At 42.5% G+C, this 576,716-nt stretch overlaps 6 protein-coding genes, 1 long non-coding RNA gene and 2 pseudogenes across 18 annotated transcripts; 4 read left to right on the top strand and 5 right to left on the bottom strand.

Moving 5' to 3' along the window:
* Positions 1–25,850: 25,850 nt before the first annotated feature.
* Positions 25,851–118,072, bottom strand: LOC138843586 (rho GTPase-activating protein 20). 9 transcript variants are annotated; one of them, XM_089302059.1, is made up of 25 exons: positions 114,460–118,072; positions 94,993–95,144; positions 93,060–93,254; positions 90,966–91,058; positions 82,471–82,635; positions 78,654–78,797; positions 76,154–76,195; positions 74,878–74,962; positions 68,374–68,451; positions 66,163–66,229; positions 60,768–60,947; positions 56,839–56,975; positions 55,451–55,612; positions 51,594–51,700; positions 50,608–50,803; positions 50,117–50,267; positions 43,302–43,385; positions 41,637–41,759; positions 39,968–40,090; positions 38,322–38,426; positions 36,663–36,779; positions 35,022–35,120; positions 30,274–30,311; positions 27,858–27,895; positions 25,851–26,108 (listed from the first exon to the last, which is right to left on the bottom strand). In XM_089302059.1, exons 6-24 carry the CDS (start codon positions 78,677–78,679, stop codon positions 27,887–27,889), a joined length of 1,929 nt encoding a protein of 642 aa, XP_089158185.1. In that variant the 5' UTR covers positions 78,680–78,797; positions 82,471–82,635; positions 90,966–91,058; positions 93,060–93,254; positions 94,993–95,144; positions 114,460–118,072; the 3' UTR covers positions 25,851–26,108; positions 27,858–27,886. The 9 variants fall into 9 exon arrangements, with proteins under 9 accessions (XP_089158185.1, XP_089158186.1, XP_089158188.1 ...); XM_089302060.1 differs by lacking the exons at positions 74,878–74,962; positions 76,154–76,195; positions 82,471–82,635; ... (2 more) ...; positions 94,993–95,144; positions 114,460–118,072; XM_089302062.1 differs by lacking the exons at positions 56,839–56,975; positions 60,768–60,947; positions 66,163–66,229; ... (7 more) ...; positions 94,993–95,144; positions 114,460–118,072 and adding an exon at positions 53,410–53,492 and having other exon boundaries at positions 55,451–55,487.
* LOC149124858 (uncharacterized) lies at positions 96,325–133,446 on the bottom strand. Its single transcript, XM_089302068.1, has 3 exons — positions 132,971–133,446; positions 125,652–125,822; positions 96,325–96,513 (listed from the first exon to the last, which is right to left on the bottom strand). Exons 1-3 carry the CDS (start codon positions 133,301–133,303, stop codon positions 96,457–96,459), a joined length of 561 nt encoding a protein of 186 aa, XP_089158194.1. The 5' UTR covers positions 133,304–133,446; the 3' UTR covers positions 96,325–96,456.
* Positions 133,447–161,328: 27,882 nt separating this feature from the next.
* On the bottom strand, positions 161,329–463,099 carry LOC108175429 (tolloid-like protein 1). Its single transcript, XM_089303227.1, has 17 exons — positions 462,968–463,099; positions 293,258–293,368; positions 289,683–289,763; positions 287,734–287,886; positions 286,756–286,873; positions 276,069–276,247; positions 269,506–269,611; positions 259,927–260,171; positions 258,933–258,976; positions 252,296–252,398; positions 249,709–249,825; positions 248,420–248,565; positions 237,850–238,045; positions 235,895–236,020; positions 233,035–233,195; positions 230,401–230,581; positions 161,329–161,510 (listed from the first exon to the last, which is right to left on the bottom strand). Exons 5-17 carry the CDS (start codon positions 286,857–286,859, stop codon positions 161,392–161,394), a joined length of 1,827 nt encoding a protein of 608 aa, XP_089159353.1. The 5' UTR covers positions 286,860–286,873; positions 287,734–287,886; positions 289,683–289,763; positions 293,258–293,368; positions 462,968–463,099; the 3' UTR covers positions 161,329–161,391.
* LOC138843587 (dnaJ homolog subfamily C member 24-like) lies at positions 200,195–201,097 on the top strand. Its single transcript, XM_070048212.2, has 2 exons — positions 200,195–200,378; positions 200,576–201,097. The coding sequence occupies exons 1-2, from the start codon at positions 200,270–200,272 to the stop codon at positions 200,914–200,916; spliced, it is 450 nt and encodes a 149-aa protein (XP_069904313.1). The 5' UTR covers positions 200,195–200,269; the 3' UTR covers positions 200,917–201,097.
* On the top strand, positions 221,969–224,272 carry LOC149124857 (transforming protein RhoA-like). Of its 2 annotated transcripts, XM_089301983.1 has the most exons (2): positions 221,969–223,261; positions 223,368–224,272. In XM_089301983.1, the coding sequence occupies exons 1-2, from the start codon at positions 222,360–222,362 to the stop codon at positions 223,414–223,416; spliced, it is 951 nt and encodes a 316-aa protein (XP_089158109.1). In that variant the 5' UTR covers positions 221,969–222,359; the 3' UTR covers positions 223,417–224,272. The 2 variants fall into 2 exon arrangements, with proteins under 2 accessions (XP_089158109.1, XP_089158110.1); XM_089301984.1 differs by lacking the exon at positions 223,368–224,272 and having other exon boundaries at positions 221,969–223,342.
* Positions 463,087–465,027, top strand: LOC100343368 (transforming protein RhoA-like). Of its 2 annotated transcripts, XM_070047264.2 has the most exons (2): positions 463,087–464,065; positions 464,173–465,027. In XM_070047264.2, the coding sequence occupies exons 1-2, from the start codon at positions 463,143–463,145 to the stop codon at positions 464,219–464,221; spliced, it is 972 nt and encodes a 323-aa protein (XP_069903365.2). In that variant the 5' UTR covers positions 463,087–463,142; the 3' UTR covers positions 464,222–465,027. The 2 variants fall into 2 exon arrangements, with proteins under 2 accessions (XP_069903365.2, XP_089158184.1); XM_089302058.1 differs by lacking the exon at positions 464,173–465,027 and having other exon boundaries at positions 463,087–464,159.
* Positions 465,028–485,324: 20,297 nt separating this feature from the next.
* On the bottom strand, positions 485,325–493,915 carry LOC127486013 (interferon-stimulated 20 kDa exonuclease-like 2 pseudogene; annotated as a pseudogene).
* LOC108176236 (carboxypeptidase E-like) lies at positions 493,633–523,483 on the bottom strand (annotated as a pseudogene). Its single transcript, XR_016211621.1, has 8 exons — positions 523,360–523,483; positions 516,693–516,889; positions 514,545–514,712; positions 507,147–507,264; positions 505,617–505,756; positions 499,697–499,796; positions 496,145–496,262; positions 493,633–494,366 (listed from the first exon to the last, which is right to left on the bottom strand). The product of XR_016211621.1 is annotated as a carboxypeptidase E-like (transcript).
* A 14,903-nt stretch (positions 523,484–538,386) lies between these two features.
* Positions 538,387–545,684, top strand: LOC149124856 (uncharacterized). Its single transcript, XR_016212517.1, has 3 exons — positions 538,387–538,460; positions 541,843–541,960; positions 545,533–545,684. It is a non-coding gene; the product is annotated as an uncharacterized LOC149124856 (long non-coding RNA).
* Positions 545,685–576,716: the final 31,032 nt, after the last annotated feature.

Genomic DNA, 576,716 nt, shown 5'->3' with positions numbered 1-576,716 from the left:
CACGAGAACAGGCTTACTAATTGATTAAACCCATTTATTTCTTTGTTTGCTTAGTCCATAAATATCCAAGAAAGGTATATTAAAATCCCTCTCTGTAATTTTTTTAACTTTTATTTAATGAATAAATAAAGATTTCAACAGTTTGCTCCCACACAGAAACATAAAGTGAAAAATAATAGATGATTTTTTAAATGATGATGAAATCAGATCAGACCTATTGTCATGTTTAATCGCAGTGAGAGTCAAGTTGGGAATTGATCATTTCTTCTTTTTTTTTTTTTTTTACAGAAGATCAGTTTAGTATGCATTAAGTAAAGATTTCAACAGTTTGCACCCCCATAGAAACACAAAGTGAAATATACTGTTTGAGTACTCGTTATAGCATTAAGTCTCAATGTACAGCACATTAAGGACAGAGATCCTACATGAGGAGTAAGTGCACAGTGACTCCTGTTGTTGACTTTACAAATTAACACTCTTGTTTATAGCAGAGAGCTGGATTAGAAGTGGAGCAGCCAGGTCTCAAACCGATGCCCATATGGGATGCTGGCACTTCAGGCCAGGGTGTTAACCCACTGCGCCACAGCACCAGCCCCATATTTTTTTTTAGTCCTAACAGATGCAATATAGATACAATTCTTGGGAATAATAGAGGAAGGAGGAGAAAGGGTGGGAAAGTGGATGGGAAGAAGGGTAGGGTGGGAAGTCTCACTATGTTCTTAATCTGTACATGAGAAATAAATGAATATTGCTTACCTTAAATAAAATCTAATAAAAAGTGTTAAGTGAACAAATGTCATGTATATAATATATGCAGACTTAGGAGCATAGTAATATTTCTTCCTGGTCTCCCACATGGGCATAGGGGCAAAAAACCTGGGCCATTCTCTTCTGCTTTCCAAGGCACATTAGGAAGGAGCTGGATCAGAAGTGGAACAACTGCTACTCGAACCAGCACTCATATGGGGTGCTAGTGCTGCCAAGTGGCAGCTTAACTCCCTACACCACAAAGCCAGGCCCAGTTCCCCTTTCATAGCAGCTGTCACAATTACAATTTTACATTTTTAGTGGGGTGATTGCATGAATGACCATCTCCTGTGCTCTTCTCTAGCATCAGTGTGTTCATAATGCACCCGTCATCCAGTATTTTGTGTGGTATGAACACTGTGAGTTTTTTTAAGAAAGATTTTGTTTAATGAATACAAATTTCACAGGTACATCTTTAGGAATATAGCAGTTCTTGCCCCCATACCCACCCTCCCACCCCCCAGTCTCATCCCACCTCCTGCTCCTTTGCCCGTGCCATTCTTCATTAATGCTAACTTTTACTTATCTTTATATACAGAAGCCCAACTCTATATTAAGTAAAGATTTCAACAGTTTACCCTAATGCACACACACGAAGTATAAAGTACTGTTTGAAGACAAGTTTTACAGTTAATTCTCATAGTACAACTCATTAAGGACAGAGGTCCTACATGGGGAGTAAGTGCACAGTGACTCCTGTAATGTTGATTTAACAGTTGACACTCGTATTGATGACATCAGTAATCACCCGAGGCTCTTGACATGAGCTGCCAAGGCTATGGAGGCATTTTGAGTCCACAAACTCTGGCAGTATTTAGACAAGGCCATAAGCAAAGTGGAAGTTCTCTCCTCCCTTCAAAGAAAAGCTCATCCTTCTTTGATGGCCTCTTCTTTACCCTGGAACCTCATTCACAGACATCCTTCATGGTGATCTTTTTTTTTTTTTTTGCCACAGTATCTTGGTATTCCATGCCTGAAATGCTCTCATGGGCCTTTCAGTCAGATCCAAATGCCTTATGAGCTGATTCTGAGGTCAGAGTGCTGTTTAGGGCATTTGTCATTATGTGAGTCTGCTGTGTGGACTACTTTCATGTTGGATCATTCTCTCCTTTTTAATTCTCTCTATTGTCATTAGCAGACACTTGGTCTTATTTATGTGATTCCTTTGACACTTCATCCTATCTATATGATCAGTTACACACCTAATATGATCACTTTGATTAGTAAGGTGGCATTAGTACCACCCAGCTTCATGTGATTTGGAGTCCCATGGCAAGTTTTTAGCTTTACCCTTAGGGGTAAGTCCATGGGAACTTTTTGCTGAACTGTACATCTCTTCTCTTTCTTATTCCATTTCTTATTTTTTAACTGGGATCTATTTTCAAATGGATTTAAACATCTATGATTAATTCTATGTTAAGGAAAGAGCTCAACCAATGGTATTAAGTAGAAAAAGAAAATAGTAAAAACAATAAAAGCATAAACTGTTTCTCAACAGTCAAGACAAGGGCTGTTCAAGTCATTGCTTCTCTTAGTGTCAATTTCACTTCTAGAGGTTTCCTTTTAGGTGTCCTGTTAGTTGTCACAGATCAGGGAGAAAGTGATATTTGTCCCTTTGGGACTGGCTTATTTCACTAAGTATGGTGTTTTCAAGATTCCTCCATTTTGTTTCAAACGATGGGATTTTTTTTTTTTTTACCGCAATGTAGTATTCCATAGAGTACATATCCCTTAATTTCTCTATGCAGTTTTCCATTGATTGGCATTTAGGTTAATTCCATGTCTTAGCTATTGTGAATTGAGCTGCAATAAACATGGAGATACAGATAGCTCTTTTGTGTGATGATTTCATTTCTCTTTGGTAACTTACAAGGAGTGGGATGGCTGGGTCATATGGTAGGAATATATTCAGACTTCTGAGGATTCTCCAAAGTGTCTTCTATAGTGGTTTTACCAGTTTGCATTCCCACCAACAGTGGATTAGGGTACCTTTTCCCCCACATCCTCACCAGCATTTGTTGTTTGCTGATTTCTTTATGTGAGCCATTCTAACAGGGGTGAGGTGAAAGCTCAATTGTGGTTTTGATTTGCATTTCCCTGATGGTTAGTGATCCTAAACATTTTTTCATGTGTCTGTTGGCCATTTGGATTTCCTCTTTTGAAAAATGTTTAAGTCCTTGGCCCATCTCTTAACTGGGTTGTTTTTTGTTGTTATGGAGTTTTTTGATCTCTTTGTAGATTCTGGTTATTAATCCTTCTTAGTTATATAGTTTGCAAATAATTTCTCCCATTCTTTTGGTTGCCTCTACACTTTCCTGACTGTTTCTTTCGCCAAACAGAAAGTTCTCAATTTGAAGTAATCTCATGTTTAATTTTGGCTCTGACTGCATTCACCTCTGGGGTATTTTCCAAGAACTCTTTGCTTGTGCCAATGTCTTGCAGGGTTTTTCCAATGTTCTCTAATAATTTGATGGTGTTGGGTCGTAGATTTACGTCTCCAATCCATGTTGAGTGGATTTTTGTGTAAGGGGATAAGGTAGGGGCCTTGCTTCATACTTCTGTGTATGGAAGTCGAGTTTTTCCAGCACCATTTCAGGAAGAGACTGTCCTTGCTCCTGGGATCGGTTTTTTGGCTCCTTAATCAAATATAAATTGGTTGTAGATGTGTAGATTGATTTCTGGTGTGTCTAGTCTGTGTGTTTCATTGTTCTATCCATCTGTTTTTGTACCAGTACCAGACTATTTTGATTATAACTGCCTTGGAGTATGTCTGGAAAACTGGTATTGTGATGCCTCTGGCTTTATTTTTGTTGTATAAGCTGACTTGAGCTATTCGAGGTCTCCTGTGTCTTCATATGCATTTCAGCATCATTTTTCTAGATCTGAGAAGATTGTCTTTGGTGTTTTGATAGCCTCATATGTGGTCAATCCTAGATAAAGTTCCATGCACTGCTGATAAGAATGTGTATTCTGCGACTGTAGGATGAAAAGTTTTACAGATCTCTGTTAGGTCCACTTGGTGTATAGCGTCGATTAAATCTGTTGTTCTCCTGTTGATGTTCTTTCTGGTTGATCTGTCCATTGCTTAAAGTGGAGTAGTGAAGTTCCCCATTTCTATTGCATTGGAGTCTAATTCTCCCTTTAAAGCCTTTAACATTTCTTTAAAATAGCCAGTTGCCCTGTAATTAGGTGCATATATGTTTATAGTAGTTACATGTTCCTGTTGAATTGATCCCTTAATCATTACATAGTGCCCTTCTCTCTCTCTCTCTCTCTCTCTCTCTCTCTCTCTAAGATTTATTTATTTGATAAAGTAGCTGTCTGCACTTCAATGTTTATTGCAGCTCAATTCACAATAGCCAAGACATGGAATCAACCTAAATGCCCATCAACAGTACACTCGAAAAAGAAATTATGGGATATGTACTCTACAGAATACTACACAACAGTAAAAAGAATGAAATATGGTCACTTGAAACAGAATGGAGGAATCTGTAAAACACGCTGAGTGAAATAAGCCAGTCCCAAAGGGACAAATATCATATGTTCTCCCTGATCAGTGACAACTAACTTAGCATCTAAAAGGAAATCTGTAGAAGTGAAACGGACACTATGAGAAACAATGACTTGATCAGTGCTTGTCCTGACTGTCAAGGAAAAACTTACTATTTTATTCCCTTTAGTAATTTTTTTGTTCTGCTTAATACTATTGGTTGAACTCTTTGATTTACACACAATTATTCTTAGGTGTTTAAATTTAACTGAAAAGTGATCCCTGTTAAATATGAGTGGGAATAGGAGAGGGAGGATATGTATAGTTTGGCACATGCTCACTCCGACTTACCCCAATGGTAGAGCTAGAAATGTTCCATGGGATTCCAAATCAATCCCATCAAGGTGGCATGTACCAATGCCATCTTACTAGTCAAAGTGATCAGTTGCAGTTCATAATTGATCATAATGATCGGATTAAGTGTCAAAGGGATCACATAAACAAGACTAGTGTCATAAATAAGAGTGTCAATTGTTATATCAACAACAGGAGTCACTGTACACTTGCTCCCCATGTAGGATCTCTGTCCCTAATATGTTGTACTATGCAAATTAATGGTAAAACTAATCTTCAAACAGTACTTTATACATTGTGTATCTGTGTAGGTGCAAACTGTTGAAATCTTAGTATATACCAAGTTGACCTTCTGTATATAAAGATAATTGAAAATGAATCTTGATGAAGAATAGGATAGGAGAGGGAGTAGGAGATGGGATGGTTGCAGATGGGAGGAAGGTTATGGGGGGGGAAGCCACTATAATCCAAAAGTTATACTTTCAGAATTTATATTTATTAAATAAAAGTTTTTTTAAAAAAGAAAAATAAGATTTATTTGAAACACAGAGTTACATAGAGAGAGGAGAGGCAGATAGAGAGAGAGGGAGAGAGAGAGGTCTTCCATCTGCTGGTTCACTCCCCAGTTGGCTACAATGGCCGGAGCTGTGCTGATCTGAAGCTAGGAGCCAGGAGCTTCCTCCAGGTCTCCCACACAGGTGCATGGGCCCAAGGACCTGGGCCATCCTTCTTTTTTTAAATTTTTTTGACATGCAGAGTTAGACAGTGAGAGAAAGAGACAGAAAGGTCTTCCTTTTCCATTGGTTCACCCCTGAAATGGCTGCTACAGCTGGCGCACTGCATCGATCCAAAGCCAGGAGCCAGGTGCTTCTTCCGTGCAGGTGCAGGGCCCAAGCATTTGGGCCATCCTTCACTGCCTTCCCGGGCCACAGCAGAGAGCTGTACTGGAAGAGGAGCAACCGGGACAGAATCTGGTGCCCCAACCAGGACTAGAATCTGGGGTGCCGGTGCCACAGGTGGAGGATTAGCCTAGTGAGCTGTGGCACCAGCCCTGGGCCATCTTTCTACTGCTTTACCATGCCATAGCAGAGAGCTGGATTGGAAATGGAGCAGCGAGGTCTCAAACCAGTGCCCATATGGGATGCTGGCACTTCAGGCCAGGGTGTTAACCCACTGTGCCACAGCACCAGCCCCCTCCTTTGTCTCTTTTAACAGTTTTTCTGTTAAAGTCTATTTTGTCTGATATTGGGATGGCTACACCTACTCTTTTTTAGTTTCTGTTGTCATGGCATATCTTTTTCCACCCTTAAACTTTCAGTCTGCATGTATCTTTCTTGATGAGATGTGATTCTTGTAGGCAGCAAATAGATTTTTTTTAAATCCATTCAGCCAGTCTGTGCCTTTTAATGGGGGAGTTGAGGCCATTTACATTCAAGGTGACTATTGATATGTAATCACTTTTCCTTCCATTCTCCCAAAAACATTCTCATTTTTTAGTTCGAATTTTCTTTGAATTTTACTGATTCATTTTCTTCCTTCACCTTCTTTCATAGTAATGACAATGTTTCTGTGTGCAACTCATCCTTAAGCATTTTTTGTTGGGCTGGACAGGTGGCAACAGATTGTTTTAATTTCTCTTTGTTAGGGAAGGTCTTTATTTCACCTTCATTAATAAATGAGGGCTTTGCAGGGTATAATATTCCGGGATGACAGTTTTTTTCTCTTAAGATTTGGACTATATCTCACCATTCTCTCCTAGCCTATAAGGCTGTGAATTTAACTGGAGATTCTCTGAAAGTAATCTGGCATTTCTCTCATGCATATTTTAGAATCTTTGTTTTACTGTGGTGAGTTTGATTACAATGTGTTGTGGTGAGGATATTTTCTGGTCATGTCTATTAGGTTTTCTGTGTGTTCCCTGTACTTGGATGCCCTTTTATCTCTCCAAACTAGGGAGGTTTTCTGTTAATATTTCCCTAAAAAGGCTTTCTAATCCTTTCTCTCTCTCCATGCCTTCAGGAAGTCCTAGAACCCAAATGCCTATGTTGACACACCCAGGTTTGGCATGATAAATCTTGCTCTTTTTTATCAGAAGGGAAAGTTATTCTGCTCAGCTGAGCTCCTCTCTTTAATGGAGTCCAGTACCTCAGCGCTAGCCCCAGTGGCTATAATATTCATCCACTCTGTCCCAAGGAGCACACAAAGGATCTGTGCAGTCCTCAGTGTAAGTTCAGATTCCCCAGCGATGTCTCTCACCAGGTAACCAGGAAGCCCTGAGCATGTGGAGTCTCCCAGTGTGAGTGTCCAGAGTCCCAGCCATGCTCCCTCCCACACTCCCTCAGTTTTTTTCACAGTCCCAGTACAGAAGCCTCACATAGTCACAGGCTCCTATCCCCCTGTTAGTTCTTCCCACCAGTCAGGGTCTCCACTCAACTAGTTGCTGGGCATGGACACGAGCTGGCACAGCTGTTACATACATCCAAAGTGGCACCTGCTCTATCGGCTTGTTACAGGATGCCATTGTAAAGTGATTGTCCTTTTTCATTTCCCTCCTCTAGTTTAGCTGGTACACTATCCCCCATGGGGTTCCAAGCTGGGTTCCCTCTAGGTTCTTCTTGCAGCTTTTTTTTTTTTTTGCCAGTGGCTTGGGCTGCTGCAGTCTGGTCTCACCCCCCTTTCCAACGCTGGTGTGTAGGCTCTGCTGCTGGAGTCCTGAGCCTGGGCACCCACACCCTTTATGTATGTCCACCATGTCCCTTTAATTTTGGTAGCGTTTCCTTTGCTGCTTTCTCCCTAACTCTTCTCTGAGACTATACTCTGTCCACTTTTTTTAAAGCTATCTTCTCCTGGGCTAGAGCAGTAGGCTCCCTCCCTACTCTGCCATCTTGGAACCCAAGACCAAATACTGTGAATTTGAATACTGAAGCTTGACCACGTATGGGGCAAGTTTTCTTGCCTTTGAAAGGAGATACAAAATAACAGTGGTGGAAATGTGCTGATGGTAGAATGTGGGACATGAGAAGAGTGTTGCTTTGAAATGAAGAGCTCCACAAAAGGTGTTTTGGGGCAGGCATTTTGGTGCAGCTGCCTTTTGGAAGCCTGCATCCCATAGCAGAGTACCTGTGTTAATTAAATGGTTCAACCAATAGTATTAAGCAGAACAAAAAATACTAAAACAGATAAAGTATTAAGTTGTTCTTCGACAGTCAGGACAAGGGCTGATCAAGTCACTATTTCTCATAGTGTCCTCTTCAACAGGTTTCCTTTTTGGTGCTCGGTTAGTTGTCACCAATCTTGGAGAACAGATGATATTTGTCCCTTTGGGACTAGCTTATTTCACTCAGCATGATGTTTTCCAGATTCCTCCATTTTGTTGCAAATGACCGGATTTCATTGTTTTTTACTGCTGTATAGTATTCTATAGAATGCATATCCCATAATTTCTTTATGAGTCTTCTGCTGATGGGCATTTAGGTTGATTCCATGTCTTAGCTATTTTGAATTGAGCTGCAATAAACATTAAGATGCAAACAGCGCTTTTAATTGCCAATTTAATTTCCTTTGGGTAAATTCCAAGGAGTGGGATGGCTGGGTTGTATGGTAGGGTTGTATTCAGGTTTCTGAGGAATCTCCAAACTGAGTTCCATAGTGGCTTAATCAGTTTGCATTCCCACCAACAGTGGGTTAGTGTCCCTTTTCCCCACATCCTCGCCAGCATCTGTTGTTGGTAGATTTCTGTATGTAAGCCATTCTAACAGGGGTGAGGTGAAAGCTCAATTGTGGTTTTGATTTGCATTTCCCTGATTGCTAGTGACCTTGAACATTTCTTCATGTGTCTGTTGGCCATTTGGATTTCCTCTTTTGAAAAATGTCTATTGAGGTCCTTGGCCCATCACTTAAGTGGGTTTTTTGTTTTGTTGTTTTGGAGTTTATTGATCTCTTTGTAGATTCTGGTTATTAATCCTTTATCGGTTGCATAGTTTGCAAATATTTTTTCCCATTCTGTTGGTTGCCAGTTCATTTTCCTGACTGTTTCTTTTTCAGCACAGAAACTTCTCAATTTAATGTAATCCTAATTGTTAATTTTGGCTTTGACTGCCTGTGCCTCTGGGGCCTTTTCCAAGAAGTCTTTGCCTGTGCCTGTATCTTGCAGTCAGATAAAAGAAAAACAAGGAAACAGAAACATTTTAAAAACAGTGTTAGAAATCTATGAGATACTATCAAATGACCCAACATATAGGTCTTATGAGTTCCTGAAGGAGTAGAAGTGAGAAGGGAATAGAAAGCATATTTAGTGAAATAATCACAGAAAACTTCCCAATTTGTGGAAAGAAAAGGATGCTCAAGCAGAGAAAGCACATATAATTCCTAACAGACATGACCATAAAAGAACTTCATGACATATTGTAGTCAAAATTTCCACACTAAAACATAAATAAAAGATTCTAATGTGAAGAGAAATGCCAGATTACTTTCAGAGGATTTCCAATTAGATTCACAGCTGTCTTCTAATCAGAAACCCTACAGGATAGAAGGGAAAGGTGAAATAAGGTTCAAGTCTTAATGGGTGCAGTCTGTTGAAATCTTTACTTAGTATATACTAAAGTTGATCTTCTGTATATAAAGATAATTGAAAATGAATCTTGATGAAGAATGGGATGGGAGAGGGAGTGGGAGATGGGATGGTTGCGGGTGGGAGGGTGGTTATTGGGGGGGAAGCCACTGTAATTCAAAAGTTATGAATATTTATGGGAAAATGGCAGGGCCAAGTCATTATTTATCAATAGTCAACTTGAATGTAAATGGCCTCAGTTCTGCAGATAAGATACAGATTGGCTGAATGGATTGAAAAACAAGACCCATCTATATTCTGTTTACAAGAAACATCTCACCAACAAAGATACATGCAGATTGACAGTGAAAGATGGAAAAAGCTAGTCCATGCTAACAGAAACTAAAAAGGAGATGGTGTTGTCATCCTAAGATCAGACAAAATAGAGTTGAACATGAAAACTATTAAAGGAAATGAAGAAGGGCACTATGTAATGATTAAGGGATCAATCCAACAGGAAGATATGACTATAATAAATGTATAGACACCCAACTACAAGACACCTGGCTACTTAAAAATGTTAATAGACCTAAAGGGAGATATAGACTACAACAAAATGGTAACATGGAACTTCAATATCCCACTTTTAGCAATGCATAGGTCAACCAGACAGAAATCCATCAAGGAAACAGAGTTAATTGACACTATAGACAAAATAGACCTAACATATCTACAGCACTTTTCAACATACAGTGGCAGAATACACATTCATATCATCAGTCATGGAACTTTCTCTAGGATAGGCCATATGCTAGGCCACAAAGCAAGTCTCAGCAAATTAAAAAAAAATCAAAACTATTCCATGCATCTTCTCTGACCACAATGTTATAAAGGTAGAAATCAACAACTCAGGAATCTCTAGAACATACATAAACACAGAGACTGAATGAACAGTTTGTCTTAGAAGAAATCAAAAGAGAAATCAAAGAATTCTAGAAATAAATGAAGATGACAATACATCATATCAAAATCTATGGGCTAAGGCATAAGCAATATTAAGAAGGAAGTTCATAACTATCAGTGCCTACGTGAAGAAACTGGAAAGGTACCAAATAAATGAGCTATCAATGCATCTCAAGGACCTAGAATGTCAACAACAAATCAAATCCAAAACTAGGAGGAAAGAAATATTTAAAATTAAAGAAATAAACAAAATTGAAACAAAATTTTTTTATTCCTTAAATAAAAAGCTGATTTTGAAAAAATAAACAAAATTGATGAACCATTGGCACAACTAACCAAAAAGGGTAAACTCTCAAATCAATAAAACCAGAGATGAAAAAGGAAATGTAACAACAGATACAACAGAAATGAAAACAATCCTCAGAAATTATTACAAAGAGCTATACGCCAACAAACTAGGAAACCTAGAAGAAATGGTTAGTTTCCGAGAAAATACAACCTACCAGAATTGAGTCATGAAGATATAGAAAATGTACACAGACCAATACCCAACATGGAGATTGAATCAGTAATAAGGACCCTCTCAACAACAAAAGCCCAGGAACAGATGGCTTCACTGCTGAACTCTACAAGACATTTATAGAAGAAATAATTCCAATTCTTCTCAAGCTTTTGAAAACAATTTAAAGGAGAGAATCTTCCCATACTCTTTCTTGCAAAGCCTGCATGATCTTAATACCTAAACCTGGAAAAAGATGCAACAGAGAAAGAACTATAGACCAATATCCCTAAAGAACATAGATGCAAAAATCCACAACAAAATATTAGCTAGTTGAATCCAACAACACATCAGAACGATCTTCCACCTTGACCAAGTGGTATTTATCCCCACATGCAGGGATGGCCCAAGATTTGCAAATCAATATGATATACCACGTTAAGAAACTGAAGAACAAAATCATGATTATCTCAGTAGATGCACAGAAAACATTTGATATAATACAACATTCTTTCATGATGAAAATCTTAAGGAAACTTAAGGAATATTCCTCAACACAATCAACACAATATACGACAAACTCATGCAAAGCATCCTCTTAAACAGAGAAAAGCTAGCAGCATTCCTCCTAAGATCCAGGACCAGACAAGGATGTCCACCTCACCATTACTAAATAATATAGTCCTGGAAGTTTTATCTAGAGCCATTAGACAAGAAAAAGAAATCAAATAGGTACATATTACAAAAGAGGAAGTCAAACTGTTCTTAGTTGCAGATGACATGATTATATACACAAGGGATGCAAAAGACTTCATTGATAGACTATTGAAACTCATAAAAGAGGTCAGTAAAGTGGCAGGATATAATATCAACACAGAAAAAATCACTAGCCTTTGTATACACAGACAATGTCATGGCTGAGAAAGAACTTGTAAGATCAATACAATTCACAATAGCTCCAAAAAAGAATCAAATATCTTGGAATAAATTTAAATCAGAATATCAAAGTTCTCTATGATTAAAGATACAAAACACTAAAGAAATAAATAGAAAAAGCCATTAAAAAATGGAAAAATCTTCCATGTTCATGGATTAGAAGAATCAACATCATCAAAATGTCCATATCACCAAAAGCAATTTACAGACTCAATGCAATCCCAATCAAAATACCAATGACATTCTTTGCAGCTCTAGATAACAATGTTGAAATTTATATGGAAACACAAGAGATCTCAAATAGCTAAAGCAATCTTATACAACAAAAACAAAGCTGGAGGCATCATAATACATGATTTCAAGACGTACTACAGGGCAGTTACAATAAAAATAGCATAGTACTGCCACAAAAACAGAACAATGGAATAGCACAGAAACTCCAGAAATCAATCCATGCACCAACAGCAACCAAGTAGTATTTGATAAAGGAGCTAAAAATCAATCCATGGGTCAGAGAAATTCTTCAACAAATTGTGCTGGGAAAACTGGATCTCCATATTCAGAAGTATCAAATTGGACCCCTACTTTACACCCTACACAAAAATCCACCCTAAATGGATCAAGGACCTAGATCTATGACTCCATACCATCAAATACTTAGAGAACATGGATGAAACTTTACAAGACATTGGCATAGGCAAAGGATTCTTAGAAAAGAGTCCAGAAGCACAGGCAATCAAAGCCAAAAAAAAAAAAAAAAAAGGCAACAAATGGGATTACATCAAACTGAGAAGCATCTGCACTGACAAGTGAACACTCAGCAAAATGAAGTAGCGACCAAAAGAATGGAGAAAATATTTCCAAACTGCACAACTGATGAAGGGTTAACATTTAAGATATATAAAGAGCTCAAGTGATTCCACAACAAAACAAGCAATCCAGTAAAGAAATGGGAAAGGATTAACAGGCATTTTTTGAGAGGAAATTCAATTAGCCAACAGACACTTGTGAAAATGCTCAGGACAACTAGCCATCAGAAATGCAAATCAAAGCCACAATGGTGTTTCACCTCACACCAGTTAGAATGGCTTGCATACAGTAGTCAACAAACAGCAAGTGCTGGTGAAGATGTGGGGAACAAGGTACTCTGATCCACTGCTGGTGGAAATGTAATCTAGTGCAACCACTATGGAATACAGGATGGAAATAACTCAGAATTTTTGAATATAGACCTTCCATATGAGGCAGTCATCCCACTCCTGGGAATTTACTCAAACTTTTAAAAGAGATCAGTACATGAAAGAGTGATCTACACCCCCATATTCATTGCCATACAATTCACAGTAGACAAGATATGGTGTCAACACAGATGTTCATCAACTATTGACTGGTTAAAGAAATTACAGTATATATACACTATGTAGTACTATTCAGCTGCAAAAAAAATCTTGTCTTTTGCAAAAAGTTTGTCATAACTGGAAACCATTATACTTAGTGAAATAAGTCAGTCCCAGAAAGACAAATATGTTTACTCTGATCCAGTGCAACTAGTAGAATACCTGAAATGTAATGTATTGAGGAAAATAGACATATGGAGAATAGACGATTGTTTATAGCCCTTGTCTCTTCTACTGAGGAACAATCTTTTGTTTACTTTTGCTGTATTTTTTCTCTTTCTCTTCATAATATCTGTTGTACTCTTCTACTAGTAGAGTTAACTATATGATCACTAAGTAAAATTGAATGATCACTGTAATATGATCATTGTAAAAAATAAGAATGGGAATCTGAGAGGGAGGGAGACAGTGTTGAGTGTTGGGGTGTGGGCATGGGTATGGAAGCCCCACTTTGTTTCTAAATATCTATATCTATGTCTATATCTATCTATAAATGTATATATAAACTTTATATATATATATAAACTTTATGAAACTTGTATAACTGAAATAAAATTTTAAAAAACCTTAAGTAAATTTGGTCCAGAAAGAATATTTCTCAATACAATCAAGCAAATATGACAAACACACAGCCAGCATCTTATTGAAAGGGGAGAAGTAGGAAGCATTTCCACCAAAATCTACAACCAGGAAAAGATGCCCATTTTCACCACTGTTATTCAATATAATCCTGGAAGTTTCAGTCACAGCCATTAGCAGGATAAATAAATTAAAGTGGTATAAATTGGAAAGGAGGAAGTCAAATTATTTCTTTTTGCAGATGGCATTATCCTATATATAAGGATACCAAAAGTCTCCACTAAAAGACTACTGTAACTCATAAGAGAGTTTGGTAAAGTGTTAGGATATAAAATAAACACAGAAAAATGAATAGCCCCTGTATACACAGCCAATGCTATGACTAAGGAAAGAACTCCTAAGATCAATATCATTTACAATGGCTACTGAAAAGATTTTTTTTAATTAGTAAATATAAATTTCCAAAGTAAGTTTATAGATTACAATGGCTCCCCCCCCATAATTTCCCTCCCACTCGCACCCCTCCCATCTCCTGCTCCCTCTCCCATTTAAATATTTTGGAACACATTTAACCAAGGAGGTGAGAGATCTATATGATGAGAATTACAAACAATAAAGAAATAAACAGAAGACATAACATGTGGAAGAATCCTCCATGTCTGTGGATTAGAAGAATTAATATCATCAAAATATCCATATTCCTAAATGCAATTTACAGATTCAATGCAATGCCAACAGAATACTAATTACAGTCTTCTCATATCTAGAAAAAATGCTAAAATTTATAGGGAAACACAAGAGGCCTTGAATAGCTAAAACAATTTTAACAACAAAACAAAGCTAGAGGCATCACAATGCCAGATTTCAAGACATACTTCAGGGAAGTTATAACCAGAACAGTCTGGTACTGGCATAAAAATTGATGGGTAGACCAATGGAATGAAATAGAAATCCCAAGAATTCTTCCATTCAGCTACCACAAATGAACTTAAATCAATCGCTAGAGCAAGGATAATCTCTTCAACAAATGGTGCTGGAAAATTGGACCTCCACATGCAGAAGTAAGAAACAAGACCCCTACCTTACACCGTATACAAACATCAACTCAAAATGGATCAAGGCTATTAATCTATGACTTGATACTGTCAAATTACTAGAGCAGAACACTGGGGAAATCTGTAAGACATTGGTATAGGCAAGCAAAGACTTCTTGGAAAAGACACTAGAAGCACAGGCACTCAAAGCCAAAATGGACAAATAGGATTACATCATGCTGAGAATCTTTTGCACTGCAAAGAAAGCATTCAACAAACTGAAGAAGCAATCGATCAAATGGAAGAAAATATTTGCAAACTACACAACTGATAAAAAATATTTAGAATCTATAAAGCACACAAAAAACTCAACAACAAAACAAAAACAAACAATCCCACTTAAGAAATGGACAAAGGACTTGAACAGGCATTTTTCAAAAGGGGAAATCCAAATGGCCAACAGATCCATGAAAAAATGGTCAGGATCACTAGCCATCAGAGAAATGTGAAACATAAGCATCACGAGGTTCTGTTTTGGACAAATGTCAAGGCCATTGTGGACAACTGTGAAAATTTGAATATGATGAGATAATGTGCAATGTTAAGAATGATCACTAGGGCCAATGTATGGCACAGCACATTAAGCCACTGCCTGCAGTGTTAGCATTCCATATGAGCACCATCTCAAGTCCTGGCTGCTCTATTCCTCATCCAGCTCTCTGCTAATGTACCCGAGGATGCAGTGGAAGATAGCCCTTGAGCTCCTGTCACCCATGTGGATGAACTGAGGAAGCTCCTGGTTCCTAACTTTAGCCTGGCCAAACTCCAGTCATTGAGGCCATTTGGGGGGTGGATCAGAGGGTGGAAGGTTGATATATTTCCCTCCCCTCCCCTCCCCTCCCCTCCCCTCCCCTCTCCCCTCTCTCTCTCTCTCTCTTTCTCACCTTCTCCTTCTATGAGAGAGAGAAACAGAAACACTACCTTTCAAATAAATAAGCAAATCTTAACAATGTTTACCAATTATATTATCTGTGATAAAGATGAGTATTAGGAAGAGTTTTTTAGTTTGAAGAAAAGCATAATGAAGTATGTACAGATAAAATGTTCAAATACCATATTTTACTTTCTATCAATATAAACAACGATTTTGAAAAAGGAACAGGCCAACTCTAAATACAATTGCAAAAATGTTATAAATGGCTCAAGGTTCAAAATCATGCAATAGCATCAAGGATTATGGTTAGTTGGACAAAAGAAATCATGAATACCAACATGAGTACCAGCTTTCTTCTCAAGAGGTGTCCCCATTAATATCCAGTTCCAATGTACTATCATGTGGTGGAATGAGAAGGCCATGCCAAGATGGCCACTGGAAAGCTAGCATCAGTTACCCAGGAATGGCTTCGGAAACCACCTGGCAACAGAGCCTGCCTGACAATAGGCTGTGATTGGTTAGGGCATAAACCACTCAGCTATATAAGCTGCTATACCAACTAAAATGAGTCTGCAGGCTTCTTTCCTTTGGCCCGCTTTCACCTGGCTCCCAGGGTCTATGTGTTGACTCCATGCCTCTTGCCCCCACTGTGCCCCTCCTCTCAGAACAAATCCACAGCAACACTATCAGATGTACTTTTATAATTTAAAGTATGAACTCTCAAAAGACTTCCTAATACAATATGAGAAGCAATTAAGCTTGTTAAACCAATTATCAGAATCACCCGAGAGAGAGATGAGAGATGTGAAATTATAGCAGTCCTCAGTGACAACTAAAGTGACAAACAATGGTGATTTTTATAGTATATAAAATATATAAAGTTTTAATTCCCAAATTTTCCCCACAAACCTTTTATTTAAAGAATACTAACTTCATCACAATGCTGTGTTTCATACCGCTTTCTTCACCACACTGATGTCTTCTCTATACCCTATGTGAGAATTATTTCCCTTGAACATTAATTAACATACTTTGTTCTAATCACATGCCTGCAGCTAAGGAAGCAAACTTTAGGAGTTCAGACATTATCTGAGGGATAAGCATGAAACTTTAATTAGGTGCTAACAACTGGTATTTCGTGATATGACCTTAAGCCATTGTAGTTGGCAGTGTTGGGAAAAACAAAAGACTACCTAGGCAAAGTAGTAAGACTTCAGATCTTTAGTAGCTTGAAATCACTCTTGTGCAGATACAAGCAGGTGAAATCTACATCTAAGTGCTCTTCAAAGAACCTCACCTAGGACAAAGACCAAAAGTTGGTGTTCTCCGTTCCTTCTAAGAAATGTGTCATTTAAATAAACAGCACATGCCCTTGGGTATAGAAATAATTTTTTGAAACTGAAACAAAATGAATCAAGAATGATGAAAATAAACCCAAGGCCCAGTTGCTTACGGATCACTTCTGCATCTTCATCACCCCAATGATTATTACACATTGTTCTTCACTCACTAGCATGGTAGAGCTCCACTGGACATTCATGCAGATTGCTCCCACCAGTCCCAAGAATGACAGAGAACACTGCGCTTGTGATATGTGAAATACAGAAGAATTAACACCTATGCATTGACATTGATCAATCAGATTAGGTCCATCTATCACTCTGCCATTCCAATAATTCAATAGTATTTACCAGGCTACACCAGTGAAACAGATATATACATGTAAATCTAACACATATCATGGTTGTCTCGGTCCATTAAAAATCCAAAAGTGAATTACATTCATATAAATTCACCACTAAGAGGAAAGAGGCTGGGTTGGTGTTGTGGTGTAGTGTGTTAAGCCACTACCTGTGGCAGCAGCATCCCTTTTGAGTACTGGTTTGTGTCCTGGCTGTTCCATTTCCAATCCAGCTCCCTGCTAATGTGCTTGAGAAAGCAGTGGAAGATGGCCCAAGTGCTTGGGCCTCTGCACTCACATGGGAGACCCTGAAGAAACTCCTGGCTCCTGGCTTCAATCTGGCCCAGTCATTTGGGAAGTGAGCCAGTGGATGGAAGATCTCTTAATCTCTCTCATTCTCTCTCTCTCTCCCTCTCTCTCTCTCTCGGTGTGTATGTGTATGTGTGTTGCTTACTCTCTCTACATAACTGTGCTTTTCAAATAGAAAAATCAATCTTTTTTAAAAAGAGAGAATCTAAATTCACTTCTCCCAAAATAACCTCAGAAGCCAGAGAAAACACACAAAACCTGAAGAATACAGGAAACATATTTGCTCTTTATGATGTCACTGGTGCTCAGGTGCACAAATGTGTATCTGCGTGCTTAAACAACACTGCTGATCACCACTCCTACTCGCCAGTGTATGGAGCTTAGAAGAAGCTCTTATTCAGGCTAACAATCCGCTTTTCCAGAATGTGTGGTCCAACACTGTTACCATGATTATATTCATTTTACAAAGTGAAAATATGTTGCTGTGGTTGCTTTATTTTACATTTGGTTTCAAGATGATTTTCCATCTTGATTCCCTCATTTTTTATTATTAAGTATTTTATTATTAAGCACTATTAAGTATTAAGTATTTATTATTTTATTATTAAGTATTGTATTATTAAGTATTATTAAGTAGTTTATTATTAAATATTAGGTATTTATTATTAAGTATTAAGTAATCACATACTTGTACTTCACATACAGTTTATCAAACAACATATAATTCACTTTACCAAATGTAAGATTTATTTCTATAAGCAATTCATGCAACATGTTAAAATGAGACACTGTTTAAAAATCAAACCAAATTCACTTTGTTAGATGTATTCATACTGAAGTTTTGACAATAGAAAAATTTCAGCTTATGTCTGTATTTAAATTAAGGAAATGATCTAAGTAAGACATATTTATAATCTGAAATCATGTTTAAAGCACAATGAAAATAAAACAAGAAAAAACAGTCTCACCATGGGAAAAACTGCATGTGACAGCAGCTGCTATCTGTGAGGACACGACCCACCCTGTCAGACGTCTTTCTCACAAAACAGTGTATGTTCTTCATCTCCACAGCAATGGAAAGTGCTCCAATGAATGGGAATGGGGCACAGCCCAGAAACTGTCATGTTTTGTTATTCCTTTTGCTCAGAATTTTGGTGATATAGATTATATTTATTAGGCAAAGTTTCACATCAAAACAATTGCACCTTGAAAGATAAAATAATAAAGATGAATGTGAAAAAGCAGCACAGAGGACCACCTGAGTTTCAAGAAAATCAAACATCGGTTCAGAACTCGAGTTTACTTGTGGCAATCATTTTATCCCTGACATACCTTTAAAAGTTGTCGCTGATTTGAAGAAAATGGGCATGTACCACAGACATAAAAGTGCGTCTGTGTGGACTTGAGCAACAAAATGTTATGAGGCCCAGCGAACCTGAGATTCTGATTTGGACTCAGCTAGAAGTCTCTCTGAGCTACAAGTCTCTGAAAGTTTCTGCCTTCTAATGTGGGAACCAAGAAGTTTAGATACTTAAAGATTCTTCCAATGCCAATTTTCTGGACTAGCATATTCAATATTATTGTTTTTCCAATTTGTGTGCAATGTCAAAAGAGCCAGCTCATTTAAAATTCTTAAATCTAGCATTTGCTAACAAGACCCAGAAACCAATTAGTAAAATCACCTGCAGATGGGCTCTGCTTTTAGCTCATCTAAGGTCATAATTTTAGAGATAAGCTTTGATGTATACAAACTGATAGTGAATTTTAAAAAGATTCAGCACTCATCTGATTAGCATGGTAATCTCTACAGTTGTCTCCATGGCTACAGCTACCATCAAGCAAATCGTGAACAGCTGGAATGTATCTAAAATATCAAGTCCTTACACAATAAAGCTGCGTGGCTCTGCTTTACTGTGTAATATTTTAATGGACTATTGAGAGATGATATAAGCAGTATCACTGACTTACCTGATTTTCATCTACAGAATAGTAGTGCACATTCCCTCATCAATCAAGATTAGCAAACACACTGTAGTTCACAGGTCTACTTGAGTATTCTTGCTCTCTTTATGTATCACAGCAAGTGTTATTTTTCATTTTTTTAAACTTTTATTTAATAACTAAATTTTGAAAGTACAACTTCTGGATTACAGCGGACCCTCCCCTCACAACCTCCCTCCCACCCACAACCACCCCATCTCCCACTCCCTCTCCCATCCCATTCTTCATCAAGATTCATTTTCCATTATCTTTATATACAGGAGATCAACTTGGTATATACTAAGTACAGGTAGGTATGGATGTAAAGGGAGACACTTTCCCCACATCCAAAGATTTTACACTTCCTATTCCTCAAAGGAAAATCATCAAATCAGCATTCTTTATGATCTGCCCACCTGCTAATGCCTAAAAGTCAATTCAACATTGATGGGGCCAGCGCTGTGGTGCAGCGGCTAAAGCCTCCACCTGCAGTGCTGGCATCCCATATGGGTGCTCGTTCACTTCTGATCTGGCTCCGCTTTGGCCTAGGAAAGCAGTAGAAGATGGCCCAAGTCCTTGGTCCCCTGCACCAGCATGGGAGACCCAGAAGAAGCTCCTGGCTTCAGATCGGTGCAGCTCTGGCCATTGCGGCCATCTGGGGAGTGAACCAGAGGATAGAAGATCTCTCTATACCTCTGTCAGTCTGTCTGTCTGTCTGTCTCTCTCTGCCTCTGCCTCTCTGTAACTCTGCCTTTCAAATAAATAATAAATCTTTTAAAAAAACATACATTGATAACATCAGTAATTAGGACTGGCATTGTGACACATGGATAAAGCTGCCACCTGTGATGCTGGCATCCCATATGGGCACCAGCTTGAGTCCCAGCTGTTCCACTTCCAACCCTGCTCCCTGCTGATGGGCCTATGGAAACCTATGGCACAAGGCATAAAGATGCTCAAAATGGTGGGAGTCAGTAGACACTAAATCATTGTTCTTTTTTTTTTTAAATTTATTTGACAGGTGGTGTTATAGAGAGAGAGAGACAGAGAGAAAGGTCTTCCTTCCATTGGTTCACTCCCCAAATGGCCACTACGGCCGGTGCTATGCCGATCCGAAGCCAGGAGCCAGGTGCTTCCTCCTGGTCTCCCATGCGGGTGCAGGAGCCCAAGCACTTGGGCCACCCTCCACTGCATACACTCCATACACTCTTAGTGACCAGAGAAAAACCATATCCTGGAATCCAGAGCCCAGCACCTTGCATAGAAACTGTCACCTGACAACTCCACAATCAAGCAGCTGTGCTAACTGAAATCACAGTACCCATACAGTTTACTCATAACTCTTTGGCAGCCCCATCACACCCCTCAGGGCAAATCCAAGCCCCTCATCTGTCCCTCTCCAAGACACCCCCACGCCCACCCATGACAGGCTGGCCTCCCGGCAGCCCCAACCTGCCGCCACCGCTGACCGGAGGCCCTCACCTTGTTGGCAGTCTCAGCAGCCTTGGTCAACGTTGCAGGGGCATCCCCATGGAGAACACAGTCCAGGCTCCATTAAAAATTGTGGCAGTGTCCTCCCAGTGCCGGGGGCGTGACCACTCTAGGCAAGGTGTTCTCTCTGTTCAGCACAGACATGGGGTGCAGATGCCCATCAAGTTGAACCCTGGGGATGACAGGGCAGACCCTGGGATGCAGCCAAGATGTGTGGCCAGCCGGGGTGGGGGGGAGACATGTAGGTACAGGACAGGAGGGAGCGGCCACCATCATGAGGGAAGGGTCGACCAGGGGTGGCAGAGGCGCCCTCTGTTGCTGCTGCAGGTCAAGAAGACAATATTGATCCTGTGGCTCCAGAGAGGGCTGATGGCAGTGGCAGCAGTGGAGGGGTTACCTGAGGACCAAAGCTGGTCACAGCCGGGAAGAGCACTAAAACCTATTGTCCAGGCTATCGTCCAGGTGCCAGCGCTGCAAGGTTTCAGCCGTGCTCCACAGACCCTTGGGCTCGGGAGAAGGGGGGTGGTGGATTCTGGACTGCAGCCTCAACTGGCATGCACAGCTCTCCCTGCCTCACTGTGCCTCCGCCCTGCTTGCCCAGGTGGCCAGGTCATTGCAATCCTGTTTGGCCAAGATCCAGGTCGCAGAGTGGACCCAAAAGAGTGTGCTGCCCAGGCCAGAGTGTTGGCCCAACCTGGGGCATGGCACTGCAACTCTGCCCTCTGGTGGTGGGTGCCAGGCATGCAGTGCCCTAATGGGACCTGGGCTCTGTCCCTGCAAGGCTCCTGGCTCCCAACCTCCCCCTGTAAGGCACGGGATTGCCCTGGCTCCGGATGCAAGAGGCAATCCCTATGGTGCCAGTGCAGGGGCCTGGCTTGGCAGCCTCTTGCCCACAGGCAGCACCACTACTGCCCGAGGTCTGGCTACTCCCACGTCTTCACAGGTCCCGCGTCATCCCTCCTGCATCACCAACCCATGCCTTTTTTTCTGTGTTGCACCCTTCAAGACTCATGAAAGGATTACCAATTTCAGTCTCTGCTAATTTCTTCCTACCATCACTCGGGCTGCAGACAAGTAAAACACAAAACAAAAATTAGAAAAGAGGGTCACTATCTACTACAGATCTTCAGAATACTGGCTCATTTGCCTAGCATGGAAGGAGCTGAAGAAAAATATCCAAGACATTGTCCACTGCTCTGTAAAGACGTTGTTTTTTCACTAACATATCATCCATTCCCCAAATTCTAACACGGTGCTTGTGTGGAGCAGGAAGTGAATGAATGTGCTTGTGTAAATACAAGGGTACTTCAAAAAGCTCATGGAAATGAATTCCTTGGGGCAAATAATTTTGAAATCCATGCACAGTTTTTTTTTTTTTTAAAGATATATGTTCATGAGTAAACCTTGTATACATGGATTCAGAATTTCGGTGCTGGTAGCATGGGTGTGTTTTCTTTCCGGAATAGCATAATTCATCCCAAGGGCCTTTATTTTGCTGATGGAAATGTTTAATCTTATCACATCACTAAGCATAGACTGCTGATTATACTATCTTTCTCACAGCTACCATAAAGATGATAAACTGAAAAACTCATTGCCTTCTAGTCATTATAAGTCAGTACAAGAGTTGTGCTCTTTTACAGTTGTTCAGGCCCTAGGATCTTTCTCCAAAATGAAGATGTAAGTTACTTTCCTCAAGTCTCTACTGTGTGAGTGCTGAGAGAAAACTATTAACTGTTTCCCTATAGCAAGAATCGTGCCCATGAGTTGCAACTGACAAATTCCTTGAATCTCAGATTTTCTTTACCTCCTTTTCTGTCCCTTCTTTTGCAACTGGAAGGATTGACTTTAGGGTATTTCTTTCCTGATTCAAAACCTAGATGCATTGTGAAGGCATATATTTTTGTCCCTTTTATCCTGCAATTGTTGATGTCTCAGATTTTTCACACAACCATGCAGTCATCTCTAATGAGAAGAGATCCCATTAGTATCCTCCACTTTAGCATCATGAATGGAAATGCTTCATGTATTTCAGAACTTCAAAATAATGCTGCAATTAATCTAAAACATCATGCATCAAATGGATGTCTTACTGCTACCCTCTGAAATCCCATATGTGCTCTCTTATCTCTCCAACTTTCAAATGTAAAGATATTACCAACACATATGAAATCCTTTTATTCCAAGAACTATGCACATCTTCATTCCCCCATAGATAGCTGTCCCTCAGCATCTGTGGGGAATTGATTCCATGATCCCAAAAGATAACAAAATCCACAGATGCTCCTACCCCAATATCAAGTAGAACTGTATTTGCATATAATTTATGCCACCCTCACATATCCTTTTAAGTGACCTCTACATCTCCTACACTACCTCCTACAAATTAACTGTTCTGTAAGGAATGGAACTTATACTTCAGAGAATAATGATAATGAGAAACTTTGCATCTTATATTCTCTTTCTGGATTTGGCTGAAACCACAGGATATGAAGAGCTGCCTGTACATTTTAGTGGGCATTAAGCAGAATAGAACTACCACAAAACATGATCATTTACCACAGAATTTAAAATTTTCCAGAGAATACTGAAAGCTCCAGTGTAATTCCTGGTAGTGGAAAAAATATAGGAGCCAAGGTCTAGTGAGTCCAAGTGTCTATCTGTAATAGGGAATAATCAGATGGAGCTGCAATATAGGAAAACTTTATGAAATTTGTGTGAGAAAAGATTTCCAATCTCCCCCCTGGTGTATGGCTATGTAGCAATCAAAGGAAGCTGAGAAATACACAGTTGTCTTCTGGCCCCCGAGTGACCCAGTGAGACCAGAAGAATGACCCAACTGAGCTGGGCCTCCCTCAAAGCCTTAATCATGTACAAATGACTATCGAAGCCAAGAAGTCACAGCGTAATTCTTTAGGTGAACAAAGATAGAAGTGCACAGATCACTGGGTATGTCTTCTATAAACTAAGCAAAGTAATGTGCTCTGCGTGTGAGAACAAGATTTTACATCATTCACTGGATTTACAGATTCACTAATATGGGCCATCAGTAAAATATGTTTAAAACAATAGAGATTTCCAATGAGAGACCTGAGCCTGGATCAAGGTGCAGCTAGTTTAGAGTAGGCCTCCATCTCGTAACTCGGGCCTGAACCCTAAGCCAAAAGCTCCTGAAAAGAGAATAAACTTCCCCTGCGATAAACTCCCCTAGCAACAGCCAATCAGCAGATAGCAGGGAAATGCCTAAAGTTCCAGGTGTCTTTTCAGGCAGTTAAGGTGCTTGATGACATCCTGAAACCCTGCGGTTTGCCACCTACACCCAAGCGGCTCAGACCCTATACTTTAGCCAATCATTTTAAAAAGCATCAACCCCAAAGCCATCTTACCACCTTTACTAGGTCCATTCCCACCCTTGGATGCACTAATCAATCAGAGAATTTATGGTGACTTAAGAATATTTCAGATGATTTTGCTTACAAAATTGTTGATGGAGCTCAGATGTTCTGAAAATTCCCATTGAGTCCTGGAATGTGATTTGGATATTGAAGGTTTATGGGCATCATTGAAGGACTGTATTACTGAATTTTTCCTAAATGACTTCGCATTGATGAAAATAAGATAGGAATTAAAATCGAGAAGACATATATGGAAAGATGCTATGATTCACGTTTTGCTCTGGACACAGTATAATGCCAAATTTTCCTACATAACAAATTAGTGGAGTGTGATCATGGCACTCTACAGTCAGGTAACTGAGCTTACTCTCTTTTAAAAGTGGGTGGGAACTGAGAATCACTTATGTTCTTTATGTCTTCAAGTTATAATATTTCATTATTAATGTATGATTTTCTGAAGATTCTTATAAAAGTAATATATGGTATAATGAACATCATCTTCAGGATATCCAGAATATTGAAAATAGTTATTTGTCCAGGAGACATCAACCATTTCATAAACGGTATAAAAACATAAATGTCAAAATAGGAAAAAAATGAATAATTACAAAACAAAAAATAAAAAGATAAAAAAAGAACAAAAGCCCCTCAAAATGAAAAATGAGAACATAAAACTCAAAAAACATAGGGACTGGCACTGTGATCCAATGGGTTAACGCCCTGGCCTGAAGTGCCAGCATCCCAAATGGGCACCAGTTCAAGACCTGGCTGCTCCACTTTTGATCCAGCTCTCCACCATGGCCTGGGAAAGCAGTAGAAGATGGCCCAAGTGCTTGGGCCCTGCACCTGTGTGGGAGACACAGGAAAAGCTCCTGGCTTCAGATCAGCACAGCTCCGGCCATTGCAGCCAATTGGGGAGCGAACCACCAGATGGAAGACCTCTCTCTGCCTCTCCTCTCTCTGTGTAACTCTGACTTTCAAGTAAATAAATAAATCTTTAAAAAACTCAAAAAAAATAGAATTAAAATGTGATTTGGTATGAACACGATTTTAAATCCATTCAAAGGATTTTATGGTATGCATCTTTATCAAATTTTGATGAGATTTTAGAATATGAGCTTTCATGAACTTTCTGTGACTTCATGATGAAAAAAAATGTATGAAAATGCTACCATGAAAAAAACTATGTGTGGGTTTAAATTTTTTGTGCCAATATCAGCTCATATTTTCATTCTGTTTTTATATATTTCACTGTATTCTTAAATACTGATTTTATAGTAACTGTTGCATGTCCCCTTGAACAATGGAATTGGAAATTCAAGACTGAAATGGGTTGAGCTGAAATTTTGGAATCAGATCATTCCATATTCCTTTTTGAATAAGTCTGTGAAGTGTGAAGTGTACAACATGATTTCCGCACAGTCAGAAAACATGACTCCTTTGAAGTCAGTTGCAAGCCAATTTGTTTATTTCTGGACAGAAAGAAAAATCTGTCAATTTTTTTTCTAAAAACACTCTTAGCTTCATGGTAGAGTGTAGGGAAATTGGTGATGTCCAGCTGTGAATATGCTACCATTGAATGAAATAAAATGATTCATTTTGGAGAGTTGGGCGGCCCCCTACTAGATGTGAGTTTTGCAGCTTGCTTTATAGGGTCGATTACTGTTGTTCCAAAGCACCAGATATGATGAGATGGTTCCATTTCTGTTGAAATAAAAAGTGAAATAATATTCTCAGATTCGGGAGATATCCCAATTCCTGATTAAAGAACTGCCCTCAAGATTTCCCCTAAGAAATGAGGTAAACATCATTAAACCAAAAGACACACATGAGAAGGAACTGATAATACATGTCTCCAGGTTATGAACCAAACTTCACCCTGTAAAAAAATTGCCTTTTGCCAATAATAACCTAGGTTTGCAGAGTGCTTGCTGGCACTACTGAGGAGAAGTTAAGAGGAAGCCCTGAGATACCATGCCAATGGAGCTCTTGAGTAACAGCGGACAGAGGACACAGCTGTGCCCTGGAATCCTCTTCCAATGCAGGATTCCGGTCAATCGCCCTACTTGACATGGGGTCAGATTCCAGGAGTGGCATTATTTATTTCACTGAAGATAAAACCTAAGTTTTCTTAGGACATATTCATAAAGTAAACTCAGTATGAGAGAGAGAGTGGCAAAAAAAGTACTTTAAAGCCAAGTGTCACACACTCATAAAGGAGTGTTTTCATGAGGTTTCTGAGACTTCATGCAGACAATTTAAGGAAAATATGTGTTATGAAAAAACCATAGATATTATACTTTCTGAACCCAACAAATCCCCACTCTTCATTTTTAGAAGATTTACCTTTATCTTTGAATACTCTTTGTGTACAAAGCATTGCAATTAACCCCTGATGAAGCAAAAGAATAAGGGCAGGTAAACTGAAAGGACCTGGTAGCTTGGAAAGTGTCCATTCAGTGTGCAACTACGAACACACATGGAACCACTTGATGCACAATGGTTGTCTTGGTGTAGGTGCCTCTTGGGCAATTTTCTACTCAGGAATTCCATCCATTCTTGGACAGAAACTGAATGTGTCAAGCAAAAATAGAAAACTTGTGCAAGCAGTCCTTCCTGTGAGGTTAAATGAAGTGCATGGGGAAAAAAATCCTAAGCAGTCATGGTAACTGTGCTCTTCTGTAACTCAGAAGTCAGAGGACAGTGCACTGGGTGGGCCCATACCAAGCGCAGGCTTGGCATCCTCTCCGGCTGGAGAATTCACTTGGTCATTATAGTGGACACTGGTCTGGTCTGCAGTAGCAGGGTAATTTGTTCTGCTGAAGAAACACCAGGGAGCAGGAAAAATAATGTTAGGTGAGAGCATGATACACTCATGGTGTGGATTTCAGGAGGTTTGAGACAGCTTAGAGATAAGCTTATGAAAAGATACAACTGATGAGCAAATTGATACCTAGAGTAATTGCTTTGTTGGACCAAAACAACTTCCTATTGTACCTTGATTCTTATATTTTAGTTTTTGTCTTTGAATACCAAATTGTCTTGCAGCATTAGAACTACTTTTAATGAAGGCAAAGAAAAAAATGAAACAAACTTGTAGCTTGGAAAATGTGAATTCAGTGTTGTACTGCCAACAAGTGTGAAGAAAACATGAAGACTATGTGGTCTTAGTTTATGGGCTTCATGGGCAATTCTCTACCAAGGAACTTCACCCACCAGGGGAAGAAACTGAAGATATTTCAAGCAAAGTTTAAAAACAAACATTTTGAAACAGTAGTCCTTAGTCTTATGTTAAGTAAAATACAGAGAAAAGAAAAGAAAATCTTAAGGAAAAGAGATCCTAACTCAGCTTTCCAGCCACTTGGAATGCAGAGGACAGAAGACATAGGTGGGCCCATCTAGGCTCAGGCGTGGCATCCTGTGCCATTTCGAGATTTTGGCCATTCACCCTACCTGGTATTGTGTCAACAGCAGCGGTAGCATCAAAGCACCTGTAGAATGACAAACAAAAGTTGTCAAGATATTTCAGACAACAGACCCATCTCAACATCTGATGGCAGCAAAAAAATTTGAAATCCAAGCAAATTGGCTCCTATTGTGGACTTGAATGAGTTTTCTGATACATCATTAAAATCAGTTTCTTAAAGTATGGATAATGAAAAAAAGCTCATAGTTTAATAATTTTAGAACAAAATTCTTGTTTAAATTCATTTTTAGTTTTTTTCCCCTTTTATCCTTGACTATTATTTGTATCTTAACAATCGCAACTACTCTTTCAGAAGACAAAAAGATTATGATAAAAATCAAAGGTCTGGTAACTTGGAAAGTGCCCATTTGGTGTTTCTCTAGGAGTCAAGGATAGAATAGGAGGAATACAAAATGGAGTAGATGAGGTTAAGTGCCCCACGGGAAATTCCCTGGCAAGGAACTCCATGCTTCCTGCACAGGATCTGAAGAGTCCAAGCCAAGTTAGAAAACTTCTACAAACATTTCTGCACAATAGTTCTTAGTGTAAAGTTTAAAGATTTGTACAGAAAGATAAAATCCTGGTGCTTTGGCACAGTAGGTTAACCCTCCACCTGCGGCACCAGCATCTCATATAGGTACCGGTCCTAGTCCCAGTTGCTTCTCTTCTGGTCCAGCCCTCCACCATGGCCTGGGAAAGCAGTAGAAGTTGGCCCAAGTGCTCTAGCCCCTGCACCCATGTGGAAGGCCTGGAAGAAGCTCTTGTCTGCTGGCTTTGGACCGGTGCAGCTCTGGCTAGTGTGGTCATTTGGGGAGTGAACCAACAGATGGAAGACCTTTCTCTGTCTGTCACTGTCTGTAATTCTACCTCTCAAATAAATTTAAAAAATCTTTAAAATAAAGAGAGAAAACCCCAAGGAATCAGGCCAGCTGTCCTCATAAGTAAGAAAAAGAGGAGAGAAAACATCAGTAGGCCCACTGCAAGGTTAGGCCTGATATCCTCTCCCAGTGGAAGATTTTTGTCAGTCACCATATTTGACACTGGGTGGGCTTCCCCTGGAGTGTCATTCATTCCGTTGCAGAAAAAAATAAAGCTCTCTTAAAACATTTTCATAAGACAGACTCATCTCAGTACCAGATAGTAATAACAAATTACTTTAAATACCAGCATCCTACACTTACAATGGGGATTTTCATGAGGTTTCTGAGACTTCATGTAGAAAAGCTAAGGAAAATATATGTTCTGGATTCATTTTTAGGTGTCTAATTTTACCTTTGAACACTATTTGTGTAGAAAGCACTGAAATTACCCTGCATTATGGCAAAGGCATAAGGAGATACTGATACTATCTGGTAACACGAAAAGTGTCCATGCAGCGTGCAACTGTGAGGCAACGATAGAATAACAATGCAAAACACTTTTCTTATTTTAGGTGCCTCTTGGGCAGTTCTCTACCCAGGAATTCCATCCATTCTTCATGCACAGAAACTGAGGATGTCAAACAACATTAGAAAACATGCGCAAGCATTCTAGAAAATGTAGTTCATACTGTGAGGTGAAATGAAGTTTATCGGGAAAAAATATCCTAAGGGATCATGTCAACTGTGCTCTCCAGTAACTCAGAAGACAGAGTACAGTAGACACGGGTGGTCCCATAGAAGGTCAGACTTCTCACCTTCTACCACTGGAGGATTTTGGTCAGTGAATATACGTGACACTGTTCTGGTTTGGAGTGGTGGGGGAAATTTCTTATGTTGAAGAAAAACCAGGAGTTATCTTAGTATATTTGAAGACAACATATTCATTTCAACATGGAGCAACAGTAAAAGAAAAAATATACTGAAACATAATACACCCATGATGTGGACTTCATGAGGCTTCTAAGAGGTAAGTTTATGTAAATACAATGAATGAAAACTTGATGCACAGGTTTAACAATCTGGGGGAGCAAAACAAGTCCTCATGCTAACTTCCTTCTTACATTGTTTAATTTTTGCCTTTGAATGCATTGTGTACTGACCGTTACACTACCCCTTGGTAAAGCCAAAGGAAAAGGATGGAAAAAAATGAAAGCAACTGGCAAGTTGGAACATTCCCACTCAGTGTACTCCAGCAAACAAATGATAGAAAAACAAGAAGCAAAACACTAGTCTTAGTTTAGATACCTCAATGACAATTCTCTACTAAAGTACTCCTTCCTGTGAGGAAACTAAGGTTTTCAAGCAAAGTGAGAAAACTCAAAGATATTTTTGAAAAGTAGTCCCTAGTGTTAGGTTAAAGGAAGTGCATAGAAATGAAGAAAAATACTAAGGAATGATGCTAACTCAACTCTCAGTAACTCAGAATGCAGAGGACAGAAGGCTTCAGCTGCCATTGAAAATTTTTTTTACTCTGTCATCATACCTTACACTGATTCGTACTCCAGGGTAGCATTAAATCACCTGTGGAAGGTAAATCAAAAGTTTTCTTAGGATATTTTCAGAACACAATCATTTTATCAACTGACAACAGGAAAACATTATTTGAACCCATAGAAATACATGCTCAAAATGTGGATTTTCATGAGTTTTCTGACACAAGATAAACATAGGTTTATTTTTGTTTATTTATTTATATATTTTTGACAGGCAGAGTGGACAGTGAGAGAGAGGCAGAGAAAGGTCTTCCCTTGCCGTTGGTTCACCCTCCAACGGCTGCTGCGGCCGGCGCACCTCAGTGATCCTATGGCAGGAGCCAGGTACTTCTCCTGGTCTCCCAAGGAGTGCAGGGCCCAAGCACTTGGGCCATCCTCCACTGCACTCCCTTCCCTAGCCACAGCAGAGAGCTGGCCTGGAAGAGGGGCAGCCGGGACAGAATCCGGCACCCTGACCAGGACTAGAACCCGGTGTGCCGGCGCTGCAAGGGGGAGGATTAGCCTAGTGAGCCGCGGCGCCGGCCAGACATAGGTTTATAAAGATAGGTACAATGAGAAAGCGGCTCATAGATTTAATAATTCAGCGACAAAAATGCCAATTTCAAATATATCCTTAGATTCCTTATTTTTATCCTTAAATATCGTTTGTGACTTACCAATTGCAAACACCCCTCAATAAAGAAAAAGCCAAGTATAGACAAAAGGAAAGGATACGGTAACTTGGAAAGTGCCCATTCCGTGTTCTGCTGGGAGCCACACAGAGAACAACATGAAACAAAAGCTTTGCCTTAGATTAGAGCCCTCAAGGACAATCTCTGCTGAGCAATTCCATCCTTCCTGGAGAACAACCGAAGAGACCGAGTCAAGTTAGTGGTCACATGAACATTTTGAAAATGGATTCTTTGTGTAAACTTAAAGAAACTGTATGGAAGTAAGAAGAAATCCTAAGGAAATACACCAAAGTGCTTTTCAGTAACTAAGAAGATAAAGTGCAAAAGGAAAGTGTGGTCCCACTCTAGATTCGGGCTGAATATTCACACAGTGAAGATCATGGTCAGTCACACACCTTGACACTGATTGGATTTCCATTGTGGTGTTACTTATTCTGTTGATGGAAAGAACTAAGGCTGTCTAATGATGTTTTCAGAAAACAGACCCATATCAATATGCACATGGTGTAACATAAATTATTTTACATCCCACCATGTTTAATTCATAATGATGATTCTCATGAACTTTATGGTACCCCAAAACAGAAGTAAAGGAAAATGCATGAGAACAAAACAGATAGATAGGAGAGTTGTTAAACAATTCCTATTTTAAATTTCTTCAAGATGTTTTATTTGTATTTGAACAGCAGCTGAGAACAAAGCATCAGATGACCTTAGGCTATAGCAAAGGGGTAAAGATAGACAATCGCCAAGTTTCTGGTAACTTGCAAAGTGCCCATAGAATGTGCAGCTGTTGGCCAGTGAGAGATGATGCGCTTCCACATGACGGTCTTGTACAGGTGTCACGTGGGCAAATCTCTATCGAGGAAATACGTCCTTCCGTGGCAGAAACTAAAGGTTTCAGGAACATTAAGAAAACATAGCCAAACGTTCTGGGAAAAGCAGCTCTCAGTATTATCTTGAAAGCATGGCAGACATACTGAAGAGGAGTTCTCAGAACTTATGCCACGTGAAATCTTCAGCATCTCATAGATCAGAGGACATAAAACATATGGACCCCTACTGAGCTGAGGCATGGTATCATTTGCCACTGGAAGGCTCTGCTCAGTCACCATGCCTGATTCTGGGTTTGACTCCAGTGAGACTATCATACTTCCTGTGGAAGAAAAAACAAAAGTTGCCTAAGCAGATTTTCAGATGCAGATCCAACTCCATGTCAGAAAGCAGGAACAGAAGTGATCTCCAACCCAAACAACACATTCTCATAATGTGGATGTGCACAAGTTTTCTGAGACATAATAAGGGTAAGTCTACAAAAATCCAAATTAGGAGAAAATGGGGAGATGTTGTCATGTTTTGAGAGAAAAACAACTGGCAAGTTGAAAATCATTCTTAGAGGTTTATGTCCTTGGCAATCATTTGAGTTTAAAGAATTTCCCTTCCACTTGGAGAAAATGAGACAACAGTCATAGATGAAAAGAAAGGATCCAGTAATTCAGAAAGTGCTCTCTCCATGTCCCAGTGGGAGCCACGAAAGAACAATATGATGCACAACCCACTGTCCTAGTACAGGAGCCACATGGATAACTCCATCAGGAATCCGGTCCCTCCTGGACAGCAACTGAAGACTTAAATTCAACATGACAAAGTCATGCAAATATTTAGGCAAGTTTATCCTTCATGGAGGGCTCCAGAAATGTAGATAGGATGCGACAAGCTACTAAGCAACCATGCCGACTCTTCAGTAAAGCAATAGACAGAATACAAATGACACGGTTGACACATGCCAAGCTCAGGCATGCCCTTCTCTTCGCATGGAGGATTTGGACCAGGTATATGTGTGGCAATGGTTAGGATTTCCAAGTTGGTTAGATTGACTCCGCTGCAGATGTACCTAAAAGTGTCTTCGGATAGGTTGAGAAAACACACTCAACCTGCTATTACAAGCAAATCAATGATTTGACATCCCAGCAAATGGCACTCAAAATCAACACTTTCTGGAGGTTTCTGAGACATCATAAACTAAGAATCAACTACATATCAGAAGTACCAAATGCAAAGCTAGAATACTACAAGGAAAAAAGTGTGTGGCACGTGGTGGTATAGAACTTGTGTACCAAGCATTGCAGTGACCATAAACAGCTGCAAAAGCATAAGGAGAGAGAAACTGAACATCTTTGTGATCTTGGGAAGCGCATACTGAGTGTAGAGCCACAGGAAGCAAACTGGCTGTCTCAGTAAATGTGCCCCAGGGGCAATGTTGTACCTAGGAACTCTATCCTTCCAGGCCAGAACATCAAAGGTTTCCAGCAACCTAAGAAACACAAAGGAAAAATGGAAAAAGCAACCCCTAGTGTTCAGAGAAAGGATCAGCAGAGAATATCAAAGGAACTTGTAAGGCATTCTGGTATTTGAGCACATCAAGTGCTCAAGAGAACAGAGGTTAGAACAGAAGTGTACCCAAAGGGAGACTGGTGCTAGCATCATTGGACACATTTGGAGTTTGATCAGTTATCAGACCATCCTAAATGTCAGATTCCCATGTAATCATCAGGTCTTTCGGTAAGGGAAAGAAAATAAGTCCTCGGTGATTTTTCACATCAGAGAGGAATAAAATCAGTATTTCTGAAACACAGAGATGAACACACTCACAATGGATGTTCCTGACAATTCTGACTCATGTTCCTGTACATGCAAACATACATTATGGGAAATGGCTCATGGATTTCAAACAGCTAGAGTAAAATCATTTCCTGCGCTCCACTCATTCTTAAAGGTTTTCTTTCTGTCCAGGGACATATCTTGATACTCCTAATTGCAAAGACAATTCCAGACAGCCAAAGAATAGAGAAAGATGTAATGAGAGATCTGGTAACATACAAATGGCACAAATGGTGTCTACCTGGGAGACAAGTAAAGTCACAGGTAGTCCAAGAGTGTTTTTTAGTTTGGTACCATCTCAGACAATATCTGAAAAATTTTCTACTATATTTACAAATGTTCGAATGGGGAACACAGGAATGGAACAACATGCAAATATAGGTGCAGGTTGGCTCCACTGCACACTGGAGCATTAGGTTCAGCGAGAAGACTTGACACTTGATTAGAGTTCTGCTATTATTTCATCCATGGAAGGATCCAGGCATACTGAACTGAGTGACTGAGAAGACAGATTTCATTCAGCATTAGTATAGAGTAACAAAAAATAACTTCCTAACTAAAGAGTAAGGAAGAAAAACTAAAAGGCTCTGCGAACATTCAAAAATGCCGAGTCGTTATGCAGCAGTGTTCAGCCAATGATAGGACTCACGAGGACAAAAGGCAGTCATGGAGGACACGACTTGCACACGAGCACTTCTACACTGAAGAAATGCATCCATGTTAAGCAGAAGGATGAAGATTCCAAAACAGGTAGAAAACACAGACATATTTTCAGAAAAGGAGACACTTAGCAATAACATTCCACCACAAAAATGTCACGTCAAAAAGGAACAACAGCAGTAACTCTAAAGCACAAACCACACATGAGCCAAACAGATTGTTCCTAAGTTCAAATGGGGGCGCTACAAGTTTGGGGACAACGATCTGTAACAAGATTACAGAGACCACAGAACCTACAAAAAACCAGAATGAAACAGAAAATCTTGGATTCACAGAAAGAGGTCACTGAGAAAAATGTCCTGAATCATGGCAAATTACAGGAAACAAAGTACATATTACAGTGCAAAGGCAAAATGGGCACAGAGAGACAGAGAAAACTGTACCACTCAGAGACAAAAAAAAAAAAAAAAAAGGGAAACCTTTAAGGAAGGTGAAGAAAATCGAAGCAAAACAGACTGAAAAAGCAGCGTTAAAGGCAGTTCAAACACTGGAGGAAAAAATGAAAGATCTATGTAAGCAAAAGACAGAGAAATCCTAGGTCACAGGACACCTTCTGGTAACAAGGAAGCACTTTGCAGAAGCTTCCCAGTCCCGGAGGCAATAGGAAAGCCCGTTCTCGCTCAAGGAGCCCCGGCAACCCAGCGGGCTCCCAGGGGCAGAGGACACAAGGCACACGGGGCCCCTACCGTGGTCGTGGTCGGGGTCGTGGTCAGCCTCCTCGGTGCTGGGAGTCATGGTTGGGAGCGGCACGTCCGGAACAGGTTCCCGGGTGCCGGGCTCGGCGTCTGCGGAAGAAGAAGAGACATCACGCACTTGGCCCGAGTGAGGGTCTCTGCCGACAACACACCTGCCTCCGCCTAGGAAACCAGGTAGAGCAATGTTATCCCGGCCCCACACCTCCCGACGCCTCATGTGGGTGGGTGCCTAGGTCAGTGCGGAGACAGCACGGGCGCCTGCCTGCCTAGGCCACAAAGAATCCCGGCCAAGGGAAACTGGTGGCACCGGGGCCAGGGCGAGGGCCCGCAGCAGGGCGCGCCGTCCCCCCTTGTGCGTTGGGCCGCGCAAGGCCTTGGTGCCACCCCACCCTCCGAGTGGGTTCCCCTCCTTGGCCAGGGCTGGCGGGCTAAGAGCGGCCCTTCCCTTCCACACGGCAAGGCGACGAGGAAGGGGAAGTGAAAGGATCCAGGAACCAGGCAAGGGCCACCTCCGGGTTCCAGGGGCAGCCAAGAAAGAACCTGACGGCACCCAGCCCCCTGTCTCAGGGGAGGGGCCTGGTGGGCACACCTCGAGCAATCCTCTGGGCCCTCCAGGACGGCAACGGAGCACCGTGTCCGGCACGGGCTCAGTCCAGCCAGGCCTCGCTGGACGGCTCCCCGCGTGGGGGCGAGAGGGGAGAAAAGCGGACGGAGCAACCGCGCCCTCTCTCATCTGCGCCCACTCAGGGCACGCAGGACAGACGGGCCCGCGTGGCTGGCTCCACACACCAGCCCGGGTCTGGTCTGGGCCACGAGCGCACGACTGGGAACTGGCCCATCCAGGACACTGGGTCAGATTCTCCTGGTGGCCCGCCGCACTACAAGGCAGACAACTCCCCAGCTGCCTGGGGGCACGGCACGGGTCCAGAACACGCTCGTGCCAGCGTCAGAGGGCACATCGAGGACTGGTCCTCAGGCAGCGGCCACGCCTCCTGGACGCTGTCCCGGGAGCTCGGAGACCAGCCAACGCCAAGAGGAAGGCAAGGACGTCTCAGGAGAGGCAGAGGCACAGAGCACCACCCTCGCGGAGCCCAGCGTGCCCGCGCCTAAGTCCGCTGCGCACACTGGGCCACCAGGGGCAGTGGGGCACTCCACGCCGGGTCCCATGAGGCTTCTGCACTCGCAGCCTCCGTGGCCACGCCAGGCATGCGGGCTGGGAGTGCTGCACCAGACCCCCGGGGTGGGTCATGGCGGGAGCAGACGTGGGGGGCGGGGAAGCCTACGCCCCTCCCGCACGGGTTAGCAGACCACCACGCAGAGAAACGCACAACCTGCGGACAGGCCCAGGCAGCGTGCAGCCAACCAGAGCACCCGGGAGGACACACGGCCCCGTCTCGGAGCGCCTGACTCGCACCGCGGCCCCTCTCTCCCCAGGGAGCACATCCTTCCCGGGCAGAGCCCCGAGGACGTCCCCGCAGCTCCAGAGCACAGGCCAGCGTTTCGGGACAAGGAATCGCATGGCGACACCTTCCCGGTCCCGGAGGCAATAGGAAAGCCCGTTCTCGCTCAAGGAGCCCCGGCAACCCAGCGGGCTCCCAGGGGCAGAGGACACAAGGCACACGGGGCCCCTACCGTGGTTGTGGTCGTGGTCGTGGTCGTGGTCGTGGTCGTGGTCAGCCTCCTCGGTGCTGGGAGTCATGGTTGGGAGCGGCACGTCCGGAACAGGTTCCCGGGTGCCGGGCTCGGCGTCTGCGGAAGAAGAAGAGACATCACGCACTTGGCCCGAGTGAGGGTCTCTGCCGACAACACACCTGCCTCCGCCTAGGAAACCAGGCAGAGAAACGTTCTCCCGGCCCCACACCTCCCGACGCCTCATGTGGGTGGGTGCCTAGGTCAGTGCGGAGACAGCACGGGCGCCTGCCTGCCTAGGCCACAAAGAGTCCCGACCAAGGGAAACGGGTGGCACCGGGGCCAGGGCGAGGGCCCGCAGCAGGGCGCGCCGTCCCCCCTTGTGCGTTGGGCCGCGCAAGGCCTTGGTGCCACCCCACCCTCCGAGTGGGTTCCCCTCCTTGGCCAGGGCTGGCGGGCTAAGAGCGGCCCTTCCCTTCCACACGGCAAGGCGACGAGGAAGGGGAAGTGAAAGGATCCAGGAACCAGGCAAGGGCCACCTCCGGGTTCCAGGGGCAGCCAAGAAAGAACCTGACGGCACCCAGCCCCCTGTCTCAGGGGAGGGGCCTGGTGGGCACACCTCGAGCAATCCTCTGGGCCCTCCAGGACGGCAACGGAGCACCGTGTCCGGCACGGGCTCAGTCCAGCCAGGCCCCGCTGGACGGCTCCCCGCGTGGGGGCGAGAGGGGAGAAAAGCGGACGGAGCAACCGCGCCCTCTCTCATCTGCGCCCACTCAGGGCACGCAGGACAGACGGGCCCGCGTGGCTGGCTCCACACACCAGCCCGGGTCTGGTCTGGGCCACGAGCGCACGACTGGGAACTGGCCCATCCAGGACACTGGGTCAGATTCTCCTGGTGGCCCGCCGCACTACAAGGCAGACAACTCCCCAGCTGCCTGGGGGCACGGCACGGGTCCAGAACACGCTCGTGCCAGCGTCAGAGGGCACATCGAGGACTGGTCCTCAGGCAGCGGCCACGCCTCCTGGACGCTGTCCCGGGAGCTCGGAGACCAGCCAACGCCAAGAGGAAGGCAAGGACGTCTCAGGAGAGGCAGAGGCACAGAGCACCACCCTCGCGGAGCCCAGCGTGCCCGCGCCTAAGTCCGCTGCGCACACTGGGCCACCAGGGGCAGTGGGGCACTCCACGCCGGGTCCCATGAGGCTTCTGCACTCGCAGCCTCCGTGGCCACGCCAGGCATGCGGGCTGGGAGTGCTGCACCAGACCCCCGGGGTGGGTCATGGCGGGAGCAGACGTGGGGGGCGGGGAAGCCTACGCCCCTCCCGCACGGGTTAGCAGACCACCACGCAGAGAAACGGACAACCTGCGGACAGGCCCAGGCAGCGTGCAGCCAACCAGAGCACCCGGGAGGACACACGGCCCCGTCTCGGAGCGCCTGACTCGCACCGCGGCCCCTCTCTCCCCAGGGAGCACATCCTTCCCGGGCAGAGCCCCGAGGACGTCCCCGCAGCTCCAGAGCACAGGCCAGCGTTTCGGGACAAGGAATCGCATGGCGACACCTTCCCGGTCCCGGAGGCAATAGGAAAGCCCGTTCTCGCTCAAGGAGCCCCGGCAACCCAGCGGGCTCCCAGGGGCAGAGGACACAAGGCACACGGGGCCCCTACCGTGGTTGTGGTCGTGGTCGTGGTCGTGGTCAGCCTCCTCGGTGCTGGGAGTCATGGTTGGGAGCGGCACGTCCGGAACAGGTTCCCGGGTGCCGGGCTCGGCGTCTGCGGAAGAAGAAGAGACATCACGCACTTGGCCTGAGTGAGGGTCTCTGCCGACAACACACCTGCCTCCGCCTAGGAAACCAGGCAGAGCAATGTTCTCCCGGCCCCACACCTCCCGACGCCTCATGTGGGTGGGTGCCTAGGTCAGTGCGGAGACAGCACGGGCGCCTGCCTGCCTAGGCCACAAAGAATCCCGGCCAAGGGAAACTGGTGGCACCGGGGCCAGGGCGAGGGCCCGCAGCAGGGCGCGCCGTCCCCCCTTGTGCGTTGGGCCGCGCAAGGCCTTGGTGCCACCCCACCCTCCGAGTGGGTTCCCCTCCTTGGCCAGGGCTGGCGGGCTAAGAGCGGCCCTTCCCTTCCACACGGCAAGGCGACGAGGAAGGGGAAGTGAAAGGATCCAGGAACCAGGCAAGGGCCACCTCCGGGTTCCAGGGGCAGCCAAGAAAGAACCTGACGGCACCCAGCCCCCTGTCTCAGGGGAGGGGCCTGGTGGGCACACCTCGAGCAATCCTCTGGGCCCTCCAGGACGGCAACGGAGCACCGTGTCCGGCACGGGCTCAGTCCAGCCAGGCCTCGCTGGACGGCTCCCCGCATGGGGGCGAGAGGGGAGAAAAGCGGACGGAGCAACCGCGCCCTCTCTCATCTGCGCCCACTCAGGGCACGGAGGACAGACGGGCCCGCGTGGCTGGCTCCACACACCAGCCCGGGTCTGGTCTGGGCCACGAGCGCACGACTGGGAACTGGCCCATCCAGGACACTGGGTCAGATTCTCCTGGTGGCCCGCCGCACTACAAGGCAGACAACTCCCCAGCTGCCTGGGGGCACGGCACGGGTCCAGAACACGCTCGTGCCAGCGTCAGAGGGCACATCGAGGACTTGTCCTCAGGCAGCGGCCACGCCTCCTGGACGCTGTCCCGGGAGCTCGGAGACCAGCCAACGCCAAGAGGAAGGCAAGGACGTCTCAGGAGAGGCAGAGGCACAGAGCACCACCCTCGCGGAGCCCAGCGTGCCCGCGCCTAAGTCCGCTGCGCACACTGGGCCACCAGGGGCAGTGGGGCACTCCACGCCGGGTCCCATGAGGCTTCTGCACTCGCAGCCTCCGTGGCCACGCCAGGCATGCGGGCTGGGAGTGCTGCACCAGACCCCCGGGGTGGGTCATGGCGGGAGCAGACGTGGGGGGCGGGGAAGCCTACGCCCCTCCCGCACGGGTCAGCAGACCACCACGCAGAGAAACGCACAACCTGCGGACAGGCCCAGGCAGCGTGCAGCCAACCAGAGCACCCGGGAGGACACACGGCCCCGTCTCGGAGCGCCTGACTCGCACCGCGGCCCCTCTCTCCCCAGGGAGCACATCCTTCCCGGGCAGAGCCCCGAGGACGTCCCCGCAGCTCCAGAGCACAGGCCAGCGTTTCGGGACAAGGAATCGCATGGCGACACCTTCCCGGTCCCGGAGGCAATAGGAAAGCCCGTTCTCGCTCAAGGAGCCCCGGCAACCCAGCGGGCTCCCAGGGGCAGAGGACACAAGGCACACGGGCCCCTACCGTGGTCGTGCTCGGGGTCGGGGTCGTGGTCGTGGTCGTGGTCGTGGTCAGCCTCCTCGGTGCTGGGAGTCATGGTTGGGAGCGGCACGTCCGGAACAGGTTCCCGGGTGCCGGGCTCGGCGTCTGCGGAAGAAGAAGAGACATCACGCACTTGGCCTGAGTGAGGGTCTCTGCCGACAACACACCTGCCTCCGCCTAGGAAACCAGGCAGAGCAATGTTCTCCCGGCCCCACACCTCCCGACGCCTCATGTGGGTGGGTGCCTAGGTCAGTGCGGAGACAGCACGGGCGCCTGCCTGCCTAGGCCACAAAGAATCCCGGCCAAGGGAAACTGGTGGCACCGGGGCCAGGGCGAGGGCCCGCAGCAGGGCGCACCGTCCCCCCCTTGTGCGTTGGGCCGCGCAAGGCCTTGGTGCCACCCCACCCTCCGAGTGGGTTCCCCTCCTTGGCCAGGGCTGGCGGGCTAAGAGCGGCCCTTCCCTTCCACACGGCAAGGCGACGAGGAAGGGGAAGTGAAAGGATCCAGGAACCAGGCAAGGGCCACCTCCGGGTTCCAGGGGCAGCCAAGAAAGAACCTGACGGCACCCAGCCCCCTGTCTCAGGGGAGGGGCCTGGTGGGCACACCTCGAGCAATCCTCTGGGCCCTCCAGGACGGCAACGGAGCACCGTGTCCGGCACGGGCTCAGTCCAGCCAGGCCTCGCTGGACGGTTCCCCGCATGGGGGCGAGAGGGGTGAAAAGCGGACGGAGCAACCGCGCCCTCTCTCATCTGCGCCCACTCAGGGCACGCAGGACAGGCGGGCCCGCGTGGCTGGCTCCACACACCAGCCCGGGTCTGGTCTGGGCCACGAGCGCACGACTGGGAACTGGCCCATCCAGGACACTGGGTCAGATTCTCCTGGTGGCCCGCCGCACTACAAGGCAGACAACTCCCCAGCTGCCTGGGGGCACGGCACGGGTCCAGAACACGCTCGTGCCAGCGTCAGAGGGCAGGCACATCGAGGACTTGTCCTCAGGCAGCGGCCACGCCTCCTGGACGCTGTCCCGGGAGCTCGGAGACCAGCCAACGCCAAGAGGAAGGCAAGGACGTCTCAGGAGAGGCAGAGGCACAGAGCACCACCCTCGCGGAGCCCAGCGTGCCCGCGCCTAAGTCCGCTGCGCACACTGGGCCACCAGGGGCAGTGGGGCACTCCACGCCGGGTCCCATGAGGCTTCTGCACTCGCAGCCTCCGTGGCCACGCCAGGCATGCGGGCTGGGAGTGCTGCACCAGACCCCCGGGGTGGGTCATGGCGGGAGCAGACGTGGGGGGCGGGGAAGCCTACGCCCCTCCCGCACGGGTCAGCAGACCACCACGCAGAGAAACGGACAACCTGCGGACAGGCCCAGGCAGCGTGCAGCCAACCAGAGCACCCGGGAGGACACACGGCCCCGTCTCGGAGCGCCTGACTCGCACCGCGGCCCCTCTCTCCCCAGGGAGCACATCCTTCCCGGGCAGAGCCCCGAGGACGTCCCCGCAGCTCCAGAGCACAGGCCAGCGTTTCGGGACAAGGAATCCCATGGCGACACCTTCCCGGTCCCGGAGGCAATAGGAAAGCCCGTTCTCGCTCAAGGAGCCCCGGCAACCCAGCGGGCTCCCAGGGGCAGAGGACACAAGGCACACGGGCCCCTACCGTGGTCGTGGTCGTGGTCGTGGTCGTGGTCGTGGTCGTGGTCGTGGTCAGCCTCCTCGGTGCTGGGAGTCATGGTTGGGAGCGGCACGTCCGGAACAGGTTCCCGGGTGCCGGGCTCGGCGTCTGCGGAAGAAGAAGAGACATCACGCACTTGGCCTGAGTGAGGGTCTCTGCCGACAACACACCTGCCTCCGCCTAGGAAACCAGGCAGAGCAATGTTCTCCCGGCCCCACACCTCCCGACGCCTCATGTGGGTGGGTGCCTAGGTCAGTGCGGAGACAGCACGGGCGCCTGCCTGCCTAGGCCACAAAGAATCTCGGCCAAGGGAAACTGGTGGCACCGGGGCCAGGGCGAGGGCCCGCAGCAGGGCGCACCGTCCCCCCCTTGTGCGTTGGGCCGCGCAAGGCCTTGGTGCCACCCCACCCTCCGAGTGGGTTCCCCTCCTTGGCCAGGGCTGGCGGGCTAAGAGCGGCCCTTCCCTTCCACACGGCAAGGCGACGAGGAAGGGGAAGTGAAAGGATCCAGGAACCAGGCAAGGGCCACCTCCGGGTTCCAGGGGCAGCCAAGAAAGAACCTGACGGCACCCAGCCCCCTGTCTCAGGGGAGGGGCCTGGTGGGCACACCTCGAGCAATCCTCTGGGCCCTCCAGGACGGCAACGGAGCACCGTGTCCGGCACGGGCTCAGTCCAGCCAGGCCCCGCTGGACGGCTCCCCGCATGGGGGCGAGAGGGGAGAAAAGCGGACGGAGCAACCGCGCCCTCTCTCATCTGCGCCCACTCAGGGCACGGAGGACAGACGGGCCCGCATGGCTGGCTCCACACACCAGCCCGGGTCTGGTCTGGGCCACGAGCGCACGACTGGGAACTGGCCCATCCAGGACACTGGGTCAGATTCTCCTGGTGGCCCGCCGCACTACAAGGCAGACAACTCCCCAGCTGCCTGGGGGCACGGCACGGGTCCAGAACACGCTCGTGCCAGCGTCAGAGGGCACATCGAGGACTTGTCCTCAGGCAGCGGCCACGCCTCCTGGACGCTGTCCCGGGAGCTCGGAGACCAGCCAACGCCAAGAGGAAGGCAAGGACGTCTCAGGAGAGGCAGAGGCACAGAGCACCACCCTCGCGGAGCCCAGCGTGCCCGCGCCTAAGTCCGCTGCGCACACTGGGCCACCAGGGGCAGTGGGGCACTCCACGCCGGGTCCCATGAGGCTTCTGCACTTGCAGCCTCTGTGGCGACGCCAGGCATGCGGGCTGGGAGTGCTGCACCAGACCCCCGGGGTGGGTCATGGCGGGAGCAGACGTGGGGGGCGGGGAAGCCTACGCCCCTCCCGCACGGGTTAGCAGACCACCACGCAGAGAAACGGACAACCTGCGGACAGGCCCAGGCAGCGTGCAGCCAACCAGAGCACCCGGGAGGACACACGGCCCCGTCTCGGAGCGCCTGACTCGCACCGCGGCCCCTCTCTCCCCAGGGAGCACATCCTTCCCGGGCAGAGCCCCGAGGACGTCCCCGCAGCTCCAGAGCACAGGCCAGCGTTTCGGGACAAGGAATCCCATGGCGACACCTTCCCGGTCCCGGAGGCAATAGGAAAGCCCGTTCTCGCTCAAGGAGCCCCGGCAACCCAGTGGGCTCCCAGGGGCAGAGGACACAAGGCACACGGGCCCCTACCGTGGTCGTGGTCAGCTTCGGTGCTGGGAGTCATGGTTGGGAGCGGCACGTCCGGAACAGGTTCCCGGGTGCCGGGCTCGGCGTCTGCGGAAGAAGAAGAGACATCACGCACTTGGCCTGAGTGAGGGTCTTTGCCGGCAACACACCTGCCTCCGCCTAGGAAACCAGGCTGAGCAATCCTCTGGGCCCTCCAGGATGGCAACTGAGCACCATGTCCGGCACGGGCTCAGTCCAGCCATGGCCCGCTGGACGGTTCTCTTCCCAGGGAAACTAGCGGGATTGGGGGTGGGTTTGGGCCTGTGTCAGGGTCGAGTAGTTGGGTCGCTCATGGTTTGATTTCACCCCTCTCTCCATTTTGTTTGGCCACCTGTACAGTGTCTAAAGGGCTCAAGCCATGTGGAGACCCTCATGCACCAGTGGTGTATGTACGCTCTGGGTGTAATGGGAAGTACAATTTGTAATCTCAGTTAACCTGACTAGCATTCTGGCACTCTTTTCCCAGGAGACACGTCCTTCCTGGGCACATATCCAAGGTTCCTTCACAGCTTGAGAGCAGAGCCACTTATTTCTTGAGAAGGAATCACTTTGCAACAAATCGGAACGTTAAAGAGCATGTGAAGTGAAAGGATGCAGGAACTTGCAAGTGCCACCTTGGTGTTCCAGTGGGAGCAAAGAACCTTATTTCACCCAGACCACAGTCCCCTCTAAGGGGCTACGTGAGTATACCTCTAGGAATTCTCTGGTCCCTGCAGGACACTACTGCCAACCCCAGTTCTCATGAACCATGTTCAGCACATGCTTAGTCATGTCACTCCCTCGTTGACGCTCCCGCCATGTGGGAGAAATTCTTATGCAGCTGCACAATCTCCTCTGTGCTCACTCACAGGGCAGAAGGCAAGCGTGGCCGCACCGCTGTTTGGTCCGGTCTTTTTCCCTAGTGGAGGATTGGGGCCTGTCCCATTCAGGGCACTCTTTGAGGCTCATGTTGGGTTCATGTACTCCATGTCAGACAAATCTCAAAGTGTTCAGGCATGCTTTAAGAACACACTCATTCCAGCAGCAGAGATCAAATCCATGACTTCACGTCAGGCAACAGCCATGCTTCGTGGACACGTTTCCCGGGGTTCTGAGACCAGCCGAAGCAAAAAAAAAAAATGATTGTCATGTTGGGTTTCAAACTCCATAGAAAACAAATATAAATGTCTTAGGCAGGATTGGGGAACCCACTCGTTCCATGTTTCAATTAGTGCATCTCTTTTCAGGCGGTAACACTGTAAGTCACAGATGTAATGAAATTTCTTTTAACTATCATTTGTCTATTTGTTGTGCTAGGGAGCCAACAAAGTACAATATGATGCCCAGTTCACTTTCTTAGTAGGGATCCTGGTGACAGTCTCTGTGAATTAATCTTTTCCCTCCTTCACTGCAACTGAAAACCTCAAGTGCCATTAGCCTTGCCCTCATATAATTGGTAAATTCAGTATTTGGTGGATGGCTCCAAGCATTTAGGGATGAAAGGTGAAAATGCAAAACCACCATGCCATCTCTCTAATTCAGTATCTGTTGTCAGAGAAAAGCAGCATGTCTGGGCATAGAAATGTTTCTTCATTTCTCCTCTTTATGAATTAGTTTTTATTGAAAAGAGTTCATGGTTTAGCCAAATGCAGGGTTAGCACTTGGATTTTTGCTTTGTGTTGGAGTGAAGCTGCTCTAGGAGTCTAGGCTCTCAGCGTTCATCAACGTTCATCAATGGTAACTGTGTCTATGAGTGTTGCAGTGGTATAGTCTGCTGCAGTTCATAAGGATAGAAGTTGGGCTTGAGCTGAATATGGGTTTCTTTATCTGTATATCTTTGGTGCACCGAGAGTTCAATTTCAGTCTTGCCAGAGAGTGTGACAGCCAGGACCTTGTTCTTGGTGCTGAGAGAGACAAAGTTGACCTCCCCCTTGTCCTACTGGCAAGCCTTGATGATTCCAGTGATTATGGAACCAATTCCTGTGACTCTATACAGATGGGCCCTTCCTCAGCTCATTTCTGTGCTAAGAATTGCCCTTCCCCTTTCAGAAAAATAAGAGGATAGGCATAGATGAAATGAAAAGATCCAGTAATTAGGGAAATGGCCAGTATCCCGGTGAGAGCCAAGGAAAATGTGCCACTTTGCTAACCCACTGTCTTGGCATAGAGACAACAAGGGTGACTCACTCTCTAGGCATTTTATCCCTCCTGCACAGCAAAAGACGACTTCAATCCAAGTTAGGAAAGCTGCTCAACCATTTCGGCAAGTTAGTTCTTGAGGAGGTTTCAAGGAATTTTAGGAAAGATGGGATAAAATCCTCAAAAACCCTGACAACTGTTATTTTCAGTAACTCAGAAGACAGAGGACAAATGACATAGGTGGGCTCATTCCATGCTTAGTCTTGGTCTCCTTGCCCAGTGAAGGAAGTGTTTATGCCAGTCACACTCCCAGACACTGGGTCCAATTCTCAGGTAGATTTTATTTAATCCATTGAAGAAAAATCTACAGTTGTCTTGGGATAACTTTGGAAAACAGACCCTATGAGAGGTCAAGGCAACGATTTAACACCCCAGCATCAGGCAATCATCATGGAGATTTCCTTGAGGTTTCTGAGACCTCGTGAAGGAAAGGAGAGGGAAATACATATCATGAGTACAAGATGCAAAGACGGAATTCTTTTGGAGCTAAACAAAAGATTTTCTAAATTCATTGCAGATATATTATTTTTATTTGAGTAGCACTAGTCTACCAAACTTTGGAGTTACGATTTGAGGTAGCAAACGTGTGAGGATACAGAAAATGAAAGTCTCGGCAAATTGAGTGCTGATTTGGTGTACGATTGTGAAGCAGTCATGATTCCAGCAGAAGCAAATGGTTGTCTCAGTGTTTGTGCCTCATCAGCAATTTTCTTTCAAGGGAATCTGCCCTTCCAAGGCAGAAACTGAAGATGTCAAGCTAGTTAGGAAACACACATTCAAACATTTGTGAAAAAGAAGCTCTTAATGTCACATTAAAAGATGGGCAGAGAACATAAAATGAAATCCTAAGTAATTCTGCTAACTGAACACATCCAGTGTTCAGAATGCAGAGGTCAAAAGACAGATGTGGGCCCTGGCCAGCTCGGGCTTGGCATTATTTGCCAGTAGACGATTTTGTTCAGTCACCACATCTTACACTGTGCCACACTCCAAGTGAAGTGTGAACTTTCATGTTGAAGGAAAAACAAAACCTATCATAGTACATTTTCCAACAGCAGACCCTTCTCAACATCAGATAACTGGTAATGAAGTTATTCTGAATCCAAATACGATACAAGCACATGAAAGGAGATACATGCAAACATGCATTATGGGAAAATGCTGTGTGAACTTCCTTTTGCTCAAGAAAAAAAGATTCCTATTCTAAATTCTCTTACATGTTTCCTGTTTGTCCTTGGATATCATTTTGAACTGTAATTTTCCTTCCAGAAAATATAAGCACAAGAAAAATAAAGGCAAACGGCATAGTCAGTGTTCCCGTGGAAGCCAAGTCAAGAAAAATATGAAGTCAAAACCATTGCCTTAGTTTGGTAGTCACACTGGTCATTCTCTAGCAAGAGAGTTATTAATGGAGGAGTTCAATTCCAGTTAGGAAAATTATACATTTTGGCAAGTTGGTTTGTAGCAGGCGTTCAAGGCAGTGCAAGGAAGATTCAAGTACATGCTTAGGAACCACACCAATTGTTCTCTTCAGTAACTCAGAAGACAAGGTTCAGAAGGCACGCACAGGCAATCTGAAACTCGGGCCTAGCCTTTTTGCCAAGTGGAGGGTTTGGGTCAGTCACATTCTTTGACATTGGATCCGATTCTCATGTTGGTTTTATTGATTCCACTGTGGAAAAATCTAAAGCTGTCTTAGAATATGTTCAGAAAACAGACTCATCTCAGTGTAAGGTACAAGTAAAATCAACTCTGAAATCTCAACTTCATGTACTCATAAAGGGGATTTTCCTGAGGTTTCAGAGACCTCATGAAGAAAAGAAAAAGAAAACGTACTGGGGGCAGCCAAAATAGCTCAGTTGGGAGAGTGTTAGACTGAAGAAAAGGAAAATAGATACGATGAGAACCCACTGCACAAATTGAATCATTTTTTAGAATTGTTACTAATATAAAGAGAACAGATTTCGTGTATTTCACAGCTACAGTTCTAAGAAGAGAATCATAATTCCCCCCTCCCCCTCTCACTCTCTCAACCCCCTCTTTTCTTCCCTACTTTTCCTTTAAGTTTTACAAAGAAAAGCTTTCAGTCCACTCTATAGTCACAGGCTTAATTTATCACTAACCATATATTCAACAAGTAACAAAGTCGGAAGACTACAGTTCCACACAAGTATACACAAGGCCTAAGAAGAGCAATCATATCACAAAGTATCCATTTTATTCCTAAGTATTTTTTGTATTCTACATCACCTGCCACATAGCAGAGAAAATAAATATATTTGTCTTTTAGGGACTGGCTTGTATCATTAGGCTTAATGGTCCCCACTTGTATCCATTTCTATACAAAAGACAGGATTTCATTCTTTTCTTTTTATGGCTGAGGAGTATTCCACAGTGTGTATATACCACATTTTCTTAATTCCATTATCAGTTGATGGATATCTGGGTTGACTCCACATCTTAGTTGTTGTGAATTCAGCTGCAATAAACATGGGGGTACAGATGACACTTCACATGCTGATTTCATTTTCTTTGGGTTCATTCCCAGGAGTGGAATGGATCAGTCATATGGTAGATCTATTTTCAGATTTCTGAGGAATCTCCATACTGTCTTCCATAATGGTTCTACTAGTTTACATTCCCACAAGCAGTGGGTTAGGGTACCTTTTCCCCACATCATCACCAGCATTGATTGCTTTTTGATTTTTGGATGATAGCCATCTAACTGGGCTGAAGTGAAAAATCATTGTGGCTTTGATTTGCATCTCCCTGCAGACTAGTGATCCTGAGCATCTGTTCACCTGTCTATTGGCCATTTCAATATTTTGAGCAGGAAAATTCCTTTCTAAATTCATTTCAGGTGTTTTATTTTTATTTAAATTCCACTTATATACAAAACATGAGAATTACTTTAAGAGGCGCAAAAAGGATAAGGACAGAAATACTGAAAATCTATCTTGAAAATCAATGATTGAATTTTGCAACTGTGAGACAGTTACAGAATAACTGGATTCAAAATGTTTGTCTTAGGGTAGGTGCCTCGTGGGCAATTTTCTACCAAGGAATTCTATCCTTCCAGGAAAGAAACTGAAGATTTCAAGCACATCGATAACAAGGCGCAAACCTTTTATAAACTATCCTTTGGCGTTAGGTGAAAGGAATTTTAGGGACATTTAAAGGAAGCACGCTCTTGGTACTCTTCAGTAACTCAGATTGCGAGGACAGAAGACGCAGGTGGTCCCTTTACAAGCTCAAGCTTGACTTCTTTTTCCTTTGGAAAGTTCTGGCCAGACACCATACCTTTAATGGGTTCAGACTCCGGTGACAGTGTCATCTTTTCCATTGACGAGAAAACAAAAGTAGTGTTAGTCTATTTTCAGTCACTTTTCAGTATCTGATTGCAGGAGAAGAATTTGTTTGGAATGTAAATATCATTTGCTCCCAATGTGGGTTTCTTTAAGTTCTGAGACATCATCAAACTAAGTATATCAAAGTATGTCTCTGAGAAAATGATGCCCAAGTTGAATACTCATTGTGAATCAAACCAATTCTTGTTTTGAATTGAAAGTTTGAGGTTTAATCCTTGAAATCATTTAAATGAAGAATCTTGTACTTTGGAAAAGTACCCATTAGTTTTCCACAGGGAGCCAAGGATAGAATAACATCATTGACTCATATTGGAGATTGTCTTGCAGTTTCTGAGACATCATGAAGACAAGTTTATGAAAGAACAATTAATGAAAAAATGATTTATAGATGTACTACTTTCTTGAGCAAAACAAATCCCCATCTTTCATTTATTCTAAGGTTTTTATTTTTAACTTTGAGTACTATTTATGTACACAACATACAAAGGTGACATGTTGGTACATGAAGGCACCAAATTTGGAACACTGGCAAGAAGCCTCTATGACATGAGGTCTTTTCTGTTCATCCCTAACACTATTCCCTTTCAAAGGGTTTCAAAGAGCACTGGGACTTGGGATGTGTCAGCTACCACAGAGTACCAAGCCTCGCCGATGCTTCAACAGGAACACACTGATTATATGGGAGAGAGTAACTCAGAAGTGTATGTGGAAATGCATTTCAAAGAATGAACTTGTCTATGCACACACTGTTTCTAGTTGTATCATAAATACCTATAATGAAAAAGTGTGCATTCATCTGAATATGTTTAGCAGCGAAGTCACATACTACTTTAAGTCCACGTTTCCTCAGCACATGAGGCACTCTCATTTGTAAGGGCTACACTTACATTTGGTTAGAAAATGGTTCCATAGACTAGATCAACACACGATCTCTCTGATGCACACATCATTTGCGCAAGAGTGGCGTGGTAAGTCAAGTACATCATCTTATCTGTGCTTTGGTCTCAGGACACCATAAAACCTCCTGCTCTGTGCTACCCTTGTGAAGACAGAGCAGGTGGAGTCATGGGAGGGGTGGCATTACTCTTGGGGTTAGCCCTGAGCTACAGGACATCACTCAAGCTTCTCCTGTGACACCTGGCAGGCTTGCGGTCTGGTTCTTAGCAAAGGAGTGAAATTCTCCCAGAGAACCTGGCACGCTGGCCCTAAGATCCCACCTCAGGGAACTCTCACCTGGGCTGGCAGCACTCTGCCCCGCAGTGGCGATGACTTGCCGGGTACTCTCTCCAATGTTTCTTTTGGATTTCATACAGCTCTTCTTAGACTTCTGGTCAACTGCAAATATTCTGGGATAACTTGCAATCAGAAACTCCACGAGGGAAAGCTGTGACACAAAAGGATGAACATGGGGTGCTCTTTTCCACTTGGCCTATTTAGGAGTCACAAGTCCTATGTGAACCGTGAACATCACAAAAATGTGAAATTCTGGATTCTAACAAAAATTTGCACTTGACAGTAACACATACGAACCAGTTTTATCTCTTAAATGACAGTTACACTTCCAAGAATACTATGTAACTTGTCCAAAAACATTTCTCATTAGAAGACCAACATATTTTGTGGCCTAGTTGAATGGCTAATATTTTGATATCACTCGCTTCTTTGGCAAGAATGCAAATCCTGACTTTCACTTTTCCAACACAAACAAACAGGGTACTCATTACCTTTCTCCTTATTTCATCTTCGAGGGCTGGGCTTCTTGAAGTAGATCGCCAGACACACAGAAGGCTCGGGGTGATGCACAAAGCTAACTTTGATGTAGTCATCTGATTGTATGATGCATTACATGAGATTGCATATAATGATGAAAACAAGTGTCTTATGAGAGCTGTGTTAGTTCTGGGCAGATGGGCTAAAAGCCTAAACACAAAAAAATGCAGTCTTATAACAAGTCATTTTCCTCAGGAATTTGTAGATAAAAAAAAGGAAATACAGTAGTTTTAATGCCATTGACATAATCCAATGAAAATACAGACAAAAGGAGCTGTAAGTCTTAAAAAAAATTCCTATGCTTTTTTTGCTGAAATCACAATGTGTTTTCATTTGGGATAACTTTGTAAATATCTAATTGAACACAGGTATATTAAAAACAGATGTTGTGTTACAGAATGTTCTCAGGTGAGAGCTTACTGAGGAAATTCAACAGCAATTAATTGAAAGCATTGCCCTTCTTTGAAAGGTAATAGTACAAGAATGCTGCCTCAAGACAAGAGTCTAAAGCAGTGATGGAACAAACACATCCCGGGCATGAATACATACAAAAGCGCTTGACTGACTTCAATTCTATAAGCACACACAGAGATCTGCACTTAGTTGCTTCTGACAATATGACGGTCAGACCAGTGGTCAACTGTTCTTGTAGCATGTCTCTGACACCAGCGGACTTCCTCCCCACCGATGTCATACATTCAGAATGTGTACAATATCAACAACTCCATAATAACATTTGGGGAGAAATAAGAACTCAATGACAATGGTAGAGTCTACATGTCTTCTGATTCTGGCTGTGGTGTGTGGGACTACAAGAACCCTCTTCACAATGTGCACTCTTCTAGTGGTTCATGCTCGAGAGCAGAAAATCTTTTTCTCAGACTATGTCGGTTGCCTTCTGAGGCATGTCTGGAATGCAGTACCAATTATATAGAATCACCTCTGGATGTCTCTGGCCTCCTCGTCATTCCCTTTATCAAGAACATCCAGCCACTGATCATAGAGGTCGGTTGAAAAGAGAGTGCCAGGAAAGGCTCGAAGACACTCCTTATAGAGATTAAAAAAGAAGTTATATCAATTTGTTGGCAAATATAGACTTGAGAAATTACAAAGAAAACATTTAATTGCAATATTTCATTTAATCTCCGCTTTTTCTCTAGACGTTCAAACTGCGACCTCCATAGAGTTTGGCCTCTAATTCCCACCATTGTGTACATGCAGAAACGGGTGCTTCCATTTCTTCTGACTTACTCTAGAGGTGTACACAGTCTGAGAAGTTTTGGAAGGGAAGAAAAACCTCATCTTATTGTCTCAATCATCTTTTGGAGGGTAGTTATTATGGCATAGTGGATTAATCTGCTGCCAGGGATGCCATCAACTCTTATCAGAGGGTCACTTCAATTCCTGGCTGCTCTACTTCTGATCCAGCACATTGCTAAAGTGCCCGAGAAAGCAGTGGGTAACTGCCCAAGTACTTGGGGCTCTGCCCTACTTCAGAGACCTGAAACAAGTTTTCGGTTCTGGCTTCAGGTTGGCCCAGCCCAACCTGGGCCACTCAGAAAACATGTGGAAGATTGACATCTCTGTATGAGCATGTGTGTGTGTTTGTGTCATTGTAAGCTTATTTATTTATGTAAAAGATGGAGTTGAAACACACACACACAGAGGGAGAGAGGGAGAGAGGGAGAGAGGAGAGAGAGAAAGAAACAGAGAGACAGTGAGGGAAACAGAGACAGAGAGGAATCTTCCATACACGAATTTACTCTGCAAATGTCCACATTGAATCCGGAAGCCAGGAACTCCACCCAGCTCTGCTATGTGAGTGGCAGGGACCACAGTATTTGGGCCATCTTTGGCTGCCTTCCCATGTCCATTCGTGGTAAGTTCATCCAGAACCAAGCAGCTGGGACTCAAATCAGTGCACATACAGGTTGTCTGTGTTGCAGGTAGTAGGTAAATGCACTGCGCTACATTTCCAGACCCATACGTGTCTCTCTCTTTCACTCTGCCATTCAAATATATAAAACAAATCTATATAGTCTTCTTTGCCTATATTTTAGCAAAATAGTACAAACTGACAAATCTGCTTATGGGTCATCCTAAATCATATTATGCACTGTGGACATGTAAACATACATACTTCACATTTTGATTTCAGACTAATCCTTTTAAGTCTTAGCAGCAAAGGTTCCGAACCAAATGAACTAAATATACACACATGTACTCACAGAAAATAGGAAGTAAGGACTGGACATTTTGACTATGTCTGTTCCCTGGGGCAAAATACTCTCCTAATAGCCTCATTCTACTTTCCTTTTCACTAGCTCATTGATCAACTCTTTACAAATATAACCAGAAGATGGTGGGATTTATATTTCCAGTTCATATCCCCTTGCTAGCTTTCTTTCCACTGGTCTCACTATATGGCCCATGACACTTTTCAATAGCAGTGAGTGTAGGAAATGCCTCTCAGTAAGTGTTGTGTTCATAATCCAGACATTGCTCACTCATTCTAGTAGTTCTTGAGTAGTCATTTATGTCATATCCAGTTTGGACTACTGGGGATAGAACAGTGAAGAAAACGGACAAAATCCAAGCCCTCTTATACCCTGACTATGTCACTGGCGTCCAATACTCTCCCACTGTAGTTACAGCCTTTGACTGTTTCCCAAGGAGTATGTCCAGTATGTGTGGAGCTCTGAATGATGGGGAAGTCTGGGATGGCTCAGGAGCAGCTTTGTCTGCTGGGTACTTACTTCCATGCACGTGGGGTATGTGTCCTCTCTTGGCTTTCCCTGTGCTGCAGGATGACTAGACGGGGCATGTTGTGGAAGTCACACTGTGAGCCAAGGAGATCATGTGAAGACGATTTGCTGTTGCACCTCTGCTTCTAGGGAGCTCAATGGCAAATCCAACTCCATGACTGTATTTATGTTTAGCCTGGACCAACTCTCCAGGTGATTCCCATGGTATTTATCAAAAATCAGACTCCAAAGTCCTCAGAGGGGTAACCACTATATCTTGTTGAAAAATGACATCAACTTCATATACAACAGAAACAACACAAACATGTGACTGTCTAACCTAGTGTATATTTTTATGATCTGAGTGATGCACGTGTGGGCCCGGAAGTCATTACAGAAGTGTAACCATTTAACATGTGGCCAAGCATTGATGGAGGGTAAGGAAAGAGCAAGTGTACTGAGCGTTTCAAAGAATGTAAGGATATTTTTTGTAGTGATTACGGCATTGCCAGATTTTTGTTTCACAGCTGCTGAAATGACCAACAATTCAATTTTCCCTTACAGAAATGTACCTGGATACTTGTGATTTTACCATACAATTTTGAAATACATGTGTATTTTGCATCACCTTGGATTTTAGAATTCTTTGCTCAGGGATGGCACTGTTTCGCAGCAGGTTAACGCCTTGGCCTGAAGTGCCAGAATCCCATATGGTATGGGTGCCGGTTCAAGGCCCGGCTGCTCCTCTTCCGGCCAGGTTCTCTGCTATGGCCTGGGAAAGCAGTGGAAGATGGCCCAAGTCCTTGGGCCCCTGCACCCACGTGGGAGACCCAGAGGAGGCTCCTGGCTCCTGGCTTCAGATCGCTGCAGCTCTGGCCATTGCGGCCAATTGGGGAGTGAACCATCGCATGGAGGACTTCTCTCTCTCTCTCTCTCTGCCTCTCCTCTCTCTGTAATTCTGACTTTCAAATAAATAAAAAAAGAGAATTCTGTGCTCAATGGGCAGAGGCACAGAGAGCGAGACACACATGCACATACACGCACACTGTTCATGAATGAGGAAGAGAGACAGAGAGAGATCCTACATAAATGAATGGCTGCAATATCCAGTTCAGACCCTGGTTGAAGCCAAGAGCATCATCCTTGCCTCTCACATGGGAGGCAAGAACCTCAGTACCTTGGCCATCTTCCACTGCCTTCCCAGATGCATTAACAGGATGCTGGATCAGCAGCACAGCAGCCAGGACTTGAATTGGGGCTCTGATATACGACGCCAGCATTCCAACCCCCAGCATACCCTGCTATGCCAAACACAGGCCCAACATTTTAAAACTTCTAACCTAGCTTTGCCTGCTGCAACACTTTCAAAGTCAGATTCACAAGCTGAGCTTTGTGCTGGGGCTCGTTACTATGTAACTATAACTAGGAGTATTGGCTTAAGTACAATGGAAATGAACATAAGATGCCAACAGTAGTCAAAATGAAGGCAGCTCCAAATAGCAGAGTCCTGACACCACGTGTGAAGCAAAGGCATAAGAGACAGGGGAAAGAATGGCAATGAAAAGAATGGAATTTTCTTGGCATTTGTATGTATTTTTAATTCATTTTAAGAGCAATGTTTGCTTATTGTGGAAAACACCTAGAATGGTTTTCAAAATTTCAAATAAAGTTTCTTTGGGAAACTCTGATGTCATTAGGAAGACACTGTCAAATCTGGCAAATGCAGGAGATTTGTACTGGCCAAAATTCTATATGAATAACCAGGGTTTATTTGGAAGATGCTTGGGCAATTATAACTATGCTAGCATAATTCTACATGGAGCATTCAGATGAGGACAGCAAGCATGGAGTCTGAAGACTGGGAAAGCTATCTAACAAGCAGAGTCTGTCCAATGAAGGGAGTAGCTGCCTACAACCTGGAGTTTCTGATGTGTTTTTCAGTTTCTCAGACGCTTAACTGATTAGGCCTACTGCTCTTCTTGAGATGTCACGAGGAATGAAACCCATCACACAGCTTCCATATTGTGCATAGATGATGCCAGAATCCCCCTACCTTTAACAGTGTTGCTAACACAAGTGGCGATTCATTGCCCCAGTCGCCTCTATCTCCTGTGTTAAATCTTTCCTTTAGGGCTATAAATGACTTTATGTCACCAACTTTTTGAAAAATATTCTCTGTCTTTGGCCCTTTCTGCTTGATAATACGAATCACTTCCTGTGGAAAAGAAAAAGGAAAACTAATTAAAGGACATTTCATATCCACAAGCCCAGAACAAAAGCTAGCCCCCTGTAGAGAAGAGTATGGGAACTGACACAGCAGCAGCTGAAGTGAGGGAAGAAAATTTTGTTCAGTGTCTCTAAATATATGTTCAACCCATCCATCTGATCTGTGTCCACCCACTAAATTGTTTTGAATGCTGGCTTTAACCTAGTTTCCTTTTCAAGGAATGAAACTTGTACACCAAACTTCTCTGCTTCAAGCTTTTAGTGAATCACTCTCTCCTGTTTTACCATGCTGTTCTCATTATTTCCTAGTACTGATGGCCTTTCCCAACTAGGAAAATCTCGTTGCCACACTTGTTGCCAAACTTGTTGACTTTCATGTCCTTCTGCCTCATCTTCATGCCAAGAGGGGAACAGGAGTGTCACAGTCAGGTATCTCCAGGAATCTGTCATCTATTAGGTCCCTTACTTTTCATGAGACCTTGGGCATAGGACATCACCTTACTCATGCTTTCCTTTTATCCATGAATGATGTCACAGTGATGAGGATCCTAGCAACTCCTTCAACTTGTGAATGCTGCAAGGGCTGGGGCACCATCTAGCATGGAACTAACTTGATACATTCCTCCCCACCTCGCAAAAAATGCCCTACATCTAGCATAGTGTATGTAGATGTGCTGGACAATCAATGTGCCAACTCTTAAATGCCCTCCTGGGAAATAACATAGGCCACGTTCTGTGGCTTTCCTCTGACACATTCTCTTATGATAGAAGGATACATAAATGGCAGGTGATCCATCTAATCATCTGAAATACAAACCACACCCACAGTGAGGGACGTTGAGTTCTAAGTTTGAGTCATCTAGACAAAAAGGAAATGAAGGAACACTTCAAGGAAGAGGCTAAAAGGGGAACATGGGGGGATGTCGACTCCAAGAGATTCAGAAACATTCCTTTTGCTGTGTGTGAGCAGGTGACTGGGTAACATCGCTGAAACCAGCAGAATAAACGGAACGGTTCTTTCTCCTGTTGCCTTTGAAGTAAGACCACGATAACTGAGCTGACTGTTCTTCTTTGAGGTCACATTAAGAAGGCATGTCAGCCAAAGCCAGGGACTGACAAATGATGGCCTCATTTGAAACACTTTTGGATGATGACACCAAGCCCTCAGAACGCTCACTCCTGAGGAGGGCTTCAGAAGATCAAAATGATACCTACCCAGAGTGTGAGGGTCAGGTCCTCAACACCAGACACTCTCAGGAGTGTTGGCACCGAAATAGCAGGAGGGGAGTCCTGGGGCAGGTCATTATGGCTTCTGGTAATGCCCCAGCATGACAGACAGTTTGTGGGAAAGCCTGAGGAGAAAGTGAGACCATTAGCTGTAGAGGATCATTGACAGATTCTGTTTCCACCCTTTCCATTTGACAGGTGACTGTTTCCAGCCTTAGAAAAGACAGAAACTGATCCATTTGTGGTGTACAAGAGCTTACGATCTGAAATTGGCTAGTACCATCCACGTGACGTTCATGAACTTTTCTTCCCAATTTCCTATAAGCTGGCAGTTAGAATCAGGTGTTTAGCCTAATTGTTAAGATGCCCTAGGCTCATATCAGAGCATCTGGACCTGATGTCCATCTTTGGCTCCCAATTCCAGCTTCTTGCAAATGCAGGCCCTCTGAGGCAGTATGCATGGCTAACAAATTTGGGTTCCTACCTCTCACAAGCACAACATGGAATAAGTTCCCAAATTCCAGCTCTAGTCCTGCCTGTCACAAAGGAGACATGATGTAAATACCAGATTCCAGTTCTGTCCCTGGCCCATGGCCACGGCTGACATTTAGGGAGTGAATCAGAGGATAGGAAACTCAACTCAACTCTTCTCTTCTTTTCTCTCTCTCTCTCTCCTTCTCTTGTGCATGTGTGTGATGGTCTCTCAAATCAAACAATCAATTCATCAACCAGAAATGAAATATAAAGACTTGAGGAAGCTGCTCAGGTTCAATTCTGGCAGTGCTACCTACAGTTTTTGCTTTTTATTTTTTTGCATAATGAGACACCTCACATTGAGTTATACACATCCTCTTAAGTTTACCCAGTGGAGTCAGGTGTCAGAACTCATTTGAAAAGCAAAAAAATACAGTTGACATTCAAACTAAGTGGAGTCTCATAATCTACTTCATGCTAAGTCACCTTTCCCTATGAGATTTCCTGTTTGGTAGTCTGAATGCCCAACCACCAGCAACTCACTCCCATCAAAGAGATCTGCACTTCATGACACAAGCTCCCTGATATCACTCAACCAGCCTCTACCTCCCTCACTCTTCAGGGTTACAAAGCTTAACCTGTTCCCCAGGTGATTTGATTTCACCTTCTTCACTTGGTTCCCAAATGAGTGGCAGGATCCCGTGGGGCCTTGTTCCTTGTGCCACCCTGCCAAGCTATACAGCCTATATTTTAGCTACCCATCAAGCTCTGCCAACTGAACGCTGAAGAGGAATTTTCCACAGAAAAGAGGATCACCAAGGAAAACATGAGTTTGGAGTATCTACTGCTCAGCTGTGCACGTTTTCTTAAGAAGGCACCTAAACTTTTCTTCTTAAATGACCGATCTATGCTGAATATCATAAAAGGCACCAGAGGAGTCAAGGTGCAGTGTGATAGACAGATGGGTGAAGTTGCCAAAAACAATCTGTTTTTTTTTTTTTTTTTTTTTTTTTTAAGATTAATTTTGACAGAATTACAGAGAGAGGTAGAGACAGAGAAAGGACTTCCATCCACTGGTTCACTCCCCAGATGGCCACAACGGCTAGAGCTATGCTGACCCGAAGCCAGGAGCCAGGAGCTTTTTCTGGGTCTCCCACATGGGTGCAGGGGCCCAAGGACTTGGGTCATCTTCTTCTGCTTTCCCAGGCCATAGCACAGAGCTGGATCGGAAGAGGAGCAGCCGGGACAAGAACTGGTGCCCATATGGGACAGCTGCGCTTCAGGCCAGGGCTTTAACCCGCTGTGCCACAGCACCGGCCCCCTCCCCAAATATCATTCATCAGCCATCTTCTTGGCATTTCTGGGCCCCTGAATGCATCACCATCAGACAAACAAGGGAGGGCAATCCTCATGGTGCTATATCACTGAGGAAGCCAGGATAGGCTCCAAGATGTGCCACTTCATCAGCCAGTCCAGTTACTCAATTCTTTGGACTTTCCTTTGACTCAACTTGTTTAAGAATGATGCTATCTACACCTCATTGCACTAATATAATGTATTACTCAGCATGGCACACAACTCATCACAACCGTGAAGAGAATTACTTTCTTCTGTAATCATTTACAATCAAATGGTGTAAGGGATCCCACACATCAGTTTCCTCACCCTAAAGTAAACTTTATCTCCATTCTCTTTCTGGTTAGTTAGTACTCTCCAGATAGCATGCAGTCACAAAGTAATCCAACACCAAGCATTCAAAATTCCACCTTTTAAAAGGAGACAAGAAAAAAGCAAATGCCATCTCAAATGCAGGAGGCTGCTCATACATACTACCATATCCAACTCTTTCTTTAAAACAGGCAAGAATACATGGTTTAACTCGTGCGCAACCTGGTACACCTAGGACTCACCTGATTTCATTATTTAAAAATCTATTGGGACATAATCCACTACTTAGTTGTCACACAGCTAAGCAATGAAGCATCATGCTCCATACCTTGATATGAATCTATACATCCAGAACATATGGGAACAGAGAGAGATGAGTGCCATTACAATCTTTCTCAAACAAAAATACTTTCGGTGCTTAGCTGAGGCTTTCATAAGGTACATTATTTACTGAGAGCGCATGCTGCTTCTGTGACCAATGGAAACAGCAGCCATTTTCCATGAGACACGTTGCATAATTCAACAAGCTCACTTCAAAAACACTGAGCCTTTCTGACACTCCTGGCGATACTTCTGGTGGTGGCATTCTCTTGCCCAAATGGGGGTTGTGGATGTTTACAAAGTTCAGATTCACAATCTTGCATAGGAGCAACATTTATAGAATATTGCTATATGCTCAAAATTACAACCAAAAACACATTTATAAGCTATATAAATCACAGAATATCCTCACAAGAAAAGTACGAACACCATTCACAGTGGAAATCATTATATTCTTGCCACAATATTTCCCACCTTACTAAAAACTGTTCTTCAGAGAAAGGTCTCTCAAAAGAATATTGACAAGTAGGGAGAGACTGGAAAGCAAAAAGCTGAAACATCCCTGATCGTAACTGTTCAGTCCATGTCTGGTCTAGATATGCATCTGAAGCCTGGAGGAAGTCAGCATGCCGTGGGCATAATGAAGAGATCAATTCAGGAAGCAACCCCCTAGCCACTTCAGCCCAAGCCAGAAGAGATCCAAATTCAATGCCACAGTTTCTCACCATCCTGGAGATCTTCCATATAAGGTAAGTCTAAGGCATGCAGTACATTGATTACTTCCTGCTCTCACTCCAGGTTCAGGGTTACCCTCTGGAATGCTTAGTCTTCATTTCCAGGCCTTCACACATGATGCTCTTCATTGTAAAGATTTATTTGTAATACAGAATAACACACAGAGAAAGACATCTTTCATCACTGTTTTTTTCTCAAATGGCCACAACAACCAGGGACAGGGCTGGAGATTAGAACTCCACCTGGGTCTCCCACATGCGAGACAAAGGACCCAGGTATTTGGGTCATTTTCTGCTTCCTTCCCAGGCACATTCTGATAAAGCCAGCGAGCTTCATCCGAACTGGGAGAGCCAGGACTCAAGCCAATGCTCTGATGTGGATTGCAGGATGCAGCTTAACCCACTGTACCATGATGCCAGGCCACAAGAAACTTCTCTCTACAGACACATAAGTTTGTGCATGCATTATTTTATGGAGCAAATGCTCAGGGTATCCAGAGGAGACAAAAGTTCTAATGTAGAAGAACCACCACAATCCTCCTGGAAGTGAGATGGGTTCTGACTTTGAACAGTTTCTCTAAGCCTGGTTCTTGGTGAGTACTGGGTCCCTGTACTTATGCACACCTCCTCCCTCATGGAGAACAGCTCTCTGTCATGAATTTTTTTCTCAGGAATGCATGGATGAGCAGAGAGCAGAACCCTGCTGGAAATTAGACTTACCACACCGGCGCTGCCTTTTAGCCGTGTGCCTGGGCTTCAACACGAACTGGATCCCTCCATCAGACAAGATCTCCAGAACGGGATCCTCCATGCTCAGGGCGGAGGTGGACTTCCCCGGTTCCTGATTATGAAAGGCAGCTCGATGGTAGCTTGCTTGGATAGCATATGGACACTCATGCCCTAGGCAGAGAAAAATCTCAATACACATCAGGCTGATGGTGACAGGTATGATCAAACATGCCTTGTTGTCAGTGTGGGTACAGCACCGGGGACAGCTCAAGTTCTCCTGGGGCTTCTGCAAGGAAGAGAGCTGTGTCTTGGGAGTGAGCATCAGGTGTGCTCTCTCTGGGGAGGCACTGCATAAAGCAGGCACCCAGGCAGAGGACCTTTCCAACGCAAACAGAAGTAGTAGCCCATTGCCTAGCTTAGAAGACCAAGATCCCTCAGTGCACTGCACACTGATGACTTGTTATTTCCGTTGTAAAGTAGAAGGCCTGCTAAAATCTGCCTTGACTCCAACTAGATTTTTAACGTCCTCATATGAGTAAACATGAGTAAACATCAGTGGTCTGCATTTTTTAAATGATTGGGCCATATATGTCATGAGTTGCTGTAACCTAGAATCTCTCTCCCACGATGTTAGATCATGAAAAGAGACTTCATTTCTCTGTCAGTTTTATAGCCTGTGATTCTCAAGAGCACTGGGGCCATGGTCTGCTGTTACACTTCCCTCCTACTTTGGCCCTCTCGGGAGCCCCTCACAGCTCACTAGCTGAGGGAGTGCTGCAGAGTGTTAGAGACCCAGAGCCATCCTACCAACTGATGTTCACGGAGTACATGTAATGTCATTGCTTTCCTCTCTCATTTTTAAATTGCTGGCAACCCAAGAAATTCTCAAGATCCTCTGCTCCTGGTGGGTATTAGCAATTGGGATGTCCATGAAGACACCTCTGTCCCACATTGGACCACCTGGTTTGGTCCTTGATCATGGATCCTGACTGAAGCTCTCTGCAAATGCAGATCAGACCCTAAGATGCAGAGCTGTTGTCTTGAACACTGATGTTCCTGCCACTCACGTGCAAGACTGGACTGATGACCTGCCTTCTGGCTCCTGGCCCTTGCCCTAGGACACCTCCAATCTTCGTGGACCTTTAAGGATAGAACTAGCAATTTAACATTCTGTGTCTATTTTTGCCTCTCAAAAACTAAACTTCGAACATGTTTTCACGATTCTGTGCTGTCAAAGGGATTTTCTTTTCAACAACAAAGTGAAAGCTCCCTTTATTCAATTTCTGACATATTAGTTAAATTTTCCATTTCATGGGACATTAATACCCTGTTCAGAGCAAGAATTATAGCAACTTGTCTCTTTCATGGTAAAAGAAGCTTCTACAACTGCAATATTAACAAAACCAAACCATCGGCATAACCAGGACAGAAAAAGATGATCAGGAACTGAGAGCATATTAAACACACATCCATAATGACCGCTAGGAGTCACCAACGACAGATACACTCTTAGGATTTCTTGGAGCCAGTCACAGTGCATGCCATTGTTCGGGTCCAAATCATCCTCCAGAAAAAACATTTTACATAAACAAATGCCATCTACTCAATAAATTCATTTACAGTATTTGATTTGCACACTAACTCTACTGCTATCTTTATTTTAATTTTTTTTTATTTTTTGACAGACGGAGTGGACAGTGAGAGAGAGAGAGAGACAGAGAGGAAGGTCTTCCTTTTTGCCATTGGTTCACCCTCCAATGGCCGCCGTGGCCAGCGCGCTGCGGCTGGCGCACCGCACTGATCCGATGGCAGGAGCCAGGTACTTATCCTGGTCTCCCATGGGGTGCGGGGCCCAAGAACTTGGGCCATCCTCCACTGCACTCCCTGGCCACAGCAGAGAGCTGGCCTGGAAGAGGGGCAACCGGGACAGAATCCGGCGCCCTGACCGGGACTAGAACCCGCTGTGCCGGCACCGCAAGGCGGAGGATTAGCCTAGTGAGCCATGGCGCCGGCCTCTATTGCTATCTTGTTACAAAGATGTCAAAATTAAGGAGAAACATCATAAAATCGGTGGTTGGCTTTTGTCCTCAGATGTATTTAGCAATTCCTGAATTTTGAGACTGACAAAGTACATTCAGAAAGAACAGAAACTTTATTTTCAAATTTTGTAAGTGACTTGAAAACATTATAAATTACACATTAGTTCCTTTACATGACTGTTGAAAGAAGAATAGGAAGATTGCCCAGGTAAGTAATACTGTTTGATTTTCATAGAAATCACCAGCATTATATTACAAAGTCTATGACAAATAGTATGCCTCCCTTCCTTTCCAGGGCTTGTTTCTATGAGAGACACTGAAACACATGATGATTCATGAATGGTTTCTTCTTTATATAGGTTAATTCAACAACTATTTTAGGAGAAGTATAATGTTTTTATCAACAACCTCAAGATCAAGTGCTAGAAAATTCAACAAAAAGAATGGCTGAACTGTACATGTTTGTTCATCAAAAAACCTTTTAGGAGTTTGAATGTGATTATCTTAATTTTTAATCATGCTCAAATAACTTCTTGACATAATTTCACAATAAATATATATGTGTTTGCAGATGACATGCATGCATGTATACACACACACACACACACACACACACATTCATAAACACAGGGGAACCAGAAACTCCACTAAAAGACTACTGGAACTCATAAGAGAGCTTGGTAAAGTTGCAGGATATAAAATCAATGCAAAAAAGTAATAGACTTTGTGTACCCAGACAATGCCAAGCCTGACAAAGAACTGGTAAGATCAGTCCCATTCACAATAGCTACAAAAATGTCAACACCTTGAAATAAACTGAACCAAGAAGGTGAAAGATCTCTACAATGAAAATTATTGAGCATTAAAGAAATAGAAAACAGACAAAAATGGAAAAATCTTCCATGTTCATGGATCAGAAGACTTATCATCATAATGTCCATATGAAAGAAAGAAATTTACAGATTCAATGTGATCCAATGAAAATACCAAAGGCATTCTCCTCAGATCTAGAGACTATGATGCTAAAATTCATACAGAAAAACAAGAGAGCCCAACAAGCTCAAACAATACTAAACAACAAAAGCAAAACTGGGAGCATTACAATACTAGATTTAAAAGCATACTACAGGGGCCAGCACTGTGGTGCAGTGGGTTAACACCCTGGCCTAAAGTGCCGGAATCCCATATGGATGCCGGTTCAAGACCCCGCTGCTGCACTTCCAATCCAGCTCTCTGCTATGGCCTGGAGAAGCAGCAGAAGATGGCCCAAGTCCTTGGGCTCCTGCACCCACGTAGGAGACCTGGAAGAAGCTACTGGCTCCTGGCTTTGGATCAGCACAGCGCCGGCCGTTGTGGCCAACTGGGGAGTGAACCATCGGATGGAAGATCTCTCTCTTTCTCTGCCCCTCCTCTCTCTGTGAAACTCTGACTTTCAAATAAGTAAATAAATAAATAAATCTTTTTTTAAAAAAGCATACTACTATAATCAAAACAGCTTGGATCTGACACTAAAATAAATACATAGATCAATGAAACAGAATAGAATCTTCATAAACCAATCCAACATGTACAACCAACTAATCTTTGGACAAATGAGCTAAAATCAATACCTACAGAATGGTCAGTATCTTCAACAAATGGTGCTGGAAAGTTGTATATACATGTGCAGAAGTATGAGGTAAGAACCCTACCTATATACCTATATACCCTATACAAAAGTCCACTCAAAATGGATCAAGAATCTCAATCTATGACATGATACCATCAAACTGCTAGAGAACATTGGAGAACCTCTGCAAGACACTGGCATAGGCAAACACCTCTTGAAAAAGACCCTGGAAGCAAGGAGATCAAAGCAAAAATACACAAATGGGATTACATCAAAGTAAGAAGCTTCTACAAAGGAAACACTCAACAAAGTGAAGAAGCAACCGACAGAATGGAATAAAACACTGGCAAACTATACAACAGATAAAGGATCAAGATCCAGAATCTATAAAGAGCTCAAGAAACTCAACAACAACAAAACAAGCAACCCAGCTACAAAATGCTCAAAGGACTTGAACAGGCATTTTTCAAAAGAGGACATTCACGTGGCCAAGAGACACAAGAAAAATCCTCAGGATCACTAGCTACCAGAGACATGCAAACAAAACCACCATGAGGTTTCACCTTACCTTAATTAAATTGGCTTTCATGCAGAAATCAACAAACAATAAATGTTGGTGAGGACGTAGGAAAAAGGTACCCTAATACACATCTGTGGAAATGTAGATTAATACAGCCATTATGGAACACAGTATGAAGATTCCTCAAAAACAGGAAAATAGACCTATCATGTGACCCAGCCATCCCACACCTGGGAATTTACCAAGGGAAAGGAAATCAGTGCACGAAAGAGTTATCTGTACCCCCATGTTTATTGTCGCTCAATTGCACAATAGCTAGGATATAAAATCAACCCAACTGTCCATCAACCAATGACTGGATAAAGAAAATGTGCTATATACATACTATTCAACCACAAAAAAGAACAACATTCTGTCTTTTGCAAGAAAATGGATGCATCGGAAAACCATTATATTTAGTTAAATAAGCCAGTCCCAAAAAGACAAATATCATATGCTTTCCTTGATCTGTGGTACCAAATAGAGTACAAAAATTTAATGTATATGAGTAAAATTCACATTTTGAGATGTGATTATTGTTTAAAGCCCTTGTCTGTAAATAATAACCTGTTCCTCTACTATTTAGAACAGTGTTGTTGTTCTTTCTTACTACTGGTAAATTTTTTACTTAGTGGAGGGTTAAGCATATGATTTTAAAGTAAACTGAAAGTATGTTATTATAAAACTTAAAAGAAAGAATAAGAAAGGAAGGAGGAGGGAGAGTGGTATACTTGGACATAGACCTGACAGATTTTGCAAGACTTAAAAATAGAGATTACCTATGAGACTAGAAATGGAAAGGGGAATACAAACCAGTATATGGGCATCAATCAAATGTTTGGAGAGATGAAATTCGACCCCATTTTCATTTCATTACAAAAAAAGAAAAAAAAAAGGACTATTCCAAGACAGTTGTGCTATCCACATGGAAAAGCAGAGAATAAAACTTCAGTTTCTTTTTCAACTACAACTTAAATTGCTGTATGAAGATATGTTGTCAGGCACCCAGGGTAGAGTATACACTTGGCAATTCCTTTTATAAATGAGTACTGACTACATGAGGTTGTTTTCTCCCTTGTAAAGATATTTAAGCTTAAGAACAAACAATGCATAGTCTGGAAATTAATAGTTACCATTTTGAAGCAATACATTTCATTTTTTATTTTGCTGGACACTTACCGATGAGCGGGTAAGAGGTCTTTCTCTGGTTTGAATAGACCCACAATTGGTAGTCCATTTCTGAGCCCTTAGAGACAAAAAGAACTAAGTATCACAAGTCTTTGTCAGGGCATACTTCAAGGATGTATTTCTTTTGTTTTTTAGAAAACTTTAATAAGTATAAATTTTGAAAGCATTTTCCCCCCATAACCACCCTCCCACTCGCAAACCATCCCATCTCCTACTCCCTCTCCCAACCAACTCTTCAGTAAGATTCATTTTTAATTCTCTTTATATACAGAAGATCAACTTAGTATATACTAAGTAAAGATTTCAACACTTTGTACCCACACAGACATACAAAGCATAAAGTACTGTTTGAAGATAAGTCTTACCATTCATTCACATAGTACAACACATTAAAAACACAGATCCTACATGGGCAGCAAGTGCACAGTGACTCCTATTATTGATTTAACAGTTGACACTCTTATTTATGACGTCAGTAATCACCCGAGGCTCTTGTCATGAGCTGCCAAGGCTATGGAAACCTCTTGGGTTCACAAACTCCGGCCTTATTAGACAAGGCCAGAGTCAAAGTGAAAGTTCTCTCCTCCCTTCAGAGAAAGGTGCCTCCTTCTTTGATGGCCTGTTCTTTCCACTGGGATCTCACTCACAGAGATCTTCCATTTAGGTCATTTTTTTTGCCACAGTGTCTTGGCTTTCCATGCCTGAGAAACTCTCATGGGCTTTTTAGCCAGATCAAGGATGTATTTCTTTAGCATTTCTACATTTCCAAACAAGAAAATAATTGGGACCAGTGCCAATGCTATTCGAGTTAACAGGACTGACCGAAATAACTTCGGTCCCTTTCTGAGCCTCCAAGACTACACCCCAGATTCATGCCATATGACTTTTGACAAGGATCACAATGCTATTATCCCAAGTGACCTAAGGAATAAAGAATCATATTTATGCCACTTCACTAGTAAAGGTAAGTCTAATCCTGATCATTCCACTCTCAGCTATCTCCAGTCTCTTTGAAGAATGCTGTGTTTTACTGGATTTAGCTGGCTTTCTATCATCTACACAAGAGACCTGGATTAAGTTCTCAGCTCCAGGCATCAGCTCTACTGCTGCTGTAGGCACTTGTCGAGTGAAACCATAGACATAAACTCTTCTGTCTGTCTATGTCTCTCAAATAAAACAAGTTTTTAAAAAAGACATGTATGTGGTGTGCACACACATTCCCCGAAGAGCAAGCTTTCATTCAACTCTTATCTTGCTCTTTAATAATTTATTAGAGGCACCAGATATATCATTCCCTGAATCAGCATCTAAGGCATACAGCTTTTATGCAGGTGTTCTTCATGTCCAAATTTACAAGGAGTGAGATTTTAGCATGGTGGTTTGAAGATGCCTGAGACTCACGCCACAATAGCTGGGTTCCAATCCAAGTTCTAGGTCCTGATTCCAGCTCCCTGCTAATGTGCATTCTGGGAAGCAGCTATGAATTCTCAAGTAACTGGGTTCCTGCCACCCACGTGGGGTACCTGAATCGTACTCCTGCATCCAGACCTTAGCTTCAGACCACCCTTAGGTGCTGTGGGCATCCAGAGATTGAACCAACAGAGGCGAGCACCCTCTCTATGTATTTCTGTGTCTTCCTCTCTCTGTGTCTGTCTTCATCCCTCTTGCTATCTCTGTCCTCTCCGACCCTCAAAAATTAAAAAAAAAATTCAACTAGACATGTCTATTAGGTTTGTGTACACTGAGATGATAGGTGTGGGATTGGAGAAACCAGAATATACAGAAATAGCAATCCAACAGACAAGGTTATTAGGAAGCATGTAAGATATTTTTGTGTGTATATATATATATACATTTATATATATACACACAAAAAAAATAAAATACATGACAATAGCAATCTGAAATTATACTCCAATTTCATTAAATTATGGCTTTCAGTTCACATGAAATTTAAAATCGGAACAGAAGAGCAATACCCATACAAAGACAAATACATCTCCAACGTTTTCCATTCCCACATGTGCACATGGTTCTGGGGACAAAATATATTGCTGCCTACAATTGGTCTCTTTGCCCGGAACTGTATTTTACAAATATACACTGTAAGCATGTGTGCATGTATCTGGATCAAAGGGAAAATATATTCATCTCAAAAACCAAAGTTGTTATTTAACTCAAAGTATCTTTCAGATTACTTACACTTAATCCTAGCACTGGTAGTGCCATATGGATAACGTCACTCACTGTGTCTAAATTGGTAACTGTTATAATTCCAGACTGTAAAAGGGAAAAGAAGAAAAAACTGCTGATACAGGAGAATGTTAAAGTATATGGTTACATAATTATGAAACTCTTGGTTTCAGGGTAAAGTCTGAGTAATGACAAAGCAAAATACATATGAAGCACCAAACCTTAATGATAACTGATTTTTATTACTTTACGTAACACAAAGCCAGAAGAAAGAATTTCAATTAATTAACATGTTTCTAATAGAGGAGTTATGATACTAAAAATATAACTGCTTAGGCCCAAACAGAAAGAACCTCAATTCAGAAAGAGCCTAACACCCAAAGACTATTTCCATCATGCAGGGAATAGTTCAACAAGGAGTCAGTCTCTCTCCTTCTCTTGATGAGTTGTGTTTTTATGTTTAGATTGATTTCTTTGCATACCATATATTCAGTCCTCGTCAAATGAGAGTAAGAACTGGCTCTCACAGGCATTCTTGCTCCATAAACCACTATGTAGGGAATACCTTCTCCTAGTCAGATCACCCTTTTTAGATTTTCATTGTCAAAATGTATTGAGACCATGAACCCAGAATTCAAGGCTGAAAATTCTAGACATCTGAGTTCTTTTTTGAGATACCCATAGAATTTTAAAACTGTACATGAACACTTTCACAGAATTTTTTAAGGAAAAAAACTCTTTTGAAGGATTACTCATCTTTTTCCAATTTATCTGGTTTGTAACATAATGGATTTTCATGGTATATGGAAATCATTAAATTCAAAATAAGCAGTACAAGGGTATGGGCCTTCTTTTCTGGTCCTGTTCTCTCTATGAACACATAGATGGAGCTGCTTATAAGCATGTAACTTAAGCTATTCAATAATTAGAAAATATGGAAATGAGTTTCATTTCTTTTCCATATGAGATGTTACTCCATATATAACGGCCAGGGAAATGTGACCAGATCTCTAAGAGTTTCATATGAAAATTATGCAACAAAAGCAGCTATGTGCTCCAAGACATTAAAACAAATGTGCTGAAAATGAAAAAAAAAAATTAAAAAAAGTAGAGGCTGTCCCAGCACAAAAACAGAAGATATTTCAAAATGGGAACTTTAGCTGTGAAAAATATCTGAAAGAACAATGCAGTGGGTGGACTAAAAAGCACAAGTGAGATGGCAAATTGAAGACAATGAATTTGAAAATACATCAATTGGAAACAGTCAGTCTGAAAAAGGAAGAAAGGTATGATTGAAAAAATTAGAGCTTACTGCCCTAGTCCAGGAGAAGATAGTTTTTAAAAAGTGGAAAGAGTGTAGTCTCAGGGAAGAGTTGGGGAGAAAATGCCAGAGGAAACTCTACCAAAATTAGAGGGACATGGTGGACCTCCTGTGGATGGCACGGATGCCCACAACTTGGGACTCCAATAGCCGAGAGCCTGCCCAGCAACCGAGAGCCTACGCACTGGCATTGGAAAGTGAGGTGAGACCAGACAGTACTAGCAGTAGTCCAAGGCACTGGTGATTAAGCTGCAAAGAGAGCCTAGAGAAAACTTGGCTTGCAGCCCCAACGAGGAAAGTGTACTTTCCAAACTAGAAGAGAAAAAAAGTATGGACACAATTTCTCTTTCCCCAATCACTTTACAATGCCATTCTGTAACAAGCCAATAGAGCAGGTGCCATTTTGGACATATGTAACAGCTGTGCCAGCTCGTGTCCATGCCCAGCAACTAGTTGAGTGGAGACCCCTGACTAGTGGGAAGAACTAACAGGGGGATAGGAGCCTGTGACTTTGTGAGGCTTCTCTACTGGGACTGTGAAAAAAACTGAGGGTGTGAGGCAGGATCCACGGTGAGGCTGGGACTTTGGGCACTCACACTGGGAGACTCCACATGCTCAGGGCTTCCTGGTTACCTGGTGAGAGACATCGCTGGAGAATCTAAACTTACACTGAGGACTGCACAGATCCTTTGTGTGCTCCCTGCGACAGAGTGGATGAATATTATAGCCACTGGGGCTAGCGCTAAGGCACTGGTCTCCATTAAGGAGAGGAGCTCAGCTGAGCAGAAAAAATTTCCCTTCTGATAAAAAACAGAGAGAGAGATTTACTGTGCCAAACCTGGGTGTATCACCTCAGACATGCCCTTAACCCTGGAGAACTGAACAGAGCTCCCTGATCACACCCACTACAAGCTAGATATTCACTTAAAGTAGACATTCCACTTATCTACAGAGCCACAGTACACAGATAAAATCCACTAGACCAAAAAAAAAAAAAAAAAAAAAAAAAAAAGAAGAAGAAGAAGAAGAAGAAGAAAAGGAAGAAACCAACAAGTATCTCCACACATGCCAAACAACAAACCCACCAATTCAAGAAACAAGAATAAGGAACACGACATGACACCCTGAAAAGAGTAAAACCCTTCAACAGTAGATTGTGAATACATTGAGGCAGAAGAAATGTAGGAAATGGAAGTTTAAAAATTGATCGTAAGATTACACAGAAGTTATCGGACACAAATGCACAAACTACTGAAATCTGTACAGGACATGAAATAAAATTTCCTCCATGAAATTGAGACCTTAAAGAGAAATCAAAATGAAATGAAGAATATAATAAAATGAATTAAAAATGCAGTGGGGAGCCTTAACAACATAATCAGTGAAGAAGAAAGAATATGGGCCGGCACCACGGCTCAATAGGATAATCCTCCACCTAGCGGCGCCAGCACACCAGGTTCTAGTCCTGGTCGGGGCACCGGATTCTGTCCCGGTTGCCCCTCTTCCAGGCCAGCTCTCTGCTGTGGCCTGGGAGTGCAGTAGAGGATGGCCCAAGTTCTTGGGCCCTGCACCCCAAGGGAGACCAGGAGAAGCACCTGGCTCCAGCCTTCGGATCGGCGCGGTGCGCTGGCTGCAGCGTGCCGGCCGCAACGGCCATTGGAGGGTGAACCAATGGCAAAGGAAGACCTTTCTCTCTGTCTGTCTCACTGCCCACTCTGCCTGTAGAAAAAAAAAAAAAAAAAAAAGAAGAAAGAATATAAGACTTAGGAGACAAAGCACAGGAAAGAATACAGTCAAACCAAACACAAGAAGAGGAAATTAGAAACCTAAAAAACACTGTTGGAAATCTACAAGATACTATAAAGTGACCCAACATACAGGTTCTAGAAGTTCCTGAAGGCATGGAAAGAGAGAAAAGATTAGAAGGCCTTTTGAATGAAATAGTAACGGAAAACTTTCCTAATTTGGAGAAAGAAAGGGACATCCAAGTAAGGAAGCACATGAAACTCCTAATAGACATAACCAGAAAATATCCTCATCATGCCACATTGTAATCAAACTCACCACAGTAAAACAGAAGGAGAAGATTCTAAAATGTGCATGTGAGAAATGTCATGGTACTTTTAGAGGATCTCCAGTTAGACTCACAGCAGACATCTCATCAGAAACCCTACAAGCTAGGAGAGAATGGCCAGATATACTCCAAGGCTTAAAAGAAAAAAAATGTCATCCAACAATATCATACCTGCAAAGATCTCATTTATGAACGAAGGTGAAATAAAGACCTTCCATAACAAACAGAAATTCAAAGAATTTATCACCACCCGTCCAGCCCCACAAAAGATGCTTAAGGATTTGTTGCACACAGAAACATGGTCATCACTACAAAAGAAGGTAAAGGAAGAAAATCCCTCAGTAAAAGTTCAAAGGAAATTCAACGTAAAAAACAGGAATATTTTTGGGAAAATGGCAGGGAAAAGTAGTTACTTATTAATAGTCATCTTCAATCTAAATGCCTTCAAATCCCCCGTTAAAAGACACAGACTGGCTGAATGGATTAACAAACAAAACCCATCTATTTGCTGCCTACAGGAAGGAAAAAATGTTTGCAGTCACTGTGAAATTTCCCCAAATTTGACAAAAATAAAAAGTTACAAATTAGCGGCTGGTGCTGTGGCATAGCGGGTAAGGTCGCTGCCTGTATGCCGGCATCCCATATGGGTGCCAGTTCAAGTCCTGGCTGCTCCACTTCCCATCCAGCTCTCTGCTGTGGCCTGGGAAAGCAGTAGAAGATGGCCCAAGTCCTTGGGCCCCTGTACCCACGTGGGAGACCCGGAGGAAGCTCCTGGCTCCTGGCTTCGGATTGCAGTGCCTCCAGGCGTTGCGGCCATCTGGGGAGTGAACCAGTGGATGGAAGACCTCTCTCTCTCTCCGCGCCTCTCCTTCTCCCTCTGTGTAATTTGACTTTCAAGTAAATAAATAAATCTTTTTTAAAAAGTTACAAATTAAAGGAACTCAGAAAATATCAAACAAAATAGATTCAAAGAAAGCCATGTTTTGGCACATTGTGGTCATATTACTGTAAGTCAGAGAAGGAGCACAGATCCTGAAAGCAGGGACACAAAAATAGGCAAATAAGACAGTCACCATGGATCACTCAAGCTATCAGAAAGCATCGTGACCAGAACACAGTGGAATATCTGCAAGGCGTAGAGAGAGAAATATTAGCTAGGATATTCTTTCCAGGTTCAGCAAAAGTGCCTTTCAAGAGTGAAGCTGAGGGGCTGGCGCTGTGGTGCAGTGGGTGAATGCCCTGGCCTGAAGTACTGGCATCCCATATGGACGCTGGTTCAAGACTTGGCTGCTCCAAGTCCAGTCCAGCTCTCCTCTGTGGCCTGGGAAAGCAGTGGGATGGCCCAAGTCCCTAGGCCCCTGCACCTGTGTGGGAGACCTGGAAAAAGTTCCTGGCTCCTGGCTTCGGATCCGTGCAGCTCTGGCCATTGCAGCCAATTGGGGGGTGAACCATCGGATGTAAGACCCCTCCCTCCCTCTCTCTCTCTCTCTCTCTCTCTCTGCATTTCCTCTCTCTGTGTAAGTCTGATTTTCAAATAAATAAAATAAATAAATCTTTTTTTTTTTAAAGTGAAGCTGAAATCTACACATTTTTGGATGAAAGCAAATTAGAAAATTGGTTGGCACCAGAACTTTACTACAGGAAATGGCAAGTTTCCGTAAGATAAAATCAAGAGAAAATTAGAGAAAACTCAGATTTTCAAGTGTGAATGAATAGCATTAGGTATGATTATTTTATGAAAACCATACATAAATGAAATTGATTTTGAAAAATTCCAGGATGAGCAACCATTTGCCATAACTAAAACCAAAGCAGCTTGAGACAAGGGTGCTCCTCCCTACAGGAGAACTCCACTTCAACTTCTTCAAGCAATTCCTCTGGTTATGGAAAACAGCTCATAAAAGATGCCTGGCTCTGATTAGCTGCTGGGAAATGGCTGTGCTGGACTAGGCTTTTTCCACTGCGAATACCATGTTTTGTGATCTGAAGCTGCTGTAAAGAAAAAAGTCAAATAGCGTATCAGTGTTATCATGGTCACCGTTATGAAGATCTGCGCTAGTGTGTCATGATTTTAGAAATCAAATGTGATCCAACTGAAGATATTCTTCCCTACAACATACAAAAATGAGGAAGACACACACCGATCTCTCCAAAGGTTCACCCCTCCAAGTTTAATTCAATCCTGACAGACTTTGGTGTGGGACGTAACCAGCTCAATGCAACACCTAACTCAGAGAGTGGATTCTGTTCCACAAAGGGAGCATTACTAGAGCAAACAATCAATTGGAACATGAAATGAACAACAGGTGGCAATAGTATTTATACCAATGTTCCATTTCCAGGTGAGGACTGTATGGTGTTTATCTAAACTATATCTTGATCTTGGGAATACACAGGTATTCGAAGATAAAGGCATGCAGCATATGTAACTGCCTTCAGAAAGAAGCATATCCAGACACACATCAAGAGACAGACAGAGAAAATAAATTATGGAACAAAAATAGGACAAGATGTCATCAAATCAGCACATTTGGATGTGATAGTCCTATCACTCTTTCACACATTTCAGGGTTTTAAAATTCCTTCCAAATAAATAAAAATATTTTAACATGAAATAAATATTGAAAAACTGGGAACAAACAAAAACACTGTTTGAAAGTAGTGACAAATGAAGAGAAATATTTAATTCCCAGAATACTGGCTTGGGAAAAACACTTTATGAAAATGTGAAACTCTGTGGATATTTAACACGAAATAGTCTTTCTAAGCATAAGCACTGAGTTATCGTGGATTCCCAATGCTTCATATAACCTAACATTTACTTTTTTATGTACACAAAAAAATTGCATGTGTAGGTGAAGATATATTTCTCCATGTTCCCTTCGGAATACTCTCACTCTCCCATCTCTCTCTGTCACTCCAATCTCACTCTCTCCTCCCTCTTCTTCTCATCCCCTCCTCTCTCCTCTCCTCTGTTCCATTATATTGTTCCTCTTCCCATACTTCTTGATCTCTATCTGTTTCTCTACCTAAAACCTCTATCCCCATTGTCTCTACCTCTCTTTCAGTCAAAGTCAGGAAATTGGAATTTAAAATGTTGAGTCCAAAACACACTTACATAAGGAACGTTGCTAACGGTATCTGACTCTATCTGTAGAACTGTCGTCTGCTTTTGATCTTTCTCTTTCGACTCAGTTATACACCTAATCAAAATCATTAAGAAACAAAAATTAATGAATTAGCTAATGTTTCTCTTCAAATCAATTCATGTGGCAAAATGTTCTATATATTTCTCATCATTGATATGTACCTATATATACACATATACACACACACACACACACACACGAAACTCTTGTTTGAGGTAGCTAATACATATACTGATACAGAGACATACATATGCATTTCTGTGCACAGATATCTATAGCATACTTACAGGATATAAATATTTATATTCATCTATAAATAACTTTTATATTATTTAGATTTAGATTTGTAGAACTTCTCAGCAAGGTCAAAAGATGAGGAGTGGCATCGCTGTGGCATACGAGGTAACATCACCGCCTGTGGCACCGGCAGCCCATATGGGCACCGGTTCCAGGCCCGGCTGCTCCTCTTCCAATCCAGCTCCTGGCTATGGCCTGCGAAAGCAGTAGAAGATGGCCCAAGGCCTGGGCCCCTGTAGCTCCACAGCAGACCAGGAAAAAGCTCCTGGCTCCTAGCTTCAGATCAGCCCAGCTCTAGCCATTGCGGCCACTTGGGGAGTGAACCAGTGGATGGAAGAGCTTACCCTCCACCTTTCCTTCTTTCTGTAACTCTACCTCTCAAACAGATAAATAAATAAATCTTTAAAAAGCCAAAACAAGAACAACAACAAAACCAGATGAGTAGGAAAATAATTCTGGGAAAGACGGCATGGCCTGGAAAATAACAGGGAGTGTCTTGATGTGTGGTTTGGGCAGCAGATCCACCCCTCAACGTTTTCCTATCTGGACCGCCTTCATGGCTTCAAGTGTAGGAAGCAACAGGTGCTTTCAGACTCACTCAGTAGAGCACTGAGTAGATCCACTCAGCTACTGAGTAGCTCAGTACTAGCTACATTTATAGACATTTAATACATATTGGGAATATTGTTAGCTCTGATCCATAGGCTGTATGGAGGGAAAGATGAAAGATACATCTTGAACTTCTTCAACAGTGAATAGAACATTCATGTGAATGAGGGAACATGACTTACAGCACATGTAGAGAAACCAAGGATTGCAAGATCATCTAAGAGTATTTTCAAGTGGGAAGAGCATTTTTAAGTGGGAATCATGTAGGGGCACTGCTTGCAGAGATTTATGCCTCCTATCACAAACGAAAGATTCAAAATCTGTATGCTAGAGAAATACCTGTCCAGCAGACGTTCCCATTTTTCCATAAATGTCTTCGAACTGCAAGCAGAGAAGTCAGAGAAAATAGTAAGCTACATAAAAGACTAATTCCATCTGATTAAGACTACCATTGCAGACAAACACACCAGCAGGCAAGTGTGGGTGACGGGGACTCAGGCGTAAGTAGTGCCCTCTCACACAAGGGCTCTGGGTGGAGTCTGCTCTTGTACAGCAACATTACAGCGATGGGAAAGAGTTCTTCAAGGGAAGGAGAAGCTGACTTGAAATGAAACCCTGGATTGCAACTATGGGATGCTAGCTCAGTGATCACAGGAGTCACTGAACTGACAGGAGTCTCAGTATCCACCATCGAAAGTGGAGGTCATTAAACCTCAGAGTGCTCCTGTAGCTTGAAGTGCTATTCAAATGGAAAAAGCATTATGATCAGATTATGTCACACTAAAGAGACTGGGCATGTGAATGGAATGCTCTGGGCTCACTTTAGGGGGGAAATCCATACCACTGTACTTCACAGAGGCTGCAGAATTGTCAGATGTCAAATAAATACCTAGAAAATTATTTTAGTGCTATGATGTGCTGAAGGATGTCAAAGCACCTAGTGTTTGGTGACTAATGTTTTATATCCTTCCTGCTACATCATTAATGTATTTGAAATCCAAAGTGAAAAAGATCTGCAGTCGCAAACATACATGGGCTTATAATTTACTAGCATTCAAAACAGCTGGGGAGTGATTGACTACATGGAAAATAAAACTGACCATTTATATGACTGGGTCCTGTGCCGGCAGCACCTGTAATACCTTGCTTATGAATATTTTCATTATCCCGAGAGTAAACCCTAATCTCTAGTAAGCAGCCACACGCTATTCTCCACCACCCCCAGATCCTACACCATGTCATAACTATCCATTCATCAGGTCATGAACATGTAATTTGTTGCTAACTTCTGGCTCTAATGAACAACACTGCTAGGAACATTTGTGCCCAAAAGTCAGAGTTAGGAACAAACAGAGTGTATGTATGTTTACACTTTTCTTGGACCTATATTCCACAGTGGAATTGCTCAGTCCTGCTCAGTCGTCCTACATTGAACTCACGGAAGCAACAGGTTTTTCTGCAGGGGCTGCCACATTTCCTATTTCTACCAGCGAGAGCTCACCCACGCGGCATTTCTATGCCTTCTCAGGACATGCTTCCACAGCAAAGTGGACATTTCCTTGGCTTTCCACCTTCATATGGACTTGAACACCACGGGTTACTTATGCCAATTTGCATAAGAGTGATAACAGCCAACAGCAAATGTACTCGGTGCTGGGCATTGTTGTAAATGTGTTGTATGTGTTTACATAGCTTCACAGCCAATATAGCCTATGTCCACCTCGTGCCCACGCTTCTCCCTCATTCAAAAAACTGTCTAGTGGAACTCCTCATCAAAGGCACCACAAATAGGCAGCTTCCTATCACCTGCAAGATTAAGAAGACATTAAGCAATAGAATCTGAGAACCTAGGGAGAAAATTTGTCATGGCAAAGAAGACATGCAGACAGTGGTACAAGCATGGCTTTGTTCTCAGTAATATTTGCAAGCAGTTCCATCACAGAACTGAGTTGATTAACAGTTTGGATATATCTCCATTGTATCAACTTCAATATGACCTGACAGACCTGGAGGGAGTGAGGAGAGGAGGAGAGCAAAAAAGAGCACCAAGCACCTGGGATGAACTGTCTATGTGGAAAACACACAGGACATTGGGTTTGTGCCTGTTCAGAGCAGCAGGCAGAGGTTGCAAGGTACCTGCGTACACAAAAACAGACACACAAGATGTCTAGGAAATGGAGCCCCGTTTCCTTTCCTCATACCAGCCTCAAAGTGGGCCTTGGAAAACTCACCCACATCGCATGAATCAAATCTTTGTTTCAGGTGGCCGTATCACTGAAGACACCAAATAGCAATTCTAGCAACCCAGGATATAATTTAATTTGTATATCAAGTATTATTTCTTTAGGTCATTACTTTGGGAGAATAAAAGGACTTTTTCAAGCTGAATTGATCTACTCTACTAGTTGAAACACACAAAAGCCTAGACCTAGAGGCTGGAGGATATTGGAGAGGGGCCCCAGAGCCTTGCTCTCTCAAATCTATTTTTATTAATCCAAAATACCCACTCCCCAAGTAGCTCATGGAGCCCTTGGAAAACCATTGCTTCAGACCAAAGCAAATCATTCCAACAGTTCCCATTTCATTCTCTCCACACATATTGGCACATAAAAACCTCTTGGGGAAAATATGTGTCATACAAGTGCCATGGCTGGAAGTCAAAGCATGAGGCAGCAGATTATTATAGGGTCAAATTAAAATGCTTACCAATCCCCCCCCCCCAAAAAAACAAGTTTGGAAGAAAATTTAGGTGCATTTCTCTATCTTTGCTAGAAAAGGCAATAAGGGTTATATCCTTCTATATCAAAGTAAAATTACAAGACTCAGCAGTGATACTTACAAGAACTTGGCCCTATAATTCGCCATGGGCCAGCCAATATTCAGGCACCTGGAGGCACTGGTATCACCTTCCTCAACAATGCATTTGGAAATCCATATTTCATTGACAGGGATGACATATTTGTAGTAAATATTTTTGCTGTACCTAAAAAGATCATCAAGCAAGATGTTTTTTTCTTAAATGTACTGAGAGCACATCCTCTCCTGAGCAAACCCCAATCCTCCATGTTCCATAACCAAGAAAAGCTCACATCCATCTATTCCCTCTCAGTGCACAGCACAGGCAAGAGTCAGGTGGACCTGGACAAAATCATGTGCTCAGTGAAGGCTGGCCCACAAGGGGCCCACACACACAAGATTAACGGCAGCCAGTGGCAACAGGTGGACTGGTCTGTTTCTGAATGCTGACTATGGACTTGAGGCCATACTCTGTATTTTAAAGGTGTTACATCTTAAGAGAATCACTCACTCTCTGGTCATGCACATCTGATTGACTTCAACAGAGTGGCTGAGGGGTTGAACAAAGATTAAATCATGGATGGATTATTTATAAAATTTTCTTCTTCACAGAGATAGACTATACATACATAATCTCGGAATAACCTTAGTTTCAGATATTACAAATACATTTGAATCTTAATTCTTATACAAATTTTGCATCTTGAAAGCTGGGATGGTGAATGTCTGGTCCCTGGGCTGTACAAAGCCTGTGAAGTCACTGAGGCTGGCACTGCCAAGGCAACTAACTGCAAGCTGGATTCAAAATTCAATAAATCCGTAACAGGCTAAATTTTTAAGTTGATGATTTTCTCCAGCCCGTGAAAGATGCTATAAATATTCAAAATGATCCTGGCGGGGTGGGGGGACCCTCTCCACTCCTTCTCTAAAGACAGCTTCTTTCAAATTTCCTTTTTTTTTTTTTTTTTTAAAGGCAGAGTTAGACAGTGAGAGAGAGAAAAAGGTCTTCCTTCCGTTGGTTCATCCCCAAAATGGCTGCTATGGCCGGTGCTCTGCCAATCCGAAGCCAGGAGCAGGTGCTTCTTCCTGGTCTCCCATGCGGGTGCAGGGCCCAAGCACCCGGGCCGTCCTCCACTGCCTTCCCGGGCCACAGCAGAGAGCTGGACTGGAAGAGGAGCAACCAGGACAGAATTGGGTGCCCCAACCGGGACTAGAACCCGGGGTGCCAGCGCCGCCGGCGGAGGATTAGCCAGATGAGCCATGACACCAGCTCAAATTTCCTTCTTAAGATTTGGTTCAGATCATCTGCCCCACAGATTCTGGCTTAAAAAAATACTGTGTCCTACAGACTGCAGCCAAAATAAAAGCACAAAACAAAATGTACCTTAGTCCGAGTGCTCAACGTCTTATCCATAAGGGAAGAAAACACCTCCCATTTTTTTCTGCAGAGAGCACAGGGTGACAATATCGCAGCTTCAGCAGTGATATTGCTCAGTACTGGTTTGGTCCACCCCACTTTCGCCCTCTGGCATGCTGCCTTGTTCATTTACAAATCTAACTCTCAGGTGAGTGGTAGACGTGAAGAGCTCTAAGCCTTAAGGAGGATGTTCAAGGATTTGGCCACAGGGCTCCCTATGATTTAAAGCGATTGAAATGAAATTGTCATAAAATCTGCCATGGGATCCAAAAGAATACAAAGTGTTGAGGCAGCTGGGTGAGAGCCGGTACTATAATAAAGAGATCTAGTTTTAAACATGGGCTCACAGGACCAGCGCTGTGGCACAGTGGGTAAAGCCCTGGCCTGCTGAAGCACCGGAATCCCATATGGACGCCAGTTCTACTTCCGGCTGCTACTCTTCCAATCCAGCTCTCTGCTATGGCCTGAGATAGCAGTAGAAGATGGCCCAAGTCCTTGGGCCCCTGCACCCATGTGGGAGACCTGGAAGAAGCTCCTGGCTCCTGGCTTCAGATCGGCACAACTCTGGCTGTTGCGGCCATCTACGGAGTGAACCAATGGAGGGAAGACCTCTCTCTCTGTCTCTACATCTCTCTCTAACTGACTTTCAAATAAATAAAATAAATCTTAAAAAAAAAAAAATCATGGACCCACGACTACTGTGGTGACCTTGAGGCAGCCACTGGGGCTCTCTTAGCATCAGAGCCTGTTGGAAAACAAGAATACAGACCCATCTCAGATAGTGAAAGCAAGGATTAGGCAAGAGGAGGTACAAGATATCCTGAACACACAGATTGCGCTTAACACACCCCTGATCCAACATACCTCATATGATTGTCACTAAGATGAGACTGCATTTTATAAAACTGGGCCTGAGTCTTGCTTCTCTGCTCTAGGACAGGGCAGAACTGGAAGCCAAGGGGAGGGCAGCACTGGCAACTTTTATTTTTCTTTACTCACTTCCTGGTGAGATTTTGTTTGTGGAACTAGTCTTTGTCTTATATAATATTTCATAAATTATGAAAACACAGGTGGAGCAGATAAGCAGATGTCCAGATCAGTCTATTCCTGCCTACTCCTTCCCTGCACACGTGTATTAAGCAGTTGCCTTATTCCAGGCTGTGTACTGGTTGCATTTGTGTTCAAGGCTGACAGTGGGAGTGACCACTTGTGTCTATCTCCAACCGGCACACCAAATCTGCCTCCTGTACCTTTTGCTTTCACTGTCCCTCCCAAGTTGGGGCCCTTGGTATCAGTGATCTGGGTTATCATCTCCAGGACATAGTCTCCCTCCTATATTGCTGCCAGCTCTCCAATCCATTATCTCCCAGCAGCCACAATGATATACTACAATATTTACCTGATATGGCCATTTCCATAAGGAAACCCCTTCAAAGGAATTTCTCAACCCCTTACTGGGATCTGTCAAGATCCTCTGTGACCAGAACCCTGAGCACTTATTCAGTCTCACCTCTGACCTGGTCAATTACAATGAGCTCCAGAAACATCAGCCTTGCTGAAGCCCTGCTCCCAAAGGGTCAAGCTGCATACACGATGGCCTGCAGTCCCCTCAGCCAGGCAAATCGGGACACCCAGTCTATAGAACAGGTGGCTGCTTCTCACACCAGAGGAATGGTTTCAATGTTGCATCTCACAGAGGCACCCTAGTGGGACTCTTCTCTGACACTCTCCACATGGCACTGTTTATTTCCTACTATCAGATGCACATTATTACAATCTTCAATTGTCTCTTTCTTAGTTTGATCATCTCTAGGCAAGACTCAAGAAAGAAGAATCCTGGGACCAGCACTGTGGCGTAGCAGGTAGAGCCACTGCCTGCAGTGCCAGCATGCCACCAGTTCCAGTCCCGGCTGCTCAACATCCAATACAGCTCTCTGCTATGGCCTGGGAAAGCATTAGAAGATGGCCCAAGTCCTTGGGCGCCTGTACCCATGTGGAAGATCTGGAAGAAGCTCCTGGATCCTGCATCCTGGATCCTGGCTTCCAACTGGTGCAGCTTCGGCATTTGCTGCCATCTGGAGAGTGAACCAGCGGATGGAAGACTGTCTCTGTCTCTGTGTCTCTTTCTCCCCCGCCCTTCTCTTTCTCTCACTGCCTCTACCTCTCTCTAACTCTTCCTTTAAAATAAATAAATAAATGTTCAAAGAGAGAGAGAGAGAGAGAGAGAGGAACCCTGTCTCTCCCATTCTTGATTCCACTGTCTACAGGGGCACAATACAGAATAAAACTTCCATGACTACTTGTTTAATAAGTGAAGAATGAAATCACTGGCAAAAACAAAGTAAAAACATGCTACTTGCTGAGAAAGAGTGCATGAAAATGAATTTTGTTAGAGACAATATATTTCACGATGATCAGGACAGCATGCAGCATATGCACCTACCGAATGTTCGAGATTTTCAGTACGTCCTTGTACAAAAAAGCCTGATGCTTTGTTTTCTTATTACCCGTTCTTAACTTTATCGGACCGTGCACCAGTAGTCTTCGTTCACGTCCCTTTGAAGCACTTGCATCCTCTGAAGTCCCAGCCTCTTGAAAATCATCGTCCCTGCTCAACAGCAAACACCAAAGAGTAGCTAGTCAATGGTCACAGACTAGTTTGATGCCAGTCATTAGGAGTGACACATGATAAAACTGTCATCTCAATTCCTCAGACAAGGCTCTCCAACTACAGATGCCAATGGGGTTTCAGGTTTTACAGGTCTCAAAGAGCAGGTGGCACTGAGAGAGTTGGACAGGGAACACATCCAAGGGAGAACCTAGGGCAAGTATCGTCTTACAGGCGTGCCAAAGAAGACAGCCGCTCAGACCAAGAGGTGTCAGGTAAGTGGAGAACTGAGAGGATAACAAGAAGGGAGCCATCGCTCCCATCAAACGCTATGGAAGGTAAGGCAGGTGGTTACTGAGGACTCATCATTGGACTTACTAACACGGAGGTCTTGGTAACCATGGACAACTGCTGGTGGAATGATGGAAGGGATGTTTTCCACAAAGTCTGTGGTACACAGAGGGTTCTAAAACAACCCATCCAAAAGCCGCACACCCCAATGATTGCAGCCTATGACTGTGCTATCTGCAAAAAGAGACTGTGAAGACAGAATGAATGTGATGAACCTTCAAATAGGGAGAGTACATTCCCTAGTTTAGGAGGCCTAAACTAACCCCCAAGAGGTCCCCAAATCAGAGATTATCATCTACACTGACTCAGGACATGGCACAGAAGGGGAAGCCAGAAAGAGTTGAAGGGCAAGGGAGAATGAATCTGTCATATGGGCAGGAGCTACACAGAAACATGAGACTAGATGTAGTCAGCCCCCAGGTGACAGCTGGAGGAGGAAGGTACCTCAACTACAAGTAAGGGGATTCAAACAATGTTCTGAATTAGCTCAGAAGCAGATCCTAGCCCAGAGCAATCTCCCAACATGTGGACCAAGCTTAGAGGACCCTATGAAGTGGACCCAGAGAATCCCAAATAAACCTGTGCCCTACAGGTCCGTAACAAGGAATTCCTGTGGTTTTCAATCTCTCCGTTTCTGGTCATTGTTGTACCTCTATTATTTTAACAAAAAGAATGTTGCTTCCTGAGACTAGGTGCCATTGCCATAAGCATCTAAAAATTGGAATGCGGATTTGCAATCAGCAATAACACGTCTGAGGAGCATGAGAAAGAAAAAGCTGAAATTCTGTGGAATACACAGTTAGCAGAAATGTGCATACGAAAGATTCTGCTGGTGTGCACTTGGCAGTATTGAGGATCAAAAGTCTGTGAGAGCATTTCAGGCATGGAAAGCCAAGACACTGTGGCAAAAACATAGTCTACACGAACGATCTCTGTAGACCCCAGTGGAAAAAAGTGGCAATCAAAGAAGAGTGCACTTATCTCTAAAGGGAAGAGAGAACTTCCACTTTGCTTATGGCCTTGTCCATAGGGGAAAAAACCGCTATAATCCAAAAGTTTTCCTTTTGAAATCTGTATTTATGAAATAAACGTTTTCTATTAAAAAAGGCTTCCATAGCCTAGACAGCTCATTTCAAGAGCCTCGGGTGGTCACTGACGTCATCCATGAGAGTGTTCATTGTTAAATTAACAGCAGAATTGGAATCCCCTGGTACGAGTACTCAAACAATATATTTCACTTTGTGTTTTTATGGGGGTGCAAACTGTTGAAATCTTTACTTAATGTATACTAAACTGATCCTCTGTAAAAAAAAAAAAAAAAAAATTATCAACTCCCAACTTGACTCTCACTGGGATTAAACATGACAATAGGTCTGATCTGATTTCATCATCATTTAAAAAATATCATCTATTATTTTTCACTTTATGTTTCTGTGTGAGAGCAAACTGTTGAAATCCTTACTTAATGTATACTAAGCTGATCTTCTGTATATTAAGATAATCGAAAATGAATCTTGATGTGAATGGAAGGGGAGAGGGAGTGGGAAAGGGGAGGGTAGTGGGTGGGAGGGACGGTATGTGGGGGAAGCCATTGTAATCCATAAATCGTACTTTGGAAATTTATATTCATTAAATAAAAGTTAAAAAAAAAAATTAACAGCAGAAGTCACTGTGCACTGACTCCCCATGCAGGACCTCTGTCCTCAATGAGTTGTATTGAGAGTTAACTGTAAAACCAGTTTTCAAACAGTTTGTGTATGTGCATATGTGTGCGTGTGTGTATGTGTGAAAATTGTTGACATCTTTCCTTAATATAGAGTTGGTCTTCTATGTACAAAGTCAATTGAAAATGAATCTTAATGGAGAATAGAACTGGGAAGGGGAGACTGAGGGGGATGAGGCATGGGAGTGTGGGTGGGAGGACTGATATAGTGAGAAGAATAACTATACTCCTAAAGTTGCACTTATGAAAATTTGTATCCCTTAATAGATAGATTTTAAGAATAAAAAAAGAAAGTACTGAAGATTATTGAAAATTTCAGAGTCTGACTGTTTCTAACTGGCTGTGTATGAAAGGGAGCATGTATCATAAAAGAGAACATGTAATCTGGAACAATAGTATCAATCTGCCTGGTTTTAGTGCAAGTTAAAGTAAAATATCGAAAGCAATCTTCAACTGTGAAGTTCTCCATACATATCTGCTGCTAATTCATTCTAAGTAAAAGCAACAGGCATGTCTTCTGCCTTTTCAAAGGAAAATTAAATCACATACCCCTGATATTCTAAAGCAGTTTACATCTCTAAAGAGTATTTCCATTCAACTACCACACTGCCCTCTGTAAAGAACACTAAGATGGACACCACAGCTGTCACTCACCAAGCTCTTAAAACATGGTTTCAGAAGAGGGAACACAAGGCAATTTTCAGCCTATCACATGTAAAACAAAATGACACAGCGATTGGTAAAGAAGTCATTGTAACGTGGTCCCCTGTTAGCATGACAATTTACATAATAGGGATACATTGATTCCCACTTAGTAAAATGCTTCCTATCTTATCTAAATTAGTGTTCAAATTGGGAGGCGAGGGGAGAGAAGTGCTAGACAACATGAAATAATGCTGGACACATCCACAAACATTTCTTAACATCACCCAGGCTTAGATATAACTGGTTGAGTTGGGACCATGTACCAATGGGGCTCTGTGGCCATAATAGGTAAAACCAGTTAGACTGAGCAGAACACAAAACTCTTTCATAAACAGGACAGCCTCTTTCGAGATCTTTTCAGAGAAAACTCTTTGCCATGAAGCCAAGGAAGTGTCTCCCCTGACAGTACAAAGCCTGCTCTTTTGAGCTCAGTAGCACTAAACCAAAGAACAAAAGTAGCTTCTCATGAAACCAGCACCAAAGTCAGGAATTACTTCCTCTGTTTTAAGGAAAACAGGACAGAACTCCTCCTGGGGTGACCAGTCTGCTTAAATGATCACAAGTAGTACAGGAAAAGGCTACCTTGCGCTGGGGACTGGCGGATGACTTCCAGAAGCTCTGACAACATTACTTTCCATGTGTTACAACTCTAGACTCTGTCGACACTATTCAACAGAGACCATGAACAAGTCCCTGAAGACTGTGGGTTCCGCAGTAGTCAAGATCACCCATCATTGTGATGTCAAGGTTCTAAGGCTCATGCCATAACTGACAAACTCTCAAACTGATATAGTGGTTTTCTAGATTTTGGCACCATCATTCAATTCTTCAAAATTTAACTGAGATGATGGTTCATTTGCATGCAGTTGTAAGAAACACAGAGAGATTTCAGCAACCTTCCCTCCAGTTTGCCCAAGCGGCAATATATTTCAAAGCTATAGTGCAATATTATTTCTTTGCATATTTTAGTATAATTATATAATTTTTTATACAAAAATAATATGCACAACATTAAAATGAATACATGATTCACCCATTTTCTGTTCTTGTAGCAAAACCCCTTAGGCTAGGTAATGTGTCAAAGAAAGAAGTTTACTTGTCTGACGGTTTTGGAGGTTGAAAAGTCCAAGAGCATGGGGCCCCACTGACTCAGCCTCTTTTCCTGGCTTATAGACAACCATCTTCACACTGTGTCCTTGCATGGCACACAAAGAGAAGGAGGTAAGGGCTTCAACAGGAGAACTGGGTGGGTGGGGGAAGAACTCTGACCATAGCAGTCTATTTTCACTTCTGTCATTGAACACTGACCTTTCGGCCCTACATACCAAATGGAGAGATAGTATCAATGTGATGCTGTGTCAATTATAAGGTTATTTTAACATATCACAAACACAAAATTCTTTTATTCAATTTCCCCCCTTAAGTGTTTAAATGGGTGATCTCTCACATCACACATAAGGGTGTTAATTGTGAAATTAACAACAGGAGTCACTGTGCATTAACTTCCCATGCAGGACCTCTGTCCTCAAATTGTTGGATTATGAGAGTTAATAGTAAAACTTGTTTGCAAAGATTTACTTCATTTTAATGTATTAAGTGGAGGATGTTATCTATGTCTCATAAGCTATAGTAATGTCTAAGTGCTCACAAAGGATGCACTATGCTTGGGTTCTTCAAAGTTGATTTTCTCAAATATATATACATACATACATACATATATAAATTAAACCTCTAAAAAAGTAAATGGTGATGAACTATCTACACAGGAAAGAAGGTTTTGTAGCAACACTGGCAGGAGGGCTGCAACCAAACTAAGTAGTTTTTGAACCCCCCCTCCTTCAGCATTCGCCATGTAGAGGGTGCTGGTAAAAGGAGTTATTCTAGAAGAGTCTCAGTGTCTCCACCTGCACAACAGAGATGATAGTGCACCTCAAAGGATTGCTGCAACTATAAAATGGGATAACAGTATAGAAAATTTAGCAAGCTAACTCACAGAATAATTCTTGCTTAATACCAAGGCTGCTTAGAAAAGACAGGGAGACATTATTTTCCAAAATAGTGAACACTATCATGGATGTTTGTCCATGGCCAAAGAGAAAGGAGGGAGAATATGTCACGCAATCAAATCCACTGAGCAACGACAAAACGTCAAGCTTCTTGCAAGGTAGTTTATATATAGCCTCCCCTTGCCTCAACATCAGCTTCTGGGGTAAAAATTAGTAATTCCATTTGACAGGTGGAGAAACTGAAGCTCAGTGAAGTTGTGTGACTGGGGGCCAGATACCTAACAGTTGGTAAAGTGAGAACTCTCTAAGTCCTAAATCACACAGTGTTTCCATAGCTAAGCAGTGCCCCCCACCCCCAAGACAAGGGGAAAATATCCTTGGTATTATATACATATGCATGTATATATATTTTGCAGAATCATCTTCCTGGCATGTACCCGGGGCCTCAGTATCTTCTGCAGCTGGATTTGGTGAGCCCTCACACCCATTCATCCTTCACCCTCACAGGGCTGCTTCTGGACCCCTCGGCCTCTGTGGGCAGCTTGTTGATAACTCACAGGCAGCCAGTCTGTATTAGTGCCCAGATATGCTTTTAGTTGCCTGTTACCTTAGGCAGCCAGCCACACCTTGGCATCAGACAGGCTGGGAATAGCAGTCAATACCAAGAAAAGGTTATAATCAATGACTCTCCAGATGTCTACTTGTGCTGGCAGTTATGAGCCCTTGGGAGAACCCTTACACTCCCCATATGTTCTGGTCTCCCTCCTGAATCCCTGTAATTATCCTTTCTCATGTTGGTCCTCTGAACACCCTCATCTTTGCCTCCACCAAGGGAAACATCCTCAGTAGCTGATATCAAGCACCTGCTCCAGTGTTCCTTGCTGCCCTCTGCTGGCAAGAATAGGAAGTCATATTTTACCTCTCAGGACCATGGCACAGGGCAGGTACTTCATTGAGATGAGTCAATTCTGGAACACCAAATTGGAAGTGCTGTCACAAAACTAAGTCCATAAAATGAATACTATTTGAGAACATTTTTGAACAAATCAAAACCATTGTAAAATATCTAAGTGCACCCTGAAATGCTGCTTCTAGCTGCATCTGTCCTCTATCTTTTCATTCAAGGCAGAGTTCCAACATCACAGTGGAAAATCAGGCTCCCAATATTAATCATCATTCCCATAGTTTATAGAAATGAGCAAAAGAAATCACAAAATGGAGGATAAAGCGATAAAGCATATCCTACTCAGCCTTCCTAAAGAAATGAATAATGGTGATGATAACATACACATTAAATCAGATCTCCTAGTTCCCATGTCTGTTTCTCAAGTTGATTGAAACAGAGTAGAGGGGGATAGGATAATACGGTAAACACAAATTAAACACACTATTTGGCTATAAAAATGCATAAAGGAATGAGAGAAGAAAATCATGATGGAAGAAATGTAGTGATGCTATGACTATAATACCCTGGGCTCATAAACTACTCAAGGCAACGTCTCACGAAAAAGATTTTCTCACAATACTGCCTATTTTTTTTTTTTGACAGGCAGAGTGGACAGTGAGAGAGAGAGAGACAGAGAGAAAGGTCTTCCTTTGCCGTTGGTTCACCCTCCAATGGCCGCCGCGGCCGGCGCGCTGCGGCCGGCGCACCGCGCTGATCCGATGGCAGGAGCCAGGAGCCAGGTGCTTTTCCTGGTCTCCCATGCGGGTGCAGGGCCCAAGCACCTGGGCCATCCTCCACTGCACTCCCTGGCCACAGCAGAGGGCTGGCCTGGAAGAGGGGCAACCGGGACAGAATCCAGCGCCCCGACCAGGACTAGAACCCGGTGTGCCGGCGCCGCTAGGTGGAGGATTAGCCTATTGAGCCGCGGCGCCGGCCACAATACTGCCTATTGAAACAGTGCTGAGGGAGCAGGGTGTTAGTTACTCCATTCCTTATGTCTTCATAGAGTAGACTGGCAATTGGATACACAAATATTGTAACTGCCTGGTCTTCACTTCTCCAACTTGGAATGAGATGTACATAGCATTCTATTCTTCTTGCAGCTAAGCTTGTGTGCTGATGCAGGGGACCCTCTCCTGTAACCTCACCTCTGGGAGGCAAGGGCAGATGGTAAAATAGTAGGGTCTTTGGAATTGGGACTGGAGATAGATTATGGATGTTTGAGTTTTGGCAAACTACTTCATATTTCCGCAACTCAGTTCTTATATCTGTAAAAAGAAGATAATGACTTTCAAAGTGTTGTGATGAAGTGTGAGATAAAGCATGGAATAAGATAATTCAATCCCTGATGCCTGCCTGACCCACAAACAGCACTCCAGAAACCCTGGAAGTATTCTCTCAGTGTCTAGATAGGGTTTCTCTGCCGCTCTGCTGGATGGTTCCCCCTCTGGGGCTCGCTGGGTATCAGAAGAGCTGCTTTATCACAAAGAAATACACACCTACCTCTTGGCTTCCAGCAAGTATATCCATATGCAGACAGTTTTCAAGGGTGTTTGAGATAGTATTCTTGCATGGACTTAGATTAGGGGTTGTCCAGTTTATACTTGCAGGGTTTTGGGTACACAGATAATATTCTAAGACAACATAGATTCAGAACGGGTGTTTGGCTCAGCAGTTAAGATGCCAGCATCTTCTACCACAGTGCCAGTATCAAGTCCCAGATCAACTGCCCATTCCACCTTACTACATATACTCCTTCTAGGAGGCAGGACTGCTGGCTCAAGTGCCTGGATCCCTGCCACCAATGTGGGACACCTGAGCTGAGTTCTTTAAACCTGGCATCAGCCTGATCTACCCCCTCACTACTCCAGGAACTTGAGCAAAGAACCAGCAAATGGAAGAACTCTACTTGTTACCCTCTCTGTCTTTCAAACACAGAACATGAATGACAACTGAAAAAAAAGATTTTGATCTGGTTAAGTCCCTTTGTGGAGACAAGTTGCATAGCAAAGGGCACAAATAAACATAGATGAAAATGTATTTCATACAAATAACTGAAAATACACCATGTTTCTCTTATTTAAAAATAGATCCAATGATAGAGGACAAAAATAGGTAACATGGTAACAAAAGTTGACTTGGGTTATCAGAAGGTCAACTCATTTTCCTACCTAGATGGTTTATTATGATCTTATTGCTGGGTCACAAGGTTTTGGCCAGACTGGAACACAATTGTCAACACTCATAGACACAAGGTAGCTTTTCTATGTACACTTTAAAAACAGGCACCAGCAAATACTGCTGGCTTTCAATGATGCAGAATGGAAGGATCCCTACTGTTCCAATTTTACAAAATATAAATAAAAAATCTGAAAGAGAGAGGAGAGTATCCATTCTACAGTTATTCCAACATAAATGCTTATTATGGTGATAGTGAACAAAATTACTTGAAATACAATTTCAGATATTTCACAGATTATTTACAAGTAATCAAAACAGAATTCCTCAAATTCCTCAAGGACTCTCTGGATCTGATGCTCATTTGAATACTTTTCTGAGTAGATAGAAAATTGAGTTTCACACCAGTCACAGATCTTACCTGATGGATTCTTTAAGCAAAGAAAGATTAAGATAAAGGCTTCTGTCTTCTGTTTCCTTCCATTCTTTAGTCAATCATCTAATAGTGGAACACCTGAGGAAAGTGTAAATAGAAATCACACAATCAGACATGGGTAAATTTTGAAAGCATGTGAAGGGAATCTCCTGTGTCCTGGACACTCAATTGCTCAAAGGATGCAAAAGGTGAAAAGAAAATGGTTCAGAAACACTTTATTGGATGTGCTGTTGGGAAGCCACAGGATGAACTTCCTTGGCTGGGGAATGAAGGGAGGGACCATGGAAATGTCAAACTACAGCACAACTGGGATACCCATCGAGCCCACAGTTCAGCTTCCTCAGTAATGCATGACATTAAATGAAATTACTCAAATAAAGAACCTAGAAACAACAAAGCAGTGTGTTACTCAGTGTGTTAATATTCTTGAATTGAGAAATCCCCCATGTGAACTTCCTACTCGAAAAGCTGAATATCACAGTCTTAGTGAGCTTGAAGAAATTCATCTTAATTTAAACCTGACAGCATTAGTCACACCTGGTTGGGAATTTAGGAGTTACAGCGTAGCATTCTACCACCATTCTGTTCTTTCACATACAAGACATGGGGAAAATATTAAACACTACAATTGAAATGAAATTGCAAATGGAAGCAGAAGGGAAAAATGTCTCTGTGGGAATATGTACCCTATGATGCTAATGGTCTCTGAGCCTATATTTTAAAACAGGGTCGTGATAATGATCAGAAGAAGCTTCACTGCATTCTAATTATAAAGGCAGCTTCCGTTCAGCACGTATGTTTATATAGTGAGAAAATGATTAACAAGACAGGTGTGGAACCCTTGTTCTACTATGAGCCTTTTTATACACTCTAAGCAAAATACTACATTTTTAAAAACCTTCCTGCCCAAGTTTTCAGATCAAAATTCTCCCAGATAATACCTCAAAGAAATGGCAAGCTGTGGTTTAGAAAAATATGGAATTGACATAAATTTGGAGAAATCTCCAACGTGAGATGGTATGGATGAAAACAAATCATGATATTTTTCAAGAGAGCTTAAACTTGAAAGAAATCAACAACTCTCTGAGCTAGGGGAGTCTTCAATAGTGGTGCCCAAGAGTAAATTGTGATCTGTTACAAGGCTGGCAAATGACAACTACTGGGTCAAAAACAGGTCAAATACTTAACGTTACCCATGGTCATTCACTCACACAATATTGTCTCTGACAGTTTCAGGCTACAAGGTAAAGTTTCGGGCTACCCAAGTAAAGTGAAAGATAACAACATGTAAAGATTCTTTTTCTTGTCAGTCCTCCCCCCAAAATAGTTAACGATTTACACTGTACTAGATATTATAATGTCATCCAGAGTTGGTCTAGAGTATGCAGGAATATATGACCAGATGAAATGGAAGTAATATACCATTATACATAAGGAATGTGAGTATCTTTGGAATTTATTATCCACAGGTGAGTGCAACCGATCCTCAAGGACCAGAGAGACAACTGTACTCTCTGGCTTGGCCATGAGACATGGCAAATATGGAAACGTTGGCGAAAGGTAGTGTGAATGATTCTGAGTTAATCTTAAGAGTCCAGGGTAGCCACTAGCCCTCCAATGGCAGAATGAGAACTGTGAAAGAGACCCACTCTAGCTATCTACAAATTTGCATGAGAAACAAAACACTCATTGAGTCAGCCTGGTGTCACAGTGGGTTAAGCCACCATTTGTGATGCCCAAGTCAAAATGGTGGTACAAGTCCCAGCTGCTCTGCTTCCAATCCAGCTCCCTGCAAACGTACCTGTGAGACTGATGGATCATGCCCCAAGCTCTTGGGCTCATTGCTACCCATGTGGGAGACCCGGGGGTAGATCCATGATCCTTTTTTTCAGCCTGGCCCAGACCTAGCTGTTGCAGGCATTTGGAGGAGGGAACAGATTTTTGATATCTCTATCTATCTACCTATCTACCTACCTCTCTTTCTCTATCCCCTCCGTGTGTGCATATATGTGTATATGTATGCATATGTGCATCACTCGGACTTTCAAAAAGTAAACAGACAGAACAAAAAATACTTACTGTTGATATTCTCTGTTTGAATGTAGCAAAATCCAAATTTCATGGGTGAGTATACTCTGCTTAAGCTTTCCCATAGAGGCTGGCTTCTCAGATTGACAACACTAGGAAAAGGATCTCACTCAAAGTTCAGGTGTGGTTTAAGTCTCAACTTCTGATGTTGATGGGCTCAACTGCAACAGGTGTTCATTCCTCTACCTATGATAAGAAAAACTGAGTGATAGCTAATCCAGACCAGCGGCCCACCACACTCTTAGAATGCTGCATTTTCTGTGTAGAGCAATGTGTGGATGTCAGCCGTGACTCCTCAGCTTTTGGTTTAAATGTCTTCTACATAAGGGAAGCCTCCCAGCACAGGAGGTTGAGACAAGTTTGCTTGATGTTGCAGCGGATTAGTCCACCACCACTTGTGATGCCACACTCCATATTGGAATGCTGATTTGAATCCAGCTGCCCTTCTATCTAGCCCCTTACTAGAGAACCTAGAAAAGCAATGGACTATGGTCCAAGGACTTGGGCCCCTAGCTACTTACGTGGGAAGCCCTGCTGTAGTTCTAGGATCTTGATCTGACTTGGTCCAGTGCTGTCTATTGTAGATATTTGGGTAGTGAACCACTGGTTTTGAGGTATACATATCTCTCTCTCTCTCATTTCTCTCTCTCTCTCCATTCCTCTCTCCCTCTGTCCTTAGTCACTCTAAATTTCAACTAACTAAATAAAATAGGACATAAAAAACCCCACAAGAGTGTACAGCAACAGATAGATGATATAAAGCTCTAAGAATTTGTGCTAAAGATGCTAGCTGACAGGGAATGAACAAAATGCATGTCAACCTTTAAAAATGTCATTTCACAGAATGCCTAGTGAAACACCTCATGATGTGAAAAGGCATACAGAGCTTTCTTTGCCACTTTTCCTGAAATGATCAAGCTCACTAACGTCAATAGCTCCCTTACTTCATAAAGATTTTCAGGGTCCACACATTTGCAATGAGAACCCAGAAGCTGCCCTTGCTCTCAGGTTTTCAGCCTTGCTTGTCATTCCTTTTGCTACCTTTCTGAACCCAGTTTGGGCTGTTTTAAAGGTGAATGGCTCAGCTAAAGCAAAACCGGTGCTACAGAAGGAGCTGGAAGCAACAGACTGGTTGGCATCTCCTACTACTGAGACCAACATTTCATTCTAGGGCATTACTTTCTGGACTTCACTTCTAGATGCACTACTATAATTAATCATATATGTAGTAATAATAAGATCATTGCTTTGCCAAATATAGACAGGAAAGACTGACATTTAAAGTGTCATGGAGTGTTTTGGGGAAGATCTCATTATTGCCATTGTTTACCAAATTGACATATAATGTTCCAGGCAGTCTCTGCTTTCTAGAAGAATTTTTTAACATATTTCATAAAAAGACTACCAGAATTTTTATCTCCATGTTTTACTAAAACACCATGCCTGCTTTCCTTCTGAATCCACGTTTCAAGTGTTAGAGGTACTGAACAGCCCTAGAGTTCAACTGAATGTTTCAGTCTTAACAGAGCTCACTGAGGCTATTTGGAAACCTAGATGTCTGACTGCTCCTAATCAACGCTACTTCCATTTGTGTATGAGTAATTCCCTTATCAGCAAACTCCATTTGTTGGGTGATCTGTTCTAGCCCCCTGAAATCCCACTAGGTAATTCCAACAACTCTCAGGTTATGGTGTTTCATAAAAGCATTCCTGTAACCATCATTACATATTGATATCTATTTGTTTAGCACTATGAGATGAAGGAATGCAAGAGATTCCCCCCTATTCTTAAAAAGCACACAATTGGATTAGAACCGTAATCTTGGTTAATACCATAATTATTTGGCTATAATTATGGTTAAACCACAATCTTGCATAATTACAAACAGAAAAATATGCATAATTAAATGAACCAGTTTGCTTACTACATGATCCTCAGTCACGTATTTTCCTCTTTTCAGATCTCAAGTTCCAGAGAGGCCAGGACCTTGCTGAATTCGTCCTGGCACTTGGCACACAGTATTCTGCACATTCACAGATGCTCATAAGTCATTTTTGATGAATGGATGTGCATTTGCTTAATAAAGGTGAAGATTAAATGAGTTACATACATGAAGACCTTAGGACAACATCTATTATTAAGACATTAATATAGTAAAATATTGGCCGGCGCCGCGGCTCAAAAGGCTAATCCTCCGCCTGCGGCGCCGGCACACCAGGTTCTAGTCCCAGTCTGGGCGCTGGATTCTGTCCCGGTTGCCCCTCTTCCAGTCCAGCTCTCTGCTGTGGCCTGGGAAGGCAGTGGAGGATGGCCCGGGTGCTTGGGCCCTGCACCCCATGGGAGACCAGGAGAAGCACCTGGCTCCTGACTTCGGATCAGCGCAGTGCAGCGGCCGCAGCAGCCACTGGAGGGTGAACCAACAGTAAAGGAAACCCCTTCTCTCTCTCTCTCTCTCTCTCACTGTCCACTCTGCCTGTTAAAAAAAAATTGAAAAAATAAAATATAAAAAAAATTATAGTAAAATATTATCAAATGGATAAGATTTAGAATAGAGATTAGAATAGACATTCTAAAATTTATTTTAAAGTGACCTTGGAAAAAATAGGTGATAACAGAAAGAATACACCTTATGACACTATTGATGAAGGCAATGTATTAAGCATGCTGTTTAAATACATAAAGACTAAAGGTGTATAATAGCACTGCAATCCAACAGTTGTTAAACAAAACCCAAATAACATTTTTATTTCAAAATAATGCATACTTTAAAACTGTTGTTAGGAGAGGAAGGGGGATGTAAATTAACACTTATCTAATCACCTGAAAGTATCTTCGGAGTTATTCAAAGACTCCCGAAGTAACTAAGAGGAATGCTCTGATTTCATAGCAAAGTATGTCTAGAATGATGCTCAACAGTATAATGTTCATAGAAGCATGAGCATTCTCCACCCAGGGTGACTGAGACCTCCAGAAGTTTACACAATATATTGGGAATTTCATACATTTAAATGAGGTATGAGTATCATAACGATACATGTCAATCTAGGAAAGCATCTGCAATCATCCTTTATAGGTAAAAATGTGTCTGAACAATTGATTAAGTGGGCCATCTAGTATACCACGCGTATATGAATAGTTAAGTTCAAAATCCAATGCTATAGACTAAAAGCAATTATGTTAAAAGTATCCTACCTAGATAAATAAATGACAGACTCACTAGCCTTTCTAGCCATGATGAATCTCCAGGTGAACTCAACTCAAGCAAAGGAGCTCCTCCATCTCTCTACAGAAATGAACAGGAAATGCAAGAAGCAGCACCTGCTGCAGAGACCCAATTCCCACTTCACGGATGTCAAGTGCCCAGGATGCTGTAAGATAACCACGGACTTTAGCCATGTGCAAATTGTAGTTTTGTGTGTTGGCTGCTGCACTGTCCTCTGCCAGTCTAAAGGAGACAAAGCAATGTTTACAGAAGAAAATTCATATCTCATAAAACATACCTGAGAAACAAATGGTACTTCATATGAATCTAATTCCAAATAATTAGGACTCATGTGGTAATAAAAGGAAATTACCAAAGTAGGATACTCTTATTCCTGCCAAACCATTCATCATCATAGTCTGATCACACTCAATATCAAAGTGCCATCTTTCAAGGACCCCAACCACTTTTTTTTTTGGACAGGCAGAGTTAAACAGTCAAAGAGACAGACAGAGAGAAAGGTCTTCCTTTACTGTTGGTTCACCCCCCCAAATGGCTGCCACGGCCGGTGCGCCACGTCGATCCGAAGCCAGGATCAGGTGCTTCCTCCTGGTCTCCCACGTGGGTGCAGGGCCCAAGCACTTGGGCCATCCTCCACTGCCTTCCCGGGCCACAGCAGAGAGCTGGACTGGACTGGCGCCCCAACCAGGACTAGAACCCGGGTGCCGGTGCTGCAGGCAGAGGATTAGATAGTGAGCCATGGCACCAGCCTGACCCCAACCACTTTTTTTTTTTGGACAGGCAGAGTGGACAGTGAGAGAGAGAGACAGAGAGAAAGGTCTTCCTTTGCCGTTGGTTCACCCTCCAATGGCCGCCACGGCCAGCGCACTGCGCTGATCCAAAGGCAGGAGCCAGGTACTTATCCTGGTCTCCCATGGGGTGCAGGGCCCAAGCACCTGGGCCATCCTCCACTGCACTCCTTGGCCACAGCAGAGAGCTGGCCTGGAAGAGGGGCAACAGGGACAGAATCCGGTGCCCCAACCGGGACTAGAACCCGGTGTGCCGGCGCCGCTAGGCGGAGGATTAGCCTAGTGAGCCGCAGCACCGGCCCCAACCACTTTTAATATATGAGGTGACTCCCACCAGTTCCTGAGCCAAATACTTTGATAACCAATCCATAACACACAGCAACATATTCCTTTACATTGTTCAATTATCTCTAATTTTTGAAATCTATAGGGAAAGAAAGCAGTTTTCCATCTGCAGGATCACTCTCCAAATGCCCACAGCAGCTGTGGCTACACTTGGCCAAGTTCAGAAGCCTGGATCTCCAGCCAAGTCTCCTGGGAGGGTGGCAGAGTCCAAGTATTTGAATCAACAATGGATGCCTCTCAGAATGCGCATTAGCAGCAAACTGCATTAGAAGCAGAGGCAGAGGCAGGACTGAACACAGGTACTCTGTGTTCACTCTTCTCATGCCCCACATTCCACCATCAGCACATTTCCACCACTGTTATTTTGTATCTCCTTTCAAAAGCAAGAGAACTTGCCCCATACATGGTCAAGCTCTGGTTTTCACATTCACAGTACTTGGTCTTGGGTTCCAAGATGGCGGAGTAGGGAGGGAGCCTACTGCTCTAGCCCAGGAGAAGATAGCTTTAAAAAAAGTGGACAGAGTATAGTCTCAGAGAAGAGTTAGGGAGAAAACAGCAAAGGAAACGCTACCAAAATTAAAGGGACATGGTGGACATACATAGATGGTGTGGGTGCCCAGGCTCAGGTCTCCAGCAGCAGAGCCTACACACCAGCATTGGAAAGGGGGGTGGGGGTGAGACCAGACTGCAGCAGCCCAAGCCAGTGGCAAAAATAGCTGCAAGAAGAACCTAGAGGGAACCCAGCTTGCAACCCCATGGGGGATAGTGTACCGGCTAAACTAGAGGAGGGAAATGAAAAAGGACAATCACTTTACAATGGCATCCTGTAACAAGCCAATAGAGCAGGTGTCATTTTGGACATATGTAACAGCTGTGCCAGCTCGTGTCCATGCCCAGCAACTAGTTGAGTGCAGACCCTGAGTGGTGGGGAGAACTAACAGGGGGATAGGAGCCTGTGACTATGTGAGGCTTCTCTACTGGGACTGTGAAAAAAACTGAGGGAGTGTGGGAGGGAGCATGGCTGGGACTCTGGGCACTCACACTGGGAGACTCCACATGCTCAGGGCTTCCTGGTTACCTGGAGAGAGACATCGCTGGAGAATCTGAACTTACACTGAGGACTGCACAGATCCTTTGTGTGCTCCTTGGGACAGAGTGGATGAATATTATAGCCACTGGGGCTAGCGCTGAGGTACTGGACTCCATTAAGGAGAGGAGCTCAGCTGAGCAGAAAAACTTTCCCTTCTGATAAAAAAGAGAGAGCGAGATTTATCATGCCCAACCTGGGTGTGTCAACATAGGCATGCCCTCAACCCTGGAGAACTGAACAGAGCTCTCCGGCCACATCCACTACAAGCCTCTATAGAGATTCAAAAGCAGACATTCCACTTATCTACACAGTCACAGTACAAATATAAAACACACCAGAGCAAAAAAGGAAAAAAAAAAAAGAACAATGAGTATCTCCACAAATGCCAAACAACAAATGCAGCAATTCAAGAAACAAGAAGGAGGAAGACAACATGAAGTCCCCAAAAGAACACAATGCTTCCATGCTAGATTGTGAAGATGATGAGATGGAAGAAATGCAAGAAACGGAGCTCAAAAAATTGATCATAAGATTACACAGAAATAATCAGAAGCAAACGCACAAACTACTGAAATCCATACAGCATATGAAAGGAAATTTCTCCCATGAAATTGAGATCAGAAGGAGAAATCCAAACGAAATGAAGAATTCAACAGAACAAATACAAAAATGCAACTGAGAGCCTTAACAATAGAATTGGTGAAGCAGAAGAAAGACTATAAGACTTAGAAGACAAAGCACAGGAAAGAATACAGTCAAACCAAAGACAAGAAGAGGAAATTAGAAACCTAAAAAACACGGTTGGGAATATACAGGATACTATAAACACACACACACACACACACACACACACACACACACAATTTGGGTTCTAGGAGTTCCTGAAGACATGGAGAGAGAGAAAGGATTAGAAAGCCTTTTTAGGGAAATATTAACAGAAACCTCCCTAGTCTGGAGAGATAAAAAGACATCCAAGTACAGGGAACACACAGGAAATCTAATAGACAAGGCCAAAAAATACCCTCACCACAACACACTGTAATCAAAGTCACCACAGTAAAACCTAAAGAGAAGATTCTAAAACATGCATGAGAGAAATGCCAGATTACTTTCAGAGAATCTCCAGTTAGACTCACAGCAGACATCTCATCAGAAACCCTACAAGCTAGGAGAGAATGGTGAGACATAGTCCAAGTCTTAAGAGAAAAAAAACTGTCATCCCAGAATATTATACCCTGCAAAGATCTCATTTATGAATGAAAATGAAATAAAGACCTTCCCTAACAAAGAGAAATTAAAACAATCTGTTGCCACCTGTCCAGCCCAACAAAAAATGCTTAAGGATGAGTCGCACACAGAAATACTGTCATCACTATGAAAGAAGGTGAAGGAAGAAAATCAATCAGTGAAAGCTCAAAGAAAATTCAAACTAAAAAAATGGGAATATTTTTGGAAAAACGGCAGGAAAAAGTGATTACATATCAATAGTCACCTTGAATATATAAATGGCCTCAACTCCCCCATTAAAAGGCACAGACTGGCTGAATGGATTTAAAAAAACATCTATTTGCTGCCTACAAGATTCACATCTCATCAAGAAAGATGCATGCAGACTGAAAGTGTAAGGGTGGAAAAAGATATGCCATGCCAACAGAATCCAAAAGGAGTTAGTGTAGCCATCCTAATATTAGACAAAATAGACTTTAACACAAAAACTGTTGAAAGAGACAAAGGATAGGCTTGGTGCTGTGGCACAGTGGGTTAACACCCTGGTCTGAAGCGCCAGCATCCCATATGGACACCGGTTTGAAAGCTCGCTGCTCCACTTCCAATCCAGCTCTCTGCTATGGCCTGGGAAAGCAGGAGAAAGGTGGCCCAAGTCCATCAGCACAGCTCCAGTCATTGTAGCCAATTGGGGAGTGAACCAGCAGATGAAGACTGACTGACCGCTCTCTCTCTCTCTCTCCCGATCTCTCTCTCTCTCTCTCTCTGCCTCTGCCTCTCTCTATGTAACTCTTTCAAATAAATCAATCTTCTTTTTTTCTTTTTTAAAAACTTTTATTTTTAAATATAAATTCTAAAAGTACAACTTTTGGATTATAGCGGCTTTCCCCCCCATAACCTTCCTCCCATCTCCCACTCCCTCTCCTATCCCATTCTTCATCAAGATTCATTTTCAATTATTTTTATGTACAGAAGGTCAACTTGGTATATACTAAGATTTCAACAGTTTGCACCTACACAGATACACAATGTATATAGTACTGTTTGAAGATTAGTTTTACCATTAATTTGCATAGTACAACATATTAGGGACAGAGATCCTACATGGGGAGCAAGTGTACAGTGACTCCTGTTGTTGATATAACAATTGACACTCTTATTTATGACACTAGTCTTGTTTATGTGGTCCCTTTGACATTTAATCCTATCTTTTTGATCAATTATGAACTGCAACTGATCACTTTGGCTAGTAAGATGGCATTGGTACATGCCACCTTGATGGCACTGATTTGGAATCCCATGGAACATTTCTAGCTCTACCATTGGGGTAAGTCCGAGAGAACATGTGCCAAACTATACATCTCTTCCCTCTCTTATTCCCACTCTTCTATTTAACAGGGATCACTTTTCAGTTAAATTTAAACACCTAAGAATATTTGTGTGTAAATGAAAGAGTTCAACCAATAGTATTAAGTAGAAAAAAAAATACTAAAGGGAATAAAACAGTAAGTTTTTCCTTGACAGTCAGGACAAGCACTGATCGAGTCATTGTTTCTCATAGTGTCCATTTCACTTCTACAGATTTCCTTTTAGATGCTAAGTTAGTTGTCACTGATCAGGGAGAGCATATGATATTTGTCCCTTTGGGACTGGCTTATTTCACTATGTATGGTGTTTTCCAGATTCCTCCATTCTGTTTCAAATGACCAAATTTCATTTTTTACTGCTGTATAGTATTCTATAGAGTACATATTCCATATTTCTTTAGCCAGTCTACTGTTGATGGGCATTTAGGATGATTCCATGTTTTAGCTATTGTGAATTGAGCTGCAATAAACACTGAAGTGCAGACAGATCTTTTATCAAATAAATAAATCTTTAAGGGGGGGCACTATGTAATGATTAGGGGATCAATTCAACAGGAACATGTAACTACTATAAATATATATGCACCTAATCACAGGGCAACTGGCTATTTAAAAGAAATGTTAAAGGATTTAAAGGGAGACTTAGACTCCAGTGCAATAGTAATGGGGAACTTCACTACTCCACTTTAAGCAATGGACAGATCAACCAGAAAGAACATCAACAGGAGAAGAGCAGATTTAATCGACGCTATACACCAAATGGACCTAACAGAGATCTAGAAAACTTTTCGCCCTACAGTCGCAGAATACACATTCTTATCAGCAGTGCATGAAACTTTCTCTAGGACTGACCACATATGAGGCCATAAAGGAAGTTTTAGCAAATTCCAAAAAAATCAAAATCATACCATGCGTCTTCTAAGACCACAATGGAATGAAGCTGGAAATCAGCAATTCAGGAATCTCTAGAGCATATACAAACATGGAGACTGAACAACATGCTCCTGAATGAACAGTGGGTCAAACAACAAGTCAACAGAGAAATCAAAAAATTTCTGGAAACAAAGGAAGACAACATAACATATCAAAACTTATGGGATATAGCAAAGCAGTGTTAAAAACAAAGTTTATAGCAATAGCTGCCGAAATCACAAAACTGGAAAAGCACCAAATAAATGAGCTACGTGCATCTCAAGGATCTGGAAAAAACAACAGTAAACCAAACCCAAAACTAGTAGGAAACAAGAAAAAAATTAGAGGAGAAATCAACAAAATTGAATTAAAAAATATAAAAGATCAGCAAAACGAAGAGCTAATTTCTTTAAAAAAAAATAAATAAACAAAACTGACACACCATTGCCCAACTAACCAAAAAAAAAGACCCAATTCAATAAAATTAGAGATGAAAAAGGAAATGGACAACACACACCACAGAAATAAACAAAATCCTCAGAAATGACTACAAAGAGCTGTATACCAACAAACTGGGAAATGTAGAAGAAATTCCTAGACACATATAAGCTACCTAAATTGAGGCATGAAGACATAGGAAACTTAAACAGACTCGTAACCAAGACAGAAGTTGAATCATTAATAAAGGCCCTCCCCACAAAGAAAAACCCAGGACTGGATGGCTGCACTGCTGAATTCTACCAGACATTTAAAGAAGAATTCACTGCAATTCTTCTGAAGCTATTCAAAACAGTTGAGAGGGAATCCTCCCAAATTCATTCTACAAAACCAGCACCACCTTAATTCCTAAACCTGAAAAAGATGCAACAGAGAAAGAGAATTACAGGCCAATTTCCCTGAAAAACATACATGCAAAAATCCTCAACAACTTCTAGCCAATTGAATCCAACATCAGAAAGATCACTCACCCAGACCAACTGGGATTTATCCCTGGTATGCAGGGATGGCTTAACATTCACAAATCAATCCATGTGATACATCACATTAGAAAAATGCTGACAAAAACCGTATGACTATCTCAGTAGATGCAGAGAAAGCATCTGATAAAATACAACAGCCATTCATGACGAAAACTCTAAGCAAATTGGGCAAAACTTGGAAGCATTCCCACTGAGATACAGTACCAGACAGGGATGGCCACTCTCACCACTGCTACTCAATATAGTCCTGGAAGTTTCAGCCAGAGCCTTACGGCAAGAAAAAGAAATCAAACGGATACCAATTAGAAAAGAGGAAATCAAAATTTCCTAGCTACAGATGACATGATTCTATACGTAGGGGATTCAAAAAAATGCCACCAAGACTCTACTGGAACTTATAGGAGAGTTTGGTAAAGTAGCAGGATATAAATTCAACACACAAAAACCAACAGCCTTTGTATACACAAACAATGCCAGCTGAGAAAGAACTTCTAAGATCGAACCCATTCATAATAGCTACAAAAAGTCAAATACTTTGGAATAAATATAAGCAAGGATGTCACAGATCTCTCCAATGAGAATAACAAAACATTACAGAAAGAAATAGGAGAAGATGCCAAAAAATGGAAAAACCTTCCATGTTCATGGTTTGGTAGAGGCAATATCATCAAAATGTCCATTCTTCTGAAATCAATTTAAAAATTCAATGCAATACTGATCAAAACACCAAAGACAATCTTCTCAGATCTAGAAAAATGATGCTGAAATGCATATGAAGACACAGGAGACCTCGAATAGCTCAAGTCAGCTTATACAACAAAAATAAAGCCAGAGGCAGCACGATACCAGTTTTCCAGACATACTCCAAGGCAGTTATAATCAAAATAGTCTGGTACTGGTACAAAAACAGATGGATAGAACAATGAAACACACAGACTAGACACACCAGAAATCAATCTACACATCTACAACCAATTTATATTTGATGAAGGAGCCAAAAAACCAATCCCAGGAGCAAGGACAGTCTCTTCCTGAAATGGTGCTGGAAAAACTCGACTTCCATACACAGAAGTATGAAGCAAGGCCCCTACCTTATCCCCCTACTCAAAAATCCACTCAACATGGATTGGAGATGTAAATCTATGACCCAACACCATCAAATTATTAGAGAACAGTGGAAAAACCCTGCAAGACATTGGCACAAGCAAAGAGTACTTGGAAAATACCCCAGAGGTGCATGCAGTCAAAGCCAAAATTAAACATGAGATTACTTCAAATTGAGAACTTTCTGTATGGCGAAAGAAACAGTCAGGAAAGTGTAGAGGCAACCAAAGGAATGGGAGAAATTATCTGCAAACTATATGACTTAAGAAGGATTAATAACCAGAATCTACAAAGAGATCAAGAAACTCCGTAACAACAAAAAACAACCCAGTTAAGAGATGGGCCAAGGACTTAAACAAACATTTTGCAAAAGAGGAAATCCAAATGGCTAACAGACACATGAAAAAATGTTTAGGATCACTAACCATCAGGGAACTGCAAATCAAAACCACAATGAGGTTTTGCCTCACCCCGGTTAGAATGGCTCACATACAGAAATCAGCATACAAGAAATGCTGGTGAGGATGTAGGGGAAAAGGTACCCTAATCCACTGTTGGTGGGAATGCAAACTGGTGAAAACCACTATAGAAGACACTTTGGAGAAACCTCAGAAGTCTGAATATATTCCTACCATATGACCCAGCCATCCCACTCCTTGTAAGTTACCAAAGAGAAATGAAATCATCACACAAAAGAGCTATCTGTACCTCCATGTTTATTGCAGCTCAATTCACAATAGCTAAGACATGGAATTAACCTAAATGCCAATCAATGGAAAACTGCATAGAGAAATTAAGGGATATGTACTCTATGGAATACTACATTGCGGTAAAAAAAAAAATCCCATCATTTGAAACAAAATGGAGGAATCTTGAGAACACCATACTTAGTGAAATAAGCCAGTCCCAAAGGGACAAATATCACTTTCTCCCTGATCTGTGACAACTTACAGGACACCTAAAAGGAAACCTCTAGAAGTGAAATTGACACTAAGAGAAGCAATGACTTGAACAGCCCTTGTCTTGACTGTCGAGAAACAGTTTATGCTTTTATTGTTTTCACTATGCTCTTTTTCTACTTAATGCCACTGGTTGAGCTCTTTACTTAACATAGAATTAATCATAGATGTTTAAATCCATTTGAAAATAGATCCCAGTTAAAAAAAAATAAGAAATGGAATAAGAAAGAGAAGAGATGTACAGTTCAGCAAAAAGTTCCCATGGACTTACCCCTGAGGGTAAAGCTAAAAACTTGCCATGGGACTCCAAATCACATGAAGCTGGGTGGTACTAATGCCACCTTACTAATCAAAGTGATCATATTAGGTGTGTAACTGATCATATAGATAGGATGAAGTGTCAAAGGAATCACATAAACAAGACCAAGTGTCTGCTAATGACAATAGAGAGAATTAAAAAGGAGAGAATGATCCAACATGGAAAGTAGTCCACACAGCAGACTCACATAATGACAAATGCCCTAAACAGCACTCTGACCTCAGAATCAGCCCTTAAGGCATTTGGATCTGACTGAAAGGCCCATGAGAGCATTTCAGGCATGGAAAACCAAGATACTGTAGCAAAAAAAAAATGATCACCATGAAGGATGTCTGTGAATGAGGTTCCAGGGTAAAGAAGAGGCCATCAAAGAAGGATGAGCTTTTCTTTGAAGGGAGGAGAGAACTTCCACTTTGCTTATGGCCTTGTCTAAATACTGCCAGAGTTTGTGGACTCAAAATGCCTCCATAGCCTTGGCAGCTCATGTCAAGAGCCTCGGGTGATTACTGATGTCATCAATACGAGTGTCAACTGTTAAATCAACATTACAGGAGTCACTGTGCACTTACTCCCATGTAGGACCTCTGTCCTTAATGAGTTGTACTATGAGAATTAACTGTAAAACTTGTCTTCAAACAGTACTTTATACTTCGTGTGTGTGCATTAGGGTAAACTGTTGAAATCTTTACTTAATATAGAGTTGGGCTTCTGTATATAAAGATAAGTAAAAGTTAGCATTAATGAAGAATGGCATGGGCGAGGTAGCAGGAGGTGGGATGAGACTGGGGGGTGGGAGGGTGGGTATGGGGGCAAGAACTGCTATATTCCTAAAGATGTACCTATGAAATTTGTATTCATTAAACAAAATCTTTCTTAAAAAACTCACAGTGTTCATACCACACAAAATACTGGATGACGGGTGCATTATGAACACCCTGATGCTAGAGAAGAGCACCGGAGATGGTTATTCATGCAATCACCCCACTAAAAATGTAAAATTCTAACTGTGACAGCTGCTATGAAAGGGGAACTGGGCCTGGCTTTGTGGTGTAGGGAGTTAAGCTGCCACTTGCAGCACTGGCACCCCATATGAGTGCTGGTTCGAGTAGCAGTTGTTCCACTTCTGATCCAGCTCCTTCCTAATGTGCCTTGGAAAGCAGAAGGGAATGGCCCAGGTTTTTTGGCCCCTATGCCCACCATGTGGGAGACCAGGAAGAAACATTACTATGCTCCTAAGTCTGCATATATATTAAATACATGACATTTGTTCACTTAACATTTTCATTAGATTTCATTTAAAGTAAACAAAATTCATGTATTTCACACATACAAATTTAGGAACATAGTGATACCTCCCACCCTACCCTTCTTCCCATCCACTCTCCCACCCATTCTCCTCCTTCCTCTATTATTCCCAAGAACTGTATCTATGAACTATATTGAATCTGTTAAGACTAACTGAAAATAAAATAAAACCCTTAAAATAAAAAAAGGAAAGGTCAGCTGAATCACAAGAAGGATTTCAAAAACAAAAAGGGGACCCAGCTTATAAACAAAAAAACTACAATGGCTGTTCTGTTGTTCAGTGATGATTTGTTTTCCTTCTTTGACCTTCAGTTTCCTAGTTAAACCTAATTTTATTTTCCTGAGGTAAACATACTTTTTTTAATTTCTGGAGCACCTAGTGTGTACATCATGGTATTATACTTTAAATTACTTCCACCTTAAAAAAAAAAAAAACTTAAAAATAATTCTACAGATGAGACATCTGAAATTCAGAGAGATAGAGAATCTCCCCTGAGTCCTATGCTATTTATCATCTCAATGATCTGGGGAGTGTAAATAGAAAGAGAAGTCAGAGAAGAGAAGGACGGGTGCCCGCCCGAAGGATTCCAGAATCCAGGTGCAGAGGGGCAGTCTCCAGCATCCAAGGAAGTCCATTGACAGGCTGAAATTTATATGAGACTGTATTCATTTGACTTAAATTCCCAATTTATGAATTTTTAATGGTTCAGTTTGAAATATATGAACAAACATTTATTGAATGAATACAAAACTAGACCATGCAACTTATTCTTATCCATACAGAAGGAATTTCACATTGTTCTATCTATACAGAAAAGTTTACTGTCATTGGAAGCAGTTTTTTTTTTTTTTTTTGGTGGGGGGGGAGATTTATGTAGTTAATTGAGAGAGTTATAGACAAAGAGTGGGAAAGACAGAGAGAAAGGTTTTAAATCCACTGCTTCCCTCCCCAAATGGCCACAACTGCCAAAGGTGGGCCGAATTGAATCCAGGATCCAGGAGCTTCCTCCGGGTCTCCCACATGGGTGCAGGGGCTCAAGCACTTGGGCCATCTTCTACTGCTTTCCCAGGCCATAGCAGAGAGCTCGATTGGAATAGGAGTAGGAAGGACATGCACTGGTACCCATATGGGATGTCAGTGCTGCACGTGGAGGTTTAGCCTACTACACCACGGTGCCAGTCCCTGGAATTAGGTTTTGAATATTTTCTTTAGTATAGTCTGTCACTCTGTGGCCTAGGGAAAATGTTTTGGATTTTCTGGGATTGAAAAAGCATGGGTAGTGATTTCAAGCTTTCTTATTTCAACCACTTTCTAGGCTGTGAGTCTTTGCAAACGTGATGAATGCAACAATGCATCAAAAAGATACCATATACACACACACACACACACGTATGATATATATATATATATACACATATGTATGATATATACATATATACACATATGTATGATATATGCATATATACAAACACATAACATGTAATGTGACGAAGTATGTTTTATCACAGGAATGCAAGTGTGGTTCAACATCTATAAAAAATAATCAATGAAATCACATCAGCAGAACGAACAACAAAAAATAAATGAACATCTCAAAAGATTCAGGGAATGCTCCCGTCAAAATCCCTTAATGATAAAAAAAAATTCTACTAACAAGGTACAGGAGAAATATAGCTCAAAATTATCAAAGCTAAATGATAAACAATAGCCAGTATCATACTGAATGGGAAAAAGCTGAAAATATTTCACCAGAGTTTTGGAGCAAGATAAGAACTCCACATAGACCATTCTTAGTCAATACAGTATCTCAAGTACTCACCAGAGTACTCAGGTAAAGTAAAGAAATAAAGGATGAAAATTGGGAAGGAGGAAATCAAAATACCTGTTTTTTCAGAAGACCTGATTTTAGACGGAAAAACTTAAAACACCGCAGTCAAAATATGTTGGAAGTGATAAACCAATAAGTCACAGGATACCAAATCAATGTTAAAAAAAAAAAGTTGCATTCTTACACACCAATAATGATCCTCTGAAAAGGTTAGTTTAAGATCTTTGTAAAAAGTAAGCATGGGAAGAGGAGAGGGAAAAGGAAGGAGGGTGGAGGTGGGATGGAGAGTTGAATGGAAAGTATCACCATCTTCCTGAACCTCTATATATGAAGTATATGAAATTTGTATATTTTAAATAAAAAATAGGAAACAGGAAAAAAGAAACCTAAATTTATAATAGCTACAAAAATTAAATATTTAGTAATAAATACAACCAAATAAGTGAAAGATCACAATAAAATTATAAAGCACTGCTGAAATAAATCGTCAGACACATGAAAATGTGAAGACATCCCCTGTTCATGAATTAGAAGAATTAACATTTAAATCTTCATATTCCCTAGGAAATCTACAGATTCAATGCAAGTCCTATCCAAATACCAATGACATTCTTTAAACCGTCAGAAAAAAAGCTTCTAACATTCATATGGAACCAGAGAAGGCCCAGAGAAGTCAAAGTGATCCTATACACACCTGGGGGCGTAACAATACTTGATTTCACAAAGTTATAGCAACTAAAATAGGATGAAACTGGCATGAAAATAGATACAAAGATCAATGAAAAGAGAAAAAAATATATAAATACAAACATACATAACAGCTACCTGATTTTTTGATGAAAATCCCGAAGTCTTTTCAATAAGTGGTGCTGACAATACTAGATAGACATATATAGAAGAATGAAATTAAATGCCTGTCTTTCACAACATATAAAAATCAACTCAGATGGATCAAAGACCCGAAAATACGAAATTGCTAGAATACAACATAGGGAGACACCTCTTAAAAGAGGCAGAGGCAATGACTTTTTGTTTAAAACCCCAGAAGTTCAGGTAGCAAAAGTAAAACTAGATCAAACTCTGAAGCTTCTGTACAGCAAAGAAAACAGTAACAGAGTGAATAAACCACCAATGGAAAGGGATAAAATACTTGCAAACTACTTACTTATCCAACAAAGGATTAATAGCCAGAATATCAGGAACTCAACAATTCAAAATCAAGCATCCAATACAGTTAAGAAATGGGCACAAGGGGCCTAAAAAGACAATTCTCAAAAGAAAAAAAAAAAGGAAATGACCAACAAATATATGAAAAAAACTATTACGAGCCATCAGAGAAATGAAAATAGGGGCCCACACTGCAGCATTCTAGGCTAAGCCTACGCCCACAGGGCTGGCGTTCCATGTGGGCACTGGTTCATGTCCTGGCTGTTCTTCTGATCCAGCTCTCTGCATATGGCCTTGGAAAGCAGTGGAAGATGGCCAAAGTGCTTGGGTCCCTGCAACCACCTGGGAAGAAGCTCCTGGCTCCTGGTTTTGGATGGGCTCAGCTCTCACCAATGTGGCCATCTGGGGACTGAACCAGTGTATGGAAGACCTTTGTGTGCCTACCTCTCTGTCTGTAACTCTGCCTCTCAAGTAAATCTTTTTTTTTTTTTTAAAGAAGAAATGCAAATCAAAACCCCAAAAAGATATCACCTCATAACGCTAGAATGCCTATCAAAAAGAAAAAGTAAAAAATTCTAGCAAGGATATGGAGAAAGGAGAACTCTCCTATACTGAGTGTGGGAATCCAAATGAGTACAAGCACTGAGGAAAACACCGTGGAGATCTCTTAAAAACTAAGAATAGCACTGCCATATGACTCGACAATCTCAATACTCTGTATACATCCAAAAGACATGAAATCACTGGATCTAAGAGACACCTGCTCCACCATGATTACTGCAGCACTGTTAACAACGGCCAAATTATGGAATCAACCAACGAATCCATCATCTGATAAAGAGATCAAGAATTTGTTGTGTATCTACCAAATGGAATACTATTCAGCCATTTAAAAATGAAATCCTGTCCTTTGCAGCAAAATGTATGCAACTGGAGGATATCATGTTAAGTGAAAAAGGCCAGACACAGAAAGACAAATAACACGTGCACGGCTTCACATACGCAAGCTAAGAACCTGACTGCATAATGATGAATAAAGGATGGCAGGCACTGCGGCGGATGAAGGGAGCTTCGACGAGGGGCACAATATCAGAGTCGGATCAATGGAATAAGTTCCTATCGTTACACAGCACAGTGAGGAGACTAGCTCACAATAACCTAGTATATGTTACATGAACACACAGAAGAAATTCCAGGCCTTCTGTCATAAAATAGTGACAAAGAAAGGGAAATGCTGATTATCCCATTTTTCAACAGGACACAGTGCAGACATGCACCGAGACATCATCCTGTAGACCCTAGGTATGTGAAATTATTGCTAATGTCAAAATTTTCAGAAAACAGAACCATACCGTGCACCAGCAACACCACCACTGGGTACATGTCCCACAGAAAGGAACTAAGTGTAAGTAGTTCTGTGTATCTATAGCTCCGTGTCTGAAGCACCAGGGAGCAGTTCATACATCTACAGTCCCATGTTTGAAGCACATTTTCAGCCATGAAGGAAAAAGCAAGGAGCATCTGGTGTGCCCATCAACAACGATAATCACTTGCCTCTTGAAACAGCAGACCAATAAAACCCACCTGCCAAACGGCATGTGAGAGTAACCACTTCTCCAAATGCCACCGTGGGAGAAAAAGGAATGATTTAAGTTTTGTCTGCAAAGCAGACATTCCTGGGGGACTTTTCCAACTGGGTTGGATGGAATAGGAAAACCACAATCAGAACTCCAAATTGACAGGCATAAGATGTCCCCAAATCAGATATGCTCGGGAGCAGAAACTCATTCTCATACCACAGTCCCCACTAGGAGGGCAAGGATGCAGATAAAGTAGACTGCATTTCTGTCTCACTAAAAGGGAATAGTATCTTGGCAAACAAAATGAGCGGAGAGTTCATCAGACGAAGTGGTCAGGAGTTTGTTGTATATATGCAAAATGGAATACTATCCAGCCATTTGAAAAGAATGAAGTCCTGTCACTTGAAGCAAGAAGTATGGAACTGGAAGTAAGTGAAAACAATCCAGACACAGAAAGACAAAAACTGTACCCACTCCCTCACAAACACAAGCTAAAAAATATCGGGGGCCAGTGCTGTGGCACGGTAGGTTAAGGCTCTGCCTGTGGTGCCAGAATCCCATGTGGGCACCGGTTCTTACCCCTGCTGCTCCTCTTCTGAACCAGCTCTCTGGTTATGGGTTGAGAAAGCAATGGAAGGTGGCCCTAGTGCTTGGGCCCCTACATCCACTTTGGGAGACCCACAAAAAGCTCCTGGCTCCTGGCTTTGAATTTGCTCTGCTGCAGCTGTTGCAGCCATTTGGGTAGTGAAGGAGCAGAAGGAAAACATCTCTCTGTCTCTCCCTCTCTCTGCAGCTCTGCCTTTCAAATAAAAATAAATAAATCTTTAAAATACACCAATCTGAATATATAATAATTAATAAAGGATGTAAGAGGTTGGAGGGAAAATGCAAGGAGTTTGGATGATGGGTACCAAGTCAGAGTAAGATCAAAGAAATAACTTCCTAATGTTACACAGAATAATGGAGAGGATAGCTCACAATAACGGAGTATGTGTTGTATGAACATACAGAAGAAATCCCAAGACTTCAATCATAAGTACTGAGAAACAAAGGGAAATACTGATCACCCCATTTTTAATCAGGACACATTACAGACATGTACCAAAACATCATACAGCAGCCCTTAAGTAGGTACAATTATTGTTAACTTCAAAATTAAAAAAAAAAAAAAACATAACCTTCACGTGAACTAGAAACTCCATCGCTGTGTATACACCAAATGGACAGGAACTAAGTATTTCAGATACTTTTGGTCCCATGTGTAATGCACCAGGGATGACGTACTTAGACTCTGATGACATTTTCAGCCATGAAGAAAGCAGCAAGGAGAAGTCTGGTGTTGGCTTACATAACAGGAAGCACGTGCCATTTGCTACAGCAGGTCAATAAAATCCACTTGCCAGGTAGCATGTGAATAATCACCACTCCAAGTGCAACCGTGCAACAAAGAGGAATGACAGTTTTGTCTACACAGCAGGCATTCCTTGGGGACTTCCACAACTGACTTGGATACAATAGGAAAGCTACAAGCTGAAATCCAAGTCGACAGGCCTATGATGTCCCAAATAATATAAGCCAGGGAGACTCCACTATGAAAGCAAGGATGCAGATAATACATAGTGCGGTTTTGCTACATTAAAAGGCAGTAGAATTTTGGCAATCAAAATAGCTGAGAGTTGGTCAGTGAGGTTAGGCCCATAGCACAGATATCAACAGTGTCCCACCAAAGGGGGTACTCCAATGTAAGGGTATGGACTATCCAGTTTGAGGCCACACAAAGGCCACTAGCAATTGGTGATGTCCCAAGAATTGGTGGACATGTGAATTTCAAGATGGCCTTGAGTGAGGGTGGGCTGCTCAAGGACCAGTAGGATGATCACACGTTCTGCCCACTTCCATCTAACTAGAGATTCCCAGTGGCTGGAGGCCAGGACACAGCTCATGATGCTGAGTGAGGTAGTCCAAACTCTCTGTGAGTCAAACAATAGTGTCACTAAAAGCTCACAGCTAAGTTCAAGTCCTTTACCCATGTGAGCCTCAGAACCACAAACTATCCGCCAAGGTGCATGCTTGTGGGTGACTGGTGAGATAGGTGGGTCTTAGGGTTCACTAGAGGTGAGGATGTTGGTGTTATCACAAAGTGAAAATGTGCTGGGCTTCCTTGGTTGAAACCGAGTCACTGAGGAGAAGGAGTTATATGGGGATTTCCTGAGGAATTTTTCTGAATTCCTTTTTCAAAACGTACACCAAAAATTTGAGGTTGCAAGCTCTCACCTCCTATGGGACTAAGGTCCGCACTGACTGGCACAAGGCGTCAGATGCTGATGTTTGAGGCCCATTTGTCCTCCTCCTCTTGATTATCAGTTGAAACAACGTCCTCAACATAGTGTCACAGGTGGATGCTAGATGACAACTGAAGGCCAGCCAGAGCCTGTTAACACAGACCACGAGCCCTGGGGGACCAGAGGCAGCCCACAGAAGTCTCAGAAAGGTGCAGTGTTGGCCTTCAAGTTAAAAAGTAAATGGCCCCAAATCTCCACCGGACACAATAAAATGCTTGCCACACCAATAATGGCAAAATTCTCAGGGGCAGCCTGGTAATGTCAAGTAAGGTGAATTCAAAGCGAGGCATGACCTTCTTGAGGTCGTGGTAATCTGCAGGATGCCTCCAATCCTATCCTCCAGCTTTGAGAAGGTGCTTGATGAGTGGGTTAATAGATGACTCAGCGTATTTCAGACAATACTTCTACTACGTCAGGGACAGCTATGCCAATTCCCCACTTGTCTTGCCTGAGTGGCTATTTTAGGGTGCTGACAATATAGGGAGGTGTGTGGTAAATGTCCAGGCTCTAGGCAAGCATGCCACATCAGTACAAAAGACTTGGGCTTGATCTAGGTGAAGAACAGAAGTGTTAGGCTGTCCATACCAAGGAACAGAAATGACAGCTGAGCAGTGGGCAGAAGCAACACAAGGACTCATGGGAAGAGGCTGGGTCCTGTCTTAATGATGGCCATGGCAGTCGACCCAAGGGCATGTCCTCTCCATAGTCTGTCAATGAATATTGCTGGGCAGATGCACTCTACTGGGAAAGATCACAATGCCGTAGGAGTTAGTGCCCAATGATCCACAAGGCTCTATAATGTGACCCTACTACACGGTGGTTGCCATCCATAAAGTTGCCTGGTGATGACAGCTTACCTTCGTGTGCAGAAGAAGCCTACCATTGTTGAATCTCTGGTGGTCTTCTGTCTAGAAGGCATCCGTGGTGTCCAGAGGGTCTGGAGAAACTCATGAGACTTGCCTGAAGTGAGCCAGTAGGCAGCAGTGCAGCCTGCAAAGCCACTGACTTTGTTGTTGATGCTCAGAATAGGTCCCATCATCTGCACAATGGATCAGAGCAAGTCAGAGAGCACCACATTCGATTACATAGCACTGGACTGCAGGGAGATGTTGAAGGAAACTCTGGCTGTGAACACTCTACGTGTCCACCTTGCTATTTCCCAGGGTGCGTAGCGTTTGCATAGCTTGATGAACTTCTGAAGTGGACGCCAACAGGGCCAGAAATTTTGCTTGGTCCTGTGGTGGGACCGCTCTTACAAATAACGACGGGAATGCTGACGTTGTGGAACTGCAGGTAGGGCGTCAGCTAACAAAGCTTCCATTTCATATTGTAGTGCTGGGTCATGCCCCGGCTGCTGTGCTTCCACTCCAGCTTCCTCCTAAGGTGCAAGGAAAGACAGTGGATCCTGTCTGAAGATCTCAGGCCTCTGCAACCCATGTAGGAGAAGAAGATGGAGTTCCTGCTCCTGGCTTCACCTTGGCTAATCTGTAGCTGATGCAGCCATTTGGAGAGCGAGGTAGTGGATTGGACAATATCCCGATCTCTCCCTCCGTAATGTTTTTTTTTTTTTTTCCAAATAAAAAATCATTACAATATAACAATAGCCAAGGAACTGAGACAGAGTTGTTAAGATGCCATTTGGGTTATCAACGCCCCATATCAGAGTGCCTGGATTTCCGTACAATCTTCTTGCAGTCCAGTTTCCTGCTAATGTACACTCTGATGGGTAGCAGGCATTGGGTCAGATACTTAGGTCTCCTCCACCCCCGTGAGAGAAGTGGATGGAGCTCTTGGCTTCCGACTTTGGCCTAGCCCTTCCATAATGTTTGCAGGCTCCAGGGTTGAGGCCAACAGATGGAAACATTTTTCTCTATCTCACACTGCCATTCTAATAAATTAGAATATAAACGCATCAATACATTGTATTTGGCATGGCAATTAAAGACATCATCTTTGGTGCCAGCATCCCATTACAGAGTAATTACAGAGGATCAACACCTGGTCGTGCATTCAAATCCAGGTTCCTGCTTATGCATACCCTGGGAAACAACAGAGGATGGCTCAGATATTTGGGCCCTTGCCACTCAAGTGGAGTGATCCAGCCAATGGGAAATTTGTCTTCTTGTCTTTCAATGAAACAATGAATAACGCTTAAGTAAGTGAATGAATAATTCCACTGGGTCCAAGGTACCTTGTATGGGACTGTCCTACGGGCAGCTTTGCCATTCAGGAGTGGGGGCTGCACATAGTCGCTGAAGAATGCCTAACAGCCTCAGTAGCTCTCTTTTTTTCTTAATTGTACGCCATACACGGAAATATAGAGGCTCCTTCTGTAGTGTGGTGTTTAACATGCTCTGGACACCCACTGCAGTAGAAAAAGGGACAGTTTATGGTCACCCTCTGTGCAAACATGACGCCATCTGTTTGTGCTTTCCAGACAAGTCGGACAGGATCTTGATGTAGTTCCGTGAGAGCTGCCAGCTGCCAACTCTGTTGCCCGGTGATTTATAGACTACTTCCTGTCAGGAACACGGCAAGGTTGCCCTTCTCAATGCGTCCCTGTCCAGTCTTTGAGCAGGCTTTGTGTCTCCATCCACAGCAAGGTGTGTACCTCTATGTGGACTTCCTTGGTGTCTGAGATACGGCACTTCACCATCTGAGACAGTTGCAGAGGAGGCAACTACTTTCTTACATGTCCTGGGTGGTGCCTGGCAGCATGTGAGGGGCAGCCGGCAGTCATCTGGTGCAGCCAGACTCACCATCTCACAGCACACAAGACTCTGCATCACCCAGGTGCAAGTACAAATGTCTGAAATGATCCCATGAGATCATGTTACTTATATGCTGCGGACAGCAACACTCAGCACACAACCTTGTAAGAAGCCTCACTGTCTCACTGGGAGTCGGGGGGGGGGGCACAGAAAGCAGTGATAAACCAATGGGTGAACCCATGCACTTCATCAGCAATGTCAGTCCACAAGTCTGCCAGTTCCCCCATGGGAAACAACAGAGAAATTTTCCACAGGTAAACTTTTAAGCCTCTATGACATGCTCTTATATTCATAACATGAAATATTCCTCAACACAACTATTAACAATAACTGAATTCAACAACATTGTAGAATACATGATGTTGTGCATGGAAAAATCTAAACACTCCACCAAAAAATGCTTCAAGATGAAAAACCAATTCAGTAAAGTCACAGGTTACATAATCAACATACAAAATACAGTAGCTTCTTTATATTCTAATAACCAACTTGCCAAAAATGAAATTTAAACATTAATCCCATACATAATAGGGACAAAAATAAAACATTTAGGAATAAATGTACCCAAATAAGTAAAAAGATATCTACAATGAAAATTCTAAAACATTGAAGAAATAAATCATCAAGGACTCCCAAAATGGAAAAAAATAGAACTTGCTCATGGATTGCAAGAATTAGTATAATTAAAATACCTATAAAGCAACCTACAAGTTAAATGAAATTCCTATCAAACACCAATGACATTTTTTTTACAGAATGAGAAAATAATCCTAAATTCCATAAGAAATCACAAAATATCAATAACAGCCAAAATGATCCTTAGCAAAATAAAAAAATCAACTTGGACATGTCAGAATACCAGACTTCAAAGCTTACTACAAAGCTATAGCAATCAAAGCAGCATGATCATGGAAAATTAATTAATTAATTAATTAATCCACACAGGGAGAGCCAACTGATTTTTCATGAAAGTGCCCAGACTATACATTGGAAAAAAGTACAATCTATTCAGTAAATGGTGCTGGCAAAACTGGATGCATATATGTAGAACTGAATATTACAGAACCATAAAAAAATTAAAACGCTGTTATTTCTATCAAAATCGTTGCAACTGAAGGACTTCACGCTCAGTGAAATTATCCAGACACAGTAAGACAAATATTAGATGTTCTCCTTTATATATGGGAGCTAAAATTTTCTTTTAAAAAATGAGAAAACAACAAAAAATACAAAAAAGAAAATAATGCCTGTGTGTATCAGTATTGCTGCAAATACAGTTTTGTCACACTTTCTTTTATATCTTTGTCAAACAAATTCTTAAGAATGATATGCTGGCCGGTGCCGTGGCTCAATAGGCTAATCCTCCACCTGAGGCGCCAGCACACCGTGGGTTCTAGTCCCGGTCCGGGCGCCGGATTCTGTCCCGGTTGCCCCTCTTCCAGGCCAGCTCTCTGCTATGGCCCAGGAGTGCAGTGGAGGATGGCCCGGGTGCTTGGGCCCTGCACCCGCATGGGAGACCAGGAGAAGCACCTGGCTCCTGGCTTCGGATCAGGATCAGCGTGATGCACCGGCCACAGCGCGACGGCCGTGGCGGCCACTGGAGGGTGAACCAACAGCAAAAAGAAAGACCTTTCTCTCTCCTCTCTCTCTATCCACTCTGCCTGTCAAAAAAAAAAAAAAAAAAAAGAGAGAGAGAGAGAGAGAGAAAAGAATGATATGCTACTATAATTTTAATAATTCATGATCGTTTTAAAATTTACTGTGTATGAGCGTAGCTGACATTTTTATACAAACCTCTGATTTAATAAATATAAATCTCGTAAGCACACCTTTTGGATTATAGTCATTCTTCCCCCCATACCCTCCCTCCCACCCACAAACCATCCCAACTCCTACTCCCTCTTCCATCCCATTCTTCATTGAGATTCATTTTTAATTATCTTTACATACAGAAGATCAACTCTATACAAAGTAAAGATTTCAACAGACTGCACCCACACAGACACACAAAGTTGAAAGTACTGTTTGAGGACTAGTTTTACCGTTAATTCTCATAGTACAACACCTTAAGGACACAGGTCCTACATGGGGAGCACGTGCACAGCGACACCTGTTGTTGATGTAACAACTGACACTCTTATATTTGACATCAGTGAGCACTCTAGGCTCTTGGTCATGAGCTGCCAAGGCTATGGAAGCCTCTTGAGTCCACAAACTCCAACATGATTTAGACAAGGCCATAATCAAAGTGGAAGTTCTCTCCTTCCTTCAGAGATAGGTACTGACCGCTCTGACAGCCCTTCCTTTCTCCTGGGATCTTACTCCCAGAGATCTTTCATGTGGGTGACTTTTTGCCACAGTGTCTCAGCTTTCCATGCCTGGAATGCTCTCATGGGCTTTTTAGCCAGATCCGAATGCCTTAACGGCTGACTCTGAGCTAGAGTGCTGTTCAGGGTATTTGTCATTCTATGAGTCTGCTGTGTGGCCTGCTTCCCATGTTGGATCATTCTCTCCTTTTTAATTCTATTACTATTAGCAGACACTTGGTCTTATTTATGTGATCCCTTTGACACTTAATGCCATCTTACTAGTTAAAGTGATCAATTCGAGTATACAACTGATCCTAAAGATGGGACTTCGTTTGTTTGATAATTTTTATGGCCCTTGCCTATATTCTTCCTTACTAGCTGAACTCTTTATGAGTGAAATATAAAGCTCTTAGGAGGCAAGTTAAAAAAAATATACACTATTTCAAAAATAATAAAAGATTTAAAGAGAATGACAAGCCCTTACTTTCTAAATTTTTGGTTTGTTAAGAATAGTATACAAACTGCAATGTCTCTGTAGGGATTCTCAAAATCCAATAAAATCTCAATTATGAAAAAAAGCTTATCTCGTATTCATTGTATTGCTCTGATGCTATTCAATTTCACATACACGTGAAAACATACTACCATTTTCTTAATTAAAGGAAACAATCTAAAATAAATATTCATCACCAACTTAAAATGCAGCATAATAGCCTTTTGACTGAGCACGTCAAGAAAGAACCATTCAGTCATTTACAGGCTATGTTTTTGTATTGATTAACCTTTTTCAAATACCATAATATTAGTTGTGACATTAATCATTTAAAACCCCTTAACCTTATACACCAAGTAACATGTTGGTATTTTTACTTACATTTTATCCACAAGAGTTGTACATATGTATGGGCTAGTGTGACATTTCAATACTTATATAAAATTTGTACTGATCAAATCTACATTTCTCTTTGGACATTATTTTACGCTTAGAGCCTTGAGCTCGTGTACTTGGTTTGCTAATAAAAGATCTAACAGAGATTACTGTGAGCTACACACAGCCCACTGTGTGACTTTAGGAAATGACTCAATGATCTACTGCCACTAGGATACAGCATCATCCGTAAACCCTTTTTTCCACCTCGTTTTAATATCGCAACTGGTTTCAAAAGCAAAACACAGAGAAACAATAAAGGGGAGAGGGGGAGAGACAAAGAGAGAAAGATACCCACCCGTCTAGCAGTTCATTACCCAAATGCCCACAAGGGCTGATCTGACCCAGGCTGAGCTGGGAGATGGTCTCCAATGTGGTAGCAAGAATCCCACTACTTAAACCATCACTGCTGCCACTGGTATCCTGAGCATTGTCTTTCCCACTAGGCCAAACATCCATCCTTCAAAAAACTCTGACATAGCCTCATATAGCCCTGGCTTCCAGAGAAGGAGGCCACAGTCCCCTGTCTTGACCCCATCACTGCATGGTCTCCTACTCCCCAATCACCACACATGCCCCCATGTGTGCCTCCCACAACCTCCCTAACTTCAACCAGCCCACTGTCTTCTCTGGCATAAGGGCCACATCATAATACAGCTTCAGATATCTGTATGTGGATACTCAGTTTGGTTCTGCCTGAGATATGGGTACCCGGGTCTGCTGAGTGTACACTTAACAACCCCAGTGTGCAATGAGGCCCAGTGTCACCTGGGGACCTAGTACCACAGATAGAACAGAACATCAGAGCACTGAAGCTAGGACGGCGGCACGGGACTCGGACCACGAGCCAGCAGTAAGGGCCAACCTGGCTTCTGCCAGCTTCTGCCAAGCTCCTGCTCAACTCCAGCCACAGCATCTGGTTAAACGGATCCAACGGAAGACACTGGGAACCCTGGCCCACCAGGGCTGCCAAACATGCAGTCACTGGACGTAAGGGCCCACATCTGAGGCAGAAGCAACCTAGCTATCCACATGTCCAAAACTGAAACTGTGGCATGGCACTGTCACACCACATATTAAAATCAACTCAAAATGAACTGAGAGTCCACACAGAAGATCTGAACCCTTACAACTTATAAAATAGAAAAATCCTTGACATTAGCCTCAAGAGTGGTTGCTCATGTGTTAACAATTAAGCACACAGAGCAAAAGCAAATATAAGGAAATGAAACTACAACAAACTAGTAAAGCAAGGATCAATGAAATGAAAAGGCAAACCAATGAATAGGAGAGAATGTTAGCAAACCAGATGTGCGATCAAGGGAGTAATACAAGGAATGGGCACCACTAAGAAGCAAAGAATACAATTAAAAAGGGACAAAGGACTGAATCAATGTTTTCCAGCAAAGACATACAATGTACCCAGTGGGTATGTGAAAAAGTTCTGAACATTGCTAACATCAGCAAAATGCAAACCAAGTTGACAATGGTTATTATCTCCTATCTGTTAAATGGCTACTGTTAAAAAGCTAAGAGATAACAAGTATTGGGCACAACGTAGAGAAAACGAACACACATTATTGGAGGGAAGGTACACTGTACCGTCCATTATGAAAAACAATATGGAAGTTCCTCAAATACAATTTAAAAAGGAACAACCTTTATTGACCATGAATCCAAAAGAAAATCACCATCTCAATGCACTGTCTGCACCCCCACATCACTTCAGCATCATTCACAATTCCACGATATGGAAATAATCCAAATGTTTGCTGATGGACCCATAAGGAAAAATGGGATACACACACAGTGGCATCCTCGCCAAACCTTAAAAAGAAAGGAAATATTACTACTTGTCACAGATGGATCTAAAAGTATGGAACTATAGGACATGACCATGAGGGAAACAAGACACACAGAAATAAGCACTACGACACGATCACACTTCCATGTGGAATATACAAAGTCCAACTAACACAGTCAGAGAGCAGGATGGTGTCTGTGATGAACTGGGAGCATGAAACTGAAGAGAGGGCAGTCAAACGATACAAACATATGGTGATGGGGCTGGAGCTGGGGTGTAAAAAAAAGCCTGAGCCTCCACCGGCACTGCCAGCATCGCGTGTAAGCACCAGACCAGGTCCCAAGTGCTCCACTTACCATTCCCCTCCCCGCTAACGTGCCTGGGAAAGCACTAGAAGATGACCCAAGGACATGGGCCCCAGTGCCAAAGTGGGAGACCTGGGGCAGAGCCCTGCCACTGAGGACATCTGAGGAGGGAAATAATGCATGAGATGAGATATCCCTCATCCTCTCGCTCACCCTGTCTGTCTCTGCCTTACTCTCTTTATTCCTCTCTCCCCTTTTCTCTGTTTCCTGCCTTTCAAAAGAAATGTACAGGGGTCGGCACCGTGGCTCACTAGGTTAATCCTCCACCTGCGACGCCCGGCATCCCATATGGGCACCGGTTCTAGTCCCGGTTGCCCCTCTTCCAGTCCAGCTCTCTGCTGTGGCCAGGGAGTGCAGTGGAGGATGGCCCAAGTGCTTGGGCCCTGTACCCCACGGGAGACCAGGAGAAGTACCTGGCTCCTGCCATTGGATCAGCCCAGCACGCCAGCCGCGGCGGCCATTGGAGGGTGAACCAACGGCAAAAGGAAGGCCTCTCTCTCTCTCTCTCTCTCTCTCTCTGTCACTGTCCACTCTGCCTGTCAAAAAAAAAAAAAAGCATAGGAGTGTCAATGAGAGGGCAGGTACGGTAGAAGAATTACTGCTACCAATAAATACAGCTGCTAAAGCTGCAATTATTGAATGCATAAAGTATGTATACCTTAAATAAAAGTTGTCTGGGAAAATACATAAAGAAATAAAATTTGAAAAAGTTACAAAACACGGTAAAAGTGATAAATTTGTTAAGTGGCCTCATTGTACTAATCCTTTCATAGTGTACTGTAAGTATCAGGAGAGTCGAACGGTCTGTGTGAAAATGCAATATGCAGATCAGACTCACATCGAAACACAGAGAACGTGCCTTGAATAGATAGAATTTTTGTTTCTCAGTTACACTGTGAAAAGGCTGGAAAAAATAAAGCATTCAAAAATAGGTTCCTATACTTAAAATGCATCATAAAAGTTAAGGAACTTAGGTTAATATTGTGGGGTTTTGGTAGGCTTCATGGGACAGAAATGATGCTAAAACATTCATGATTGGGGCTGGCACTGTGGCATAGCGGGTGAGGCCACCAAATGCAGTGCTGGCATCCTACACGGGCACCAGTTCAAGTCCCGGCTGCTCCACTTCCAATCCAGCTCTCTGCTATGGCCTGGGAAAGCAGTGAAAGACGGCCCAAGTCCTTGGGCCCCTGAACCCACGTGGGAGACCCAGAAGAGGTTCCTGGCTCCTGGCTTCACACTGGCACAGTTCCGGCCCTTGCAGCCAACTGGGGAGTGAACCAGCAGGTGGAAGACCTCTCTCTCTCTCTGCCTCTCCTTCTATCTCTGTGGAAGTCTGACTTTCAAATACATAAATCCTTAAAAAGAACATTCACAACTTGACTAAACTAAATTTCAGGAGATTCATATCTTGAAAATAAAGATTCGGGAATTCCATCAAGAGAATATTTAAGACAATATCCAAGTAACATAATGCATTGTCGCCCCACCCCACCTCCCTCAAACTGAAAACTCAGAAATACAACATGAAAGGAAATGTATCTGAAGGAAACCAGGAAAGTGAAAAGTGAAACGAGAATCCTAAATTACTATGTGCTATTCTCCCACCAATGTGTGCACATTCCTATGTGCATTTAACATAGCTACTATTATAGGCAGGTTGTGAATTAGCCCAATTAAACTATGGAATGGAAAATGCAGGGCCTGCTTCATCAGTAGGCGACCAGTGACACTGCAAGAAAATGTTAACATAATTTAAATGTCTTTAAAGTAGCACTCTGAAAACCACAGATATACCAATTCATTGAAGGATTTCCTGGACTCCATGCCTGTTCTCTCACTACAGAACTCCCAAATATTTGCAACATTGAACTGCAAGTCAGTTTTAGTTTTCCCATTCATAATTACTGAGGTGTACATAACTCACAAACAAAACAAAGGCATTGTGTGAGGTGAACACTCCATCTAGTTTCCCCCCCCATAGATACGATTCTAGTCAAACACAGGGAAAGCATCTTAAGACGTTTGGCGTAAACCACTTTAATTTTGGAACTTCCCCAGAAAGTTTCTAAATTTTAACTTCCTGTTAGTAGTACACTAGTAGTTGCTAGCCTAGGGAGAGGCTAGGCTTATGGGAGATGATAAAGTTTTATGGTGGTCACAGGAGCAGAGGTGTGGAAAAGGTGACGGAATTGAGACACAAAAGCGAAAAGCCAAAGAATCACATATTCATGTGGCTTCCAGAAGGGTGTGGGGACCAGCCAGCCTTTGAGATGCCTGGTGAACGTTATCAGAGAACATGTGTGGACTTGGAGCATGAGAAAACAAGAGAACAGATTTTTCCTGGTTTGTTGTGTGTGAGGGAAAAGAATTATGGAATCAAGGAATCAAGTTTGAAAATAGCCAAAATGAGAAAACCGTGGGCAACATAAACAGGTCTAGCTAATGATGGGAGAAAAAGCCAAGACCCTCCTGAAACACGGTACAGAGATGAGGCTGTCTAGGATGAGAAGACCAGTGAGAACAAACACTTAGACTGAACATGGGGTCATTTCAACATCTGGATTTGAATAATCAGGACTAAGAGGAACACCAAGAGTGGATAATGAGGAAACTGGAACATCCATGATGACTCGCCTCAAGGGGTTGTTACCGATTAGTCCCTGCTCAGCATCTCCTAAAATGAAAATCAAGGAATGATCCTTGGATGTCAACACTAGTGAATGCTAACCAGCAGGAAGGAAGACTCGATTCTCCACATACTATAAGAACCAAACCACAAAACACAATACCTAGGGATTCTGAAATTCTGTGTTGTTTAAACACACGGACTAACAGGGATTTCATTTCGTCAACCAAAGTTTCACAACCAATGGCATGGCAACCATTGTGGATACTGTGCAGAAACAATACCCCTCTCCTCTCCGACCGAAAAATATCATAATCCAAGTGATTTCAATATTTCAAAATCTAACTTAGAAATAAAAAGAACCAGTATTGAGTTATTCAGAACCTTATAGTTTTATACCTGCAACAAATATACTTAGGGAATAATGCTTCCTTCTCAAACTTTCGGTGCCATCCTCTGATCTACTTGCCTCTGATGATAAACAGAGTCCCCACAGTCCTAGCTAATGTAATAATATGACTGGGATATGTGAAGTTTACATCGTATGTCTCCCCATATAGCCGCATTCGTTAAGACAATCTAACAATATCTTGCTAAAGAACTTTTTCATAAAATTAGGGCAACACTGGATATCACAGAGGCAGAATTAGAATTCAGTGGGGCAATGACATCGATATACAACCATTTTGGGGGGTTTCCCAGTCAATGCTATCACTGCTGTGTTGCAGAACCTTCCATGTAAACTGAGATAAACTAGCTTAGCAAATTAGGAAAAACAGGAGTCAAAGCCTGTGAGCAGGAACTTCCTTTCTGGATGACTAGATCCGTTTTCTCAGCTCCTATCCACCAAGCAGAACTATAAATCCAGAAAATAACACAAGAAACCTGGAAATTAACGCAGTCGCTGGGCATCGTAAGTGCCCACCCGACAGAAGATGACTCACCTGCTGGTTCACCCATCCTGGCATGACAATTCAGCCAGGTAGGCCCATTCCTTCTGGAACCGTATGTGATACCTCCGAGCACATACACATTTTACGATATACAATGTAAAGCCTATTTAGAACATGTGACATGAAATTTATAATATATAATACAAATTGAATATACAGCATTCAATTTATAACATACAATATAATACACAATTTATCCTTCCTTTCCCCTGGCTCCTGAAGGCCCGAGTGTCCCCTGCCTGTGGCCAGGGCCGGCATATGATACGCACAAACATTTCAAGAAGACTCACCAGGCGAGGAGGGACAAACCTGAGGGTCCTGTTGAACCTACTGCCACTCCTCCGACACCAGCAGCCCGGCCCTTCCTGCAGGTGTTGCTCTTGGCTGCTCACCTCCTTGTTCGAAGGCTTGGCGCCAGTGCTCAGCACATGTTCCAACAAAGAACTCCACGACGCTGGATGCTAAGAAGAGAAAAGGGAAACAGCAACACTGAGCACCCTTTTTATAAACTCGGTATTCGACAGCATGCGTCAATTCTGCTTGGATTCCCTTCAGGCACCAACCAATCAGAAAACAAAGACCAAGCCCACACAGGCTTGCACACGGGATGTGGCTCCAGGCTTCTCCGGAGCTCCTGCTGTCTGTACCAAGTAGACAGCGAGGCCAGGCTCCAGTGCGGTGGGGCCGCGGGTCAGCTGTTTGCTTCACTTTTGCCATGGAATTTATTCCACCATTCGATTTAAAATTTGACAGTTTTTCTCTTTAGGTACAGTACATACTCCTCTGATTGTCTCCCTAGAGTGTTCAAATAAAGTGAAACTGCTTTTATAGGACTCATGCATTGGGAGTGGTTTTGTTTTTCAACGACTGGATTACAGAAAGAAAACAAGTATGGGATGCTGGCATTACGGGTGGTGGCTTGACCCACTGCACAACACTAGCCCCTACCCACAGGAATTTAGAAGCCCAATGATTTAGAAAAAGACTGTCTCACATGTGGAAGGAATGCAAATGTATAGTTTCGGTAAGTCTGAATGACTTTTATTGCAGAAAACAAGAAAACACAAAGATATTTCAACTAGGTGATGAGGAGTCTGATATACAACAAATAATTCATTTAGCAGTACCATTACCACTGCGGGATCTTTTCCTCTAACTACTGGTTTAGACACTTGATTTGAATTTGTGGCCAGCCTTGGAAAGCTGGAAATCTTGATGCCAAGCAGAAGCGAGATGAAATTTGAAACAGAGGCATACCAGCTAGAACCACAGCCTAGACCTAATTCTAGTGTTTACCCTTGGCAAGAGTTGGAAATCACAAACTCTGAAGTAAGAAAACACCATCTCCACCTCCAGATTCCATGTGCGCTGACCAACAATGCTTTCCTCCCTCCTACTTAATAAAAATATAATAAAAATAAGTCTATGATTGCTGCACTAATTTAAGATACCTCTGCTTAAAGATACACCATGAAATAAAATATTTCAAGGATTTATAATAACTCTAAGAGGTTTCTAACTCAGAGAAAGTTCCAGGAGGCAAGGGTAGGTCTGTTCTAGTCTCTAGAACAGTGGGCAATCAATCCCCCAGGGCCCCAACTGTTCCCCTCCGAGGTGACTCAAAAATGCGTGCTTGAGCAATTTTGAAAAGTCACAAGTTGAGGGGCTGTGTACTAACAGAACTCTACCAGCCATCCAAATGAGGGAGAACCATCATGCAGACATTGTGCAGACACCACACCACCTGTGGGTAAGGCCTCCCCAGTGTGCACAGCACTAGCTCTGGAAATGCCAGTCACAGGGCGTAACGATGCCCACGGGGGCTGTGCAGTGTGATGACTCTGCCAGTAATAACATCTCTACCCAACAGCTCTCGAGTAGCTCAGGAGCGTAGCAGTTACATCTTGTAAAACTAGCAGACGTGACTTTTACACAGGCCAAGAATATCTACTAGCTCACTTCACACAAGTCAGTATGTGTCATTTCTGATGATCATCAGAAATTATAATCATCAGAAATTATAAATATCAGCAAACTTCAACAAGAATTTCAGGCAAGATTTTAGGTCAGTGAGTACTGTGGGTCTGCAAGATTCTTCTTCTTTCTACTTGAGGCTTTCTTTGAATGGTTAAAGGTTCTTTTTTTAAAAAAAAAAAACATTTTATTTATTTTAAAGGCACAGTTACAGAAAGAGAGGGAGAGAAAGAGAAAGAGAAAGAGAAAGAGAAAGAGAAAGAGAAAGAGAAAAGAGAAAGAGAGAGGTCTTCCATACACTAGTTCACTCCCCAGATGGCCACAATGGCCAGGAGCCTCTTCTGGCTTTCCCACGTGGGTGCAGGAGCCCAAGCACTGGGGCTATCTTGTGCTGCCCTCCCAAGTGCATTAGCAGAGAGCTGGATTGGAAGTGGATCTGGGAATCTGAATCAGCGTCCATATGGGATGCTGGTATCATGGGGGGCGGCTTTACCAGCTAAGCCAAAACACTGGCAGCAAAAGTTCTTATCTTCTACTTTAAGATTTACAAAACCCCTCAGAAATCTAGAAATTTTATGACACAGCTAACAACTCGGAAAGGACAAGAGTTATTAATGGGTGGAGTAGGGCATCTGGTACAGTGCTTAAGGAGAAACAACCCGGGCCTGGTGAGTGGACAGTGCTGTCTGTGACTGTCCACCAACCTACTTTATTTTCAGCTGTGAGTCCTAGTGGTTTGAGAGCACATTTAATAATGTACAAAGCAAAGAGGCAGAAAGAAGGGCAGTCAGGCACAAGAGGGCACTGCTCTAGTCTTTTCCACACTGCAGGTGCGGAGATCTGTTCAACACCTGTGTAAATTTCAACGCGGTTAGCCTTGTGCTAGGGAGAGAGCTGGCCTGCAATGCCATTGCCTACTGCAGAATGCTAGCAAAGACCTAGTGATTCTGAACTAACACAAGTCATCAAAACAGTTCCAGGAATGCTCTGGTATGGATAATCCACGTTGCTCCCTGCAGCATTGCTTTAATGGTGAAATATCAGAATTATCATACAAAATAGCAACCGCTTATGTTGGAATACAATGTAATCTTATACAGTCACAGCCAATGGATTATACTCAGCAGCCAAGGCCAACCTCACGGGTGCAGCCTACATGGTCACAAAGGAGCCATCACACAGCGCTGGTACTCAGAAGGGCCTTCACTGGGTGTAAACCTCTGCTGGTGGTGACTCAAAATCCTCGGTTTGTAAGCGAGTCCAAAGAACATGAGGCTGAGCCAAGGAGGTATGCGGGAGAAAGGAAAGAGCTTTATGACTTAGTACCTTTAGTGGCACTTTATCCCTGCCTTAGGAACAAGGCGCTCACAAAATTATGCAGCAGGCCCTGTTAGCAGTGGTGATGCAAACCCCTCCCAAGCAGCCAGCCACCCTGTGAAGGAGGGAACGGAAGACTAATCAAGGAATGGCTTCTGGTATAGTGGCTAAGCCACTGCTGGAATCCCCACAGCCCATGTTAGAGTGCCCAGGATCAAGTCCTGGCTGAAGTCCTGATTCCAGCTTCCTGCTAATCCACCCTGGGAGGCAGCAGGTGAAGGCTCAAGTACTTACATCCCTGCCACTCACATAGGAGACTTGGATTGAGTTCCCAGGCCCTGGCTTCAGATACAGTTCCAGCTGTTGTGGGCACTAGGGAAGGAAACTAAGGGATGAAATATTTCTCTCTTCCTTTGAAATAAAGAAATAAGAAACAAAGACTAATCGCCAGGGACCTTGTGGACCCCTCAAACCCTCTGGTCTTAACCCTACCAGCAAATCTCCTTTCATACCTAAGGGTCCCTCTCAAAAGTCAGTTCCAGTCCCCGGGTGGCAAGATGCCCACCTCAGACTCCTCCGATAGCTCAAAGAAAGATGACCACTGGTGGGAACCAGGACACAGGACCTATATTAACAAATCACAGCATGAGGCCACAGAGTTATTAAGAAGGGTCCTTAGTAACATAGGACAAGTGCCTGTGGTTCTGCTCCATACAAAGACATGCCCAAAAGAAAAGTACCACTGGTTTTTATGAGCTACACCTCTCTGATACGCCACCTCTAGAACTACTGGAACCTGGGGTTCCAACCCCAGGAGGGACACAGCAGAGCAGGTTTTAAACTGGGGCTTTACTGTTTTTGATATATGGCCTAGGGCAGGTCCCCACCTCCTTTAGCCTCCTATTTCAAAGGGGATCAGCAGTGCCTTCCTCACAGAGCTTTGAAGAGGATTAAACAGTACAATGTGGTATAATTAAGTAAAACTCTTGCTTTCCCTCCTTGTGCTGTTATTTAGAAATGAGACGATGGTACACTAAGAACCCTGACAAGTGAAAGTGCTTCAAGAATGCTGATTCTGTTGCTGTCTCCTTCCTTGGCCCTCGTGCCCTTGTTCTTGAGACCAGACCCTTCATAAACCATCAGTTCCTGTCCCAAGACCCACCAGTGAGTGTATTGTTAGTTCTGCATAGGCTGAATACCAACTGTGTACCAGGGACTACAGGAATGAAAGCAGAGAGAAAAGGCCTGCCCTGGACAAGCTCACAGTCTTCTATGAGATACAGGTATTTAGCAAATACATGCTGATAAAATGGGTTAAGCGCTTTACGAAGATAAGCAGTGTGTTATGCAAGTTCTGGAAACGTATCCCTGCCTGGGAGGATGAGAGAAAAGTATCACAGAGAAGGAAGACCCTTGACTTGGATATTTTGAAACATGGCTACGACTTTCTCAAGCTGAAAACACTGAGGAACATCAAGTAGTGGCTGCCTATCTGCAGAGCAGTGGCAAGTCTGGCATGACAGAAGCAGGGGCTGTGCAGCTTGGAAAAGGAAGCTGTGAACAGACCTGAGAACAAGGCCTTGGAATGCCCCCCTAAGGGATTAGGGCTTTTGAAAGTATGCAAGAGGAGATGAGAAAAGATCAGACAGTCCCCTGTGCTTTCTAGGGAAATGCAGGTGGTATGCAGGCCTGAAGCAGAAAAGCCTGGAAGAAAGAATCCGGAGAGCAATGAGACTTGGCAGCAGGCAGCCTCGGCCTGAGGGCTTGTGTAGGACCTGAGCCACCACTGACATAGATTCGGTGACTACTAGGAGACAGATGCTGGTAAAGAGGGTGCTGCCAAGCTTGCCAACTTGGAAGGCAAGTCAGATGGAGCCGCCAATACAGAGATCAGTGCAATGTGTGGAGCAGGTTTGAATGGAACAGGAAGTCTGCGGTACCTGCAGGACACTCAAGTGTGTGTCTAAGAGGCAATGCAAACGGAGATGTAGATCCCATGGTAGAGGCTGAGGATGGAGACACTGCTTTGGCAGGTAGTCTCATAGAGACGTCGGTTCAAGCCACAGCAGTACGATCACCTCGAGTTGATTCGAGTGCCCCAGGCCAGTGTTCCCGCACACACATTACGGTTCAGAACCACCCAGAGAAGAGAGGCCGGGAGTCAAGGCCGCTTCTCACGGACGCGGCCAAGACGGATTCCAGCCAGGGCCAGGAAACCCCCAAAACGGAACCCGGGCCATGGGAAAAGTTCTTCCTCTCCCAACCCCCGCCTCCACCCGCCCACCGGCACTCCTGTCACACTCGCCCTCCCTCGACGCTGCCCCACACGCCTTCCTTCCCCTTCCTTCCACGCCACCCCACCTTCACGCCACCTTTTCCTTCTCCCCCCTTCCTCTCTCCTCCCGAATCTCCCTTGGCCGCCTCTCTCCTCCTCCTCTCCCCTCCACCCCTCACATGCACACCCCTTGCCCGCTATCTGCACCCCAGGCCCCACCTACCCCGTGACGACAGCAAGGCCATCGCGCCCAACTCACCAAAGAGCGTTTCTGCTCCTCTGGAACAGGAGCCGAGGCCCGAGGGGTAGACTTCCAGACTGCCCAAGAAGAGGACCGCGCCTACACATTTCCAGAAGGGCAAGGTAACTGATGCGGCTGTCCCGGGCTGCAGTGTCTCTGATTCAGGCCTGACCCCGGAGGCACTGGGTCTCACTCAGGCTCCGCCAGCAGCATCGAGGACGGCTCCTCAAGACTTGAACAGGCTTTTGGGCAGGAACAGATGAGGAGCAGACTTCCATCTGAGGATGGCTGAGCAGGAGATGTACCTACGGGTACAATTCCTGGTCACAGCGCAGGGCGCAAATTCACTCCCCACAGGCAGCTGCCATGGCGCCATGGGACACATCTGCATGCTGCTACGTCCAGTGTGGGGTGCCCAAGAGCCGATTCCAATCCCGCTACTCCAGGTTGGGAACCAGGGAGGCAGCCGCTGATGGCCCAGGTACTTGGATCCTGCCTCCTTCCCTCCTGGGAGTCCTGAATGGAGTTCTTGCCTCCTGGCTTCTGTCTGGCCCGGCGCTGGCCTTTGAAGCCACTTGGGGAGAGAAGCAGTGCATGGGGCATCGCAAGCACTCTTGCTCTCTCTCAGTGATTGCCCATCTGGTGGTTCGCCCTCCTCCCAGGTGGCTACAAAGGCCAGGGCTGGGCCAGGCTGAAACAGAAGCCAGGGACTTTATCTGGTGCTCCATTCTGAGAACCTGCCACCGGGCCCCTGGCTCCTGAATACTGGCTCCGGATCTGCTCAGCTCCCATCATTGCGCTAATTTGGAGAGGACCAGCAGATGAAAGACTTACTTTCTCTTTCTCTCTCTCTGCATGTAACTCTGAATTTCAAATAAACAAATAAGAACTTTATAAAAAAAAAAAAAAAAGGAAGACATAGCTATAAATAAAATACATCACGGCCAACTACTAGAGTTTATATCGAACTTGATACTATATGCATCACCTAGCCTATTAACACAGAACTCCTGTGGGAAGGATAGTTAAAACCCGTGATTTGCAAACCCTTCCAAAAAGGAGATGAAGGGGAAAAATCTTCCATCTCATCCCTTCGGACCAACATTTTCCCAACATGCAAAACAAATGCATCATAAAGAAAACGGCACATACGTATCTGTCATGACTGCGCTGTCACATTCCTTAACAAAATATTACCAAACGCGCTCCTGAAGCACAACCAAAGCTTAGCACGCTGGGTGCAACTCCAGGAATGCAAGGATGGCTACCATACACAATCAATATATCACAGAACAGAATAAACATGGGGAAAGCCCACAAAGTATCCCTATAGACACAGAAAACCTATTTCACAAAAACTCCCACCGCTTTGGCGATATCAAAATAAAAAGGAATCATCAAATCAGGAACAGAAGCTAAACCTCGGCTTGACAATGGCCTCTCACTGAAAACCCACAGAGCGCTAACATCACACCAAATGCCAGTTAACCGGAAACTGTCCTCCTAGACCAGGAAACAGACGAGCGTTTTCGCTCTTATTCCTCCCCGTCAGCAGTCTCGGGGGTCTCGAGCAGGGCGGCTGGGCCATCAAAACGCAAACAGACGGGAACGCGGGGCCGCTCCAGGAGGAGACGGAGCCCCTCTGCTCTGGCACAGCTGCTCGCACACTGGGGAAAGTTCCAGACCGACCGTCCGCACAGCAAGACCACGACTCCACCCGCGCCTTCGGGACCCGAGAGCAACAGGCACGCCGGCAGCGAAGACTCGCAGCGGGAAACCCCAACAGCCCCCGCATCACTCACCGCCAAGGGGGCCCGGTCTGCTGGCGGCACAGGGGCCCGCGAAGGCCGCTGCTTCCACGAAGGGCCGAAGAAGAGAACCGCGCCCGGGAAACGGCGCGGCAGCCTCGGGCCGCAGCCTCTCTGAGCCCGGCCTGACCCCGGGGGCGCTGGGTCTCCCGCAGGCTCCGCCGGCAGCGTCCAGGACGGCTCCCGACGGCTCGCGCGGGCTCTCCGGCAGCAGGGGACGGGACCCGCGAGGACTCCTACCTGAGCGCCGCGGGCCACAAGGGGCCACTTCCGGGGCACAAGGGGCCACTTCCGGGTCACAGCGCCGGGCGCAGGCGCACTCCCCATGGGCGGCCGCCGTGGCGCCGCGGGACGCACCTCCGCGCTGCCTGCCGCGTCCAGCGTCCGAAGCCCCAGGGCTGCAGGCGGGGCGGCCTCTCCAGCCTGTGACCCAGGGACCACGCCTCCCGGCCTCCTGGGCGCCCTGAATGGAGGTCAAGCCTCCTGGCTTCTGCCTGGCCCGGCGCTGGCCGTTGGAGCCGCTTGGGGAGAGAAGCAGAGCACCGGGCATCGCGAGCCCTCTTGCCTCTTGCTCTCTCTCACGGATCGTCCCTCTGGGGGTTCAACCCCCAGGTGGCTACTAAGGCCGGGACCGGGCCAGGCCGAAGCAGAAGCCCGGGACTGTATCCGGTGCTCCACTCTGGGTTCAGGGGCCTGAGTCCTTGGGCCGTCTCCCTCTGCTTTCCCAGGCATGGCAGCAGACAGCTGGATCCCACGGGGAAAGGCTCCCAGGAGGGGCCGGCGCTGTGGGGGAGCGGGTAAAGCCACCGCCCGCAGCGCCTGCATCCACATGGGCGCCGGTTCGAGTCCCGGCTGCTCCACTTCCGGTGCAGCTCTCTGCAGAAGAGGGCCCAAATCCTTGGGCCCCTGCACCCATGCGGTACACCCCGGGGAGGCTCCTGGCTCCTGGCTTCAGATCCGCTCAGGCCTGCCCGTTGCAGCCAATTGGGTAGCAGACCAGCAGATGGAAGACCTCTCGATAGCGATTCTCTCTCTCTCTCTCTCTCTCTCTCTCCCTCTCTCTCCCTCCCTCCAGCCCTCCCTGAATTTCATATAAATAAGATCTTCAAAAAAAATAAAAAATTAAGAAAAGGAAGACATAGCTTTAAATAAAATACTACATCAAGGCCAACTATTACAGTTCATTACAATTTGATATTATATACATTACCTACCCTATTAACATAGAATTTGAAAAGGAATTTAACTCACTCTTAGAAAAGGTGTTGGTGGCAGGCAACGCAGCTCACTAGGCTAATCCTCCACCTAGTGGCGCCAGCACACCAGGTTCTAGTCCCGGTCAGGGTGCCGGATTCTGTCCCGGTTGCTCCCTCTTCCAGGCCAGCTCTCTGCTATGGCCCAGGAGTGCAGTAGAGGATGGCCCGAGTCCTTGGGCCCTGTACCCGCATGGGAGACCAGGATAAGTACCTGGCTCCTGCCTTTGGATCAGCGGCGGCCACTGGAGGGTGAACCAATGGCAAAGGAAGACCTTTCTCTCTGTCTCTCTCTCTCACTGTCCACTCTGCCTGCCTGTCAAAAAAAAAAAAAAAAAAAAAAAAAGGTGTTGGTACCCATTCTTTCTCTTCTACCTTAGAAACGTTCCGTGTGGTATTATCTATGACTTACGCATGAGGAAATCAATGTAGTTTATTTATTCAGACACTTGGGTACCCACTCGCACAGGGACTTGAGACACCTGTGATCTACAGAGTTCTCCACTGAACACAGGTCTGCTCCCCAACCTCCGCCCTCCACAGTCTAGGCCTGCATTTAATGGATGGAGCATGCTTGAACTAGGACAAACCGTGTCTTCCACAAAGCACGATAGAATACGTAAATGTAGCGTCTGAGGTCCCTCTTGGCATTTTCTACGTGCACGTTATCACGTTGGTACTTTTTCTCTCCTTTCTCAACGTTAGATACAAATTGGGAGGGAGGAAGTCAAACTATCACTATTGGCAGAGGACATGATTCCATACAGAGGAGATCCACACGACTCCACTGAGAGACTATCGAAACTCAGAGTAGAGTTTGGTAAAGTGGCAGGATAGAAAATCAACAGCCTTTGTATACGCAGACAGTGCCGTGGCTCAGAAAGAACGTCTAGGACCAATCCCGTCCACATAGCTACAAAGAAAATACAGGCTCTGGGGACCATTTCAACCAAGGATGTCCACTAGCTGAGAATCACAACAGATTAAAGAAAGGAATAGAAGAGGGCAAAAAGCAAAAAACCACATTGAGAAGCTTCTGCACTGCAAGCAAAACACTCGGCAAAGCGCAGAGGCAACTAACAGAATGGGAGAAATTATCTGCAAAGTATGCAGCTGGTAAAGGATTCACTACCAGAGGTTTTCAAGAAACTCAACAGCAGCAAAACAAACCACCCACTCAAGAAACGGGCCAAGGACTTCCGCAGGCATGGTTCAAGAAAGGAAATCCAAATGGCCAACAAACACATGCAAAAATGCTCAGGGTCACTAGCCATCAGGGAAATGCACAGCAATACTACAACAGCCTTGAGGATGTCAGGGGGGGAAAGGCGGCCTGCTCCGCTGTTGGTGGGAATGTAAACTGGTATAGCCACTGTGGGAGACAGTATGAGAAACCTCAGAAACCTGAATATAGACAAACCAGCCGTTCCACCCCGGGGAATATAGGCAAGGGAAAGGAAATCAGCATATGGAAGAGTCATATTTACTGCAGCTCATTTCACAACAGCAAAGATAGGCAATCAACCAAAATGCCGCTCTCCTGAAGACTGAAGAAAGAAATTACGGGCCATGTACACCACACATACATATACAGACCGCAGGGGAGAGGAAAGGCCATCATTTTGAAATAGCCCTGCCTATATGTTCTCCACTTGAGAACAAGGAGACCACTCTACCTTAGAGCCTAATCGACCTTGGGGAAGGGCAATTAACCAACTCCTGCCCCTGGAAGACTTGCTGTCTTACACAGGGGATAAAAGAGCAAAGAAAAAGGCTAGAAAAGTATTGTGAAAGCTACAGGCTAGGGGTGTAGGCCAATGAAACCAAATATTCAATCCTAAGATTATACATGCTTTCTTCCTTCAATACTTTAGCACATCACCCGGGCTCCAGATCTATACCAGACACAGGTTCTATTTAAGAAGGAATTTCTAGGGAAACCCCAAAAAAGAGTGTGAGACACCAAAATAAAGGCCCAAAAGGAAAATGAAACCTCTGATACCTACAGCAAAGCAAACATTAAATAGCCTAACTCCCACCCAGAGGAACATAAACCTCACACTAAGTGACCTGCTTACTTTGCTTTCTATTACCTGATACATTGTGTCCAGCTTTCAGAAAAAAAAAAAAAAAGTTAAAGCAAGAAAAATGCAGTCTGAAGAGACAAAGCAAGCATCAAAACCAGGCCCTACCACGGCAAAGATTCTGGAGCTGTCTGACTGGGTTATTAAAACAACTGTAATAGAAAAATTGGACGATATACAGAACCACATGAATAATGCAAACAGATAGATGGAAACTCTCAAAGAATCAAAAGGGGCCGCCAGATCAAAACAACCACTGAGACAGAAACGAAGAATGTCTTGGAGGGGCTCATTATCAGACTAGACACTAGAGAGAAGACAATCCGTGAGTGGGTGTGTATCAATAAAAACTTCCTCAACTAAAAGCCAAAGAAAGAAATGGGGAAAACGCTAATGGAATGCCTAAGATTATGGGACAATTACAAAGGTATGACACACACAAAGCAGGAATACTAGAAGAAAGGAAGGAACAGGGGCAATATTGGAAGTAATGACGGCCGAAAACGTTCCAAAAGCTGAAGGTAAAAACGATAGAGGTTGAGGGGCTGGCGCTGTGGCGTAGCAGATACAGCTGCCACCTGCAGCATCCATCGGCATCCCATATGGGTGCCGGTTCGAATCCCATATGCCCCACTTCCGATCCAGCTCTCTACTGTGGCCTGGGAAAGCAGCAAAAGATGGCTCAAGTCCTTGGTCCCCTGCACCCACATGGGAGACCCAGAAGGTCCTGGCTCCCGCCTTTGAATCGGCATAGCTCTGACCATTGTGGCCATCTGGGGAGTGAACCAGCAGATGGAAGACCTCTCTGTCTGCCTCTGCCTCTCTGTAATTCTGCCTTTCACATGAATAAATAAATACATCTTAAAAAAAAAAAAAAGGTTGAATATCACTGGTAGAAAATGTTTGGTGATAGAAATATCTCAGATGAGAAACAATGGCTTGATCAGCCCTTGTCCTGACTGTCCAGGAACACCTTACTACTTTATTCCTTTTAGTATTTGTTTGTCCTACTTATTACCATTGGCTGAACTCTTTAATTTACACACAACTATTCTTAGGTGTTTAAATTCAACTGAAAAGTGATCCCTGTTAAATATAAGAGTGGGAATAAGAGAGGGAGGAGATGTACAGTTCGGCACATGCTCACTCAGACTTACCCTTAATGGTAGAGCTAGAAACGTGCCAGGGGATTCCAATTCAATCCCATCAATGTGGCATGTACCAATGCCATCTTACTAGTCTAAAGTGATCAGTTTCAGTTCATAATTGATCATAATGAGAGGATTAAATGTCAAAGGGATCACATAAACAAGTCTACTGTCTGCTTCTACTAACTGATAGAATTAAAAAGGAGAAAACAATCCAACATGGGAAGCAGGATACACAGCAGACTCATAGAATGGCCAAAGCCCTAAACAGCACTCTGGCCTCCGAATCAGCCCCTAAGGCATTCGGATCTGGCTAAAAAGCCCATGAGAGTATTTCAGGCATGGGAAGTCAAGACACTCTGGCAAAAGAAAAAAATGACCTAAATTTAAGAACGCTGTGAGTGAGATCCCAGAGGAAAGAACAGGCCAGCAAAGAAGGAGGTACTTTTCTCTGAAGGGAGGAGAGAACTTCCACTTTGACTCTGGCCTTGTCTAAAGAAGATCAGAGTTGGTGAACTCCAGAGGAACTTCCATAGCCTTGGCAGCTCATGACAAGAACCTCTGGTGATTACTGACGTCATCAATAAGAGTGTCCATTGTTAAATCAACAACAGGAGTCACTGTGCACTTACTCCCCATGTAACATCTCTGTCCTTAATGTGTTGTACTCTGTGAATGAATGCTAAAACTACTGCTCAAACAGTACTCTATACTTTGTGTGTCTGTGTGGGTGCAGTCTGTTGGAATCTTTACTTAGTATATACTAATTTGATCTTCTATACATGAAGAGAATTGCAAATGAATTTTGATGAAGAATGGGATGGGAGAAGGAGTGGGGGATGGGATGGTTGCGGGTGGGATGGATGTTACTGGGGGAAAAGCCGCTATAATCCAAACATTGTGCTTTGGAAATTTATAGTTATTAAATAGAAGTTGAAAAACTAAAGTATGTGTGTATGTTGGTACAGTAGAGCATATGTGTAGTTTCTCAAATGGTAGCATCAACAGGAATAGAACAAAATTTTTCAAGTTAAAAGAGAGGTCAAAAAATCTATTAAAAAAGAAAAAGGAAAATAAATGTATTTAAAACTATTTTGGAAAATAAGAAAACAAGTATTCAAAATCAGTCCCACGAAAACCCCTTTTGATGCCAGCTTGCCAACAGAAGACGTATATGCTCATATAATCACAGGCTCAACTAAGAGGTGATCCTTAACACTTTATAAGCATTTACCCACCTACTTAAAAACTTTTCATAACAAAAGAAATAGCTTTCGGGGCTGCCGTTGTGGGTGGGTGGGTTAATCCTCTGCCTGCAGCGCCTGCATCCCATGTGGGCGCCGGTTCTAGTCCCAGCTGCTCCTCTTCCGATCCAGCTCTCTGCTATGGCCTGGGAAAGCAGGGGAAGATGGCTCAAGTCCTTGGGCCCCTGCAGTCATGCCGGAGACAGGAAGAAGCTCCTGGCTCCTGGCTTCGGATCGGCACAGCTCCAGCCGTTGTGGCCATTTGGGGAGTGAACCACCAGACGGAAGGCCTTTCTCTCTGTCTCTCCCTCTCACTGTCTGTAACTCTGCCTCTCAAATACATACATACCTACTTACATCCATACAATCTTAAAAAACTAAATAGCTTTCTAACATTTTACTCTATGGATGCAGCAGAATTTGCTACTTACTTATATATTATTCTTTTCCATGTATATATTATTCCTAACTTCATTTTTCCTCCCTCATCAGAAAGGAAGACATGCTCAGGTTTGAAAAACTGTAAATCACAATCATTCAAAAAGGAGAGGATAAAAGCCACCATAACCCCTTCACTAGAATGAGCATGCTAACACGGAGGATTACCTTCTGTGCATTTATCCCATTCTTCATTACAACTAAGGTGACTTTAAACATCTTTGCACGTGAATGTTTGTTTGCATTTTTATTTCTTTAGAGTAGAAGATGGCAGAACAAGTGGGTCATAAAGCACTAACTGTTTTGTGATCCTAGAATGCAATATCTAATTTCCTTTGGGAGCATTTCTTTCAATGCTGTTTTTCTCAATGCAACCCCAGATTACTAAGTCTGAAGCTAAAGCAGCAACTCTTAAGGTTCCAAAGCAATCATACACACATCTGACATCCTAGGAGCAGTGAGTCTCCCTTTCCATGCTCACAGCCCAGGCAGGCTGCCAGGTGTCTTCCCTGTGAGAGCCCACAGGCGGAAAACTCCACACCTCCTGGGCTGAGCTCACTCACTCCCTTCTTCCTTCTCCTGACAGGCCGGCACCACTAATCACCAAGCATTAGAACTAAGAGTTATCCTGAACCAGCAATGTTACCTAAGTTCAATTGGTTAAGTTGTACCAGTAGCTACAACTGAACTGTCACTAAGGCCAACTGGTCCTATTTCACACAGACCTTGCACATCCTCCCCCTGCACAGCCACTGTCCCAGTTCAGAGTCTCATCGTGTCACCTACATAACTGCAATAGCTGCTCCCAGAAATTCACTCTGGATTTAAATCTATCCCAATTGTCTAAAATAAAAAGTCATACCATTCCATCAACATCTGTCCTTACACAACCACAACCACACACACAGGAAACTCAATGTATCAAAACCAAACTGCTGATTTCCCCATGAAACCTCTTGCTCTGGCCCCCTATCTTCCCCTGCAATAACTGACCCACCATTTCACCAGCAGCTCAAGTCAAACCCTAGCATCATTCTCACTCCTTCATTTCCATCAAGCCATCAGTGCCACCTGTAAACTTTCTCCACTTCTCTCCATTTTCAGCCTGAGCAGATTTGAAGCAGGAGCCTGCAGCTTCCTCCAGGATTCCCAAACAGTTGCAGGAGACCAAGGACTTGGGTACTCTTCTACTGCTGGGCCGGGCCACAGCAGAGCTGGAATGGAAGCGGAGGTGCTGGGACGGAAGTGGAGGTGCTGGGACTTGAACCACCACCCATATGGGATGCTGCTACTTCAGGCAGCAGCTTCATCCACTCTGCCACGGCTCGGCCCGCCCCCACCCCCAAATGCCCAGGTTGTTGCACTCGTGATCCAGCTGGCTGCTAACAAGCCCAGGAAAGCAGAGCAAGAGGCCCAAGGACTTGGGCACCCGAACCCACACTGGAGTCCCGGATAAAGTACCTGGCTTCTGCTTCAGCCTGGCGCAGCCCCAGGACATCGTAGCCACCTGGGGTGTGAACCCATACACTGACTCTCTCTCCACCACTGCCTCATCAGTAACTCTGCCTTTCACACCAGTCTTTAAAAAGAAAAAACAATCCAGTACTTACCATGAGGTGTCAGAACCTTGGACAGGCTGGAACAGAGCACAAAGGGATTCCTGGGGTTTCTCTAAGCTTCTGCTTTCTAGTCCTTGTGTGCAGTCTGTGAAAATTCACCGGATTACGTGCAAGTTAATTCGAGTGCCCCAGGCCAGTTTTCCCGCACACACATTACGGTTCAGAACCACCCAGAGAAGAGAGGCCGGGAGTCAAGGCCGCTTCTCAAGGACGTGGCCAAGACTGATTCCAGCCAGGGCCAGGAAACCTCCAAAATGGAACCCGGGCCGTGGGAAAAGTTCTTCCTCTCCCAACCCCCGCCTCCACCCGCCCACCAGCACTCCTGTCACACTCGCCCTCCCTCGACGCTGCCCCACACGCCTTCCTTCCCCTTCCTTCCACGCCACCCCACCTTCACGCCACCTTTTCCTTCTCCCCCCTTCCTCTCTCCTCCCGAATCTCCCTTGGCCGCCTCTCTCCTCCTCCTCTCCCCTCCACCCCTCACATGCACACCCCTTGCCCGCTATCTGCACCCCAGGCCCCACCTACCCCGTGACGACAGCAAGGCCATCGCGCCCAACTCACCAAAGAGCGTTTCTGCTCCTCTGGAACAGGAGCCGAGGCCCGAGGGGTAGACTTCCAGACTGCCCAAGAAGAGGACCGCGCCTACACATTTCCAGAAGGGCAAGGTAACTGATGCGGCTGTCCCGGGCTGCAGTGTCTCTGATTCAGGCCTGACCCCGGAGGCACTGGGTCTCACTCAGGCTCCGCCAGCAGCATCGAGGACGGCTCCTCAAGACTTGAACAGGCTTTTGGGCAGGAACAGATGAGGAGCAGACTTCCATCTGAGGATGGCTGAGCAGGAGATGTACCTACGGGTACAATTCCTGGTCACAGCGCAGGGCGCAAATTCACTCCCCACAGGCAGCTGCCATGGCGCCATGGGACACATCTGCATGCTGCTACGTCCAGTGTGGGGTGCCCAAGAGCCGATTCCAATCCCGCTACTCCAGGTTGGGAACCAGGGAGGCAGCCGCTGATGGCCCAGGTACTTGGATCCTGCCTCCTTCCCTCCTGGGAGTCCTGAATGGAGTTCTTGCCTCCTGGCTTCTGCCTGGCCCGGCGCTGGCCTTTGAAGCCACTTGGGGAGAGAAGCAGTGCATGGGGCATCGCAAGCACTCTTGCTCTCTCTCAGTGATTGCCCATCTGGTGGTTCGCCCTCCTCCCAGGTGGCTACAAAGGCCAGGGCTGGGCCAGGCTGAAACAGAAGCCAGGGACTTTATCTGGTGCTCCATTCTGAGAACCTGCCACCGGGCCCCTGGCTCCTGAATACTGGCTCCGGATCTGCTCAGCTCCCATCATTGCGCTAATTTGGAGAGGACCAGCAGATGAAAGACTTACTTTCTCTTTCTCTCTCTCTGCATGTAACTCTGAATTTCAAATAAACAAATAAGAACTTTATAAAAAAAAAAAAAAGGAAGACATAGCTATAAATAAAATACATCACGGCCAACTACTAGAGTTTATATCGAACTTGATACTATATGCATCACCTAGCCTATTAACACAGAACTCCTGTGGGAAGGATAGTTAAAACCCGTGATTTGCAAACCCTTCCAAAAAGGAGATGAAGGGGAAAAATCTTCCATCTCATCCCTTCGGACCAACATTTTCCCAACATGCAAAACAAATGCATCATAAAGAAAACGGCACATACGTATCTGTCATGACTGCGCTGTCACATTCCTTAACAAAATATTACCAAACGCGCTCCTGAAGCACAACCAAAGCTTAGCACGCTGGGTGCAACTCCAGGAATGCAAGGATGGCTACCATACACAATCAATATATCACAGAACAGAATAAACATGGGGAAAGCCCACAAAGTATCCCTATAGACACAGAAAACCTATTTCACAAAAACTCCCACCGCTTTGGCGATATCAAAATAAAAAGGAATCATCAAATCAGGAACAGAAGCTAAACCTCGGCTTGACAATGGCCTCTCACTGAAAACCCACAGAGCGCTAACATCACACCAAATGCCAGTTAACCGGAAACTGTCCTCCTAGACCAGGAAACAGACGAGCGTTTTCGCTCTTATTCCTCCCCGTCAGCAGTCTCGGGGGTCTCGAGCAGGGCGGCTGGGCCATCAAAACGCAAACAGACGGGAACGCGGGGCCGCTCCAGGAGGAGACGGAGCCCCTCTGCTCTGGCACAGCTGCTCGCACACTGGGGAAAGTTCCAGACCGACCGTCCGCACAGCAAGACCACGACTCCACCCGCGCCTTCGGGACCCGAGAGCAACAGGCACGCCGGCAGCGAAGACTCGCAGCGGGAAACCCCAACAGCCCCCGCATCACTCACCGCCAAGGGGGCCCGGTCTGCTGGCGGCACAGGGGCCCGCGAAGGCCGCTGCTTCCACGAAGGGCCGAAGAAGAGAACCGCGCCCGGGAAACGGCGCGGCAGCCTCGGGCCGCAGCCTCTCTGAGCCCGGCCTGACCCCGGGGGCGCTGGGTCTCCCGCAGGCTCCGCCGGCAGCGTCCAGGACGGCTCCCGACGGCTCGCGCGGGCTCTCCGGCAGCAGGGGACGGGACCCGCGAGGACTCCTACCTGAGCGCCGCGGGCCACAAGGGGCCACTTCCGGGGCACAAGGGGCCACTTCCGGGTCACAGCGCCGGGCGCAGGCGCACTCCCCATGGGCGGCCGCCGTGGCGCCGCGGGACGCACCTCCGCGCTGCCTGCCGCGTCCAGCGTCCGAAGCCCCAGGGCTGCAGGCGGGGCGGCCTCTCCAGCCTGTGACCCAGGGACCACGCCTCCCGGCCTCCTGGGCGCCCTGAATGGAGGTCAAGCCTCCTGGCTTCTGCCTGGCCCGGCGCTGGCCGTTGGAGCCGCTTGGGGAGAGAAGCAGAGCACCGGGCATCGCGAGCCCTCTTGCCTCTTGCTCTCTCTCACGGATCGTCCCTCTGGGGGTTCAACCCCCAGGTGGCTACTAAGGCCGGGACCGGGCCAGGCCGAAGCAGAAGCCCGGGACTGTATCCGGTGCTCCACTCTGGGTTCAGGGGCCTGAGTCCTTGGGCCGTCTCCCTCTGCTTTCCCAGGCATGGCAGCAGACAGCTGGATCCCACGGGGAAAGGCTCCCAGGAGGGGCCGGCGCTGTGGGGGAGCGGGTAAAGCCACCGCCCGCAGCGCCTGCATCCACATGGGCGCCGGTTCGAGTCCCGGCTGCTCCACTTCCGGTGCAGCTCTCTGCAGAAGAGGGCCCAAATCCTTGGGCCCCTGCACCCATGCGGTACACCCCGGGGAGGCTCCTGGCTCCTGGCTTCAGATCCGCTCAGGCCTGCCCGTTGCAGCCAATTGGGTAGCAGACCAGCAGATGGAAGACCTCTCGATAGCGATTCTCTCTCTCTCTCTCTCTCTCTCTCTCCCTCTCTCTCCCTCCCTCCAGCCCTCCCTGAATTTCATATAAATAAGATCTTCAAAAAAAATAAAAAATTAAGAAAAGGAAGACATAGCTTTAAATAAAATACTACATCAAGGCCAACTATTACAGTTCATTACAATTTGATATTATATACATTACCTACCCTATTAACATAGAATTTGAAAAGGAATTTAACTCACTCTTAGAAAAGGTGTTGGTGGCAGGCAACGCAGCTCACTAGGCTAATCCTCCACCTAGTGGCGCCAGCACACCAGGTTCTAGTCCCGGTCAGGGTGCCGGATTCTGTCCCGGTTGCTCCCTCTTCCAGGCCAGCTCTCTGCTATGGCCCAGGAGTGCAGTAGAGGATGGCCCGAGTCCTTGGGCCCTGTACCCGCATGGGAGACCAGGATAAGTACCTGGCTCCTGCCTTTGGATCAGCGGCGGCCACTGGAGGGTGAACCAATGGCAAAGGAAGACCTTTCTCTCTGTCTCTCTCTCTCACTGTCCACTCTGCCTGCCTGTCAAAAAAAAAAAAAAAAAAAAAAAAAAAAAGGTGTTGGTACCCATTCTTTCTCTTCTACCTTAGAAACGTTCCGTGTGGTATTATCTATGACTTACGCATGAGGAAATCAATGTAGTTTATTTATTCAGACACTTGGGTACCCACTCGCACAGGGACTTGAGACACCTGTGATCTACAGAGTTCTCCACTGAACACAGGTCTGCTCCCCAACCTCCGCCCTCCACAGTCTAGGCCTGCATTTAATGGATGGAGCATGCTTGAACTAGGACAAACCGTGTCTTCCACAAAGCACGATAGAATACGTAAATGTAGCGTCTGAGGTCCCTCTTGGCATTTTCTACGTGCACGTTATCACGTTGGTACTTTTTCTCTCCTTTCTCAACGTTAGATACAAATTGGGAGGGAGGAAGTCAAACTATCACTATTGGCAGAGGACATGATTCCATACAGAGGAGATCCACACGACTCCACTGAGAGACTATCGAAACTCAGAGTAGAGTTTGGTAAAGTGGCAGGATAGAAAATCAACAGCCTTTGTATACGCAGACAGTGCCGTGGCTCAGAAAGAACGTCTAGGACCAATCCCGTCCACATAGCTACAAAGAAAATACAGGCTCTGGGGACCATTTCAACCAAGGATGTCCACTAGCTGAGAATCACAACAGATTAAAGAAAGGAATAGAAGAGGGCAAAAAGCAAAAAACCACATTGAGAAGCTTCTGCACTGCAAGCAAAACACTCGGCAAAGCGCAGAGGCAACTAACAGAATGGGAGAAATTATCTGCAAAGTATGCAGCTGGTAAAGGATTCACTACCAGAGGTTTTCAAGAAACTCAACAGCAGCAAAACAAACCACCCACTCAAGAAACGGGCCAAGGACTTCCGCAGGCATGGTTCAAGAAAGGAAATCCAAATGGCCAACAAACACATGCAAAAATGCTCAGGGTCACTAGCCATCAGGGAAATGCACAGCAATACTACAACAGCCTTGAGGATGTCAGGGGGGGAAAGGCGGCCTGCTCCGCTGTTGGTGGGAATGTAAACTGGTATAGCCACTGTGGGAGACAGTATGAGAAACCTCAGAAACCTGAATATAGACAAACCAGCCGTTCCACCCCGGGGAATATAGGCAAGGGAAAGGAAATCAGCATATGGAAGAGTCATATTTACTGCAGCTCATTTCACAACAGCAAAGATAGGCAATCAACCAAAATGCCGCTCTCCTGAAGACTGAAGAAAGAAATTACGGGCCATGTACACCACACATACATATACAGACCGCAGGGGAGAGGAAAGGCCATCATTTTGAAATAGCCCTGCCTATATGTTCTCCACTTGAGAACAAGGAGACCACTCTACCTTAGAGCCTAATCGACCTTGGGGAAGGGCAATTAACCAACTCCTGCCCCTGGAAGACTTGCTGTCTTACACAGGGGATAAAAGAGCAAAGAAAAAGGCTAGAAAAGTATTGTGAAAGCTACAGGCTAGGGGTGTAGGCCAATGAAACCAAATATTCAATCCTAAGATTATACATGCTTTCTTCCTTCAATACTTTAGCACATCACCCGGGCTCCAGATCTATACCAGACACAGGTTCTATTTAAGAAGGAATTTCTAGGGAAACCCCAAAAAAGAGTGTGAGACACCAAAATAAAGGCCCAAAAGGAAAATGAAACCTCTGATACCTACAGCAAAGCAAACATTAAATAGCCTAACTCCCACCCAGAGGAACATAAACCTCACACTAAGTGACCTGCTTACTTTGCTTTCTATTACCTGATACATTGTGTCCAGCTTTCAGAAAAAAAAAAAAAAAGTTAAAGCAAGAAAAATGCAGTCTGAAGAGACAAAGCAAGCATCAAAACCAGGCCCTACCACGGCAAAGATTCTGGAGCTGTCTGACTGGGTTATTAAAACAACTGTAATAGAAAAATTGGACGATATACAGAACCACATGAATAATGCAAACAGATAGATGGAAACTCTCAAAGAATCAAAAGGGGCCGCCAGATCAAAACAACCACTGAGACAGAAACGAAGAATGTCTTGGAGGGGCTCATTATCAGACTAGACACTAGAGAGAAGACAATCCGTGAGTGGGTGTGTATCAATAAAAACTTCCTCAACTAAAAGCCAAAGAAAGAAATGGGGAAAACGCTAATGGAATGCCTAAGATTATGGGACAATTACAAAGGTATGACACACACAAAGCAGGAATACTAGAAGAAAGGAAGGAACAGGGGCAATATTGGAAGTAATGACGGCCGAAAACGTTCCAAAAGCTGAAGGTAAAAACGATAGAGGTTGAGGGGCTGGCGCTGTGGCGTAGCAGATACAGCTGCCACCTGCAGCATCCATCGGCATCCCATATGGGTGCCGGTTCGAATCCCATATGCCCCACTTCCGATCCAGCTCTCTACTGTGGCCTGGGAAAGCAGCAAAAGATGGCTCAAGTCCTTGGTCCCCTGCACCCACATGGGAGACCCAGAAGGTCCTGGCTCCCGCCTTTGAATCGGCATAGCTCTGACCATTGTGGCCATCTGGGGAGTGAACCAGCAGATGGAAGACCTCTCTGTCTGCCTCTGCCTCTCTGTAATTCTGCCTTTCACATGAATAAATAAATACATCTTAAAAAAAAAAAAAAGGTTGAATATCACTGGTAGAAAATGTTTGGTGATAGAAATATCTCAGATGAGAAACAATGGCTTGATCAGCCCTTGTCCTGACTGTCCAGGAACACCTTACTACTTTATTCCTTTTAGTATTTGTTTGTCCTACTTATTACCATTGGCTGAACTCTTTAATTTACACACAACTATTCTTAGGTGTTTAAATTCAACTGAAAAGTGATCCCTGTTAAATATAAGAGTGGGAATAAGAGAGGGAGGAGATGTACAGTTCGGCACATGCTCACTCAGACTTACCCTTAATGGTAGAGCTAGAAACGTGCCAGGGGATTCCAATTCAATCCCATCAATGTGGCATGTACCAATGCCATCTTACTAGTCTAAAGTGATCAGTTTCAGTTCATAATTGATCATAATGAGAGGATTAAATGTCAAAGGGATCACATAAACAAGTCTACTGTCTGCTTCTACTAACTGATAGAATTAAAAAGGAGAAAACAATCCAACATGGGAAGCAGGATACACAGCAGACTCATAGAATGGCCAAAGCCCTAAACAGCACTCTGGCCTCCGAATCAGCCCCTAAGGCATTCGGATCTGGCTAAAAAGCCCATGAGAGTATTTCAGGCATGGGAAGTCAAGACACTCTGGCAAAAGAAAAAAATGACCTAAATTTAAGAACGCTGTGAGTGAGATCCCAGAGGAAAGAACAGGCCAGCAAAGAAGGAGGTACTTTTCTCTGAAGGGAGGAGAGAACTTCCACTTTGACTCTGGCCTTGTCTAAAGAAGATCAGAGTTGGTGAACTCCAGAGGAACTTCCATAGCCTTGGCAGCTCATGACAAGAACCTCTGGTGATTACTGACGTCATCAATAAGAGTGTCCATTGTTAAATCAACAACAGGAGTCACTGTGCACTTACTCCCCATGTAACATCTCTGTCCTTAATGTGTTGTACTCTGTGAATGAATGCTAAAACTACTGCTCAAACAGTACTCTATACTTTGTGTGTCTGTGTGGGTGCAGTCTGTTGGAATCTTTACTTAGTATATACTAATTTGATCTTCTATACATGAAGAGAATTGCAAATGAATTTTGATGAAGAATGGGATGGGAGAAGGAGTGGGGGATGGGATGGTTGCGGGTGGGATGGATGTTACTGGGGGAAAAGCCGCTATAATCCAAACATTGTGCTTTGGAAATTTATAGTTATTAAATAGAAGTTGAAAAACTAAAGTATGTGTGTATGTTGGTACAGTAGAGCATATGTGTAGTTTCTCAAATGGTAGCATCAACAGGAATAGAACAAAATTTTTCAAGTTAAAAGAGAGGTCAAAAAATCTATTAAAAAAGAAAAAGGAAAATAAATGTATTTAAAACTATTTTGGAAAATAAGAAAACAAGTATTCAAAATCAGTCCCACGAAAACCCCTTTTGATGCCAGCTTGCCAACAGAAGACGTATATGCTCATATAATCACAGGCTCAACTAAGAGGTGATCCTTAACACTTTATAAGCATTTACCCACCTACTTAAAAACTTTTCATAACAAAAGAAATAGCTTTCGGGGCTGCCGTTGTGGGTGGGTGGGTTAATCCTCTGCCTGCAGCGCCTGCATCCCATGTGGGCGCCGGTTCTAGTCCCAGCTGCTCCTCTTCCGATCCAGCTCTCTGCTATGGCCTGGGAAAGCAGGGGAAGATGGCTCAAGTCCTTGGGCCCCTGCAGTCATGCCGGAGACAGGAAGAAGCTCCTGGCTCCTGGCTTCGGATCGGCACAGCTCCAGCCGTTGTGGCCATTTGGGGAGTGAACCACCAGACGGAAGGCCTTTCTCTCTGTCTCTCCCTCTCACTGTCTGTAACTCTGCCTCTCAAATACATACATACCTACTTACATCCATACAATCTTAAAAAACTAAATAGCTTTCTAACATTTTACTCTATGGATGCAGCAGAATTTGCTACTTACTTATATATTATTCTTTTCCATGTATATATTATTCCTAACTTCATTTTTCCTCCCTCATCAGAAAGGAAGACATGCTCAGGTTTGAAAAACTGTAAATCACAATCATTCAAAAAGGAGAGGATAAAAGCCACCATAACCCCTTCACTAGAATGAGCATGCTAACACGGAGGATTACCTTCTGTGCATTTATCCCATTCTTCATTACAACTAAGGTGACTTTAAACATCTTTGCACGTGAATGTTTGTTTGCATTTTTATTTCTTTAGAGTAGAAGATGGCAGAACAAGTGGGTCATAAAGCACTAACTGTTTTGTGATCCTAGAATGCAATATCTAATTTCCTTTGGGAGCATTTCTTTCAATGCTGTTTTTCTCAATGCAACCCCAGATTACTAAGTCTGAAGCTAAAGCAGCAACTCTTAAGGTTCCAAAGCAATCATACACACATCTGACATCCTAGGAGCAGTGAGTCTCCCTTTCCATGCTCACAGCCCAGGCAGGCTGCCAGGTGTCTTCCCTGCGAGAGCCCACAGGCGGAAAACTCCACACCTCCTGGGCTGAGCTCACTCACTCCCTTCTTCCTTCTCCTGACAGGCCGGCACCACTAATCACCAAGCATTAGAACTAAGAGTTATCCTGAACCAGCAATGTTACCTAAGTTCAATTGGTTAAGTTGTACCAGTAGCTACAACTGAACTGTCACTAAGGCCAACTGGTCCTATTTCACACAGACCTTGCACATCCTCCCCCTGCACAGCCACTGTCCCAGTTCAGAGTCTCATCGTGTCACCTACATAACTGCAATAGCTGCTCCCAGAAATTCACTCTGGATTTAAATCTATCCCAATTGTCTAAAATAAAAAGTCATACCATTCCATCAACATCTGTCCTTACACAACCACAACCACACACACAGGAAACTCAATGTATCAAAACCAAACTGCTGATTTCCCCATGAAACCTCTTGCTCTGGCCCCCTATCTTCCCCTGCAATAACTGACCCACCATTTCACCAGCAGCTCAAGTCAAACCCTAGCATCATTCTCACTCCTTCATTTCCATCAAGCCATCAGTGCCACCTGTAAACTTTCTCCACTTCTCTCCATTTTCAGCCTGAGCAGATTTGAAGCAGGAGCCTGCAGCTTCCTCCAGGATTCCCAAACAGTTGCAGGAGACCAAGGACTTGGGTACTCTTCTACTGCTGGGCCGGGCCACAGCAGAGCTGGAATGGAAGCGGAGGTGCTGGGACGGAAGTGGAGGTGCTGGGACTTGAACCACCACCCATATGGGATGCTGCTACTTCAGGCAGCAGCTTCATCCACTCTGCCACGGCTCGGCCCGCCCCCACCCCCAAATGCCCAGGTTGTTGCACTCGTGATCCAGCTGGCTGCTAACAAGCCCAGGAAAGCAGAGCAAGAGGCCCAAGGACTTGGGCACCCGAACCCACACTGGAGTCCCGGATAAAGTACCTGGCTTCTGCTTCAGCCTGGCGCAGCCCCAGGACATCGTAGCCACCTGGGGTGTGAACCCATACACTGACTCTCTCTCCACCACTGCCTCATCAGTAACTCTGCCTTTCACACCAGTCTTTAAAAAGAAAAAACAATCCAGTACTTACCATGAGGTGTCAGAACCTTGGACAGGCTGGAACAGAGCACAAAGGGATTCCTGGGGTTTCTCTAAGCTTCTGCTTTCTAGTCCTTGTGTGCAGTCTGTGAAAATTCACCGGATTACGTGCAAGTTAATTCGAGTGCCCCAGGCCAGTTTTCCCGCACACACATTACGGTTCAGAACCACCCAGAGAAGAGAGGCCGGGAGTCAAGGCCGCTTCTCAAGGACGTGGCCAAGACTGATTCCAGCCAGGGCCAGGAAACCTCCAAAATGGAACCCGGGCCGTGGGAAAAGTTCTTCCTCTCCCAACCCCCGCCTCCACCCGCCCACCAGCACTCCTGTCACACTCGCCCTCCCTCGACGCTGCCCCACACGCCTTCCTTCCCCTTCCTTCCACGCCACCCCACCTTCACGCCACCTTTTCCTTCTCCCCCCTTCCTCTCTCCTCCCGAATCTCCCTTGGCCGCCTCTCTCCTCCTCCTCTCCCCTCCACCCCTCACATGCACACCCCTTGCCCGCTATCTGCACCCCAGGCCCCACCTACCCCGTGACGACAGCAAGGCCATCGCGCCCAACTCACCAAAGAGCGTTTCTGCTCCTCTGGAACAGGAGCCGAGGCCCGAGGGGTAGACTTCCAGACTGCCCAAGAAGAGGACCGCGCCTACACATTTCCAGAAGGGCAAGGTAACTGATGCGGCTGTCCCGGGCTGCAGTGTCTCTGATTCAGGCCTGACCCCGGAGGCACTGGGTCTCACTCAGGCTCCGCCAGCAGCATCGAGGACGGCTCCTCAAGACTTGAACAGGCTTTTGGGCAGGAACAGATGAGGAGCAGACTTCCATCTGAGGATGGCTGAGCAGGAGATGTACCTACGGGTACAATTCCTGGTCACAGCGCAGGGCGCAAATTCACTCCCCACAGGCAGCTGCCATGGCGCCATGGGACACATCTGCATGCTGCTACGTCCAGTGTGGGGTGCCCAAGAGCCGATTCCAATCCCGCTACTCCAGGTTGGGAACCAGGGAGGCAGCCGCTGATGGCCCAGGTACTTGGATCCTGCCTCCTTCCCTCCTGGGAGTCCTGAATGGAGTTCTTGCCTCCTGGCTTCTGCCTGGCCCGGCGCTGGCCTTTGAAGCCACTTGGGGAGAGAAGCAGTGCATGGGGCATCGCAAGCACTCTTGCTCTCTCTCAGTGATTGCCCATCTGGTGGTTCGCCCTCCTCCCAGGTGGCTACAAAGGCCAGGGCTGGGCCAGGCTGAAACAGAAGCCAGGGACTTTATCTGGTGCTCCATTCTGAGAACCTGCCACCGGGCCCCTGGCTCCTGAATACTGGCTCCGGATCTGCTCAGCTCCCATCATTGCGCTAATTTGGAGAGGACCAGCAGATGAAAGACTTACTTTCTCTTTCTCTCTCTCTGCATGTAACTCTGAATTTCAAATAAACAAATAAGAACTTTATAAAAAAAAAAAAAAAGGAAGACATAGCTATAAATAAAATACATCACGGCCAACTACTAGAGTTTATATCGAACTTGATACTATATGCATCACCTAGCCTATTAACACAGAACTCCTGTGGGAAGGATAGTTAAAACCCGTGATTTGCAAACCCTTCCAAAAAGGAGATGAAGGGGAAAAATCTTCCATCTCATCCCTTCGGACCAACATTTTCCCAACATGCAAAACAAATGCATCATAAAGAAAACGGCACATACGTATCTGTCATGACTGCGCTGTCACATTCCTTAACAAAATATTACCAAACGCGCTCCTGAAGCACAACCAAAGCTTAGCACGCTGGGTGCAACTCCAGGAATGCAAGGATGGCTACCATACACAATCAATATATCACAGAACAGAATAAACATGGGGAAAGCCCACAAAGTATCCCTATAGACACAGAAAACCTATTTCACAAAAACTCCCACCGCTTTGGCGATATCAAAATAAAAAGGAATCATCAAATCAGGAACAGAAGCTAAACCTCGGCTTGACAATGGCCTCTCACTGAAAACCCACAGAGCGCTAACATCACACCAAATGCCAGTTAACCGGAAACTGTCCTCCTAGACCAGGAAACAGACGAGCGTTTTCGCTCTTATTCCTCCCCGTCAGCAGTCTCGGGGGTCTCGAGCAGGGCGGCTGGGCCATCAAAACGCAAACAGACGGGAACGCGGGGCCGCTCCAGGAGGAGACGGAGCCCCTCTGCTCTGGCACAGCTGCTCGCACACTGGGGAAAGTTCCAGACCGACCGTCCGCACAGCAAGACCACGACTCCACCCGCGCCTTCGGGACCCGAGAGCAACAGGCACGCCGGCAGCGAAGACTCGCAGCGGGAAACCCCAACAGCCCCCGCATCACTCACCGCCAAGGGGGCCCGGTCTGCTGGCGGCACAGGGGCCCGCGAAGGCCGCTGCTTCCACGAAGGGCCGAAGAAGAGAACCGCGCCCGGGAAACGGCGCGGCAGCCTCGGGCCGCAGCCTCTCTGAGCCCGGCCTGACCCCGGGGGCGCTGGGTCTCCCGCAGGCTCCGCCGGCAGCGTCCAGGACGGCTCCCGACGGCTCGCGCGGGCTCTCCGGCAGCAGGGGACGGGACCCGCGAGGACTCCTACCTGAGCGCCGCGGGCCACAAGGGGCCACTTCCGGGGCACAAGGGGCCACTTCCGGGTCACAGCGCCGGGCGCAGGCGCACTCCCCATGGGCGGCCGCCGTGGCGCCGCGGGACGCACCTCCGCGCTGCCTGCCGCGTCCAGCGTCCGAAGCCCCAGGGCTGCAGGCGGGGCGGCCTCTCCAGCCTGTGACCCAGGGACCACGCCTCCCGGCCTCCTGGGCGCCCTGAATGGAGGTCAAGCCTCCTGGCTTCTGCCTGGCCCGGCGCTGGCCGTTGGAGCCGCTTGGGGAGAGAAGCAGAGCACCGGGCATCGCGAGCCCTCTTGCCTCTTGCTCTCTCTCACGGATCGTCCCTCTGGGGGTTCAACCCCCAGGTGGCTACTAAGGCCGGGACCGGGCCAGGCCGAAGCAGAAGCCCGGGACTGTATCCGGTGCTCCACTCTGGGTTCAGGGGCCTGAGTCCTTGGGCCGTCTCCCTCTGCTTTCCCAGGCATGGCAGCAGACAGCTGGATCCCACGGGGAAAGGCTCCCAGGAGGGGCCGGCGCTGTGGGGGAGCGGGTAAAGCCACCGCCCGCAGCGCCTGCATCCACATGGGCGCCGGTTCGAGTCCCGGCTGCTCCACTTCCGGTGCAGCTCTCTGCAGAAGAGGGCCCAAATCCTTGGGCCCCTGCACCCATGCGGTACACCCCGGGGAGGCTCCTGGCTCCTGGCTTCAGATCCGCTCAGGCCTGCCCGTTGCAGCCAATTGGGTAGCAGACCAGCAGATGGAAGACCTCTCGATAGCGATTCTCTCTCTCTCTCTCTCTCTCCCCCTCTCTCTCCCTCCCTCCAGCCCTCCCTGAATTTCATATAAATAAGATCTTCAAAAAAAATAAAAAATTAAGAAAAGGAAGACATAGCTTTAAATAAAATACTACATCAAGGCCAACTATTACAGTTCATTACAATTTGATATATATATTATATATATATTATATATATATTATATATATATATTATATATATATTCACTAAGTGTGATGTTTTCCAGTTTCATTCATTTTCTTGCAAATAACTGAACTTCAGGTTTTTTTTTCTGCTGTGTAGTATTCCATGGTGTAAATAGCCCATAATTTCTTGAGTTGATGGGTATTTGGTTTGATTCCATGTCTTTGTTATTGTGAACTGAACTGCAATAAACATTGTGGTACAGATAGCTCTTTTATATGCTGATTTAATTTCCCTTGGGTAGATTCCCAGGAGTGGGATGACTGGGTCATGTGGAAGGTCTATATTCAGATCTCTGAGATAGCTCCACTCTGTATTCCATAATGGCTTGACCAGTTTACATTCCCACCAACAGTGGGTTAGGGTACCTTTTCTTCCACATCCTCACAAGCATTTGTTGCTTGTTGATTTCTGTATGAAAGCCACTTTAACTGGAGTGAGGTGAAACTTCATTATGGTTTTGACTTGCATTTCCCTGATGGCTAGTGATCCTGAACATTTTTTCATGTATCTGTTGGCCATTTGGATTTCCTCTTTTGAAAAATGTCTGTTTAAGTCCTTTTCCCATTTCTTTCTTTTCTTTCTTTTTTTTTTTTTTTTTTTTTTTTTTTTTTTTTTTTTTTTTTTTTGACAGGCAGAGTGGACAGTGAGAGAGAGAGACAGGGAGAAAGGTCTTCCTTTGCCGTTAGTTCACCCTCCAATGGCTGCCACAGCCGGTGCACTGCAGCCAGTGCACCACGCTGATCCAAAGGCAGGAGCCAGGTACTTCTCCTGGGCTCCCATGGGGTGTAGGGCCCAAGTACTTGGGCCATCCTCCACTGCACTCCCTGGCCACAGCAGAGAGCTGGCCTGGAAGAGGGGCAACCAGGACAGAATCCAGTGCCCCGACCGGGACTAGAATCCGGTGTGCCGGCGCCGCAAGGCAGAAGATTAGCCCAGTAAGCCGCGGCACCGGCCTTGCCCATTTCTTAATTGGGCTGTTTGTTTAATTGTTGCTGAGTATCTTGATCTCTTTGTATATTCTGGTTATTAAACCTTTATCAATTTTACAGTTTGCAAATATTTTCTCCCATTCTGTCGGCTGTCTCTTCACTTGCTGATTGTTTCTTTTGCAGTGCAGAAGCTTTTCAGTTTGATATAATCCCACTTGTTGACTCTGGCTTTGATGTCTGTGCCTCTGGAGTCTTTACAAGAACTCTTTGTCTATGCCAATGTCTTGTAGGGTTTCCCCAATGTTCTCTAATAATTTGATGGTGTCAGGTCATAGATTTAGGTAGTCAATCCATTTTGAATGGATTTTGGTGAAAGGTGTAAGGTAGGGGTCTTGCTTCATGCTTCTGCATACGGCAATACAGTTTTCCCCGCACCATTTGTTGAAGAGTCTGTCCTTGCCCAGGGGTTGATTTTAGTTCCTTTGTCAAAGATAAGTAATTTGTAGATGCTTGGATTGATTTCAGGTGTTTCTATTCTGTTCCATTCTTCTACCCTTCTATTTTTGTACCAATACCAGGCTAATTTGATTATAACTGCTGTGTAGTATGTCTTGAAATCTGGTAGTGTGCTGTCTCTGGCTTTGTTTTTGTTGTATAAGATTGCTTTAGCTATTTGGGGGTCTCCTGTGTTTCCATATGTATTTCAACAAAGTTTTTTCTATACCTGAGAAGAATGCCCTTGGTATTTTGTTTGGTATCACATTGAATCTGTAAATTGCTTTCTGTAGCATGGACATCTGATTATATTGATTCTTCCAATCCATCAACATGGAAGATTTTTCCATTTTTTTGTATCTTCCTCTATTTTCTGCCAGTTCATTCCTAAAATGGCTGCAGTGATCAGAGCAGGGCTGATCTGAAGCCAGGAGCTGGGAGCTTCTTTTGGGTCTCCCACACGGGTACAGGGGCCCAAGGACTTGGGCCATCTTCCGTTTTCCCAGGCCAGAGCAGAGAACTGGATTGGGAGTGGAGCAGCCAGGACTTGAATCCAAGAGCCCGTATGGGATGCTGGCACTGCAGGTGGCATCTTTACCTGCTATGTCACAGTGCTGCCCCCTTAACCCTTTTTAAACATTAATTTTGCCCCTTGTGATTCAGACAGTCCAGTTGCTATTCCGCCATCTTGGAAACCCCCCATGTTTGACTCTTCTCACCTCAAATATTCCAAGATTAGAACAATAGAAGTGCAAATAACACAGTTACACAGTTAATAACCACAAAAACATTTCAATTTTCAATTAATATGGTTATTACAAAATATGAATCACAAAAAGTACATGAGATATTTTGGAACCATTTCTTTTGGTACCTATCATTGATAAGAAGCATTTTAGATAAATATTATCATTTCTTGTTGTGCAATGCCTTCTTAGGAGGCCAAAAGCATTTCCTTATTGATTTTTTTTTCTTCAGTGTAAATGAAGCAGAAATTAACATGGCTAGTTTTGTCCTACAACTTCTTGAGCCTTATCCTCTCTGTTGTATTATGCCAAATCTTTCTCTTTAATATCACCAGCATCGATTGGTGCCAGAAACACTGATCTAGACATAGTGTTAATTATCTGCAGCTGCACAGCCTGCAAGGGAGCATAAAACACTGGGCTTCTTGCTCACAACATGAAGAAACAATGAGGAGAAAAAACCCCTCAGCTCGCAGCATCTACAGAACTTTTTCCCATGGTGGGAATATAAAAAAGTGCACCATATTCAAAGCTTGGAAACTCATTCTATACTTTATATTAAGCCATCTAAATAATTCATTATTTTACCACACTGGAAAAACACAGTGAAGTTTCAGTTCTTTCTTAGTATTTATAAAATGGTTTGGTTCTCACTAATAATGATAATGATAGCAGAAATTTGGCACAAGAACACAGTTATAACACAAGCTTGAAGCCAATTCTGCATAGACAAGTTTGAATAGCTGACACCACCATTTTCTACACTGGCAGTGGTGGAGGTGGTCGAGGCTAGTGTACAACACATAATGAGCCACCTAATCAAGAAAATGGATTGGGGCCAGCACTATGGTGTAGCAGGTAAAGCTGCCCCTAAGATGCCAGCATCCCATATGGGTGTCAGTTTGAGTCCCAGCTGCTCCACTTTTCTTTCAGCTCCCTGCTAATGCACCTGGGAAAGCAGTGGAAGATGGCCAAGTCCTTGGGTCCCTGCACCCATGTGGGAGATCCAGAAGAAGCTCCTGGCTCCTGCCTTCAGATCAGCCCTGCTCCAGCCATTGCAACCATTTGAGGAATGAATTGGTGGATGGAAGATCTCTCTCTTTTTCTGTGTCTCTACCTATTTCTGTAACTCTTTCAAATAAATAAAATAAATCTTTACAAATATATGATTATAAATAAATATTTTTAAAAAATATTAGTTAAGCTATTACAAATATGGTGAGCACTATAAGATCAAGATTCTAAGGTAATGTATATGTGTATGAGATATAGATTAGGGGAGAGGACTCAGCATGGCCTGTTTTCTAAATGTAGGGGCTCTGCCTGCAGACACAAGCAACAGACTACATTTCCCTTCTCTTTCATGAGATAAAGTGAAGAAAACATAAATTGTTTCTTTTCATCAACAAAAAAGGAGCAATTTCTAATCTGAACTGTGTAAATAGTCAAAATTGATTAATGAAGCCATCTTTCTCTGATTTCTCTACCCAACCCCCAAAATACACACACACACCCATACACACACACACATCTGCAAATCTATGATCTAGGTTATTTATATTAGCTGTCTTTATTGATCAGACTTCCTGGCAAAGTTCTTCCCCAAGGATTATATAAACATTCACTATGTACTGACATTCTCAAAGCAAATATAGCATATTAAACATCCATCTCAATATCAATTCTTTGCAAACTAGCTTTTAGAGAACACAATGTGCACTGAGTTTTTAAACAGTCCCTGTCAGTATCAGAACAGCAGTAAGTACTAGGTACACAACACACTGAAGTCCACTCCCTAGCCTTTTGGTTTCACCTACTCCTCAACTCCCCTCCTACACCAAAGCAAAGCTACACACAGTTTTGTATCCAGCCAGGACTACTGTGCCTATCAGTTTCTGAGAGTCTTTATTACATCAAGACAGAAGTTTCTCTTTGTATGTACTTCAGTCTTTGTGCAATCATAAGTTAGTGAAACAGCAGGATGGCACAGACCCTGCTCTCACTAAGTACAGTAAAGCTATGGATTGAAGCTTGGAAAATCTGAGCTCTGTGACCTCCAATCAAGGACTCTAACGTCTCCTGGCTTCTGTTGTTCAACAGGTGTTCTCCCAGGCAGGAACGATATTAACTGCGAGGGCCTCAGTTGCTTGTGGATTTGGGTCAATGCCATTTAAAAGTTGCTAAATCAGTGCAGATGGAAGCTTTCACTATATTTTCTTGAACTTGTGATATAGCAGTTTTTTGCTTTTAAATGAAACTAATCGATTAAGCCTCCAACTTAGGGGAGGGATCAACCACAAATTCATTTTGACATTGCCCTCATTTATTTTCCATGAATAAATCTTAACAAACTTTTAAAAAGTTAGTAAAAATTGAAGTAAAATGTAAGTTGAAATTCATGCCTATGGGAAGTCTCCCAGAAATTAATGAAAAATAAGTATTATGAAAAAAACAGGACATGGATTTCTAATGGAAACACATCATTTAATTCCATTCTTCCAGAGCTTTTTGAAGTCTCCCATTTTTATAGAATTTATATGCAAGTACGCTAAATCCAAAAATCCAATTATTTTCTGACCATATCCAAATAGCAAAATTCCTTGATTCATTGACTTAAAAGCAATACATGAATTCAGTCGACCATCATAGGAAATAGTAAGAGAATTCCTTAAAAAGTATTAAAAGCAGTAAATACACCTGTTTCCTTTAATTACTCCATGACTTTACTTGGCTGCGGTATATTCCAACCTTTACAACTCAGCACCAAATAACACAGGTGATTTCTTAAATTTCTGATCCTTCTCAAAACACAGCCCACCCACTCTGTAGAAGTGAAATTGACACTCTGAGAAGCAATGACTTGTCTTGACAGTTGAGGAACAGTTTTGGTTTTTTTTCTTTTTTAATACTATTTGTTGAATACTTCCATCAACATAGAGTTAAACATGTGTGTAGAAAGTCAACTAAAAATAGATCTCCGTAAAATATAAGAGTTAAAATAAGAGGGGGAGGAGGAAACAAGGTTGGGAGTATGAGTGGGAAAGTAGGCATGGTGGGAAGAATCACCATGTTCCTGTAAATATGAAGTATATGAAGTTTGTAACTGTAAAGCTGTATAGTTCTGCATTAATTCCTACAGAGCTACTTCTAAGAATACAGTTTAAAAACTTGCCCCTTAAGCTTTAAACACTTTAAAGTAAGTCCCCTTAAGCTGGGTGGTAAAAATACCATCTTAAGTGTTAAGGGTCTGGTATTAATAATAGATAGAATTAAAAAGGAGGGAATGTTCCAACATGGGAAGCAGTCCACACAGCAGACTCATGGAATGACAATTACTTTAAATAGCACTCTGATCTCAGAATCAGCCCTTACAGCATTCTGGTCTGGCTTGAAAAGCCCACGAGAGCATTTCAGGAATGGAAAGCCAAGATACTGTGGCAAAAAATGTCCTACATGAAGGATTACAGTGCATGAGACCCCAGTGGAAAGAAGTGGCCATCAAATAAAGATGTACTTTTCTCTGAAGGGAGGAGAAAACTTCCACTTTGCTTATGGCCCTGTCTAAATAGTGATGGAGTCTGTGGACTCAAAAGGCTTCCAGAGCCTAGGCTGTTCATGTCAAGATCCTCAGGTGATCACTGACCTCACACATAAGAATGTTAATTATTAAATTTACAACAGGAGTCACTGTGCACTTACTTCCCATGCAGGACCTCTGTCCTCAAAGAGTTGTATTATCACCATATCTAAGTGTTCCCAAAAGAGGTATAATTCTTGGGTGCTTTGTTAAAGTTAATTAAATTAATAAAAAAAGGAAAAGTGGAATTAACTTCAAGATGCAATGACTTTGAGTAGTCCTTATCTTGATTGTTTTCTGTTTGCTTTGCTTTTTTGTTTTTTGGTTTTTTTTTTTCACCATGCAAATTGTTGAACTCTTTACTTAGTACAGAGTTGATATTCTGTGTATAAAATTAATCATAAATGGAACTTAGTGGAGAATGGGCCTGGGAAAGGCAGAGGAGGGAGAAGAAGGAGTGGGAAAGTGAGTGGGAGGGTAGATATGGTAGGAAGAATCACTATATTCCTAAAATTGTACTTATAAATTCATAAAGTCTGTATTCCTTAAATAAAAGGTTTCTTTGTGGAGAAAAATAAAAAAAAAAAAAACCACACAGCCTACCTTACAGGAACACTACTGATTGTTAGAACACACATTTGAAATCCTTTCTTTCCCCTTTTTTGTCAGCCCCCAAAGAACAATATTTGTGCTTCCTAAGGAAGATATCCCAAAGAGTGCCAGCCCCAAATCTCTATAATGCAATTGCTAGCTTATTTCTTTTACAAACATCAGTCAATTTATTTCTACCCTTTAAATTTGTTTCTAACCCTTTCCTGTGGGAAAGAGTAGCCACAAAAAATATTGAGAGGGTCCCAGAACTATAATTATTCTTTAAACCTTAAAAAACACAAATATATAGAAAAATATTTTAATACAATGTTTGAAAAATTTCCTTTAGTCAACAGTAAATGCATGCCTTAAATTCTGTAATCCACAGTGATTCTGATTTATAGCAGTGTTTAATCCACGTGAATCAGAATTGGTTTAGTCAAGCTTCTGAAACTGTTTCAGTAAAACTCTGTACACAAGATTAGCAGACACTACCAAATATTTATGTTTCACATTTGTTTGTGCTAAGGAGTACTGTTCTATCAGCGGCATTTAATTTAGCCATGTTTACCTGTGTGTAAGCCTCCGGTGACTAACACAGAGTGCCATCTGAGGATCCTGGGCAATGCATACTTTATGGCGACTGCACTTCATCTTTAAGCATGGACCTTTAGCTGGATCTAAAGCTGAAAATAAGAAAGAAAGAAATTGCACAGAAAATGTTAAAACCAATTTCTGTTCAGGGGAGGTATCTACTCTAGTCAAACACAGTGGTCGCAAGTAACTTCCACAACATTGACGTGTAACTGTTCTTCACCTTCTTCCTCTGGTAAGAGATGCTTTTTCTAGGCCCCGGACTCAGTGTTTGCAGTTAATCTCCTTCATTCTATGCAGAAGCTAAAATGCATGGAGTCCTATGATCAAATAAAGTATAATCAAAACAAACTTTAAGACCACAACTCTCTGTAGTTGCTACCAATGTCGTAACACTTGAAGTGGAGATATAAAGTGGGGATGTGCAACTACAGTATTTTATATCAGTGAAGAACTACAATCCGTTTTTCCCTTCCCTATAGTTAGATGTCGGTGGACAGAGAAAAATGATAAAAACCCAAACGGATATCACTGGGGATTAATGAGTGTCTGGATGTCCAAGAAAAGTGGATAACAGAATTTTGGGGTCTGACAGCATCACAGCAACAACTAGGATGACGCATCTTCACTTTTAGATTATTTGTGCCTAATAATTGAACTCCATTGCTTCAAGAAAACCTCTTCAAGGTCTCTGCCAACACAAATAATATGTAACACATTGATAATTTTTGTCATAGTTTTATAGAGATGAAATTAAGATATTCTACAATTCATTCATATAACATTTATAATAAATGGTTTTAGTTATATTTGCAATTGTGAAACTAACATCGGGGCCTGCACTGTGGTAAAGCCACTGCCTTCAGTGCCAGCATCCCATATGGCCTGGGTTCGAGTCCTGCCTGTTCCACTTCTGATCCATCTCTCTGTTATGGTCTGGGAAAGCAGTAGAAGATGGCACAAGTGCTTGAGCCCCTGCACCTGTGTGGGAGACCTGGAAGAAACTCCTGGATCCTGGCTTCAGACTGGCTCAGCTTCAGCCACTATGGCCATTTGGAGAGTGAACCAGCAGATGGAAGACACACATACTCTCCCTCTCTCTCTCTCTTTCTCTGCCTCTGCCTTTCAAATAAATAAGCCTTTAAAAATAAATTAAAAAAGAAACTAACATTACAATCAATTTAAAATATTTTCACCAGCAGAAAACTCAAATGTATCTTCTAGTTATCACCTCTCACTCTCTTCCCTCTTATTACTAAACAAACATTAGTCTAATTTGTGTCTCTATCGATTTGCTTATTCTGGACATTTCCTATAAATCAAATCATAAAGTAAGTGGTCTGCTGTGTCCATCGTCTTTCACTCTGCACACTCTATCCTCTTGGTTTTGTTAAATAATGTTATTGTATGGATATTCTACATTTTACCTATCTATAGACTAGTAGATGAGAAGTTTGAGTGTTAAAACTTTCTGGGTATTATGAGTAATACTGCTATGGGTAATCCATGTTGGTTATGGTCAGTGATGTTTCGTTGAGACTGATTGTTAAGGGACTGTTGGAAGGGGAGTTGGTATAAATAAGGGAAAGGAATTGAGAGTACAGTTGGGTCCATGCCAAAATTGAGAGAAGAAATGAAAGATGGAAAACTGAAAACATTCTAGGGCATGATTAAAAACAGAGCCAGGATGACCAGAAAAATATGCATTTGGAATATGCAGAAACACTGGTATTTAGAAGGGCTCTGGGCTGTCCCAGGAGCATAAAAGGTAGATCTGAGTCAAATTCCTTCAGACATTAAACCTTGCGTAAACTCAAACCAACATCTGTTATGCACAAACCATTTTTAGCTTTAAATGAGTTAAATCTTACTTAAATAAGGTGAATATAATTTGATTATTGATGAACTTAATAAAATATGGATAGCAATATATGTAAAATTAACACATTTTTGTTTAAAAGATACAAAGTAATTGCATGCAAAACTCTTGTTTAAGCTTTTAAATAAGCATGAGATTTAAAATAACAAATAGCGCAGCAGGTGTTACGGCCCAGTGGGTTAAGCCACGTCTTGGGACAGCTGCATGCCATATTAGAGTTCTGGTTGGAGTCCCGGCTGCTCTTCTTCAATTCACCTGGAGAGGCCATGGATGATCACTCCAGTGCTTGGGCCGCTGCCACCCAGATAGGAGGCCTCCACGGAGTTCCAGGCTCCTGAATTCAGCCTGTTCCAGCCCTGCCTGCTGCAAGCATTTGGGAAGTAAACCACCAGATTCCAGAACTAACTAACTCACTCTCTCTTTTTCCCTGTCACTTTTCATTTGAAGTAAATAAATCTTTTAAGAAGTAATATTAACACTGATAGTTGATGAAATATTATCTAATCAATATCATGTTTTACCACAATAAAATGGTCAAGACATTAAATGCATCCATTTGTAACATACACATTTCAATCTCCTCCATACTAAAGAAAGGTTTGGATTTTTGGCCATTTGCTAAAAAAAACAATGATCTGATAAATTAGCTTCTTGTAGCTGCAAAGTAGCTTCAAAATTAAAATAAGCTATATTAAATGTTATTTTCTAAAAATGTTGAATATACTTTGATCACTACGCAAATGCAAAAGGCTAGAACATTTTCATTATCCTATGTTAGTTTAAACCACCAATAATTTAGAAATTCTCATCAACCCACTGCAGCTAAAAATCATAGAATCTCACTGACGGACAACATAGAAAAGTACAAAACAGCTTAGAAGGCGTTAAGCATGTTTAAAGCACTTCCAGATCTTCATTTTGAGATCTAATTATTGAGACTGATTCAAAAAATTAACTAAACTTGGATTTTTCTAACAAATAATGGCTGACAAACCCTGTACTATACACAAATATATGTGATATACTCACTTTGATTATATTTAAGATAGGATATTTTATTTTGAAAATGAAAAGAAATATTTTCATTTTAAAACACAAACATTGCATGTGAAATATCATTGTTAAACAAATGCTATGATATCTTGAATGGAGACTATTAGTATCTTGGTTATTTCTCCTAGTTCACATAATCTATATTGGGTAGTTGTCAAAATCCTATTACACCCCTGGGCCGGCTCTGTGGCTCACTTGGTTAATCCTCCGCCTGTGGCACCAGCATCCCATATGGGCGCCGGGCTCTAGTCCAGGTTGCTTCTCTTCCAGTCCAGCTCTCTGGTGTGGCCCGGGAGTGCAGTGGAGGATAGTTCAAGTGCTTGGGCCCCTACACCCGCATGGGAGACCAGGAAGAAGCACCTGGCTCCTGGCTTCAGATCGGCGTGGCACCATCTGTGGTGGCCATTTTGGGGGTGAACCAATGGAAGGAAGACCTTTCTCTCTGTCTTTCTCTCTCACTGTCTATAACTCTACATGTCAAATAAATTTAAAAAAAAAATTTAAAAAATCCTATTACACCACTAATGTTATATCTCAGAATAGAAACTGGGGACTCAGAAATGTGTATACGTTAAAAAGAGAAAGATTATACTAAATCTCATACATGAAAAAGACTTTCATGAGAATGTTTTACATAAAATTCTGCATAAATAACAAATAAGTGGAGAATTATTTGTAAGAAGGTAAAAACACAATAGAAGAACAGGAGCAGGAACAATCAGACCTATTGTTAGGATCTACAATGAGCGTGCATGTAATTTTAGCCATCTGTATTTTTTAGTAGAACTCTCACTATTGACAACTTAAAAACTACAAAACACCACACACTGTAAATACAGATGCTCAAAATTTTATTCTTGAAATCATAACAATAACACAACCAATTTCCTCTTGGCTGAAGCCCATAGGTTAGAATCAATCCTGTGTCTTAAAGAGGCCTGGAATATACTTTTCACCTCACTCTGTTGCTATCAATTCTTTCCAGATTTCTCAACATAACATCTCTTACTTATTCTGCATCATTTACTTAATTTTTTTCAAGCATCCAATAAAACTACCTCTGGAAATGTTTCACCTGCACTGGAGTTCACTTGTTCATATTCTTCTCTTTATCCCAGTCTTTATACTCTTTCTGATTGAGGTACACTAACCTGGAGACCTAACAAATACTATGGCATTGGTTTTGCTTCAGAAAAATGCAGCCTGTATTTCAAACAACTGACTTATAATTTAACCTTTGAGTTTCATTCAATTTATGATGTGGAGTTTCCTACATTCTTGAATCAAAATGCTTGGTTTTAGTCTAGAGTTCTTCACTGACTGCCAGACCATAATGAGTTCACAAGAATAGAGCCTGACCCAGCTGCTAATGGACAAAATGTCTGAGTCGGCAAAGTTGTGTAGGGGTTGGGCAGGACAGAAAATGAATGTGAATGAAAACTGAATACTGTAAGAAAAGACCCACGTTATGAGGAGAAGATCCAGAAGACTAAGGACTGAGGATGCAAACAGCAGGTCAAGAATGCAAACTAGGATAGCAAAAGGAGTTGGGGGCCAGCACTGTGGCATAGCAGGTTAAAGCCCTGGCATCCATATGAGTGCTGATTCTAGTCTCAGCTGTTCCTCTTCCGATCCAGCTCTCTGCTATGGCCTGGGAAAGCAATGGAAGATGGGGCAACTCCTTGGGCCCCTGTACCCACGTAGGAGACCCGGAAGAAGCTCCTGGCTTTGGATAGGCATGGCTCTGGCTGTTGTGGCCACCGGGGAGTGCACCACTGGATGGAAGACCTCTCTCTCTGTCTCTACCTCTCTCTCTAACTCTCTCAAATAAATAAATTAAAAAAAAATCTTTAAAAAGGAAGATAGTAAAAGGAGTTGGGCAGTGCATTCTCAACACAGCAAATGAATTATCAGTTTGTATAGGTGGCTTTAAGAGCAGGAAAGGCAATACTTGGCATCACTATGGTGTAAAAGCAGGATTAATATCAGTCTCAAGAACTCAGAGAAACTTTAACGGTGTAGTATGGCATTCCTAAAAAGCACAATGTCATTTCTGGATAGTTGCAGTGCTTGACCACAAGCCTGAATTTTAAAAGATCAAATACTAGTGATTCTAAGCTACAGTGATCTTAAATCACACTAGGTAAAGTGCATGGTGGAGTTAACTAGAGACATTATCCTAGCTCAGCTGATTCCAGAGAAACAATTCTCAGTTACTTGACAAACTTAATTCTAATATCTTTGATTCAGGGTTTTGAAAGACCAAATGGTGCTAACCAGTAATCTCTAAATTCTAAATTGTAAGAATCGGCAACAAAATGAAAATTTAGACTAAATTATGTCACATGCTGTTGTGAAAGTTGATTATTGCATTTTAGCATACGGTTTGGCACCAGATATCCTACATGGAATGTACTCTGTCATCTACAGTCAACATTTTTATTGAAAGAGAAATGTATAAATACGGAATCAGGATAGATTGCTAACGGGCATATAATTGGATTTTATAAAAGTATTTATTTGTTTGAAAGAGAGAGAGAGAGAGAGAGAGAGAGAGAGAGAGAGAGATCTTCCATCCACTGGTTCACTTTCCAAATGACCATGACACCCAGGTACATACTAGGGGCCAGGAACTCCATCCAGGTCTCCCACGTGGGTGGCAGAAAATCAAGTACTGGATCCATCACCTGCAGGTTCTCAAAACCATCAGTAGGTGTTGGATCAGAAGCAGAGCAGCTGGGACTCAAATCAGCGCTCTGATTAGGAATGTGAGCATCCCAATGAGCAGCTTAAATGGCTGTGCCAAGTCTTCCCTGAGGGGCAGGTATTCGGCTTCAGTTAAGATGCCATTTGGGATGCCCACATCCCATCTGGGAGTTACTGGGTGAGAGTCCCGGTTCTGCTTCTGATTCCAGCTTCTTGGTAATGCAGGTGATCACTCAAGTAGTTGTGTCCTATGGCGGAGACCCAGATTGGGCTCATGGCTCGGCTCCTAGGTTCAGTCTGACCTAGCCATGGACTTTGTGGACATTGTGGAGTGAACCGGTGGATAGATGACTTCTCTCTTTCCCTTTCTATAAATGCATTACTTTTGGAAAAGAATGCCCTATTCAGGCCAACAGAACACAAAATGCACATGTTGTTGGTATTGTGAAAAACTCTAAAAGGCAGATGGAAACTTGTTACTTTTTGGAATTTTACTTTATAGTGATTGCCATGCCACTGCATTATTTTAGGTAGGAGTCAGACACTATCAGGTCTTCATGGTAGCAAGATCACATACAAGAGTTTGGAGATACTCTGGGTGGAAGTGATAAGAAAGGGAAATGAATCAAATGTCCAGGACAGAAAGGATAGGAATCTGATCCGAGGAAGTTTGGTGTTAAGACAGAGAGGAGAGGACACATTCTAAAGTTAGAATGGAGACAGATTCACCAGGGCCTAATCAATGAATATGAGGAAATTGGTCAGAAAATAAAGAAATGGTGATTGAGAGTGATTCCAAACAAGAAGTAGATTTCAGTGGCAAGGAAAAAGGGAATGCAGAGAGTTTGGTTGTGAATACACTAATGAAAGTGCGTTGCAACCTCTTAACAGTATAAACAGAGGTCGCCTGTGTATCTGAATCTGGTGTTCCAAGGACAGGTTGGGTGAAAGAGGTGCTTTTGGTGGACACCATTAAAGATTATACACTAAAAACAAAGTCTTACAAACTGATGACATTATTAGAGTGCTTACTTAGTTTGATAGCTGTCGCTCCCCCTCTTCATGGAGGAACAACACTGAACCCTGCCTAGGCTTCATATCCGAGTCACGGCACCATTATGTCGCTCCCCCTCTTCATGGAGGAACGACACTAAACCCTGCCTAGGCTTCATATCCGAGTTACGGCACCATTATGTCGCTCCCCCTCTTCGTGGAGAATGACGCAGGACCCTGCGCTGTTCTTTTGTCTGCTCGGCCCTCCCCGGGTTTGCTGCTGGTTCTTCCTGGGTTGGCTACTGTCCCTTCCACCTCCGTGGAAGGGCGGTTCCCCCTGCCACTTTCCCCACTTCCGCGGGGGAGCGGCACACCGCCGGCCGGCTCTCTCGGGGGCTGCTCAGATGTTCCTTCAGATAGAAGTTCCCCTTAGATGTTCCTGGTGCATGTTGTCTCTCTCCTCCTTTATAGTCCTCTTCCACCAATCCCAACTCTGCTACCCACATGCCAAGTACGCTGCTCTCCTCCAATCAGGAGCAAGATCAGCTCCTGCAGCTCATCACTCAAGCTGGTGAGAGGCAGCTGTGTAGAAGCTGTTTACTCCCTTCTCAGCACCATATTGTGGGAGAACAGATGCATAGAATAAGTCTTAATTCCAGTAACAGTCTAGTCTGAGTTGCTCCCCACAGATAGCATACTCTAAGATGGAAAACCTATTTTTACAGCCAGCTGTCCTATCCTCTCCCACAACCCAAGTTTGGATGGGAAAAGAGAATTTAAGCATCATCTCCTAGGTTTTGCTCATACTAGGCATGTAATAATGAAGAGCAGTTTTCTTGGAATCATCACCCGCTTTCCCATCTCCTTAAAATTCTAAGAGCTTGGGTGCTTAAATCATAATGAATCTTTTTCTCAGAGTCTCCACACGGACTGTATGTGCATCCTCTACACTGGACTGGAGATGGCCCTAAAGTCCTTAGGTCTCAGAGTTTCAATATCTTAAAATTCTAAAATATAATCACAAATAGAGAAAGCTCTGGGAAATCAAAGTTTTTGTTTTCTTGTGCAGAGAAGTGTGTGCACTTTTGAAAATCTATGGTAGAAAAATAATGTCTTGAGTTAACACAAAATATGATGCTTAACATAGTTTGTGTTTTGCTTCCAAAGGATGACTATCTTATTGCAGGGTGATGTGCTACAGCATTAGAATTTGTTTTTACAGTACATGCATTGGGTATCATATACAGATGCTCCCTGAGTTAGGACAGGGTATGTCTAGGTAAACTCACAGTAAATTGAAACTGTTAAGTCCAAAATGCATTCAATATGCATAGCCTATCAAACATCGAAGCTCAGCACCAGAGTAGCATACAGGGAATCAGCCACTTCCCTTCATGACTCCATGTTGCAGAGTGGGAGCTACAGCCTCTCCCTGAATGCAAGGGAGGACCAATACCTCATGATGTGAGGCCAGTAGAAGGTCCACATTCAAAGTAGAGTCTCTACTGAATGCATATCACTTTTATACCATCTTAAGTTAAAAACAGTAACAAGCCATTTTCAGATGACAACCATTTATATTACAACATACATAAATCATATTGCCTTTTGACAACAGTTTCAAAGTTCTAAAACACATCTGTTCTAAGGATTTGAATGCAATATAATATGAGCAGGTGACAATTGCAATTCATGCAGTGTTTGCTATGTCCTGGTAGAGCTCTTTTCTGTTTATATGTAAAATATTCCTGAAGCCATTCTCTGAAATAGGTGTTACATCAGTTTTAGAGACAAGGAAACTGTAGCCCAAGTGCCATGTCCTAGTTTGTACCAGTAGTGACTAGTGGAATAAGCACTCAAACCCCAAAACTTGGAATTACAAAGTCTATATAATTTGCCACTGAAGAACCCAGTTTGCTGTGCTTTAGGTGAAACTGAGAGTAGCTGTAATGATGTCCTATGATCGATTGACCTTTATATTATCCATAACACAGAACACAGATTCCAAAAACTGATGAAATAGTATTGATATATGATGAAATAGTATTGATATATGCAATATAATAAAACAAGCAGATAAAGCAAAAAGAATTTTGTCACAGCCTCTTTGGTTTTCATTCTGAGCGTTCATTCTCATAGTTTTCTGGGCTTCTTCCTCTTCTCTGAATAGCTCAGTTGTTGCACTGTTAGTTAGGGCCTAACAGAATTTTGATACCTCTTCAGTTGAGAAAACCATTCCACAGAGCCTCCACGCCATCTGTTTAATCTGACGTCTTACACTTCACATTAAAGCACTACTACCACTTTCATGCAGAACATACATTCTGGAAAACCCTTTAATTATTCTTTCTGTCCATTCATGTTTAGGCCTTTAAAACATAGCTCTCTGTGCTGTCTTAGGTCTGCCTCTTCGCTTGGCTGCCTCCCTGGTTTCCCACAATGCAACAGGCCCATGCTCCACTGCACTCTTTCAACCGCTCACAGCCATTTCTCGGGATCCTTGGGGTGTGTGTCTTTGTTACTCCTCCCCATCGATACATGCATAAAGTGATGCTTCAGATTATTTTTGCTAGAAATCATACACATGTTCTCCATCAGCAGAGCTTTCTTCCAAGTAGTCTGCACGCTCCTGCATGCGGTCTTGTTTTTCAACTGTGTATGAAGTCAGTGTTCACGGACACATGACAGCCTGCTTTGGGTTCTATTTGTGTATGACTAATAGAATACACATAATGTCACTTGAGCCTCAGTTCAGTCCCTATGGTAATCATGGTAAACACTTAAAATAACTGCCTGCTGAGAGGTTAGTTACGTGGTTTATAAAACTAGGACATTGTCCTATGGAAACCTGAAATGTCCATATTATTGCTTTCAAAATTCCAGTAGAAAACTATGAGTAGACTGCATGATGTTAAAAATAGAAATGCTTAACTTTCCGAGAAGCACACCTGTGTCAAGAGCATACTGATGTTGCTCCAGTCAACAGCATATCCCCACTTTGTGGGTGAAGGTGAGAGGGCTGTATATGGAATAGAACATTAGCATTGTTGGAGGTCCATTAGCTGTAAGGCCTTAAACCATCTAAATACCAATTTAATTTATTTTAGGAGGGTCTGTGAAAGAAGTACATTACTTGCACATAAACTAAGTACTGAAGGGGCAAAGTAAAGAGAAAGCTTTGAGTGATTGAAGCAGAAGTCACCAGTATTAACATGTATCAGGCTGAGGCAAACAGGGAAGGTGAAATTGAGAAGCTGCTTAGTGAACGTAAGCATTTGAAATACAGACAGACGAGAGAACTCCAAACAGCTTATGGAAGTATTAAATGAAAAGTGAGTTTATTTTGGTGCAAAGTATTTTGAAATCCATGCATATCTTATCCCTAACGTGCAATTTCCACGAAGTTTCTGAAGACACCTCTTACTTATTTTTTGAGCTTGAGCACCGGCAATAGTTCAGCACTATGACTGATTTACATCCTATAGTGATTTACTGCAGCCAGCTTTGATGCATACATGGTTAAGACACCACCTGCATGCAACACCTATATGGGCACCAGTTTGAGTTTTGGCTGCTCCACTTCTGATCCCACTCCCTGCTAATGCACTTGGGAAAGCAGCAGAAGATGGCTCAAGCGCTTGGGCCACTGCACCCACGTGGTTCTCATGAAGCTCCTAGCTCCTGGTTTCAACCTGGCTCATTCCTGGGTAGTGTGGCCATTTGGGGGGTGATCCAGTGAATGGAAGAACTCTCTCTCTCTCTCTCTCTCTCTCTCTCTCTAGCTTTTGAATAAATAAATAAATCTTAAAAAAAAAGAATAAGGGAAATGAGCATAACAAAATCTGGCTTGAACACTGGAAAAATTTATAGAAACAAAATAAAAGTAATTTATATATATACAATTTTTAGGCTTAAAAATACACATCCTTGCAATTTCTAATGTTATATATGTGGTAGTGCATAGACAATTTCACAATCTCACTATGTACTGCAATGTGTTACAAGAAATTACTGGGGCATTTCAATTTTATTGTAAATAAAAACACATACTTCTTCAATACCCTTTTTGTTCCTCAAACATGAGGAAGATTAAGTAATTTTGGGACATCTATATTTCCTACTAGCAACATTTTAAATTGCTTTTTGAGGAAATATTAGCATGAATCCATAAAAATTGTAGCATAAAAGAGTATGATAGATGACTTGAAGACATAAGTCTCACATATTTTAAGACTATAAAAAGATGTTGCACAATATTAAGCTTTAGGCAATTTCCCCCAAAATGAGTTATTATTTCAGATAAATTGTTACATTTCTCTCTCCAGCCAAGTAAACTGTGCTTATGTCCACAATGACTCTTGTCCCTTTTGATTTTATATAACTAATTTACTTTGTATCATATTTACTTGGGAAACTATTCCACATTCAATTGTCTGTTCAAATATACAACAATGATAAATCAAATAAAGCAAAAACCATTAATACACAGCCAACAACTGGAAAAGAATTAAAGAAAGAAAAATCGTATGTGACAGTCAAGAATCCGGATTTTTTAGTACGCATTCAAGGGCACTATGTGCCCCTTTGTCTGATGGGAGGAATGGGAGCTGGCAAGAACTCTGCTTCCAGCCTGGATTTCTGATGAGCCTCTCTCTTAAATGCAGAACTGACAAAGATAAATGGAAAACTATAAGTGCATACATATACTGTGGTTAGAAAAAATGACTGGGATCGGCGCTGTGAAGTGACAAATGAAACCACCACTTGCAATGTCGGCATCCCATATGGGTGCCGGTGCTAGTCCCAGCTACTCCACTTCTGATCCAGCTCTCTGCTATGGCCTGGGAAAGCAGTGGAAGATGGCCCAAGTCCTTGGGCCCCTGCACCCTCATGGGAGACCTGTAAGAAGCACCTGGCTCCTGGCTTTGGATTGGCACAGCTCTGGCCTTTGTGGCCAGTTGGGGAGTGAACCAGTGGATGAAAGACCTCTCTCTCTATCTGCCTTTCTTTACCTCTCTGTGTAACTCTGACTTTCAAATGGATAAATACATCTTTAAAAAGAGAGAGAGAGAGAAAAATGATCATAAAATGGTGTAACACCTCCGTTCTGGAGATTTGAAAAACACTGGTGTTGAGATTTGAAATTACATTTACTTTCATTAGGAAAAATTTCAAGCAAATAAACTAATGAAAATAGTCAAAGTCATTTAGAAATCCTAGGGCTATGAGAAAAGCAAAAATAAGAATATATGATTGTCAAAAGTTTGCACAGAAGACAAAAAAAGGCCGGCGCTGCGGCCCACTTGGCTAATCCTCCGCCTGTGGCGCCAGCACCCCAGATTCTGTCCCGGTTGCTCCTCTTCCAGTCCAGCTCTCTGATGTGGCCCGGGAGGGCAGTAGAGTTTGGCCCAAGTGCTTGGGCCCTGCACCCGCATGGGAGAGCAGGAGGAAGCACCTGGCTCCTGGCTTCGGATCGGCACAGCCCCGGACATAATGGCCATTTGGGGGGTGAACCAAAGGAAGGAAGACCTTACGCTCTCTCTCTCTTACTGTCTAACTCTGCCTTTCAAAAAAAAAAAAAAAGTTTGCACAAACCAGGACACAACCCTCACAAAAATAAAAATAAGAAGAGAAGAGCTATGCCAATCCAAAGCCAGGAGCCAGGAGCTTCCTCCGAGTCTCCCACATGGATGCAGGGGCCCAAGCACTTGGGTGATCTTCTACTGCTTTCCCAGGCCATCAGCAGGGAGCTGGATTGGAAGTGGAGCAGCTGGGACTAGAATCAGCGCCCTTATGGGATGCAGCAAATGTTTTATGAACGAAAGCTTTCTAAATGTTTTTCAAATATTTCTTCTTTCAAGAGGGAGATCTTGCCTGTGCAGAACTCCAAATGCATTACTAACAGACCGGTTAGTAAAGTAGAACCCACAGTCCACCTGGCATGGAAGTGAGCGTTCTGGATCTCTCATAGCCTTCAGTTTGTCAAGGCCAACTAATATCACTGCTTAATAAAACCAGTGCTTTGCGAAGTAATGATCTGACTGTTGTTAAAGGAAGCTTTTATTGACTGTCAGTTACTTAGATGTGATTAGATTAAAGCCTCTCATTATTCAGAGAACTAAATCAAATGACCTCAATTTTTTTTGACACTCAGTCTTAATCTGCACTATACACTAGTGCACACTTTCTGATTGCTGCTTACCGAGGGGCTAAACCCATCACATCGATCTATCAAATCAATGGTTGGCCATATTAGGCAGCCAAAATCACTAAGTGGCCAACTTAGATAATTAAAGATGCTGGGAAATTTTGTAGACTAAGATAGTTAAACAAAGATTCAAAGTATTCAAAAAGTATTTGTAGTCACTTGCTTGGGATAGTTAATGGATGTTAATAGGAACCAATTAGAGCTGACCAAATCATTACAGCCCAATACAGGTGATACCCAAAATCACAGACGCAGCAGGTCAAATGGCTAAGATGCTAACTGTGGAAGTACCACTTGATAGCAAACATTATAAATTTAAATTTCTGACTATGATTTTAGGGAATAAAAAGAACATAAGTAGAAAGATACAATGTCACAGCCAAGCTGAAACATGAAATTCTTAAATCAAGATTTATCAAGTGGGAAATCAGGCTAAAGAACAAAGGACACTATACTGCTATACAACATCAGGCAACTTTAAAACTTACATAACAAAAAACTTGGAAATTGTTGATTTGCATTATACCTTTTGGAACTCAAAATCTTTACTACCATGTATATAATTTTCCTAGGGGGAAAAAAAAAAACAAGATATGCCACTTAGGCACAAGAAGGAACCAGAACATTTTCATTTTGAAATCGTGAAATTCACCTATTTTGAGAGGTAAGACATGAAAGAAGTTTTCTTCCAGATTCAAATTTCTCCATTACTGACCTAATTTAAAGCACCAACAACAAGTCTGGGAGACTAAGTTACTAGCAGTAAACTATGATATGGAATACATCTCCTTCAGTCTAACACATAGTAGAAAAAAGATATGAAACAGAGAAGAACAAAAGTATAGTCATTTTTCTGCCAGAAAGTGAATGAGGGGAGGGGGCTGGCACTATGGCGCAGTGGGTAAGCCACCACCTGTGATGCCAGCATCCCATATAGGCGCTGGTTCGAGTCCTGGCTGCTCCACTTCCGATCCAGCTCTCTGCTATGGCCTGGGAAAGCAGTGGAGAATGCCCCAAGTCCTTGGGCCCCTGCACCCACCTGGGAGATCATGAAGAAGCTCCTGGCTCCTGAATGGCACAGCTCCGGCCTTGCAGCCAATTGGGGAGTGAACCAGTGGATGGAAGACCTCTCTCTCTCTCTCTCTCTCTCTGCCTCTCTTTCTCTTGCTGTGTAACTCTTTCAAATAAATAAATAAATAAATATTTTTTTAAAAAGTGAATGAAAGAAAAAAAAAGTGATAGCAAAGAAATTAAATGCAGGTCCTCATTTCTCTTCCTTTGGGCTTCAAAACAGAGGACACTGGGAACAAAGATGCCACCACACAGACTGACCCATAACATCCTCCCACACTGACACATCAAAGCGGTGTTGGTAGGACAGCTGCCCAGTCAGAAGGCGCCCTCTGCTTGGACCCTGAGGGCCACCCCTAGTTCCTACACAGCACAATCACCAGCTTAAGAATCACCCCACTTGGCATGAGATCCAAACTGCATGGTGAGGTGACTCTCCCCAGAGCTGAATAGTGGGGTCAGTGGGATACATAGGGGCCATGTTAGGTATTAGCAGCCTGTAGCCAACAGAGCTAAGTTCATCCTTCTCCTTCCCATATGCCCAATCTACCACCATCTCAGAAAAAATGAATCAGGAGGCAACTGAAAGATTTAACACCCAAATAATTTTTTTAAATTTATTTGACAGGTAGAGTTAGACACAGAGAGAGAGAGAGAGACAGAGAGAAAGGTCTTCCTTTCGTTGGTTCACTCCCCAAATGGCTACTATGGCTGGCGCTGTGCTGATCTGAAGCCAAGAGCCAGGTGCTTCCTCCTAGTCTCCCATGCGGGTGCAGGGGCCCAAGCACTTGGGCCATCCTCCATTGCCTTCCCAGGCCACAGCAGAGAGCTGGACTGGAACAGGAGCAACCAGGACCAGAACCCGGCGCCCATATGGGATGCCGGCGCCACAGGCGGAGGATTAACCAAGTGAGCCACGGCGCCTGCCCCGACCCAAATAATTTTAAATCAAATTATTTTATTCAATTAGTATCTGATCATGGAATTAAACTATAAACTAGATTGTACAGTTGCTATTGTTATGTCATTAAGGAACTCATAAGGAGATTTTTATTTTTTGGAGACTTGGGAAGTAAACAAATGTATAGACTGACTGACAAGACTGCACTTTTCCCACACAGTCCAGTTCACCTTCTTCTGCTAATACCAATATGTAACTTGCATACTGAATGATCTTGGATAGAGTGCAAGGAAAAACTTGATGCTTCACTCAATTCTCAGGGTCTTTGCAATGTTAAATTTGTTCCTTGAGGCTAATATTTCCCATTTTCGAGTAAAAATTCAAAGAGTAATTTTAACTATTTTTACATGAATTACTCACCCAGCGCAGTTTAATTATTCTGCAACTTAGAAAGTCCATATTTTACACTCATTCTCCAGCAGGGGTCCTGCTTCAATTTTGGATTTCTGGAGTAGAAAAAGGAAAGTTTGTGTCTTCTCCCTCTTATCCTGTACTCATTCATTATTCTTCATCATTTCTAGAGCCATTGGCCTAAAAGAAAAAAAAAAATAGTGGAGCAGGATGCCAGGCCTTCAGTACCACAGTGGTTCTTGTGGACATTGTCCTGCAGAACAGACTCATCTGCACCTCTCCACACGTGCCGGGTTCCCCATGGATGTCCACTCTGGGCTGCCCATCCTCCTCTGAGAACCTGCCTCCCATCATCCAACTCTCATCTGGGATCCTCTCTCTCCTCCCCAGCTGTCTATGCTAACTCCTGCCAGCAGAGTGCCCAGTCAATGCAGGCATGAGCCTGAACTTCGATGGAAGGTCTGTTCCAGCTCAGTGGAGACACCTCAGTTTTACCTTGCTAGACCCAGAGGCAGAAACTTCTGTGGGCATTTATCCTTAGGACAGGCAGCCCTATGGCAATGCAAGTCCTCGTGTCACTGAGGATAAAGGGTCCACCAGGAAACTCACCGAAATGACAGAGAACAGCTCTCCTTCCTTCCACCACCAAGTGTGGAGAGAAGAGGATGGTCACCACAGCATGCACAGACCCTTTACAAGGAAGGCCAACTCTCCCTAATCAGCCTTCATCACTGATTACTTCTCTTTTAAAAGGTAGAGTGGGGGCCAGTGCTGCAGCATAGTGGGTAAAGGCGCCGCCTGCAGTGCCGGCATCCCTTATGGGTGCCGGTTCGAATCCCGGCTGTTCCTCTTCTGATACAGCTCTCTGCTGTGGCCTGGGAAAGCAGTAGAAGATGGCCCAAGTCCTTGGGCCCCTGCACCCACATGAAAAGACTTGGAGGACGTTCCTGGCTCCTTACTTTGGATCAGCGTAGCTCCTGCCATTGCGGCCATGTGGGGAGTGAACCAGCGGATGGAAGTCCTCCCTCTCTCTGCCTCTCCTTCTCTCTCTGTGTAACTCTTTCAAATACATAAATAAATCTTTAAAAAAAAAACTTAAGAGTGAAGGCTGGTAAAGGCAATTTCACAATCTCTGTGCACTGTCCAAGTACGTAGGCTTGCGTTTTGCTTTAGGCTTTCAAATCCCCGGGTCTCTGACACCCATTTCATTGCCTCTGACATTGGAGGCCTCTACTGAGACCTCTGTTCCAAAAGAAGAGATGAACCTGACTCCTGTTGCAAACAAGTTTCAGGATTCTGGCAAAATGATGCAAACTGACTGGTTTCTGTGTTTTTTCCACTTATTGTAGTTACTAACAGACACATAAATATATAGGTATATCATATCTATTATACACATTATATAATCATGAATTTATAAGAACATTAAGTGTATAAAATCATATTTACATAATATATGATAAACAAAATAGCTTGTGTACTTGCTGTTCCCTCGATACTCCAATGTACAGTTTTCTATTTTAAAATATTTGCATTTTTTATTCTAAACTTTAGATGGAAAAATATTAAATCACAAATCATATTTTCTCCAATCTCTGTACCTGTAGACACAAAGGCATTTATTTGCACACTATGGACATATACACCTCAGGGATGTACTGGCAGTTACCCAATGCCATTTCTTCTTTACCTGAAAACATCATCTAGTCACATTCTCTGGCCTCCTTTACTAAAGAGTTGCAATCCTGTGGCTCAGTTCCAATTGGTAGAGCATAAAGAATGCAACGTTGAACAATTTCAGACTTAGCCTACAATAGCCACTCACTCCAAGGCTTCCATTTCAGTGAGATAGTGGGCCTCCAAGATGCACACTGGGGAGAGGCCAGAGCTGTGTGTGGCCAGGCCTCTGCCCCAGTGACCAGAGCACAGGTTCCCCGCAGCCCTGCACACACTTGACTATTAACCACTAATACAAGCAAAACAACTACAAAGGAAGAATGCTCCAAAATCGGTCTGATGGAGTGGGAAGAGATGGTGGAGTAAGAACAGTCAATGCCCAGGCAGTGACAGATGATCCAGATGGGTCCAATCCAGTGTTGACACTGTCACCACCAGGGGGCACCAAACAGCAACCCAAACAAGATAACTATGGCACACAGGAACCCACAGAGCATCCAAACAACCAGGCACGGTCATACCTACATCTTTCTCAATGTCACAATCATTAAAATGGACATTTTAACTGTTTAAGTCCCTTGGACCCTACTTATCCTATAATTAGGCTTTATCTTTAATAATAAAACTAATAAGAACAATACCTGGACTACCGTGATATTCTTCTACAACTCAGTAATTCATTTACTTATCAAAAATAGGAGATAAACATTGCACACACTGTCAGGCTTGTCACACTGGTAAAGCTTCCAGGAGCCTGTCAGTGTGGAGAGCAGTATGACAGCCCCACCTCATTGGGATGGGCTGCCCCGACCCCCCTACTGTGTAACTCACGGCACTGAATTTCTAAGTAGGGCAAGGAGCAAAGGAAAGCTCTGACAACAGATCTAAGCTGAGATGCACACAGCCTGGTACTTAAACCTTACAATCCAATCCATAATAGTCCAAAAACCTAGCGTTTTCATGTGAAACATACCCTCTTTTGCTGTCAATTATTCTCGACTTGTCTATTCTTCCACTTGTCTCCAGGGCCTGATCAGGGACAATCAATAACAACCAGGCACAGCTGGCTCATTATACATGGGGCAGTTTCTAACATGTAGACTCATTCCATTATTACACACCATCAGCCACTGTGTGGGAGGGGAGATACGTCTTGAGTGACGGATGGACTCTACATCGTGGGCGGTGGGCATATACAGGCTTGCTGATCTGGAAAGAGTAAGACTGGATGATTTGGACAGGAGTTCAGTGGGAGGAATATTGTGACATAGAATGAGCAGATAATCTTGTTCTGCTAAGTGCCACTGAGAGTTCTCAGTCCCCTGACGTTGGTAGCTCTTTACCTAGTCCTCCAAGGATTTCCCTCCTGTCTTCCTAGTTTTTGTTCAGCAAGTCCTCGTGTGCTGTAACCGTGGTGACATGTACAGAGACACAGAACTCGCTAAGCAGTTCTCCGTTCAGCCCATACTAACCAATGGTGTTCCCTTCGCCTCACAAGGCCCAAACTGCCAAGACCAGAGGTCCTTGCAGAGCTTCCAACATGAGACTGCTTCAGGCAAACTATTTGGCCCCTGCTTCTGCCCAGACGGCCTCTCACAACATCATGGACATGAAGACTGGGGCTGGAAACCAGAGGAGCCATTTGGGTGGTCTTCCAGGCTGCATTATCTGACATGCTGCTCAGTTGGCTCCTGCCACCACCAAATGAAGGTGGTGACATCATTGAGAGCCTTCGGGAATTAGTATTTGCAGCATCACACGAGGTTAAAGAAGGAAGGAGTAATCAGACACACCAGAAGTCATGGGCGAGCACTCAGGAGACTGGAGGGGGCAGGAATGGACGTGGAAATAGGGGGCTACGGCTAACTATGCAGTCTTCTTGACAGAGAAGAGCCTTTTGGTAGCAATGGTTCCACGATCATTTCTTTTCCCTCTCCTCTCTCTCCCTGTCCTCCCTCTCCCTCTCTTCCCTCCCCTCCTCTCTCCCTTTCTTCTTCTCCCTCTCCTCTCCCTCTCCCCTCCTCCTCTCCCTATTCTCCATTTTCCTCCTCTACCATACATGAAGAGAACTGGTGGTGGATAATATTCTGTGTTTGGTTCTGTAAGGAGGGTGACAAAATTGGCAGTCTCTCCCAGTGATGTGATGGGGTCCCCAGGACTTAGTAATTTTCACATCTGGAGAAAAGAGCAAGAGAAAAGGTAAGACTCTTCGATGAGAGGGAAAGGCAGCAGGTTGGGCTGGACGTTCTCTGCACACACAGGCCATCTCTGTCTTGCTCTGTGCTATCAGTCAGAGGTTTTTGAAATGTATCATCTTAGATTCCTTCCCCTCTCGAAAGGGACTGGAAGAACGAAGTCAAAATATATGTCTACCTTTTCTCTCCTGGAGACTCCATTCTGCAAGTCTCTGATCACGGCTACGGGATTGAGACTGTCCCATGGTTACAATTTACACTGGGTCCCCCATGTCTCTTAAGACACAAGGTGTGACAACTTTCTTCGCTGCTAGACCCCGGGTGGGTGCCTCACCTATCCTTGAGGGGCCCCTTGTACACACCTTTGTGCATAATTCCCACTAAAATCCCTTTCATTACCTACTCCTACTTACTGGTTGAAGAACTAGATGGCACTAGACTCGGGCTGGCATGCTATTCCTGACCCTGCACAAACAAGCCACTTGCTTGAAAATGTGTCCTGAGAGACGCAGATGATGGAAGCCTCGCAAAGGGCCGAGGCACCTATACCTACCAGTATGCTGATTTCTGAAAAATTCCAAATGAAAATGAAAGGTTTCTTAAAAAAAGAGAGAAAAGTTAAAAATAAGCTATCAAAAGTATCACTTTAGCATTCACTGTTTAAATTATTTCCAAAAGCATTCTTTTTACTTCCAGGTAAAAAGAGCAGCTTTAATCGTGCAAAAGGATCAGAATTAAATAACATGCAATGTTATGAATTAAAAATTTTACTCATTTCTTCTTGTTAAAGTATGTATTAAATGCCCTGAAAGCTCCTTGTGACACAACAAGTACATGTCAAGGAACAAGCTTTGAGATCATCAATAGGCAAGACATAAAAAATGGATATGAAAATGTTCTTCAGTTGGATTTGAACAGTGTAATTAGCTGTGTCTTAACAATCCATCTAATAGTATATTATGCAATTTAAAAAAACTTGTATTTATAAAACTATATTTTATCATTTTTGCCTCTTAAATGCTTGAACTTGTGCTTATTCTTTCATGGCAGAATTACAAATTCTTACTTTCCTAGACTGATGTCTATGTCATAAAAATCTACCTGGGGGCTGATTAGGGCCTAGGAAAGCACAAGGCTGGATGACTGGGGATAACAGGGTGGGAGGAAAGCTATGTGGACGGTCCTCTAGGAGTGGACGAGGTGTGAGTAGATAACAGATTTCAAAATTCCTTTTTATCCTCTGGCTAAATTAGCCCACATTTTTTCATCTTGTGTTCAGTGATCACTCACTCATTTATGACTGGTGTGGAAAATTCTTCACCCCCTTAGGTAACCCTGCCCATTTCCAGAAGGTTTCACCCGGGCTTCAAGCTTCAAATTTCCCCATTAGCCAGTGAGCCAAGCTACCATAACTGTACATCAATGACAACAGACATCGCAAGGCTGACAGAATCGCAAGCCAAAAGGTGAAAATCCACTACATCTGTAGCCCTGAATATATTAATATGTGGGCAAGGCCTTTTTGAAGCTTAAAGCAATGGCAGTATAATACAGGTTTACTTTAGAACTGATATTTATCTGTTCACATGACATATATATGTATATATATACACACAGAGATACAAATCAATTAATGAAATAATTAATATTAGCATTGACAGAAACTTACTTACTTGATCATGCAAGGGTTTCCTCTTGCACGTGTGATTCTTAGAACTGTTACAACCAAAGGCAGAAGTACAGCCTTTCACAACAGTCATATCGCCAGGAACTGCTGACCAAGAGCACATTATTCCAAAGCTGTACACCCAAAATGTACATCTCCCCGAAGCTCGTGTTTTTAAAATATAGTTAGCCTCTTCATCCTTTCTTACACTCAAAGTGTAAGAACACACATACATAATCAACATACGTAACCAAATGATGCTGAAGGTGTGTGGCGCCGCGTTAAGGTTAAGTAGTCACAGGACACGGGGAAGGAAGGAACAGTGAGGATAATCCTCCCATGTGAACTCATGCAATTCAGTGAAAATGCTGGAATAGCTTACCTGTCGTATATGTCAGGTCACTAACCACACCACACCACACCATACTTCCCAACCCTCAGCAACAAACAGATGGTCAGGCAACTGTACTAAAGAATATTATACAATCTCTAAAAAGAATTCTTTAAGATAGTAACATAAGGAAAAACCTCTGGAAAGACCCTGCCTAGTGGAATCTCTCTGAGACACAAAAGATGATGTTGGAGTGATTCCTTTGTTACATACAAACGTTTGGAGACCTGTGTTGTGGCACAGTGGGTTAAGCACTGTTTGCAACACCTGCATCCCAGATCAGAATACCAGCTTGAGTCTTGGTTGCTCCATTTCTATTCCAGCTTCCTGCTAATGTATCTGGGAAAGCAGTGGAAAAAGGCCTGGTTACTTGGGTCCCTGCCACCCTCATGGGAGACTCAGAAGAAGCTCCTCGCTCTTGGCTTCCATCCAGCCGGCTTCTGCCAACGCAGCCATTTGGGGAGTGAACCAGTAGATTGAAGATCATTCTCCCTCTTGTCTGTCCCTATCTTTCTGTGTCTCCCACTCTCTGTCACTCTGTCTTTCAAGTAAATAAAATAAATCTTAAAAAAATTTTAGACATAGTCTCTGAATAATTCTGATAATAGCACTAAGCACACTTTAGTATCATTAGTGGCAAATCACAAATTCCAAAATCTACTGTTTGCTATTACTAAAGGTAAAGGAAAGGACTAAAATGCAAGAATTTCTCTAAAAGTGAATGGCGATAGCTGATTATAATACACTATTTTGCATCTAAACATTGTATACATTTTGAACATCATTCATCATGCGGTTAAATTTAATCCTGTTTTATTTGAAAGTATACAGCATTGGCTGGCGCCGAAGCTCACTAGGCTAATCCCCCGGCTGCGGCACCAGTACTCCAGGTTCTAGTCCCGGTTGGGATGCCAGTTCTGTCCTGGCTGCTCCTCTTCCAGTCCAGCTCTCTGCTGTGGCCCGGGAGTGCAGTGGAGGATGGCCCAGGTGCTTGGGCCCTGCACTTGCATGGGAGACCAGGAGGAAGCACCTGGCTCCTGGCTTCAGATCAGCGCAGCGCCAGCTGTAGTGGCCACTGCGGGGTGAACCAATGGAAGGAAGACCTTTCTCTCTTTCTTTCTCTCACTGTCTAACTCTGCCTGTCAAAAAAAAAAAAAAGTATATAACATTGATTGAAAAGTAAGTCCCTGCATCTGCTGTCTTTCTCAAATTTCCTGGCTTTTATTTTTGAGCTGAAGATATTTTCTTTTCTCAAATATGACATTTTGAGGTAAACTGGAGAGGATCAGAGAAGAGCTTATATGATATGATTTGTGCGGAATTTCCCAGCCTTCAATCGTGTAATTTTTCTCCTCTGTCTCTAATCAAATCATTCACATTCCTCTGCCTTGGCTTTGTCCACCCCCTCACCTTGATTAATTCCTAGTTATTCTCGACATATTTTTTGAAATGTCATTCATCAAGGAAGTCTTCACCAGCTCCCTAGGAAAAGGCCAGGTTTCCTACTTATGTAACCCACCCCATTCTGAACAACCTCTTCCCATTGTTCACAAGTTGGAACATCATCTACTTGCTCTGCAGTGTTTCTGATTGCAATGGGTTGTTTCCACGTCATGCTTGCAGTTGTTATACATTTTCTCATTAATTCTGTCTATGTTTGCATGGTGGAACAAAGATTATGTAGCTCGGTGCGTGCAACCTCACGACACTTGACGTTTCTTGGAAAAGAACGCCTTTTGTCACTAGATAATGCCTGTTCTTTCTTTGTCTTGTTACTGGTAAATATCATTTATCTATTATCAAAATGATGTGTTGTTTTAGATCTTTGGTTTTAAAAAATTATCTAGATTTGTTTTCAACAAATATGTTTATACTTCTTCTGATCCCCACATGCTTGAACTCTTTGTCTTCCTATGTTCTGTTTTATCTACCAGGCATTTATTTCTCTCTTTTGCTACATGCTATTGAGTGGTAATATTCTCTTCATCCCACTCCTTTTAAATTTTTTAATTGACTAACGATTTGTATCTCTCAAGAATAAGTCTACTTATGTAAGATAGAAATAATTTGGTTTTAACAAAATCATTGTAACCTTACATAAAATAGAAATTTAAGCTGTCTGGGAAAAGAATGAGGCTATATGGTGTCGCAGCCTCAGGCCACCCTTATCTTGTTCTGTCATTCTTGGCAACTGGCTTAGTATTTATGGTCCATTAGGAACCCTTGAGTTCTGGTTATATACAATTGCCAAAGGATAAATGTGACATTTCAATATCATTCCATTTGGCCAGAGCTTAGTCATATGGCTACACTAGCTTCCAAGGAGAGTAAGAAATTTAAATTTTCATCTAGGAAGCCATGCACCCAGGGAAAAGTCTGAAGTTCTGGTTCTAGGGAAAACTGCATAGAAACAATCAACTGGGCAAAGTGCAGCCACGAAGCGCCAGATCATAGATGGTGCATTATCACTGACAATGGCACATTTTACAGACTGAGTTAATTCTTTATACAAAGAAAAGAGTATGCTTTCACCATCGATTCTCCCAACACTTCTGGATCTTAGCAGTCTTTAATTACTTACCAACTGCTACCTACAGATGGCAAATGCATTGTGCTTCTGACTTGTTAGGTTCAAAACATTAGGCATATGGATTCCATCTCTCTCTTCATATTTTTAGAGTCAAAATTCCCCAACATATTTGACCAATTTCAGTAATTTACCCAAATTCATCACTTTCCTTTGCATTTTACTCTACCCTTAGATTTTATTTTATTTTCTTTCCAAGTATACCTTTTAGTAGTTGTTTCAGAAGAGATCGGAGGGTGAAAAAATCTCTTCGTGGATCTGTAATTATTTCCCATGCTCTCAGATTATAATTTAAATGAGTGTTTAACTTTGGGTGGTAATTTGCTTCCCATTAATTTTAAAAAGAGGACTCTGTTTTCTTCTATATTTATGTCATGTAGAATGCTATAGGCAGCAAGCCACATCATCTTTCCCTCCCTCTGGCATGCTTGTGAATTTTAGCCTCTATATTTCCCCATTATTTTATGTTTAATAAATGTAAGAATGGATTTTTTAATCCTCTATTACACTTGTTGTACATATATTTTATGTGCTATTTTTAACATTCAGATATTATCAACTTTTTTTGCGGTTTCCATTCAGGTTCAACCTGCGGAACACATGTGACACACTCATTGAGTCATTCATCCCCTCAACTTGACATAGGTCCTTGTGTTTGGTTTCCTCTTGACCTCGCGGCCTGTCCCTTCTGTGCTCCAATATCACATCATTTCTTAGAGCTTATTTTTATTCTGTTTTACACATTCACTAAAATTCTTATTTTTTATTTTAGTGTGATTTAATAATGCTGTTTACCTAAGTATATAGAAAGAAACTAGGTAGGATGACAAAGAGAGACAGAGACATTGATTAATTTTTTGGTTCTCTGGTTAAATCCTTTTCATGTACACCCAATCTCATTTCATTTCTACTTAATTCTGATCACCTTTTTTGTTTTTAATGCATGTTATTCTTAATCTCTGAGCAATATGAACATTTTTACTCAGTTCAGATAACCATATTTTGTTCACATGGCCTGTGTTAAATTTATTTCTTGATAATTGGCTTTGTTTCTTGGCTGCAAGCACAGATTAATCTCACTGGTCTGCTATGACTGGTTGTTTATTTCAATGTATTGAGCGTTGGCCAACATAATGAAATGTATTAACAAAAAATGAGACAAGGATGCTCTTTAGAAATGCATCTGTGAGTTTTTGGTAGTGTATGTTATAGAAGCCCATCAGCTTTGTCTAACTGAAATAATTGGATTTATGATTTGTACCTAAATAGTTTAATAGTTTTGGTAGGGGCTAGCTCTTTTTTTTTTAAAGATGCAATTATTCATTTGAAAGGCAGAGTGACAGAGGGAGGAAGAAAGAGGGAGAGAAAAAAGGAGAGAGAGAGAGAGAAAATATGCAGGGAATTGAACCCAGGTACCCCAATGTGGGATACAGAATTTCTCACTGGCAGAGAAATCACTCAGCTATATGTTTACCCCATCATTTAATTATTGAAGAAGTACTCTACTCAAATAAAATAATTAAACTTTTAAAAAAGAAAAGGTGAGATGAATAGAATGAATGTATTTATTATGGCCTAAATATTCTGAATTAATTGTACAAGCTATTTTAATAAAGACATTTGCACATATTCTGAGAGGAAAAAGAATAAATCTGCTTGATATTATTTATCTCCACCCCCCCAAACACAAATATCCCTCTACTTTACTAAAACATTTTATTTCTTAATAACATTATTAGGTCATAAAAATCAGTTACTATGACCAAAGTATAAGAACACACAGAGTTTTAATACTGTAAGAGTAGTGAATGACTTGCTTATCAAAAAAAAAAAACATATCATTAAGTGAAAATAGCAGAAAAGAGCAAAAACATTTACTTTATAAAACTAAAATTAGTTTGGAGATTTTTAAAATTTATTTGTTTTCATTTGTTGACAGGCAGAGAGACAGACGGACAGAGCTCCCATCAACTGGTGCACTTCCTAAATGCCCACAGTAACAGGGCCTGAGCCAAGGGAAAGCCAGGAGTTGAGAACTCAACCCAGGCTCCCCTAAGGAAGCCAACTAGCCTTCACCACTGCCTGCCAGGATCTGGATCAGCTGGAGCTGCTCAGGGGCTGGAGCTTGTTCCAGGACCCACACGCTCTGAGATGGCACATCAGGGTCTTTACCAGCACTCTAACTAGTAGGCCAGATGTCTGCCCCCATCTGAAAATGTACACTCACCTCCAGTGGGTTAGAGAATGGAGAGACAAGGAGGACTGGGCCAGAAGCAGAGCGTTTTCCATAGGGACGGAGCGATCTCCCAGCAGCCTTTCCCCCTCCTTGTTGTAGCATCCTTCCTCCCCTTCGGGACGTTGCTCCTCGGGTCAGTGCCTCCACTCCAGGGATAGAAATGAAACCACCTTAGACATAAAGCGAGCATCTGACCTAAGTTCCACCAGTCAGATTCCGCTCAGGAGTTTGTAGCTGGACTGTGTATAGCACCAGCAACGTTAGCTATTCCTTTGATCTTGTGAAGTTTCTACAGTCATTTCCTTCCTGCTGAACTCTGCCAAGGGCTGGTTTTTCTGTGCATGCACTTAAAGACCACTTACTATATAAGGAGCAACTGCTGAACTATTTCAATAAATAAACAGAAAGTCTCAATAAAGAAGAGGAAGAAGCTGGGAAACACTGCAAATTCACTAGTCCAAGAAATCTAAATGGGACATGTTAAATGATGACAAGAGTTCAGAGCAGATTTTGGTTATGGGGGAGAAGCAGTCATATGAAGCCAAGCTAAAGTGTTCAAATTTGTACACATGATTTAATTAAGCAACATAAAGATTAGCAGATAATTATATCACTGTTCATTAACATGAGGATAGTGTCAGGACTCTAGAGGCATAAAATGGAGGCGGTGGTCCTGCTGAGTGCAGCAAACTGGGCGCAAATAATAGAAAAAAAAAAAAAAACACAAGAACGTGAAGGCTGCAGCTTGGAAGCTGCCTTGTTGTGGCAGATGATGACGTGTGGGACAGGAAGCTAACCAGCCCCACGCACAACACTACTGAATTTGGACATCTTCCCCAGGAACATGCCATGATAGACTTGAGCAATTCCTAAGATCCTCTCGTCCCCACAGATACAGTATGCTCAGTCAACCCTGAGACCTCGTCACCACAGTCACTGGAGTGCATATGTGCTAATGGCTGATACAGTCCAGCTTTGTAAGAATGAAAATGGAGGCCCGTGCTGCAGCACATCAGGTCAGGCAGCTGCCTGTGACACTGGCATCCCCTGCTGGAGGGAGGCTTCAGTCCTGGCTGCTTGGCTGCTCCGCTCCCTATGCAGCTTCCTGATACTGTGCCTGTGAAGGCAACAGAAGATGGCCCATATACTAGGGCCCCTGCCGCCCATATGAGACCTGGACGGAGACCCTTGTTTCTGGCTTCACCTTGGCTCAGGCCTTGTTGTCATGACCATTTAGAGATCTAGGGAGTGAACTAGTGAGTGCAGGATTCATTCTCTCTCTCTCTCTCTCTCTCTCTCTCTCTCTCTCTCTCTCAGTTGCTCTGCCTTTCAAATAAATAAACTAAAGCTTAAAATAGCAATAAGAATAGAATATTATCTACTAAGATACTTGCATACTGGTTATTTAAGTTTCATTAATTACCACAGAATAAAAAGGCCTTAAAAGAGCTTCACTTAAGTGAAATTTTGAAAAATAGTGCTGTATTTCTATGTAGTTTCTGGAAAACACACTTCAGAGCTCAACTGTCATTATCTCTTAAGATGCTAAAGAGGTAATGCAGACTATTTTATCATTCGGGGTTGCCTTGCATTCACCTTCTTTGGTTTCCTGTGAAACCTGCTATACCCAAACATGATTTCTTCAATTACAGCTAGTGATTTCATTTCTTAATTGTTCATGCGTAGCTGAGATACTCAGGCGGCCTTAATGTTTCTGGGGTTCAGCTTAGTTCAGAACTACTTGCAGCTTATGTTCTTAGTAATATCACGGTATCATGACATCATCATTATAATAAGCATCATTATTAATTTAGGAATTTAAATCAGAGTGTCATGAATTAATATAAGATGTTTAAAATGAAAAAGAATTGTCTACAACTACAGTAATTAACATTAAACATTCTGAAAGGCTAATATGCTTAAATAAGCACTCAAGTTAATATCCTGTGAAAACACAAAACAATTTATACTGTTTTCCAAAATTTGAAGTCAAGGAGTTACACTGCCCTAATGATGCACATTATTGGAAGTTGTCATTATTGTTCTGTTTTCCATGGACTAAGCACTATCCTCAAACCTTCATATGTGTTATTTAATCTTCACACCAGACCTATGAGTGAAGTGTTATTCCTCATTTGCAGATAGGAAACTAAAAGTTCAGTTGAGTGTGCAGAAACAAGCCTTGATAACAACAATCATAACTATGCTGAATGATCACTAAGCACATGCACATAGGTCCTCATACCCCACCCGTGGTGAGCCTGAGACTGATTCTCAGCACAGAAGTGCAATGGTCACCACACTCAGACATTACGGTGCTGAAATAATCATCTTTGTCTGTATTGCTTAGTGTTCAAAAATATGGATATAAATTTAGGGTGATGGGGGCAGATGTTTGGCTTAGCTGTTTGGATGCCACACAAGACACCCATATCTCATATTGGAGGCCTTGGGTCTGAGTCTCAGTTTAGCTCCCAATTCAAACTTGCACAAATGCAGACCCTGGGAGGCAGCAGGTGATCGCTCAGGTGGCTGGGTCCCTATCACACACATTCGAGACCTGGCCTGAACTCGGCTCCAGGTCCCGGCCTCAGCCCCAGACCTAAGTGTTGTGGGCATTCGAGGAATGAACCAGAGGATGTGTCTGATTCATTCATACTTTCCCTGTCTCTCTCCCTCCCTTCCTTCAATCTGTGTCTCACTACGTGTCCCTCAATATCTGTCTCTGACTTCTAAATAAATTCATAAAAATTTAAATGTATGGTAAATTGAAAGTTCCTATTATCAGTAAACTATCTTAATTCTCCATCTGAATTTCATAGATGAAGACTCTCCCACATAAAATTACAATAAATTCTTGGCTTTCTTCTGATAATTGTATGTTAAATCAATCAGCCGCCGGTGCCTCAGCTCACTACGCTAATCCTCCGCCTGCGGCGTCGGCACTCCAGGTTCCAGCCCAGGTTGGGGTGCCGGTTCTGTCCCAGTTGCTCCTCTTCCAGTCCAGCTCTCTGCTGTGGCCCGGGAAGGCAGTGAAGGATGGCCCAGGTGCTTGGGCCCTGTACCCGCGTGGGGGACCAGGAGGAAGTACCTGGCTCCTGGCTTCGGATCAGCACTGCGCGCCAGCCATAGAGGCCATTTAGGGGGTGAACCAATGGAAAAGGAAGACCTTTCTCTCTGTCTCTCTCTCTGTCTAACTCTGTCAAAAAAAATTAAATTAAATTTAAAAAATCAATCAGCTGCTTCATCCTATTAAATGTGTCCTACTAAACAACAAAATATTAAACTTATTATATACTACTGAACCTTATAATTACCTTTTATCCACCAGAAACTATATGCAATATAAAAATACACTGATGGAAATAGCCACTATGTACTTTCTGAACTAACTTACAGTGAGAGATAAGTTCCAAAAAGAATTCTGAATAATACTAGAACTAAAACTCTTGCAGATAATCAAAAACCCTCTGAATTCTCCTGAGTTATAGAAAGTTATGTACATGTAGCCAACCTAGGAATAGCAGCAAACTAATTTATTATGTATATATAATATTTGAAAATTTTCATGTATGAAGACATTACTTTTGAAACAGATAATCTACTTAGAAATTAAGCATGAAACGTAAGCCCATAAAGAAGAGCTTAATTTAAAAAAAGAAACTGCTTGATACTAAAGAAACTATCTGAGGCCAGGAAGTGGCATAACCGATAAGAGGTCAGCGCTGCATTGCTCAGGAGGACACACTGAATGTCTTCTCCTTAATGGAAAGATGGAGATAAGGTTTGAAAGCAGTCTGATGGGGACTTAGATACCTAACTGGATGCAGAGACGCAATATTCAACCTAACTTGGCAGCCTGGCGATGATTCCTTTTATCAGCTCAGGAGGGCTCACGTCATGTTCTGTGATTAAAACTATAGCTCTTCCATGTGCATTGTCAATACAAACTCTTCAAGAAAGAGGAAATATGGCCCCCAAGATCTGTATCTGCTTACAATGTCCATTTAATGTAAACAATAACCTAGCTAGAAAAATCTTTGCAGTTTAATATCTACTTTTAAGCCATGATAAATTAATAGGATGTTTTTAACTGATTGGCAATTATTTGATTTTCCAGATGGAACCAAAAGTCAGGTACTTGAATAAAAAGGTAATTCATCTCCACATAAATTTTTTAAATTTCAGCACTCTTCATATATTAAGCAAATATTTTGTCAACAAATATATTTATATTTGAGTATATTCTGAGCAATTCGCTTATTCCCAAATGAGCATCTACTCCCATTTATAAAATAGGGAGAATTGTTTTAATAATTAGCTTAAAAGCTATAGGCATACATTCAGTGTAGATCTGTAAAGAAAAACTAGGGGCAAGCATTTATCCCAGTGGTTAAGACATCAGTTAAAACACCGTGAACATGAAACCTCAGGGGGAAGCAGTTTCTGCGAGCTGGCACTGCACCCCCTCAAGAGGCCCCCTCCTGCTGGAACCCTCTCGACTGCTGTTCCCTACCTTGCCCATACTCAGCTTGAAGAAGCCAGAGTGGTCATCATCCCATACCCCTAACAGAAGTTAGGGTCCATTCTTCAGGGGGAGGAATGTGAGGAATCAGATGGGTTCATAGGCAGCCAGGGTTGGTCCTAGTGGAAACTGAGGGTGCAGACCTTTTAGCAAGGTCAAAAGTGCCTGCCCCACTCATTGAGAATTTCCAGTCTTTTGAGAATAGCAAGGGGGTGGTGATTCCACCCTTTTGAGCTCCCAGTTTACTGTAAAACAAATTAGGTATCCCACCCTCTGATGACTCTTGTTTTATTATGAGCAAGCCAGACAGGATAAAAAGCTACGATCAGGTCTTTTGATGGGTTTTGTCCTTGCCTTGTAACTGAATATCAAACTGAGAAGTGTTTTCTTCTTCCCCCAAATTGTGCTTAGAAACCCCAGTATCACTAGCCCCTTTGGGTTTTGTCTCTCTCAGAGCCCCCTCCAGGCCACTCTGGCTGGAAGTCTCTGACTTAAATCTTGCTTACAAAAAACAAAAACGAAAACACACCATGCCCACACTACATCCAATTCCCTGCTCTGGCTCCTGACTCCAGATTCTAACTAATGTAGAAGCAGTGGTGACAGTTCAAGTAATTTGGTTCCTGCCACCCATATGGGAGACTTGCATTGAATTTCTAGTTCCCAGTTTCAGCCAGCCAAGTAAGAGCCACTGCGGGCATTTAGGGATTGGGCCAGCAGATGGGAGCTCTAAGTCTGTCTGTCTCTTTCTTTCACTGCCACTAAAATAACAATTTATAAAAGGACAAAAATAGAGGCTGACATTGTGGTGCATCCCATATTACCACCAGTTTGAGTCCCAGTTGCTCCACTTCTGATCCACCTTCCTGCTAAGCACTTGGGATAAAAGCAGATGATGGTCTGAGTGCTAGGGTCCTGCCACCCACGTGGAGACCCTGACTTCAGCCTGGCCCAGCGGGCAGCTGTGGCCATTTGGGGATGGATTAGCAAATGGAAGATAACTCTCTATACCCACCCCCCTTCCTCTGTCATTCTACCTTTCAAACAAAATTATATATACATATACATATATATAATAAAATGGACAAAGATAAAAAGAGACAATAAAACTAGACTGGTGAGTAACTGTCCATTTTAATACTCAAGTTATTTCCAAATAGAAAGAGAATGAAAACAGAGTAAAATACAGAGGTAAAGGACAAATGATGTTAATTCTAGAGATCCTTAAAACCTCATAGATGTGACACAGCAGTGCTTTTTCTGTTGTTTCTGTTGATTCTTGGCTTTGCATTGTGCTTTCCATTATTTCTAAATAGTTCTCATGACGTCTAAGTGTGACCCCATATTCAGACAGAAGAGCAACATCTGACGATGTGGCAGCTTTAAGTATCACGATCAGCAGGTGAAATTAATTTCACCCAAAAGCACCTTTTGCAAGCCCCCCTCTGCTCTCTAACCCTGAAACCTAGTCTGCAATTTCCATAGCCCTAGGAGATGGGACCTCACTTTCTTTCCTTGCCAGAATCCTTTCAATGAGACTCCTCCTATGTTCCTGGCTCAGCAAATACACTGTCCTTTATTTAGTGAAAGTTTAATTCTCATCCGAAAGGTTAGATGTCTTATCTTTTTCTTTTTTTTTTTTAAAGATCTATTTATTTGGGCCGGCATCGCAGCTCAATAGGCTAATCCTCCGCCTGCAGCACCGGCACCCCGGGTTCTAGTCCTGGTCGGGGTGCCGGATTCTGTCCCAGTTGCTCCTCTTCCAGTCCAGCTCTCTGCTGTGTCCTGGGAGTGCAGTGGAGGGTGGCCCAAGTCCTTGGGTCCTGCACCTGCATCGGAGACCAGGAGAAGCACCTGGCTCCTGCCTTTGGATCAGCGTGATATGCTGGCCGCAGCGGCCATTTTGGGGGTGAACAACGGCAAAGGAAGACCTTTCTCTCTGTCTGTCTCTCACTGTCCACTCTGCCTGTCAAAAAAAAAAAAGATTTATTTGAAAAAAAAAAAATATATATATATATATATATAGAAAGAGAGAGAGAGAGAGAGAGAGAGAGACACTAGAAAGTCTTCCATCCACTGGTTCACTCACCAAATGGCCTTAACGAAGCCAGAGTCAGGAGCTTCACCCAGGTCTCCCAGGTGGGTGCAGGGGGGGCCCAAGCACTTGAGCCATCTTCTACTGCTCTCCCAGGCACATTAGCAGGGAGCTAGATTGGAAGGGGAGCAGCTGGGGCTCAAACCAGAGCCTAAATGGGATGCCGGCACTGCAGGCAGCAGCTTTACCTGCTATGCCTATCTTTCAATGCAATGGCCAGCTAAAACATGCTAACACACCACGAGTTCTGAAAAGACGGCTTTCCCCAGACTTCTGCAGCCTTAATAAACACCTCTTGTCTCTTCCTTGGAAGAATCAGGACCTTCACCACGTCATGAATTAATCCATTAAAGATAAAAGATTGCATTTGAGTTTCTATGGAATGCAGCTTCCTACAACATAATCCTTTGTTCCCTTTCCTATTTTAAAATTTTATAAAAGATCACTTAACACATCTTGATGTACTGGTCCTTTTGACAGAAGCTGACATTTTTAATAAGACAACTCAACTGTTTGAGTTTGCTCAACTATTTGAGTTTGGTTTAGTACGCATTTATTGTGTTTCAAAATGTACTTTCCTGAATATCTGTTGTCATGGGTACCCTAATCTGCTTTTCTTCTTTTTTCTAAATTAGACAAAGACACCCAAAGTTTGCAGGTTTCTTCTCCTTCATGTCTTCCTTGACCTTAATTCTTTATTTATATTGCTACTTTAGACTTGTGCCGAGTCAGTTTCAACTGAAAACACCTTTTCGTCCTATTGTAACCCAGGTGCAGAAGAAAATGCACAAAGCTACCTTAAAATATCCTTGCTGATACAGTTATTCTGGGTCATTTTAGAGTGCCATGTAGCAGACTCACAAATGAAAGGCTTCTGGAAAAGTGGCTAACACCTGAAAAATGTGGTGTCCTTTGAAACACAGAAGGAGGTACTCTTACATTTTAAATTTTATTTCTTTATTAGTATTTATTTGAAAAGGAAGAGCAAAGGACAGAAACACAGGGAGACTCAGAGATCTCCCATCAACTGCTTTGCTTCTCAACTGCCAAAACTGGGCCAGGCTGAAGTCAGGAGACTGCAACTCAACTTAGGTATCTGGTGTGAGTGTCAGGGACCCAAGACTTAAACCATCACCAGTAGTGTCCCAGGATGCACTTTAACATTAACTTGGAAGTGCAAATGGAGTCAGGGCTTGAACTCTGGCACTTTTAATTTTTTCCCTTTATTGTTATTAATTCTAAATTTACAAAACTGAAGTCATGAGATAGTATCACAATGAGCTCCTACATACCCATTTACTTTATTAACATCTCAGATTTGTCACAGTATATTAACCATACCCAGCTTTGTACCAAATGTCCATTCCCATATTTGGCTTTTTATCCTTTTCCACTAATTATAGTGAAAACAGACAGTTAATGGCTAAGCGAAGTCACATATTGTTGGAATTCTATACTTGAATGAAAATAAACATCACCTTCCATATCCATATTTATAATCATATTAAATGGATCAGAGATGGATTCGCTGTTATCCTGTTATACCAAAAACTTGTGAACATTCTGGGAGATCCACATTTCTCAAGTACTTTGTAAATTTAGTCTCAGAGATCACACTGAATATTTGTGTTTCCCTAGCTAAGATTTTGGATCTGGTTCTCAGCTTTATGAATACTTCCTGAAAGAGCTTAGCCAATATCAAGGATGACACAGCTTGAAAATTTAACTTTATACATCCTGCATTTCTTTCTTTTTTTTTTTTTACTGAACTTTTTTTTTAACTTTTATTTAATGAATATAAATTTCCAAAGTACGGCTTATGGATTACAATGGCTTCTCCCCCATAACGTCCCTCCCACCCGCAACCCTCCCCTTTCCCACTCCCTCTCCCCTTCCATTCACATGAGGATTCATTTTTGATTCTCTTTATATACAGAAGATCAGTTTAGCATACATTAAGTAAAGATTTCAACAGTTAGCTCCCACACAAACATAAAGTGAAAAATAATAGATGATTTTTTAAATGATGATGAAATCAGATCAGACCTATTGTCATGTTTAATCCCAGCGAGAGTCAAGTTGGGGATTAATAATTTCTTCTTCTTTTTTTTTTTTTTTACAGAAGATCAGTTTAGTATACATTAAGTAAAGATTTCAACAGTTTGCACCCCCATAGAAGCACAAAGCGAAATATACTGTTTGAGTACTCATTATAGCATTAAGTCTCAATGTACAGCACATTAAGGACAGAGATCCTACATGAGGAGTAAGTGCACAGTGACTCCTGTTGTTGACTTTACAAATTGACACTCCTGTTTATGGCATCAGTAATCTCCCTATGCACCAGTCATGAGTTTCCAAGGCTATGGAAGCCCCTTGAGTTCGCCGACTCTTATCTTGTTTAGATAAGGTCATAGTCAAAGTGGAGGCTCTCTCCTCCCTTCAGAGAAAGGTACATCCTTCTTTGAAGACCTGTTCTTTCCACTGGGATCTCACTCACAGAGATCTTTCATTTAGGTGTTTTTTTTTTTTTTTTTTTCCAGAGTGTCTTGGCTTTCCATGCCTGAAATACTCTCATGGGCTTTTCAGCCAGATCCGAATGCCTTAAGGACTGATTATGAGGCCAGAGTGCTGTTTAGGACATCCGCCATTCTATGAGCCTGCTGAGTATCTCGCTTCCCATGTTGGATCACTCTCCCCTTTATTTATTCTATCGGTTAGTATTAGCAGGTACTAGACTTGTTTATGTGCTCCCTTTGACTCTTAGTCCTTTCATTATGATCAATTGTGAACTGAAATTGATCACTTGGACTAGTGAGATGGCATTGGTACATGCCACCTTGATGGGATTAAATTGGAGTCCCCTGGTATGTTTCTAACTATACTGTTTGGGGCAAGTCATCTTGAGCATGTCCCAAATTGTACATCTTTTCCCTCTCTTATTCCCACTCTTATATTTAACAGGGATCACATTTCAGTTACACCCGTTCATGATGAAAACTCTAAGCAAACTATGTTTGGAGGGAACATTCCTCAATACAATCAAAGCAATCTACGAAAAACCCACAGCCAACATCCTATTGAATGGGGAAAAGCTGGAAGCATTTCCACTGAGATCTGGTACCAGACAGGGATGCCCACTCTCACCACTGCTATTCAATATAGTTCTGGAGGTTCTAGCCAGAGCTATTAGGCAAGAAAAAGAAATTAAAGGGATACAAATTGGGAAGGAAGAACTCAAACTATCCCTCTTTGCAGACGATATGATTCTTTACTTAGGGGACCCAAAGAACTCTACTAAGAGACTGTTGGAACTCATAGAAGATTTTGGCAAAGTAGCAGGGTATAAAATCAATGCACAAAAATCAACAGCCTTTGTATACACAGACAATGCCATGGCTGAGGAAGAACTTCCAAGATCAATCCCATTCACAATAGCTACAAAAACAATCAAATACCTTGGAATAAACTTAACCAAGGACGTTAAAGATCTCTACGATGAAAATTACAAAACCTTAAAGAAATAGAAGAGGATACCAAGAAATGGAAAAATCTTCCATGCTCATGGATTGGAAGAATCAATATCATCAAAATGTCCATTCTCCCAAAAGCAATTTATAGATTCAATGCGATACCAATCAAGATACCGAAGACCTTCTTCTCAGATCTGGAAAAAATGGTGCTGAAATTTATATGGAGGCACAAGAGACCTCGAAGAGCTAAAGCAATCTTGTACAACAAAAACAAAGCCAGAGGCATCACAATACCAGATTTCAGGACATACTACAGGGCAGTTGTAATCAAAACAGCATGGTACTGGTACAGAAACAGATGGATAGACCAATGGAACAGAATTGAAACACCAGAAATCAACCCAAACATCTACAGCCAACTTATATGTGATCAAGGATCTAAAACCAATTCCTGCAGCAAGGACAGTCTATTCAATAAATGGTGCTGGGAAAACTGGATTTCCATGTGCAGAAGCATGAAGCAAGACCCCTACCTTACACCTTACACAAAAATCCACTCAACATGGATTAAAGACCTAAATCTACAACCTGACACCATCAAGTTATTAGAGAACATGGGAGAAACCCTTCAAGATATTGGCACAGGCAAAGAATTTCTGGAAAAGACCCGGGAGGCACAGGCAGTCAAAGCCAAAATCAACTATTGGGATTGCATCAAATTGAGAAGTTTCTGTACTGCAAAAGAGACAGTCAGGAGAGTGAAGAGACAACCGACAGAATGGGAAAAAATATTTGCAAACTATGCAACAGAAAAAGGGTTAATAACCAGAATCTACAAAGAGATCAAGAAACTCCACAAAAACAAAACCAACAACCCACTTAAGAGATGGGCCAAGGACCTCAATAGACATTTTTCAAAAGAGGAAATCCAAATGGCCAACAGGCACATGAAAAATGTTCAAGATTACTAGCAATCAGAGAAATGCAAATCAAAACCACAATGAGGTTTCACCTCACCCCAGTTAGAAAGGCTCACATACACAAATCTAACAACAACAGATGCTGGCAAGGATGTGGGGGAAAAGGGACACTAACCCACTGTTGGTGGGAATGCAAACTGGTCAAGCCACTATGGAAGTCAGTTTGGAGATTCCTCAGAAACCTGAATGTAACCTACCATTCAATCCAGCCATCCCACTCCTTGGAATTTACCCAAAGGAAATTAAATTGGCAAACAAAAAAGCGGTCTGCACCCTAATGTTTATTGCAGCTCAATTCACAACAGCTAAGACCTGGAACCAACCTAAATGCCCATCAACGGTAGACTGGATAAAGAAATTATGGGATATGTACTCTTTAGAATACTATACAGCAGTAAAATCAATGAAATCCGGTCATTTGCAACAAAATGGAGGAATCTGGAACACATCATGCTGAGTGAAATAAGCCAGTCCCAAAGGGACAAATACCATATGTTCTCCCTGATCAGTGACAAGTGACTGAAGACCAAAAAGGAAACCTGTTGAAGTGAAATGGACACTATGAGAAATGGTGACTTGATCAGCCATAGCCCTGACTGTTGAAGAACAATGTAATACGTTATCCCTCTCAGTATTTTTTGTCTGTTCTACTTAATACTATTGGTTTAATTCTGTAATTAATACAGTTATGCTTAAGTGTTGAAATTTAACTGAAAAGTGATCCCTGTTAAATATAAGAGTGGAATAAGAGAGGGAAGAGATGTACAATTTGGGACATGCTCAAGCTGACTTGCCCCAAACGGTAGAGTTAGAAACATACCAGGGGATTCCAATTCAATCCCATCAAGGTGGCATGTACCAATGCCATCTCACTAGTCCAAGTGATCAATTTCAGTTCACAATTGATCATAATGAAAGGACTAAGAGTCAAAGGGAGCACATAAACAAGACTAGTGTCTGCTAATACTAACCGATAGAATAAAAAAGGGAGAGAACGATTGAACATGGGAAGCGGGATACACAGCAGACTCATAGAATGGCGGATGTCCTAAACAGCACTCTGGCCTCAGAATCAGCCCTAAATGCATTCGGATCTGGCTGAAGAGCCCATGAGAGTATTTCAGGCATGGAAAGCCAAGACACTTTGGCAAAAAAAAAAAAAAACAAAAACAAAAAACAAAAAACCGACCTAAATGAAAGATCTCTGTGAGTGAGATCCCAGTGGAAAGAACAGGTCTTCAAAGAAGGAGGTACCTTTCCCTGAAGGGAGGAAAGAACTTCCACATTGACTATGACCTTGTCTAAATATGATCAGAGTCGGTGAACTCAAAAGGCTTCCATAGCCTTGGAAACTCATGACTGGTGCATAGGGAGATTACTGAGGCCATAAACAGGAGTGTCAACTTGTAAATTCAACAACAGGAGTCACTGTGCACTTACTCCTCATGTAGGATCTCTGTCCTTAATGTGTTGTACATTGTGATTTACTGCTATAACGTGTACTCAAAGAGTATTTTTCACTTTGTGTTTCTATGTGGGTGCAAATTGTTGAAATCTTTACTTAATGTATACTAAACTGATCTTCTGTATATAAAGAAAATTGAAAATGAATCTTGATATGAATGGAAGGGGAGAGAGAGCGGGAGATGGGAGGGTTGCGGGTGGGATGGACGTCATTGGGTGGGGGGGAAGCCATTGTAATCCATAAGCTGTACTTTAAATTTATATTCGAGTCACCCAGAGAGAGCCGGTGGTGATGGGAAGTTTGCAGATCTGAGAAGGCTCCCTTCTGCTACAATGGAGGATGGCATTTGAACAGATACCAAAAAAGGATTGGTATAGCATTCTGGGGGCCGACCCCTCTGAGAATGTGTCAGACCTAAAACAGAAGTATCAGAAACTCATATTAAAGTGTACATCACAGGCTTCTCGCCCTAAAGAACACTAGATAGCATTTCATGCAGTCTGCTTGGGTGCATTTGAAGCAGGACAATTACCAAGAAAAAGCATACAAATGTGAAAAACATGACAATAAGTATCTCGTGGAACAGACACATTTGCAGTATGACAGCTGGAACATGAAGGCAAAGGTTGCCGTGTTCAACCTCAGCTGAGAAGTATCATCCAGATAAACAAAGTACAGATGTTCCAGCAGGAACGGTGGAGGAATGTTTACAGAAGTTCATCGAAGTTGATCAGGCGTGGAAAATCCTCGGGAATGAAGAGACAAAAAAAGAGTATGACCTGCAGCGGCATGAAGATGACCTAAGAAATGTGGGACCAGTAGATGCCCAAGTATATCTTGAAGAAATGTCTTGGAATGAAGACGATCATTCTTTTTCTTGGAGTTGCCGATGTGGTGGAAAATACATTATTTCCAAAGAGGAAGCTGAACAAGCTAACCTGATTTCTTGTGATACATGTTCACTAATTATAGAACTCCTTCATTAGAGCTAAAATTGTTTACCATTTGGAATTCTTTAATTGTATATTCTGAAACGATGAGAGGCTATTTGAGCTTGGTTCATTCAAGGAAATGGATTCTTTTGTTGTCAGACCTATTATTTGCAAAGACAATATAAGACTGTCAAGAAAAGGGCAACTTAGATAAATAAAAAAATTAACTTACTAATTTGTATGTATTTATAATTTATATATACAGGTTGTCACAGACAGGACTGAATTATATTTTATGAATTCCTAAAAAAAAAAAAATTATATTCATTAAATAAAAGTTAAAAAAAGATCAGTTTAGTTGAGACAAAAAAAAGAGAGGCCAGCAAAGTGGTGTAGCTGATAAAGCCACCACCTGCAGTGCTGGCATCCTTTGTGTGCACCAGTTCGAGTACCAGTTACTCCACTTCCAATCTAGCTCTCTACTATGGCTTGCAAAAGCAGCACAGTATGGCCCAAGTCCTTGGGCCCCTGCACCCACGTGGGAGACCTAGAAGAAGTTCCTGGCTCCTGGCTTCGGATCATTGCAGCTCCAGCCGTTGCAGCCATCTGGGGAGTGAACCAGCCAATGGAAGATCTCCCCCAACACACATCGCCGCCTCTGCCTCTGCCTCTGCCTCTCTGTAACTGCCTTTCAAGCAAATAAATAAATCTTTAAAAAATTATTAAAAGAGACAAAGGAGACTATGTAATTATTAAATGAACAATTTAGCAGGACTGTGACTATTATAAATGTATATACACCTAATTACAGGGCACCTGGCTATTTGAAAGAAATGTTAATTGATTTAAAGGGAGATATAGACTCAAACACTATGGTAAAGGGGGACTTCAATACCCCACTTTCAGCAATGGACAGATTAAACAGACAGAAAATCAATAAGGAAACAAAAGAATTAATTGACACCATAGGCCAAACAGACTTAGCAGATATTTACAGAGCCTTCTATCCTACAGCCACAGAATATACATTTTTCTCAACAGTGCATGGAACTTTCTTTAGGGTTGACCACATGCTAAGTGATCAATAGACCACATAAAACAAATCTCAGCAAATTAAATGAAAAAAATCATACCATGCATCTTCTTGGACCATAATGCAATGAAGCTGGAAATCAGCAACTCAGGAATCTCCAGATCATATGTAAACAAATGGAGACTGCACAACACACTCCTGAATGGACAGTGGGTCATAGAAGAAATCAAAAGAGAAATCCAAAAATTTCTGGAAACAAATGAAGATGACAATACAACATACCAAAACTTATGGTATACAGCAAAAGCAGTGTTAAGAGGAAAGTTTATAGCAATTGGTGCCTATATCAAGAAATTGGAAATACATGAGCAATTAATGCACCTCAAGGATCTAGAAAAACAACAGCAAACGAAACCCAAAACTAGTAGGGGAAAAGAAATAATTAAAATCAGAGAAGAAATAAAAAAGTTGAAACAAAAAAAATACTAATCAAAATACCAAAGACATTCTTCTTAGATCTAGAAAAAATGAAGCTGAAATTCATCTGAAAACACAGGAAACCTCTAATAGCTAAAGCCATGTTACACAACAAAAAGCCAGAGGCATGACAATACCAAATTTCAAGACATACTACAAGGCAGTTACTATCAAACAGCCTGGTACTGAGACAAAAACAGATGAAAAGACCAATGGAACAGCATAGAGACACCAGAAATCAAGCCAAGCATCTACAATCAACTTATATTTGACCAAGGAGCTAAAACCAATCCCTAGAACAAGAGCAGTCTCTTCAAACAATGGTGCTAGGAAAACTGGATTTCCACATGAAGCAGAACTCCAACCTTATACCTTACTCAAAGATCCATTCAAAATGGATTAAAGACCTGAATCTATGACCTGATATCATCAAATTAATAGAGAGTATTGATGAAACCCTGCAAAACACTGGCACAGACAAAGAGTTCCTGGAAAAGACCCCAAAGGCACAGGCAATCAAAGCCAAAAAAATAATAATAACAAATGGGATTACATCAAATTAAGAAGCTCTGAAACACTCAGGCAAGTGAAGAGGCAACCAAAAGACTGGGAGAAATTATTTGCAAACTATGCAGCTGATAAAGGATTAATAACCAGAATATATAAAGAGACCAAGAAACTCAACAACAACAAAACAAACAACACAGCTAAGAAATGGGCAAAGGACTTAAACAGCCAATTTTCAAAAAAGGAAATCCAAATGGCCAACAGACACAAGAGAAAATGCTCAGGATCACTAGCCGTCTGGGAAATGCAAATCAAAACCACAATGATTGTTTCATTTCACCCCAGACAGAATGGCTTTCATATAGAAATCAAAAAACAATGAATGCTGGCGATGATTTGGGGAAAGGTATCCTACTGTTGGTGGGAATATTAACTGATAAAACCACTATGAAAGACAATTTGGAGGTACCTCAGAAATCTAAATATAGTCCTACTATGTGACCCAGCCATCCAACTCCTTGGAATTTACCCAACAGAAATGAAAAGCAGCAAATAAGAGAGTTATATGCACCCCTATGTTTATTTTAGTTCAATTCACAATAGCTAAGACATGCAATCAACCTAAGTTCCTCTCAACTGAAGACTGCATAAAGAAATTATGGGATATGTACTCTATGGAATATTACACAGTGGTAAAAAATGAAATCCACTCATTTGCAACAAAATGGATGAATCTGGAAAACATCATACTTAGTGAAATAAGTCAGTCAGTCCCAAAGGGACAAATACCATGCATTCTCCCTGATCTGTGGTAACTGATAACTAGCAGAGCACCCAAAAGGTAACCTGCAGAAGTGAAATCGACACTATGAGAAGCAATGACTTGAACAGCCCTTGTCTTGACTGTCAAGGAACAGGTTTTTTTTTTCCTTCTTAATAACATTGGTTGAACTCTTTACTTAACATAGAATTAACCATATGTGTATAAAGTCAGTTGAAAATAAATCCCAGTTAAAAATAAGAGTGAGAATTAGAGAGGGAGCAGTTACATAGTTCTGCATACATTCCTACAGACACACTTCTTGTTTTTTTTTAAAGATTTATTTATTTATTTGAAAGAGTTACACAGACAGAAGAGAGGTAGAGAGAGAGGTCTTCCATCCATTGGTTCACTCCCCAGTTGGCCACAACGGCCAGAGCTGCGTTGACCCGAAGCCAGGAGCCAAGAGATTCTTCTGGATTTCCCACATGGGTGCAGGGGCCCAAGGACTTGGCCCCTACTGCTTTCCCAGGCCATAGCAGAGAGCAGGATAGGAAGTGAAACAGCCGGGTCTCAAACTGGCGCCCATATGTGATGCTGGTGCTTCAGGCCAGGGCGTTAACCCACTGTGCCACAGTGCCAGCCCCCAGATGTACTTCTAAGGGTGAAGCTAAAAACTTGCCATGGGACTCCAAATCCCATTAAACTGGGTGATAATAACACCATCTAAGTGTTAAAGTGATCATTTTAAGTGTGTAACTGATCATATGGATAGGATTAAGTGTTAAAGGGATCATATAAATAAGATCAAGTGTCTGATAATAACAATAGATAGAATTTAAAAGGAGAGAATGTTCCAACATGGGAAGCAGTCCACACAGCAGACTCATAGAATGGCAAACGCCCTGAACAGCACTCTGACCTCAGAATCAGGCCTTAAGGCATTCTGGTCTGGCTGAAAAGCCCAGGAGAGAATTTCAGGCATGGAAAACGAAGACATTGTTGGGGGGGGGGCGGTAGAGTCCTACATGAAGGGTCTCTGTGAGTGAGACTCCAGGGGAAAGAAGAGGCCATCAAACAAAGATGCCCTTTTCTCTAAAGGGAGGAGAGAACTTCCAATTTGATTATGGCCTTGTCTAAACACTGACGGAGTTTGTGGACTCAAAAGGCTTCCATAGGCTTGGCAGCACATGTCAAGAGCCTCTGGTGATCACTGACATCACACATGAGAGTGTTAACTGTTAAATTAACAACAGGAGTCACTGTGTACTTACTACCCATGCAGGACCTCTGTCCTTAAGGAGTTGTACTGTGAGGGTTAACTGTAAAACTTGTTCTCAGTTTTCTATATTTTGTGCATGTGTGAGTGCAAATTATTGAAATCTTTACTTAGCATAGAGTTGCTCTTCTGTGTATAAAGTTAATTAAAAATTAATCTTAATGGAGAATGGGATGGGAGAGGGAGGAGGAGGTGGGATGGGAGTGGGGGCGAGAGGGCAGGTATAGGGGGAAGAACCACTATATTCCTAAATTTGTACTTATGAAATTTGTACTCATTAAATAAAAAATCTCTTTGGGAGAAAAAGCAAGCTGAAGGCAACTGCTTTCCATTTAAATGTTTGTGAGCACAGACCTTGTTCTGTTTTTCAACAATCATAAAATAGCTGAGTTGTATGAATATAAAATTTTTTAACTCCTAAAAATGCATATTATTACATTCAGCTGACTCTATAGCAATTGCAAGTGGCTATGTATCTTTTGTGGATAATACAAAAATTTTATTCAAACACTCCCCTCTCAAAATATCATCTTCAGGATTGCAATACAAGAGGCTTCAAAAGGTTCCTGGAGAATGGAATTAAAAGCTAATTCACGGGGTCAGTGCTGTGGTGTAGTGGGTAAAGCACCTGCAGTGCTGGCATCCCATATGGGCACCAAATCCCGGCCACTCCACTTCCGATCCAGCTCTCTGCCATGGCCTGGCAAAGCAGTGGAAGATGGCCCAAGTCCTTGGGTCCCTGCACCCACTTGGGAGACCCAGAGGAAGCTCCTGGCTCCTGGCTTCGGCTCATTGCAGCTCTGGCTGTTGCGGCCCATTGGGAAGTGAACCAGCAGAGGGAAGACCTCTCTCTCTCTGCCTCTCCTTCTCTCTTTGTGTAATTCTGACTTTCAAATAAATAAATAAATCTTTTTTTTTAAAAAAAAAGCTAATTCACATTTTTATTATGAGATTTTTGGTGATCCCTTGTATACTCTAACACACCCTACACGACCTGTCCATGGAACTTATGGAGAATTTTTCTCTGCCAAATCAGCCTAAACTGTGGGCTGGTTTACCTTTACTTCTCACCACACATACTCTGTATGACAAAGGCGACTTGTCTATTTGATTGGCTTCAATTTTCCTCAATCATTCCCACATTCATTTCAAAGGACAGCAGGGAAAGAAAAACATCAAATGATAGAGAAATGGAACACGTTCACTTACACCTGCTTTCCATATAAACAGAAAGCGAATGGGGGGGGCACCTGCAGGATCACCTTATCTGGCTAATGTCTGGCAGGGAAAGATCTATAGGATAAACCTGCACGAAAAACCTCTCCAGATGAAGGGACAGACATCTACATGATGCAGCAGGGCATGGCGATGTAGGCCTCACAATCTAGCAACCTCTTTCCATCAGAGACGTAAGAACTTCTCATTCTCTTCATTCAAGGGCATGAAACGTGCTTCCTGTGAGTAGGATGATTACAATTATGGATACTGCATGTGCTCTGTATGTTTTTATGAGAAACAGTGAGCAAAGTGTTTATGGAAACTCCAAAAGAAGAGAATAAACCATCTCTACTTAAATAGTTATTTAGTAATAAATAGCTAATTAATTCTACTTTTGTTAGCAAAATTTTAAAATAAAGTTGAACTTAAACACTAAGGAGATTGTAATTAAATCACTGGCATCCATTTTTTAAAGTATTTCAGGGAAAATGTAGGTTTTTAAAAGACTTCTTTATTTAAAAGGTGGGGCAAGAGAGAGAGACAGGGAGAGAGATCTTCCATCACTGGTACAGCCCACAATGGTGGCAACCACCATGTCTGGCTAGGCTGAACTCAGCAGCCAGAAACTCCACAATGAACTCCCACATGGATGGCTGAGGCCCAGGCCTCTTCTGCTGCTTTCCCAGGTGCACTGGCAGGAAGTTGGATTGGAAGTGGAGCAGCCATGACTGGAACTGGCATTCTGATACGGAACCCTGGCAGCATAAAACACAGTGGCTCAGCCTGCTGTTCCTCAATGCCAGCCCCAAAAGTTGTGTTTGTTTTCTTTTAATTTTCGTCTTCATGTTTCACCTCCTTCTGTGACTAAGACAGTAGAGAATAAATACCTGCAGTCTTTGTAGCATTTCAGAGAATGTTTTCTGCATCCATTCTGTGTCCTCTGAAAGGTCATCCCCACCAAATGGAATCAACCATGAGTCTTCTTGACAAGTCTACAGACAAGTTTAAACACTTTGTAATAAAGGAGCAAAGGCTCATAACCATTCTACAACTAATGCCAGACCCAGCAGACAGCACTGGAAGGTTATACACTAAGGAGAGAATGAGCTGGATTGTGGGGGACTTTGCAGGTTTGACTAAATAATGTGAATTGGAACCTTCACCAGGGTTGGAGAATGTCAGACCCATTTCCCATATAAGGCCCGTGAAATCATTTGATCTGGCCATGCCCAGGCAACAGCCGGTGGCACCTGAAATTCAATAAACCTACAGCTGGCTAATTTTTAAGCTGATAATTTTGTGTGGTCCACAAATGATGCTATAAATATCCAAATGGACCTTGGCAGAACAAAGGTTCCCCAGCCCTGCAAGCAATGACTTTCAACTCAAAAGCCAATCAGAACAAAGCAACACTGTTTTTATTTCTCCATATCATAGTATTTACAGTTTTGAAATTTCAGTTAATATTAAAGGAAAATACAAGATTTACACTCATCAAAGAAGATGTGATTGGACCGCTGCTGTGGCATAGCATGCTAAGGCTCCATCTGCAGCAAAGGCATCCCATACAGGGCGTTGATTCATGTACTGGCTGCTCCTTTTCCAATTCAGCTCCCTGCTTACAGCCTGGGAAAGCAGTGCAAGAAGGCCCAAGTGCTTGGACTTCTGCACACATGTGGGAGACCCAAAAGAAGCTCCTGGCCCCTGGCTTCAGATTGGCTCAGCTCTGGCCATTGAGGCCATCTGGGGAGGGAACCACTGGATGGAAGATCTTTCTGTCTCTCCCTCTCTCTGTCTGTAACTCTACCTCTCAAATCAATCGCTAAATTGAAATCTTAAAAAAAAAGAGGATGTGACTTTTAAGGTTAAGAAACAGTGCAGACTTAGGAATAAGCAGCCACTATGTCTTTGAAGAAGCAGGATTCAGGAGAACTATTTCAGGAGCAAAGGAGAGAAGCAACGGCAGGTAGGAAAATTAATCAGTTCAAATGTCAGGGGCAAAAGGACAACTCTGTGTATAATTAAAGGAGAAGAAACAGTCGTGAGCAATGTTTAGAAGAACTGTTTTTTAAGTCTTTTTAAAAATTTTTTAAACATTTTTAAAGGCAGAGAGAGAGTCAGACACAGAGAGGTTTTCCATCTGTTCACTTCTCAAATGGCCATCAATGGGCAGGGCTGGGCCAGGCCAAAACCAGGAGCCAGAAGCTTCCTCTGGGTTTCCCACATGGGTGCTGGGGCACAAGGACTTTATCCATCCTCTGCTGCTTTCCCAGGCACAGTAGCAAGGAGCTGGATCAGAAGTGGAGCTGCTGGAACACAAACTGGCACCCATATTGAATACCAGCGCTGCAAGCCGTAGCTTAATCTGATACACCACAGTCCAGCCCCCTTAAGTGTAGTTTCTTGTGGAACACTAGATGATGTATTCACAGAAAATAGATCATAGCAGGTGTCCACAGCAGACATTTCTGAAATGGCTTCCAATGTCCCACACACATGACTGCCATATTTTTATGTGAACTCTCTTCGTGTGTGTGTGTGTGTGTGTTACCTTTTATTTTTTTTTATCTGACCAGAAGATTACAAAGATGATTTGTCTTCTAGTTCAGATATTCTTTCTTCTCCTTCACCAAGTCTGCTATTTTGGCCTTCCATTGCATTTTTTAATTGATCTATTGAATTCATTTCTAATATTTCATTTTGATTTCTCCTTAAAATCTTAATTTCACAGGAAAAATATTCATTCATGTCATATATGTTTTCTTCAGTTCATGGATTTCCTTCTGAGTGCCTTTGAGTAATCCTATGGTTAACTGTTTTTATTCTGTTTCTGGCATGTCCTCAATCTCTTCATCTTCCCATTCTAATATTGGAATGTTATTGTGTTTCTTTGTGGGGATCATGTTTTGTCTTTCTTATTCTTGTGTCTTGAATTTCTGTGTTTGCTTTCAGGCATTGGTGGAGTTGATTTTTGTATTTTTCCTCTGCTGGCTTTTAACTTTGAGCTGTGCCTCTGTGGCTTAGTGAAATCTCTGCACTTTCTGTGAATACCAAGAGGTGAGTGTGGGTGTGGCCAGGGAGCTCTGGTCATTGCTCCAGGACAAGGCGAGTATCCACGGTAACAGAAAAATTGGGCATGCTAAATCTCAGTACCCAGCTACACTCTGCACTTTGTCGTGTAACTACTGAGTCCCTACAGTCTGAGCACACAAGGCTCCCACAGTGGCTGGGTCCAGAGGTTTCTGTCTGCCCTGCCAGTCTGTCTAGTAAACTTAGAGGTTGACATTCACCAATATGGCTTCACATAGGCATGTTGATCCTCGGAGGCCACGGGAGCCTTACCCTCCCAAGTGGTAAGATTGCTCAGCCATCTCCAAGCCAGACTCAAAGTCAGTGGGGACTGAGGATTGTTCCCTATAACTAGAATCTCTGAATCACACACATGTAAAGAGCCACTGGCTGAATCTGCTCCCTCCCCACCACTGCCACCAGCACTGGTGAGAAGACGTTCTGTCTCAGCCAGTTGCTGTGTACACACACAAAGGCTTCTACAGCTGCTGCCCAAACCCAAAATGGCTCCTGCCCTTTCTCAGCTGGGCAGCGGGCAATTCTGTGGGGAAGTTGGGGCAATATTAATGTGCCGTCTCTCTTTCACTGGGCAACCACTAGCAACTACTAGGAACCACTGACCCCCAGGGCTCCACAATGGACTCATGCCATGCTCTCTCTACAGCTACATCACCACGGGTTGCTACCGTCTGGTCTCACCTCTGTCTCCAAACTACCACCTGCTCTGGCTCTGAGCTGCTGCAGTTGTCTGTGTTCGTGCTGTGTGTCCGCATCCTCCACACAGGTCCACGGAGTTCTTCCTTTTGTAGGATTTCCAGTGCAGTTTTCTCTCCAATTCTCCCGTGAGAGTGCACTTCCTACACTTTTTTTAAAAAGTTTCTTTAAGGATTTTTATTCAGAGAGAGAGAAATGCACAGGAAAGAGAGGGCTTTAATTAGTGGGGAAAGAAGTCTAGAAGCTAGATTGGGTCCATACCATGCAAAGAGCAGGCTGGCATGAGGAAGCATGCAGGCAGGAAAGCAGAGGCAGGGCAGAGGCCATAAAGCCTTGCCCTCAGAGGTGCAGTGCAATAGGGGTGCGCAACCGAAAAAGGGAGGGACCCACCATGCTCCAGGCCCTTTATCTATCCCAAAGGTGGTGGTTACATCGTCTGATCAGCAGGTGAGCGTCCAGGTGAGATCAACAGGGGCATGACATCACACAGGGGGCGTGGTCTCCAGCTTACAAATCTGATCAGTTTTATCCTGTCTGCCTGCCTGCATCATTCCCCCCTCAGAGAAATTCCAGACTGTAATCTTAAGGGACTCTGGAGGGTGTCGAATCACTATATCTTCTATAGCTGCTTCCTGCTGATTAGGGGCGTAGTGCAGGACTTGCCTGCCCTGGGTCTGGAAGTCTTCGCCTATCTCATCTAATGAATTTGTTTTATGAGCTGGAGAATTTTTGGTCACCACCAATGGCTGTGTTCCCTGCATGGCCAGTTGTTCTTAGAAGTTGTTGAGTTCTGAAACATTTAAGTTTGTTAAGTAGCATGAACAAAACTGGAACAAAGCCAACTGCAAGTGGTGTGCCCCTTCAGATAGAAAGAACTTATCTTACAGACTTCCAGATAGTGAGTGGTGATAGGCTACCCTTATGTAGAGTATAAAACCATTTAGCTTGAGTGTAGAGGATTATAATAAAAGAACCTAATAAGGAATTTATTGTCAATAGCAGCTCCCAGACAGAATCAAAAGAGGAGACAGGTACAGCATGTCTGCCTTAAGGTGCAGCAGTCTTGATACAGCAAAAGCAAAAGCTTCACTAATCTTTTTGTTTTTGAAGAGATATCTAAGATCCTCAGTTGACTTCAGGAATAATCAGATGTGCCTTTTGAGTTCACCTGTGAAGACTTTGAGCATGACCACCTCAGTACACTTTTTTATCCTTAGTCTAGTGCAGTACGTCTTTCCCTAATCTGCCATCTTGGAATCTCTCCCCAGTATGGCATTCTTTGAAGCCAACCTTGCCCTCTTCCTTTTTTCTCCTGAATTTCTCAAAAATTTTTCATCTCAGTCTTGTAACTCTTTCACTGAATGTTTCCTAATTAATTAAGTTTCATTTACAATATTTTCTCTTCAGTTTAAACTTGATGGTAGAGACCATGTTTGCTTTGTTTGTGTTGACAAAAAATTAAGTCATTTGTCAAAAAATATTTAGTTAACTGAAATACCTATGTTGATTATTAAATGCAGTAGCTAAAAATCATGGATCTTGGGGACATCTATCAGTTCTGGATCTTTCATTCACTACCTATGTTTACTTTCCTAATTATGGCATGTAAAATACTAATTTGCAACCTGCAGGGGACAGAATCAGGACAGCTGGCATATGATCCATTCTATTTTTTTTTTTTTTGACAGGCAGAGTGGACAGTGAGAAAGAGAGAGACAGAGAGAAAGGTCTTCCTTTTTGCCGCTGGTTCACCCTCCAATGGCCGCCGCAGCCGGTGCACTGCAGCCGGCGCACTGTGCTGATACGATGGCAGGAGCCAGGTGCTTCTCCTGGTCTCCCATGGGGTGCAGGGCCCAAGTTCTTGGGCCATCCTCCACTACACTCCCTGGCCACAGCAGAGAGCTGGCCTGGAAGAGGGACAACCGGGACAGAATCTGGCACCCTGACCGGGACTAGAACCCAGTGTGCTGGCGCCGCAAGGTGGAGGATTAGCCTATTGAGCCACAGCACCGGCCCCATTCTATTCTTGGTTACTATGGAAATACACCCAGAGGAACAAGGTATGGCTAGTCACCTAATCCAAGCTCCTTAAACATAGATATCTAGACAACATGTTTATAAGTTGCTATGAAAGAATATCATACACTGGGTGGTTTAAAAAATATTCTTCAGGGAAGATTTGGTGTCTGTTAAGGGCCTGCTTTCTGCATCATAGATGATTGTTCTCCGTGTTCTCACATGGCATAAAGAGGGCTGGTGGGCTCTCTGGGGTCTTTTGTAAAAGCACTAACCCCATTCATGTGGTCTTCACCCTCATCACTCAATCATCTCCCAAAGGCTGCACTGTCTAATATTGTTGTATTGGAGGTTAGGATTTCAACATATGAATTTGAGGGAACACATACCTTCAATCCATAGCACCAGAGCATGAGGCAAGTAGACTAGTGATCTTTGGTAAGAGGAAGCACCCTTATCTATGGTACACTTCTAGCAGGATGTCTCTGGTTTATAGTTGCTTATAGTAAATACACCTGAAATCTGTGGACTCCCAGAGACTCGGTTCTCTGAATAATATCACACAAGTTGTATAAAACTCTGGGTTAAAAAGGTGTTATTTCAAAACATCAATTTTCCTACTCTGTAAGGTGACTGGCAAGAAGATAACAGAAAACTTAAAAACAGTGTTGGAGATTTATGGGATGCTATCAAACTACCCAACATACAGGTCTTAGGGGTTTCTGAAGGTGTGGAAACAGAAAATGGATTAGAAGGCCTTTCTAGTGAAATAATTACAGAAAACTTCCCTAATTGGGAGAAAGAAAGGGACATCCAAGTACAGGAAGCATAGAGAACTCCTAAAAACACGACCAGAAAAGATCTTCACCACAACACACTGTAGTCAAACTCTCCAAAGTAAAACCTAAAGATAAGATTCTAAAATGTGCACAAGAGAAACGCCAGATTAATTTCAGAGGATCTCAAAGTAGACTCACAGCTGACATCTCATCAGAAACACGACAGGCTAGAAGGTAAAGCAAGAGATAGTCCAAGTCTTAAAAAAAAAAAAAAACAACTGTCAACCCAGAATACTGTACCATGCAAAGCACTTTCATTTATGAGTGAAGGTGAAATAAAGACCTTCCGTAACAAACAGAAATTGAAAGAACTTGTTGCCACTCATGCAGCCTTACAAAACATGCTTAAGGATGTGCTACACAAGGAAAACACAGAAACATGGTTATCACTATGAAAGAATGAGAAGCAGAAAATAACCCAGTAAAGGTATAATATAAATCCAAAGTAAACAACAGGGATATTTGAGCAAAAACAGCAGGGCCAAGTCAGTGCTCATCAATAATAACCTTCCACATAAAGGGCCTCAACCCTCCAATTCAAAGATACAGACTGGCTAAATGGATTAAAAAACAAAACCCATCTATTTTCTGCCTAAAAGAAACTCATCTCACCAACAAAGATAAACACAGACTGAAAGTGAAAGGGTGGAAAAAGATATTCCATGCTAACAGAAACCAAAAAGAACTTGTGTAGCCATCCTAATATCAGAGAAAATAGACTTTAACATAAAAAATGTTAGAAGAGATGAAGAAGGGCAATATGTAATGATTAAGGGATCAATTCAACATGGAAGATGTGATTATAATAAATGTATAGACACCCAATTAAATGGTACCTGGCTAATTAAAAGAAATGTTAATGAATCTAAAGGGAGACACTGACTCCAATGCAACAGTAATGGGGACTTCTATACCCCACTTTCAGCAATGGACAGATCAACCAGGCAGAAAATCAACAAGGAAACAACAGACTTAATCCACACTATAGACCACATGAACCTAAAGGATATCTACAGAACTTTGCACCCCTCAGTGGCAGAATACATATTCTTACCAGTGCATGGAACTTTCTCTAGGATAGACCATTTGCTAGGCCATAAAGCAAGTCTCAGGAAATTTTAAAAGATTGAAATCATACCATGCATCTTCTCTAACTACAATGGAAAAAACCTGGAAATCAACAACTCAAGAATCTCTAGATAACATGCAAACAAATGGAGACTAAACAACAGGCCTCTGAATGAACAGTGAGTCACAGAAAAAAATCAAGAGAAATAAAAAATTTCTGGAAACAAATGAAGACAACAATACATCATATCAAAATTTATGGGATGGGGCTGGCGCTGTGGCTCACTTAATCCTCCACCTGCAGCGCCGGCATCCCGTATGGGCGCCAGGTTCTAGTTCCGGTTGCTCCTCTTCCAATCCAGCTCACTGCTGTGGCCTGGGAGGGCAGTGCAGGATGGCCCAAGTGCTTGCGCCCCTGCACCCACATGGAAGATCAGGAGGAAGCACCTGCTTCCTGGCTTCAGATTGGCACAGCGCCAGCCGTAGCGGCCATTTGGGGAGTGAACCAATGGAAGGCAGATTTTTCTCTCTGTCTCCTTCTCTCTCTCTCACTGTCTATAACTTTACCTGTCAAATAAAAAAAAATAAAAAAAAACTTATGGGACACAGCAAAAGCAGTGTTACGAGGGAAGTTTATAGCAGTTGGTGCCTACACGATGAAACTGGAAAGGTGCCAAATAAATGAGCTATCTATGCATCTCAAGGACCTAGAAAAACAACAAACCGAATGCAAAATTAGTAGGAGGAAAGAAATAATTAAAATTAGAGAAGAAACAATATTGAACCAAAAAAAATCAGAGAAACAAAAAGCTGGTTTTTGAAAAAATAAACCACACTGATACAAAATGGGTTAAAAAACAAGACCCATCTTTTCTCTGCCTACAAGAAACACATCTTACCAGTAAAAATTGCCATTTTTAGTCAAAATTAAAAAAAAAGAGGGAGAAGTACTTAAATCAATAAAATCAGAGGTGAAAAAGGATATGTAACAACAAATACCACAGGAATAAAAAGAATCATCAGGAACTACTACAAAAAGCTGTATTCCAACAAATCAGGGAACCTAGAAGAAATGGATAGATTCCTGGACACATACAACCTACCTAAATTGAGCAATGAAGAGATAAAAAACCTACATAGACCAATAACCAAGATGGAGATTGAATCAGTAATAAAGACCTCCCCTCCCCCACTCCAACAAAGAAAAGCCCAGAACCAGATGGCTTCACTGCTGAATTGTACAAGACATTTAAAAAGAACTAACTCCAATTCTTTTAAAGCTGTTCAAAACAACTGAAAGGGAGGGAATCCTCCCAAACTCCTTCTATGAAACCAGCATCACCTTAATTCCTAAACCAGAAAAAGATACAATAGAGAACTATAGAGCAATTTCTCAGATGAACATGGACACAAAAATCCTCAACAAAATACTAGCCAATAGAATCCAATAACACATCAGAAAGATCATTCACCAGGACCAAGTGGGATTTATCCCTGGCATGTAGGGATGGTTCAAGATTTGCAAATCAATCAATGTGAACCATCACATTAACAAATTAAAGAACAAAACCCACTGGTGCCGCGGCTCACTAGGCTAATCCTCTGCCTTGCGGCACCAGCACACTGGGTCTAGTCCCGGTCGGGGCACCAGATTCTGTCCCGGTTGCCCCTCTTCCAGGCCAGCTCTCTGCTGTGGCCCCGGAGTGCAGTAGAGGATGGCCCAAGTGTTTGGACTCTGCACTCCATGGGAGACCAGGAGAAGCACCTGGCTCCTGCCATCGGATCAGTGCAGTGCCCCGACTGCAGCGCGCTGGCCGCGGCAGCCATTGGAGGGTGAACCAATGGCAAATGGAAGACCTTTCTCTCTGTCTCTCTCTCACTGTCTACTCTGCCTGTAAAAAAAAAAAAAAAACCCATATGATTACCTCAATAGATGCAGAGAAACCATTTGATAAAATATAACATCCTTTCATGATGAAAACCTTAAGCAAATTGTGTATAGAAAGAACATACCTCAACACAATCAAAGCAATTTATGATCAACACATGCTCAGCATCTTATTGAATGGGAGAAAGTTGGAAGCATTCCCACTAAGATCCAGAACCAGAAAGGGATGCCCACTCTCACTATTTCTATTTAATACAGTCCTGGAAGTTTTAGCCAGAGCCATTAGGCAAGAAAAAGAAATCAAAGGCATACAAATTGGGAAGGAGGAAGTTAAACAATCTCTATTTGCATATGGCATGATTCTATATATATGGGATCCAAAAGACTCCACTAAGTGGCTATTGAAACTCATAAAAGAGTTTTGTAAAGTGGCAGGATATAAAATTAACACACAAAAGTCACCAGCCTTTGTATACACTGACAATGCCATGACTGAGAAAGAACTCTTAACATCAATCCCATTCACAATAGCTACAAAAAATATCAAATGCCTTGGAGTAAATTTAACACAGGATGTCGAAGAAGGGTGGGAAGCAGGTGGAAGGAAGGTCAGGAGGGGAAGAATCACTATGTTCCAACATTTGTAAATGTGAAATGCATAAAGTTTGTATGCCTTAAATAAAATGTTTCTAGGTTAAAAAATAAAAATAAATTTCATGGACATATCTCAAAAATGCTAAAAAAAAAGAAAGAAAGAAAGAAAAAACCTCCAAATTCCAACATACTAGGGATTAGATTTCAATATATGAATTTGGAGAATTCACATTCCATCTATAGAATCATGGAATTCGTGGAAGACAGGATGATGAGTCATGATGAGATCTCTACTTTAGAAAACAGGCACAACTGGCAGGGACTCATTTATTATTTCTTCAGATTGATGTATTCTTACCTCTCTCAAAAAGAAAAGTGCTTTGATTTTATTATGGAAATTACTCATATACATGCAGAGATATAATAAAATAGAAACACAGAACTATTTCTTGAAGCCTGAGATTGTGCAACAGCCTTCTCAAGACATAAATTTGTGACCCAGAGCATGATCCAAGTAGTAGAAACAAGTGTCTTGAAGGAAAGTCAGAAAAAAAAACTCACCGGAAGATTACTAACAGAAAAACAGTCATACACTACAGGATATAAATCACAGGGCAGAAGTCATCCTTCTAAGAAATCAGTTAAAATCTTAAGTGGCCTTAAAATCTTAACCTTGGCTGCCTCAGAAATCTTCAAATGTGAACTTGTGTTCATCATATGCAGCCTTCAAATGAGCCTAGAGTAAAATAATTTTCCATCTGTCATGCTTCATCACAGAATACCACCTTGCCCTTCTCAGAAGCACAGAATTGTCACCCTCACGCACCTTACTTCCTCAGAACTAAACACCGCACTTACAAAAATCTCCCTTCTTTCCCACCTCTTCCTATCCCACTAATAAAATTTTAAAACTCTAAAATACTGTTATTTGATTAAATTCTAAGCAAATATTTTAAATATTTAATTATACATTAAATATTTAAAATATTAATTTTAGTTTAATCTAAATGTATCCAATAAATAATCCAACTTTCAAATGTTTGCAAATGAAGAGTAATGCAGTAAATTCATGTATCACTGAGAAATTTTAAATTTTTTCAAGTAAAAAGTTCATTAAGACTTTGTGCAAGTCAGAGTGGGGCAATATGAAAATAAACCAGAAACATCAGAAGTAAAGATGAAATAAACTGTAACTCATCTATAAGAAGAATCCAGTTACCAAGACGTATGGGTAGATTTGGATGAATTATCTGCTTTTCTCGAAGTTCAAGTCAGCCCCCAAACCTTGGTATTTACTTTGGGGGGAATCCTACATGGGAAAACCAACAAACCTGTCTGCAAATAACCCCTTATTATCACCAGTAGGCAACACCTAAAATGACGGAAGAGCAGGTCCCACATCCTTCAAAGATAGCTATCTGAAGGCAACTGCTGCTGGTGGGAGTGTGTGGGGAAGACAAGCAAGAAATTCACCAACCCAAGACACTGCACGGATGGAAGGCCATGCTCTTCTGTCCCTGCGGAGATGCAGGGAACACACCATACTCCAGACCCACCAGCAGCAGCAAGAAGCACATGATTTGGGAAAGATCAGAAATTTTATACAAGTCCAGCCCCCCAGATTCAGGCACATACAATCTCCCCAAGACTAAAGTTGAAACAGGAGTATCAAGTAATGTTTCTCTCCTCACTAGAATTCTTACTCCAAATACCAAAGGACAAATATCGGATCTCACAAGAGCTACTGAAATCTGAGAGTGTGACAAAAATACTGAGAAAATCCCAGTGCTTTCTGTATGCTGCCTCTGCTATGGCCTAGCTTATGAAATACCCTAAATTAATTTCGGGTGCTGGCCTAGAAATCTGATTCTTGAGTTCAACCTTACTGAATGGCTTATTTTTTGTTTTGTTCGGCAAATACTCTGTGCATGCAAACACAGTGGTAGGCATGGGCAAGATCTCACGGAGAACCCTGACTCCCATTACCATACGGTAGTAGCTTGGCAGGTAGGACCAGAGTTCATGTCTAAAGTCCACTGTCACGGAGATTTCTTCTTCCACAATAGCTCTTGATTGAGTCTTCACTTTTATTCCCACTTCCACCACCCCAGCACAAATGGTATTATATTGAACATAACTTGCAACACAGAAATTTGCCTGTTTGTGATCTCTCCCCTAGCTTTCTACACCATCCATAAAACCTTTCATAAATCTTTATTAAACTGCTTTTCTCATGCCAGCCCCTGTGCAAGAATCTTCAGTAGATTCCCAAGTCCTACATTCTGATATCCATGACACCAATGAAGACAAGCTAATCTATGGACAGTGCTGGAAGGTCTAACATAATAATTAGGAATATAAGATGGCACTACTTAAGCTCCATTCAAGTTTTAAAAAACAGGATAAAATTATAAGACTGAAGCCCATGGAGTTGCATTTGGAAAATGTTGTATAAGAGAACTATATCAGTGTCCATTCAAAAAGTATGAACTACACAGAGATGCAATAGTCCTCCATTATCAACCAAGGATATGTTTTAAGACATTCTGCAGATGCCAGAAATCATGGATAGTACCATATATATATACCATGGATACTTTTCACTAGACATACATACTTGTGATAGTTTCATTTACGTATTAGTCACGGCAAGAGATTTCTAAAAAAATCTAACAAAATTAACAATTATTAAAAATACAATGCTATTTAAAATATGAATTGCTTATTTCTGGATTTTCCATTTAGTATTGTCGGACCACAGCTGACTATCGATAACTGAAAATGCTGAAAGTCAAACCATATAATTTCAAATAAAACATAGTTAACTAAATAAAAAACTATTAAATAGTTTCACTGAAAGAGTACAGACAAGAGGTAGCAACTGCAAGAAACAGTTTTTATCCATAGGCTTGAGGGAACAAAGGGAAAAGGGTGAAATTGTTAAAACTTAGAAACTTGGAGGAGAGGCTTATGCTTGATGGTTAAAACTTCCATTCCATGATTTGTTTGCCCTTAACTAGGACTTCAGTTGTTTGGTGTCTTAGTTTGTTTGGGGTGCTATAACAGGTATTTCTCACAGTTCTGGAGGCTGGGAAGTGCAAGGTCAAGGTAGCAACGGCTTTTGTCTCTGGTGAGGGCTCACTTCCTGTTAATACAAGGCACCATTTCACTATGTCCTCACGTGACGGGAGGGACAGGCGGCTTTCTGTTTCTTCTTGTAAATGACATGTATAAGGGCTACATTTTAAATGTAATCATCTCCAAAAGGCCCCACCTCCTCCTTGGAGATTAGAAGTCCAACATAAGAATTTGGGGCATACCCAAGCATTTAGACTATTTGAGTAGTCCTGACAGGCTGAGAAAACCTCCAGGCCTGATGGGTCTGAATCCTTAGTACCCTGCTTTAGTCGCGCTAATTTTCCACTAGCTTTTACAAATGGACATGAAAGTATGAAGTATCCCTAGAAAACCCCATAATTTCCAATGGTGCCTCCACTGTATGACATAAGTCAATTTCCCTTACATTTCCAGATGTAAAGTACTGAATACGTTCTTTTGAATTGTTTTTGTTGTGTTTTGTTGACGAAATGCAAAATATAGGCCGGTGCCACGGCTCACTTGGCTAATCCTCCACCTGCGGGGCCAGTACCCTGGGTTCTAGTCCTGGGTTGGGCACCGGATTCTGTCCTGGTTGCTCCTCTTCCAGTCCAGCTCTCTGCTTTGGCCCGGGAGTGCAGTGGAGGATGGCCCAAGTGCTTGGGCCCTGCAGCCGCATGGGAGACCAGGAAGAAGCAACTGGCTCCTGGCTTCGGATCGGTGCAGCACACCGGCCATAGCGGCCATCTGAGGGGTGAACCAATGGAAGTAAGACCTTTCTCTCTGTCTCTCTCTGTCTGTCTAACTCTGCCTGTCAAAAAAAAAAAAAAAAAAAAAGAAAGAAATGCCAAAATATTACATATATTAGATCAAACAGGAAATATGACATGAATTACACAGTAACTCTAAAGACCAGAACATTTAGAAATGGATTTGGTCTCAGAAACTAACACAAACTGTATCATTTATGGAAACTGATTAATAGTGCTTCACTGCTTCATCAGTGGCCAGCATTGCGGCCCAGTTGGTTAAGATACCACCCTCAACACCAACATCCTATATGATCACCAGTTCAAGTCCTAGCTGTTTCACTTCTGATCCAGCTATTTTACCTACTTCATATAGTCCTTACTACAACTTGCTAAGGTATGTATTATTGTCCCCATTTTACAGAAAACAAAACTGACCCAGATTGACTTGCCCAAAGCTATTCAAACAATGAACAACACAGCACCAAAACACACTTTTCTACTACCAAGTCTTGATTGTCACACCATTCCACACTATTGCTTATTATAAACAAAATTCATAGATATAGTAAATCAAATTATCCGATAGGATTACTACTTTAGTAATGTAAATAAATTCTGAGACATGATCTAAACTTTATGAGTTATGCTGATCTGTATTTTTAGTGATTCAGTTAACTTTTTCATCCTTATCAGATGTCTAGAACTCAAAGTTCAACAAATATTAATAAACATGATTTGTATAATCATTCCTTGTCCCTTTCCAAGAAAAAAGTCATTTTACAATCAGTGTTTCTGAAATTAGTATTTTTCCCTTTTTCTAACAGATGTAAGACACCTATTAGTTTGACTTACATTTCTTTTGTCTGTTATATAGTTTACACCTAGGTTTGTGTTGCACTACATCTTGACTGCATACATATTACAACACACTCATGGCTTCCTTTTGAAATGGCTCCTGCTCTATGACATTAGTGGTATGTATTAAAAACAGACAGTAGGGTGGCATGCTAAGATCTGGCAACAATGAATTCTATCACTTACACCTTAAGTCAGATTCTCCCTTTCAAACTCCATTTCTGAACCTCATTTAACCCTTTCTCTCAACTAGTTAATACCAAATGCCTAGATCTTCATAGACTCCTTTGTCTGCAAAAGGATGTCCTTCTAAGTCATTGAGACTCTGGGCCAGAAGCACTCCAGGTACGGAAGGTATAACACTGAGCACAAGAGACTCAAATCTGCCGTGGGGGGAGTTTCTGTTCTACTGGGACCTCCCCATCAAAATTCTATCCTTGAGTGTCTTTGCTGGGATGAGGAAATTTCAGATTATGGTATACAAGGGATGGAGTTTTTGCTTAAAAAAAAAAAAACTTATTAATTAAAATATCCTGACATAAGTGGGATGCATTTACCCTTTCCTCCTTTCTCCTGTGAAATGAATTTTTAATTTAAAAATATAATGATGTATTATGGAAAAATGTATAGGGATGTATAAAACTAAACTGTTGCATCAAAAATTCTCAAACATCATTAAGCAGTTTCCATTTTCCCTTTCTGCATGAGTATGTTTCCTGAGGACACCACTGGGGTAAAAACTCTTGCTCAAGTTCGCACAGCCAGCAGGCCAGAGAGTAGAAACCCAACCCGACCTAACTTAATTCTCAGAGCAGGGTTCAAGGCCCTAAACTCGGGTTGTGTCAGCATGCATAGTATCCACACTGCTGGTGTGCAAGGTGGCACCATGCCACCTGCACAGCCCACGTTCCTACCTGGAGGTGAAACCCAGAAGCGTGCCGTCACCACGCTGCCACTGCGGTTGCTACAAAAACGAGGTCCACAGTTTCCAGTCACTCCTACCGTTGTGAAAAACGCGCTGTCTCCACACCACGCCGTCCTCACACTGCCCTCACTTGGCAGGGCAAAGGGAAGGCGCCATGTGTCCACGCCACGCCGCTGTTAGGTCCACACACAGCTTCCGGTCATTCCTGCTGTTGTGAAAACCAGCACCGCATCATCTCCATGCCGCCATCGTGGTTGTTATAAATACGAGGTCCACACACAGCTTCCGGTCATTCCTGCCGTTGTACACACCGCACCGCGCCGTGTCCACACGGCCATTCCGCGCCGCCCTCACACTGCCCCCAGTTGGCCGGGAGAAGGGAAAGCGCGCCACGTCTCCACGCCGCCATGTTAGGTCCACACACAGCTTCCGGTCACTACTGCCGTTGTACACACCGCACCGCATTATCTCCATGCCGCCATCATGGTTGTTATAAATACGAGGTCCACACACAGCTTCCGGTCATTCCTGCCGTTGTACACACCGCACCGTGCCGTCTCCACACGGCCATTCCGCGCCGTCCTCACACTGCCCTCACTTGGCGGGGAGAAGGGAAAGCGCGCCGCGTCTCCCGCTCCCGGAGCTGCAGGGCTCCCGAGCAGCTCGCGCACGTCAGTTCCCTCGTCAGCCTCCGCAACGCCCCGGACTGGCGCCCGGGCAGGGCCTGCGGCGCGGCGCCTCCCTCCGCCATGGCTGCCCTCCGGAAGAAGCTGGTGGTGGTGGGAGCCGGCGCCTGCGGCAAGACGAGCCTGCTGGTGGTGTTCAGCCGCGACCACTTCCCGGAGGAGTACGTGCCCACGGTGTTCGAGAACTACGTGGCCGACGTGGAGGTGGACGGCCGGCGGGTGGAGCTGGCGCTGTGGGACACGGCCGGCCAGGAGGAGCACGACCGCCTGCGGCCGCTGTCCTACCCGGACACCGACGTCGTGCTCCTGTGCTTCGCCATCAGCAGCCCGGACAGCCTGGAGAACGTGCCGGCCAAGTGGGCCCCGGAGGTCCGGCACTTCTGCCCCGGCGTGCCCCTCGTCCTGGTGGGGAACAAGAAGGACCTGCGGAACGACGCGGGCACCAGGCGGGCGCTGGCGGCCTGGAAGCAGGAGCCCGTGCGGCCTGAGGCAGGCAGGGACGTGGCCAGCAGGATTGGCGCCTTCGGCTACCTGGAGTGTTCGGCGAAGACCAAAGAGGGCGTGAGGGAGGTGTTTGAGATGGCCACGAGGGCTGCTCTGCACGCCAGACGCGGCAAGAAGAGGTGGGGCTGCCTGGTCCTGTGAAACCTTGAGGCTCGGTGCGAGTGGCGTGTTCGCTGGGCTTCCTGTCTGCTTATTGGCGTTTTTTTTTTTTTTTTCATTTATCAGTGGTTTACCAAAGACTGCAAACCGGAAGTCACCTTGCTACAGCGTTTAGAAGTCAACCATGGTCAATGATATCCAACTCGGCCACCACCACCATCCCCCCCCGCCACTGCCCTGTACCCTAACCCTGCCTGACACAGCAGGTGCTGTGAATTTCTTCACTTCTTTCTTGAAAGAGAAAGCAGGTGTCTCTTGTGAATCAGGTTGGAACTACTTTAAAACCAGCATCCCACCTGGCAGCTGCAGGGTACTCTGATGCGTTACCACTGCGGAGCTTTGCTCCTTAGCAGATCTCATTGGTGTACCTCTGGGTATCCAGTTTGTTTCAAAAAAAAAAAAAAGGGGGGGGGGGAGTGGGGACTCAACCAGCAAGACCCAAGTCCATGCGGCTGTGGCAGAGTTACAGCTCTGTGGTTTCAGGTTTGTTACCTTATGGTTCCTGTGTAATTAGTGCCACTTAATGTATGTTACCAAAAGTAAATATATCTACCCCAGGCTAAATGTGGTTTTGGTATAATTGGATTGCATAATACCGATATTTGCCAAGCCTTCAGAATGTGTATTGGCTTGTAAAAAAAAAAAAAAAAGTAGTGTTTGAAAAAAATTGAGATTGAAGTTTCAATTTCAGTTTTGAAATTCCCACTGTGTTACTATCTCTGGTAAAAGATAACCACATCACTTGTTTTCTACCTATATCAGTACCTGTTTCCAGAGATGAGCTAAGTCAATAGGACTTTGTTTTCACACCTGAGGCAATTAGAATCTGTGGAAGGTGCTATAATCTCTCTCACCTGGCCTGCAGGCTCTGGCTGTAATTCACAGCGCTTTTTCTCTTCACTGGGTCTAGGTTCCCTCACAGAGAAATTGCCAATCTTAAAGGTGGAACTTGATTTCCCGCTTCTCTTTAGTGGACTAATTTTTTTCCCCTGTACTTGTTAATTTTTCCAACTAATAAAATAAAGGTAGTTTCAGCCCCAAAAACAGTGCTGAAGTTTTTTGAAACCTGAAATGGCAAGAAAGGTGGTAATGGAGGACAGATTTCAATGTCACTGTTAGTCTAAATTATTAAGCAACCAGATAGGATTTATAGAGATTTAAAATATATCTTCATGGTGGGAATAAACAAACATTATCTTGGTTTGTAGCTCCATTCCGAATTCTGTAAAACACTGGTAGAAATGGTTTGCAAACTTGTTCAGTACAGGGCCACATCATAAGTATCTTAGGCTTTACAGACCATTCTTTGTTGTGTATTCTTTTTTTGGTGGTGTATTTTATTAACAACCCTTTAAAGAAATAGAAAGCATTCTTAGCGCTATGCAAAAACAGGCCCCAGGCCAAATTTAGTCCATTAGCTGTAGTTTGCTGTCCCCTAGAAATGGGTGTCTGGTTCCACCACAACCTTCTCTGCTATTGTCTACATAAATGTCTAAGATGTACAAGGTGAACTTTTTCACTGGAAGTTTTGTGACTGGCCGAAACAGAGGTAAACTTAAAAATTCTGATTATATTTTTTCTTTTAAAAATGCTCATGTTACAAAATAAACAGATACAGCGATTTCATGCTATATTAACATAAAGAGATTCTTTGTTTTTCTTTCACTTATAAAAGTTCAAGAAATACTTTTAAATTTTCAAATTGAGTGTTTTTTTACAACAGTAAGTGCATAAATGATTGCTGTATCATCAGAAGTAAATGTATAGCAATTCATTGGGCATTGTAGAGTATCACAAATATATCAAAGTAGACTATATATTTTTTTGACAGGCAGAGTTAGATAGTGAGAGAGAGAGACAGAGAAGACTTTATATTTTTGGCCGGCGCTGCGGCTCACTAGGCTAATCCTCCACCTGCAGCGCCGGCACCCCGGGTTCTAGTCCCGGTTGGGGCACCAGATAATGTCCTGGTTGCTCCTCTTCCTGTCCAGCTCTCTGCTGTGGCCCAGGAGGGCAGCGGAGGATGGCCCAAGTGCTTGGGCCCTGCACCCCATGGGAGACCAGGAGGAGGCACCTGGCTCCAGGCTTCGAATCAGCGCAGCGCGCCGGCTGCAACGAGCAGCCATAGTGGCCATTTGGGGGGTGAACCAACGGAAAGAAGAACTTTCTGTCTCTCTCTCACTGTCTAACCCTGCCTGTCCCCCCCACCCAAAAAAAAAAAAAAAAAAAAGAGCGAGAGAAGACTTTATATTTTAAAGATAAATGTGTTCACTTATTTTCTGAAATTGCTTTCATAAAAATGTTCCCTATACAATTGCTGGTTTTTGTAGCATCTTTTTAATACATTTTTACTACCCAGACTTTGTGTTTCAACCTGTGTCTTTTTTGGACGACTATAAACTAAAAAAATTCTTTTTTGTTCAGGTAAGAAAAATAATTTTATAGTGAAAAATGTTTCACTGTAGCTCGTGATGAGACAGGGGTTATTCCACTTATTAGTTTGCACACAATTGTGAGTAAAATATAGTTGCTTAGTTCTAATTCAGAGTATTTGGAATGGTAAAAATTCCAGTTCTTCAAAAGAGGTCAATGAATAAAAAAATGATTTTTCTGAAAATCAATTATATCACTTATATTAAAGCCTTGTGTACTAATTGTGAGCTACATATCAGCAATTACAAGTCACGAAGCAGATAACATAGGCCTGATACTACTGCCGAGAGCAGAGGTCCTCTTTGGAACCAACTCAGCTCTTATGAAACCATTTGATATGAAAACCATCTCTCTGGCTTTAACTTTTTGCAAAACTGAATATCCAGAAGTAGTTTGGCATGCAGATCCCATGATTCCAAATGCACATCTTTGCATGGTTGTAAGATTTCAAAGACATTTAAGTCTCTAGGACAACTTAATAAACTATCAATTTGTTTATTTGCTCCTAATAAATTGTTAGTTGTAGAAAAAAATAAACTATCAATTTGCTTTTTTAAGTATCTGATCTCTAATCTTAAAAATGAAAGAAACTTTTAAAATAACTGTTGGAAAATTTATATAATCAGTGGAACAGATTAAGTGCACATAGGTTTTTTCCCCTACTGAAGTGGTATTAGAATCTCTCTCTTCCTTTAATGAGTTTTGCTGTCAACTTTATCATGTGATCTGATTCTAAATGTTTTTAACTTGAGAATCACTGTCTTGGCTTGCCTAAAAAAGTACAAATTGCAAAGGGAGTGTCATAATATCTTGCTTCTCTTAGGTGAAAATGACCCATGCAGATGTTCAGGTAAAGGAAATTTGGCCTGGCTATCAAATGGTCATGGATGAAACAAACAAGAATTTCAACTGAAGCCTGAGATTTGCAATCTACATCACTGCTTTTCCACTGAGTAGCATATGAATTGACAATATGATCATCTACTTTCTGTTATCATTAGCTGATTGTATTATTGGTTAAAGCCAGCCTATGAGGATGAACATATAGCTTAATATGCAAATCAAATAAAATGTGAAATACACTTATTTACGATATACTTGCATTATAGAAAGTATGATTAAAATTTAAAGTAATTTAAAAAATTAAAAGTAATTTTTAAAAAGATTTATTTATTTGAAAGGCAGTTACAGAGAGAGAAGGAGGGACAGAGATTGATCTTCCATCCACTGGTTCACTCCCCAAATGGCTGCAATAGCTGGGGTTGTGTCAAGCCAAAGCCAAAAACTAGGAACTAGTTCTCACTGGGTTCTGCTACTTTGTGCCCCAGCAGACTGACTCTTTCCTATTACCTCCCACTACACCCCACTCTCCAGATGCTCTGGTTACTGTCGTTTCTACTGAAGTTTGTTTCAGCAATTTCTACACTGGTTTGGATATTCCTGGTAGGACGCACTATGGTGATTGATTAACACTATTTTGTAAAAAAAAAAAAAAAGTATTGTAGTATTGTATGCGCACTTGTGTGTCACCTGTGTTACAATCATTTGGGTTCCATTTCAGGCTTTGGCTCTGGTTACTAACGTGGAGTTAGCCAAACTATAGTTTGAGTGCATGATCATTTCTGACACCCACTGCAAGGAGTCCAGCTACAAAGTAAAAAGGGAAAATTTATACAAGATTTCTCTCTGACTTCTGCACCAACTTAAAAGTCAGTAGTTTCCCAAAACTACCCTTGTGCTTGCTAATTCACGAGAAAGGCCCACAGTAATCAGGAAGGCTGTTACACACCTGGTGATGACCAATTGTAATGCAGGGGAACAGAGGATTCCACATGCCCTTAGCACATACTGCCTTCTCGGCACTCGTGGGTGATAAACACACATGCAGTGCTGCCAACCGGAGAAGCTGACCCAGGTCTCCCCGTGAGCAGAGCTGTTATTGTGGTCCTATTAGGTAAGCGTGATGGATTGACTGCCTCTATAGTTGAGATTCAGCCTCCAGGTTAACTGATACCACATGATTCAAAGACCCAATTCTAAAATCACATGGCTGAGCTTTCTGGTGTGGTCTGCTCTCATCTGAAGATTATCAGTCATGGCCAGCCACATTCTCAAATAAAAACATTCCAGATAGTTATGATACAAATTTCCAGAAGCTACAGGCAAAGTCCAGACTCCACTGTAAACTATGTAACATCTCTAATCCTGTGTTTTTTCATCTGTAAAATAAATGTAATCATACTTTCCCTATGACTTTCAAGCCTTAATTCATGAAGAAATGCTGTAATCCTCTATATTTAGAAAAAAATCCCAGCTAGTAAAAATTTAAAAAAAAAAAAAAAAAACCTCTTCATTTCTGCTAGAATGAGGTAGCTTCTCTGTCTGAGAGAATACTGTCAAATGGCCCCCACCACAAATCCCATTTTCCAAAGATAATTCTGATTGCATCATGTCCTCAGACAGGCTCTCCCATTTTCAGGGGAACGGTACCTTGTGGTGAGATGTCCACTGTACCAACCACTGGCAGGAGAGCCATAAAATACGGCCAGGCAATTGATTTATATATATTTCTTCTTAAAGCACTGAAAAATGCTAAAAATGGAGAGGATTTTCTAAGATGACAGTATACAGGAACCTGATTTACGGATTAGTTATTATGAGCTCTGATACTACGAGGGCACTCAGTGCTTTTCACCAAGCACAGGTGCACAGAAATAAGATTCCCGCCTGTCCTGGAGAACAGCATTATCTGCATGTGTGTTCGATATGAAGTACAAGAATTAAAGAAGCAAATTTCATATTTTAGTAATGTGACTCTAAAGCCACAAATGAATGTGGGTATGCTTATGGTTTGGAAAATTTTCCACAATCAAAAATATCAGAAAATGAATTTTAGATGTTGTTTTTATATTTTGTACTCAGTATGTGCAGCATCTTGCAAATATCTTTTAAATAATGTGTATGGCTACAGTCATGTAAAATGAAAAGTACCCCAAACACCTTGAATAATATGAAGAAATTTGTTCATTTCATAATTTCAGCTTTAAAAATAAATATTTAGAGGTTTCTAAGGTAAGTAGCTTTGTTGGCATGGATCACTCAAATTTGTAAAATACACATTTGTAAAATTGTAAAATCTAAGAAAGTATTCCAGTCATTAAGAAAGGGTATTCAGGGGCTGGCACTGTGGTGTACAAGGTTAAGCCTTGGTCTGCAGTGCCGGCATCCCATAGGGGTGCTGGTTCAAGTCCTGGCTGCTCCACTTCTAATCCAGCTTCCTGCTAATGCACCAGGTAAAGCTGCGGAAGACGGCCCAAGTCCTTGGACCTCTGCACCCACGTGGAAGACACAAAAGAAGCTCCTGGCCCCTGGCCTGGGCTGGCCCAGCTCTGGCAGTTGTGGCCATTTGGAGAGTGAACCAGCACATGGAAGATTGATCTCTCTCTCCTTCCTTCTCTGTATCTCTGCCTTTCAAATAAATAAATACATCTTTTTTAAAAAGGGTATTAAAATCAGCTTTGAATAGAATAAACTTTAAGTGGAAGCATGAGAAGACTTTTTTAAAGGTAAACGTAGAAGAATGGAATGGAAAAAACTGGGGAACGGAGATCTTTGCAGACTTCAAAAAGTTCACGGAAAATGTGAATTATCTTTTCATTCCATTTTTCTGTAACCTGTATTTTTAAGGGACTTTTGTGTTTGAGTTGGCACTCAGTGGCACTTGTGAACCATTAACTTCAATTACACGGAAAACCCCAAACAAACCCTGGGCATTGTAAATCTCATTAATTTTTAAACACATGGGGACTGGAATAAATGGACTTTGAATTAACTCAATCCAAATTACCTGATATGAAAACATAATTGCAATTCCGTTGCCTGAAATCAGTCGCCAGTTGAAAATGCAGAATAGTTTGCTATGCTAAGGTTTATTACAATTTTATCTGTTTTGAAGTTTCATAGGAATGTTTTCATAAAACATGAGTCTGAGATTGAGAAAATAAGGGATTTTAACGGACATTTCCATATAATTTTGTAAACCTCGGGGAGCATTTCATCAAATGTCCCTTCTTTAAGGGGGGGATCTTTGAGTTGCTTAAGTAAAACATTCAATTCAAAACATACAACTGCAATCCTCAAGCACACCCGCTAATGCGTCATCAAGAAAATCAGGACTCGCGTATTTCTAGACTTCCTGCTTTGTTTCTACAGCAGTAAGGTAAAGCATAATATTAACATGAGCCTAACAACGAGAGTGAAAATGTGAAGAAATATGCTATAAGAGAAAAACAATGGAAATGTTGCTAAAATGAGATATTTTCAAAAACCAAAGAAAAATCACCTTGAAAAATCTGCTGCTTTTGGAAAGTCTGGTGTCCTTGGTCCCATCTACTTGTAGACAGTAAAGTCACCATATAAACTTCTAATATTTTTGTGTTGTTTTACCAAAGTTTCTATTTCTTAGATCTTAAAATAATCTCTGATTGGAGGCAGGCCACATTTCCTGAGGGATCCTGTTATTAATACCCTCATTTAAGTAAAGAATTATGAAACACAGAATAATGTCCATCCTATGTGCCTTACAGAAAGCTTTAAAGATTAGCCCCCTGTACCCAACCCACTTGGAACACAGTAACACCCACAGACAACACGTGAAGGCTTATACCTGAGAAAAAATGTGCTTTGAAGCCCTTCTTGGACACAGTATTATCAGACTTGAACTCGATTCTCATGTTGTTGAACTGGGACGTGATCACTTCGGGCACTTCAGCTCCACAGAACTTGCCGTGTAACTTAGCCTCAGAGGAAAGCCCACTCCAGATCTCCACATAATCATATTTGCAAACCTGCAAAACACGTTAATGTGGTCAACAGACCCGAGAGTCGCAGATGATTGACATTCACACATGCATTGCGTTTTTATTCCTGTATCTAGTATGATGTTTTTATTCCCCTCTTTATTCCTGTGTTAATGTTAAATCAAGCTGAAATAAACAGGTAAAGGAAAGATAAACAAGACTAGCACAGGGCTCAACCATGAGTCTGAAGGGATGAAACAATTAGAGAGATGAGAGCCCCAGAGGGTGCACACACATATGTATGCTTGTTTACATCTTTCCTAAAATATTAAAGGAGAGTTGAGATGAATATTTGTTGAGGCATAGGCACTGATAATCACAAGACAAGCAACTCTGCCCTTTCAAATCAAACTCCTGAAACCTTCACCAGGGACTGTGAAAATACTTCTTACATGTGGTCTTATTTAATATTGACAGTATATGACATAGCCTATGAAATCACCAATAGCAACAGAAACTGTACTTTCTATGGTAGAGATGAGAAAACTTAGCTCTAGAAATTTTTTATACAACGTGGTCAACATTTTCTTAGCCTACAAGGCAAGGTGGTGATGAACAGCACGGAGTGTGGTTTAGAACCGGGTTGTCTCACAAGAAAGCCACATTCTAATCAGAGCTGCACCATAAACAACTTTCCAAGTGAAAGACAGATACTTGGTATATAAAAAGCAGACGTTTTGCCTTTCCAATTTGCTAACGTCTTGGAGTTGCTACGTACTAGCAAGTTACTCTGTATGATTACTGTAGAATTGCAAACAGACTGGAACTCTAGTAAATGGGACAGAGGCAAAAATCTAGCTCATTGTGACTTACATGAAATGCATTAACAACAAAAGGGAAAAAGCTAAGTGAATCTCAGGCAATAAGCACTGTTGTGGCCACTAACAAACATTTTGTGAATACACTTTCCCAAAGTTTCTGTAATAGGACATGTTCTATAGAGTATATGTTGTATGAATGACCTTCTTACATAAATGTTTAATTAGCAACACTTAACAGTTTGCAAAGGATCTTTCTGCAACTGAGGAGGACCCCATGAGAATCATGCTTTGAGAAAACAAAGCTCAATTTACGTAAAACCTGAACAGAAACCTTCAGCCTTTTAAGCAACACCTATCAAAAATGAGTCAAAGAATGTCACATCCGTCATAACTATAGTTTTATGGAAAACCATGAAAACAGAAGTCATTCAACACTGAATTCATATGAAATCACAGAATGGGTAGTAAAATTGAGATTTTCAAAATGTGTAGCTCATAAAAAGTTTTTGCAAAAATATTACAAAAATCATTTTCATTATTTCGATACTTCCCACAAACTCAAGCTAGTTTGTAAAGAAAAAATATATTAATGTGGATAAAGTATGCTGAAAAGAGTAACTCTATTCTTTTCTATCATGAAACTTAATCATGATGTTAACAGAAAAAAGCTGAAGACGTCCAGTCAGTTCTAGGCTTCTACAGTTCTCTGAAATACATCTTTATTATGGTTCAGATTTCAATTCCCTTTAGGTAATGAAATAGCTATATCTTTTACATTGAAACCACTGATATGGACTAATCTCATGGTATAAAATGCACAGATATTACAAACACCTCAACACGTACTGCCCTCAGGCACACATGCCTTACATTTCTGTTCTCACACTTCTTTGCAAGTGTTCATCAGATATACATCAAAGACATGAGTTATTTTTAATCACGTTTAGAGGTGATGAGTCATGTTCATTTTCAAATAAACACAGAAACTAGTTATTGGGACCAAAGGTGTGGAAGAAGTTAGTAAGAGAAAATCAAGTATGAGAGATTAAATAAATACTTATAACCTTTTCTCTGGAATTAAACTTGTGTAGACCAATCATACAAAGGACATTCTTCAACAAGTTCTCATTCTTATTTCTAGGCTTGCCATTCATTTATATTTGGTGTACTGTCATATAGAAACTTTCAAATAAATAACTTCACTTGTTTAAATGTGGTTACCTAGCAGAAAATGCTACTATTGATACAGTATGCAATAATTTATAGAAGATAGCTTCAGCTCAACATGTCTTACCGAGGTTAAAAAATTAATTATTTATTTATAAAGCATGCACACATTCATAATGAAAAATTACTTTCATAATGAAAATACACCCATTTCTACAAATAAGATATACCAAGTTGTTCCAAATGGATATTTTTGTTATGACTCAAATCAAAATCCACTGGGTATTTTTTTCCCAGCCATGACATGAAGCTGACCCTAAATACTCCAAGTCTCTAACAAATGGAGAAAATGGTGTATATTAACTACCTGAATTAGAAACTCCCTCTAGGTAATTTCCTATCTCCCAGAAACAATCTAAAATAGAGTACTATGCTCTTTTTTAAAAAAAGTTTTCTGATTTGCCTTCAGGGATTCCTTCATTTTTAAAAAAAATCTATTTATTGCTCACTTACTTCATTGCCTTCCAATTCAAAAAACTCAAACTTCATAGATATTCTGTACTGGGTTGGTGCAACCACTTGCCACACACAGTTTTTATTAGGAGGATACTCTTTGGGCCATCCTGGGGTGGTGATGGTGCCATTAAGCTTGGTAAGAAGTCCGCCACAAGCAGCTAGAAGAAAGAAAAGGAAGGGTATTCCCTTATTAAAGTCACCCCCTTCTTAGCACAGTTCCACTGATACCCAAACATTCAAAATAGCCAAGATACAGGACCTACCAGGATATGAATGAATGGATGAAGAAAATGTGGCACATAATAAAATGGAATAGTATTCAGCCATAAAAAAGAATGCAGTCCTGACATTTGCAATGCATGGATGGAAGTGGAGGTCATTATGTTAAACAAAGTCAGGCACAGAAAAGTCAGTACCAAATGTTCTCACTGTATGTACAAGGTAAGTTGATCTCATAGAAGTAGGGAGGAGAATAGGGTTGACAGAGGCTAGGAAGGTTGGGCAAAGAGAAGATGGAGAGAGGTTAGTGACTGGGTACAGAAATCAAGTTAGATAAATAGAAAAAGCACAAGTGGTCTCTATATAGTACAGTAGGGTGACGATAATTAACAGTTATTTACTACAGATTTCAAAATACCCATAAGAGAAGTTTTTCAATACTCCCAACACAGAAAAACAATAATTATGCTGATGTGATCACTACACATTGTACACATGTAAAGAAATAACATACTGTGCGTCATGAATACATGTAATTATTAGGTGTCAATTATATAAGTGAATGAAAAAACCGCCTTCTGGATTCCAACAGACACTGAAGCTACTGTTCTTTAGTTTTTAGAACAACTATGGCAATCATGAAACCACAGTTACAAAGTACCACTTTGCAGCTTTGCAACCAGGCAGATAAGAGGTACAACAATATTTTAGATCACTTTAATCTTTGGCAATCAACCTAAAGGAAACTGGGTGTCAGTTTTTGTATCTCTTAAATGGGTTCACCATAATAATATCTTGTAGTGTGCCTTGGGTACTTCAGAATTAACAGAAAGAATACATTTTAGAATTGATAGAGTTGTGATAAGGAAAAGATATATGTAAAGCATAATATAGTCTAAAATCATTCTTTCTTCAATCTCTTTTTTGCCAAGACAAGCAATGATGTATTACCTGAGTCAGCGGGCAAGATAAATTATGACAGATACAACATATTTGTTATTCCACAAATCTCTGTTTAACAACTGGTTTTCATTTCCTGTGGATGATCTATTTAAGAGAGACACCATTTACTTCCCTTCTTTGCTAACAGCGAAGTTAGCAAAATCAAAGTATCCCAGAGCAAGTTGTGTGAAAAGATCATATACACATTTTATAGCTAATTCCCAGGGAGTCAAGAATTGCTTAAACTAAATGGTCTCTTTGATTTTATGTACATGTCACTGGTGTGCCAAGTCCTCTTTTTGAAAGGTATGGCATTTTGTTCATAACAATGTATCTTAATTAACAGAGAGAGGATTAAGTGTTTAATAGACAAAAAAAGATCAACTTTTACAAAGAAATAAGGAATCACTGTTTTTTTAGGTTGGCAGATATGGAATGAATTCATTAAGGAAACACCTTAGGCACCTTTGCCTCTTACATCCTCTAGCAGAGACACAGTAGAGAACAAAGTGCTTATTTTCAGGGAGCTTGCATTTCAGTGGAACACACCAAAACAAGTTAATAAATACAAAAATGCAAGTATTGCTGCAAGTCCTGTGGTGATGCATTCGACAGGAATTTCTAAAGAGGAATAAAGGGGGGAACAGACTGCAGGAATGAAGATCCAAATGTTTATTCTCTCTCCAGTCTGAGGTGTGAGGCCTCTGCTAGGGTGGAGGAGAGGGAAATGAGAGAGGCAGCTTTAAATGTGAGGGCAGAGATCTTAGGACATGGTAAGACAGCCTGGCAAACAAAACCTCACATGGGATTGTAAAGAAGAAATGTGCATAACCATGACAAAGACATCTCTGTTTAAAGAAGCATTTATTCATGAAATGCATGTCTGGTTTTAGGCTAGATGCTTTCTGTCTACTACATGCTGGAGGTAACAAAAGCAAATCCGGTTTAGGGCTGCTGACTTAGAGACCACAGAGACCACAATAAGAAAATATCAAGTCATGGATGGATGGATGGGTGAGTGGGTGGGTGGGCAAATAGGTGGGTAAAATATCTAGATTTAGAAAGAGACAGAAATGCATACATGCACACACAACAGCGTAGTAACCAAAGGAGGACAGAATTGATTACATAACAAGAATTTGTTATCAGCTGTGACTTTGAATTAAGTCTTAGTAGTTTTTGGAAAGAGGTTATTATAGGGGACAAGAAAGGCATGAGGGAAAGATAGAGATAGAGATAGAGATAGAGATAGAGATAGAGATAGAGATAAGGATGGAGACAGAGTTAGAGATACAGAGAGCACATGAGAATACAAAACAGTCATCCCTCCATAAGTGGTTCTTCAACACCTCTGGATAAGGAACTCTGTGGCTGCACAAGTCCCTTATACAAAATGGTGCCGCATGTGCAAATAACCTGTGCACACCCTCCTGTATACTTCAAATCATTTCTAGAAGACCTGCAATATCTAATACAATGTAAATGTTATGGGAATAGTTGTCTCACTATCCTGTTTAGAGAATACATACAAGAAAAATGAAAGAAGGCTGCACTTGCTGAGCACAGGCTTAATTTCTTTTTGGAATATTCTGGAACAGTAGCTGATTGAATTCGCAGAGGGGCAACCCGTGGATGTGGAAGGAGGACTTGGGCAGCAATGAGGGTGCGCGCAGGTGCTGCCCGGGCCCAGCCATACCTTCGCAGCTCCTCCTGTCCGGCCCCAGCTCGTAGCCCGGCTCACAGGCACACTGGTAGCTGCCCAGGGTGTTCAGACACCGCTGCTCACAGCCACCTCGGTCAGCTTTGGCGCACTCGTCTTCCTCTGCAAAAACGGCAGAGTTACAGGATGACCACCATGTTGTGCTTTCATAGGCCATGTTTGAAAACAGGATTCTACCTGGCTCTGAGGACAACGAAGACAACGACTCACCTCTCCGACACAAGAAGAGGGAACACAGCCTTTGCTGGATGACTTGCAAGAATTCAGGTCCCGCAACCTAGGAATTAGAGAAGCAGGCTAAGTCCTGGACCTACAGCAGGGCCACCCAGAGCCCACGTTATCCCAGCGTGTGTTTGCTCTGAATTTGAGCTTAGAAGGGGATGATTAATGAAATAATAAAAAAAAAAAAAACAGCTGCAATAGCATAGCTTCACCTACTGATTTCACAGAATAGTTGCAAGATATGTCTCAAAATGTTTTTAAAGAAATAACATTAAGAAAGAGATTGTGGGAATAAAAATTAAAAACAGATGAAAATCCTAAATTCACTGGACCTCTTTCAATTGAAAGCCTTTGGTGTTTCTTACAAATACATTTTGAGCCAGAAAATATAACTATCTCACATGTTTGTGAATGTATATACTATTTAACTGTATATATACATATGAAAATATGCATAGGAAATATATATGAAATATGTTATTTTCATTTTCTAGATTTATTTATTTATTTGAAAGTCCGAGTTACAGCAAAAGAAGGAGAGACAGGGTGAGAGAGAAATCTTCCATCTATTGGTTCACTGCTGAAATGGCCACAGTGGCCAGGGCTGGGCCAGGCCAAAGCCAGGAGCCAGGAGCCAGGAGCTTCATCTGGGTCTCCCATGTGAATCTTTGCTGCTTTCCCAGGTTCATTCGCAGGGAGCTGGATCGGAAGTGGAGCAGCTGGGACTTAAACTGGTACCTATATGGGATTCTGGCACTATAGGTGATGGCTTTACCAGCTATGCAATGGCGCCAGCCCCAAAACATATATTATTTTAAAAAAATGTATGACAGAAAATCTTAAACATATAAATGAACATTTGAATAAATATTTTAATACATGCAGTAAAAGTGTCAAGTTTCTCTGCTTTTTTAATTCATATGGTGAATATTTAAGCAACTCAGAGAAAATGTGTTTTACTGTTTTTTAAGTAACAAAATATTTAGGTTATCTGTAAATTTTCATATATACAACTGAGTACATTATGTATCCTATAAAATTAGTATAGAGGAAACATTTTTCTCTTTCTTCATAACAATTTTATTGCACAATGACACACTTAAAATAATTTCCTATGAATTTCAGAAAGCATATTTGATGCTATTTACCCCAAAGCAACTTTCTTATCTCAGTAATATGCAGCTAACATGGAACTAGAAAGCAAACTGAAATGCAGTTATGTAACCACAAATTAAAGTTGATCAGTTCTGTCTTTGTCAAAAAGACACTTTAGATATCAGAAGATCCTGTTAAGGAAGCCACCGGGAATTTCCCAGGGGGGAACAGCATCCTGTAAAGCTGAGTTTAGACGCGCTGGCATCTGGAAATAAATCGATTGTCTGTGTGTCAGTGCACTCTCTTCTCATTGGGAATCTTTTATTGATTATATGCACTGCAGATATTTAGTCCTGTCTGTGTATCCCTTTCTGGATTTTGCTAGTTTGACTATTTCATAAGAAACAGATGGTTGAGTGCCCTAACGGAGTTCTTACTCTGTGCTTCAACGTTGTTTTACAAAAAAAATGTTTTCCACCAAAACATATCAAATCATCCTTATAAACTGTACCTACTCCAACTTTTAATACAATTTTAATTTCGTCCTCCCCTGGAAGCTAGATGCTGTATTTACTCCAAAGAAAGTTCCTCATTCGTAAAGGACTTCCGATTACCTTTAAAGAAGTTAGCGGCAAACCCAGCCTTGTTCACAGTTCCGTCAGAAACAAACTTCATCCACAAGGTGTTGGAGGTAGATCTTATGTCTTCAGGCTTATCATAACCACAGAAACGCCCTATCAAAGGGCTGTTTTCACTGGTTCCATCTCGAACCTCTAGGTAGTCATAGGCACAGTTGTCATGTCTTTCAATCTACAACAGTGAATATAAATCTTATTAATAGATGAAACAGGGGCTGGTGTTGTGGCACAGCAGGTAAAGCCGTGACCTGCAGTGCCCACATCCCATATGAGCACCGGTTCTTGTCCAGGCTGCCCCCTCTTCCGATCCTGCTCCCTGCTAATGTGCCTGGGAGAGCAGTGGAGGATGGCCCAAGAGCTTGGGCCTCTGCACCTACACGGGAGACCCGGAAGAAGCTCCCAGCTCTTAGCTTTGGCCTGGCCCAGTCTAGCTGTTGCAGCCACCTAGAGAGTGAACCAGTGGCTGGAAGATTTCTCTCTCACTCTGTCTCTCCCTTTCACTGTAATTCTGACTTTCAAATCAATAAATAAATAAATATTTTTCTTAAAAAATAGATGAAACAATTCTTATAGGAAGATAATTAAGTACTCTCAGTGTTATAGTACTGACATAGTAAGACTGAAGATGACTTACATTACGTAAGTGCACATAAGCATTCCTTATGAGTGTATATGATAATGCATTGCACATTTTTTATTACGAAAACAATACAGGGACAAGTACTTTACTTGGGTCAGGATCAACAGAAGATAACTAACTTTTTAAATGAAATTAACTTCTAAGTACTGATTCTTTAGTAACTAAACCTGAAAAAAATACCCAGACTTAAAATGATCATTGAAAACACTGGCCATATAAACTGTAAGCAATGATTTGTTCTGAAACATAGTCATAAAAATAGCCCATCACTCATCAACAGAATCATTATTTTATTCACAGAGAAGCTGAATCCAAATTTCCTTAACAAATGTAGTACAAGTTTAGGCTACAAATATAATTTTGAAAAGTGACTCTGATAATTCTAGAGGACATTTCTTTCTAGTTGATGACTCTATCCATAATTAGCATGACTGTATGTAGACTACTGCTTGACTGTGGAGTCAGCACTGTCTTGCCCTTTCTCAAGGTAACATGGCCTTGTTTGGATGAGCCCTGCCACCTCGACACACTCTTCTTTAATCAGATAACCTGGGGAAATGCAAGCTCTTTCCTTATCAACGATCACACTATCGGTCTATGTCTATGAAATTTTATGGAAAACATATTCAACGACCTGTGTTTTGGTCCTGAACTCCTTAAAGCCACAGAACGAAAACTTACAAATTATTTTAAAAATAATAATAATCTTTAAATAATATTTTTGCTTTTAATTTCAAAATCTTAAGAGTCAACTCCCTATTAGATATTTGAAACTAGAAAACAGATACACTAATCTACAAATCAAAAACCATTGAAAGAACCACACGTTATCTATCATTCATCATACAATTCAGTAACTTGTCCATTTTCTTGTTACAAACCAATGTCAGGAAATATTCTTTCCTTGTAGCTACAACCTGAATGCATGAGACTGCTGTTGTAGTTGCTAGAAATCTCTTTTTTTATCAATATATAGACAGCAATAGTCTTCAAATTAGGTAGCATAAGGACAACCAGAAAAAAAAATTTGGGGGGAAATACAAATGTAGCTGGAACTAAGTACTGCATTTGCTGCTTCCTTTTCCCAAATCAAAAAACAGGATTCATTCATTCTTTCATCAAATACTCCGCGTCTCCTCTCTGTGCTAGGCACTCTTCTCTGTGCCTGGGTACCTGATGTGCATCATTCACTTAGCAAAACAACAAAGAACCTGTCCTGCTGGAACCCACATTCTACTGACAGAAAAAAACAATAAAACCACTGAGTGGGGCTGGCACTGTGGCTAGTGGGCGACGCCTCCACCTGCGGTGCTGGCATCCCATCGTGGGTTTGTGTCCTGGCTGCTCCTCTTCTGATCCAGCTCTCTGCTTACGGCCTCGGAGAGCAGTGGAAGATGGCCCACATCCTTGGGCCCCTGCACCCACGTATAAGATCTGGAAGAAGCTCCTGGCTCCTGGCTTTGGGTCAGCCCAGCTCCGGCTGTTGTGGTCATCTGGAGAGTAAACCAGCGGATGGAAGACCTTTCTCTCTGTCTCTCCTTCTCTGTCTGAAAGTCTGCCTCTCAAATAAATAAATTTGAATAATCTTTTTTTTAAAAAAATCACTGAATCATCAAATATTAAAAAGTAGTAAATTCCTTGGAAAAACATAAAGTGAAACAAGTTAAGAATTAGAAGGGCGGATCTTTATGCTAGCAGGTAGGAGGCTTGTTAAGATATCTGTGTCCCACAGGTGAATATTGGGTATGATTTTCAAACCCAGCTCCTGATTATAGCTTCCTGCTGATGTGGATCCTGAGAGGCAGCAGGAGATAGCTCAACTGGTGGGTTTCCCGCTACACATAAGGAAGCCTGAATTGAGTTCCCAGCTTCTGGATTCAACCTAGTTCAGTCCTGGTCAGCATGGAGATTGGTTAGTCAATCAGCTTACGGGAGCTGTCATTCTCTCTCTGTTGGTCTCTGCCTCTCTGATAATAACTTAACTTTAAAGGGATCTCAATTATTCTCTTCCTTTGCACCAATTAAAATAAATACACATTTTTTTTTAGAAAGGGGAGGAAAGTTTGCAGTTTTGAAATGCCTTCAGGGAGGGGCTCACTGAATATGATTCATAAATCTAGATTTTGTTCCTGAAAATAAATCCTCTTTATATGTGGGGTTAAAGAATACATGAAAAAATATTTGCATAAACAATGTCTTGTTTCAAAGCACACTTTAAAAACGGATGCTGTTTAAATAGGGATTGATTCAGAGCTGGCAGGGCACAGTTCTTCCAGCTACTCACCAGGGATAACAGGTGCATACGACACTCTCTGGTCTCAATCTTTCATACACTGTCTTCTTCATAAATATGAGAATGTTCCCAGATGGCCAAAGGCCATTCATCCGTCAAAATGGTATCTACAGGCCGGCGCCACGGCTCACTAGGCTAATCCTCTGCCTTGCTGCGCCGGCACACCGGGTTCTAGTCCCGGTCGGGGCACCGGATTCTGTCCTGGTTGCCCCTCTTCCAGGCCAGCTCTCTGCTGTGGCCAGGGAGTGCAGTGGAGGATGGCCCAAGTGCTTGGGCCCTGCACCCCATGGGAGACCAGGAAAAGCACCTGGCTCCTGCCATCGGATCAGCGTGGTGCACCGGCCGAAGCGCGCCCGCCGTGGCGGCCATTGGAGGGTGAACCAACGGCAAAGGAAGACCTTTCTCTCTGTCTCTCTCTCTCACTATCCACTCTGCCTGTCAAAAAAAAAATGATATCTACAACTTTCAAGGTATGGGATTTGATAAATGAATAAGCAACACTGAACCAGTGACAAAGCTGCAGGGGAAATAACCGAAGGTCCCAGCAAGTCGTCCTGGCCTCCCCTGCTTCGAGCAGGCAGAACTGCTCCTGATTTTCAACTTGTACTGGAACACTGGGGCTGGGGAGTATTTTAATAAGATTGCTTTAAAAAAAATCACAGTGAGGGGCTGGTGCTGTGGCGCAGCGGGTAAAGCCATGGCTTGCATTGCTGGCATCTCATTTGGGCACCGGTTGAAGTCCCAGCTGCTCCACTTTCGATCCAGCTGTCTGCTTTGGCCTGGGAAAGCAGTAGAAGATGGCCCAAGTCCTTGGGCCCCTACACCCACATGGGAGACCCAGAAGAAGCTCCTGGCTTTGGATCGGCCCAGCTCCGGCTGTTGCGGTCAACTGGTGAGTGAACAAATGGATAGAAGACCTCTCTCTCTACCTCTCTTTCTCTCTGTGTGTAACTCTTTCAAATAAATAAATAAATCTTAAAAAAAAAAAAACCCACAGTACTACGAATGAAGAAAATAAGACACATGATTGAAGAAAATGAAACAAAAGTCTACATTTCCTCAGTTATTAAGAAGAAATGGGACAACAGATATTGTCTTCATAAAATTCACACTTTTCTTCTAACAGATACACAATAGATTGCTATAATTTTAATATAAAGTATATTCACTGGTTACTTAGCTAAAATTGGATGTTTAAGTATTTCATATGATACACAAACTATAAATATTTCATGGGTAAAATGTATAAAAATGGGCATTTTAGGATGAAAACCATTAGTATATAGTTATCTATATTGTTTATTAAATATTACCTGTCTGGTATGGAGTAAGGAAACAGAAACATAGACTGTAGTCCCACATAGTAAATGCCAGTTGTTGAGTTGGCTAGACAATACAATACGCATCATACAAAAGTTCATAATATTCAGTAATGCAGTACTCCCAGCAGCAAGCCTGGATACCTCAACAGTGACCGGAATGTTCTGTCCTTTCCCAGTTCATTCCCAAGTGCAACGCCTGCACGATGAGCCGACGCTATCGTGTCAATGATAATATGTTAGGAGTCATAACAGGGAACGCAAATCAAAGTTTGGGCTGTATTACTTATGCTATTTGTGCAACTTTTTCTCCAGCTACCTCAAGTTTCTTCATCAATTAATGTTCAGAATGGATACAAGGAAATATAGCTGGGGCTAAAAATCAAGTCCATTGATGCTATGCCAGTAACCTTAATTTCCATGAGAAAAAGAACACCCAAATCAATGATATATGAAAACAAAAACAAAATAAAAAACAAAAAGCAGTCCCTTCTTGAGCTACAGCATGCACACAATTCAAAGACCTGGGAGCTGAACACAAAGTCATGCATAATTACACATATAATAAATGCATCTTGATAATGATGGTGCTGACTTCTTACAGATTTTGAGGTAATCAGAGCATACATCGTACATAAGTATGGCCGGTATATCATAACATAAACCGGACCTAATATGCACATAGAAATTAAAGTGAAAATGATAGAAAACTCTAAAAAATTTCAGAAAATTAATAATTAAATGATATTGGAATCAGATCCCAATATGCAAAGAAGGAAGAACGAGTACTATGACTTGCTAGATGGGTTAATATTGTATTTCATTACTAAGTGGGGAATCACACCTCTAATGGCCTAGTAGACAGAAACCACAGAAAACTGCGGAGATTTCCACTTGGCAAAAACAAAAGTAAATTGAATTGAACCCACAGCCACCAACCTCGCATCCTGAAGCGGCCGCGGTGTGCGGTGCGCTGCGCTGGGCTCACTGCGTGCGTGTGAGTTCTCTCGGAGAAGGAAAGTCAGCCCTGGAGGAGGGGCCGGCTCCGGCGCGGGGCCCGTTCCCACGCCTCTGGGACCACTTCATAAATCTCCAAACAGTTTATACCCGGCAGACGCATCTACTGCTCTGGCAAGAGCTCTCAGAACCCTGAAACTCCTAAACAACAGTTTCCTTTAAAAGGTCCCTATGCCACCCAAGAAGTTAAATAATGAAATTCCCATGGAATCTAGAAATACTCCACTGGGGTAAATATTCAAAAGACCTGACAGCACAGTCCTGCATTCCACGTTCATAGCAACATTACTCACAACAGTCACAATGTGGAAGCGACCCAATGGGCCATGGATAGATGAACAAAGAAAATCACAATGGAATATTAGCTAGCCTTAAAAAGGGAGAGAATTCTCATATATTTCACAACATGGCTAAACCTTGAGGCTTATGTTAAGTAAAACACTAGTTGCAAAATAATAAATACTATATTATTCCACTTCTATGACTTACTTAGAGTACTCAAATTCATAAACTGAAAGGAAAGTTGTTGCCAGGGACTAGGGCAGGGACAAATGAGGAGTTATTATTTAATAGGCACAGAGTTTCAGCTTTACAGAATGAAAGAGTTGTGGGAATTGACTGCATAATAATGTGAAGATACTTAACACCACTGAACAATACATTTAAACTTTGTTATGATGCTGAATTTCGTGTTATGCATCATGTACTACAATAAAAAAATTCTACTGTGATGTAGGTTTATTATATAATTACTGCAATAAAATACAGTAAATGCAATAAAAATGATACTACCTTTATAGATAATATAATTTTAAGTAACGTATTATACAAACAATATTAAGACTCTTTTTTGCTTTTGGAGAGAATATAAAAGAAAACTATGACTAATAAAGACAATATGAATGAGCATTTATCATTCAAGCTTACATTCGTTTTAATAATGGGAAAATCTAGTAAAGTCTAGGAAATAATGTTATTGACAGAAGAAATTTTGGAAAGATGCATGTAAGCTTAGTGATTAAGATGCCTGTGTCACCCACTGGGCCTGCCTGGGTTTGATCCCTGTCTCTTGGTCCTGGATCCAGCTTCCTGTCAATGCAAACCCTGAGAGGCAGCAGGTGATAGCTCAAGTAATTTGGTTCCCACCATAAACACGGTAGACCTTTACTGCATTTCTGGCTCCTGGTTTCAGGATCTATTGCAGGCAACTAGGGAGTGAGCCAGCATATGAAAGTTGTCTCTCTCTGTTTGTCCATCTTTTTCACTCTCTCAAATTTAAAAAATAAAATCTTTTGGACAAATGGGAAAAAGTTAATATATAGATAATTATTTAAAATGTATTATCTTATTCAAAATTTATTAATGACATTTAATATAGCCTTAAAAGTAATATATAATTACTCAAGAAAGAGGAGAAACAATATGCTCAAATGTTAAAATCAACAACATGGAAGGTTTATAGGTTTGCTTGGATAGGTTTATTTTCATAAAATCATTCATTTAAATGCTGCCAATTCATGATGTAGCATTTTTCATCTCATAAATTTAAAAATCTTATTGAAAACCTGCTATAGCCAGAGAGTATGCACTCAGTGGTATGTGAACAGTGCTAAATTAAAAAGAATGTCTTTGACAAATGAGGATGCATCAAAACCTTTATGAAAAATTGAATTAACTGATATCCATGCATATGAGTGCAATGACAAGTAGGTGAACTGTGGAAGGCATTGGCTGCTATGAGAAAATGTGATGCTACTCTCTACTCCCAGGGCCTGGTGACAGAAGTGCACAGACCACAGACTTGGTTTCAATCACTGCACTGCCAACTGTATGACCTTGGGCAGGTTTACTTAAACTAACCAGGGCTAATCTCTCACAGTCCAAATACATCCTGAGCCATAATTCATGAAGAGCTGTTTAACTCTTGTCTTTTACACTCATTAACCAATGTATACTCTTAGCTGAACACCCAAAAATAGTACATGGCAAGCAGAAAACCATTAACCCCCTTATCTGGTCTTCTTTCACTCACAACAGAAAGTCTACTTATCATCACCTATTAAAAAATAGCTAAAGGAATTAAAGGATTATTTTGCTCAAGCAATCTACCAAGCACCAAGATAAAAACTTATTTACTTAGTTTAGAGTGTTGCAGCTGGCAGTAATGAGGGTTAAAGCTATTAAATATCTCTGGTTTTCATAAGGAAAAGTTACACCAAATCCGAATGTGCAGCAATGTTGACAAGTACCTCAAACATAATCCCACTTGAATTCATGTATGTGGGGATTCAATTTAAACAAGAGTTAGCTCCAAGTTTATTTCACTTCTTTGCTGCTTTATTGACATTTCTTTGAAGTTGTTATTATAAACATTTCCACTCTCCCAAACTTTCTCTCCTGTATTTCTGCAACTGAAAAGTCCCCAAATAGATTAGTAGTACTAGAAGCTTCTTTACAAACAATGCTGCCGCGGAATTGCGAAAACTCTGCCCAAGTTAATTTCAGAGGTGAGAGATATTCATAAAAACATTCATGCCAGTGTATCAGTCATAAGAATAATGCATCCAGTAACTATTTCCTGTCCTAGTCCATCCAGGACACTGGAAGAAGACAGCATGGCGTGAGCTGATGGTGACCAGTAGAAACCGACTGCTCACAGTTCTGGAGGTTGGGAAGTGTGAGATCCAGGCCCTGGTGGGTTCAGCATCTGATTGGCGTCTTCTCGCTGTGGCGGAGGCTCCGGGGACTCTTTCATGAGGGCACTAATCCCATTTATGGAGGCCCCATCCTCATGATCTCATCACTTCCTAAAGGGCCCACCTCCTCAAAACAGTACCTTGGCAGCTATGAATCTGAGCAGAACACAAACATTAAGCTCACGGCGCTTCCTAAATGGCATGATATAAGAAGGAAGGGAATTTTGGTATATGCTACAGTAGCATGGATGAATTCTGACAACCTTATGCTAAGTGAAATAAGCCAGCACAGAAAAAGTAAATACGGCATGAATCTACTTAAAGTACATAGATTCATAAGCCAGAAAGAAGGGCCATTGGCAGAGACTGCGAGAGTGTATCACCCTCGAAATAGTGTCTCTTCCTGTTCAAAGATGTCTAAACTTCATTCACAAAGACACTTATTCCGGTTTTCTTTCTGAAATTACACTAACATCCAAGTAGCACTGGGAAGGGTAGAGCTATGACGTAAGTTCACGGGAGGATATAAACGACAGAGAGCCAGAGAATTCTTTACAGTGTATTCGGGCAGATTGATGGGTGCATTTATCTTACTGGCCTTTTATCTGCAGAGAAAGAGTACCACAGAGAAGGGAAATATCGCCAAATCAGACTGCGCAGCGATGTTGACAAGAACCTCAAACTTAATCCCACTTGAACGAATGTATGTGGGAATTCAATTTAAACAAAACTGCAAAGCTGGAAACTGTTTGTGAGGAGTGGAAAAGACTGGGATCAGTAAGGAAGAGCTATATTTTGTGAGACAAAACCACAGAACTCCAAGAAGGTGTGAGGACATTTTCTTTAATTATGTATTTTAAATATATAATCTGCATATTGAAAACATTAAATAAATAAAAATGAAGTGACAGAGAAAACAGACAAAGTTAAACAAGGCAACTGATGCCCTATTAGAACAAATAAGAAAATATTTAGAGGGGCAGGGATTCGGCCTGGTGGGGAAGACACTAGTTAAAATGTTCCCAGCCAATATGAGAGACATGAGTTTGATTTCCAGCTCTGATTCCTGACTCCACTTCTTGCTAATGTGGACCCTGGGAGGCAGCAATGATGGCTTAAGTAACTGGGTGTCTGCCACCCATAACAGGGACCTGTATTGAATTTTAGACTCTTGGCTGCAGCCCCAGAGAGGGGCCACGGGGAGCACGTGGGAGGAAACCAACAGATGGGATTGCTGACACTTCCTCCGTCTGTCTCTTAGATAACAGGAAAATCTCAGAAAATACTATATGATCTATTGAAAGACAGCTAATTTATTAATCTTTAAGATATCACAAAACACAGGTAATAGCCATTGGTTAGATAATTTTCAGTGAACTGGTTCTTTTAGTCTAAATTAGAGGTGAAATCATCTATGCAGTTTCATTTCACTTTTAATAACACACAGGTCTATTTGAACAATGTTTGTTATCCCACGAGTCCATAAAAATAAAAAAAAATTAAATGTGAATCAAATAACCTTAAAATCAAGATTTTTAGATGTGCAAAGTGGTTAGGAGCATAAAATAGAACATCACGATCAAGGCAGAAAATGTTATTCCATGATAAAGGAAATAGGTATGAGAAATTATATGGTACCTATAAAGGTGCCGAGGCCAGTGCCAAAGAAACACAGTGCACATGGGGCTGGTATTGTGGTGTAGCGGGTAAAGGCCACCTCCAGGCCAGCATCCCGGATGGGCACCGATTTGTGTCCCAGTTATTCCACCTCCAATCAAGTTTCCGGCTAACGGCCTGAAAAAGCAGCAGAGGACGGCCCAAGTCCTTGGGCCTCTGCACCCACATGGGAGATCCGGAAGAAGCTCCTGGCTACTGGCTTCAGTCTGGCCCATTGCGGCCATCTAGGGAGTGAAGCAGCAAATGGAAGATCTCTGTCTTCCTCCAGCTCTCCCTCTCACTGTAAGTCTGATTTTCAAATAAATGAATATATTTTATTTAAAAAAAAAAAAAAAGAAAGATAGTGCACAGGCGTGCAGGCAGGTGTGAGCCTCTGTGGGCTCGTGGGGGTGGTGCCTGGACTGCCCAGGCCTCCAGCTTCCCTAATGAAGCTGAAAGCAGCTCAGAATCTTGATTTCTGATATAAACACTTATCTGTGTGATGGTTAAAAAAATACAAAAACTGGGTCCCCCCCCCCAACAAAAAGACAGTCTACCTTTTAACCTCTTAGTTTAGAAGAGAAATAAAAATTCTATCACGTAATGGACCCTCCAAGAGTCTCATGAAACAACTCCACGCATTTGTCAAAAAAAAAAAAAAAAAAGATTGTCAGTAGTTCAAAACATTCCGATTCAAATAGAGCAGATAATGTAAACGCACTTTAATCTTCTTGGAAATGTCTACAAGGAGAGGAAAGGAAAAAATCCTGTCCCTCTTGATCTTGCATTTTATAGGCAGTCCTTGGCTTCTTCGCTGATTAAAAGGCCGATTCTCCGGTTCTTTGCTGACTTAATGAGGAGTCCCTTACATGGCACTGTCATTTATGGAGAATACGCCCAGTAGAGTTCGCCTAAAAGACTTTACCTCAAAAGCCTGAAAGGTCAGTCCCACGTGGTAGCTCTCCGACACCATTATTCGCCACACGCATTCCTTCATGGGTCTGTAGTCGTCAGGGTAATTCGGAGACTGAATCTGCCCTTCATTTTTCCGTATCTCACCTCCACAGATGGCTGAAGTAAGCAAAAAAAAAACAAGCAAATAAATAAACCTCGACGACGTGCCCCTCCACTTCCCTTTCCTTCTAAGGTGATGTTTAAGTTCAGTTCCTGGAGCTGAGTACATAAAATTATCAGGTTATAAAAATCAAAGTTGACTGGTTGCGCTGTTGTAAAAATTTATACGGTTAAAAAAAATGTCACTTCACTGTAAATGTCAGATAACAATCGGCCAAGGACTATTCAATTTTTAATCACTGTTATTTCATATATTCACCAAAATGAACACTTCTTTTTTAAAACTTTTAAAATCCTTCGGGGATTTGGTAAATGAATTCCATGTGAGCTTGTGCGGTGCTTCTCCGATTTGGCTCATTCCCTCGTTTGGACCACAGGTGAACAGCTCATCAGAATGGACGTCTTCCCCAGAGCGGCACTCCCGGGGCCTCTGCAGGGAGCCATTGCCATGTGCTCAACATCTGTGGCCCCAGCCCAGCAAGCCGCTTCGCTGCTGTGTGCGTCATTCTGAAGACAAAACGCTTCCGTCGACTTAAGGCTTAAGGGAAGCAGAAATCGTCTTTGAAATCACCTAAACGCGTGTGCCGGGGTCTCCTCCACCCACAACCTGGCAAGAGAGGAGCTGTTCTGGAAGCCAGGAGGCACGATGCCAGTGTACCGTGTCAGAGAAGTGCAGAACAAAGCATCTAATAAATCCTTCCTTGAATGCTGCCTCTTGTTTAGACAAAGCACACTCCAGAAATGTGCACACAATTCCTCTCTGTTGCAGTTTCCTAGAATAGAGCCCTTCAGCAGCCCAGCGAATCAGCCCAGAGAAAAGCAAGAATGCCTTCATAACATTTTAACGTTATTGTCAAACGAAGTTTAAGAACTCTTGTGTCATGTGTATTCTTTCACATACCCCTAAGCACATTTAGAAGTTACTGTGACATTGATAATGGGTCACAATGAGTTGTTCTCGCACTTTAAATTTATGGAGTATTTTTATTCAAATCATCCTTGTGAATATTATGAAACAGGTTCAGAGAATTTAGTAATTTAGAAGCATGACTTAAATATCATTCTAATGAAGCTGAAAGAGCAGACACTTCTGTTGTGAGATCTAAGATGGACAGATCTCTGCGATCCAGTGGGACTTGCCTTCATAGACAGCGGCAAAGCCTTTTCCTACCCAATTACTGCTGCTACGAAACTCGATCCACATCCTGCTGTCTGTAGAGGCGAGAACTTCTGGCACTTTGTCCCCACAGAATCTACCTAAAAGAAGGAAAGGAATAAAGAGAGATTCCTAAATATGACTCAGTATGATCATGGATTTTCATGATAATTGCAAAGTCTATACAAGGAAGCTCCGAAAGTTCATAAACAACAGAATTAAAAGATGTGTACTTTGGAATTATCACATTGACCGACTCATGTCTGTACCACTGGCATACAGAATTAAGACAGGCTGTTCAGAAAACACAGTTGTAAGAGGCCACGTGGGGTACGGAGGTAGGGAATTTACTCGATGGACAACAGAAACAGGTGCACATCACCCCAAGACGCTGGGTCGAATTCTTCATCTGCTCCTTAGCATGGGATGACTTGGCCAAGGCTGTGTTCTCACCTTGAAGTGGATTTCCTTGTCCAGACACGTTTAAAGATCGCTCCTCTAGAAACCCCTGGGCTACCTCCCGTGTCTAATAGCAATGCTCACCTTCCATCCTACCCACAGAGCCATCATCTCTAGCCATGTGGGCAGAGAGGCAGAACTCTCAGCTGTAAGTTACAATCTTTTCTAACTGTGTAGTCACAGATAAGTTGGACAGAAAACACACATATAAGACCTATCATTTCTCTCACTCTTCCCTCCACATTTGTATTACTTACATTATGTCTGTCACTGTGCTCTAGGCTTCCACATGATGACAAAATGGTTAAATGTGACAATTTATATGAAATAATTCTATACACATATTAATTGTTATCCATATTCTTTGTTCTGGAAAAATGCCATACGTAGTTTTAACATACGAGAAATGCTGGCTGACTTGAACAAAGCAAACCTCACTAATAGCTAGTGAAAAAACACATCATAAATTGCACAGTCCATCCGAGGCAGGCAGCACCAAGCAGTACTTCTTAGAGTGTGCGTGCGAATGGCTGGGAAACTGACAAAGTTCAGTCTGCTTCAGAGGTACGCAGTGGGACCCGAGTTTCCACAATCCTAATGCCTTTCCGGATGATTCTGAGCCAGCAGTCCAAGGAATACACCCCTCAGAGCAAGGCCCAGGAAGAAAAGGTGGGGAAGGACTTGCCCATGAAAACAAACACACTGAGCCAGTCCGGTGGACCACTCTACGCTGAACCCTGCCATAAAGACGCTCCTCTAAACAAGTGCTTTCTCACATTTTGTATTTGCGTCTGATTTTCCAATATGAGCTCAATGAAATGTTTCCTTCTGAAGGCACATCCCTATGTAACAAACTGCTTCACCCAGGCTGCAAAATTAAATGTAAAGATAACGCTTCCCTCAATGCAACTTAGCCGCATTTGTTCAAGCCTTCCTCTTCCCTTATTTTTAAACATTTCCTCTTGGACTTACTCAGGTTGCTGTCACTTTTAATGTAAGAGTGTCCACTCAGCAGGTTTTAGAAAAAGATCTGCATAGCACACAACTCAACTGAGCACAGCTGCTTCTAAAAATAAAGGAGAAGTCACAATGCCTAGAAACGAGATCCGGATAGAGAAGACACTTGTGTGCTCATACGGCTCTCACCTTTAAGTAATACAGAGGCAACAGAAGCTGCCGCATGCAAGTTAACAGTGCGGTCTGTGGTTAAACGTGGGTGGCAGACTTTGGTGAGCACCAAATCTGAGCTACGGTTTATGAGGCAGACTATAAATGCCTCTTTTCAGCCACAGAAAAGCTGTCTGAGAAGTTTCAGGAACACGGAATCTGCTTGTTTTGGGAAACCACCTGCCCTACATGTACCTGACAGCTCACTGGATTACATGAGCAAAACACACACAAACAGCCCATACACAAGGAATGTGTCCATTTCTTCATCAAAACTGCGTTCAATTTTATTTATTTATCGAGAGGTGGAGAGACAGAGAGAAGATAAATAGACAGATAGAGACAGGCAGACCAAGAGAGCTCTCCAAAGGCTGGCAACAGCCCGGGCTAGGCTATGCTAAAGCCACAGGCCCAGAACTCAATCCAGATCTCTCCATGGCTGGTAGGGACCCACCTATTTGAACAATCACCTGCTGCCTCCCAGGGTGCACCTCGCAGGAGGCTAGAATTGAACATGGTGCCAGGACTCACCCAGCCCACATTGATGTGGTATGTGGGCATCCCTTTAGGCATCTTAATTGCTAGGCCAACCACCAGCCCCAAGCTATGAATCTTAAATTTAAAATGCAAAGACATTGTTCAAGCTAGCCACAGTCGTTACAATTCATGGGAAAGCCATTGTCAATCATGTTCAGAAGCAAATCTGCTGCACAATATATGCTCTTTTAAACTCCATCTGGTTGACTGATTAACTTTAAAAAATGATGAATTTAATCAGTGATTTGTTTCTGAATATTTTGTGTATGGTTGAAAAAAGTATACTGAAACTAAAGATAATACTGATGGCACATATTTTTATCTCTAAGGCAACTCTGGGAAGAATCAACTTTCTTTAGACAGGTCAGATAGCATGCACAACAATGCAGCAGGCAAACAGTGTCTTACCAAGGAGGGGTGACTTCCTCCAGTACCCATCTCTCACTTCAATGTAGTCATACCAGCACAGACTGCTCTTGTATAAGTCCATCGTGGTGAAATTTAAAACAATCTGCAAAACAGAGGGGAAAACACACAGAGTAAAAATGATTGTAATTCTACATGATGATGTGATTTTTGGAAGTGAGGAGCCCAGGTCTACGGTGAAAGTGTGTTCACGGCTAATTCCTTCTCTTTTCTTTATTAGCATCGCCCTAACATCTTTTCTTCACACACACACCTGGAAAACATGTTGTCACATTCTCATTTGTAGTTGACAATGTCAGTAGAAGCACAGTGTTAAGAACTGAATAAACCAATATTTTAGCAATTAACCCAATTTGTATAAAAATGTGAACAATTCTAAAATAGAACTCTTTAGTCAAATAGTTTATTTTGAATTTTCCCAGGATAAACATGCCTAAACCAAAAATTCTGATTTTTCCACGAAGGTCTTCTTTTTAATAATTTATTTCAAAGATGACCAGTCAGACATCTATAATTATGTTAAAAATAACCACTGTGTGCCATTTCCCAGAACATAATATCATTGTGTATGTAGAAATGTTTTAAATACAGCCTAGGATTCATATTTATTCATCTAACTATAATCAAAGGCAGATGTCACTGTGCTTCTGTAGCTCCAAGAACATGGATTCAAAGACCTTCCAAGTTCAAAGCTATTGTACATGACCTTTTATTCTGTGCTTTGTTAGTATGATGCTGCAATTCTAGGAAAGACAATCTTACAACTTGATAAAAAGACTTCACTTTCAAATAATTACTTTTCAGTTTTACTTGATTATACCAGAAGGAGGATCCAAGTTACACAAAGGATGCACTTACTGATGATTTGGAAAATATTTGCTCTAACTCTATTCTACTTTTCATATATATAATTTTTTATTTACATAAGGTGAACAAATTTCATGTATTTCATATACACAGATTTAGGAGCATAGTGATACGTCCCACTCTACCCTCCTGCCCACGCTCCCACCCTTCCTCCTGCATTTCTATGCTTCCTTTTAATTTTTACAATGATATACTTTCAGTTTATTTTATAATCATAAGTTTATGACTCCTACTCTTTACTCTAGAAACTGAAATGGACTTTGGCTAAAAGCAACAAATTATGGGTATTTGAAATGCTTCCATTACAAAAAATAGTTCATACAATATTAAAAGACACTTTGCAACAGATGAAAAAGCTGAATATGAGGTAATTCTCAAGGATTTAAGAGTGTTGGGATGATATCACTGAATCAACCTTGAATCCATATTCTAGAAGAATCTACCAATTCTGTGTCAAAAAGCATGCTTCTCCCCTTTGTTGAACAAAAAATTTAACAGAAATCTAAGTATTAATAATGGTAAATCAACCTTGGACTAGTTTACTCCTTCGCAGAATGAAGAGATAATATCACCACAAATATGAAAAGTGTTCAAAAACTTCATGGAAATGGAAGTAAAAATATATTTTGGAAGAAAAATTGTTGAAATGTATGCATATGAGGAGCTCAAAAAGTTTAATCACGCTAATTGTATATTTTTTAGAAACTTCATGTATTTCAAAAAATTACATGAAAATAAGTGTCTTCTAATTCCTATTTCCACAAAATTTTTGTATTTCTAATGGCATCTTATGTCTGGTACCACAGTGATCACCAATAAAACTGTACATCAACATTGGTTTCAAATCACATTAACATGTATTTTTTTTATTACCCACATGGAAATTTCCCAAGGACAAGAAAATAAAGATATGCTGTTTATTTTTTTAAGGTAAATCAATAGGTTATGGCATAAATTGGTTTTGTTCAATAGAATTGTTCATCTATTTTTGTCTTTCTTATATATGTTTTTCCTTTTTTCTTTGTCTTTCCCTTCATCCAATTTTATTATTCCAAATATTTTCAATAATTTCTCAAATATCTGAGCAAAATACATATCATTCTTTTCTTTCTTAGCCAGTAATCCTCAAAGTTTGATTATCAAAATGTATTAGATCACTATTAGATTTCAGATTCTTCCCATGAAGTTTCCAGACATTTTCTCCACTTGTAAATACCGAGGTAACATTACATTATCCTTCAGCTGTAGCTGGGAAATCATTTCTGTTTTTCTCCTCTTAACTTGGTGTTTACATCTGTACAAATGGGGAATACTGCCTGTTATCGAGTTTCATTCTGCATTTTCCCCCATAGTACCCACCAAGGATTCAGTTCATGTGCCTGCTTAAGAATTCCTTCTTACAACACAGACAGCAAAGCTAGCATACAGACACCAAAGCTCACTCAGTGGCTTTCCTCTTGCATTTGAAAGGAAGCTTTCCAATGATGAGCAAATATTTTCAATTTCCTCCCGGATGTGGAAAAAAGTCAGCTACATTGGAAACATGTAAATCATCAAATTTCACCAAAAACTGAGAATAATCTGGTTCGACTGCTAACAGTTAATATTTGAACTTTCAGAACACACACACACACTCATAAACACATACACATTTGGAAGTTTCCTATCTTGTTTTTGATCTTCTAGTTTAAATGCCAACTGCCATGGAGGAACAAAGTTGACCTTATATTAACATAAAATATAGAGTCCTAGAAGCAGAAAATGTAATAAAGATAGGTTTCTAAAATCCAATCCTTAGAACTTTGACAACAGAAGCAAAATGCTGGCTTTTGACTAAGGTTGCTAACAGAATCATACTTCAGTTACAAATCAAAAGCTCTTGAAAAATATTTGGTGGCTTCATATTATGCTACTTTGTATAGATACATTGCATCTTTTCCCAAAAAATAACAATATGAAATTATAGATCACAATTATGTAAATATTTTATTTCTGATGGCAAATGTAAGTATCAATTTCAAATCAATCATAGTTTCTTTAGAACCTATGATTGAGGGAGTTTCTAGAAACATGCACATTCAGTTCTTGGTTAGGAGTCTTGGTTGCAAAGTTAAGTTGATGCAACTGATGTCATTTGCTTACTAAAAACTTATCTTCCAGGCCAGCTCTCTGCTGTGGCCAGGGAGTGCAGTGGAGGATGGCCCAAGTGCTTGGGCCCTGCACCCCATGGGAGACCAGGAGAAGTACCTGGCTTCTGCCATCGGATCAGCGCGGTGCGCCGGCCATGGCGCGCCGGCCGCAGTGGCCATTGGAGGGTGAACCAATGGCAAAAGGAAGACCTTTCTCTCTGTCTCTCTCTCTCTCACTGTCCACTCTGCCTGTCAAAAAATTAAAAAAAAAAAAAAAAAAAAAAAACCTAGTCTTAGATTGCTACAGAGTAAAAAATCATGGAGAAAGACAGATCAAAAGTTCAAGGGACTGGCTATCTACAAGTCTCCAGGGAAAGACAGAATCAATGAACTTTAGTCGGCACAATTAAGATATTGACTTCCTAAACAGATTCCATTGGCAATATAAAAAGGCTAGTTAGAAAAATTTACACCTTTTAGTGCTTAGGATAAGGACTATACAAACCTTGCCAATCAGACTGATATTATTAAATGGCTTTTCAGAGAGAGATTAGAACAAAAGGGGCAAGATAAAATAGCTTACTGGACTCCAGCCAGAAGCAGCTTGGACAAGTCAAATGAACTCCCTAGAGTGAATACAGTTTTCTCTTTCAGAAATAAGGCTCAAAGGGAGCAGATCAGGGATCAATAAAAAACACTGTTCCTCAAGAATATAGACAAGGGTTATAAACAAGAATCAAATCTCAAAATGTCAAATTCACTCATACACATAACATTTTTTGTACTCCATATAAATCGGTTACCACAAATAAGGGCAAACATATAATTTCGTCTTTTGGAGACTGGCTTATTTCACTAAGCATAATGGTCTCCAATCGCATCCACTTTGCTGGAAAAGATAGGGCTCCATTCTTTTTATGGCTGAGTAGTATTCCATACCGTGTGTGTGCGTGAGTGTGTGGGTGTGGGTGTGGGTGTGTGCGTGTGTGTGTGTGAGTGTGCTTGTGTGTGTGTGGGTGTGGGTGTGTATCACAATTTCTTTATCTGGTCCTCAGCTGATGGACATCTGGTTGACTCCATATCTTAGCTATTGTGAATTGAGCTGCCAAAGATATGGGGTACAGATAACTCTTTCAAATGCTGATTTCATTTCTTTTGGGAAACCTTGTGAATTTTTTAAATTAATTTATTTATTTGAGATGCAGAGTTATATAGAGAGGAGAGACACAGAGAAATCTTCTACTGATTCACTACCCAATGGTCACAACAACCAGTGCTGGGCAAGGGTGAAGCCAGGAGCTTCTTCTAGGTCTCCCACATAGGTGCAGGGACCCGAGTACTTGGGCTATCCTCCACTGCTTTCCCACGTTCATTAGCAGGGAGCTGGATTGGAAGTGGAGCAGCTGGGACTCAAACCGGTGCCTATATGGGATGCTGGCACTGCAGGCGGCGGCTTAACCTGCTGCACCCTAAACAACATCCCCAACCTCGTAAAGTCTTAATCTCCTCCTGTGTAATCCTTAAAGAAGTTGTCCTGGGGCCAGCACTGTGGCTTAGCGAGTAAAGCTGCCGCCTGTAGTGCCAGCATCCCATATGGGCGTCAGTTCGAGTCCCTGCTGCTCCACTTCCAATCCAGCTCTCTGCTATGGCCTGCACCCAAGTAGGAGACCTGAAAGAAATTCCTGGCTCCTGGCTTTGGATTGGTGCAGCTGCAGATATTTTGTCTGCCTGGGGAGTGAACCAATGGATGGAGGACCTCTCTCTCTCTCTCTCTCTGCCTCTGCCTCTGCCTCTGCCTCTCTGTGACTCAGCCTTTCAAATAAATAAATGATTCTTTAAAATAAAAAGGAAGTTGTCCTATTTAGACTTCTGTGTATAATCACGTATCTTTCACCTCATTCCATTGATGATGTTGCTAAACTTCATTGGTGTATGGTGAGTCTACAGACACCACTGCCATTGTCCTAATCACCAGCGGTGCTCCCCACTTAAGGGATGGAAACTTTAAATATACAACTATGTGTGGGGTTTAAATTTAACTACATTAGGAAATGAGACAGACGGGTGCAGAGATTTAGAGAGAAGGAAAAATGGAAAACAATGGGGGAGAATTGTTCAGTGAGAATTGAGAAAAAAATGTCATTCTCAAAGATTTGGTGAATTAAAAGCTAATTTATCTTCATTCAAAAAAAAAAATCCCGTAACTTTCCTTTACTCCATGTAATTCATAAGCTATAACAGCAACTGGCTTTTAATTCTGCTTTAGAAATACAGACATCTTTTGTCACAGAGAATAGTGCTTTCATGACTGTGCTTTTACTATGTTAAATAAAGTAATGTATACATGAATATTTACTCTGGTTTGAATAAGAAAATGACCCATTTGTGCATTTATATCATGAAAATCTCAATTAGAAACCACACTTCTAATTTTCTTTCTGTTAATAATGGAAATATTTAAGAGTCACTGGCTGAAATTTAAATTAATACAATTTGATTATTTTTGATTCATATTAACTTTCCTACAATTTAATGCTCAAATGAATCTCCAGTGTGATTTTTAAGTGTGATGTCTGAATGCATACATGGAGAGAGACAAGCAAAATTGTTTACATGCAAAGTGGTCAGTTATTTAATTGTAGCAATTAAATTACTAATAGTAAAACCTTTCTCTTTCTAAACGATTAAAAACATCACACGCTAAATGTTGCTAAAAATTAGTCAAGAATCACCCCTGACTTTTTCATAGTGGTGCCATTCTCTTACAAGTGTGTTTTTCCTATGGAAATATGAATTTAAAAAAATTAAAGAAATACTGCATGTGCCTGTATATTTTATAAACCTACATAAAACATTTAAAAGATATTTATACAAGTATGAATCCAATTTAAGTATCCATGATGTAAATAAATCTATGAATACTAAGTATTATTAGATATAGGACAAAATTCTATAGGTAAGCAGTCAGATGACTACAGATAGGATTATGTACAAAAGAAAAAATTTTAAAACTTACTTTCAGTATTGAATCACTAAGATGTAAAAGGCCTTAAATAAACTTTACATTTAAAAAAAAGTTAACTGTCCTTCTGAAAACTTAATAGACCTAAATTAGAAGAAAATGAACCATTACAAGATAATTGGGAAAGCCGTAATATCTTATAATTTACTGTAGCCAATTTGATCTTGAGGGAGTGGAAACCTCTTTTCTCAGCAGAAATGTTTACTAAATTCACCAGGCTGAATCAATGAATTAAATAATCACATCATACTGAATGACCAACTTCCTAGCTATTTCCTGTGACTATCCAGCCAACTCACTTTTTCTTGCTTGCATCTGAAACCTGAACTGCTCAACAAAAGCATACTACCCCATATGTCAAGGAGCACATATTAAATTGTTGTGAATGAATCAGCTTGCTTTCTCCTATCCCCTGAGGGCATATCTTCCCAGACTCACACCAGACTCGTAATAAGTGTAATGAACATAAGAGCTTCCCTATCACTCAATACATAAACAACATCAAGGTAAATTTTCAGGGATGAATATAACCATTACACCCCTGATAATCTGCAAACATTATTAAACTAGCAGGAAATTAAAACTGTTATAGTTATTTTACCTTCTGCAACCTTAGTGATCTAGAAATATTTCCAAATGTGAATGCTGTTAGTGTTAGGTAAAGGGGGTTTCTTTGGAAATTTAGTTTGGGAAAACTGTATTGAATCTTTCACGTCTGCTCTTTCAAAGATGATCACTACTCAGGATGTGAACAGAACTCACAACATAGCAAATTTGCAGCAGAATCCCTTTTCTTCCTTGAACCATCAATGTACTGGTGTTCCCTTAGAATATTCTTGTTTTATAAATATATTTTTTAAAATTGTATTTAAGTTATACAAGGTTCATGCATTTCATATATACAGATTTAGGAACATAGTGACACATCCCCCCACCCCCACCCCGCCATGCTCCAACCCTTCCTCCTCCCTCTCACATTCCCACTCTTAATTTTTACAAAGATTTACTTTCAGTTTACTTGGTGATTATATAGCTAACCCTACACTAAGTAAAAGAGTTCAACAAATAGTATGAAGAGGAAAACAAAAACAAAACAACACACGGTTCCTCAACGGAAGCAACAAGGCTGCAAACAATCACCAAGACTCTTTCATTCATCCTTTCTTCAAAACTTCATTCAGTAGCAAAATACACAGTGGCTCACCAGTAACTTCGTGAGAACTTTTTTTTTTTTTTTTTTGAGCAGGGTTATAAATACCTACTGCCAAAATTTTCATGTATATACCATTAAGGAAGGGACTTGAAAGAAAAGGTCATTCAGGAACCAATTTTGCAGTTCAAATAAAGGATATTCTTTCTCTATTGGCAAGGAAACTCAGCACTTGATTAGAAAATCATGCAACTCCTTAGTAACTATCAAATAACCATTCTATTTTGCTCTTTTACTCATGAAATTAAAAGAAAACAATGCGTATTGCCCCAGCTCTTGAAATCTGAATTCTAACAGCTTGTTTTGATTTGTAGCGATGAGTATCCCAGAGTTCCCTCCTCGCTCATCCCATGATTGCTTGGAACTTTGCATGTCACTTGTCAGCAAGGAGAGAGACAAGTAAACAGCCGGGTAAACCATGGCTTGTCCATCAGCAAGAGCACAGCCCAGCACAGCCCAGCACAGCCCAGCTCAGCCACGTGCCTGTGTTTGCAGAGAGCAATACCTGGACATCGATACAGCTTTCTTGCCTGTGCAATATCTCCTTTACTTAAACGCGTGCGTTGACCGATGGCGGGACGTATGCCATTATCATCGCGGGAGGGGAGAATCGTATCCAGAAACATCCCCCTGAAAGAGAAAAGAAACAAACCACCCCTACGTCACCAAATCAAAGCACATATCTTGCTTACCAATATACGGTTGCTTTTTAAACTCAAGTCAATCAAATGGAAAATACAACGGAGTGAGCTCTAGGCAGTGTGTCAAACTTTCAAAACACCAGCATCATGTGTGTGTAGCATAAAATCAATGATGACATCCACGTGTTCCTTAGAAAACTGTATTATGTGTTTTTAAAATACATGGAATATTTTATAGTCTCCCACCAAGTACACCATGGCTCTGTTTTTGTCTCCCAAACAGATCTAAGAATCCCTTAGATTGTCAGATTGTAAAACAATTCTTCCTCATGATATATATATATACAATATATACAATAAAGACTTCTGCAATTACTAAAATTCAAAGAGTCAAACAAAATACACCTTAATATTCTTCGAATTAAATTCTAATTTAACTATCTAAGCATTTAAGATTTCTTACAAGTCTAAATGCTATAACGTATGTTAAAAAAGGAAAAACAATGTCAAAATGTAGACAGAACAGTGCAAAACAAAAGTATTATGTATCATTTTCAATGTTTCATGGCAAAATTGCTTAGCAAAAAATCCTAATCAGTGCCCCATTGATTCTAAGCTATAGATATTGAGTTGCTTTTGACTCAAAGTTTTAGTAGAAGAATTACTACTTTTCCTACTATGTATGAGTTAAAATTCTTAATATAGTACACTAAAGATACATTCTAATTTTGCAATACGTATCAAACATTTATAACTCTAAAGGAAGTGCTTAGGTTAAAAATACAATGAACTGTGAAACTATTACAACAGGTTGAGAAGGAGGGAGTTTGCCTGTGTGGATTTTTAAAAAACAAAAATTGTTTTTCAGAAAATAAAGAAGGAAATTTTCCACAAAGATATTTTAAATTAAGAAATAACCTTAGCACCAATGCCTGCAATGGGCACCCATATGGGCACTGGTATGTGTCCCAGTGTTACTGTTCCAATCCAGTTCTCTGCTAATGGCCTGAGAAAGCAGTGGAGGATGGCCCAAGTCTTTGGGTCCCTGCACCCACATGAGAGATCGGAAGAAACTCCTGGCTCCTGGCTTTGGATTGGCCCAGCTCTGGCCATTGTGGCCACTTGGGGAGTGAACCAGCAGATGGAAGACTTTTCTCTCTGTCTTTTCTCTCTCCCTCTCTCTGTCTATAACTCTACCTCTCAAGTAAATAAATATAATCTTAAAAAAAACAGAAATGACCTTGTAAGATGTCTTTTTTAAAAAAAAATTCTCATTTATTTTTCTGAGAGGCAAAGAGACAAAGAGAAAGACAAAGAAAGTTCTCATCCTCAGGTTCAATCCTCAAATGCCTGAAACTTGGGGGCTGGAACTGGGAGCTAGAAAACCAACTTAAGTCTCCCATGTGAGTTACAGCAATCAAATCAATTTGGCTACCACTGCTGCCTCTCAAAGTGCAAATAATTTGGAAGCTGGAATCAGACTCTGACCTCGAAAGTGAACCCTGATTCTTTGATGTGGGACGTAGCATCATAACGGGTATCTTAACATCCAGAAGAAATGCCCATCGCGTAAGATATCTTTTAAATGGAGATGAGTGATGGGACATGCCTTTTCAATATTTACAATATCACACATTTATACTGCAGGTTAAAGAATAACACTTTAAGCTCTGCTTAGTCCTCCCCTTTAGGAAACATTCGTTCAGCACTGTTCTAGGTTTGGATTTATAGCAGTGAACAGACTAACAAAAATACTACTCTTTCTGATTTTAATATCCTAATGTGGGGAGAAAGACATTAAAATGAAAGACCAATAACTTGGGTAGTGATCAGATCAGCACTGTGGAAAAAATAAAGGACAGAAGGTGGGTATCGGCTGCACAGCAAGTCTTATGGCTACCTACCAGTAGAGAGTCCCCAGAAAGAACCATTTAGAGATGCAAGGACTTCTGAAATCTTTGAGCACCAGCTAGATAATGTGTTTACCTGGAGGACAACAACTACTAATTTATAGGAAGATGGCAAACAGAATGACATGGTTAACTTATGACTTATAGCTTTTAGGTAAGCAAAGGAGTGGTGATATACAACCTGGCCATCTCAAATCCCAAGGCGGCAACTCTTTAAAGCCAGATCTAAGCACTTATAGAACTCCATCTATATACTGCCCGAGACAAGGGCAGACAAGTAGAGACTAATGATTTATGGGAACTGACCATCAAAAGCAAGAGCTCACACTAAGATGCAACTTCGGGAGGCCCCATGTAATTGGAAAGGGAAGCTGAGTTATAAGGTAGCATTGAGAAAAGCCATCTCTCAATGGCACCGCATGAATCAACAGAAACATTAAGTAGGAAAACGGAAATTGATGGAGTGTTACAATTTCTGCAGTCCTCCAGTACTAAGCAAAGTATTGACTATTTTCTATTTTCAAAAATAAATGGGCACTCTTTGACGAGTTTCACTTTTTAAGCTTTCAGGAGGTTCAATATTTAAAAAAAGTTAATGACATTTTGGAGTGGATATATGCTACCTTGGCCAGTAGAATAATGAATTTTGACTTATTCTATATACCGAGGTATCCTTTCTTACATTCTAAAGGGGACCAATCACCCATTCTTGTACTTTCTTTATGGTCAGGAAGTTAACAATTCTGTTTGTCCAAGACATGGCCATTGAGCAAGGGAGGTGTTATCAATAGGCCAGAGGCAAATCATACTGAGGTTCCTTTCTAATAGCCATTCTTCATTTATTTTAATTGTGTAAAAATGGCAAATGAGCTATTCTTTTAAGAAACTTTGTAAAATTTTACAACTTTTCTTTGTTTTAATGAAAAAGTTATCAGTTTGCATGAATTTACCTTACAGAATATCTATGCATTTGAAGGCCTCATAGGCCAAGACTTCTCACCATGATTTCCTAAACCTATTCCATGGGTTACACTCACAGAAACAACTGGAACATTGTAGACTCCATGAGTTCAGAACAGAAGAACTATAAAACCTCTCACTAGTGTAGAGAAAGCATTTGACAAGATTCAAGACGCTTCCCTGATTCATACTCAACAAACCAGAAAGTGAAAGAAACTACCTCAAAATAATGAAGGTCACAAATGAAAAGCCCACAACTGAGGCCGGCGCTGTGGCTTAGCAGGTAATGCCTGCCGTGCCAGCATCCCATGTGGGCGCCAGTTCGAGTCCTGGCTGCTCCACTTCTGATCCAGCTCTCTGCTGTGGCCTGGGAAAGTAGTAGAAGATGGCCCAAGTCCTTGGGCCCCTACACCCATGTGGGAGACCGGGAAGAAGTTCCTGGCTCCTGGCTTCAGACTGGCGCAGCTCTGGCCATTACAGCCAGCTGGGGAGTGAACCAGTGAATGGAAGACCTCTACCTCTCCTTCTCTCTCTGTGTAACTCTGACTTTCAAATAAATAAATAAATCTTATTAAAAAAAAGAAAAGTCCACGGTTATCATCATATTCAGTGGTGAAAAACAAAGCTTTTCCTCTAAGAGCAGTAACAAAGGATGCCTGTTCTCAGCCCTTCTGTTTAACCTGGTACTGGATGTTGTGACCACAGTAATTAGGAAAGAAGGTAGAAGATGGGAGGAGGAGGGGGAACAAGAAGGTGAGAGAGAGGGGAAGGAAGTAGAGAAGAAGGAAGTAGAGAAAAAGGAAGAAGAGGAGGACTAAAGAGGAGGAGGAGGAAGAGAAGAAGAAGAGGAAGACTAAGGAGAAGGAGGAGGAGGAGAAGAAGAGGAAGAAGAAGAATTAAAATTAAGGAAGTAGGAGACATTACCTCTATCTGCAGATGATATGGTCTTACACAGAACACCCTAAATGCTCCACAAAAAACTGTTAGAACTAATATGTGAATTTAGCAAAATCAAAACACAAAACCAGTTATCTTTCTACACGCCAACAGTGAGTTACCCATAAAGGAAATCAAGACAAAAAATTGTACAAATACTTAGAAGTAAACCCAACCAAAGAAACGAAAGACTTGGACAGTGAAAACTAAAACAACATTGCTGAAAGAAATTAAAGTGATAAGTAAGTGGAAAGGTCCTGTGATCCTGGATTTAAAATTAAATAGTAAGCTCTTAATATTACTCAAATAAATCTATAGATTCAATACAATCCCTATTAAAATTCCAACATTGTCTTTTTGTATTATTTTATTTGAGGTAGAGCTTCAGACAGAGGGAGAGACAGAGAGATCTTCCATCTGTTGGTTTACACCCCACATGGCTGCAATGGCAAGAGCTGGGCCTATCTGAAACCAGGAGCCAGGAGCTTCTTCTGGGTCTTCCATGTGGCTGAGCACTTGGGCCATCTTCCACTGCTCTCCCAAGCCATTAGCAGAGAGCTGGATCGGAAGAGGTGTGGTTGGGACACAAACCAGTGCCTATATGGGATGCCAGAGCCCCAGCAAAAATATATTACAAAGCTACAGTAATCAACATATTATGGCACTGGCATAAAGATAAACCTCTAGACCAATGAAATAAAGTAGAGAACCCCCCCCCCCAAAAAAAACTAATGTATATAATCAAATTCTCTTCAAGAAGGATTCCAAAAGGCAGCCTTTTCTACAAATGATGACAAAAAACTGAACATCCACAGCCAAAAAAAAGAAGAAGAAATGAATTTGCACCATTATACTATGTAAAAGTATTAACTCAAAGTCAACTACAGATCTAAACATAAGACCCTGAACTATAAATTCCCAGAAGGAAAAATAAGGGGAAAGCTTCATGGCTGTCATGATTTATTGGATATGACATCAAAAGGCAACAGTATATTTAAAAAGAGAGCCACACACGATGAAATCAAACTTAACAGATTTTGGTCATATAGGACAAAATCGCCAGAGTGAAAACGTAACCTGCGGAATGGCAGAAAATATTTGCAAATCATATATCAGATTAAGTGGTTAAGAGCCAGAATACACAAAGAACTCTCACAGCTCAACAACAAATCAAGTAGCCTGAGTAACAACTGGGCAAAGGACTTGAGTAATCATTTCTCCAAAAATGACACACAAGTGACCGCCATGCATCTGAAAACATGTTCAGCTAATCAATACAAGATGCGCATCAATGATCACAAAAATGTCAATCTAAACCAAAATGTGGGGCAGTCATTATGGCATGGGAAGTTAAGTCGCCACTTGGAATGCCTGGTTCAAGTCCCAGCTACTCTGCTTCCAATCCAGCCCCCTGCTAGTGCACCTGGAAAGCAGAAGATGATGGCCCAAGTACTTGGGTTCCCGCCACCTACATGGGAAATCCAGATGGCTTTCTTAGGCCCTTGCATCTGCCTGGCCAACCTCTTGCTGTTTCAGTCACTTGAGGACTGAACTTACAGATAGAAGATCTCTCTCTTCTCTGTCTCTCACTCTCTCCGGTCATTCTGACTTTCAAATGAATAAATAAATCTTGTGATGGAAATTATCAAAACAAAGGAAAACAAGTGTTGGTGAGGACATAGAGAAAGCTAGAACTTATAAACCGTTAGCAGGATGTTAAATGGTGCAACCACCATGAGAAAAGTGTGCAAGTTCCTGAAGAATTAAAAGTAGAAATGCCACTGGGGTCAGCAATGTGCACAGTGGGTTAAGCCACTGCCTGCGATGCCAATATCCCACATGGGTGTCAGTTCGGATCCTGGTGGCCTCACTTCAAATTCAGCTGCCTATTGATGCGCTTGGGAGAGCAGCAAAAGACAGCCTAAGTCCTCCGGCCCCTGAACCCATGTGGGAGACCTGGATGGAGTTCTAGGCTCCTGGTTTTGGCCTGGACCAGCTCTGGCCTCTGCAGCCACCTAGGAAATGAACCAGTGGTTGCAAGATAGAGCACTTGCTCTCTCTCTCTCTCTCTCTCTCTCTCTCTCTGCCTTTCAAATAAGAACTACTACATGAACCAGCATCTCATGTCAGCTTAGATAGTGCTAAAGAATAGAAAGAAGGATCTCTGAGGAATAGTTACACACACATGTCCCACAGCAGCACTATTCACAGTTGTCAACGAGTGGTAATAACTCAAATGTCTGTTGATGGACAAAGGCATACATAAAATGTGATTATACAATCAAGTATTAGTCATCATTATTATAGAGGAAAATCTTGTCGTATGCTACAGTATGGATGAACTTAGAGGAAATAATGCTAAGGGAAATAAGCAAGTCACAAAAGGACACACTCTGTATGGTTCCAATTATACAAGGTATCTAAGGTAATGAAGTCCACAGAAGCAAAAAGCAGACTGGTGATTGCCAGGTGCTGGAGAGAGAGAATGGGAAGTTGCTGTTTAATGAGTACCAGGGCTTCAAGTTTGCAGACGAAAGTGTTCTAGAAATGTTTCACAACTGTGAATATACTTAACACTTTAAACTCTATACGTAAAAATGGCCAAGGAGGAGCTGGTGTTTGTCTAGTGGTTAAGGTGCCTACCTCCCACATCAGAGTGACTGATTTGATTTCCAGGTCTGGTTTCTGACTTAGGCTTTTTGCTAAAGCAGATCCTAGTAGGCAGTGGTGATGGCTCTAGGAACGGAGTTTCTGCCACTCCCGCAGACCTGGATTGACAAGTTTCCGGTTTCACTCCCAGCCCAATTCCAGCCCTGGGGCAGTGACCAGTGGAAGGATTTTTTTTTCCCTCTTTTTCTTTCTGCCTTACAAATAAATAAATATTTTTAAAGGTTTAAAATCATAAGGTTTTATTATGTGGAGGAAGGACTGAGAACTGTGACAAATGCTTCATTACCTGAAATCAATTACATATGTCAATAAGCAGCCTCTCTTTTTGGAGGATTTATTTATTGAATTGAGAGGCAGGGTTACATAGAGAGAAAGGTAGTGACAGAGAGAGAGGAATCTTCCGTCCACTGGGTCATGCCTCAAATGGCTGCAATGGCCGGAGCTAGGCTGATCTGAAGCCAGGAGCCAGGAGCTTCTTCCGAGTCTCCCATGTGGGTGTAGGGGCCCAAGCATGTGGGCCATCTTCCACTGCTTTCCCAGGCCATTAGCAAAAAGCTGGATCAGAAATGGAGCAACCGGGACCCAACTGGTACCCATGCGGGATGTCAGCACTGCAGGTGGAGGCTTAGCCTACAACGTCACAGCGCTGGTCCCCAAACACCCACTTTAAAGACTCCAGTTTATAAAATAATATGAGTGAGGATCAATCAGATATTATCTTTCCTACTATAAGGTCTTTTGAACTACAGAAATCTGTTTATTTATGAAAAAATGAGTAGCATAACTTTGAATCAATTTGATCGAATAAAAAGTCAAGACTGGGGGCCGGTGCTGTGGCGCAGCAGGTCAACACCCTGCCCCGAAGTGCCAGCATCCCATATGGGTGCCAGTTCAAGTCCCGGCTGCTCCACTTGCGATCCAGCTCTCTGCTATGGCCTGGGAAGGCAGTGGAGGATGACCCAAGTCCTTGGGCCCCTGCACCCACATGAGGACCTGGAAGAAGCTCCTGGCTCCAGGCTTTGGATCGGCGCAGTTCCAGCCATTGCAGCCAATTGGGGAGTGAACCAGCATATGGAAGACCAATCTCAATGTCTCTCTCTCTCTCTCTCTCTCTCTCTCTCTCTCTCTGCCTCTCCTCTGTGTAACTCTGACTTGCAAATAAATAAATAAATCTTACAAAAAAAGTCAAAGCTGGTTGGCACACAACACAAAGGCAGATGATGGAGGAGACAGCAGCAGGCAGCATGAGAAGAGTGGTATATGGAGAAAACAGCCAGGCGGAAAGGCAAAGCAGACAAGTTCCAAGTTCAGGAAAGACTCAGCATTTCTGAAGAACAGGAAGCGTTCATTATTTTCTGCACTCTTTGCTACTTCCTGTCTTCCAAATAATCAAACCTCAGGTTAATTCTAAGTAACTGAATTCAGCAGCATAAGAGAGCAGTCTTGTCTAAACTTGGACCAAATGTTCATTTCTTTCACATCTCTATGGAAAACTCCCTTCCAAACATTGGTCTGAAACTAAAAATTTTATTATTCTTTAAGAATAATTGCAGGCTAAATTTCTGACTGTCATTTTTACCAAATCCTAAATTCAAATTCCAGGAACAATAAGCATGGGGATAGTTATTATATTTTAACAAAGATATATATACATGCATATATTATATATGCATGCACATGCATATATACATATACATACATATTTATGTGTATATATATATGTGAAACATATACTTCAGAGGAGAATGGTTTTCAAAATAAAAGGGTTTCATAAAGTTCACGGAAAATGCATATTGTGAAAAAACTATATATGAATTTTAAAATGTCCTTACAACAAAACAAACTTATCTTTTAATTCCAGTTTCCATGAAGTTTTCAACATACACTGCACAGTCAACCCTCACTTTTTTTTTTTTTCAAAGTTTGGGTTTTTATAAAAGAATGATTCTAAAATGCGTCCAAGTACAAAGGGCTCATTAACACATCCTTCTCTCCTTTTTGCCAAAAATCTTTTATTGAACACATTTGACGTTTTCTTTCCTTCCTGAGCCTGCCTTCATAAACAGTTGTTAATGAACTGTGAGATGGATGTAACTGGGCAAAAGAGTGAATAGAAATGGATGTAGGAGGGTAAAATGAGCCTGAGTGTGCCAAGGGAATGGGTGAGTTCAGTGGTTTTACAGCTCCGAATTCCTTACCTGGCAACTATTTCCTGGATGCCATCATCTTTAGAATGAAGTGGATCAAAACCCAAGTTTATTTCACTCTTTAAAAAGAGTATTCAGTTAATGAAAGAATCCTAAGGTTAATAATTAATGAACGATAACTGAAAACTATATGAAGAAAAATATCTTCTTAACTTGTTGTCTTAGAATTCATTGAGTAATAGTCTTTCTTGAGCATTGGTGGTACTCGAGCCACTGAAAATGCACAGTATCCAACCGGAGTTGCATGCAGAGTGTGACATTCCAACGCAGCAACCAAGTAAACCATTTGACTTTTCACTACACTACACTTTGGCAGTTTAATACGCGGACTGGTTTGGTCATGATTTTAATTGACATTTTTAAAATAATTAAAATATACTTTAAATCCTTGATAATATCCTATCACTTCAAATGTATATATTTGATAGGAAAGGCAAAAATGTGTTGTAATATGTCATTAAAATGTCTGTTGTTGGCTATATTCTTAACCATGATTTTTTATTTATTTTGCTTGGTTTATTTCTGCCATAGAGCAGCAACATTTGAAAGGTATTCTCATTCTAATGTGAAACATAGCTTTGAGAGGAGCTACATGGAGGGAAGGAATTAAAAGTCAAAAGGTATAACCTGAGAGTCCAACCTTGAGAAGGTGTTCCTGGCATAGTGCATGATGCTGTCAAAGTCGTATCTTTCCCCAAGTGAGTTCACTTCACCGGGTTCCATCTTCAGAAAATTGTACTCTTGACCTAAGGATCAGGGACAAACAGAATCTCAGAAGCCTGGAAGAGGGGAGAGCACCACAGCCCTCCCTCGACTCGCATCTGCTCTTCATTAAATGACCCGTCTCCTTGCTGGCTCCACTTACACTCTCAGCCGGGCGCATGTGCCAAGGGCAGAGGTTTTCACTCGAGCTCCTACTGAAAGAATGGGTTAATGACTTTATCTCGGCAAAAACACTGACAAAACCAAACTTTGTATGTTTTTGACGTATGCTCTTTTACTACCTCACAATATTCATTTCTTTAAAATCTTGCTGCTTTTTGAGATACTGTACAAATCATAATAAGAGTTGGATTTTTATCCAATGAATTTGTCACTTTTCTCTTATGACTGTACTTGCCAGGGCCCATAAAAATTATCTTCTTCTTGCTTTGGAATTTTAGATCCTTTCTATGAAACACTGTGAAAAGGTGTAGGAACAATATTAGTATATATTAGACTAACTGCTTGGTTTAGCAATGTGACTTCAACATTAAAGATAAAACAACCGGAAATCTACTTTCATTCAAAAATGAAACAAGGCTCTCTTTTATGAAAAGACATTTCTATTTGGAAAGACTTTTTTGATCCAGAAGAATATGACAGGGGACTGTCGCTGTGGTGTAGCAGGTAAAGCCGCTGCCTGAAGTGCTGGCATTCTAAATGGGTGCTGGTTCGAGTCCTGGCTGCTCTTCTCCCAATCCAGCTCTCTCTGTGGTGGCCTGGGAAAGCAGTAGAAGATGGCCCAAGTGCCTGGGCCCCTGTACTCGCGTGGGAGACCTGGAAGAAGCTCCTGGCTCCTGGCTTCAGATCGGCACAGCTCTGGCCATTGCAGCCAGTTTGGGAGTGAACTAGTGGATGGAAGACTTCTCTTGGGGGCTGGTGTGTGGCTCACTAGGCTAATCCTCCCGTCTGCGGCATAAGCATCCCATTTGGGTGCGGGATTCTGTCCCGGTTGCTCCTCTTCCAGTCCAGCTCTCTGCTGTGGCCGGGAAGGCAGTGGAGGATGGCCCAAGTGCTTGGGCCCTGCACCCCATGGGAGACCAGGAAGAAGCACCTGGCTCCTGGCTTCGGATCAATGCAGTGCTGGCCGTAGCGGTCATTTGGGGGGGGTTAACCAATGGAAGGAAGACCTTTCTCTCTGTCTCTCTCTCTCACTATCTATAACTCTGTCAAAAAAAAAAAAAAAAAAAGACTTCTCTCTCTGCTTCTCCGTCTCTCTCTGTGTAACTCTCACTTTCAAGTAAATAAGTAAATCTTTATATATAAAAAAAGAATACGAATAAGAACTAAGGGAGTTTTTGTTTTACTTTTCACATGTTATTTTAACTTCATTTTTAACAGATTTTTTTCAACTGCCTGTTTGTATCTGCCAAGCAGTATTATTTCTTGAAAACTGAAAAAAAAAAAAGAGAGATAAATATATGAATCTACATTGATGGTTCTAGAACAAAGAATTGCTTCTTGTTGACTTCAGATTTCAATGACTCAATTTCTGCAGTTTCAACAGCCAAAGGAGCTGATGCTGTGGCATAGTGGGTAAAGCCGCCGCCTGCTGTACTGGCATTTCAAATGGGCGCCAGTTTGAGTCTGGCTGCTCCACTTGCGATCCAGCTCTCTGCTATGGCCTGGGAAAGCAGTAAAGGATGGCTCAGGTCCTTGGGCCCCTGCACCCACGTGGGAGACCTGGAAGAAGCTCCTGCTCCCTGGCTTCAGATCAGCCCAGCTCTGTCTGCTGTGGCCATCTGGGAAGTGACCCAGTGGACTGAACACCTCTCTCTCCCTCTCCCTCTCTCTCTCTCTCTCTCTCTGTAACTCTGCCTTTCAAATAAATAAATAAATAAATATTTTTAAAAAATCAATATGACTTTAGAGCTAGAAATATGTATTTAAAAAAATAAAAAATAAACAGCAAAAGATGGTGCATGACATACTATTTATGTAACCTAAAGAGCTTTGAGAAAGTATAAAAGTGAACTATTGGAATTCCAAATTCATGCCTGGATCTCAAAAGGGGACTATTACATCGCTCATTTGATTGAGCATTCTAACTTCAATATTTGTATTAAATAATATCACATTAATAGTTTTCCAAAAGGTACTAAAGAAATGGAGTGATGTCCTAGAATACAAGGTCTCTCCTCCCTGTGATAGGGAAGCCTGGGAACATGCATTTGAACACTAAAGGTTAGAGACTCAAGCTGTAGTTACAGAGCCTGCCTCTCAGTGTAATGTATTTTAAACCATATCTGAATAATTTCACATGGTAAATGATTCTGACTTCACCAGCCAGCCTGTAAACTGAAATGTGTGCTCCTCAAACCTCTGATATGTCTTCGTGTGTTAAAACCATTCTTAGGGAATACGCTGCTCTCGCCCCAACCCTGAGAGGAACAATTGTTACAACTGTGATCTCCATAGAATTTGAACCTTTTTTTTAACATATCCAATTATAAGGTGGAAATTTTAAAGCGCTGTGGATCTGATTTTATAATTATAAACTTTCAAGATTTCAGTATAGAGCACAATATGGAAAAAGGCTCTCTGATCAACAAGAAATGCTTCACAAAATTTTTGAAAGTAGAACATTCAGTAACTATAGCAATAGTTGCACATTCCAAGCCCATAACTGAGCACTTAACACGTACATGAGGCTTTTTTTTCCTGCTAGTTAAAAAGGACATGGGCCTACACAGTCCAAATAAGAGAAACTTAGACCTACGTCATGAAGGAAAGGAGAAAGTCAGAGATACAGAGCAACATGGAAAACTATACTTAATAATTCAAAAATTTTAAAGACATCCCTCTTTATATGCACATTCTGATGCAAATTAAAATAAATCTAATTATCATACCAATTTAGTACTCTCATAGTCATCTCTTGTGCATATAAATTTGAAGCCAAAGTTTTTGCTTATTGGATACTCTACTTGAATAACATTTGATTTTAAGTTTCTGAGTCACAGCAAGTCGTAAATTTGTTGAAGATCAGTCTCCAACATGAACGCTTTTATACTGGAATTGCTGATCATGGTTCCAATTACAGGAAATCTCACACAGTAATTTTTTTTTCTGTTAGCCAGAATGTTTAGTCAAAAACCTAGTAAGAGTCATAATTTTTTTAGCATTGTGTTAAGTATTATAAATTTATTTATACTACTTATACTAGGGTACTTCAAAAAGTTCATAGAAAATAGAATTGAAATATGTGTTTATTTTGGTACCAAAAAACTGAAATCCATGTACATGAGGGATCTTCAAAATAACTTCATGAAGAATGCATGTTATACAAGAACTATGCATAGATTGTAACATTTTGGGCACCAGAAGAAACCTATCTTTTTTTTCTTAAGATTTATTTATTTATTTGAAAGGCAGAGTTACAGAGATAGATAAAGAGAGAGAGAAGCAAAGAAAGGTCTTTCATTTACTGGTTCACTCTATAAATGGCTGCAACAGTCAGCGCTAGACCAGGAGCCAGGAGCTTTTTCTGGGTATCTGGGTATCCCACAGGGGTGCCGGGGCCCAAGGACCTGGGCTGTCTTCCACTGTTTTTCCAGGCACATTAGCAGGGAGCTGGATTGGAAGTGGAGCAGCCGGGACTCAATCCAGCACCCATATGGGATGCTGGCACTGCTGGCACCTTTACCACTACACCACAACACAGGCCCCAGTAAACATCCTTCAATGGACACTCTGAAGTACCATGTACATCTCTTCCTCTATTTGGATACATATTTATATTGAATCAAAATTCTATTTAAGTGTAAGAACCATTTTTGGAAGTTGCATTCATTATGAGCTTTTTTTTTTTTTTTTGTCAATATAACAAAATGTTTGGCAAATACAGGAAAACTAACACCTGCTTAACAACAAACTTCTCATTGACTTGGTAGCTGAGACAATTTTCAAAAATACTGTTTCCTCTTTACGTCCTTCTTAATGATGAAAAATATAAGATGAACCTGGCTGTTTGGCTCAGGCGTCAGATTCTCAGCTAAGGAGTCTCATTCTTTTTCTTACTTACCTTCCATACCCAATTCTGCAGGTTACTTCACCGTTCTGAAAGGATTCGCCCTTTTGCAACGGCTATCATATTCCACTGAGTTTTCTCTCACTTTCTTTCTACTCACCAATTCTCGTTTTAATGTGACACTAATAGAGAATGGGCTCATGTAGTTCACAGACACAATTCTGATAATACAGTAACACTTCCTTCCTCCCTCTATCTCTGTCTCTCTTATTTTTGAGATAACATTCTTACCCTTTTGGTAAATAGTCCACCAAATTCTCCAAATTCTGCTTAAATACCATTGTTCTCTATTTTGTATCCTCAATTTCTTTTAAAAGATGAATTTGTTTTGCTTGAAAGTCAGTTACAGAGAGGCGGAGACAGAGAGAGAGAGAGAGAGACAGACAGACAGACAGACAGAGAGGTCTTCCAGCTGCTGGTTTACTCCCCAAATGGCCACAAAGGCCAGAACTGGGCTGATCCGAAGCCAGGAGCCAGGAGCTTCTTCAGGGTCTCCCACACGGGTGTAAGGGCCCAGGCTCTTAGGCCATCTTCTACTGCTTTCGCAGGCCATAGCAGAGAGCTGGATTGGAAGTGGAGCAGCTGGGACTTGAACCAGTGCCCATATGGGATGCCGGCACTGCAGGCAGCAGCTTTACCCACTACACCCCAGCGCTGGCCCCTCAATTTCTTTCTTCTCATTCCAGTATCGTCCTAAATAGGCAACTCCCGACCACATTTGTATTGCTAGACACCTGCCGAGGTCCTCATTCACCTTCTCTTTGTCTACTAAACCATCATCATCCAAGGGCTTCTCAAATTAAAAAAAAAATGCTAAATGAAATCACTGTTTGTTTTTCTCTTCTTTAAAAACATGCTGCTCTATTAGTATTTCTTGTTTCATCTGATAGTTTCACCCTTCTTCTTGGGGCCTAAGAACGAACTTCTGAAGATTTCCCTCACGCGATGTTGTTCCTCTTAAATATTTCTGAAGTAGGAGTTCCTCTCGCTCATCTTGCCCTGTACTAGAACACAAAGGGCATCCACCTCCCCCACGCGACTAAGGCTTCTCACAGGTTTCCCCGACTTCACCCTCACCAGCCCCATAATGCTTCCTCCAGCCAACAGAGTTCCTGCTGTTTATTCTGAACGTGCTCCCTATACGATCCTTCAGTTCCTCGTCAGTACTCAGAGGGTGCTCTCTGGATCACCCACCCAACCTCAGTCGTTACCAACTAAACACTCCACTTTGACTTCCCATGCAGCCGTACTAGACAGGAGGAAAGGGTTTGATTTTCCATAACTGTAGCTTTGATGCTCGTGTCCTTTCAGCCTGGATATCTCCTCACTCTTCTATTCAACTTGGACATTTCTACTTGACCTATAAATCTCAGCCATTCTGTGGCATCTCTCTGGAGGTGCCAAGATGCAGGTTTTCACATGTTGCCTGGACGACACATTAATCTCAACTTAAGCCTCTTGTTAGTTTTCTCACTCACTCCCGGTCATCTGCCTCCATGCCTACACCTTAGACACCATCTCCAATCCCAAACAGCACCTCCACAAACAGCTGGCATCCAATACTCAATAAGCAAATAGAAAGATCAATGCTGTTAATGGAAGACAATTCGAAGGAATTCAGTGTGTTTGTAAATTACAAGTGGACATGAATAAGGAAGCTAAGAATTCATTTTGCTTAGGCAAGTCACGCATATCATGAGAAAACCATTCACAATGGGAAATTTTATTTTTGGGGGCAACTGAAATGCACCCATCTTATGAAAGGTAAAGTTAAACCAATCTGAAGCTCTCTAGGGAGGTTATTATCACACACCATTGTTAGAGAATACTGGATTAATCATAAATTTCATTTCAACTATTAAAAACAGTCTCAAAGAATTTGAATCTAGGGCAGTCATATTTAAGAGGAAAACCTCAAATACACCATCTAGACTATCTTGGAAATGACTCATTTACACTGGATTTTTCTCCAGAAATTATACCTGATAAAATGAAAATTCCTACAGTAGCAGCACATTTAATGGCAACCCCCGGCCCTTTTATAAGTCCCCACGCTTTAAATGATAGAACTAAGTACAAAAACTGCTTAAATTAAAAATTAATATGAATTTATGGTTCAATATTTCACACCCAATCTTGAAAACACTGAAGTTTAGAAATGATAGAGGTACATCTTAAGCAAGAAACAGAAAAAAAAAAGTCTAAAAAATGCATGAGATGATTTAGTCTCTAGGGAAAAGAGCAAAAGTATGAAAACAATACAGGTAATTTTTAAACAAGTGAAATGTGGCTTCTACCAAGTTTAAAACAAGAATTCCACTCTTATGAGATGTGCAATGGTGAACGGCATAACTATAATTCAATGCTATCTACGCAGACTTAAACCACACACACCCTGGAAAGTCTCTCACCTGGCTGGATGTTTTCTCTTATGATGGTTACATGGTTATCTCGATCTGGCCGCGTGTGCTCGTGCCAAAAGCCTATCACATGACCCAACTCGTGAACAACAATTCCAAATTTATCACAGTTCTTGCCAATGGAGATTGCCTGAGGTCCATTTCCCCTTCGCCCCACATAGGAACAGCACCTGGAACGCAGCAGAAGGTGGGGATGGAGGAGAGAGTGATGTTGGATGAGGTCCAGTGTAGGGAGACTTTATGAGTAATTGTGGTGAGCTATGAAGTCTGACTTGCCCAGACTTTCATTAATAACTAGGGCTAAATTCTGGCATCCTTTTACATTTACGGACAATTAAAGTTTCCAAACAACCAATCCAAGTGCTTTTTGATTATATATTATAGAATATGCTGTGAATTATTTTCATAAGTGTTCAGCAAAGAAGCAGAAGTCATGACAATGGTGATGATTAGTGCACTCACACATAGACTCGGCCCCTTGTGTCCTTTGGCTTCAGATCCATCAGTTCAACCCACCAGGAATGGGAAAATAATTTTTTTGATTAATGTTGCTTTTTGTAATTGCATCTGCATTGACTATGTATACACTTTTTTCTTGTCATTCGTTTCCTACACAATGTAGCACAACAGGGGCCGGGACTATGATTTAGCGAGTAAAAAGTCCCAATTGCTCCACTTCCGGTCCAGCTTCCAGCTAATGCACCTGGGAAATCAGATGCCCCAAATGCTTGGGACCCTGCAGCCACATGGGAGACCTGGAAGAAGCTCTTGGCTCCTCAATTTGGCCTGGCCCAGCCCAGGTTGTTGTGGCCAATTAGGGAGTGAACCAGCAGATGGAAGACCTCTCTCCCTGTCTTTCTCTGAAACTCTGCTTTTCAAATAAATAAAATAGTTCTTTAAAACTATAGCTCATCAATATAACTCTCTGTCCTCTTAGATAGCAATAGAAAGCACTAAATGATTTGTCTTGAATGGCAGGAATCACAGTACAGCAGACATTCCAAACATCTATTTTTCTGATTTATTAAATTAAAAGGAAAAAAAATCTCAAAAAACAATTGCTCAAATCATAAAGAGAATTTCAATATTTCAACTTCCAGAGTAGTGCATGTGACTCTTCTTTTGATTTTTCCACAAATATAAATTCTATGATTCCACCTCTACTGCCCACCCCTCTTTTTTCCCCAAATAGTTTCTTTAGGCTTTAAATATATTCAATATGCATTTTAATCCACAGAGTGCTAGTTAGAGACCTAATCTATACTCATTACTTATAAACTATACTCGTACTTATAAATCTATTGTAGTAGTTAAATTAAGCTTAGTAAGTCAGTAATGGCAAGCAGAGAGAGGTAACTAGGAATTGGTAATCAATGAATTGTGGTTTTGTTCTCTGGTAGTATTTTATATTGACAGGTATTATATATACATAAACCATTAGGTGCAAAAAATTAAGACTTTCCAAAGCTTGTAGAGATTTAAACTGAAATATTTGCTATCTTACAGGAACAGTAATGAAACTAAAATATATGATGATTATAGAGCAACTAAATTACCCACACTGAGTCATTCTGACTGGAGTTACATTCAAAGAAGAAAGTACTTTTGAAATAAAAATCTGGGAGACAGTAAGGCAATGTGGTCAATTTACTTAATCTAAAACACCCTTTTTTAGCATAATTGCACCTATAGCAATTCCCTATAAATAAGATGAGGTTTCACAATGGAAAGGAAATATAGATTTCACACTGCTTTATTCATAGAGCTATTATTTTACAGTCATCCTGCACACAAAGAAAATGATGGTGCTTTGACCCTTAACTAACTAAATATCCTGGGAACACGATTCTAGATGTTCAGATAAAAGAATAAGTGGAAGTATGCTTACACAAACATTAGGCACGGAATGACAGGTTTGATGTCATTTTCTTGTATTTGACACTCAAATTTTTGTTCCTAATTTGTGCACCACTTTAAAGGTTGGCCTTTTTTTAGGCCTACATGCCCTTTCAAGAAAAGCTTTCAACATCAATAAAAGTCTTGCCACTCCTTAAATTATGCAGGGTAAACCAGTAATCTAAAGTCTGCAATTCCCTACTTTCACCTAGAGTTGTTAGACCAACCTATCTTTGGAAACTTCCTCTAAGTAAACTCATCAAGACATCCAGTGAGTTGAAATTTTTTATGCCTTTTTACCTGCTGTACTTTAAGTCCTTCCAAGTATCAAGTCATTATATGCCTTTTTATGAAAATTACTCATTTATTTTGTTAGTGTTCTAAGACAGCTTCCTTAAAAGGGACTACAATATCTGATACATGATTTCCACCTACTTTTTTTCGTGAACAAAAAATACTTCAATTTATTTTGTCCCTAATTTTCTTCTCCCAAATCTTCCTCCACCTACTGACTTCCCCATCCAAGTTACTGGAAACTCCAACTTTGCTCCAGTATTCCCAAAGCCTCCATCTCTCTCACAATAGTAAGTCTTATTGTCTCTACCTTCAATCTGTACCTGGAATTGATCCACTTATCATCATCTCCTAACAGCCTAGTCAAGGCCATCATCTTTCACCTGAGTTGCTGGAATAATTTGCCAGCTGGTCTCTTCCTTTCTGGTCTTCTCTTGCTACAGCAGTCTTGTCTTAGCACTGAAATCATTTAAAACACCACGTCAGATTGTGTCACTTCTGCACCCCATATTCTCCAATGGCCCTGTGGTAAATGGTGTCGATGTTCAAAAATAGCCATTGCTCCCCTCGAGACAATGATCATATTGCCCTGCCCACTAATTCCGGGTTTCATCACATGGCGTGCTCTGGACAACACTACAGTAGCACAGAGTGTTTGTGTCATTTCTGGAGAGAGTCTTCCAAAGCCAACACGTCGTTGGCCATAGTGCCCCTGTTCCATCTGCCATAGGAACTGCTATGTCGTAGCATAGGATTCTCCCTGGGACTTTATATAAGAGGGATGCTTGTGGGGCAGAGCTAAGTGGTGTATGTGCACTGTAAGGAATGCATGCTTGTCATAAAGTCACTGAGATGGAACGATCACTTGTTACCATTCTGTAACTTCACTAAGCTGCCTGAGATAGGCTCTCTAAAACTTCTTTCCCAAAACTGTAAGAGCCCAGAGGTCCTTAACAAATATATTTCACCACACATAGCACTTCTGGTACGACTGTGCCTGTCATTATCCCTCCTCTAGTCATGCTTGTTCTCTGCTCTGCTTTCAACCTACTGGCAAGCTCTTCACATTTTTTCCTCTCTGTCTCCTCCATCAGGAATTCTACCCTCCTCGTACGCGTGGTCTCTTTTCCCTATCTTTTTCAAGTCTGCATAAATGCCATCTCCACTCTGCTTACTTGGCTTTCTATTTACATATGGTAAATGATACATAATTATTTCACTCATTTTGGTTTGTCTTTGCTGCTTTCCCTCCATGGAATGTAAACTCTCTGTGGGCACAGGTCTCAGATGCCTTGTTCACTGCGATGGCTCCAGACCCTAGAGTACAACCTGCTGTACAGCAGCGTTCAGCTGCTACACGTGGGAAGAGCAGATCTCAAAAGAGCAGGAGAGGAAGACGACTTCTCTGTAGGCAGAGCTTCCAGGGCAGCAGTGGCGACCCAGGTGCACACTCTTGGAGACAAATGAAAAATCTCATGTACTTTCATATATAAATACACCCATATGTATGTATGCATGTATACACAAAGACATATACATGCATATAAACAGTTCTAATACAATTTAAGAATATGAATTGCACTGGGGAAAAATGGTCAAAGGTTCTGACTTATGTTTAATGTTTTACTTACTATAGTGTGTTGTTTCCCTCCTACCATATTTTCCTGATATGGAAAATACATCAATAACATTAACCGGATAAAAGTCAACAATAGCAGAATAAAGTGGGAAATACAATGCTCTAAAAGACACATGTGGTTCCATTTTTAATTGTCCTCCCCATAAACATGGAGTTTAGCTTAGTTTTTAAAAAATAAACAGAAGATACAAGTTTCTTAATGTAGCCAATTAAGTCAAAGTGATACAGTGATATTAAATGGTAAGATGTATTTCCTATTAGATTTTAAAATAGAAATAGATTTGATGAACGTTGCTATCAATATCTGTGGCACCATGCTGCAGGCTTCCATGTCGAATACAGAGGTGCAATAAATCTTGTTAAGTGCTACACATTACTGCCACAGCTCTTATGAATTAAAATACCCCATATTGAAATCCATCAGGAATGTTAGGCATATGACTTGACACATATCTTACTCTAGTTAGCCCTAAGTATTTTGTACAACACCAACTGCTGAACCCCTTAATAATTTAAATGATAACTTTATGAGATTTAGGTGCAGCATTCTCACAGCAAAAATGATGAAATAACTGTTTTATGAAACTGTGGTCGATAAATGATTCCAATGAAATTATTAGAATTTTTGGCAGGCTAAAGAGCACTTCTTACATAAAGCATCTCCCTTTCTATAACTAACAAAGTCATACAGGTCAAACTGGGAACTGCAAAATGAATGCTAAACACATCACCCAAATGTGACACTGCTACTCTGAAAATTATAAATATATGAATATGTCAAAATTCAAAAATATGACTTCAATAGTGCAATAAAAGCTTTACGAATCACTGGACAAATCACAACTTCAGTGAGTACAGGTACTTAAATATCCCTTTAAATTCTTACAGTATTTCATGTGTGGGAAGATCATATACAAGGAACATAGATGATTCTGATATTGTCAGCATTTTCTCAATGTGCCCACCTGTACAGTGGAGTATGGGTATCATGAGGGCCACAAAAGTAAGTCACCCACCTTCACCAATGACAAAGACAGGCATTTGAACAAGCTGTAGTGATATAACTGATATGATACGGGTAGAGCAAAATCCCAAAGTGAGCCACTCAGAAAAGCTGAGAATGAAAGCTGGGAATGATTTCCACTGATTAAAAAGGAAAGCATAGGTGTTCCAAGCAGCCAAAGCATTATGAGGAAAAGCACTAAGACGTGACAGTGAATTGGGATAAAACAGTGTTGAGGGGCCGGCGCCACGGCTCAATAGGCTAATCCTCAGCCTGTGGTGCCAGCACACCAGGTTCTAGTGCCGGCTGGGGTGCCAGATTCTGTCCTGGTTGCCCCTCTTCCAGGCCAGCTCTCTGCTGTGGCCCGGGAGTGCAGTGGAGGATGGCCCGAGTCCTTGGGCCCTGCACCCCATGGGAGACCAGGAGAAGCACCTGGCTCCTGCCTTCAGATCAGCGCGGTGCGCTGGCCTTAGCATGCCGGCTGCGGCAGCCATTGGAGGGTGAACCAACGGCAAAGGAAGACCTTTCTCTCTGTCTCTCTCTCTCTCTCTCACTGTCCACTCTGCCTGTCCAAAAAAAAAAAAAAAATCACAAGTGTTGAGGAACTCTGACAACAAATCAAAGAAAATGTGTACAAAAATGAATTTATTGCACTCAAAAACTGAGTGAAAAAAAAAAACAGAGTAAGTTATCAGTGCTTTGGATGTGCTTATTTTTCAGAATGGGAAGGCGGGAGGGAAGAAAGATGTATAGATATGAATATATTTTGTATTTAAAAATATGTAAGCTGAGTTACAACCATTCTTTTTTTTTTTTTTTTTTTTTGACAGGCAGAGTTAGACAGTGAGACAGAGAGACAGAGAGAAAGGTCTTCTTTCTGTTGGTTCAGCCCCCAAAATGGCCGCTACGGCCAGAGCTGCGCCGATCTGAAGCCAGGAGCCAGGTGCTTCCTCCTGGTCTCCCATGCGGATGCAGGGCCCAAGCACTTGGGCCATCCTCCACTGCACTCCCTGGCCACAGCAGAGAGCTGGACTGGAAGAGGAGCAACCAGGACTAGAACTCGGCGCCCATATGGGATGCCGGCCCCGCAGGTAGAGGATTAACCAAGTGAGCCATGGCGCTGTCCCCACAACCATTCTTATTAAATACTGGAAGGATAGAAGGACAGTCACTATTTGGGCCTTTTAAATATTAAATCAATAGAAAAAAACTAGGAAGAATTTCAGATGTAAACAAAAGTTTTCAAGCCAAAATTAGAGTGACTTAGAAGGATTCAGTGCTGAGTAAGCCATAACTAAAAATTTATGGCACTATCCAAAAATACCCATGAAGGTACTGATGTACAATTTTTTCTTACTGTCACTTAAATAAGTCAAAAACTAACATATATTACCTTTTTAAGTTAAGAGATCTAGGCAAATATAATGTACAGAAATAACACAATGCCCCTCTCTAAGAACTACTGAAAAGATGTATTTTTCCTCCCAGGAGTGCATGTCAATAGCTCAATAACTATTTTCTCTAGCAAAACTAAGCATTTATTTTGACTTGCCTAACTGAACTACACTATAGGGTATTCAAATGACTGTGGTAGATTAGAGAAAATTCATCTATGTGTAAGAATTTCAGATAATAAATGTGGAAAGAATAAAAGAACAATGATGATTCAACATATGCAAATCAATAAACTTGATATATTACATGAACAAATTGAATAAAATCATGATTATCTTAGTAGATGCAGAGAAAGTACTTAATGAAATTCAACATCTTTTCATGATAAAAACCTCAAAGAAATTGGTTATAGAAAGAACATACCTAAATGCAATCAAGGCAATATATGACAAATCCCCAGCCAACATTGTACTGAATGAGGTAAAACTGGAAGCATTTCCACAAATATCCATAACCAGAGTAGGATGCTCACTCTCACTAGTATGCAATATAGTTCTAGAAGCTTTAGCCACAGTCAGAAAAATAAATCAAGCCGGCGCCGTGGCTCAATAGGCTAATCCTCCACCTTGCGGCGCCGGCACACCGGGTTCTAGTCCCGGTTGGGGCGCCGGATTCTGTCCCGGTTGCCCCTCTTCCAGGCCAGCTCTCTGCTATGGCCAGGGAGTGCAGTGGAGGATGGCCCAGGTGCTTGGGCCCTGCACCCCATGGGAGACCAGGAAAAGCACCTGGCTCCTGGCTCCTGCCAGGATCAGCGCGGTGCGCCGGCTGCAGCGGCGGCCATTGGAGGGTGAACCAGCGACAAAGGAAGACCTTTCTCTCTGTCTCTCTCTCTCACTGTCCACTCTGCCTGTCAAAAAAAAAAAAAAAAAAAAAAAAAAAGAAAAATAAATCAAAGGGATGCCAATGGGAGAGGAGAAAGTCAAATTATCCCTATTTGCAGATGACATGAACCTATACATAGGGAATCCAAAAGACTCCACTAAGAGACTACTCAAACTCATAAGAGTATCTGGTAAGGTTGCAGGATATAAAATCAAGACACAAAATCAGTAGCTGTTGTATACAGAAACAATGACATAGGTGAAAAAGCTTGTAAGATCAGTCCCATTCACAATAGCTAAAAATATTTAAGTACCTTGGGATAAATTTAACCAATAACATGAAAGATTTCTACAATTAAAATTATAAAATATTAAGGAAAGAAATAGAAGAACCAAAAAATGGAAAAAAAGCTTCCATGTTCATTGATTGAAAGAATTAAGATCAAAAATATCCATACTACCCAAAGCAATTTGCAGATTTAGTGTGATACCAATCAAAATACCAAGGAAATTCTTCTCATATCTAGAAAAAATGACCCTAAAATTCATATGGAAACACAAGAGACCCTGAGTAGCTTAAACAATCTTAAACAATAAAAACAAAGCTGGAGGCATCACTATACCTGATTTCCAAGACATTCTACAGGGCAGTTATATTCAAAACAGCTGGTATTGGCACAAACATAGACATGTGTACCAATGAAACAGAATATAAACTCTAGAAATTAATCCACATATCCACAACGAACTAATCTTTGATAAATGGACTAAAACCATGCTCTGGATAAAGGACAGTCTCTTTGACAAATGCTGTTGGGAAAATTGGATTTCCACATAGAGAAGTGTGAAAGAAGATCTTTACTTTTACCCTACACAAAAATCAATTCATGTATTAAGGATTTAAACCTAAGACCTGAAACTACTGAACTACTAAAGGAAAACATAAAGGAAAAACTGCAAGGCATTGGGATGAGCAAAGATTTCCTAGATAAGACCCCAGAAGTACAGGTAAGGAAAGCAAAAAGAGACAATAGGGATTACACCAAGCTAAAAAGTTCCTGGACAACAAAGGAAATACTCAACAAAATGAAGAGGCAACTGACAGAATGAGAGAAAATATTTTCAAACTAAAATTGCTAAAGGATTAATATTCAGAATATGTAAGGAGTTCAAGAGACTGAACAACAACAAAACAAACAATCCACTTAAGAAATGGGCTAAGGACATGAACAGGCATTTTTCAAAGGATTAAATATAAATGGCCAATAGACATCAGGATCGGTAGCCATCAGGAAAATGAAAATCAAAACCACAATGAGGTTTCGCCTCACCCCAGTTAGAATCCACAGCAAGTAAATGTAAAAAGTAACAAATGTTGGTGAGGATATGGGGAGAAAGGTACCCTAGGATACTGTTGGTGGGAATATAAACTAGTACCATTATGGAACACAGTATGGAGATTACTCAGAAAGCTAAAAACAGAACTACCTTATGACCCAGCCATCCCACTCCTGGGAATTTACCAAAATGAAATGAAATCAGCAAATACAAGAGTGATCTGTGACCCCCTGTTTATAACTAAGATATGGAATCAACCCAGATGGCCATCAGCTGATGATTGAATAAAGAAAATGGGATATATACACAACTGAATACTACTGAGCCATAAAAAAGAATGAAACCTGTCTTTCACAACAAAATGGATGGAACTGGAAGCATTGTGCTTAGTAAAATAAGCCAGCCTTGAGAAAATAAAAACAAATATCATGTTTTCTCTGAGTTGTGGTAACAAATATATAGAGTATAAAAAAGGGCAATTTTTAAGTGTGAAATTGACATCTTGATATTTGATTATTGCTTATAGCCCTTATCGATACTCCTGAGAAACAGGGATCTTTCTACTTGCTACTTGATGAATTTTTTATTTAATGGAGGATTAAACTTGTGATTATAAAGTAAAGTGGAAAACAAAAGTATGGCATCACCAAAAATCAAAAGAAAAATCAGAAAGGAAGGAGGAGGGTAGGTGGGAATTATCATCATGTTCTTAAAACTATATAAATGAAACACCTGAAACCTGTTCCCTTTATATAAATAATTTTTTTTAAAAAATCACTGTTTTGTAATATTGGAGACATTCACAATGGAAGCACCTGCCCACCAACACTCCATTCAACTGAGCAATCACTAAACCCAGTAGAGCAGTCACTGGAACGGCAGACCCAGGCACGCTTGCCTCCTGAGGGGATGCAATATAAATTAATCCAGTACCAAGTATTCTTGGCAAACAAGCCAAAACATTAAGCTGGAGTGAATCAAATCTTTCGATATAATTTCCAAATAACTAAAAGTGCTGGGAAGAGAAGTTTGAAAACTCTTTTGAGAAAAAGTCTTCTAAAACATAAATTACTTGGAGAACGGCTTGTCCTGTATCTTGGTTGGATTCTGGGATATGTGGAGAGATGTGGAGGAAGAAGGAGCCGAAAATGGAAGCTGTGGTAAGTTCGTGGCGTTCCTTAAATGTTATACCAAGGACTCAGGATTTTACTCTCAACCCAGCATTTCCCAAAATGTTCTTGGGATATTGAGGTATGTTCTTCTCTTTTAAAAGGTGAGGTGGATATTCCATATTTTACATAAGTTTAGCAAACATACTCCTTTCGGTTAGTTAAATATTAATAACATTCATTAGCACTCTGCTATAGAAATACCTACTGGAATTTAACATAGCACTTCCAAAACTTAATGATTTTATTTGGAGTATTTTTCATCATCCTGTAAGAAAACAATCTAGAAAATATCACCCTAGGTGGAAACATCAATGAATCTCAGAAAGTGGCACTTGCTCTGGCCAGTATTTAGTCATTCATTCATTCATTCATTCAATCATGCATTTATCTGAAATGCAGAGAGGAATGGACACAGAGAGAATTAGACAGAGATCTCCCCTCCACTGGTTCACTCCTCAAATGCCTCCAGCAGCCAGAGTTTGGTCAGGCCAAACCTGGGAGCCAGGAATCTAATCCAGGTAGCCCATGAGGCTGGCAGGACCCAGCTGCTTGAGCCATCGCCAGATGCCCCCTAGAGTGTGCGTTACCAGGAAGGTGGAATCAGAGAGCGTCAAAACCATGTCTCAATTGCTGCACCAGACACCAGCCCCTGACCAGTATTTTCAGAAGATAACTCTAGTGGCAGTGAATTGGTAAAGCAAGAAAGATCAACCGTGAGTTGATCTTCATAAAACAGCTGAGGTGGTGGACAAATACACCATGGTCAGATGCACAAAGATCTGTTTCAAGCAATATGTTTAGATGTGGGGTCTTCAGAAAGTTCATGAGAAATGTCTGTTCTAAAAATTCCATGTGTAGCTTTCAGAATTTTTATACGAATTGATATTTTAATTCCTTTTTCATAAATTTTTGAAGTCCTCTCAAAGAGTAACATTTGCATATGTAAAAATCACACCTTTCATGGCCAAAATACAAAGCACACATTACAAAACAAATCCTACCCATGAGTTTTAATTTTTTCCTGCTAAACTTACGTAGGTCATTTCCGGGCTCTACTTACCCACAAGGCCTGTAGGTGAATACAATATAACTTTCTTTGTCACTTCTTTCAATGAAAGTCACACACATGTGCTTTTCCCAGTGTCTCATGGCCTGCTTGAACATGGCTCGCTGGCTGCCTGGAAAAATTGAACGATGTTAATAAAAGTGGCCACCACCCCAGAGAGGAGTGCTGTGTGCTGGCTCCTCCGATCTGTGTGGCTTGGTGATATACAGATGCCACTGCTATCATCAGCCAACGACTACAGATTCATAGCACCACAAACGAGTCCTTGTTGAAAACGGGCACTCCCTTTATAATCAGAAGATGAAGGCTCCTTCACTCTGCACATGTGTGTACAAGTCTCTATAAATGGGACATACATTCTCCCTGTCAGTTGAAAGGAGATCAGCTTCCAGATTTCATGGGCACATTTGAAATTCAGTTTAAAAACAAAATCGGGGGGTCGGCACTATGGTGTAACAGGTAAAGCTGCCACCTGCAGTGCTGGCATCCCACATGGGTGCTGGTTCGGGTCCCAGCTGCTCCATTTCCTATCCAGCTCTCTGCTATGGCCTGGGAAAGCAATAGAATATAGCCCAAATCCTTGGGCCCCTGCACCCACGTGGGAGACCGTGAAGAAGGTCCTGGCTCCTGGCTTCGGATCGGCACAGCTCCAGCCATTGCTGCCAGCTTGGGAGTGAACCAGCGGATAGAAGACCTCTCTCTCTCTCTCTGTCTGCATCTGCCTCTCTTAACTTTGCCTTTTAAATAAATAAATAAATCTTAAAAAAAATGGAACTCTACACTCTTAGAGCACAAGGTTAAATTTATTTTTTTAATTCAAAAACATTTTAAACTAATAACCTAGGTTAACGGAGTGTTTTTACAAGTATGATTTCATACTCTGTTTTTGACGATATCCTACGAACATGCACACTTAATCTGTATGACAGCTTTTACTTCTCCATCAAAGTAAACATTCTGAGAATAACTTACCAGTGAAGTTGCCTCCAATAACGTAAGGAATAACACCTCCAGGCCAGATTCTCTCAGTTCTTGATGTGGCAGCTCTGGGAACTCGGTTTTTCTCATTTGGCCCTGAGAATTTTTGAGGTACTTTTCCCTTAACTGTGCTGTTTTGCTCCAAGCCTGCAATGACATTTAAAACATTCTGTGAAACAGACGTCCTGGGTCAGGGAACCGTTTACCTCTTAAAGGACAAAAGATGAAATGTCTTATTTACATATGTATATAAATCAAGGCACATTAAAGAAAAACTTGGGATATTACATGCTTGAGAGGAGCATTACAATGTAGAAATATCCACATCAAAACATTATTTATTGAGATCCCATCGATGAGTTTTGATGAATCTCCAGACAACAGCCTACACCAGACAAAACTTAGGTCATAGAAAAATTGTTGATGTTTGCTAACTTGGTAGTTCACTAACAATGTACAAACAGGTAATAAAATATATATTGCTACCCTGAATATCCTATGATACCCAAAACTAGCCTTACTCATGCTAAACTTCCAATATTTAAATCAGACTGCTATTTGTATGAAAGCCTAAAATTATGAATATTACATTTTATAGACAGTAAAATAACATCAAGATAGAGACAGTCTGGGTCCAGTTGGGACGAGGAACTCTGTCCATCTTAATCTCCTCCTCATCACGATTTAGAGGTCAACACAGGCTAACATAAAACACCGTCTAATCTGGAGCAGCTTTCACGGCTACAGGTTTCCTCTTTTCTTAATATTTATTTATCTGAGAAACAGAAAGTCAAAAAGGGACAGACACAGATAGATAGGTTGTCATCCACTAGGTGACTCCCCAAATGCTGCCAACAGCCAGAGCTGGATGAGCATCAAAGCTGGGAACCAGGAGCTCAGAACATGGGCAGCAAGGACACAAGTACTTGAGCCCTCATCCGCCTGGCCCCTCTCAAGATGTACATTAGCAGGAAGCTGGAATTGGAAGCTGGACTTGAACTCAGGCGCTCTGATATGGGAGGTGGCCATCTTAACAGCTGGGCTTAATGCCCACTCCCTATACTTACTTTTTTTTTACTTTCCTTAGTACCTTTCATAATATTTTTTACTGTTTTTGTTTTTCTTAAATTTGCTTGATTATTCTCTTTATTCAATTATTACTATTGGTAGAAAAGCTCTCCCACTGTGCTCGCTTCAGCAGCACATATACTAAAATTGATAAAGCTCTCCCACTAGTACACACATTAACATTACATACATTAAATGTCTCTAACACGTCTTCTTTTTTTTTTTCAATATTCTGGAGCAAAGCATCTTTGCTTGGGAAAATTAGTAACTTAAAGTATGTACTTCAAGTATTTAATGACCAACTTAAGGGATGTTCGGATGTGAGCTATGAGGAGAGGGCTTTTACATAAACTCTTAACTACAAATAGTGACTAATAAACACTATAAATACTAATCATGAAACCAGAAGGTAGTTTTCATGAATGTTTACATATATTTCTCCCAAAGATTCAAAACATTTTAAACTATTTTGCAACCTAATAAATTAGTTTGTTAACTTTTAAGTAGATTTTTTTCAAGACAAATATTCATGACTTTTAAAACATTTAATTGAGATTGAATCAGCTCCATGCTTTATATAAAAACTTTGGTGTGATGTCCAATTAACTGAAAATTAGTATCAACAATAAAATAAACAAACGCCAAATCAATTTTCACTTGGGAAAAGCCTGAAATAAGTTAAGGGAACATTTTGAAATTTCCTATATAATGAATGAGCCAACAGATATGAACCAACAGAACAAAAAAGAATAAAAGACCCTCAACACATATTCTTTGCATCATACTGCATACTGATTTCAATGAACTGAACTGCTATGAGTATAATATTTACTGTACATCAAGTCAAGCGTCTGCAACTTTAAACATTGATATACCAGAGCCGATTCTTCTGATCCTGTCTATAAGCTGGTAGAGGGCTCCTCGTTTCTTTGATACACCATGATCTCCAAGTCCACCTTAAAGAATCAAAGAAAACAATTAAGTTACATTTAGCGTACTTTTAGACTTATTGCAAATAATTAATGGTAATAGAGTACATTGATTATGCTTGAACATCTTTTTGCATGTGCTATTAAAGTATTAGAGTTATGAGTAGCCATAAATCTTTGTAGAGGGTAAAAATTCTATAGCAATAAATGAAGATAACTAAAAATAAGGTGGGGTAGCAGAATTCCGAGAGCAACGTAAATGACTTTATTTGGACATTAAGATAATTGAGTCATCTGTTGCTAATGTGAAATGTTTTTCTTCACTGTGACCTTGACATCACATGCTGTTATACAGAATGACAGCAAGGAGTTCTGTCCTACTTGACTGCATTCCAGCTCTTTCCCCAGTGCAAACTGAATATTTCCAGAGGCCAAATTAGCAAGTGGAAATAAGAACACTGGAAGAGAAAATATGCATCACCAAGTTTTGCTCCGAAGTTTTCACCAAAATTGAAAACTTTTAAAAAGCATATCTGTAAACCTTTTAAAAAATAGTTTCTCTCATCCATAAAAACCAATAATCTATCATTAGAAAAAAATCATAAGAATCCAAAAACAATGTTCACCTGCAAAATACATTCTGCTATGCAAAGTAATTTGAAAAATTTATAAAAATAGATGTGCACAATTTGGTTGTACAAAAAGAAGATAGAAATAAATAAATGTGTCTTCGTGCAATTTACCAGATAGAGACTAGAAAAAGTAGGTTCATATCATAAGTCAAACAGCATAACATTCAACACAAATCCAAGCTCCATAATTCTTAACTTGGGGTTTCCTAAAATGCAATATGCAATTTTATCACCTATTTCTTTAAGTTCTTAATCAATAAGCGAGAAATATTTGTCACTAGTAATGTCATTAGAACAAGTACAGATGAAATTCTATCACTATCACTAGAGTGTCTGGTGTATTCATGGAGTCTTTTCGGGCTAAGACAATGAAAGGCAGCCCAAAATCCACAGAGAAAGAAAACTTTTCAAACTTTAAGCTATTTCCTTCCAATATCTACTTTTCCTTTGAAATTAATGCTGAAACCTAATTTCCTATATTGGAGCTAAAAAATAATAATAACATCTATTTCCGTACAAGTCCTTTAAAGGAAAAATCACTTAAGTCCTTATAAGGTAAGTAAGTTAGAGTGCTTGTTCAGTGGCTAATAACCTGCTTAATTGTTTGCATTACTTGGTCACATTTCTGCTATGCATCTTCAGAAACATTTTTGAAATTTTTCACTGAACATTCTAGCAAGATGAGATAATACTTAAACATATCCATTCCTAAGCAGTTACAAGAAACATTTTTAACGTATGGCATCTATGTGTTTTAAATGACCATTATGTAGCAACCATTTGTGTTAGATGGGCCTGAAACAGATATAAATAGATTTAGGAGGGAACTAATCATGAGAAAAGAAAATGTCTTCATTAATATTATAGTAATTATAAAGAGTAATTACCAAATTGCAAAAAATATTGTTTCAAGAGCATCAGTGGCAAAAGTGTTTCTAGCAATATTTTTAGCAATTTTGAGTAATTCTATAGCAACTGAAATATAATTATGTGTAGGTAGTTCATTGAAATATAAAAGGAAGAAGAGTGGTTATTTCGTACATGTTCTAAAACATAATGAAAATGCAAAACAAATTTTTACTGAAAAGGCCATATATTTTGAAATTGAAAAATTCTGAGAAATGCAATAAAATCTGTACAGACAAATTAATATGAATAAAAAAGACATAGTAAGAAAAAATGCTATACTTGTACATTGTTTGAATTTCAAAACTTTCAAACACGTGTACCTTTCACACACATTTTTAGTAAATATTTTTACCATTAGGAGTATATGTTTTACTCTATAGATTTAAAACTACAGTATATTCCTCTAACTATTAAGATATCACTTTAACCTTAAAAATGATAAAATTAAATAATAGTATTAAAAATCTTAAATCACAGAAAATTAATGCCTGTAGAGACTGAAGCTAATAAAAAGTTTAATAAAAGTTGAACATACAATTTAAAATAAATCTAGAATTTTGCTTGAGTTGTATCATTGTTTTCCTGTCCCTATACAGTTGCCTCCATGTCAGTGTCAAGTGTAACATAGCAGAGACTCTGCCAATGGACATATTCTTCAGGAATTTAGAATGAGTGATTCCACTGCAAAATAAGACTTTCCCCCTACGTTGTGAGTGCTTCAGAAATGATGACCACTCTAAATAACAAAGGCACACCATTTTTAATATTGCTACTATTTTGAACAAATTTCTTAGGTTTCATCTTACATGTTTGTTACTTCAAATAATCGCCATAGATGTGACAGTAGCATTTTGATTACCTAGGATCTTCTTATTCTTCGACAGTGCATGCTAAACTACCTAATATTAAAGTGTTATATTTTATATAATTAATGTAAAAATGTTGCTTTATGCACACTTACACATGTATATGCACACACACACAGGGCATATATGATAAACTAATGAATCCAAGAATTGTACTATTCTGGTGGTCCTTGCATGTCCTATCAACTTTTCCATTTACTAAAAATTTGTAACAATAAAAAGTTACTGAAAGAGAAAATCAGGTAAACAGATATTGACAGTCTGTATCTGTCTGCTAGATACCCGAAACTATATATTTTACTATATATTTTACTCTCCATGGACAGAAAAAGAAAATAAAAATGGTAAAGGTGGACAGGGGAAATGCAATGAGATCAAAAAGCATTAAATCAAGTAAATTTGGAAGGTATAACCAAAACAAGAAACTTTAACCTTTCAATCTTTCTCCAAAATTTAACATGAATTAAAAAAAGAATTTTTTAATTAAATAAAAATATTTTAAAAATGAAAAGAAGAAAATCTTTTAAATATTTCAAGTCTCACATAGGCATAATTCAACATGTTCAAAACAACTGAAATTACATTCTGGAGTTTTCATAAACACTGAGTACACAGACATCAGTGTAGATATTGATGGAGTCTTCTCAACCAACAGCTATATAATTAAGAATAATTTACATTCTGCAACTGATATCCAGTTGGAAAGCAACATAATATCATGTTCAAGAGTATGAAATCTGGGCTTTCTCAGAATTGAACTCTGGGGCTGACTCAGGTACTTCCTGACTCTGACAACAAGAAATCATCTATCTGCTCACTTGTGAATCACGATAGTATCAGTACTTACCCTCCTGCGGTTGCTATGGGTACTCAAAGAGTTAAGATCTCCATATGGTCTAAGCCAGGTCTGTACAGTGTGAACACTACAACGTGTTGACTAAATTAACATGATGAAAAATATGAATATAATCTCAGTTTCGTAATATGTTTATTTGTGTGCAGGAAACCACAGGTGATCTTCGGAACATTGAAAATGACTCAGTGTAGCTACAAAATTTCAAAAAGTATATTTCATACAAAAGGAACACAAAGTAAATGAAAAAATCAACTGTACCTGTGGTATGTCCAAACTGTCCAAAAGGATTCTGTGTAAGATCAATCGTCCTATCTATTTGAAAGATATTTAAGTCTTCATCATCTAAGGCAATATCACCCCAAAATACAGCTAAAAAAGAAAAATCGAATTGAAATGTAAAATATTTCAGAGTGAAATCAGTGCAAATGAAACTAATTAGAAAACAATTCTATTCCTAAGGAAATATGGCCCAGAAAGAGACAGATATTTCACAAAGTAACTAGAACTTAATTTCCAGACTCATTACCAAGTAAGTATTAGGCAACTGTAGAAGAGCAAGACCCCCATATTTTTACTTTAATGTTTGTGGGGAGGAGAATAGTTTCTTTGAATGAGATCAGCGATTCATGGGCGTTCTAGGAAAAAAGAAATCATCAATCATGAGCTACTCTACAAATACCAATATGTGAACATCTGATGAGAGATCGCCATACTGTTTTCTATGATGGTTCCATTAATTTGCATTCCCACAAACATTATATAGAACTTTATATATAGAGAGAAGGCCCTTTTCTCCAAAATTTAAAGAAAGACAAATAGTAACGTTTTCTCCTATTTGTGGAAGTTAATATAGACAGAATATAAAAATTGTGTAGATGTTGTATTATTTGGCATGGAGTTATAAATACTGCTCACTGAATTATACCATGCACATGACAATAAACCTTTATTTCCCCACTGTATGATCACTGCCATAAATCCCACAGTTTGTGATAATACTATCCTGGCTTTCAAGAAACATAGTATTTATATATGTACGTATATAGTATCTACATACAAAGTGAATTTGGCAAAACGCTAAAAATCACTCAATCGTAAAATTAAAATAATAGTTTTTTCAAAGAAAAGAAAATCTGATGAGAATGCCTGCATTTTCTGTGGGTGCTTGTGGCCCTCAGCATGTCTTCAGCGACAGGTGGAAGGAGGTGCAGTAACAACTAATGCATGTGCTATGGTAATTTGAGAAAGCAAGGTGCAATCAAGACATGAGAATACTGTGCTTTTCCAGCCACTCATTCATTGTAGTTCACCCATAAATAATGCTCTTCCCTAAAGATGGCGTTGCCTCAGAATCTCCATCAACAACACATAGAACTATCAACAGCAATACTTAAGTCAACATGTATTTAGCCCACAACCAAGTGTCGGGCCTTTGGTCTCCAATGACAAACAAGGCATGGCCACATCATCAGGAATCCTAAAATCACTGCCCTAAAACGTGGAAAGACAGTTTGCTCTATGTTTATACCGGGTGTGTTTTGCTACTTAATAAAGCAAAGCTCTACCAATCATTTTGAAGTAATGGGAGAATTCATTTATAACTAATGTGTAAACTTGTCTCAAGATCAAAAATACACATTAGCCTACTTGTTCATTGAGTCCAGACAAGACCAACCAACCCCTTAGTGCTGCCAGATGAAAATGCAATAACTTTAGAAAACACACCAACCCCAAGACAGAAAATAAGTTAATCAAGAGATAACAAAATATTGACAAATTTCTAGAAAACTTGGAATATTTAGTTTTTGACACAGTTCTACAAATTTTCTTTTTTGTCCTTAACTTTCTTCCAGTCTTATTTTGTAAAGCCAAGAGGGAAAAGAGGAAAATGCAATAAAAATTTAGGAAGTGACATACTCGAGGCTATTCAAGTCACACTTTTACTAAATTAGCATTTTAGTATTTATGAATTTTTAGCACCATGAAACATTAGCTAACAAAATTAGCCAGCATGAAATGTAAACATTTGTCTTAAAAGCTATGCCATCCTTTATGCTTCTATCAAAGTTTTGTCATATAAAATTATTTACTCAGTTTATTTCCCTCACATAAAACTGGCATGAGGTAAGGAAGGGATTAGATTTACGCAGAAATCTAGAAGAAACCAGAATTTAGCTCAAAGTGTGTTGTCAGTTCAAGTAAGAGAAATCTGTATCAGAATTAGAATGCTCTCCTCAATCCTTTTCTCCTTTCTATTGTGAGCTTCCTACAGTGAAGATGTGCTTATCTTCATTGTCATAGAAACAAAGAGAAGAGTTTAGAGAATGCAATACTCAAAAGTTATTCTTGATACCTGAAATTGATTCCTGATTCTAATCAGTTCCATACACACGAAGCAAAAAGCTGGAATGTTTGGATGTCCCTAAAGCTAGACACCCCAAGAAACATGAGGGGTCTTCAAAAAGCTCATGGAAAATGTACTTTACAAAAAAAAATCTATACATGGATTTCAGATTTCTTTGCACCAAAATAAACTTACGTCCTAATTCCATTTTCTACAAACTTTCTGAAGTTCCCTAAAGCCAGCTTGCCTAAATCAATCATTTTGCCAATGCACGACTTGCTGGTTTTCATAAAAATGAATTTCATATTACCTGTCAAGATTTAAGGTAAATCCGAGTTTGCTAGTTATTTAAAACTGACATCATGTGTATTACCATGCAAAGAGTTGCGGCCAGTAACTGGCAGAGACCCAGCCCATCTCTTCCTTTCTCGGTGCAAGGGGTAACTGCAGAGAGAAAAACAGCATAGCAACCAGAGCCCACTGCTTAAAATGCAGACGGATTTAGCAGATCTGAAGAGCAGCCCCAGATCCTGCATTGTTAACTCCCAATTACAACAGATGATCATCATTGTCATCCTCTTTCGGAGCATGGATTTTTTTCTGCAAGAATGAACGTTCACTCTTCTCTGAATAAGCCGGTTGACTGGAAAACGGAGGCATCCAACCAAGCAGAATGTAGCTTGTCAGAACTGCATTTGATATAATAAAAGTAGCACCAGTGAAATAAAACTCCAATGTGTTTCAGATTTTTATTTCCTCCTAATGACTTTTCCCATGCAGTAGGATTCCTGTCTTGATGGATTATATAAAACACAGATCAGAAGTTCAAGTATAAATCACTTCACAGAAGCAAAAGCATTACTAGTGGGGAGAGGAAAAGGTACAAGGCTAGCTGATACTTAGAAGGAGATGAAACCATTCTGCAGTACATAAACGCATTTTATTTATTGCTTTTTTTAAAAAAAATTTTTTTTGGTAAACTAACAGCTTCACAATAGTTTGGCAGTTTTGCATATGACATAAACTGCTCTTGGAGAAAACCAAATATTTCTTTGAAAGTAAGCAACAATGATTGACCAAGGCAATTCATTTATGTGCAGATGTGATGTGCTGCAGACCATATATGTCACTAAACCTTGATATTATTAATAAAGAAAAAAGACATTTTAGTATTTCCAGTACATCTTATAGTTTAAAATGCATAATATTTTCTTTATGTGGCACATGGTTGAAAATCTCCTTAACTCACTTCTCCCTAATTCTAAGTGTCCTATTTCTGAAAGCCAAAATGTTTTACTTATGCATTGGTAAAGCACTGGACCAATGGACATTGTATATATAACAATGTGTGTTAATTGTACATAGAAAAATGTATGTTATGTATTTGACATTTAGGGAAAAAGTGGTATATGTGATTCTGAAGTCTTATTTAGAGTTTTTTTGGTTTTCCATTCTATTTGGTATTTTCTATTTATTTTACATCAAAAAACAAAAGTTATAGAGCAAAGTTTTAAAAGTATGAATTATCGTTCATTTGGTCCATTTAATACAGTGATTTGAGGTTAGTGAGATCAGAACTAAAAACAATATGGGAAATGGGTTCTAAAGGACAATTTCTAGGGAAATGTTCAAGTGCAATTAGAATATTTACTATCTGTTTGGAATTCTTCTTGGATTCCTATGGTCAAATGGGAGCCGAAGCTAACCAATAGGCCAAAATTAAATGTCAGAAAGAACAATTTTTAAACTTCACAGAAAACTGCAGGTTCTGTTTTTCTCCTAAAGGTCATTTGCCTTTAATGTACTAGAAAATTTTCAAAAGAATCAGAGACCAGGAAAGAGAGTGCTTTTATTACATTACCCAGTGTAGACATACTTCATGAAATAATAGACATTGAGAATAAGCCATGTTAAGACTATTATTCCTACACCCTAACTCTGAGAAGCCTTGAACTTCTAACTTCCTGAACCCCCAAGAACCTTTTGTCCTTCCATTCTGGAGCTGGTATCCAGGGATCAGCTTAAAGGAGGCTAAAGTCTGTGATTTAAAAAAAAAGTATGCAAGAAATATGGATGATTTTATAAACACTGACACCACATACTCTTCTGGGGAGAGGTCCATGGTACATTGTCAAAAGAGATCACACAAAGTAAATGTAATCACTTTTGCCAAAAGCAAATCCTTTCAGTCATCTTGGGAGAAAAAATTTGCATGCCAAATGCCCTCAGGAAAATGAAAATATGATTGAATTAACACTAAATATCTGATGTGTGGCTACCACTTGATAGCACAGGAAGAGAGAGTTTGCAGGCCTATCCAGCCTATCCAGAAATGCCCCTTCCCACAGTGTCCTGACTCTGTTTCCATCCATAATTGGCCAACACACTGGAATTCATAATGTTGCTTTTACTCATCTGTTTAATTTTGAAAATGCTGACCATGCCGGCGCCGTGGCTCACTAGGCTAATCCTCTACCTTGCGGTGCCGGCACACCGGGTTCTAGTCCCGGTCAGGGCACTGGATTCTGTCCCGGTTGCCCCTCTTCCAGGCCAGCTCTCTGCTGTGGCCAGGGAGTGCAGTGGAGGATGGCCCAAGTGCTTGGGTCCTGCACCCCAAGGGAGACCAGGAAAAGCACCTGGCTCCTGCCTTCTGATCAGCGAGGTGCGCCGGCCGCGGCAGCCATTGGAGGGTGAACCAATGGCAAAGGAAGACCTTTCTCTCTGTCTCTCTCTCTCACTGTCCACTCTGCCTGTCAAAAAAAAAAAAATGCTGACCACATAGGGAGCATAAGTGGGCCACCTGTACATTCTCAATGCCAAAGTGCCCGAAATAAATATGAGGGTACTTCAAAAAATTCATGGAAAATGAAATGCAACAATCCTCCTTATGTCTTCAATATATAAATATATATTTTGGTGCACAAAAATTGTGAATGAGAATACACTATGGATTGAGGTATAAGTTGTATGACACAAAAATGAAGCTAGGTGGGCTATATATTTGACAAATTTGCCTTAAAATCAAAATACTAGATATTTAACCATTCCAAATAATGAGTATTTCCAAATCCTTCAGTCTTCTAATCTAGCATGTTACTGCTGTATGCCTTTTGTTACCAACTAAAAGGAAGCTATCTTTCTTTTGAATTATAACATTGTACACTACTAAGTCCAGTTACAGGTAAAGTTCTGTTCTCATCACTTAGATGATCAGGAAGTACATGACTGAGCTAGGAGATCACTTATCTTGAAGTTTATGGGAATGGGAGAGAGAGCTCCAAGCTCCCATACCAGCCAAGAGGGTCTGCTCATTGTACTTGTTCTATAGAGTTCACACTTACTGCTTTCCCTGACACTGCCTTTGCCTACAGAGCTGGCATCCCATATGGGGAACCATCGAGTCCTGGCTGCTCCACTTCTGATCCAGCTACCTGCTAATGCACATGAGACATCAGTGGAAGAGGTCCCAAGCAGTTGGGCCTCTGCAGCCATGTGGGAGACCTGGAAGAAGTTCCTGGCTCCTGGCTTCGTCCTGGCCCAGCCCTGGCTGTTGCAGTCACTTGGAGAGTAAACCAGTGGATGGAAGATCTCTCTCTCTTTCTCTCTCTGTATTTCCGACTTTCAAATAAATAAATAAAATCTTAAATAGAAAAGAGAAAAAAAACTAAGGCCAACTACCCAACCCCATAGACATACATAGAAAAAAAGAAAAAAAAAGGGGATGGGGATAGCTGGAGACTCACTGCTCCTGAGCTCATTCCTATCCCATTCTGGGCCACTGTGATTTATTTATTTGTTCCCTTGGATAATGGTGCCTTAGGTCCCACTTTCTCCAGGATGCCAACTGCACAACATTATCTTATGAATGTTCACTTGCTTTTTTTGATATAGATATTCTAGTTTTGTATTTTTGACATTTTAATCTAAGGCTCTCATTCCTGCACTGTGTTCTCAAGTGCATGAGGCAATCTCAGGGATAAGTCAGCAGCAGCTCCAGGTCTGCACAGCAGGAAAACCTTTTGTTGCTTTTATCACCATGGAGAGCAACTATCTGGAGTGCGAAGCTACTGAACTACCTTAGTTTGCCTAGTAGAGCTGGCTTTTTTGCCAGTTTTGTCTTGAAACCCCCTCCACCTTAAAAATGGTTCACAGGTGATGAAGTGTTAATTGGGTTTCCCCATGACTTGATCTCCTCTTCCCAGAAGATTGAAAATTAGTCTAATCAGGACAAGGCAGTGCAGAGAAGTTAAGAGAGGCTGAGCCAGGTGAAAGGGCCAGAGAGGAAGCCATGGTTAGGGTTGCCTGATCCTAGGACACGGGTCTTTTGCTTCATATAACAGATCCATCCCTCACCAGATTAGGCCAGGCCCACTATGAACAACAAGGTGTGTGTGCGTGAGTGGGTGTGTGTGTATGTGTACACATGTAAAAATATGAGCTGTAAAAAAATGTGAGTGTGTAAAAATTGTGAGCTGGTAAGGATGAGTTTGAAGACCAATCCCCCTGTACCCATCATGTGATGTCCCGAGATAGAATCATGAAGCAGGTGCCAGCTGTGGCACAGCGGTTGGTTAACACCCTGGCCTGAAGCACCGGCATCCCATATGAGTGCCAGTTCGAGACCTGGCTGCTCCACTTGCAATCCAGCTCTCTGCTATGGCCTGGGAAAGCAGTAGAAGATGGCTCAAGTCCTTGGGCCCCTGCACCCACATGGAAGACCCAGAAGAAGCTCCTGGCTCCTGGCTTTGGATCGGCCCAGCTCTGGCCATTGTGGCCAACTGGGGAGTGAACCATTGCATGGAAGACTTCTCTCTCTCTCTCTCTCTCTCTGCCTCTCCTTTCTGTGTAACTCTGACTTTCAAATAGATAAATAAATCTTTAAAAAAAATCATGAAGCAAGGATTAAAAATCCTTAACCTTCCCAAAGTCTTGGCTTCCAGGGAGACCTATAAGTGAGAGCCTCAGGGGTATGCAGAGCCAGTGACCTGCCCTGTGACAGTAGTGATTACTATTGCCATGGTAACTGAACAATTAAAAAGGTGGTTTGTTTACATGCTGAGAGATCATGCAAACCTATCTCGCTGTGCTGAAACATGACAAATGCAACAGAACGCACTGGGTGATGTGTGTCTGGTCCTAGGTTCCTGTCTCCCCCAAGTGCTGTCCCTCCTTTAGTTACTCTAGTTGTCTGAACTTTGTAGGACTTCACTGAGTCTCTATGTTGGTGATTGCTAGGTGGCCTAGTTTGTGTATATATAACATGTTGGCCTTTCTCCATGTTCTTTTGGGGTTTTATTGTTTATAAACTTCCTTTTGTATTGAGAGAAAGACAGCCAGAGCACCAAAGCATCTCTGGCAGAAGGTTCTGCACCAGGCAAAAGGATCTGGATCATTAAGTTCTAGGGCCCTCTTCTTGAAGTGGGGATCTGAAACCATCTTCTCTTGTGTTCCCCTTCCCTTATCCTATTTTAGATTTTCTGTCCTCAAAATTTGACTCCTACCCTTCCCACTTCACCATTCCTCCATCCATAAAAAGAAACCAACACATCCATACATAAGCATTTAATTCTTGGGGTGTCTCCACAACTCTAAAGGATTCATGCAAAAAAAAAAAAAAAACCCTGAAAAATAGGAAACCTCTATCCCTTGTCCCCAACCTCCAGAGTCAAAATCATTTCTTGATGTAATTCACACCAAAAATTAATTTATCCATGCTTATGGATGGATCAAACCTTCCTAATTTGTATCCTAAAGAAGAGGAGCTACTAGGGAACTTCTGTGTAAAAAGTGGGGTTTGGAGACCAGGAAGAAGATTATGATTGTATTTCCAAGTTACTCAAGGACTTCTTGCAGGTGTAAGAAACTTACGTCAACGTGGCCACAAGATTGTTTGATAGGAGACGGACAAATGTAACTCTATGTTTACTGCTAGAAACCAAAGATTTGTGTGAATTCTTGAATTTATGGAGAGGGGCAGTAAGAAAGCTTGTGTCTTCTTTGTCATGAATCTCTTCCACTCACTGCTGAGTTGCTGAAGACGAAGTCGCACTGGGGTGTGCTTATTTGAAGACTGATTTATGCTATACTGGGTGCTTCTTTTCCCATTTTCTAATCACTCTGTAATACATATGCTGGCTGTCCCCATCCTTTCTCCTTCCCTGGAAAAATACAATGAATAAACCAAGACTTATGGGTTAAGAAAAGACAACATAGGTCAAAAGGTAATATTCAGTTATCATAAGCCAGATGGGGGCAATTATTGTTACGCATGGTAAGGCTGTAGTCCCATACAGGAACTGTAACCTTCAGAAAATTATGAGATAGTTTACAGAACAAGGTTTCTAGGGAACAAAATGGATGGGCATCTAACCAAGGGCATCATTCAGCATACACAATCAAAAGATATGAAGACTGGATAAGCAAAAGTGGTTACTCATTACCCTCAACAAATTATATTCCTCAGCTTCATGATATGAGCTAGTTTTCTAACCTGGAATCTATATGCTGAGGAAGGAACAGAATTATAAGAGCAGCAACCTTGAAGCATCATGAAAAGAATACAAGACAGTGAATCTGCAGTCCTTTCACCGAGAGCCCTACACCCACACCCTTTGATAACCACACGCAGACATTTTAGGGGTTGTCAGAAAGAGGGTCATTGGCAATGACACTGGGGAACCCAAGAGCTTTCCTGGGTCTCCTGTTAGAGTGGAACTGTGGAGCAACTAAGAAATGGAGTCTTGGCCCAAGTTTGACTCATCGCATATTCCACCTCTGACGGAACATGAGAGGAAGATGCCCATTAAAAGTGAATCAGGGCTGGCACCATAGGTCAATAGGCTAATCTTCCACCTGTGGCGCCGGCACACCGGGTTCTAGTCCCGGTCGGGGCGCCGGATTCTGTCCCAGTTGCTCCTCTTCCAGGCCAGCTCTCTGCTGTGGCCAGGGAGTGCAGTGGAGGATGGCCCACGTGCTTGGGCCCTGCACCCCATGGGAGACCAGGAGAAGCACCTGGCTCCTGCCTTCGGATCAGCGCGGTGCACCGGCCACAGCGCGCCGGCCGCAGCGGCCATTGGGGGGTGAAACAGCGGAAAAGGAAGACCTTTATGTCTCTCTCTCACTGTCCACTCTGCCTGTCTAAATAAATAAATAAATAAAAATTTAAAAAAAGTGAATCAGAAAGAGAACATTAACAAATTCTTGAAGAGTGAATGTTTGTTAGGATCAGAAAAGCTGGGGAGCTGCATCACTCCCAGTGACCCACTGGAGATCCGAGCTTCTCAAATTACATGGCTCTGGATCTCTGGATTCAGAGAGCTTCGTTCACGGAAGTTAGTCGTTCTACCAGAAGACATGGCAAGAATGCCACTGACATGCAAGCTAAGGTCGTTACCCATGAACTTCAGGTGCGTTGTGCCGAGGGACCAACAGGACTCAGCACTGACTGTGAATGCAAAAGTTACGGGCTATGATGGTTATGGTCAAGGAGGTGGGAGTAGGGGGCAGCACTAAGTAAGCCATGTGGATCAGCCGAGGGGACTCCAATACTGCCCACAGAGAGTATGTCCTTGGACAGATAAATCCCTCAAGAGTTGTCATTCCTGTTTCATATGGTAGACATTAGCTCTCCAACAAACCAAATCAACTGTATGTATATTATGTATTTTTCAAATCAGAATAATTATAATCATGTAAATCATAGAACATTACATTTTTAAGAAGCACATTTTGGAACAAGAAATCTAAGTGAAATAGTAAAGGTAATATTCCTAGAGTCATGTCATATGTGGTTAAAAGAATATCAACTTTTTGGCTCTTGGCTTCTCTCTCTCTCACCTCCTCTCACTCCTCTCCCTCGCTCTCTTCCCTGCGCTCTCTGCTCTCCTCTCCTCTCTCCCTCTCATCTCTTTTCTCTCTGCTCTCTCTCTTCTCTCCTCACTAGCTCCTCTCCTCTCTGTCTCTCTCTTATACTCTCCTTGTCTTTTGCCCTCTTCACCCCTTCCCTCCAGTCTGCTGGGTTTTCCCCAATAAACCCTTTCCCTTAAAAAATTTTTAGATGATAACATTCTTATGAAACCTGTGAAAAAAAAATTTTAAACCCAATCTTCTACAACTTTTACTTTGTGAGGAGAAAGTAAGACTTGGGCATGGGAAATAATATTATCTAACGCAGCTTGGATATCTTAAATAATTCACTGCCTAAGAACAGTATGTTTGGCCACATTCTAGTTCAAGATCATACTGGATTTCCATGGGATCATTTCCAAAATGAGTATGAATGTGTACGTTTGAACTTCTTCTTTCATACAGTTAGAAATTAAAGCAAGGAAGATTCCTTAAGGAAACAACACTGTTACAGTTTTTTTACAGCATGTTACTTATAAATTGAGCATCTTTAGACACAAATGTAGAGAATCACAAATATCTAATTATAAATATTAATCAGCAAAGACTAAGCCTTTAAAATTTTTAAACAATGTGATACTCCCATATGTTTAGTTTTGCCTTGCTTTCCTATACTTTGAGAGTCTCATCCAAGAAGTCATCACCTACACCATTTTCTTGTAATGTTTCCCCTACATTTTCTCCTAGCAATTTCATAGTCTCAGATCTCAAATTTACGTCTTTGACGTATCTTTGGTTTTTGTATGTGGTGAGAGGTAGGATTCTAATTTCATTGCTCTACATACTTACATCCAGTTTTTGCTAGCACCATTTACGGAAACAACTATCCTTTCTCCAGTGTCTGTTCTGGGCATTTATCTCAAAAAACAATTGGTTGTGTGTATGTAGTTAATTTCTGGATTCTCTATTTTATTCCATTTACTTATGTGCTGATTTATATACCAGTACTACACTGTTTTAATTATGATAGCTTTTGTGGTATAATTTGACATCAGGCATTGATTATGATTCCTGTAGCCTGACTTTTTTGCTCAGTATTAGTTTAGCTGTTCTGGGATCTTGCAATTCCATATGAATTTCAGAATTATTTTTCTAATTCTGTTAAAAATGTCATTGATATTTTAATAGGGATTGTACTTAATCTGTAGATTGTTTTGGGTAGTAGTACAGATATTTTAATGACAGTAATTCTTCCAATCCAAAAGGAAGAAATGTTTTTCTATTTTTTTTGAATTCTTGATTATTTCTTTCATCAATGTCTCATAATTTTAATTACAGTGATCTTTCATTTCTTTGGTTAAATTTATTCCTAAATATTTGAATTTTGTGGTTATTATGAATGGCATTTCGTTCTTGATTTCTCTTTCTGCAAGTTCATCACTGATGTATAAAAATGCTGCTGTTGAAATCAATTCCAAGATGGTAGAATAGGGAGGGAGCTTACTGCTCTAGTCTAGGGGAAGATAGTTAAAAAAAAAAAAAGTGGAGAAAGTGCAATCTCGGGGAAGAGTTAGAGAGAAAAGTGCAGAGGAAACTCCATGCAATTAGAGGGACACTGTGGATCTATGTGGACGATGTAGACCCACACAACTCAGGACCCCAGCAGCTGAGAGCTCAGCACCAGCGTTGGAGAGTGAAGTGAGACCAGACTGCAGCAGCCCACGCCACTGGCGATAAAGCTGCGAGAAGAGCCTGGTGTGAGTCTTGTTTGGAGCCCTGCGGGAGACAGGGTACCTGTCAATCTAGAAGAGAAAAAGGGAGAGGGGCAAGTTTCTTTGTCCCCAACAACCCAGCACCGGCATCCTGTAGCTAGCTGACAGTGGGAAGGCACCATTTTAGACATACATAACAGCTGTGCCAGCTCATGCCTGTGCCCCCAGCAACCAGCTGAGAGGAGACACCTGAGTCTGCCTGGAAGCACTGACAGGGCACTGGGTGCTCATGAGTGTGGGAGCCTTATGTGTTGGGCCTGTGAAAACACTGGCTGTGTGAGAGGGTGCAGGGCATGGCTGGGCCTTTGGGCGCTCACGATGGGCAGTTCCACACACTTGAGGCTCCCTGATTTCCTGATGAGGATCATTGCTGTGGGATTCATGCTCACACAATGGGAAACTCATGGATTCTTTGAGTGGTTCTTGTGGCAGTGTGGATAAATATTATACCCAGTGGGGCTAGCGCCCAGGCATTGTTCTCCTTAAAGGAGAGGAAATGAGCATGAGACTACACCAAAAGAGCTGACCATATATATCTCCCATATGATAAAAACGAGAGAGATTTACCACACCTAACTTGGTGTCACTTTGGACGTTCCCCTCAACCGGGAGTACTGAACAGAGCCCCCTGGTTATACCCAGCACATGTCCCTGGGTATTCACTAAAAAAGAGCACACTCCAGTAAACCACTGAGGCATAGTCCAAAGATAAAAGCCATCACAGGGGAAAAACAAGTATCTCCACAAATGCCTAGAAATAAACACAGCAATTCAAGAAACAAGAAAAAGGAAGAGAACATGACATCCCCAAAGGAACGCAACACTTCAATACTAGAATGTGAAGATGAAGCGACTGAAGAAATACAGAAACAGAATTCAAAAAATTGAACGTAAGATTGCTTAGATTTAATCAGAAGTAAACCCCTGAATTAAAGAAATCTGTAATGACTAGATAGAAAAATTTTCCCATGAAATTGAGATTTTAAAGAGAAATCAAAATGAAATATTGGAAATGAAGAATTTAATAGAGCAAATAAAAAATGTGGCAAAAAACCCTAATAATTAACTCAGTAAGGCAGAAGAAAGACTATCTGAGCCAGAAGACAAATCTCTGGAAATTTTACAGTCAGAAAAATTAGAAAAAGGAAAAACAGTGTTGGAGATTTATGAGATACTATCAATGACCCAACATACGGCTATTATGAGTTCCTGAAGGCTTTCAAAGAGAGAATAGATTAGAAGACCTTGTAAGTGAAATAATTACAGAAAACTTCCTTAATTTGTAAAAAGAAAGAGATGTCCAAGTACAGGAGGCACATAGAACTTCCAACAGACATGATCAGAAAAGATCTTCACCATGACACATTATAGTCAAAAAAAAGATTCTAAAATGTGCACCAAAAGCAGTTTACAGATTCAATGTGATACCAATTAGTATACCAAGGGCATTCTTCTCAGATACAGAAAAAGTGATGCAGAAATTCATATGGCAACACAGGTGACCCCAAACAGCAAAAGCAATCTTATACAACAAAACAAAGCTGGAGGTATCACAATACCAGATTTTAAGTCATACTACAGGCAGTTATAATCAAAACACCCTGACACTGATGTAAAAACAGACTTGTAGACCAATAGAACAGATTAGCAATCTCCAGAAATCAACTCACATATCTACAACCAACTTATTTTGACAAAGGTGCTAAAACCAATCTCTGGAGCAAGGGCAGTCTCTTCAACAAATGGTGCTGGGAAAACTAGTTTTCCACATGCAGAAGTATAAAACAAGATGTCCACCTTACACCTTACACAAAAATCTACCCAAAATGGACAAAATATCTAAACCTTTGACCTGATACCTTCAAATTATGAGAAAACATTTGGGTAACCTTGCAAGACATTGGCCTAGGCAAAGAATTCTTGGAGACTCCAGAGGCACAAGCAATCAAAGCCAAAATTGACATATTGCTTTTACATTAAATTGAGAAGCTTCTGCACTACAAATGAAACACTCAGCAAAGTGAAGATACAACCGACATAATGGGAGAATTTGCAAACTAAGCAACTGATAAAGGATTAATAAACAGAATATACAGAGCTGCAGAAACAACATGCAAACAAACAACCCAGTTAAGAAATGGGCAAAGGACTTGAATAGGCATTTTTAAAAAGAGGAAATCCAAATGGCCAATAGATGCATGAAAAAATGCTCAGGATCACTAGCCATCGGGAAAATGTAATTCACAACCATAATGAGGTTTCATTTAGAATGGCTTTGATACAGAAGTCAACAAACAATAAATGCTGGCAATGACATGAGGAAAAAGGTACCCTAATACATTGTTGAAATATAAATTGGCACAGCCATTATAGAATACAGTATAAAGAAACCTCAGAATTCTAAATATGACCTATCATATGACCCAGCCATTCCACTCCTGGGGATTTACACATCAGAAATGAAATCAGCATGGAAAGACTTATCTGTACCCCCATGTTTCTTGCAGAACAATTCACAATAGTAAAGATATGGAACCAACACAAATTTCCATCAACTGAAGACTGAATACAGAAATTATGGATATCTATATTGTGGAATACTATATAATGGTAAAAAATGAAATCTTGCCATTTGCCAACAAAAATTGATGAAACTAGAAAACACTGTACTTAGTGAAATAAGCCAGCCCCCAAAGGGCAAATAACATATGTTCTCCTTGATCTGTTGTAACTAATAGAGCACCTAAAAGGTAATCTGTAGAAGTGAAATTGACATTTTGAGATGGCAATGACTTCGAACAGCCCTTATCTCAACTATTGAGTAAGTTTTTTTTCATACTATTTGTTGAACTCTTTACTTAGTATAGAGTTAATCTTATGTATATAAAGTTAGTTGAGAATAGATCTTATAAAAAATAAGAATTAGAATAGGAGAGGAAGGAGGAAGAAGGGTGGGAGTGTGGGTGGGAGTGTGAGTATGGTGGGAAGACTCATTATGTTCCTAAAGTTGTGTTTATGAAGTACATTAAGTTTGTATGCCTTAAATAAAAGGTTTCTGGGAACAACAAACAAAAAATGCTACTGTTTCTGTATGCTTATTTTGTAAGCTGTGACTAGACTGGTTTATCAGTTCTAAGAGCTTTTTGGTGGAGTGTTTAGGTTTTTCCATGCACAACATCATGTCATCTGTGAAGATGGGTATTTTTACTTCCTGCCTTACAACTTTGATGCCCTTTATTTCGTTCTCCTCCTGAATTGCTCTTCTAATATTTCCAAAACACAGAAGCTTCTGCACAGCAAAGAAAACAATCAATAAAGTGAAGAGGCATTTGGCAGAATGGGAGAAAATATTTGCATTCTTCTTGTCCAACAATGGATTAATATCCATAATATATGAACAACTCAGAAAAAAACTCAACAACAAGAAAGTAACCAGTCCAGTTAGGAAATAGGTAAATAATCTTAATAGTTCTAAAAAGAATAACAAATTGTGAACAAATATGCTAAAAAATGCTCAATATCACTAGTGGAATTAAAATCAACTAGATATCACGTCGTTCCTGTGAGAATGACTATTAACAAAAAGACAACAACAAATGCTGGCAAGGATGTGGAGTAAGGGGAAGACTTATCTGCTATTGGTGCAAATATAAATTAGTGTGGAAGATGGTATGTTGAGCTGTCTAAAAAACTAGAATTGGACATATGATCCAGTAATTCCACTACTGGGTATATACCCAAAAGACAAGAACTCATTTTATCAAAGAGATGCCTACTCCACATTTATGGCAGCACTGTTCACAACAGCCTAAAATATTGAGTCAACCTTGGTATCTATCATCAGATGAATACATAAGGAAAATGAGGTGTGTGTAAATAAATGCACAACAGAATATTCAGCTTCGACAAAGAATTAAATGCTATCACGTTCCACAAAATGGTTAGAACCGAAAGACATCTGAGTGAAATAAGCCAGACATGGAAAGACAAATTCTGTATGTTCTACATTACATATGGGAGCTAATTTTTTATAGAGTTAGAGAGTGAAGGAGACAGGCAGAGAGAAAGGTCTTCCTTCCGTTGTTTCACCCCCCAAATGGCCACTATGGCTGGAGCTACGCTGATCCAAAACCAGGAGCCAGGTGCCTCCTCCTGGTCTCCCATGCCAGTGCAGGCACCCAAGCACTTGGGCCATCCTCCACCGCCTTCCCGGGCCATAGCAGAGAACTGGACTGGAAGAGGAGCAACCGGGACTAGAACCAGCACCCATATGGGATGCCGGCACCACAGGCAGAGGATTAACCAAGTGAGCCACCGGCCTGGGAGCTATTTTTTTTTTTTTAAAAAAAGAGAGAAATGTTCATGTATATCAGTTTTGTTGCAAATACACCATTTTTTCAAACTTTTGTTTTAAATCTATGTCAAACAAACTCATAGGACTTGTATACTACCATAATTTTTATGACTTTGTGACTATATTAAAATGTATTTTATATGAGTGATAAAGTTTTACATTTGATGGCCTTAGAACACTCATTAAAAGTTCAGTGTTTACATCTTACAAAATAATGAAACTTGCTCTTAATCCTTCTTGGTTTATGTATTTAATCCTAATTAATTCCCTTGGAGCTACAAAGGATGAAAATCTGTGTGGGAACTGTACTTTCCTATAAAATTATACATATAACATCACATCCTAGAGTCTATCTAGGAATAACAACTGCTCACAAATTAATATAACTATGTGCCTTAGTATTAATGTACAAACAAGATTTTTCAAAGGGTCAATGTTTTTCCACATTACGATATGAAAAATTCCAGTCAAGTAGAGTGATTAACAATTCTGAATGTGTGTGCTCTTGCTTATTTTCATGACATCAAGAATGTCACACATCCCTGAAAAGTAGAAAAAAGCAGACCCTGAGTAATTTTTTAGGTAATCCCTAAAATAACAATAACAACAACAACACAATCAATTTATACCATTTTGCTATTGTGACTTATAATCTATTGAGAACAGAGAGAGAAAAATTTCAATATATTGTTTTCAAAACTTGGGTTAGAAATGCTGGAATTGTTGACTGTGAAGTCCACCTGAAATATTCAACATGAATGAAGCATTTAAAATTATCTGTGTATGTGTGTGAGTTTTTATGTATGAAAGTACTTCAAAATGCTCATGGAAAAAGAGAATTAGAAGTAAGTTACTTGGGCATAAAAAAAATTGAACTCCATGTGTATTTGTTCATGACATAGTTTTCATGAACTTTCTAAAGATCACTCATATGCATGGATTTCAACATTGTGTTGCCTCAGATAAGCTTATATTTTAATTCTATTTCCTCCAACCTTTGTGAGGTAGTCTCATACAAATACATATGATGTTATGCACTCTGATGTCAACAAATAAAAGTACTAGAGAACCCCGATGTTAATTATGCAGGGTCATGAACTCTTTCTAAGTGAATATCCACAGAAACATGTAGCGGTCAGATGATGTATGCAACGGTAATGCAGACTAATTATCTATTTCAATACAATTAAAAAGAAACACAATGGAAACGACTAGTGATATCTGGCCAACCAACAAGGCCCAAATTAGGAATATTTAACTGGACTCAGACTTTCTGGACTAGAATGCGATGTAATATTGGCAAGACAAAATATCCAAGTTCAAAGAAAAAGGCCCATGGTTATCAGAAATCTCATAAACTATTGGAAATGAATCAGAAAAAAAGTAATAGGACTTAATATACCTAGAGATATAAACTTAAGTGAGAAAGCAGTTCTCAAAATATGTTTTGAGTTTTACTAAACACAAAACATTTCAATGTGTAATTTTATTTTGCCAAGCTCAAAACATTTCCAGGTTTCCCAATGCTTAACACACACACACATATGTATTCTTTCTTTTCACCACCCAGGCAGCAATGAAAGTAGCTTTTCCAAACCACAAGAGGCATTTCTCTGACCTGTGGTATCACAGTTCTCTACGGAGGTCATCATAACTATTGGAACAATAACATGGCACTAGGAACTCTGCTTTTTTTTAAATGAGTTACTACAACAATTCTGATCTCATGGATTGAAAAAAAAATGACATGATGGTAGAAAACATGATTGAAATATTTTTCCTTACAAGACACTGACAAAACAAAATTCATCATCTTCCCCCTTTAGGCCATGAATAAGGCTGAGCTGACTTGGATTTTTCTTTGAGAAGGAGCCAATACCTCCATATTCATTTTAATATTCATGTATCTAATAAAACAAGCTTGACAAAAATGGTTCTGAGCTACAACGGGATAAGAGCTGAATCTGAAACTTATAATACTCCCCTATGCAGCAGTGAAATAGCACCATTTTTTTCTTTAGTCATTTGCTTGATTGATGTCTCTAGGCAGAGAACTCATGAGTTAGCAACTGGGAATAAGAGTTCCAAATCGGAACTGGGCAGAGAAAAAGTGTCCTTTGATGGCCTTTGGCCTAGAAACAACTTGTGCACCATCACAAGAACACCAGTCCTGTAGGGATACAACATAGTGATTACTAACATCATACTTCCTCACAAGTAGTCAAGCTTATTGAAGAAACTTTGTTGTATGCTTCTTGTTTGGAACTTCTGTGTTGTTTTTTTAAAAAATGATATGTAAAAATACATTAATTTTTTTTCCTTTGACTAAAGACAAGCAAAGTATTCAGACAGCTCTTCCCTGATGTTTACAACTTAGAGTAGGGTGCAAAAAAAAAAAATGCTCAGTGTGTACATAACTACTCCGTGAGGTTGTTCTACACTTTTTACAGATAAGATTACTAAAGTCCAGTGATGCAAAGAAACCCATCTCAGGTAGAAAGGGTGGAACGCTAATCCAGGCATTTTATCACTATGTTATTTTAACTCCCCAATAAACCTGAAACAGAAATCAACCTAATTATGACCAGATAAAATTTATTTCCTTCCCTGTAATATCTCATATCAGCTTTGTGATTGCTCTATCCCTTGCTTAAAGTGAATCATCGAGTTGGGTTGCCTCTCCTCTACACACCCCTGGTAACTTTTCTGTCTTTTCTAACCCTCCTGTCAACACTTGCCAGGCTCTCATCACCTCGTAGCTGAACTAATTAGTAGCTCGCATATTGGCCTCCATGTGCCACTCCACCAAATTAATCTTCCTAAAACATTTTTAACATGAACACTTGGCACAACATGCTCCATAAATGTGTCCATCTTCCCTGGCACTATTTCTCCAAGTGTGAGCTTTGGATCATATGTATTAGAACTCATTGGGAGACAGAAAAAACTGGATATCTGAGCCTAACCTCCAATCCATTGGAACACATGCTGTGAAGATAGCACCCGTAAATCTCCATGATAACCAGCCCACTGGGTGATCCTCATGGATCCCGTGGGGACAGCCCTCCGCACCTTAAAGTCAGGCTACCTCTCTGGCTCCACTCTTATCCACCACCCAGAGTCTCATGAACAAAGGTTTAGTTCTGCCCTTTGTCTTCATTCAGGTCGTTTGTGGTAAGATCCCTCTCCTCTCACCCTTGTACCTTGAAATCTCAAATACATGTTACTCTGCCCCTCAAAAAACCGTGGTGCTTCTTAGTACTCTGGGTAAATAAACATCCCTCATCAAATTATTGGATGCTGGCGACCTTCATGTACTTCAAGATCCAAACATATGCTCTAGAGGTTTGAATTAGCTCTCACTCTGCCTTCAGAGTACATGTGGGTTGATAAAATCTTTTATAAAGAAATTTGGACATGCAGGATATTTTAGGTAAGTACAATCCCACCAAAATTATCCAAACATTTCATGAAATAAATTATATCTGTTTGGAGTCTACATGAAGGGACTTCAAAATGTTCATGAAAACATGGAATTAAAACTAAATTTTTTTGTTGCAAAAGCTTTTGAGATCCATACACCGTCTTTCTATATTATGCATTTTCCACAAACATTTGAATAGTCCTCAAATATACCTCAACATGATATGTCTAAATTTAGATTTTGATTAATCTAATTAAACAGAGAAATAGCCATAGCTAGAATAAAAAGGCAATTTGAGAAATCTAAATTATTTTTCCCTTTTTTATTTGGTCATAGTGTTAGATTTTAAATTTTTTGCTAATATAAAGAAAACAGATTTCATGTATTTCATAGGTGCAATTCTAAAAAGATAACCAATAACCTCACTCAACATAATTTCATATACTGAATTAAAAAATATAAATGCCCCAAATTGTGCAAGGATAATTGAGATGGGCTTATTTATTTGCTTCTGACTATATTTTTCTAGAGTCTCTTTAATACCCTTGGAGGTATGAATTACAATATATGAGGAGGCTAAAAATAAGAGAAATTTTATCAAAGTCACAACTCAAGAGCTTTAAGGGCAGAACTACAGCCTAGATCTGTTTGACAACCTTAAAGTCAGAGCTCTTCTACCCATTGTGCCCAAACACACACACACACATATACTCACACACACATTAACACACACACTCACACACACACAACTCACACACACATACACACACACTCATACACATACTCACACACACATTAACACACACACTCACACACACATACACATACACACTCATACACACACACAGAGGTTTAGAAGTGTTGAGGCCTTAATAGATTGCATATCACAATGTTGCTCTCAATAAACTTTGTTCTTATTTATCCTCTTAGCTAACTCACTATATGTGGCAAACACAAAGATAGGAAATTACAAGAATTCTTACACATCAGCCTACTATTTAGTCCAGTTATCTTCCCAACTGTGAAAAACTGATAAAGAAACTCAGCCTAAGAGAAAAATCACAGAACAGATTCAAACCCAGACAGTCTGATCTCAGAGTACAAATATTTAACTACAATTCTATTCCTGATGTATTTCTTTGAAAGCACTTAATTCATTGTCATGTATATGCTATGCTATGTGTCCCCATTAGGTAGTAAAATCTTAGTGGGACTGTGCCATATCCAGCTTAAAAGTTTGGAGTTCTCGCAAACACATGGACAATTCTCTGTAGGAGTCCATGACAACAGAACTCTGGCAGATGCATTACTTCAGTATGGCTGCTGCTTCTGATCACATGCTACAGGATTGGTATCTCGTTTCTCCCTCCTATTTCTCCCCAACCACCCTTTTTCACATCATCAGGTTCACGCTCAAGCCAAGAACAACTGCAGCAAACCCGCAACCCTGAGAGCAGCCAGCAGGGAGATCTAGCCTCTCCCACCACTTAGCCAATGGGCTACACACTTACCCAATGAGCTACACACTTCCTTTTCTCCACGATGATAATTTGCAGAAACTTGCAAGCCTTCCAGCCTTCCAATAATACAGTGTATCTCGTTTACTCCCTGTATTGTCTTTTCTGATTACCTTGCCAATCTTCAATTCGTACTATAAAAATCTTAAATCTGCAGAACATAAATTCAACCGTCTCTGAGCTACAAAGAGAATATAATTTCCCTCACTCGCCCTGACAAAGAAAATATGTGAAAGAGACAGTAGTGAAAAGATCAGAATGGAAGAAACTATAAGCCAAATATGTGTTCATGTCACAGACTCGGCCTGAAATACTGAATCTTAAACCCCTAGACTATCGGACTCTCTGGTCCTTTTTCTTCTATTGCTATCACACTTTTAAAGTACTCTGCTTAGCTTGGTTGTCCTCCTCACACCAGGACAATCATTAAGTTGTGGCCATGTTTTCTTCCATTTATCTCTTCATGAGTCCATCAATATTTTCCAGAATGTTACCAACATCTTCATTAGTCCTGTTTGTACCCTTTACCTACATTTCATCCTTCTGTACTTCTCAAATGCACAAGCATACTTCAGGAAGTTTGTAGAAAATGGAGTTAAAATGTTAAGCTCAGTTATTTTGCTACAAAATATTTCTGAAATCCAAAGTGTCTTCAAAAAGTTCACGGAAAATGTGCACTGTGAAAGGATGATGCACGGATTTCAAAATCTTTTGTTCCAAAATAAAAATGTATCTTTTAATTCCGTTTTCCATGTGTGAGTATTCTGAGTGTTTTTGACAAATATTTATGGTCTATCTTAATCAAAAGCACTCGTAACAGCTCCCTTGCCCCGTATCCTTTGGCATCCCCCAGCTTCCCTGGGAAACATTCTGTAGGTCTTTGCATCATTCTTGCACAAATCCAATTAGGAAAACCTGGAAAGAGGCCAACTGTTGTTTCAGGAGTTAAATAATGTCTCAAATAAGACATCATAAAAATAAATCTTGAGTTTAAAAGTAAAAATAGTAAGTATCCAACTGAGAAATTCCAGCCAGAGAAAAGTTTGAAATAGAGAAATAAATTAGGTGAGCACCAAAGTTTGATAACAAATATCACTTCATGGAAAGTTTTTTTGCTTCCCTCCAAGAAAATATGTTAACCCTTTATTACACAAGATGTTGCCACAGGATCCCTTCCTGGGCCTAGAATCTTACAACAATTCTCCATTGGAATTAATTTCAATTTTAAAATGCTAGCAACCCCATAACTCCATTTCAGAAATACCTTCTCCCTAATAAAAGGTGCAAATAGTGATTTAAGAGAAATTCTGCCCTACTGTTAAAGAGAAGTGTGCAAATAACTAGCCTGGTGTCCTTGACTAAACCACGTGAAAAATTCACTGTCTTCATTTGTACAAAAAAAAAAAAATCACAAATAGCAAATGGGTGACCTATCTCAAAGGTATTTTCCTAATGAAGAAAAAAATGCCAATGCAGTTAACATCTCTGCAAAGAGGAGGCAACAACAACACAACCAGCTGGGTGTTGCAGCATGAGGTGCTATATAAATAGATGTCCCAACGAGAGAACACAGCTTGCAGAGACAGGTAGAAGATCACTCTGGCACTGCAGTGTTGGCAAAGTTAAGCGGACTCCAGATGGAGAAGAGGATCGTGGGGGAGCCAAGGTACGTGAGGAGCATAGGCTGTCCATCTGGCCTCTTGGTTCCTGAAAACTGCAGGTTGGGTGAGAACCCGGACGATGCTGAAAAACAGCAAAGGACAAATCCCAGACACACTCACTGCTTCACACGCTACATCCTCTGCTGCCCAAAGCCCTGGTTCAGTGTCCAGAGAAGTCAGTCACCCTTTTACCAGGATGCTCATGATCATGGAGTTAAAACAGATACTCGAGGCCCTACCTCCACAATGCAACAAGTGCTTTTAGCGTCTTATTCTGACCTTCGTTTTGACTGTACATCATTCGGGCCCTGCACCCCATGGGAGACCAGGATAAGTACCTGGCTTCTGCCATCGGATCAGCGCGGTGTGCCGGCTGCAGTGCGCCGGCCACGGCGGCCATTGGAGGGTGAACCAACGGCAAAGGAAGACCTTTCTCTCTGTTTCTCTCTCACTGTCCACTCTGCCTGTCAAAAAAGAAAGAAAGAAAGAAAGAAAGAAAGAAAGAAAGAAAGAAAGGAAGGAAGGAAGGAAGGAAGGAAGGAAGGAAGGAAGGAAGGAAGGAAGGAAGGAAGGAAGGAAGGAGGGGGCACTGAGGTAGGCAAACTTATTCTTGAAGTTTAGTGGAGGCAATTAGTCTACTATAATTTGAAATAAAAAAATGAAATTTTTCCTTTAAATAATTGAATCATTTTGCCTTAATATTGGTTTCCTGCACCCCAGTGACAAGAATGATGAGAGGGTTAACATAGGTATTTTGGAAATCAATTATATTGTGTTTTCTATGGATTACTAATAAATTGGAATACTTCAGACAGTGACTATATATGTCGTCAGAAGGCACTCAGTGTCTTGAAACTATAATCTTCATTTATTTGGGTTTTCAAATCCTTCAGTCCATTTGATGCCATCAATCTCCAAGGACACTTACTCATTGGGATGTCTCAGGCCACAAACTTAAGAGTGCTATCTTAAAATGCAGAATTTTAATTCCTTGCTCACTTCGCCTTATATTACTCAAAGCACTGTTAAAATATCAAGTTAAAAGCACAATTTAGAATTCATTCCCAAACAAGTTTTCCTTGAAACCTAGAATACAGGGAACAGTTTTCAGCTGGGTTTCATTCCCAGTTCCAGCTCCAGCTTCTGACTTCAGCTTCCTAATGCTGGGAGGCAGAAGTGATGCCTGAAGAAACTGGGTTCTTGCCATCCCTCCACGGGGGAGATTTGGACAATGTTCCTTGCTGTCAGCTTCAGCCACAGTCCAGCCTCAGTTGCTGCTGCGGACATCTAAGGAGTGAACCAGTGGATGAGGCTTCTCTCCACTCCATCTCCCCCATTCTCTCTCTCCTTCTCTCTCCGTTTCTCTCTCTCTCTCTCTCTCTCTCTCTCTCTCTCTCTCTCCCCATAAAACACACCTAAAACACAGTATCATTTAAATAATCCAAGTGGGGCCGGCACTGGGGCATAGTAGGTCAAGCCTCCCCCTGAAGCACTGGCATCCCATATGAGCGCCAGTTCCTGTCCAATCCAGCATCCCCGCTGATGGCCTGGGAAAGCAGTGGAGGATGGCCCAAGGGCTTGGGCCCCTGCACCTGCTCCCGCATGGGAGACCCAGAAGAAGCTCCAGGCTTTGGATCAGTCCTTCTCTGGCCGTTTCAGCCACTCAGGAAGTGAACGGGTAGACAGAAGACCACTCAGTCTGCCTGTAACTCTGCTTCTCAAATAAATAAATAAATCTTTGAAAAATAATAATAAATAAATAAATATTCCAAGTACTTTGTTGAAATCGTACAATTTTTTATATGGTGATATTTGATCCACAATATTTCATAATATAAAGATCAGGAATATGGAAAAACATAAATTACCATAGAAAGTTAATAAAAATTCTTTAGTATCTGTCATATTTGGAAGAGCATCATCTTGTATTTTCCTTACTTGCCCAAAACTGTAGAGTTTGTTAGAACAATTTGATAACTGGGAAATTCTCCATTTTGAATCACATGAAAAATGTTTATACTACAGGTACTATGGCTAACTTCAAAAATTCAATTTTTTGTTTCTCCCTGTCCAGAGCTACCTTTACAAAAGATAGAACAGTTGCTAAGATTTGTAACAAGAAGCGAAAATAAGTAGAATGCTGCACAAAGTATAGTTAGCCCTCCATATTCCCAAATTCCACAAGCACAGATTCAAGCAGATCACAAATATTTGTTCAAAAAATTGCATCTGCATTGAACATACACAGATGTTTTTCTTTTTTTAAAATCTTATTTAAGGTATACAAGTTTCATGTATTTCCTATATACAAAGTTAGGACCACTGTGATACTTCCCACCAAATCCTGCCTCCCGCCTGCTATGCTCCAACCCTTCTTCCTCCTCCCTCTCATATCCCCACTCTTAATTTTTACAAAGATCTATTTATATAACACCTGCACAGTATTTGTTGTTTGCCCAGCACCTACACAGTATTGAGTAGTACAAGTAATATAGAGATGGTCTAAAGTATACCAGAGAATGTTCACAGGTTATATTCAAATACTGCACCATTTTGTACAAGGGAGTTGAGAATCTACAGATTTTGGTGTCATGGGGTTCCTGGAACCAATAATCCAGTGGCTACTAAGGGACTGCACAATTGGATAGTACAAAGTAGGTTAGCAGTGTTCTAGCACTGTAGTCTTTCAAGATCAACAGCATTGCTACAAGAATAATGACAATGCGTTAACTGTAACCAGTTAGCCTTATGGAAAGGGACAACACTGGAACTAAAATTCTGGAGTACAATGAGATGCCCGCGTTTATCGCCTGACGACATTTCACTGTAGTCTGGAACACAGGAGCTCAGAGAACCACTCAGTTCTGGAAGAGGGTTGTCTTGTCTACCAGGGCACAACAACTTGCAAGTCAAAAATCCTTCCCCTCCACAAAGGCACTGTTTCAGTGATGTAATACATGTAACATAGCCCTTTTTCCCCTGAGTACTTTTGCATATTTATTTCTGAGGAAAAGAGACACAGAGACATACAGCCAGAGATCTTCCATTCGCTGTTGTATTTCCCACATGCCCCAAACAGCCAGGCTGCCTCAGGCCAGATGATAAGCTGGGAACTCCATCTAGGGCTTCCACATGGGCAGCAGGGACCCAAGTACTCCAGTCATTACCTGTTGCCTCCCCAGGGTCTGCACTCACAGAAAGCTGGAACTGGAGGCTGGCCATTGACCAAACACTGCTACTCTGATTGGGATGCAGGCATTCTTAACTGCCTGCCCCAACCCTTCCTTCAACACAGGACATGTGGTCCTCTCAGACTCCCTCTCCAAAGATCACCTAGATCTTCTTGAATGCAACTCTGATTACATTCCCCACCTGCATGTCCTTAGTGGTCCACTGGAGAAATATCACCTAGTATTCACTGTGCATGGGACAACTGTGACCAAAACAGAGCTACTGTCAGGATTCCTTCCCACTTCTGCTATCAGGTGCAATACTTTCCCCTGGGTGCAATAATCCTTTGTTTGGACCATACTCTTCCCAGCCCTGATTTGCCTACTATCCAATTCCTTACCCTAAATCCTAGCCCTGCTGCACCTACAGTTTTTTGTCTTTGAAGAGTTTTAACCACTAGTCTGATTTCCATAATATATGTAGGCCCCTCAGGTTATCACTTCTTCTTTGTAGTGTCTGTATTTCAAGGAATTGATCTCTTTCATCTAAATGTCAAAATCTCATGCATGGAACTTTTGTAGTTTCCTGCTTTAGTGATTCCAGAATCAGTAATTGTAGCCATGTTTTCCTTTCTTTTTATGATTAATTAATTATCTAATTAATTTGAAAGATGGGGGGAAGGAAGAAAGAGAGAGAGAGATAAAGAGAGACCTTCCATCCACTGGTTTACTCTCCAAATGGCCACAACAAGCAGGTCTGGGCCAGGCCCAAGCCAGGAACCAGAAACTCCATCCTGGTATCATACATGGGTAGAAGGATCCAAGCATTTGGGTCATCATCCCCTGCTTTCCCACACACATTAGCAGGGAGCTGGATCAGAAGTGGAGCAGTTAGGACTCCAACTGGCACTCCAATAAGGGATTCCAGCATTGCAAGCACTATCCCCACAATTTCAATTTCTGATGTTTATAATCCACTTATTCATTATTTTTACTTGTTCAATCTAGCTAAAACTTTATCAGTTTTGTTGATTTTCCCCATAGAATCAGCATTTGGTTCCACTGATTTTCCTCTGATGTTCGTCCCTTTTGAATTGGAAAGACTTTCTATTTAGTCTTTTTGATATTTTCCTTTTGCTTACTTCAAGTTTTCTCCTCTTTTTTCTAGATTCTGAAAGTAAAAGCTCAAGTTATTGATCTGAGAGTGTTTTGTTAAATAATTATTTAACATAATGAATCCCTCTCTGAAATTGTTTTAGCTATGTTATAAGCATTTTGGTATGTTGAATATTTATTTATTTCAATTTAAAATATTCCCTATTTTCCTCTGCCTTTTCTCATTGGCCCATGGATTACTTATTGGAATGGTGTTTACATTATTTAATATTTTCAAACATTTGTTACTGAAATATACCTTTTTGCTTATTAATTTCTACTATGATTCAATTATAGTCCAACATAATTTCACTAATTTCCATTTTTAATTTAATAAGCTTTTTGTGATTCTGTGGTATATCATGGTGAATATCCCAGGTATATCTGATAAGGACAAGCAGTCTGTCATGGTTGGATAAAATACTCTGTAAATGTCAACTGGGCAAACTGATTAATGATTCATTCAGGCTTTCCACTTGCATTTTCTCTTTGTCTGTGTATATATGTTCCATCAATTAGTGACAAAGGAATGTTGAATTCCCCAAATATAATACTGCATATTTTTTCTCCTTTCAGTTCTTCTTTCACATGTTGTGAAGATCTATTGTAAAAAACCCACAAACATTTTCAGTCTTGGGGAACTGACTCTTTTATTATTCTATAATATCCTTTTTTCCCCCCTGGTAGTTTTCCTTGCTTTGAAGTCTATTTTATTCTATATTATTATCTACAAACAAACCTTTGTTTTGAGTTTGTAAAGTGTGTCTTTTTCCATCCTTTTATTTTTGACCTATTAACAAAATTACATTGCAAGTGAGTTTTCTGCGGACAGCATATACTTGGGTCTTTCTTTTATATACAATTTGGCAATCTCTGTTTTTCAGTGGTGTGTTTAGACCATTTACATTTAATGTAGTTATTAATATGTTGTATCTATGCTCACCATTTTTCTTTCCAACTGTTTCTTTTTGCTTTATCAGATCAGTTTCCTATCAACTGCTACAGCAAATCACACTCATTTTTTAGATCATATTTCTGTGGCTCAGAAGTCTGGATGTTGTGACTCATCTAGTTCCTCCACTTAAGCTTCAGAAGGCTGAAAGCAAGATGTTAGTGGGGTTGTCTTTCTCTATGAAGGTCTTAGGGAAGAATTACCTTCCAACCTCATTCAGGTTGTTGGAAGAATTCAGCAATGGAGCCGAAGTCCCTATTTCTTTGCTGCTAACCAGGAACACTTACCAGCTCCTTAATGCAACTGCATTCCTGCTCAGCAAGCCCTGCAGTCACCGCGGGTCAGAGTCTTCTCATGCTCTCAGTCTCTCCAAATTCCCCATTTGCCGAATCTCTGTAACTCTGTCTTGCTCTTCTGTTTGTAAAGACTAATGTAATTATACTAGGCCTATACAGATAATATAGGATAAACTCCCTAACTTAAAATTAGCAGATTACATCTCGACTACGTCTTGCAAAGTCCCTTTTAAATTGCACCGGGATTCATGCTTAATTGAATAACCAGAAGACAAGAAGATTAAGGGAACATCTCTAAAATCATGTCTACCAGACTCTGCTCTCTGACCCTCAAGATTCAAATTCCTCCCAAAGCAAAATACATTCACACTCCTCCCAGTGTTCCCAAGAGTCTCACCCCATTACAGCATTAACTCAAAGCAAAGATTTTCATCTAAATTTTACCTCCTCCAAAGTCCAAAGTTTCTCCTCTAAATCAAATTTGGATAAGTAATCCATTAATTATAACCCTTGAGAAAATTTCTCTCTGGCTGCAGATCTATGAAATCAAAGACACAAGTTGGGGATTCCAGTAAAAAGCATATCAGTTCCAACAAGGTGAAAATGTAAGGCAAGACAAGGTCAAAGGTCAAAAGGAGGCAAAATACCTCGGGTGAAGGCCTTGGAAAAGTCCTCCATGGTGTTCAGCTCCATGCTTTGGGCTCTCAATTCCACAATTTGGCTCCCTCCCTATTCTGCCCTTTGAGTCACCCTTCTCTTTTTCTGAAAGGATGCACCTGCTGCCACTGACTATTTTATTAGTTTTATCTTCCAGGAGAGTGTGTAGATCAAACAGCCCTATTTCATTTCACTCTTTGCCCTTTTCTGTCTAAACTGACAGCATTATATGGACATCAGATTCTCAAGAATCCTGTAGGTTTGTGTGAATTTCATAGTTTCACTCCATTACCCAAGATGCCTTTACAGATATTTCCTAGGAAATCTCTTTTCTCTGTGTCTGGCTTCTACAGAGATGGATGAGGAAATACATACTTCAGGTGTCTAGAAGAACCCGGGCTTGAAAGAGGGCATCTGTAAGTCAACCCCTAGTCTCAAAGAGTCATTCCTGTCACTGAATCTGATGGTCTTTAGTGCGTCCAGGTTTCAGAGAGGATCCCTTCTGCAGTGTTTTCCCCACCAACCTCTTGATTCTAGAATCTTTGGCCCTCTGGAGAAGCTGAGAACTTCCAACATCATTAAGTCCCTGTTGTGTTTTACCTCATAGTTTTCTCCTCAACTTGCTTCTCTCCTCTCACCTTTTATGATAATCTCCAAGAAGGCAAGTGTTACAGGCTGAATAGTTGTGCCTCTTAGTGCTAAAAACAGATGTTAGACACTGAAGCTCTAATACTCTGTATGTCTGTAATTTCAAGTAAGGAAGTGATTAGGGGTAGGGGAGGTCATAAGGATGGGGCCCTGATCCATAGGATTAGTGTTCTCCAAAGAAGATACACCACAGAGCGCCCTCTGCCCACCAGCTCACACATCACAAGCCATGCAAAAGCTCCAAGAGCTGATGGCCGGGAAAAGGAGCCTCAGAATGGAACCTACCCTGCAGACCCAGTCTTGGACATCTTAACCTCCAGCACCATGAGACATCAATGCTGGTTAATCCACCTAAATCTGTGCCATTCTGTTATGATAGCCAAAGGAGACTAACACACTGCAACGTCCTCAACATTTTGCTTGGAAACATTGAGTTACTAACCAAGGCCATCAGTTCAAAGTTCTGCTGATTTTTGCCAATCTCTTTCTCACTATATAGCAATGCTCCCTATTCCTCAAGTTTCCAAAAACGTGTTCTTCATTCCCTTTTTAAAGTCCCACCAAATGTATCCTTAATGTCCTCTAGGCTTTTACTGCCATAATCCTGAAAATTCTTCCTGCCTCAGCCAACAGCCTGCTCCCAAGGCCACTTCCATAGTTTTACCTGTCTGTTGCAGAAGCACCTGGCTTCCAGAAAACAAAATCTGTATTAGTTTTTGCTGCTACCATAATAAAGTAAGACAAACTTAGTGGCTTAACCCAACACTTTGTCTCATGAACGCTACACATTAGAAGTCTGGGCATACTGTGGCTCAACTGTTTTCACTACTAAATATCTCACAAGCCTGACACAGTGGTGTCAACAGGGCTGTATTCCCTGCTCAAACTCAACTCTAAGATCATTCAAGTGGTTGGGAGAATTCATTGTCCTGTAGTCAGAGAGCCAACGCCTTATTTCTTTGGTGGCTGTTAGCTGGACATAGACATTGTGCCTCATCTGGCCCTTCCAAAACAGTAAGTTGAGCCCTCATGCTTCAAACCTCTCTTACTTTCTCTTCCTCTGCTATATCTCCCCAGTGAACTCTTTGCAATGTTCCACTTTTAAGAGATTATCAAAGGGAAGTAGAAAAGGGCATTTAGCGCAGTGGTTAAAACATCACTTGGGGCACCTACATCCTATATCAAACTGTCTGGATTCAAGTCCTGGCTCAACTCCCGATTCCAGCTTCCTCAAATGCAGGCCCTGGGGGGCAACAGGGTCCTTATCACCCATATGGGAGACCTGGATTGAATTCCAGACTCCTGGTTTTGGCTCTGCCCTGTAATTGCTGTGGGCATTTGAGGAGTAAAGCAATGCATGACAGATCTCTTTGTCTGTCTGTTTCTATCTCCTTCCCCTATTTTTTTAAAATATTTAGTTATTTGAAAGCCAGATTTACACAGAGAGAGGAGAGGCAGAGAGAGAGGTCTTCCATCCACTGGTTAACTCCCTCAGATGGCTGCAACAGCCAGAGCTGTGACGATCCGAAGCGAGGAGCCAGGAGCTTCTTTTGGGTCTCCCACGTGGGTGCAGGAATCCAAGGACTTGGGCCATCCTCTATTGCTTCCCCAGGCCATAGCAGAGAGCTGGATCGGAAGAGGAACAGCCGGGTCTCGAACTGGCGCCCATATGAGATGCCAGCACTTCAGGCCAGGGCGTTAACCCGCAGCGCCACAGCGCCAGCCCCTCCTTGCCTTTCAAAATAAGTACATTAAAAAAAAAAAAAAGACTTATGTGATTACAGCTGATTTACCTGGAGATCTAGAATCCCTTACTTTCAGGGTGGACTCTCTCTCTCTGTCTCTCCCTCTCTCTACCTTTCAAATAAACTGATATTTTTAAAAATGTGCCAAACACATCTGTTCATTATTTTAATTTCCTATCCTCTTGAAAAATACATGCCTGTATTAGAGAGAACTCCATTTTATTTTTTCCTCTTGCCATTCTGATTACAATAACTCCTATTTTCCTTTCTGTAGACTGCATACCATCTTTCTAATTGTTCTAGTGCTTACAATATATGGTTCACACATCACACCATCTGTGGAGAATTAGTAATTTTACCATTTCAAATGAAAAACAAAAACATTTCCAACTACCTAAGTCCCTTCATTCCTCTTTTATGATATTACTTTTTTTTCTTGCATGAATTCACTTTTTTATTTTATTTTATTTAATGAACATAAATTTCCAAAGTACAGCTATGGATTACGACGTTTCATGCTGACCACATTGAAAGCCCTGTCACTCATTGCTGCTGTCTGCTGAGTCATGACCAGTCCTTCCACAGGACAACCCCTGTCAATCGGCAAACCTGCTCCAATGTTTATCATTCTTTTCAAAGTCATGGATGGACTGCAAATATTCCTACAGCTACAATACTGTTCTCAGCTCACCATTCAGAGAAATGTTCGAATGAAGTGTGCACTTTCTGCCTTTTGCTACTCTCGCCTCCTTAATCAACTCCTGTCCAACTTTCACCCTCTCAACATGACTTAAAACTCGATTACTAAGCTGAGATGGTTTAAGCCAGTTTTTCCACAGGCTGATCACGCACCCTGTTCTTAGTGGTTCACAATCCCAGTCTTCCTCCCTACATTTTCAGCTATTCCTGTCTATTTGCTGATTCTGCACAAATCTGCTTCTGATATGTCAGATTTGCTCACATGTCTTCCCTGGACTTGCTTCTCTCTCCAAGATGATGGTACTCAGTTCTGTATACCTGAAGAAGAGGTATTAAACATGCCAAGTTCATGGTTTTAGTGAGATGTATAATTTGGGAGATGCTCAGGCTGACTTGCCCCAAGTGGTGGAGTTGGAAGCATACCAGGGGATTCCAATTCAATCCCATCGAGGTGGCATGTACCAATGCCATCTCACTGTTCCAGGTGATCAATTTCAGTTCACAGTTGGTCATGGTGGAGGGACTAGGAGTCAAAGGGAGCACATAGACAAGTCTAGTACCTGCTAACGCTAACCGATGGAGTAAATAAAGGGGAGAGTGATCCAACATGGGAAGTGAGATACTCAGCAGACTCATAGAATGGCAGATGTCCTAAATAGGACTCTGGCCTCAGAATCAGCCCTAAAGGCATTCGGATCTGGCTGAAAAGCTCATGAGAGTATTTCAGGCATGGAAAGCCAAGACACTCTGGCAAAAGATCTCTGCGAGTGAGATCCCAGTGGAAAGAACAGGTCATCAAAGAAGGAGGTACCTTTCTCTGAAGGGAGGAGAGAACCTCCACTTTGACTATGACCTTGTCTAAACAAGATAAGAGTCGGAGAACTCAGAGGGCTTCCATAGCCTTGGAAACTCATGACTGGAGCATAGGGAGATTACTGATGCCATAGACAGGAGTGTCAATTGGTAAAGTCAACAACAGGAGTCACTGTGCACTTACTCCTCATGTAGGAGCTCTATCCTTAATGTGCTGTACATTGAGATTTAATGCTATAATGAGTACTCAAACAATATATTTCACTTTGTGTTTCTATGGGGGTGCAAACTGTTGAAATCCTTACTTAATGTATACTAAACTGATCCTCTGTAAAAAAAAAAAAAAAAGAAATTATCAACTCCCAACTTGACTCTCACTGGGATTAAACATGACAATAGGTCTGATCTGATTTCATCATCATTTAAAAAAAATCATCTATTATTTTTCACTTTATGTTTCTGTGTGGGAGCAAACTGTTGAAATCCTTACTTAATGTATACTAAGCTGATCTTCTGTATATTAAGATAATCGAAAATGAATCTTGATGTGAATGGAAGGGGAGAGGGAGTGGGAAAGGGGAGGGTTGTGGGTGGGAAGGACGGTATGGGGGGGAAGCCATTGTAATCCATAAGTCGTACTTTGGAAATTTATATTCATTAAATAAAAGTTAAAAAAAAATTATAATGGCAATAAAACTTAATAACCTTATTCAACTGAAAAAAAAAAAAACTTATTTTTTGAGATCTCAAGTCACACATCCACCTCCTTGTTGCTGTCTGTATTTGAATGTATCATACAACTTAAACACGACATGTTCAACATTTTTTAAGTATTTGAGAGACAGAGACAGAGATCTTCCATCTGCTGGTTTGCTTACCAAATGCCTACAATAGCCAGGACTGGGCCAGGCCAAAGCTGGGAGCCAGGAACTCAACCTGGGTCTCCCACATGAGTGACAGGGACCCAACCTGCTGTTTCCCAAGGCCTCACATGAAGGAACCTGGAGTTGGGAGCAGAGCCAGGACTCCAAACCAGGCACTCCAATGTGGGATGTGGGCACCCCAAACACATCTTAAACACTAGGCCAAACATCTACATTCAAAATATTTTAATTTTATTTTTAATTTGAGAGGCAGAGGGGGATGCAGGGAGAGAGAGAGACAGAGAAAGAGAGAGAGAGAACACTCCCAGCCACTGGCTCACTCCCTAAACACCCATGAGAAGCAGAGTTGGGCCAAAGCTGAAACTAGGAGCTAGGAGTTCAATCAGAGTCTCCTATTTGGGTGGTGGAAACCCAATCACTTGAGCAATGAGTGCTGCCTCCAGGTGCGCATTGGCCTAATGGTAGAGTTAAAAGCCAATGCCAGAACTTGGAAACAAATACACCAAGAATGGACCCATGCATCTTAACCATCTGCTCAACCTTTACACCAAATACCCATCCTTCCAAAATCTTTTGAACTCCCACCTCAAATGTGTAACCCCAACAGCAAAATTTCACATCTGCAGAAACTGTACCAACATTACCTTTTCTCAATTTCTATTTTCTTTTCATTTCACTTACTGCCACCACTGGAATCTAATCACCTTCTTCTTCCTTGGCAGCTATGCAAGTCTCCCAGTATCTCATCCCCAGTTTGCTCTTGCTCACATTCAGTCCAGTCTCCTTAAAATTCAGACCTTGTAGCCGGCGCCGCGGCTCACTAGGCTAATCCTCCGCCTTGCGGTGCAGGCACACCGGGTTCTAATCCCGGTCAGGGCGCCGGATTCTGTCCCGGTTGCCCCTCTTCCAGGCCAGCTCTCTGCTGTGGCCAGGGAGTGCAGTGGAGGATGGCCCAAGTGCTTGGGCCCTGCACCCGCATGGGAGACCAGGATAAGTACCTGGATCCTGCCTTCGGATCAGCGCGATGCACCGGCCGCAGCGCGCCAGCCATGGCGGCCATTGGAGGGTGAACCAACAGCAAAGGAAGACCTTTCTCTCTGTCTCTCTCTCTCTCACTGTCCACTCTGCCTGCCAAAAAATAAAAAAAATAAAAAAGAGAAAAAAAAAATTCAGACCTTGTCATTTCCTGCTGATACCCCTACAATGATTTCTCCTAGTACTGTGAAATAAACCCAACTTTTAAAATAAGGCCTTTAGAAGAAGGCCTGCTAAATTCTGTAAGCTCATCTCACATCATTGCTTTGCCACTCACCATGCTCCAGGCACACCAGGCATCTTTCAGTGTCAGGAACACACCAAGCTTGTGTGTGCCCCAGGAGCTTTGCATAAGCTATGTGGAGAGTTAGACCCTGTGTATGAAGGAACAGACTCATTCATTCATTCATTCATTCTTCTCATATTGTTTGAGTATCTATTATGTGCTAATCACAGTGCTAGATGCAAGAGTGGCTGTTATAAAGTATATATAAATTCTAAACCTTCAATGTGTGCCATTCAAATGAGAGAAGACCACCAATAAAAAGTCAATAACATATAAGAACAATTCTATAAGTGCATAATCAAGTAAAGGCTATTACAAATAAACAACATGGGAGCAGAGTCATTTTTGTTGAAGGAGACAGTCTTTCTGATAAGATGCTATTTAAATTGAGGCCTGGGTGATGAGAATGAGTCAACTAATCAGGTGAGCCAAGAACACTCTAAAGCAAAGGGCAGAGCATGTGCAGAGGCCCTGGGTCCAGAATAAGTATTCTGTGTTATAAGCACTGAAATAGACCATAGATATTTAAGCGTGTTGAGTCGCAGAAAAAGGGCCTGCAATAAAATTAGAGATCAGATAAAATCCAAGTCAGGCAGGGCCTCAAGAGAGCAGACAAGGTGTGTGCATTGTATTGCAAGTGCATCGAACAGCTTTTAGAGTTTTTAAGCAATAGAGTAACAAAATGTGATGTACAAAAGTAAATTTAGTACGGTACATTTTAAAATTGTCCCTAAATTCAACCATTGAGACCACCAACAGAAGACCCTCTCAAATATTAAATGTGTCTCCAAGAGGGTATTTTACTCTTTTATTATGAAGATCTATCGGCAGAATGCTTATTTTCTTTTTTTATTATTGTTTTTGTTTATTTGACAGAATTACAGACAGTGAGAGACAGAGACAGAGAGACAGAAACAGAGACAGAGGGAAAGGTCTTCCTTCCATTGGTTCACCCCCCAAATGACCGCTATGGCCGGTGTGCTGCGCAGATCTGAAGCCAGGAGCCAGGTGCTTTCTCCTGGTCTCCCATGTGGGTGCAGGGCCCAAGCACTTGGGCCATCCTCCACTGCCTTCCTGGGCCACAGCAGAGAGCTGGTCTGGAAGAGGAGCAACCAGGACTAGAGCCAGCACCCATATGGGATGCCAGCGCCGCAGATGGAGGATTAACCCAGTGCACCACGGCACCGGCCCCAGAATGCTTATTTTCAAACAGCTGAGTCCATGAGGCCTGAAACAAGAATGCATTGGAAATGACTGACAACATATATGCACCAGCACAGGAGGTCAATCCCCAGAAGGAAGATGGCATGACTAACCTCAGCATATTACAAAACGAAGAAACCAGTATGTGGTCTAACTCTCAGTGTTCAATTCCCCAAAATTACACAGTATAAAGTAAGAAATAAAAAGTAACCCCAATCTACTTAAGCAGCTTTATGTTTATATAGCGCAAGCATTTCTTTCCTTGGATCTAAACGATGAGGTCGATACTGAGCATTCTGCTTCACATTTTCCAAAGGGAAGGTGTAGCGTAGGAATACTCTAGGAAACGATCTCCACAGAACCAGCACAAGAACTCAGATTCATGAATTACCTCAAATGTCCTGGCAGGCATGTTTTAAAGGTTCCATTTTGGGGCTGGCGCCATGGCACAGTAGGTTAATCTTGCGCCTGTGCGCTGGCATCCCATATGGGCGCTGGGTTCTAGTCCCGGCTGCTCCTCTTCTAATCCAGCTCTCTGCTGTGGCCTGGGAGGGCAGTGGAGGATGGCCCAAGTGCTTGGGTCCCTGCACCCACATGAGAGACCAGGAGGAAGCTCCTGGCTCCTGGCTTTGGATCGGCGCAGCTCCAGCTGTCACAGCCATTTGGGGAGTGAACCAACGGGAGGAAGACCTTTCTCTCTGTCTCTCTCTGTCTCTCTCTCTCTCTCACTGTCTGTAACTCGACCTCTTAAATAAATAAATAAAATCTTTAAAAAATTTTAAAAAGGTTCAAGTTTTAAAGCATAAGCAGTTTTATTTTAAAGATGCATTCTCCACTACAAGCGTTTATTCTATTCGTAGGGAAAAAAAATCACATTAGGAGTATCAAAAACAAACAAAAAATGTAAATACTACCAAGAGAGAAGAACAGTTGATGCGGTAAAATCTGGAACTCACAAACTCTCAGAGAAGATTTCCTCAGGCATAAATAAAACAAACAGCACAACGTATACAACTAGCAAAGCTTCTCTTTCTTATCAGAGCAATTTTTCCCAACAAACTTAACGCTTTGGATTTTTGCTTGAAAGGTTAAAATTTATTACTTGGAACACAGCTTTGTACATTTAAAATAACTATATTGTAAGATGAGAACTCCATTTAAGCAATTACCTTATTTGTGTGAGTTAGCAATCCTTTCTTATATGCTGAGTATAGTAAATGAATAATGGAGCTAACCTTGCAGTCCGTTTAATTTTGATTTAAGGTACCCTGATAAATATTGTAAATTAAAGGGAAATAAAAGGAAGTTGAATGTCCTATTCACCTATGATAATTGAATTCCCCTCCTCTTTCCTATCCCCCAATGAAATAATCTATCAGTGAAATGATCTGACATGGAATTAAATGGTTCTTAAGAACATCCAGGATCTGTGATCAAACACATCTCTTGGTTTTCTGATAAAGTTCCTGTATGTGAATAATCTAAACTACTAACACAATTACGAAAATAACTCTCACTTAATGAGTAAATTCTCCATGGTGTGAATGTACTTAACAAATTGTATTATTTCAGTTCTCACCATCATCCTAGGACAGGAAGGAAGGACACAGCATTGATCCCAGTTGTACAACAGAAGAAGCTAAAGCTAAAAGAAAGAACTTGTTCAAATTATAGTGTGTGTGTGTGTGTGTGTGTGTGAGTGTATGCATGTGCATGTACACACTATACTAGAAGGTACTCAGCTTGATTAGGTTCTCGTGATACAAAGACCTCAGGATGTGCCTCAGCCCAACCATATAACATTCACTACAGCATAAAAGGAAAGGACAAGACATAAAGGACACCCTGAGGGCCAGCGTCCCCGTTACCAACTCGGGTCACAGGCAGACTTCCTGCTATGAGGGAAGCTGGTGCTGGGCTGCAGAATGAAACACGGGAGGGTGGTAGGGAGCTCCACAGAGAGTGTGCCTCCCCAGGCGTCTGAGCTTTGAGACAGCCAGATTTCTCTCAGCTACTGTTAGTACCAGCGTCACTGACACACTAAGACGCAGCCAAAGCTGGAGCCGGAAGGGATTCGGCAGGTGTCCCTGATGAAGGATCTACAGCTCAACTGCTCTTGGGCAAGTGGCTAGATCTCTCCATCTACACAACGGTTAATCACACTTACTGGCTTGTGGGGAATAAATGAGTTGGCAACCAAAAATTACAACAGCAGAATGACCTGGACACAGTACCTATTGAGTGACTTGAATTATTGCTCTTACTAACAGACGAAAAATGACTGGATCCAGATCAGACACCTAGTCAATGTCTAGCTGGATCTAAACGCAGATAGGAAGCAGGCTGAAGCCCCTGATCCTAACACTATCTGAATAAGCCTGTTTTATGATGTAGGCAAATGGAAGCCAGTAAACTTTAACTACCGGTTATAGCACACGTATACATCTCACAAGTAAGAGGGTTTAATTCAGACAATTATTTCTTCTTTTTAGATTAATTTTAAGGTATTTTTCCAAAGGAAGGACTTGAAACTTAGATACATGTTTATGTTGATCTTGAACTATAAAAATCTCAATAAAGTCTTAAGGGCTAATTCTAAGTTAAACCAAATCCTAAATCTCAACAGCAATGGAATTCTAAAATATGTCTTAGTTTTATTCACTAGAAAACTTGGTCTTCTGTCGCCCTCCTCAGAAATATTAAGATGTGCTGTAACAATTTACGTTTTTATTTTGTCCACTTATGGCACATGTTCCTTTTTTATGCTTTCAAAGATTTCTTCTCTTCAAATTATTTCTACTCTTCTAAAATGGAATTGTTGTGTTATAATTAGAACAAGCTCAACTTGTTGGGCAGGACATCAGAAGTCTCGCTGCTTCTCTGAGTGTCTCTTCTATAAACATAAATAAGGAGTAGAATCCATCTTTGTATCATCTATCAGTAAAATCCCACACAGTAAGGTTTTGTGCTCAAAGATCACAAAATAAGAGTCATAAATAAATCATGTCTTTCCAACCAAAGAACCAAAAAGGCATCCAATTTAAATTTTATATAACTTTGACATATTTACAAAAATCAGAAGATATGAAAATACTCTCTTATTCTCAGATCTAAATAATGTAAAGAGATCACGAAACTTCTGATATAACAAAATGATGTTGAATTCTGAGTTATTCTGAAGATGAAATTAATAAAATAAGTATGCTAAGAGACAAGACTCAACAAATATATGACATTTCTGGCTAAATGTCAGGATGTAGAATAGAGGAACAAAACTGAAAAAAAATGCAGAATGTTTCAAAAACACAAGCATAGCTAACCCTGTCCAAAACTGCACCCCAATTGGGGAACCAGATAGCAAAGGTTGGGCATTTGCATTTTGCTCTTTAATAAAACAGATACATGAGATAAGTGAAAGGTCACATAACCATACTATGTCTTTCCTAACAATAATGCAGGCAGGAATATCTACAGGCAGAAATCTTACAGAATTCAGCTGGAAGCAATTTCTATTTTGGCCATGTGCACATAAATGAGAAATCTTTAATTTTGAACAAATTAAGAAATAAATTACCATTTTCATATAGTAAATTCAGCCATCAGTTATCAATCAAAATTATCAATCTGGTGATTTTTATGCCTAGTAGATGCATATAAGTATATGTATGTTGAATATAAGTGTGCATAACTAAGACTTCAAATATATATTTAAAGTATTCTTCGAAATTCCAACTTCCTCATATCAGTTTTTTGTTTTTGTTTTTGACAGGCAGAGTTAGATAGTGAGAGACAGATAGACAGAGAGAAAGGTCATCCTTTTCCGTTGGTTCACCCCTCCAATGGCTGCTATGGCCGGCACGCTATGCTGATTCGAAGCCAGGAGCCTCCTCTAGGTCTCCCATGCGGGTGCAGGGCCCAAGCACTTGGGCCATCCTCCACTGCCTTCCCGGGCCACAGCAGAAAGCTGGACTGGAAGAGGAGCAACCGGGACAGAATCCGGCGCCCCAACCAAGACTAGAACCCCGTGTGCCAGCGCTGCAGGTGGAGGATTAGCCTAGTGAGCCGTGGCGCCGGCCCTCCTATCAGTTTTAAGGAATTTTTACTCACCAGAGTTCTTTAGTATAGAAATGGGCGATGTTTAAATCTCAGAACAAAAGGTGACGAGGCGGAACATCCTGATGTGCATTTAAGCAGTAGTGAAGGAAAGAAAACCCTGAATGCAATCACATACAATTGTGATAAAATAACCACATGGATTGCTTTAATTGCCAATTATATGTTAAAGGTAATTCCAAAGTGTCAAGCCTGAGTGCACAGGGTAACTGCAGTGTCATGAACTAGAAAAGTAAAGAGGAGAATCTGGTTCTGGCAAGGAAGATACCTCTAGTTTTATTGTTTGACTGGTACAGAAATGGGTAGGAACCTAAAGGAATGCCCGGCGTGCACATGGATAGCTGGTCTGGTTGGAGCTGGCAGAGACAGTCAGTCATCACTCACGGCAAGAGTAGGGATCATGATAAAATCTGAATTGTATTCATGTGCAAGAAGTCATATGGATGAAAAATGCCACCCTAACAATAGACAAAGAAAAAGAGAAATTTAAGAAGACCAATTAAAAACAATGAAAGTGGAAGGAAAAGATTTTCCCCAGTCTATTAATAGTTTCAAATGCCATAAAAGAGTGCAGTTTCCATACAAGTCCAGAGGAATGTGTAAGGAAACAACTGTAGACTTCTCACTTAAGATGAGCATAAAAACACATCTCCATATCCTCCTGCTCCCCCAAATCTCCCTTACGCTGGGAGCAAGAAGAAACAAAACTCTGTTATCATCTTGAATGAAACTATGAAACATCTATAACCCAAGTAGTAAGTAGATAGAGAGCAAGGCAGATTAAAGAAAGGGTAAACCTTGCAGAAATAATGAAGAGAAACAAATTAATTTGCATTGCAGATCCCTAGGAAGGCTCCTAACAGCTTCCAACTACGGTGGAAGGTTGAGATGATTGAGATGAGTCTGGGGTTGAAAACATGTGGTCATTTGAAAATATCCAGATCCAATAGGCTACACAGAAGAGAGTTTTATAGATTTGCAAGATCTGAGGCAAGATTTAGGACACCAGGCATAGAATAAAGCCAGTGAGAGGTGTGAGATTCGGACTCAGAGGGTGAGTGATATTGCACATGTTTATCCTTGAGACCCAAGCCCCTTTTCCTGCCCCACGTCTTTATGACTAGCGACTTACATCGTCAGGAAGGACCCTGAGGACTGTTTCTCTGGAGGCGGCAACCCACACCAAGAATTATATTTACAGATGATTTTGAGATGAATGATGAATGGCCAGCTGGTCCTCCAATCACTCTGTAATGAAGTCCCCAAATCTCCCCGACCAACCCATGCACACAGGAACTTCTAATTATAGTCAGCACTCCACACTTCACAGCACTCCACAGTTAAGAACCATCAGAGGTCTGAGAAAAATACTCAATTTGAAAAAAAAAATATATAGCAAAACAAATAAGAAAAGGAAAGAGGAAAAAATAATCTTCCAGGAAACCATAATTAACACATAGAGAAAGTTAAAAGCATGGTGCAGGTGGGAAACAAGAAAGAGATGTTAGGACAATTTAAAAAAAAATATAACCTAAAAGTTTATTAGAGCCGGCGCTGCGGCTCACTAGGCTAATCCTCCGCCTTGCGGCGCCAGCACACCGGGTTCTAATCCCGGTCGGGGCGCCGGATTCTGTCCCGGTTGCTCCTCTTCCAGGCCAGCTCTCTGCTGTGGCCAGGGAGTGCAGTGGAGGATGGCCCAAGTGCTTGGGCCCTGCACCCCATGGGAGACCAGGAGAAGCACCTGGCTCCTGCCATCGGATCAGCGCGGTGCGCCGGCCGCGGCGGCCATTGGAGGGTGAACCAACGGCAAAGGAAGACCTTTCTCTCTGTCTCTCTCTCACTGTCCACTCTGCCTGTCAAAAAATAAAAATAAAAAATAAAAAAAATACATATGTAGCTCCCAGATGTTCCAGTGAATATACTGAGAAACGCCGGCAAGTGATAAATGAAGGGACCTTGGGATACGGAGAAGGTTGAAAGAACAAGAGGAGCAAAAATGTGGGTCTAGGTAGCCAGCGTTTTTGGGCATGGGGTTAAGCAGCTGCTTGCAGCAACACCCACATCCCTTATGGGAGTGCCGGTTCAGTCCCAGCTACTCCACTCCTGATCCAGCATACTGTTAATGCACCTCAGAGGGCAGCTGATGACGGCTCAGGCACTTGAGAGAGAACAGGATGGAGTTCCCGGCTCCTGGCGTCGGCATGAGTGAACCAGCAGATGAAGATTCTCTCTCTCTCTCTCTCTCTCTCTCTCTCTCTCTCATTCCCTCTCTCCCCCCTCATCTCTCCCCCCTCATCTCTCCCCCACCTCCACTGACTCTCTTGCTTGCCAGCCTTTCAAATAAATAAAAATTATTGATTTTTAATAAAAACATGGGGGCTAGTGTTGTGATATAGTGGGTTAAGCTGCAGCCTGTGAGGCTGCCATCCCATGTGGGCACCAGTTTGTATCCCAATTACTACACTTTTGATCCAGCACTTCACTAATATTCTAGGAAAGCAGTAGAACATGGCCCAAATGCTTGGGCCCCTGCCACCAAGAGTTCCTGGCTCCTGGGGTGTGTGTGTGTGTGTGTGTGTGTGTGTATGTGTGTATCTATAATTCTGCCCTTCAATAAATGCATTTTTTAAAAAACTTTAAAACTTATCTTGTTTAGACAAGAGATGTATAATTTGGGACATGCTCAAGCTGACTTGCCCCAAATGGTAGAGTTAGAAACATACCAGGGGATTCCAATTCAATCCCATCAAGGTGGCATGTACCAATGCCATCTCACTATTCCAAGTGATCAATTTCAGTTCACAATTGATCATAATGAAAGGACTAAGAGTCAAAGGGAGCACATAAACATGTCTAGTACCTGCTAACACTAACCGATAGAAGAAATAAAGGGGAGAGTGATCCAACATGGGAAGTGAGATACTCAGCAGACTCATAGAATGGCAGATGTCCTAAATAGCACTCTGGCCTCAGAATCAGCCCTAAAGGCATTCGGATCTGGCTGAAAAGCCCATGAGAGTATTTCAGGCATGGAAAGCCAAGACACTCTGGCAAAAGATCTCTGTGAGTGAGATCCCAGTGGAAAGAACAGGTCTTCAAAGAAGGAGGTACCTTTCTCTGAAGGGAGGAGAGAACCTCCACTTTGACTATGACCTTGTCTAAACAAGATAAGAGTCGGAGAACTCAGAGGGCTTCCATAGCCTTGGAAACTCATGACTGGAGCATAGGGAGATTACTGATGCCATAGACAGGAGTGTCAATTGGTAAAGTCAACAACAGGAGTCACTGTGCACTTACTCCTCACGTAGGATCTCTGTCCTTAATGTGCTGTGCATTGAGATTTAATGCTATAACGAGTACTCAAACAATATATTTCACTTTGTGTTTCTATGGGGGTGCAAACTGTTGAAATCTTTACTTAATGCATACTAAACTGATCCTCTGTAAAAAAAAAAAATAAAGAAAAGAAAAGAAATTATCAACTCCCAACTTGACTCTCACTGGGATTAAACATGACAATAGGTCTGATCTGATTTCATCATCATGTAAAAAAAATCATCTATTATTTTTCACTTTATGTTTCTGTGTGGGAGCAAACTGTTGAAATCCTAACTTAATGTATACTAAGCTGATCTTCTGTATATTAAGATAATCGAAAATGAATCTTGATGTGAATGGAAGGGGAGAGGGAGTGGGAAAGGGGAGGGTTGTGGGTGGGAGGGACGGTATGGGGGGGAAGCCATTGTAATCCATAAATCATACTTTGGAAATTTATATTCATTAAATAAAAGTTAAAAAAAATTTATGTATTTGAAAGACTTACAAAGAGGGAGGGAGGGAGGAAGAGAGGGAGGAAGAGAGAGAGAGAGAGAGAAAGAATATTTGCCATCTTCTGTATTTGCCATCTTCTGTTCACTTCCCAGATAATTGCAATGGCCAGGACTGGGCCAGGCTGATGCCCGGAGCCATAAGCTCCTTCCAGGTACCCCATGTGGTAGCAGGAGCCCAAGTATTCAGGCTATCTTCTGATGCTTTTCCCAGGCCAGTGGCAGGGAGTTGGATTGGAAGTGGAGCAGCCACAACACAAACTGGTACCCAAGTGGGATGCCAGCACTGCAAGCAGAGGGTTTACCCGCCATACCACAAAGCCAGCCATTCCCAGGTCACAGTGCTTAACCTGGCCACACTGGGCACCAAGCTTCCAACACATGAACCCTTGAGTGACAGATCATATCCAAACCATAGCAGACATCCAAGTTTAAAATGAGGCAGACCAAATTAGTGTCCATGATGCATTTTTTAGCTGACAAAACCATAAAGAAGAGTGAGTGACGATTATAAAAAGCGATAGAGTGGTTGTGTTCAGAGCTTGGGAGAAGCCTGTGACCAAGGTAGGGCACATGTTTAGCTTCTAGGACCAGCAGAAATGTTCTATTTGTTGACTTAGGTAGAAGCTACAGGCATTCGGCTTGTAATTCACTAAGCTATGTGTTTGTTTTGTCTGGTTTCCCATGTCTGAGTTTTATTTTGGAATAGTAAGATCCAAAAAGGTTAAACACAGATCATGCACATTAACTTTGGACTCCATCAAATTTATATACTGCTAGAGGAAAGAGATTAATGTCAGACAGGTAATATTTACTCTTTCAGCCTAGCTTCCCCCAGCGTGTTCCTAAGGCAACTAAGCATTCAATATTTATTTCTTGCAAGATTTTCTGTCACAGAGGTATTTTTAATATGATCTATTTACTGAAGCTTAATAAGTTGGACAGGCATAGGTGCTGACCTCACACGGGCCTAATTTTCAATCCGGACTCCACTTCCTTTTAGTTCCACCGTTTAGCCTTTCTGAAGTTGTTTCTTTGCCTGCAAAATGGGAGTAACTATCGAACACTGACCCTTCTAAAATTAGAAATGTTTGACTTAACATGCCTGCAAACAGATTAGGCATGGAGGAGATGTCAGCTGCTCTTCTGATCACAGAAATTCTTTTTTCTAACACTTTTTTCCATTTAGCAATATTGGCTTATAGTCATCTTGAACAAAAAGAAATATGACAGTTATCTGTATTATGGGATCCTGCAGCATGGTGACAAACACGGGAACAGGCACCAGGCTCCTGGAGGCCACTAACAGCAGATCCCCACCAGATCTAGGGTCATGGGAACAAAGAAGGGCCCTGATACGACACACAGGAGAAAGCATGTTCCTTTACATGGCTCCGTCTTTTCAAAAGTACACACTCAGCTCCCTGGGACATTCCCCGAAAGCACCACGCGCTGTCTTTGTTCACAAGCACCATGTGCCGTCATTTCTAGCAGGCCTCCGAATCACCACCTCACACACACAGAGGCCTCGTTCTCCTACTTGGAGATGCCGGGACGAATGCAGTGGCTTAGCTCACCTATCAGAGGTTGCAGACTGCTTTTGAAAACATCTGTGTGAGTTTGGAAATGTTCCTCTGTGATAGAGCGCCTCTCAGCAGGCCCCCTTCACTTACAAGCAGGAGACAATACCACCAGGAGAGGGATGACCTGACCCAGGGGACCCCTTCTTCAGGCCCTGTGCAAGGTCCCGGATGGGCCTGATAAGGCTGGGTGGCATGGCCAAGGTAGGGGCCCTGAAATTAGGAGCTGAAATTAGTGCTCTGCACTGCTTGCAATCCCTGCCACACCGCCCAGGAGCGGGGCCTGTCGCAGCAAGGACACAAGCCCATCACCACTGGTTTCTGCAGGGACAAATCGCAGTGGTATGAAACAGAATGGCTGTCCCCAGCAGAGGACAAGGAGCACCCTCAGAACTGAGAGCTGCTCTCCTGCAAGACCACGATGTCACAGAGCCAGCCAGCCTCCCCACATTCCTGTCCCCAGATAACATCACGGGGAGCACACGGGGGAAATGTAGCAGAGGCGCAAGTAAACATGCTGAACCACTGTGTAAGGGGAGGCTGAGCTAACTGGACTTGCTGCTCCGAGTCTTTAACATTGCAATCAGCACCAAGGAGCTTGAAAAGTCAGATGGAGAAGAGACCCCAGGGGCCGTGTTCGTCCACGTGCTTGTTTTGGACACACAGTACGGTCAAAGTTGCCGTGCCCCATGCAACACACTTTGAGTAAGTTCACATATAAGGATACATCAAAAGATTTGTGAAGGAGAGAATTCAAAGATAAATTTATTTTCGTACAAAAATCCTTGAAATCCATATGTAGTTTTTTTTCACAATATGCACTTTTCATGAACTTTGCAAAGATTCTTCTTTTGCATGGATTTCAAATATGTTCACACACAAAAAAGCATAAACTTAGTCCCATTTTTCCACAAACTCTTTAAAATCCTGTCATACTTCAGTGGCTCTAGCTTTCCAATCAGAAGCGGTTAATGTATGCAGGTAATGCAGGTGTCATTGACAGGTGACAAATATTGTGTTCCATCTGATGAACTGCTCTTGTCTACACTTCTAACAAGCAAACATCCCATATTTAAGCACAGTTTGTCCTCTTGGAGGATGTTTAAATTGTTACATCAATGCAAATAAAACAGAAGGCTTGCAGTGGTCTTCTGCTCAGAGCTAAGATGCCCATGGCCCGTGGCAGAGAAGCAGGTTTGACGCCCGGCTCGGCCTCCTCGCATGAACTCCCTGCCAATGCGCATCTAGGAGGCTGCAGGGGATGTCTCAAGTACTTGGTCCCTGCCGTTCACATGGGAGACAGGGATTGAGTTCCCGGCTCCTCGGTCCAATAGGGCACCCAGCCCAGTCCACGCAGTTGTGATCATGTGGGGAGTGAGCCAGTGGATGGGGGAGTCTCCCTATCTATTTATCTATCTATCTATCTATCTATCATCTATCTATCTCTATCTCCTTCCACCTGTCTCTCTCCCTTCGCCCAAATAATTTGTTTTAAAAGAACACTTTTTCACAAAGTGAAGGGAACAAAGAGCATACTACTGAGTCTCACTGTTGTTTGGAAAAACCTTTCTGACATGTAATCACAAACCTCTTTAATAACAAGGGATCACAAACACATGCTAAAATACAGAAGAAAATCTGAAGTTTGAACGTCAGAAATCCGATTAAAAGCAGCGACAGCTTCTCACTCCCATTATTTAGTAGGGGTCTTCAAATGTTCCTAGGAAGCAGCCTCTGCCTAATCCCATTTTTCACGAACTCCATGAAGTGCCCTTGTCTTCCCAGCCTCACGGCTACACTCCAGAGTTGCACATGGTTACAACAGATGCTGGGGGCAGCTCCAACTGGAAAGGTTTCTAAGTTATCCTCATTGCGAACTTGCCCTTGTGCTTTGACAGAAACAGATGTCTCTACCTAGAACTCTATAAAGTGTATTAGGCAAGGGCGGGGATGTCTTCAAAGACTCACATTCAGGGGGCCAGCGCTGTGGCGCAGCAGGTAAAACCGCCGCCTGCAGTGCCTGCATCCCATATGGGTTTGAGTCCCAGCTGCTCCACTTCTGATCCAACTCTCTTCTATGGCCTGGGAAAGCAGGAGAAGATGGCCCAAGTCCTCGGGCCCCTGCACCCACGTGGGAGACCTGGAAGAAGCTCCTGGCTCCTGGCTTCAGATCGGCCCAGCTCTAGCCATTGCGGCCATCTTGGGAGTGAACCAGTGGCTGGAAGACCTCTCTCTCTCTGTTGCTCTCTCTCTCCCCCTGCCTCTCTGTAACTGCCTTCAAATAAATAAATAAATCCTAAAAAAAAAAAGACTCACATGCACCCACAAAGCCTTTGAAAAATCCACTGTGCATCTTCCAGTTTAAAGAAACAACCTGGAAGAAGGTGGAATGAGGAAGAAGTTAAATGTTTCAGAGTTAAAAGCAAACAGTAACAGGCCACATAGCTGAAACAGGGGTGCCACAGGTTCCGTAAGGCTGGAGGTGAGGGGAGGCAACACTCACGTGTAGGGGCTACTTGGGGCATTTCTGTTGTTGACTATCCGGTGGCTTTTTTTTTTTTTTTGACAGGCAGAGTGGACAGTGAGAGAGAGAGAGACAGAGAGAAAGGTCTTCCTTTGCTGTTGGCTCACCCTCCAATGGCCGCCGCGGCCAGCGCCCTGTGGCCGGTGCACCGCGCTGATCCGATGGCAGGAGCCAGGTGCTTCTCCTGGTCTCCCATGGGGTGCAGGGCCCAAGCACTTGGGCCATCCTCCACTGCACTCCCGGGCCACAGCAGAGAGCTGGCCTGGAAGAGGGGCAACCGGGACAGAATCCGGCGCCCCGACCGGGACTAGAACCCGGGGTGCCGGCACCGCAAGTGGAGGCCTAGTGAGCCGCGGCGCCGGCCCTCCGGTGCCCTTTTTGCACTGTGTCTTGCCTCTTTTCACTGGGTACCTTGTGCTTCCTCAAGACAGGTTCCAGAGTAGATGCAGAGGGACGTGTGACGCACTGCGCTGCACACTCCCCCTTGAAAAAGTACCACTGGGGGTCTCTCATGCCCCTGCAAGTCCTCTCTGCAGCTTCTACTCACAGCCACGGCCTGCAGGGTCACTCTGCCAACATTCCCACTGATCAACTCGGTGCAGCTTCCACAGTACCGCTGAAAAGCTGAACTGGTCTGTGAGTTACCCACCCACCTGCTGGGCGTGCTTCTTAGTCCCAGGTCTCCCCCTCTTAGATCCCAGAATGAACCCCTGAGCACAGTACCACGTCAGCCATTGCAATCTCCAATCAGGTTTGAAATTTTTAACTTTAAATGAGGAGAAAAATAAGTCCAAATGAAACTGAACTGTATAAAAAGTTAAATTAAGCACGAAAGAAGCTTGGGAAAATTAAATTAAATTTAGGACCAAAAACTATCAAATGACTATTTGCAATACTCTCCTATCATATTAAAGCTGTTCTCTATCATTCTTAATGATCAAGTCACGGAATACAGGCAATGCTTTGGCCTTCTGATCCCAAAAAATATCACTACTTATTTGTATCAATAAACACCCATGAACAAAATTATAAATGATATTTTATTACTTGTTTGCCTTTCAAATTGCATTCTTCAACTGTATTTACAAATTCAAAAAAGTCAGTTATTGGAATAGTAATTATCCTACTTCAAATTGTTGCTGGGGAAAGAAAAGTGAAAATGCTTGAAACAGCACCTGACAACGAAAGAACATTCCATAAACATTTGCTATTATTACTGTTGCTTACTAATTTCCCTAACATAACTAGTAACATACTATTCAAGGTCATGGTAGAGCCTCTATACTATTATAAGCGCGTGGTTTTTTTCTGGAATCCTTAAAGATATTAAGAAACATTCCTTTGGCATATTATTTTAACAACTGTATTTTGAATGAATTTCTCAAGTATTGTAAGGCAAATAAGAGGAAAAAAGGTATTTGGAGTTATCACCTTTTCAAAAGAAAAGAATTCCATTTGTCTAGATGAATAATCACCCTAAGAGAATTGATCTAAACTGCAGAAATCAGGTTTTGTTTAAAAAAGAAATTTCTTTAACACAGAGGTCAGCAAACTTTTCCTATAAAACGCCAAGTAGTAAATATTATATTTTAGTCTTTGTGGGCCATAAGTCCTCTGTTGCAACCACTTAGCTCTGCCACTGTAACATAAAAGCAGACTACACATAAAAAAGTGAACATGGTTGTTTCAGTAAAACCTGATCCAGGCATGTTCTAAAGCAACAGTGAAGGATTATTCCTGTAGAAAGAAGAATATTATAGGCAATTAAAAGAATATAAGCTCATCACCTGTTGCATACTGAGATGTCTTTAAGAACTCAACATACTTTAACTCTCATATATCACACTTGAGATTGCTTATTCATTAATTCTTCATTACAGCCCCACATCTACTACCGTCACGGTTCCTGTACACACTCCAGGGGAACTCTGAACTCTCTTTGTACCGCTCCCTCTTCTCGCCATGCTGACAAAGCCAACTGACCTGCAGTACTTTCTGGGAGAACACACCAGGCCTTGACTTCTGAACGTTCCCCCTGAGCTCAATCCAGATTAAATCATATTGGCTTAATTTAGTGGCCAAATTAGTAAGGCTGCACTGATTCAACTCCAGCCAAGTCTGCTCTTTTCTGGAATGTTTATTGGGTTAAGTGCGGTTGTGACAAATTCGTAATGAAGAGTTAATCATGAATTTCACTTTTTAGCGGGGGGGGGGGGGAAGGATTGCCAAATGTGAAGCTATTTTGAATTTAATTGTACAAACAGAGAATGAACTGATATCAAGAGTGGAAAAATACTTTTTTGTGTTAAAGAAGCTTTTTATTCTCACATGCGCAGCAGGCATCACTTCATATGAGTAGCCGGTATTATTAGATTTATTTCCAGAAAGAGAAGTTCGGACATGAAGAAATAACTTGTCAGAGAGAGTCCGCTGCCTGGCTGGAAAGAGAAGACAGCCTGCCTGCCCTTCCGTCAAGTCATTGCAATGTCCAGTGCATAACTTTTTTCTGGACATGTGCAAAGGAAAGCGCCAGGAAGAGTCATTCCACCGAAACTCCTCTCTCCTGAGAAAACGTCTCAGACTTGCTCAGGGAAAATTCAAGCAAAAGGTGACTTACAGACATGGTAAGATGCATCGCCCTCAAATGACTCACGCTGCCTTTTATAACATAGTCCAATGGAAGATTCTGACCTTCACATCCACCAAAGAAAACTGAGTATGATAGGGTCTTACGCCGCCCCGAGAACCTGGCTCAGCAGTGCAAGTAGCACTGGCTCTCCCAAAACCAAAAACTGGTGCTGCCTCGGACTGGCTTGTGCCAGAAGTCTTGGCTCTGTATCCACCATCACGCTGTGCACACTGCACGGAACTCAATGGGATGGTGTTGCTCTACTTGACTCACCTGAGATTCTGAATCAAATCAGCAGTTTTAATTACCTAAATCCAGGCCCCAAGGGGGTAATTAAAATTCAAAATTACTTCAAGTGAACTTGATGGGGGCGGGGGGAGGGAAGCAGGGACCCGGGTGTGTATAAATTGGATTTGTTGTACCTGACTTTTCTGCATTGCACATCTCGCTGTTAACTATGAGTCAGCACGTCAGGCACAAGTTAAGGCAAGTGCAGCAAGACAGAGCCTGAAGGAATCCTGCACTGTAACTGAAGCTGTCTGTGCCTGTGATACACACATTACAAACCAATGAATGGCCGCGGTGTAAAAGCAAGGGCTAGGTGGGAGCACACATTTTCATGACTGTTTCTGGATTTTTTTTTTCTATATTTCAGGATTATATTAAAAGATACCTTTCTGTGACTTTGGGTGAGCATTTGGCCTAGTGCTTACGTTGCCTATGTCCTACGTCAAATCCAAGTACTGGTTCTACTGATCACAGCTTTCTGCTGATGCAGATCCTGGGAGGTAGTGATGACGGTGCAGGTGATTGGGAGACCCGGATTGAGTTCCCAGCTCTCCAGGTACAGCCCTGGCTGCTGCGGGTGCTTCAAGAGCAAATCAGCAGATGGAAGAGTGCTCACTCTCTCATAATTGAAAAGAAAACACTGTTTTTTTTCCTTAAAAACTGGTCAATAAGTTGCTTTTCTCAAATGAAAAAGAAAATACTCTAGACAAAGCACCACGTGGAAACAGTTCCATTTCTTGATTATAGTCCTCTAATGTCTATGAGATCCGAAGAGTAAAAAGCGGATTGGAAAACTCAATTTTTCTCAAGAAAAGCATTTTTATTCAGTAACTGCTGTGTTTTGGACTCACTGAAATTCTCCAAAATTAGTGAAGACACAGAGTCCTGCATGACTCTACGCATCTGCCCGTGCTGCTGCCTTCTCCTGGGACGCCCTTCCTCCCCGTCTGGAGAACACGTCCTCCCTGTGGTAGACAGATCAGATCCTCTCCTCCTCTCTCCCCTCCTCTTTCCTCCCCTCCCCTCCCCTTCTCTCTTCCCTTCCCTCCTCTTTCTTCTCCTCCACTCTCTCTACCACCCCCCCATCCTCCTCTCCCTCTCCTCTTCTCTCCCCTCGACTCTTCTCATCACAGACAGTGGCTGCCTCCCACACTCTACCATAGAACTCTGACCACACCTTTATTGGACTCTCATCAGCAATACTGTCTACACATCTGTCTCCCAACCTATATCGCAGGGACTCAGAAAACAGAAATCTTTTTTTTTTTTTTTTAAGATTTATTTGAAAGACAGTTATAGAGAGAGGCAGAGACAGGCAGAGAGGTCTTCCATCTGATGGCACACTCCCCAACTGGCAGCAACAGCTGGAGCTGTGCCGATCTGAAGCCAGGAGCCAGGAGCTAGGAGCCGCCTCTGGGTCTCCCATGTGGGTGCAGGGGCCCAAGGACTTGGGCCATCTTCTATCACTTTTCCAGGCCACAGCAGAGAGCTGGATCAGAAGTGGAGCAGCCAGGTCTTGAACTGGCGCCCACATGGGATGCTGGCACTTCAGGCCAGGGCATCAACCCACTGCACCACAGTGCCAGCCTCAAACATCTTCAATGTTGTGTCTCCCTTAGCAGACAGCATGTAGTTTCACACAGCAGATACTCCAATCAAGTTGAGTTTAATTATTTCAACTTGATTGGGTTAAAAGAAACCCTAGCTCTTGTTTAATTCTGATTCTTGGAGAGGAAGAGATTAAAAACTGATGTGTCCAAGATCACACAACTACAACACATGAGTCTTTGCTCCTTTTTACACCCCTTGATAAATGATACTGTAAAGATTATATTTAGTGCAAGCCAGAGAGCTATTTTCTAACCTCCACACCAAGTGACACACACCTAACTATTGTGAGATGAATGGAAAAATAAAGAAGAGAAAAGAAAGAGTCAGGAAATAGGGAAGAAGCCAGGGCTGCCCACCCTCAACACTACTGATACATCTTTGTGGTGGAGGGCTTTGCTGCACATTTTAGTACATTGAGTAGCACCTCTGGTCACTGGTCACTAGATGCCAGCAGCCACCAGTTGTCATCCTGAGTTGTGCCCAGCAAAATGTCTCCAGACATCGCCAGATATTCTCCAGGGCCAAACTGCTCCTACTTGGCAATGACAGCTCCAGTTGAACAGTCTCAGAGGAGGTGATCGTCTAGATGACTTCAAGCAAAGTGTCAATCAATTAGCATGTAGAGTACACTGGTTTCAACCCACACTCTCATATTAAGCAAAGAAGCCAGACCCCAAGTGCTTAATCCTCTTACATTTTTGTTAATCCCTTTTATTAAAAACAACAGTGTTGTTACTTGGCCTTTGGCTACTCATGCAAGAGCTAGAGGGGAAAAGATGAAAAAAGAAACTAACTAAAGCTCCCAGTTCTAAAGGATATTAAACACATTAAGTTCTAGAGATATCTTAGCAGCTTTTACTTTGGCTTTACTTTATAAACTGCCTAAAGTTTCCTCCCCAGTATCCAACATAAGAATCATGGAGAATTCAGCACAGGGGTACTTCAAAAAGTTCGCAGAAAATAGAATTAAAAGACGTTTATTTTGGTGCAAAAAAAAAAAAAACCTCTCTAAATCCATGGACAGTTTTTTCATAACATGCATCCATAATTACTACATAACACAATCTAAGAAAATAAAAATTAACAAAAGACTAAGCAAATATCCTTCTACTTATTTTACTATGTCTTTCAAAATCGTCTTCTTTCATGGTATGCCAAGGTTTCTATTGAGATTTTAGGAATTTGGAATGTCTTTCTTTTTAAATTTTATCTATTTGAGAGAAAGCAAGAGGACAGTGGAGCGAGGGAGAGAGAGAGAGAGAGCACATGCCTTCCCACCTGTTGGGTCATTCCTCAGATGTCTGCAATGGCATGGGCTGGGCCTGGTTAAAGCCAGAAACCAGGAATTCAACCCATGGTCTTCTTCCTCCATAGGAGCATTGACAGAGGATGAGACCCAACTGCAAACCACGTTATATCCAAATCCTAGTTTACGGGGGTCTTCATAAGTCACTCATGGTTTTAAAACCCATTCAACAGTAATTTACACTTTCAGATGTGAAATTTTAACCAGAAATATTTCCCAAATAGCTGGCTATCTCTTCAGCATCATCTAAAAGCCTGAATTTATATGTCCAGGAAATATAGACAGACTATATATATATATATATATATATTATTTTCCAACCCCAAAACCTGGTTAAGTAGCAAAGAAGCAATTCTTATATTTCAGGTTCACTTTTCTAACAATTAATATTATATGGCTAGAATATTACTTTATTTAAAACTAAAATCTGTCAGATAAAGTACTGAAAGTCTCTTAATTCCAAAAGTCCACCGTTTCTTTTTTTATTAATATAAAGAGAACAGATTTCATGTATTCCACAGGTACAATTCCAAAGAGACAACCACACTTCTTTCCCTCCACTCTCCCTACCCAATCCCCATTCCTTCTTCCCGTTTCTTCATAAGGTTTGCAAAGACATAATTTTAACCCAGTCTATAGTCACAGGTTGAAGTCCCCACAAACCGTAATATTCAGCAAGTAAAAAGCAGGAAGATCACAGTTCCACAGGAATGCAAATAAGGGCTAAAAACAACAGTCATACCACAAAATGTCCATTTCATTCCTATATATTTTCTGGACTGAAAAAGGTTGTGCTCTATGTTGGTGACTTTATGCTTTAGAAAGCATCATCAATTGTAGGGAAAAGGCCAGCACATTTTTGCAGGGGCTACTGAATATGAGTGTCCTGGTTTTGTAAAAAAAACTTTAATAAATATAAATTTCAAAAGAACAACTTTTGGATTATAGCATTTTCCCCCCATAACCACCCTCCCATCCCATCTCCTACTCCCTCTCCCATCCCATTCTTCATTAAGATTCATTTTTTATTATCTTTATATACAGAAGATCAACTTATACATACCAAGTAAAGATTTTAACAGATTGCACCCACACAGACACACAAAGTATAAAGTTCTGTTTGAATACTAGTTTTACCGTTAATTCGCATAGTACAACACATGAAGGACAGAGCTCCTACATGGGGAGTAAGTGCACAGTGACTCCCGTTGTTGATTTAACAATTGGAGTGTCCTGTTTATTCATGTGCCAAAGTTCCTGGGTGGCAAGTAAGGGTCTCAACCCAGTCCAAACTCAATGCCAACCATAGCCTGAAAAGCACAGTACCTTGTTGTAATGGTTTGGCTTAGAAGGGGCACTTTTTTGTACTTTGTCCAAAGACAAGTAGAAGCTAGTAATGATATGCCTACGTGGGAGACAGAGGCATCCTCCCGTGCTCAATATTCACTCCAAGGCACAAGCCCAGGCAGGAAGGAAGTGACCAGAGAGGGAGCCTCGCAAATCCTGTGCAAGCCACCAGAATCCAACCCTCAGAGAAGAGCGGGCTTCCTCCAATATCCACGTTCCAAAATTTACATACTTAGCTATTCTGAAAAATCAGGCAAATGTTCACACACTGCCCGAGTTACTGAACATTCTGTTTTTTAATTCTTACGTCTTTATTGATACCAGTGTCACTGTGCAGCAGAGAAAACTTGACCATTCAACAAGACACAGGAACCTCCTTTGAACTGATACTACTTATCACTGACATGTTTGGGGAGAAATGTTTCTGAGATATTACACTATCACGCTAGAACTTTTAAATCTCAGGAACTCATTCTCAAATCATGGATAGAATAGAAATCGAAAAAGGAAAGGAAGAAGAAAGAAACATGGGAAGAAGGGGAAGGAAGGAAAAAGATGATTACAAGGAAAGATGATGATAAGAAATGAAGAAATGAGAACAATGGACAAAAAACAACTCCAATTCTCTGCCTTAGGGGAATGAGAGAAAGGTAAACAATGTCCACACAAATCCTGGACTTTCCAAATTACTCTTTCAACTACAGGTTTCAAAAAGCAAACAACCAATAACAAAGAATCACAGCAAGTATATGATGCTAATAAGTTCAAATAGTTTCAAAATGATACTCCTCTGAAGTTTATAATGTTTAAAGTATAAATGCCAAGTCAAATGAGTTCCTTACCTCCTAGAACCCAGCCACTCTTGGCTTTGTCTTGCTTTCCAGTGTCTTGCGTAGGTCAAGTGGAGGGCACTGTTTGTCTCCCTGGGTTCCACAGCCCCAGTCAGATGTGCTGAAATCAGTCCTGTCAAGCTGAGAAATTCTGGCAAAATGCATTTTCTGTTTCTGTCCCTGCCTTCCCCTCATCAACCTAAAAAATTCACCTTGGGTGTGAGTGTTTGATGGAGCATTTCGGACACCACTTAGGATGTCTGATTTCCACATCAGAGAACCAAGTTTCAGTTCCAGGATCTAGCTGCTGATCCCAATTCCTGCCAACGGAGACCCTGGGAGGCCGTAGTGATGGCTCAAATGGATGGGTTCCTGCCACCCACGTGGGAGATACAGATGGAATCCCTGGCTCCCAGCTTTGGTCTGGCCCAGTCTAGCTATTGCAGGCATTTGGGGGTTTGAACCAGCAAATGGGGTTTCTTTTTCTCTTCTACCCCTCTCCTCCACCCCCATCTCTGACTCTCAAATAATTAAAAAGAAATTCACCTGGGACTGTTACCCTCTTGATGCAATCCAGGTTTCTACGTATTTCTTCTGAAACTCTGTTGACCCTGGTCTTTAACTGCTTTCCTACGGTTCTGCTCTTGCTGGGTTACTTTATTCTAAACATGTGGTGGTGTGGCTTCAAGGCATTTTTCTGAATTGTAAATGCCATGGCAGATAGAGCTAACGTGTTTCAAACCACAGAACGGTCTCAGCTCAAGTGTGACTCCACACACCTGTCAACACCACCCAGGACTTTATTAGTCCCTGGGAGCCAAAGATGGAGCTCCTTTATTTCTGGTCCAGCAACTTAGAACTTCACCTTGTCTAACAATAAAGCATCAAGTGAGAGATGTCAAAAGCACTTCATAGGAAATCTGCCAGGGAGTTATCTAAGCGATAAAAAACTGATACAGAAGGGCCCATGTGGTATAAAACTTAAGGTCAGGAGACACTAAGAGAAAAACTTACCAACCTCAGAATGTAGGGAAGAGTGAAATAGGGGAGTAGAGGAAGAAAAGGGAAGTGGGAGGAGGTCAGAGAGGAGAGAGGGGAGAGAGGCTAACATAATCAGCCTGTCCCGGATCTGCCATGGTAACTAAAGCTGTGTGTTCACAAATATTTTGATGTTGCTATCATATGAAATTTACATATATATAAATACACACACATACACATATAAACACATTGCTTCTTGCTTTTAAAAAGTAGTAGAATGTATTTATGCATACATCCAAAAGTTTGTGGAAAATGAAGTTAAAAGATAAGTTCATTTTTAGTGCAAAAAAAATTCTGAAATCCATGCCTACATGGAGTCTTCAAAAAGTCTGTGGAAAATTCATATTCCGGAAAAAAAAAAACTGCATGGATTTCAAAACATTTTTGCACCTGAATCAACTTATTTTTCAATTCCACTTTCCACAAACCTTTTGAAGTATCCTCATTGAGATATAACCATGGATTAAATACCTGGAGTATTTTAAATATTTTTTAAGGGTTACATCTCAAAGATCGATAGATTCTGTGTGGTTTGTCGCAGCTGACCAAGTCCTTTCACATACATAATTGCATCTGGTCCCCACAAACCCAGGTGTGTAGGCACACCAGGAAATAAAACTTGATGCTCAGTCTAGTAAACAGCAATATGAACTTAAAGTATTCCTAGGGCCTTCATTACATCTTCCATGCTCCTTACTCACTTTTTTAAGGTGTTACAAAATTTTTTTAAAGTAGCCATAAGTAAAACATTAAGCTATACATTAATTGCTCAAGTCTCTTTATCTGAGTTAGATGCCAACCATTGGATAGAAAAAAGAAGCTAATATGAAACTTTACTACTACTGTAAAAGCTGGTTTCCTTTCTATATGATCAAAGTATGATATTGTTTCCCTAAAGTTATGGATCTTGGCTGTACAAGAGAAATTCTCATCATGTGACCTCCAAACACCATCACAAATGATTTACAGTTACAAAACTATTGGAAAAAGAGATTTAGATTAATTAGGACTTGATGAGAATGAAACTTGAAGGTACTATAATATTTCCTATTATTTCATCACTGTCTCCTCTACCTGTTTTAATGAAAATCCCATCTTAATAAAAGCTTTGTGTTGTAATTTCATCCTAAAGGAAAAACGCAATCTCAATTATCAGTAATTTGTCACAAATGAACACTTTTGCTACCATTTGCATTATCCATACACCAAGTGTTCTCTGATACAATTGCCTGGAATGTTACCTTCGGGAATCCTTACAGGATCAGGAGTGCATGAAACTCTATCACCTGAGGAGAGAGAACGCTGCCCTGAGCAACAGTGCTCTGACTACAGCAAAGTAAAAACTGGTCTCAAATACAACACACTTTCGCCTTTGTCCACTTACACATGTATGCCTGGTAGGTAAATTCTGCTCAGCTTTCAAGCCCAAGAAAATTTTAAATTAGACTTTCTGAGTTTCCTCTCAATTGACTCCAATTTCCAAAATACCTCCAAGGCCCTCCAAATAATCCTTTCATTGAACCTATGGGTGGATAATCCTAAGGGAACAAAGCAGTTCGGTGCATCATGCCTTTGAACTAGCACTTGAGAAACATTTCTGAGGTTGCATTTGAGGTCAACAACAATACTCTGGAGTAAGAGAATGACTCAAAAGACACTAGAAAAAAAACGTGCTTGCGGCTGACTTCATACAGCCCTAAATCGCTGAAGGGAGTTAGCCCCCCAAATTAGGAAGACATCTGCATTGACTCTGCCCTCCCATCAGGAGAAGTCCAGGTGCTGCAGCTTCAAGGGCTGGGACACTGCCCCACACTGCTTAGAGCAGCGGTCATTCTGAAAGTAAAGCGGCACAGGAGGTTCTGAGAATGAGTGTTTTCAACAAGGCCTTCCAGGGGCACCGACACAGCGTCCATGTTGGCCACCTGTCATCTGAGATCAGAACATTACCCCCCCCCCAGCAAGAAGGGACGATGAAAGCCTAGAGTAGGCTGCCTCTATCCAAAGCATTTACCGTAAGAGGGTTATAAACACAAGGTCCCACGCTGCCATTCTTTTAGAAGTCAGCCTTCTGATGGAGTGACTATACTATAAGTCTACATTAAGCACAATTTTAGAATACACATAAAGTTAATTCATTATTATAGGATATGAATTAAATTATCTATAAAGAATATTAGGATAATAAAAAATAGGTAAAATTACATTAAATGAACTTCAACGGTGGTATACATTGATCTTTTTTATTCTACCATCTTTAAGAAAAACCTAATATATGCCTGTAACTAAAGCTAGTCTAAAACACATAAGACTTCATTATTACTGAACTACACAGACTGCAATTTAGTGAGCACAACGTACATAAAACGCAGATCAAACAACTAGGAGTACTTCTGTGCCTTCTCTTGGCCACAAAAGAATCTCAACTGGGGAGCACTGGGCCAGTCCAGTGCAGGGAAGCTGGAGGGAGGACAGGTCTTCACTCACTCTCCAGTCCTTCAGGAAATGCAAGTATATGGTTCCTCTGAGTCATCCAACACAAGAGAAGACTACATGTGAGAGGCCCGATCTACTGGTCTGGGACCTACCCAAACTCACAAAGCAGGGTGGAAGAGTGCCAAAACCACTGGTTTAAGAGGAGATGGAGATCGGTATTTCAACAACGAAGATAAACTCTCTGTGCCTTCACCAAGGTCTCAAACAATTATGTTTCTCCTCAAAATGTGGCAAAAAAAAATATCCCTCAGATGGTGGCTTCTTATCATTGACATTACAGTGGAATCACCAAGAAAGCTTCTGAAAACCAGAAATACTCAGATCCCACTCACAGAGAAGCTAGCTGAATGCATCCAGAGTACAACTTAAACACTAATAATGTTTTAGAGAGTCCTCCAAATAGTCTTAATATGCAGCATATGCAGCAAAGGTTAAAAACCACAAATTTACAAATCCAGATGACCTCAAAGCTTATGCACAATCCTCCAGTCTATGATTCTGTATCATACACTCACTTATCACTCTTAAGAACTATGAAATAGCACATTATTTAAAAAGGAATTTCAAATGATGGACAAAAAAAGTATTACACACCTACTGAACGACAGTAAATATAATCTTGACAGTTTTTCCTTCAAATGACATATTATTTTATGCATACATTAGTTACTGTATGATTATCTTACTGTACTATTATGTGTATGTATGCTAAGATGTATAAAATGTATTAAACCAATAATTTTCCAGCTAATATTTTCATTAGTCTGAAAGTATATCTCCAATTGACATCAATATATTTATTCTCCAAATAAGAAAAAGTAGCACCTTTACATCTCAATTTTTAACAGTTATACTAATGATAAAGTTTTAATTACTGACTCTTGAAATTCTGCATTTCTTGGATTATGAATTCTTATATTTGGGATTCTAGAGGGAGAAATTGAAAAGGCAATAATTAATGCTAAAATCTGAAAAACTGAAAATAATCCTTCAAAGGATGGCAGAATTAGGAAATAAACTCAATCTTGAATAAATGTGCTTTATAGGTAACTCATGTTTTGGGGTAAAAAAACTGGTAAGAGTTACACCACGCATGCTTTCTTTTTTTTTTTTTTTTTTAGAAATATAATGTAAAGTTTATTGGGAAATTTTATGTTATTTACATATACATATATATTTATTGGGAAAAATGTATCACTTCTTTTTTTTTTTTTAACTTTTATTTAATGAATATACGTTTCCAAAGTACGAATAATGGATTACTATGGCTTCCCCCCCATACCGTCCCTCCCACCCACAACCCTCCCCTTTCCCACTCCCTCTCCCCTTCCATTCACATCAAGATTCATTTTCGATTATCTTAATATACAGAAGATCAGCTTAGTATACATTAAGTAAGGATTTCAACAGTTTGCTCCCACACAGAAACATAAAGTGAAAAATAATAGATGATTTTTTTTGATGATGATGAAATCAGATCAGACCTATTGTCATGTTTAATCCCAGTGAGAGTCAAGTTGGGAGTTGATAGTTTCTTTTTTTTTTTTTTTTTTTTTTTTTTTTTTTTTTTTTTTACAGAGGATCAGTTTAGTATGCATTAAGTAAAGATTTCAACAGTTTGCACCCCCATAGAAACACAAAGTGAAATATATTATTTGAGTACTCGTTATAGCATTAAATCTCAATGCACAGCACATTAAGGACAGAGATCCTACATGAGGAGTAAGTGCACAGTGACTCCTGTTGTTGACTTTACCAATTGACACTCCTGTCTATGGCATCAGTAATCTCCCTATGCTCCAGTCATGAGTTTCCAAGGCTATGGAAGCCCCTTGAGTTCTCCGACTCTTATCTTGTTTAGACAAGGTCATAGTCAAAGTGGAGGTTCTCTCCTCCCTTCAGAGAAAGGTACCTCCTTTTTTGAAGACCTGTTCTTTCCACTGAGATCTCACTCACAGAGATCTTTTGCCAGAGTGTCTTGGCTTTCCATGCCTGAAATACTCTCATGGGCTTTTCAGCCAGATCTGAATGCCTTTAGGGCTGATTCTGAGGCCAGAGTGCTATTTAGGGCATCTGCCATTCTATGAGTCTGCTGAGTATCTCACTTCCCATGTTGGATCACTCTCCCCTTTATTTCTTCTATCGGTTAGTGTTAGCAGGTACTAGACTTGCTTATGTGCTCCCTTTGACTCTTAGTCCTTTCATTATGATCAATTGCGAACTGAAATTGATCACTTGGACTAGTGAGATGGCATTGGTACATGCCACCTTGATGGGATTAAATTGGAGTCCCCTGGTATGTTTCTAACTCTACCATTTGGGGCAAGTCAGCTTGAGCATGTCCCAAACTATATATCTCTTCCCTCTCTTATTCCCACTCTTATGTTTGACAGGGATCACATTTCAGTTAAATTTCAACACCCAAGAATAACTGTGTATTAATTACAGAATTAAATCAGTCATATTAAGTAGAACAGACAAAAAAACTACTAAGAGGGATAATGTATTAAGTTGTTCATTAACAGTCAGGGCTATGCTGATCAAGTCACCGTTTCCCATAGTGTCCCTTTCACTTCAACAAATTTCCTTTTTGGTGTTCAGTCAGTTGTCACCGATCAGGGAGAACATATGGTATTTGTCCCTTTGGGACTGGCTTATTTCACTCAGCATGATGTGTTCCAGATTCCTCCATTTTGTTGCAAATGACTGGATTTCGTTGTTTCTTACTGCAGTATAGTATTCTAAAGAGTACATATCCCATAATTTCTTTATCCAGTCTACTGTTGATGGGCATTTAGGTTGGTTCCAGGTCTTAGCTATTGTGAATTGTGCTGCAATAAACATTAGGGTGCAGACCGCTTTTTTGTTTGCCAATTTAAATTCCTTTGGGTAAATTCCAAGGAGTGGGATGGCTGGGTCGAACGGTAGGGTTATCTTCAGGTTTCTGAGGAATCTCCAGACTGACTTCCATAGTGGATTGACCAGTTTGCATTCCCACCAACAGGGGTTAGTGTCCCTTTTTGCCCACATCTTCGCCAGCATCTGTTGTTGGTAGATTTCTGCATGTGAGCCATCTAACCGGGGTGAGGTGAAACCTCATTGTGGTTTTGATTTGCATTTCCCTGATTGCTAGTGACCTTGAACATTTTTTCATGTGCCTGTTGGCCATTTGGATTTCCTCTTTTGAAAAATGTCTATTGAGGTCCTTGGCCCATCTCTTAATTGGGTTGTTGGTTTTGTTTTTGTGGAGTTTCTTGATCTCTTTGTAGATTCTGGTTATTAACCCTTTATCTGTTGCATAGTTTGCAAATATTTTTTCCCATTCTGACGGTTGTCTCTTCACTCTCCTGACTGTTTCTTTTGCAGTACAGAAACTTCTCAATTTGATGCAATCCCAATAGTTAATTTTGGCTTTGACTGCCTGTGCCTCCCGGGTCTTTTCCAGAAACTCTTTGCCTGTGCCAATATCTTGAAGGGTTTCTCCAATGTTCTCTAGTAACTTGATGGTGTCAGGTCGTAGATTTAGGTCTTTAATCCATGCTGAGTGGATTTTTGTGTAAGGTGTAAGGTAGGGGTCTTGCTTCATGATTCTGCACGTGGAAATCCAATTTTCCCAGCACCATTTATTGAATAGACTGTCCTTGCTCAAGGAATTAGTTTTAGATCCTTGATCAAATATAAGTTGGCTGTAGATGTTTGGGTTGATTTCTGGTATTTCAATTCTGTTCCATTGGTCTATCCTTCTGTTTCTGTACCAGTACCATGCTGTTTTGATTACAACTGCCCTGTAGTATGTCCTGAAATCTGGTATTGTGATGCCTCCGGCTTTGTTTTTGTTGTACAAGATTGCTTTAGCTATTCGAGGTCTCTTGTGCATCCATATAAATTTCAGCACCAATTTTTCCAGATCTGAGAAGAAGGTCTTCGGTATCTTGATTGGTATTGCATTGAATCTATAAATTGCTTTTGGGAGAATGGACATTTTGATGATATTGATTCTTCCAATCCATGAGCATGGAAGATTTTTCCATTTCTTGGTATCCTCTTCTATTTCTTTCTTTAAGGTTTTGTAATTTTCATCGTAGAGATCTTTAACGTCCTTGGTTAAGTTTATTCCAAGGTATTTGATGGTTTTTGTAGCTATTGTGAATGGGATTGATCTTAGAATTTCTTCCTCAGCCATGGCATTGTCTGTGTATACAAAGGCTGTTGATTTTTGTGCATTGATTTTATACCCTGCTACTTTGCCAAACTCTTCTATGAGTTCCAATAGTCTCTTGGTAGAGTTCTTTGGGTCCCCTAAATAAAGAATCATGTCATCTGCAAAGAGGGATAGTTTGAGTTCTTCCTTCCCAATTTGTATCCCTTTAATTTCTTTTTCTTGCCTAATAGCTCTGGCTAGAACCTCCAGAACTATATTGAATAGCAGTGGTGAGAGTGGACATCCCTGTCTGGTCCCAGATCTCAGTGGAAATGCTTCCAACTTTTCCCCATTCAATAGGATGTTGGCTGTGGGTTTTTCATAGATTGCTTTGATTGTATTGAGGAATGTTCCTTCCAAACCCAGTTTGCTTAGAGTTTTCATCATGAACGGGTGTTGTATTTTATCAAATGCTTTCTCGGCATCTATTGAGAGAATCATATGGTTTTTCTTCTGCAGTCTGTTAATGTGGTGTATCACATTGATTGTCTTGCGCACATTAAACCATCCCTGCATACCAGGGATAAATCCCACTTGGTCTGGGTGGATGATCTTTCTGATGTGTTGTTGCATTCTATTGGCGAGAATTTTATTGAGGATTTTTGCATCTATGTTCATCAGGGATATTGGTCTGTAATTCTCTTTCAGTGCTGCATCTTTTCCCGGCTTAGGAATTAAGGTGATGCTGGCTTCATAGAAAGAACTTGGGAGGATTCCCTCTTCTTCAATTGTTCTGAATAGTTTGAGAAGAATTGGAGTTAGTTCTTCTTTAAAAGTCTGGTAGAATTCAGCAGTGAATCCATCTGGTCCTGGGCTTTTCTTTGTTGGGAGGGCCTTTATTACTGTTTCAATTTCTGTCTCAGTTATGGGTCTGTTTAGGTTTTCGATGTCTTCCTGGTTCAATTTAGGTAGGTTGCATGTGTCCAGGAATCTATCCATTTCTGATAGGTTTCCCTGTTTGCTGGCATACAAGTCCTTGTAGTAATTTCTGATGATTCTTTTTATTTCTGTGGTGTCTGTTGTTACATTTCCTTTTTCATCTCTGATTTTATTGATTTGGGTCTTTTCTCTTCTTTTTTTAGTTAGTTGGGCCAATGGGGTGTCAATTTTGTTTATTTTTTCAAAAAACCAGCTCCTCGTTTGGCTGATTTTTTGTAATGTTTTTCTTGATTCAATCCTGTTGATTTCTTCTCTGATTTTAATTATTTCTCTTCTCCTACTAGATTTGGGTCTGGTTTGCTGTAGGTTTTCTAGATCCTTGAGGTGAATAGAAAGCTCATCTATTTGGTGCCTTTCCAATTTCTTGATGTAGGCACCTATTGATATAAACTTTCCTCTTAACACTGCTTTTGCTGCGTCCCATAAGTTTTGGTATGTTGTGCTGTTATCCTCATTTACTTCCAGAAAGTTTTTGATTTCTCTTTTGATTTCTTCTATGACCCATTGTTCATTCAGGAGCATGTTGTTCAATCTCCATGTGTTTGCGTATGCTCTAGGGATTCCTGAGTTGTTCATTTCCAACTTCATTCCTTTATGGTCTGAGAAGCTGCATGGTATGATTCTAATTCTTTTGAATTTGCTGAGACTTGCTTTATGGCCTAGTATGTGGTCAATCCTAGAGAAGGTTCCATGTACTGCTGAGAAGAATGTATAATCTTTAGCTGTAGGATTGAAAGTTCTGTATATATCTGTTAGATCCATTTGGGCTATAGTGTCGTTTAAATCTACTGTATCCTTGTTGATCTTCTGTCCTATTGATCTGTCTATTTCTGAGAGTGGAGTATTGAAGTCCCCCAGTACTATTGTATTGGGGTCTAAGTCTCCCTTTAAGTCCGTTAACAAATCTTTTAGATAAACCGGTGCCCTGTAGTTAGGTGCATATACATTGATAATTGTTATATCTTCCTGTTGAATTGATCCCTTAATCATTATGTAGTGTCCCTCTTTGTCTCTCTTAATGGTTTTTGTGGTAAAGTTTATGGTGTCTGATATTAAGATGGCTACGCCTGCTCTTTTTTCATTTCTGTTGGCATGGTATATCTTTTTCCAGCCTTTCACTTTCAGTCTGTATGGATCTTTGTTGGAAAGATGTGTTTCTTGTAAGCAGCAAATAGATGGGTTTTGTTTTTTAACCCAATCAGCCAAACGGTGTCTTTTAACTGGACAGTTCAGGCCATTCACGTTCAATGTGACTAATGATAAGTGGTAACTTTGCCCTGCCATTTGCCAAAGATAAGTTCTAATATATGCTTTGAATTCCCTGTGATCTTTTGCTGTGAGCTTTCCTTCCTTGGTTTCCTTCCTTTACCTTCTTTCATATTGATGACCGTGTTTCTTTGTTTCTGTGTGTAACACATCTTTAAGCATCTTTTGCAGGGCTGGACGAGTGGCAACAAATTCTTTCAATTTCTGTTTGTTATGAAAAGTCTTTATTTCACCTTCATTCACAAATGATAGCTTTGCAGGATATAATATTCTGGGCTGGCAGTTGTTCTCTCTTAGTACCTGGGCTATATCTTGCCATTCCCTCCTAGCTTGTAGAGTTTCTGATGAGAAGTCAGCTGTGAGTCTGATTGGAGATCCTCTGAGAGTAATCTGACGTTTCTCTCTTGCACATTTTAGGATCTTTTCTTTATGTTTCACTGTGGAGAGTTTAATTACAACGTGCCGTGGTGAGGGTCTCTTTTGGTCGTGTTTATTAGGGGTTCTGTGAGCTTCCTGTACTAGGATTTCTCTGTCCTTCTCCAAACCTGGGAAATTTTCTGCTAATATCTCACTAAAAAGGCCTTCTAATCCTTTCTCCCTCTCCATGCCTTCAGGAACTCCTAGAACCCGAATGTTGGGTTTTTTAATAGTATCCTGAAGATTCCCGACAATATGTTTTAGATTCCTAATTTCCTCTTCTTTTCTTTGGTCTGACTGTATCCTTTCCTGTTCTCTGTCTTCTAAGTCCGATATTCTCTCTTCTGCTTCTCCCATTCTGTTTGTAAGGCTCTCTATTGTGTTTTTCATTTGATCTATTGAATTCTTCACTTCAGTCACTATCCCAGTTTCCTGTTGTACTAGTTGTTTCGTTTCATTTTGATTCCTCCTTAATATTTCATTTTCACGAGAGAGATTTTCTATCTTGTCCATTAAGGATTTCTGTAGTTCAAGAATTTGTTTTTGAGAACTTCTTAATGTTCTTATCAATTTTTTGAGATCTGCTTCTTGCATTTCTTCTATGTCATCATCCTCATAATCTTGAATTGGGGTGTCTTTTTCATTTGAGGGCTTCATGGTGACTTCCTTGTTTTTATTACCTTGGTTTTTGCGTTTGTTATTTGTCATATTGGAGATATTTGGTTTCTTCACTGTGGTGCTTTTTCTTGTTATACTATGACTCTAGATTAAGTGGACTATCTGTTTTTGATGGAGCCTTAGGGCTTGAGATGGGTGTGGCCTGAGAGCTCTGTTTGGTGTACCAAAGATGACACTCCCAGGTTAGGCGTGGTAAACCTCTCTCTCTCTCTCTCTCTCTCTCTCTTTTTTTTTGATTCAACAGGGAAGTTATTCTGCACAGCTGAACAAAGTTGGAGGTAGTTAGCAGGCAAATGATATACCCACAGGAGCCAGAGATCAGAAGCTCTTTCCCAAGGACCACACAGGGAATCTGTTCGGCCCTTAGAGTGGGCTCAAATTCTCCTTCAGTCTCCCACTGGGTTGCCAAAGTTACGGAATTGTAGCGTCTCTGGAGAGTGCTCACGTGAATTCCGTGAGTTCTCTCCCCCACCGTCTCTTTTTTCACAGTCTCAGTTCAGTAGCACCATAAATTTACTAAGTCCTAATCTCCTGTTAATTCGCCCCACCCAGAGTCAGGTTTTACTGCTAGGCTCAGGGCCGGTGCAGACCTGAGGTCGCTCTGCTTATGACGTATGTCCAAGATGGCGCCTGCTCTTTGTCTTGCTCGCCCTTGAGAGGTGAGCGGAGAGAGAGAAACCCGTGTCCATACCAGTCACCTTTTTTTTTTTCCCTCTCTCTCTCTTCCAGTTAGCTTGGTGAAGTCCCCCCCGCCCCGGGGGTCGTTCCCTCTAGTCTCCTCTCTCCGCTTGCCTGCCGGTGTCTCGGGTTATTGAGGTTCGGCTCACCTCGCGTTCCAGCGCTGGTGTGTTGAGTCTGCCGCTGATGTCCCGAACTGTGGGCTCCCACGCTCTCCACGCAGGTCTGCTCCCCTTCCAGCGCCGATGTGTGGACTCGGAGCCCTGGACTTCCCAAGTCTCCCCGCTGTTGCTCTCCCCTTCGAGCACTTGCGCGCAGACCCTGCAGCTTGCGCAGCTCAGTCCCGCGGCTCGGTCCTGCGGTTCGGCTTTCGCGCGCGGTGGGCGACCTTGTTCTCCCAGTAGGTCCTCCGATTCACGCCCACTGGATCCAGAAGAGTTTTGTCTGCAATATTTTCCTGGTTCTTTTTTCTGAGGCTACCGTAACTCCCCTTTTATTAAACTAAATTTTCCCGGACTATCGGTGCGCGCCCTCACTATTCCGCCATCTTGGCTCCGCCCCCGCATGCTTTCTTGACAAGATAAGACAAAATGTAAACCCCAAAGATATTCAGACCTAAGTCCCTTGTGAAAGTGAATGCTATAAATAAAAAGCAAATTAAATAAAACAAATATAAAATGTTGCAAATACAATATAAAGATATGTCATCCACTAGCAAATTCCAAGGTCACCACAAATAAAAGTCATACTGAATAATATTTACTAAACACTATGAGCCACTGAGGACTGTTTTTATGCCCTATTTGATACCTAAGGAAGAAAGGCTCAGATAATTTAAGTGACTTCCCAAGTCTCCCACCAAAAATTTTGGCAAAGCCAAAATCCAAACCTAAGGCACTCTGGACCCTAGAGATTCTTACCCAGCAAACATTCTAGAAGAGTACAACAGTAAAGGAGAAATCACTTTTATTTATTTCTTAAGTTTATCTCTTTTCACTTAGTTGAAAGGTAAAGTGATAAGGTTTGTGTTGGGGGGAGGAGGGGCAGAAAGAGATCCTCCATCTGCCGATTCACTCCCCAGATGCCTACAACAGCTGGAGCCAGGCAGGGTGAATGCCAGCACCCAATAATCACATCAGGTTTCCCAAGTCTGAGGAATGGATCCAAGCCCTCAAGTCATCACCCACTGCCTCCAGCACTGTTATCAGCAGGAAAGTAGTTTGAAAGCAGAGGCGGCATCAGCCCCAGTCACTCCAGTATGGGATGTGGTCATCCCAAGTGGCAGCTCAATCTGCTGGGCCACAACACTGGCCATTTTTAAATGGTCCTCCAACATCACTAATGCTAGCCAAACATCAGAAGCAAATCCGTTTTGTGTTTCCAAAGACAGCAAGAGACTCTACCTGAAGTTCGTGGGCCGTTTCTAAAGAAGTTACCTTCATTTCTGCACTTTCAAAGGAAACCATTCATCAGGAAACATCATACGCACTTATGTGTATGTGAATAGAAAACAGAATGAAATGCCCCAAAATGCCACAGAATACATTAATTTACAATCAACTCTAATGTATTAAACTACAGGTGCAAAATTGCCTTGATACCAGCATGAAAAAGTAAGGTTAAAAAGGTGGGGAAAGATAACCTCATGAAAGCAGTAGTTTCAGTACTCCTACAGAATGTATTTATTTTTCGAGGAGCCAGGGACTCAATCTGGGTCCCTCATGTGGGTAGCAGGGACCTGACTACTTGAGCCATCAACCCTGCCCTCAGCACCTGCATTAGCAGGAAGCAGGAGTCAGCAGCCAGAGCGGGAAATCAAATCTAGGTGCCTGATGTGTGCCAGAGCCTGCCTGACCAAATGCCTGTGCCAGAATGTGTGCTTTGTTTTGTTTTGTTTTGTTTGTTTGTTTTTTTGACAGGCAGAGTGGACAGTGAGAGAGAGAGAGACAGAGAGAAAGGTCTTCCTTTTGCTGTTGGTTCACCCTCCAATGGCCACTGCGGCTGGCGCACCACGCTGATCCGAAGGCAGGAGCCAGGTGCTTCTCCTGGTCTCCCATGGGGTGCAGGGCCCAAGCACTTGGGCCATCCTCCACTGCACTCCCTGGCCCCAGCAAAGAGCTGGCCTGGAAGAGGGGCAACCGGGACAGAATCTGGCGCCCCGACCGGGACTAGAACCCGGGGTGACGGCACCACAGGTGGAGGATTAGCCTAGTGAGCTGCGGCGCCGGCCCAGAATGTTTTTTGCCATCTTTCATAAGTACTCGTGATTTTTTTTTACACTCATGTAAAGAAATCTTAAGCAAATGCTCAAATCTGAGTACAAAGACAAGCAGCAAGCCAGTTCTTTAAAGATATTTCTGGTTCTGTTCCCATTCAACCAAATACATAATCTTAGTCTCCCTGAATCACACAATTATTTATAAAAATTAGACAACTATGTTTTTCCACAAATGTTTATTACAAAAAATGTCAAACATGTAGCAAAGTCAAAAAGAATCATGCAATAAACACCCATAATATCTTCACTTAAAGTGTGCCTTTAATGTGTTACTATATTTGCTTTATCTTAGGCGGTACTTCAAAATATTCATAGGAAAATGCAACTGAAATAAGTTTTATTTTGTTGCACAGAACTTCCAAAGCTATGCATAGTTTGTTCACAACATTCATTTCCAAGAACTTTCTGAAGACCTCTGATATATCTATCTTATATCCACTCACCACTCTGCTCTATTTTTGGTGCATTTGCAAAGTAAATACCAATCATCAGTATAACTTCCCCTAAATGTCAGCATGGCTAAACTGAGTTCAATAATTGCTTATGTGTTTTAGACAAAATTCGAAAACATGTAAAACAAAAATGTGTTAAGGGTACATTCACTTAGTTTTAATAAACCCATGTACTCAAAATACTACCAAGATATAAAATATTATATTTGGAGTTTTTTTAAAGCTTTATTTTTCCTAAATAGCAGAGACTCTATTAGAAATAAATAAGAGAGGACGTCACCCTCAGTGTGTCCCTCCTCCTGTCCCAGGGGTGCCCAAGATCTTGCAAGCCCTCAAGAGGGAGAAAATCAACCCTTCAGTCGCTCTGTAAGATCCCTTCCAGTTCAACATGGCCAGTTCTCCGACTGCAGATGAAAGTAGTTAAACCATCTGCCTTTCACCAAGCACGAAACAAAGCCAATTCTTCAGAGACCGAAAGTTTCACTAATAAATTATAGCTGGTTTAATTCTTCACTGTGCTTAAGGCAACCCTGTATTTGCATCTCAGATAGTCATCTTTTGTAAGTGACTGTGAATTGCAATTAATGTTTTTCTCCACCAGGGCCAAGGTCTAGTCACAAACTGGAATCAGCCTTCATACATTCTAGCCAGTTCGCAAATAGGAGATTTCAAAAAGCTCTCAGAAAATGCAAATCCTTAAGAAACTACGTGCATTTCAACAATAGTTTGCTCCAAAATAAATTTAGCTTTTAATTCCACTTTTGCACAAACGTTGAGAAGTGCTCTCATACCACAGTGATTTGGGCAGCAATTTATAGTGACAAGCAGAGTTTTCTATACACAGAAAAAATATAATTCAGTTTTGTGAGTTCTCTCTCTCTCTGTCTCTCTCTCTCCCTCTCTCTCTCCCTCAACACCCCTGTAAGGTGCATCTTTTGAGTACATAAATGCAATACAAGGAAGCGAGAGAGGTTAGCTCTACTCCTCCTTCTTTGTGTGGTTTTAGGCAATGCTCCTAGTCTTCTTTGTCCTCGGTGCTTGAGACGGTAACATTGAGGGAGGAGCGACTAAAAGAATCCTTGACATTCCTAACCTCAATTATGTGAACAGTTTACACAAAACTCACGTCAAAAAAGTCATCCCACTGCAGGCAGTGAAGTACCTGGCAAAGAAAGATAAACCATAGTTCATCACATCACTCAGTCATCATAAGCATTCAGTCCTAACCACAAGGTTTAACTCAGACAACAAAGAAACTGAGTCCTGTTCTCAGCATTAATAGAGCTTTCTCGAAAGACCTGGCTGCTCTTTCTTGCTTTGCCACATTTTCTTTCTTTTCCCCATTTCTTCTTTTAAAGAAAATTCCAGCTCAGGTTATTAGAGGGCACCCCTAATCTGAAAACTCTGAATTCAAAAATTATTCCAAAATCTGGAAATTTTGAACGATGACATGATGCCATGAGTGGAAAATTCCACACCTGACCCCCCGTGATGGGTTGCAGTCAAAATCCACTCACACTAGCAATATTGCATAAAATTACCATTAGGCTCTGTGTATGTGAATCATAAATAAATTTCGTGTTTTGACATGGGTCTTATTCCCAAAATATCTCAATATGTCCATGGAAATACTCCAAAATCCCCCCAAAAATATGAAGCCCTAAACACTTTGGGTACCAAGAATTTCAGAAAAGGGATACTCAACCTGTATTAAACATGTTTATAATATGGAATGTTTGTATGGAAGGGGGCCTGGTCCATGTTGAGTTCTCCTCAATATTTCTATTTATTTCTGTTTTAAGCAGAGTATTGGTCAACGTTGCACATGATGAAGTTAAGCACATCAGAACTAGTACACTGGGCAAAAATTCTGGGAGGGAAGGTTTAAACCATGAGCACATTCATTGCTCAGTACCACTGGTTCTCTTGGGTTCCTGCTTATCTTTCCATCAGAAATGCTGGTGAACTCATTTCTAGATTATCCCTTCGAGAACAGCCCAAGCAGACATGGCACAGAGCAGACTTATTAAGTTGTTCAGTACAACGTAGCTCTCTGGGGTAAAGTTTGGCAAGGGTTACTTGCAGCCTATTGTGAAAGGGCTTCCTAAGCTCGGGGCCCTTGGTGCTGATGAGAATCCTGAATTCACAGCACCTGCCTGGCCCACTCCCTGCCACCCCTGAGAGACTTAAGGGTACAAAACAATTCACACACACACGAAGTGCATGCTATCTGCTGTGCAAGGCGTAAGAATTGGCCTGAACACCATGCTGTCCCGTAACTCTCCTTAAATCAGAGGATGCTGCGGCTTCAAATAACAGCACAGAAAGACTGTCAAAGATTCAAACAATTATGTATGTCTACTTGGACAAAGAAACTCTGGGAGAAAGTAACATGAGTAAGTTCAAGACTTCTCCAAATCTGCATAAGTTTAACATGTAATGAACACGTAGTGGGCAGCAACGGAGAAACAAGCCTCACGAACAACTGACATTTGAGAATAGGTAAAAAGCCATGGAGAACACGTTATCTTCAGAGAATACTGAACTCAAAAGGTGAGTAAGCACTTCTGAAGCGTGTAACGTCCTTTGCTACTGGAGCTGCAAGCAGCTAAAGAAGGTAAAGAAGGAGAGGATTACAGAAATCTACACTGACTTCTTAAGAGTTTTTGAAATGCCCGGTGGATGCTGTAAATAACTGTGACCTAGAACATGTGTGTTACAGAGTTACCTGAGTTTCAGTGGCTGTGGCAGGACAGCTGTTACTCTGCATGACTGCAAATGAAGGCTAAGGTGCAGGACAGAAAGACTCAGTAACACGCATCGTGTGTAGAACACAGAATTACCACGTTTTCATCTAGACTTGCAGGATCAGCTTTGCCCTGAGCTTCTCAGTTGAATAAATTATATATTATTATTTTATTTGCTTCAAGATGTTCTCTGTAAGCCGTATCTGACCTGTCTTGAATAGGAAAATAGCATGAGGTGCCAAGCAAAAAAACACAGCCTGAAAAGGCTCTTTCTCCCCAAATAAAAACAGACAGCAGTCAACAGCATGAGGACATTTCTCTCCAGCACCTAATAATATTCTTAGCATTTCATAGACATTCAGTAAAATATTCATCAAGCTAATTAACATGAACAACTTTACTTTCATTAAATACTTTAATCATAACAAAGTCATGCACAAACTGATCTTTTTAAAAAAAAAATCAGTGATCTAGATTTGTTATTCAAATAAGAAAAATATCCATTGGGAAATCTGGCTGAAATCTCTTATTTCAAAAACTGCTTGGAATAAACATGTAATTACTTCACAGTTCCTATGGCATCATGATGAGTTTTTTTTAAAAAGCCTGCTTGTGAACTCCAGCACATAATTAAAATTTTTTATATTTGATTAAAGAAGGAAAAATAACTCAAACCAAAAGGTCTTTGTTTCTTTCAATTTATGGTAAAATGACCACCTCTAAGGGAAATGTAATTCCAAATGTAATTTACTATGAAGTGCTTACACAACTAAAGTACAAATGAAGACATTTTCCTGGAGTTTATAATACATTCTTGTTCTAATTATCTTGGAATAATAAAGTTTCTAATCCAGGTACCAAGAAAAAATGATACCACATCCCTAACGTCTCATATTCTCAGAACCTCAGAGCACAAACAAGGAGAAATTCGACTGGAGAAGCTACTCCAAGTTATGCTATTTCACAGGGGATGGGTGTTTGGCACGACCATTAAAGACACTGCTGCAGATGCCCACATTCCATCCAGGAGTATCTAGGTTCAAGTCCCAGCTCTGCTCCTAATTCCAACTACCTGCTAATGCAGATCCTGGGGGTAGCAAATTACAGCCAGAATAGTGGGGTCCCTGCCACACACATGAGAAACCTGAGTGGGAGTTCCTGACTCCCACATTCACCCGGGACAATCTCCAGCTATTATAACCATTTAGGAAGTGAGCCAGCAAAAATTGAAACCCTTTCTCTTTCTCCAGTCCTCCTGGGTCTTGCAACTAAATAAAATAAAATAAAATAAAATATCGAACATGTAGCAATACAGGTTTATTTTTAAGTTATCTCACAGTCAGGGATTCCCAAACTGGCCATTCATGAAAGGATTCTTTCCAGTAATAGGTCCCAATCCCAGCTACTGGTTTTGCACTTGGGATCTACACTTCAGCATCTTTCATGTAAATTCTCCCAGTGATTCTGATTCTGTCTCAGGTTTGAGAGCTGTTCGGATGGGTCGAAGAAAACAAGCAGGAAAGGCAAACCACATCAAGTTTTGGGGTAAGGGGCTGGCAATATGGTGCAGCAGGTTAAGCCACAGCTTGCAACACCATCACCCCATATTGGAGCAATAGTTTCAGTCTCGGCTGTTTGCTTCAAATTCAGCTGCCTGCTAATACATGAGGGAAAGCAGTGGATGACTGCTCAAGCGCTTGGGCCCCTGCTGTCCACGTGGGAGATCGGATGCAAGTCCAGGCTCCTGCTCTGGCTGTTGCTGCCATTTGAGGAGTGAACCAACTGATGGATGCTAGCCTTCTCTCCCGCAGTCTCTCTTGCAGGCTCCCCCCTGCCCATCACACACACACACACACACACGCACATGCACACACACAGACACACAGACACACAGTCACTCTGCCTTTCAATAAATAAATAAATCTTTTTTACAAAAAAAAGTTTTGGGGTGAGAAATAGGAGGCACACAAAGGATTGGCTGGGACCTGGGAAGGGTCCAGGGATAAGGAGACAGAAACAGATCAGACACTCAAGTTGTACCAGACAGTGCACGGTGCTGGGTCACAGGCAGGAAACCAGACACGTGAGCCCCTGCAGCAAGTATAACAGTTCTTCCAACAGGAAGAAAGTTTTCTGGATGCCGAGCTACACCACTTGTAAGAAAAACTTTGAGTTAAGTCTTTTCTGTAGAAAATATAAATGCTACCATATTAAACATATGTATGAATGATAAGACCTTTGTTTTTCAGAAATATTAGTTTTGTGGCCATGCTTTTTATGACTGAAAAGTTGAAGGGAGGGGTTATTTCACAGGAGGCACAGCCAGGACAATGGACCGTGAACTTGGTTAACTCAAAAAGCAAGAGGGAGTTCAGAAATGAGGGTACTTGACTAGCATGAAGCTCCCTCTGGTCTTCACACTTTGTGACTTCATGTATGTCAGTAATCCCTACAGCAGGGAAGGCACAGAACCCCCAAAATATAGAGAGAAGATACCTGCATATTTAGTGACGAAGTTGGAACAAACTCAGACTTGACTTAATCACTCAGCCGCGATAGGATTGTGGGCACGGCACTTCACCTGGAGGCCATCCAGTGTCCTCACATGTACAGCTGGATGGTGGACTATAAAGATAGTAACTACCTCAAGTGATATTGGCACATGTTTTTTTAAACAGTGGGTAGCTGAATTAAATTACTGAGTACTGATCCAAATCACAATTTCAGCATTACATTGTATCACCGCATTTCAGTTACCCAAGTTTCTTAAATACTTCTCTACCAAGGTTCTCTTTTGGGATGATTGGGGTGCAGCAAGTCAAACTGCCCCTTCCAATGCCAACCTCTCGTTCTAGAGCATCAGTGCAAGTCCCACCTGCTCCCAGCTCTCTGCTGATGTGCCTGGGAAGGCAGCAGAAGACGGCCCAGGTACCTGGGTCTCTGCCTCCCACCTGGAAGACTCAGATGGAGTTCCAGGCTCCTGGCTTTGGCCTGGCTAGGCCCCTGCCATTGTGGACATTTGGTGGAGTGAACCAGCAGATGGAAGACTCTCTCTCTCTCTCTCCACTTCTCTGTCACTCTGCCTTTCTAATAAATAAATGTAAATCTTTAAAAAAGATGACCTTTTATATGGTACAATTGCTCCTTAATGTACAATGCAGGTACAATAACTGGATAAATCGATCTGTAAGTTGAAAATATTGTAAGCCAAAAATGCATTACATTCAGTGAAGCTACTGAAAATCCCAGTTTAGCAACTGAGTGTGCTGTGGTGTGTTGGTCATCCCCCCTCATTGTAAATGACTGGGAGTTGTGCTCAGTATTACACTGTAGCTAGCCAGGAAAAGGTCAATATGCAAAGAACAGTTTCTACTACATGCTTGCAACTTTCGCACCATCATAAGGTCAAAAGATCGTAAGTTAAAACGTTATAAGTCAAGGACCACCTGGTTAGTAGGGCTATGTGGGGGAACAAGATGCCAGATGGCAATGTATTTTAAAGACCCTTATCAAATATCTCTAATTTTAAGAAGGAAGAAAACTCAGATTTAGAGGCCAAATGGATATGAGCTACAGCTTTCTGTGGCAGTCTAGAAATTGCTTATTGAATTTTGATTACAGTTTTTCCCAAATCCACTTTTGATGAAACTGAAGAAGGCAATATACACCCATGATAAACAGTGCTGAGGAGGAAAGAAAATGGTCTCTTTGTTGCTCCTTTCAACTCTATCCGCTCCCCTGAAGAAACTGCTGGATCCGTGAGTAATCCCCGGCCTTCTTAATGAGCTTGCAAAGCCTTTCCTATATGAAAGTCGTGCTCCCAGCAATGTTCTCAGCCCTACAGGGCTGCTTTCAAGGGTTTCAGAGGTTAAACAGCCAGGCCTGGAGTCCAAGTTTCCTGATTCCCAGCCAGGGTTTTTGTAGCCACACCAAGATTCCTCCTGTCCTTGTAGATTATGACACTTGACACTGTTCTAAATGTTCTTCAGTGATTATCCAGAATACGACTTTCCTTTACTTTGTTTTGGTCTCTAAGTGCTCCCTGCTTATAGAATATATCACCCTAGGAAATGGTCAAGACCTCTGTCAACAGGAACTCTATATTTAGTAGGTATGGGGAAAAGAATTCCTATTCTTGTATAACCGCAAGCAATCCTTTTCGCTTCGTTGATCTCAGTTTCATTATATTAAAAACAAGAATGAGTCTCCATTACTTAGTACTCGTTCTGTCGTGAGTAGCACATAACCATTGCTTCAACAATTAAGTAAAAAACGTTTAACCCCTATGGCCATTTAGTATGGGCTTCCTTGAGCAATTCAATGCCTGATGTACTGTGAAGCCCACAGCATGGTCTAGGAGGAAAAGTCTCTCTAGGATGCTTTGAACTTGTTTCAGCACACCCTTACACCATTTCCCACACTCAGTGGACTTGTTTCAGCTCACAGTAAGACAGCCACCTTCGCATCAGATTCATGTGGGTCCCTGCTTATCTTCAAGAACGTAAAACACTGGGTGTCCCAGAATTAAGTCCTATTCTTTGTCAACAGTCTTCTCCTAGTGACAGCACCCAATCTCATCACCACAAATTCCATCTATATTCTGATGACGTCTAGATTCCTACATTTAGCCTCGACTTTCTTCTGGACCCTAAACTCCTGTGTCCAACTGCCTTATTTGTATCACCATTTGGGTATCTAACTGGCACCTCAACTTCTCATTTTTAAAACAACTCTGACTTGTTCATCTCTCAGTAACCTCCTCATATTAAACCATAATTGTATTTTCCAACTGCCCAGATTTAAGAAACTTTGGAGCCATCCTCCACTCTTCTTCTTAAACCCTACAATCGATTCGTCAACATATTCACTTGGCCGAACCTTCAAAATATATCTAGACTTGAAATAATTCCCTCCAATTCCATTACTAATACCCTGGTCTGGATTGTTGCATGGTCCACTCATGTTTCCTTCTGTCTCTGCCCAACAAGTATATTCTTAGGCATTCATGGAGTTTCAGAATCTAGTCCCTATCTGCCTCACAGTCTAATTTCCACCCTCTTTTGTTTGCTTTCCATGCAGATTGACTTAAGCTTAGTGCTTTCCATTCTTCCCTTTAGCAGGTGCTACCATACAGAACTGAGACGATTCAAGGTTAGAAGACCTGCATACAAGGAGCACCTCCACCACTTACCAAGTAGAAACAAAAGCCATTTATCCCCTTTGCATCTCAAACTGTTTCTCAAATGAGAACGCCAATAGTACTGGTTCTATCAGTCTGTAAAATCTGATTAGACATATGAAAGTGCTGAAAGAAAGTCAAGTGCTAGAGAAATGTTTAATACTCATTAAGTTACACTTCTCGTTGATGCCAAGTGCAGTGCACATCCATTTGCGAAGCATTCCCAAGGTGAACTAATAAAGCACGTCTCTTGATTTCCAAGTCCGATAGCACAGTTTGTGGGAAAGACTTATCATGATTTGTATCATCTTATACAACTGCATTTCAATCATCTGGCTGATTCTATTACTCGGAACCACACATATTTATGTAGCAAGACATTCTTTACAAGACGCCCTATGATTCATCACATATTTCACAGGTCGAACAAAACGCACACATTTTTGTAACCAATGTGGTTATTTGAATGCAATGAGCAGGGATTGCTTTAACCTATCATGATGAAAAAAATTAATGCTTCCTACATTGAAAGAAGTATCTATTATGGCACAAAAAAAGAAAGAATATTATGAAGAGTTCAAAAGTGGATAAAGCTGTGGCATGATGGTCTTTTAAGAAAAACATTACCCTAGCACACTCTTAAATATTAGTGCATGCTAAACTCTGGTCATAAGTATAAACTTCATAGGGAAATAGTTATCAAATTATATGTTCATAATTTTCAAATATTTTTGAAACTACTGACATATGTGTTAAAAATCCGAAAAGAAACGGTTTCAAGAAAAATAAGCAAGCTGCCAGAATCTCCGTAGCCTGTTTTCTTTCACATGTTTTAGTTGCAAACAATTAAATAAATAAATGTTTACTGATTGCTCTACTACAATGATGCAGAAAATAGAAAACAGGTTCAAGGAAAACTCAGTTAGGAGACTGAAACTTTGGAAATGACCCTGATTCCTTGTTGGCGCTGCTCCATGGCATGACACTGAACAACAACAAGATCAACAGAGAAACAGAGAAGTTGACAAAAGGGCCCTCAGTCTTTTACCCCATAAATCACTACAGTGAGATACAGGCTGAATTCAAAGATACAATTTACTGAGGGTGAATACCACAACCACAGTAAAGAACAAGCTGGTTAGTCATACTTCTTTCATGGGAGAGCCTAAAAGGAAGGCGATAATTAATCTAAAACTAATTGAACATCTTGTTTTTATTCTAGAAACGTAACCCACAGAGGTTTTCACCTAAATTGGTTGGCTGCCCCCCATAAATCCAGCAAACATGTTGTTGCTGTTGTTGTTTAGATATTCTGTATCTGCTTTAGTCCTTCCATCAGAGCAGCTGTATGAAACATGGTCTTTTTTAAATTTTATTTAATTTATTTATTTATTGACAGGCAGAGTGGATAGTGAGAGAGAGACAGAGGGAAAGGTCTTCCTCTTCCGTTGGTTGACCCCCCAGTGGCCGCTGCGGCCGGCGCACCACGCTGATCCAAAGGCAGGAGCCAGGTGCTTTTCCTGGTCTCCCATGGGGTGCAGGGCCCAAGCACTTGGGCCATCCTCCACTGCACTCCCGGGCCATAGCAGAGAGCTGGCCTGGAAGAGGGGCAACCAGGACAGAATCTGGCGCCCCAACCAGGACTAGAACCCGGTGTGCCGTCACCGCAAGGCGGAGGATTAGCCTATTGAGCCGCGGTGCCGGCCAAGACATATGTTAAGAGCTCATGCTTTGGAGTCAAGCCACCCTTGTCTGAGTCCTGGCACTAACACTTCTCAGCTTTGTAACATAGAAAAAAATATCAACTGTTCTGTGCCTCAGTTTCCTTATCCACTAAATGGGTATTGTTACATTATCTATCTCATAAGGTTATTATGACTATTAGAAATAATGTTTTATTTAATATATTGAAATAAGCTGGCACATAGTAAGGGCTGTATCTGCTAAGGCTAATACTAATAAACTATAGGGGTTCGCAAACATTTTCTTAAAGGGCACAGAAAATAAATATTTTTGGTTTTTGAGTGATGCATTCTATATGTCTTGTAACTGCAGCAACTCAGCTCTACTACTCTAGTGTAAAAGGAGCCATAGATAACAGGTCAAAGAGCAGGCATGGCTGTGGTCCAAAAAAACCTTATTTTAAACACTTTTATTTATAAAACAAGTATTGAGCCTTAGCTTATTGAATCCTCAACTGTAATGTTTAGAAAACTGTTTCTATCCTAGAATCAAGCTGTGGCATTATTAAACATGAAAAAGACAAGCAAAAGAGAAAGAGTTTGGTGATTAAGACACCCGCATCCCACATCAGGGTGCCTGGTGCCTAGCCCTGACTCCAGCTTTCTGCTAATTCGGGTCCTGGGAGAAAGCAGGTGATATTTCACGTAAATGAGTTCCTGCTATCCATGGAAGAGACCTGGATTGTGTTCCCAGTTCCTGCCTCAAATGTGAGCCCAGACTGAGCAGTTTCAGGCATTTAGAGAGTGAACCAGTGGATAAAAGTGTCATCTATCTATCATCTATCTATCTACCTACCTACCTACTTATCCATCCATCCATCCATCCATCATCCATCTCAAATAAATAAATTATTAAACAAAATTAAAACAAGGAAAATCATTCCTTTAATACAATGCAGATGTCTACCTCACTGGACACCTGTGGAGTCTCTCCTTGGTCAGTGATTGTGAATTGAGACAGGAAAGCAACTGAGGATGCTTTTCAAAAAAAAAAAAAGGTTAGAAATTGTATTTGTTGTAAGACAGTCACACTCTCTGTCTTCACGTCAGCCCCAATCCTGAGCGTTTCCAATATTTGTCTCTCTTGATTACTCTATGCCTATTTCAATGTTGTATTTGACACTAACTTTAATCAAATTTTACTTCTACAAGAATAGAGATGTAGGGCTGGTGCTGTGGCGTAATAAGCTAAGCCTCCTCCTGTGGTGCCAGCATCCCATATGGGCACCTGGTTAGTGTCCCGGCTGCTCCTCTTCCAATCTAGCTTTCTGCCTATGGCTTGGGAAAGCAGAAGGTGACCCAAGTGCTTGGGCCCCTGCACCAGCGTGTCAGTCCTAGAAGCAGCTCTGGGCTCCTTGCTTCAGACTGGCTCAGCTCCAGGCGTTGTGCCATCTGGGGAGTGAACCGGCGATGGAAAACCTTTATCTCTGTCTCTTCCTCTTCTGTCTGTAACTCTACCTCTCAAGTAAATAAACAAATCATATGTGTGTGTGTGTGTGTGTATATGTCCACCAAATCATATATATATGTATATGATAAAGACACACACATATATATACATACATACACATATATACGTATATGTGTCTCCTATATAGAGAGAGAGAAAGAAGAATAGGGATGTGTGTAAGTCCAAGGAGGAAGCATAAACTCCCTGTAAATAGGAAGGCAATAGAGACGAGAAGATGAATGGGTAAATATGACCCAAGAGATAAGAAGCAATTGAGGAGATAGAAAGTCATAACTGATAAGGAAGAATTTAGAACGCCACATTCTTTGGGAAATGAGACATACAAGACAGGAGTAAAGGAAAGTAAAATAGGGGATATTTAATTTGCATAGGCCAATATTTCAACTTTCTTCAATTAAAATCTAACATAAATTTTAACTTTTAACAGTTTTACTGATAAAAACAGACATATGACAAACTGCAGGGCATCTTAAGTGTATGATTTGATTAGTTATATATATTTAACATATTATATATCATATGTGATATATTATATATATTTATCAGTTCTTCTACCTTTTTTGTAAATTAAAATGGAATTCCATAACAGCAGATAGAGATTTGTTTCATTCCTTTGATTTCTTATTACTGACTTACTGCATTAGCCAGAACCTCTACTGCAATATTGAACAGATGTTGTAAAAGAAAACAGCTGGCTGGCGCCGCGGCTCACTAGGCTAATCCTCCACCTTGCGGCGCCGGCACACCGGGTTCTAGTCCCGGTTGGGGCACCGGATTCTGTCCCGGTTGCCCCCCTTCCAGGCCAGCTCTCTGCTGTGGCCAGGGAGTGCAGTGGAGGATGGCCCAAGTGCTTGGGCCCTGCACCCCATGGGAGACCAGGAGAAGCACCTGGCTCCTGGCTTTGGATCAACGCGGTGCGTCAGCTGCAGCGGCCATTGGAGGGTGAACCAATGGCAAAGGAAGACCTTTTCTCTGTCTCTCTCTCTCACTGTCCACTCTGCCTGTTAAAAAAAAATTAATAAATAAATATAAATTAAAATAAATTAAAAAAACAGCTTATTTTTTTTCCAGATCTTTAGGAGAAAAGCATTCAGTGTTTCACCACTAAGTGTGCTGTTAGACATAGATTATTTCACAGATGACCCTTTTTTTTTTTTTTTTTTTGACAGGCAGAGTTAGATATTGAGAGAGAGAGAGAGAGAGAAAGGTCTTCCTTCTGTTAGTTCACCCCCCAATGGCATGCTGCGCCGATCCGAAGCCAGGAGCCATGTACTTCTCCTGGTCTCCCATGTGGGTTATAATGATCGGTTTTCATATGTTAATCTATTAGAGCAAACAACACTGGATCAAGATGTATTACCAATTTTTTTAGATATTTAGGATTCAATTTTCTAAAATTTTGATCAAAATTTTCACCAGTATTCGTAAGCATTATGAAGCATTAGTTTTATTTTCTCGTGATATTTTAATTTGCCTCAGTTTCAGAACCATGATTACAAAGACTGAGTTGGAAGAAAATCCTTTCCTCTTCACATTTTTGGGACTCCTTGTGAAGAATTGCTATTAGGCTTCAAATGTTGGGTAAAGTCCACCTGGAAGCCACCTGGGCCTGAAAAATTACTTGTGGAATTTTTTTAACTTGAAAAATAATTTCTGTAACAGATATAGAACCATTTCTTGAGTGATCTTTGGTTTGTGTCTTTCATAGAATGCATACATTTTATTAAGTTTAAGAATATATTGCACACAGTTCCTCATATCTCATCCTAATCACTTTAATATCTGCAGAATCTGTACAGATTTCATCACCTTGATTCCCAATATTGGTCATTGGTTGCTACCTTTTGTTCCAGTTTGGCTACAACTGTGTCAACTTTATTAATCTTGTCACAATCATTTTAGAGTCTCACTAACTTTCTTTTTTCTACTTTGTTAACTTCTGCTCCAATTTTATTATTCCCTCTTTTCTGCCTATTATTTGTTTAAGCTTCTCTTCTGTTTCCAATTTCTTATTGCAACAGCTGATGTCATGTAATGGAGATCTTTCTCTATTATGACACAGGCATTTGCAGTTATAAACTTTTCCTTATAAACTGCTTTAATAGCAAATTTTGATTTTGGGAATTCTCATTTTCTTTCAGTTCAAAATACTTTCTCATTTCTCTAGATTTCTTCTTTGACTCAAGGGTTAGTAAAAGTGTTAGTTTCCTAGTACTGGGAATTGTCTAGAAGTAGTCATATTATTTTCTATTAATGTTAAGAGAACATATCTTTTCTGTTTTTCATTTTCTGCCATTCCCATTTATCTTCTTTAAGGCTTACTATTATATTTTATTTCCTTTATTGACCTCTTTGCTGTAACTCTTTGCAATATTATTTATGATTTGCTTTAGAATCTGTATTACACATCTTCATCTTATAAGAACTCACCTTCCAGTAATATACTATTTCAAGTATAGAATAAGAAACTTACAATGGTATATCATCTCTTTTCCCTTTGTCTTAAAGCTATTATTGATAACATTACCTATGTTATAAACCATATAATAAATTTTTCTTTTTAATTTAAATATTCAATTATATTTTAATTAGGAAAAAATTTTCACCAAAAGAATAAGCAGCATGTCAGTGAGCTGTGGGATATCAGTTGGTTTCATATGCAATTAATTAGAATTCCTGCAGAGGAGACAAACTGATGTAAGGGAGAACAAAACATAGAAGAATGTTTGAACAAATAATGGCTGAAAATTTCTAAATTCAGTGAAAATATAGATTTGTGTGATCCAATAGTTTTAATAATACCCAAATACAAGAAAAATGAAGAAAACTGTACTATTTTCTATTTTCCCTTTTTTTTTTTAATATTTATTGATTTATTTGCAAGTCAGCGTTACACAGAGAAAGGAGAGAGAGAGAGAGAGAGAGAGAGAGAGAGAGAGAGAGGTCTTCCATGCAATGGTTCACTCCCCAATTGACCACAATGGCCGGAGCTGTGCCCATCTGAAGCCAAGAGCCAGGATCTTCCTCTGGGTCTCCCACGTGGGTGCAGGGGCCCAAGTACTTGGGCCATCCTCTACTGCTTTCTCAGGCCATAGCAGAGAGCTGGATTGGAAGCGGAGCAGCCGGGTCTTGAAGCAGCACCCATATGGGATGCCGGCACCTCGGGTCTGGGCATTAACCCTCTGTGCCACAGCGCCGGACCCTCTCTGCTTTTCAATTCTTTGAGTAGATGTAGATTTTACTCTGTTGTCATTTACTTAAAACTTAAAGGATTGATTTTTTTCAACTTTTATTTAATAAATATAAATTTCCAAAGTACAACTTTTGAATTATAGCGTCTTTTCCCCCCATAACCTCCCTCCCCCCCACACCATCCCATCTCCCACTCCCTCTCCCATCCCATTCTTCATCAAGATTCATTTTCAATTATCTTTATATACAGAAGATCAACTTAGTATAGACTAAGTAAAGATTTCAACAGACTGCACCCACACAGACACACAAAGTATGGAGTACTGTTTGGGTAGTAGTTTTACTGTTAATTAGCATAGTACAACACATTAAGGACAGAGGTCCTACATGGGGAGTAAGTGCATAGTGACTCCTGTTGTTGACTTAACAATTGACACTCTTGTTTATGAGGTCAGTAATCACCCGAGGCACTTGTCATGAGCTGCCAAGGCTATGGAAGCCTCTTGAGTTCACAGACTCCGACCTTATTAGACAAGGCCATAGTCAAAGTGGAAGTTCTCTCCTCCCTTCAGAGAAAGGTACCGCCTTCTTTGATGGCCCATTCTTTCCGCTGGGATCTCACTCACAGATCAAACTTCTGTTTGTCATGGAAGGCCTTTATTTCACCTTCTTTTATAAATGAGAGCTTTGCAGGGTACAGTATTTTGGGTTGACAGTTTTTTCTCTTAAGACTTGGAGTGTATCTAGCCATTCTCTCCTAGCCTGTAAAGGTTTCTGATGAGAAGTCAGCTGTGAGTCTAACTGTAGACCCTTCAAAAGTAATGTGGTTCTTTTGTGCATATTTTAGAATCTGTTCTTTACATTTCACTGTGGAAAGTATACAATGTGTCATGGTGAAGATCTTTTCTGGTCGTGTCTATTGGGAGTTTTATGTACTTCCTCTTGGATGGCCCTTTCTTTCTCCAAATTGGAAGTTTGTAATCAATTAGTTTCTACTATTGGTATCAAGCTTAGTTTTATCTTTTCTTCTGCAGAGTATGTCCTGTTGGGAATTCTGGTGTATTTTTAATCTTAGGGGATACATTATCCCCAAAATTCTGATTTGGGTCTTTTTATAGTTTTCTTGTCACCTCAATCTCTCTTTTAGTTTTTTAAACACATGAAACACAATAATAATTACTTTAGTGTGATTATCTTGTAATCCTTTCATCTGTATTAATTTAGAGATACTTTTGAGTGATTGCTTTTTCCTCGTGATGAGTCATGTTTTCACAATTCTTTGCTACCTGGAACTTATTTTCAGATACCTTTTATTATGAAGATAATGTAATACTACTAAAGTTTGGGGAAATTGAGAAAAAAATTATTATCCTGCTATTCTAACATCTTTCATTTTTATATCTCCTATACTTTTGTCCACATCATCTATATTTTACAAATATTACATAATACAGAATTAGAATTATTTCCATAAATATTAAGATACAAAAAAGGAAAGTACATATATACTTAGCATTCTAAAAAAACTCTAAAGCTCTTACTAGTTTTTATCTATATACATATCTCATTTAAAAAATTTTTTTTGACAGGCAGAGTGGACAATGAGAGAAAGTTCTTCCGTTTTTTTCCATTGGTTCACCCTCCAATGGCCACTGCAGCTGGTGCACCACGCTGACCCGAAGCCAGGAGCCAGGTGCTTATCCTGATCTCCCATGCAGGTGCAGAGCCCAAGCACTTGGGCCATCCTCCACTGCACTCCTGGGCCATAGCAGAGAGCTGGACTGGAAGAGGAGCGACTGGGACAGAATCCAGCGCCCCGACCGGGACAGAATCCAGCGCCCCGACAGGGACTAGAACCCGGGGGTGCTGACGCCGCAGGCAGAGGATTAGCCTAGTGAGCCCTGGCACCAGCCTCATTTTAAAATTTGTAACCAAAGTTTATACTCAAATTAATGTTTATATGCTATCATTTTATTACAAACATCTTTAACATCCTCTTATAGCCTTTTTTACTTTTTCTCCTAAATATTTTAGGTTTGAAAAGGCTGTAAAATCATTTATGGATATTTTACATGTAAAGCAATTCAGTTATATGAAAGAAAATTTATATAGTCCCCACTCTATCCCAATGACATTTCCTACAGCAACAAGTTTTTTTTTTCTTTTTTTTTTAACTTTTATTTAATGAATATAAATTTCCAAAGTACAGAATATTGATTACAATGGGCCGGCGCCGTGGCTCACTAGGCTAATCCTCCACCTTGCAGCGCCAGCACACTGGGTTCTAGTCCCGGTCGGGGCGCCGGATTCTGTCCCGGTTGCCCCTCTTCCAGGCCAGCTCTCTGCTGTGGCCCGGGAAGGCAGTGGAGGATGGCCCAAGTGCTTGGGCCCTGCACCCCATGGGAGACCAGGAAAAGTACCTGGCTCCTGCCTTCGGATCAGCGCGGTGTGCTGGCCGCAGCGCGCCAGCTGTGGTGGCCATTGGAGGGTGAACCAACAGCAAAAAGGAAGACCTTTCTCCCTGTCTCTCTCTCTCACTGTCCACTCTGCCTATCAAAAAGAAAAAAAAAATCCTACAGCAACAAGTTTTAACAGCCTATAGTGCATCCTTTCATGTCTATTTCCTTTTCTTCTATGTAACAACATAAAACATTAATTTAATTTTTATAGCTATTTTTGTCATTTAACAAACCACACATATATATCCAGATCTACAAATATGCTTATGATATATCTGTATATATATATCCACACAGATATACGGACATTTAGCCTAAAGGTTAAGAGGTCCATATTCCACATCTGAGTTAACTGTACTCAATTTCTGGATCCAGCTCCTGTTCCTGATTACAGCTTTCTGCTGATGCAGACTTTGGGATGTGATGATGAAAGTTCAAATAGTTGAGTTCCTGACACCCACGTGGGAGGCCTGGATTAAGTTTCTGCCTCTCAGCTACAGTCCCAACCAAGCCTCATCCTTTGTGGGCATTCGAGAAGTGAACCAAAACATCATAACGTGCTCTTTCTGTCTTTAAGTCTTCTGCCTCTCAATAAATAAAATATGTAAAATATCTTTATTATATTCTCTACTAGAAATATAACATATTTTCAAACAATCTTCCTAATATTTTCATACATTTTGTTTTTCTTTTGCCTCTTAGGACAGTTCTGCAATACTGACTGAATGCCAGACATTACACTGATTGAATTTTAACTTGTGAGCTCCTAGATATGTTTATATGCCAGTAACTATTCTTGAATTCTGGTCTAGGAAATAGTTATTTTGATCTCTATTTTTTCCTCTCAATTTTGTTGGAAGGAACCACAGCAGTAGGCAAACTAGGAATAACACCAAAGTGCTTCTCAGTATCCCAGCTGATACACAACAAATTATGAAGGTTTTCACGTGGTGCTGTGTCGGATCATGCACTATCACTCGCTCTGTGTGAGCCCAAAGGTATCCTCCGATGATCCTTGTGGGTGGTTATTTCCTTAGCTCTGGGTGATCTCACTAGCCAGCTGAATATTTGGGTTGGACATTCTGCTGAACACAATAGGGGAATTCTCTGCGGAGTTCTTCCTCTGCACAGATCTCTCCTCTCTGCTACTTTGTCCTGAAAATTCTAGGTTCCTTCAACTCCTTGAACTCCCAACTCTATCTTCTCAACTCAGGGAGACTTCTGATTTCTGCCTGCCCCTCCCTCCCTGTTCTAGAGACAAGGAGCTGAGGAAAAACAAGACTCACCTCATTTACTTCGCATCACCCAGCTACCACTATCCTCGGTTGACCGATGCCCAAACTACTGCTATTAGAAACTGCTTTTCCATACAAGCTGCCCAGCTTGTTAGCTACTTCAAGCACAATGACAAATGTAGTTCCTGTTATGTCATATTGTAAAGAAGCAGTTCTCATAGCTTCAATTAAGATTTTACTCAGTCCCATATCAAGAAATATAATCATCAGATCAAATTGCATTAGAAACCTTGTTAAAGAAGTAGTTTATACATTATCAGCATTCTTTGGGAGTTATGAGATTACTTAGAGATCAGAAACTCCATCTTAGCTTACAGGCTCACTAATGATTCAAAGTGGAAAACACAATAATGAGTTACAGCAATCAATGGACTTTAGGAAGGCAGCTAGTATCTTGAAGATTAAATTGCCTTGTGTGGGGTCAGAATAATTTCTTTAACGAAGAAAATCTCAATTACCACAACCCAAATCAAGGCTAAAGAAGAATGAGTATCATGTGAAGGTACCAACCAGTATATGGAACCCAAGAGCTGGGAAGGGTGAGAGCCAGTGGAGTACCGATTCTGAGCTGCCTGACAGCAAAGTGTCAATTAGGCTAGCGTCATCCTCAAAACTGCTTCCCTCCCTTCCCAGTGCCTATGTTCCCAGAACATCTGTGAGCTTTCATGATAATGATTTTCAAGTTAATGATTTAATATTCATCCAGCAAAGATTATTTATGTTTTAAAAGAAAAAAAAAAGACAAACAGAGGGGGAGCACTGCTTAACGCCAAGAAGTCATTAATGGGCATATTTTCAGGAAACCATCATTAATCAGTAAACAATACATTGTGAGTGTATTTCTCATTTACCTCCATTCATATACCTAAGTTACCACCAACCCTGCCTATTAATCTGCACCTAATAGCTCAAACATGGTAACTGTGATTTGTTTAGGATTCAGAATTGAATTACAGTGCCTTTGATATGAGGTATTTGGAAATATAACCTCTAGCAGTACATTCAGAACCACCTTACCACAATTAAAGAGTAAGATTTCCTTTGAGGCCCTATAACTTAAGACAACACAGGACATTTTGAGTGAGTGCAAATGTTAACTGAGGTCAAAGCTCTATTATCAAAAGTTTCAACAATCATGGGAGACTAGGCAAAGACAAATCTAGTTTATTTTAAATAAAGAAAAGAAAAAACTAAAAGCTTTGTTGATGGCTTTCAAATAGTTGAAGTGACCGAAACTGCTGACCTGCTTCTCAAAATTTCGATATCAATGAAATCACACTAAATATCAAACAAAATGTACAAACATATACCTCACTGACAAGTTTAAGAGGAAATCCTAGGTCCTCTTGCAAGACTAAAACATAATCAAACCTACCTGTGCAGAGCACATCAGTGCAGGTGGCTACCTCTTCACTCAAGCATCATCTTTCCTTAAGAAATCCATGAATACTGGGGCCCGTGCTGTGGCGTGGTGGGTTAGGCCACCGCCTGCAGTGCCAGCATCCCATATGGGCACCGGTTTGAGACCCGGCTACTCCACTTCCAATCCAGCTCTCTGCTTTGGCCTGGGAAAGCAGTGGAAGATGGCCCAAGTGCTTGGGCCCTTGCACCCGTGTGGGAGACCTGGAAGAACCTCCTGGCTCCTGGCTCTGGATCAGCACAGCTCCGGCCATTGCAGACAACGGGGGTGTAAACCAGCAGATGGAAGACCTCTCTCTTTCCCTCTCTGCCTCTCCTTCTCTCTGTGTAATTCTGACTTTCAAATAAATAAATAAATCTTAAAAAAAGAAAACCAAAGAATACTTTGAGGTACAAATAGATGTTCTTTCCCCAAGTAGTTTGAATTGAATGCCTTCAGGTGAGGGGTATACATCTGCAATGAAATCTTCACAAATAATTAAAGTTCTGGGTTTATCATGCATAAAAAGAACTGAAGAATACCCTCAAAAGTCAGCTAAAATAAATAGTGATCTGGTTGTTATGAAATTTCCATATTAACCACATTACACATATGGTCTATTGCCATAGGAGCCCTTAAGTTATATTTAAAAAGTAGTGACAGACGAGCTTCAAATGAAACCACTTAATCATCCTAAATTTTAAGTCCTATGAGGAAATTCCGGTGATATTCAACATTTAAAAGCCTTTGTTAAGAGTACTGTTTTGCCACAGTGATAGCCTAGTCACTGGAGCTGAGCTTCTGGAATCACTGAAACTGCTGAATGAAATATCTGCAAAATGTCCCCGAACATATCAATAGATGGCAGAAGAGTAAAAAGAAATTACGGCTGAGAAGAGGAGGGGATCCAGAGACAGAAGCAGAAGGCTAAGGGCAGCTTTCAACAGAAAAGGAGACTCAGGCTGGGTTGACATGACCGCTGGATTCCAATGTATTGTAGGGATGGATCAAAGGACAGAGAATACGATCTGAGGTCCACTCAGACTAGAAACTCTCAAGTGACAACCCTCAAAACTCAGGATTACCTAATTTGGGACTCATAAGAGTGAAAACCAAGTTTGGACAACGCAAGGAACTTGCTCAAAAACTGCTCTTCCAGCAGCTTGAACTAAGGGAAGAAATGCCACTATCCTCTGAGACATCGTAAGCAAAAAACCATTCCCAAACGAGGTTTGTATTCTGAATTGATATTTCTATTTTGTAGTCTAACACTGCCAAGTAGAGAATTTAAAGTCCTGATCTGTTAGTACTTTCACACACCCATCAGAACCAAAGAAAAAAAACCTTTCATTAAATAATTAATTCCAATCTCCCACAAATTATTCAATTGTATTTACAAATCTTATATGACTTTGATAACAACATCCAAGAGTAAAAGAAATTAAAGACATATGAAGATAGAAACAGAAATCTTAAACTATTGATAAGCTAAATCACCATCAATGTAAAAAAAAGATTATATGCAGATTTGGTTCATCTCAAGAATGCTAAATAAGTTAATATTGGTTAGTCAATTATTCTAATTCACTACATTTAGAGGCTAAATAAGAATAATTACCATTTAAGGAAAAGCAGAATTCTTTAACCTGGTAAAAGGTATCTATGCTTTTTTTAAAAAAGATACTACATTGCATAATTGATAAGTAATTGAAAGCATTCCCTTTATAATTGAGAACAGAACAAGCGAGCTTTGAGTTATAACTTCTATTCAACATTGGAAGACTGTCAGCACAGCAATAAAATTAAATTAAATTACAAGCACAGGACCGAAAAGGAAGAAACAAAACTACATGCTTATTTGCAGATGACCTGATAGCCTTTTTGCAAAATACGGTGATAAAATATTTTGAAAGACTGAAAGGACATTTCATAAAAGTGAAAAATATCAAAATGAAATGTATTTCCTACACAACATCTACAAATGATTATAACGAATTTTTAAATATATATTGTCATAAAAAATAGAAAATATATTAATAACTCTACCAAAACCTGTATAAATTTTCCAGAGAAACATATTTAAAATTTATTAAACAGTATTAAAGAATGCTAAAAAATGTGTATGTATACCATATTCATGGACTAAAGACTCAATGTCATAAAAATAATCCTTACCAAATTAACCCATAGATTCAATGTAATTACAGTCAAAATCTAAACAATGAGACTTGACAAACTGAATTCCAAATTGATAAACATAAAAGTACAAATATAACCAAACTCCCAAACAACAACAACAGGAGAGGGCTTGTGATGCCAAAGGTCAAGAATTATGTGCTACTCAAAGGGATCTCAACACCAAATTCATTTGTTTTACAAAACACATGCATTTCATTGTTATTCTATGTTTCTTACATTGTTCATCTGTATCAGTGTCTATGTGGGCACTAAATTATGGAGCCACAGAAAAGTTCATTTAGACTCCTTTTACCTTTTAACTATCTTCACCTTCACCCCAAGGCCCTTTGGTTGGTCACTGGTCTCTTAAATTCAGTTCCTTTTCTGTGGTAACTGACAGTCCAAATGCATGCACTTACCCATGCTTACCTCCACTTTTACTAGAAGGTAAAAAGTCCCCCTGCTCCCAATTGCTCATTACTTCCTCCACCAACTACACCAGAGCAGCATTTACAGTCTCACATATCTTTAGAATGTGCCTGCAGTCAAGCCAATGATCTGCTTTAGATTTTCAGTAATCCCCCTTCTTACTGCCAACAGGATCAAGTTCACACCCTGAGTGTTAAAGATCCATTATGCTATATCTTCCAGAGTCGTTTCTGGCCAAAACCTAAACCGTTAGACACCCTTTGCTGTCCACACTAGACTAATTACTACTTGCTTTACTTTCACAACATTTATGAACTTCCACATCTTCAGCTTTTACCTTATTTGACTCTAAAATCTTGCCCCATCTTTCTTCCAGAGGGAAATATATATATATACATATATATATGTGTATATAAATGACTTCAAGATCCAAATTATATGTAACTAACCTTCTCTAAAAAGTCTTCTTGTACTTTCATATTGATAATTAAAACAAATATTATATTTTTTCTGGCAGATGTGGTAATATTTTCAGGAATGTAACACATCTGTATCCTCCAAGTACATTCCTGAAATACATCAAGTACAAAATATTGGCCATATTAACATCTTACAGTGCATCACAGTTTTCCAATCCATGTACATTTAACCTTTAGATGTTTTATAGAATATGTATCACTATCCCCATGTTACACATGAAAGAACTTAATCTCAGAGAAGCATGATAAATAAATTAATAAAACAGAATCAGACACAATAGACCTAAGATTTGCATGTAGGTCTCCTACATAATATTCAGTGCTCTTAATTAAATTATACCACCTAGATTTATGTTATTAATTTTATTGGATTTCATTCTGTTCCACTATGAAAGCCTCCAAAATGAAACCTGGGAATGGTATTTTGGAGAATTTCGAAGTCTCCATTAGAAAAGGAAAACCATGTTGTACATAAAATAAGTTAACATGACAAAAAGAACAGTTCTTTAGCAGACAACTAGGATACACTGAAAGTCTGTGAAGTTGAGTTTGATGAAGACAATTAAAAAATACACACTTGTGTCAAGTGGAAGAATATTTTCAATGACATAGAAAGTGATGGATTAATATAAGAACCCAGCTTTTAATGTGCCGTGTAATTTGATAAAATGCTTCAAGCTGGAAAAAGTTCCCTGCAGTTTCCTTCCCTATACTTCCTGACAACTCCATCAGGAACACTGACCTCAAATTTGAGATAACTGAATGCTCTCCACACCCTGGCCATGTCCTAACTAATATCTCTCCTGTGAAACAAATTCCAGTGAGCAGCCTTCGATTCTGATGGGAATGTGACAGAGACATGCTCAAATCAGAACAAGGGTCACACCTGCCCACCCTGACTCCCCTTTGGCAGTTTTTTTATTTAACTGATGAGCTGATGTCAGAAAAGGAACATGAGAAATTAAGCACAAACTATTTTCAAAACTAAACTTGGCAAACATGAGTCAGAGAATTTCAGGGCCTATTACAGCTGCAGACTGCTGGTTGCCATGATTGTGCTGGGACCTTGAATCTGAGGGCCTAGCAAGAGTGACCAGCAAAGGTGTCCCATCTCCCCTTTCCACTGTAAGTGGCCCTGGGGCACCCTGGTATCACTTGAGAGCAGCCCTTGCTTCCAACGCCAGAGGCACCAGGATTCAGAAAGCTTTAGGGCTTGAAATAGCCTGAGAGATTTCCAAGCCTTGGAGACTGAGGCTTGGGAAAACCAAGGAATTTCAAAACCACAGAAGAACAGTTCAAGTAAAAAGCCAGATTTCCATTTAATTTATCATTTGCTCTGCTTCTCCTGACCAGCAAACAAAGAAAACGTGAACTACATACCTCTAAATCTATGTAAGGATATAGTATGGCGAACAAAAATGTGTTTTTTTGATAGTAGAAAAACTTGGGGAAATCATGACAGCTAACTTGAAATATTAGAATGAGACTTTGAGGCCAAGTAAATGTGAACTATTTCTAAGTCACTGTTTAGGTAAGTATTGGTTGCATCTTACTCAGTACACTGTGAAATAACTAAGTCTAAAAAGTACTTATTTACACATTCTTGTGCTCCACACAGAGCTTTATTCTTCGTTATTCTTAAATAAAATCTCAGGAAAATTTTCTAATAACACATATTCTCATTATCATAATTTATTATAGTAATTATTTTCAGATGCTAAATTGAAATAACTTTAGCACACAATTATGTACTTATTAATGACCAATCATTTATACATAAACATCTACCTGCAAATGGTGAAGACTAAATCACATCAGGTATTGCATCTTATTTCATACTTCTGTGACCCCAAGATTAACCCATGTTTCATTCATAGTAGGTGCTTGATACATTTTTGATGCATTACTGAATATTTGTAACTCAGAGCCATGTGCTTGAACTTAGTTCTGTGTAAACACAGAATTGTGAGTACATGAGCTCTTCAAGTCAATCCAGATGGCAAATGAAATCTGAACCAGAAATTACTGAAAGGCTATACAGCCAAGAGCCTATTCACACATTAGTGAATGTGAATTGAAAATTGTTGATATATTTGAGTGTATTAGGCATATGAGCAAGGTCTGGAGAGTAACATATAGAAAATGTTTATATTGATTACATCTGATAACTTCCCACAAAAAAAAAAGGTCTACTTGGGGGTTTTATCCTCTCAATCACAAAATTTCATGGACTTAAGATATGAATGCATTTTGTATATGGTAAGAAAAAAAAAAGACCTTTATCCAACAAGTGTTTTTATAAAGATCATCTTTCCACACACACACAAAAAAAAAATGTAGTTGTGATTTAAAACAACCATCTGTGACCTCTATATTTATGTTATAGTGAAAAAAGTAGTTTTCTAAGTTTCTGACAAAGGGATGTGTATTTTACATTAATTAAATGCCTATAATAGGTGCGAGGGTTCGATGCAGCAGTTAGGATACTGCTTGGGTGATCTGCATTCCACACCAAAGTGCACTGGACTCCATTTCCCCTTCACTTCTGATTCCACCCTCCTGCTAACATGGACCCTGGGAGGAGGCAAGTGATAGATCAAGTAGTTGAGTCCTGGGCGTCTACATGGGAAACTCACACTGACTTCCAGTCTCCTGGATTTGACCTCTCCCAGCCCCAGCGTTTTGGGAGTGAATCAACAGATCTTTCTATGTTTGTCTCTGTCTCTCTCTCTCTCTGTATCTCTGTGCCTTTCAAATAAATGAAAATAAATACATTTTAAATTTTTAACTCTTATTTTAATACTATGAATATCACAATATCATGTCCATTTATAAATCAGAAAATTGAAACAGAAAGGACTTAAATAATCTGCCAAAATAACAGTGATTATGTGGGGGTGTTTGTATTAGAACCCATGTACCTCTCATTCCCAAATCTAAGTTATTAAAAAATCATTATTTTGTGTTCCTGAAACCTTGCTGTTAATTTCTGAAGCCAACTCAAATTTGTGAAAGACTACTCATGTGAAAAAAAGAGAGAGGGAGGGAGAGATAGAGAAAGGGAGAGAGAGAAAGCGAAGAAAAACTGTCCATGGCACACTTAATTTAAAATAAATAACTAATAAAATTTTTAAAATATTTTTAAAAAGGTGATATATATGCACCCACTATCCACTCAAGAGTTTGTATTATCTGATACATGAGAAACAACAAGGTGCTGTTCTCAAAAACATCCAGTTATCTACTTTCCAAGAATAACCACTGTTTTCTCACTCTTAGTCTTTGGTTCTATGTTATGGTTTTAATATTTTATACTTTTATATATAATTTATGCATATTTATATTTTCAACTAGCTATTTAAAGAAAAAAAATAAGTCCAGAATTCTGGATACAAATTTTGCGTTCAGCATGAAGTGGCATCAGGCAAGTTATCTCAAAACACCTAACCACGAGTGCCATTCCAGTATACAGGTAAGGACGGCTGGGTCACTGCTTATGATGCAGGCGTCCCATAACAGAGTGCTGGTTCGGGGCCCGGCTGCTCTGCTTGTCATCCAGCTCCCCACTGATGCCTCTGGGAAAGAAGCAAATGACGGCACAGGTGCTTGGGACCATGATGCCCATGAAAGGGGCCAGAATGGAGCTCCTGGCAATTATCCTCAGCCTGAGCTGGTCCCAGCTGTTGCAGCCTTTTGGGGAGTGAACCAGAGGACAAAAGACATCTCCTTGTCTCGCTCTCTTTCTCTCTCTATCCTTCTTTCAAGTAAATAAATTATATATATATATATGATATGTATCATATATATCATATATATACACACACGCATTTATACATACATATGAAGTAATAGAATACTTGTTTTTGAAGCATACCGTTCTGTGTATGAAGTCCCTTTCCATTCCTGAGCTCTATTATATATACGGTAGAGATCTGTGCCTATAGTAAATATTTTAATCCTGGAACACACTGGAGATGTATCCTATATCAATATCATCTTTCTGTATGTCAACTCTTGGTCACTAGTCAACCCACAAAACTGCTTCCAAATCTCGTTCCAACAGAAACAAGGCAACCCAAGGCCCCTGAAGTGGGTCACTGCTTCTGTTATCCATTCCAGATAGCAAATCCCAATTATTCCAACCCTAGTCCACTCAGGACTGGGTATACAATATTCCTTCTTTTTAGAATACAAAATATGACAGTACCTCAAAATGCTCGTGGAAATGGAACTAAAAGACAAATTATATTTTGGTGCAAAAAATTTTATACTCCATGCATACATGGGTCCTTCAAAAAGTTTATGAAAAATTCATATTATGAAAAAAACTATGCATATATTTCAAAATATCTGTACCACAGTAAACTTATCTTTCATTTCCATTTTCCTTGAACCCTTGGGAGCCCCTTCAAATACATGAAATAAAAATTTCCCAGTTCTCAGGTTTAGAAAAGAGGCCCCAAGAAAGAGAGCCTGTTTTGCCAGATCTTGTGCTTACTCACTTGTTAGAGAACAAGTACAAGCAGGAATTCTTCGTCCTAGAAAACACGATAATTTGCTAAAAGTAAATAAGTTTTCTTCAAAGGAATTACAGTTTCGTCAATAACACATAGAGTATATTTTTTAAATGTGCCAGACATTCTATACTTCGGAAACCAGACTGGAGCTCTAAGAAGTTTCTTTGACCAAATTTTTTCCCTGAACTTTGTAAACCTTCAAACTTAGGGCTTTTAGACAAATTAGCATTGAAAAGGAGGAAGTTGTTTAAGCATATTCACATAGTATATTTGTTTTCTCAAAGGCATTACCCATCATTTATCACTCTCCTAAATCATATGCATCTGAAAAGATATTCCTTACACTTTTTATGGGCTCGTAGCCAGCATTTCAATGAATATTCAAAGAGAAAGTCTAAAGTGCTAAAGAACTTAGTGCATTACCACCCCAAACATCAAAGCCCCCAAACAAGGGACGCTAATGACTGCATTCTACTCTCACCCAACTCAATTCTTGCCTCCATAAATACAGAAAAGCTAAGGCCACATTTTTTATACTGAGAACCACACACAGCAGGGCCTCCCCGACACTATTTAGCTCTAAAATATTTCTCTAGCCTTAATAAAATTAGTCACACGCATCTTCATTTGTTTCACACATATCTGGAGCATTTTTATCTGTAAACACCAGGGAATATTTGCACAAGAATAGAAACTACACTATACACCAAGCAATTAAAAAACATTGGTCATGTTCTGACAATATAGCTTATAAAACGCAAGAACACTGAAGGCAAGATGTATTCTTATTCATAAAACCCAACTTCTATTCTTACTCATGAAACCCCATATGTATTCTTACTCATGAAATCCAGTGAATAGATGCTGGGATGCTGTCATGGGTCCCTTCCTAATTGCTAATCACAGACTGGCTTGATTATAAAGAAAAGAGGTTTATTTTGGTTCATACTTCTGGTTGAAGGGTTAGGGCCACATCTGGTGTTGGCCTTCTTGATGGCAGAGTCCAGAAGGGGCACAGGGCATCCCATGGTGACAGACAAAGAGTAGATGTCTGTGCGTGTATATGTGTGTATGTCCATCCTCTGGCAGCTTTAATATTTTTATTGGTTGATTGATTTGAAAATAAGCATTACAAGGCAGAGAGAAGGAGAGATTGTCCATTCGCTGGTTCACTTTCCAGATGGTCCCAATGGCCAGTGCTGGACCAGGCCAAACGCAGAGCCAGGAGTTTCCTCCAGGTCTACCACATGCATGGCAGGGGCCCAAGCATCTGGGTCACTTGGCATTGCTTTTCCCAGTCCATTAGCAGGAAGCAGGACTGGAAGCGAAGCAGCTGGGACATGAGCTGGTACCCATATAAGATACCACATTGTAGGCAACAGCTCTAACCACCATGTCATAATGCCAGCCCCTGGTCTCTCTTCTTAAAGAGCCATCAGCACTCAACTGAGACTCTACCCTGATGATTTTAGGAGATCCTAATCACTCCCAAAGAAGTCGCTTACAAACATCACAGAAGGACTAAGTGTCCACCCTCACCATGGGTATTAAACTCCAACATGAGGACTTGCATTGTGGCTAACAGGTTAAGCTTCCTCCCGCAATGCTGGCATCCCAAAGGGGCTCTTGTTGGAAACATGGCTGTTCTACTTCTGATCTAGTTGCCTGTTAATGTGCCTGGGAAAGCAGCAGAAGATGGCCCAAGTGCTTGGGCCCCTGCACCCACGTGGAAGACCTAGAAGAAGCTCCCAAGATCCCTAGCTTTGACATGGCCCAGCCCCAGTCATTGTGGTCATTTGGGGAATGAACCAGCAGACGGAGGATCTCTCTCTCTCTCTCTCTCTCTCTCTGTCTTCCTCTCTATGTCCTCTTCTCTTTTCAAATAATTAAAAAAATAAATCTTAAAATAAACTCCAACATAAATTTCAGAGGGGACAATCCACAGTCCAACCACAATAGTTGCCCATGGCACAAAGGTTCTCTCTTCAACTTTCAGTCTCATTATGTTTATGCTGGCTGGAGGGACCATCTGGAGGGTTCAAAGAAAGGCAGAAGGAATCCAGAAACCTAGGTTCAAGTTCTCACCGTGTACTACTTACTCCCTGTGATGACAGCCCCATCACGGAAACTTTCAGAGCCTCAGTTTCCTTATGTGTCCAAAGGAAATGATAAGGAAGGTCCATTTGATGATAAAGTTGAGAAGGTCAAAAGAATATGGGGAAGACAGGAGAGGCTACATGTTATCAAAGTAAAAATGTGAACAATGTGAAGACAGCATGAATGAGGAAGACAGTTCCCAGACGTGACACATATGGGTCTCAGGAGACATTTTCTTTCATGGGTCTTGACCCATCTGATGGTTTGCTAGTGATTCAGTGTTCCTCCCTGGGGTGTTTTAAGGATTTTGATTTCCATACAATGAGGTAGTCACATACTGCTTACTGATGAGGATGTGTTCCAAGAAATGTGTGTGATGTGTACTATGCAAACATCACAGAGTGCAATTACACAACATGCGTGCCACAAGGGCACTAGGTGACAACAGCCTTTGGGGAGCACTGTCATTCACCAGACTGTCACTAGGCAGCACATGACCATGAATTCTTCACCTCAAACACAAAATGCTATAAGTACTCAACTACTAGGCATCTCTGATCAGAAAAGGCTATGGCAGGTGTTGTGGTACAGGAGTGAGGAAGCCTCTTAGAGCATCCCATACTAGAGTGCCGGATTTGAGTCCTGGCTCCAGCTACTGCTCACTCAGGAAGGCAGGAGGTGACGCTCAGGCCCTTGGGTCTCTGCCACCCACATGGGGGACCCAGATGGAGTTTCAGGCTCCTGGCTTCAGCCCAACACAGCCCTGGCTGCTGCAGGCTTTGGGGAATGGACGATGAGCTAGCAAATAGAAGCTCGCTCTCCCTCCCTCTCTCTCTCTCTCTCTCTCTCCCTCCCTCTCTCTCTCCCTCCCTCCCTCTCTCTGCCTTTCAAATAAATAAAATAACTTCTAAAATTTTAAGAAGAGGAAAAATCAGAGCAGAGGAATAGAATACCATCTTTTTAGAACGGTCAGTCAGCTAAACTGATGCCAAAGTGGTTTCAGACATTGCACAAGAACCTGAGATTATCCTAATAAGCACTTCAAGTCCACTTGCGGCCAAGGAAGAGGGCTCAGAAGACACTGATATCAGCAACCTGGCCAGGAGCCACTGGAGGCGACTCCGTGGTACACAGTGCATGTGCTGACAGTTCAACAGGGATGAGAAATGTCAGGAATGAGGAAAGCGTTCCACTCTCTTTTGCCTCCATCTCTGCCTCCCCATCACATAAATCAGATGTCGTCAATGGAAAATCCAACACAGGCAATATCAGATGTTGACAGTAAATATGGTTTTATCTACATCTCAGTCACAGTTCTCCAGCTAGTAAGACAGGTGTAGTGTGTTTAAAATTGTTAAAGTGTTCTTTAAACACTGACTTAAGTGCTTCCAGTAGCAAACTGATACGTAAAATTAGATTTTGTTTGGAAAACTCAACATATGCAGAAGAGGCACTTCTGACCTGTAAAGGTATGGTTTTGATTTTCTAGAATTATTATCATTGGGGGAGGGAGTGAAGTTCCAAGTACTGGTTCACTCCCCCAAATGGCTGTAACACCAGGGATGGTCAAGGCTGGAGCCGGGAACTCCATCCAGGTCTCCCACACGGGCAGCAGCGGCTCAAGCTCTTGGGCCATAACTGCTGCTTTCCCAGGTATATCAGCCAGGAGCTGGAAGGGAAGCAGAGCATTCAATACTGGAACTAGCACTCCACTATGGGATACCAGCATAAAAATCTGTGGCTTTACCCGCTGTACCCCAACACCAGCCCTTAAGTAGCTGTTGTTGTTGTTGTTGTTGTTGTTGTTGTTGTTGTTTTAGAAATACATGATTGCTAGCAAGTCTTTTACTTTTACTTTTTTATTTTTTGACAGGCAGAGTGGACAGTGAAGGAGAGAGAGACAGAGAGAAAGGTCTTCCTTTGCCATTGGTTCACCCTCCAATGGCCGCCGCGGCCGGCACACTGCGGCCGGCGCACCGCGCTGATCCGATGGCAGGAGCCAGGTGCTTCTCCTGGTCTCCCATGGGGTGCAGGGCCCAAGCACTTGGGCCATCCTCCACTGCACTCCCTGGCCACAGCAGAGAGCTGGCCTGGAAGAGGGGCAACCGGGACAGAATCCGGCGCCCCGACCGGGACCGGTGCCGGCGCCACAGGTGGAGGATTAGCCTAGTGAGCCGCGGCACCGGCCGTCTTTTACTTTCAACTACAAATATAAATTGTGACAGAAGAGCTGAGTAAGATAAATACCAACTATGCTCACTTTCTGGATTTCAATTAACACCTAATTTACAGTACTTCTTAATACAAATATGTGGCTGAGCTCTGAAGAACAACTTGACGGGATTGGCACATACTTCGTAAGGAGCTGACAAAACTAGCAGTCCACTAGTCAGCCCGCAATATCTCAAAATTCAAACGTCAATATCCGACTTTCAGGGCTGACAATGACAGGAACTAAGCAAGCAAGGGATTCTCTCCTCCTGCTTTCTGGAGAAGAATGCATTCTGTTTCATTCACTCATACCTCTGAGGCTAGAAGAAAACAAAAGCAAACTATTTCCTCCCCAAGTGTTACTATTCGGCGGATAACTAGAGGAAATCAATCACTCTACCATATTGCTAAGTCATCCTGCTATAACCAGGGCTAGGGCAAGGACTCTCCACTCCTCCACTGAGGAATTATCAGTCCACAATTCATTCCAGATCCTGGAAGATGAAAAGCCTGTAAGAGGATTCGAAACTCTGCTAATGTAGGAAATCCTACTTCCCCAGGAATCTTGCCAGGCACCTGAGCCCTGGCCTAGCCTGGACCTAACTTGGAGCTCCAGATGCTCTGGGTGGGGAGGGGACTCATTCCTGCAGTTCAGGAGAGCAGCACAGCACGCCCCCAGCAACCCCCAACCTCCCCAGATACCAGATGGCCCCAGCAGGATGTGCAATGCTTCATTGAAATGGATTATTTGCCTCTGTCTTTTCTAGGTATTCTGAGCAAAGCTTAAGGAGGGTTTCAGTTTTGTTTTCTGATGGGCAAAGACCCAGAGAAAGACAGACAATTTCCACCCATTGGTTCATTTCCCCAGTCCCATAATGCCTAAGGCTGGAGGGCGAATTGTAGCTGGGAGCAGGGTCCTCAACACAGGTCTCCCAACAGGGTGGCAGGAACTCAATTATTTGTGCTATCACCTGCTGCCTCTCAGGATAAAGCTGGAGTCAGAGTCGAAGTTGAGTATCAGTGTGGGTACCTTAGCCAACATCATACATGCTAGACTTAACGCCCACCAGGTGAGTCCCAATTCTAAGTACTTTAAGCAAAGCATATGAGTCTAACACATTGTTAGAACAACAAACAATATTCTAAAATGAAGGCTGGTAAATCACCAGCACTTGATGTTAGCTACCTGAGTCCCAGAAGACTTTAAAGGCCAACCTTTTTCCAGGAAACTACCTTGCCAGAGCCTCCACAGTTGGCAGTCCTAACTGATTATTCATGTGACTGATAGTTACAAGAAGATTTGAAAATAACATGTTTTAACTATAGATAAGACAGCTCAATTTCACACTGGGGAAAGTTGCTCAGATGTTCAAAAATAGGATTCAAACATATACATACATTGGAAAAGACAATATGGTTCGTTTCTGTGGAAGAAACTATAGACTTTTTTTAGAAAGGAGATCATCACAATGGAAAGAGGAAAAGCTGTGGAATTGTATGTTAATTTTTCCAAAGGCATTTGTTAGACTCCTACAGCCTTTTAACTATTTTAGCATGGCTAAGTAAGCCCAAACAGAAAAAGTAGTCAGATAGGCAGCTACCTGAACAGAAACCATGACAACGTCATGTATTATTACATGAGAAGGCATGAAAGGTCTCTACAATGAAAGCTCAAAACAATGATGTAAGAAATCAAAGAGACACAAATAAATGGAAAGATATTGCATAAACATAGACTTGAGGAATTAATATTATTAAAATGTCCATCCTGCCCAAAAAAGACTACAGATTCAATGCAATTCATAGCAAAATATAAATGGACTCTTCACAGAAACAGAAAAACAATCACAAAATTCATATGAAACCACAAGACACTGAATATGCAAACCAATCTTGAGCAAAAAGAACAAAGCCAGAGGCAGCATACTATTCAACTTCAAAATGCACTAAAAAGTTATCATCATCAAAACAGCATGGAACTGGCATTTAAAAAAAAAAAAAAAAAAGACAGCTACACAAGAGAGCCCAGGAATAAACCCACCAACTTACAATCAAATGATTTTCTGCAAGGTGCCAAGAACACATATTTAGCCAAGGACACACATTCTTAGAGCAGTGGGCTGGATGTCGACCAGTGAAAAAATGACTGTCCCCCATCTATCACCCTAAACCTAATCTAAATGGATAGAAGACATAAATGTAAAATCTGAAACTATAAAACCACTAGAAGAAAATGGAAATACTCTACACCACTAGTTTGGGCAAGGACTTTTTTGGACAATAACATAAAAGTAGAGACAATTAAAGAGAGACAACAGATTATATCAGAGCAAAAAACTCCCCCACAGCAAAGGAAATAATCAAGAGAGTGAAGAAACAGCCTTCGGAATGGGAGAAAATATTTGCAAACTATGCTTCTGACAAGGGGCTAATATCCAGAATACACAAAGAACTCAAACTCAACAGCAGCAAAGCAAATAATCCAGTTAGGCTCTGAATTTGCAAATGAAGGATCTGCTTCAGAGACAAACAGTGGGAAGATGTCAGGAGGCTTTGCAAACACTCCCTCCCCCTACCAAAAAAGAAAAAGACAATGAGGGAGTCTAGAGCTGGTCCAGTCCGAGGGTTTATATTTAAGAAAATATCTAATAACAGTAACTGCCATTTGTAGGCCCCAAATGGGAAAGAGCCCTTAAGACAAGGGCTCAATAATTCCTACTGGCAAAGGAAGAACAGAAGTCAAACATACGGAAAATGATGCCTTATCCCATCCCTTTTGCGAAAACTGTATTTTGGCCTCTTCTAAGTTGGCACCGGAGGCAGAAGGGGAAAAAAAAATCCATGATCTGAGGAATGAAAACTAAAACAGAAGAGACTGGTTAGGAGAAGCAGATCTCTGAAATACACTTTTTAAATGAGAACTTGGCAGTCTAAAGATGCTTCTGGATTCAATGTAGCCCAGCCCTGGCCACTGCACCCATTTAGGAAGTGAACCAGAGAATATAAGATTTCACTGTCTCTCTCTATGTCTCCCCCTCCCTCTGTGTCCCTCTGCCTTTCAAATAAATAAAATAAATCTTAAGAAAAAAGGGGGGGGCGCGGTATTGTGGCTCACTTGGTTAATCCTGCACGTGCCATGCCAGCATCCCATATGGGCACTGGTTTCTAGTCCCGGCTGCTCCTATTCCAGTCCAGCTCTCTACTGTGGCCCAGGAAGGCAATGGAGGATGGCCCAAGTGCTTAGGCCCTGCACCCGCATGGGAGACCAGGAGGAAGCACCTGGCTCCTGGCTTCGGATTGGCACAGCTCCGGCCATAGCAGCCATTTGTGGGGTGAACCAACGGAAGGAAGACCTTTCTCTCTGTCTCTCTCTCTCACTGTCTAACTCTGCCTGTCAAAAAATAAATAAATAAAAATAAAAATAAGAAAGAAAGGAACCTAAGATCTGAGTTTAAAAAACAGTTTTGCACCAAAAAATAGCTTTTCATTCCATTTCCCATGAATTTTTTAAGTTTCTTCATACATAAACTTGCCACTGCAGAAGCAGCCTACACACAAAATAGAGCTTGTTCTTCAGAAGATGCACCTCGGTAACTTAAACAATAGAACTTACTTGAAATCCCTCTGCGCAGCCCCTGGCTGGAACATCTGTCCTGACCTGCAGTCATAAAAGTTCTTTGTTTTAACAATGTTCCTGCTGTTTTTGGTCCCAGTGTCACCCTTTCAGGTTCTTTCTTAGGTACTTGCCCAAAGAATTGTGTGTACACTAGAAAGACCGGTTCTCTTTCAAAACTGGCAGATGAAAATCTGCCCAACTGTTTTGTACATTTATCAAGAATTAAGGGAGCCTAATTTTGCTCGTGTGCCTTTCCACCTTCTAAATCTATCAGTGAATTTCATTCAAGTGGATCATCTGGTGATCAGAATCCACATCTGAAGGACTGACTCAGGACATCCTATTTCGTGTTATCTGAATCTGACAGTTTAAATATTAGGGATGGTGCTATAACCAGGATTTATTTAAATAGCCTATCAACCTATAAGAAAGACTTACAATCAAAGCACATTAAATCAAAAAATGTAAATGCTATATTTAAACATCTCTGAAAAGAGGAAGTCACTATCCATTCTGCTAGAATCAGCACTTTTTCTTCCAGTCAACTATGAAAGATGTACAAAAGTACCATGTGTGTTTTAATTTACACAGTAAATCAAGGTATTTTGTTTTTGACTAAGACTTTAGAAATAAATGGCTTTGTAGATAGAGAAGTAGTTGCATTTGTAAGTAATAACTATATTCAAATAAATTACAAGAAATAATTTAATGACATCATCCAACATTGAAGCTATTCTCAAATTGCTCCATTTGTCCCCCAAATGTCTTTTATAGCTTTTTTTTTTAAAAAATTCAGGATTTAACCAATCCACATGTTACATTTGGATGTTGTATTTCTTTAGTCTTCCATTGTCACCCTCTGATGTTCATGACACTAAAACTTTGGCTGTACTGAAGCCACCTGGTCTACAGAATGTTCCACACTCTGAAATTCTTTGATGGTTTCCCCATGCTTAGATTTAGATGAAACATCTCTGGCGATGACTCCACCTAGGTGACACGGTGTCCCTCCTGCTGTGTAACACCTGGAGGCACCTAACATTAGACCAACCAGTCACTGCTAGGCCTCAAGTACAACGCAAACTGCTAGATCTCTCTCCATAGAGACATGGCTTGTTCTACTGTAATAAGGAACATCGTGGGACGATACTTTGAAACTGTGTGAACATTCTGTTCATCGACAATCTTGTACCCTATCATTTTAGATTTCAAAAATATTCCTCACTGTAATCAGTCATTGCACTGACAAGTTCATATAACAGAGTTTTATAAAAGGAATTTATTTATTTATTTAATTTAAAGATACTGTTACAGAGAGGGAGACACACACATGACAGAGAGAGAATCCTCCGTCCTCTGGTTCACGGCCCAAACAGCCATAACAGCCAGGCCTAGACACACTGAAGCCAGGAGTCGGGAACTCTCTATCTGAGTCTCCCATATGGATGCAGGCGCCCAAGCACCTGAGCCATCTTTTGCTGCTTTCGCAGGCACGTGAGTAGAGAGCTGGATCAGCAGTGGACCAGCAGCTGGGACTTGAACAGGAGCTCATAGGGGATGCAGGTGTCATAGCTGCTAGGCCACAACTCCAGTCCCATAACAGAAAATTTCTAATTCTATCATTCTTTCTGCATTTATTAGTGACATTCTACTTTAAGGAAAAGCTTATTTGCTCTCTTTCTCTTTCATTTTGTTATCACAGAATCAAGGAATTTTTGTATTTGCTATATTTTATTAGTATTATTATGGTTTTTGAAGCTCAAGTGGTCCCAACTGTGGTTAATATGAGCTTTATTTCAACATGTCCCCTTTATTCATGGGACATTTTCTTGGTTTCTAGATAAGATACTCCAGGATAAACCAAGGCTTTTCCTCCCTCGGATAGGGAATCAGTCATTTCTTCAAGAAGCACTAACTGATTTTAAGTTATTTCAGTAAATAATAGGCACTATATGTGCTCACATTTAGGAGGTAACTGATTTGAACTGAAAGCACAAACCTCAGAATCTTTCTAAGCTGTCAAACAAATAAGGTGATTAAGAAATAAAATTAGGGGCCAGTGCTGTGGTATAGCAGTTAAAGCCGCCACCTAAAGTGCCGACACCCCATGTGGGTGCCAGTTCAAGTCCTAGCTGTTCCACGTCTGATCCAGTTCCCTGCTGATGTGCCTGGGAAAGCAGTGGAAGATGACCCAAGTCTTGGGCCCCTGCATATACACGGGAGAAGCAGCTCCCGGCTCCTAGCTTTGGATCAGCCTGGCTCCAATCATTGTAGCCATCTGGGAAGCGAACCAGCAGGTGGTGAAGACCAGGGTCTCTCCTTCTCTCTAACTCTGCCTTTCAAATAAATAAATAAATCTTTAGAGAAAGAAATAAAAATTAACAGTGAATTTCCACTGTATTTCCACTAATGTGTATAACAATGCTCATATGTCTGATAATTTAAAACTACACAGGCCGGCACCACGGCTCACTAGGCTAATCCTCCACCTGCGGCGCCAGCATCCCGGGTTCTAGTCCTGGTTGGGGCGCCGGATTCTGTTCCAGTTGCTCCTCTTGAGTCCAGCTCTCTGCTGTGGCCTGGGAAGGCAGTGGAGGATAGCCCAAGTTCTTGGGCCCTGCACCCACGTGGGGTGTGGGAGACCAGGAGGAAGCACCTGGCTCCTGGCTTCGGATCAGTGGGGTGCACCGGCCGCAGCATCCACTGGGGGGTGAACCAATGGAAAAGAAAGACCATTCTCTCTGTCTCTCTCTGTCTAACTCTGCCTGTCAAAAAATAAAAATAAAAAAGGTACACATTATTTTTGTTGATAAAAAATCAATAATATAAATCATCGCAATTTTAAGATATGGATACATATCGTGTGTATTCTACTTGGGTACTAACTTTATCATCTGGGTTATATTCTGCTTCAGACAATTATAAAATAAACTCACCTTCTTGGAGTTCAACCTGACTGATATGAGGTGAAGTGGATCAAAGCCTTACAAACAGACAAGGAAAAGCACCTTATGTTAAACTCTTCTGGAGGTGATTTTTGACACATTTTATTCCCCCCTGTTTGGTGCTGCTACTGCTCCAGCACTTACTCTTCACATAAGCTTCTAGCATGTCCTGAGTCTTAGGGTGCAAATGCTGCAGCAGAAGTGAAAAGCCATGATGCCTGAAGTTTAGTCTCAAATGGTTCAAGGGGGAAAAATCACCTAAAAGAAGTATGACGAAAGTTAACAACCAAATACACGTGCTGGTATAGGGGTATTCGCCATATTGCTCTTTCAATTTTGTGCATGTGCAATTTTTCACAAGATAGCAAGGGAAAGTAACCCTAAATGGATTCAACATATTCATCCTCTGAGTCCTGGCAAAGCCGACAGCGGTTTCTTAACTCTAACAATGATCATGTCACTGCGCTGCTCAAAAACCTTCAGTAGCTGCCACCTCCACCCCCCACTCCAGGTTACCATCTTGGGGAATGTGTGTGGTGTTCCGACCATAATCCTGGACCAGGGGCAGGCATCTGGCACAGCAGTTAAGAAACTACCTGGGGGACTGGCACTGTGGTGCAGCAGGTTAAAGCCCCAGCCTGCAGCACCAGTACTCCATACTGGTGCTAGCTGGAGTCCCGGCTGCTCCTCTTCTGATCCAGCTCTCTGCTAATGCACCTGGGAAAGCAGAAGAGCATGGCCCAAGTCCTTGGGCCTCACGTAGGAGACCCAAAGGAAGCTCCTGGCACCCTGCTTCAAATAGGCTCAGCTCTGGCCATTACAGCTATTTGGGGAGCTGGTTTGGATGGAAGACCTCTCTCTGTGTGTCTCTACCTCTCTCTGTAACTCTTTCAAATAAATAAAATAAATCTTAAAAAAAAAGACACTATTTGGAACATCCACACATCCCATATCAGAGTGCCTAGGTTTGAATCCTGGCTCCACTTCCAATCCAGTTTCCTGCTAATGCTTGTCCTGAGAAGCAGAAGTGATGGCAAAAGTCCTTGGGTCCCTGCAACCAACATGCAAGACAGAAGATCCAGACCAAGTGCCTGACTTCAAGCTGGCTCAGTCTCAGTTATTGAGGGCATTTGGAGAATGAACTGTGGATGGAAGATGGATGTATCTACTTGTCTAAATCTATCGCTGTCTTTCTGCCTTCAAATAAATAAATTATTAATATATATAAATAAATAATAGAAAGCTAAGTTAGGCACCGGCATTGTGGCACAGCAGGTTAAATCACTAGCTGCGATGCCAGCATCTCATTTCAGGGTGCCTGTTGGAGTGCCGGCTATTCCACTTCCTAGCCAGCTCTGTGCTAATGCACCTGGGAAGGTGATGGAAGATGGCCAAAGTACTAAAGCTCCTGCCAGCTTCATGGGAGACCCTACGGAATTCCTGGTTCCTGGCTTCACTCTGGCCCAGCACTGGCCATTGTGACCATTTGTAGAGTGAACCAACAGATAGAAATTCTCTCTCTCTCTCTCTCGTTCTCTGTCACTCTTTTTTTTTTTTTGACAGGCAGAGTTAGACAGAGAGATAGAGGGAGACAGAGAGAAAGGTCTTCCTTCCGTTGGTTCACCCCCCAAATGGTCACTGTGCAGATCCGAAGCCAGCAGCCAGGTGCTTCCTCCTGGTCTCCCACGCATGTGCACAGCCCAAGGACCTGGGCCATCCTCCACTGCACTCCCAGGCCACAGCAGAGAGCTGGACTGGAAGAGGAGCAACCGGGACAGAACCAGCACCCCAGCTGGGACTAGAACCCAGAGTGCCGGCACCGCAGGCGGAGGATTAGCCTAGCGAGCTGCGGCGCCAGCCCTCTGTCACTCTGACTTTCAAGTATATAAATTAATCTTTTTGAGAAAAAAGAGAAGTTTAAAAAATATATTTGTGTTTGAATCCTAGTTACTTCTCATTAGCCTGTGATCCTGCACCTGTTTCTTACCTTTCTATACCTCAGCTTCCACGCCTATGAATGAGAGTAACAGTAGTCCCATCTTCACACTATGTGAAATGGTTTAAGTGACAAAATAGCTGGACATATTTCAATGCACATGTCAAACAGTGCCTGGCATATAGTTATGCTTTCTTATGCTATGTGAATTGTTAGCTCTATGCACTGTTAGATTTTTAAAGGATTTTTTGGTCAAAAGTTTTCAGGAATTGTTGGGTTAAACAAAACCAAGCAAGAATATTGACTGTGGGATTCTCGGAGCTCTTAGTATTCTGAAGTGCAGGACGAATCTTCAACCACGTACATCTCACACTCAGTATACCTCATGGGACAAGCTCTTGCAAATCAGACTTGGTGGAGAGGAGGCAAGATGGCAGAATAGGAAGGGAGCACACTGATAGTCCAGGGAGAGACAGTTTAATAAAAGTGGAGATACTGCAGGTTCAAGGAAGAGTAGGGGAAGAAACAGCAGAAGAAACTCTTCCAGAATGCGTGATTCACAGTGGACCTGTGTGGAGAGCGTGGGAGCCCACAGTTCGGGACACCAGCGGCAGACTCAACACACCAGCGCTGGAACGCAAGGTGAGCCGAACCTCAATAGCCCGAGACACTGGCAGGCAAGCGGAAAGAGGAGACTAGAGGGAACGACTCCGGGGGGAAAAGTTCACCAGGCTAACTAGAAGAGAGAGAGAGTGAGAAAAAAAAAGTGACTGATACGGACACGGGTTTCTGTCTCTCCACTCACCTTTCAAAGGCAAGCAAGACAAAGAGCAGGCATTGGTACATGCCACCTTGATGGGATTGAATTGGAATCCCCTGGCATGTACCAATGCCATCTCACTAGTCCAAGTGATCAATTTCAGTTCACAATTGATCATAATGAAAGGACTAAGAGTCAAAGGGAGCACATAAGCAAGTCTAGTACCTGCTAACACTAACCGATAGAATAAATAAAGGGGAGAGTGATCCAACATGGGAAGTGAGATACTCAGCAGACTCATAGAATGGCAGATGTCCTAAATAGCACTCTGGCCTCAGAATCAGCCCTAAAGGCATTCAGATCTGGCTGAAAAGCCCATGAGAGTATTTCAGGCATGGAAAGCCAAGACACTCTGGCAAAAGATCTCTGTGAGTGAGATCTCAGTGGAAAGAACAGGTCTTCAAAGAAGGAGGTACCTTTCTCTGAAGGGAGGAGAGAACCTCCACTTTGACTATGACCTTGTCTAAACAAGATAAGAATCGGAGAACTCAGAGGGCTTCCATAGCCTTGGAAACTCATGACTGGAGCATAGGGAGATTACTGATGCCATAGACAGGAGTGTCAATTGGTAAAGTCAACAACAGGAGTCACTGTGCACTTACTCCACATGTAGGATCTCTGTCCTTAATGTGCTGTGCATTGAGATTTAATGCTATAACGAGTACTCAAACAATATATTTCACTTTGTGTTTCTATGGGGGTGCAAACTGTTGAAATCTTTACTTAATGCATACTAAACTGATCCTCTGTAAAAAAAAAGAAAAGAAAAGAAAAGAAACTATCAACTCCCAACTTGACTCTCACTGGGATTAAACATGACAATAGGTCTGATCTGATTTCATCATCATTAAAAAAAATCATCTATTATTTTTCACTTTATGTTTCTGTGTGGGAGCAAACTGTTGAAATCCTTACTTAAGGTATACTAAGCTGATCCTCTGTATATTAAGATAATCGAAAATGAATCTTGATGTGAATGGAAGGGGAGAGGGAGTGGGAAAGGGGAGGGTTGTGGGTGGGAGGGATGGTATGGGGGGGGAAGCCATTGTAACCCATGAGTCGTACTTTGGAAATTTATATTCATTAAATAAAAGATAAAAAAAAAAGAAACACATCTTTCCAACAAACATCCATACAGACTGAGAGTGAAAGGCTGGAAAAAGATATACCATGCCAACAGAAATGAAAAAAGAGCGCGCATAGCCATCTTAATATCGGACAACATAAACTTTACCACAAAAACTGTTGAGAGACAAAGAGGGACACTATATAATGATTAAGGGATCAATTCAACAGGAAGATATAACAATTATCAATGTATATGCACCTAATTACAGGGCACCAGTTTATCTAAAAGATTTGTTAACGGACTTAAAGGGAGACTTAGACTCCAGTACAATAGAACTGGGGGACTTCAATACTCCACTCTCAGAAATAGATCAATAGGACAGAAGATCAACAAGGATACAGTAGATTTAAATGACACTATAGCCCAAATGGATCTAACAGATATATACAGAACTTTCAATCCTACAGCTAAAGATTTTACATTCTTCTCAGCGGTACATGCAACCTTCTCTAGGATTGACCACATACTAGGCCATAAAGCAAGTGAACCTTCTCTAGGATTGACCACATACTAGGCCATAAAGCAAGTCTCAGCAAATTCAAAAGAATTAGTATCATACCATGCAGCTTCTCAGACCATAAAGGAATGAAGTTGGAAATTAGCAACTCAGGAATCCCTAGAGCATACGCAAACACATGGAGATTGAACAACATGCTCCAGAATGAACAATGGGTCTTAGAAGAAATTAAATGAGAAATCAAAAACTTTCTGAAAGTAAATGAGGATAACATCACAACATACCAAAACTAATGGGACGCAGCAAAAGCAGTGTTAAGAGGAAAGTTTATATCAATAGGTGCCTACATCAAGAAATTGGAAAGGCACCAAATAGATGAGCTTTCAATTCACCTCAAGGATCTAGAAAACCTACAGCAAACCAGACCCAAATCTAGTAGGAGAAGAGAAATAATTAAAATCAGAGAAGAAATCAACAGGATTGAATCCAAAGAACATTACAAAAAATCAGCCAAATGAGGAGCTGGTTTTTTGAAAAAATAAACAAAATTGACACCCCATTGGCCCAACTAACTAAAAAAAGAAGAGAAAAGACCCAAATCAATAAAATCAGAGATGAAAAATGAAACGTAACAACAGACACCACAGAAATAAAAAGAATCATCAGAAATTACTACAAGGAATTGTGTGCCAGCAAACAGGGAAACCTATCACAAATGGATAGATTCCTGGACACATGCAACCTACCTAAATTGAACCAGGAAGACATCGAAAACCTAAACAGACCCATAACCTAGTAAGAAACTGAATCAGTCATAAAGGCCCTCCCAACAAAGAAAAGCCCAGGACCAGATGGATTCACTGCTGAATTCTACCAGACTTTTAAAGAAGAACTAACTCCAATTCTTCTCAAACTATTCAGAACAATTGAAAAAGAACGAATCCTCCCAAATTCTTTCTATGAAGCCAGCATCACCTTAATTCCTAAGCCGGAAAAAGATGCAGCATTGAAAGAGAACTACAGACCAATATCCCTGATGAACATAGATGCAAAAATCAATAAAATTCTCGCCAATAGAATGCAACAACACATCAGAAAGATCATCCACCCAGACCAAGTGGGATTTATCCCTGGTATGCAGGGATGGTTTAATGTGCGCAAGACAATCAATGTGATACACCACATTAACAGACTGCAGAAGAAAAACCATATGATTATCTCAATAGACGCCGAGAAAGCATTTGATAAAATACAACACCCTTTCATGATGAAAACTCTAAGCAAACTGGGTTTGGAAGGAACATTCCTCAATACAATCAAAGCAATCTATGAAAAACCCACAGCCAACATCCTATTGAATAGGGAAAAGTTGGAAGCATTTCCACTGAGATCTGGTACCAGACAGGGATGCCCACTCTCACCACTGCTATTTAATATAGTTCTGGAAGTTCTAGCCAGAGCAATTAGGCAAGAAAAAGAAATTAAAGGGATACAAATTGGGAAGGAAGAACTCAAACTATCCCTCTTTGCAGATGACATGATTCTTTACCTAGGGGATCCAAAGAACTCTACTAAGAGACTATTGGAACTCATAGAAGAGTTTGGCAAAGTAACTGGGTATAAAATCAATGCACAAAAATCAACAGCCTTTGTATACTCAGACAATGCTATGGCTGAGGAAGAACTTTTAAGATCAATCCCATTCACAATAGCTACAAAAACAATCAGATACCTTGGAATAAACTTAACCAAGGACGTTAAAGATCTCTACGATGAGAATTCCAAAACCTTAAAGAATGAAATAGAAGAGGATACCAAGAAATGGAAAAATCTTCCATGCTCATGGATTGGAAGAATCAATATCATCAAAATGTCCATTCTCCCAAAAGCAATTTATAGATTCAATGCAATACCAATCAAGATACCAAAGACATTCTTCTCAGACCTGGAAAAAACGATGCTGAAATTTATAAGGAGACACAGGAGACCTCGAATAGCTAAAGCAATCTTGTACAACAAAAACAAAGCCAGAGGCATCACAATACCAGATTTCAGGACATACTACAGGGCAGTTGTAATCAAAACAGCATGGTACTGGTACATAAACAGATGGATAGACCAATGGAACAGAATTGAAACACCAGAAATCAACCCAAACATCTATAGCCAACTTATATTTGACCAAGGATCTAAAACCAATTCCTGGAGCAAGGACAGTCTATTCAATAAATGGTGCTGGGAAAACTGGATTTCCACATGCAGAATCAGGAAGAAAGACCCCTACCTTTCACCTTACACAAAAATTCACTCAACATGGATTAAAGACTTAAATCTATGACCTGACACCATCAAATTATCAGAGAGCATTGGAAAAACCCTGCAAGATATAGGTACCAGCAATGACTTCTTGGAAAACACCCCAGAAGCACAGGCAGTCAAAGCCAAAATTAACATTTGGGATTACATCAAATTGAGAAGTTTCTGTACTGCAAAAGAAACAGTCAGGAGACTGAAGAGACAACTGACAGAATGGGAAAAAATATTTGCAAACTATGCAACTGATAAAGGGTTGGTAACCAGAATCTACAAAGAAATCAAGAAACTCCACAACATCAAAACAAACTTAAGAGATGGGTGAAGGACCTCAATGGACATTTTTCTAAAGAGGAAATCCAAATGGCCAACAGACACATGAAAAAATGTTCAAGATAACTAGCAATCAGGGAAATGCAAATCAAAACCACAAGGAGGTTCGACCTCATCCCGGTTAGAATGGCTCACATTCAGAAATCTACCAACAATAGATGCTGGCGAGGATGTGGGGAAAAAGGGACACTAACCCCCTGTTGGTAGGAATGCAAATTGGTTAAGCCACTATGGAAGTCAGTCTGGAGATTCCTCAGAAACCTGAATATAACCCTACCATACAACACAGCCATCCCACTCCTTGGAATTTACCCAAAGGAAATTAAATTGGCAAACAAAAAAGCTGTCTGCACATTAATGTTTATTGCAGCTCAATTCACAACAGCTAAGACCTGGGACCAACCTAAATGCCCATCAACAGTAGACTGGATAAAGAAATTGGCCGGCGCCGCGGCTCACTAGGCTAATCCTCCGCCTAGCGGCGCCGGCACACCGGGTTCTAGTCCCGGTTGGGGCGCCGGATTCTGTCCCGGTTGCCCCTCTTCCAGGCCAGCTCTCTGCTGTGGCCAGGGAGTGCAGTGGAGGATGGCCCAGGTGCTTGGTCCCTGCACCCCATGGGAGACCAGGAGAAGCACCTGGCTCCTGGCTCCTGCCATCGGATCAGCGCGGTGCGCCGGCTGCAGCGCGCTGGCCGCGGCGGCCATTGGAGGGTGAACCAACGGCAAAGGAAGACCTTTCTCTCTGTCTCTCTCTCTCACTGTCCACTCTGCCTGTCAAAAAAAAAAAAAAAAAAAAGAAATTATGGGACATGTACTCTATAGAATACTATACAGCAGTCAAAAACAACGAAACCCAGTCATTTGCAACAAGATGGAGGAATTTGGAAAACATCATGCTGAGTTAATTAAGCCAGTCCCAAAGGGACAAATATCATATGTTCTCCCTGATCGATGACAACTCCACTGAGCACCAAAGGGGAAACTTGTTGAAATGAAATGGACACTATGAGAAACAGTGACTTGATCAGCTCTTGTCCTGATGGTTGATGTACAATGTAATACTTTATCCATTTTAGTTTTTTGTTGTTGTTGTTCTAGTACCATTGGTTGAACTCTGTAATTAACACACAATTATTCTTAGGGTTTAAATTTTAACTGAAAAGTGATCCCTGTTAGGAATTTGGAAAAAATTATGCTGAGTGAAATAAGCCAATCACTAAGGGACAAATACCACTTGTTCTCCTTGATAGGTGACAACTGAGCACCAAAAAGGAAACCTGTTAAAGTGAAATGAACACTATGAGAAATGGTGACTTGATCAGCCATCACCCTGACTGTTGATGAGCAACTTGATATGTTATCCCTCTTAGTATTTTTTTGTTTGTTCTACTTAATACTTTTGGTTGAATACTGTAATCAATACACAATTCTTCTTAAGTGCTGAAACTTAACTGAAAAGTAATCACTGTTAAATATAAGAGTGGGAATAAGAGAGGGAAGAGATGTGCAATTCCGGACATGCTCAAGCTGACTTACCTCAAACGGTAGAGTTAGAAACATACCAGGGGATTCCAATTCAATCCCATCAAGGTGGCATGTACCAATGCCATCTCACTAGTCCCAGTGATCAATTTCTGTTCACAATTGATCATAATGATAGGACTAAGAACCAAAGGGATCACATAAACAAGAATAGTGTCTGCAAATACTAGCTGATAGAAAAAAAAAAAGGAGAGAAGGATCCAACATGGGAAGTGAGATACACAGCAAACCCATAGAATGGCAGATGTCCTAAACAGCACTCTGGCCTCAGAATCAGCCCTTAAGGCATGCAGATCCAGCTGAAAAGCCCATGAGAGTATGGAAAGTCAAGACACTCTGGGGGAAAAAAAACCTAAATGAAAGATCTTCGCAAGTGAGATCCCAGTGGAAAGAACAGGTCATCAAAGAAGGAGGTACATTTCTCTGAGGGGAGGAAAGAACTGCCACTTTGACCATGGCCTTGCTAAAAATTATCAAGAGTCAGTGAACTCAGGGGGCTTCCATAGCCTTGGCAGCTCATGACAAGAGCCTAGGGTGATTACTGATGCCATAGACAGGAGTGTCAATTGGTAAAGTCAACAACAGGAGTCACTGTGCACTTACTCCTCATGTAGGATCTCTGTCCTTAGTGTGCTGTACATTGAGATTTAATGCTATAATGAGTACTCAAACAGTATTTTTCACTTTATGTTTCTGTGTGGGAGCAAACTTTTGAAATCTTTACTTAATGTTTGCTAAACTGATCTTCTGTATATAAAGAGAAACGAAAATGAATCTTGATGTGAATGGAAGGGGAGAGGGAGTGGGAAAGGGGAGGTTTGCAGGTGGGAGGGACGTTATGGGGGGGAAGCCATTGTAACCCATAAGCTGTACTTTGGAAATTTATATTCATTAAATAAAAGTTTAAAAAAGAAATCAGACTTGGGAAATCTGACCTGGCGGGTAACAGCTGCACTCTGTAACACGACTGTGAAGGGCTTCTACCTACCCACCGACTGACTCTGCCATCTCCTTCTTTCACTCACTGAAGTTTACTGAGCCAAATTTCAAACTCCACCACCTCCCAATATGCCCTTAAATTTCCCACAGGCACTGTGCTCTCTGCCTCTTGGTTTTTCCTTCCAATCTAGCCCACTGAAATGCTAAATTACTTGATTGATCATTATAATTGTATAAATTTATTGAACTATCACTCTGTGCCCTATAAACTATCATTCATTTTTTAATTTTAAAGAGCTGTGAATGCTAACTAAACTTATTTGATCATCATCTATTGAATTATCACACTGTACTCCATGAACATGTACTATTACAATTTAAAAACAGGGATGGACATTTGGCACAGCAGTTCAGATGCCCTTGGGATGCCCCCATCCCATATTGCAGTGCCTGAGTTAAGTCCTGGCTCCACTCCTAACTCCAGCATCCTGCTAATATGTATTCTGGGAGGCAACAGATAATGGCTCAAGTAGTTGGGTCCTTGCTACCCATGTGGAAGACTTGTATAGAGTTCCTGGTTCCCAGGCATTTGAGGAGTTAACTAGTGGATGAGAGACTGATTTCTCGCCTTCTCCCCTCTCCATCCCCTTTCCTCTCCCTCTTCTTCATCCTCCCTCTCCTCCAATTTCTCCTCCCCCTCTCTTTATCTTTCTCTCTCTCTGCTTCTCCAATCAAATGAATAAACAAGAACTTTCTAAAATTAAGTTAAAAAGTAAATAAATCCCTAGCATGACGCTGCCTCTACTAAGGCAGCCCAGATTCTCCCAAGCAGAACTAATTTTTCCTTCCTTGCTCCTTCGAGTACTTTATTTAAAACGCCATGAAAACACAAGCCATCCTGTCTCATGTTGTGGATTTTTAATTCTAGTTTTCTAGAATAATTCATTTAAATTATTTGTAACTATGTGGGGGAAAAAACATGTTCAAATTTACAGAGCAACTCTTTTGTCCACCATCAATCTTAATCTTTTCCCTAAAAGTATTTTTCAAGTCCCTGTGGCACAGACCTGGCAGTACAGACCTTAACATGTTCATGGTAACTATTATGAAGAAGTTGTGCATAATTTCAAAAACTTTTGCACCAAAATAAATTTGTCTTTTAATATTACTTTTCCATGATCTTTTTGAAGTACCTTCATATTATGCATTTAAATTACCTGTTTCATTATAAGACTATAAATCCTAGAAGGAAGAATTCAACTTGTCCAATTTTCTCTCTCTTAATAGCTACAGAGTTCAATAATTATGGCACATGCTACATAAATGTAAGGAGAAATATTAACTGCATGAGATCTGTGGTTGCCACAACTTTGATTTACAATATGAAAGAAAAAGAGAATTTCAGAAATGATGACTATTTTAAAGCTCTGTGTTTCGTGTATTTAAAAATTCCCCTCATTTTGAACAATCTAAGCCAGAGAATCTGTTTTTCTGTTTTCTCCTCTGAATTCTATAAATTATATGAAGACAGGAATTCTGTAAACAAACTTGAACTGTTTCTTTCATTGCAGCAACTGGTAACAGGCAAGATGCAGGGCTCAGAGTTGACTTTGGAGAAAGTAGACTTCATCTGGACAGGAGCACAGCCCCTAGCTGGCGGTAATTCCAGCGGGGAACGGTAATTAGATGTGTTCAGATTCTGACCATCTGAACTATAGGAAGCTTCTAAAGTTGATTTGTGATGGAGGAACTGTGGTCAAGAAAGGAACGTGCACACCAGTGATTTGGATATACTCCAGAACGTGGCCTTTCTGGACCCCAGTACATGTAATGCTAGGAGAAACAGAGTAATCTTCCCCTTTGCCCTAGAGGTGTTTCTTCGAAACTTATTGAGAAAGAACAGCTCATTGATAAGTATCCACCTAGAATTCCTAAACCCATAGTCAATTAACAATTTGATATTTTGCCTTTACATTAGAACACCAAAATGTTCCACCAAAAATCAGTGCTTCTGTTAGCTCCCTGAGCTTTAAGCACTGAGAGTGCATCTGAACCAAAAGAAACAGGTGACCAGTGAACAGTCAACACTTCCCTCCCACTTGGCCATGACATCAGCAGAGCCTCCTTCACAGCAGCTTCCAGAAATGCCTGAAAAATATGGCTTTTGGCTACTTTCAGAAGAGAAGTGATAGCATTTGTAGAAAATAACTTAAAAGTCCAGGTTATTGAGTTGGATCCCAGGCCAATCTTTTTGGGACATAAACACATTTTAAAAAGTCTTGTTATCATTATGCAAGGCCATTATTGTACAAGAATGACTAAACTGCCTGGGGGAATGAAGCAAAGGAGGAACAGTCCAGCCCAGCCTCTCCAGGCATCATTGAGTTCATCAATAGGACAAATACCATGTTGTCAGTCAAGTTCACGTACGCTGGAGATTTGGCTATGTTGAGAAATCTCTGAGCATGACTAGAGCCTAGGGAGATTACTGACGCCATAAACAAGAGTGTCAAATTTTTAAGTCAACAACAGGAGTCACTGTGTACTTACTTCTCATGTGGGATCTGTCAGTGTGCTGTCCAATATGAAGTAATGCTATAACTAGTACTGAAACAGTATTTACACTTTGTATTTCTGTGTGGGTGCAAACTGATGAAATCTTTACTTTATACTAAATCAATCTTCTGTATATAAAGATAACTGAAAATGAATCTTGATGTGAATGGAATGGGAGAGGGAGTGGGAGATGGGAGGGGTGTGAGTGGGAGGGAAATTATTGGAGGGGGAAGCCATTGTATTCCATTAACTGTACTTTGGAAATTTATATTTACTAAATAAAAAATAAATTAAAAAAAGAAATCTCTGTGCATATAACATAACTGCTCAACTTTAAAAATATTTATGAGAGTAATATGAAAACATAATTACCTTGTTTTATGCAAAAATCCTATCTATATTAGCATTTGAAATAGCAAGCATAGTCTCGGGCAGTTTATCTTCCTATTTATCCACAGTGAATTGCTATGCCAAAGCCTTTAATTATGAGTGACACACTTCAGATGTGCTCTTCTGAAACAACTTCTGCACTAGAATAAGGGTGCGATATTGGTTTGAAGAACTTGAAAGATGACAACTCTGTCAACCCCTAAATCTTCTATTCACTGGCTTTGTACCCCTAGTTGAGACTCCAAGCCTCAGTTTCCTGACCTGTAAAATACGGTAAATTCTACCTACCATGCAGTGTGATAAAGTGATACATGCACAATGCTTCATTTACAAAGTGCTCAAGAAGTACATACTGTCATTTTTCAATCCTGGTATTTAGGAGTAAAACCATGATAAATGGCAAACAGGCATTTAATGTCCAGCCTGGCTGGAATTACAACCAACTTCTGTCCCCTCCCCATTTTAAAAACTCAGTCCGTGGTGGTTCACAGCAATAAAGAGTGATGCCTACTGTTTACTGAAGCCTCACACCATCCTAAGCACATTGAGTAACTGGTCAGATCCTCATTTGTTCCTCCTGAAAACAAGCTTTATGCTTGTTTTCATAAGAAAGAAACTGAAGTGCAAACAGTTTAAACAACTTGCCTGGAGTCACACAGCTGGTAAGTATCAGCTTCCAGGCCTGGACTCAGAGCCTGACTTCTCTCAGCATCCCCTGCCCCCTTGACCACCTACCAGGAGGAGCACACACAAAGCTCCCTGGGAGTTTCTGTTCCTGCTGAGCAGGAAAGTAGAAGCTGTCCTCAGTGGGTGACAACTACCGCTAGACTGCTGCCACTTCAATATACAAGTTCCATGAAGTCACTTTCAGTGATTAAAACCACACCTCATCTTTATATAAGATCTTCAGGAACTATCAGGACATGGATTTAATATTACACAAGGATCAAAAAGTTCACAGAAATGGAATGAAAACCTAGGTTTACTGAGGTCAGCCGTGTGGCATAAGAGGTAAAGCCGCCACTGTGACGTCAGTATCCCACATGGACATCAGGTCTAGTCCGGGATGCTCCACTTCCAATCCAGCTCCCTGATAATGCGCCTGGGAAAGCAGCAGAGAATGGCACATTTGCTTGGGCCCCCTCATCCCTATGGGAGATTTGGGTGAAACTCCTGGCTCCTGGCCTCAGCCTGGCCCAGCCCCAGGCATTGTAGCCATTTGGGGAGTGAACCAGCAGATGGAGATCTGCATGTGCACACACGCATGTGTGTGTGTGTGTGGGGGGGGTCTTCCTCTGTCTGTTACGCTGACCTTCAAATAAATAAATAAATCTTTTCAAAAATGAAGTTAACTTTGGTGCCAAAAAGTTTTAAAATCCATGTACACAAAGGTCTCTAAAATGCTCATGGAAAATGTGCACTAGGAAAAAACTACATGGATTTCAATTGTTTTATGTCAAAATAAACTTATCTTTCAATTCCATTGGCCATGAATTTTGTGACCCTCATGTTTGCAAGTTCATAGAACTGTTAAAGGAAAGCTACCTTCTTACCCCAAGATTCTTGCCCGGTATCCAAGAGAGAATCTCTACGACCAAGCTCCTCCATGTTCACTGTGTCCGTGGAAAGAGAAATTCTCTGTGGTTGGGAGGAGAGGGCTCCTCCTCAAGCTCCACCCAACGACTTATTCAGGATTCAGATCCCCAGTGGAACATCACTTCTTCACCAAGGCTTCTTGTTCCCCTTTGCCCACATGCCCCTGGCCAAGTCACTCACTCATCCAGCTTTGTAGCTTTCAGTATCATCCAAATGATGTCAATTTCCAAATTTACACCTCCAACCCAGCTTTGCTTCTGCATGCCAAATGAAATAAAATATTTCCATTTGGATGGATCGCAGACACTTCCTGCTTAATATGGCCAACACTGGATTCCTGATCTTTGCCCCAAAAACCTGCTCATGTTCAGTATTCTCCATCTCAATTACTGGCTCCGCTACCCTTCATCTGGCCAGGCCAGATGTCTCTTAGTCATCCATGACTTCTCTCTTTGTCTCATAAATCTCATTCAATCTAGCAGGAGTTCCTGTTGCCTTGACCTTCAAAATCTATCGTAAATTCTAGACTTCCCGATGCCTCTACTGTTACCACCCTGGTACAAACGATTATCTTCCTCCTAGACTGCTGATCTCCTGGTTTCCCTCTTTAACCCTTAAAATAGTTTTATCACTACAGTCAAGAGTGATCTTCTTATAAATAAGATGGTGTCATATCTCTGCTCGAAACCCTCCATGGCGCCTGCATCCATCTGTGTAGATGATACAATGACCTATAAGTGCCTACAGGATCTGCCTCACATCATCTCTCTGACCTAGACCCTTGACCTCTGTTCACTCCATTTCAGTCATGCTAGAATTCTATCAGTTCCTTGAACTCATCAGCAATGTTCCTACTTCAGGGCCCTCCTCCAATATTCACTCATTCTTTTCCCTCTTTGATTTCAAGCTTCTGGACATATGTCACCCTCTCAGGGAGACCCTCTGTCTCTAGACCATCACAGACTCCCCCTCAATGCTGCCTCTGTCCTCTGCATTATGTTTCTCCTTGGTGTTCTCCTTGTAATAATCACAGGGTTTGAATAGGGTTTCTCCCCTCCAAAAACTCACACTAAGATTTAATCTCCATGGTGAGATATTAACAGGTAAGAGCAGGTAGGAAATTTAACTAGGGACCTGGGCTCTGGCCATCATGAATGGGTTAATCCATTTATATGATTAATGGACTAATGGATTATCTCAAGACTAGATCTGCTATCAAAGCTGGAGTGACTTGGGCTCTCCTGTGCTCCATCTCTTGCTGTGTGATGCTCTGCTAACCCCAGGACTTCACCAGGAAGACCATCACCAGACAGATGAGGCTGCAACCGTGGACGAGACTGTGAGCTGAAATAAACCTCTTTGCTTTATAACTTACCCAGTCTGTGGTGCTGTGGTATTAACAAAAGAAAACATACTAGGAATTTTTATTATAACTGTTATTATTACTATTACTATTATTATATTATTATATATTATATTACATAATATATGTTATGTTATATATAATATACTGTATATTACTACATATATTACTATTACTTTTATTAGTGTATCTGTGCTTGAGAGGCACAGAGTCAGAGAGAGACATTGAGAGAAAAACACAGAGAGCTCCCATCTGCTAATTCACTCCTCAAATGTCCACGACAGCCAGGACAGGGCCAGACTGAAATAGGAGCTGGGAACTCATTTCAGGTCTCCCATGTTGGGGTGACAGGAGCCCAATTACTTGAGTCATCACCACTGTCCCTGGGGTTTGCTTTGGCAGGAAGCTGGAGTCAGGAGCCAGAGCCAGGGAAGAGAATCCAGGCACTCTGGTGTAGGATGCAGGTGTCTTAACCAGTATCTTAACTGCTTGGCCAAATGCCTTCTTCCTGAGACGTATGTTATACAATTACGTTATGCTGCTGAATTTCTGTGTCCCTTGACTCAAATACATCTCCCTTTCTGCTTCATTCACTGATGACTCTAGCACCTAGAACAGTACCTGGCACAGAGGTATCTGTTCAGTGAATTGAGTCAGATCACCAGTTATTCATCACTTAGTATTACAACTTTTTGTGGCCTTTGTCACAATGGTATTTGACTGATTTTGTTAACTATGAGTTTAGTTACAGAATATATCTCTCCTCCATAGAGTAAAAGTAACAGGAGGCCTGAGACTGTGTCTTCGTGACACTGATTTCCCAACAACCTGCAGAGCATCCTCTGCTGAGCAATCCTTACCTTACTCATATTTGCTGAATGAATGAACCAAACCATCAAGTACTTAGCATTGGATTCCAGGGCTGATTCCCCGTTCCCGAAGTGTTGCAAACAGGCTACCTGCTACAAGTCCCTTGCTGAGACAAAAAGAAGGAAAATCTGGAAGAGATAGGTTTCAGGGTACCCAATGCCAGGATATGAAGTTTCACTCAAGAAGGGTTGACCAGAGTTGTTTATGTGTGGGGGTGTTGTTTGGGCTTGGGTGTGCTTTTCTCTTGTGTGACTGAAACGGTGACATCTTTCTTCACATGCTTGCTTATTTCCGGAAGGTATCAAAACTTCTTCAGGCAATAAGAAAGAACAGTATAAGATTATTGCAGCACATTCCAAGTGCATACACCAGGGTGCAAGTCCAAATTGCCCAAGGGCTAGAAAGCTAGTAACTAAGACAATTTCTCAATGCTGCAAGTAACCCAATTTTGTACTTTTAAAAAGGTGGTGTGAGGCTGGCACCGAGGCTCACTAGGCTAATGCTCTGCCTGTGGCACCGACACCCCGGGTTCTAGTCCTGGTCGGCCGGGTTCTGTCCCGGTTGCTCCTCTTCCAGGCCAGCTCTCTGCTGTGGCCAGGGAGTGCAGTGGAGGATGGCCCAAGTGCTTGGGCCCTGCACCCCATGGGAGACCAGGATAAGCACCTGGCTCCTGCCTTCGATCAGCGCAGTGCACCGGCCACAGTACGCCAGGCCGCGGGGGCCATTGGAGGGTGAACCAACGGCAAAGGAAGACCTTTCTCTCTGTATCTCTCTCTCACTGTCCACTCTGCCTGATTAAAAAAAAAAAACACATTATGATGTGGCAGGCATATCCCATATCAGAATGCCTGGCTTTACATCCCAGCTCTGCTCTACATCATAGCATCTTGCTAATGGACACTCTAAGAGACACTAAGCGGTGGCTCAAGTAGTTGGGTTCCCACCACCCACAAAGAAAACCTTTAAGGAGTTCCTCCTGGCTCCTGGCTCCAGCATGACCCAGCGACTGTTGCAAACATCTGGGGAGTGAACCAGTAGATGGGAGATATCTCTATGTCTCTCAACCTTTCAAATAAATAAATAATTTAAAGAGTACATTAAGGTTGCTCTGAAGTTGGGGAAGAATGGGTTTCCTAGATCTTTTGCTTAGTGTTATACTGTCATCTAGTGATCATAAAATGTAAGACTGACCTGCAGACTGAAAAAAAAAATGCAGTTGCCCAAGGCACAATCCCAAACTGGCTGATGTAGCTTTTAAGATCCCTTTCTGGACCCCGGAGACACAGACAGTCAAAGCAAAAAATTAACAATTGGGATTACTTACATCAAATTGAGAAGTTTCTGTACTGCAAAAGAAACAGTCAGGAGAGTGAAGAAACAACCGACAGAATGGGAAAAAATATTTGCAGACTATGCAACAGATGAAGGGTTAATAACCAGAATCTACAAAGAGATCAAGAAACTCCACAACAACAAAACAAGCAACCCATTTAAGAGATGGGCCAAGGATCTCAATAGACATTTTTCAAAAGAGGAAATCCAAATGGCCAACAGACACATGAAAAAATGTTCAAGATTACTAGCAACCAGAGAAATGCAAATCAAAACCACAAGGAGGTTTCACCTCACCCCGGTGAGAATGGCTCACATTCAGAAATCTACCAACAACAGATGCTGGCGAGGATGTGGGGAAAAAGGGACACTAACCCACTGTTGGTGGGAATACAAACTGGTTAAGCCCCATGAAAGTCAGTTTGGAGATTCCTCAGAAACCTGAATATAACCCTACCATACAACACAGCCATCCCACTCCTTGGATTTTACCCAAAGGAAATTAAATTGGCAAACTAAAAAGCGGTCTGCACCTTAATGTTTATTGCAGCTCAATTCACAATAGCTAAGGCCTGGAATCAACCCAAATGCCCATCAACAGAAGACTGGATAAAGAAATTATGGGACATGTACTCTATGGAATACTACACAGCAGTCAGAAACAATGAAATCCGGTCATTTGCAACAAAATGGAGGAATCTGGAAAACATCATGCTGAGTGAAATAAGCCAGTCCCAAAGGGACAAATATCATATGTTCTCCCTGATCGGTGACAACTGACCTAGCACCAAAAAGGAAACCTGTTGAAGTGAAATGGACACTATCAGAAACAGTGACTTGATCAGCCCTTGTCCTGATGGTTGATGTACAATTTAATACTTTATCCCTTTTAGTATTTTTCTTTTGTTCTAGTTAATACTATTGGTTGAACTCTGTAATCAACACATATTTATTCTTAGGTGATGAAATTTAACTGAAAAGTGATCCCTGTTGGATATAAGAGTGGGAATAAGAGAGGGAGGAGATGTACAATTTGGGACACGTGCAATCGGACTTGCTCCAAATGGTGGAGTTAGAAATGTGCCAGGGGATTCCAATACAATCCCATCAAGATTGCATGGACCAATGACATCTCACTAGTCCAAGTGATCAATTTCTGTTCACAATTGATCACACTGATAAGTCTAAGAGTGAAACGGATTACACAAACAAGACTAGTGTCTGCGAATACTAAGTGATAGAGTAAAAAAGGGAGAGAATGATCCAACATGGGAAGCGGGATACACAGCAGACTCATAAAATGTCGGATGCCCTAAACAGCGCTCTGGCCTCAGAATTAGCCCTTAAGGCATTCAGATCTGGCTGAAGAGCCCATGAGAGTGTTTCAGGGATGGGAAGCCAAGACACTCTGGCAAAAAAAAAAAAAACCACCCTAAATGAAAGGTCTCTTCCAGTGAGATCCCAGCAGAAAGAACGGGCCATCAAAGAAGGAAGTACCTTTCTCTGAATGGAGGAGAGAACTTCCACTTTGACTATGACCTTGTCTGAATAAGATCAGAGTCGGCTAACTCAAAATGCTTCCATAGCCTTGGCAACTCATGACAAGAGCCTAGGGTGATTACTGATGCCATAAACAAGAGTGTCAATTGTTAAGTCAACAACAAGAGTCACTGTGCACTTACTCCTCATGTAGGATCTCTGTCCTTAAAGTGTTGTTCAATGTGAATTAATGCTATAACTAGTACTCAAACAGTATTTTTCACTTTGTGTTTCGGTGTGGGTGCAAACTGTTCAAATCATTACTTAATTTATACTAAATTGACCTTCTGTATATAAAGAGAATTGAAAATGAATCATGATGCTATCGGAATGGGAGAGGGAGTGGGAGATGGGAGGGTTGCTGGTGGGAGGGAAGTTATGGGGGGGGGAAGTCATTGTAATCCATAAACTGTACTTTGGAAATTTATATTTATTAAATAAAAATTAAAAAGGAAAGAAAAAATTTTATCTCATATGGTGTTTAAAGAATGAAATAAAAGATTACAAATCAGGGGGAAAAAATCCCTTTCCACTCATGGAGAGGGCCCCTTTTAGAGGCTAGTGCTTCTTCCTGAAGTGCTCGAGCATGGAGAAAAGTAATTTGTGCTAATAAATCACTTTACCTGGATTTATGAAAGAGATATCGAATGGGGGACGGGTGTCACCATTACTGTTCTTTGGATTCTGATGTCACAGTGATCGGAGGCCATCAGGTCAGGTGGTCCTCAGACTCCTTCCTACCCACCTCAGTGCAAAGCTATAAGTGGAAAGCAAGCCGGAGAGCAGGATCCCAAGATTGCAAATACCCACAGGAAGATCCGAGTCACACAGGACAAATTAGATAGTAAAATGAGAGGGAGGACACACGCCGGAGACAGAGCCATGGGAAATTCACGATGGGAAGCCTAGGAGTCCAACAGAGACTGGACAGGACCACACTGAAGAAGCAAATAAGAAAGGGAATTGATGGAGGCCCGGCAGAGGCAAGGCAGAGGCGCAATGGAGGTGGGACGGGGAGGCCGGCACCAGCCCTCAACAGGTTAAATGGGAAATCGCGGGAGGGGGAACTAGGCCAACTGCACTGAAATTCCACCTGGGAAAAAGAGCAAGTATAGAGGGACAGAGAAAGAGGTAGGGCATCCTGCTGCCCATCTACACCTCCCCATCCCCACAACTGGACCCTCAGCTGGCTGGGAGAAGCCATGTTCATTGCTTACATTTTCCAACTTAAGCAGGGGACGGCCTCCTCTGCCTCCTGTGCACAGGCCCATCAATTACAGGGGCCACCTCACCACATGCCCCATCCAGGACCAAGGACCACAACATTTCAGAGTAATTTCTTCCCCGCCACGCAAGCTGTACAACAGGAGAAGTCCTGAATATTGAAAACTGGAGCTCGTTCCACGCACCAGTGAGAAGCCAGCCAGGCCCCAGTAGGCAGGGCCCAGTGCACCAGAGCTCATACCCACCCACATCACAACTGAGAAGTGAGCAGGGCTCCTGGAGGCAGGGCTGCGTGCTTCCACTTGCAACGCAGACACACAGCAGCTCATCTCACAGGGAAACCTCACCACAAGCACTAAGACACAAATTAAAAAGAAAACCAACCAGACAAAAAAGAAAAAATACAAAAATGCCAAAATACAAAGGAAAAACCCTAAATAAGAATAAGGAAGACACTATGAGCCTCCCAAAGGAATTACTACAACACTTTCATAACAGAAAGATGAAGAGATCAAGGATATGCCAGAAATGGAATTCAGAAAATTGTCAGATTATTTCAAAGCAATTAGAAACAAATTCACGATCTAAATTAAAAGCACACTCAAGATATTGAGATATTCAAGGGAACCCAGAATGAAATACTAGAAATGAAGAATTCAACAGATCAAATAAAAAATGCAGTGGAAAGCAGTAACAACAGAATAGGTGAGACAGAACAAAGAATATCAAAACTAGAAGACAAATTTATGGAAATATTAGACCAAATAAATCGAGAAGAAATTAGAAAACTAAAAAACACGGTTAGAGATCTATAAGATTGTTTCAAACGATCCAACATACAGATCCTAGGATTTCAGGAAGGTGTGGAGAGAGAGAAAGGATTAGAAGGCCTTCTTAGTGAAATAACAGAAAATGTCCCCCGTCTGGAGAGAGAGAGATTCAAGTACAGGAAGTACAGAAAACTCCTAACAGGCACAACCAGAAAAGATCTTCACCACCACACATTGTAGTAAAACTCTCAATGGTAAAACATAAAGAAAAAAATCTTAAAATGTGCATAAGAGAAACAGCAAATCACATTCAGAGGAAATCCAATTAGATTCACTGCAGACTTCTCATCAGAAACTCTATGGCAAGAAGATATATTCCAAGTCCTAAGTGAAAAAAAACTGGCAACCCAGAATACTGTACCCTGCAAAGCTCTCATTTATGAAGGAGAAATAAGGATCTTCCACAACAAATAGAAATTGAAAGAATTTGTAACTACTCACCCAACCCTATGAAACAAGCTTCTTTAAGATGTGCGCTACACAGAAACAGGAACATCACTACAAAAGAAAATGAACTCAGAAAATGATCCAGCAAAACTACAAAGGAAATCCAAAATACAAGAACAGCACTATTTATGGAAACATGGCAGGGCAAAGTCGGTACTTAACAACAGTCACCCTAAATGTAAATGGTCTCAACTCCCCTGTAAAAAGACACAGACTGAGAAACAGTGACTTGATCAGCCCTTGTCCTGATGGTTGATGTACAATTTAATACTTTATCCCTTTTAGTATTTTTTTTGTTCTAGTTAATACTATTGGTTGAACTCTGTAATCAACACACATTTATTCTTAGGTGTTGAAATTTAACTGAAAAGTGATCCCTGTCAAACATAAGAGTGGGAATAAGAGAGGAAGGAGATGTACAATTTGGGACATGCGCAATCGGACTTGCCCCAAATGGTGGAGTTAGAAATGTGCCAGGAGGTAAAACCGCCGCCCGGTCGCCCCCAGCCTGACTCCGGCCGTCGCCACCGCTGCCGGGGAGAGGAGGGCCATGATCCAAAGGAACCAGAGCAGTTGAGGAAACTGTTTATTAGTGGTATGAGCTTTGAAACTACAGATGATAGTTTGAGAGAACATTTTGAGAAATGGGGCACACTCACAGATTGTGTGGTAATGAGAGACCCCCAAATGAAATGTTCCAGGGGCTTTGGTTTTGTGACTTACTCTTGTGTTGAAGAAGTGGATGCAGCAATGTGTGCTCGACCACACAAGGTTGATGGGCGTGTTGTGGAACCAAAGAGAGCTGTTTCTAGAGAGGATTCGGTAAAACCTGGTGCCCATCTAACGGTGAAGATTTTTGTTGGTGGTATTAAAGAAGATACAGAGGAATATAATTTGAGAGACTACTTTGAGAAGTATGGCAAGATTGAAACCATAGAAATTATGGAAGACAGGCAGAGTGGGAAAAAAAAGAGGATTTGCTTTTGTAACTTTCGACGATCATGATACAGTTGATAAAATCGTTGTTCAGAAATACCACACTATTAATGGGCATAGTTGTGAAGTGAAAAAGGCCCTTTCTAAACAAGGGATGCAGTCTGCTGCTGGATCACCAAGAGGCCATGGAGGGGGGATCTGGCAACTTTATGGGTCGTGGAGGAAACTTTGGAGGTGGTGGAGGTAATTTTGGCCACGGTGGAAACTTTGGTGGAAGAGGAGGCTATGGTGGTGGAGGTGGTGGCAGCAGAGGAAGTTATGGAGGAGGTGATGGTGGTTACAATGGTTTTGGAGGTGATGGTGGCAACTATGGTGGTGGTCCTGGTTATAGCAGCAGAGGAGGCTATGGTGGTGGACCAGGATATGGAAACCAAGGTGGTGGACATGGTGCAGGAGGAGGATATGATGGTTACAATCAAGGAGGAAATTTTGGAGGTAACTATGGTGGTGGTGGAAACTACAATGATTTTGGTAATTATAGTGGACAACAGCAATCAAATTACGGGCCCATGAAAGGGGGCAGTTTTGGTGGAAGAAGCTCAGGCAGTCCCTATGGTGATGGTTATGGATCTGGTGGTGGTAGTGGTAGATATGGTAGCAGAAGGTTCTTAAAAAAAAAAAAAAACAGAAAAGGGCTACAGTTCTTAGCAGGAGAGAGAGCGAGAAGTTGTCAGGAAAGCTGCAGGTTACTTTAAGACAGTCGTCCCAAATGCATTAGAGGAACTGTAAAAATCTGCCACAGAAGGAATGATGATCCATAGTCAGAAAAGTTACTGCAGCTTAAACAGGAAACCCTTCTTGTTCAGGACTGTCATAGCCACAGTTTGCAAAAAGTGCAGCTATTGATTAATGCAATGTAGTATCAATTAGATGTATATTCCTGAGGTCTTTAATCTGTTGTAGCTTTGTCTTTTCTTTTTCTTTTCATTACATCAGGTATATTGCCCTGTAAATTATGGTAGTGGTACCAGGAATAAAAATTTAAGGAATTGTTAACTTTTCAGAAAAAAAAAAAAGAAATGTGCCAGGGGATTCCAACACAATCCCATCAAGATTGCATGTACCAATGCCATCTCACTAGTCCAAGTGATCAATTTCAGTTCACAACTGATCACACTGATAGGTCTAAGAGTCAAAGGGATCACACAAACAAGACTAGTGTCTGCGAATACTAACTGACAGAATCAAAAAGGGAGAGAACAATCCAACATGGGAAGTTGGACACAGCAGACTCATAAAATGGCAGATGCCCTAAACAGCACTCTGGCCTCAGAATTAGCCTTTAAGGCATTTGGATCTGCCTGAAGAGCCCATGAGAGTATTTTAGGCATGGAAAGCCAAGACACTCTGGAAAACAAAACAAAACATAACAAAAAAAACCCTAAATGAAAGGTCTCTTCAAGTGAGATCCCAGCAGAAAGAACGGGCCATCAAAGAAGGAAATACCTTTCTCTGAAGGGAGGAGAGAACTTCCACTCTGACTATGACCTTATCTAAATAAGATCAAAGTCAGCGAACTCAAAAGGCTTCCATAGCCTTGGCAACTCATGACTAGAGCCTAGGGAGATTTCTGACGCCATAAACAACAGTGTCAAATGTTAAGTCAACAACAGGAGTCACTGTGTACTTACTCCTTATGTGGGATCTCTGTCCTTAATGTGTTGTCCAATGTGAATTAATGCTATAACTAGTACTCAAACAGTATTTTTCACTTTGTGTTTCAGAGTGGGTGCAAACTGATGAAATCTTTACTTAATATATACTAAATTGATCTTCTAAATATAAAGATAATTGAAAATGAATCTTGATGTGAATGGAATGGGAGAGTTAGCGGGAGATGGGAGGGTTGTGGGTGGAAGGGAGGTTATGGGAGGGAAAAAGCCATTGTAATCCATAAACTGTACTTTTGAAAATTATATTTACTAAATAAAAATTAAAAAAAAAAGACACAGACTGGCTGAATGGATTAAAAAAAAAATCTATTTACTGCCTACAAGAAACACATCTTACCAACAAAGATGCACACAGACTGAAAGAGGATGGAAAATAATAATCCATGCTAACAGAAACCAAAAAAGAGCTGGAATGGCCATTCTAATATCAGACAAAATAGACTAACACAAAAACTATTAAGGGGTGGAGCCAAGATGGCGGAATAGTGAGGACACACACTGATAGTCCAGGAAAAGATAGGTTGATAAAAGAGGAATTACAGTAATCACAGGGAAAGGCTTGGAGGAAAAATACAGAGGAAACCTTTCCAGATCTAGTGGATGTGACACAGACGACCAGCGGGGAGAGCAGGGACGCCCACGGCTCCAAGTCCACACATTGACACTGGAAGGGGAGGTGAGCTCAGTAACCCGAGACATTGGAGGGGAAACGGCGGACCGAGTCTAGAGGGAAGCGGGCTTGAGGCGGGAAAGTTACCAGACTGACTACAGGAGAGAAAAAAAAAAAGTGGGGGGGGTACTGGTACGGGCGAGTTTCTCTCTCCGCTGACCTTGCAAAGGCAAGCAAGAGACAAAGAGCAGGTGCCATTCTGGATATACGTAACAAAAGGGTAGAGCTAATGAACTGAGGCAGGGGGAAAAAAAGAGACAGTGGGTGAGACAACTCACGGAGGTCACGTAAGTACTCTCCAGAGACGCTACAATTCGGTATCCTAGACAACACAGTGGGAGACCGCAGGAGAAACTAAGCCCGCACAGATTCTTTGGGTGGTCTGTTGGAAAAAGCAGACGAATGATATACACATAGAAGCCAGAGATCGGAAGCTAAATACCATCAATTCTGCTCAGTTGTGTGGTATTACTTCCCTCCTGAATAAAAAAAAATAATAATAAATAAATAAATAAAAAGAGAGATTTACCACACCTAACCTGAGGGTGTCACCTCTGGCACACCCTTAACCCTAAAGAACCAAGCAGAGCTCTCTGGCCACACCCATCTCAAGCCTCCAAGGCTCCTCCAACAGCAGACAGTCCACTTAACACAGATATAGTAAATAAAAAAAACTCACACTGAGGGAAGAAGAATTCACAATGCCAAGCAACAAACAAAAAGAACGATGGAACAAGATCAACGAAGACACTATGGCGCCTCCAAATAAACAAAACACCCCAAGCCAAGATTATGAAGATGATGAGATAGAAGAAAGGCAAGATAGGGATTTCAAAAAATTTATGATAAGAACATTTAGAAGTTTTCAAAAGCAAATTCTTGAACTACAGAAATCCTTATTGGACAGGATTGAAAATCTCTCTCATGAAAATGAAATTTTAAGGAAGAATCAAAATGAAATGCAGAAACTAGTAGAACAGGAAAGTGTGATAGTGAAGAGAAATCAAAATGAAATGAAGAGCTCAATAGATCAAATGACAAACACATTAGAGAGTCTAAAAAACAGAGTCAGTGAAACAGAAGAGAGAATATCCGACTTAGAAGACAGAGCACATGAAAACATACAGTCAAACCAAAGAAAAGAAGAGGAAATTAGAAATCTAAAACATATTGTTGGGAATCTACAGGATACTATTAAAAAAACAACATTTGGGTTCTAGGAGTTCCTGAAGGCATGGAGAGAGAGAAAGGATTAGAAGGCCTTTTTAGTGAGATACTAGCAGAGAACTTTCCAGGTTTGGAGAAGGACAGAGACATCCTAGTACAGGAAGCTCATAGAACCCCCAGTAAACATGACCAAAAGAGATCCTCACCACGACACGTCGTAATTAAACTCACCACAGTGAAACATAAAGAAAAGATCCTAAAATGTGCAAGAGAGAAACGACAGATTACTCTCAGAGGATCTCCAATTAGACTCACAGCAGACTTCTCATCAGAAACACTACAGGCTAGGAGGGAATGGTGAGACATAGCACAGGTGCTAAGAGAGAAAAATTGCCAGCCCAGAATATTATATCCTGCTAAGCTCTCATTTGTGAATGAAGGTGAAATAAAGACTTTTCATAGCAAACAGAAATTGAAAGACTTTGCCGCCACTCGTCCAGGCCTGCAAAAGATGCTTAAAGATGTGCTACACTCAGAAACGCAGAAACATGGCCATCAATATGAAAGAAGGTAAAGGAAGAAAACTTACCAGTAAAAGAGCATAGGAAGCTCAAAGCATATACTAGAAAATATCTTTGGGAAAATGGCAGAGCAAAGTCATTACGTATCAATAGTCACATTAAACGTTAATGGACTTAACTCTTCAGTTAAAAGACACCGATTGGCTGATTGGCTTAAGGAACAAAACCCAACTATTTGCGGCCTACAAGAAACACATCCTTGTAACAAAGATGCATACAGACTGAAAGTGAAAGGTTGGAAAAAGATATTCCATGCCAACAGAAACCAAAAAAAGCAGGTGTAGCCATATTAATATCAGACAAAATAAACTTTAATACAAAAACTGTTAAGAGAGACAAAGAGGGGCACTATATAATGATTAAGGGTTCAATTCAACAGGAAGATGTAACTATTATAAATGTATATGCACCTAAAAACAGGGCACCGGTCTATTTAAAAGATATGTTAAGGGACTTAAAGGGAGACTTAGACCCCAATACAATAGTACTGGGGTACTTCAATACACCACTCTCAGTAATTGACAGATCATCTGGACAGAAGATCAACAAGGAAACTGCAGATTTAATTGACACTATTGCCCAAATGGATCTAACAGATATCTACAAAACTTTCAATCCTACATCTAAAGACTTTACATTCTTCTCAGCAGTACATGGAACCTTCTCTAGGATTGATCACATACTAGGCTATAAAGCAAGTCTCAGCAAATTTAAAAGAATTAGAACCATACCATGCAGCTTCTCAGACCACAGCGGAATGAAGTTGGAAATTAGCAACTCAGGAAACCCTAGAGAGTATGAAAACACATGGAGACTGAATAACATGCTCCTGAAGGAACACTGGGTCATTCAAGAAATCAAAAGAGATATCAAAAACTTTCTGGAAGTAAATGAGGATAACAACACATCATATCAAAACTTATGGGATATGGCAAAAGCAGTATTGAGAGGCAAGTTTATATCAATAGGTGCCTATATCAAGAAATTGGGGCCGGCGCCGCGGCTCACTAGGCTAATCCTCCGCCTAGCGGCGCCGGCATACCGGGTTCTAGTCCCGGTCGGGGCGCCGGATTCTGTCCCGGTTGCCCCTCTTCCAGGCCAGCCCTCTGCTGTGGCCAGGGAGTGCAGTGGAAGATGGCCCAGGTGCTTGGGCCCTGCACCCCATGGGAGACCAGGAAAAGCACCTGGCTCCTGGCTCCTGCCATCGGATCAGCGCGGTGCACCGGCCGCAGCGCGCCAGCCACGGCGGCCATTGGAGGGTGAACCAACAGCAAAGGAAGACCTTTCTCTCTGTCTCTCTCTCTCACTGTCGACTCTGCCTGTCAAAAAAAAAAAAAAGAAAAAGAAATTGGAAAGGTACCCAATAAACGAGCTTTCAGCGCATCTCAAGGACCTAGAAAAACTGCAGCAAACCAGACCCAAATCTAGTACGAGAAGAGAAATAATTAAAATCAGAGAAGAAATCAACAGGATTGAATCCAAAAAAAACATTACAAAAAATCAGCCTAGCAAAGAGCTGGTTTTTTGAAAAAATAAACAAAATTGACACCCCATTGGCCCAACTAACTTAAAAAAGAAAAGACCCAAATCAATGAAATCAGAGATGAAAAAGGAAACGTAACAACAGACACCACAGAAATTAAAAGAATCATCAGAAACTATTACAAAGCGTTATATGCCACCAAACAGGAAAATCTATCAGGAATGGATAGATTCCTGGACACATGCAATCTACCTAAATTGAACCAGGAAGACATAGAAATCCTAAATAGACCCATAACTAAGACAGAAATTGAAACAGTAATAAAGGCCCTCCCAACAAAGAAAAGCCCAGGACCAGATGGATTCACTGCTGAATTCTACCAGACATTTAAAGAAGAACTAATTCCATTTCTTCTCAAACTATTCAGAATGATTGAAAAAGATGGAATCCTCCCAAATTCTTTCTATGAAGCCAGCATCACCTTAATCCCTAAGCCAGAGAAAGATGCATCGCTGAAAGAAAGTTACAGACCAATATCCCTGATGAACATAGACTCAAAAATCTTCAGTAAAATTCTCCCCAATAGGATAAAACAACACATCAGAAAAATCATCTACCCAGACCAAGTGGGATATATCCCTGGTATGCAGGGATGGTTCAACATTCACAAATCATTCAATGTGATACACCATATTAACAGATTGCAGAAGAAAAACGATATGATTATCTCAATAGACGCCGAGAAAGCATTTGATAAAATTCAACACCCTTTCATGATGAAAACTCTAAGCAAATTAGGTATAGAAGGAACATTCCTCAATATAATCAAAGCAATCTATTACAAACCCATGGCCAGCATCCTATTGAATGGGGAAAAGTTGGAAGCATTTCCACTGATCTGGTACCAGACAGGGATGCCCACTCTCACCACTGCTATTTAACATAGTTCTAGAAGTTTTAGCCAGAGCCATCAAGCAAGAAAAAGAAATTAAAGGAATACAAATTGAGAAGGAAAAAGTCAAACTATCCCTCTTTGCAGACTATATGAATCTTTACTTAAGGGATCCAAAGAACTCTACTAAGAGACTATTGGAACTCATAGAAGAGTTTGGAAAAGTAGCTGGGTATAAAATCAATGCACAAAAATCAACAGCCTTTGTATACACAGGCAATGCCATGACTGAGGAAGACTTCTAAGATCAATCCCATTTGCAATAGCTACAAAAACAATCAAATACCTTTGAATAAACTTAACCAAGGATGTCAAAGATCTCTACAATGAGAATTCCAAAATCTTAAAAAGAAATAGTAGAGGATACCAAGAAATGGAAAAATCTTCCATACTCATGGATTGGAAGAATCAACATCATCAAAATGTCCATTCTCCCAAAAGCAATTTATAAATTCAATGCAATACCAATCAAGATACCAAAGACATTCTTCTCAGATGATGCTGAAATTTATATGGAGGCACAAGAGACCTCGAATAGCTAAAGGAATCTTGTACAACAAAAACAAAGCCGGAGGCATCACAATACCAGATTTCAGGACATACTACAGGGCAGTTGTAATCAAAACAGCATGGTACTGGCACAGAAACAGATGGATAGACCAATGGAACAGAATTGAAATACCAGAAATCAATCCAAACATCTACAGCCAACTCATATTTGATCAAGGATCCAAAACCAACTCCTGGAGCAAGGACAGTCTATTCAATAAATGGTGCTGGGAAAACTGGATTTCCATGTGCAGAAGCATGAAGCAAGACCGCTACCTTACACCTTACACAAAAATCCACTCAACATGGATTAAAGACCTAAATCCATGATCCAACACCATCAAATTATTAGAGAACATTGGAGAAACCATGCAAGATATTGGCACCGGCAGAGACTTCCTGGAAAAGACCCGGGAGGCACAGGCAGTCAAAGCCAAAATCAACTATTGGGATTGCATCAAATTGAGAAGTTTCTGTACTGCAAAAGAAACAGTCAGGAGACTGAAGAGACAACCCGCAGAATGGGAAAAAATACTTGCAAACTATGCAACAGATAAAGGGTTAATAACCAGACTCTACAAAGAGATCAAGAAACACCACAAAAAAAAAAAAAAAAAAAAAAAAAAAAAAAAAAAAAAAAAAAAAACAAAAAAAAAACCACTTAAGAGATGGGCCATTGACCTCAATAGACATTTTTCAAAAGAGGAAATCCAAATGGGCAGCATGAAAAATGTTCAAGATTACTAGAAATCAGGGAAATGCAAATCAAAACCACAATGAGGTTTCACCTCACCCCGGTTAGATGGCTCACATGCAGAAATCTACCAACAACAGATGCTGGCGAAGATGTGGGCAAAAAGGGACACTAACCCCTGTTGGTGGGAATGCAAACTGGTCAATCCACTATGGAAGTCAGTCTGGAGATTCCTCAGAAACCTGAAGATAACCCTACCGTTCGACCTAGCCATCCCACTCCTTGGAATTTACCCAAAGGAATTTAAATTGGCAAACAAAAAAGCGGTCTGCACCCTAATGTTTATTGCAGCACAATTCACAATAGCCAAGACCTGGAACCAACCTAAATGCCCATCAACGGTAGACTGGATAAAGAAATTATGGGATATGTACTCTTTAGAATACTATACAGCAGTAAGAAACAATGAAATCCAGTCATTTGCAACAAAATGGAGGAATCTGGAACACATCATGCTGAGTGAAATAAGCCAGTCCCAAAGGGACAAATACCATATGTTCTCCCTGATCGGTGACAACTGACTGAACACCAAAAAGGAAACCTGTTGAAGTGAAATGGACACTATGGGAAACGGTGACTTGATCAGCCATAGCCCTGACTGTTGATGAACAATTTAATACGTTATCCCTCTTAGTATTTTTTTTGTCTGTTCTACTTAATACTATTGGTTTAATTCTGTAATTAATACACAGTTATTCTTAAGTGTTGAAAATTAACTGAAAAGTGATCCCTGTTGAATATAAGAGTGGGAATAAGAGAGGGAAGAGATGTACAATTTGGGACATGCTCAAGATGACTTGCCCCAAATGGAAGAGTTAGAAACATACCAGGGGATTCCAATTCAATCCCATCAAGGTGGCATGTACCAATGCCATCTCACTAGTACAAGTGATCAATTTCAGTTCACAATTGATCATAATGAAAGGACTAAGAGTGAAAGGGAGCACATAAAGAAGTCTAGTACCTGCTAACACTAACCGATAGAATAAATAAAGGGGAGAGTGATCCAACATGGGAAGTGAGATACTCAGCAGACTCATAGAACAGCAGATGTCCTAAATAGCACTCTGGCCTCAGAATCAGCCCTAAAGGCATTCCGATCTGGCTGAAAAGCCCATGAGAGTATTTCAGGCATGGAAAGCCAAGACACTCTGGCAAAACGATCTCTGTGAGTGAGATCCCAGTGGAAAGAACAGGTCTTCAAAGAAGGAGGTACCTTTCTCTGAAGGGAGGAGAGAACCTCCACATTGACTATGACCTTATCTAAATATGATCAGAGTCAGTGAACTCAAAAGGCTTCCATAGCCTTGGAAACTCATGACTGGTGCATAGGGAGATTACTGATGCCATAAACAGGAGTGTCAATTTGTAAAGTCAACAACAGGAGTCACTGTGCACTTACTCCTCATGTAGGATCTGTGTCCTTAATGTGCTGTACATTGTGATTTAATGCTATAACGTGTACTCAAACAGTATTTTTCACTTTGTGTTTCTATGTGGGTGCAAATTGTTGAAATCTTTACTTAATGTATACTAAACTGATCTTCTGTATATAAAGAAAATTGAAAATGAATCTTGATATGAATGGAAGGGGAGAGAGAGCGGGAGATGGGAGGGTTGCGGGTGGGACAGACGTCATTGGGTGGGGGTAAAGCCATTGTAATCCATAAGCTGTACTTTAAATTTATATTCATTAAATAAAAGTTAAAAAAAGATAAGTTTAGTTGAGACAAAAAAAAGAGGGCCAGCAAATTGGTGTAGCGGATAAAGCCACCACCTGCAGTGCTGGCATCCTTTGTGTGCACCAGTTCAAGTACCAGCTACTCCACTTCCAATCTAGCTCTCTACTATTGCTTGCAAAAGCAGCAGAATATGGCCCAAGTCCTTGGGCCCCTGCACCCACGTGGGAGACCTAGAAGAAGTTCCTGGCTCCTGGCTTTGGATCATTGCAGCTCCAGCCGTTGCAGCCATCTGGGGAGTGAACCAGCCAATGGAAGACCTCCCCCCACACATACTGCCGCCTCTGCCTCTGCCTTTGCCTCTCTGTAACTACCTTTCAAGCAAATAAATAAATCTTTAAAAAATTATTAAAAGAGACAAAGAAGGAGACTATATAATGATTAAAGGAACAATTTAGCAGGAATATGTGACTATTATAAATGTATATACACCTAATTACAGGGCACCTGGCTATTTAAAAGAAATGTTAATTGATTTAAAGGGAGATATAGACTCAAATACTGTAGTAAAGGGGGACTTCAATACCCCACTTTCAGCAATGGACAGATTAAACAGACAGAAAAGCAATAAGGAAACAAAAGAATTAATTGACACCATAGACCAAACAGACTTAGCAGATATTTACAGAGCCTTCTATCCTACAGCCACAGAATACACATTTTTCTCAACAGTACATGGAACTTTCTTTAGGATTGACCACATGCTAAGTGATCAATAAACCACATAAAACAAATCTCAGCAATTTAAAAGAAAAAAATCATACCATGCATCTTCTTGGACCATAATGCGATGAAGCTGGAAATCAGCAACTCAGGAATCTCCAGATCATATGTAAACAAATGGAGATTGCACAACACACTCCTGAATGAACAGTGGGTCATAGAAGAAATCAAAAGAGAAATCCAAAAATTTCTGGAAACAAATGAAGATGACAATACAACATACCAAAACTTATGATATACAGCAAAAGCAGTGTTAAGAGGAAAGTTTATAGCAATTGGTGCCTATATCAAGAAATTGGAAATAAATGAGCAATTAATGCACCTCAAGGATCTAGAAAAACAACAGCAAACAAAATCTAAAACTAGTAGGGGAAAAGAAAATTAAAATCAGAGAAGAAATCAAAAAGTTGAAACAAAAAAAAAATACTAATCAAAATACCAAAGACATTCTTCTCAGATCTAGAAAAAATGAAGCTGAAATTCATCTGAAAACACAGGAAACCTCTAATAGCTAAAGCCAAGTTATACAACAAAAAGCCAGAGGCATGACAATACCAAATTTCAAGACATACTACAAGGCAGTTACTATCAAAACAGCCTGGTACTGAGACAAAAACAGATGGAAAGACCAATGGAACAGCATAGAAACACCAGAAATCAAGCCAAGCATCTACAATCAACTTATATTTGACCAAGGAACTAAAACCAATCCCTAGAACAAGAGCAGTCTCTTCAAACAATGGTGCTAGGAAAACTGGATTTCCACATGAAGCAGAACTCTGACCTTACACCTTACTCAAAGATCCATTCAAAATGGATTAAAGACCTGAATCTATGACCTGATATCATCAAATTAATAGAGAGTATTGAGGAAACCCTGCAAAACACTGGCACAGACAAAGAGTTCCTGGAAAAGTCCCCAAAGGCACAGGCAATCAAAGCCAAAAAAAATAATAATAACAAATGGGATTACATCAAATTAAGAAGCTCTGAAACACTCAGGCAAGTGAAGAGGCAACCAAAAGACTGGGAGAAATTATTTGCAAACTATGCAGCTGATAAAGGATTAATAACCAGAATATATAAAGAGACAAAGAAACTCAACAACAACAAAACAAACAACCCAGCTAAGAAATGGGCAAAGGACTTAAACAGCCAATTTTCAAAAAAGGAAATCCAAATGGCCAACAGACACAAGGGAAAATGCTCAGGATCACTAGCCATCTGGGAAATGCAAATCAAAACCACAATGAGGTTTCATTTCACTCCAGACATAATGGCTTTCATATAGAAATCAAAAAACAATGAATGCTGGCGATGATTTGGGGAAAGGTACCCTACTGTTGGTGGGAATATTAACTGGTAAAACCACTATGAAAGACAATTTGGAGGTACCTCAGAAATCTAAATATAGTCCTACTATGTGACCCAGCCATCCAACTCCTTGGAATTTACCCAACAGAAATGAAAGCAGCAAATAAGAGAGTTATATGCACCCCTATGTTTATTTTAGTTCAATTCACAATAGCTAAGACATGGAATCAACCTAAATTCCTCTCAACTGAAGACTGCATAAAGAAATTATGGGATATGTACTCTATGGAATATTGCACAGTGGTAAAAAAAATGAAATCCAGTCATTTGCAACAAAATGGATGAATCTGGAAAACATCATACTTAGTGAAATAAGTCAGTCAGTCCCAAAGGGACAAATACCATGCATTCTCCCTAATCTTAGCACCCAAAAGGTAACCTCCAGAAGTGAAATCGACACTATGAGAAGCAATGACTTGAACAGCCCTTGTCTTGACTGTCAAGGAACAGGTTTCTTTTTCCTTCTTAATAATATTGGTTGAACTCTTTACTTAACATAGAATTAACCATATGTGTATAAAGTCAGCTGAAAATAAATCCCAGTTAAAAATAAAAGTGAGAATTAGAGAGGGAGCAGTTACATAGTTCTGCATACATTCCTACAGACATACTTCTTGTTTTTTTTTTAAAGATTTATTTATTTATTTGAAAGAGTTACACAGACAGAAGAGAGGTAGAGAGAGAGGTCTTCCATCCATTGGTTCACTCCCCAGTTGGCCACAACGGCCAGAGCTGCGTCGACCCGAAGCCAGGAGCCAAGAGAGTCTTCTGGTTTTCCCACGTGGGTGCAGGGGCCCAAGGACTTGGCCCCTACTGCTTTCCCAGGCCATATCAGAGAGCTGGACAGGAAGTGGAACAGCCAGGTCTCAAACTGGTGCCCATATGTGATGCTGGTGCTTCAGGCCAGGGTGTTAACCCACTGTGCCACAGTGCCAGCCCCCAGATGTACTTCTAAGGGTGAAGCTAAAAACTTGCCATGGGACTCCAAATCCCATTAAACTGGGTGATAATAACACCATCTATGTGTTAAAGTGATCATTTTAAGTGTGTAACTGATCATATGGATAGGATTAAGTGTTAAAGGGATCATATAAATAAGATCAAGTGTCTGATAATAACAATAGATAGAATTTAAAAGGAGAGAATGTTCCAACATGGGAAGCAATCCACACAGCAGACTCATAGAACGGCAAACGCCCTGAACAGCACTCTGACCTACCTCAGAATCAGGCCTTAAGGCATTCTGGTCTGGCTGAAAAGCCCAGGAGAGCATTTCAGGCATGGAAAACTAAGACACTGGGGTGGGGGGGGCGCGGTAGAGTCCTACATGAAGGGTCTCTGTGAGTGAGACTCCAGGGGAAAGAAGAGGCCATCAAACAAAGATGCCCTTTTCTCTAAAGGGAGGAGAGAACTTCCATTTTGATTATGGCCTTGTCTAAACACTGACGGAGTTTGTGGACTCAAAAGGCTTCCATAGGCTTCGCAGCACATGTCAAGAGCCTCTGGTGATCACTGACATCACACATGAGAGTGTTAATTGTTAAATTAACAACAGGAGTCACTGTGTACTTACTACCCATGCAGGACCTCTGTCCTTAAGGAGTTGTACTGTGAGGGTTAACTGTAAAACTTGTTCTCAGTTTTCTATATTTTGTGCATGTGTGAGTGTAAATTACTGAAATCTTTACTTAGCATAGAGTTGGTCTTCTGTGTATAAAGTTAATTAAAAATTAATCTTAATGGAGAATGGGATGGGAGAGGGAGGAGGAGGTGGGATGGGAGTGGGGGCAAGAAGGCGGGTATAGGGGGAAGAACCACTATATTCCTAAATTTGTACTTATGAAATTTGTACTCATTAAATAAAAAATCTCTTTGGGAGAAAAAGCAAGCTGAAGGCAACTGCTTTCCATTTAAATGTTTGTGAGCACAGACCTTGTTCTGTTTTTCAACAATCATAAAATAGCTGAGTTGTATGAATATAAAATTTTTTAACTCCTAAAAATGCATATTATTACATTCAGCTGACTCTATAGCAATTGCAAGTGGCTATGTATCTTTTGTGGATAATACAAAAATTTTATTCAAACACTCCCCTCTCAAAATATCATCTTCAGGATTGCAATACAACAGGCTTCAAAAGGTTCCTGGAGAATGGAATTAAAAGCTAATTCACGGGGTTAGTGCTGTGGTGTAGTGGGTAAAGCACCTGCAGTGCTGGCATCCCATATGGGCACCAAGTCCTGGCCACTCCACTTCCAATCCAGCTCTCTGCCATGGCCTGGCAAAGCAGTGGAAGATGGCCCAAGTCCTTGGGTCCCTGCACCCACTTGGGAGACCCAGAGGAAGCTCCTGGTTTCGGATCATTGCAGCTCTGGCTGTTGCGGCCCATTGGGAAGTGAACCAGCAGAGGGAAGACCTCTCTCTCTGCCTCTCCTTCTCTCTTTGTGTAATTCTGACTTTCAAATAAATAAATAAATCTTTTTTTTAAAAAAAAAAAAGCTAATTCACATTTTTATTATGAGATTTTTGGTGATCCCCTGTATACTCTAACACACCCTACACGACCTGTCCATGGAACTTATGGAGAATTTTTCTCTGCCAAATCAGCCTAAACTGTGGGCTGGTTTACCTTTACTTCTCACCACACATACTCTGTATGACAAAGGCGACTTGTCTGTTTGATTGGCTTCAATTTTCCTCAATCATTCCCACATTCATTTCGAAGGACAACAGGGAAAGAAAAACATCAAATGATAGAGAAATGGAACACGTTCACTTACACCTGCTTTCCATATAAACAGAAAGCGAATGGGGGGGGGCACCTGCAGGATCACCTTATCTGGCTAATGTCTGGCAGGGAAAGATCTATAGGATAAACCTGCATGAAAAACCTCTCCAGAAGAAGGGACAGACGTCTACATGATGCAGCAGGGCATGGCGATGTAGGCCTCACAATCTAGCAACCTCTTTCCATCAGAGACGCAAGAACTTCTCATTCTCTTTATTCAAGGGCATGAAACGTGCTTCCTGTGAGTAGGATGATTACAATTATGGATACTGCATGTGCTCTGTATGTTTTTATGAGAAACAGTGAGCAAAGTGTTTATGGAAACTCCAAAAGAAGAGAATAAACCATCTCTACTTAAATAGTTATTTAGTAATAAATAGCTAATTAATTCTACTTTTGTTAGCAAAATTTTAAAGTAAAGTTGAACTTAAACACTAAGGAGATTGTAATTAAATCATTGGCATCCATTTTTTAAAGTATTTCAGGGAAAGGTAGGTTTTTAAAAGACTTCTTTATTTAAAAGGCGGAGCAAGAGAGAGAGACAAGGAGAGAGATCTTCCATCACTGGTACAGCCCACAATGGTGGCAACCACCATGTCTGGCTAGGCTGAACTCAGCAGCCAGAAACTCCACACTGAACTCCCACATGGATGGCTGAGGCCCAGGCCTCTTCTGCTGCTTTCTCAGGTGCATTGGCAGGAAGTTGGATTGGAAGTGGAGCAGCCATGACTGGAACTGGCATTCTGATACGGAACCCTGGCAGCATAAAACACAGTGGCTCAGCCTGCTGTTCCTCAATGCCAGCCCCAAAAGTTTTTTTTTTTTTTTAATTTTCGTCTTCATGTTTCACCTCCTTCTGTGACTAATACAGTAGAGAATAAATACCTGCAGTCTTTGTAGCATTTCAGAGAATGTTTTCTGCATCCATCCTGTGTCCTCTGAAAGGTCATCCCCACCAAATGGAACCAACCATGAGTCTTCTCAACAAGTCTACAGACAAGTTTAAACACTTTGTAATAAAGGAGCAAAGGCTCATAACCATTCTGCAACTAATGCCAGACCCAGCAGACAGCACTAGAAGGTTATACACTAAGGAGAGAATGAGCTGGATTGTGGGAGACTTTGCAGGTCTGACTAAATAGTCTGAATTGGAACCTTTACCAGGGTTGGAGAATGTCTGGACCATTTCCCATATAAGGCCCGAGAAATCATTTGATCTGGCCATGCCAAGGCAACAGCCAGTGGCACCTGAAATTCAATAAACCTACAGCTAGCTAATTTTATGCTAATAATTTTGTGTGGTCCACAAATGATGCTATAAATATCCAAATGGACCTTGGCAGAACAAAGGTTCCCCAGCCCTGCAAGCAATCTCTTTCAACTCAAAAGCCAATCAGAACAAAGCAACACTGTTTTTATTTCTCCATATCACAGTATTTACAGTTTTGAAATTTCAATTAATATTAAAGGAAAATACAAGATTTATACTCATCAAAGAAGATGTGATTGGACCGTTGCTGTGGCACAGCATGCTAAGGCTCCATCTGCAGCAAAGGCATCCCATACAGGGCGTTGATTCATGTCCTGGCTGCTCCTCTTCCAATTCAGCTCCCTGCTTACAGCCTGGTAAAGCAGTGCAAGAAGGCCCAAGTGCTTGGACTTCTGCACACATGTGGGAGACCCAAAAGAAGCTCCTGGCCCCTGGCTTCAGATTGGCTCAGCTCTGGCCAATGAGGCCATTTGGGGAGGGAACCACTGGATGGAAGATATTTCTGTCTCTCCCTCTCTCTGTAACACTACCTCTCAAATCAATTGATAATTTGAAATCTTAAAAAACAGAGGATGTGACTTTTAAGGTTAAGAAACAGTGCAGACTTAGGAATAAGCAGCCACTATGTCTTTGAAGAAGCAGGATTCAGGAGAACTATTTCAGGAGCAAACGAGAGAAGCAACGGCAGGTAGGAAGATTAATCAGTTCAAATGTCAGGGGCAAAAGGACAACTCTGTGTATAATTAAATGAGAAGAAATAGTCGTGAGCAATGTTTAGAAGAACTGTTTTTTAAGTCTTTTTTAAAATTTTTTAAACATTTTTAGGGAGGAGGCAAGATGGTGGAATAGGAAGGGAGCACACTGATAGTCCAGGGAGAGATAGTTTAATAAAAGTGGAGATACTGCAGGTTCAAGGAAGAGTAGGGGAGGAAACAGCAGAAGAAACTCTTCCGGAACACGTGATTCACAGCGGACCTGCGTGGAGAGCGTGGGAGCCCACAGTTCAGGACACCAGCGGCAGACTCAACACACCAGCGGTGGAACGCGAGGTGAGCTGAACCTCAATAGCCCGAGACACTGGCAGGCAAGCAGAGAGAGGAGACTAGAGGGAACGACCCGGGGGGGGGGGGGAAGTTCACCAGGCTAACTGGAAGAGAGAGAAAAAAAAAAGGTGACTGGTACAGACACGGGTTTCTCTCTCTCCACTCACCTCTCAAGGGCGAGCAAGAGAAAGAGCAGGCGCCATCTTGGACATACGTCATAAGCAGAGCGACCTCAGGTCTGCACCGGCCCTGAGCCTAGCAGAAAAACCTGACTCTGGGCGGGGCGAATTAACAGGAGATTAGCACCTAGTAAATTTGTGGTGCTACTGAACTGAGACTGTGAAAAAAGACACGGTGGGGGAGAGAACTCACGGAATTCACGTGAGCACTCTCCAGAGATGCTACAATTCCGTAACTTTGGCAACCCAGTGGGAGACTGAAGGAGACTTTGAGCCCACTCTGAGGGCTGAACAGATTCCCTGTGTGGTCCTTGGGAAAGAGCTTCCTATCTCTGGCTCCTGTGGGTATATCATTTGCCTGATAACTACCTCCAACTTCGTTCAGCTGTGCGGAATTACTTCCCTTTTGAATCAAAAAAAAGAAAGAGAGAGAGAGAGAGAGAGAGATTTACCACGCCTAACCTGGGAGTGTCACCTTTGGCACACCAAACAGAGCTCTCAGGCCACACCCATCTCAAGCCCTAAGGCTCCATCAAAAACAGTCCACTTAATCTAGAGCCATAGTATAACAAGAAAAAGCACCACAATGAAGAAACCAAATATCTCCAATATGCCAAATAACAAACGCAAAAACCGAGGTAATAAAAACAAGGAAGTCACCATGACGCCCTCAAATGAAAAAGACACCCCAATTCAAGATTATGAAGATGATGACATAGAAGAAATGCAAGAAGCAGATCTCAAAAAATTGATAAGAACATTAAGAAGTTCTTGGCCGGCGCCACGGCTCACTAGGTTAATCCTCTGCCTAGCGGCGCTGGCACACCAGGTTCTAGCCCCGGTCGGGGCGCTGGATTCTGTCCCGGTTGCCCCTCTTCCAGGCCAGCCCTCTGCTGTGGCCCGGGAGTGCAGTGGAGGATGGCCCAGGTGCTTGGGCCCTGCACCCCATGGGAGACCAGGAAAAGCATCTGGCTCCTGGCTCCTGCCACCGGATTGGCGCGGTGCACCGGCCGCAGCGCGCCGGCCGCGGCGGCCATTGGAGGGTGAACCAACGGCAAAGGAAGACCTTTCTCTCTGTCTCTCTCTCTCTCACTGTCCACTCTGCCTGTAAAAAAAAAAAAAAGACCATTAAGAAGTTCTCAAAAACAAATTCTTGAACTACAGAAATCCTTAATGGACAAGATAGAAAATCTCTCTCGAGAAAATGAAATATTAAGGAGGAATCAAAGTGAAACGAATCAACTAGTACAACAGGAAACTGGGATAGTGACTGAAGTGCAGAATTCAATAGATCAAATGAGAAACACAATAGAGAGCCTTACAAACAGAATGGGTGAAGCAGAAGAGAGAATATCGGACTTAGAAGACAGAGAACAGGAAAGGATACAGTCAGACCAAAGAAAAGAAGAGGAAATTAGAAATCTAAAACATATTGTCGGGAATCTTCAGGATACTATTAAAAAACCCAACATTCGGGTTCTAGGAGTTCCTGAAGGCATGGAGAGGGAGAAAGGATTAGAAGGCCTTTTTAGTGAGATATTAGCAGAAAATTTCCCAGGTTTGGAAAAGGACAGAGAAATCCTAGTACAGGAAGCTCATAGAACCCCTAATAAACACGACCAAAAGAGATCCTCACCATGACACGTTGTAATTAAACTCTCCACAGTGAAACATAAAGAAAAGATCCTAAAATGTGCAAGAGAGAAACGTCAGATTACTCTCAGAGGATCTCCAATCAGACTCACAGCTGACTTCTCATCAGAAACCCTAAAGCTAGGAGGGAATGGCGAGATATAGCCCAGCTACTAAGGGAGAAAAACTGCCAGCCCAGAATATTATATCCTGCAAAGCTCTCATTTGTGAATGAAGGTGAAATAAAGACTTTTCATAGCAAGCAGAAATTGAAAGAATTTGTCGCCACTCGTCCAGCCCTGCAACAGATGCTTAAAGATGTGTTACACACAGAAACACAGAAACACGGTCAACAATATGAAAGAAGATAAAGAAAGGAAACCTCAGAGCAAAAGATCAGAGAATTCAAAGCATATATTATAACTTATCTTTGGCAAATGGCAGGGCAAAGTTACCACTTTTCATTAGTCACATTGAATGTGAATGGCCTGAACTGTCCAGTTAAAAGACACCGATTGGCTGATTTGGTTAAGGAACAAAACCCATCTATTTGCTGCTTACAAGAAACACATCTTTCCAACAAAGATCCATACAGACTGAAAGTGAAAGGCTGGAAAAAGATATACCATGCCAACAGAAATGAAGAAAGAGCGGGCGTAGCCATCTTAATATCGGACAACATAAACTTTACCACAAAAACTGTTAAGAGAGACAAAGAGGGGCACTATATAATGATTCAGGGATCAATACAACAAGAAGATATAACAATTATCAATGTATATGCACCTAACTACAGGGCACCGGTTTATCTAAAAGATTTGTTAACGGACTTAAAGGGAGACTTAGACCCCAATACAATAGTACTGGGGGACTTCAATACTCCACTCTCAGAAATAGACAGACCAATAGGACAGAAGATCAACAAGGATACAGTAGATTTAAATGACACTATAGCCCAAATGGATCTAACAGATATATACAGAACTTTCAATCCTACAGCTAAAGATTTTACATTCTTCTCAGCGGTACATGCAACCTTCTCTAGGATTGACCACATACTAGGCCATAAAGCAAGTCTCAGCAAATTCAAAAGAATTAGAATCATACCATGCAGCTTCTCAGACCATAAAGGAATGAAGCTGGAAATGAACAACTCAGGAATCCCTAGAGCATATGCAAACACATGGAGATTGAACAACATGCTCCAGAATGAACAATGGGTCTTAGAAGAAATCAAAAGAGAAATCAAAAACTTTCTGAAAGTAAATGAGGATAACATCACAACATACCAAAACTTATGGGATGCAGCAAAAGCAGTGTTAAGAGGAAAGTTTATATCAATAGGTGCCTACATCAAGAAATTGGAAAGGCACCAAATAGATGAGCTTTCAATTCACCTCAAGGATCTAGAAAACCTACAGCAAACCAGACCCAAATCTAGTAGGAGAAGAGAAATAATTAAAATCAGAGAAGAAATTAACAGCATTGATTCCAAAAAAAAAATTACAAAAAATCAGCCAAATGAGGAGCTGGTTTTTTGAAAAAATAAACAAAATTGACACCCCATTGGCCCAACTAACTAAAAAAAAGAAGAGAAAAGACCCAAATCAATAAAATCAGAGATGAAAAAGGAAACGTAACAACAGACACCACAGAAATAAAAAGAATCATCAGAAATTACTACAAGGACTTGTATGCCAGCAAACAGGGAAACCTATCAGAAATGGATAGATTCCTGGACACATGCAACCTACATAAATTGAACCAGGAAGACATCGAAAACCTAAACAGACCCATAACTGAGACAGAAATTGAAACAGTAATAAACGCCCTCCCAACAAAGAAAAGCCCAGGACCAGATGGATTCACTGCTGAATTCTACCAGACATTTAAAGAAGAACTAACTCCAATTCTTCTCAAACTATTCAGAACAATCGATGAAGAGGGAATCCTCCCAAATTCTTTCTATGAAGCCAGCATCACCTTAATTCCTAAGCCGGAAAAAGATGCAGCACTGAAAGAGAATTACAGACCAATATCCCTGATGAACATAGATGCAAAAATCCTCAATAAAATTCTCGCCAATAGAATGCAACAACACATCAGAAAGATCATCCACCCAGACCAAGTGGGATATATCCCTGGTATGCAGGGATGGTTTAATGTGCGCAAGACAATCAATGTGATACACCACATTAACAGACTGCAGAAGAAAAACCATATGATTATCTCAATAAATGCCGAGAAAGCATTTGATAAAATACAACACCCATTCATGATGAAAACTCTAAGCAAACTGGGTTTGGAAGGAACATTCCTCAATACAATCAAAGCAATCTATGAAAAACCCACAGCCAGCATCCTATTGAATGGGGAAAAGTTGGAAGCATTTCCACTGAGATCTGGTACCAGACAGGGATGTCCACTCTCACCACTGCTATTCAATATAGTTCTGGAGGTTCTAGCCAGAGCTATTAGGCAAGAAAAAGAAATGAAAGGGATACAAATTGGGAAGGAAGAACTCAAACTATCTCTCTATGCAGATGACATGATTCTTTATTTAGGGGACCCAAAGAACTCTACTAAGAGACTATTGGAACTCATAGAAGAGTTTGGCAAAGTAGCAGCCAATCAATGCACAAATCAATGCACAAAAATCAACAGCCTTTGTATACACAGACAATGCCATGGCTGAGAAAGAACTGCTAAGATCAATCCCATTCACAATAGCTACAAAAACCATCAAATACCTTGGAATAAACTTAACCAAGGACGTTAAAGATCTCTACGATGAAAATTACAAAACCTTAAAGAAAGAAATAGAAGAGGATACCAAGAAATGGAAAAATCTTCCATGCTCATGGATTGGAAGAATCAATATCATCAAAATGTCCATTCTCCCAAAAGCAATTTATAGATTCAATGCAATACCAATCAAGATACCAAAGACCTTCTTCTCAGATCTGGAAAAAATGGTGCTGAAATTTATATGGAGGCACAAGAGACCTCGAATAGCTAAAGCAATCTTGTACAACAAAAACAAAGCCAGAGGCATCACAATACCAGATTTCAGGACATACTACAGGGCAGTTGTAATCAAAACAGCATGGTACTGGTACAGAAACAGATGGATAGAGCAATGGAACAGAATTGAAACACCAGAAATCAACCCATACATCTACAGCCACTTATATTTGATCAAGGATCTAAAACTAATTCCTGGAGCAAGGACAGTCTATTCAATAAATGGTGCTGGGAAAACTGGATTTCCATGTGCAGAAGCATGAAGCAAGAACCCCACTTTACACCTTACACAAAAATCCACTCAACATGGATTAAAGACCTAAATCTACGACCTGACATCATCAAGTTACTAGAGAACATTGGAGAAACCCTTCAAGATATTGGCACAGGCAAAGAATTTCTGGAAAAGACCCAGGAGGCACAGGCAGTCAAAGCCAAAATCAACTATTGGGATTGCATCAAATTGAGAAGTTTCTGTACTGCAAAAGAAACAGTCAGGAGAGTGAAGAGACAACCGACAGAATGGGAAAAAATATTTGCAAACTATGCAACAGATAAAGGGTTAATAACCAGAATCTACAAAGAGATCAAGAAACTCCACAAAAACAAAACCAACAACCCACTTAAGAGACGGGCCAAGGACCTCAGTAGACATTTTCAAAAGAGGAAATCCAAATGGCCAACAGGCACATGAAAAAATGTTCAAGGTCACTAGCAATCAGGGAAATGCAAATCAAAACCACAATGAGGTTTCACCTCACCCCGGTTAGATGGCTCACATGCAGAAATCTACCAACAACAGATGCTGGCGAAGATGTGGGCAAAAAGGGACACTAACCCCTGTTGGTGGGAATGCAAACTGGTCAATCCACTATGGAAGTCAGTCTGGAGATTCCTCAGAAACCTGAAGATAACCCTACCGTTCGACCTAGCCATCCCACTCCTTGGAATTTACCCAAAGGAATTTAAATTGGCAAACAAAAAAGCGGTCTGCACCCTAATGTTTATTGCAGCACAATTCACAATAGCCAAGACCTGGAACCAACCTAAATGCCCATCAACGGTAGACTGGATAAAGAAATTATGGGATATGTACTCTTTAGAATACTATACAGCAGTAAGAAACAATGAAATCCAGTCATTTGCAACAAAATGGAGGAATCTGGAACACATCATGCTGAGTGAAATAAGCCAGTCCCAAAGGGACAAATACCATATGTTCTCCCTGATCGGTGACAACTGACTGAACACCAAAAAGGAAACCTGTTGAAGTGAAATGGACACTATGGGAAACGGTGACTTGATCAGCATAGCCCTGACTGTTGATGAACAACTTAATACATTATCCCTCTTAGTAGTTTTTTTGTCTGTTCTACTTAATATGACTGGTTTAATTCTGTAATTAATACACAGTTATTCTTAAGTGTTGAAATTTAACTGAAATGTGATCCCTGTTAAACATAAGAGTAGGAATAAGAGAGGGAAGAGATGTACAATTTGGGACATGCTCAAGCTGACTTGCCCCAAATGGTAGAGTTAGAAACATACCAGGGGACTCCAATTTAATCTCATCAAGGTGGCATGTACCAATGCCATCTCACCAGTCCAAGTGATCAATTTCAGTTCACAATTGATCATAATGAAAGGACCAAGAGTCAAAGGAAGCACATAAACAAGTCTAGTACCTGCTAATACTAACTGATAGAATAAAGGGGAGAGTGATCCAACATGGGAAGCGAGATACTCAGCAGACTCATAGAATGGCGGATGTCCTAAACAGCACTCTGGCCTCAGAATCAGCCCTAAAGGCATTCCGATCTGGCTGAAAAGCCCATGAGAGTATTTCAGGCATGGAAAGCCAAGACACTCTGGAAAAAAAAAACCCTAAATGAAAGATCTCTGTGAGTGAGATCCCAGTGGAAAGAACAGGTCATCAAAGAAGGAGGTACCTTTCTCTGAAGGGAGGAGAGAACCTCCACTTTGACTATGACCTTGTCTAAACAAGATAAGAGTCGGAGAACTCAGAGGGCTTCCATAGCCTTGGAAACTCATGACTGGAGCATAGGGAGATTACTGATGCCATAAACAGGAGTGTCAATTGGTAAAGTCAACAACAGGAGTCACTGTGCACTTACTCCTCATGTAGGATCTCTGTCCTTAATGTGCTGTACATTGAGACTTAATGCTATAACGAGTACTCAAACAGTATTTTTCACTTTGTGTTTCTATGGGGGTGCAAACTGTTGAAATCTTTACTTAATGTATACTAAACTGATCTTCTATAAAAAAAAAAAAGAAGAAGAAATTATCAATTCTCAACTTGACTCTCACTGGGATTAAACATGACAATAGGTCTGATCTGATTTCATCATCATTTAAAAAATAATCTATCATTTTTCACTTTATGTTTGTGTGGGAGTAAACTGTTGAAATCTTTACTTAATGTATGCTAAACTGATCTTCTGTATATAAAGAGAATCGAAAATGAATCCTCATGTGAATGGTAGGGGAGAGGGAGTGGGAAAGGGGAGGGATGCGGGTGGGAGAGACGATATGGGGGGTAAGCCATTGTAATCCATAAGCCGTACTTTGGAAATTTATATTCATTAAATAAAAGTTAAAGAAAAGCCTTTAAAAATTTTTTTTAACATTTTTAAAGGCAGAGAGAGAGTCAGACACAGAGAGGTTTTCCATCTGTTCACTTCTCAAATGGCCATCAATGGGCAGGGCTGGGCCAGGCCAAAACCAGGAGCCAGAAGCTTCCTCTGGGTTTCCCACATGGTGCTGTGGCACAAGGACTTTATCCATCCTCTGCTGCTTTCCCAGGCACAGTAGCAGGGAGCTGGATCAGAAGTGGAACTGCTGGAACACAAACTGGCACCCATATTGAATACCAGCGCTGCAAGCGGTAGCTTAATCTGATACACCACAGTCCAGCCCCCTTAAGTGTAGTTTCTTGTGGAACGCTAGATGATGTATTCACAGAAAATAGCTCATAGCATGTGTCCACAGCAGACATTTCTGAAATGGCTTCCAATGTCCCACACACATGACTGCCATATTTTTATGTGAACTCTCTTCATGTGTATGTGTGCGTGTGTGTGTGTGTGTTACCTTTGATTTTTTTTATCTGACCAGAAGATTACAAAGATGATTTGTCTTCTAGTTCAGATATTCTTTCTTCTCCTTCACCAAGTCTGCTATTATGGCCTTCCATTGTATTTTTTACTTGATCTATTAAATTCATTTCTAATATTTCATTTTGATTTCTCCTTAAAATCTTAATTTCACAGGAAAAATATTCATTCATGTCATATATGTTTTCTTCAGTTCATGGATTTGCTTCTGAGTGCCTTTGAGTAATCCGATGGTTAACTGTTTTTATTCTGTTTCTGGCATGTCCTCAATCTCTTCATCTTCCCATTCTAATATTGGAATGTTATTGTGTTTCTTTGTGGGGATCATGTTTTGTCTTTCTTATTCTTGTGTCTTGAATTTCTGTGTTTGCTTTCAGGCATTTGTGCAGTTGATTTTTGTATTTTTCCTCTGCTGGCTTTTAACTTTGGGCTGTGCCTCTGTGGCTTAGTGAAATCTCTGCACTTTCTGTGAATACCAAGAGGTGAGTGTGGGTGTGGCCAGGGAGCTCTGGTCATTGCTCCAGGATGAGGCGAGTATCCACGGTAACAGAAAAATTGGGCATGGTAAATCTCAGTACCCAGCTACACTCTGCACTTTGTCGTGTAACTACCGAGTCCCTACAGTCTGAGCACACAAGGTTCCCACGGTGGCTGGGTCCAGAGGTTTCTGTCTGCCCTGCCAGTCTGTCTAGTAAACAGAGGCTGATGTTCACCAAGATGGCTTCACATAGGCATCTTGATTCTCGGAGGCCACGGGAGCCTTACCCTCCCAAGTGGTAAGATTGCTCAGCCATCTCCAAGCCAGACTCAAAGTCAGTGGGGACTGAGGATTGTTCCCTATACTAGAATCTCTGAATCACACACGTGTAAAGAGCCACTGGCTGAATCTGCTCCCTTCCCACCACGGCCACCAGCACTGGTGAGAAGACGTTCTGTCTCAGCCAGTTGCTGTGTACACACACAAAGGCTTCTACAGCTGCTGCCCAAACCCAAAATGGCTCCTGCCCTTTCTCAGCTGGGCAGCGGGCAATACTGTGGGGAAGTTGGGGCAATATTAATGTGTTGTCTCTCTTTCACTGGGCAACCGCTAGCAACTGCTAGGAACCACTGACCCCCAGGGCTCCACAATGGACTCATGCCATGCTCTCTCTACAGCTATATCACCACGGGTTGCTACCGTCTGGTCTCACCTCTGTCTCCAAACTACCACCTGCTCTGGCTCTGAGCTGCTGCAGTTGTCTGTGTTCGTGCTGTGTGTTGGCATCCTCCACACAGGTCCACGGAGTTCTTCCTTTTGTAGGATTTCCAGTGCAGTTTTCTCTCCTATTCTCCCGTGAGAGTGCACTTCCTACACTTTTTTAAAAAGTTTCTTTAAGGATTTTTATTCAGAGAGAGAGAAATGCACAGGAAATAGAGGGCTTTAATTAGTGGGGAAAGAAGTCTAGAAGCTAGATTGGGTCCATACCATGCAAAGAGCAGGCTGGCATGAGGAAGCATGCAGGCAGGAAAGCAGAGGCAGGGCAGAGGCCATAAAGCCTTGCCCTCAGAGGTGCAGTGCAATAGGGGTGCACAACCGAAAAAGGGAGGGACCCACCATGCTCCAGGCCCTTTATCTATCCCAAAGGTGGTGGTTACATCGTCTGATCCACAGGTGAGCATCCAGGTGAGATCAACAGGGGCATGAGATCACACAGGGGGCATGGTCTCCAGCTTACAAATCTGATCAGTTTTATCCTGTCTGCCTGCCTGCATCATTCCCCCCTCAGAGAAATTCCAGACCGTAATCTTAAGGGACGCTGGAGGGTGTCGAATCATTATATCTTCTATAGCTGCTTCCTGTTGATTAGGGGCGTAGTACAGGACTTGCCTGCCCGGGGTCTGGAAGTCTTCGCCTATCTCATCTAATGAATTTGTTTTATGAGCTGGAGAATTTTTGGTCACCACCAATGCCTGTGTTCCCTGCATGGCCAGTTGTTCTTAGAAGTTGTTGAGTTCTGAAACATTTAAGTTTGTTAATTAGCATAAGCAAAACTGGAACAAAGCCAACTGCAAGTGGTGTGCCCCTTCAGATGGAAAGAACTTATCTTACAGACTTCCAGATAGTGGGTGGTGATAGGCTACCCTTATGTAGAGTATAAAACCATTTAGCTTGAGTGTAGAGGATTATAATAAAAGAACCTAATAAGGAGTTTATTGTCAATAACAGCTCCCAGAGAGAATCAAAAGAGGAGGCAGGTACAGCATGTCTGCCTTAAGGTGCAGCAGTCTTGATACAACAAAAGCAAAAGCATCACTAATCTTTTTGTTTTTGAAGAGATATTTAAGATCCTCAGTTGACTTCAGGAATAATCAGATGTGCCTTTTGAGTTCACCTGTGAAGACTTTGAGCATGACCACCTCAGTACACTTTTTTTTTTTAACTGTTTACCCTTAGTCTAGTGCAGTATGTCTTTCCCTAATCTGCCATCTTGGAATCTCTCCCCAGTATGACATTCTTTTTTTTTTTTTTTTTTTTTGACAGGCAGAGTGGACAGTGAGAGGGAGAGACAGAGAGAAAGGTCTTCCTTTGCCGTTGGTTCACCCTCCAATGGCCGCCGTGGCCGGCGCGCTGCGGCCGGCGCACCGCGCTGATCCGATGGCAGGAGCCAGGAGCCAGGTGCTTTTCCTGGTCTCCCATGGGGTGCAGGGCCCAAGCACCTGGGCCATCCTCCACTGCACTCCCGGGCCACAGCAGAGGGCTGGCTTGGAAGAGGGGCAACCGGGACAGAATCCGGCGCCCTGACCGGGACTAGAACCCGGTGTGCCGGCACCGCTAGGCAGAGGATTAGCCTAGTGAGCCGCGGCGCCGGCCAGCATGACATTCTTTGAAGCCAACCTTGCCCTCTTCCTTTTTTTCTCCTGAATTTCTCAAAAAATTTTCATCTCAGTCTTGTAACTCTTTCACTGAATGTTTCATAATTCATTAAGTTTCATTTACAATATTTTCTCTTCAGTTTAAACTTGATGGTAGAGACCATGTTTGCTTTGTTTGTGTTCACAAAAAATTAAGTCATTTGTCAAAAAATATTTGGTTAACTGAAATACCTATGTTGATTATTAAATGCAGTGGCTAAAAATCATGGATCTTGGGGACATCTATCAGTTCTGGATCTTTCATTCACTACCTATGTTTACTTTCCTAATTATGGCATGTAAAATATTAATTTGCAACCTGCAGGGGACAGAATCAGGACAGCTGGCATATGATCCATTCTATTCTTTTTTTTTTTTTTTTGACAGGCAGAGTGGACAGTGAGAGAGAGAGAGACAAAGAGAAAGGTCTTCCTTTTTGCCATTGGTTCACCCTCCAATGGCCGCCACAGCCAGGGCACTGCGGCCAGCGCACCGTGCTGATCCGATGGCAGGAGCCAGGTGCTTATCCTGGTCTCCCATAGGGTGCAGGGCCCAAGTTCTTGGGCCATCCTCCACTGCACTCCCGGGCCACAGCAGAGAGCTGGCCTGGAAGAGGAGCAACTGGGACAGAATCTGGCGCCCTGACCGGGACTAGAACCCGGTGTGCCGGTGCCACAAGGTGGAGTATTAGCCTACTGAGCCACAGCGCCGGCCCCATTCTATTCTTGGTTACTATGGAAATACACCCAGAGGAACAAGGTATGGCAAGTCACCTAATCCAAGCTCCTTATAAACATGTTGTCTAGATATCTATGTTTAAGTTGCTATGAAAGAATGTCATACACTGGGTGGTTTAAAAAATATTCTTCAGGGAAGATTTGGTGTCTGTTAAGGGCCTGCTTTCTGCATCATAGATGATTGTTCTCCATGTTCTCACATGGCATAAAGAGGGCTGGTGGGCTCTCTGGGGTCTTTTGTAAAAGCACTAATCCCATTCATGTGGTCTTCACCCTCATCACTCAATCATCTCCCAAAGGCTGCACTGTCTAATATTGTTGTATTGGAGGTTAGGATTTCAACATATGAATTTGAGGGAACACATACCTTCAATCCATAGCACCAGAGCATGAGGCAAGTAGACTAGTGATCTTTGGTAAGAGGAAGCACCCTTATCTATGGTACACTTCTAGCAGGATGTCTCTGGTTTATGGTTGCTTATAGTAAATACACCTGAAATCTGTGGACTCAAGAGACTCGGTTCTCTGAATAATATCACACAAGTTGTATAAAACTCTGGGTTAAAAAGGTGTTATTTCAAAACTTCATTTTTCCTACTCTGTAAGGTGACCAGCAAGAAGATAACAGAAAACTAAATCAGTGTTGGAGATTTAGGGGATGCTATCAAATGACCCAACATACAGGTCTTAGGGGTTTCTGAAGGTGTGGAAACAGAGAATGGATTAGAAGGCCTTTCTCGTGAAATAATTACAGAAAACTTCCCCAATTGGGAGAAAGAAAGGGACATCCAAGTACAGGAAGCATAGAGAACTCCTAAAAACACAACCAGAAAAGATCTTCACCACAACACATTGTAGTCAAACTCTCCCAAGTAAAACCTAAAGATAAGATTCTAAAATGTGCACAAGAGAAACGCCAGATTAATTTCAGAGGATCTCAAAGTAGACTCACAGCTGACATCTCATCAGAAACACAACAGGCTAGAAGGTAAAGCAAGAGATAGTCCAAGTCTTAAAAAAAAAAAAAAAAAAAAAAAAAAAAAAAAAAAAAAAAAACTGTCAGCCCAGAATAGTGTACCATGCAAAGCACTTTCATTTATGAGTGAAGGTGAAATAAAGACCTTCCGCAACAAACAGAAATTGAAAGAATTTGTTGCCACTCCTGCAGCCTTACAAAACATGCTTAAGGATGTGCTACACAAAGAAAACACAGAAACATGGTTATCACTGTGAAAGAATGAGAAGCAGAAAATATCCCAGTAAAGGTATAATATAAATCCAAAGTAAACAATAGGGATATTTGAGCAAAAACAGCAGGGCCAAGTTGTTGCTCATCAATAGTAACCTTCAACATAAAGGGCCTCAACCCTCCAATTCAAAGATACAGACTGGCTAAATGGATTAAAAAACAAAACCCATCTATTTTCTGCCTAAAAGAAACTCATCTTACCAACAAAGATAAACAAAGACTAAAAATGACAGGATGGAAAAAGATATTCCATGCTAACAGAAACCAAAAAGAACTTGTGTAGCCATCCTAATATCAGAGAAAATAGACTTTAACATAAAAAATGTTAGAAGAGATGAAGAAGGGCAATATGTAATGATTAAGGGATCAATTCAACATGGAAGATGTGATTATAATAAATGTATGGACACCCAATTAAACGGTACCTGGCTAATTAAAAGAAATATTAATGAATCTAAAGGGAGACACTGACTCCAATGCAACAGTAATGGGGACTACTATACCCCACTTTCAGCAATGGACAGATCAACCAGGCAGAAAATCAACAAGGAAACAACAGACTTAATCCACACTATAGACCAAATGAACCTAAAGGATATCTACAGAACTTTTCACCCCTCAGTGGCAGAATACACATTCTTACCAGTGCATGGAACTTTCTCTAGGATAGACCATTTGCTAGGCCATAAAGCAAGTCTCAGGAAATTTTAAAAGATTGAAATCATACCATGCATCTTCTCTAACTACAAAGGAAAAAACCTGGAAATCAACAACTCAAGAATCTCTAGATAACATGCAAACAAATGGCGACTAAACAACAGGGCTCTGAAAGAACAGTGAGTCACAGAAAAACATCAAGAGAAATCAAAAATTTCTGGAAACAAATGAAGACAACAATACATCAGATCAAAATTTATGGGGCTGGGGCTCACTTAATCCTCCGCCTGCAGTGCCGGCATCCCGTATGGGCGCCAGGTTCTAGTTCCGGTTGCTCCTCTTCCAATCCAGCTCTCTGCTGTGGCCCGGGAGGGCAGTGCAGGATGGCCCAAGTGCTTGGGCCCCTGCAACCGCATGGAAATCAGGAGGAAGCACCTGGTTCCTGGCTTCAGATCAGCACAGCGCCAGCCATAGCAGCCATTTGGGGAGTGAGCCAATGGAAGGCAGACTTTTCTCTGTCTTCTTCTCTCTCTCTCTCTCACTGTCTACAACTTTACTTGTCAAATAAAAAAAATAAAAAAAACTTATGGGACACAGCAAAAGCAGCGTTACGAGGGAAGTTTATAGCAGTTGGTGCCTACACGATGAAATTGGAAAGGTACCAAATAAATGAGCTATCTATGCATCTCAAGGACGTAGAAAAACAACAAACCAAATGCAAAATTAGTAGGAGGAAAGAAATAATTAAAATTAGAGAAGAAACAATATTGAAACAAAAAAATACAAAAAAATCAGAGAAACAAAAAGCTGATTTTCGAAAAAATAAACCACACTGATACAAAATGGGTTAAAAAACAAGACCCATCTTTTCTTTGCCTACAAGAAACACATCTCACCAGTAAAAATTGCCATTTTAGTCATAATTAAAAAAAGAGGGAGAAGTACCTAAATAAATAAAATCAGAGATGAAAAAGGATATGTAACAACAAATACCACAGAAATAAAAAGAATCATCAGGAACTACTACAAAAAGCTGTATGCCAAAAAATCAGGGAACCTAGAAGAAATGGATAGATTCCTGGACACATACAACCTACATAAATTGAGCCATGAAGAGATAGAAAACCTACATAGACCAATAACCAAGATGGAGATTGAATCAGTAATAAAGACCTCCCCGAAAGGCCCAGAGCCAGATGGCTTCACTGCTGAATTCTACAAGACATTTAAAAAGAACTAACTCCAATTCTTTTAAAGCTGTTCAAAATAATTGACAGGGAGGGAATCCTCCCAAACTCCTTTTATGAAACCAGCATCACCTTAATTCCTAAACCAGAAAAAGATACAATAGAGAACTATAGAGCAGTTTCTCAGATGAACATGGACACAAAAATCCTCAACAAAATACTAGCCCATAGAATCCAACAACACATCAGAAAGATCATTCACCAGGACTAAGTGGGATTTATCCCTGGCATGTAGGGATGGTTCAAGATTTGCAAATCAATCAATGTGAACCATCACATTAATAAATTAAAGAACAAAATCCGCTAGCGCTGCGGCTCACTAGGCTAATCCTCCACCTTGCGGTGCCAGCACACTGGGTCTAGTCCCAGTCGGGGTGCCAGATTCTGTCCAGGTTGCCCCTCTTCCAGGCCAGCTCTCTGCTGTGGCCCGGGAGTGCAGTGGAGGATGCAGTGGAGGATGGCCCAAGAACTTGGGCCCTGCATCCCATGGGAGACCAGGAGAAGCACCTGGCTCCTGCCATCGGATCAGCGTGGTGCGCCAGCCACAGCGCGCCAGCCGTGGCAGCCATTGGAGGGTGAACCAACAGCAAAAGAAAGACCTTTCTCTCTGTCTCTCTCTCTCACTGTCCAATCTGCCTGTAAAAAAAAAAAAAAAACCCAAATGATTACCTCCATAGATGCAGAGAAACCATTTGATAAAATATAACATCCTTTCATGATGAAAACCTTAAGCAAATTGGGTACCTCAACACAATCGAAGCAATTTATGATAAACACATGCTCAGCATCTTATTGAATGGGAGAAAGTTGGAAGCATTCCCACTAAGATCCAGAACCAGAAAGGGATGCCCACTCTCACTATTTCTATTTAATACAGTCCTGGAAGTTTTAGCTAGAGTCATTATGCAAGAAAAAGAAATCAAAGGCATACAAATTGGGAAGGAGGAAGTTAAACAATCTCTATTTGCAGATGGCATGATTCTATATATATGGGATCCAAAAGACTCCACTAAGTGGCTAGTGAAACTCTATTAAAGAGTTTTGTAAAGTGGCAGGATATAAAATTAACACACAAAAGTCACCAGCCTTTGTATACACAGACAATGCCATGACTGAGAAAGAACTCTTAACATCAATCCCATTCACAATAGCTACAAAAAATATCAAATGCCTTGGAATAAATTTAACAAAGGATGTTGAGGAAGGGTGGGAAGCAGGTGGAAGGAAGGTCAGGAGGGGAAGAATCACTATGTTCCAACATTTGTAAATGTGAAATGCATAAAGTTTGTACGCCTTAAATAAAATGTTTCTAGGTTAAAAAATAAAAATAAGTTTCATGGACATATCTCAAAAATGCTAAAAAGAAAGAAAGAAAGAAAGAAAGAAAGAAAGAAAGAAAGAAAGAAAGAAAGAAAGAAAGAAAGAACCTCCAAATACCAACATACTGGGGATTAGATTTCAATATATGAATTTGGAGAATTCACATTCCGTCTATAGAATCATGGAATTCGTGGAAGACAGGATGATGAGTCATGATGAGATCTCTACTTTAGAAAACAGGCACAACTGGCAGGGACTCATTTATTATTTCTTCAGATTGATGTATTCTTACCTCTCGCAAAAAGAAAAGTGCTTTGATTTTATTATGGAAATTACTCATATACATGCAGAGATATAAGAAAACAGAAACACAGAATTATTTCTTGAAGTCTGAGATTGTGCAACAGCCTTCTCAAGACATGAATTTGTGACCCAGAGCATGATCCAAGTAGTAGAAACAAGTGTCTTGAAGGAAAGTCAGAAAAAAAAACTCACCGGAAGATTACTAACAGAAAAACAGTCATACACTACAGGATATAAATCACAGGGCAGAAGTCATCCTTCTAAGAAATCAGTTAAAATCTTAAGTGGCCTTAAAATCTTAACCTTGGCTGCCTCAGAAATCTTCAAATGTGAACTTGTGTTCATCATATGCAGCCTTCATATGAGCCCAGAGTAAAATAATTTTCCATCTGTCATGCTTCATCGCAGAATACCACCTTGCCCTTCTCAGAAGCACAGAAGAACTGTCACCCTCATGCACCTTACTTCCTCGGAACTAAACACCGCACTTACAAAAATCTCCCTTCTTTCCCACTTCTTCCTATCCCACTAATAAAATTTTAAAACTCTAAAATACTGTTATTTGATTAAATACTAAGCAAATATTTTAAATATTTAATTATACATTAAATATTTAAAATATTAATTTTAGTTTAATCTAAATGTATCCAATAAATAATCCAACTTTCAAATGTTTGCAAATGAAGAGTAATGCAGTAAATTCATGTATCACTGAGAAATTTTAAATTTTTTCAAGTAAAAAAGTTCATTAAGACTTTGTGCAAGTCAGGGTGGGGCAATATGAAAATAAACCAGAACCATCAGAAGTAAAGATGAAATAAACTGTAACTCATCTATAAGAAGAATCCAGTTACCAAGACGTATGGGTAGATTTGGATGAATTATCTGCTTTTCTCAAAGTTCAAGTCAGCCCCCAAACCTTGGTATTTACTTTGGGGGGAATCCTACATGGGAAAACCACCAAATCTGTCTGCAAATTACCCCTTATTATCACCAGTAGGCAACACCTAAAATGACGGAAGAGCAGGAAACCCAGTGGTCCCACATCCTTCAAAGATAGCTATGTGAAGCCAAATGCTGCTGGTTGGAGTGTGTGGGGAAGACAAGCAAGAAATTCACCAACCCAAGACACTGCACGGATGGAAGGCCATGCTCTTCTGTCCCTGCGGAGATGCAGGGAACACACCATACTCCAGACCCACCAGCAGCAGCAAGAAGCACACGATTTGGGAAAGATCAGAAATTTTATACAAGTCCAGCCCCCCAGATTCAGGCACATACAATCTCCCTAAGACTAAAGTTGAAGCAGGAGTATCAAGTAATGTTTTCACTACAATTCTTACTCCAAATACCAAAGGACAAACATCGGATCTCACAAGAGCTACTGAAATCTGAGAGTGTGACAAAAATACTGAGAAAATCCCAGTGCTTTCTGTATGCTGCCTCTGCTATGGCCTAGCTTATGAAATACCCTAAATTAATTTCGGGTGCTGGCCTAGAAATCTGATTCTTGAGTTCAACCTTACTGAATGGCTTATTTTTTGTTTTGTTCGGCAAATACTCTGTGCATGCAAACACAGTGGTAGGCATGGGCAAGATCTCACGGAGAACCCTGACTCCCATTACCATACGGTAGTAGCTTGGCAGGTAGGACCAGAGTTCACGTCTAAAGTCCACTGTCACGGAGATTTCTTCTTCCACAATAGCTCTTGATTGAGTCTTCACTTTTATTCCCACTTACACCACCCCAGCACAAATGGTATTATATTGAACATAACTTGCAACACAGAAATTTGCCTTTTTGTGATCTCTCCCCTAGCTTTCTCCACCATCCATAAAACCTTTCATAAATCTTTATTAAACACTGCTTTTCTCATGCCAGCCCCTGTGCAAGAATCTTCAATAGATTCCCAAGTCCTACATTCTGATATCCATGACACCAATGAAGACAAGCTAACCTATGGACAGTGCTGGAAGGCCTAACAAAATAATTAGGAATATAAGATGACACTACTTAAGCTCCATTCAAGTTTTAAAAAACAGGATAGAATTATAAGACTGAAGCCCATGGAGTTGCATTTGAAAAATGTTGTATAAGAGAACTATATCAGTGTCCATTCAAAAAGTATCAACTACACAGAGATGCAATAGTCCTTATCAACCAAGGATATGTTTTAAGACATTCTGCAGATGCCAAAAATCATGGATAGTACCATATATATACCATGGATAATTTTCACTAGACATACATACTTGTGATAGTTTCATTTACATATTAGTCACAGCAAGAGATTTCTAAAAAAATCTAACAAAATTAACAATTATTAAAAATACAATGCTATTTAAAATATGAATTGCTTATTTCTGGATTTTCCATTTAGTATTGTCGGACCACAGCTATCAATAACTGAAAATGCTGAAAGTCAAACCATATAATTTCAAATAAAACATAGTTAACTAAATAAAAAACTATTAAATAGTTTCACTGAAAGAGTACAGACAAGAGGTAGCAACTGCAAGAAACAGTTTTTATCCATAGGCTTGAGGGAACAAAGGGAAAAGGGTGAAATTGTTAAAACTTAGAAACTTGGAGGAGAGGCTTATGCTTGATGGTTAAAACTTCCATTCCATGATTTGTTTGCCCTTAACTAGGACTTCAGTTGTTTGGTGTCTTAGTTTGTTTGGGGTGCTATAACAGGTATTCCTCACAGTTCTGGAGGCTGGGAAGTGCAAGGTCAAGGTAGCAACGGCTTTCATCTCTGGTGAGGGCTCACTTCCTGTTACTACAAGGCACCATTACACAATGTCCTCACGTGACGGGAGGGACAGGTGGCTTTCTGTTTCTTCTTGTAAATGTGCATGTATAAGGGCTACACTTTAAATGTAATCATCTCCAAAAGGCCCCACCTCCTCCTTGGAGATTAGAAGTCCAACATATGAATTTGGGGAGTACCCAAGCATTTAGACTATTTGAGTAGTCCTGACAGGCTGAGAAAACCTCCAGGCCTGATGGGTCTGAATCCTCAGTACCCTGCTTTAGTAGCGCTAATTTTCCACTAGCTTTTTTTTTTTTTTTTTTTTTTTTTTTGACAGGCAGAGTGGACAGTGAGAGAGAGAGACAGTGAGAAAGGTCTTCCTTTGCCATTGGTTCACCCTCCAATGGCCGCGGTGGCTGGCACGCTGCGGCTGGCACACGGTGCTGATCCGAAGGCAGGAGCCAGGTGCTTCTCCTGGTCTCCCATGGAGGTGCAGGGCCCAAGGACTTGGGCCATCCTCCACTGCCTTCCCGAGCCATAGCAGAGAGCTGGCCTGGAAGAGGGGCAACCGGGACAGAATCTGGTGCCCCAACCAGGACTAGAACCCGGTGTGCCGGCACCGCAAGGCGGAGGATTAGCCTAGTGAGCCGCAGCGCTCTCTGCTGTGGCCCGGGAGTGCAGTGGAGGATGGCCCAAGTGCTTAGGCTCTGCACCCACATGGGAGACCAGGAAGAAGCAACTGGCTCCTGGCTTCGGATCGGTGCAGCACACCGGCCATAGCAGCCATTTGAGGGGTGAACCAATGGAAGGAAGACCTTTCTCTCTGTCTCTCTCTGTCTGTCTAACTCTGCCTGTCAAAAAAAAAAAAAGAAAGAAATGCCAAAATATTACATATATTAGATCAAACAGGAAATATGACATGAATTACACAGTAACTCTAAAGAGCAGAACATTTAGAAATGGATTTGGTCTCAGAAACTAACACAAACTGTATCATTTATGGAAACTGATTAATAGCGCTTCACTGCTTCATCAGTGGCCAGCATTGTGGCCCAGTGGGTTAAGATACCACCCTCAACACCAACATCCTATATGATCACCAGTTCAAGTCCTAGCTGTTTCACTTCTGATCCAGCTATTTTACCTACTTCATATAGTCCTCACTACAACTTGCTAAGGTATGTATTATTGTCCCCATTTTACAGAAAACAAAACTGACCCAGATTGACTTGCCCAAAGCTATTCAAACAATGGACAACACAGCACCAAAACACACTTTTCTACTACCAAGTCTTGATTGTCACACCATTCCACACTATTGCTTATTATAAATATAATTCATAGATATAGTAAATCAAATTATCCCATGGGATTACTACTTTAGTAATGTAAATTCTGAGACATGATCTAAACTTCATGAGTTATGCTGATCTGTATTTTTAGCGATTCAGTTAACTTTTCCATCCTTATCAGATGTCTAGAACTCAAAGTTCAACAAATATTAATAAACATGATTTGTATAATCATTCCTTGTCCCTTTCCAAGAAAAAAGTCATTTTACAATCAGTGTTTCTGTAATTAGTATTTTTCCCTTTTTGTAACAGATGTAAGACACCTATTAGTTTGACTTACATTTCTTTTGTCTGTTATATAGTTTACACCTAGATTTGTGTTGCACTACGTCTTGACTGCATACATATTACAACACCCTCATGGCTTCCTTTTGAAATGGCTCCTGCTCTATGACATTAGTGGTATGTATTAAAAACAGACAGTAGGGTGGCATGCTAAGATCTGGCAACAATGAATTCTATCACTTAGACCTTAAGTCAGATTCTCCCTTTCAAACTCCATTTCTGAACCTCATTTAACCCTTTGTCTCAACTAGTTAATACCAAATGCCTAGATCTTCATAGACTCCTTTGTCTGCAAAAGGATGTCCTTCTAAGTCATTGAGACTCTGGGCCAGAAGCACTCCAGGTACGGAAGGTATAACACTGAGCACAAGAGACTCAAATCTGCCGTGGGGGGAGTTTCTGTTCTACTGGGACCTCCCCATCAAAATTCTATCCTTGAGTGTCTTTGCTGGGATGAGGAAATTTCAGATTATGGTATACAAGGGATGGAGTTTTTGCTTAAAAAAAAAAAACTTATTAAAATATCCTGACATAAGTGGGATGCATTTACCCTTTCCTCCTTTCTCCTGTGAAATGAATTTTTAATTTAAAAATATAATGATGTATTATGGAAAAATGTATAGGGATGTATAAAACTAAACTGTTGCATCAGAAATTCTCAAACATCATTAAGCAGTTTCCATTTTCCCTTTCTGCATGAGTATGTTTCCTGAGGACACCACTGGGGTAAAAACTCTTGCTCAAGTTCGCACAGCCAGCAGGCCAGAGAGTAGAAACCCAACCCGACCTAACTTAATTCTCAGAGCAGGGTTCAAGGCCCTAAACTCGGGTTGCCTCAGCATGTATAGTATCCACACTGCTGGTGTACAAGGTGGCACCATGCCACCTGCACAGCCCGCGTTCCTACCTGGAGGTGAAACCCAGAAGCGTGCCGTCACCAAGCTGCCACTGCGGTTGCTACAAAAACGAGGTCCACACACAGTTTCCGGTCGTTCCTGCCGTTGTGAAAACCAGCACCGCGCCGTCTCCACACCGCGCCGTCCTCACACTGTCCTCACTTGACAGGGAAAAGAGAAGGCGCCATGTGTCCACGCTGCCATGTTAGGTCCACACACAGCTTCCAGTCATTCCTGCTGTTGTGCAAACCAGCACCGCACCATCTCCATTTCGCCATCGTGGTTGTTATAAATACGAGGTCCACACACAGCTTCCGGTCATTCTTGCCGTTGTACACACCGCACCGCGCCGTGTCCACACGGCCATTCCGCGCCGCCCTCACACTGCCCTCACTTGGCGGGGAGAAGGGAAAGCGCGCCACGTCTCCCGCTCCCGGAGCTGCAGGGCTCCCGAGCGGCTCGCGCACGTCCGTTCCCTCGTCAGCCTCCGCGACGCCCCGGACTGGCGCCCGGGCTGGGCCTGCGGCGGGCGCGGCGCCTCCCTCCGCCATGGCCGCCCTCCGGAAGAAGCTGGTGGTGGTGGGAGCCGGCGCCTGCGGCAAGACGAGCCCGCTGGTGGTGTTCAGCCGCGACCACTTCCCGGAGGAGTACGTGCCCACGGTGTTCGAGAACTACGTGGCCGACGTGGAGGTGGACGGCCGGCGGGTGGAGCTGGCGCTGTGGGACACGGCCGGCCAGGAGGAGTACGACCGCCTGCGGCCGCTGTCCTACCCGGACACCGACGTCGTGCTCCTGTGCTTCGCCATCAGCAGCCCGGACAGCCTGGAGAACGTGCCGGCCAAGTGGGCCCCGGAGGTCCGGCACTTCTGCCCCAGCGTGCCCCTCGTCCTGGTGGGGAACAAGAAGGACCTGCGGAACGACGCGGGCACCAGGCGGGCGCTGGCGGCCTGGAAGCAGGAGCCCGTGCGGCCTGAGGCAGGCAGGGACGTGGCCAGCAGGATTGGTGCCTTCGGCTACCTGGAGTGTTTGGCGAAGACCAAAGAGGGCGTGAGGGAGGTGTTTGAGATGGCCACGAGGGCTGCTCTGCACGCCAGACGCGGCAAGAAGAGGTGGGGCTGCCTGGTCCTGTGAAACCTTGCGGCTCGGTGCGAGTGGCGTGTTCGCCGGGCTTCCTGTCTGCTTATTGGCGTTTTTTTTTTTTTTTTTCATTTATCAGTGGTTTACCAAAGACTGCAAACCGGAAGTCACCTTGCTACAGCGTTTAGAAGTCAACCATGGTCAATGATATCCAACTCGGCCACCACCACCATCCCCCCCCCCCCGCCACTGTCCTGTACCCTAACCCTGCCTGACACAGCAGGTGCTGTGAATTTCTTCACTTCTTCTTTCTTGAAAGAGAAAGCAGGTGTCTCTTGTGAATGAGGTTGGAACTACTTTAAAACCAGCATCCCACCTGGCAGCTGCAGGGTACTCTGATGCGTTACCACTGCGGAGCTTTGCTCCTTAGCAGATCTCATTGGTGTACCTCTGGGTATCCAGTTTGTTTCAAAAAAAAAAGGGGGGGGGAGTGGGGACTCAGCCAGGAAAACCCAAGTCCATGCGGCTGTGGCAGAGTTACAGCTCTGTGGTTTCAGGTTTGTTACCTTATGGTTCCTGTGTAATTAGTGCCACTTAATGTATGTTACCAAAAATAAATATATCTACCCCAGGCTAAATGTGGTTTTGGTATAATTGGATTGCATAATACCGATATTTGCCAAGCCTTCAGAATGTGTATTGGCTTGTAAAAAAAAAAAAAAAAAAAAGTAGTGTTTGAAAAAAATTGAGATTGAAGTTTCAATTTCAGTTTTGAAATTCCCACTGTGTTACTATCTCTGGTAAAAGATAACCACATCACTTGTTTTCTACCTATATCAGTACCTGTTTCCAGAGATGAGCTAAGTCAATAGGACTTTGTTTTCACACCTGAGGCAATTAGAATCTGTGGAAGGTGCTATAATCTCTCTCACCTGGCCTGCAGGCTCTGGCTGTAATTCACAGCGCTTTTTCTCTTCACTGGGTCTAGGTTCCCTCACAGAGAAGTTGCCAATCTTAAAGGTGGAACTTGATTTCCCGCTTCGCTTTAGTGGACTAATTTTTTCCCCTGTACTTGTTAATTTTTCCAACTACTAATAAAATAAAGGTAGTTTCAGCCCCAAAAACAGTGCTGAAGTTTTTTGAAACCTGAAATGGCAAGAAAGGTGGTAATGGAGGACAGATTTCAATGTCACTGTTAGTCTAAATTATTAAGCAACCAGATAGGATTTATAAAGATTTAAAATATATCTTCATGGTGGGAATAAACAAACATTATCTTGGTTTGTAGCTCCGTTCCGAATTCTGTAAAACACTGGTAGAAATGGTTTGCAAACTTGTTCAGTACAGGGCCACATCATAAGTATCTTAGGCTTTCCAGACCATTCTTTGTTGTGTATTCTTTTTTTGGTGGTTTATTTTATTAACAACCCTTTAAAGAAATAGAAAGCATTCTTAGCGCTATGCAAAAACAGGCCCCAGGCCAAATTTAGTCCATTAGCTGTAGTTTGCTGTCCCCTAGAAATGAGGTTCTGGGTGTCTGGTTCCACCACAACCTTCTCTGCTATTGTCTACATACATGTCTAAGATGTACAAGGTGAACTTTTTCACTGGAAGTTTTGTGACTGGCCGAAACAGAGGTAAACTTAAAAATTCTGATTACATTTTTTCTTTTAAAAATGCTCATGTTACAAAATAAACAGATACAGCGATTTCATGCTATATTAACATAAAGAGATTCTTTGTTTTTCTTTCACTTATAAAAGTTCAAGAAATACTTTTAAATTTTCAAATTGAGTACTTTTTTACAACAGTAAGTGCATAAATGATTGCTGTATCATCAGAAGTAAATGTATAGCAATTCATTGGGCATTGTAGAGTATCACAAATATATCAAAGTAGAGTATATATTTTTTGACAGGCAGAGTTAGACAGTGAGAGAGAGAGACAGAGAAGACTTTATATTTTTGGCCGGCGCTGCGGCTCACTAGGCTAATCCTCCACCTGCAGCGCCGGCACCCCGGGTTCTAGTCCCGGTTGGGGCACCAGATAATGTCCTGGTTGCTCCTCTTCCTGTCCAGCTCTCTGCTGTGGCCCAGGAGGGCAGTGGAGGATGGCCCAAGTGCTTGGGCCCTGCACCCCATGGGAGACCAGGAGGAGGCACCTGGCTCCAGGCTTCGGATCAGCGCAGCGCGCCGGCTGCAGCGAGCAGCCATAGTGGCCATTTGGGGGGTGAACCAACAGAAAGAAGAACTTTCTGTCTCTCTCGCACTGTCTAACCCTGCCTGTCCCCCCCACCCAAAAAAAAAAAAGAGTGAGAAAAGACTTTATATTTTAAAGATAAATGTGTTCACTTATTTTCTGAAATTGCTTTCATAAAAGTGTTCCCTATACAATTGCTGGTTTTTGTAGCATTTTTTAATACATTTTTACTACCCAGACTTTGTGTTTCAACCTGTGTCATTTTTGGACGACTATAAACTAAAAAAATTCTTTTTTGTTCAGGTAGAAAAATAATTTTACAGTGAAAAATGTTTCACTGTAGCTCGTGATGAGACAGGGGTTATTCCACTTATTAGTTTGCACACAATTGTGAGTAAAATATAGTTGCTTAGTTCTAATTCAGAGTATTTGGAATGGTAAAAATTCCAGTTCTTCAAAAGAGGTCAATGAATAAAAAAATGATTTTTCTGAAAATCAATTATATCACTTATATTAAGGCCTTGTGTACTAATTGTGAGCTACATATCAGCAATTACAAGTCACGAAGCAGATAACATAGGCCTGATACTACTGCCGAGAGCAGAGGTCCTCTTTGGAACCAACTCAGCTCTTATGAAACCATTTGATATGAAAACCATCTCTCTGGCTTTAACTTTTTGCAAAACTGAATATCCAGAAGTAGTTTGGCATGCAGATCCCATGATTCCAAATGCACATCTTTGCATGGTTGTAAGATTTCAAAGACATTTAAGTCTCTAGGACAACTTAATAAACTATCAATTTGTTTATTTGCTCCTAATAAATTGTTAGTTGTAGAAAAAAATAAACTATCAATTTGCTTTTTTAAGTATCTGATCTCTAATCTTAAAAATGAAAGAAACTTTTAAAATAACTGTTGGAAAATTTATATAATAAGTGGAACAGATTAAGTGCACATAGGTTTTTTCCCCTACTGAAGTGGTATTAGAATCTCTCTCTTCCTTTAATGAGTTTTGCTGTCAACTTTATCATGTGATCTGATTCTAAATGTTTTTAACTTGAGAATCACTGTCTTGCCTAAAAAAGTACAAATTGCAAAGGGAGTGTCATAATATCTTGCTTCTCTTAGGTGAAAATGACCCATGCAGATGTTCAGGTAAAGGAAATTTGGCCTGGCTATCAAATGGTCATGGATGAAACAAACAAGAATTTCAACTGAAGCCTGAGATTTGCAATCTACATCACTGCTTTTCCACTGAGTAGCATATGAATTGACAATATGATCATCTACTTTCTGTTATCATTAGCTGATTGTATTATTGGTTAAAGCCAGCCTATGAGGATGAACATATAGCTTAATATGCAAATCAAATAAAATGTGAAATACACTTATTTATGATATACTTGCATTATAGAAAGTATGATTAAAATTTAAAGTAATTTAAAAAATTAAAAGTAATTTTTAAAAAGATTTATTTATTTGAAAGGCAGTTACAGAGAGAGAAGGAGGGACAGAGATTGATCTTCCATCCACTGGTTCACTCCCCAAATGGCTGCAATAGCTGGAGTTGTGTCAAGCCAAAGCCAAAAACTAGGAACTAGTTCTCACTGGGTTCTGCTACTTTGTGCCCCAGCCGACTGACTCCTTCCTATTACCTCCCACTACACCCCACTTTCCAGATGCTCTGGTTACTGTCGTTTCTACTGAAGTTTGTTTCAGCAATTTCTACACTGGTTTGGATATTCCTGGTAGGACGCACTATGGTGATTGATTAACACTATTTTGTAAATAAAAAAAAAGTATTGTAGTATTGTATGCGCACTTGTGTGTCACCTGTGTTACAATCATTTGGGTTCCATTTCAGGCTTTGGCTCTGGTTACTAACGTGGAGTTAGCCAAACTATAGTTTGAGTGCATGATCATTTCTGACACCCACTGCAAGGAGTTACAGTCCAGCTACAAAGTAAAAAGGGAAAATTTATACAAGATTTCTCTCTGACTTCTGCACCAACTTAAAAGTCAGTAGTTTCCCAAAGCTACCCTTGGGCTTGCTAATTCACGAGAAAGGCCCACAGTAATCAGGAAGGCTGTTACACACCTGGTGATGACCAATTGTAATGCAGGGGAACAGAGGATTCCACATGCCCTTAGCACATACTGCCTTCTCGGCACTCGTGGTGATAAACACATGTGCAGTGCTGCCAACTGGAGAAGCTGACCCAGGTCTCCCCGTGTGCAGAGCTGTTATGTGGTCCTATTAGGTAAGCCTGATGGATTGACTGATTGCCTCTATAGTTGAGATTCAGCCTCCAGGTTAACTGATACCACATGATTCAAAGACCCAATTCTAAAATCACATGGCTGAGCTTTCTGGTGTGGTCTGCTCTCATCTGAAGATTATCAGTCATGGCCAGCCACATTCTCAAATAAAAACATTCCAGATAGTTATGATACAAATTTCTCTCCAGAAGCTATAGGCAAAGTCCAGACTCCACTGTGAACTACGTAACATCTCTAAGCCTGTGTTTTTTCATCTGTAAAATAAATGTAATCATACTTTCCCTATGACTTTCAAGCCTTAATTCATGAAGAAATGCTGTAATCCTCTATATTTAGAAAAAATCCCAGATAGTAAAAATTTTTTAAAAAAACCTTTTCATTTCTGCTAGAATGAGGTAGCTTCTCTGTCTGAGAGAATACTGTCAAATGGCCCCCACCACAAATCCCATTTTCCAAAGATAATTCTGATTGCATCATGTCCTCAGACAGGCTCTCCCATTGTCAGAGGAATGGTACCTTGTGGTGAGACATCCACTGTACTAACCACTGGCAGGAGAGCCATGTTCTAAGCACTCATTAGCTGTGTGGTGTCATACAGGTAGTCTAACTTCTCTAAGCGTTGGTTTCCTTGTGAAGATAGCGTACTTGCTTTGTGTGATGTCACAGCTTATTAAATCAATTGAATGTCATTGAGTTTAAAAATCATGACAAATATATATGTATATGAAAATACTCATAAGTCAAAATTTAGTGAATAGTAAACCCTCCAGGTACCCCCAAGACAGTGGATTTCAGTAATGTACAGAAGAAGAAAGGGGCTAATATGTCAATACAAAGTGTAATTCTGAGTGTTTCTGTCCCCACAAAAACTCATGTATTACAACCCTAAAGCCCAGTGTGGCTGTATTAAGAGGCTGGACTTTGAGGCTGTGATTTGAAGCAGCTCTGTCTTCATGATTGGGATTAGTGTTCTTATAAAAGAGGTCCCAAAGAGACCCATACCCTTTCTACCATATGAGGACAGAGCAAGAAAATTGTGCTAAACCATGCTGAATCAGTTAGCACCTTGATCTTGCACATCCCGGCCTCCATAATGTGAGAAAAAAAAAGTTGTTCTATTGTTCATAAGCCACCCAGTCTATGGTATGTTGTTATTGCAGCTTGTAAGAACTAAGAAGTGGAGTGTCGAATTTTCTGCTTCATCTCTCCACAGTACTTTCAAATGTTTTCTCCTGTATTGGTTTAGTAGCGTTAAAACATTTGTTAGGTAATCTCTCTTCAGCACGTACTCAATCATAAATACACCTGCTGGGAGGTACAGACAGAAGATTTTTGAGAATACGCAGTTCCCTGACTGCTGAGTTTGAGATTCCATCCTCCCACGTGCCTACTGGGCCTTCAGGATCTCAGACACAGCCTTGGGTATGAAACCTGATGCTGGCCTCATTTGCTCTTCTTCCCTCCTTGAGAAATAGCCCAGCTGTGGTGGTCAGCAGCACCCTCACGCTCTGCCTGCTTTCCTGCACTGGTAAGCTGGCCAGACAGCCAGGGAGGGTTTTCCTTCGGCGTTAACAGCCAGCTCCTACTTCTTTTCCAACATGCTGGGACCTCACTGCCTCCACAAGCCAAACAGACCAAAGAAGGTGTGGAGGTTTGTTAAGACTCTCCCAGTACTTAGACCACACAATTCAAAAGCCTGCAGCTCTCGGTGCCACAAGAAGCAGCAAATGATTTGGGAAGATTAATGTCAAAAAATACCAGCTCAGGCTTTAACTTGGCCCATCTTCAACATTTAATAATTTAATGTTTAATAGAAATATCAAAATTCACATCATTTAATAAATTTAGGACAAGAATCCTTCATATATTCTATATTCTGTGGTAATATGTCATATATTGTGGGTTGTTTTTGGCCCTATATCTTTTAAATCTAACCATCCAAATCTGACTTATATAACACAAATGATTTGGGAAGATTAATGCTAAGTAAATACCAATTCAGGCTTTAACTTGATCCATTTCAAAATTTACATCATTTAATAAATTTCTAAATGTTAAAAAAATTGCTTATTCCAAAGTTGAGTATGAATATACTCAAGGATCATGGAAAATGCACAGGAAAATGTTCATGAAAAATGTGTGCTATGGAAAAAGTATGCATGGATTTTGAAAAAGTATATATGAATTTAAACATTTTGCACCAAAATTATCTTTTAATTCATTTCTCCATGACCTTTTTGAAGTACCTTTGCATAGTGTCCTGAATACAAAATGTTTATGAATTTAAATCTATTGAAAATAGAGTCCCTGGTGTATGATTTACTCAAGATAGATTTGCCTACAGTTATCTCTTCCTGTTTAACCAAGGTCTTGAAAACCAAAACTCTGACATGCTCACAGAATTCTTAAATTAAGTCAATCAGAAATAACCTTGGTGGGTAATTTGATCTACTCCACTTCAGACAGGACTACACCAAATCCATTGCAGACAAGTCAAAGTCTACTCTTGTCGCTCCCCCTCTTCGTGGAGGAGCAACACTAAACCCTGCGCTGTTCTTTCTGTCTGCTCGGCCTTCCCCGGGTTTGCTGCTGGTTCTTCCCGGGTTGGCTACTATCCCTTCCACCTCCGTGGAAGGGCAGTTCCCCCTGGCCGCATTCCCCACTTCCGCAGGGGAGCGGCACACCGCTGGCCGGCTCTTCTTGGGGGCTGCACGGGTGTTCCTTCAGCTAGATGTTCCCCATAGATGTTCCTGGTGCATGCCGTCTCTCTCCTCCTTTATAGTCCTCCTCCGCCAATCCCAACTCGGCTGCCCACACGCCGAGTACGCTGCTCTCCAATCAGGAGCAAGTCCTACAGTTTATTAGTTGAACTGGAGGCAGCTGTGTGGAAGCTGTTTACTTCTCTCCCAGCGCCATATTGTGGGAGAGCAGATGCATAGAATAAGTCTTAATTCCAGTAACTTAGTCCAGTCCGGGCTGCTCCCCACAGATCCCCCTTTCTTTTTATTTTTTTAGCGTTGATACGCGCCTGTTTTCGGTGTCCCGCGGCACACACTCTGCTCTACTTGCTAGAGTTGCCACAGGCTCTTACAAGTCCTATCAATCAGGAAAACCGAATCCGGGTCCTCTCTTCGCCATTGTGAGGAGGTTTTTAGGCGCTGATGCGTGCCTGTGTTCGGTGCCCTGCAGCGCATGCTCTGCTCTGCTAGAACTGCCTGCAGGTGTTTACAAAACCTATCAGGCAAACCGAATCCAAGCCTTCTCATTGCCGTATTGTGGGGGAGACTTATTAGTGTTGGTTTGTGCCTATCTTCGGTGACCTGCAGCTCATACTCTGGTCGAGCTGCTTGCTGGCGCTTACCGCCTTAAATCAGGCAGACCGAATCCAAGCCTCCTAATTGTTGCATTGTGGGGAAGCTTTACTGATGTTAATTCGTGCCTGTCTTCGGTGACCTGCGGCGCATAAGCTGCTAGCTGCCCGCAGGTGCTCATCGCCTCACTTAATTGGGCAGACCGAATCCAAGCTTTCTCATTGGCATGTTGAGGGGAGGCCTTATTTTTCTCTATTTCTCTATCTCCGGGCATTTCTATTTCTCCCATTTTACTTCTGTCTGCCAACATTCCTATTTCTCTTTTACTTCTAAACTTCTGTTTCTCTTATCCCCGCAGCTTTCCGGCACCTTGCCCCGCCGGCGGGTTCCCGGCTCTGCGCCGCTTCAGCCCGCGCGCCTCTCTCATCTGCGCAGCTTCCCGGCTTTGCGCGGCTCGGCTTTGCGCGCTCCGCGGTCTCCACGCTTAACCCTTTCGCGTCTGAACCACGGCCTACGCCAGCGTTCCCTATCTATTCACGCCCCGTGCTCTCTCTGCACGCGGCGGCTTCTGCGAGTAACACAGCGTAGCTTGCGTCTCCACCACTAGCATTCAATCCAAGTTCCCCGGGCTAGCCTGGCGAATTCAACCCAGCGTACGTCTCCGCCCCACGGTTTGGCTTCCCGTCCTTTGCTCCCCGGGCTAATCAGACGGATCCCAACCAGGCTCACGTTTCAGCTTCTGGCTTCAACTTTTCGCCCCCTATTCCCGGGCTAACTTGAGAACCCCAAAGTGGCTTTCGTTTCCGCCTTGGCCTGCCCCCCGCGGCTTCAATTTCCCTAACATTTTTCTCTACCCGGTATGTTTCCCCAAGCTTTCCTCCAACAATACTCCTCCCTCATTTCTCCTGGCCTCTCCCCACAGTCCGCGTCGGAGTCTGTTTGTTCTAGCTTTCACTTTCGCTTTCGCCCTTAGAGATTTCTCCCAGCTTCCCCCCGTAGTCCGAATCCGAGTCTATGCCTAGGCTTTCAATAGCTTCTTCCGGCTCCTTTTTCGTCCGGCTTTTCCCTAGGCTGTTTGCTAGTCTCTCTCTCCGATATTTTCCCAGTTCTTCCCGTTTCTTCCCTCCTAGGTTTCCTATCTGTCCTAAGTTTCCTATCCGTCCTAGGTTTTCTATCCGAGTCAGGTTTCCTATCCGAGTCACGGCACCATTATGTCGCTCCCCCTCTTCGTGGAGGAGCAACACTAAACCCTGCGCTGTTCTTTCGTCTGCTCGGCCCTCCCCGGGTTTGCTGCTGGTTCTTCCCGGGTTGGCTACTATCCCTTCCACCTCCGTGGAAGGGCAGTTCCCCCTGGCCACATTCCCCACTTCCGCAGGGGAGCGGCACACCGCCGGCCGGCTCTTCTTGGGGGCTGCACGGGTGTTCCTTCAGCTAAATGTTCCCCATAGATGTTCCTGGTGCATGCCGTCTCTCTCCTCCTTTATAGTCCTCCTCCGCCAATCCCAACTCGGCTGCCCACACGCCGAGTACGCTGCTCTCCAATCAGGAGCAAGTCCTACAGTTTATTAGTTGAACTGGAGGCAGCTGTGCGGAAGCTGTTTACTTCTCTCCCAGCGCCATATTGTGGGAGAGCAGATGCATAGAATAAGTCTTAATTCCAGTAACTTAGTCCAGTCCGGGCTGCTCCCCACAACTCTGTTTTAAATTCAATCATCTATGTGATGGCCTAAATGCTGCCCTTCAGAAAGATACGTCCATATCCTAATGCCAAGAATGTTACCTAATTTGGAAAAATAAAGTGATCTTTACAGAAGTACTTAAATTAATGACCTTGGTATGAGGAGCTTATCCTGGATTATCTAGGTGGACCCTCAATCCAGTGCCAAGTGCCCTTGCCAGAGACAAAAAAGGAGGAGGACAGACAACAGAGAAGCCAGGAAGGTAACACCATAGAACTTCCACTTTGTCTCCCAGAACCCCTTAATATTTATTCAGTGTAACAGACAGAACTGTGTCCCCAGATATGTTTAAGTCCTAATCTCTGATCATGTAAATGTTACCTTCTTTGCAAATGTCATCAAGTTATGGATGTACCTGGGCTCCTAGTTTTGGACTAGCCCAGTCCTGGCTGTTACCAGGGGAGTGAACCAGTAGATGGAAGATATCTTTCTCTCTCTTTCTCTTCCTCTCTCCTTCTCTATAATTCTGCCTGTCAAATACATAAAGATAAATCTTAAAAAAAAAATGAGTAGGGGTCTGCATTCTGGCACAGTGGGGTAGGCCGCAAATTATAACACAAGCATCTCATACTGAGGTACAGGTTCAAACCCTGGCTGCTCTGCTTCTGATCCAGCTTCATGCTAATAAGCTCGGGAAGGCAATGGAAGATGGCCTAAGTAGTTGGGCCCCTGTTACTCACGTGGAAGACTTGGATGCAACTTTAGGCTCCTGACTTGTCTGCCTGTCAAATAAATAAATATTTTAAAGATAACCAAAGGGCTATAGATGCACCTAATTTAATTACTAGTGTCTTTTTCAAAGAGGGAAACTCGGTGGACATCCATAGACACAGAAGAATACCATTTTATTACAGAGGCAGCTACTGAAGTGATGTGCCCACAAGCCAAGGAATACCAAGGACTTCCAGCAACCACAAGAAACTAGGAAGACACAAGAAAGGGTCCTGGCCTGAAGTCTTCAGAGACCATAGCCCTGCCTATACCTTGGCTTCATATTTTGAGTTTCCAGAACTGTAAGATAAAAAAAACTCTATTGTTTTAAGCCATCCAAGTTTGTGGTAATTTGTTGCAGCAATGATGGAAAACTGGTAGACCATGTTTGCAATAGATGATAGTTCCTGACTCAGCATCAACATACATGTGTTAATGAGCTTCAAATGAAATACTGCCAATGGAAAACTACCTTCAGAGGCAAGGAGTTACTTTTCAAGCACGGGAGAGGGCATTGTCATTGGGATTGACTGATGTTCCTGAACGTGATGCTGCTCACAATTTTTAGAGGGTCAGTAACTGAGCAATACGTTTCTATCATTCAACTGTATGTAATTATTTTTGTGATGAAATAAGAAGCTTTTCTAAAGACCCTAAGCAGAGGTTCTCCACCAGGGGCCAATTTGTCCCCCAGCAGACATTTGGCAGTATATAAGGAGATTTTCCATTGTTACACATAAAGGGTGCTACTGACCTCTAGTGGGTGAAGGCCAGTGATGCTACTGAACATCCGACAACACACGAGAAAGTCCTCTAGCCCCAAATGTCAATAGTGTCAAGGTTGAAAAAAACCTAATCTGTAGGAATATTCCAGGAATGTGGGTTGGCAAAATAATTTGTTATTGTAGAAACAATGAGCAAATCCACATTACCCCAACAGACAACATTCATAGATGGCTTATAACGGCACATCTCACAGATGCTCGATGATGACTTGTTAGTAGAGACCACAGCACTTTGGTTTCCCTGTCTTTGAAATGGATATTAAAACAGGATGAACATTTGTATTGGCCATAACGTAGGACATGTACGAAATGTTCTTAACACATTCCCTGTTGAACAGTAACTTCTTCAGTAATGCTAACTATTGTCCTCATCACGGTACGTACATTGTGATTACTACCAGTTGTTCTATCCTATCACTAATTTGTCCCAGAATAACCCTCTCATCTCACTTCTGAGTTTTCTGTTTTAAAATTACCTGATTCTATGAGCTTGCAGGAAAATGAATTGCTGATCTTTGACAAAAATTCTAAAACCAACCTGAATCCATTTCCACAAAAATAGATCAAACTGGAGCTAAATGCAAAATGGACATCTCATTATCCTTGAATTACCAAGTATCGTCAAGACAGACAGGATTCTGTCTCCATTTCCTTATTGTGGGAAGAGAAAGAAAAAGTCTCTACCCTCTACTTGATTTTCTTTTGGTTTGGCCAGATTTTTCACTACCCAACTATGTGAAAAATGTTTCTAGTTTTTATGTAAATTAAGCTGGTTACATGGTCTTAAAACATATTTAATTGTGTTTTAGTTTTTCATAGGGCTTATAAAAAAAGGCAGAAGACTGCTTTCTCCAAATCATGAATTTGCCCAGGGAAAAAAACCCTGGTTTCCATATGTAGAGATTTTGTGTACCTTATCTCAAGTAATTATCATAACAGCTAGTCAAGGGATATGTTTTTATTTTTGCTTTGGGGTTATAAAACTAAGCCTCAAGGAGATAAATAACTTATGAAACATCACATGGTTTATCAGTGGTCAAGCCTGGATTTGAACCCAGGTTCATCTCATTCCAGAGCCTGACTCCTTCCCATGATTCTTCATGCTACCCCTCAGCATCTGCTCTCTGGCATCTTAATCTCAGCATAGAAAAGAGCAATGAGACAGAATGGCAAATGCCCTAAACAGCACTCCGGCCTCAGAATCAGCCCTTAAAGCATTTGGATCTGGCTAAAAGGCCCATGAGAGTTTCACAGGAATGGAAAGCCAAGACAGTGCCAAAAATGACCTGAGGGAAAGATCTCTGTGAGTGAGATCCCAGTGGAAAGAACGGGCCATCAGCGAAGGAGGTACCTTTCTCTGAAGGGAGGAGAGAACTTCCACTTTGATTATGGCCTTGTCTAAATAAGATTACAGTTTGTGAACTCAAAAGGCTTCCATAGCCTTGGAAGCTCATGACGAGAGCCTTGGGTGATTATTGACATCATAAATAAGAGTGTCAATTGTTAAATCAACAACGGGAGCCACTGTGCACCTGCTCCCCATGTAGGATCTTTGTCCTTAATGTGTTGTACTATGAGAATTAACGATAAAACTACTAGTCGAACAGCACTCTATATCTTGTGTGGTTGTGTGGGTGCAGTCTGTTGAAATCTTTATTTAGTATGTACTAAGCTGATCTTCTGTATATAAAGATAATGGAAAATGAATCCTGATGAAGAATGGAATGAGAGAGGGAGTGGGAGATGAGATGGTTGCAGGTGGGAGGGAGGTTATGGGGGGAAAAGCTGCAAGAATTCAGAACTTATACTTTGTAAATTTATATTTATTAAATAAAAATGGAAGGCTATGTTAAAAAAAAAAAGAGCAATGAGAAATCATGTTAGGGCACTTTAACAGGTAATTGTAGGGAACATTGCCCATTGGACTGTGGTGGCCTAGAGGAGGATTCTGCCTAACACTTCTACAGCTAAAACCTGATGAAGAGTGTTCACTTCTCTCACTAAACTCTCCTTCTCCAAGAGCTTTGAAAACAATTTTGAGGGGCAGATATTTGGCCTAACACTCAAGACACAGGTTAAGACACCTGCATCTCACATCAGAGTATCTGGGTCCCATCTTGGCTCAGGTACCTGATCCCAGCTTCCTGCCTGTGCAGACGCTACGAGGCAGCAGGTGATGGTTTGAGTAGCTGGATTCTTGCCATTGCGTTCTCAGCTCCCAGCTTTAGCCTGGCTCAGTCCTTGCCAGTGCAGGAGTTTGAGGAGTGAATCAGCTGATGGGAGTGTTCTCTCTCTGTCTCTCAAACTGTGTATATATATATATATATATATGCCACTGCCTGTGGTACTGGCATCCCAATTGGCGCCAGTTCGAGTCCCGGCTGCTCCACTTCAATCCAACTCTCTGCTGTGGCCTGGGAGAGCAGTAGAGGTTGGCCCAAGTCCTTGGGCCCCTACGCCCATGTGGGAGACCTGGAGGAGGCTCTGGGCTCCTAGCTTTGGATCAGCCCAGCTCCAGCCATTGTAGCCACTTGGGGAGTGAACCAAATGATGGAAGACCTCTCTCTGCCTCTGCCTCTGCCTCTTTGTGACTCTGCCTTTCATATATATAATTTAAAAATTATATATAACAATTTTAATATAAAAATATAAAACAAAGGTAGGTTTTGAAACAGTCCTTGTCCTGCTACTAAATCTGCAACTTTTCCCTTTTTTAATATGCTTTTTTTAAGGTTTATTTATTTATTTGAAAGGCAGACTTATAGAGAGACGAAGATCTTCCAATATCTGGTTCACTCCCCAAATAACCACAACATCCAGGGCTGGACCAGGCCAAAACCAGGAGCTTGGAACTCCATCTGAGTCTCCCATGTGGGTGGCCACCTGCTGCTGCTTTCCCAGGTGCATTAACAGGGTGCTGCAGCAGAAGAAGAGCAGCCAGGACTCAATCCAGCACTTTCATATAGTTAAACCTGTCGCTCCCCATGTTCGTGGAGGAACGACACAGGACCCTGCGCTGTTCTTTCGTCTGCTCAGCCCTCCCCGGGTTTGCTGCTGGTTCTTCCCGGGTTGGCTACAGACCCTTCCACCTCCGTGGAAGGGCGGTTCCCCCTAGCCACTTTCCCCACTTCCGTGGGGGAGCGGCACACCGCTGGCCAGCTCTCTCGGGGGCTGCACAGGTGTTCCTCTTAGATGTTCCCCTTAGATGTTCCTGGTGCATGTTGTCTTTCTCCTCCTTTATAGTCCTCCTCCGCCAATCCCAACTCGGCTGCCCACACGCCGAGTACGCTGCTCTCCTCCAATCAGGAGCAGGATCAGCTCCTGGAGGTCATCACTCAAGTTGGCAAGAGGCAGCTGCGTAGAAGCTGTTTTCTCCTCTCCCAGTGCCATATTGTGGGAGAGCAGATGCATAGAATAAGTCTTAATTCCAGTAACTCAGTCCAGTCCGGGTTGCTCCCCACATAAACCCACTATGACACAACACTGGCCTGTCATTGGCTGCTTGCCCCCACCCTCCCAACTTGGTCTTAGAACTCAAGGGCAGAAATACCTGACAGCACAGATACAGGGTGAATGGACTCTGCTTGTCTAGAAAGGAGATTCCACAGAAAATTATGCTGATCCAATCCTAAACAGGCTGGAGAGGGAAGAATGCAGCATTCTTTCCCTGGTGTTCTCAGCGGGCTACAACCTGAGTCCCTTCTCTCCTGTCTAAATTCCTTCAAGGCCTTAGGTTACAGCCAAGGCTTATTCTGACCGATTCGGTAGTATTTACTGTTCCACAATACTGTGCTTCTCTTTCAAAAGTATGCCAAAGGGGCTGGCGCTGTAGTGTAGTGGGTAAAGCCGCCGCCAGCACTGCTGGCATCCCATATGAGCATTGGTTCCAGTCCCGGCCACTCCACTTCCAATCTAGCTCTCTGCTATGGCCTGGGAAAGCAGTAGAAGATGACCCAAATCCTTGGGCCCCTGCACCCTGGCGGGAGACCCAGAAGAAGCTCCTGGCTCCTGGCTTCAGACAGCACAGCGGATGAACCAGTGGATGGAAGACCCCTCTCTCTCTCTCTCTCTCTCTCTCTCTGCCTCTCCTCTGTGTAACTCTGACTTTCAAATAAATAAATAAATCTTAAAAAAAAAAGTATGCCAAAGCCTGTAATAAACCAGAGACAGACTTAGCACATGGCACTTGTGTACTTACTATGACCCAGGCACTGTGCTAAGCACTTTCTGTAGATCACAAACATATGTACACGTGGAAAGGTTGGGAAAAAAAGAAGAGTGGGAGGAATTCCTTCTGGAGTCTGACTTCCAGCAAATGTCAAGAGCCCAAAGCTACCTCCCATCAGTGGAGGCCTTGTTGGTTGAGGTTTCCATTGGCATCCTGCAATATTTAGTCACTGGCTGAGCAGCCTCCCATGGCCTTGTTTCCTAAGCACTGGCCTTTAAAGGAAAAAGAAAAAAAAAAAAAAACCTTGCAAGGCCGGGACAAAACCTGACATTCAAAATTATCAGAAGTACATGTAAATGGTAATGCTTTGAAGCTCAAAGATCACATGATCTGAACTCCACAAAGGGTGCTTATACCATGAGGAATGCTTGCAGCTACAAGTCACCATAAACAGCCAGGGAGGAGTGTCATTTTCTCACTCGGACACTGGTATACACTCACTTTTGTCCTTGAGCAAAACAACTCTGATGAAGTTAATGTCCCTTTTAAAATTCAAGATAACTTTTCTCTGCAGAAATCCTGCACAAATCTCCCCATGGCATCTGAACTATTTTTCTATTACTGGGCACACACAAACGTATGGAAAGATAGATCATCATGATCCCATCCATATCAACAGCATAGAATTCTCATGTAATCCCATCTGTACCTCAGCATTACTGTGATAAACAAGCCAGAAACTATGTCAACATGCTTCCTAAACTATGGAGAGATTTAAGACAGCGTATTTCAGCTTAAAACTCTGGCATTCTTAAAAACAGAAAGTAATTCTATAAGGACATTTTGAAAAGCTAGAGAAAATGGAATTAAAATTATATTTTGATGCAAAAGATTCAAAATCCATGCATATGCAGGGGGTTCAAAAAGTTCATGGAAATGTGTGTTATGAGAAACAGAGATTTTGAAATATTTTTCACCAAAATAAATTTATCTTTAACTCCATTTAGCCACTACCTCTTTGAAGTAAGTTCATATTTAACACAGAGAACTAAAGGGAGAGCAGCAATCCTCTTCCATGTCCTCTGATTTCAGAGACCCCACCAAGGTTCTGGTCTGCCTAGTGGAAGTGACTGGTAATGAGGTGCCAATAGCTCCTAGGCTTAGCTGGATACAGAGACACACAGATATGGGTGTAGCTTTTGACAGAGGTCTACCTCCTGATTCAAAGGATATAGCTGGACTCAGAGCATCATCCCATGGTTTAGATTTGATGCCAACAAGAGCATCCCTGTCTGTTACCTCCTTTGTCCCACTATCCTGCTCTCTCCCTCTTGCCCTTGCTCCTGGCTTCCAATATCAGCACCAATGTTCACTGATTCCTCCCCAAGGCTCTTATATCTCGTGCTGGAGCTTCTTTATGACCCCAAGATCCATTCTGTGAGGGGTGTGGCAGCAGGAAGACATGTCACAAGTCCATGGACTTGATTCTCTGTCTTGCGCAGGGGGCCAACGTCCAGGCTGTAAGGAACAACAGCATTTGTCATGAACAGATTTTTCTGGGCAACAGAAAGCTGTTTCTGAGCGTATACTTTAACCAAAATATACTCAACAGCACAAGGTAAAGATTTTTTTATTACCTTCCATTTTGACCCTCTTACTTTCCAAAAGAAATTTCCTTTGAAAAGTCAAAAGATTATTAGGAAAAGGACCTTTAAAAATATCATCATGGCAGCTCTATACCTTCAAGCTAAATATAAGTATACTTCAAAATGTTCATGAAAGTGGAATTAGATAAACTGATTTTTGACACAAAAAGTTTTGAAATATCTTCTTTTTTTTCATGAACTCTTTGAAGACTCCTCATATGCATGGATTTCAAGAGGATTTTTGGACTAAAATAAATTTATATTTTTATTCCACTCTCCACCAACATTTCGATGTACCCTCATACAAGCAGACTGAGGTTCCCAAAGCAGCCAGCCCCTCTATGAGATCAGCTCCACCTACTGCTCATATCTTCTGAGCCCACCCAGGGCCCTTTCTACTTCCCATGCTCTTAATCCAAGTGATTCCTCCGTGACTCCAAGTTAGTCAGCTGCAATTTCAGGTATTTGTCAACAGTGAGGGAAACAATCTAACTCTACTCAATCTCTGTTTATGCAGGAGACCTGATTTCAGGGAGGCCTCCGCCTGGCCTGGAGCCAGGACCTGGCTATTGGTACTGGGGACTGGATTGGGAGAATTATAAGGTGGTGAACAGGTTGGAGGGGGAGCTCTCTAGAAAGCAAGCTCCCCCGAGAGCTACAGGATCTGAGGAAGATGCTCTACTTTAGAGGGTCCCTTACTGAGGGAGAGCCTGTGGGAAAAAGGAGGAAGAGGAGAGTCTATATGATTTGACCTCAGTCACTTTCCTGGCTAAATGCAGTTATGAGCCAGAGATGTCTAGAGAGTCAGTGTAGAGCATGCAAAGGAGGAAGGAGAGAGAAAGAAAGAGAGCCTAAGGAAAAGTGTGGAAGTTTGAATGAATAGAACACACATGGCAGGGGCTGGCACCGTGGCGCAGTAGGTTAATCCTCCGCCTGTGGCGCCAGCATCCCATATGGAATCCAGTTCTTTTTTTTGTTTGTTTGTTTATTTAACAGGTAGAGTTATAGACAATGAGAGAGAGACAGAGAGAAAGGTGTTCTTTCTGTTGGTTCACCCCCCAAATGGCCACTACAGCCGGCGCACTGCGCCGATCTGAAGCCAGGAGCCAGGTACCTCCTCCCAGTCTCCCACACGGGTGCAGGGCCCTAGCACTTGAGCCATCCTCCACTACACTCCCGGGCCACGAGCAGAGAGCTGGACTGGAAGAGGAGCAACTGGGAAGAACCCGAATGGGCGCCAGTTCTAGTCCTGTCTACTCCTCTTCTAATCCAGCTCTCTGCTGTGGCCTGGGAAAGCAGTAGAAGATGGCTCAAGTCCTTGGGCCCTTGCACCCAGTGAGGGAGACCCAGAGAGGGAGACCCAGAGAAGCTCCTGGCTCCTGGCTTCAGATCAGCACAGCTCCGGCTGTTGCGGTCATTTGGGGAGTGAACCAACAGAAGGAAGACCTTTCTCTCTGTCTCTCCCTCTCACTGTCTGTAACTCTACCTCTCAAATAAATAAATAAAATATTTTTTTAAAAAAGAACATACATGACAGGTGATCAGAAAACAAAGTAGAAATGCAAGTGAAATCGGGTGCCATGTTTTACGTTATAAAAACTCCTAAATAATGATACTGGGTTTGAAAGTGATTCCTGAATGGGAAAAGAGAAATGACTTTCTTGCTTTTCTGTTTTTCTTATGTTTTGATGTCATTCCAGAGAATCTGGGATGGCAGTCCCTGGCATGCCACCCATGTACCTGTAAGCCACATACCACCACCAGCCTAGGTGCATGAGGGCTCGCCACAGCCCATGTGAGAAGCTGGAGTTTGGAGGCTGGGGCTGTGATTATGGGGCCCATATCCTCACTTCTGCATTCATGAATAAAAGAAAGGACCAGCACACCCAGGATTGTGCAGGCAGGAGCCTGCTGGACCATTCACCTAGCAGAAGATGCAACCAAACATCCAGCCTCCAGCGCTTCTCTTCATATCTTCCCATCAGTCCTACTTGTTGGCACCTGCGCCTTGACAAAGAGCACATGTGGCAGCCTGGAGCTTAAGGTGCACCCATAGAACTGGTACTTTCTTACCTCAATTTCACACACACTTGGCTTTGAAATGCCTCTGTGTGTTCAATGTGCAAGGAGTGTGCTTTAGGATTTAAGCAAAGAAAGCTGTACCACCTCCCAGTTTAATCTTCCCTACCCAGACCCAAATCCTAGAGCAGTGGTTCATGAAGCCAGATAAGCCATCACAAACGCATCTATGAAGCCGTGCTTAGACTCAAAGCCGTTTTCTCACCATCCTGCTCTTCAAATCGAAAGTTTAAAATAAACCCAGGGGAAAAGCTGCAGTGACATTTCTGGAGCAGAAGGGAGAGGTAGGCAAATGACTTTTGCCAGCTGCACCATTGTAAGGGTAGGGAATAGAAGTGGGCTCAGCAGTGGCAAAGCTGAATCTTCAGTAATTTCTAGAATAAATATTAGTGTCATTGTAAGAGGGAAGAACAGTTTAGCCAGAGGGTTCATTGAAAATTTTAAGTCCTGTAGTCAGGACAATAAGAAGAGTGCATTATTATAATTTTCAAACTCACAAAAGGACAAACTCGGCCACTGGTTTGGCTATTCATGTTCTGATTTACACACTCTGTGGGGTGCTGTATTTTGTCTTACGCTCATCAGCCAGTGATTTCTTAGTAATTCAGTAATTATATCCACCAGGCCAGTTTTCTTTCTTAAGTCCATGAATAGGATTTCAGCTTGATCAGTTTGCATCACAGAGCTAATAATGGTTTAATTCTGAAAAATTACATAGAAAATAAATGAGAAAATGACCACATTGCTCCCAGTTTTGTAGCAATTATAGCAGGTAAACTCTGTTTCTAAAATGAAAAAGGAAGAGTAATGAGTGTTCCATCATGTTGATTTCCCAGTAAGCTTTCTAACCGTGCATACAAAGGATCTTCAAGTTCATGGAAAATTTGAGTTACGACAAAACTAGGCTTGTATCTCAATTTCTGGACAAAATGACCTTATCTTTTAACTCCATTTTCCATGAACTGTTTGAGTTACCCTCTTATCTAAAGGTAGACATTTATCCTAGTTACCCAGAATGTCTGGGCAGAGTCCTTCCACTTTGTGTCACTGTCGTCTCCACATGGATGCTTAGGTGATAACCCTTCAGAAGCACCAACCGATCCAGGCAGATTTTAACAATGCAAGGTAGACACTACTCTCACAAGTCTTGAGGTATAAGCCTGTGGGGAGCAACTCGGACTAGACTGTTACTGGAATTAAGACTTATTCTATGCATCTGCTCTCCCACAATATGGTGCTAGGAGAGGAGGAAACAGCTTCTACACAGCTGCCTCCAGTTCAACCAATAAGCAGCAGGACCTGCTCCTGATTGGAGGAGAGCAGCGTACTCGGCGTGTGGGTAGCAGAGTTGGGATTGGTGGAAGAGGACTATAAAGGAGGAGAGAGACAACATGCACCAGGAACATCTAAGAGGAACATCTATCTGAAGGAACACCTGTGCAGCCCCCGAGAGAGCTGGCCGGCAGTGTGCCGCTCCCCCGTGGAAGTGGGGAAAGTGGCAGGGGGAACCGCCCTTCCACGGAGGTGGAAGGGACAGTAGCCAACCCGGGAAGAACCAGCAGCAAACCCGGGGAGGGCCAAGCAGACAAAAGAACAGCGCAGGGTTCAGTGTCGCTCCTCCACGAAGAGGGGGAGCGACATAATGGTGCTGTGACTTGGATATGAAGCCTAGGCAGGGTTTAGTGTCGTTCCTCCATGAAGAGGGGAAGCGACATAAGCCCACTATGCTTTTCTCTCTCTTTTTTCACATTATCATTCTGACCTTAATATTCCGTGGTTGACTGGGTAGTGTTTGGTCTAGAGGCTAAGGTGCTGATTTGGGTGCCGATTTCCACATGGAAGAACTTGAGATCAATGCTCATCTCTAGCTCACGTTAGTGCATGCCTGGGAGGCAGCGATGACAGCTCAAGTAATCGGGTTCCTGCTATTCTCATGGGAGACCTGGGTTGAGTTCCTGGCTTATAGTTTTAACCCGGTCATTTGGGAAGAGAGCTAAGAGATAAGAGATCTCTTTGTCTCTCTGCCTCTTAATAACAATAAAATATATATTCAGCAGTTGCTGATTAAGCAGCATCAATAGAAAAACATAATCATTTAAAAATAATTTTTAAGGAATACTACTATAGTTGATACTAAAATTATCATCATGAAGTCTAGGATTGCCTTATCTCTTTGTCACCACGCTCCACTAAATACCACCAGCAAGCTCAAGTCACCTGCAAGTGCCTGGGCTCATTTTGACCTAACAGAGACTCAGTATTACACCACCCCTCTTCTGATACCTGGTTTTTCATAACATTTACCAGCGTTTTCTCACCTGAGGTTCTTCTTCTTCTTCTTTTTTTTCAGGTGAAGTTTCAATGGATATTAAGTCTAGGGTGGCGCCTTTCTCTTCCCAAAAAAATCTAGCTTCCAACGGTGCAGAGCTGGTGGAGCGTCCATCCGTAGCCCACTGCCCTGGCTCTGCCTGGGGGCTTCCTCTGCCTGCTCACATCACCAATGTTCCCACCACTGCTAGTATTTTGGGGGATTCTGGGCCAGCTGCTGCTCCCACTCGACTTCCACCAACTTGTAAAGCTCCATGGTGGCCTGAACATCTTCCACAGGGGAATGTCGGCTGTTCCCGACCTGTGTGTCCCAGTGCAGCAGCTTCTGGGTGAGCTGCCTCAGAGACATGGTGGCTTTCTCTGGGAAGTTGGCTTTCCAGTTGAGGCGGGCAGGGGATATGGGAGATGTCCCGGGTTAGGGCTGAAAGTCCTGGAGGGCTTTGAAGTCATTGGGGATGGCACACCTCACCACATCTTCCCAGTGGGTAGCTTCAAGATCTGCCTCTGAGCAGTCTTGAAGGGCATAGCTGTTTCTGGGTACCACAACACTACGATGCTGACAATGCTCCATGGAGACAAGGAACTGCCGGGCCCCTTGGGTCCTGTGCCCACCATCTCACAGTCAACTGCCACCATCTTCCTCTGCAACTTCCGGGAGAACTTGTTCTCTGAGTGAGCCTGCGTGGGCTCTGGGCGGCATTCTTCCGGGAGCCAGTGGGGCGGCTCTTAATCTTCGGAAAGGCACTCTGGAACTCCCTCCAGCGACAGCACAGGCCTTCTGGGGAGGGGCGGGGGGCAGCCAGGACACAGACACGCAGCTTTCTTCTCCAGGGACTGCTCTGACCCAGTGCTACAGGCCCCTGTCTCCTTTCTTGAGAGGGAAAGGGTATTCCCAGCGCCATCCACTGCAGGAGCCTCCCGTGTCTCCGGAGAGTCCGAGTGCAACTTAGGAGGAGCCTGGCGAAGGGGGCTGTTCTCTTCCTTCCAGAAAGCCTGTCCGTTCCAAGAGCCGCCGCTTCTTGACAAAACATCGGTGCTTGGTGTTTCCTTTGGAGGCCGTTCCGCAAAGCCCGGAGTCAGCAGCAATGCAGAAGCGAGGACAGCAGATGGTAGGAGCGGAGCTGGGAGGAGCGGCTCACGGGTGACAGGATGGGGCACTCCATCCCGGCTGACTCCCACTGCGGAGTTACGGATGAGGCTCTCCTAGACCGGCCCCACTGGGAACAGAAGCGCCCGGCGCGGGAGACCCAAAGGAGGCTCCTGGCTCCTGGTTTCGGACCAGTGCGGCTCCAGCCATTGCAGCCATTTGGGGAGTGAACCAGCGGGTGGAAGACCTCTCTCTCTTTCTGCCTCTCTGTATCTCTTCCTTTCGAATAAATAAATAAATCTTAAACTATTCAAAAAAATTTTGTTGAATTGATTTGAAAAGGGTTCTTAAATTATCTTTAAATGGCCTTCCTTCAGAATAAGTAATAAATACTACTCCAAAGCCCAAAGTATAGCAACCCACATATTGGAAGTCAAAACCTGGCTCCTGCCATCGGACCAGCGCGGTGCGCCGGCCGCCGTGGCCATTGGAGGGTGAACCAACGGCAAAGGAAGACCTTTCTCTCTGTCTCTCTCTCTCTCACTGTCCACTCTGCCTATCAAAAAAGTAAATAAATAAATAAAAATTTAAAAAAAATATATATATATAAACAGGGTATATTTAATTAAGACTACAGTTCTTTCTAGGTCATACGAAAGACGTGAGGTACAGTGGAGCCAGGATTGGCACAAGGGCAGGCAGACATGAATTTTACTCTCGCTCTGCCACTTAGTAGCTGTGTGAAGTGAGCAGTTTAATTAAATTCTGAATATCTTTCTTCATCTGTTACATAGGAAGACTGTAGCACTTCTTTTTTTTAAAGAAAAGATTTATTACTTATTTGAAAGTCAGAGTTACACAGAGAGAGAAGAGGCAGAGAGAGGGAGAGGTCTTCCATCTGCTGGTTCACTCCCCAATTCACAGCCAGGAGCCAGGAGCTTCTTCCAGGTCTTCCACATGGGTGCAGGGGCCCAAGGACTTGGGCCATCTTCTACTGCTTTCCCAGGCCATAGCAGAGAGTGGGGTCAGATGTGGAGCAGTGGGGATTGAACTGGTGCCCATATGGGATGCTGGCACTGCAGGTGGCCGCTTACCCACTATGCTGCAGCACTGGCTCCAGCACTACTAACTTTAAGATATTGTAACTGTAGTTTCTAAATACTGCATTTCAAGTGTCAGGCACAGAGGGTAGCACAAGACACTTCTCAGTAAAGGTAAGGGTGATAGTGACAGTGATGACAGCAATGATGGGGAGGACCACAGGCCACCTTCCTGGGGGAAAACATGGGGTGAGCGTTTTGTATTTGCTGAATAAATCTTCAAAAGAAAAGGAGGGAGAAAAGAAAAGGTAAGAGAACATCCTCAAAGAACTAAGACAGCTTTAGATTAAAAGAAGTAGGGGGCTGGCGCCGTGGCTCTCTTGGTTAATCCTCCGCCTGCAGTGTCGGCATCCCCTATGGGTGCCAGTTCTAGTCCCGCCTGCTCCTCTTCCAGTCCAGCTCTTTGCTATGGCCTGGGAAAGCAGTGGAGGATGACCCAAGTGCTTGGGTCCCTGCACCCGCATGGGAGACCAGGAGGAAGCTCCTGGCTCCTGGCTTCGGATCGGCGCAGCTCCAGCTGTTGCAGCCACTTGGGGAGTGAACCAGCAGAAGGAAGACCTTTCTCACTGTCTGTAACTCTACCTGTCCAATAAAAAAAGAAGTAGGAGAAAGTACAGCACTCTGCAAAGTTACTGCCTTGGGCCCCCTGGCATCATGAGGTGTTCCAGTAAGTTTCATCAAGGTGATGTTTCTTCTCTTGTCTTTTTTTTATTTTTACACATAGAGACAAAGAGCTTCCATGTACTATTCCACCTTCCAGATGCCCACAACAGCTGGGACTGGGCCAGGCTGAAACCAAGAGTCAGGACCTAATCTGGGTCTCCCACATGGGTAGCAGGGACACAAGGCCTTGAACCATCCCTGCTGCTTTTCAGGGTGCACATTAGCAGTGCTGGAACTCAAAGCCAGGTACTCCTTATGAAATATCTGCAACCCAAATGGCGTCTTCACCACTAGGCCAAACACTTGCCCTGATTTCTCTTATAGACCATATACAATTTTCAGCTTGGTCCACAGGCATGGCTCCTACTCCAGCAAAGAGAAATCTTAGTCCTGTCTTTGAAAAGACTCATTCTCAGGAATTTTGCAATGATTTAAATTAATCACATAAAACTATCATTATAATCTATCGTAGAAACTCAAGTCATGATAAGTGGATTCAATTATCACTGTATAGTAGAAAGAAATAAAGGGTAAGGAATCACAGCATTTGTAAGTATGTTAGATGATGTTTAAGAATAGCAAAGTCAGGATGTAGTTTATTTATAAGGTAAAGCACAAAAAAATCTGGGCATATTGTATCCTGACATTTTTCAGGCAAAAATTTGAAATGTCATCCAGTCCTAACCACAGAAGACAATCCTCGTGAGAATTTTGAAAAAGAGAAGTTGAGTAATATGTTGGAGTGAATGATAGGTTTTTAGCCTCCCACAACACCAAATCATGGAAAGATTTCAGAGGTTGAGTATATAAATAAAATATGAATTTCAAAGCTCATAGTTCCCTTTCTGCAAATACTCTATCTCTGTTTATGTGAAGAATTGGACATAAAAATATGAATTAAAATGAATCTAGCTCTCTGCTAATGCAAATGGAAAATGAGCAGAAGATTGCCTAAGTGCTTGGGCCCCTGCACTACGAGGGAGACCCAGATGAAGGTCGTGGCTCCTGACTTTGGAACAGCCCAGCTCCAACCATTGTGGACATTGTGGAGTGAACCAGCAGCTGGAAGATTTCTCTCTCTCTCTCTCTCTCTCTCTCTCTCTCTCTTTCTCTCTTCCTCTCTCTCTAACTCTGCCTTTCAAATAAAGAAATCCTAAATAAAAGAAAATAAAATAAATTTGACCCTCTTTTTCACAATTCAGATTTGTTTAATCCTCAAGTTACATATTGCCCAAGTCCTTGCTTGCTCTAACCTTCAGTTCTAAACCAAAAGTCTAAATCAGAGTTTTCATCTATGCTAAATTTACACGAATCAACAATTTGATGTCATTTCCAAAAAAACGTAAGCATCATCTTGAACTGTCTTAAGAGAAAGACAGTATTCCAGTAAGACAGGTGCTTTTGCAAAGGCCACATCTAAAATATTAATGAATTATATCTCTTAAGGAAGGTATAGATTCAGCGTCCATTTCTCCTGTTCTTGAGTTCAGAACCAGTAGAAAAGTAAAGACAAGTTAAGCTGTCAACTGTATTCTTGATAATCTATTTCGAGAAAGTGATATCAGATCTGAGGACCAAGAGCCCATTAGTACTCTGTGCCAGTCAACTACCACTTTTGTCCCCAGGCACCCAAAAGCTTATGCCAGTACCTAAGAGAGTTTGGAGCTGGCTCTAGGGAGGGGAAGGGGAAGTTTACAGTTTTCTGATAGACTTGTTCTACCCAATTAAGGCACCATGTTCTCCTCATAATTAGGTGACTGACTTCTCTACAGGGAGGAATGAGAGAGGAGTTGGACTAGAGGCCAAGAGTCTTATTCTAGGAGAGGTCCTTCTACACAGACAGGAACCCAGGGAAAAGGAGCTTCCCTCCCAAGAGCACTTAACCTGCACTCCCCATTAGACAAAATTGGTACACTGTAAGAACACAAGGCCATATAGCTCACCAAATGGTTGCAAGAGCAAGACTGCAGGGAATTAATACCTTCCTTCCAACAGCTGTATGGGTAATTCAGCTGGTCTGTATGGCTCATTGGCAGAGAGGCACGTTGTGTGTGCTCCCTCACCTTCCTTGCTTTCTGTTCAGTTAGGCAAGGCCATGTGACTAGTCCTGGCAAAGGAAATAGGAGCAATGCTGGCATGTGAGACTAAGGCAATGCCAATTCTGCTCTTGGTTCTAGTCTTTTCCTCAGTGGATCGGGAAGTCCCACTTTCTAGATGGTACAGCTATGCAGAGTGGGACCTTCATCAACCTAGGATCAACCTAGGTCCTGAATGAATGAGGAAGAGGGCAAAGTCACGCTGAACTGAAGATACTGCTTAGGGTGCCTGCATCCCACGTTGGAGTGCCCGGGTTTGAATCCAGCTGAAAGCTCAGCTTCTAGTTCCAGCGTCTTGCTAATGTGCAATTGGGAAGCAGCTCAAGTAGCTATGTCCCTGCCACTGACAGGAGACCCAGATTGGGCTCCCAGCTCCAGACTTTTACATAGCCTGGCCCCAACTGTTGTGGGCAGTTGGGAAATGAACAAATAGATGGGAGATATTTTCTCTCTCCCTCTTCTCTCTCTCTCTCTCTCACCATCCCTCCCAAATAAATAAATAAAATTTTTTAAAGAAAAGTGCAAAGTCAGACCATGAAAACCAGTAAGAGAAGGAAGCTGTTCACAGAGTGTAGACTCAATTCTGAGATCAGGAACATTTTCCATCCCCCAAACAGGAGGCTTATAAAATATCTACTTGGCAAGATTTCAGAGTTGCTGCATACTGATGAGTGCTTGTACCGCTCATTCTTCACCACTTCAAGTGAACATTGTGTTTGATAGACACATTGACTATTCTCTCTCTCTCTTTAGTTCCTAAGTGTCTGGAGCAGGAGTAGGCACATTCAGAGCTGATATAGACACTAGTGTGGAATCACTCAGAAATCCCAAAATTGAAACTCAAAACCATGGTTTGATGTGACGTTAAGTTGCCCCTTGTGGAGTGAACCCTATGTTTGGAAAACCGAGAGCAAAGTCTTGTTAGCGACCAGGAGAGAGGACTGTGGCAGCAATACGGTTGCCCAACAAATGTGGTTAAACAGGGCTGTGTGACTAATTCTGCCCATGGACACTTCTGCTATGGGCAGCAGTGACTTCAGTTATCTTTGTGTGACCAGAATGAGACTGAGAGAACCTTGGGTTAGCTGTCTGGGTAACAAGGCTGACAGCCTATCGCTGGGTCACTATGTGCGGAACAAGTTTCCTGGAGAGTTGCATGGATGTTACAGACTTCTCATAGGAAACAAATGAGTAAGTTAAACCACTGAGGTTTGGGGTTGCTTCTCATTATAGCACAACCTAATATATCCTGTTTTATATAGAACTACAAGGAGCGAACTTTGAAGTTCCTTGGAGTTCAATCCAGATCCTGTTTTTCTTCTCGCTCTGAGTTCCTCCTAGGGGAATTTGTATATTCCTGTGGTCTTAAAGATGACCATTGTACCAAACTTTGCCCCCAAAATGCTAGATTATACCTAATGCCCTCCCATAATCAGCTATGTCCATTTCATTCTTTAAAGGGCCACAGTTTGAATGATTGATTTAAAAGGAAACATCTGCATGTTGATTTCACCTGACTTTCCACCTCCATCCCAGCCCCCTTTTTCAAGCATCCCACATGGAAGATCCAACCACACACCTCTATTTGCATATTCTCAAGCATAGGCCCTCCAACTTAACATTTCCTAGACTGAAATTACTATTTTCTCACCTTTCCCAATCTGCTTCTTCTCCAGTGAGCCATAGACTACAGACCCACTTGCTGAAGTTGGAAACACAGTATTATCTCCGACAGCTGCCTCTCCCTTGTCACCACATCCAATCCATTATCAAGACCTGTCAACTCTACCTGTGAAATATTCACATATAAACTCTCTTCTTATCACTACTGCCACCACCTGATCCAAGTCACCTCTCTCTTGGACTCCTGTAATAGCTTCTTATCTGCTCTGTGCTCTTGCTTCTACTCTCTCCACAGCAATGAGAATACTCCTTAGAACCTAAGTTACATCATGTCCCTTTCTAGCTTACAGATACTCAGTAATTCTAAGAACTCAATCCTCAATCTTCACATCTGGTCTATGAGGTCCACATGATACTTTCCTGTGCACCTCCCAGGTTTTAATTCCCATATCTCACATCTCCCTGATCCATTCATTCTGTCCTTAGTCCCCCAGAAACATTCTTTTTTGCTCTGATTCCTTCGTACTTGCTGATCTTTCTAGCCAGCAGACTGCTGGAGGTTCATCAAAGTCCACATTCTCCTCCCCCACCTATATGTACTGTTGGACTATATTTCCCAGACTCCTTTGCAGCTATTGTGGCTGAGGAATGTAATCACAGGCATGTGACATGAGCAGGAGTAATCTATCCCTCTCCCAGGCCTGGCCAGTGAAACATCCCCTCCATGCTTCACCACACTCTTTCCTCTCTTCCGCTGGGAGCAATAGAGATGACCACTGATGCAGTCCTGGTGGGCACATGCAGAAGATGGTAGATTCTTCAAGAAGGATGGGATGGGAGACGCAGTGGGAGATGGGATGGGTTGTGGATGGGAGGGAGTTTATGGGGGGAAAAACCACTATAATATAAGGTTGTATTTTTGAAATTTATATTTATTAAAAAATTTTTTCTGAAAGAAAAAAGAGATGGTAGATTCAGGATGTGTCCCCAACTGTGTGGTAAAAAGGCACCTTATCTATCTTCTTCCCAGTACAGGTCCCTGGACCAAGAAATATACTATGTTCTAAGCTAACATATAACAGTCTTTTTTTTAAAGTTCATGGAAAAATAGAATTAAAAGACAAGCTTATTTTGGTACAAAAAAATGGAAATCCATGCATAATTTTATCATAATATTTATTTTCCATGAACTTTTGGAAGATCCTTTGACTATCTGAAGATTCACTGCTACAACATTTAGCACTATCCTAACAAAAATGTGTACCTGCGACATTGAGCAATCATACTACCACCAGCATACACACACACACACGCACATGCACACACACACTCAGTCACTCTGCAGGCTCCCATCTACTCATATTTTAAGTCTGGGCTTATGTGCATAAAAGGCCTCACTCCTGTACCCAGTGGAATTTAATTTTGTCTATTATTCTTACTCTCCACACTCTATTCTTTCCCATTGATTTACTCACCAGAATGCATTAATTACGTATTAATTTTTCTGTGTGTTTAAAGTTTGTATCCACAGCTAGCCCATAAGATCCATGGAATCCGAACCTTTTGTCCAGCATGATAATATACACAATGCCAACACCTTGCTTGGCATATAGCAGTCCACACATTTTAAAATGCAGATGAACAAATAAGAAGTCACTATTAAGGGAATATATTTTTTTCATTATAAGAACTCAGCTCTAAACCAAAAACAATGAAGAATCAAAATACACACCAGGAAGATTTTTTGTAACCTTTATTCATTCAGAATGCAATTTTGAGTCAATCTACAACCAAAAGAAAATGCTAAATTCTTAGGTAGTGTTAACAGGCTGAATGATATAATAGTGCCCCTATGTGTACAAGCAAGAAGTCGGTCTCTATTCCTTTCATAAAATCTCTTGGTAAACATGTATGTATTTTTCCATCAAAAATGCATTAACAAGGTCATGCTTATGTAGCTAGTCAGCACAATAGACAAATAATAATTTCTGTTGAGCTACTGAAGTCTTGCGATAGGGTGCTCACAACTCCAAGCAACGTCCATTGATCTTTTCAATGGCATTCATTATGTGACAGGCTCACCAGTTACATTAAAATAAGTCTACTAATTTTAAAAGCTAAAATTACTCAAAAAGTCCTGTATTGTAAATAACACCTGGAATACTGCATTTGTCTAAGATGACTAGATGACATAAATCTTTTCTACAGTCCTTTCTGCAGATGTGGGAAAACAAATGCTATAAGACAGTGAAATAAAGTTCTTATATTTTTGCCTAAAAGTCTATTTATGTATTTTGCTTAATATTTAAATGATCAAAAATCAATATTAAATAACTGCACAAAACCTAAAATAAAATGGCCACATTACATCATACTACATTATACAGACAGATTAAAAGCAGCTAATTAGAAGCCTTTCTAAAAATTTTAAGTTTCTGACATCATTTTCCACCATTCCATCAACTCTTGCTTCTCCTCTTCTTTCCTTTCTGAAAATGACTCCAGTTCAAAATCAACCTAAGGGAGAAAAATCAAGAACTTATTTTTATCAAATTGCTTTTAAAAATAGACATAAAAATGAACAGTTTCAGTGCTTAAATAACAATCTCAACTCAGTCACCTAAATTAAAGTAGATCCTCAAAAAAATCTCTTGTAATAAACAAGAGATATTCTCAGGGAGAAAAATCAAAAGTCATTATGTTTGAAATGTGCTTTGCTCTTATCACTTTAAAGGCAGATTTAGGGCTGGTGCTGTGGCTCACTAGGCTAATCCTCCACCTGTGGTGCTGGCACACCAAGTTCTAGTCCCAGTTGGGACGCCAGATTCTGTCCTGGTTGCCCCTCTTCCAGGCCAGCTCTCTGCTGTGGCCAGGGAGTGCAGTGGAGGATGGCCCAAGTCCTTGGGCCCTGCACCCACAGGGGAGACCAGGAGAAGCAACTGGCTCCTGCCGTCGGATCAGCGCGGTGCGCTGGCCATCGTGGCCATTGGAGGGTAAACCAATGGCAAAAAGGAAGACCTTTCTCTCTGTCTCTCTCTCTCACTGTCCACTCTGCCTATCAAAAAAAACAAAAACAAAAACAAAAAAAAACAAAGGCAGGTATAGTTCAAGAAAATCTCCTGCCCCAGTCTCTTCCCCTCATAAAAAGGTGTCACTTGGAGTTAATATTCTGCCTTTATCTATTGAATGAGCTTTTCCTGCCAGCTTGGACTTTCTCTTACTAGATGGAGACATATGGGAGAATACAGTTCTATGTGCTGTTGTCCCCAGCCATCAAATTCTACCTTCCAAAATCTTGAGTTTGTTGAAAAACTGAATGAAAACACATATCTCCAAACCACTGCCCTTGTCATGTGGGAGCTTCGTCAGGTCTAGGCGGCCTCCTGCACAGAGCCTATTCAAAATCCGCAACACTCAGCCCCAACCCTCAGGCCCCACTCCACATGAAACCAAGAGTTCTGAATGTGGCCACCTGCACCCCTGGTTATTTTGGAATGTGATTACACATCCCGGAACCAAGACAGCCAGAAAAGTTAAGGATCAAAATGGTTGAACCTTTACAGACTGTTCCTGGGGCTATTTTTTGCACTTTTTGAAAATTTGCCTCCTTATTTTAATGTATACACAACCTAATACACACGCACACACAACCAAAACCAAAGCATAAGTTAAACACTCGATATATTTTGTTTGCCGAAAACAAACTTTTATACTCCAAACTTTGGGTGCACAAATAAAACACAATACAGTTATTTCAGGTAAGCCTTTAAATTGGAAATACTGTGGTCTCATCACCATCTCCTTTCTAGCAAAATTAATGGTATCTGCTTGAATAAAATATACGTTTCAATAGTACTTAGCATAGGGGCCTTGCTCATGGTGTATGCTTAACAAATGTTTAGTTAAAGCCCCAAATCATCTAGTTGGCATCATTTTTTTTTAAATATTTGGTGAGTGAAGCATTGTGCTATGCACCGGAAATAAAGACAGAAAGGAACAAAATTCCATGTAGACTGAAATTCAGGTTAGCAAATAAAATTGTAATTTTTCATGTATCTTTAAGAAACTGAGAAATGGTAACACTGGTGGTAAGTCATTCAATGAGATTTGGGGCAGATCATCTAATATTGTTAGGCTTCAGTGTTCTCATCTATTAAATGGGGCTAATACTACCCACCTCATAGGTTTATTATGAATATTAAATGTAAGTCACTCGAATATGCCTGGCAATGGTTAGTTTTTAGTTTTTACTAGGTTCGCTATTATTGCCATGCTAAGTTCTTAAGTTTACTCACCCCAACAGCAGGGCTATAAGGAACTGCTACCTTTTCGTTATTGCCAGATAGCTAGGAGCTGAGGCCATAAGTTTATAGTTTCCAGGTACAAGCAATCTCCAGTAATCACCATCTTTTGCTGTAGGAAAACAAAATATCAAATCACAAGGCACACATGTGGATCGCATAGTTATGCCATCTAAGAAATACCTACCATTGCTTGGTTAGACTCCAATCCCTATTTTTAAAATAAATATACAGGGAATTTGAAGAAGTTCTCTTGAAAAGGGAAAGACGCTCTCCCAATATGCTCATTTCTTACAGTTGCTTTACAGACATTACTGTTATCTAGCAGACATCTAAGAGCATGGCTCTTCTGATCACACCAGGAGAAATACAGGTAAAAAGACGTCTACAGTGGGGCCGACACTATGGTGCAGTAGGTAAGCATCAGGCTGCAGTGCCAGCATCCCATGTGGGCACCAGTTCTAGTCCCGGCTGCTCCACTTCTGATCCAGCTCTGCTGTGGCCTGGGAAAGCAGTGGAAGATGGCCCAAGTGCTTGGGCCCTGCACCCACGAAGGAGACCTGGAAGAAGCTCCTATCTTCGGATCAGCCTAGCTGGTAAATCAGCAGATGGAAGACCCGACCCCTCCCTCTCTCTCTCTCTCTCACTCTCTATAACTCTGCCTCTCAAATAAATAAATCTTAAAAAAAAAAAAAAAAGACATCTATCAAGTCCTGAGCGGGGAGGTCAGAGCACCTGGCAGCACGTTTTGATTCATGCTAGGTGAAGACCTGATGGTGCAGGTCCAGGTCAGGGGTTTGCAGAGTGCAGCCCAAGGGCGGCATCCCCACAACTCCCAAGGATCTAGTTAGAAATTCTGATTTCTAAAGATTTCAGAGCAGGTGGGTCTCCTGAGTTCTTCCAATCTCCTGTTTTCCTACATCAAGGCTTCTCAAACTTAGGTGGATACCAGCCTCCTGGAAAACCTGACAAAACGCACAATCCGCTGCACTGGCTCTGGGTGGGCCCGAGACAGGGGCCTTCTGCCTCTGCAGGGTGGTGCTGAGGCTGTGGTAGGAGCTACACTCTCTGCAGGAGGTCCTCCAGGACAAGCCACACTTCCTCCTTCTCCTGAGTCGGGCCACACATCCTCCTCACCCGCTCTCTCAGGGCATACTTCCCATCTTATCTCACGGTGAAAACAGATCAAACCAGGGCAGGTGAAGCCCCCATCACCACATCTTCCCGTCTGTCTCTAGACCCCCACATCTCCTTTCAGACAGTGCCTCCTGTATCTTGTTGATAACCAAAGTTCTGGAAAGATCTGTCCGTGTTCTCTGTTACTGATGATTCTCCTCCTACTCTCTCCTGGACTTCTCCAATCAGGTTCTGCTTATGCACTCCACAGGAAACAGATCTTGTCACAGCTATCCACACCGGTATAGGGCAACTGGGCAGGGTGTCAGGAAGAGTTGAGCCAGAATATTTCCACATAGGCATTGTAACTCCTCTCCCTTACCTGTCAATCCAGTATGCTCACTTTCCCATGAAGCTCCAGTGTCTCATCTGAGACCAGGAAGGAGGAGATGCCATAATGGGCACATGGAAGTTAAGCTCCAGGTGGAGGAGGTATGGAACTCCCAGGAAGCCTCATACACACTAAACTCCACCTCGCTTGTATATTCTATTAGGGCACTTCCCCGTAAAACAGATACATGTGGAGACACCCTTCTTTTGCCCTTGGCCATGTTCATGGGTTGCCCTCTGGCCTCCTTCCCGTCTCTCCTCATAGGCAACCCTCTGGCCCACTCCTGATGGGCATTTCTCCATGTAGGGTCCCCCACACTCTGGCATGAATGTATATTCACCCTCTCCCTTAAATAAATCTCTCACATGTGTACCGTGTTTATGTCTCTGCTTTGAATTCCTATCTCTAGGCAAGCAAGAACCTGGAATAAAATGCATGGTACTTGTGCCCCTAATGACGTGGCTAACTCCAGCGATGCATTCACAAGGCTGCTCTTGCTGGCATTCCTTATCACTCCCTCCTTCATGAAACACCCCCAGGCTTCCAGGACAATGCATATTGTTTTCCTTCTGCTTTGGAGGCCATTGTTTGTTCTTTCTTCCTCATCACCTTGACTTTGAAAAGCTGGAGGGGCCGGCACTGTGGCACAGCAGGTTAACACCCTGGCCTAAAGCTCCAGCACCCCATATGGGTGCCGGTTGGAGACCCGGCTGCTCCACTTCCAATCCTGCTCTCTACTATGGCCTGGGAAAGCAGTAGAAGATGGCCTAAGTCCTTGGGCCCCTGCACCCACATGGGAGACCTGGGAGAAGCTCCATGCTCCTGACTTCGGATGGGCGCTGCTCCGGCCATTGTGGCCAATCAATTGGGGAGTGAACCATCGGATGGAAGACCTCTCTCTCTCCTCTCTCTGGGTAACTCTGTCAAATAAATAAATCAATCTAAAAAAAAAAAAACAAAACAAACAAAAAAAAAAAACAAAAAACCACAAAACCAGGAAAACCTGGAGTATCCAAGAGTCCAGTCCTCAGATTTCATTCCCTTTGATTCCCTAGGTCAGAGTTTCCTAAACTTTTCATATGATGGAGTGAAGAGAAAGTAATATTTGTATGGCAGCCAATGGTTCACAGATAGAAGAGGTGTCCTGGAGCCAGAGGGCCCCAAGCCGGAGTTCTACCCCTGCTAAGAGGTAAGAGGACCATATCTTGGCCCAGATTCTGGAGGCATGCTGCCCTCAGTGGGGTGTTGATAAATACTGCCGGGCGTGTGAGTAAATGGCATTTAAGAGGACAGATGTTATAGATTTAAAAAACAAATCCAAGCAGTGAATGTGAAGATTAAGAAATAGTGATATATACACCAGTTTGGGAAATTAAGGTTAATTACGCGTAAGACCTAGAAAAATTATAAAAACCTTATGACTTAAAAAAATGTCGCAATGATCCCAGCAGATGACAGTTAACCTAAAATGAACTTGACAGGAGTTTAATAGCAGGAGTGCAGAGAAGTGCCAGGAAAATAGAACATTTTTCCCAAACTGGGAAACTGGAAGTGGGGCTTTAAACCAAGAAATAAATAACATCCCACTTGAATCCTACAGCCTCCAGTTTCACCTTGAATAACTCTGCATTTATGATACGGAGTAAGTGAAGAAATAAACGCAAATTCCAGACACACTCTACACCAGCAGTTACCTTCTACCCTACCCTTCTAGTTCCCTTCACAGCTCATTGCAGAGACTAGGAAAGGCACTAGTATGCTAACTCCCACCAGCTTTGTTTCCCCTTGCTTTCCTGGGCAGCTCTGGGGAGACACAGCTGAAGAAAGGGCACCACCTGCTGCACCCCGACTTCCAGGCACAGCAGCCACCCTGCATTTCACTGTGCCTGACCTGCTCCCACAAATGCAATGGGCCTAGGTCAAAAGTAAGGGAGAGACAGTGGAAAGAGACAAGGAGGCCAGGAGTGTAAGATTGTAATTACAATAATGAGAATTAGGCTTTTTTGTACCTTGGGCTCCAGGTCAGAGCAGGCACTCACCAGATGTAACATCGTGATCTATTCCTTCCACGGAGATGGTTGCATTGGCAATCGGGTTACCTTGAAGATCTTGGACAAATCCTTTAACTCCTCGGTGTATCTATCAAAGTCAAGAACAAACAAAACATTCCTGTAATAAGTGGCCTTCCAAATGTTCCATGCCAAGCATTCCTTATTTTCTAGCGAAATACTGTCGATCCTGAGTGTTAAAGAATCAAAGCATGAGAAACATGCCAGGGGATTCCAATGCAATCCCATCAAGGTGGCATGTACCAATGCCATCTCACTAGTCAGTTACAAGGGACTCAGATGATGATTGATGTCATATGTAAGAGTGTCAATTGTTAAATCAACAACAGGAGTCACTGCGCACCTACTCCCCATGGAGGATGTCTGTCCTTAATGGGTTGTACTATGTGAATTAACAGTAAAACTACTACTCAAATGGTACTTTATACTTTGTGTATCTGTGTGGGTGCAGTCTGTTGAAATCTATACTTAGTATATACTAAGTTGATCTTCTATATATAAAGATAATTGAAAGTGAATCTTGGCCGGTGCCACGGCTCACTTGGCTAATCCTCCACCTGCAGCACCAGCACCTGGGTTCTAGTCTCGATTGGGGCACCAGATTCTGTCCTGGTTGCTCCTCTTCCAGGCCAGCTCTCTGCTGTGGCCCGGGAAGGCAGTGGAGGATGGCTCAAGTGCTTGGGCCCTGCACCCGCATGGGAGACCAGGAGGAAGCACCTGGCTCCTGGCTTCAGATCAGCACAGTGTGCCGGCTATAGTGGCCATTTGGGGGGTGATCCAATGGAAAAAGGAAGACCTTTCTCTCTGTCTCTCTCTCACACTGTCCACTCTGCCTGTCAAAAAAAAAAAAAAGAAGAAGAAGAAGAAGAAGAAGAAAATGAATCGTGCTAAAGAATGGGATGGGAGAGGCAGTGGGAGATGGGATGGTTGCAGGTGGGAGGGAGGTTATGGGGGGAAGCTGCTATAATCCAAAAGTTGTACTTTGGAAACTTATATTTATTAAATAAAAGTTGCAAAAAAAAATCAAAGCATGACCAAAAGGAAATGACAAGTAGCTTCCTGAAAATTTGTATCTTGTTCTGAGTTAAAGAAAGACCTTAAAGACCTTGAAGTACTTTCTGGATTAGAATAAATAAATAAAGTTTTTCATATTTGTAAAGTCACAGGACTTACTACAGTGTACAAATCAACACCCTGGTAAGTAGGTAAGTATCAGGGGCCGCTGGCTAAGTTGCTGCCTGTGGCACCAGCATCCCGTGTTGGAGTGCTCTTCTAGGTCCACGCTGTTCTGTTCAGACCTGGCTGCCTGTTAGTGCTCTGGAAAGGCAGCACAGGGTGGCCCAAGTGCCTGGGCCTCCGCCAGTCATAGGGAGTTCAGGCTCCCAGCTTCAGCCTTGCCCAGGCCTGGCAGCTGCAGCCATTCCTCTCGCTCTCTCTCTCTTTCTCTCCCTCTCTCTCTCTCGCTGTCACTCTCTCCAATGCTCTTCCTTTCAAATAAATGAATAAATATTTTTGAAAGCATCTCCCTCTACTATGCCAATTGTGGGCAGCATTTTTCTCTCTTTTATCCTTTCAATTTTATTTTTTCTTTATTCTTTTTTCTGATATGCCAACTTTTCTGTTTAAATGATTCCACTGCAGTAATAAATACCAACAGAAGGGTTATGGGCTGTCAGAACCCCACATGAATTCAGGTTGGAAAACACTGTCACTGCATGGCTTTTGCGAAGGAAATCACAGAAGTTCAAGTTTCACTCACAACTTAGAGAGGCTGTTCATGACCCCTGCCCCTCTAATCATCTCTACCCAGATTCTAGGGCATTTCAATTTCAACCACAGTTTAAAAGGCATCCAGGAGATTCTCCATTGTTGCTGGGACTATTTGTATCAGTAGCTTTTAACCTCTTATGTACTTAGGTATCACCCAAAGAGTTTTTGAGGGGCCAGTGCTGTGGCGTAGCAGGTAAAGCCACAGCCTGTGGTACCAGTATCCCATATGGGTCCTGGTTTGAGTCCTGGCTGCTCCACTTCCAATCCAGCTCCCTGCTCATGCACCTGGGAAAGCAGTGGAAGATGGCCCAAGCCCCTGGGTCCCTGACAACCACATGGGAGACCTGGACGAAGCTCCTGGCTTTGGATTGGCCCAGCTCTAGCTGTTGCAGACATTTGGGGAGTAAACCAGTGAATAGAGTATCTGCCTCTCTCTCTCTCTCTCTCTCTCTCTCTAATTCCGCCTTTCAAATAAATAAACATTAAAAAAAGAAGAGTTTTTAAAAGAGTGTGACTCCACATGAGACAAGAAATTCATTTTTAAGGACTCAGATGATTCTGATACAGGTACCCATGAACCAGTCCTGCAAGATCCCCTGAGAATCTTCATAATAGACCTTTCCAAAGCTGTTGAGTGGGAGACACTGCTCCTCAGCACACCGTTTACCTAATTAGCTTCACAGGTCTCAATTCCTGCAAACATTCCTTTAAAACCCTGCAAGAGATTCCTTCCCAACCAACCAGAGTTAGCGCCACTAATCACCTACTTTCCATGAAGTGCAAACTGGTCCCAGCCTAGATTTATGCCCAGGTGTTCAATCAGTAGTCACCACCACTGTCAAGAACACCACATCAAGGCAGAGCTCCTGGCAGTCTTCCCTGATCTTTCATCAGCCTCGGATTCCCTAAACGGAGTGTTTATGGTGTCAGCTGTATGAGCCTGTTCATTACAAAAGACCACTGTATCTGCTGCTACACAGCTCGCACCCCTAACACCAGCACCATATCAGGGCAGGTCATGTGTATCACAGAGCAAACCTCTGTCCAAGTGACTTCCAACAGAGTACATAACTTCATCCCTCTTTTCAGCTGATTTCTTTTCTTTCTTTCTTTCTTTTTTTTTTTTTTTTTTTTTTTGACAGGCAGAGTTAGAGAGTGAGAGAGAGACAGAGAAAGGTCTTCCTTTCACCCCCAAATGGCCACTACGGCTGGCGCACTACATGGATCCAAAGCCAGGAGCCAGGTGCTTCCTCCTGGTCTCCCATGCGGGTGCAGGGCCCAAGCACTTGGGCCATCCTCCACTGCCTTCCCAGGCCACATCAGAGAGCTGGACTGGAAGAGGAGCAACCGGGACAGAATCCAGTGCCCCGACTGGGACTAGAACCCGGTGTGCTGGCGCCGCAGGCGGAGGATTAGCCTAGTGAGCCACAGCGCCGGCCTCTTTTTAGTTGATTTCTACATAAACTGATGTAACTATAAAATGAACTGGATGCATGCGCACATGCCACCGTAAATATGGCCAATATACCACCCTTTCCTGATGGCACAAATCCGTGCTTTCCTTTTCTTCCTATTGCATTCTGTCTCAAGAACTAAGAGACAACTTACATAGCCAGTGAACCTGTTTTTTAATCATCAATCAGAATGATGATCTTATGGACATCGACTATGGGAAATCTTACAGTTCCAGGAAGGCTTTTCTGAACTCCCACGACTGTACTTAACTTCCACTTTAGTTTTTATCTTCCCCTCTAGTGATCAGGATTCTTGTTTCTGATGAAACCAACACATCTTTCCCTCATGCCTCAGAGTGCCTGGGACGTGCAAATGGCTCAGTAAATTTTTGGTGAAAAATGTATAAACAAAATGAGAAGTGTTGCATTAAGGAGACATTCTTTGATGTCTAAATGGAGAATGCAGCAAAAATCCCTCTTTTTTCTTCCTCCAAAATTTTTTTCAGTTAACCTTTTTTTTTTTTTTTTCTGACAGGCAGAGTGGACAGTGAGAGAGAGAGACAGAGAGAAAGGTCTTCCTTTTTGCCGTTGGTTCACCCTCCAATGGCCACCATGGCTGGCACGCTGTGGCTGGTGCACTGCACTGATCCAAAGCGGGAGCCAGGTGCTTCTCCTGGTCTCCCATGGGGTGCAGCGCCCAAGCACTTGGGCCATCCTCCACTGCACTCCCTGGGCCACAGCAGAGAGCTGGCCTAGAAGAGGGGCAACCGGGACAGAATCGGGCGCCCTGACCGGGACTAGAACCCGCTCTGCTGGTGCCGCAAGGCAGAGGATTAGCCTAGTGAGCCGTGGCGCCGGCCTCAGTTAACCTTGATCTTAGAAAATCCATCTAAACACAGCTGTCTTCAAAGAAGACCTATAGGGTTCCCACCAAACCTGATCTTGGGTTTGGAACATGGCTGCTTATCCTTAGCTTTTGTGGTTCAAACATTTTTATGCTAATTTGCAACAGGAATCCACTGACTGAAAAAATCCTGTGGAATGGGGCCAGCGCCACGGCATAGTAGGTTAATCCTCCACCTGCGGCGCCGGCAACCCATTTGGGCGCCGGTTCTAGTCCCAGCTGCTCCTCTTCCAACCCAGCTCTCTGCTGTGGCCTGGGAAAGCAGCAGAAGATGGTCCAAGTCCTTGGGCCCCTGCACCCACGTGGGAGACCAGGAAGAAGCAGCTGGCTCCTGGTTTCAGATCTGCAAAGCTCCAGTCATTGCGGCCATTTGGAGAGTGAACCAATGGATGGAAGACCTCTCCCTCTGTTTCTCCCTCTCACTGTCTGTAATTCTACCTCTCAAATAAATAAATAAAAACTTTAAAAAAAATCCTGTGGAATGGGCATTCTGTAATCGGGTCCATTCCAGTGGCTCTAGTCCATGATAGTCCTTGTTAGTAGGGCTGTAAGGATGTTTGACATGTGTAGAAGAGTTGCTAAGCTGACTTTGATTTTTGGAAAATGAATTGGTTTTATATATATATATGTTTATACAAACACATGTATATATGTAAGTGACTAAATATTAATAGCCTTTGTTCATATCAGATTAGCTTAATAAATGTGTGTTTCTACTGTCATGGATGTTGACATCACTCTACTGGACTTTAGGTGTAAATGACCACATTTAGAACGGAATTCAAATACTGTCTAGGCACTCAGGCAAGGAATGGCGTCTACGTCCTTCCACTGCCCCTGCCCAATACCAATGTCACAGCCTATACAGGGAGTGAGGCAGCAAGGGGCTGTCCCGGTCTTAAGCAGTGAAGTGCTGGCAGAGGATGAGAACCTCTGCGATTCTACATGGATCTCACCAGAAGGGCTGCATCAGTGACTCTCTGGTGACTGTCCCAGCTATGTCATAAGAGGCATAGAGCACAGTGATTCTGGATTCAAATTCCGACTGAAGGACCTCCCTGTGTAACCTCCCTGTGTAGCTGATTCTTCATCTTTAATTCACACACTGAGGAAGGTGATGGTGGTGGTGTTAGTGGTGGTGGAGGTGGTGGTAGTGGTAGTACTGATGTAACTTCCCTCACAGGGTTGTCATGAGGACGAAGTGCCACTATTGTTACATGCCAGTCATTTAGGATAATGACTGGGAAACAGTAAGTGCCCAGCCAGTGTAAGCTGCCGTGATCGTGATTACCCATGATGCAGCTGAGCTAGGCTGAGACAAGCGAGGGATGCAGGACATACGGTCAAGGACAAACTCACTCGCAGTCCTGCTGCTACACTTGCATGAGTTCAAGAGTTAAGTGCACCCTGTGGGCCTCACTTTCCCTACTCAGCCCCTGGCCTCCTGGGATGCCACACACCGAAGGGGCTCAGGGAAGGTGAGAGTCCGGGATTGCTCGTTTCGAATAATACAGATGAAAACAAGGTTCTACCTCACTTCTCCACAACTCTCCAGTGTAGACATTCTCAGTGAATAGTCATGAAGCACAAAAGCTATGACAAGTGAAAGCCTAACTAACCCATGGCCAGCACCTGTCTTCCATATAAGACAGCCTCATTCTGGGGCAGATGGATGCCTTGGGCTGAACACCTCTTGGGAGACTGTTGCACACCAGTGTAAATGCTCCTGAATCTCCCAGGGCATGCTGGGGACTGCATTTACCTGCTCAAGGTAGCTGATGAGGGAGTTCTTATTATCCTTCCAGTAGCTCTTCAGGGTCTCCTCGGGTGGGAACTTCTCACAGCTGAGCTCCACCGTGATCTCGAAACAGTTGCTGCTGAGGTAATTGAAGTCCTGCATCCCTGCCAAAGCACCAAATGGAAAATCAAAATACTCTCATGGTGATTAAAACTCTACACAGGCCACTCTGCCTCCTTGAGGGCCAAGCAAAAGATACACCAACTGGTGCATTTGAGGAAGTTTGTAGGAAACTTCCTACCATCAGTGATTGAAAAACACACTTAGAAAAGACAGTCACTACCCTTAAAGCACCATCTCTCCTAGGTTCTTAAGCGATCATTTAGCTTAATGCATTGCTGAGGTAGGGTGCTAAGGCAGGTGTTACCCACATTCCCTGTTTCTGGAATGGGCTTCAAGAAAGACAACAAGGTAAAAGACTCAATTCCTACTAAGGTCCAATGGAACCTTAAAAAGTTCATGGAGGGGTGGGCACTTGGTGCAGCTATAAAGATGGCGCTTGGTTTGCTCACATCACATTCTGGACTGCCTGAGTTTGAGGCCTGCTTCCACTTCTGATTCCACCTTCCTAGTAATATACACCCTAGGAGGCAGCAGGTGATGCCTCAAGTGCTTGAGTTCCTGCCTAACTATCTAAAGCTTGCGCTACCTGAGGTGCAACTGAAACTCATGGAGGAGACCAAGCGACACTTCCCCTTCCTGGCATCCCCAGAAAGAGTGCACACCAAGATACACAGAGTCACGGCGCCCTGCCCAGGCACCAGGAGGCTGTCTCTGTATGGAAGTCCTTGGCGCACAAGCCTATGTAATTTCTGTAATCGCTCCCTTTTACTAGTGACCAGGAGCGACCCAACTTTGACTTCTGTCTTCTTTTCTTTTCAGAAGTATTCTATCGGCATCATGTTTGGGGGCGGGGGCAGGAATCTAGCCTAGCCATTGGAACACTGGCTGCCCCATCAGAATGCCTGAGTTCAACCCTGGCTCTGGCTCCAGCTTCCTGCCAATGCAGACACTGGAGGCAGCAGTGCTGCACTGATCTCTCAAGTTATTGGGTTCCTGCTACCCACGTGGGAGACTGAACTTGCACACCTGGCTCCTGGCTCTGCCCCAGCCACTCACTCAGTCCCGCCTGTTGCAAGCATTTGGAACTGATCCAGTGAACAGGAAGGTTCTCTCTCACTCACTCACTCTTCCCCTCCGCCACTTTGCCTTTCCTCTCCTTCTTCCTCTCCCTCTCAAGTTAAACAAATACACCTTTGAAAAAAATCCTGTTTCTATTCACCTAAGCTTTGAAAAAACATTACAGTCTTTTTCTGTCCAACAGATGTGCCACTGCTAAATGAAATTATTAGGGGATGTTCCTGTTAAACAATACATATGTCTATCACTTAATGACTGGTTATCTAAAAGAGTATCACACAAGTCATCCTATATACCCTCACTGAGCATAGTCATTGCAAACCATGAACCAGTTGGACAGGCAAGAATACCTACCACTCCTGGTCTCATCGTAGGGATAATTGGCCACAAGGTCTCCTCCATGGAGATTGGCAGAGAGCACAAAAGGAATGTCCATAATCCAGTGAATGACAGCCTTGGTCTCAGGAGCAAGCTATATGAAAGATTGGAGAGGAAAAGGACTATGAATTGGAGTCATTGGTACGCTCTCATGACAGCAAAGACATAGGAAAGGTCAAGAAAAAAACCTGGAACCTGGTCCTATTTCAACCACTTTGCGGTTGTTTTCATTGGAAAAAAGTTTCCTGTAAGAGCAGCAGCCCCCATATCTATCTTTCTCAGATGTGTAATAAAAAATATTTCAATAGCACTTAAATTTCTTTACAAGTTCTGTCCGTTTTTCTCTCTTTGGTAAATTGAAAACAAACCTGCAAATCACTTACAAATGTCGGGACAGCTTTAGCTGATCTGTCATAGCTCATGCATCTCGGCTCGTAATAGTTAAGAATAAGATAAGGAGAGAAGAATAAGATAAGGAGAGAAGATAACAGTTGGGCTGCAGAGCAGAGTTCCTCATCTAAGGTTCTTCAAACACGTGGTAGATTTTTATTTCCAACTTTAGTTACTATTTTTCCAGTTTTCTTCTACTACTTCAAACACTGTCCCTATAAAAGAATATTAGTCTGGGTCCATTTTAGAGGTAACTATAAAATCTCAGTTTACTTTGGAATGATCATCTTAAATTTACAAACAAAAGCACACATTTCAGGAATTCATGTTGAGTTTTTTGAATGATTAACATCCCCTCATATCTTGGAAGCAAAACAAAGGAGAAAAATTTATACCAAAAAATTAATCTGGAGCCAAAAGCTTGATACTTTTATATGATGAGCTTTTAATAGCAGTGGGGGAGATTCTAAAACTCCAAGTATTTCTGTGGTAAAAAGAAAAAAGCTGTCCCTGGAGATGTGATCTGTACTGTTCTTTGGGACAGCAATTCTAAAGGCATCCATATGGGTTGGTGGTCAGGGTGAGATCATGTATTCGTGTATCCCAGTTTGGCTTATGAACAGCTCTCATATATGCTATTTTATTGCACTTCATAACACCTCACTGGGTATACAAAGACAGGGAGCTCCACTTCCCAGGGGAGAATCTGATGCTGGGGGTGTGAAATACCATGCACAAGTCCACACAGGTGAGGATTCCAATCCAAAGCAGGAGCCAGAAGACACACATTACTCTTAGTATGTCAGCTTCACTGCAGAAAACGCTCCTATTCTTCACATGTGGTACTCAGAACTGTGGAAAAGGGTGATTTAGAATATTGTTAAGGGGTAGCAAAACATGGCTAACTGGAAGAATAAGTTGTAATGTTCTACAACATGGCAGGGTGACTATAGCTTACAACAACTTATTGCATGTTGTATAAAAAACTAGAAAAAAGGAGTCCAGAGGCTCACAATGCAAAGAAATGGTAAATGTTTAAGGAAAGAGAAACAGTAGATACCCTGATTTGATCACCCCACAATGTGTTTGCTGTATTATCATACCATACTCCAAAAATTCGTGAACTTATTGTATGTTGGTTACAAAAAGATTAGGGTATTATTTTTGCTATTTGTCTGGTTGGTGGATTTTCCCCTCACTATTAACAAATGCTCACTGCACAAACTGTAGAGGAGACAGTCACAAACAAGAAAATTAAAATTACTCATAACTTTGCTACCTAAAGAACTTTTTGAGAACTCCTCACATTTAAGTGGCCCACCGAGAAGACACCAAGACACCCCTAAGATCAAGCCCCTTGTGTAACCTAAAACCAGCTGTGGCCTATCTTTACAGCCTGCACTTGGGGGCAGGCATTTGCTGCGGTGGCCAAGATATCACTTGAGTGGCCCTCATCCCACGTCAGAGTGCCTGGCTTTAAGTCCTGGCTCTGCTCTCATTTCTAACTTCCTGCTAATGTGCACCCTGGGAGGCAGTAGGTGAGGGCTCAAGGACTTGGCTCCCTGCCAGCCATGTAGGAGACTAAGATTAAGTTGCCAGCCCGGCCCCAGCTACTGAGGGCGTTTGAAGAGGAATATCTATGTGCGCCTGTCTCTGTCTCTCAAATAAAAATAAATTCTTAATTAACTTTGAACTTCATTTAAAGACTGTAAATGCAGCTCAAATATTAGGCTGTATCATTAGATGACTTTGGCTCCCAAAATAAGTTGAAACTCTAGGAGTGGTATTAAAAATGTATAGAAAATACATACCATAAAAAGGTTATGCATGGATTTCAAAAGTTTTACACCAAATTAAACATATCTGTTAACTCTACTTTTCTATAAATGTCCCTCCCCCTCTTCGTGGAGGAACGACACTAAACCCTGCCTAGGCTTCATATCCGAGTCACGGCACCATTATGTCACTCCCCCTCTTCGTGGAGGAACGACACAGGACCCTGCGCTGTTCTTTCGTCTGCTCGGCCCTCCCCGGGTTTGCTGCTGGTTCTTCCCGGCTTGGCTGCTGGTCCTTCCCGGGTTGGCTACCGACCCTTCCACCTCCGTGGAAGGGCGGTTCCCCCTGCCACATTCCCCACTTCTGTGGGGGAGCGGCACACCGCCGGCCGGCTCTCTCGGGGGCTGCACAGGTGTTCCCCTTAGATGTTCCTGGTGCATGCCGTCTCTCTCCTCCTTTATAGTCCTCTTCCACCAATCCCAACTCTGCTACCCACAGGCTGAGTACGCTGCTCTCCTCCAATCAGGAGCAGGTCCCACAGTTTATTGGTTGAACTGGAGGCAGCTGTGTAGAAGCTGTTTCCCTTCTCAGCGCCATATTGTGGGAAAGCAGATGCATAGAATAAGTCTTAATTCCAGTAACTTAGTCTAGTCCGAGTTGCTCCCCACATATAAACTTTAAAATTTTTTTGTTTCTTTATTTCAGAGACAGAGAGAGAGAAACCTCCTATCCTCCAGTTCACTCCCCAAATGCCTACAACAACTGAGGCCGGGCTGGGTCAGAGCTGGAGCCTGGAGCTGGGAATATAGTCTGAGTCTCTCACATGGGTGGCAAGGACCCAATCGCCTGCGCCATCACTGCCACCTTCCAGCATGCTACCAGGAAGCTGGAGCCAGCAGCAGGAGCCAGAACTCAAACTCGGGCACTTCAATGTGGGACCCAGGCATGGTGCTAGGCCAAACAGCTGCTCCCCGATTTTTCCATGGACTGTTTGAAGTTCCTCATTTGATTTAGGTTTCTTCACAACGGTAACCATTAAAGGTAAGTATAAACTCAACAAATTATGGGATGCATTTTCATCCACTGAGCCTGGATGACAGGGGAGGCAGCTGGACCGACAGTTCAAGAGCAGGTGAGAAATGACCTAGCAGGAAGAAGAGCAAGAGGAAGCTCTAGGCAGAGAGGCTCAGAGGGGCCAGGACAGTGTCGGCCTCGCAGCCCGTCTCGGGGGGACCCCTGGAGCACCAGGGGCTCGCGGAGAATGTCAACTCCTTCCACCACCAAGGCCACAGCACACACCCCAGACTCCATGCTCCATGGAGCCGTATCAGCTGGAATCTGCATCTCTAACAGGGGAAGGCTGGCCCAGCAAACAGCAGAGCTAACCTTGCGATTCCAAAGCATTCTAGGTGATATGCACAGACAGAGGTATCAGGGGCGAAGGGAAGGGAGTGGGAGGGGATATATAGTGACGCTTATGAAATCCCTGCCAACTGTCTCTTCCCTGCTGGGTCTTAACACTCCCTCATTCTTACTGACAAACTGGGGAAACGGAGACAAGGCACAAGACATGCACAATACCATCCCCCAATTATAAACAGCTTTACTGAAGAATCAGTATACAGTAAACACATTTGCTTTATGTTTCAGGAAGGGGATTAAACTTTGATTTCCATGTATTTTTGTTTAATTTGCATTTATCTAGAAAAAGTAGCGGCATTGATTTTTTGTTTTTTTTTTTCAATAAATTTTTTTTTAATCTGACAGGTAGAGTTATAGACAGTGAGAGAGAGAGACAGAGAGAAAGGTTTTCCCTCCGTTGGTTCACCCCCCAAATAGCAGCCATGGCTGGCACTGCGCTGATCTGAAGCCAGGAGCCAGGTGCTTCCTCCTGGTCTCCCATGCGGGTGCAGGGCCCAAGCACTTGGGCCATCCTCCACTGCTTTCCCAGGTCATAGCAGAGAGCCGGACTGGAAGAAGAGCAACCAAGACTAGAACCAGCACCCATATAGGATGCCGGCGCCGCAGGCGGAGGATTAACCAAGTGAGCCACGGCACCGGCCCCTCAATAAAAGTTCTTATTTAAAAGAATACCATCGGCATAGGCATTGTGGTACAATCGGGTTAAGCCACCACTTAGGAAGCCGGCATCCCATTTTGGAGGGTCTGGGATTGAGTTCTGCCCTCAACTCCCCGCCCTGTTTCCAATGCAGTTTCCTGCTAACATGTTTGTGAGGCAGCAGGTGATAAGCCAAGTACTTGGGTCCCTGCCACACATAGGGGGAACCTGGATAGAGTTCTAGGCTCTTGGCTTCAACTTGGCTCAGCTCTGGCTATTGCAGGCATTTGGGGAGTAAACCAGCAAATGGAAAATCTGTCTCTCTCTTTTTTTCTCTCTCTCTCTCTTTCTTCGTCTGTCATTCTGCTTTCAAATAAATATTTTTTAAAAAATAATAATACCAATGAGCATGCATCATTTAAGCAAATATTGCCTAAGCTGGAAATACAAAATTATCTAGAGACTACACAAATATTATCCCGGTTAAAGCTGGGATGGAGAAGGTGGTGCAGGCTGGAAATAATGTCACTTGCACAAAGTTGCCAAACATCTGGTCAACACGAGTTTAGTTCACAATTCTTCCATGACAGGTGCCAGAAATTATTTTCCTTGCTTCTCAGATGTAACAAAGGCAGGTTCAACAAAGACAAAGATGGGAAAGTCTGAGGCCAGCGTTTTGTTTCTGCTGAAGTCATACTAACAGGACTGTACCCTCTTTGCTGGCCCTCCGCCTGTCCAGCTCTCCCTCTCCCTGGAAAAGGTACTTTTGGGGGGAGAGCGGGCTGAGAAGCAGTGAGTGTGTCTGTGACTCCCAGGCAGGGAAGCTCTGGTCACTCACTTAGAAGGTCCTGCCAGAGCCTAGCCCTTGGCAGCCCAGAGGCAGCCCAGCCTCCGCCTGTAGGCTGAGCCCAGGTTTCTGGGAGGAATCCTAAATACAGGCAGCAGAATGTCGAGAATTTAGGTCAACAATCCGGGACCCTCTGACTGAGGACCCTCTCCCCAGTGTCCCAGCCTGGATTATTCGTGACTGCACTTTCACATCCTACATTTTTTAGCTTTGCTTGTGGGACTGGATTGCACCTGCACTCATAGCAGGCCCTGGGAACAAGGGGGTGAGATACAGACTCATGGAGAAACGCAGCCACATAAACAAATCCTGGTGAGAGGAGGAATGCTCCCAGGACAGTGAGCACTGCCCTGGAGAACACAGAGCAAGGCTTCTCAGGACGCATCCTCGAGAGCAGAGGGACATTGCCCGAGGGGGACCTGGGAGCAAAGGCAAGGGATCCCAGGCCTGGGGACGATTCAGAGCCAGGCACTGAACTGTCAGAAAACAAAATCCCGGGAACAAGGAGAGGGTGTGGTTGTACCAAGCATCCAAGCCAGATTAAGGGGTGAGCCAGCTGGCAGCTTCCAGGGGCCAAGGGACTTGTGAATGACCCTGAAGCTATAACGGGTGGGGAAATGGCTCTTTCCCCCTCCCACTTAGAGCAAGAATTGCCTGCGGCAACCAAGCAGGAACTGAGAGCTGCCTCCTGCGCTTCTTCCTGTGGGCTCAGCTTCTCTGCAGCACTGAAAACAATGTTGGTTTGAAGACACCCAGTGCTGAGTGAGTATGTGTCCATCTAGTCCTGAGTACCTCCCTAACAGGAAGCGCTGAGAAATTACACGGAGATGATAAGAGTTCTGGCTCCCGACCTCACGCCCTACACGTGTTAACTCTTTCAGTCTCTATGAGCATCTTATGAGATGGACACTGCTGCCGTCTCCACATCCCCGATGAAGACACTGAAGCACAGAGATGTCAAGTAACCTTTCAAAGTTCACACAGCAAATCTCAGAGCCAGAACTTGAGTCAGGGTCTCCGAGTTTCACCATCACACTGTTCTCCCATACTGGCTTTTCACTCTGTCAGCATTCTTCACTTTATGGACCACTGGCAAGGTCTGAAGCAAAAGAGTGACTGGGGCAGGGGGGGGGGGTGGAGAGGTTCACTATGGAGCAATCTGAGAAAACTCAATAGAATGGAAAGAGGCTAGACACAAAGAGTGGGAGTCTCACCCAGCAGAGCAGACCGTGGGGACCTGAATTAAAGCTGTGGGGTGTCTTTGCAAAGGAAAGGAGACTGCAGAGGTGGGAGCTGTGGGAACTCACTGCTGGTGAGGGCGGGGAGCAGAAAAATCAAAGGTTTTCATGATCAGGATAATGGAAGAATAGTGACTCTAAGAGAAAATCGTTGTTTCCAGAGAAGCTAAGCTTGCGGCCCTGGGTTCCACTGGGCAAAGGGACCCAGCGAGCAGGTGAAACTGAGAATGGAGCGCCACCAAAGGTCTGGAGCTAGAGCGATGGTGCCGGGAGACCTTGAAGAGAACTTACAGGGACACAGATCCAGGGCTGTGGTGACTGAGATGCCCATTCTGGGTTCCTCCCTTCTGTCCCCACCCCTGAACCCAATTCCAGAGAGCAGGACTCACATCCAGCACCAGCCCACTGGCCATGACTTTCATGTCAGAGTTAACTACTCCACACGTGACAGTCTTCGCCCCTTTTCTGAGACCTGCAGTGAATGCCTGCAGGTACTACCAAGCCCTTTCTATAAGATGCTTTTTGCTAGACATCCATCCCTCTGATAAAGTTTAATTTGTAAGTCAGGCACAGTCACAGATTAACAATAACTCACAAGAAAATAGAGCTATAATGATATACTGTAATAAAATAGCCAACGTCACTATTCTCACACATCGGGGTCCCAATCCCGGAAACTGTTCAAGAATGACTTGAACAAAACCCTGTGACAACATGACAGCTGATCTCTTTAACAGAGACACCACTGAATGGTGGGGTGGCAGATACAGTGTGGATGCTCTAGGGACGACTCACAGCCAGGGAGGATGGAGTGGGACAGCCCGAGGTTCCATCGCGCTACTCTGAACAGCTCGCAATGTAAAGCTTAGTGAACTGTTTATTTCTGGAATTGCCCATTTAATCGTTTTGGACTGAGATGGTGGTGGGTAACTGAAACCACGGCAGGTGACAGGGCAGACGCCCGCCGCATGCCTGCATCCTTCAGGAAGAACAAACACGTGAGGGCCCATTGCCTTAGCTTAGAGGACACAGCCCGGAAAACGACGACGACACGTATGGTCGACCTTTGCGTTCTGATCCACAATCTTCTTCAGGTTTTTCAGCAGATGGTTATTGGGGCCACCTTCTTTCTCATTGACGTACACGATCCTATCCAAGTCTGGGAAGTTCCGGTTCAAATCTATTCCCTGGGCGTTGCTTCGACCCACAAACCAATCCTTGAGCTCACCAGGCTAAAAAAAAAAAAAATCACAAAGATGCTCAGTTATTCGGCATTGTGTAACTATAAGGTCTCTATTCATGGTTTTTAAAATAAGTTTAAAATAAGGATTAAGTATTCATTTCAATGATATCCTCCCATAATGCAATTTTCACCATTTTACTTACAAAAGAATGAAGGTATCGATTTAAGGTACTTGTTTGGATATTTTGAAAATATTTTCGATGAATCATATTTTAAGTGTTAATAAGTATTTAAGAGGTATGTGTCATTCAATTTCAAAAAATTCAGTATATATTAATTAATAATAGCATACATTCTGTATTTAGATTTAACTAAAATATTCGTTGCCTCTAAATCACAGCAAACTATTTTTAAATATTTAAAAGAATCATTAAATAAGATTAGAAGCTTAAAATAAGTCCAACATGAATAATTCATGTTTTAATAACACATCTCCTTCCAGTAGTCCTCAAGAAGAAAAACAAGCTCTAGAACAAAAGTTCTAGAGTCTTGCGATTTGAGGAATTTCTGTCCAATTTAAATGCTTCTTTTCACTGTGCTACAACCTAGAAACTTAATGAATTTCCAAGATACTCGGTTTAATGTTGTGAATTTTGTTTTATGATTAAATTACTTCAAGTCTATGATGGAATTTTAAGTCATGTACTCCTATATACCTTAGACTGTGAGAAATAAAAATCTGTAAGACACCAAACAACAATGATAATCTTTTACTCATCTGTCTTATAAGATCAATATCACATTAAGACATCAAATAACTTAGTTTTGTTACTAGAATTTTTCTCCTATAACTTTGGAAAGCATATCAATATTATACTTATTTACAGAAATTTACTCTGTGAGTAGATGTCAAACTACTGGGTCCCTGGATTTTCTTAATTGCAGCTACACAAAAAAAATATTTACTTTAAAAAATAAAAATTAAAAGCTTTACTTGTGTTCCCATACAATAGGAAAATTATTTCAAACTGAAGAAAACCGCAAATATTATATCCCCAATCCTGTCCAATCAAAATGAGAATACACTCTATAGCTTCTCTTAAATACCATTCATTTCTAGCTCTCTAACAGCCAAAGTATATCACATTTTTTTTAGTTTATTGGCGAGTTATTTTTTGTTTTATTTGTTTTTTTTTTTTTTAAGATTTTTATTTATTTATTTGACAGGTAGAATTACAGACGGTGAGAGAGAGAGAGAAAGGTCTTCCTTCCGTTGGTTCACCCCCCAAATGGCCGCAACAGACGGAGCTGCGCTGATCTGAAGCCAGGAGCCTGGAGCTTCTTCCCAGTCTCCTACGTGGGTACAGGGGCCCAAGCACTTGGGCCATCCTCCACTGCCTTCCCACGCCACAGCAGAGAGCTGGACTGGAAGAGGAGCAACCGGGACTAGAACTGGTGTCCAAACGGGATGCCAGCGCCGCAGGCGAAGAATTAACCTAGTGTGCGACGGGGCTGGCCTCTGTTTTATTTTTTTTTTTATTTATTTTTTTTTAAATTTTTCTCATGATTAACCAAAGATTAGACAGCTATTAAAACATTGGTCTGGCCAGAAGCTCTTCCTCCTTGGTTTCAGTAGAGGGCGCTGTGTCCCTGACTCATCCAGACCTAGCCGAGGGATTCCCCTTCAATACAGAGCAGTATTTTTCATACTGGCAAATTTTTAGAAGGAAATTTATCTAGTCATAAACGAGGATGAATTAATCGGAATTATTTAACAACACAAGCAAAACATTATTAAAAATTAACTGATTAACAAAACTTCTCATTCAGTCTCTGCTGAAGAAGAAATTCTTTAACCCCTCACATTCTGGCTTATTTTCTTACCAGCCAGCTGAATTCTGTACCACTTTTACTCTCCAGTGAGCCTTGTGGAAACTCCAGATGACAGCATTACTTAGAGATGTGTACATATGTACAAGCACATGGATCACGAGGAAGGCCAGCCCCACCTGACCAGCCGGGCACCCACCTGGGATGCTGCCTTCTCAAAGCCGTCGGGGTTCAGCGAAGGCATGATGTGGATTCGGGTGTTGTGGATCAGGTTGACGACTGTCTCATTCCCCTTCTGGTATTCGTTGCATAAGTACTGGGCCAGGAAAATGAGCAGTTCCCTTCCAACAGCCTCATTACCGTGCATATTCCCAATGTATTTAAATTCAGGCTCACCTGGCAAGATCAAAAATAGAAAATAGAAAGACGTTTTCCATAATACCAAAGAGAAAGCAAATAGCACACACTGGTGTCGATCTCTTCTCCCTACTGCCGGATGACACATAGCCACAGCTTCCTTTCCTCCCTGAGGCGATGCCTGAGACATCTACCTTACACATTAAAACTCTAGAAACATCCTTTCTCTCCCAGCCCTCTCTCCTCAGCTTCCCACCTGCTAGGGACTGAACTGTGTCCACTGACATTCATAGGTTGAAGGCCTAGTGCCCAGTGTGACTGTAATTTGGAGATAAGGCATTTACAGAGGTAATTTAGGTTAAATGAGGTTATAAAGGTGAGGTCATAATCCAACATGACTGATGTCTTTAGAAGAAGAGACAAAAGATAACTCTATTCTCTATTTCTATCTCCCTCCCTCCTTCCCTCCCTCTCTCTCCTCCCTCCCCTCAACACAGGAAAGGCCATGTGAGGACATGGCAGGAAGGTGATGGCAAGCCAGGACAAGAGCCCTCAGCACTCAGTGGAAACCCACTCAGTGGCACCTTGATCTTGGACTTGTAGCCTCCAAAACCATGAGAAAATAAACCTGTTGTTCAATCCACCTGGGCTGTGGTATTTCTTTTTTAGTGACAGTCTGACCAAACTACCCCACCACCAAAATCTATTAATAAGCTGCTAACATGACTCTTGTTGGCTAAACACTATATTTGGCATGTTTTCTTATTTGATCCCCACCAAACATCTACAAGTGTTTTCATTGATGAGCATGCTGAGAGCCAGGCTGCCTAAGAGTCTGACCACACAACACAGCCCGTGAAGCCAGGATTCAAATGCTGGTCTTCTAGTGTGGGCAAAAGTTTATGCTTTTGTGGCTTTTTTTCCCTCTAAACCATAGTGGTTAAAAGGAATCAGCCTGGGTTCAAATCCTAGCACCAGTCCTTCCTGGATGGCTTACTTAGAGTTCCTCCAGGTCTCCGTGGTTCTCATCACCTATCTGAAATATAAAGATAGCAACAGACTTTCCCCTCAAAAGGTTACAGTGAGAACTAAGTGAAATCGTGAATGTAAACTCAGAACAGTGCCTGGCAATAAGCAAGAGCTACGTGTTTGCTGCGCTTGTTTTCCATGGTATCATGGTATTATTACTCCCCCATTTTATCTTGTCATTGCATGGTGCTTTAGCACACATAATCTAGCTTTTCTTTACAACAGCTCACTGAACTATGGAAGGCAGGGACTGTGTTTTCATTATGGCTCCAAGGCTGCCTGAAGAGCACAGGTTGTGTTGAAGGGCTCGGCACCCAAACACAAATCGCAGTCGCCTGTCTCTGCTGCTTTCCGACGCGGTTTTGCAGGAGCAAGGAGAAGGCAGAGCGAAGTGGCCCAAGGTAACCCTGGCGCTCTGCTCCTTTCACGCTCATCCAGCCCACAGGCCCAGCCTCTGCAGTCCGAGGATTCTCCCATCTGGGACCGCCTGCTCCTGGCACGAGAAAAATAGCCGGAATTCCTTTTCTCCTGTGAATGCCCCGGTATCTAAAGATTCTTCGCCTGAGATTCTGAGTGTCTGATTTCAGTGGCTACTAACCCAGAACCCAGGTCCTCGTCCTCCTGTTGACCTCTCCGGCTGAGTTTATGCTAATCTTCATCTGCGGGTCAGATGGGGGTAGGAGCAGTGCTATTTATACCCCCTCGGATTTGACTTGGACGGAGAGATTCTTAATAAAACCAGACTCGCCCAGAAGGTGCGAGAACAAACGAGAAGGCGTGAGAGGAAGCAGTTCCTTGGCTTCTGAGTTCAGAAGTGACAGTAACTCTCTCCTTCCTGTGACTCTCATGCACTTTATACCACCTCCCCCCAATGTATTAATTTCATTGAGGCACAGGAGGAGTTGCAGTAGCCCTGTATGTAAAGAAAAGGAGAGCAAGCAGCCAGGGAGGCGGGAGAGGCTGGTGCAGCTCTGAGCTTGGCCCACAACCCGGGAGTGGAGAGGAGCACACTGAACATTGCCTATTACTTCTCTGGGAGCAAGTGTTTGAAAATCATTTCAAGAAGAAATACCAAACTCATAGTCACTTAGCCACGTTGTTTAAAGACGGCATTTTGTAAGACACACAGAGTAGACGCAAATCTTGGTGTCCAGGATACTACAGAAGCCCCAAGAGCAAATAAGGTGTGTCTCCAAACGCAAGGAATACAGGGTCTGGGGGAGCACCCATAGCACCTGAGCACTGCTCAAAGAGGAGGGAGCACCAAGGAATGTCGGATCCGAAACTAGCCAGTCCCACGGTGTTAAGCTGCAGTGTTCCACCTGCCTCTCAGGACTGTCTCCAGGCCCCTTTCTCCTCAAAGCCAGAGTTATCTTTTTATTTTTTTAAGATTTATTTATTTATTTGAAAGTCAGAGTTACACACAGAGAGAAAGAAAGGCAGAGAGAGAGAATTCTTCCATCTGATGGTTCACTCTCCAATTGGCCACATCAGCCGGAGCTGCGCCCATCCAAAGCCAGGACCCAGGAGCTCCTTCCGGGTCTCCCACATGGATGCAGGAGCCCAAGCACTTGGGCCATCTTCTACTGTTCTCCCAGGCCACAGCAGAGAGCTGGATGGGAAGTGGAGCAGTCGGGTCTTGAACCGGTGCCCATATGGGATGCCAGCACTTCAGGCCAGGGCGTTAACCCACTGCGTCACTGTGCCACAGCACCGGCCCCGCAAGAGTTATCTTTACAAAACACAGCACTCATCAGGTCACCGGTACATGAAAACCCATCACTAACCTCCCACTTGCCTTCAGAATTGACACAAAATTCTCTACAAGATCTCTAACTGCTACATGGTCTTGATATCGGAATTTGGCCCCCTAAAATATGTATCAAAATGTAGTCCCTTAAAGTTCCCTGAAAGTCCCATCTGAGGTGCCACATGTTATTGGAATTTGGGGTGCCATACAATATCACCATATGCTTATTAATAAGTTCCCAATATTAATAAGCCTGTGTGGGTTCTTGCTTAATATTCAGAGAATTCTGAATACTGGCATACATGAATGAGGCAGCATGGTACATTTTAAACTTTTATTCAGTGCAAAAGATGCATAAGTTAGGGGCTAGCGCTGTGGCACAGTTGCTTAAAGCCTTGGCCTGCAGTGCCAGCATCCCATATGCACGCCAGTTCAAGTCCCAGCTGCTCCTCTTCCAGTCCAGCGATCTGCTGTGGCCTGGGATAGCAGTAGAAGATGGCCCAAGTCCTTGGGCCCCTGCTCCTGGTTCCTTGTTTCGGATCAGCTCAGCTCCAGCTGCTGCGGCCATCTGGGGAGTGAACCAGCAGATGGAAGACCTCTCTGTGTCTCTCTGTCTCTACTTCTCTCTGTAACTCTTTCAAATAAATAAAATAAATCTTAAAAAAAAAAAGATGCATAGGAGAGTGAGGGCTTTACCTACTAGAGAGAGGTAGATCTGGGTTCATACCAAGTACCAGGAATCAGCCACGTGGAAAAGCATCTAGGCCAGGAAGCATGGGGGGGTGGGGGGCACGTGCCCTGGAGGCCCAGGGCTGCAGCCAGCCCCCTACTGGCTAGAGGCCAGTAGGTAAATGGCTGGACACACCCTGTCCCAGGCTTTTAACCCACTTCCAAAGGGGAGTGGTTAATTAACCTGATTGGCCGGTGGGCCCTCAGGTGTGGCCAGTTAGGGGCATGAGGTCACACAGGGGCATGCCGAAGGCGTGGTCTAACAGCTCACAAACCTAATCAATTTTAACCTCTATGCCTGTCTTCTTCAGGCTGGCCTGGGGTATTCCTGTCACCCCTGAGGTCCCATGCCTTCCCTCCTCTCTTGCCTGGAATGTTCTCTGCTCAGACACACACCCTGCCCTCAGATCCTAATACCGCACACATACAGCTTCCTCAGAGTAACTGTCACCTAGTTCCAGCCCCTTTGCCAATTCTCATACCTCAATCTGTAAACATACATTTAATGATGGGGCCATCTGGCTCCCCTACTGTCCCCCCAGAACTGCTAGGACCCTCAGCACTGGGATGGCGTCAACTTTAGCTCACTCGTGTGTCACCTGTACCCAGCGTAGTCTGGAACATAGTGAGAGCGCCACAGACAATGATTCAGTAAATTCACGAGTAAATGAATAAATGAAGAAGTCTGGCTTCCCCCACCCCAACCAGCCACGGCCACAGCCATGGACAACCTTCCTGGAACAGTGCAAGGGACTTGGGCATCAGGGGGCAACAGCCCAGGACTGGCTGCTCCACGGAACACCCAGGCAGGAAGAGCCATTCTGTGGCGGTGCTGTGAACAGCTGATTTCCCACGAAGAAGATTAATCTCCATGGTCACGGCAAAGCCTCTCTCCTGGCAAGCAGCTCTCGGAGGCTATTTTTGTTGTACATTCTAAACAATGAGCTCCAAAGAAACTTTGCCTGCAGCATCCTTAATCCACAAATAGGAATCGAATGGAAGACACTGGGTTTTGAGGGAACCCCTTCTCTGTCCGTGCCCCTTCCGTTTATTTGAAATGTTTTTTTTTAAAAAGGGAGAGCTCTTCATCACCACCTAATGTTCTTTTCTGCAGCTACAAAAGGCAGGTTTACAGCAGGCTGAGAGATGGCTGACGTATGCCTTCCTGTTTACGGTGTTTACAGAAGGACAAACCCCAGGTTTCACAGGGCTGCAGCTGCCAGGTGCGTCACTGCTGGTGGAGGCGCTGGGCAATGCATGCAGTCCAGAGCTAGCGCATCTCTCTCCTGGCAATGGGAGCAAAAGGCAGCAAGAAGCCGGGCTCCCGGGACACTTGGGGACGGCTGTCTGTGCATTCATATGTGGTCTCGCTCACTCTTGACCTCACCTCTGCTTCTTGCACAGTAATCCTGAGGTGCTGATCTGGCAATGGAGGAGGAGTCCTATTTGCACAGGGTGCGTGGCTAGGCAGAAAGAGTATTTCCCTGCATCCATCTCCCCACAATGTCATGTCGTGATCTTCCAGCGACTTCCCGTGACACAGAGCAATCATCTGACAAATGCAACCCAGCCTAGCGGGGCTGGATATTATAGTTTTATATGCTGTTCAGAACAGGTAATGGACCTGGTTGGATCTGCCTTCCCATCAGAACAAAATAAGAATAATTTCTAAGTTTTTAAAATTAGCTCCACACTTTTCATGAAGAAATAACAACACTAATTCCAAACTCCAGTGGGCAAAGAATTTGAAGTACAAATTAACTCTCAATTTGCCCAACTTATATATTATAAAGATCAAAAAATAAATCAATCAGAAAAGAAAGAAACTTAAAGCAAGGTCCATTCTTTGCCACAACTACTGCGAGAAAGACCACTGTCAGCAAAGCAATGAGACTGTCCGTGTTCCAGGAAATGTCTCCATGGCCCTAAAGGGACACACTCACGGTAACTGAGATTTCAGTCACATCCACGTAGGATCAGGCTCCTTGAAAAGAAAAAGAGGCTGCAGGCTGACGAGTGGCAGGCAAGGAGAAAGGCCTTGACTACCTTGCGCGCTGTCTGGAGTCCAGGACCAAACACGATCAAGGGTGCTACACCGGCCTCTGTTACTGGATGAGGTCTGTGTGCACTCACTTCCCCCTCACTGCCTTCATCAGGAGAATGGGTCTCTTGCTGAAAGCCAGAATTTCTTGGGTGAAAAACGTATCTGCAAGGTTCGGTTGAGGCCAGGTGTTGGTTGTTTGGTATCTCAAGCTCAGAGAGATGAGCTAGCCCTTGAAGGGAATGACATTGACCTGGCTTCAAATTCAGCTGCATCGAAGCAGCAAGCCACAGTGATTAGCAACAAGGATGTCAGAGCATGTGGATGACATCTCTGGAGAAAGAACAGTTCAGCACGCTGACAAATGGAAGCTAAGCATTGTCCAGCTACAGAAACCAGATCCCGGTAGGAGCTAAGCATTGTCCAGCTACAGAAACCAGATCCCGGTAGGAGCCAATGTGTGGTATTACCATGATCCAATAAAAGACCTCTACTTTAAGAAAGAGAAACATCTGACGCCTCAAAAATAAAATGCTCATGGGCTGGTGTTGTGGCATAGTGTGTAAGGCCACTGCCTGTGACGACGGCATCCCTCATGGGCACCAGCTTAAGTCCTGGCTGTTCCTCTTCCCATCTAGCTCCCTGCTAATGGTCTGGGAAAAGCAGCGCAAGATGGTCCAAGTACTTGGGTCCCTGTCATCCATATGGGAATACGGATGAAGCGCCTGGCTCCTGGCTCCTGGCTTCAGCCTGGCCCAGCCCTAGCCATGGCCATCTAGAGGATGAACCAGCCGATGGAAGATTCTGTGTGTGTGTGTGTGTGTGTGTGTTTCCCTCTCTGTCTGTAACTACCTCTCAAATAAATAAATTTTTCAGAGATTTCAGACAGATAAATAAACAAATGTTTTGAGAGAGACAGAGAGAAAGACAGGGAGATCTTCCATCTGCTGGTTCACTCACCAAACGGCCACAGTGGCCTCAGCTGGGCTGATCTGAAGCCAGGAGCCAGGAGCCAGGAGCTTCTTCCAGGTCTCCCATGTGGGTACAGGGGCCCAAGCACGTGGGCCATCTTCCATTGCTTTCCCAGGCCATAGCAAAGAACTGGATCAGAAGAGGAACAACCAGGACTTTAGCCAGCACTCATATGTCATGCCAGTGCCACAGGCAAAAGCTTAACCTACTATGCCACAGTGCTGGTCCCAATAAATAAATATTTAAAAAATAAAAATAAAAAGCTCATATTTTACACCCCCAAAAACCCACATCCACGTGGATAAAGTTTAATGCCAAAGGCAAGCTAATAATGTCCCCAAATGGTAAAGAGAATTTATAGCTTAAAGACATCAGAGAGCTCCTAATGCATAGGTCTATGGACTCAGTAGGCTGAACTTGGAAGAAACGGGCCGTTGTCCATCTTTACCATGAAAGAGACCATATCACTCCATTATTTGGCTCAATGCTTAGTCTACCTCCTTTTCCAATATATTCTCCTCTTGGACATAGCAGGCAGGCTAAACACTAAATACAGCAACTGATCAGTTAGCTTTGAAGACTGCCTTTTTTTTTTTTTTAAGATTTATTTATTTGAAAGTCAGAGTTACAGAGAGGGGGAGAGAAAGAGAGAGAGGTCTTCCATCCACTGGTTCACTACCCAAATGGCTGCAAAGGGCAGAGCTGCGCTGATCCAAAGCCAGCCAGGAGCTTCTTCCGGGTCTCCCACGTGGGTGCAGGAGCCCAAGCTCCTGGGCCATCTTCCACTGCTTTCCCAGGCCATAGCAGAGAGCTGGATGGGAATCCGAGCAGCTGGGACTCGAACCAGCGCTCATATGGGATGCCGGCATAGCAGGCAGCGGCTTTACACACTACACCACAGCGCTGGCCCCAAGGACCGCTGTTAAATCTTAGAGTCAGTCATTCAATGACCTCCATATGGCAAGAAAACACCAGAGGGAAAAATCGCTAAAGGGAAATGAGGTAACAAATAGTTGTGGCTGGCGCCGCGGCTCACTAGGCTAATCCTCCACCTGCGGCACCGGCATACCAGGTTCTAGTCCCAGTTGGGGCGCCGGATTCTGTCCCGGTTGCCCCTCTTCCAGGCCAGCTCTCTGCTGTGGACCGGGAGTGCAGTGGAGGATGGCCCAAGTGCTTGGGCCCTGCACCCACATGGGAGACCAGGATAAGCACCTGGCTCCTGGCTTTGGATCAGCGCGGTGCGCCAGCCGCAGGGGCCACTGGAGGGTGAACAAATGGAAAAAGGAAGACCTTTCTCTCTGTCTCTCTCTCTCACTGTCCACTCTGTCAAAAAAAAAAAAAAATGTGAGTTGTGAAATTCTATGCAAGAAGTACGGCATCATCATTTAAAAAAAAAAAAAAGTAGGTTAAGGATATTTTAAGAAAGAATTTGATTTTAGTAACAGAATTTCCCCATCTTTCTTTCTGAAAATAGAAAGGAGTCTCACACTGAAATGGATATGTTCTTCCTCCAACATCAAGCTTTAGTCAAAATGTAAGTACCCTAACAAATTTGGAAGGTATATATTTAACTCACTAATTATGCAATTTTTAAAAAGATTTATTTCTTTATATTATTTTTTATTTGAAACTCAGAGTTACAGAGAGGGTGAAGGGGGGAAGGAGGCGGTGAGAGGAGGAGGGGGTGAGTGGGAGAGGAGGAGAGGGAGAGGGAGGTCTTCCACTGCTCATTCACTCCCCAGGTGGCCACAAAGGCCAGCACTGGGCCAGGCTGAAGCTAGAAGCTTCTTTCAGATCTCCCATGTGGGTGCAGAGGCCCAAACACAGGCCAACTTCCACTGCTTTCCTAGGCTACTAGCAGGGAGCGGAATGGAAGTGGAGCAGCCATGGCACAAATCGGTGCCCATATGGGATGCCAATGTCGCAGGTGGTGGCTTTACTCACTATGCCATAACGCCAGCCCCCGATTACACAATTCTCAAAGCTGTTGGCACTTTCAAAATACATGTTCCTGCCACAAGTAATATACCTGGGAACTTCAAAAAGCTTTTGCAAAATAAAATATAGGTTTATCTTTGGTGCAAAAATTTATGAAATTTATAAAGGCGTTTTTCATGACACACTTATTCTTAAATGGACTTCTGAAGACCCCTCATATGTATGGATTTCAATGTTTTTGGCAAAAAAACCTTTTATTTTAATTCCATTTTTCGGTACTTTTTGAAATCCACTCATACTAAACATAGTACTAGGTAGCAATAGTATCCCAAATACAACTCCATTTCTCAATAACGTCATGATAAGCACATGAGCAATGAAATTGAGCAATAAACAGTGAACGGCTATCCAAAGAAGCTTACTGCTGAATTGATCTGAATTACGCACCACTAAATGCAAGCAAGTCGGAAACATCTCTGAAACAGACGGGCCTTTTAATCAATGATCTTCCTCCCTCACTGGTAAACCTGGGGTTAAGACATTAGTGCAACTAATTGTTTCCATCTGTTTGACATTCTAATCTATTACAGCCCATGAACCAGCCCCACAGAAAACTGAACTCTGCAAGCTTCCTAGAACTTGTCAATAAGCATGTCATTAACTGGCTCATGTTTTAGCACATCCGAGCAGCCTAAAACGCTGAGCGTATTCTTCAAGGAACTGCCAATCTCCAGGGGTCAAATAAACAATGGAAGAGGCTGGGTATGGTTATAAAAATAGATTCCTTTTCTCCAGAAGAAATGAGGAGAAAAATAGAGAAGGAGGGAAAAGAAACCAAGAAATAGCCAAGAAAAACAAAAAATTGTTGCAAAAGAAATTACAATGTAAAAAAGCATCATATTCTCTCCTCTCCTTCCTTCAGAATCATATCTTAAAACAACTAAATTAACATTTTAAAAATGAAGTCTTCACATTATTTTTAAGACTTTTATTTACTTGAAAGAGCTATAGAAAAAGAGTTCCCATCTGCTGGTTCATTTCCCAAACGCCAAAGCCAGAAGCTGAGACTCAATCCAGATCTCCCAGGTGTACGTCGGGGGTCCACCTACTCGAGCCATCACCTGCTGCCTCCTGGTATCTACACGAGCAGGAAGCTGAAAGTAACAGCAGAGCCTGGTATTTAACCCAGACGCACTGCGTGGGACTCAGGCATCTTAACCACTAGGCCAGAGGCCAAGCCTGCATCTGATATTTTTTTTAATGGGCAGTCAAAATGGCATGCATCACACAACGATTCTGCAGAGACATATTACAGAATTATTTTTGGAAATTTTAATTTTAAATTAGCTGCTTCTATAAGTTAATGTTCTCTTATATATGACAATAAGATTATGATTGAAGAGATATTAGCTAAGATAGAGATTGTTTTAATGATAGTTTCATGACTTGAAATCTTTCTGTAGCTATTAGCCATCCAGAAAGACCAAGCATTATTTTTTTAAAAGTACTATAATAGCTACTGTCTACATCAAATGCTTATCAGAATGCTTACGGTATCAGAATATTTCTAGTTATTTTAGATAATTCTCTCAGCAGATTCTGCTGTCTTTAATTAATATTCTTATAGAGCAAAATAAGACAAAATGTAAAGATAGACTTATCTAAGGGGTGAAGAATAAGCAGAGCTAAATGAGCTGCCACTGGAAGGGGAGAAGGCAGCATGAATGGACCCGGTTCATACACAGTGATTCCGGCTCGGGTCTCAGCTGATTCCGACATTAGCATATTTGGTTGTGAGTTGTGTTTCAGAGCCATTTCCATGAAGAGTTCATTGCATAGCTTGGGAAGGTTTGTGGGCAGCATCAAGCTCCTTAAGGTGGAAGGTTCTTCAGGTTGCTGAAGGTGGCTGTGTGGAAAAGGATTTGATTCATCCTGCAAAGCTCCAGAGGACAAAACCAGCATCAGGAACTGGAAGGTCCAGAGAGGGAGCATGCAGGAGAGCCGAAGCACAGACTCTTTCATTCAGAGCTATTGAAAGACGGAGAGGCGGTGAGGGGGGGCCGGCGCTGTGCCCTAGCAGCTAAAGCTGCCACATGCAGCAACGGCATCCCATATGGGCCCTGGTTCGAGTCCCAGCTGCTCCACTTCCAATCCAGCTCACAGCTATGGCCTGCGAGAGCAGTAGAAGATGGCCCTAGTCCTTGGGCCCCTTCACCCACTTGGGAGACACAGAAGAAGATCCTGGCTCCTGGCTTTGGATCAGCCCAAGTCCAGCCACTGCAGCCATCTGGGGAGTGAACCAGCGGATGGAAGATCTTTCTTTCTCTCTCTCTGCTTCTGTCTCTCTGTAACTCTGCCTTTCAAATAAATAAATAAATCCTTAAAAAAAAAAAAAGAAGGAAAGAAAGACAGCTGCTGGGAAGCCTTTAGTTCCCCCACAAGCAGAAAGCTAAGAGGCACACCCTAAAGTTGACAGGCAATCTCTGAAACATCTCGTTAACTCTATCAGAACAGGGCCTACAACTCTTGTTTGACTGACTGTTGGAACTGAAGTTTCTAAGGAGGTCCTATATGTAATAGTTCTCAATAAAGGTCAGCTGACATTTTTTCCTTTTCTCTGAAACAGTGAGAAAACAGTTCACCAGACACCTAAGACGTGATTACAAAAGTAGTGGAAAAACACTCGTCTATTGCTACCAACCAACTCTGTGCCCACGAATGAACAGCTCATCCATGCAAAACTAAGTACATAAGAGGATGAGTAAAAGTGATGTCATCAGAACCTGTGTGGGTGGAAAACGTCAGTTAGAGCGTGGACAGATGCATTATAACAAGCAGATAAAGAGGTTGCAGTGTTAACCACCTTCAACAAAACCAACAATGTAAACACTGTGAACCATCTCTTCCCAGAAGATCCTTGGAGCATTGTGTTTAAAGAGTTATTTGTTGGTTTGAAAGGTAGAGTTACAGAGAAGCAGAGAGAGAGAGAGAGAGAGAGAGAGAGAGAGAGAATATTACTCTTAAATAGATAGTAAAAAAAAAAAAAAACACAAAGCCTTGAGTTCTTCTCCTATGGTTGGTTATTCCAACCAATTTAAGCACTCAAGTGACATGGGATCATTTGCAGGGCAGTTAAATGGCCTCAGATGTGAGACTCATTCTATGTGCCAAACTGCATGACCAAAACCAGTATCTGCTAACGCATATAGAATCCGAGGCAGGGAGACAGTAGAATATTATAGAGTTTCCTGGAATATAACCCTAAAATGCTCCAGACTATTCAGAATGCAGTGTTTTGCTCATCTCATTTCTAAATTCTATATTTAAATTTTAAATATACATTAAATAATTATGCATGGCTTTACATTTTAATGCACTTATGAATAAATTATGAGTAATCATGGATCCTCATAGAGTATCAGTATCATATTTTGTTTGTGGCTTCCTCATTAAAGTACTTTCAAGATTTTTTACTGACTGCAATTATTCTAATTTTATCTGCCACTCAGTCTCATCCATTTTCTGCTACTCTTATTTATTTCTCTGGAGACTAAGATGAGACCTTTAGAGAAATTTGTTTCTATAAAGAGAAGAAAGCAGTAAAATGAAAGGCAAAATCTACCATAAGTTCAAGTAGATAACTAAACAGATAAACTTAGCCCCTAACAAAGACCTGAGATTTCTGAACATACAATACTTTTTATTAGTTTCTACTGTGTTCCAACTGTCCCTCCCCTTAGGGGTCCACTAATGGATCTCTATTACTTAAACATTCTACAGCCATTCAAAATTTAAAATATTGATATATTTTGCTAAATAAAATACAAGGCACCTGACTTCAATGAAGAAATAGAGAATTACTATATTACTAAATATTAACTAATATTTAATTTCATGTGCCTCCAAAGTAAACATTAACACCAACATAAAATTTTATGCTGAACATTGTCATTGTTTTTGCTAATAAGTTTGTGATTATGTTTTAGAAAACTTTTATTTATTTATTTATTTTTTGACAGGCAGAGTTAGACAGTGAGAGAGACAGAGAGAAAGGTCTTCCTTTTTCTGTTGGTTCACCCCCCAAATGGCTGCCATGGCTGGCACACTGTGCTGATTGGAAGCCAAGAGCCAGGTGCTTCCTCCTGGTCTCCCATGCGGGTGCAGGGCCCAAGCACTTGGGCCATCCTCCACTGCCCTCCAGGGCCACAGCAGAGAGCTGGCCTGGAAGAGGAGCAACCAGGACTAGAACCTGGGGTGCTGGCGCCACAAGGCGGAGGATTAGCCTAGTGAGCCTCGGCGCTGGCCTAGAAAGCTTTTATTTAATGAATATAAATTTCATAGGTGCAGCTTTTGGATTATGGTGGTTGTGATTCTTTTAAAACCATATAAGATTCCAATCTGGATGGCTTAAGATACCTTGTCAAAAAGATCCTTACTGAAACATTTCTTTGTGAAAAAAACAAAGAACTGTCTGCTTTCAAACTTGATGATAAAAATCATTGAAAATATCAGTCTTATTTTAAAAGATTTTCTAATGGCTTAACAACTCAGAAAAAGATAAATAACCATACCCAAAGCTTAGCAAGAGAAAAGAATTTATTTTCTGGGCAGGCCATTTGGTGCAGCAGTTAAGTGATCTCTTGGGACAGTCACAACTCATATCAGAGTACCAGGTTCATGTCCCACCCCTCTGCTGTCAATCTAACTTACAATTAATGTGAACTCTAGGAGGCAGTAGATGATGATTTCGTTGGGTCCCTACTACCAACATAGGAAACCTGGATTGAGTTTTTGGCTCCTGGTTTCAGCCTGGCCCAGGCTGTTGTAGGCATTTGAGGAATGAACCAGCAGATGGAAGATCTCTCTCCGTTTATCTCTTTCTTTCAAATAAAATGGAGATAAATAAAACTTTTAAAAACAATGTATTTAAAATGATCAGAAAAATTCCACGTGAACTTGCATAAAGCCAAGCCAAACAAACAAACAAAAGCCTATATAGTTCTATCTGTATAGATACTTTCACCATGTATTTCAATTTCAAATTAAGAAATGCTGTATTTTCTTCCAACAATGTCTCTTCAAGAATTTCATGGAAAACACGTTATGAAAAAATTATACAAGGATTTCAAAAATTTTTGCACCAAAATAATCTTTTTTTTTTTGACAGGCAGAGTTAGACAGTGAGAGAGAGAGACAGAGAGAAAGGTCTTCCTTTGCTGTTGGTTCACCCCCAAAATGGCTGCCATGGCCGGTGCTGCGCTGATCCGAAGCCAGGAGCCAGGTGCTTATCCTGGTCTCCCATGCGGGTGCAGGGCCCAAGCACTTGGGCCATCCTCCACTGCACTCCCGGGCCACAGCAGAGAGCTGGCCTGGAAGAGGAGCAACTGGGACAGAATCCGGTGCCCCAACTGGGACTAGAACCTGGGGTGCCAGCGCCGCAGGTGGAGGATTAGCCTAGTGAGCCGCAGCGCCGGCCTGACCCCCATCTCTTTCTATGTATAGTATATCCCATACTATAATCAACTCAAAATGAATCAAAGACTTAAATATCAGACCTGAAACTATGGAAATACTAGAAGAAAACAAGAGAAACACTTCAAAATGCCAAGCAATTTATTGAATGAGACCCCTAAAAGCAAAGGCAACAAAAGCGAAAAGTAGACAAACGTGATTATATAAAACTAAGAAGTTTCACAGCAAAGTAAAAACAGACTGGGAGCCAGAGATGTGGCATAGCCAATAAAGCCTTTGCCTGCAATGCCGGCATCACATATGGGTACCAGTTCATATCCCGGCTGCCTCCCTTCCAGTCCAGTTCCCTGCTAATGGCCTGGGAAAAGTAACAGAAGATGGCCCAAGTATTTGTGTTCTTGCCACCCAGGTGGGAGACCCTAAAGAGACTCCTGGCTCCTGAATTTGGTCTGGCTCAGTCCTGGCTGTTGCAGCTACCTGGGGAGTAAACCAGTGGATGGAAGATTTCTCTCTCTCTCTCTCTCTCTCTCTCTCTCTCTCTCTCTCTCTGTTCTCCCATTCTATAATTCTTTCAAATAAATAAATAAATCTTTTTTTAAAAATCAACAGAGACAACTGACAGAAAGAAAACAGTTGCAAATTAGTCATCTGACAAAGGATTGATATCCAGAATATATAATAAACTCAAATAACAACAAAAATAAAAAATCCAGTTCAGAAATGAGCAAAAGGAGATGGGCATTGAGAGCAGCAGGTTAAGCCATGGCTTGGGCCCTCTGAATCCCATATTGAGTGCCTGGGATGAAGTCACACCTCTGCTTCCAATCTAGCTTCCTGACAATACTGTGCGCTGTGGGAGGCAGCAGGTAACGGTTCAAGTCCCTGCCACCCATGTGGGAGACCTGGATGGAGTTCCTGGGTCCTGGCTGTACCCTGCCCAGCCCTGGCTGTTGAAGATGATTGGGGAGGAGATTGAAGATCTATTTCCCTTCCTCTCTGTCTGCCATTCTGCCTTTCAAATAAATTTTAAAATAAGTAAATAAAATAAAAGAAGAAATGGGCAAAAGATATAAATATTTTCCAAAAGAAGAAATATCAGTGGCCCACAAATATATGCAAAAATGCTTAATACCACTAGCCACAAGGAAATGCAAAACAAAGCTAGGTGTAATCTCGTTCCTGCTGGAATAGCTAATATCAGAAAAAGACAAAAACTAACAAGTGCTGGTGAGTGTGTGAGAAAAGTGGGCCTTTGTACTCTGTGGGTAGGAATGTAAATTAGTAAATCATTATAGAAAACAGCATGGAGTTCCCTAAAACAGCTTTACCTCTTCTGGTTATATATCTGAAGGAAATGAAATTCGTGTAAGAAACAGGTACCAGCTGCAAACTGATGAAATCTTTACTTAATATATACTGAATTGATCTTCTGTATATAAAGATAATTGAAAATGAATCTTGATGTGAATGGAATGGGAGAGGGAGCGGGAGATGGGAGGGGGTGCCCCCCCCTCAAATGGCTGCCACTGCCGGTGCGCTGCGCCGATCCGAAGCCAGGAGCCAGGTGCTTCCTCCTGGTCTCCCATGCAGGTGCAGGCGCCCAAATACTCGGGCCATCCTCCACTGCCTTCCTGGGCCACAGCAGAGACCTGGACTGGAAGAGGAGCAACTGGGACAGAATCTGGTGCCCCAACCAGGACTAGAACCTGGGGTGCCAGCACCGCAGGCAGAGGATTAGCCTAGTAAGCCATGGCGTCAGCCCCAAAATTCAGATCTTTAAGAGAAATCAAGGGGCCGGCGCCATGGCTCACTTGGTTAATCTGCCTGCAGTGTTGGCATCTCATATGGGCACCAGGTTCTAGTCAAGGTTGCTCCTCTTCCAGTCCAGCTCTCTGCTGTGGCACTGGGAGGGCAGGGGAGGATGGAGGGCAGTAGAGGATGGCCCAAGTGCTTGGGCCCTGCACCCACATGGGAGACCAGGAGGAAGCACCTGGCTCCTGGCTTTGGATCAGCACAGCGGCCACTTGGGGAGTGAACCAACGGAAGGAAGACCTTTCTCTCTGTCTCTCTCTTTCACTGTCTATAACTCTATCTGTCAAAAAAAAGTTTAAAAAAAAAGAGAAATCAAAATGAGATACTAGAAATGAAAAATTCAATAGAACCAAACAAAATGAAGTGGAAAGCCTGAACAATAGAATCAATGAAGCAGAAGAAAGAATTATCCAACACAGAAGACACACGCAGGAAATTATACAGTTAGATGAAAAACATGAAGAAGAAACTAGAAATAAACAACACTGTAGGAATCTAGAGGATACTATCAAATGACCCAATATATGGGTCCTAGGAGTTCCTGAAGGTGTAGAAAGTGAGAAATGATTAGAAGGCCTTTTTAGTGAAATAATAACAGAAAACTTCCCTAATTTGGAGAAATAAAGGGCATCCAAGTAAAGGAAGCACATAGAACTCCTAATAGATATGACCAGAAAAGATCTTCACCATGACACACTGTAATCAAACTCCCCACAGTAAAACAAATAAAAGATTCTAAAATGTGCACAAGAGAAATGCCATTCACCATGGATTAAAGATCTGACTCTATGACCCAATACCATCAAATTATTAGAGAACATCAGAGAAACCCTGCAAGATATTGGCACAGGCAAAACACTTCTTGGAAAAGACCCCAGAGGCACAAGCAATCAAAGCCAAAATTAACAAATGGGATCACATCAATTTGAAAAGCTTCTGTATGCAAAAGAAACACTGAGGAGAGTGAAGAGGCAACCAAAAGATCGAGAGAAACTATTTGCAAACTATGCAGCTGATAAAGAAGAAGAACTGAAATTAACTTCAAGATACAATGACTTTGAACAGCCATTGTCTGGACTGTTGAGCAACAGTTTTTTTTTGTGTGTGTGCTAATTGTTGAACTCTTTACTTAGTGTAGAGTTGGTCTTCTGTGTACAAAGTTAAACAAAAATGGATCTTAGTGGAGAATGGGACTGCAAATGGAAGAGGAAGAGGAAGGAGAAGGAGGGATGGGAGTGGGAGTGGGAGGGCGGCTCTGGTGGGAAGAATCACTGTATTCCTAAAGTTGTACTCGTGAAATGCATTAAGCTTGTATTCCTTAAATAAAAGGTTTATTGGAGGGGAAAACACACACAAGGACTCATCAGTCAGGATTGCTTTGCCTCATTCTGCATTTGCACCAGGCTGCTGGACTTCAACGACCAGCATTTACTAAGGATCTTTACCTCTGTTTTTGGCCACTGGTGCCCATCCTTTGAGAAAGCACTTCCTGAAAATCTCTCATAAACTCCACCATTCACGAATCCCAAGAAATCCAAAATCAATTCCATGTACTCTCCCAGTCACACATACTGGCATACACCTTAACAATTTTAATACATGTTACCCTTAAAGCCAGGATGAACCCACCGACCTCAATAGAATATTCCATCTTTTTAAAACCAATTCCACAAGAGTACTTCCTGAGAAATCATGAGAAAATTGAATTAAAAATAAGTTTATTTGGTGCAAAAAATTTGAAATCCCCAGATAGTTTTTTCATACTATGCATTTCCATGAACTTTTTGAAGATCCCTTTTATATCCCTTTTATATCCCATGCTTACTGTAGAAAATCAGGAAAATTTTTTAAAAAATGAAAATTTTGCATTCCAAGTGGCACAGCATAAGAAAGCTGTATGACTTGGTCTGAGTCATTGCAAACCATTTATGACCCGGATTAGATTACAAGGAGAAAGAAGTGGAAAAGGTAACAAATCTATCATCTTCCAGGCTTAAGGAATATTTAGCAACTTGGAATCTGAAGGAGAGTCTCCAAAGAAAGAGTGTCCAAAAATGGGAAAGCTAGCATTGTATTTAGGTCCAATTTCAGTTGCTTTAAATGTCTCAGGTTTTTTTCTTTTTTCCAAGTTAGAAATTGAGGCAGTCCAAATGCAATGTGGGTTTCTGGATTGGATCCTGGAACAGAAAAAGGACGTTAGTGGAAAAAGTGGTGAAATCTGAATAAAGTCTGGAGTTTGGTTCATAGTAATGTCTCTGTTGGTTTCTTAATTTTGACAAATGTATCATGGGAATGTACGAACTTAACACTGGGAGAAACAGCAAGGACTCTCTGTACTATCCTTGCAACTTTTCTGTATATTTTAAATTATTCCAAGATGAAAAGTGTATTTTTAAAAAGGAAGCAGTAATCTTTGAACTACAGATTCTAATGCCTGTGCTCTTGACATCTGCTGTGAAAGGAGACAGCGTTACAGTGTTTAGAAACAAGGTGACTTGGGATGGGGAGGATCCCAGCTGGTGATGCCAATTTTAAAACTTCAAAAGTGACAGCATGTTTGGTGCCAAGAGCCTGAACCTAAGAGTTGCCTAATCAGAGTCCCAGCTCTCTAACATTTACTGTGTTATGGTCTTGAGCAAGTTATTTATTCTTTTTTTAAAAAAGATTTATTTTATTTATTTGAAAGACAGTTACAGAGAGAAGCAGAGACAGAGAGAAAAGTCTTCCATCTACTGGTTCATTCCCCAGATGGCCACAATGGCCAGAGCTGCGCCAATCTGAAGCCAGGAGCCAGGAGCCAGGGGCTTCCTCCAGGTCTCCCACGTGGGTGCAGGGGCCCAAGGACTTGTGCCATCTTCTACTGCTATCCCAAGCCATAGCAGAGAGCTGGATTGGAAGAGGAGCAGCTGGGACTAGAACTGGTGCCCATATGGGATGCCGGCGCTTCAGGCCAAGGCGTTAACCCACTGTGCCACAGTACCGGCCCCTCCAATTACTTTTCTTTAACTCCTGGTTGCAAATAGAAAACACCTTGTTCACTGTCATATAAGACCAAAAAGAAAAAAAAAAAAAAGGATTTCTTGGCAGGACTCTAGCAGGTCTTGGTAATTTTAAGGAAACTTCACACAACTTGGAATCGAAAGGGTCAGGAGCCTTGCTGCTTTGGGTAACCCTGAAGAAGCATGGTGTAGGCCTAGTTCTGTCCCAGTCCTTCCTCCCACTGATCAGCCAGAGAATGAGGGTCCCACAGGAGTCATGTGGCCATGAGGACTGATGGCTGGGAGAGGAAAGAGACTATGTAAATAGCTCGCCTAAAGCACGCCCCACCTCCGCCCCGGCTTCTCCTGCCAGCCCTTTCTCTTGGTGCTTGTGGAGCGGCAAACTGCATCTAGTTCTCTGCTTACGTCAGCAGATTTTCTCACTTAAGCTTCAGGGTGGAATTTCTTCTCACCTCTTCATTCGCCTAGGCAGGAACTCCTTTCACTGGCCCACCCCGCTCCATCTTGAAGGCTGAGCTCCCCTCCAAGACTTGGCGTTGGCCAAGAGAAGGAATGGATCTAGTCAAAAGCCCAGGATAAAGTCCTGGACACAGGAAAGGAGCAGAAGCAAAGGATGTGCCCTGTGCACGTGCCAGGGGGTAGAGTGGGGGTCAGCACACCCTGGAAAGAGGGTACCCATCCACGGCTCCTGTGCGTCCTTGCTTGGTCCCTGACAGCCCTGGGGCATGCAGCCCGGCTCTGATGAGAGTGTTCATCTCAGGAAGTACATGGGGTTCCTAGGAGAGTTTCCACATGGTGGAACAGAGAGTCCACACAACAGTTGGGTTGTTAAAAAGGTTTTTAGAAACAAATTCACGGGGCTGGCACTGTGGCATAGCGGGTTAAAGCCATGGCCTGCGGAGCCAACATCCCATATGGGTACTGGTTTGAGTCCCGGCTGCTCCTCTTCCAATCCAGCTCTCTGCTATGGTCTGGGAAAGCAGTAGAAGATGGCCCAAGTCCTTGAACCCCTGCACCCACATGGGAAACCTGGAGGGAGCTCCTGGTTCCTGGCTTCCAATCAGCCCAGCTTTGGCCATTGTGGCCATTTGGGTAGTGAATCAGTGGATGGAAGACCTTTCTCTTTCTCTCTCTCTCTCTCTCTCTCTCTCTCTCTCTACCTCTCTACCTCTCTACCTCTCTACCTCTCTACCTCTCTGTAACTCTGCCTTTCAAATAATAAATAAGTAAATCTTAAAGCACACACATTCACACGAAATTCCATACCTGGACTGTGTGCATGTCTGTCACCAATTTGCTCTTAGAATTGTGCCTCATCTAGTCTCTGCCCTGCCTTAAGTGCAGCGGTGTCTGCCCCCTGCAGGCTTCTGTCTGGATTGGACCACAAAGAGTCCTGTGGTCTGGCACAAAGAGAGGGAAGGGAGCAGTGTGAAGCCCTCATTGTGTCAGGTAGTGCCTTCCACAGTAGCCTTGTCACCTCCTGGTTCCATTTCCCACCAGGAAGGTGCACCGTAGCTCCAACCGCGCCAGCTCTGGAGGCGTGGGCACATGCTTCCTCCTTTGGTCTTTGGCTTAGGTGGCACCTTTGAGTTCCTGCCTGTTTCCGTCCAACTCGGTTCTTCCGTTCCCTGTACAACCCCATCAAATCCTGTCTTTTGAAATGCATGGACTGTCACCTAGTTAGACCCTAGGGTTGTTTTCTAACTTTCAATTTGAAGCATTAATTTGGGTTTGGGTTGTTAAAAAAACAAACAAACAAACAAACAAACAAAAAACCCAGAAACAGGAACTGGAGACCCCTGAGGGATTGATTAGTAGAGTTATCAGTGATGCCTTAGTGCTCCCAATGCTTGACTTTGCAGGAGCAAGCCCTCTAATTGCCGATCTCAGCTCCCTCTTTGTTAGCCTTCAGAGCACTGGATGTCTTGGTGGTGCTCGGTGAGGATTCTCTAGGGCTGATTCTTTGAGGAGAGCCAATGGTTATTCTAAGACAGTTGTGTACCTCAGTTTCGGGAATAAATTACTCACTGGCTCTGGCACTACTTTCAGAGGAGTGTGATGACTTCATTAATGCGTTAGCAAAGGCAGTGCTGCCCTTAGTTCTAGTGAGGCTGAACATCTGTTCTGAGCGCTAGGGACTCCTGCCTGGGCTCAGTTGTTGAATTCTGCAGACCATAAAAAAAAATTAAATGCATTACCCAATTTGATCTGACCAAAGAGATCTCAAAATTTCATGATAAAGCCTTTTCTTGATTAAAAATGTTAAGTACCCAAGCATCTTTCAAATCAGTTGACTCAAGAAAACCCAAAAGCAAATGGAGATTTTTTTTTTGAATTGTTTTTTTTTATTATTTCTTTTTTTTTTAACTTTTATTTAATGAATATACGTTTCCAAAGTACGAATAATGGATTACTATGGCTTCCCCCCCATACCGTCCCTCCCACCCACAACCCTCCCCTTTCCCACTCCCTCTCCCCTTCCATTCACATCAAGATTCATTTTCGATTATCTTAATATACAGAAGATCAGCTTAGTATACATTAAGTAAGGATTTCAACAGTAGCAAATGGAGATTTTAAGAGATATGGCTGATGGCTATTCGTTAAGACCTAAAAATAAAACCCAAGAGTGACTCTGAAAGCTAGTCGCTTAAGTTGAAGAATTTCATTCTGCTTGGTGTAACTTGAATGACATTTTTCGCTACTTAGCTCTTTTTTCTCTCAGGGATAGAGAAAACACTTTCACTGCCCTGTGCACTTGGACTGACATTGTTGTTTGTTTTTAGGCTCCGTGTACCACTCCAACAAGTCGACTTCTTCCTGCATCTCCAGCAACGCTCTGCTTCCAGACCCTTATGAATCAGAGAGGTACTTTCCTCCTTGTGGTTTTCACCATTTGTGTGAGGTGAAACCGCCCCAGTCGGGGGAACTAGCCTACCTCTGGGGCTCTCCTGCCCAGACCAAGCTCCTTGCAAATGTGCCTTTTTCCTCTGCAAGTCCTCCAAGTAAATACGCACATAGTCTGAGCAGAGCCGTTTTGCTTCCATGCAGAATCTGTCCCTGTAGCAGGATTTCTCCACCTGTCCAGCACAGCCCAGCACAGCCCAGTGGCAGTCCCGGGATGCAAGTCTGGCTGGGAAGAAACATGGGCCTGCCACGCCCTGTCCACGTGTGCCTTTGATGTGGGTTAGGGTGCTTTAATTTTTCCCTCCAGGTCCTTGCTTCCCAGAGACAAGCATTGCAAGTACAGACACATATAAGATACAAAAAATAGGAGCAAAATGTATTTCAAAGGTGAGAAAGTGAACACACATATAAGCGTGGGTTACTGCCCATAGAGATAGACCCATCGTGACTGGGTGCTGGGCCAGAGGATTGCCAGAAGGGAGGAGGGGTGGAGGGAGGGGAGACAGAGGACATCTGGCAGCACCTCCAGCCCTGGTCTATGCAGAGAGAGAGAGAGAGAGAGAGAGAGAGAGACCGACCCTGTCAGTTGACGGCCTCTTTTAAGAGGGAGGGGATGGTGCCTCTACAGGCATGAAGCCACCTAGGAATTATATGGCACCTCCTCCCCAAGTTCCACCTGGGAGCTTAATGTCCATATTTTTATGGTATCCTCCCTTTAGGGCCCGGATGAAGCAGATGCAACCCTGGAAAGGGGGCATTTTGTTTCACAAGTTGGAGGATAGTATTACAAATGGGGGCTTGTGACTTCCAGCTCAGCAGACCTAAATGAACTTCCTGCCTACCCTGCGTCACCCTTCTTAGGGCTCCAGGGCTGCAGTTTATGCAGCAGTCCCTCTGTCCCCTGGGGAGCACGTCACACTCGCTAAAGCTGTCCCCTACACATCCAGAGCCCTCCTTATCTTCCATGCCCAGCAGAGGGGTCTGGAACCCAAGATAATTTCTTTATCCACTTAAGAAAGGACAGAAGAGAAACAAAGGAGGTGTGAGACACATAAAGATTCCAGCTTGTAAGGGACATATTTCTGATTCTGGAAGCTCACTCCCAGAGTGCCCAGCCTGTGCCATTTCCTCTCACGCCTACGGCACAGCTGAGGTCCCGCTCCCCATGGCTTTTTTCTGCTACCCTGCCTGGGTAGCACTGGGTCTGTTTATAGTAAAGAACTCTCCAAGGTGGGTTTTCTGTCGACTTTGCTCTTTGTAATAAGCATGTATTGCCTCCCATTCCATTTCTATTTCTATTACCATCTCAGAAATAGGGCTCTTCCCTTGTTTGACTAACAGGACTGACTCTACAATGTCACAATGAATAAGTGGCCTCTTTTCTGGACATGAGACTCTGGCCCAGTTACAGAGGGATGTCTGGTCTCTTTGTTAGCCTCAAACAACACAGTCCATAGTTGCATGTGTCCGTCTTTCCTGTTATCATTGTTGTGATGACGCTGCCTAACAGTATCTTGCTAACCACTGCTGCTTTACAAAAGCAAACATTTTCTTTTATGCTCCTGGTCCTATGGGTTGGCTGGAGTTCAGCCTCTTTTGACTGGGACCAACTAGGCTCAGCTGGATTGGGCTGGACTCCAGGCTTCAAGTCGGGTTCAGGTCTGTTTCACATGTCTTCATTCCAAGATTCCGGCTACAGGAGCCGCTGTCCCCTTGGGCATATTCTCCTCCTGGAAACAGTGGGAACTCTGGGGGTGGGCGTAGTGGGGCTGGCAGAGACCTGCCTCACCTCTCAACACCAGACACACAGCATGCAGTCACTTCCGCTGGGCTCCACTGGGGAGCAGGCAGGAAGTCAGAAGGGCAGGGATGTCACTCCCCCACCACCACCACCAAGATTGCATGGTGCAGGGGCAGGATGTCCTAGGGGTCTCCCAAAAGTTCATGAAGAATTTGTATTGTGAAAAAGCTATGCATGGGGCTCAAAAATGTTTTCCACCAAAATAAACTTATCTTTTAATGCTATTTTTCCACAAATGTTTTGAAGTTCCTTCCTGTACTTCTGTCACAGGGAAAGTAGAGCGCTGGAAGCAATAATTCAATCTTTCATTTCACAAAATAAGCCTAAGGTCCATGTAACAAAAATTATATGTCCAGTTCCTGCCAGGTGCCGGGACATCTACTGCCTTAATAAATTCAGTTCCATAATCGTGAATGCTGTTTTCTGTTAGAAATCAGTGGTTTTCCTGGACAAGGCCACACACTAAATATTTTGGGTGTTTTAGGCCATCTGATTTCTGTTGTAATTACTCCACTCTGCCTTTGTAGCACTAAAGTAGTTGTATACAATGCTAAACAAAATGATATGGCTGTGTTCTAATAAAACTTTATTTACAAAAAGAAGCAACAGCTGCATTTGACCTTGGGTTATAAATAGCTGAGGCCCATTATATAGCCTTTTATTGGGAAGTATTCGTTTCATTTATCTTTTTTTTTTTTTTGTCCCTTTTTCCCCACATCCTCACCAGCATCTGTTGTTGGTAGATTTCTGAATGTGAGCCATTCAAACTGGAGTGAGGTGAAACCTCATTGTGGTTTTGATTTGCATTTTCCTGATTGCTAGTGATCTTGAACATTTTTTCATGTGTCTGTTGGCCATTTGGATTTCCTCTTTTGAAAAATGTCCATTGAGTCCTTGGCCCATCTCTTAAGTGGGTTGTTTGTTTTGATGTTGTGGAGTTTCTTGATCTCTTTGTAGATTCTTGTTATTAACCTTTATCTGTTGCATAGTTTGCAAATATTTTTTCCCATTCTGTCAGTTGCCTCTTTACTTTCCTGTTTCTTTTGCAGTACAGAAACTTCTCAATTTGATGCAAATTTTTATTTATCTTAATAACTGTCATTCTTTCATGTCAAAGATTCATCTTGAGGTTTAATTAGAACAGTCTTTCCCTCCTAGCTGGCACTGACAAACTTGAATATAGTTTTAATGAATATTGGAAAGTTCTTTTACTTGTCCAGTAGGACCATGAAAATTGTCAGTAACTAAAAAGATAAAATTCAACCAAGAAAAAAGAGATCCCCTCGTGTCAAGTGCCAGGCAGCTTTATGAATATGCAATAATCTTATTGGCAAATTTTGAACACCACTCTTAAAAGAGACATAACTGCCACTTCTGCCATTCCCAGTGCTAAAACTTTATAATTTTACTTTCCTTCCTTCTTTGTTGGATTATTATAAGCTGATATTTTGGCTTTGGTAGCCACAACGCCCTTTGTTGGTTGATGTAAAAAGTGACTTATCAAACTAGAAAGTCATTATTCAACCCTCTTTTTCTCTGTAGGGTTTATGTTGCAGAATCTCTCATTTCCAGCGCCGGAGAAGGACTGTTTTCGAAAGTGGCAGTGGGCCCCAATACCGCCATGTCTTTTTATAATGGAGTCCGAATTACACACCAAGAGGTGAGAGGGTGGGAGAGGAAGCTGACGAGATTGGCTGAGGGCTTTGTGCCAGATAGCATTCTTTACTTTCATATTCACCAGAAATATTAAGGAACAAATGGGTTGGCATTTCTATAAAATTGATTGGATAGTTTCCTCTTTTATTTTTTTCTTTTTGAGGCTTAATATTTTTTTACAAGTTCCATTGCTGTTTTATAGAAAGTGTGATGATGTCATAAATCAGGCAATAATTGCTTTGTGCTGGACCATACCCAGTGTCCGAAAAGAATCAAGCTCCAGTCGGACTGTGTGATAATTAATCTATGAGCTTGGGCAGGGTGCTGTGTAGGGGAAGCCCCTGCTTCTGATTGTGTGAATCCATCCACTAGCCTACATCTTGTCAGGAGTAAGGGGTTCTAGTGCCAAAAAAAAAAAAAAAAAAAAGACTAAAATCAGAAAATTAAAGTGACACAAGCCTTGATACTGTGTCCAACATATATGTGTTTTGGTTTTGTTTCTTCGCCTCCTAAGAGTCTGCTTAAAGGCAAAGTTCAGCTGGGGAGCCTCACCCTTATCTCACTTGGAGGAGTTTGGGACTTAAGCTTGTGTCTGGCACCCACATTGATGCCCCCGCCTTTGCACCAGCAGGGGAAATGCCCGGAGATAGTCACATTATTCTACATTCAGAGCAATTGCACAGCAAAAGATGGTGCTTTGCTCAAACTGGGCTGTGGCCAGGTAGCTGGGGTCCCTATAGAACAATCCAGAAAGTCCCGGAAGTTCAACCTCTGAAAGTAGTTCTGGGAGTTCTGTGCACACGCTGGCAATCAGCCACCTCTGCACACTTATTCCCTTTGAATAAATTTGCTTTTGGCTGGGAAAACAAAAAACAAAGTGAGTAACTCTGAGATAATGCTATGTTACAGGATTAGTGTCCCTTACCTGAAATGCCTGGGACCAGAAGTGTTCTGGGTTTCAGAATATTCCCATATACATATGAGGTGTTTTGGGGTAGGGCCCAGGTCCAAACAGCGAATTCATGTATGCTTCATATACACCTTACACACTTGCCTGGAGGTGTTTTATAGAACATCTTCAGTGCACCCACTCTTTGCAACCTGTCACATGCGGTGAGGTGTGGAATTTTCCATTTGTGGCATTGTGTTAGCACTAAACAGTTTAGCATTTGGGAGCATTTCAGATTTCAGGTTAGGGATGCTTAGCCTGAGTTTATTTATTTAAATATTTTACAGAAAGGAAACAGAAGCTTAAAGAGGTTAAGCAACTTGGCCAAGGTCACAAATCCAGTAACAAACAGTGCAGGCGCTCCCAGTGTGGTATTATAAAGATGAATGAAACTCCCTCCTGGCCCTCATGAAATTTAGATTCTGTGGAGGAGATAGGAAAAATTCATTAACTGTCTTGAGCCATTTTGCATTGCTAGCAACAACAACAACAAATAAAAAACCACTGAGGCTCGGTAATTTACAAAGCAAAGAGGCTTGTGACTCTGGTGGCTACAGGGGGCTGAACAACGTGGTACCTACATCCTGGTGATAGACTCTGGGCTGCACCACTCATGACAGAGAAATGGAAAGAGAATCAGCCACACACAAAAGGAGGCTCCCTTTAACAACCGTTCTCTCCGGAACTAGCCTGGGCCTGCGTGTCCTCCAAGAGCAAACCACCGCAGGGCCCGTTTAGGCCTTACTTCTTAAAGTTCCCAACACCTCAGCACTGCCACCCTGAACCCTCCGGGGAACCAACACATCCAGACCAAAGCAACAGCCATTAACAGTGTAAGGTGCATGAGACCAAGGGTCCCGTCCTGACATGACGTGGCCGGGCTGGAATCGTAAGATCCATGAGGATTCTGTGCACTCTTGACAACTGCTGGGTTGGACCCTGGTACCTAGAACAATATCTGACACGTGATCGTCACTCAGTGAGTGCCCACTGAGTAACTGTCACATACAGATAAAGGCATGGTTGTGATGGAGAGGCAGGAGGGATGGTCCGCCTCCAAGAGTAAGCAGTTCTGTACGAAAATACAGTCCTGTTGGCACCAGGAGGCTGTTGGGCCGGCATGCCCAGGTCCTGGGGGTGCTGGCTGGGAGTACTTTGGAGAGAGAAAGCCTCATGGTTGCCCTGCGGGTGGCGAATCCTGTTGTAGGTAGGAGAGTACACTGGTCCTCATCGGGGACTGTCTGCTAGTCACGCTGATGGCCCACCTGGGGCACAGATGCAGGACGTCTTGCAACCCCTTTGTTCCTGGTTCCACCGGATGCTCTTACTTTGCCTCTTCTTTTGCCTCATTTTCTTTGCCCACTTTTTCGTTTGCACATTTGTGCTGCCCCCCCCCCCCGCCCGGGAGGGGCCTCCTCTATATCCATGGAGATGCTCATAGCTTCTTCAGCCACTCCAACCTGGGGCCTGGGGCGTTCCTGGGCATGGCTGGGCACAGCAGAGATGCTCCCAGCACGCCAGAGGGGCCCTGGAGAGCTGCAGGATGCAGCCTGGTTGATCACGAAGGCAAATTCAGTGTCGGGGCTGGAGGGGGGCAGAATTTTAGCAAGGTCCCTGCTGGTGAGGGACATCACCACAATAGCTCCTCGGCCAGGCATTCAGGAAAAGAACAAGTGGCCTTTGTCTACTTTTTAAGATTTTATTTATTTATTTATTTATTTATTTGAAAGGCAGAGTTACAGAGAGGTGGGGGGAGGGGGTTCTTCCCATCCATTGGTTCACTCCCCAGTGGCTGCAACGACTGAAGCTGTGCAGATCTGAAGCCGGGAACCAGGAGCTTCTTTGTGGTCTCCCACATGGGTACAGAGGCCCACCCAAGGACTTGAACCATCTTTTACTGCTTTCCCAGGCCATAGCAGAGAGCTGGATCAAAAGTGGAACAGCTGGGACTCAAACTGGCACTCATATGGGGATGCTGGCACTGCAGGTGGTGGCTTTATCCGTTACGCCATAGCACTGGTTGGTCCCTTGTCTACTTTTAAGTCAGCTTATCTGGTTATACTTTTGTCTGTCTTTATAAGGGACATAAAAACGTCAATCAATAGTAAACTGAACTGCCCATATATGTCATTTGCACCATCAGTATGTGGAGAACTGCATTAATTTTTTTAAATTTATTTTATTTATTTATTTGAAACGCAGAGTTAGAAAAAGAGAGGGAGAGACAGAAAAAGAGGGATCTTCCATCCACTGGCTCATTCCCCAAATGGATGCAATTGTCCAGGCTGGGCCAAACGGAAGCCGGGAGCCAAAAACTCTGTCCAGGTCTCCCATGTAGGTGGCATGGGCTCAAGCAGTTAGGCCATCTTCCACTGCTTTCCCATGTGCAGTAGCAGGGAGCTGGATCAGAAGTGGAGCAGCTAGGATTTGAACCGGAGCCCATGTGGGATGTGGGCACCACAAGCGGAAGCTTTACCTGCTGCTCTACAATGCCAGCCCATATTAAGTTTTCCATGTCTTTGACACTAAGATTATGAAGTTGAAGGACATACGAGTTAGTGTCTCCAATGTTTTTGAGCCCCTGGGAGGAGGAGCCTCTTGGACACTTGCTATCTTCTTCTCTGCAGGTTGACAGCAGGGACTGGGTCCTTAATGGGAACACCCTCTCCCTCGATGAAGAAACGGTCATTGATGTGCCTGAGCCCTATAACCACGTATCCAAGTACTGTGCCTCCTTGGGACACAAGGCGAATCCCTCCTTCACTCCAAACTGCGTCTATGATATGTAAGTATGACGCCAGTGCTGGGGTGGCTCTGGGGCCACAGGGCCCTGAGGGGTGGGGGGTGTGGAAAAGATGTCTCCTGCCCCATCAGAACCACTGAGCGTCCTCCACCTCATGCCACAGGGTGCTGATTCGAAGCTCAGAACCCAAACAGCCCCATTTCGCAGCCTTGGCAAGTTAAGAAATACAAAGGGCTTCAAAGGGGAGAAATGCTATGGAAATTCCATACTGAGTGGCTGCTGTCTTTTTGGCTGCCTTCTTTGTCCATCAACTTTCTCATTCTGGAAAATTAAGCATAGTGTTGTTGGGAATAATGGTAAAGCTCAAAGTTATTCTGCTCCTGGAGACAATTACAGAACTCTTTCATGATGTGGAAGCAGGGAGGAAAATCAAACCTAAGCCCAGGGCATGAGGTCTCAGTGTTGGAAGAGACTGGTCAAATCCGAGTCCCTATAGTTGGTAACAAAACAGAATGGCACATGCCGCAGTATAGATGAGACCTGAAAACATAACACATGGCAAAAGGATCCAGCTGCAGAGTGGCACTTGTTGTGTGACGCTGTTTACAGGAAATGTCCACAATAGGACATCTGAAGAGAGTGTAGATCGTGCTTTCCTAGCACTGGAAGGGGGGCGATGAGAGGTGTCTGTTGATGGGTAGAGGATTTCACTTTGTGGGGATTAGACTTTGTAAGATTAGATCATGGGGATGGTGGCACAACTGTTGAATATTTAAGCACCATACTCTTGTCCATTTCACAAAGGTGAATGTATGATGTGTGACTTATGTCTTAAGGTGGTCGTTAAAAATATTAATAATCTGACTCCTACCCTCTGTTGGAGTTTGAGCCTTCTCTTCCATCTGCTCATTGAATCTCTGCTTGGAAACCTCCACAGGTTAGGGGGGATTGTTATTATCTGCAGAGGCAGCTGTCCCAGCAAATGAAACAGATATGAAATTAGCTTTGGCTCAGAGGACTAGCAAGTTCTTTATAGTAAGCCCAAATGACATCCAGCCCTCAACACTGATTGTGTCCCTTTCTCTCCTGCCCCCTGTGTCAACCTGTCTTCTACAAGGTAGCCCTCCAAGTAGTTGAGTAGTTTTCATGTGCTCCCTGGATGTTCTCATTCCAAAGCCAAGCATCTCTGGCTGTTCTCAAAAGCATACAGCTGGGACTTTGTACCATCGCCATCTTTCTCCTTAGCTTGGCCGGAGGATGCCAATAATGCCTGGGAGCTGATGAGCTGTGTGCAACCCTCTCTGTGCAGCTATAGCTTGCGGCCCTCAGTCATCCCACTTGTTAGCATAGGCAAGAGCAGATCGTGTGCACTTCATCTGGAGGAAAATTGCCAGGATTTGGAGGTTCCTCAAGAATGTTCCTTCTCGCATCTCTGAGATGGCTGAAAAAATCATCTGGCAGCGCCTTGCTCTGCTTGGCAGCCAGTAACGAGCACTGGAGCTGCATCTTCTGTTTAAAGGGCAAAGGACATGTGTCATGTGGAGTGAAACTGACACGGTTACTAACCCCAAGGCACCCATGGCCAATGTGGATAAGGCCAGAGCATCATTCCAAGCTGTGCTCAGCTTAACAGCAACCTTTTTAAAGCAATAGTAACTAAACAGCATTATTGCTGCTTAAGCTGCTCCGGCCCGTCCTGTGATTTCATTGCAAGGACACGATCTTTCTCACCAAAAGAAAAAGACCATGGGACCCAAGAGAAGGTCTCATTATGCAAAATTACATATCTGTACTCAGGAGGTCTTGATTTTGTTGCTTTCTTTGTTTGCAAGTTCAGTGTGACCAAATATTAGTCATCTGAGATCATGGAAAGACTACATGAACAACAGCCAAATACCAATTCATGACATTCACTTCTGAAATCATTGGCATTGTTATATGTGCTTTAACCTAAAGCAATACTCTGTAAGCTGTTTTATGAGGCTACTTCAAAATGTTCACAGGATTAAAAGATAAGCTTGTTTTGTGCAAACAATTTTGAAACCTATGTGTAGTTTTTTTCCTAATATACATTTTTTAAATTTTTTTAAAAGATTTATTTTATTTATTTGAAAGACAGGGTTATGAGAGAGGTAGAGACAGAGAGAGAGAGGTCTTCCATCCGCTGGTTCACTCTCCATGTGGCCACAACAGCCAGAGCTGAGCTCATCTGAAGCCAGGAGCTTCCGCCATATCTCCCACATAGGTGCCAGGGAGATTGGGCCATCTTCTACTGCTTTGCCAGGCACATTAGCAGGGAGCTGGATTGGGAGTGGAGCAGCCGGGACTCAAACTGGCACCCATATGGGATGCCGGCACTGCAGGCTGGAGCTTTAACCTGCTATGCCACAGCACCGGCCCCTAATATACATTTTCTATGCGTTCTTCCAGACCACTTCATATTCATGAGTTTCAAAATATTTTGCACCAAAATAAACATATCTTCAATTCTATTTTCCATGAACTTTTTGAAGTACCCTCAAAACTGTGGTCTTGTGCAAAATGTCACATGGGACATCCGGGAGCTAATTTCCCAGCTGTGCGTGTGGGTGAGGGGCCGACAAGGAGCCAAGCCCCTTGGCACAGAGGTTTGACTCTGCGGCTGACCGTGCAGCTCACATTCACTGAGCACCGCTAGCAGGTGCCCTGCCCACTGTGAGTCCTGCGTTGCCTACCCCTCCTGAGGCCACTGCCCCATCTTCCCAGATCCCAGGCGAGGAAACACTGGCCTCCTAAGCACTCTGCCTAAGTGCTCTTAGCCATTGCTGCGCCTTGGTGCCTTCTTCAAGAACCATCACTTGAAACCGAGTTCGCTCTTTTCAGCCTGCCCATTATCTACCCTCCGAAAATAATGACAATGAGCAAGAAAATGAAAATATGAGGGAATCCTCAGAGAAGACTTAGGCCCAGAAATTCAACACAGGACTATTTTCAATGTTTTGGAAGGCTACCCAGAGCTCTGTTTCAGGAGTGCTATTTTTTATACTGCACTAGAAATATGGTGTAAATTGTGATGAGATATTTTAATTTAAAGACAAAGAGTTGTAATTTTAATGAGGAATTCCTGAGTCCCTGGGTCAGGCATCTTCTTTGCAATGGAGCACAGCCTGGTCATTCTGTACACTTGCACACTCACACACACACACTTGTGTGCTCACACACATGCATGTTCACATACTCATGCATACGCACACATTCTGACACATGTATGTGTTCACACACTTGCATGCTCACACTCTCACAGATGTCTACACACAGACATGCTCACATATGTGCATGTTCATATACTCATGCAAACATGTTGACACATGCATGCTCACATGCATGTAAGCTTACACACATGCACACTCACACTCATATACATGCTCACACACGTAGTGATGAGCGCTAGCTAAGTCCTCACTTTGTACCGGGCGCCATGTGAAGTGCTTGCCATTTGTGACCCCATCTTTCACCCCGGAGATGCTGTACAGTAAGTATTGCCAGGATCTTGCAGGTGACAACAGTGTGATTCAGATACAAGGCAGGCTGCCCAAGAGCACACAGTTCTCATGTGTAGAACCAGCACTCACCCCACAGCCATCTGACCCCAAGTTAAGTGACTTTCCAGGAAACATGAAACCAAAGTAAGATGGACAGAGCACCCCGTGTGGCACTGAGTAGAGGCTGTTCCTTTGCATACTGTATGGTAAAATGTGTCTGGGAGCCACAGACACACTCCCTGCCGCTCCACGTCAGGGCCCGGAACTGACCTTCTGGTTCAAAAGGTGATTGGAAATGAAAGAGATGTATTTGACCAGATGCATACAAAGCCAAGCTGGTTCCTTTCCATCTCAGCATCTGCGGGTGAGCTCAGTCTATTTTTACCAGCCTCTCCTGTGGGGGGCTGTGCTGGGGACTGGGGCTGACTGAGAGCCTTTGGCAGCAGCTGACGTTGGTCATGGCCTTGACCCCACTTCTGGTTCTGCGAGAGAGTTTGTTACAGGGATGAGACACTGCTCCCTTTGCAGGGTGCTTCCCAGGGAAATGCTAAAAAAGCAGATTGGCAGAGAAGTGCAGACCTGCCTCTTGGAAAGAAATCTTCATCTGCTTTTATGCATCCTCTATGTAGATGGGGGGAAAGATGGGATTTTTTGTTTTGAAGATCCAAAAGCTGGGATTTTAGAAAGAAGCAGGGTTGTTTCAGTCCTAAGACACCAGCAAAGCCTTCACCCCGAGGTACAGCCAGGTAAGCTGATGCTACCAGCCATGTTAGCATCTGCTGCCAACCAGAAGAGCTGAAATGCTGATGGGATCACTGGCTCTGATTTTCTAATTAAGGAGAGATGTTTGTGGTTGACCCTGGTTGCTGGTTTTACAAAATACAGAGGGCCATGTGTGCTCAAAAACATAGAGCAGTGCTTTTCAAACTTGAACATGCCAGTGCATCACCTGGGAGTGTGGTTACAATGCAGGCTGCAACCCCGTGGGCCTAGAGTAGGGCTGGGGGGCTCTGTGTCCCACCAGGTCCCGGGGGAGTGGAAGCCAGCTGCCCTGCGGACTGCACTTTGCATCCACACCTGTGGCGGCCAGGGAGGAGCACGTAGGTGATTGCCTTCTGCCCCAGCCTGGCCCCAGGAATGACCATGTGCCTCTTCCTGCTCAGGTTTGTCCACCCCCGCTTTGGGCCCATCAAATGCATCCGCACCTTGCGAGCGGTGGAGGCTGACGAGGAGCTCACGGTCGCCTACGGCTATGACCACAGTCCCCCTGGCAAGAGTGGGCCTGAAGCCCCCGAGTGGTACCAGGTGGAGCTAAAAGCCTTCCAGGCCACCCAGCAAAAGTGAAAGGCCTGGTCCCGGGGTTCCAGAGACCTGGCACAAGAAACTTGGATCTATGCACTACGATTCTCCGACAATGGGACAGCCAGGGACTGCTCGTGCTGCACCATCACATCCTCTCGGGCTGCGTTAGCAGCGACGCTCTTGCACACTAACTAGGTCTGACTGCATTACTCATACCAGATTTAAAATTAGCTAGCCTTGCAGCAACATCCTACTGAGAGGTTTCGTGGAGCACTCGACCTACGACGGCGTGACGTTTGGTGGTGGTTCGGGTCTAAATCTGTCCCAAATTCAGAGATGCCAAATGATCAGACTGAAAATGGGAGATGGGGCTTTTCGGTCATGTGTCATCAGTGGTTTGTTTTTTTTTTTTTTGTTTTTTTTTTTTTTTGTTTTTTTTTTTTTCCCTCCGGCCAATGCAGATTGCATTCTCACACTTGCATCTGCGCCGTGTGGGAAATAGAGAATGATTACATCTGTATTCTCTAAATGTAGTATAATTTGCCTTCTAACCTTTGATCTGTATCTTGCAATAGACTGGCTTTGTTTTTTTCCTAGTACACAGAAGCCCTCTTTTTGGGTCATTTCAATTCTCAGTCCTGTTCCCTGTCTTAGCTATCCTCCCGGATGGATGATGAGAGAAACCTTCCAAACAGATTTTGTGTCACTGGGAGTGCGTAGGTCTTTCTGGCTCTTTGTTTCATTATTACACCCTAATATAAAGTACTGGCTCATAGAGCCGGGAGTTGTTATTATAGAATTATTATTCTCACATGTAAACAAAGATATCTTTGCTTTAAGATGTGGGAAGAAATGAATTTACTTCGTTTGCATTAAGTTATGGGAGAGTTGTAATATATACTTTAAGAAAGAAGAGAGGACTATTAGTATTTCTAAGCAGTAACTGTGGCAATTTTGCAATATCTTCAATAGTGTTAGTCATTTTTTTTCTCCTTGGGGACACATTAAATGTACATAACATAGCGCAGTCTGGCTTGTGGCACAGTGCATTGAACTCAAAAGTCAAATAGCAAACTTGAGTTCTAACACAGAATTCAAACAACAAGTTTTAAATCAATACTGTTAAGGCAGACATACTGATCTCTAGGTACAAATCAAACCTTACTCTTGCTCATTGTAATTTCAAAACTGACTTGCTTCAAAGCATTATAAACTGAGAGTTAGCACCTGTGTAGTTGACAGCAGCAGTATCAATAGCCTTTCAGCCATCTTTGCAAGCCATGTGTAATCACAACTGCAGAAATAAGGAGAAAACCCTTGTTTTTTAGTTTAGCACATTAGATTGATAACATAGCTGGGATGGCTCTGAATGAATCCGGAACGCTTGGTTTTCAATAAGCAGTGCACCACATGCCACCGATTTGGAGCTGCGTCTTCTTTAGATGCTGCGATGAGGTCTCAGGAAGGGCTTGCTCTGACCTGCAGCCGTCAGCAGTGGCCATCTGTCGCCCCCAGTCGGTTTGGCCTTGAAAGCCAGTCGGTTTGGCCTTCCAAGCTGTAGCCCACAGTGAGCTCCTGCTGATGGGAGAAGTATGGCTGGGAGCGGTGGAGGAATCAGGAGACAGGGAAAAGAGAGTTTGCTAGCTCTTGTTGGTAAGACAGTGCTCTTAGGAAGCCTTTAATAGAAGAGCGTGATCCAGGGCAGCCGGCAACTTGGAGGTCAGGTATCCCAGGGGCGGGGAAAAGGGTTGCGGCCTGCAGGGTTCACCCCTCAAGGCAGTGACCGAGCGGTCCATCTAGTCTTTTCAAGGCCAGGCTTCCTGGATGCCCGGCTGTGTGCTTTGGAGCTAGGTGGTGGGGGATTCGGGGAGATCCAGCTGGATTCCTGTTTGTATGCTTAAGCTGATGGTTCACAGTACAAGAGGGAGTCTTCAGGGCTTCCAGGAAGGGCTCCTGCAAAAGGAACTGCATGGGGTTTTTAGCTCAAAAGGCAGCAGGGTAGGATCGCTTCTATTCTGTAGAAAGAGATTGTTCTGTAATCTGTGGCAGACGGACGGAGTCTCTGGACTTGGATTCTGATAGGTGTTTTTATTTAAAGGTATCCCAAAGTGAGTGACAGGAGGAAGTAGGCCCAGTCAGGGGTCCTCAGAGCCAGGCCAGGGAGAGAGGTCGGAGAGAGCAGGGTGCAGGTTAGACCTGTGACACAGCCGTCTGTGGTCTCCCATGGTCACGGCCATGCTGGGATATAATTTCTATCCCAGAAGGGTACTCTAGTGATCCCCTTGAAATGCAATTAGAACAAAATTTTTGGATCAAAGGGATTGAAGATGGTTAGGAGTCCCGAAGTAAAATGATCAATTCTTCCAAATACATATTGAATGAAAACACTCAGCTTACAACCAGGCCATGTGTCTATGACCTCCAGGTAATTTGGAGGCAAGAGGACACCCACGCTGAGCCTCTCTCTGACTTTCTGCCTGATTCTCCACACTTCCTGCTCGCCTTTTCCCAGCCCCGGATCTTTCTTCTTCTCTCTCCTCCCACACAAGGAAGCCTAAGTTTCTAGGTGGAACCCTAGCCCAGCCAGACTCCCCCATTCCCAACTCTCCAGGCAAGTTGCTCTCCTCTCTTGTGGTCTGTGTCTCCAGCACTCACTTGCTCTCTCTCTCTCTCTCTTCCTCTCTCTTCCAGACCTTTCTGTGCGAACCTTCCTCCAGTTGCTCTCTACCCCTGAGTGATGCTGTCACACCTGCTGTCCCCCACCACACCTCCCCTCATGCACGCACATTCCACTTTGCACAGGTGGGAACTGAGGGGCCCTGAGATCTGCTGTGTTGTGCAGGTAGGGAAAGAAGTGGAGAGGGCCAGGGTTTCAGAAGGAGTTGACTGCTGGGGAAAGACCAGTGTGGTCCTTGTTTGAACCAAAGTGTGAGTGGAACAGCCTCAGAATGACGAGCTTTTCACCCACTGTAGGAGGAGCTGTGTCAGGAAGCAGCTGACTCCGCATCCGGGTCACCGCAGGGATGTGCAGGAGCCCACGTGGTGGGGAGTGGAGATGTGAGTCTATGCACTCCTAAACAACAGCATTGTCCTGGAGATTCACTCAGAGCTGTCTCAGTCCAATCCTGCATGACTAGATCTTCCCATAGCATCTTTTCTAGAACGAACTACTATCTCATGGTAGAGTTAGGACTAGGACGTAACCTGGAGGAGCATGTCCCAGCTGGACATTGAATGGACTCACAAACGCCACAGGAGGACTGAATGTCCGACTCACAGGAAGGATGAGATGCGAAGGCCACAGAGGAGGAGGACTTGGGTTTTGTAGGACCTACTCTTGTTTCAACCCGCTTCACCCCCACAGCCCAACCTGAGCAACCAGGAAGGAAATTTGTTTTCACGACCTCTCTGAACCTGCCTGGGACTGTAAAGCTATTGGCCCTGGGGTTCTTCATGCTTGAAAATCGATTTCCTTCTCTCCAACAACCCAAAAAGGCCAAGAAGACCACACGTCGGCATGCACAGCGTGGAAAAGTGATGATCCAAATCTCCTTCATTGTGAACAGTGAGCTACAGGGTTATCTTGGGGAGACAGTACTGACGCTTTTAGTAATTTTCATGGAATATACAGAAATTTCAATCGCTCATCTCGAAATGCATTTAAAATCTTCCAAGAGGGTAGAGGTACAGTTTTCCATTTTTTTGGGTTTAAAACAGTTGCCTCGAGTTTCTGTCTTAAGAGTAGTGATTTAATAGACTCGTGACATCTTTTGTTTTAGAAAAACAAGCAAAACTACGTTGCAAGACTGATAGTTGTAATGTTTATTTGCCACAGATCAAAGGTTCACAAAATCTATTAAAATTGCAACCACTTGAGGTACCTCGATAGTTTTTTGTTTGTTTGTTTTTTTCTTTGAACTTTCAGGAATTTGGAGGCTTTTTTACTTTAAAAATACTAAATTTCAATAATTTCCTTTTGCCAAATGTGTGCATACATACTCAAAGCAATGAAACTCTCTCATGCCATATGATCACAGGGGTGGAAGCCCTTTTCGCAAATTTTAATGTGTTTGTATGTAAATAGATGTTTGTATGAAATATTTTCTTGGTAGAATGACTATATTTAAATGAAGCTGAATTACTCCAGTGCTATTTAAACAGATTGCACAAATTTTGGTGAGAATTCTAGGAGTCTATTGAGATACAATGCAGATCAATTTTGACTTTTAGAAATCAAAAGCCTACAAATCACTCCGACCCGAGGCAGCGCCCCCAGGCGGTTGCCCCGAGGTGTGGAGCGAGCTCGTGGGCTTCCCCAGTGCCTCCGCCGCTTCCTGGTGGTAAGTTAGGTGCTAACGGAGGTGTGTTCACCTTTTAGCGACATCCCTGCGGGCCCCCGAGGGGCCCCAGAGTGAGTCAGAGGCATTAGAGACGCTGGTGCAGTTCCCCGGAGCACAATTTCTTTGCAGGGCAGCAGAATCAGAAGCCAGACTCGGCCGTGGGAGCCTTGGAGCTGGGGTTCCCGGCGGCCACCCTCACTGCCTAGCCACACACATCAGGGAGGCTGCCCTCAGTGGAGCTGGGGCTCAGACCCCAGGGTGGGACTTCGCGGCTTTGCCAGCGCTGGCTGCCTGCCCGAGAGGCGAGGCAGCGGCAGGCGCCTGCGGGGGGCCGGTTTCTCAGCACAGCCCACTCACTCCCTGTCTGGGCTCTGGAAGACTATGCACCTGAGCACCCGACTTCCAACCAGACAGAGAGACGGCCTTGGTCCTGCGCACCCTCGCTTCCTCTGTGACTTCACACACAGCTCTTAGAAGTCGTTTCAGGAGCAAAACCATTCACATCCCTAGGACATACCTCCCGACTCTCCTAACTCTTAGGTTACAGGAAAAAAAAATAAAATAAAATAAAACTCCTTTCAAGGATGTCAACTTGCGTGTTTTTTTTTTTCCCACTTTGGTCCTAGATATAATGAAATGATAAATATTATGACAAATTTTCACTGTGTATACTAGCAATATGAACACACACACCAGTGTATCTTAACATATCGACTGGGTTACATTTTGGGTCACTGTACTTCACCTTGATTCCTGTTTTGGGAAACCACAGGGACCCTGTCATGCCTGCTTACAGGAGAATGTCATGTCTGTGATTCTGAGCTCCCTACTTCAGAAGTTTCTCCTCCTGGGTTTTCTATGTTCTCTTTCTATCTGGAAATGCACTTACAAGGTTGTGAGGTGTGGTTAAAGAGTGGCAGCCAGGGGATGCTTTCAGCATTATTGCAACCCAAAGTTAACCCCACGACAGTTAAGGAGCATTTTTGGTCTTTTGTGGAATTTGAACTAAATCTATGAGCCTTATTCAATATCTATAATTTTATGATTTTTTAAATTATGGGAAATTAATGGAAGATGTTTACATGAATACTGTTTGCCCTTACTGTGTTATGAATGAGTTTTTTGTAGTGTGTCTGGGTGCATGTGCAAGAGAGTAGGAAAAATGTTTCTGAAACAAAACTTGACAAATATTTGTAATGAAAAGTAAATTTAAAGATTGCTATAATTGCGCTATAGAAACAATGCAAGTATTAAACAAAATATACAATCATCTGTCGTTGTCTTCCTTTGGTCATCCAGGGCAGAAAAGCAGTAATAGTTTTCTGGGCATGTGTCCCCTCATACATTTAAATTATTAAGCAAACTTCACATTGCAATAATTTAAAAATATTGGCCATCTACCATATTCAGTGCAGTATAGTAAGAGTGAGGAGGAGAGAGGACTGTTTGGAGCTTGCTGTATATTTGGCGTGACTCCGCATACAGCCATCTATCCAGAGCGATTGGCCACTCTAGGTGTCTGATAGAATTCATACACACGTTAAGGGTGTTGCGTGTGAAGGGGATGGTCAGGGACACTCCCTGGGCGTGGAGGAGATAGAGGCAGCTTGTGAGGCATCCTGCGATGAAACTGGGCTCAGGGGCCAGGAGCCTCCCATTTCTGCCCAAATCACCGTCAGTGTTCCCAAAGCCCACTCTGCCACATTCCCAAGGCATAAAAGCCCAAGTCAAAGGGAGTCCAACAATGCTTCCCTGTCACAGGGACCTTCTGCTAAAGGCCCCAAGCTGTTCACTCCTTTATTTAAAAACAAACAAACAAAATATGATTTATTTGAGTTACAGATTACAGAGAAAGAAACAAAATATGATTTATTTATTTATTTGAGTTACAGATTACAGAGAGAGAAAAAGTGACAGAAGGATATCTTCCATCCGCTGGTTTACTCCCCAAATGTCTACAGAGAGAAAGAGATTTTTCTTTCTGTTTGCAATGGCCAGGGGCTAGACCAGGCCGAAGCCAAGAGCCTGGAACTCCTTCCAGGTCTCCCACGTGGGCGCGGGAGTCCAAGCACCTGGGCCATCTTGTTCTGCTTTTCCCAGGCACATTAGCAGGGATCTGGATCAGAAGTGGAGCAGCCGGGACTCGATCGAGCTGGTACCCTCAGGGGATGCCAGCACCACAGGCCGAGTCTTGCCGCACTGTGCTGCACCAGCCCAAGGATTTTGTTTTGCTTATTTTCTTCACAGAAGAAGGAAGTTTAGTGTCTTCAAATAAATTAATGATTTTTAAAATTCAAAAACCAATTTACAGAAATTCCCAGAGTGATTTGTGAAGGGCATTCTTCAAAGACACAATTATCTGGGGTTCCCCAGGCAACTTGAAGTGATTTAGAATATCCGTGTCATCTCCTCAGCCGCTCCAGGGTCCAGGCACTGCTAGCACCGTGCGACAGAGGGAGTTTGGTTTGTCTCCATACTCCTGTGGCCATGTGCTTGTCACTGCAGTCTTGTTGGGAGGGGCGGTGAAGAGGTGATTTCGGTTGTGAGGGACACCGGCCTTTCTGGCAGAATTCCATACTGATCCTCCCAGCACTGCCTCTCCCTTATGAATAGAGCACATTGTTTAGGTTCTTTAATTTTAAAAAGGCAATTTTGTTAATTACTTCATTGAAAAGTCGGAGTGACAGAGAGCAAGAAGAGACTGCTGGTTCACTCCCTTAAATGGCTGCAATGCCCTGGGCTGGGCCAGGCTGAAGCCAGGAGCCTAGAACTCCACCCAGGTCTCTCACGTGGGTGCCCAAGTATTCCAGCCTTCTGTGGCTGCCGTCCCAGGCACAGTAGCAGGGATCTGGATTGGAAATGGAGAAGCTAGAACTTGAATTGGTGCCCCAGTATGAGATGTTGGCAAAGCAAGCGGAAGCTGAACCCACTGTGCTACCACATCAGCCCCTGTTTAGTTCTTTTTTAAATTTTATTTATTCGTTTTTATTTATTTGAAAGGCAGAGTGACAGAGAGAGAGGGAGAGACAGAGGGAGATCTTGCATCTACTGGTCCACTCCTCAAATGCTTGGAATAGCCAGCGCTGGGCCAGGCCAAACTCAGGAGCCTAGAACCCCATCCGCATCTCTCACAGGGTGGCAGGGCCCAGGTATTTGAGCCATCACCTGCTGCCACCCAGGCACATTAGCAAGATGCTGGATCAGAAGTGGAGGGACTAGATCCCAAGCATTCCGATAAGGAATGTGGGAGTCCCACGTAGCTGTTGAGCATGCTGTACCCTAGTGCCCACACCTCGGGTGGGTTGTTATAAAGCCAGGCTGTCCTCACACTCTGTCTCCCAGCACACCTGCAGGCCCTGAGCTGAAGCAGCGTGAAGTCAGCACCAGCCGCTGCCCTGGCCTTCCCGGCCTCCAGAGCTGGCAGCCAAAGGAAACCTCTCTCCTTGTAAATGACCCAGTCTCCAGTACTGGATAGCAACAGAACACACACTAAGTCACACCCATTTTACAGAAAGGAAAACAGAGGCACAGACCTGCAGAGTAGCTTGCCATTCAGCAGCAGGGCCACAGAGCTGGAGAGTGTAGAGGCAGGGTGTGCAGCCCAGGGGGCTCTGGGCTGCTCACCTTGCCATTCTCACGGGTGCCCTCGCCCCTCCTGCCGTGCGCCCCTTCATGGAGCTCAGGCTTCCTTTACTCTCTCAGGTTTCCTTTGCCTTGTTCAGTCTCACAGCCAGGCGGTCTGTGGATCCCCTAACTGCTGTCCATTCTTGTGCCTGTCGCTGTGACACGCAGACCAGCTGCCCAGCATGTTACTGTTCAGCTATTCTGTCCCAGTCCAGTCCCTATCCACCTGCTGCCTGGTGTCAGCCATGGCTGCTTCACCCTGGCTGTTTCTCCTGCCCGGACTGCAGCACACACAACCTCCTTAATGATGGAGCCTCGTTCTTGGCTCTCCGTGGTGACCAAGGTGGGCTGAGTGGCCATGGAAAGCTTTGCGCTATCCCCAGGAGCCTGGACTGCAGACAGCTCCCTGGCAAACAGGCACAAACCTGCAGTGCAGGCCACTTCAGGGTTCGGAAGACAGAGTGGCTGCATGTCCCTTGCCCTTCCCTCTTGCTTCCTTGTCCCGGTCACACGCACCCCGTTGCTGTCTTTTCCTCTTAAGATTTATTCAGGTCTTTTGTCCATAGCTTAACTAGATCAGTCATTTTCTGTTGTGGCAGTGGGTTTGTTTTTGTTTTGTTTTGTTTTTTAAGATTTATCTGAGAGGCAGAGTTACAGAGAGAGAGAGAAAGAGAGACAGAGAGAGGTCTTCCACCCTCAGAGTCACTCTCCAAATGGCCACAACAGCCGGAGCTGGGCCAATATGAAGTCAGGAGCGTCTTCCGGGTCTCCCACGCAGGTGCAGGGGCCCAAGCACTTGGGCCGTCTTCTACTGCTTTCCCAGGCCATTGGCAGGGAGGTGGATTGGAAGAGGAGCAGCTAGGACCAGAACCGGCACCCATATGGGATGTCGGCACTGCAGGTGGAGGCTTGACCTGTGCTGCAGTGCCTCTTCTTTTTTTTTTTTTTAAGATGTATTTATTTGAAAGGCAGAGAGAGAGAGAGGGAGAGAGAGAGAGAGAAATCTTCTGAGTCATTCTCCAAATGGCTGCAATAGCCAGGGCTGGGACAGACTGAAGCCAGGAGCCAGGAATTCCTTCCAGATCTCCCATGTGGATAGCAGGGACCCAAATCCTTGGGCCATCATCTGCTGCCTCCCAGGAGCATTAGCAGGGAGCTGGATGGGAAATGCAAAATTGTGAGAACCCTGGCCTGGCACTCTGATATGGGATGCCATGTCCCAAGTGGCAGTTTGCCAGCTGTGCTGTAACACCTATCCACCACCCCTCCTTGACCATCTCCACAAATACCAGACCGGCACCCCTCCCTGGACCTGTGTGTGTGTCTTCCTTGCAAACACCCCCTGGCCCCCTCCCTCACCTCCTGCAGGTTCTCAGGAAAATGAGGCCATCCCTGGCCACCCCACTTAAATCAGAGCACCCTCGTCCCCTTCCTCATCTGTAGCCCACCTTACCGCCTTTCTGTTTTTGCCACACCTCCAACACACTACAGAACTGAGTCACCTGTGTATCATGGACTTTCTCCTCCCTCCACCACATACTAGGCTTTTAGTCTACTTCCTTCACCAACCTGGCATTAACATCAGCTCCAAAGTAAGCACTCAATAAATTCTTGTAGAATGAATGAATGACAGGGAGTCAGTGGATTGTAATATTTAAGAGAATTTTGGTGATTGTCTTAGATTGAAATCCCAGCCCCACCCTTGTGTCACTGTGTGCCTGTGTGCCTCAGTTTCCTTCTTTGTAAATTAAAGTGACAATGATACCTTGGAGGAATAAAGATTGTTTGACCCATGACCCGGGCTCACTGACCCTTGTGCTCTGCGATGCCATCATTTGGGACACAACCAAAACCTGCCTCCTTCCAAGAAGTCCCCTGGGGGGACTCCTGCCCCAGGGAGCCTGGCCTGACTTCAGGACCTGCCCTTCCCAGTCCTCCATTCTCTGCACCAGGGGATGGACGTGGACAGGCCATGTTATATATTTGCATGGCAGACAGACAGATCTTCGATCCTCTGGTTCGCCCCTCAAATGTCCACAACAGGTGAAGTTAGGCCAGACCGAAGTCAGGAGCTAGAAACTCAACCACGTCTCCCATGTGGTGGCAGGAACCCAAGTAGTTGAGCCATCACCTGCTGCCTGCAAGGGTGTGCATTCAGGGGAAGCTGGAGTCAGCAGCAGAGGCAGCCCTTGAATCCAGGCATTGCAGTCTGGGACTCAGGTGTCCCAAGCGGTGGCCGCTGTGCTCAAGTCCAGCCCCACACTGGACTGTTTCATAAATGACCCAGCAAGTGCATCTTGCTGGAAGAAGTGTTCATCCATTCAACACGTTCCTCAGGCTGCACTCTCCTAGGCCCTTAACAAACCGGTGTGGAGCAAAACCCGAGGCAGCGCCTTTGTGGAGCTGACATTTCAGTGGAGAAGCTGATCATCAACCAGCACGTGAGTAACTGTGGCTGCCAGGGCGAGTGGTGTGGATGAAGTTGGGGGGGGCAGGGAGGGTGGTGCTGGATTTTGATTTTTGGAAGGTCAAGCAAGACCTCACTTCCTGAGGGAGGGCGAGAATGAAGTGAGGAGGCTCTGGAGAGATCCCAGGCTGAGCAGGAGCATGACAGGGCCAGGGAACCTCAGGGGGTCCAGCAGCTGGTGTGGAGGGAGGGGGAGGGGGCAGCTGATGAGCTCCGAGGGAGAGCAGGAGTCTGATTTCACAGGGGTTCCCCAATAGACTTTAAGGACTAACTCAGAGCATGAGAGGAAGCCAGCCAATGAGGGTAAAAGTCCTTTTGTTTTTAAAGAAAAATCAGCTTGGTTCAACTTTGTTGACCACAAGTCCTAAAAACAGTTTTTTAATGTTTTTATGTTTATTTTTAATTATTTTTTTAAGATTTATTTTCATTTATTTGGAATAGTTAGAGAGAGAGAGAGAGAGAGAGAGAGAGAAGTCTTCCATTTGCTGGTTCACTCCCCTGATGGCTGCAACAGCCGGAGCTGAGCTGATCTGAAGTCAGGAAACAGGAGTTTCTTCTGGGTCTTCCATGTGGGTGCAGGGGCCCAAGGACTTGAGCCATCTTCCACTGCTTTCCCAGGCTATAACAGAGAGCTGGATCGGAAGAGGGGCAGCCAGGACTCGAACCAGCACCCATGTGTGATGACGGTGCTTCAGGCTGCGGCTTTAACCCACTGTGCCACAGTGCCAGACCCTATGTTTTTATTTTTTAAGATGTATTTATTTATTAGGAAGGCAGGGTTACAGACAGACAGAGGCAGAGAGAGAGAGATCTTCCATCCCCTGGTTCACTCCCTAGATGACCGAAATGGCCAGAGAGAGAGACCAATCAGAAACCAGGAGCCTGGAGCTTCCTCCGGGTCTCCCACGCTGGTGCAGGGGCCCAAGCACTTGGACCGTCTTCCACTGCTTTCCCAGGTGCATTAGCAGAGAACTGGATTGGAAGTGGAGCAGTCGCTTCTGGAACCAGCACCCATATGGGATGCTAGGATTGCAGGCGGCAGCTCTACCCTCTATTCCACAGCACCGGCCCCCTAAAAACACCAAGTTCCTGCTATTAGCCCTCAAAAGGAGGGCTCTGAACAGAAAGTGGCAAGAGCTTCATCCCACATGTGACAGGGTCACCCTGACTGCTGCATAGAGACTGGCGGGAGACAGGGGACCCTGTGGGAAACAGGGTCTACGAGGTGGTGGGAGGGTGTGCAGGGGGAACCAAGATGAGGAGAAGTAGCTGGACTTGGGATGTGTCATAGGCAGAGGCAGGGTTGCTGACATGAGGGGCTAAAGGCGGGCACCAACAGGACAGAATTAAACCTGCTGGGCAGAAACCTTCCTGGGTTTCTCCTCTCTGGGGCAAAGATGAAATTTCTCCAAATCAGGGAAGTCTTTGTGTGTTGGTGGGGGATGCAGGGGGTTAAATGAAAGGCAGCATTACGAAGAGAGGGAAAGATTTTCCATGCGCTGGTTCACTGCCCCAGATGGATGCAATGGCCAGGGCTCAGCCAGGCTGAAACCAGGAGCCTGGAACCCATCTGGGTCTCCTACTTGGGTAGCAGGGACTTGAGCACCTAGACCGTCTTCTGCTGCTTTCCCAGGCACATGAACAGGGATCTGGGGTGGAAGCAGAGCAGCCAGGATTCAAGCCAGAGCTCTTGTAGAGGAAATGTGGCCAGCCACAGCCAGAGACAAAGAAAGAAAGGCGAACCCACCCCCCAACACAAACCTCGAAAAGTGACTGCTCACAATTAACTAGTGAAGCAGCTGCCCACTGTGATCTTGTCTAGGGAGGGAAGACGTCCTAAGTTCTGCTTCTGTAAACTCCAGTCATAAATCTGTCCTATAAATCTACTCCTTGTATCTCTTTTATATACATACTGGACCCACTGACCATTGGAAGTGTGGTCCTAAGTCACGCAGGCTGCAATTTAAACCCACCAGTGCTGCAGTAGCTAAGGTATGATGCTGATGAACCCATAAATATTCTAGAAACTTGGAATTGTTGCTCAGTTCTCAGGAAATGATTCCAGCTGAGCCTGGAATCAGCAGGATTAATTAATAAACTGCTTTGATCCTCCACTGTCTGATGCCTGTTTGAACGAAGGGCGTTTTCCCACCCCAGGTTTCTGTAACACTCTGACATCGGATCCTGGTGTTGCAAGTGGCGGCTTGACCTGCTGCACTGCAACACTGGCCTGCCTTTCTTTTTCTTTCTTCCTTCTTGTTTCACCTTCCTTCATTCCTTCCATGCTTCGTTTCTTTCTCTTTCTTCTTTCTTTTTTTTAAAGATTTATTTAATTATTTGAAAGTCAGAATTACAGAGAGAGAGGGAGAGACAAATACAGAGATCTTCCATCTGCTGGCTCACTCCCCAAATGGCCACAACTGCTGGGGCTGGGCAAGGCCAAAGCCAGGAGCCAGAAGCTTCTCCCGGGTCTCCCACATGGGTGGCAGGGGCCCAAGCACTTGGACTGTCTTCTGCTGCATTTCCCAGGTGCATTAGCAAGGGGCTGTATTGGAAGTGAAGGAGCTGGGACTCCACCTGGTGTCCATACTGGATGCCAGCACTGTAGATGATGGCTTAATCCACTACACCACAGAGCCAGCCCCTATTTATTTCCTTTTAACATAGAAAGATAAGAGAGCACCCACCTCTGGTTCACATCCCCAAATAATCTTCAACAGCTCCATCCCAGGCTGGACCAGGCCAAAGCCAGGAGCCAGGAGCTCAATCCAGATCCCCCACATATGTGAAAGGAACCCAATTACTTGAGCCATGACTGTGGCCTCCCAGGTCCCCGTATCAGCAGGCAGCTGGAGTCAGAAGCAGAGCTGGTCATCAATCCCAGGTACCCCACTCAGTACCCACTCAGCCAACAGGCTGGATGCCCACCCTAAATTTATCTTGTGATTGCACTTTCCACAAACTTTTTGAGATCCCCTGTATATACATGCATGTGCACATGTGTGGGCACAGGAATAGCAGTGATCTAAGACAGACTTCCTGCACCCACCACCCTGCAGAACACAGCCAGAAACCTGGAAACAAGTGACTTCTGAACCGTCAGTAGCTATTTCAAAGGTCACACACCTTCCTCCGTGGAAGCTGATGTGGGTGAGGCTGCACTCAGGAAGGGATGAGGAGCCAGGATCTCCCAAGACCCAGTTTACAGGCACCACCCAAATCCCCCCATCTCCCATGCTGAGCCAACAGGGCTGAGGAGTCAGCACACCCAACCCTCATCATGCACCTCTGCCTCATTCTCCATCACGTGCCAGACGCTGTGACACCTTCCTGGGGACCACCAGGTGCACTGCAGCCCTGCCCCAAATCCTGTCTCCTCTGGATCCTCAATCAGGTCGCCCCCTAAGCACCAGCCCTACTCTATAAGGGGATGACCCCAGCCAGGCTAGGGGGACAATTCTCTCTCTTGAGGTCACCATGCTCACGTCTGTGTACTTTCAGTAAACCCTGTTCTGTTCTCCTCTCCCTACATCTCCTTGTCGCATTCTTACACACTGGGAAGGCAGGAATCTGCACCAAGTCTAGCTGGGGGGTCTCCCTGAGCCCAGCCAGGGCTCCCAATCCTCACTACGTAATTTGGGGGCCGCTACCCCCACAACAGAGGTCACTGGAGAGCACAGGTTTCCAGCTCAGGGCCTCTGACCCGGTGCACAGTGAGATTGGCCAGGAAGAGGACAGAGAAGCACACGAAAAATGCAGCTTGTTTGCCCAAAGTCTCCTTTCCAGTTTTTCAGCACCACGGCTCTACCTGTGTACCTTAACTTCAGAAAATGTTCTCGGCCAGTCACTTCTCCGAGTGGGACAGAGGAATCCTCCGGGAATTTGTTGAACGTGCATGTTCTTGGGCCGCGTTTACAGACAGCCTGCCTGGGGATCAGGTCCCCCCAAGGCGTTCCCACTTTTCAGAGCAGCCCAGTAACTGGTGCTCATATTGATGCCCCCGGGGAATTCAGAAGAACTCAAAGTAAGCGGAGTCCTCTCTGCTTACTGATAACGGTCATCATCAGAGCCTTGGCTTCCTCAAGAACACAAAAATGCCTCTTGGGAGCCACCGCAGGATCAGAGCAGAGAAACTCACCAGAGAAGCACAACAATGACTGTCAGACCAGCGGGACTTGAATGGATAAAACAGCTCAGACAACAATCAGGGTGCTCTGAATGTTCTTCAAAATAATCGGGGCGGTGGGGGAAGCGGCTGGGACTGTTTTACAACCAGATAGGTACAGGTGAGGAAGCTGAGTCACAGAGAGGAGGAGGTTTGTTATCTTGTACTAGGTGTTTTGGGTTTTTAAATTCTCACAGTAAAAATTAGAGAAAATTAGAAACCTAGAAGGTTATTAGCTATAAACATGCCAAAAAACTAGTGCCACAGAGGCAAACATCACCTGTCCTAATGCCTTTTTTGTTTTTATTTTTTCTTTTAAGAGATTTTTATTTATTTGAAGGGTAGAGTTTCAGGGAGACAGAAAGAAATCTTCCACCTGCTGGTTCACTCCACAAATGGCCACAACAGCAAGGGCTTGGCCAGGCTGAAGCCAGGAGCCCAGAGCTTCTTCCAGGTATCCTACAAGGGAGCAGGGGCCCAAGCACTTGGGCCATACTCTGCTGCTTTCCCAGCTGCATTAGCAGGGAGCTGGATCAGAAGTGGAGCAACTGGGTCTCAAACTGACGCCCACATGGAATGCTGGCATCATAGGCAGTGGCTTTACCTGCTATGCCACAGCACCAGCCTCAGTGCCTTTTTTTTTTTTTTAAAGTATGTATGTATTTATTTGTTTGAAAAGCATAGAGACAGAGAGAGGAGGAGAAACAGAGAGAGAAACATTTCCATCTACTAGTTCACTCTTCAAATGTCAAAAACAGGCAGGAGTGGGTCAGCCTGAAGCCCGAAGTCCATCCGGGGCTCCCATATGTGTGGCAGGAACCCAAGTACTTGGGCCATTATCTGCTACCTCCCAGGTACATTAGCAGAAAGCTGGATCAAGAGCAGAGGTAGGCACTCTAGATATAAGGTGTGGGAGTCCAAGCTGCAGCTAACCCTGTCCTGATTCTCTCCAAGCAATTGCCTTCCTTCAATTTTGTGGGCCCACTGGCAACTAGTCCCTATGATAAAATGAATGGACAAGTATCATTAAATATACCATTTATATATAAGTGACAAGCCCCTGTTCGGATTCCCTGCTCAGCAAGCAATTCTCTGGTTGTCACCCTGCTTGCAGAGATGTTACTCTGTGCCGGTACTGCGCCTCTATCCCCATGACAGCTGCAGCCTCCACTATTTGGAGGTTTTTCTCTTTTTAAAGACTTATTTATTTGAAATTCAGACACACACATGAGAGAGAGAGAGAGAGAGAGAGAGATCATCCATCCACTGGTTCACTCCTCAAAAACCTGAACCAGCTATGTTGAGGCCAGACAGAAGCCAGGAGCCAGGAACTCCATCTGGATCTCCCACGTGGGTGCAGGAACCCAGGCATTTGGCACATCATCTACTGTCTGTCCAGTGTCTTCCCAGGCACATTAGCAGGAATTCTGGTGTGGAAATGGAGGATCCAGGACTTGAACCAGTGATCTGATATGGGATGCTGGCATAGCAGGCAAAGGCTTAACTCACTGTGCCGCAATGGCAGCCCCAGTCTCCATTATCTGACTGCGCTAGGATTCTGCCTTTGTACATTGATCTTATGAAGTTGGTCAATGAGTCTGTTTTGTTTTTTCTTTTTAACATTTTTTAAATTTATTAATTAATTTATTTATTTTGAAAGAGTTACAGAGAGAGAGAGAGGCGGGGTGGGGGGTGGAATCTTCCATTGGTTCACTCCCCAGATGACTGCAACCTCCAGGGCTGGTGGCCCAAGCACTAGGACCACCCTCTGCTGTTTTCCCAGGTGCACTAGCAGGGAGCTGGATCAGAGGTGGAGCATCCGGTACTTGAACTGGGACTTGAACCAGTGCCTGTATTGGATGCCAAGGCTGCAGGTGGTGGCTTAACCCACTGCATCACAGTGCTAGGCCCAATGAGTCTGTTCTAAAAGTGGAGCTATTCACAGTGTGCTCACAAAATATCCAGGTTCTAATCCTTTAAAGATCAGAACAACAAAGCCAAGGAACATGTCCCAAGGTCATGAATGTCTCCTGAGAGACCCTCAGGCAGAAGCAGTCAGATGACTGAACCCCTCACCCAGTCTTTTCCAAATTTCTGGAGAAACAAAAACTATATTTATAGAATTCTCACTGTGCAGCATGCATCGTGCTGGGTACTTTCCATGAGTGATCCCCTTTAATTTTCACAGTAGAAAACATCATGGTGAGTTCTCACTTGGAAGGATTTCTATCTAAACTGGTTACATGAGAAAATGTCCAGCCATTGCTGTAGTGTAGCAGGTAAAGCAGCCGCCTGTGGTGCTGACTTTCCAGATGGGTATGGGTTCAAATCCTGGCTGCTGTACTTCCAATCCAGCTCCCTGCTAATGTACCTGGGAAAGCAGCGGAGGATGGCCCAAGTGCTTGGGCCCCTGCATCCACATGGGAGACCTGGAAGAAGCTCCTGGCTCCTGGCTTCAAATAGTTAAAAGTTCTGGCTGTTGCAGCCATTTGAGGAGTGAACCAGCAGATAAAAGTTTGCTCGCTCTCTCTCTCTCTCTCTCTGTAACTCTTTCAAATAAATAAATAAATAAATCTTTAAAAAGAAAAAGTACACAAAAGGACAAATGAAAGAGATTGTTGATTAATCATGAAAAATATACTTATGTTGAATACTTATATAATCTATAATGCCATATTCTGGCTATAGTACACATATAGATTATATATAATATAAAATAAAATTACTAAGCAGTGTTTTTCTAAGTAAATGTTAACATTCCCCATCTTATTACAAATAGTCTACCATTTAAAATAATATTATAGTCAATCCACCTAATCAGGCTCTTTGTAATTGTATTTATTTACTTACTTATTTATTTTTATTTGAGAGGTAGAGAGGGGGAGATCTTGAACCTGCTGGTTCATTTCTCAAGTGCCTACAATGGATCCTGAAGCTAGGAGCTGGGAACTGAATCCGGGTCTCCTACATGAGTAGCAGCAACCAAGCACTTGAGCCATCACCTACTGCCTCCCTAGGAGCACGTCAGCTGGAAACTGGAATTGGGAGTGGAGCTGGGACTCAAACCAAGACATTCTGATATGGTATGCCAGTGTCTTGAGCAGCATCCTGACCACTGCATCTGCCCCAACCAGGCTCCTACTAAACCCATATTGCCATAGTCCACCGAGAGTGATGAAAAGTGAGGTTAACCTCTCTGTGTTGTAGAATCAGGATGTGAGACTTCCATAGGTCTAAGCCCAATGCCCAGTGTTAATTTGGATATTAAACATTAGTGGTGCTGCACTTCTGTGTCTTTCTGTATCATCTATATCCATACAAAATGGAATTCCAATATTTTCCCCACGCTTTAATGGAGTGCCTTTCATATCCTCTGGGGCACCTGCTCTCCACTTTATTATTCTGTGTGTTGGAACAGTATTTCCTAGTATAACACAATGCACTTTATTCTGTTCTTCTCTTGTCTTTTTAGAAAACTTCTGTCCATCAGGTTTGATAACCCAGCACCCCTTGCAGTGCCTGGTCAGCCATAATTGCTCACGTCGCTGGATGTTGGATCCAGAGTTAGAAGAATGGTTTCCCAAGAGACACCCCAGGAAAAGTGTGACCAGGACCAGCCTTGTGCAGGGCCCAGAGTAATGGAAAGTCATGAAAGAGCACATTCGATTTGAGATCGATAGATCTGGACCCGAGCCTGTGCTCTTTGCCCTGTGAGCTCTGTGTTCTCTTTATAAACAAGATAAATAAAAACTGCCCCACCCATTGCACAGGTTTGTTTTACCAGCCGTTTCCCTCTTTGCCTTCCTATGACCAAAATATTCACATTCCAAGAAGCTTGTGCAGCTGGGCTGGCCTGCAGACCTGGGGTGGCAGGTGAGCCGCCAGGGCAGGGAGGCAGGCAGTGGCTGAGAGGCTGCTGAAAAGCTATGCAAAGGAGATACACATCGTTGGCATGCTGCCTTCCCATCTTACCCTGCAAGCCACCTCTCACGCAGCAACCACGATGATCTTTTCAGACGGGAAAGCAGATCATGCTATTGCCTGCCTGAAACCCTCAATGGCTTTTCATGGCAGCCTTAGGATAACATTCAAACTATTTCTCATGGACTGGCCCTATCTACCTCCACATCTCATTCAGTCCCTTCCCCCAACTCTGCGCTCCAGCCAGACCTTCTGTTCCTTAGACTTGCCAAGAGTTCTCCTGGCTCCAGGCCTTGACACCTGCTGATTCCTCCGCCCAGTGCCCTCCCCTCAGCCTTCAGCTCTCAACTCATATGGCCTCATTAGCAATGTCTTCCCTGGCCATCCTGTCTTAGAAGTTGTCCCTCACTTACCCTCTGTCATAGCACCACTTTATTTCATCATTGTCCCCTATTCCAGTCTACAGTTATTTTTTGTGTGCAAGTACAGCCTTTGTCACCTTATTGCTAGGTCCTTAGTCCCTTGCAGGGCTTGTGAAACATCAGAGACACTCAATCAGTGTTTACAGAGTAAGGGGCAGTGCTTAGTGGATCCATTAAGAAGCTGCTTGGGGGGTCGGCATTGTGGTGCACGGGATAAAAGCTGCGGCCTGCAGTTTATACTGCCACCAGTTCAAGTCCCGGCTGCTCCACTTCCGATCTAGTTCCCTGCTATGGCCTGGGAAAGCAGTGGAGGATGGCCCAAGTCCTTGGGTGCCTACACCTACATGGGAGACCTGGATGAAGCTCCTGGCTCCTGGCTTTGGATCCACCCGGCTCCAGCCATTTGAGGAGAGAACCAGCGGATAGAAGACCTCTCTGCCTCTCCTCTCTCTGTGTAACTCTGACTTTAAAATAAATAAATAAATTTTAAAAAAGGAGAAGCTGCTTGGGCTGCATCCCATATCAGGGTGCCTGGGTTTGAGTCCCAACTCTGCTCCTGATTCAGCTTCCTACCAGTGCACACCCTGGGAAGCAGCAGATGATGATGGCTCACGTACTTGGATTCCTGCCACAGACATGAGAGACCCAGATTGAGTCTTCCTTTCAAATAAATAATTTAAAATATTTAAAAATATATATTTTTGGGAGCTGGCATTGTGGCACAGCAGATTAAACTGCCACCTGCAACAATAGCAACATGTATGAGTGCTGGTTTTGTTGTGCCTAGGCAAGGGCAAACAGAGGAGCAGAACACAATGATAAAATTTGATGGTCCTGGGACTGGTGCTCCGCCTGCAGTGCCAGCATCCCATATGGGTGCCAGTTCTAGTCCCGCTGCTCTTCTTCCAATCCAGCTCTCTGCTGTGGCCTGGGAAAGCAGTAGAAGATGGCCCAAGTCCTTGGGCCTCTGCACCCGCGTGCGAGACCTGGAGGAAGCTCCTGGATCCTGGCTTCAGATCAGTGCAGCTCCAGCCATTGCAGCCATCTGGGGAGTGAACCAGCAGATGGAAGACCTCTCTCTCTGTCTCTCTTTCTCCCTGTACCTGCATGGGAGACCTAGAAGAAGCTCCTGGCTCCTGGCTTCAGGTTGGCACAGCTCCGACCATTGCGGCCATTTGGGGAGTGACCCAGCGGACAGAAGACCTTTCTTTCTCTCTCTCCCTTCTCCCTCTCACTGTCTGTAACTCTACCTCTCAAACAAATTTTTTTTAAAAAATCTAAAAAAAATTGATAGTCCTTTTTTGCTGGTAGTGGAGAGCTGGCTCATGCTCTAAAGAACTCTCGACCCTGAAGCTCAAACAACAGGGTTTATAAAGGCAAAAACCACAAGGAGGGGAGGAAAACACATGGTTGCTAGGGACAGGGGGAATTCATGGTTACTAGGGTCAAGCTGACCTAAAGCATATGGGAAACTAATATCAATTACAATCTTGACAATACAAGTACAGTCTTGGCATTAGTCCAGGTACTGACCTAAATCATAAGTGGGACATAGACAAATTACAATCTTAACATTAATCCAGGTGAAACCTATCTGTTTTAAGCTTGAGCGATCATGCTAGAGAGTTTCTATGTTTTGCCAAACAAGATGTAGTGTACTGTTATTGTCTCAGTTTTAGACCAGAGTTAGTTTCAGGCCATAGTCTCATGATGGGGGGGGTTCTCTCAAGATGGAGTCTCGGTGCTCTAAAATCAAGTCCCTGCTGTCAAAATGTCACTGCTAGTTGAGTCCCGGCTGCTTCACTTCCGATCCAGCTCCCTGCTAATGTATGGGCAAGCAGCAGAAGACGGCCCAAGTGCTTGGGTCCCTGCACCCACATAGGAGAGCCAAGTGGAGTTCCAGGTTCCTGGCTTTGGCCTGGCCCATTAATGGCCATTGAGGCCACTGGGGAATGAACCAGCAGATGGAAGATCTCTCTCTCTCTCTCTCTCTCTCTCTCTCTCTTTCTAAGTCTCTCCCTCTCTGTAATTCTGCCTTTCAAGTAAATAAATCTTTAAAAATAAATATACATATTTGCGGCCAGCGCCGCGGCTCACTAGGCTAATCCTCTGCCTTGCGGCGCTGGCACACCGGGTTCTAGTCCCGGTCGGGGCGCCGGATTCTGTCCCAGTTGCCCCTCTTCCAGGCCAGCTCTCTGCTGTGGCCAGGAAGTGCAGTGGAGGATGGCCCAAGTACTTGGGCCCTGCAACCATGTGGGAGACCAGGAGAAGTACCTGGCTCCTGCCATTGGATCAGCGTGGTGCACCGGCCGCGGCGGCCATCGGAGGGTGAACCAACGGCAAAGGAAGACCTTTCTCTCTGTCTCTCTCTCTCACTGTCCACTCTGCCTGTCAAAAAAAAAATACATATTTGCATTGAATAAATGAGTAAATCTTCTTGCACTGAATGAATCTCCATCTTCTATTGATGACTCTTCTTCAAAAGTAACGCAAGGCTAAACAGGAGTGTGTGGTGCAACAGAAGAGCAAGTGTTGGCACAGGACGTGCAGGAAGGGTGAGTCACTTCCAGGAAGAGGCCATCGGGGGAGCCAAGCTGGTGGAAAAAAAGCAGAGGCGCACTTGCGACTGGATGAGAGCAGAAAGTAGTGGAAAGTGCTGTGTCACCATCGGCAGTCAACAGCTGGTGGGATTCCCAAGCTATAGATAGCCCAGGATGTCTCAGGGAAAGACATTTGGAGGAGAAGCAGATGCCTGTAAGGCAGATGCCTGCTCCATACAAACTTCACGTCACGTGCTGGGGTGGGGCAGTTCACGCTCTCCGCACTTCCTGTTCTCTCCCGTGCTCTCTCCGCACCCCTCCTCCATTCCGTCTTTGACTGCTCTGTCACCTCCATCCATTCCTTGTATGGGATCAACTGTAACTCAAGGTAAAGGAGGCAAAGATCTCTGGAACGAGCAGGGGCTGCAAAGCAGGCAGCTCCAGCACTGCATTTACATCATCACCTCATTCCAGCCAGCAATATTATTGTGGAAAAGCTATTTCACTTCTCTAAAGAAACAATAAATGTACCTCATGAGGGTTATTATGAAGATTAATAAGATAATACATAAAACACCTGGCCCGGTAAGGGGCAAGTAATAGCTATAATTTCAAAATGAGCTCAGTGAGTTTGGAGAGAGTTGATAGAAAAAGGAAAAAAAAATAGCATTTAAGACAAATCTATAGCAGATATCATATTTAGTGGTGAAACAAGCACAAGACATGGTGTCTTAGAACAAGAACAAGACACGGATGTGAGCTGTCATCTGTACTGTGGGTCGGGGGCTGGTGCTGTAGTGCAGAAGCACCCATATGTGATGTATCCACATCCCTTATCAGAGCACCAGTTCAAGTCCTGGCTACTCCGCTTCCATTCCAACTTCCTGTTAATGCACCTGAGAAGGCAGCAGATGATGATCCAAGTACTTGGGCCCCTGCACTCGTGGGAGAATGCAGTGGAGTTCCCAGTTCCTGAGTTCTGTGTGGCCCAGCCCTGACTATTGCAGCCATTTGGGAAGTGCACCTGCAGATGGAAGCTTGCTCTTTCTCTCTCTCCTTCTCTCTCTGTCACTCTGCCTTTCAAATAAATCAATAAATAAATCCTAAAAAAGTATTAGCTTGATTATCTTGCCCAGTGCAATAACATAAAGTTTAAAAAAATTTTGTAGGGATTCCAAAGAATGAAAAAAAATGGCTCTTACTTGCTGATATGATTATTTATGCAGAACACCAAAAAGAATATGCAAGTAAATAATTAGAATGAATGCTTCACTTGGTTCCTCAATACAATGGTATTTGTACTTTATATACAAATACCAATTGTATTTCCATACATCAACAACAATTAGAAAGTGGAAATGTTGAAATATATCTTTAAAGAGCAGCAAAAATAAAATTCCTAGAAATAAATAAATCCAGTTCTTCAAGCAAAAAATAATAAATCTAAATTATTAGAAACATTAACCATATTTTTGGGCAGGAAGAATCAACTTTTTTTTTTTTTTTTTTTTTGGACAGGCAGAGTGGACAGTGAGAGAGAGAGACAGAGAGAAAGGTCTTCCTTTGCCGTTGGTTCACCCTACAACGGCCGCCGTGGCCAGTGCGCTGCGGCCGGCGGACTGCACTGATCCGATGGCAGGAGCCAGGTACTTCTCCTGGTCTCCCATGGGGTGCAGGGCCCAAGTACTTGGGCCATCCTTCACTGCACTCCCTGGCCACAGCAGAGAGCTGGCCTAAAAGAGGGGCAACCGGCACAGAATCCGGCGCCCCGACTGGGACTAGAACCTGGTGTGCCGGCGCCGGAAGCCGGAGGATTAGCCTAGTGAGCCGTGGAGCCAGCCGAATCAATATGTTAAGATAACAATTCCTTGGGGGCTGGCATTGCAGCACAGTGGGTTAAGCAACTGCCTGCAGTGCCAGCAACCCATATGAGCACTAGCTCAGGTCCCGGCTGCTCCACTTCTTTTGTTTGTTTGTTTGTTTGTTTAACCAAACTTTTGCTCTGTTAATATTTTGTATTGCTTTTTTATTTTTAGATTTTTTTTTTGATAGGCAGAGTTTCAGAAAGAAAGAGAGAGGTCTTCCATCATCTGCTGGTTCACTCCCCAAATGGCCGTTACAGCCAGAGCTGGGCCAATCCAAAACCAGGAGTCAGGAGCTTCTTCCAGGTCTCCCACGAGGATGCAGGGGCCCAAACACTTGGGCCATCTTCTACTGCTTTTCCAGGCCATAGCAGAGAGCTGGATCAGAAGTGGAGCAGCCAGAACTTGAACCAGCGCCTATGCGGGATGCCATGCCAAAGGCAGATGCTTAACTACAGGGCCAGCGCCTGCTCCACTTCTGATCCACTTCCCTGCTAATGTACCTGGGAAAGCAACAGAAAATGGTCCAAGTATTTGGGCCCATGTACCCTTGTGGAAGACCCCGAGGGAGTTCCAGGCTCCTGGCTTTGGCCTGGCCCAGCCCCAGCCATTGAGGCCATCTGGGGAGTGAACCAGCAGATGAAAGATCTCTCTCTGTCTCTCCCTCTCTCTCTCTGTAACTCTTTCAAATAAATAAATAAACATTTTTTAAAAAAGTGATATCAATTCCTCTAAGTTGACTGATAAATTAAAAGTATTTCAACAAAAATTCTAATGGGATTTTTCATAGAAGTTGGCAAGTCAAATCTAAAATTTAGATAGAAGAATAAAGGCTCATGAATTATGAAGACTGTGGATAGAGTATGATGAGGACTTTGCCATTGCAAATATCATGACATAAAGTTCTGAAGATGGGTCAGGCCCATGGCGCAACCATTTAGACACCACTTGGGACACCTGGGACACTTGGGACACCTGGCTCTGGTTCCAATTACAGCTTCCTGCTGTTGCACACTCTGGAAGGCAGCAGGTGATGGCTAAAGTACTTGTATTCCTGCCACCCACGTGGGAGCCCCTGGCTCCTGACCTCAGCCTGGCACAGTCCCAGTTTTTGTAGGCACTTGAGGAATGAACCAGCAGGTAAAAGATCTTTCTCTCTCTAAAGTTAAAGATGTGTATATTGGCCCAGAAATAAGCGGACAGAACACTGGCACTAAAGAGTCCAGAAACACCCGTGCATATATGGGGCCTTTACTGGTAATAGAGTGCTTAGTTACTAAAGATCAACAGGGAAAGATTGGGCTGCTTAAAACATGGTGCTGGGACAATCAGATATTGCTCCAGTGTTTGGGCCCCTGCCACCTAACTGGGAGACCCCTATGGAGTTCCAGGCACCTGGTTTTGGCTCTTGGTCCAACCCTGGCTGTTGTGGACATTTGGCAAGAAAATCAATGGATAGAAGATTGCTCTCTCTTGTTCTCGCTCTCTCTCTTTGTTGTTCTGCCTTTCAATTAGATGGAAATGAGTAAGTAAGGTCGGCTCACTAGGCTAATCCTCCGCCTGCGGCTCTGGCACACCGGGTTCTAGTCCCGGTCGGGGCGCCAGATTCTGTCCTGGTTGCCCCTCTTCCAGGCCAGCTCTCTGCTGTGGCCCGGGAGTGCAGTGGAGGATGGCCCAAGTGCTTGGGCCCTGCACCTGCATGGGAGACCAGGAGGAAGCACCTGGCTCCTGGCTTCGGATCAGCACGGTGCGCAGGCCACAGCGGCCATTGGAGGGTAACCCAACAGTACAGGAAGACCTTTCTTTCTGTCTCTTTCTCTCACTGTCCACTCTGCCTGTAAAAAAAAAATGAGTAAGTAAGCAAATTTTTAGAAGCTTTATTTACTTTTTTAAATATTTATTTAAGAGGCAGAGAGAGAGAGACCTTCCATGTACTGGTTCACTCCCCAAATGGCTTCAACGACCAGAGCTGGGCCAAACCGAAGCCAGGAGGTTCTTCAGGGTCTCCCACATGGGTGCAGGGGCCCAAGGACTTGGGCCATCTTCTAATGCTTTCCCAGCCCATAGTAGAGAGCTGGATCGGAAGTGGAACAGCTGGGACTCAAACCAGCACCTAAATGGATGCTTGCACTGCAGGTAACAGCTTTACCTGCTACGCCACAGTGCAGGCCCCGAAGTTTTATTTATTTATTTGTAAGGCAGGGAGACAGAGTCAGAGAGATCTTCCATCCACTGATTCTCTGCCCAAATGCTAACAACTGAGACTGGGCCATGTCAAAGCCAGGAAACCGGAACTCCATCTGGGTCTCCCACATGGGTGGCAGGGACCCAAGTATTTAGGCTATCACCTGCCACCTCCCAGGGTGCCCATTAGCAGGAAGCTGGATTGGAAGTGGAATGGATTCTCCAATGTGGAATGCAGCCAAGCAGTGTCTCCTCTGCTGTGCTACAATGCCTGACCCCTTCTTAAAATATTTTGCAAAATAATTTTGACTCTGAATGATTTATCTACAAGTAAACTCCTTAATTTATAATCAGTTATGGTTTCTCAGCAAGAATCCTTTGGAGGGAAATAATCTAGCCCACCACTAATGGTTTTCAAATGTAATTACTATGTTTATGAATATTAATATTTTACTCATTAATGTCAACATACTTTTTAATTTGTAGATATTTCATTAAATGCTTACTTTATTGATTTTGTTTTCGTATTTTAGAGCCAGTTTTTTTCCCTGGTCTCAAAATGATTCATGGAGTCATTTGAAGGCTCAACAGCCAGAGCTGTGCTGATCCGAAGCCAGGAGCCTCTTCCGGGTCTCCCACATGGGTGGAGGGGCCCAAGGACGTGGGCCATCTTCCACTGCATTCCCAGGCCACAACAGAGAGCTGGATCGGAAGAGGAGC

Source organism: Oryctolagus cuniculus, chromosome 8, assembly GCF_051225735.1.
Source record: "Oryctolagus cuniculus isolate XC-2025 breed Fujian yellow rabbit chromosome 8, ASM5122573v1, whole genome shotgun sequence".
Taxonomy (NCBI): Eukaryota; Metazoa; Chordata; class Mammalia; order Lagomorpha; family Leporidae; genus Oryctolagus; species Oryctolagus cuniculus.
The sequence above is the reverse complement of the archived record's forward strand: the minus strand, read 5'-3'. Positions and strand labels throughout refer to the sequence as shown.

What these genes read in the sequence shown, in the direction of transcription:
- LOC138843586 (XM_089302059.1), bottom strand. Translation starts at nt 78,679, where the DNA reads ATGGCGAATTATAGGGCCAAGTTCTT. An exon ending in TAAAAGGCAGCGCCGGTGTG is followed by an intron (nt 56,976 to 60,767) that starts GTAAGTCTAATT and finishes CTTTCTCCTCAG; the next exon opens with GCTTTCCCACAAACTGTCTG. An exon ending in TGTTAGCAACACTGTTAAAG is followed by an intron (nt 51,701 to 55,450) that starts GTAGGGGGATTC and finishes AATCTCTATAAG; the next exon opens with GAGTGTCTTCGAGCCTTTCC.
- LOC149124858 (XM_089302068.1), bottom strand. Translation starts at nt 133,303, where the DNA reads ATGGGGAGTGCGCCTGCGCCCGGCGCTGTGACCCGGAAGTGGCCCCTT. An exon ending in CAGACCGGGCCCCCTTGGCG is followed by an intron (nt 125,823 to 132,970) that starts GTGAGTGATGCG and finishes TTCTCTTCTTAG; the next exon opens with CATCCAGCGTCGTGGAGTTC. An exon ending in GGTTTGTCCCTCCTCGCCTG is followed by an intron (nt 96,514 to 125,651) that starts GTGAGTCTTCTT and finishes TGTCTCCTTTAG; the next exon opens with ACTGGCAGAGGACAGTGCAG.
- LOC138843587 (XM_070048212.2), top strand. Translation starts at nt 200,270, where the DNA reads ATGGCATTTGAACAGATACCAAAAAAGGATTGGTATAGCATTCTGGGG. An exon ending in TCAGAAACTCATATTAAAGT is followed by an intron (nt 200,379 to 200,575) that starts GTACATCACAGG and finishes GTTCAACCTCAG; the next exon opens with CTGAGAAGTATCATCCAGAT.
- LOC149124857 (XM_089301983.1), top strand. Translation starts at nt 222,360, where the DNA reads ATGTTAGGTCCACACACAGCTTCCGGTCACTACTGCCGTTGTACACAC. An exon ending in GCCAGACGCGGCAAGAAGAG is followed by an intron (nt 223,262 to 223,367) that starts GTGGGGCTGCCT and finishes TTCATTTATCAG; the next exon opens with TGGTTTACCAAAGACTGCAA.
- LOC108175429 (XM_089303227.1), bottom strand. Translation starts at nt 286,859, where the DNA reads ATGTTCAAGCAGGCCATGAGACACTGGGAAAAGCACATGTGTGTGACT. An exon ending in CTTTGCCGCTGTCTATGAAG is followed by an intron (nt 248,566 to 249,708) that starts GCAAGTCCCACT and finishes TGCTTACTTCAG; the next exon opens with CCATCTGTGGAGGTGAGATA. An exon ending in TGCCGCTAACTTCTTTAAAG is followed by an intron (nt 236,021 to 237,849) that starts GTAATCGGAAGT and finishes CCGTTTTTGCAG; the next exon opens with AGGAAGACGAGTGCGCCAAA.
- LOC100343368 (XM_070047264.2), top strand. Translation starts at nt 463,143, where the DNA reads ATGTGTCCACGCTGCCATGTTAGGTCCACACACAGCTTCCAGTCATTC. An exon ending in GCCAGACGCGGCAAGAAGAG is followed by an intron (nt 464,066 to 464,172) that starts GTGGGGCTGCCT and finishes TTCATTTATCAG; the next exon opens with TGGTTTACCAAAGACTGCAA.